This window comes from Mauremys reevesii, linkage group 8, assembly GCF_016161935.1.
Source record: "Mauremys reevesii isolate NIE-2019 linkage group 8, ASM1616193v1, whole genome shotgun sequence".
NCBI lineage: Eukaryota > Metazoa > Chordata > Testudines > Geoemydidae > Mauremys > Mauremys reevesii.
Window position 1 is genome coordinate 104155904 of NC_052630.1, and position 509421 is coordinate 104665324.

A 509421-nucleotide genomic window follows, 5' to 3' on the forward strand; every position below is an offset into this window, starting at 1 on the left:
CAAATTGCCCTCTTTAGAATAAGAGCAACGAGTTTATCTGCATCGCATCGAGATAAAGGCAGTAAATGGCTTGTGTCATCTCTCTTTGCTGTCTATAAAGAAGAGGCTAGAATTTGCGATATCGGCCATGGCTGGATGAGTTTACTGGCTTGAGATCGAACATTTCAGCCGGATAAGGGCAGTGCAAACTCTGGCTTTAGCTCACCTCCCCCGCTCTTAGCATGCATTGGCCTTATTAACCCCTGGACTGCTGGCGTGGTCTACTGCCACTCTCGCTCACGCCCGGACGGAGTGATTTACGCATGGCCAAGCCCTCTGGGAATCTTGTGCTCACAACAGAGAGCAGAGCAGAGTGTTCACACCTGGGAGCGTAAGAAGAGGCTTCATTGTCTAGTGGTGCTGAACTCCCCGGGGTCTCATTGACCCTGGGAAGCCGGTGGAGGCAAGAGTACTCAGTAGCTCTAGAAAATCAGGTGAGTCTTACTTCGTAATAATGCCCAGCTCTCCGAATGGTGCTTTTCACCAGTAGATCTCAAAGCACTTCAGAGAGGGGGGCAGTATCATGAGCCTCATTTTACAGATGGGGAAACTGAGGCACAGGGTGGTGAAGGGACTTGCCCAGCTTCACGCAGCAGGCCAGTGGCCGAGCCAGGCATAGAACCCAGATCTCCTGGTCCGCAGTCCAGTGCTCCATCCCCTAAATAAGCATAACTAGCTCTTGCTATGGCCGTGGCATGGAGAGGGTTTACAGGGAAGTCCCTGCCAGCAGAAGCCAGGGGCTCTACACACCCAGCAGGACGCTTAGATGCCGGGGTTTAGTAGGGGTTAGCCAGGCAAACCACCTCCCCTCCAGGACGGCTGCAGCCCATGGACCATCTCCGCTCTGTATTGGCTGCCTATTGGCTAGTGGTCATGTGCATCTAGTGGCATTTAAATCCCAGGCTGCATGAGACCCGGGCTGGACGCTTGGATGGTGACCAGTGGCACCTGAGCTCAGATCAGCTGACTGGCCATGCCCCAAGCCGCCTGGGGCAGCTGGGCAAGGCTGCCCTGTTTTCGGCCTGCGTGCAGGGAAGGAGCTGGGGTGAATGGTGCGTTGGCCGTCTGATCCTTGGCGCCCCTAAAGCGCTTGGCTTCAACCCAGCATTTCAGTGGCTGAGCCACGCGTGTTCCAGCCCCCAAGTGTTTATACAATCTCCCCCCTGCCCAATATTCCTGCTGGCTGCAGTTGCTGGAAGTGGATGGGTGCTGCCTGAACCAAAGCAGCCGGAGGGAGCGCATTTGCAAGGCAAATGGGCCATTGCTTTGTGAGGAACCTGCACGCAGCCTCACGCCCCGGCCCTGCGCCAAGCCTGGCACGGGTGGCAGGGGCTGTGGTGAAAGCAGGGCTTGCCTGCCGCCCTCTTTGCTTTTAAACACAGGCGAGGCCAGAGCGGGCACCGCACAAGACTTGAACCGGCGGCCGGAGTGAAGGTGTTAAACCGCTTCTGGGAAGCCTGAGCTCTCGCCTTCCCCTTGAAGGTCCTCAGGGGCGGCTCCAGGCACCAGCACGCCAAGCGCGTGCCTTGGGCGGCAAGCCATGGGGGGCGCTCTGCCGGTCGCCGCGAGGGCGGCAGGCAGGGTGCCTCTGGCAGCTTGCCTGCAGAGGGTCTGCTGGTCCCGCGGCTTTGGCAGACCTCCCGCAGGCTGCCGCCGAATCCGCGGGACTGGGTACCTCCCACAGGCAAGCCGCCGAAGGCAGCCTGCCTGCCGTGCTTGGGGCGGCAAAATACCTAGAGCCGCCCCTGAAGGTCTTTCACTGCTTCGTGCCCCTGGCAATCTGATCCGCCAACGGCCCCCGGCCTGCCCTCTGCTTCCCCCAGCACCATCACGCTTTCACCCCTGCTGCCACCGACCCATGTCGCCCCAGCCTGTCATTCCAGCTCCCACAGCAGCTGGGATCTTCCTGGGTTATGAGTCTCTCTTTACTGGGGTGGGGGGCGGCTGCCTCTGCCTACCCCCTTTTCCCCACGCATCACCCTTCCCGAGGGCCCGCGACGGAGTGAATTTCCACTCACCGTAGGAGCATGAGTCTGACTTTGCAGGGTGTCGGCCCAGTTGGTCTACAGCCACCTGCCCCGTTTGTCAGTACATACCCCTTTGCATGGCTAAAGGGAAGACAGCCCCTGATTGGCGCTTAGGACGGGCTGGTACAGCACCTAGCACAACAGGGCACCTGTAGGGGCTAATGGCAGCAGCAGTCAGGCCTGGCTTATTGGTTTCCCCCAAGCTCCTACAGATGCACAGGAAAGTGGTCGGCTGGCATGGAAACAGGAGGGACGGCCAAGTCACTAGGACTTTTGCCTAAACCTTAGGAGACTGAGGTGGGAGCCCCTGCTCTGCCACAGATTTCCTCCATGCGCTTAGGCAACTCACTTAATGTCTCCGTGCCTCAGTTTCCCCAGCTGTACAAGGGGGATGGGGGCCAGCAAAGTACCGAGGCTGGCTAGTTGATGCAGCATGACAGCACCCCGTGGTCGAGTCCTTCGTTAAAGAGTTTATTGGAACATATTGTGCGCAAACCTTCATTCCACATTCAGAAAATAATTTACACTTGAGATTATAAATTAATTGTGGGGAGGGGGGTCTTCACAGTGTAAAAATATACAGGACAGACTCAGTCGGCAGGGGTTCCCCTGGTCAGCTCCCAGCATTGCATTGTGCCATCTAACCCAGCCCCACGCCTTCAAGTGGGAGGGTGCGCAAGCTGAAGAGAGGAGGGTGGTCCGGGACAGAGTTGAAGGGAGAGACAAGGAAAAAGTCAAGGCCGGAGCAGCCCAAGGCCCTTTCCCTTGGCCTACACGCTTCCCTCTGGCCTACACGCTTAAAGCAAGAAGGACGTGATGGCCCGTTCTAGCTTGGCTGGACGTTCTCTCCCACCCTAGGAGGTCCAAGCCTTCTCCGCTAATCTAGACTCTTACGGCAGTTGCTCTGCTGTCAGTTAGCGGTAGCTTCATCATAGTCATTGGAAGACTCTTGGTTTACACCAGCCAACCACCAGGCAGAATCTAGCCCTGCACACTTAGACTGGGCCAAAGGATCTGGTGAGCAAGGAGGGCTGGGAAAACGAGCACAAGCTGCAGTCTGGGCTGGTCATCTCCTAGCAAGATCTCCCCGCAGCTAGCTAAGATCACATAGACCACGGAGGGGACGGAGCGGCAGCCGTTGCCCCGCCAGGCTTTGGCACAGGAGCTCCGGCATGAAACGGAAGCTCTTTCCACTTCGGAAGTGTTTGTATGTACACATTATCGATACGTCACACTAGGTAAAATATACATATATATATATACACACACACATACACACACACACACAAAAACACACGCTCTACAGCTGTCAGCTCAGGAGATCATTTAAAAACTAATCACAGTGCATAGGACAGAGTGTGTTGGGCCCAAGAAATGTTTGATTCTCAAGATAGAGGCAAGAATGTATCGTTCGTCCTCTTCTGCCCAGGGGAAAAGGACCCGCCGCCTTCTCCAGGCCTCACTTCTTATCCAGCTGGCAGTACAGGTACATGGATACGACCATGGCTGCAATCTAAAGAGAGGTCAGTAGGTTTAATATCTCCTGTTGCCAGGGAGGCCTTTTCTTCTTTCTCCTCATTGGCTAGACGCAGCCTCTGGATCACGCAACTGTAACCCACTGGTCAGCGTGTCTTGTGCCCCATCGTCCTCCCCCTCCTGTTGCTTCCCCGCCACGACACGGAGGCCGGGGTCGGTTTGGGAAACGGGCGCCGACGGTCAAGGCCGGGCGCAGGCGGGGGTTCAAGGACTGGACGTCAGGCTGCCTCAGTGGTTCCCACCCGCCCCGGCTAAGCTGCTACCGCTGCAGTGGGCGAGCGGCCTTGTGCCATGTCCTCAAGTAGCTGCCGCCACCTTCCTTTCTGCCCATTCTTTCCCCTGGCCTCCCCGCCTCCTCTTGTTTCGTGGCTCCCCCTCCTTGATCCCAACTCAGGCGCCGGGCTCCGGGGTGCCCGGGCTGGGGTTGGAGCCGTTGGTGGTCACAGATGCTCTGGCAGCGTGGCCGGGTGCCTCGGGAGCAGAGGAAACAAGCCTGAGCCTGCAGCCCTGAACGAGGAGAGCTCAGAGGTGGAGTCAGTGACTCCAGCCTCTCCCCCTTGTTTGGAGCAGTGGAGGGGAGACAGTGGGACGGCAGCCGCGCAGACCTACGTACCCGCCTAGGGTGACCAGACATCCCGATTTTATAGGGACAGTCCTGAATTTTGGGTCTTTTTCTTATATAGGCTCCTATTACCCCACACCCCCGTCCCGATTTTTCACACTTGCTGTCTGGTCACCCTATCCCCGCCTAGTTTCTACAGCCAGGAGCCAGCGTGGGACTTACCTCTAACGCACAGATCCCTGCCGCCACGCCCCCCACCACGCCCGCGTTCTTGCGAATCTCGCTCAGCAGCTGATGGAAGCAACCCTAGGGGAAAAGGGAAACCAGCTCGGTTAGAAAGAGCCGGAGCCAAGCAAGCCATGGAAGCCGGTTGGAGCAAGGCGGCTGAATGCCCCGTCAGCTGAAGGACGCAGCTCCCGCTCTAGTCCACCTGCTGCACCAGGGCTTTGCCGGCACCGACTAGCTGAGTGCTTCTGAAGGGAGTCCCATGGGGAGTGCGGACGCTGTTGTCTGAGAAGGGAGGGAGTGCGCCCGGCGGTGCCCTGGCGGTATATACCAAGCAGGACACCCATCGTATACGGGCACTTCAGGGATCAGTAGGGCTCAGTTCAGCTTCCCAGCTGAGAGGTGGAGTGATTTTTGGGTGCCTAACTAGAAACACCCAGGAGGACCCCAATATTAACAGAAGTCAGGCCGCTTTGGGGGGATTTGGTTTGGGCACAGCCTCCCCTCCCCACTCCCAGATTAAAAGCACCCAGTCTAGATGTCCAAAAATGCACCGGATGGTAATCGCAACAGGGGGTCTGTTCCGCCGCTGAGAATAACTCCAAGCTGAAAGGTCAGTGCTCGTGCAAAGGGTTAAGTAGGATTTGTACGTCCTACGTGAATATAATGAATAGTGCTGGGTCAGCTACTTTAGTTACACGTGATCTATAGAGTCTGGTTCCTAAGACAGTCACTAGGAGGGTCAAACAGCGCTAGGTTTGAACGCCATATTGTGTGTGCATGTGATGGTTTGAAAGGGGACTCAGCTTCGGAGGAGATCTGGGCCTCGTTTCTAGACCAATGTGATATGCACGTTAAATACATTTGTACTCCCCGTGCATTCGTAATGGCCTGGACTGTTGCTTCTACACACAACTCCCTCCCACCCAACCCTGGTGAGATCTTCCGTGACCCTATTATTCTTCGGCCAAGTGTCTAAAGAACCTTCGTATAAAGAGAATAAACCTATTAGAATCTAGACAAAAGCCCCTAGACCAGGCCAGAGTTATCTGCAGGGTCGGCCTTGCTCATGTGTACCACCGACAGGCCTCCAAGCCCTTCACAAGACGTGTCCTCATCCCCAAGGGACGTAGAGAGGGCAAGTGACTTGGCCAAGGTTGCAGAGCAAGTCAGTTGCAGAGATGGGAACGGAAGATAAGCTCAGGCCCCCAGTGCAGTACAAACCTGCTCCTCCTCTGCCTTACGCCAAACTTCTGTGATTCACAAACTAGTCCCACCTCCCTCTCCGATGGGAAGGGGACATCCCCAGACCCTCCAAGAGCAGATGTCACAGAGGGACAGTGGCCCAGTTTCCACAGCAAAACCCAGGCCCTTCTAGCCGTGTGGGGTCCTGCAGCCATAAGGAAGAAGCCGTTGCGTCTCCATACCTGGACGTTGCTGCTGTGTGCAGCTGTCGCGCTGCACGAGGTGTTGACGGGCGTGCAGCAGAACGGTGGGTACGTGTTGTTGTGTTCCTTGTAGTAGTAAGAGTCAGTGAAGTCCGTGAAGTTCGTCAAGCCGCAGCATTTCACCTGGGAGGAGGAGGAAGAGGAGTGAGAGCAAGGAACCGAACATGCCCAACACCCCATGGTCTTGCCGTCATGTCCCAACCAGAGACCTCAGACAGCTCCACGGACAGAGTACAAACCGGTTAATCTCGGGGCCTGTCTGTACCCTGCAGTGGTGGATGAAGCCGTCTGGGGCGATGGGTCGGCCAGTTAGGACAGGATTGGAAGCAATGAGGGATAATGCAGCCAGCCGAAACCGGGAGGAAGGCAGAATGTCGTTCCCCAAGCTGGAGCTGGGCCAGGCTTTGGGGTCCAGCCCCGACTCTTGAGAGAAGAGGGGCCTTTGACGACCACAACTTGTGCATTTCATCCCAGCGGCCATGGCTGCCCAATGGGCGGCGCTCTGGGTTGCCACAGAGGGGAACAGAGTTGGTTCCAGACACTTGTACCCCATGTGCATTTGAAGTTGTGTCCCCCATCACCCATAGCACAGGAGGGGAAACTCAGTGGATGGGCTCAGATGGGAGCTCTTCTGTCCATCAGCAGCCAAAGAGCAGTAGACACAGGGTCTAGGGGGCGATCAGAATGAAGGGGGCCGGGGCCGGCACGTTTGCTCCTAGCTCAGACTTGGGTGTCAGCTGAGGCGTGTTGACTTTCAGCTTCTCGAACATGCAGTCGAGTGGCTCACAAGGGAGCTGCACTCGCCGAGCGGGCAGAGAAGATCTGTCCCGGGCAGGCAACCCTGGAAGGAGCCAAATCCCAGCTATCAGGCTCTGGGAAGCTCTTTACAAGGCCCAAGTGTCCAAGGCAAAGTCTATTGCCCCATCCCGGGAAGGCTCCCCTCAATCTCTAACCAGAGAGGCCGTTCCCGAGAGAGGCAGCTTGTAAATAAACAGAGGGTTTGTGGCTGGAGGCCTGCACAGGCCAGCTCACCTCACTCATGGTGGTGTTCCAGATCTGTGTGACTTCAGGAACCTTCCCGTACTGATTCTTCAGCGTCGGAGTCACCGTTGTTTCCAGGATGTTCTCCGCCTAGAAGAGAGTTCAGATGCCATCACAGCGGGCATTCGCCCAACGGCCTTGCGTGCACGCGGGGAGAGGCCAAGGCTTAATGGGGTGCTTGGAGAATCCTGGCGTCCCTACAGGTACACCGGCAACCTCTGCATTTGGGAGGGGGGCTGCCCCGGCTATACCAGGCAGGTGGGCACGCCGGGGGAGTTTGCTGTGCTGGCCCCTTTCACCAGGAACGGACTCACTGTGCGACAGGTCAAAGAGTTCCCCAGTTACGTAAGACGCGTGAGGTCTGTAAGCAGGAAGTGAGAACAGGAACGACCGTCCCCGAGTGGGTCTGACACCACCCTGGCCTACGGCACAGGACCTTCCTGGCAGCAGCTCAGGATTGCTGCCACAGAGAGCAGGCCAGAGCTGTCATCTGCTTTGCCATCGCCTGCAGCGTTCGCTTTTCCACCTCCGTTTCAATTCCCAGGACCCACGCTGCAGCGTGCGTGCTACTGATGCTGCAGGGGATGGGGGTGTGTGAATAGACTAAATCCACATCCTCCCCCAACCCCTCCGCCCCCCAACCCAGACAGGGCTGCGTCGCACCAGCCTTGCGACTGCGTGCCAGGCCGTTTTCCGGGCAGGACTGAGAGACTAATTCCTGAGAGAGACTAGCCCCAGGGGTAGGGCATTCCTGCACAGGGCAAGCTTCCCTCATGTCCCACTAACACCGTGAGTGAGGCCAGACCCTCAGCACCCGCTGTTCCACCTGGTCCTCCGAGGAGCTGCTAGTCAATGGTAAACCCCCATCAGGGAGGACCGATCTCAGCTCCTCCGGCGTCCCCCTTAGCAGAAGGCCTAGAGTAAAGTCCTTCCAGGAACGGGCAAAGGAGACCGAGCGATCTGTCCCTCCAGGGGACCGGGACCGCCCACCCCCCTCTGACTTACGATAGACGTGTAGACCAGCGCCACCACCGCAGCAGCAATCTCAGCAATGAAGATGATCAGCACGATCGAGAAGAACTAGAGGAGACACAACGCGGCGGTCAGAGACGGGACGGAGTCCGAGCCCATCTCGCTGGGGCTGGCCACAACACTGCCAGCTTCCTGGGGTGCTTAGCAGGGCCGGGTGCAGCCCCGGGGAGAAACTTGGGCGAGGCCAAGCCAGCTTCAGCTGGTGACAAAGGGGCCGAGAGATTGTTACCATGGGGATGTCCCCCGACTTGGGCCAGACAGGGTTTACTATCAAGCAGGGAACCTTGCGTCCAAAGAAACATGTCGCTTGCCCTGGAGCGAGGGATTTTGAGGGGGCCGCTCAATACTAATAGTATACGGAGATATACATGTCTCCTAGAACTGGAAGGGACCCTGAAAGGTCATTGAGTCCAGCCCCCTGCCTTCACTAGCAGGACCAAGTACTGATTTTGCCCCAGATCCCTAAATGGCCCCCTCAAGGATTGAACTCACAAGCCTGGGTTTAGCAGCCAATGCGCAAACCACCGAGCTATCCCTCCCCCAATACTCAGACATGGATTGAGTGGCCCCATCCTGGGATCAAATCCACCCTGTTTCAAGGCAGCAGCTGTGTCCTCCCCATGTCCATACTGATGTTGCAAATGCAGGTCACTGGCCTGACAGACCTCAACTCCCTCCTGGAGGTACAAAGCCCCCTTCTGCCACCACCCTGCCCCCCCTGCAGCTCGACAAGCGGGCTAGGCAGACAGAGCGAGCACAGATTCACACCGCCCAGAGCTGGAGATTTACCATGATCAGGAGGCATTTGCTCTCTTTCTGGGCCCCGCAGCATCCCAGGAAGCCAAGCACCACCAGGATGGCGCCGATGACGATGAGGAAGTAGCTCACGTTCACAAACTGCAAGGCGCTGGCCGAGCCAAATATGTTGGAGAACGAGCTCCCGTCCACGGCGACCCAGATCCCGACACCCAGGAGCGTCCCTCCGCCAAGCTAGGAGGCAAGAGGGAGGCGTGTGTTATTTCAGAGGTGGCTTGGGAAGGACTAAGGGACACAGCATCTGGAGCCAGCACCATATTGACGGGAGCTAGAAATGCAAAACCATCTTCTCCTTTCCCTTTTAGTTGTGAACGTTCTGATCTCACGCTAACTGCGACTTCCTTCCTCTCTAGCTCACAGGCTACTCTGCTCGCCCCAGCACACACGGATCACCCAGGGCTGGCCCTTGCGCAAAACAGGAGAAGGGCTCATGGAGCAGATTCGAGGTCTCTTGATTTGGGGGATAATCTCAGGTGAGTTAGCAAGCATGGAAAGCGGTGCCATCCAGCTCCCCTAGAGTAACCATGAAACATGGACAATCCGTAACAGGGCGAGGCCCTGACCACTGGTCTCTATAGAGACAGATCCTGTTGTCGATTCACCCAAGTGCATGGGGGAGGGGTTCACGGTAGGCAAGGAAGCCAGTGTGATTTGTTTTGGCTCAGAGGCGGGGCTGAGGGCATTGTGTTTTGCACAAGAGAGATTCGGAGACCCCCTGGTTAGGCTGGGAACAGCTGCTCAGTCACTGGCCAGGGCCGTTTCTGGAACTGGGAGACCCAGGAAAGCTCTGACACAGCATGCGGGGCTCAGGGAACTTCCTGATTTCTACCCCAGGGTCAGCCATTTCCTCTGATTAATGCCTGGCACTGGCTGAGGAGATTACAACCTTCTGCTTTCCCAGGACAGGTCTTTGCACTTGCATTCCAGCACGGGGTGGGGCAGATAAACCCTGATAAGAGAATAATGCTTTGCTGGCGGGGTGGGAAGGAGAACCCAGCCACTGCACCAGCCTCACCCCCTCCAGTCAGCTCCTTGCCTAGGACGGGGCCATTACAGACAACACATTGTGAAGGGCCCCTCACGCAGAAAGGGTCTGAAGTCAGCAATCGGTACCCAAGAGTGCCACCAATGTTTGCCCTCCCTATCCGCCTAGCTACCTCCCTCTCCTCATTTAAATTCCTCCCCAACTCTCCAATGACACCCTCAGGTGAATCATTTGCCAGAAGCCCCTGCCAACCCATTCCTCCCTCTCACAGACTAAGGTCAGAAGGGACCATCACAATCATCTCCTGTGATCTCCTGCACATCGCAGACCACAGAAGCTCACCCACCCACTCCTGAAATAGACCCCAAACTTCTGGCTGAATTACTGATGTCCTCAAATCACGGTTTAAAGACTTTAAGTTACAGAGAATCCACTTTTGACAACAGTTTAAACCTGCAAGTGACCCGTGCCCCACGCTGCAGAGGAAGGCGAAACCCCCCCAGGGTCTCTGCCAGTCTGAGCCAGGGGGAAATTCCTTCCCGACCCCAAATATAGTGATTAGTTAGACCCTGAGCGTGTGGGCAAGACCCAGCAGCCAGACACCTGGGAAAGAATTCTCTGTAGTAACTCAGAGTCCTCCCCATCTAGTGGCCCATCACCAGCCATTGGAGATATTTGCTGCTACCAGTCGCAGATCGGTGACGTGCCATTATAGGCAACCTCATCATCCCATCCCCTCCATACACTTATCCAGCTCAGTCTTGAAGCCAGTTAGGTGTTCTTCCCCCACCCTCCCCCCCGGCTCCCCTTGGAAGAGCCTGTTTTCCTCCCAGCACCTTTCAGGACTGGGACCATCAGAGCAGAGACAATTCCACAAGAAGCACCACACAGCAGGTCAGATCACTCCGGAGGAGAACAATGTCTCGGGCCGGGAGGGCAGAATCCCCGTCCCTGCATCGGCATCCAAGTGAACGACCGTTCTGGAGCCTCCCGTGTTTTGCAGCCATCTTAGGACCTGACTAGCTACAGGCTTCAGCAGAGGTTGGGCCTGCCTCGGCTTCGTGACAAGCCAGGAGGAGACCACACGCGCTTCCGCATTCAGAGGCGCTGCCCCTTGGATCAGACAAGCTTCCCCCTGTGAGGGTCCATGTAGAGAGACAAGGACCTCAGCCCGTCTCTGAGGGCCGCAGCAAGAGCGGTTGGGAGAAGAAAGGAAGAATCACGCAGGCCAAAGAGCTTTCCTGGACTGATCATTCCAGCTACATTGGGCTAGCAGGGACCCAGGCAGCCAGCCTCCCTATCCGTATCTCCTAGCCAAGCCCAGGGGGAGAAATACACTGAAGAGAACTATTTCCCTCTGGCTGGGAGAACTGCTTCTCCTGTGCGACGCCGCAGGAGCAGAGCAGCTCCACCGTCCCCCCAGCGCCAGAGACAGCTCTGACTTTGAACACACCCCAGCTGAGCGAGAACAGGCGGCCTTGTCCACCGGGCGAATGAAGCCGTGTCCTTTGGGGCGGGGAAAACAAAGTCACCAGAGGAGTCACTCGTCACCTCCATTATAACCCCCCACAGCTGAGCTTTTCTCATTGGATCCAGGATGGAGAAACCCTCCATCAGAGCCACCTGGGAGGAACCCGAGAGGAGCAGAGGCGTCAGCCCGTCGGGGGGGAAAGAGACGGAACCATTGTTCTTGCATCTCCCTGCCAGTCTCACGCCCCACCCTCAAGATTTGGATTTGACGCTATTCATGGTCAGGTGCCCCTGGGAACATGGGGGAAAAGAGTCAGTAATTGGAAAGACGGCAGCAGATCCCAGTAGATCCTCGGGGCCAGTGGGGGCAGCGTAAGGTGACCAGATGTCCCGATTTTATAGGGACAGTCCCAATATTTGGGGCTTTTTCTCTTATAGGTGCCTATTACCCCCCCACCCCCTGTCCTGATTTTTCACACTTGCTGTCTGGTCACCCTAGGGCAGAGAGAGCTACAACCCACAGCTGGCTGGAGAAAGAAGGGGATTCCTTCCCACCCCACCCCTCGGCCGAAAATGTAGACAAAACAAAAGAGTGGGTTTTCTGATGGGTTTCCCCTGCCTCCCCCGCCCCCCAGGACAGCAGAGGCTTCCCCTGGATTTTCAATTAAAGGAGAATTTTCCATTTGAAAAAAAAAAAAAAGGTTTGATGGAAGATTTCTGGCCGGCCCTATAACAACCCCCTACCTGGCAAAGTGAGAGAGACAGAGCATCTCCTGTCCGGCCCGGGAGTCCGCCCATTGACAGGGGGAGGCCGGAGGGGGAAAGAGGAGAGGGCAGAGCCTTCAGCCCCACTTTCTCATCCTCCCCAAGTATAACTCGGTGCAGTTCTAATCCTGCCGACCTCGGACGCCACCCTCGGAGCCCCAAGTCGGAGGGGTCAGAACAGAGCGAAACTGTAGACAACCTTCTAGCCAGCCCCTGGCCCCTGTGGCTTTCCAGGGTACCCCACGCAGACGGCAGGGCCAGTAGCCATGAGGGCAGAATCCCGGCCGTAAGGGTTCGTACTGTACCGAGGGAGTGAAAGAGACAGAGAAAATAAAACACGCTTCTGCGGTGGTGGAGCTCCCAGGGCGCAGATAGATTCCACCAGCAGGGTGGCCCGGCTGGATACAGGTTGCAAAGGAGTAAGAGCGTTTGGATGGACCCTGGTGTCACTGCACCCCCTGCTCTCCTTCCAGTGCCACGGGTGCGATTGTTGCCTACGGCGTGGGAGGAGAACAATCAGGGACCGTCAGAGACCGTCTCAGTCCGGAGCCATAATAAGCCGTGGCCTTATTCAAAGCAAATCCAGGTACTGGGAACAGGTGCGCGTGGCGCGGGCTGCAGAATCCATCCACCGCCTCCGTTTCCTGGAACCGCTCCAGCAGGTCTTGTTCTGGCCAACTCTGGGGTGGGGCTCTTAAGGAAAGGAGGCTGGTTAGCCCGCCCGTGCCCTGGAGAGGACCCTGCTGGAGAAGTGGCTTAGGTGGGTGATGTGATCGCCTGACTGGAGGCTGGAGGAGGCACAACGAGGCAGCAGCAGGCAGCAACATAACTGCTGATCTCGATCTACGGTTGCGTCAGTCACAGCGCTGCAGCCACAGAGCAGCGAGCAAGAGAGCCAGCAGCCCAAGCAAGCCCAAGCCCAGACTGACACACACCTGGGGGACTTGGCTGGGAACTTAAACAGCTGCCAACGCAGTACACAGCGTCCACTCTCTCGAGAGCCAGAGCCCACCGCCCAGGCCTACCGCCTGTACTCTAATTAACTCATTAGAGCTAGCCGTGGGCTGGGCGGCTGGCGGGGCTGGGCCGCCCTGCGACGCTTTTTCTAGCGCGAGCTAGAGCGCAGCTGGCGCTGGCGCGGTGACCACCACAGATGCAGTCACCGCCCTGCCCACTGGGCAGACGCGCCTTTCCCCTGAATTCATACAAAGGAGCACACCGAGAAAGGGACTCTGGAAAGCACTGCAAACCGCTTGTCCAGCCCAACCCCTGCCATAGGTTTCACGAGAGGCAGTCACAGTGCTCATCCCGAAGTTCCCCGGGGCCAGCAGAGCTTTGAGAACAAGGACAGGTTCGTTCTTTTTAAAAAATAATCAGAACCACAGTTTCTGGACAGTTGCTGGCATTGAAATCTAGCTCCCGCAGCGAAGAGAAACAGCCTGAAACGCGGCCGGTACTTACAAATATGGCCAGGTTGAACAAGATCATCATAACCTTGAGGAAACTGAAACAGCCCATCTTTGCTCCTGAAAAGAAAAGGGAGAGATTAGCACAGCCCAGATAAATCTGTTAGTCTCTAAGGTGCCACAAGGACTCCTCGTTCTTTCTGCTGATCCAGACTTACACAGCTGCTAGTCTGAAACCTCTGAGCGAGAAGTTTTAGGGCAGAGCCGTGCCTCACACAGCAGCGAGCCCTTTAGCAAGTCCCGGAGACTGCTCAGTTACCTGCCAGGGGGGCTTTTAAAGACTAGGGAAGACCCAAACGGCTCCCCTCTGCGGCAGAGAGAAAGAGGAAGCCGAGGCAAATCAATTTCTCTTTCACTGTTGCTCAAAGAGTCCGAGGGAAGTTGCCCAGCCCAGCTGCAGCAGCCCTCAAGTCTCCCCAGCCCCACTCCCTTCTCAGGGCGTCCCCCTCCCCGGGGCAAAGACCTGAACCCCGCTGTGCTTCTCCTGCCAATCAAGCCCCCCACCTGCAGAAGGGAAGGGTCACACGGGGAATGCAGGGCTCACCTTAGTGATCAAATCCAGAGGGGGGGAAATAAAATCCAAAGCAGCCTCGAGAGCCCAACCCTGGCGATGCTCCTGTAGCACTGGGAGCCTGTCCTACCTGAGCCAGACCCAACCCTGCTGTCCTTTCCCCAGGTGCGCTGCCTAGCCTCTTAAGGGAGCCTAAGTGGCAGGTGTCTCCTCCAATCAGAAACTTCCCCCTTCCAGCCCAATCAAATCCCTTAGGGGATGGTCCACTCCTCACAAACTTTTTTTTAGTAGGTTATAGGAGTAGTCGAAGGATTTTCTTTAGTCCTTGCTGGCCCCTAGCGGCTGCAGGGAGATATTGCCTCCTGCTTGTGGCACCTTAGAGACTAACACATTTATTTGGGCATAAGCTTTCGTGGGCTAAAACCCACTTCATCAGATGCATGGAGTGGAAGATACAGTAGGAAAATATATATACACAGAGAACATGGAAAAAATGGGTGTTGCCATACTAACTATAACAAGGGTAATTAATTAAGGTGAGCTGTTATCAGCAGGAGAAAAAAATGTTTGTAGTGATAATCAGGATGGCCCATTTCCAACCGTTGACAAGAAGGTGTGAGTAACAGTAGGGGGGAAAATTAGCATGGGGAAAACAGTTGTACTTTGTGTAATGACCCATCCACTCCCAGTTTTTTATTCAAGCCTAATTTAATGGTGTCCAGTTTGCAAATTAATTCCAATTCTGCAGTTTCTCATTGGAGTCTGTTTTTGAAGTTTTTTTTGGTGGAGTGTTGTGACTTTGCGATCTGTAATTGAGTGACCAGCGAGGTTGACGTGTTTGGGCCAGATCCTCCATGGGGTTTTAGGTTTGATCCCTTTCAGGCATCTGGGCCACAGAGCTGGGGTTAGAGGGCCTGGTTTTCTGCTGCCCACTGTTATTTCAGCGGGATGGTGGGAGTTGTGTTCCTTTCAGCCCAGGAGCCCCCACCCGTCGTTTGACTGCAAATGTGTGAGCGTCGTTTTCAAATCGACAGCGGTTTGCGGGGAGGTGTGTGTGATGCAGACTGCGTGTTGCCGTGTGCATGCCCGTGAGAGTGTGCGAGGGCGTGTTAGCACGATTGTCTGCAGGAGCTTGCATGGGTCCCCAGGCACGCGTGTCGTGTGTGCGGGGTCATGAGTGTGTATGTAACCCACTTGCATTGCACTGGTATAAAGCAGCAGTTCTCAAACTTTAATAACCCCAGGACCTCCATTTTGATAAAAAAAATTTTGCGGACCCCCAAGTTCCGCCTCAGGCCCCGCCCACATTCCCCCCAACCCTCCTTTTCCACATCTCTTTCCACCCCTCCCCTGAGCATGCCCCATCCCTGATCCTCCCCCTCCCTCCCAGCACCTCCTGCATGCTGCTAAACAGCTGTTCCCTGGCCTGCAGGAGGCGCTGGGAGGGAGGGGAGGAGTTGATCGGCACGGCCCGCGGACCCCCTGGAGTACCCTCACAGACCCCACTTTGAGAAACGCTGGTGTAAAGTGAAGGAAGAACCCGTGGCGAGGACCCACAATTCATGTTTTGGGGACTCTGGCTCAAATCCTCCAAGGTATTGAGCTGCCTAAACAGCGTTCCCGTTCTGGGCCGGTGTGCCTTCAGGCTGGAGCCGGTCAGGGTGGCGCTGCTGGATTCAGAGATCCTAGATTTCAAGGCCAGAAGGGACCATTGTGATCAGCTAGTCTGACCTCCTGTAGAACACAGGCCAGAGAACTGCCCCCAAATAACTCCCAGAGCAGAGCTTGTAGAGAACCATCCAATCTTGATTGAAAAAATTGTCAGTGACGGAGAATCCACCACGACCCTGCCTAAATTGTTCCAATGGCTAATTACTCTCCCCTAAGAATTTACACCATATTTCCAGTCTGAATTTGTCTCGCTTCAGCTTTCAGTTGCAGGATCATGGATGGGCCAGCGTCATCCCAAAACTAGGGGTGGGGGAGGCACTAACTATACTAATTAGCTACTTGGGTGATTTCCGTTGTGGGCAAGCAGGCTGGCAGGAGGCACCCAGAGTCACTCCTGGAGAGTGGAGCCCATGGAAACCCAAGTTTATAAATAGGAATGGGAGCTGGACAGGACGATTCAGCCATGGAGCAGCACAAGCCCCGGGTGGCTCTGCCGTATGGGCCGTGTTCGTGGGACAGTGCCAGCTTGTTGGATCTAGCCTGCCGGCTCCCTCAGCCCACCAGAGAAGAGGCCTGGAATTGCTGCAGCCTGTGCACACTGCAGATTGTCATTGCCAGGGCAGTTTGCAGGAGACTGTGGGACTATTGCACTGATGTGCCCTGCAGAGGGGGCTGTTACCAGCTTTGCCCGTTACTTTGGGGTACACTCATTTATTAGGGTTACTCTTCAGGGGGGAGGGGTTCTGTACTTCTATCGATATGCTGCTTGTGTCACTTGTGTTCCCACACAGAGCTCTGCTTCTCCCTGCTGCAGGTTCCCTCCCAACGGACCTGTCCTGCAGGACCTACGTTCCCCAGGGCTGGGTTCCTCCAGCCCCAGAATCAGACGCACACACATTAACAGAGCGCGTCTGAGTGGACCGGGTCAATCAGCACTCCCAAACTGACCCCTTATATTTACCTGGACTCAGCAGGCTGGGTCAAGCAGCACTTCCAAGCTGTCACCTCATATGTCCCAGGTTCAGCACATCCCTACCTCATTTTCACATTACAATTGTTCTGATAGTAACCCACTTGATGAGCAAACCCCACAGGGTTTTGCGGCGCTGCAGGGATCTTTAGCCTGGGTACGAGGAGCGTTGCTGCAGAGTGAATAGGGAAGCCAAAAACACCCACGATGGGGGGAGAGAGAGAGAGAGAGAAGCAACCATCTTAACCATTAAAGTTATTTATTGCCAGGTAATAGCCATACAAGGGGAGCCAAACAAACAGAACAGTGAGAATATTAAATCTAACTTAAGTTTGATTACAAAAGTCAGGTTTAGAAAACTGTAACTGATCACAGGAGTCAGGGTCAGAGGGCTACACCTAGAGAGCAAGAGATCTGGGTTCCCACCACTCTGTGAAGTGGGTTCTGGGTTAGTTCTGCTCAATATCTTCATCAATGATTTAACTAATGGCATAGAGAGCACACTTATCAAGTTTGCGGACGATACCAAGCTGGGAGGGATTGTAAGTGCTTCAATAACTCAGACATAGGTCAGGGGCTTGTTACAGGAGTGGGTGGGTGAGATTCTGTGGCCTGCGTTGTGCAGGAGGTCAGACTAGATGATCATAATGGTCCCTTCTGACCTTAAAGTCTATGAGTCTATGCTTGGAGGATAGGATTAAAATTCAAAATGATCTGGACAAACTGGAGAAATGGCCTGAAGTAAATAGGATGAAATTCAATAAGGACAAATGCAAAGTGCTCCACTTAGGAAGGAATAATCAGTTGCACACATACAGAATGGGAAATGACTGCCTGGGAAGGAGTGTACAGCAGAAAGGGATCTGGGGTCATAGTGAATCACAAGCTAAATATGAGTCAACAGTGTAACGCTGTTACAAAACAAGCAAACATCATTCTGGGGTGTATTAGCAGGAGTGTTGTAAGCAAGACACGAGAAGTCATTCTTCTGATCTACTCTGTGATGATTAGGCTGCAGCTGGAGTATTGTGTCCAGTTCTGGGTGCCACATTTCAGGAAAGATGTGCACAAATTGGAGAAAGTCCAGAGAAGAGGAACAAAAATGATTAAAGGTCTAGAAAACGTGACCTGTGAGGGAAGATTGAAAAAATTAAGTTTGTTTAGTCTGCAAGTTGCAAGTATGTAAAAGGTTGTTACAAGGAGGGAGAAAAATTGTTCTTCTTAACCTCTGAGGATAGGACAAGAAGCAATGGGCTTAAATTGCAGCAAGGGTGGTTTCTGTTGGACATTAGGAAAAACTTCCTGTCTATCAGGGTGGTTAAGCCCTGGAATAAATTGCCCAGGGAGGTTGTGGAATCTCCATCATTGGGGATTTTTAAGAGCAGGTTGGACAAACACCTGACAGGGATGGTCTAGATAATACTTAGTCCTGCCTTAGTGCAGGGGACTGGATTAGATGACCTCACGAGGTCCCTTCTGTTCTATGATTCTATGAAGCTTGAATCGATCAGGGGGTCCCAGCTGGTGGTGGTAGCAGAGGGTTTGGAGTGCTGGAGACAGGCAGAGCCCCCAGCACAATCAGTCAGGAGAAGATGAAGACCCAGTGGAAATGAGGCAGGTTTTGGACCCAGGCATCAGAGCACTTACTTGAGCGTGGGGGGTGGGGGGGGGTTGTAGGGAAACAACAATGGTTCAAGGGAGACACTAGATTTGTTTGTGGGTAAACTGATGGCTCCAGGGAGGATACCACAGTTGTTTTGTTCAGGCTAGACGATGGGAGCTGCTCATTCCTGGCTCTGGGTGGTGTCCCTTCCAGGGAGCTCACAGTGCAGTTAGGCGGCTTCAGTATTGTGGATCCCAATCAAGGATTTATTATACTAGAATTGGTCTGACAACTGCTGAGCTGGGGGTGTGCAGGCGTGAGTTCATTAACAGCTGGAGCAGAGATCCCCCATCATGCACTGCTTCCCTGCTTTTCTGGCCCCAGAGTTCCCGGCGGTTCTTGCCTTGGAATCTCTGTTCTCCAGGCTGTTTGCTAATGGAGACGCCTCCCTGACCCATCCTTGATGGGAATGAGGCCAGGGGAGTTGCCTTAATCCTGTCACCCTTGTCTGGACGGGTTTGTGTGTGTCTCCCACGGCCCTTTCATTGCTCTTTGTAAGTCTTTCTTCTGATCGGCTTTGGGTCAAGCAGAGGCTGGGGGGGGGGAAGGTCTTTCAGGAGTCAGACAGGCTGGATACTGTGTCCTGGTTCCCCAAGAACACAGAGCTGATGGGGAACCGGGTGGGCGCCATTCCGCAGATGGAGAAGGATCAGTCACCCCAGAGCGGAGCCCCAGGGGAGCGTATGTGCATGTGCAGAATGTAGATGCCGCATTTGAACTTGTGGCAGGAACAAGAACTGAAACACGGGGGCACCCCTCCCCCAAAGCTGTTGTCTTTCCACAGCTGTGATTGACAATATTCAGCTAAGCTCAGCCCCTGGGAGGCAGTCCCAGGTCTCCCAGATCCTAGGCTAGGGAGGATGGGGGATGAGATTGGGAGGAGCCCAGCTGGCCATTCCCTCTCCCATCAAAAAGACTTAAAATTCTTTTGTACTTAAAAATCACCTTCTGGTGGTAAAGCGCTACCAGAATTGTACCACTAGGTGGTGCTCTGGTACCACATTAGAGGGCTTGGGGGGGTCCCATGGGTCACAGATGGGGGACTGGGACAGCTGGTTACAGCCCAGAGGTCGCTGCAGTGGAGCCATGGCAGGGCAAGTAGCCCAGGCCCCAGTGGTTGAGAGCCCTTCTCAGGCAGGGAGCTGCAGCCAGCTATGGGATTAACCCCATGTCCACTCAGCAAACTCTGAGCTGATGGAATGGGGAACGTCTGGGGGGAGAGCTAAGCATGCCAAGGAGCCAAACCCAAGGGTGCACTGCAGCCTCGACTGCTGAAGCTGGCCTGTGGCTGCATGGCTCTAACACACAAGAACGAGCTGCCTAAGGCGCTGCTGGATGGAATCAGAACTGCTTGACTGTGTGTCATGGGCCCTATATGTTGGATGGAGATTCTCCTTAAGTTCGAGTGGTGAGGTCCCATCCTTTTGGAAGAGCCAAGGGGCAGGGGGTTGGACTAGATGAACTCCTGAGGTCTCCCTGAGGTCCCTTCCAACCCTGGTATTCTATGACATTCTATGATTCAGGCAGGGTTCTGCAGGTCTAATTCTAGACCCCCTGGAAGGCAAGAGGAAAACCAATACGTTCAAACAGCCTGTCTGTCTGTCTGTAAGCCCTGGGGTGGAGAATTTGGAGAGGTGGAACTCTGCTCCCTCTACAGGGGAGAAGGTGAAAAGCCAGCCCAGGCCAGCTTCATTTACATAAATTATAATGTTGCTTACCCATCATTCCACCTGCTGGGTTTTGTTGCTTTAGCTGGAATTTGTTTTGATGCTATAAATAATAATCAATTATTCGTATACCCCTGCCAGGGCACGGGAATTGTGCCAGGCATGGCCGGGAGAGAGAGGTCACCCTGACTGTACAGGCAGGGGTACCAACCTGCAAGCACACGCGCAAGAGGGGTGGAAGGGTTGTGTTCTGGAACACTAGCAGGAGGAGGAGGGACTCCTTCCCAGGGGCCTGCTTTGAGCTGAGCTTGTGGTTTCAAGCAACAAATCTGTGGGGCGGTGATACTGGTACCGAGCTGCCTTTGCAGGCGGGCCTGACTAGTTGTGATGTCACAGTGACCTACAGGGTGGGGCTGAGCTGACCTCAGAGCACCCTGACCCATGAGGCAGGTGGAAGCAGAGCAGGTATCACTGCGTGGGAGCCCCATGTGGGAGCAGGGCGAGGGGGTGGGGCTGCCCTCTCCTGACCAGAGGAAACCCACCAAGGAGAACTACCATTGTACAGGACCAGACCCCATGGCTCGGGTTTGCCTTGAGACTTTCAGGCCTAGGAATCAACTCCCCATTCATCGTTCTCAGTGAGCCATTCACAGGGCAGGTGCTTGGGGCAGCCAATGGAAAGGGACGGCACGTCTGGGTCTTCAGCAGCGGGTCCCTCGCTTCCTCCAGGAGGGAAGAACCTGCCACCGAATTGCCGCCGAAGAATGAAGCGGGTAGAGCTGCTGCCGAAGTGCCGCCGATCACGGCTTTATCTTTTCTTTTCTTTTCTTTTTTTTTTTCTGCTTCGCCGCTTGGGGCGGCAAAAAAGCTGGAGCCGGCCCTGGCCATTCATAAGGGCTCATCCGGGATGGCTGCTTGGAGCTGCCCGGCCTGCCAGTTGAGCGTTGGCGTAACCGCCCCCTGGCTGCTTTGGATCCAGCTCTGAACGCTGGGCACGTGGGTCTCGGTTGGATCCTTTCCTTGTGAGGATGTTTGCACCCATTTACAGACCATCTCCTTGGGGTGTCTACGCAGCGCTCGCCCCAGATCCGGTCTCCGGGGACCGGCCCTTGCTCCACTGGGCCTGTAGCCTCCCTTAACAGCCGGCTACGCCTATGTTGGCCTGGAATGCCCAGCGCACAGAGCCAGCCACTCGCTGCACGAGCCCTGGGAACTACAGCACAAGAGAGCATCCTGTCCTGGCTTTTTTCCCCCACCCCCTGCTCACAGCTGGACCCAGTTCTTCCACAGCATGACATCAGCACCCCCTACTGGTGTCCAAGGGTATCGCTCAGCTCCTGCCAGGGGCAGAACAGGACCCCTGGATTTATCTCGAGTGTCTAACCTCTTCTTGCTCGTTGAACTTAACCCTGTGGGGCATGTCGGTGTCCCCCTGGTGTGTGAGCAGCACAGACCCTTCAACATCTGCCGGGGGTTGCCAGCGCATTACTGCTTGGGAGATAAATCCAGAGCTGCTGCACTGGCAGACTCGAGCCAGGAGAAACAGGTAAGTCCTAGCTTATAAGGCCTAGAGAGGGACCACTGTGCAGCCTGTCCTACTGTATAACGGGCCCGTGGGACTTCCTTGAACGAATTCCTGTTTGAACTAGACAAATGGGTGGGTCTTAAAAGGTAATTTGCGGTGCCTGTGCGTTCGCGGCTGGCGTTGCAATCAGAGGCCGATCCTGAGAGCTCTCTAGAGGAAAGAGCAGGGAGCGGCGGCCTGGTGGAGCAGGCACTGATCGTGTTTGCAGATGGTGGCAGCGGTGGGTGTGTGGCAGCCTCACAGGGGATAGTGGGAGAATAGACCTGGGGCAGGGAGACTCATTGAATTAAAAATAATAATTGGACTGAATCTAATGGGGAAATGCCAAACGATCCATCCAGGGGCGGGTGAGACTGTACCATCTCGGAGTCGTCAGGCCAACTGGGGCACTGCCCTGTTCATTTCTAGGGGAACTGTGCACTCAAATGCCCCAAATCACCGCACTGAGCATGGCCAGGCCTTCAGGTGCTGCTGCTATAGTGATAGTGCAATGCGATTTTGGCCATGAGCCCGAGTCTTGGACCAAGATCCCGTGGTGCTAGGTGCTGTACAAACAAAAAGAGAGTCCCTGCCCCCAAGATCTCCCGATAAGTCATTCATGGGTGAGACGTGGAAGTGTCTTGCTAGTTTTAAGGCTTTTAGCCTTGCAAGAAAGCTCCCACCAGGGGCAGCATAACCATAAACTTTCCAGTGGGTCTGATTTCATCCAGCAGCCGGCAGGGGCTCCAAGTCCCACGGGCCAGGCTCCTACTGTGCTTTTTATTCAGTAGCCAGCTGACGTGTCCATGCCCTGCCGACGTCCTGGGATCACACCATCCCGGGGGTGACCAAGGAAGACCAGGCCCGGGACAGGAAGGGAACATTTATTCAAGATGGAGGGAGGAGGGAGAAACCCCCCATCAGAGTAAAAATGTCCCCGTGGCTGCGTTTCATGCTCCTGCCATGTGTCTTTTCAGCCTCCCTTTAATGTGGCCGGCAGAGCTTCTGATGTGGTTTCCGGAGCTTTGGCACAAAGTCGACTCCACACGGGCTGGCCGCACACGGATCTGCCGAGGGAAGCTGTGTCGGTCAGGAACGAACCCGCCGGCGCTCAGATAGGCCAAGACGAGCCGAGCCCCTCCAGGTAGGACAATCCACCAGTTAAACAAAGGCATCTTTGGGGCTTTCGCTTGAGCCATGTGTCAGTTAGGCTGGGGGGGGGGGGGGGGGTTATGCATCGTTGGCTCTGGCTGCACAGCTGCGAGTGGGAATGGGCTGGCTGTAGATCCGGTTTGGCAATCTCACAATGAATCCTGTTATAACAGCCTCCCATTTGCAGGGCCTTCGGTGCTCTTTCCTGGGCTGCTGGTGGCAGGGGCACCGGAACGGGGGCTCAGGGGATCGTGCCCCTCCCCACCACTTTTTACCAGATGCGATGGGGGGGGCAGAGAGGAGCGAGTGGGGGCGGGGTTTTGGGGGAAGAGGTGGTGGGGGGAACTCGGGGTGTGTGTGTGATGCAGGGAGCGGGGCCACGGTTCAGGCGCCTGTGGCCCCCCCACTTTTAGGGTGCTTCCACTGCTCCTGGCCAGTGGCACTGGTCTGCCAGCTGCAGCCATGTGATCGATCACCACTGTCATTAGAGGGGAAGGGTGGTCTGGTAGGTGACGCGTTGGATTGGGCCTTAAAAGATTTCGGTTGTGCTGCCATCTCGGGCTAGTCGCCTCTTCTGTCCATGCTTCCCCGTACAATGGGGATTGTCGTTTCTGATGGTTCCCAGACTCCGTCTTGTCTATTTACACGGTCAGTAATTTGGGGGCACCGTTTGTCTCTCGCTGTACAATGTCTGGCCTTCAGCCCTCTAGCTCAGGGGTTTTCAACCCTTTTTCATTGGCAGGCCCCGAAAACATTTTGAACGAAGGTGCAGACCCCTTTGGAAATCTTAGCCACAGTCTGCGAACCCCCAGGGGTCCGTGGGCCACTGATCGAAAACCACTGCTCTAAGTGCTGTTGTGCTAACGTTATCTGACTTTGTCCAGCAGAGGGCAGCAGTGCGCACTCACCCCAGCGGGTTCATTAACAGCCATATAAACAACACCAGCAGCTCCCCCTTGTGGTTGATACAGAGGAGACGTGTGAAAAAACCCTCGGCTGCTGCCCCAAAGGCAGGAAATAACCCCATGGGCCAGGCTGTAGAAAGGCACAGGGTCTGTGGGAAATTCTGGATTTTTTGTCCAGCAGGGCAGATTTGCACTGGGGGAAGTGGTATCATACAGATAATAAATTATATTAACATGCAACCTCCTGAACAGGTCCCATTCTACAAACCTCATGTGACAGGCCAGGCACGTGGCTTAAGGGGGTAGGAACCTCTAGGCTGATAGAAACGGCAGGGTCTCCCTGCTGAGCAATGCAATCTCAGCTCTGGTACATGAACAGCCGGTAGATTCAGACCCAGTTCTCCTTCTTCCAGAGACTCACTGACCCCGCGAGCTCCCAGGATGCCCTGCTGGTTGCAGCCAGGACACTGATGCTCTGATGGGCGCCCACAGTTACCTGTGGTGCACAAGGACTGGTGCTCTGGCCCAAGAGCATCACCTCCCTCCACCCCCAGCAAGCTGGGGAGTCCTGCCCACCCCATAAGCCCTAGATAGGGTTGCCAGGTGTCTGGTTTTTGATTGGCATGCCCGGTCGAAAAGGGACCCTCGCGGCTCCAGTCAGCACCAAGCAACAAAGAGAGAGAAAAAAAAGCCACAATCGGCGGCACTTCGGCGGCTGCTCTACCCCGCCACTTCATTCTTTGGCGGCAATTCGGCGGCCGGTCCTTCCCTCCGAGAGGGACTGAGGGACCCACCGCTGACTTGCCACCGAAGACCCAGACGTGCTGCCCCAAGCACCTGCTTCCTGTGCTGGTCCCTGCAGCCGGCCCTGCCCTCAGCCAATGGGAGATGCGGGGGCGGTGCCAGCTGGTGGAGGCAGCGCGCAGAGCCGCCTGACCGTGCCTCCGCCTTGGAGTCGAGGGACACGTTGCAGCTTCCAGGGACTTGCCTGAGGTGACTGCCACCCGGAGCCTACACCCTAAAACTCCTCCCGCACTCCAACAGCCTGCCTCAGTCCAGAACCCCTTCCTGCATCCCAAACCCCTCATCTCTGGCCCCACCCCAGATCCCGCACCCCCAGCTGATGCCCTCACCCCGTCCTGCACACCAATCTTCTGCCCCAGCTCGGTTGAAAATGAGTGAGTAAGGATGTTAGCAGGGACTGAATGAATGCTTCCTTGACAGCAAGCTGGGAGAGGAAGAGACTATGGGTGTGTTTATGTAAATACAGTTGTTCCTAGTCTGTTTACATATTCATCATTTACAGTTGTGTCAAAGGATCAACTCTGGCTGTTGTTGGGTACAAACCACCTTAGTACTGAATGCAGGGGTAGTGAAATATGGTTACCAATGTGGTAATTATTGTAGGAATACAGGAAAGCAGGACTGTGCTTACCCTGTCCCAAATGATGGGGGGCACCTAGGGTGACCAGATGTCCCGATTTTATAGGGACAGTCCCGATTTTTGGGTCTTTTTCTTATACAGGCTCCTATTACCCCCAACCCCCTGTCCCGATTTTTTACATTTGCTGTCTGGTCACCCTAGGGGCACCCTTGATTGAAAGAACATTGATAAGTAGAGGTTCGAATGTCAGATACCTGGGAAAGTAAGGCCGGGCAGGGTGTGGTGTGGCAGTTTCAGTGTCTTGGTTAGATGGCTACACACTCTCTTCTGGAGTCCTCTCTAGACTGGTTTAACCTGTTCTTCCCCAGTGTTCAGAGTAGAGTTAAATAGGCTTTATAAGGCGCCTCTTTTGTTATTTTAATTGCTCAATCAGAGTTGAAACCAGTTGTGGTAGGACTGTGTTTTTACCCTACCTGCCTGCTAGGAGCTTAAAATCAGTGAGAGCTGAAATCACATGAGTTGGGGCAGGGTTTCTGCCTAGCCTGCAAAAGACCTGAAAATCACTGGGAGAGGGATGTGTAGAGGTCACAGCAGAGAGGCAAAAAGTGACTGACAGCCAGCAGGGCGGCGGCGGAGAGGCTGCGACGAGCGGCCAGCAGGGTGGTGGCGGAGAGGCGTGACGAGCAGCCAGCAGGGTGGTGGCGGCAGAGAGGCTGCGACGAGCGGCCAGCAGGGCGGCGGTGCAGAGGCGTGACGAGCGGCCAGCAGGGCGGCGGTGCAGAGGCGTGACGAGCGGCCAGCAGGGCGGCGGCGGAGAGGCGTGACGAGCGGCCAGCAGGGCGGCAGTGCAGAGGCGTGATGAGCGGCCAGCAGGGCGGCGGCAGAGAGGCTGTGACGAGCGGCCAGCAGGGTGGAGGTGCAGAGGCGTGACGAGCGGCAGCAGGGCGGCGGCAGAGAGGCTGTGACGAGCGGCAGCAGGGCGGCGGCGGAGAGGCTGCGACGAGCGGCCAGCAGGGCGGCGGCGGAGAGGCTGCGATGAGCGGCCAGCAGGGCGGCGGCGGAGAGGCTGCGACGAGCGGCCAGCAGGGCGGCGGCGGAGAGGCTGTGACGAGTGGCCAGCAGGGCGGCAGCGGAGAGGCTGTGACGAGCGGCCAGCAGGGCGGCGGCGGAGAGGCTGCGACGAGCGGCCCGCAGGGCGGCGGCAGAGAGGCTGCGACGAGCGGCCAGCAGGGCGGCGGCGGAGAGGCGTGACGAGCAGCCAGCAGGGTGGCTGGTGAAGGGGTGTCATGAACGGGGGAGATAATAAGATGTCTCTTTACCCATCACCCAGGGCGAGAGGGGCAAGGGTGTTTGGTTTTGTACAATTAAAAAGTCGGCAACCCTAGCTAGGCTGACCCTTGCTCCGCTCCTAGCAATGGGACTAGGGAGGAGACGCTGCTCCCAGACGAGTCCCTGCTCTTGCTGGGTCACACCAGTACCCCTGGTGCCAGGTTACACCTCTTCTCTGGGGGGATCCAGCTTCCCCGGCTGGGCACCGACAGGAGCAGAAGGCCGCTGCCGTCTCCGTATGGCATTAATTCACAGATCAGAGGCTCCCAGCCCACAGCTCCCTGGCTCTATGCACTGCAGGCTCGGGGCGGGGGACACACGAGGACTGTGCCCTCACCCTGCCACTCGCCGCCTCCTCCGGCCCCGCTGCTCCAGGCTCTGCCTGCCTTGCTCTGGCCCTACGGCGGGGGTATCCCTTTCCCGAGAGAGGTTCTGGGGCCGCTCGTTGTGCCCCATGGTCCTGGCAGGCCGGGAATGTGCCACCAATTCAGGCCTCCAGCAGCTGGTCCCCGGGCGAAGTTGGCGTCGATTTCTGCTGCTAGGCCAGTGGATTTAGTTGGGCGTCAAAAGGAATGTCGGCACCTGACCCCCAGTGGGCGTTGGACACAATCTCACCCACAGGCCTTGGCTTTAGGCTTCTAGCGCCGGCGGTCCCAGGTTGTGTCCTGGCTGACCCTCATCCGAGGTGTATCACTCACAGACCAAGCCTGGGACGGGGAGGACGTTTCCAACAGCCAGGACTCCCTTCTCCTGCCCCTCCCTTTGACGTGGTTCCTCGCAGCGAGGACTCTAGCCCCAGATCTAACTGCTAAACCGGGCACCCAGCGATCCTGGGGGGTGGGGGCAGGATGCAGGAGGGGGTTGTCCCCTCCCCAAACACACCTGGCACATGCTGCATTGGGCCAAGCCGACCCACGCTCAGCCCGTGTCACTCCTGGGCATGGGATGCCTGGCTGGTGGACCAGGTGTGCTCCTAGATTTGTGGGCGCGGCTTTCTAAAGGCAGCTGGTCACCCAGATCTGTATAGGACCCCGGAATTCCAGCATGGCCTGGTGCTGCCAGACTTTGCCATCGGGTAAGGTTTTAGCTCCCCCCCCCCCCCCCCCGACTCCAGCCACTGGCTCTCGCTCCAAGGAGCTGGATTCCTTGGCCGGGAGGGAGAGGAGAAGACAAGACACTTCGCCCGGCCAAGACTTCTGGAGAGGACACCATGTCCCAGGGTTAAAATACCGTATATATTCGCATATGAGACGCAGCCAAAATGTCCCGATCGTTCTCTGAGAAGGGGAGGCACGTGCTTGGATCCGCTTGGTGACCGTAATTCACTCGCCGCTGCAAATGGTGGGAGAGGCAAGGAGGCGCAGCAGGGCTGGGGGAAATAGAAAACCCTTAGGATGCTGGAGGAGGCTGAGCTGACGACAAGTTTGGGGCACGAGGACTTTAGGGGGGTTAGGGGCAGGTCCTATGTTTAGGTCACTATTCATCATCACTAGATGACCTGCTTGGCTATGGGATACACTAGCCCTGGGTCTCTTGGGACCCAAGGACTGGGAATCGCCAGTCTCCTGGCAGTTGGGTTTCTCTGACAGTGAGGATGATGCACGAGCCGGGGAAAACTTCAAAGAGCCGGGTGAGTCCGGCTGGGCAGTGGAGAATGGGGAGTTTCCTGTCGTGTTTCTTCTGTGAGGGGGGTTAAAGATACACCTGAACAGGCAGCTTTGCGAAGGAGGCAGACTCATTAAAGGCCAGCACGGACTGGCTCCACCCCGGCCTTTCTGACGGGCAGCCCCACACAGCTGGGATACCTCCCTGTAGGGTTAGCTAAGCCAGCCGCAAGCAGATGTATTTCTGAAGTGCTTACTCTTCGGCCTACCTCCTGGAAAGATAAATTAGTGCATGCAGCTAAAGGAGCATTTTCCTTATGGGGGAAGCTGGGCCAGTGACCGTGTGGGCCGGAGCAACCAGAGTGCCTCTGAATTCTCTGGGGGAAAAAATCCTGCCACCTGGGTCTGTCGATCTCCGCCCCAGGTGCTAATTAGATTTGCAGGCGGCAACCACTAATGAGCTGAAACCGTCTGCTAGTAATCAGAGCCTGGGAAGATGTTAGGTAACACGTTGTATTTGCAGGGGCTGGATGGATTGATGTAGTTGAGACCTGTGGCGGAAGCTGCTCCTGCCAGGGAGCTGCCAGTCCAGCCTGGGCACAGACGGGGTTCCCCTCCCTGCTGGCAGGTTGGGCTTACGTCGCTTGTTCTGCTTTGGGGGATGATCTGTTGTATCACCCATTGCTTGACCGCACTTCAGTTTGTTTTGAAATCTAGACAAGAGACCAGGTTTATTACTCTGAGCCATTCACAATACAGGTTCAATGTACCAATGTCCAGGAAGCCATCTCGTGCGAGTGCTGTTACGTTCACCTTTCGCACAAGGTGTGTTCCCAAAGGTACACCCCTACCACTCTCTTTTCAGACCCGACTTGTTTGCAAGTGAAAGGTACCATGTGTACATCATCGGAAACGAGATTTAACCAGTCCACTTTCAACCTTGTTTTTCTGATAAACGATGGAGCCGTTTCTCTCTTTGTTCTGAGCACAGCCGTTCCAGGTGACAAAAGGCGTGAAGGCACCTCCGAGGTCTGTAGCAGGGGAGAACGTTAATATATCTTGTCCTTTTTCTTTGGGACATTCCAGTATTAGCCTGTGAGAATAACTCCCAGCTGTCGCCATGGTAAAACACTTATATGTCCTGATCCTGACAGGTTTCCTATTTGCTTAAGCCAAACTTATTTCAGCTAACGCCAGGGATTATCAGATACTTGATGTGAGTGGACAGAATTGTGGGACGAGAATAATACATTCAGTGAACATCACTTCCCAACACTTGTATTCATACTATGCCTAACATATGTGTGTTGGCTAACAGTGGGATTCTTGATGCGCTGGGCCTTTAAATGGAGGTGGTCTCCTGCCATCTTGTGTCTCCTGGTCCACAGAGGGGATGCCCACACTGTGCTCTCTCCCAGAGAAACCTTAGCTTTGTTGCTTCCATACGATCTCCAGGCCATTCCCACTGAGAGTCAGTTATGGCTCTCTGTGTAGGGGAGGAAACTTCACCCACAATCGAGTGATAGTCACAAGAATCTTGCTCTCCTGAACAAGGGATTCCTTAGTGTCCTGTAGTGCAAAGGGGCCATCAAGCTCGCATAGCTTGTACCAAGTTGCTACATCCGGTTATTATAATTATTATGGTAGCACCTAATAATGTCTCACACTGTGGCTTAGTGGTTAGAGCACTGGATTGGGACAATCTGAATTCACATCCTGGCTCTGCCACTGGCCTGCCTTGGGCAAGTCATTTCACCACTGTAGGCCTCAGTTTACCCATCTGTAAAATGGAGATAATGATACTGACATCTTCAGGCAAGCGCTTTGAGATCTACTGATGAAAAGGCTATAGAAGACTATATTGTGCTGGCTGCTGTGCAGACACATTACAAAGCCAGGCCCTGCCCCCAAGAGTTTAGTCTACACTACAGGCTTCTCTACAGGGCAACAATCAGGAAAATCAATCTGAATTATCGAAAGGTGTGAATTTAAAGGAATTCACTTTGGCAGTGAATTCAGCTACATCAAATTAAGGTCACTTGAATTCTGGCATCCGCACAGGGGTTGAATGCAGTTGAACTAATCCGCTTTAAAAGTTCATTTGGATTAATTTGCCGGTGAGTGACAATGGGCAAACAGAGCTCAAGATAACAGCAAGACCATGCTGCTGAGAGTAATAAGCAACACTCCAGCTGCTGAGCCATTGTTAAATGGCAATTTCTTCTCTGAGATCTTTCTGTTTACACAGTAGCTATAGACCCGGGCTTAACAGAATCCACCTGGGTTGTACGGGGATGAATTTAAATCAGCACATGGGGAAGAGACATAAATTAGAGTCCCTGCTGGGGCTGGCAGTGAAATCTCCTCATTCCCTGGCAGTTGAGAATTATGAGGCTTCCAGGTAATGATGATAACCTAATACCAGCATCTTCCGTGGCAGTCTGGAAAATTGGAAAGGAAGAAGCAGGAGGTGCTGTAGGGGTCATTTCTTCACGAGCTCCCTCTCCTCACTCGAACTTAAGCCAGCGGACTCAGTTGTTGCGGATCCAGTTCTAGCATGGCTTGTCTTAGCAGCATGATTGGGAGTCCCATGCTAGCTAGAACGTGCTATATCTGTACATGCAGGGGTGTCTACAACAGACTCTCCTTGCCCCCAAAATTCCCTCCTGCTCTATGGAATCACAATTGTCTTAAACAGGAGGCATTTATTAAAGAAAACAGCGACAACTACAGACACAAATAGGCTTCTACACAGCTTGAGCTCCAGCTCTGTCTCCCTTGTTTACCAGTATCCATTTCTGTCTGGAAGTCAAGACAGCACACAGGGCTGAATGTTATATTGCAAGTAAATATAATTACAGCTTCACTATAGACAAGCCGGCTTGTCCTTGGCCTGGGTGGCACGCCTGGGGGGGCAGGGACACAGACCAGCGGCTCTGGGGCCTCCCGGCCCTCCCCACCCAGGGCAGGTGGAGGGTCCGGGGCTCCCCACAGTGCCCCAGGCTCCCTGGGCTTTTCTTACCACTGCCCAGCTTCCGGCCTGAGCAGGGGGGCGGGGCCTCAGGGGAAGAGGAGCAGCAGGGGGTGGAGCCTCAGAGGAGGCGGGGCTCCTGCATGTGTCCTGGTGAGAAAACAGCTGATCTTTCTCCAGTAGTAGAGAGATGGGTTTTCCTACTACTGGACGTTTCCAGTCATGTGTGTCCCCTTCTCTGAGGTCATTTGAAGCTCGAGGGATAAGACTTGTTTTGGATTTGGACCAGCGAGAGTTAGGAGAAGTGAGGGTCCATTGTTGACATCCGCTATTTATTTTTCTGGGCTTTCTAGTGGGCTGATAAGCTGCCTGGGAACGGACCCCTTTCTCCATGGCGCATAAAGGTGTGTAGCATGGTTACCAGCTGAAGAAGAATGGAAAACATCTGAATTATTCACATACCTGAGGTTATCTTTTGCCAGCCTCTTTTAACCGTCCCAGCAGTCCTCCAGCTACGGCGGCATAAGCATCATGCTGTGGCTGCCAGTCCCTGGAAAGAAAGAAGCAATGCGACTGAATGCTGTCGACTGTGTCTCTTCCAATCTTCAGAGCTCGGCCCAGGGCAGGGCCTAAGGGGGTTCTGGGTTTTGCCAGAGCCAGGTTGGTTGCATCACTTAGTGCAGCCTTGTGGGCTGCTCTAACTGGAGTCTGGCTGCCCACGGCCCTTACGGCCCATTCCAGAAACTGGGATTAGCTGGAGAGCAGGAAGGCCTTGCCATGCCCAGCTGGTGCTGCTTTGGGGAATGGCACAAAGCCAGCTGATTGTGCACGGAAAGCCTCCATTCTCTGCCTTTGTCCCAGCAGCTGCTGTGTGTGCGATACTGGGGACTCTGCCTTTAAGGGCTGAGCTTCCCAGATGGAGAGTGAGGGCCAGACACTGTGAAACACCTGAACCTTTCAGGGCAGAGCGCAACTCTGCCCTGAAAACTCTTGCGGGATTTGCCAGTTGCAGACAAGGCCGGAGTGGTGACAGCGTCTGGCCTAGTTATTCCCACTGCTTTGCTAATGAGCTGCTTTCTGATCAGCAAATGCTTCCATCAGGGGAACTGAGCAGGGCTGTTGATTATATACTAAACAGAGCGTGTGAATAATCCGAATTGCATCATTTCAGAGCCTGCGTGCTCGGTGAATTCATTAGCTTGGGCTCAGTCTGTTTTGCCTCCCGCGTTGAGGCAGTAGCTGCAAGGGATGTGCATCCTTGTGTGTGGATGTGACAGCAGCACAACGAACGCTGTGTCGCCTCTCAGCGTTAGGAGGGAGAAGGAGAGACCCGAAAGCCCTCTGCAGGCGATGCCCCAGGTGCTTTCAGTTCTGAGAGGGAGTGTTTGATGCAAACCATGTCTGGCACGGCACAGAGAAGCAAATGCGAATGCGGCCTCAGTGCTAGCAGATGCTGCTGTCTGCCAGCCAAACACACACAAGGGGACTCAGTCCATCTCCTGGTTGAAACATGCTTTATAAAAGCCTGCGTGTATCGACTGTCCTGCATTACTGGCTGGGTGCGACTGGGGTATATAGGGCGTCCAGTGCTGCCCACCCCAAACATTCACACACCCTGAGTCAGGCCTCCCACTATCAGGAGACTGGCTGAAAAATCAAGAGATTTTAAAACATAATCAGTGTTAGGTTATTCCCCATCCCCTCACCCTCTTCTGGTTTCAGAGCTGTTAGGTCACATTTTTATGGGGTTTTTTTTTGGCAACCATGAGGGCTAGAATCTACTTTAAAAACCCCACGAAATCACAGGACTCCAGGATCTGGAGCTTTAGGAAAAACACCAAATATCACCAGATTCCTGCTAAAACCACAAAAGCTGGCAACACTGGGCTTCTGCTGCATCCTGGGTTCCCGAGAGAGCCTTAAACCAAGGCATTGAGAGGCCAGATTTGTTAGTCTGACCACCACTTTGCACGGGTGAGACTGCTTTAAAAAGGCCCTACAATCGGTGTAAGTGTAACCCACCTGTATGTGTGTTGGGTGTCATCCTCTGCACCTGATCTAGAGAGGGAATGAGTTTGCTACAACCACCTGTCCCCGAGCCTTGGGTCTTTGCAGCAGCTCTTGCTTTTAACTCCCCAGTTCAAGCGGCGGTGCTCCAGCTAAGAGGGTGGTTGTCAAATCAGACAACTACCCCTGGTGTAGGGCAGGCAAAGCCACCACTGCCAAAGCTTCTGGGGTAAGGGTAGCAGGAGTGTTATTGCACCCTGGTGATGCTACGTCCCGGCCCTGCAGGGATGTCCGTTTAGGCAGCCAGACACAGACCACATGCGCCTACGTAACTGCCGGATAAGGGAGACGCATGCTCATAAGGCGCGCCAGACATGGGATGCAATGGGTTTGCATCCGTCATGCACTGACTAACGCACGCGCTCACACAAACAGAAGGTTATTTGCAGAGAAGTGCTTAAATGCCGCCGATAACTGGTGTGATGCAAACAGTCTGCCCGGCTCTGCGTGGGAGGTATCCGCTGGCTAGCTGCAAACAAGACTCTCGCGGCTAGGTTCTGCCAGGGTGGTTTAGAGACACTCACAGGCTGTTGTGATGATGCAGCTTCATTAACTTCTCCTCTAGCAGGGGGCAGCCTGAGCAGCTCTGGCCCCGAGTAGGGCTAGGCTGTTCAGGAGACGTGCCGAGTCAGGACGTCCCTTCCTGACCCCCAGCTCTCCTGTAGAGCCCCCGTCTGTAAACTAAAGCTGGTCCTTTCCCGCTGGAATCCTGAGGGTAGGGGTTGTAGCAACACCACCTGCCCTCCCTGAGGTCAGCCTGTCTCCCTGGGATACAGGAGCCCAGGCTCACTCAATGAACTTGCACACTCCTCTGCCAAAGGGAATTTGCCCCATAAGCCTTACGCAAAAGCAGGAGCTGGTGTCAGCGGAGAGGCAGGGCCCCAGGCCCTGGTATTAGCCGAGAGGATCGATGCATGATCGGGCAAGGCAGTGACCCACGTGCAAGTGACTCAGCTTGCACATACTCTCGTGCGACTTCTGGTGAGTTTTGCCGTGCCTGGCTCCATTCACCGTGATTCACGCTGCCGGGGCCTAGCAGTGAAGCACAGGGCAGCTCCCGGGCAGCTGCAATCCAAGCTAGACCATGGGGTCCTGGCTGGTGACTGTGGCACCTGTGAAATTACTACTACATGGTGCATTCTGACTGACCCCTCCCCTACCAGTCAGACAGGCAGGAACCCCCCACTTCACCGCTTTCTCCCAGGACTCAGAACCCAACACGTAAGAACGACCACACTGGGTCAGACCATGGGTCCATCTAGCCCAGTATCCTGTCTTCCAACAGTGGCCAATGCCAGGTGCCCCAGAGGGAATGAATAGAATAGATGATCATCCAGTGATCCATCCTGTGTCACCCATTTGCAGCCGCTGGCAAACAGAGGCTAGGGACACATCAGAACATGGTTTTGCATCTCCGCTCGTCCTGGCTAATAGCCGTTGATGGACCTATCCTCCAGGAACTTATCTAGCCATTTTTTTGAATCCTATTATAATGAGGGTGACCAGATAAGAACTGTGAAAAAACAGGACAGGGGGTGGGGGGTAATAGGTGCCTATATAAGAAAAAGTCCCCCAAAACAGGACTGTCCCTATAAAAACGGGACATCTGGTCACCCTAGTTATAATCTTGGCCTTCACAACATCTTCTGGCAAGGAGTTCCCGTGGCTATGCACCAAGGTGCCCTGTGCGACGCAGTGAAATCCTGAGCAGCGGGCACAAGTGCTGCAGCTGATCTCCACCTTCTGAGCAAATTGCCTTCCCAGCTGGGCAAGTGTAAAATGTGCTGTACCTTGAACTCACCCACCGTATACCCCGCATTGGGGACATGACAGACTGTGTATATGTATATGCCATCCAATACCAAAACGCTAACATCCCCCTACAACCTGTATGTTACCCCCAATGACACAATAACTGACGCTTCAAACACTTTGTACCGTTTATTTTTAAATATCCTCTAATAAACTTTAAATCTCTCCAGGGAGATGAAGCCAAGATAGTCCAGGTAGGGTCTAGGAGCCAAAGCATGACCTTGGTGCGACCTCTGCGAACACTGTTGCCTGTTTCCCGCAGTGGCTAATCCAGACAGATTAATACACCGTCTAGCCTGTCTATGGTGGCTGCCAGCACTTGCTCCTGCTACACACGCTGAGCTTTGTGTTGCTAAGCTTAGCCGGGATAAGCTGCAACAGAGGTTGGCAACTGCCACGTTGCTCCTCGGAGCTGGTTAACTCCTCCGGGCTCTCGCCCAAAGGCTGGGAAAGATTATGTGCTTTGGATTTTTATTGAGTACCCTTCTTTCTGGGAGGGAGGGAAACCCGCTCGCCACCGCTCTGAGCACTGACCATTTGATGGCGCTAGAGAGAAATGCATGCTGTGCTTTCCTCCACCAGGGAGAGGCACTAAAGTTGGCTCGCCACGAGAGCTGGTCAGAAATTGGGTGTCTTTTCCTTGCAGAAAATTTCAGTTTTTCACAAATATTTGAATACTGAAATATTTCAGTCAGAAACTCAAAAAAAAAAATTGATTTGGAAAAGCTGCTGCGGTGCCTCGTAGGAGTTGTAGTTTAGCTGGCGTAAGCACCCATTCTACTCCATAGGTTGGTCTCTCTGGTTGGACTACATTTCCCATGATGCACCATGTCTCCCTTCTTGGAGAGGGGAGGCAGCAAATCACAGGAGAACCTGGCCATGGTGCATCATGGGAGTTGTAATCTGGCCCATAAAGGCAAATGGGGACCTGAGGCAACTAAATGACGACTTGTGAGGCAATGCAACAGCACCACAGTCATAGGGTGAGCTGAGCTTTAGACCCTGTTTTGTTCCCCCTTGAGTGCACCTCTCTAGGGACAGGGTTCACTGCCATCACCCTCTCTGGGTGCAACCACATGGTCCTACCCCTCTTAAGCTAGATCTCAATCTGCAGCCCCCACCAGTTATCAACCACGATAACGCAACAGGCCCAACGTAGGCCTCTGTTTGTCTGTGCACGCGGGAGTTTGTTGGGGCATCTTCTTTGCAGCAGCGCCTGCAAAGCCTGCATTCTCCCCTCTCTCTTCGTTAAGACCCACATCCAGATCATCTGTAACTGCCCGAGCCTGGGGATTTAAGGCACTTGTATGGTACCACTAGAAGGGCAACTAGGGTTGCCCCTTCTCCAGGTTTTCCCAGATTCATTCCTTTTTTGAGGTAGCTGCCCTGAGAAATCTGACAGGTGCTCAGTCCGCACTGCCAGCTGTTCAGTTTTATGGGCTCAGGATCATCCCAGATATCCTGGGCTTTTTGTACCCCAGAGATGGCAAGCCTGGGGGCACCTATCAAACCCACTTAGGGCTAATGAAGGGGAAACCGCAGGAGGTCCATGTGGCATATTGAAAAATTGTGATCAGTCACTTTAAATTCTCTGGGGTTTTCCTGGTCCTGCTTTCAGGCTCGGCGGCTCTGTAAGGAAGCCTGTAATCTGGGCCTGTTCTGCAGCCAGCCTGCCCAGAGTAAAGTGGGGTGAGTTGTGCCATCTGCCTTAGGGAGCAGCCTGCTTTGTCTCTGTTTTGGGGTTCTCGTGTATTATCATGCGGAATGCTAAGAAATACAGTTGTGTTATGTTGCGACCTTCCTCCAAGAGCACTGCTGTTATCTAACGTCTCTGTGCGTATGCTGTGAGCATACCAGTTCTGAGGTCCAGTCTGGACACACACGTATGGTGGCTTACACAATCCTTCTCTTAGCTACAGCCCTGAGGCCACGTTGTGGGACCCCTGTAGGGTTGCCTGAGTGGAGTCAATCAGAGCTGCCAGAGAGGCAGCGCAGTCTAGTGGATTGAGCATGGATTTAGGGACTGAGCTGTCTTGGGCTCTACCTCTGCTTCAGCCATTGGCTCTCCTTGTGTCACTTCAAGTTCTGTGTTCGAATCTGGGTGCCTAAAGTGAGTAATTTAATTCTATGATTAGGCACATCCAGAGCAGCAGAGCAACCGCCAGCTCCCAAAGGAGGCGATGGGGTCACACAGAGGGGAAGTGGCCATATGGCGAGGGTAGAATTGAATGTGTAACCCACACACCTCCTGAGTGTGGTGATCTGTTCCCTCTGGTGGCACCAAGACCATTTAGAGATTAATGAGTCTGGTACAGCCTTAGCTATGAGCCAGTTGGCTTTCAGTTTATGTAGTAGAGGCTCATGCACTAAGCTCCAGAGGCCCTTGGTTCAATCCTGCCCACCAACCATTACAAATGCACTATCCATGTGGAATAGGCACAATAATCCAGATGCTCAAAGATATTTAGGTGCCTACCTGACATTGATTTGAATGGGATTTAGGTGCCTCAATACTTTCGAGCATCAGACCGGTTATTAGGCAGCTGTCTGTTAATTATAGTCAGTAAGGTTTTGTGCCTCTCTCTGCACTGCGTGATAAACCCGCACCTTGGGGTGTCTTCTCTTATTCGGCAATGTGGAGTCCAGCACAGATTCCAAAGGAGACATATGCTAATTGCCAGCAGGGCGCTGACCCTTGCACTGTCTGGGGGATGGACTCGCTAGATGATCTATTAAAATCCTGTGTGTGGGAACTTTGATGATGCTAGAGGGACAGAATGGTGACCAGAATAAAATCCTAGTGCAACATTTGTGCAGTTTAAAGGGCCCATCAAGTAGTTTTGAAGCCAAATTATGTTTAATCAAAGAAAAAGGAAGATTTAAATTCAGCAGTGCTAGGCCATGGATATACGAATCGGACTAGATTCTCCTATAACGCTGCTGTAACCCACTGATTTCAATGGAATTACTCCTGATTTACACGAATATGAACAACGTAGAATCAGGGCCAGGGCCAGCTAGTGTCCAAGACGTGAGAACTACGGAGGAAAAAATCCATGGTGGGGAAAGTGGTTTTTAAAAATCCTTTGTTGTAATAATCTGAAATCTTATTATTAACAAACAGAGGGCCCCGTCCCGAACTTGTGACAATGAGCGTAGCACCGTTCCAGCCAGTGGAGCTCGCCTGCTTCACACCAGCCAAGGATCTGCCCATTAATTACAAAAAAATATTAATCTTGATGGTGCCCCATGAAATGTTGTAATAGCAGCAGGTTCCAGTCACGGCCAAAGCACTGAACCAGGTGTATTTGCATCGATTCATTTCAAGGCATTTCTTTTCCTTGCAAGCTCACGGCAAAGCGTGTCACTGTTAACTCAGCGGCTGGCCGGCCGCCAGCATCCCGGCCAGATGCGGTTACCTTGGACGCACATGATTCATGTTGATGTAGCTGTTAAATAAAAGCAACCGCCTGAGCCCCGCTGCTTCCTCGAGAATATGGCACCTGTTGAATTAATTAATGAAGGCTGAAGGGGGCAGCGAAGTGGCATCTGTCCCCGGGGGAGCCTGGGGCAGTATCTGTCTGAATCACGCTGGGCGTATGGAAGAACTGCGCAGGGACGTGTCTCGAGTTCACAGCCGGACCGTTGTGTAAGTCGCATTGGCTGGGTTTTTTTGGTGGGGGGTTTGTTCTTCAAGCCGTGCCAGGGCTGTGAAAGGTGGCTCTTTCCAGCCCCAACCTGCTGGGGTCGGATCTGGTCTTGGCTCAGAGGCGCAGCAAGGTCAGGCCTGGTCAGTGCTTGAAGACTGAAAATCTGGGGTCTTTTATGAGGTGGCTGCCTCGTCTCTGAGTCAGTGCTGGGGGCGCTGTGCCGTGGGAGGCACCATCGTTCGAACGAGACGGGCAACACAGACTGACCACGAGTGTTCAGAGGCCTCATGGCGCTTCCGCTGGAGTAGGGGGTTGGGTGGTTTTTTAGCCTCACTTGTCCGGACTGTATCTCAGCGCAGGTAGGAATGACATTCTGCCTCGCCACGTTCCGCTCCAGCTGGGTACCGTGTTTCCAAGGCACAAATAGCAATCAGTCCCGGTGTCTGTACCAGTGGTGCCAACTCGTGGGATTTCACTGCAAGTCTCCTGATATCGGGGGCTTTTCTTAAAGTCCCAGCTCCTGGAGTCAAGTGATTGCAAAGGAGTCTCAGCTCTCATTTAAAGAAAAAGTACGTTTCAAAGTCTCATGATTGCAGAGAAAAACTTGAAAACATGAACCATAGAGACGCCGACCCTGGAAGACAGACAAAGGGGACACAAAAGTCGATGTTTAAAAAAAAATCTCATGAGTTTTCGACCGACTCATGATTTTTGAACTCTCAGAGTTGACAACATGGCTTCCAGTGGACTTCAGGTGCCTGCCCCTTCTGCTTTTGCCCATCTCCCCCATAGTATTCTGGGAGAAGCACATGGCCTAGCACCATCTTCTGACACCCCCCCACACCCCCCGCAGGAATGTAACAGGAAGTAGGTTGCAGAGACATTGAGACAGAGTGAAATTATGAATCTGGTTCCATCACGTTGATGTAATTGTTAAACAAAAGCAACCTACTGAGACTCTCTGCTTCACTTCTTCTCCGGAACGCTAAGGGAATGTTGCTGTATGTTCTAATGTGCCCACGCTACAGCCCAGAGCTAGCTGCATTTCAGCCACGGGCAAACAATTCCTCCCTAGACGCTCTTTGGGATGAAGGTAACTCACTGAGAGGCTGCCCTTAGCAATGACCAAAGCTGGCTTATACCATGTAATGCTGATTTGGCCCTAGAAAACCAGGGCCCTCTCAGTGACAAAGAGGAGTATATTCTGGAGTTGCCATGCATTGGATGAAGGTCTGGGAGGTATCTGTAGGATGAAGGGCATCAGAAAGTAGGAAGACCAGAGAGGCCTTTCTACCAAAGTCTCATCACAGGTAGATTTGCAGCATGAGAGAAGCAGCAAACTGGCCAGGCGTGTATTATACGGGGAGTTGAACATGAATGAAACTGACTGAGGCAGGTAGGTAACTATTGGGCCTTCCAGCAGGATGGAGGGATGGAGCAACTGGCTCCAGGCTGGTGTTCCAGACTGAGGATACCCACTCAGACTTGTCCAGCAGGGTGGCGGGATGGAGCAGCTGCCTGGTGTTCCAGTCTGAGGATACCCGCTCAGACCTGTCCAAGCTCCTTCTGACCATGTCACTCCCCGGTTTAGACCTATGCTCCAAAGGTCAGATCAGGGAGATGTTCTATCATCACCTGTATGTCTAGAAGCCCTAAACAAGATCAGGGCCCCATTGTGCTGAGTGCTGTCCAACCCATAGTAGGAAGAGAGCCCCTGCCCCGAAGAGCTTCCAATCGAAGTAGACAAAGAGTAGGACAAAGGCAGTATTTCCCAGATGGAGAATGAAAGCTGTGTCTACATTAGAAACACTGCAATGGCAGTGCTGCCGCTGTTGCATAGGCACAAACTCCAGCGGTGGAAGGGGTTTGCCCATTACGGCAGTAAATCCCCCTCTCCGAGCGGTGGTAACTAGTCAATGGAAAAAATCTCCCGCGCGCTGTCTACACCAGGGTGGCTTCGCTACATCGGTCACGGGTGTGAATTTTTCACACCCCTGACCTATCTTTCCAGTATAGACCAGCCCTGAGGCGTGCCACGATTAAGTGAGTTGGGCAAGGTCACGCAGGGAGTCTGTAGCAGAGGTGGGCCTTGCACCCAAATCTCCTGCATCTCAACCCAGCACTGTCACAGCAAGACTCGCTCTGATTTTAAGCTCCCTGTTACTGATTGCAGCAGCAGTAACCATATTTGAGTCGGGGGCTCTGCTGCCAAAGGAAATCATTTCCCTGGTGGGCCCTGCCCAACAAGACAGTGTCTTACGTGTGCGGAGCACACACCAGGAGTGAGCGGAAACCAGTGAAAAGAGTTAAAACTGAAAACAATCCAGGGCACCTCCAAGTGATCAAACCCTTTCTTCCCTCTCCGGTAAGCCCAGAAGCAGAAGGCCAGGGAATCAGCCACTGGACCTCTGAACTGCCGTTCCCCACTCAACTCAGAGCAGGGCACGAATGTTGCTGATGCACCCAGCTGCCAGGCTGCACAGACCTGGTCCTTCCACGCTCCTGAAGGAGACAAACAGGTGAGCTGGGGGCAGCTGGATCTGCAGGAGATGAAATGCAAGCTGCTGTGTCCAGAGGGCACCATGCCACGTATTGTCAAGACATGCCAGAGACTCTCTGCCCACGGGCGGGCAGCAGAGCGGTTTCAGGAAAGAGGCCCAGCAATGTTTGCTAATGGCAGGATGTGGTGTGGCTGAGCTCTGTAAGTCAGCGGCTGGGCTCCAGCCCAGAGGTGGCTGCATTTCAGTGGTGGGTTCGTGAGTGGGGCATAGGGGAGGCTGGGAATCAGCCTACCCCTCCTGAAGCTAATAGCACAACTTTTCTTCTCTTCAATGGGTGCCTGAAGTCTGCATCTTTGGGATCCTGCAGAACAGAAGGTGCTCTGCCACTGCAAGGAATTACCATAGCAACCACGGGTCCAATGCTGTGACACACTGAGCAGCTACAACTCCAGGCAAGTCAATGGGAGCTGCTGGTGCTCAGGCAGGGCCCCATCCTGCCAGGTGCTGAGTACCCTCAAGCGCTCAGCATGTCTTGGGAATTGACTCAATGGCATCAGGCACAAAGGTGCAGGTTGCAGCTCCTTGATTTCTTGGGGCCGGTGCTACACCTGCATAGCTTAGAGCAGTCTAGAGGCTGCTCTAAAGTACACATGCTGGTAATGGCCTCAAGGGGCCACCCACCAGATAAGGATTTCCAGAGCACCGTAGAACTCCAGCCCTGCCAGATCTCCTACCCTGAGGCAATGGGGCCAGGGTGTGTCACAGGAACAGGGAACATCATCTCTGTGCCAGCCGGGGACTCCCTGCACGCTGGAGAGAATGGAGGTTGCTGCTCCTACTTCCTCCAGGACGGCTCTGACTGCACTGCCACCCCGCGAGCCCTCTGCTGCTAGACTAGGGCTCCTCTCCAGTACCGAACTGAGCCGTGATCTCCCAGGGCTCTGCTGCTTCGAAACCCGGCTGTGACAGCGAGAGCGCTACGTGGCCATGCCACTTCCAGCTTGTCTCCCACAGCCCTCCGAGGAGCACTCAGCCGGGCAGGCTCTATTTCCCTCCCCTAATAGAAGCCTTGTTTCTCTAATGGCTGTGTGTAATTACAACGAGGCCTTGGCAATTACTAACCAGCAAGCCGGTCATTTGCTACACGGCTAATTTCATAGCGATTATGCCTGACATCCTTCCTCCGTGCGGTTAGGCCACGCTTGGCTACTCTGCGTTTGCTGGACAAGGCAGGATGTAAATACAGAGTCCTGGTGGTCTGGATTGTGATATGTGCCTTTGGCCGGTGAAGGAGGTGATCTTTTTGTCCCAGCAGGGCAGCGGGACGATTACTTCATCTGTAAGTAATGGGAGATCCTCCAATGAAAGGCATGTGCCAGTGCATCACGGTGTTACCGTCGGAGACCCGCCTTGTGCAAGAACTGACTGGTGAATTGTGGCTCAGCCTGAGGTCATACCTAGTTAGGTTCCTAACTTCTGTTGATTTCAGTTGCTCGCCCAGGACTCAATTTTGATGGAACTCCGGAGCCTAAATACCTTTCAGGATCTGGGCCCGGGTTTCTGTGACTCAGTTCACCATCCATAAAATGGGGATAATAACACTGTCCTGCCACACAGGCAAGTGTTTGGGTTAGGAAAACAACATGGAGTCCGGTGGCACCTTTCGCTTATGCCCAAATAAATCTGTTAGTCTTTAAGGTGCCACCAGACTCCTCGTTGTGTTTGTGGATACAGACTAACACGGCTACACCCTGATGTTTGGGTTAGGGTGACCTGACGTCCTGGTATTGGGGCTTTGTCTATACAGCCAACTGTACCCCCTTATCCCTGAAAAAAGTGTCCCAGTTTTTCACCCTTGCTATCTGGTCACCCTAATCAGGACCCAACCCCAGTTTGGTGATCACATCTTCTGCAACGGACACATTTTGCCTACATAACAATTAGGTCGCCCAGTCAGGGAGCAGAAATAATACCATGTGACTTGCTGTAGGCAACCAACCACTGTGGCTTAGCTATTGAGTCCTGAACATCTGCCACTAGTGGTATGTGTGAATGAGTTGCCTGGGTGCGTTTGGGTGTATGCGGAGCAGTGTGAAGCCCACAGCGGGCAGGAGTGAGGAGAAACCATATATATGCTCTGAGATTGTATGCTTGGAGGCAGGCATGTGGGTTGGTGCAGGGGTCTGAGTGGATGTATGTTTGCTTGTGTCTTCTGTACACATGGCAACCTTTTTGGGTTAACGGACCTGCTTGCAGAAATTTGCAATGATCCTGCACTGCTGACCAATGCATCAGACATCTGGCATTGGGGCTGGCTCCTACCATGGGAGTAGCGCTTGTAGCGTACTAGTTACGGAATAAACTTCTATTCAATAGCTTGTGGTTGTTTTCAAATAAAATATTCTGCAAGTATTTGTAAATGGAATCCCCTGGTTCTATCCCTGGTGAGATGTTCAGTACTAAAGTCAGTTTTAACCCCACCCCCACCAGCGGCTAAGTGTTCTGAGCCCCCCTGGAAATTTCAGCCTCCCAGGGGAGGCTGTCTCTGTTCACGTGACATTGCTTCCCGGAGGTTATTTTTCGCAGGGAACCGAGGTGAACAGGGAAAGGGGCGATGCCCGGGACCATGAGAAAATAACGAGCACAGCCACTTGCACTCGTGAGCAGCGCTGCAGGGGATCTGTGCAGAGCCGGCTCACTCACAGTCCACTTTGTGGTTCATGATTCTTAGTAGCAACAGCACCCAGAGCCGTGTGGTGCTCGGTGCGGGATAGGCACCTCGTTAGCTCCGGGACGGCCTCTGGACCAAGGTGAGGAGGGGACGTGACTTCCCCAGGGTCACCCAGCAGGGCGGTAGCAAAGCCTAGCATAAGCCCCAGTCCTGTATCCTATGCACCAGACCACTCTGACGGCAGCTGCCATGAAGACTCAGGTAGGGAGAAGGAATTACGGGGTGGGAGTAGAGGGTGGTTACCTGTGTTTTACAGATGGGGAAACTGAGGCACAGACACTAACGCAGCATGATAGAGCAGAAGCAGGCCCATTCCCAGTCCCCAGCCCTAACCACTAGATTGCAGCGTAGTATTCAAGCTATGGCTACCCTTTATAGCCCACTGCTCATAGTTATGCTAGAGCTAGGGGGGTTTTATGAGAACTTATTATATTAGTCAGTCACACTTATTCACGGGGACGTGGCCAGAGAACCAGCCTCCAGAGATTAGGTGAATTCAGCATAAGCAACGCTACAAGGCATTCCCCTTTGTAAAGGCCGTTCCCAGGCCACAAACACCCCCAAATAAAAACTGTAACAAGCCAAGAAAAAAAAAAGGAGGCTTTTTTTTTTTTACCCCAAAACGAAAAGTGCTCAAGAGCTCCTGAAAGCCATTAAGAGGCTTTACCATTGATTTGCTGGAGAGCATGCCCAGATACCACAGCACAAAGTGCTGAAATCAATACACCCCCAATACACTCCTAGGAGCCCCTTTCTTAGGGCCATCTAAGTTCCTAATAACTAGCCCTGCTGCAGAGTCAACCTTTGAGAGGAACTTTTCTTTCCCAGCATGCCTTGCTGGGCGTCGCCCTTTAAATTGGGCAGAGCCAGGCAGCTGTGGCCTAAGAGGCCACCTTAGAGCAGGCTGCATCTTCCTCTCTTCAGGCTGGGTAAGTCCTGGTATGGTTTCCCTTTAGGGCTGAGGCTCATTTTCACACCGAAGGCTGATGCCAGGGTGAAGTTGCTTCTTGTCCCCCTGGGGTTTCAAGCTTTGAACTGGAGCAAGTGGAAGTTGTTGTTGATGGACGATGGCTTTTGCAGGTGTAACCCACACACCTCCTGGGTGTGGTGCTCTGCCCCATCTAGTTTGACCCAGACCACTTAGAGAGAGAGAGCCAGAGAGATTAATGAGTCTGCTCTAGGGGGGTTCCCCCCCTCCAAGGGAAAGAAAACAGGAGGGGATTAAAAACCAGAGCTTTGAGTCAATGAAAACTCCAACTGTGACACATTTCAGAAGAAATGGAAAGTGCTGGTTGCTCTTTAATGCTGTAAGGGAAAGTATGGACTGTTTTTCATCCAGTCCAGGGGAGGCCAACCTGAGCCCGAGCAGGAGCCAGAATTTACCAATGTACGTTGCCAAAGAGCCACAGTAACACGTCAGCAGCTCCCCGGCCCCCCACCCCACCCCAGGGCCTCCCGCCAGCTGGCAGCCCGGCTGATCCCCACACCTCCCAGTCAGCTGTTTCGTGGCATGCAGGAGGCTGGGGGGGAGGGGGAAGCGAGGGCACTGCAGGCTGAGGGGAGGGGGTGGAGTGGGGGCTCTGGAGCCACAGGTTGGCCACCCGGATCCAGTCCTACTTACTCCAGGTATGTTTTCAATCCAGACATGGTAACTCCATTGTATTTAGGCCGTGTTGATTCTCTGCTGCATCTGGTGATAAGTCACGGGAAGCCCAGGGACTAGCAAGCGTATATACCCCCCAGGCCATGGCTCTGAGAGCTGAACCACTGGGCTGCAGGAGGCTGATGCTCAGTGGTGCCTGTGCGAGGCTTTGCCTGCCCCCTCCGGTGAAAGGAAGGAGCCCAGGGGGTCACATGATGGCTCTTATTCAGGGCTGCCAGGCGTACATGGGGCAGCTTGGGTTCAGTGAGCCGCTTGCTGGGTTCAGGGAGAGACCCCAAGGAGCAGAAAGCCAGGCAGCAGAAGCCGTTGGCCGTAGACACAATCTGTTGAGGTCCTGGGGCAGGCAGTGGGAGAGATCTTCAGTGGGTCCAGAGGGGAGCGGGGCAGAGACCCTCCATAACAGCCAGAGGGGCATGATACCAAAAGCCCCAGCTGGGGCAGGATTATTTTTTTGAGGAAGTGGGGAAACTGAGGCCTGGTCTACACTCAGTATTAGGCTGATGAAGCTCTGGCGAGGCAGGTAGGCAGCTCCCATTGGCCACAGTTCTTGACCAACAGGAGCTGCGGAGTTGGTGCACGGGGTGCGGGCTGTGCACAGACACCCCCCCACCCCCAGCAGCCGTAGGAACGTGCTGGCTGCTTCCGGGAGCGGGGCAGAGCGGGGGCAGGCAGGGACCCTGCCTTAGCCCTGCTGCACCGCCGGACTGTTAGCGGCCTCAGATCTCCCGGTTTGGCTTCAGTGGCCTCTGGGAGATAGAGCCCGATTCCGGGAGACTCCCCTCTGAGGATTGTCCCGTAGTCTCCAGGAATCGGAGATGAATCTTTAATTAAAGATTGGCGTGTGATGAAATGTCCAGGAATATATCCAGCCAAAATTGGCAACCCTCCCACATAGCGACCTAAGCTGGCAAACTGCCGGCTCCACCTCCCAGCAGGATGGGGAGCGATCGGACAGGGAAAGGCACCTCTCAAGCCAGCTTTGGACACACAACCCGACTCAAGTAAGGATCCATTGTCCAGCAGAGGAAAAGACAAATACTGGGCCCGTTAGCATTAATGGAAAGACATTGAGACAACGGCGAATTCCCCCCATCTGAATAACCACGAGTCACCATGTTGAAAGCATTTTAAAAAGATTTGAAACCATAGGTGTAGTTTGACTTCGGTATTTGGGGAGGGGTAGCTCTGGTCAGGCCAATGGGGCCATGCACATAGGGGGCAAATCCTGCACCAGCCCAAGGCTTGCTGTTGGGGGTGCTTAACACAGCCCGGAATGATGTTGGTTCTTTGGCAACGGTATTGTGTTGAATCCTATTTAGTTTGGGATCCACTATTCCCCCACCCCCAGATCCCTTTCCGCAGTACTCCTTCCTAGGCAGTCATTTCCCATTCTGTATGTGTGCAACTGGTTACTCCTTTCGATGTAGAGTACTGGAGGTCCTACTGGAAGGTGTTTCGAAACTAAGGCAGAGGTGCCAGCTCCGTGGGTGCTCCAGGGCTCAAGCACCCACCGAAAAAAGTAGGGGTGCTCAGCTCCACGTGCCACTGCATGGGCAGGGGGTATAAGAGGCTTGGGGAGGCTAAGGCCCCCACAAATGGTGCAAGAAATGCCAGATGCAGTGTACCTCCTTTTGGAGGCGTGTTGCCCCGAGGCCAGGCCCCTGCTCGTCCCCGAGGCACCACCCTGCCTCTTCCCCCCTAGTGCTGCGCCCTCACTCTGTCTCTTCACTCTCAAAAGCACCCACTGGCAAACCAAAAGTCAGCACCTGCGTACTGCGGAGATGAGCGTGGTATAAGGCCCGGCGTTTGTGTGTCTCTGTGCACATGGGCTGGCTGCGTTGTGTGGGCACAAGATGGAGATGGAGGCGCTTACCGAAGGGAATCTGAGCAGAAGAAACAAGTTTTGCATTTAGCTCTCCAGACGAGGCCCGTGGCCGTTGTCGTCTCTTGATGGGGTGAGCTCTAGAGTCTAGCTCCAGCGGCTCTGAGACGCTCTGCCTCTGGCACGCAGGAGAATGCCCCACCGTTGGCAGTCCAAAGGGACGTAGCTATCGTGGGAGGTCCTGATGGCCGGCTCAGAGGTGCCTCTCGGGTAGGCAGGGCCAATCCCAGAGGGCCGTGAGTCTTGGGACTGAGGTTATGAACTAGCCTCTGTATTCAATGGGCAGCTTGTACCGAGGGCAGGGCCTCCGGGTGAGGAGTTCATGGTGCTCAGCGTTCCTAAGTAGATGGGGCCGATGTGGTTTTGTACCAAAGCGCAGATGTTAAGTGACTTGCTCAAGGCCATGCAGAGCTGTGGTTGAAAGAACCCAGGAGTCCTGCCTCCCAGTCTGATCTCTATCCCACTAGACAATGGTCGGTCTTGAAACATTGGTTGAGGAGCCGGCGTCCCACTTCCTGGTTAAATGAAAGAGCGCCACCGGGCTGGAGCGTTATTGCCTTTGACCTGACAGTTCCTTCCCCTGGTCCTGTATGAATAACCCAGACCAGGTGACTGGGGCTAGGCTGTAGCATCTTCTTAGCCAGTGCTTCTCAAAGCTGGGCTGCCGCTTGTTCAGGGAAAGCCCCTGGCGGGCCGGGCTGGTTTATTTACCTGCCGTGTCCACAGGTTCGGCTGATCGTGGCTCCCACTGGCCGCAGTTCACCGCTCCAGGCCAATGGGGGCGGCGGGAAGCGGTGCAGGCCGAGGGATGTGCTGGCTGCCGCTTCCCACCGCCCCCATTGGCCTGGAGCGGTGAACCATGGCCAGTGGGAGCCACGATCGGCCAGACCTGCGGACGCGGCAGGTAAACAAACTGGCCCGGCCCGCCAGGGGCTTTCCCTGAACAAGCGGTGGAGCACTGTTCTTAGCAGTTCTCCTGTGTGTTTGCCCCTTTAGTAGAGGCCTCTGTCTGCTCATTCAGAGTCTGGAGTTGAGTGCACAGGACACGTCTGACTTGGAAGATGATCAGCTGAAAGCTAAATGCTGGCGCGATCAATAGAGTCCTCTTAGCCGCATATTGATTTTTGGACTGAGGACTGCAAACCGAGTCTTTCCAGAGAAAGTTAGGAGCTAGTTCCAACTTGATCAGCTGTTTGCATGACTGTCAGAGGTTGTAGGGCTGTTCTGTGGGGAACAAAGTGTCCTGCATGTGAACACAATCGACAAAGAACAGGAAATACTGCACAACTTTCAATACAGATCCCAGAAACTGCCTGCTTTCCACTGACCTCTAGGTATCTTCTGCCTCCTGGAGTGGAGTGTATGTAGCTGTTAGAAGACTTGTTTTTTTCCATACTGTACCTTTAAATTTCTACATCTGCCCTGTGGTGGGGCAGCTGCCGTTTTGTGAGGCAGGGTTGGTGCAGCATGTTAAAAGCGAACACACACTGTGCTCTCTCCTGAAGAATGGGCTTTGTTGGGTCTTGGTCTTTTCCCTGAATCCGAAATGTCCTCTCCACTGGTGTATATGGCTGCTCTTGCATCTGTCAAACATATCACAGAGGGTTCCCAAAGCAATTCCTAGCATCACACCTGCTGCCCCAAAATAGGAGCGAGAGAAGAACGGCTCTCAGATGCTGGAGATCAGCTCAGTCTAGTTCCCAGCATAGTTCTGAAGCTCTAATCCTGAATCCATCAACACCAATTCTAAATCACCAACACCAGCTCTTAGAGACCTTGTAATCTGAGTTACGTCTTAACATCTGTGTACTGCCGCTTTCAGAAGATTGCTCACCTTGTGATTGTTACTTTGTAGTTATTATTTACCTGGTCATGGACCAGCACGCTCCCTGTGTGAGGTGCCATACAAGCACAGAACAAAAAAAGTGCCTCTCCCCCAGAGATGATGGGTAGGGTAGGGATTGACTGGGACAGGCCTTGAGTGTGGTGTGAAGACGAGCAGCTTGTATTTGCTGCGATAGAGAAGGGGGAGCTAGTGGAGGGATTCGAAGAGAGGGGTTACGTGGTCCAAGCAACAGGCTAGGGAAATGATCTTAGCAGCAGCATTGTGCATGGAAATTAGAGCGTTCTCCCGACCCCACATCAGGTCTCATCCCTGGACCCACAATTTCACTGGGGCCCCCACATCAGTTCTGTTCCCCAAAGCACTCACACGTACATTCTCCCCCTCGCCAAATCTCCATTCTCCCCCCACGCACACATCTCCAACACCCTGGTGTGCCCCCCAAATCAAATTCTGTCCCTTAGCCCCTCCCCAGCAATTCAGCCCACATCTCAGTTCTGCCCGCTAGCCCCCCAGAACATCCGTCCTGTAGCCTCCCTCGTTCCTGGGAGGTGCTGAGCCCTCTGCAGTCCAGGAGGCCGTTCCCCAAGTCCTCAGACCTTTACCGAGCTCAGTGAATGAATTTCCACTTCTGACTCGGGGAGCGGTCACCTGTCTGCAGCGAGAGCCGTCCACTCTGCCGCTCACCTCTGCTTGGGGACTGCGGGTCCCGACACATGCGGTTGCTATGATACAACGAATGTTCCTACGGCGATGCGAGATTTGTGCAATTCCAGCTCATTGTGGCAAACTCTGATCGGTGGAGAACAGGAATAAACATCTCTGCCGGCCAGACGTGGGCTGAGCTTCGTGCCTTCCCTGGGCCCCGGAAAGCCTCGTGACAGAGCCGTGCTGAGCTCAAAAGACCCTCTCGTCTCAAGGAGGCCCAAATACGGAACTGCAGGTCCAGCTCCATCCCATGAGACATCGAGACAGGTCAGAAGATCCCAGCTCACCGGTTCCCCAATGCAAGCAGTGACTCGAAGCGTGTTCCGGACGCTGTTTCAAGATGATACTTTGGCCCTGTCTGCTGGTGTGCCTTGACGTTAACGACCCAGTCACTGGGAAACGCAGCAAGGGGAAGGCTGAATTCTGGGCTGCTTCCGAGTGTTACACTACATAGGGTGGTGTAGTGGGTAGGAAAGTGGCCTGGGGCAGGAGCTGTGGAAGATCCTTAAAAGTGGGGAAGCCACCTGACCCGTGGCCCCGCCCCTTCCCATGAGGCCCCGCCCCATGCTGCCTCTTCCCCCCAAGACTCCGCCCCACATTTGCTCATCTCCGCTCCCTCTCCCCGTCGCTCACCCTTACAGCCAGTAAAAACTGATGGGCCCATGGGCCCCTACTTCTGAGGCCCCTGGCCTGGGGCACCTAGCAGTGGGACCCTGCTCTCCACTGTGGCTTCAAGGCACTAACTGTAACACAAGTAATACAGACTGACTTTGTATAGAGACAAAGTGCGGGAGGTCATCCCTTTTCTTGGACCAACTTCCATTGGAGAGAGAGAGACGCTTTCAATGTCTATTTCTTTATATGTAGTCTAGGTGCACTGTGCCACCCTTCCGGGCAGCTGCATCTGTATTTCCTCCTTGTGATCCACCAGGGGCTTCCACTCTTAGGATCCTGCCTCCCCCCAGCCATCCCCTCCCTTGGGTGGAGACCTAAATCTTTCTCCCTTCTGACTGGGGTCTTTCCAGGCTGCACAGTTTCCTGCCTACGCCGTGAGTTCCCCAGCAAAACAGACTGCCTCTGCCAGCCTGCTCTGCTTTCTCCTTGGAGCCTGGAAATCGTGTCATTGCCCACCGTTGCGTTCCCACGCAGCCCTTTCTAAGGCCACATCTCCACTACCATTTATGCCGGCCAAACATATGTCACTCAGGGGTGTGGAAAAAACACTCCCCTGAGCGACATAAGTTTCGCCGGCACTCGTGGAGGTGGTTTTATGATGTCGAGGGGCGAGCGCTCTCCCGCCAGCACAGCGCGGCTGCACGAGTGATCTCGCAGTGGTGCAGCTGCGTCGCTGTAAGCCCAGTAGTGTAGAGATGGCCTAAGCAAGCCCATTTATTCTTAAGGTAAAAGCGCTACAGAGAAAACACTAAAACAAATAACAGAACCTTCACGCATGCTACTAAACATACCAGGGATTGCCCCAGCTCCAGCAAGGGCTCCGGCCGGTGATCCATCCTTCCCACCCCACCAAGGGGGTTCTCTGTGCTCAGACGTTCATCACAGCTGTTCGCTCAGAACCAGCACGCCCATCGATCTGTGAGTCGCTTCTTTATAGGCCTTTTGATCCTGGGAGGAGGTCATTCCTAGACCTAGGGTCCCTCCCCAGGGCAAAGCTTGAAAAGATCCGCTCTGGAGGTGGGTTCATTCTTGTCTTAGCCCATTGGCTAAAAGAGCCCTTTGAAGCTCATAACACGTGTCTCCCAGGCAAGTGACCTACAATTCCCCCCTGTAACACACGGGCATTTTACGTTTGAATGCAGTGAGCTCCCAAGGGTTTCACACTGTACAGACAGTCAGCACACCGGCCCTATGCATTACGAGCACAAGGAGCTGACTGTTTGAATTTGTGGGGTTGTGGTTCCTTTCTCCAACCTTTGATTGAGCTCTGCCGCCGAAATATGCCAGGCCTTTCGGCTATATATAGCCCTGTTGCTAGCACTAAACTGTCCTTTTCTGGTCACCCCCTGCCGTGCAGTGCCACTGCTGTCGATTTGGCCGGCCGGGACCCCCACACAGCAGGAATTGCATCACTGCTGTGCGGGAGAGCCCTCCTGGGTTGCCAGCTCGGTCCGATGCAGAGAGGTGAGGCCATCGCCCCATCTGCACTGGTCTAGCGCTTCTGCATGAAACAAACCCAGCGGCGTGCACACCCAGTGCCTTCGTAGCACCGGTTTAAACCCACTGACCCCGCAGTGGTGTCGTGGGAGCAGAGCGCCGCTTGGAGGCCTGCTCGCTCCCTGCGTTCCTGGTGGGTTTTTCTGTGGGGGGAAGGGCATGCCCAGCCATTGCATCTTGCTGCCTCTCCACCCCAGATCCTGCAATGAGCTCCCACCCGACTGTATCTTCCCAATTCTGACTGCCAGGCGTGGTGGAAGCACTATTAAACCTCCTGCCTCAGGGCTTCAGCTGACCTGTAGCTACTGGGGATCAGGATCCGAGGAGTGAAGTTCTGGAACAGCCTTCCAAGGGGAGCAGTGGGGGCAAAAGACATATCTGGCTACACTTGCGAGTTACAGTGCAATAAAGCAGCCCCGGGCGCACTAGCTCACTCCCCGTCCACACTGGCAAGGCCCGTAGAGCGCTCTGACTCCGCAGCTGAGCGCTGCTGGTACTCTGCCTCGGCGAGAGGAATAACGTTTGCTGCACCTTGGCTACAACACCCGGGCATCAGTGTGAACGGGGTGTTGCGTTACTGTGCTCTGATCGGCCTCCGGAAACGTCCCATAATCCCCTTAAGTCAAGTGGCCACTCTTGTCATTGCTTTGAACTCCTGTAGGAATGCAGAAATGCCTTTTCAAAGCTCCGTTTCTGACAGCCGGCATGCAAGCCGTTACTGTGGAATGCTGTGTGAGAGAGAGAGAGAGAGGCGGGGGTGTCTGCTGCTGTCTGAACTTACAAGAAGCATGCTGACATGCTCTCAGCCCCCCCAAACCCCACTCTTTCTCCCCCCACATACACACAACACACTCCCTGTCATACTCCACTCCCCCCCCCCATTTGAAAAGCACGTTGCAGCCACTTGCATGCTGGGATAGCTGCCCATAATGCACCGCTCCCAGTGCCGCTGCAAGTGCTGCAGATGTGACCACACCAGTGCGCTTGCAGCTGTCAGCGTGGACAGACTGCAGCGCTTTCCCTACTGCGCTCTCCGAAGGCTGGTTTACCTCACAGCGCTCTATATCTGCAAGTGTAGCCAGGTCCTAAGCTTGATACGTTTATGGCGGGGGTGGTATGATGGGATAGCCTAATTTTGGCAATTAATTGGTCTTTGACTATTAGCGGTAAATATGCCCAATGGCCTGTGATGGGATGTTAGGTGGGGTGGGATCTGAGTTACTACAGAGAATTCTTTCCTGGGTGCTGGCTGGTGAGTCTTGCCCACACACTCAGGGTTTAGCTGATCACCATATTTGGGGTCGGGAAGGAATTTTCCTCCAGGGCAGATTGGCAGAAGCCCTGGCGGGGGGGGTTCGCCTTCCTCTGCAGTGAGGGGCACGGGTCACTTGCTGGAGGATTCTCTGCACCTTGAAGTCTTGAAACCATGATTTAAGGACTTCAATGGCTCAGACACAGGTTTGATACAGGAGCAGGTGGGTGAGGTTCTGTGGCCTGCGATGTGCAGGAGGTCAGACTAGATGATCATAACGGTCCCTTCTGGCCTCAAAGTCTGACTCTAAGTGTAGACAAGCCCCTGGTCTGTTATAATTTTTGCACCTCCCTTCTCTGGGGCACCCAGAATGTCCTGTGTCGAGCAGGATCCTGGTGGTTTGTAGACAACTTTCATTTTTTTAGCACTGAGTTTTTCACTCCCGGTAAAAAAGAACGAGCTCCGGCAGCAGCTGCTTTACCGCCGGTGCTACCTGCCTGGAGGGAGCGAATTCCACTGCCGCCTTAGCCTGTGATCCTCCGCACTGTTGGTCCCACCCAGCAGGGTTGATTCTCCACACGGGCTCCCCGATCGCCCCAGGAAAGGCTCACCCTGGCTGGGATTTCCCTGCAGCAGAGCTGGCTGCCATGGGACACTGACCGCATCCTCGTGACTCGCCCTTGCAGCCTCCTGGGAAGCCTGAGGGGCAAAAAGCTGAAGAGGGGGAAACAGCCTGGGAGAAATGAAAACCCAGAATCCTTTGAACCTGTTGCTCGGGTGTGAATTTAACACTGGCCGCTGCAGGTGCATGAGCCGATCTGGGGATGGGAGCCCAGGAAGGCACCAGATGGTGCTGTAGTTGCTGATTGATCCAATGCTGTGCCCCTATACATCAGCTTTCTCTTGGCAGGGGACACTCAGAGCCTGATCCAGAGCCCTTTGAAGTCAACGGGAGTCATTCTGTTGATCTAAACAGGGATTGGAGAAAGCCCTCGACTGCAGCGTGAACGTGCCTGTGGATAGTATCTGGCAGAGAATACACACACGACTCCTACCCCCCCGTTAATGGAGCTGGGTCTTCAGTGCAAGCGGCAGGGCTAGCACTTTTGGTGCTGAATTTTCAGTGAGCCTTCTGGGCAGATTTTGTGACCTTGCCAGCACCATGTGATCACCTTCCTTGGTGACACCGACAGCAATGGTCTGTCTCGAGTCATGCACAGCCAAACGACCCAGAGGAGGATAGGCAGGGAAGCTCTCAATGCACATGGGACCATATCTATGATGGCAGCATGCTCGGATTTCAGGAATTGAGGACCATCTTCCAGTTTCTTACCAGCACGACAATCGATCGTCTTATTCAGTTCAGCAAAATTTGCAAGCAACGCGAGCCATGCAGCAATCATCCAGCGTAGGGGCGTAACCAGCACTAGATATCCACACAATTGGTGGTGTTGGTACTCAGGGGCGGCTCAGGAATTTGGCCGCCCCAAGCAGGGCGGCACGCCGCAGAGGGTGCGCTGCCGGTCGCCGGTCCCGCGGCTCCGGGGGACCTCTTGCAGACGTGCCTGCGGAGGGTCTGCTGGTCCCGCGGCTCCGGTGGAGCAGCCGCAGGCTTGACTGTGGAAGGTCTGCTGGAGCCGCCAGCCGCCCTCCCGGCAAAATGCCGCCCCAAGCGTGCGCTTGGCACGCTGGGGTCTGGAGCCGGCCCTGTTGGTGCTGTTCCAGTAGGTCGCGTGGAAACTGGTATCCTGAAGCCAGGCTTGGTGGCAGCGTTTGCCCCTGTCAGTGTTACAACTGAAGTAAAACCTGTTGGGATGCATCATGAGTAACGGCCCTACCAAATTCACCCTCCATTCTGGCCAATTTCAACAGGCCTAGGATTTGAAAATTAGTCAATTTCATGTGTTCAGAGGTTGACATCTGAAATTTCAGGGTGTTGTAACTGTGGGGGTCCTGACCCAAAAGGAATTAGGGTGTGTGTGTGCAAAGCTGTTGTAGGGGGGTCGTGGGACCCTCACTTCTGTGCTGCCTTCAGACCGACGAAGTGGGTATTCACCCACGAAAGCTCATGCTCCAATACGTCTGTTAGTCTATAAGGTGCCACAGGACTCTTTGCTACTCCTTTTTTGATCTTTGAATCAAAGCCATAGCATAGACAAGACTTGTTTGCTTACATCACAAGACCTGAGCAAACAGCTCCCCTTCTATTTCTAACAATGCAGGCTGCATTTCTAAGCTCTATTTGTTTGCAGATCTTCGTAACAAGTCTTTAAAGTTCAGCCATGGGTCAGGTCAGTCTGTGAGTTAATTAAGTCTTTCTGGCCCTGTGTTATCTTTCAGTGAGATATTATATTACTCTTGTAAGGTCACGCCCCCCTAAAATCATAGAACCATAGAATATCAGCGTTGGAAGGGACCTCAGGAGGTATCTAGTCCAACCCCCTGCTCAAAGCAGGACCAAACCCCAACTAAATCATCCCAGCCAGGATGATCAGCTGAGAGACAGCAGCCTCCACTTGGCACCTGATTTTCTGTTGTGCAGCCCCCTGTATGAACACTGCCACATCGGAATGGAAGTGTTTCACACCTGCTTAGCACAGGTGTGAACGGCTGCACCAGACGCAGGGCAAAGGAGGGAAAGGAGCTGTCTATGTCTGCAGCCGGGGTCTCACCAGAGAAGCTGCTCATGTCTGTAATGCAAGCGAGATGACTGGTTCCTGCTGGAACACTTGAGCAGCTGCAGCTCACTGAAATATTCCCCCCTGCATAGTTATGAGAAAGCTGCAGGCGGCAAGGCTCTCTCAGGTGAGAGACGCATGAAGCTTATTTCTGCTAGACACACGGGGGTGGGGGATACCCACCTCCAACCCTCCACCTTCACCCCCTCCTGAAATCCAGAGATCTGAGCCGATTACGCTGTTAATTCATCCTAGCAGCTCCCTGACAAGTGAATCACCTCAGCAGCTCCATAGGACTATGAAATCCTGCCGTGCCTTTCATCCTAATTTCCAGAATCCGAGAGGAGCCGGCCCAGGCATTTCCATAAATCACAGTCAGAAGCAGAGAGACTGATTTGCTCGGAATTGCCATGGAAAGCGTGACAGCTCCCGAATTCAGATAGGAACATCGAGGCTAGAAAATGGGAAAAACTAGCCCCCTCCCCTGTGACTAACCGCCAGCGTTGGTGGCTTTTGGCAGAGGCCTATGTGTGGGTATTATGGGTCCAGTGGTTCTTTTTTCAGGAGAGTCATGGGCTACCCGCCGCTCTCCTGGCCAGATCCCAGCGTGGCTCCCGGTTTTATCCATTCCCCCTGCTCTGCCAGCTGTGCGTCGTTATACGTCGCTGGGCAGCTGCCGTGCTCCACCCCAGCTACGGCGGCACGTCGGTGGGAAAGCCCTGCTCCAGGAGGAGAGGTGCTGGCCAAATGCAAGAGAGGGGTCCAGTCTTTGGGGGGGTGCTGGGGAGAAAAACGAACGGGTTCCTGCAGAAGCTGGGCTTTCTGCCCTGGCCTCAGCTTCTGTTCATCCGGGGGGCAGGGCTGGGCTCAGGGAGGTGGGTCAGGGAGGTGGGGGCAGCAGCCCTGGGGTGTGGGGAGCTTGAGGTTTCTCTGGGCTGCTTCTGCATCACATCTTCTCCTCCCCCTTTCCTTGCCAAACTGGGGAGCAACTTCCCTGTCTCTGTTTCTTTAGATGGGGAGGTCTGGGGGTTCTCCCGCTTTGCTGGCCCTGGCTCCAGCAGGGTCGGGGGCAACCGTCAGCAGGACCCCTGGCATCAGAGGGGGGCAGGCTTAGAGAGTGGGGGAGCTGAGAGGCCCTGGGGGGATTGTGGGTCATGTTTTGGTGACTGGACCCCTCCCCGCCTCCCAACCGTTGGACTCTGCAGGTGGGCATGACAGCGGCACATGACACTAACGAGCTGTTTGCCTACTGCTCGCTACTGCCCGACCTGGCAGCCCCGTGGAATGGCAGGGCCCCGCCCCTCGGGCGCACATACAGGAGCTGGGCATCAAAGGGGCATGGTCGCATGACCGATCTGTGCCTGTCACGAGCTTCACAAGGACAGTGGGGTTCACTCCTCCTGCCGCCAAAGCACTGGCCTCTCCCTCATGAGCTCAAGGAGAATCCCCTATAGCTGTTAGCAGGATAGGATCTATGACACGCGGCTGCTCCACTCTCGTTCCGTCTGTCCGAAAGCAGTGGTGCCCACTATGCTGTGTGAAGCTGTCCGTTGGAAGGCCTGCTGGTGTGAGGAGTAACTCCTTAGCTTGGCCAAGGTCTCGGAGACCCGGGGGTGGAATTCGTGAGAGGCATGTGTCTGCTCCTGTGTCCATTCAGCCGTTGGATATGACCATCCCGGGGTGCGTTGCAAAAGTCACAGCCACAGGACGCTGACGCGGCTTCTCTCCGGCTTGCAAGCCGGCAGGAGGCAGGGGAGATGCCTTTGCCCCGGGTGCGTTTCGTCTCTCCAAACACCCCGAGGCTCTCCTGCCTCTGTTGGCGTCTTCCAAGCATCTAGCTGCCAGCCCCCTCTGTGCCCGGCCGCAGGGTCACGGCAGCCCAATGTGAACCAGCGACGGGTTTGGTGCAGTAGCATCTGCCAGGCGAATGCCACCATCTCAGCTGGGCTCCTCCTTGCTGACCCTGCGCTCCCAGGAGGGGCACAGGGGGGCAGCAAGAAACCTGGGCGGCGCTGCTCCCTCCTCCCCTCCTGTGAGCATTGGGGATGGCTCGTCTGCTTCCATCCGCCTCCCTGCTGGAGCCAGGAGAGGAGACCCTGCTGCAGACCACCCCACTCCCAGGCCTGGGAAAGAGAGGGAAGAACCCCAGGGGCTGAAAGGGGAGCAGAGCTGAGGCTGGGGGGCCAGAATCGATCAGGGGACAGGATTGATTTGGGGATTGGGTGCAGACTTAAGTGCTGGGCCGGGAGATGGGCAAATATTGGAGTGATTGACACCCCCCCACCACTTATTTTGTGCCCCTTTAAGTGCTGGGTGGGGGGGATGTCAGGGAGCCTGTGACCCTGACTGTGTGGGCAGGTTTATGTTGGCTCCAGCCGCAGCATGAGTTAGAGCAGCTATGGGGCTACTCTAACTTACACCCGTGGATGATCAGCATTGTGGACCAGTGTCTCTCCCCCCCACACCTCTTGTGCTCTCCCCTGCCATCACCACCATCCCAGGGGCAGGCGCCAGAGAGGGCTCCCCCAAAATGACATCGGCTGAGAGCTCCCCCTACCAGGGGACTTTCGGCCGGCTAGTTGCCGCCAGTATCAGGCCCCTTTGGGCTGCTCAGGCAGTGCAGGGAAGTATGGCTCAGCATGGCTGCTTGGGATCTGTCAATTTGGCCCATTTCACCAGCCCCCGTGAAAGCAAAAAAGGCTGCAGGATCCTTCCCCCCTCGGCCCTCCGAACACGAGTCGCAGGCAGTAGGACTGAGGCAGGAATTAGTCTGGCCCAGTCTTTCCCGTCCCCCTCTCCGTGCATGGGGCCAGCATGTCAGTAATTTATTTCTCAGCAAGCAAACTCGCTTCTGCACAAGTAAACAGCTGTCCAGAACGCAGCCGCTTGTGTCTGGCTGGCTCAGGGCCGCCCGAAAGCAGCCAGCAAGGAGAGTGCTTGCTTGGGGAAGGCTGCTGGAGCAGGTCTGGTTCCCTTAGGAGGCCTGGAGTTCGGGCTTTTAAGAAGCAGGGAAAAGCTGCCAGAGCCCCTGGGGAGGGGAGGCAGTGGGGAAACCGTGCTGGGAGGAGGAAATAGCCCTAGGGGGCAGCGCTCAGCCCAGCGTGCGGGAGTAAAGCTGAGGAGCAATGAATTTTAGTGAGGCCCGAGGGGGTGGAAGGATCCTCAGCTGGGATGTGAGTGTGGATCCTTGAACCTCTTAGAAGGAGACAGAAGTGGGAAAAGGGGGACCTGGCTGGACGGTAGGCCCTGAGTGTCCCGGATGGAAACAGGCCATCGCAGAGCCACAGGGGCAATCGCTGGGAGGCGCTGGAGACAAAGATCCCTGCAGCACCGTGACCTGACAGCAGGGAGTGCTGCAATGGTGGGTGGCTCCACATACAGCACCCGCCCCCCCACCAAGAAACGAGCAGTGTAGCATCCCTCGCTTGTTAGCAGCCACGTGCCATTATGAACAGGGCCGAAAGAGGGAACTGGTTGCGGTGTGTGTAGCACCTGTTTTCTGTGTACTGTGCCTTTAAAGGGAGAGGCACCCCCGCCTGGGGGCCAGCCGCTGAGGCTGCTGCCATTTTGTGTCTCCGAGTTTGCAGAAGGTTGCGGTGAGTTACACACTGCACTCTCTCTGGATCAGAGACTTACTCCTCAGTCCGGAAGGGGCCTCCCTCGCCATGGCAATGCCTGCTCTGCTCTTTGCGGACGGGAGAAAGGAGCCCAGTGAATTAGCTGTGTCCAGATTGCAGATTTAATTTCCAGTCCTTAAAATTCCCAAAGGACAGAGAGCAGGGTGGCAGCTCCGCTCGGTGCTCTGAGGCAGGCTCGGCAGCGTCCAGATGCAGCGCGTGCTGGGTGCAAGCCAGCTGCTCCAGCTGTGCTCTCCCAGAAGCCCATCTGAAGCTCCGTGAGGCTGGAGGAGATCCCAGATGGTTTGCTTACCGCACAGGCTGCCTGTCCCTTAGAGAGCTGCGGCTGTAGGTTTGCAGTGCTCCTCTGGTCCTGCAGGCTGCTGGAGCAAAGGCAAACAATGCTGATTTGAGACAACCCCACGCGCTGTATTGAATTCTCTGCTGGGCTGTGCAAAGAGCAGGTCGGTTTCCACTTTGCCCTGGAGAGTGAGACCAGGTCCAGTGTAAATCCCACAAAACTGGATATGATCTAGCAACAAGGGTAGCAGAATCCCAGATAGCCCATGGTCCCAGATGACTTGGGACCACGGAACCCTGCAACCAGCTGCATGTAAGGAACATGCCTGAGGTGTCCCTGAATTATCAAAAGCTTTCATAAGCCCCCCAGTGATTGCTCTCTGGCCACTGTTGGTTCCCAGGGTAAAGCCTTGAAGCCTGATGTCTCTTTTAACTGGAGTTACTCAGCACAGGGACTCTGGCGGTTCTGTTCTATATTTCATCTCTGATTTTCCATCAAAGGGTCTCAGTTAAAAAGTCAAAGCTATTTTTTCCCCCCAGCTGTTTCTACTGCAAACTCCCCTCCCCAGCTCTGCAATCCCAACTGGGCTCGTCCAACCTCTCGCACTAGCCATAGCGATAAAGGATCTTGTCACTGGAAGGTTGTGTGGCTGGGGAGGGGTAGCATTGCAGCCCCCGGCTTGCTGTCCCAGAGCTGGGCTGGCGGAAGTTAGCTGCTCTGCGTCACTGGAGAGAAGCGACTCAGGGCCCCCGGGGAAACGCACACTGTCTAAGGTGATGCTGTAGGTTTTATTCACATAGGGTTGTTTGGGGGTTTTTTAACTCTAACGGCGCTTCAATGCATTTGTGCTAATCGCATCCCCCAGACGTCATAGAACAAGGCTGTACGTGGGTCCCTGTAAATAAACCAAGGCGCTTGGCGGAGGTGTGCCTGCCGCACCTGTAGGCAGACGCGAGAGCCAGCAGTGATGTGACTAGCTCCAGTAACGACAGCAGCGATGCTGCGGCAGCACGGGCCGGCCACAGCCAGGGTCCTGGGGGGGGGGGGGGAGGGGTCTTGTCCAGCCCGGGCTGCTGCAGCTCGACGGCTCTTGGTACCCGCGCTCGTTAGATCAGTGCTAGCTTGGGGGCGTCCCGCTTGCATGGTAGATCTACGCCAACCTGCAGGTTAGGCCCTCGCACCTTAGCAATGAGTGTGGTGGGATTTGGTGGTTAGCGCACGGGACTGGGAGTCGGGAGACCTGAGAGCTGTTCCTGGCTCCGCCAGTGATTTGCTGAGTGACCTTGGGCAAGTCACTCCGCCCCCAACACCATGTGCCTCAGTTTCCCTTCCCTACCCTTTGTCTGTCTTGGCTACTTAGCCCCTAAGCTCTTCAGAGGCAGAAACTGCTTCTCGCTGTGTCTGGGCAGAGGCTGCTGGGATGCAAATAATTATAACCTAGGCCCTGATCCTCCATCTGTCTATCTCAGGTACTGACGTAGCTGATCACCACAGTGTCTGAGCCACATACAACCTGTAGTGCCTTTATCCTTGCCCCCTGCCCCCGGCAGGCAGGGCCGGGCTCTTACCCCATTGCAGAGATGGGGACCTGAGGCCCAGAGAGACAGAGGCCGGAGCTATGCTGCACTCCGGCGCTGGCAGCATGCAGGGCACCCGTAGCTACGTGCCGGTGCACTGCCCTGAACCGCTACATGTCAGTGGAAGGCTCTGGTGGGGGGCGGCAGCGGGGCGCCACGCTGCTAAAACAGCCGTGTAGCCGGGGGAGGCGGTGCTGGGACCGCATGGAGCGCGTCCCTAGGGGCTGGGGCATGGCTCGGCCCGCCTGCTCTCACCCGCTACGCTGCTGTTTATACCCGGCTTGGGGGGCGTGCAGCGTATGTAGGCCTCACGCCCCGGTAAGGGGCAGACGGTGGAGACCAGAGGTCCCCAGACTGTGGGGTGAGCCCCCCTAGGGGCGCAGAGGAGCATTCTGAGGGGCTGTGGCAGGGCTCAGGCCAGCCCCCGGCGGGGAGAGGGGAGGGGGTGCCACCCGGCCCTGCTCCCGCTCCCAGCTGTGCTCCGGCCTGGCCCCCCACCCCCTGGCTGCAGCTCCATTCCTGGCCCCACTCATGGCCCTAGACTCCCCCGCAGCTGTGGCCCTAGCCTCGGCCTGCTTACCCCCATCCACATCTCCCCTCCCCTCCCCCCCGGAGCCGCAGCCAGCCCCAGCTCGGGGGTAGGGGCACGGACAGGGTGGGGGGACGTGACCCTGAGAAGTTTGAGGACCACTGATGTAGCCCTACCCTAGGGTCACCCTGGAAGCCTGTGGCTGAGGTCACCCTGGAAGCCTGTGCATAACCCCAGGTCCACCACGTCCTGGGCTAGTGGGGCTAACCCCCAGGCCAGCCTTCCTCTCAACCAGCTCGGCACAGGGAGCCAGGCAGGGCCGGGCCCCGCAGAGCTCCGGCAAGGGCCAGCACGTTTCACCCCGGAGCTGGACCCAACCCACGTGGCTGTTTCCTTGGGAATAGCGTTAGTTACATAACGTGCTGCCCTCGCTCCGGTGCACACACTGCTCCAGTGACTCTCTAATGTGCCGTGGCAGCTTCGGCCAGCCACGCTGCCTGGGATCCCGACGGGCACGTGACACATTTATGGCACGGTGCACCAGGGCAGGCTTTGCACGCACAGATCTCAGCATGGGGAGAGGGGGGTGCCTGGCAGCCCGTCCTGCCCCCGGCTTGCTGCAGGGGCCTTAACTCAGGGCAGGGGATGGGTCCCTGGCTCTGGGCTGTCCTCTCCCAGGAGTTCCTCTCCGGAGACAAATGCAGTGGGTTCAGGCTCACAGCGATTCCTTGCTGATGTCTGCGAGTCATCTGGGTTGTGGGGAGCAGTAGATTGGGTGAGGGGGGCAGGGCTGAAAGCGGGTACTTCTACAATCTACCCCTGTCCTCCCTAGGCAGGGCAGGCTAGTGGAGAGGGCACTGGTTGGGTGCTAGCCCCAGCTCTGCCATAGACCTGCTGGGTGACTCGGGGCAAGTCTCTTCCCGTCTCTGTGACCGTTTCCCCTCCCGCCCTGGGTCCATCCAGCGGATGGGAGCGGCTCTGTCTCTTGGCATGCGTTTGCACCAGGGGGCTGGGACACGGACAGTAATTAGTGCTTGGACGCGGAGGCTGGAATTCCTACAGCTCGTTAGGAATGTGGGTACCCAGCACCGTTCCAGTTACGGGGTCGCTTGGGTGAGAGGCCAGACTAGGGTGTTAAACACCCAGTTCTCCCTTTTCAGCCTTTTTTTGCCCTTTAATTCTGGCCCTTTCCTGGCACTCAGCTGCCCTGTTTACGCTGAGTTCTGCTGGCGCTAGACCAATCCTGCTGTTTCCGAGGCCGCGTCAATATGTGCAGCGCTGCGCGACTGGACCGATCCAGCTGTGCCGGTGAGGCGTGTCTGGTAAAGCCACTCTCTGCCAACAGGAGAGAGCGCTCCCGTCGGCATAAAGAAACCCACTTCTGCAAGCAGCAGAAGCTACGTCAGCGGGAGAAGCTCTCCCACCAACATAGTGCTGCGCACACCGGTTCTTATATCGGTGTAATTTATGTCGCTCAGGGGTGGAATATTCACGCTCATGAGTGACATACGGTTTGCCAACATAGGCTGTAGTGTAGACATCGTCTGAGTTTCATAGTTTTTAAGGCTAGGAGGGACCATCAGATCCTCTGCTCTGACTTTACGTATAAACAGAAGCCAGAGAATTGCATCCTGGCGCTCCTGCATTGAGCCCAGTAACACGTGTCTGGCTAACGCAGATCTTCCAGAAAGGCACCCAGTCTTGATCTGAAGATTTCAAGAGCTGGCGAATCCACCACTTCCCTTGGCAGTTTGTTCCAGTGCTTAATCATCCCTGCAGTTAAAAATTTGTGCATCGCTTCTCATTTGAATTTGTCTGGCTCTTGTCTGCCTTTCTCTGCTGTAGGAAAGAGCCTTTTAGTACCTGAACATTTTCTCCTCATGAAGGTACTTAGATGCCATAATCAAGCCACCTCTCAGGCTTTTCGATAAACTGCACAGATTAACCCTTTCTGTCTCTCGCTGTCAGGTATTTTCTCCAGCTCTTGGATAATTGTTCTGGCTCTTTTCTGCACCCGCTCCAGGTTTCAGTGACCTTTAAAACATGCAGCCACCCGCATTGGACACAGAATTCCAGGTTCGGTCTCACCAGTGTTGTAGACGCAGGTGAAATCACCTCGTTTCTCTGACTCACTGCGCCCACACGCACAAAACTGCTGGTCACTGAGTCCATAGATTAACTCGAATTCTTTCTGTAACTTCATGGACACGCTCCGATTGCTCCCTCTGTTTCAGGTTTAAATCACGTTGTCAGTGCGCCACTCAAGCGATAGACGGTGCAGCAGGGGTTAAACAACCCTAGCGCTCACTTCTGTGCTATGATGTTTAATAATCTTTCCACCTCTATTTGGAGTAAACAGAGACCGTCGAGCAGGCGGTACAGAGAACTGTAGGCATGGAAACCAGTGCACTGCTCGTGATCTCCAGAGCATCGTTTGGTTGAATGACTCTGGCTTCACTTTACCATCTGCCACTCGAGGGTATTTATCTGCCTCCCGGCTCCCGTAGGGTCCGAGCACCAGGCAATCTTGAACGTGTTCCCTGTCGAACAATCCCGGGCCGTAGGGAAGGGCTGTTCGCCCCGTTTGCAGATGGGGATCCGAGGCCCAGAGAGGCTGAGGGCCAGATTTACAAAGGTATTTGGGAGCCTAGCAATGCAGATAGGCGCTTAGTGGGGTTTGCGGAAGTGTCTAAGCAGGTAGGTGCCTAACTCCCATTGGAAGTCAGTGGCAGGTAGATGCCTAACCCATGTCAGTGCTTTTTGTGAAATCCCACTAGGAGCCTAAATACCTTTGAAAATCTGAGTTGCCAAGGTCCTGCAGGGAGCTGAACCCTGCTTGCCAGAGTCCAAGTTACCAGCTGGGACCCCCTAGCAAGTCCCGGGGTGGGAGCTAGGGTCTCCGCTCCTGCGTTGTCTCTTGAGAGTCAGCCAATGGGCGGTATGCTGTCCTGCCGACAGGCAGGCCCCCTCTTCTTGAATCAGCCCCATGTTTTCTTGTTGCAACTGGACAAATGTCCAGACTTTAGAGAGTTCATCATTTATTACAGGGCCACCCCCCATCCTTCACACAACTCACCGGCAGAAATCCAGCTTGCTCCGGCTTCTTGCGGCCAAACGTCCCCCAACGTGATAAAGACGATGTGGCCCCACTCCACCGTCCCCTTTGCAAAGGGGCACTGAAGGGATCCAGCCAATTATTAACCCCCGCCAGGCTGCCCGTTGCAACTTCTGTTACCCTCAGGGCTGTGGTGCCACCAGCGCAAGCTGCCAGGAACGTTTCAAGGGTGCTAAGGAATTGCCCTGCTGGGTGACTTCCTAACCATTCCCCGAGGAGGAAGCAAAAGAGGAAGGGGAGAAGAGGCTGATGCAATCACATCTGCACCTGTGCCGCAGGCCACGTGCTTGGGCTAGGATGGTCAGGCATCAAGTATAAGATCTTGGGCCATGAGCCTGTGAGAGCATCAGTCTCATAGGGCTCTAAGAAGAAGGATGGCCCAGTGGTTAGCGCACTAGCCTCGGTCTTGGGAGATCTAAGTTCAATTCTTCGCTCTGGATGACTTTAGGCAAATCACTCGGCCCTCTCTGCCTCAGTTTCCCTTCTGTAACATGGGGATAATCCATACCCTTTGGGGATGTTAGCAGGTTAAACAATGACCAAAGATTGTGATGCATTCAGGCCCTATGGCAATGGGTGTCACGTAAGGACTGCAGTGCTTACAGGGAGCAGTAAGGACCTGTGACAGATCTTATACTTTTCCCCATCACTGGAGTATCATCCCCAGCTGCTGGAATGGGTGGCACAAGACTCTCAGCTTTCATTTGAAAGAAAACCGTGTTCTAGCCCACGTGGTTGCAGAGAAAACCTTGAGAACGTGACTCCGGTGCGGCTCCAAGGCGAAGAGAAAGATCCCCTACGTTTATTGTGGTTTTAAATTTCAATCTCGTGATTTTCTGGGGCCTGACTCATGATTTTTGACTGGGGCTGGCAACACCCCAAAGCCCACCACCCATGTATCCAGAAGCAGCTGAGGAAAAGGTGGTCCCAGCAGACATGTACTTTGCCTGTATGGGCTAAAGGAAATGAGACTAGCCAGTGTCCCTGGAGAGAGCACAGTGTGGACGACTCATGCTAACAGCGGCCATTTTGAATGGATTCATGGGGGACATGCCTATGCAGATAGGCTGCGGGGCCGGAGACAGCACTGAGTTCCCATAGCCAGGTACAGCACAAGAGCTGCCTGCTGAGTTCATGGCACTTGAGCTGTGGGCGAGGGGCTCTGGTTCCTTGGGGTTCCCACGCCCCCGAGTTCAGGCCCTGAGACGGCTGGTCTGATAGGCCGAGTGCGCCAGGTGCAGCTGCTTTCCCGCAGCCCAGAGAAACTGCCTCCAAGCGGAGCTGCCGGAGTCCCATGCCCAGAGACCTAGCTCAGCATTCGACACGAATCCCTGGGTGCTGTAGCTGGTTTCCGTCCATATCTTGTGGGGACTTGCCCCAGTGTAGAGCCTGGATGTGGGGACGCCAGCAGCGACTGCTCGCTGCATTACACAGTCCAGGAGCTCTCACCCGTCAAGCCACCCAAGGGTGCTGCGAGGGTGAATTCAGGTTTGGGTGCAGTTCGAGACCCACGGAAGGAAGGCACTACAGAAACGCAAAGCCCACTCCTAGCTAGGTCTCCGCAGCTGTCCCTGTTGTGCCTGCCCCCGGGGGCTTCACAGAGGGGGCAGCAAAACGCAGTCCCTCTCCCCCACAGCGGAGCTACAGAAGAACCCCCATTAGAGTTAGCGGAATAGGACCTATGACCCAGATCAGATACACTCACCACACTATTGATGCTGAGGGCAGGTCAGAGGCCAGGAATGGCTCTGTAGATATTTCTGCAGGATGGAAATTGTAAGAGGTAATTAACTAAACAGAAGGCTAGGAATAAAAACCAGACAGACAAGCAGCAGGAGACTCCTTTGTTGGCATAGAGCTTGACAAAGCCCTGGCTGGGATGATTTAGTTGGGGTTGGTCCTGCTTTGAGCAGGGGGTGGGACTAGAACCTCCTGAGGTCCCTTCCAACCCTGAGATTCTAGGATTCATTGCAGCAGGCCCTACCTATGCCATGCCCTCTTTGGGCAGATCCCCGCTGGCACAACTTGGTACCGCCTTTTCCAGAAGCCTGGCACAAAGCCTGAATTCATGCCCAGAGACCTAGCTCAGCATTCGACACGAATCCCTGGGTGCTGTAGCTGGTTTCCGTCCATATCTTGTGGGGACTTGCCCCAGTGTAGAGCCTGGATGTGGGGACGCCAGCAGCGACTGCTCGCTGCATTACACAGTCCAGGAGCTCTCACCCGTCAAGCCACCCAAGGGTGCTGCGAGGGTGAATTCAGGTTTGGGTGCAGTTCGAGACCCACGGAAGGAAGGCACTACAGAAACGCAAAGCCCACTCCTAGCTAGGTCTCCGCAGCTGTCCCTGTTGTGCCTGCCCCCGGGGGCTTCACAGAGGGGGCAGCAAAACGCAGTCCCTCTCCCCCACAGCGGAGCTACAGAAGAACCCCCATTAGAGTTAGCGGAATAGGACCTATGACCCAGATCAGATACACTCACCACACTATTGATGCTGAGGGCAGGTCAGAGGCCAGGAATGGCTCTGTAGATATTTCTGCAGGATGGAAATTGTAAGAGGTAATTAACTAAACAGAAGGCTAGGAATAAAAACCAGACAGACAAGCAGCAGGAGACTCCTTTGTTGGCATAGAGCTTGACAAAGCCCTGGCTGGGATGATTTAGTTGGGGTTGGTCCTGCTTTGAGCAGGGGGTGGGACTAGAACCTCCTGAGGTCCCTTCCAACCCTGAGATTCTAGGATTCATTGCAGCAGGCCCTACCTATGCCATGCCCTCTTTGGGCAGATCCCCGCTGGCACAACTTGGTACCGCCTTTTCCAGAAGCCTGGCACAAAGCAACCCCCGCCTGAAGGGAACACAAAGGACACCCTTGTGTGTCTGCTTACGAGCCCTGGCTCAGGATCTGGCCCCAAGACTCCATGGGCCAGTTACTTCTCAGCCTCTAGGTTGAGGGTGGCAATGTGGGGCCCAGCTGTGGGGTTGGTTTTCATGGCATGGCCACTAGGAATGAGACTTAAGAACCCTCCTCCCCCCAATTCATTCCCCAAACAGCCCAAGCAGATGGCAGTGATCGTCAGCCACTGAGGCCCGCGAGGTGAAAGGCTCCGACCCACAGAGGCACCCAGTCCACGTGAGCGAGGCTCCCACGTCGACGCACAGCACAGCCTCCGATATAGCCATATACGTAGCGCACCCAACGAGTCGTTCGCTGGTGACACCCCAGGACTCCCTCCCTCCTTGCCGTGGGATCGCGCCAGCCCTGGCGAATCGGAGCCCGTTATAATAACAACGCCACTTAACGTGAGTCATTTCTCCTGGCAAACTCGGCGAGGAAGCCGGCTCCCCGGAGGGCTGCGTTGCGCTGCTGAAAATAAGCACCCGGATGAAATGCGTCACCAGGCCCAGCTCTAAGCTGGGGGTGAGCAGGCAAAGCGCTCCAAGATGGGGTGCTCCCATGACAATGTGAATTCTAGCAGTCTGGCAGCATGGGCTCCAGGGGCCGGGGTGCAGAAAGTCGTCTAACCTGCGGAAGGGAATGGGGAGAGGAGAGGAGGCGCACGCAGATCTGATACATCCCCCTCCTCCCAGCCCTCTGCAACATCCACTCAAGTTCCTAGCCCAGCGCCTCTCGTCCTTCCTTTAGGGCCATTAGAATAGCAAAGCCGAGACACTTAGGCGCAAAGCTTGAATTCACGGCCCACGCACGGTACCTGGAGTGTGCAGCAAAACAGGTACACGCACTAGACGGGGCAAGCAAGAAATGTCTCCTGGCATCCGTGTGGATTTGTCCTTCCCTGACACATGCGGCTGCTCGAGGGGGAAGGTCCGGCTCAGCACAAGGCGGAGGAGAGGACAGACACTGCACGTGCCTGTAGCACAGGTATTAATAGCAGCCTAGACGGGGCGGCGTTGCTTAGGTGAGTGGAGCCAGGCCAGAGTCCTAGGGCGTGTCCCCTACACAGCTCTGGGGCTGCCCGAGCACTGCCTGCTGTGTCAGTGGCGCTATTTGCACGAGAACCTGTGACAAAGGGTTTTGGGGGGGGGGCATAGACGTCACGTGTCTCTCCCAACACCTCGGAGAGTTAATGCAGAGCCCAGCCTAGGGTCTGGGCCAAGGGATGGGAAGGGAGCCGGATGGGTGTTGTTTCAAAAGCCATCTGCTCGCTATGCTGTGCTCCTGCTTTGCTTCCAGTGGGCTGGATTCACCGCTGGTCACAGCCCCCGAAGGGAAGAATTGACACGTCCCAAGGCCAGTCGGACCTGCTGGGGAAGCGTGGTCGATCCACAGGGGGCAGTAGCACAGGATTGGGGCTAAGGGTGGAGAATTGCAGGGGGAAGTAAAGGCACAAGGCCAGAGACCCGGGGTCGGGGGGTAGAGGTGCTGCTAGCCCTGTAACCGGGACAACGTGCATTCGGACCCTGTGACCCAGGGTGTCCAGAGCAATGGATAATTATACCTACCCCACTGCTCTTCCCTCTCCCCTATGCAACCCCTTTTCCTGCCCCAAAGGGCTCAGGGGTCAAGGCCTCTGGAAAGATCCAACCCAGCATAGAAGTGAAGGGGGTATGGTCCAGTTTTGCCAACCTCATGTGGTTGAAAATGGTGAGTCGGGCCCCTGAAATCATGGGATTGGCTTAAAAAATCATGGGATTTTCATTTTAGAGTAATAGATGTTTGAGCCATTAGGAGTCAGATGGTCCAGCTCTTGTGTCAGCAACAGAGAAGGTTAGAAACTTTTTAAAACGAGAGCTGAGATTCTCAATCACCTGAGTCCAGGAGCTGGAGCTTTAAGAAAACTTCCACTAGCACGAGACTCGGGATAAAATCACAGCAGTTGGCAGCCCTTGTTCCTCTGTCTTTTTATGGGTTACTTAGCAGAGGGGGATGGTCTTGGTGTATTTACATTATTTATGACTCCAGTATTGACCCTTCACCTCTGATCAGCCTTTGCTATTCTCTCCACCTCTCTCCCCACCCTCGCTACTGATGGCAACATTGGAACTGGCCCCATCAGCATTCCTGCCTGTATTTGTAGGGTCTGATAGGCAGTGGGCGTTAGGACATGAATTCAGCAAAGCCCTGAAGGACACGATTCAGAACATACTTAGATCCCACTTAAGCGTGCGCTTAAAGTTGAGGATGTTTAAGTACTTTGCTGATCAGGGCCTTGATATAAACACACGGCACAGGGGTACGACCCAGGTATCTGGTGAACGGGGGCTTAACTCTGCCTCGGTTTCCCCCTGCCTGTTTCCCGTGTGCTCTAACTTGCTTAGGAAGCAAAGTGAGTGATGTCTGAGGCTTGGCGTGTTTCCCACACTCCCCTCTTTTGCATCTGCACAGGCTCATGTGCTCAGCCGAGATTTCTGCCTCCCGTTTGGCCCTGCTCCCTGAAGTGCTGCTATAGCAGGGCAGAGCGGTGGGGTGTCTCCTCGGCTAGCTGCTGCCTGCTCGTGGAGTCACTGGCTGTGAGGCAGCCCTCACTGACGGCATGGGAAGAGCTTTCTGCTGCAGGGGTGCTGCGATTCTTGGTTTCCCGCCTCTCCCTCCCAACCCAGGCAGGCGGCGGGGCCCGCGCAGGTGAGTCAGGGGGTGGAGGTGGCACTCTGTCCCCACGCCCCGTCGCCTGGGGCTGAAGCCTGGTCCTTGGCAGACCCCCGAAACCTCCTCGCGGCCCCCCAGGGAGCCACAGAGCCCCGGTCGAGAACCAGTGCCTTAGTTAACCAAGCATTAGCTTTAACCTAGCTAGCGCGGGTAACAACGGCAATGGAGACGCAGTGGTGGGCGTCCCGAGTACGTAGCTGGGTTTGTACCGGGACGGCTAGGCCACGCTCAGGCTCTTGTCACCACATCCCTACCTCCCTAGCTTACAGCTCCTGCAGGGATGTGCCTACCTGGGCTGGAGTCACTGCTTAACCTGTGGTGTAGATGCAGCCAGAGTGTCGGGGGGTGAAAGTGACCGGGGGGGGCAGAGGGGTGATTTGGGGGGTGAGGGGCAATAAAATGGCTGGCGTTTGGCAGAAGTCCCAGCCCTACGCTTGCCTGGTTGTAACGCCTCAGAGAACGGTCCAACAGCCAGAGCACTGAATGGGACTCGGGACGCCTGGGTTCTATTCTGCATAGGTTCTCACGTCACCCTCATTGCTGGGGTATCCGAGCACCTTCCAGTCGTACACTGAGCCATCTGATTAGCATCTGTCATGTGGCTGTGCTGCTAAACCTCGCACGAGGCACGTCCCTGCCCCGAGCCTCAGTTTCCCCTGCCACCCTTGGTCGGTCTCGTCTGTTCACACTGTACGCTCTCGGGGGCGGGAATTGCCTCTCACCATGTCTGTGGACAGTGCCTGGCACAATGGGGCCCTGATCTCAGGTGGAGCCTCCCCGTAGGTTTGAAGGAGGGTTTCAGACTCCTCCCTGAGCTCTCCCTGCATGGCGTACTGTAGTTCAAGCCCGTGGGCTGCCCACACCTCTCCGATCACCGTGACTTCTACCCTCAGATGGTGACCACAAGAACCCACCAGCTATCGGCCCATGCGGGCGTGACCCGGGGGAACCTGGCTAAACTCAACCATCTTGTTGTGGGTTGGTTCCCCTGCCTCTGGCTCTGTTTCTGAGCCCGGTGGCCTTATGGTGTTGCTGCCACTGGGGGGCTGAGACAACCAGACCCTGCTGCTTTTCAGGAACTGGCCCCGAAAGGGTCGGGCGTGTGTGTGTGGTGGGGAGAGGTTTTACAAAATACAACGCCTTGGACAAGATACAAGGAAATGCAGCGGCCATCCCCGGGAAGACCCCGCCGCTCAGCCTGGCCCAGCTGGGATTAGCTCCCAGAGCTCTTCCAGAGCAGCCCCAGGGAAGCAATTCATCTAACGGGATTTGGGTAATCCCCAGCCAATCCCCTCCCCTGCCCCATCTACCTGTGCCTGACCCTTCTGTCTGGATCAGCTCCTTTCGCTTCAGCTCCCCTCCCACCCCAGGGTCATTTTTCTCTCCTCCTTTCCCCTCTCCCTTCCTCCCCTCGATGTATCTTTCCCTCCCCTCCCTCGGCCTTGTCTATTTTTACCCTCCAACTGGGCCCGAGGCTCCTCCTCAAACCCTGAGCCAGGCCGTGCCCGCCTGCTTTTCACATCCTCTTCACTCTCTCTGCGTGCGGCTCATTCCCTCTCTCCTTCCCAGGCTCCCTCCCCACGCCTGGCTCCCTTCTGCCGCAGCAGCGAGGAGACCTATAGATCAGAGCCAGCGAGGAGGTGTGTCTACTGACATCACCCTAGAAATACAGTGCAGCAGTGCAGGAGCGCAAAGGGGTCTGTGGGTGGGGGGAGCGTGAGCACTGCACGAAGGACCCTGCCTTGGAATCTCTTCCCCCAGAAAGGGGAGGCTGGGGGCGCGGGCAGAGACTTGGCAGCTTCCCAGGCACATCTTTCCCTGCTCTCCCCGGCTGGCAGGGAGCCCCGGGCAGCTGCAGGCGGCAGACGGAGCCGGGACACGCCTGGCACCGAATGGTAAGAGGCATGCACTTTTTCAGGAGTTGCAGCCCCATGGGTAAGTTGTTGCAGCCGGACGCAGGCTGCGCTGGTGGAGCGATGCCTGTGGCGTGGAGAGGCAAGGGTAGGAAGCAGATCTGTGCGTGTGTGTGTTCGAGGTGGGGGGAAGCCGCCGTCTTTCCATGTGGCTAGCTATTTTCTGCTCCTCAGAGCTGTGCACATTGGCGGTGGTGGGCAGCGGAGGAAAGGGGAGATGAATGACTGGCTGTCTCTCACAGACGGGCTTCTCTCCGAAATGCCTGGGCTGTAGCCAGATGCTGCGTGGAATCACTTCGCTTTGACTTGACGTGGGTTGAGTGTTCCCCGGGCAGTTGTCTCCCTGAAGTGATTTTTGAAATGTACCCCCCCCCTTCAAAAAATTCCCCATCTCCGCGTATTTAACCAGATCCTGGCACGGCTTTTCGGCAGCCCTCTGGAGGAGTGTTGTGTGCTGGGAGAGGCATATTAACGACTGTCCTATGGCGAGAGGGCATCATGCCCAGTCTCTCCTCCTTTCCAGCCGCATGTCCCCGCTTTTCTTGCCTGCGGTGCCTCATCCCTGCGGACGCGGGACCTGGCTGAGACGCCCGTGTCTCCCGCAGTCCCGGTGTGGCATTTTGGGTGGGAAGCTGGGCTCCGTTGGTGCTTTGAGATGATGATGATTTAAGCATTAATACGCTGTCTCTCTCTCTCTCTCTCTCCCGCAGGGCCGGACCGGGCAGGCGATCACTGAGAGGACGGGATCCCAAGCAGCGTCGTCCGGGAAGACGGAGAGCATCCAGGCTGGCGGGCGTAGCGGGAAACGTTTGATTGCACCCGAGCTGGGGGAGAGACGGGCGACCGCAATCTCCTCCTCACGCGCACAGCTGGCGGCGGATGGCACTGGGATTATTATGGATGGCTGGGCTGATGGCTGCATGCTCTTGACCCCTCGGGGCTGCCTCTGATCCCCGCACTCCTGGAGTGGGAGGCTGGCAGCCGGAGCTGCGACTCTGGGGGTGCCCGGGGGGAGAGTTAGACATTCTGGGCACAGCTCTACCGACCTCCTCTTTTCGCCCCTCACAACCTACCTCTGATCCCAGCCCACTGCCCTTTCTCAGCCCCTCCCAAGGCCCGCTGGGCCCGGCGGAGAGCGCGTGGCGTGCGAGTGACCCCTTGCTGCCAGCTTCCCGCCATGGCCTCGTCGGACGGTTTGCAGTACCGCGCGCTCTACGAGTATAAGAAGGGCCGAGAGGAGGACCTGGCGCTGTGCCCCGGGGACCTGGTCACCGTCAGCAAGGCGGGACTGCTGGGCGCGGCCGACTACAAGGAGGGGGACGAGAGGCGCCCCAAGGGCTGGCTGAACGGCTTCAACGAGCGCACCAAGGAGCGGGGCGACTTCCCGGGCACCTATGTGGAGTACCTGGGCCCTGTGAGGATTGTGCCCAGCGCTCTCAAGGCTCGGCCCAGGCCTGTGCCCCCCACCCCCACCAGCCAGCTGTGGGGTGAGTACCAGCTGGGGATGGGGGAGGGGGACGTGTGTGTGATGAGTGTGCTCCCCTCCCCCCGGCTAGCGGCCTCTCAAAACTCCTCAGAGCGGATGTTGTGGGGAGCCACCCACGAGGCCCCAGGCTAAGGTCAGCCGCCCTGCCCTGAGAGCCCATCTCCCAGGGAACGCGGGGACCCCCTGCCCATGCACCCCCTCCTCTTTGGGGGCAGGGCTACGTTCAGCCAGCTCCCACGGTCTCCACGTGGGGGGAGGTCAGGCAGCTGGGCCCCAAACCCCATGGGCTCTGTGGGGCAAAACTGGCCCCTGCCCCCAGAAAGCGGTTGCTAGGCAAGCCGTCAAGCACGCCTCCGGAGGGGGGAGCGGGGTGGGGTACGTGCCTCCAAGACGCCTCCCCCAAGCTCGGCTTTGCATGTAGAAAGCAGGGGCTGGCTGGACATGTGGCTCTGGGTGGTTGAGCCCAACCGGACACATGCTCCTAACCGGCGGCGGAGGCTCAGGAGCGACGGGAGCCGGCTGGGAGCACGCTGTGCCGGGGGGCATTCGCATGGAGTCCTGCCTGGGGTCTCACATCAAGGTCTGTTAGAGGCCTCGATCCTGGTCGCGCGCTGACTCTCTACGGGGTAGGACTCTGCTGGCCTCAGTGGCGTCGCTCCTGTTTGATTTACACCGGCCCGCGTGAGATCCGGTTCTGGCAGGGTTGGCTCATGGAGCAAGCTGGCATGGGGCGACTGGCTGGCGTCACGGGTGACTTTGAATAACCACCAAAGCTGGGGCAGGATGGCGCTGCTCGCTCCACTGTGGGCACCCGGATGTGTGGTGTTTGCCAGGTAGTCCTGCCTCCCAATCCTCGGCGGAAGAGACTGGAGCTTCCTTGACAATGGGGGAATTAAGTCATCCAGGGCGCTCTGGATGCTTGGGCTGCAGTTTTCCTCTGGGAAGTGGGATTACCTCTGTGGGGGGGATAAGGGACGGCAGACTCGAGAGCTCCCTCAGGGTCCCAGTGGAGACGCACGCCAGCCCCAGAGGTCAGATCAGCTCACAGTTTGGGGGGCTCGGATCTGGGCGGGGGGATGCGGTCGGTTTTGTTCCGAGCGTGTTGCGACGTATGCACCGAGCCCGTCGCTCCTCTGAGCCAGGCTGAGCAGCGAATCGGAGGCTGAATGAATGGGATCATTTAGCATGCGTTGTACAGCTCAGTGGAGCGTGTCTGGATTTGTACCAGTGATAAACAGAAACTGGCAGCACGGCAAGCGATCCCAGGAGCCAGGGGCTAAGTGCCCCATCACTTCTGCAGGCAGTCGGGTGCAAGAGCTGGTAGGGAGGCAGGGAGAAAAGGTCCCATAGCAAGCCACCCTGGGGAGCCAAGAGACAGACTGAATGCCCAGCTCCCAGCGAGGCCACTGGTCAGTGGGTCGGACGGGGCGTGAGTGTAGTGCTGTCACCTTGGTCAGCTCTTCTGAGATCTGTAGCTGGAAAGTGCTGGGGAAGAGCCAGGGCCGGCTCCAGGCACCAGCCAAGCAAGCTCGTGCTTGGGGCGGCTTCCGGCCAATCCTAGGGCGGCACGCCGCCCTTTTTTTTTCTTTTTCTGTTTGCTGCTCTGGCTGCCTTGTAGGGGATGGCGACGCGGAGGAAGGAAGCGCCCTGCTGGGAGCCGGCTGTGCACTCCATCTGCCCCAGCCGGTGCCAGGTCTGCAGCAAGCCCAGAAGCCCGCGTCCTTCCCTCCCCGCCAACCGGAGCGGCACCGAGTCCTCCCGGCAGGCGGCGCAGCGGGAGGGGCTGCGTGGTGAGCGCCCTGGCTGAAGGAAGCCCTGCCCCCCCCCTTCTCTCTCCCTCCCCGCTCCCTCCCTCTCCCCCTTGCTAGCCAGGGCCCGCACTCCACTGCCCGGGGCACGTCTGCAGCCCAGGGAGTCCCGCTAGCCGAAAGTTTGCACCCTGGCTCTGGCCACCCCGCAGGTTGTTTTTTTGTTTTGTTTTGTTTTGTTTTGTTTTGCTTGGGGCGGCAAAAAAGCCAGAGCCGGCCCTGGTAAGAGCTAATTATTGCAGCTGTGGGGGAGCACAGAAAGGAACGCGAGGAGCTGTACGGGCTTAACAGATACGCCCCTCTGAGAGGTGTGGCTGCAGAGGTGTAGGATTTCCTTTCAAGGACCCACCGATGGCAGAGGGAAGACGGTGTGTTCCTCCCTCGCTTAGAGTCTTCACTGTCACTTGCTCTTTCCTTTCCCCTCTTTTCAGCCTGCCAAAGTGACGTCCAAGCTCATTTCTGGTGTAATCAGTTGTGTATCTTATCTATCCTGTCTTCGTTTTCTGGGTCTTGCAGCTTTAAATATGAATCATCTCCATGCAGATTGTTGCAGAGGTGCGGTTACGCACTGTGCTCTCACCAGAAGTTCTTTCTTGATCAGTTGCTAATCAAAACTCATTCTGACTTGGAAATACATGGCTGCTCTTGGTGTATGGAGAACCCATAAATCCTGAACGCCAGACTCTTGTCTCTTTTCACGGAGTCCCTTAAAAACAGGAGGACGTTTCTAGCTAGGGTTCTTGGTGAGTTGCAAAGGTATAAATATTTGTAGACTGCAAACTGATTCTTCAGCAGTGAAGTCCGATGCCTCAGTTTGTTGCACACCATGGGTGGAGCCTCAGGTGGAATGTTCTTGGGTCAGGTTTCTGCATGAGCAGTGTCCTTCTCTGTGTTGTGTTTGAATGAGGATGCCCAGAGTATATGGCCTGATTCCGCCCACGCTTGGGCCCATGCAAGTCAGGAGTCACTCTGGAGAAGTCAATGCAGTTCCGTAGCTTGAGAGGAGAACTCAATCTGTTGGGGAAGAAAATTAGATTTGTTGTTGTTGTTACTGCAGCCTGATCATTGCTACGTGTGTGATTGTGTTCGAGACCCCATTCGGCTGCCCAAAAGAGAGGGGAAGGGATGGAGAGGAAGGCTTTGTTGCAGGCAGATCAGGGTGTCAGACCGGCTGGGATTTTTTTCCCCAAAGCCAAGCAGTTTTATAAATCTGTTTAGGTTGCAGGGTCTCACTGCTGCAGTGGTTCAAGGCATGAAATCCCTGGCTAACGTCACATCTCTCTGACTTTCAGATTATGCGACTGTTTTTGTTGGAGGGAGGAGGGGTTAAGGCAGTGGCTTTCAACCTTTCCAGACGACTGTACCCCTGTCAGGAGTTTGATTTGTCTTGTGTATCCCCAAGTTTCACCTCACTTAAAAATGACTTGCTTACAAAATCAGACACGTCACAGCAACACTGTTCCTGAACAATTGCTGACTTCGTCACTTTTACTATAGAATTATAAAAGAAATCAGTTGGAATATACGTGTTGTACTTACATTTCAGTGTATTGTATATAGAGCAGTATAAACAAGTCAGTGTCTGTATGAAATTTTAGTTTGTACCGACATCGCTAGTGCTTTTCATGTGGCCTGTGGTAAAACTAGGCAAATATCTAGATGGGTTGTTGTACCCCCTGGAAGGCCTCTGCGGACCCCAGGGATGTGCGAACCCCTGGTTGAGAACCACTGGGTTAAGGCACCGAGCTGGGACTCAGGACACCTGGGTTCAATTCCCTGCTCTGCCACAGACTCCCTTTGTGACCTTGGCCATGTCACTGAGCCTCTCTGTGCCTCAGTTTCCCATCTGCAAAATGGGGAATAACAATTCCCCCCTTGGTCTGCCTTGTCTATGACTATAAGTGTAACACCAGCCGACCCTGGTCATCGGTGGGCAGGATCGAACCTGGGACCTCTGAAGCTTCGTGTATGAGTCTCTACTGCATGAGCTAAAAGGCACCTAGATTGTCTAAAGGGGGATGTGTTCAAACTTAGGTGTCTAAACTGAGGCACTTAACTCAGGGGGCCACTTACCTCCATATTTAGGCACCTGACTGAAGAGGCCCTGCCTGTCAGAGGGGCCCAGCACACGCAGCCCCCACTGACTTAATCTTTAAAAAACGCTGAGTACAGCTTGGATGTGGGTGAGCCAAAACCTCTGCTTGATCGCAACACGTCGGCAGTTCCATAATGCACCCGAGCAAAAAGAACCAGCCTGGTTCATTCTCCTCTCCGCCAGGACGTGATAAAGGAGAAATCTCTCTCCGGGCATAAGGTCGGTCTGCTTCCAGGCTGGGACCTCTGCTGGGGTTTATTCAGATCGACACAGTGTGACCTACCCAAGGCTGAACTCTCTCCAGAACCAGCTTAGTATCTCCAATCCTCTGGTGTCTGGCTGCCTGGTCTGTGTCTCATGCAGGGATTTCGAACTAGGTTAACAAAAGGGCTTGTGTAGTTTTGAAGCGTGCTGGAGCATTAAGCAGTTTTGCTGATTTCCTTCCTTCCTTGCCACCTCCCTGAACTCGATGAGCGAGCCTCGTGTTCAAAGGGCCCGGCAAAGCATTGCAAAGACATGGGGGTGGCTGGGAGCAAAGGGTGGTAGCAGTGCCCCATATGGCGCGGCAGGATTATGCCATGCCTGAGATGCCCACAGAGAATGTGATTGATTTAAAGGAGGATTAGCCTCCAAGGAGTGACATGAAGGGGCATCCTTATTAAAGTTTTCTATTCCTGACTATTAATGCTGCAGACTCCCCCTGGGACTGGCAAACCCACCTGGCTCGCCACAGCAGCAGTGACGCTTCTGCGAGAGAAACTGAGCCGGCCGTTCTGTTGGCGATGCGCCGGGCGCAGCACGGAATCCAGCTCGCTCTCCCGGAGCAGGCTGGGCTCTGCAGGAGTGAGGGGCCAAATTCAGCCGTGCCCTGCCTCCCTGCAGCTGTTTACCCCGTGCAAAGCCAGTAAAGCCGCTACCGAGCATGGCAGCATTTTGCACCTACTTTGCAGCCACACCGGGGGCCGGGCAATGGCAGATCGAGCCCAGTTTGCACGCCACAGGGAGCTGTTTGTAGAGCTGGCCGCTCACTCTTTATTTTTAAAGCGATCACCATTAACTAGGGATGGGGGGGGTAATAGGAGCCTATATAAGAAAAAGACCTCAAAATCGGGACTGTCCCTATAAAATTGGGACATCTGGTCACCCTACCATTAACCCAAAGACTCAGCTGGACCCAGAAGTGGCTGCACAGGGAATTGCCCTAAATTAACGTTTGACAGGTCGCCATCAATCAGGGCTATATTCCAGCCTGTTTCTGTGGGATTTCTACCCACTCCCCCAAGAATACAGTTCTCCTAACCTCCAAAGGCAGCTACTGTAGGTTCCCAAATACACATCGCTAGCCAACGACTGTTACAAAGACCATCTTCTTAAAAGATGACGGACAGCACGCTGGCTTGACAGGCCTGTCAGAGGATGAAAGGCCTCTCCCTCCATACATCACCGCAGCACCTGAGCATCCAATGATCCTTACCATAATCATCCTTGCAACACCGCTGTGAAGTGGGGAAGGGCTATGGCCAGTCTCCCTTCCTCAGACGCCTGATCTGAGGCATGCAGAGTGTCCTCCTGACGTTGCCTCATCATAACGCATGCGTTACGACATTGCATTAAGAGGCAGCCATTATGACGTTGCCACTCTCCGTCGTCGCCAAGTGGGCAGCGTCAGGACCTGCACCAGGATGGCCAGCTCCATCCTGGTGTGGTATCTGCCCCCCTCCCCCCTGGCTGTTCAGAGGGAAAGGTGTCTAGTGACTCTCCTGTTTCATCTCCCCCTACCATAGGAGGGGTGTTGCTGCCTTGTTCGGTGTTATTCTGTGTTGTACAGTGGGCTGCCTTTCGTATGGAAAGGGTGGTACGGACTCACAAGGCGTGAGCTGATCAGCAAGTGCTGGGCCAGCGCAGAGCTGTTACAGACAGAACAAGGAGCAATGGGCTCAGGTTGCAGTGGGGGAGGTTTAGGATAGTAGGAAACACTATTTCACCAGAAGGGTGGTGAAGCACTGGAATGGGTTCCCTAGGGAGGTGGTGGAATCTCCATCCTTAGAGGTTTTTAAGGTCAGGCTTGACAAAGCCCTGGCTGGGATGATTTAGTTGGCGGTTGGTCCTGCTTTGAGGTCCCTTCTAACCCTGATATTCTATTATTCTAAAGCTGTCTGTGCCACGCCTGCCTTCGTTATGCTCTGCCCTGCTCTGCTCCGCGGTCTGTCATCAGAAGGACGGGTTTATTCAGTGAACGCGAGCAGATCACGGTTCTCTGAAATGCCTTGCTGAACTTCAGTCAACGAGCCTCGGCTGGAGGATCACAGGTGAAGAGCACCTTGTGCCTCTGCCATCTTTGAGCTGGGCTGGGCGGTTTTCGTCTTCTGGGGAAGGATCAATTCAAAGGGGCAGGGATGCCGCTCACCACAAATATTCACAGGGAGAATGTTTGTGGTGTTTGACCATCACCAATGCTCCCTAGTGACTCGATCCACGTTTGAACCCAGGTCTCTAGACATGAAAGGCTGATAGTTAAGGCTATGTTTTAGTCACAGGTATTTTTAGTAGAAGTCTTGGACAGGTCATGGGCTTTAAACAAAAATTCACAGCCCGTGAGCTGTCCAGGACTTTTACTATCTACTCCTGTGTGACCGGGATCCCAGGGGGCCCAGCTGAGCTCACTCAATGAGGGTGAACTGCAAAGAATGAGGCAGACAATCCACAAAGCAGGTGGATGTTCCAATACTTAGATTCACCAAACCAGCATAAAACAGCTTCCTTATTACCTCACTGGTTACTCAGACGTCCAAACAGCACAGTTCCCTTAAAGTAACCCAGCCTCAGGCCTCCATCCAGGTACCCACGTCAAATATGATGAGGATTCCTGAAAATCTTATTCAGTGTGTAAGAAAGTTCTACCAATCCCAAAGGATCAGACACATTACCTCCCAGGTTAATGAATATTTCAGATCTTACCCAAATACACGCTTGCAGCCAATTCTTATTAACTAAACTAAAATGTGTTTAAAAGGAAACGAGAGACGGTATTGGTTAAAAGATCAATATACGTGCAGACATGAGTACAGTTCTTGAGATTCAGATTCATAGCAGAGATGGAGAGCTTTGTGGATGCAAAGAGTATTTTCCGAAATAGTTCATAGGTTGTAGTCCAGTGTTTGTATTCATGGTGGTCCAATCAGGACTGGGATCTCAGTCCTTATGGCTTAGGCTTCCCCTTCATGAAGCATCAGGCAGGTCTGGGATGACAGGATCAGGACCCAAGGGTCTTTTATACAGTTTCAGGCCCTCTAGTGACAGCTCGAGTCCTTAGGCGAACAATAGGCTTCATGGGGACTTGAAAGTGGACCCATTTTCTAAGCATCACCGGTAATTATCCACACACAATAACATAAGGCAATTGCCTGTTTTCCCACCCTTTGCAGATGATTGGCTATGAATACAGTGATAGTCTGTTTACAGCTCATTTAAATGTGGAGGTGTCCTTTTGATCTCTGAATTAACAGAATACAGCATAGACAGGGACTGGTTTTACATTGTTGACCAGTACCAATATATATGTAAACACACAAAACCACAAACATTATCTACCAATATGCTGTTAAGGGTTGAATTTGAGTCATTTATCCTGCAGGATGCTTAACCCTCTTTGGTCAAGCATCACACACTGACGAAAACTTGGGTGGGTGGTGCTGCACGTGCTGGGGGAAGTGACCCGGGACTCGTGCTGGGGGTGGGAGGGTTCGCGGGGCTGGCAGGCTCCCTACCTGGCTCCGTGTGTCCCTGCAGCTCCTAGGCAGTGGAAGGGCCAGGGGGCTCCTCACGCTGCTCCCGCCACAAGTGCCACAGCTCCCATTGGCCGGGAACTGCAGCCAATGGGAGCTGCGGGAGCAGGTCCTGTGGGGATGGGCAGCATACAGAGCCACCTGGCCCCTCTGCCTAGGAGCTGCAGGGCCATGCCAGTGGGAGCTGGGGAGCCCCCCGCCCTGAGGTAAGCGCACCCCCCAACCCTCTGCCCCTAGCTCTGAGCCCCCTCCTACACACCCAAACTGCTGCTGCTGGCCCAGCAGCCCCTGAGCCGCTGTAGAAGTCTCAGAGGTCATGGAAAGTCACGGAGTCTGTGACTTCCGTGATAGACTCACAGCCTTACCCATAGTCCATAGCCACATGGCTGCTGTATTTTTGTCAATGGGATATTTAACTTGCAGGACACTATTCAGCCACTAGATGTCTCTGGGTGCAGTACTGAGTTCCAGGTGGGGCGTGTTCACTGGTAAACAAGGGAGGCAAAGTTGGAACTCAAGTTGTGGGGGGGGGGGGTTGTGCCTGTTCGTGTCTGATTTTATGTCTGTTTTTCCGTAATCCACTCCTCCTATTTAAGACAGACTTTAAGACATTCCATTCCTAATTGAGCTTTGAGATGGGCATTGACTGGGGCTGGAAATTACTTGGTGGAAATGAGCATGTAACACCGGCTACATTTGGGTGTCTCCTGCTAATGGCTGGTCTGCATTGAGAACAGTCTGCTGCCTATGCCTACTAGAGGGAGCCCTTTAGATCAGGGGTCCTCAACCTTTTTCTTTCTGAGCCCCGATCCCCTGCAACATGCTATAAAAACTCCACGGCCCCCCTGTGCCACAATAACTGTTTTTCTGCTTATAAAAGCCAGGGCCGGCGTTAGGGGGTAGCAAGCAGGGCAATTGTCTGGGGCCCCCAGGAAGCTACATTACTCAGGCTTCAGCCCCGGATGGTGGGGCTCAGGGGCCCGGGCTTCAGCCCCATGCAGTGCGGCTTCGGCTTTCTGCCCTGGGCCCCAGCAAGTCTAATGCTGGCCCTGGTTGGAGGCCCCCCTGAAACCTGCTCGAGGCCCCTTAGGGGGCCCTGGACCCCTGCTTGAGAACCACGGCTTTTAGGGTGACCAGACAGCAAGTGTGGAAAATCAGGACAGGGGGTGGGAGGTAATAGGAGCCTATATAAGAAAAAGACCCAAAAATCGGGGCCGTCCCTGTAAAATCAGAACATCTGGTCACCCTACCTGCTTTAGATCAAGCAGCTTGGTGTGGTAGCTCCAGGGCTGTCTCCCAGCTGCAGACCTATGCCCAGAGCTGCGAGGTTATTACAAACCACTCTGGGGCTATTTCCCTCCCCCGAAGCTGCCTTTGTCCTTGCTGCTGGCAGTTGTCTGAGTTTCACTTCATTAGGTGTAATTGGGTTTTCTCACTCCTGGCTGGACACACAAGAGAACTTTCTTCACTGCATGACAATTTATCAGAGGGTGCTTGGTAATGAGGGCCGCTGACCTTCAACGGGGGAAAGGGAGAGGAGAAAATGGGCTGCACACACAGAATTTTAAACAGTGTTTGTTCCCCTCGTGCACTGTGCAAACCCACCCTGAAAGTGAATTCACAATACAGGTACCTGCCAGGACTCGAGGGTCTTTGTTTTTCCTGCAGCAGCTGTTGGTGTGGCTGCTGAATGGGAAAATGCTTTGCTTTCGGTGCTTGAATTCCGGTCTGGGAAGGTACATCAAGGAGAGTGATTTTCTAAAACCCTTTGCTTGCCAACGTGTGTGAGTGACAGGCTGATGCACCGGGGATTGAACCAGGGATCTCCAGAGCTAAAGATCTGTAGCTGGGGCTGTAACATAATCATGTTGTCTGCGGAGTGGGCACACAGAGGGGCCCTGTAACGCTGGCCAGTGGGGTACATGCCTACAATTAATTTTTTATGCTGCATGTACTTAGGGGACCAGCTGGTTCCATAGAGTGGAATTGCCAGAGGAAGTATTTCATCAGTGTCGCCAGCTTTGCATTTGACTGCAGTTGGCAGCGGCTCAGAGCTGTTACCATCCACAACTGGCCACCTTGCTGAAAGGTGAAGGGCTGCTTGGGCCCATGAGACCAGACGCCTCTCAGCCGAGGCTGCCCTGCGGGGCTGAAGCCCTCCGGGTTGTGGTGATGGCAAAGGGAGGAACCCGGGTTCCTCCAGGGCACAGTGAGCTCATTGAAAAACTAAGGGCCCTGCTTTTGATCTGTCTACAACAGCATGGGAGTCGCTCTGGATTTGTATTCCAGTAGGACCGTCAGGGCCCTGTTGGGCTGGGTGCTGTGTAAACACATTGCAAGCTCTTTGGGGGCAGGGATTGCTATTACTGTCTACACGGACAGGACAGACGGGACAGAGAGGTGAAGTGCCAGTCATCTGCTGAGTGTATGTTGGCCTGGAAAATGCTGAGTCTAAGCTCAACTCCTTAACTGGCGTGAGTCCACATAGTCTGCAGATCAGTGCAGTTGGGCCGAGGGTCGGATCCTGATCCCCCTTTTGTGCGCATTAACTGGGAACAGTTGTCCGGTGAGTCTCTGCCTTTTCCACACCGGGGGGATTCTTCTCCCATCTAGCATGGACTCCCCTTCCTTTTTATAACGTGGGACGGGCAGGATAGATAGCACCCTTGATTCCTGTGCTTGACCCCGAGGCTGTGAACCTGGGGCATACACCATCATCGCTAAGCTATGGCAAGAGGCGTTTGTGTGTAACCCACCCTGTGCTGTGGGCGGCTAGAGCCTACGGATCTAAGCACAAACGCAGCGTTCAGAGGAGGTTACTCCATGGAAACAAGAGGACAGAGGTTAAGCAAACTCGTCTGCGCGGTGTAAGCAGGTGGTTGTTCTGATATTGACAGGAACACGGTAACAGCTGCCCAGAGCACCACGTTGCTGCGGGTGCTGCAAAGTCTCCCCAGAAAGGAAAGCAACCAGCATCATCACGGGGTTGGTGCTTGGTTTGCGGCACGAGCCTCGAGAGCCGATCCCCTTGCTCCGAAGGGCCCTGCAAGTTGTTGCTCGTTTCGACAGCCCTCGCCAGCTCCAGTACTTCAAGAGGGAAATATTCAGCTTGGAAAAGATACGACCCGGGGAGGGAGGAATATGACAGATGTCTATAAAATCGTGACTGGTGTGGAGATAGTGAATTGGGAAGTGTTATTTCCCCCTTCTCATAACACAAGAACTAAGGGGTCACCCAATGAAATTACGAGACAGCAGGTTTAAAACAAAAGGAAGTTCTACACACAACTCACAGGCAACCTGTGGAACTCCTTGCCAGGAGATGTTGTGAAGGCCAAAAGTATAACTGGGTTCAAAAAAGAACTAGATAAGTTAATGGAGGATAGATCCATCAGTGGCTATTGGCCAATATGATCAGGGACACAACCCCCTGCTCCAGGTGCCCCAAATCTGACTGCCAGGAGCTGAGAGCGGACTGCAGGAGTGGATCACTTGATAATTGCCTTGTTCCGTTCATTCCCTCTGTTCAGCCCTCACCATGCTCCAGGGCTGGCATGTTCATTGAATCCATGTGCAACAGTCCTGTGTTTGCCTCCTTAACGGGAAGAGGGGCAGCAGCGACACCAGGCACTGGGGATGGGCGCAGGAGTGAGGATCGGGGCCAGGCACCGGGGTCGGGCATGGGATCAGGATCAGGATTGGGGCCAGGCACTGGGCACAGGCACAGGGTGAGGATTGGGGCCAGGAACCGGGTCAGGCGCGGGAGTGAGGATCGGGGCCAGGCACCAGGGATGGGTGGGGGGTGAGGATCGGGTCCAGGCAGTGGGCACGGGCACAAGGGTGAGAATCAGGGCCAGGCACCGGCACAGGGGTGAGGCTCACGGCCAGGTACTGGGGACAGGTGCGGGGGTGAGGATCAGGGCCAGGCACTGGGCACAGGCACAGGGGTGAGGCTCAGGGCCAGGCACAGGCACATGGGTGAGGATTGGGGCCAGGCACCGGGGACGGGCAGCGAGCGTCTCCGGAAGAGTCAGGGATGGAGGTGGGGAGGGGACCGCAGCACTTTGCAGCACTCAGCGCCGGTGATGTTGCAAGCTGACTTTGTGGCAGTCTCTGAGGGAGGCTGCTAAGGTGGATTTCCTTGGAGTTGAGTTCCCGCATCTCGTAAGCGCACGAGGCGTTGAAATGCCGGCAGTGGCTCCTCCTCCTGACCTTCTGGGAGAGGCCACGGCACATCCGAGATCTCCCAAAGCACTGCCCTGAGTTGGCCTGATCCCAGTACTGTGGAGAGGGGCAGGCGGGTAAAAGATGAGGCAGTTAAATACCAAGCCACGTAGCCTCCTCTCCCCTGGCTTTGCTCACCTTGCCGCTGTGCAGACTGGGCTGTGAACTCTGGAGGCATCCCCCTTAAATGACCATGAGCCTGGTGTATTCACCCTGCAGCCCACGAGCTTTTCTCCCACCCGTCCCTTCGGCCCTTCTGTTTGGATCACACTTGTGGTCGGCTTGAGGAGTGGAACTGGAGGAGCGGGGGCCAGGTTTCGGGGGGATCTAGAGCGGTCTGACACCAGGGGCCTTGGGAATGCAAGGCCAGGCCAGGCAGGGGGCTGCTTGCCCATTAACCCTAGAGCCACAGCAGATAACGCTGGCCTCTCGGCTCGCTCTGCTACAGCTCTGCCGGCCTCCCACAGCGCCCAATGGCAAATGAAAAAACTGGGTTCCTGTGTGACCGACAGGCCGTCCAGCCATCTGTTGGCTACTGCCAGCATCTTTGCTCTCCTGCTGGGGTGGGCGAAGGCACCTATCACTCTGAGCGTGCTCATTTCACTGCCGCACCTGCAGCTCCTTCGCTCGATGCTCCAGCCCCTGCATCCTCCATGCCTAGGCCTGCCAACTTTCTAGTCACACAAAACCGAACACCCTAACCCCGCCCCTGCCCTGAGGCCCCGCCCCTGCCCTGAGGCCCCGCCCCTGCTCACCACATGCCCCCTCCCTTGGTGGCTCGCTCTCCGCCACCCTCACTCACTGTCACTGGGCTGGGGCAGGGGGTGAGGGCTATAAATGGGCATGCGGGCTCCAGGGTGGGGCCAGAAATGAGGGGTTCAGGGTGCATGGGGGGGCTCTGGGCTTTGGCAGGGAGTTGGGGTACGAGCTCTGGGCTGGGGGTGTGGGCTCTGGGGTGGGGCCAGGGATGAGGGCTTGGGGTACAGGAGGGTGCTCTGGGTTTGGGGGGGGCTCAGGGTTGGGGAGAGGGGGGCTTACCTTGGGTGGCTCCCGGTCAGCGGGGCGGGGCTCAGGCAGGCTGCCTGCCTGTCCTGGCACCGCGCTGTGCACCGGCAGCAGCCAGCAGGTCTGGGTCCTTGTCACAACCCCCAGCGTGCACGTCGAGGGCTGTCTTTCTAGTCACCGGTTTGCCTTCCTGTTTCCCGGCAGCCAGCAAACATCCCGATAACCCGGTCCCAGAGCAGCCCCAGGTCTGTCCCAGGCACTCCACCACACCTCTGCCTCCCAGCCCCTTCACCCGCCGTCTGCAGCCAGATCCCCCACCAGTCCAGCCTACTGCCACCTGCCCATGCCCACCGACTAAGACTTCTGCTTTAAGTTCAGGCTGTGGGAAAGGCGGCTGGCTGGGCTTCCTGTTGCTCACGCTGATGAAGGGTATTTGCAGCCAGGAGGCAGAGGAAGATGGGGAATGATCCCGCCCGGCACACAGTAGCACTGAGCTTGTTGCTCTGCCTTCGTGTTTCTAGCCGATGTTGCATGCGTTGTGCTCCTGCCGTTAGACTGGCTACGCTACTGTACGTGCCCTGGGATTGTCCTCATCTGCTAAGCAGGGACAGGGTAATAAGCGATTCACAAAACACAGAGGACGAGCCCCAAAGAGCTTGCACTGTAGGAGGCTTGGTAAATAAACAGGCCCCGGCGAGCGACCCCCAGCAATCGAGTCACGTGCGGAGCTGGTTTGATCTTCGATTTCTTTAAGGATTTCTGTAGCCGGCTAGTTTCCTTGCTGAATCCACCCCTGAATGAAACATCTCCAGGCCAGGGTTGACTTCCAGTGGCAGAGAAGGCTCTGTGCTTAACACATGTGCAAGTGCGTTTCAAACAGTAACGGCAACAGCTGGAGCACAGAGCTCCCGCCTGGGCTGCAGTCAGGAAAACGTTGCTCCTGCTTCCCACGGCGTCCTTTTCCTCCCTCCCAGTCTCCAGCGTGTGATGGCTTTTGGCTAACGATGCTCTCCCCTACTCATGCCAGTCTGTCTACGGCTGTTTGTCTTATTCAGATTGTTTGCTTTAGTGGCCAGGAGCAGCGTAGAGAGAGGGGACCTACCCTTCGCTTCTCCTTTCTGCAGAGTGATGCCGTTCATCTCTTGGGAAGCGGCATGGCTTAGTTCAGCAGTTCTCAGACGTTAGCAACCTGGAGACCCCCATTTTGGTTTTAAAAAATGTCGCAGACTCTCCAGGCCCCCCGCTTAGCCCCCACTCCCCCTCTTTCCACCCCTGCAGCCTTTCCCACAGCCAGAACTTAAAGCAGAAGCCTTAATCGGTGAGCATAGGCAGGGGGGCAGTAGGCTGGACTGGTGGGGGATCTGGCTGCAGACAGCTGCTGAATGGCAGCTCCCTCCTCTCCACTTGCTGAGCTAATAAAGTCACATGGAACCTTAACGACCCTATTTGCATGATGTGGCAATAGGGGACAGTCAAAATGTAAAAGGCGATCCAGAGCAATCAACCCAAAGTTCCAGCTGGGGGAAAGGCTGCTGTTCGGACTCGTTGGTCATTGACTGGGTCATTCTATCCCTCCCAGTGCAAACTACGGGCTGGGGGAGGCAGTGGGTGGGAGGGAAGGCCCGACAGTGACCTATATAAACAGAAGAGAGGAAGCGCTGTCTTCCCTGAATCCTGGGTAAGATCCCTGCCTTGCCTCCCAAACTGTTGCAGGTTCCCGAGCCCTTTTCCCCCCGACCTGTCTCAGGCCGTCTTGCTTGGTGGTCTCGAGTGATGGATGCAGCTGCTGGGTGGATGGGAGCTTTGTGGGGGCGCAGTGCTGGGGGGATGCATCACGGAGGCCAGCTGCAAGGGGCCTGGCTTGGAGTGCCCCAATAGCGGGGCCTGGGGGGCGGTGGTGGCCTTGGGGAAGGTCCCAGTGGAGATGAAGGGTTCTTGAGCTCCAGTCCGTCTTGGAAAGAGAAGACGCTGCCCCCCGCGAGAACTGCGCAGAGCGGAAAATGCAGTTCAATCCTCACTGAGTTTCCTTCCTCCCATTTTAACCAGACATGGTGGGAACCTGGGACCTTAGGCACAAACCCTCTGTCACCTGAGGTGAGGGAGTAGCTCAGCTCAACTCCACTGAGGGAGTGGCAGTAGTAGGTTATTTTCTCTGCTAGGGGACACGGCCCACAATACATCTGGGGTATCCCACCCCCTCTTATCTATGTTAACTTCAGTGCATACCTAGCCCCAATTACTGGGGTGTGTGATCAGCTCATAGTTTTAAATGCATTTATCCTCACAACACCCCTGGGAGGCAGGGCAGGGCTGGGCTGTGAGCCACATAGTACAGAGGGGGAACTGAGGCACAGAGAGGCTAAGTGACTTGCCTGAGGTCACACACACAGTCTGTGGCAGAGCAGGGATTTGAGCTGGGGTCTCCAAGTGCCTTAACCGCTGCACCGTCCTTCCTCTCTCTGCCTGGCTCTCCAAATGGGCAGCTAAGGATTTGCATTTCGAGCTGGTTAGTGGATGTCCTTTTGATTGACCTGACTCGTGTGAAACATTTCCACAAAGTTTTTTCATCTCATGTTTTGCCATTTTTTGTTTTGTTTTGTTGAAAAATTGTCAGTGTGATTGGTTTTTGGCAATGGAAAACCACATTTTTGTTTAAAATCCCAAATCTTTGATTTGTCGGGGCGGGGGGGGAGGGAAGGGGGGAGAGATTATTTATGAAAGCCCGAAATGTTATTGATGAAAACAGACTCTCTCTTGTTTTGGTAAAAAATTGTTTTTTCAAAAATGTTTTTGCAGGGGAAAAACGTTTTTGGTGGAAAGCTCTAATTTTGATCTGTCTGTGATAGTCACTTATCATACTCTGTGTCTGTACAGCCCCTAGCACAATGGGACCCTGGTCTGTGACGCAGGCTCCTAGGTACTGTGGTAATAATACAGTAGTGATAGTAGCCACAGGTAACCTGGGTAGCGAGAGAGCCCTACTCTCCCCAGGCAGGGCCACGGTGGCAGAGACATCACCATTCTTTGCAGTGCAGTAGCTAGGGTTTGCCTTTGGTAGTAGTTCATCACTGGACTTCTGGTGGACTCTCCACCTGTTCATTGCGTGTGTACAGCTCCTAGCACAATGGGGTCCTAATCCCAGACTGGGGCCTCTAAGTGCTGCGCTAATGCAAACAGTAATTCTCGTCTCCTCTCATGTATTTACTCCAGCTGCTGAAAAGGACTGTTCTCTGCAGACGGGGGAGAGAACAAGCTTAGGTTGACACAGCAACTTGCGTCCCGGCATGCGTTATGGACAGATCGTGTGTGTGTACGTGGCTTCTCCCTTGCTTAAGTGCAGCTGCTTCTGGGGTGAAGCACAGCAAGTTTCCTAGTACACTCCAATGCTGCATACAAAGAATGCCTCCAATTGAAACAGTAGGTCAGGGGGTGTAACCCCCAAGTTGGACAAGACACCAGGGCTGGCTAAGGTGCCTTGTCTTGCAAATTACCATGGGAATCAGCAAAGGCTCATGCAGTCAGGGCATGTCTGTGTTATTCAAAATGCCAGCTCTTCCAGCAGCGTCAATATCATCTGGGAGGGAAGCACACCTCCTGAATCACTGCTTTCTCTAGATGTTTCCCAGCAGACGCCTGCTTAGCTTGAGAGAACGGGCCCATCGCTTGACGGGTGAGAGCTGCAGCGGGGGCTAGCCAGGCTTGCTTTCGTTCAATCCCAGGAGTTCTGCTGCTGCATCAGGTGGCCAGCGGAAACCTGCTGGTCTCTGTTCAGCTGCAGACATCTCCCCCAGCCGACCCCTCCCGTCACCGGTGGGAACTGATGGCCGGAGCAGAGCCGCCGTTTGCTTCTTTCTAGCAGAATGACTAGCAGGTGACGGTAGCGGTCTGGCTGGCTCCCCAGCTCTCCACCTCGGCATGCCGGTAATGTCAGGAGATTGATTTTCTTCCCCTTTCAGAAGTACACTGCCACTGCTGCCTCAGGGGTCAGTCTTTAGCACATGGCTTGAGTCTTTCCATAGGCAGGCGTGGAAGGACAAGCCCTGACTGCTGCCGGCTCACAATCACGTCTCTGAAATCTAGGCAGTGTCTGCAATGGGTAGAGCAGGCGCCCAGGACTTACGAGACCTTGGTTTTATTCCCAGTCCTGCCACTGCCCTGCTGTGTGCCCCTGAGTGAATCACTTTGCCACTCTGTACCTCTGTTTCCCTTCCCATACTTTGCATGTCCGGCCTATTTAGATTGTAAACTCTTCGGCACTGGGATTGTGCCTCGCTGTGGGTCTGTCCAGTGCCTGGGACGCTGGGGCTGTGACCCCAGCTGCGTCTCCCCGGCACGACCCTGATTCCACTACTACTATCTAGTGAAAGTTGAACAGAAGGAGAGCTGTGAAGTATGGGTGAGACAGGAACCTCTGCTAAACAGCCCTGCAGGGGAGAGGAGGAGAAGCCGGCTGGGGAGATAGAGGAATGAAAAGAGAGCAGCTTGCTGGAAAGATTGGAGATCCCTGAGGCTGTGTTTTAATCACATGGAATAATACCTTGAAACCTGACATTTGAAGCTGGGGAGTGGGAGCCCTTTTAAACATCAGCAGAGCGGAACAGTTGCCTCCGGGGACATTCAGTGATTCAAGAGGAACACAGTTTTAAAACTTCCTTCTAGTGCATGCTCTCCTAGCACTGCTGAGGTTCCTGCCAGCCCAATGGGCCCCTTTGGGCTTTTTTCTGGCACTTCCTTCAAACTTTGCCTGTAGTGAAAGTCAAAACAATAAAATGTGATTATGACTCAGTATATTTAATGTCCTCTCTTTAATTATAGATCCACTCAGCCCCAGGCCAGATGGTGGAGCCTGTCTGTACGCTAAGACCAAACCCTCACTCCAAGTCAAGAGGTGTTTGATCTCCTTTACCGTTTGTTCATTGAGAGTTGTTCCTGCTTCTGCCTGCCCATAACTTCCCAGGACACAGAAATACTCGCCACTCTGTGGCCCATTTTATCTGTTTACCCATTTATAGGCAACTGGAGTTTGCGGTTGGACCCTTTTTATAATGGGAGGCTCATTCTTAGCTGGATGCACTCTTCTCCCTGGCCTCTGCAAATATTGTGTGGTGTTACTGTGTGCTGCTGTCATGTTCCACCCCAGAGCTGGCTGCAGTCCAGTGGCGGGCAAAGTGATTTCTGTGAGTTATGAGTCTTGATTCTGACTTGCTATGGTCACTCTGACACAGATTCAACTCCATTGACACCAGTGGAGCTACTCCTGATTCACGGGGAGGTCAGTGAGACTGGAAGGAGCCCTATGCTTTGGAAAGCACTTTGGAATCCAAGGTAGACAAGAGTGGTTGCCTGTAGAATGTCAACATTTTGCCAACATCTAGCAGCATCCCAGATTCCACTGTGTTTGCTATGACCCTATATTTAGCATAGGAGGTAAGAGCAGTACCTAAAATACCAGAGCATGGGAATTGTGGATAAATGTTGAATTTTTAATGGCAACCACTGTACAGTCATCAGCTTATCATGCTGGTCAGTGTTATCTCACTGCTGTCTTGTATTTCATCCCATCTGTTGTTGTCACCTTTCGCCCTTTGTCTTAAACTTGGATTGTCAGCTCTTCGGCACAGGGGCTCGCTTTCTGTTCTGTCTTTGTGTAATACCTCGTGTCCTGGCCTCTACAGGCAGCCACAATACAAATAAATACAAATACTGTAGAAATAGAAAATATTTTTCTATGACAGAACATGGTTCCTGTTCCAAATCAACCCCTTCTTGGAAAAACTGTCTCCTGCCCAGATCTCCAGTATGTGGACAGTGAAATCAAGATAACGAAGGGGTCATGCAGCAAGCTGAGGATAGAACCCCGGGCCTGTGTGTCCAAGGGGTGATCCCAGGGCTTAATTTGTAATGAAAGAGGTGTCAGGGCTCAAGCCATTTTTGTACGTTCATCACGGATGCAGCAAGCTCAGAGGTGCTGGGGCTCTGAACTGCCCACCCTAGAAGTGCTGGGGCTCAGCCCTGACAGCCCTGGCACAGATTAAGCACCGGGTGATCCTGCCCCACTGAAGGCACTGGGAGTTTTGCTGTTATCAGTGGGAGGCAGGGTCAGACCTTGGATGGGAGGAAGGCCGGGGACCTATCCCTGCCGTGTTGGCTGAAATGCGTAATCATTCAGCGGAGGGGGGGTTGATTCTAAACTGAGCAGGGCCATGTGCTCACCAGATGGGTCGTTGCCTCCTTCCTTGACTCAGAAAGAGGCTTTTTTCCCCTTGCTGCGTGTCCCAGCCTGCTTCTGTGTCATCCTCATGCCGTGATCCCCCCCCACCCCATGCCCGGATATCCTCGCTTCCGAGGTCTGTGCTCTGTGGGGGTCCTTCCCCAGCGGGTACTCCCACTCCCCCTTACTTCCCTGCCCCTGGTTGCTGTTTGCATAACCTACCAGAGGCGGATGGCAGCAGCCTCCAGACAGCATCCGCTTCGTAGATCACTTTGCTCCAGGTAGTTTCTTTTGCCTTCCTGCCACGGGGCGAGGCAGAGGATGGTTGTATCGCACCCTCCCCTTGACTGGTTTCTGCGTGAATGGTGCAGTTCTGACCAGGTTCCTCTGGATCTCATCAAATTCGCAGAGGAGAAGGCAATGATTTATAGCTCTGTGCTGGAGAGTGCTACTCCCACAGGTCTCGCTACGGTCCAGCATGGAATCACGTTGCAGCTGCTGGCAGCGGTGCCAGGCAGGCATCTATCAAGAGAGCTGGAATTGGAATGGGCTCAAACTTAGACTGCTCCTTTCCTCGTGGATCTGTCGGACCGGGGGACAGGCTCGCAAGAGGAGGCCATGAAGCCCTGTTACTTAGGACATCTCTCCAGGGACAAAGCTAGGATTCAATCCTGCATGAGTTATTTGGCACAGGCAACCCGGTCAAGCCAAGCCCCAGGGTTCTTATCAGTGATGTTCGAGGCACGAAGACCTCCAGGAAGTTGAGTCGTTTTTCCGTCCTTAACAAGGTGTGTCGTGGTTTGTGGCCGCCCACGGTGACATAGTGGACTGTCTCTACAACACCACTGAAATTCCGCTGCAACACAAATTCCGTGTCCGGTACGAAGCCAGGTGAGAAGGCTCCATTGCCTTTGTGGTAAATCAATCCCGGGTTGATGTTGAGCAGGGTCCGAGACAAGATAATTATTTGTCATTTTCTCTGCATCCTCTACTGTAAATCCCTCATAGGATTGAAACATATTCCGGAACTAATCAGGGGTGGGTGAAGGAGGAATCCTTATCTAGATGAAGTTTGGTCTAAGGTTTGGGGGTTAAATCAGGGGTTGGGTTTGGATTCAGTGGCACTAAAATCTCAGGAGTTGCTTTCATGAGAGTTTTTTGGGGAGAGGAGATATCCTGAGATCAGCTGCTCCTGTCAGATTTCCACCATCTTGGACCACGTCTCGTGACCATCCGCGTCATCCAGCCTGGAACCGGAGAGCAAAGCCCAAAAGACAAGGGGCAGTTTCGGGTGCACAGATCCAAATCTGTAACCTCTTAACTGCCAGCAGGAGATTTGATACATAGTTCTGGTCTCGAACAGAAGCGTCTTTTCCATTTCTAATTGCAGTGATTCTGGGAGGGACTGCAGGAGGGGCACAATCACCAGCGGGGCTGCCTAACGGTTGGGCACCTCCCCTTTGAAAGCACAGTCCGGTTCTTCAGTGCCCCTGCCCCAAGGATTCCCCTTTAGCACAGAGACTTTGTTGGGGTTGGGTCCATGAACAGTCAAGGCCTTTTCCAGCAGATCTGTCCCCTAGAGGAAGACTCCCAGGGTGTAATGGCCTCTCAGAGTAGGTAGGGGAGCCCGGGCCCACCCTCTCCACCGGGCTCCAGTCCATTACACTCAACAATTGGTGTACTAAGCCACTGTCCTCCCCCTGGACCACTTCCTACCCCAGTCCCCATTTGTTTCCTGGAGTAACTGCCTCTAATCAAGTCTCTGGCCTGCAGTCTCAGTCTCCTCCCTCTCCACCATGGGTTTGCACAGGCCTGTGTTGCGAGGTTCCAGGCTATGAGCTCTGAGCTCCCGGGTAGGATTTTCCCTTCAGAGCTGCTGCTCCCTTCCCCTGCCTGCCTCTGAACCGCTCCACTCCCCTTTTTAAAGCACAAGTACATTGTTTCCCCCTTTGCTTGTCACTTTTAAGCACATCCCTTCCCCGCCTCGAGGAAGGGAGGAGAAATCGTTGATCAGTGTCCCAGTTAGTCCAAAACAGGAGATGCCGCCATCAGCAGTGAGTGTCTCTGTCTCTCTGGGCTTTGAGCATGTTTTTGTACTCTTCTGACAGATCAAATAAATCCAAAGGCAGGAAAAAAAAACCCAAAAACCCTGCCTGCTGCAGCTTTTAATATAATCAGATCAGCACAAATGCTGCATGGAGGGTTGCTTTTCATTATTTTTAAGAATCCCCCTGCCCCACCCCTTTAATAACTGGCAAATCATTTTTGGCAAAAAAAACCCCACATGCGCTCACCCTGAGGCAGCCACGCAATGACTTGATGTGAGCTTTGTTTCCAGTTATATTTATCTGGGGTTAGCAATGGTTAGTTCCCGGGTGCTGGTGGGCCTCTTTGCACCGCTGTTACGTGACAGAGTGGGTGAGTGGCTAAGACCCTGCACTGGGAGATACCAGGAGACATGGGTTTCTATCGTGGCGCTACCACTGACCTGCTTTGTGATCTCGGGGGCGTCACTTCAGCTATCTGTGCCTGTTCCCCCTCCCACCTTGTCTGCCTGTCTATCAGGGTTTTATACCAGCACCCATGCTGCAGTATCTGGGTGCCTCCCATGTAAAACTGATAGCAATAGTGAAATCCTGATGGATTTCATGGAGTCTCTGGCTCTTGCCATGCAAAAAACTCAGCGTGGGGTAGATTGGTGTCTTGCTGGGGTTTTTTCAGTGTTCTTAACTTACTTTTATTTGTCTTTGGCTAAGGCTGATTTGCTCCCGGGGGGCTGTGTGGATTGCAGGGGGGGTTCTGGGTAGAAGGGGTATCAGTGTCGTGTGTGGCGTTCATACAGCAGAAAGGCCTTTTTGAAGAGAATGGTTTGGCAGAATCCCTAAAAAAGATCCAGAGCTCAATTTGCCCCAACTCCTCTGTAAGTTTATTCTGTAGCCAGACCCCCTGGACTGAGAATGCTTCGTCCATTCAGACCCTAGGCTGTTTGGAGCAAAGGCTGTGTCTGTACAGCACCTGACACCGGCTGGAGTCTCTAGGTGCTGTTGCAATAATGGATACAGAGGTCGTATTTAGCCACAGACTGGTTACAATGTACCCAGCCTCAGTCCTGATCAGTTGGAGCCTATCAGGTGTTTCATTCGCCAGAAACCAATTTAGTGCTTGGTGCCCCAGAGCTCAACCTTGAAACGCTCCAGTGATGGGCCCTTTAATCGTGTCTCGGGATAATAAACAGAGCTTCCAAAACTCGGGGTTTCCAGTTCGTGAGAGATTTTGAGATTTGGCTTTGTTCAAATTTGGAATAAGGCCAATTTTCTCAAACTTTCTCACTAACTGGAAGCTGTCCCCCCCCACCCCCCATTTTGTTTTGGATACACCCACATGTGGCGATTCCCAAACCAAATCTGCTCCCCAGAGGCAGGGGCTGAGTGAAATTGATCTTTTTGTCAGTTTCACCATGAAAATGACCAGCACTTCAGTGTCCCTTTCACTCAGCAGCTGTGGGTGTCTCCCAGGTCTGCGGTTCGGGGCAGCTCCGTCATGCAGACAGCCCTGGGGATGGAGACACCAGGGCTTCCAGACTCCTGAGCCAGCTGCTTCCCTGGGCTGCCCCGACTCAAGCTGGGGTTCTCAGGACTTCTGGGCTCTCTGCTACGGAGCTCCCAGTCAGAGTTGAGGTTTCCAGCTCTGCAGCAGGGAGCCTGAAAACCCTGGAAGTCCTGGCATGGTGGGGCTGCCCCAAAGCTACGCACTGTGGAAGCCGGGGGTCCCTGGCCCCAGGCAGACTGTGTGCTGGGGGTCCCCAGTAGCTCACCAGGCGAGCAGGGCTGGCAGGGATCCAGGCAGGGTTCTGCCGGAACCCTGTCTCTGATATGGTGAGAGTTCATCAAATCCAACTTGCTTTAGTGAGATATTTTGTTAGATGAACCAGCATTTTCCCGGTGAAGCTCTGTTTTCATCAGGAAAAATTCTGACCAGCTCTGCAAATAAAGCATATGATTTGCAGGTGACTGCGCTGGTGTCAGGGTTTCGACTTGCCCTTGAAACGCTTGCACTGCCCAGATGCTGTTGGCTCAGAGAGAAAAGTTCTCCCCTGGGCTTCTCTGGGAATGTGCTGGAGCTGCACTTAATGTCCGCTGAAATATGGACTCCACCTGCCGGGCCACATTCCCAGGCCGAGCAGCATGTACATAACAGCCAGCATGGAACATCCCCTGTGGTATCAGATCTCTCTGCAGAGAAGGGCGGGCAGGGCCCCGTGACTCAGTCTTGGCCGTGACCTCGCCCCCACAGTCCTTGTGCTGCGTGTGAAAGCGGCTGGGCTCCAGGACGAGTGTGAGCCGTGGGTCCATGGGGATGTGTGTAAGATGTAGTCATTAGTGCTGTAATAATAAGTCTTGAGCCTCGTGGGTCCACACAGTCCCTGGGCATGTCAGAGCGGACATGGGAATAAGCACCAATCTGCAGCGAGGTGCTTGGCTTCAGGCTTCCTGTTTTGGGCCCTCTCCTGCGTTTACACAGGAGCAACCTGGAGCCAGAGAGCAGCGACTCTGTAATGCAGCCCCCGTTTCTTCTGCAACAGGGCCGCCCAGAGGATTCGGGGGGCCTGGGGCAAAGCGGGGGAGCTGCGGTGCTTGTACTCACCCGGCGGCGGTCCGGGTCTTCGGTGGCATTTCGGCGGTGGGGGGCCCTTCAGTCGCTCCACATCTTCAGCAGCACTGAAGGGCCCCCACTGTCGAAATGCCACCGAAAGGAGACCCGGACCGCCGCCAGGCCAGGTCTTGTGGGGCATTTCAGCAGCGGGGGTCCCTTCAGTTGCTCCACGTCTTCGGCAGCACTGAAGGGCTCCCTGCCGGCTCTGAGACCAGCAACGAGCTACCACCGTCCTTGGCTGTATAAAGCGGGGACTCTCGGACAGGTGTAGGGAAGCGGTGTGATTTCTGGGTGGGGGCACCGATGAGACGGCTGCTGCAAGGCTGCGTGTGACCGCGGACTTCAGAAGGGTGTTGGGAAATTGGGAGAGGGTTCGGAGAAGAACCACAAGGCCGATTAGAGCCTCGTTCTGGAGACTCAAGCAGCTCAATCTACTTAGAAATTCAAGAGGAGGTTAAGGGACAGTGTGATCACCATCTGCAAACACCTGCGTTGGCAGAAGAGATCTGACGGGAGAAGGCTCTTTAATCTAGCAGGCAAAGATGTATAGAGTCCTTTGGCTGGAAGCTGAAACCAATAACATTCAGACTGGAAATAAGCTGTACAGAATCCTGCAGACAGCTGAGCTGGGGCGGATTATCCTTCATGTGGAGGCTTTAAATCAAGACTCCGGTGTCTTTCTAGAAGTCCTGCTCTAGCTCTGCCGGAAGTTATGGGGCTGGCTGTGGGAAATGCTGGGGGCGTTCTCGGGCAGGAGGTCGTACTAGATGGTCATAACCATCTCTTGTGCCTGGAAACCTCCGAGATCTATTCGAGTGGCTGTCACCTCGGAAAGGCGGCCAGTCAGCTTGGAAATGGAAAGGCGTATGGGGTGCAGCCCATGTTTGCTGAGGGGAGTAAGGAGGGCAAGAAACCTAATTGGTCTGAAGTTATAGTTTGGTAAATTTATGAATGGGGGTATGTGATGGGGTGGCCTGTGACCGCAGGGGCTGGATGTGATGACCCAGGAGGTACCTTCCAGTCCTATAGTCTTGTGTCACGTTGCCCTCTAGTGGCTGCTCTATGTGAAGGGACAGCAGCCTACTACTGCTAACAGTTATTTCTTTAGCTCACGTGGTAGCAGCTTGTGTCACGATGGCGAAGGGTCTGAGTTCAGACACTGCCAATGACCCATGCAAGGGGTCATTACATAAGCAGAAAACTCTCTCTCCAGGCAATCAAGCTGTTGGACTTTCTGTCTAGGCAAGAGTTTCATACCCCACACATTGTAAGCCGGCCTGACGCAGAAGGTGTCAGCTGCCTCCAGGACAAAGCCCCCCCTTCTCTGCCAGCTATGTCCAGGCGGGTGATGGGATCCAGACACTGCATTTGGGGCTGGACCTTCCGAGTTCGGGGGTTTGTATCCAGGGGGTTCGGTCTGCCTCTGAGGTACTTGTGCCCTATTCTGTTAACACCATTGTCCTTCCTGTGTCCCACACTGAGAGCGAGCGAGGGGAATAAACAGCTGATCCTGAGCAGCTGGAATCTGCCTTTGGAAGGCTCTGCTGTCTGGGCTACCTCTCTGCTCAGATTCCCTTGGCCTTGGTTTTTAATTGAAACCAGCCTGCCCCAAATCATGTTATTTCTATCCAGCCCTCGGCGTTCCTCTGGCAGCGATGCAGCTGGTATCTGTTTCTCTCTCCTCTCCTGGACCTTCCTGTCATCCTTCGATAAATCCAGAGTCCTCCCCCACTCCGGCTTTCCCAGCGCTGCTGCCTGAGCTAGCCTCCCGGTTCAGCTCCTCCCTGTGCAGCCATCTCTCCCGGAGCTGTGGTCAGTCCCACTCCTAAACTGGCTGGATTGGGATGGCAAAGGATCGCTTGCTGTCCCTGCAGCGTCCTGGCTCCTTAGCGTGGATTCTCCCATGCGGCAGCGTGGTCATTTCACAGCAGTGAACTTTGTTAGGAACATTCGGGCTTTATTTAAATGCGGAGGGAACCTGGATGCTCATAAAGGCGAGGGGCTTCCTTGAGCTGAGCATAGTTCAAACAGCTGCTCCCCATCTTCACTCTGCCCGTGCCCCTCAGTCCTGCCCGGCAGCACCCATTGCTTTCCAAGTACTTACCGTCTTCATCAGGCTGCCAGTGCACCCAGTTCTTACCAGCAGCATTTCCTCAGATTCCAGTCCTGGGCTCCCCAACCCAGCTCTGCTGTTCCCCTCAAGCTTGACCCCAAGCCCCCCGGCTATTCCAGTCCTGAACAACCCCCTCCCGGAGACCTCTACTGAGGCACCTGCGTCCTGAGCTGTGCCAGACTTTAGCGTTCTGAACAGGCCTTGCCAATCCTCCGTCCTGGGCAAAACATCCGTTTGGTGTTAAAACGAGCCCCCCCCCCCCTTGTGACCTACCAAGGATTAGAACTTGGGGGGGGGAGCGGTGCATGAATGCACTGAGTTTCTCTGTCGTTTACCCTCCACCCCGTCCCTTGCAGCAGTGGGAATTGCAGGATTTACCGTATGTCTCCATTCCTTGAAACGCTCTGGCTGATTGCTCATGGGAATACGGATTAGCTAGCGCATTGATGTCCATCCGGGAAGCCCCGCCTCCGTAGGGCGGTACTTCCTCCTGTGACTGTACGGACAGCAGGTTAGTTTACCTGTGAACGGGCAGGTAGCTTCACGTTGGTGACGGGCGTCGCAATTGTGACCCCGCCCCACAGCCCTTTGTGCTACTGGGCAGATTCTCAATAGTCCTAAATGCAGCTGTAATACACAGGCCTGTGTGTGTGATTGTGTCTCCCCCTAGTGGCTGGTCCCTGCTACAAAACCCTGCTGCTTCCTCATAGGTGAGGTGCATTCTGTTGTGTGCCATTACTGAGGAAACTTGGGAGCAGAGCCAGCGTGTGTATGTCTACCCGAGCTGGGACTCGCGCCTTCCTGCTGCTGTGTAGACTAGGCCTTAGTCTCCTTGTGTCTCAGTTTCCCATCTGTACAATGGGTTCATAGCACTTCCCTGCCTCACAGGGGTCTTGTGAGGCTAAATACATTAAATAACATGAGGTGCTCAGACTATGCTGATGGGCCAGATAATGACCTTAGATCGATAGAAAAATTGGGGAAAGGCTTAGAAAACTTGATTGGTCGGATTCTGGTGTAAATCCAGAGTAATTCCACTAACTACAACAGAGTTTCTTTCAATGCCAGAAGTGTAACAAAGATCAGAGCCTGGCCCAGAACTAGTAGAAGTGATTTCATTCGTTTTAATTTCTATGAAAAAAATTTAAAAATAAATTTTAAAAAACCCCAGTGGTACTGGGAAACCAAACCCCAGATGGGTGCCAAGCGTGGGACCCCAGAAGTGAAACCGACAAGAAATGAAGCCTGAAACTGACCGAGACTGCTGCTGAGTGAAATGCAAAAAGTTAAACCAGGTAGACAGCGCTTTAAAGATTCTTTATCTCTGAAGTGTACCTCAGGCCTTGTCTACAAACAAAAGTTGTGTAGACTTTAACTGTGGGGATGGATTAATGTATGTCATTTTGTATCTACCGCAAACTACAAACACCATTTTGTGTCGTGTGCATCATTTTGATGGTAGGAGTCTGCTGTGCCTACAGTTTGTTTTTTACGCTCCATCTTGTGCTGACCTTACCTGGATGGTGTCTGGAGAAATTCTGGCCGAAGGGGAGCAAGGCAGAGCAATGAAGGGTCGTTAACCCGGAGTGTCTCCCATTCCAATGGAAGCACCTTAAGACAATGAGCTAGATGCCCCCCCGCCCAGGACCCAGTTCAATCAGCTGGGCTTGTAACCAAGCAGCAGATCACCTGAGGAGGATTTGAAGTCCCAGAGGAGAGTCTCCTGACAGGAGAGGGGAGGCACTCCTGTGTTCCAGAGGGCAGCAGGGCAGGCAGGGCCAGAACAGACCCAGCTGGGCAGGAAGAGAACAAGAATCCTGGGCCCCCAGAAAATCCTCAACGGATTGGAGTGATGAGGAAATTGAGGCAGGGATTTGCAGGGAGGTCTAGTTGTTTTTGCCCTAAATTGGTCTGTCTTAGTGCTGTCTGAGAGTAAAGTGTGTGTGTGAGAGAGAGAGAGAGAGACTTACACTGTCACGTAGTCCCTGAAGAGGGAAACAGGAAACCAGCGAGCCCACAGCTTACACAGCTACTGAGGAGGCTTGGGAGAGCCGGTGCTAGTTTCAGGGCCTAGGTGATAGGACTGCGGCGTCCTCTCTGTGGCAGGGTCTGCACCCGAAGTGCCTGCCTGGAGACTCGGAGCCGAAGTGACGGGCCTAGATCCATAAAAGGATGTAGGTGCCTATCTCCAAAATGTAGGCACCAGTGAGCTTGTTAAAACCCCCTGCACAGCTGCCACCGAACTCCAGCAGGGCCTAACGTTTTGCTGTAAAAGTGCCCTGGGTACCTGTGCTTCTGCCCTGGGCATGGTCCATCCTGCTTCAGGCAGGCTGTCGGATGCCTGTCTCGCGCCCCAGTGTGATCCTCAAAGCAGGGGAAGGTGGGTGAGGCAATGCTTGCAGGGCTCCATCCAGTAGGAGTCCTCAGAGCACGGACGTCTCCCTTGCAGCCTTTAGCCCAGTGATTAAGGAGCTCATCTGCGATGGAGAAGACCTTGGTCCAAGTCCCCCCTCTGCCTGGTGAGGAGGGAGGATTTGACCAGGGGGTTCCCCCCTTCTCAGGGGAGTTCCCTAACCACGGCCCTGACAACGGTCTGCTCCTCCGAAAGCCAGGCGGGTGAGGCAGTGGCCAGAGCAGGGCTGTCTGGATGGCTGGGGCCATGAGCCGTGGCTTCTGTAGCATGTGGAAATAGGGAGGGGTGTGTGCGTGTGCATACGCCTTCCCTCTGGCTTGCACCCTTTCCCTGCCTGCAGCGCCTCACCCCCTCTGGGTAGCTGTGGCTCCACCAGATCAGTGGAAGAGGTTGATCATGCTACGGAGCAGCTGTTCTTCCCTTCCCCGTGCCCGGCTGGTGTCCCCATACCGGACAGGGAGTCCTTCGTCTGGTCTTGAAGCTAGAGTGGTGTAGGTGTGAGTGGCACGCGGAGCCAGCCAAGGGGTCTGGTCCTGCCATGGGCAAAACTCCAGCTGAGGAGCAGGATCAGGGACAGAACCCAGGAGCCATGACAGTCCCTCCCCCTGCGCTAACCCTGGTGCAGCCCTTCTGCTTATTAATAGAGCCATTTAGCTATCAGCCATAGGACGTCAGCATCATTATTACAGATGGGGAAACTGAGGCAGAGAAAAGGGAAGTGACTTGCCCAAGGTCACCCAGCGGGCCGGTGGCAGAGCCAGGACTGGAACCCAGGTCTCCTGAGTTCCAGTCCAGTGCTCTATCCACTAGTCACTAGCCATGTTCATAAAACCGAACCGTCAATGCCGACGCCCCCGACTTTGCAACTGGAATCTGAACCCAGATCAAAAATTTGCAGGTGGGGGCCTATTGTTGTAATAGGTCAAAGCAAACCACAGCCCCTGGCCTTGGGGTGATCGAAATCTGGATCCCAGCTTTGTGTCTTAGGTCAGTCTCAGTTGGGGCCTGATCCAATGCCCATTAAAAGTCAATGGAGATACCCATTCACTTCACTAGGGATGGGAAGGCAGATGTGACCAGCAGTCTATTGATCTGGTTCATTACGTGATGAGCCAGAAGCAAACATGACAATCGTGTATCAGTTTTCAGGTGGGGATGTTACCCTGTGGGAACCCCTGGCTGCAGGGCGGTGGAGAATCCTCTCTGATTTCAAAGGACGGGATCTAGCGGCTGAGAATTTACAAAGGAACGTGAGCTGTGGCTGGGTTCTCGGAAAGCTCTTCGTTCGGATTTCCTCTGAGCCTGGTGCGGAGGGCCTGGCAGCTCCGTGCTGTGATCGCTGCTTGCTATTCAGCTCACACCGCGCGCAATGCCGGGAACAAACTGCTGCTCAATGAAACGGCAAGGCAGACGCACGGGTTGTATGCAGGGAGCAGCCGCGGCACAAGATACGCACTTATCTGCCAGCGAGAAATTGCAATCTCAGAGGGCTCCATCGGAGAATATACACTGGAGTCGCCTGGAACCAAGCGTTTGTCTCTCACCAATCGGAGTGGGTCCAATAAAAGATACTGCCTCACCCACCTTCGCCCGGTTTATGACAAGCGATTCTTTACAGAGCAAGTCTCAGCACCTGCCTCCTTGGCCTAAGGGGCCATGTCTTTCACTAACGGTGCTTGATCTTAATTACCCCCTTGCAGTACGTGAAAGAAGGGCCTTAAATCCGGCGTGACACAATCCTGCAGTGCTGGAATGAGGAAGGGGAGTGGGTTTGTTGGCTGCTTGTAGATTTTGCTTTGATCTTGGGAGGTTTCAGGTCATCAGTGAGCCATAGCGGCCACTGAGAACAGAACAGGAGAGCAGCTCTCTCCACTGTGCAAATGGATATCAGCAGCAGCCAGTCCCTTCCCCAAACAGCTTATTTTCAAGAACGTAGCTCTGTAAAGGTATTAGTCAGAGCCGAACGCTCCCGAGTGCTCTAAACCCGAGTGTGTCTGTTTCTCCGTGTATCGTTTGCACCTTCCTCTGGGGTTGGATACTGCATCAGATGGAACCATGGGGTCTGGTCCAGCCTGGCAGTTCCTATGAAACTAACTAGGGGAGGAAATCTTCTGCACCCAAACTGGTGGCCCCTGCTGATGTGCCCCAGAAGTGGGGGAATGCGTCACTGCAGTGGAGAAATCACTGGGAGTTTGAGTTATCTGATCCCAGTTATACCCCAGGATCCGGCTGGAAGGTGACACCCTGGCCCCAGGGAAGTTAATGAGAGTTTTGTCATGAACTTCAATGGAGCCAGGATGCCTCCTGGTATCCAACTGGTTACATCCTCCCCTAAATCCTCAGAAGGTGGATTTGACTAGAGTATCCTCAGATGCCTGCATGGAAGAAACCCCTGTGCATAGTTCACCTCAGCTGATGGTGATCCTGCACTTGCTCGGCATGTATGCACACCTGGTTTGCTGCTATGGCAAGACCCAGATGATCCCGATCCCAGGAGGACGGTTGTATCTGCCAGCCAGCCACTGATCCTTAAGGGCTATAAGCAGCATTTGGAGATGGCAGGAATGCAATGGCTTCCTTCTGTGTCAAGGGACCCATTTGTCTGCCTCAGGAGCGTAAGCCCATCTGGCTCTTTAAGTGGTGTTTTAAACCCGAATGATCTGGCAGCACTTTCCTCCCTCGCTCGCTCTGTTCTTCATTGCAGCTACAGGCAGATGAAGACGAGAAGAGTTAACGATCGCATAAGGAAAGAAAGGAAGGAAGAGTTTGAGACTGTGGCACGTTGCCGAAAGCCTTTGGCAGCCTACGGATCAATCTTTCGGCTTTGGCCAATATTCCACCATCCGAGGAATTTCTTTCCCTGTTGTTGCACGCTAAGAAGCTGGAGGGGTTGTTTGCTGTTATGATTGAGCCGCCTCTAGCATGCTTCCTCTATAGTAGTGATGAGCTCAGGATGGATGGACCACGTTGGAGTCTGTGGGAACTTTGCCACAGACTTCAGCGGACTCAGAGCCGGTTAGAAGATGACGGTGATTTTCCGCAGCAAAACCCACCAAAACCAAAATCCTCCAGCAAACAAAATAATTTTGGAATTTTTCACTATATTTTTTTGGTATAAATTAAATTTTTCAGTGTGAACCAAGCCAAGAGGTTTTCAGGTTTCCTTGCTTTGGGGATTGTGCCCTCCACACTGTTCTTACCCTTCCCCTCTTTGTTTTACCTGACTGGAATAGGGGGGAAAGGGAGGCTCAGAATTAAAACCCACACATTTTTCATTCTATCACATTGCAACAAAATGTTCCATTTGCTGGAAAATTTGTCCGCCTCCACGCACATTTTTCAAACTAATGGTAATCTAGTTTGCAAAGCTGTTTTAAAAACAGGTCAACCTGCTCCAACCAAGGGCTTGCTTGCAGGAGGTCTTTCACCTTAAATTCTGGCAGGAGCTGGGTGAAAATTTGATGGTTTGTTTCTGAAAACTTGGGGGCAGAAATTCAAAACTCAGAATATTTTAACTTGGAAATGCTGTCATGGTCTTCATGGCAGTTGTCATTCAGGTGCCCCATATTCTTTTCTTTAGGCTGGGCTCCCTGGTTGGACTACATCTCCCATGAGGCCCTTGGAGAGGGAAGGCGGTGCATCATGGAAGTACTGGGCCACAGTGCACTATGGGAGATGTAGTTCACCCAGGGAGCCCAACCCATAGAAAAAAGACATGAGGTCGCCAAACTATAATTCACACAAGGCACTGCCTTAGCATTTCCAAATTGAAATATTTTGATTTTTCTAGCATTTGTTATTTTGACAAAAGATGGAAATTTTGTGCAGAAATTTTTCAAGCCTGGTTCTGGCTCCAGGCTCTGTGCTCTGTTGTAAAACTACCTGCAAAGTAAGAGCCTGACCACATAAAGAGGGACTATTCCTGAGTGAAATTCACCCACAAGCAGAGGGCCATACAAATGCTTATGCACCATATAAGCCAAAGGCTTGGACTGTACTACAACGTTAGATCAGTGTAAGTTGCCTTGCGTCAACCTATATGTGCATGTGTCTACACTCAAATTGGTCTCCTGCCAGTGTAAACATCCGTTACGGCGATGCAGTAAAACCACTTCCTCGCTTAAGCCTGTAGCTCTCATGCTTAGCCCTGTAGCTTGATCCATTAATACAATTATAAAATTATTTATAGGTGTGCAACAGGCACGTGCTACAAAGAACAGGTCCTTTTTCAGGCAGCTACTTAGTGTTAATTAAGAAGATGAAATGAGTGAAGCATATGCAGAAACCTCATGAGCTTAGTTAATACAGACAAATATTGAAATCACAGGAAAAATCAATCCATGTATAATAATTAGATACGTACAGTAAAGTGGTTTCCTGCATTGTTCATACTTACAGACTGGGCCGACTTCTGGAGATCATTAGAAACAAAGAAGGAAGGAAAAATAAGTGGAGATCACCCTAAAAAGACGATGCTGGGCCAGGCTTCCTGCCTGGTTGTCCCCTGTCACCTTGGTATCCCAATAACAGGTTGGATAAGCTCATCTTCTCCTATTCTTACCCCTCCTCCTGCCTCCACTTCTCTCTCTGCACAGGATCTTGGAGATTTCTTCAAAGAGAACAACGACAATGTACATAACCTTCCCCTTCCCCACGGCTCACTGTCCCTTCTCTTCCCATGGCTCTCCTCCTCCTCCTCTGGAACCATGTTTGATAAGATTTTGGCCCCTGCCCACGTGTGGTATTCCAGCTACGTTAAACTTCTGATCGTTAACACCTTACTTGCGTCAATTAATGTCTCAATAGTTTTGACATGTCAATGCAGTTCTTCATGGTTACCTCGTTGCAGAAGTACCCTAAGATGCCACCATCTATTCATTTGGGGTCTACCTGTTTATCAGACGATGCATTGCTAAACTATCACAAGATACATATTGCTAAATTTTATAACCTTCGATCAAGCGTGTAAAACTCACGTTGGCGTATGCCAACTTCTACTGGGCTTCACTCCAAGCCCTGAATACTTAAAACCTATAGCCTTTTTAAGACACATATTTTGGTTCTTCTACTTGCTGTTACAGCTTCAGTAACATCCATTATTATTTCTCTGTGCATGCTTAGCAAATAGATTATACCCCAAACTTTGTACCCTCCAAAGTCAGGGGTCAGCGGTCACCAGCCTCCTCTTCATGGGGTTAACTTCATCCACTCTAGTCATCATGCAAATACGGGGACTATCTGTGTGAGTAGGGACGACTTGAGTGAGTAAAGCATGTGGGAGTGGGGCCCTGCAGGCTCGGATCTGCTCCCAGGTGCCCTTTCCAGTTTGCTAATCTCCCATCTCACTTGGTCTGTAAAACAACCATCTGGTCCATAAATCCATGAATGGCTGACTAATTTACAGTCACGGAGTCTTTTATTCGAATCACCCTCTGTTTGGAGGGCAGTGGAGCTGGGTGCTCTGGGAACAGATAAACCCACCCAGCCTTGGGCCAACGGAAGATGCAAATCACCCTATTTAGCAGGAGGAAAGAAAAATGTTTAACAAGAATTTAGACAGGGGCCTGCTCCCATAGCAGCCTTCGTTGCCTTGAATGGAACGTCATTGACCCACTCATTAAACCATCTTCTCCCGATTGGATGGAGACCGGAGTTCCTTATAGAGTTCCAGTTAGACTCTGGCTTTGAATGAGCTGCACAGGCAGTGATTATAGCTATAGGGCTCAAATCTACAGCTGTTCCGTATTGGTGATTATGTGTGTAGCTGTCACTGAAGATCAGCGGGGTTTAGGGTCAAGGGCTAGGTTCTCCTAGGGCAGGCGAGGATTGAATTCAGATTCATAGGAGACTGGATCTATCAGAACTTGGGCTACCCATGCACAAAAATCTTTAGTCCACTGAGCAGTGAAGTCAGAGGCACACAGTTCCCAGCCATTGCTGCCCTCCATCCCCTGGGTCTCATCAGCTTCTCTCCTGGTGTGATGTAACCATGCCATGCTCAGATACTATGGAGATGGGTGCAGTACAGACAGCTCGGTTGATGCTGTGACCTCTCACTTGGGTGAGAACAAAATTCCTCCCCCCTCCTTTTAAAGAACATAGTTCTCTAAAAAACTAAATAAAGTTAGAGGGAAGATGCTTTGCCTGTGTATTCTGGCCATGCTCCCCCCCTGCCATTAGCAGGGTTTGAACCTCAGCACTATCCACTGAGCTAAAGGAGTAACTCTCCTGGCTGGCCGATGTAGTGAGCTATTATCCTCCACGTGGATGGCATTAAAACAGGATTATCAGAAACGGGGGTTCGCAGCGTTTGAATGAGGATTGTTGCTGTTCTGTATCTATATTACAGTGCTAAGCTAAGAGCAGGGGCCCATTGTGCCAGGGGCTAGAGACACCCAGAGGGAGAGACAGACCCTGCCCCAGAGAGCTCACAGCCTAAGCAGACAAGACAGAGAGAGGATGAGAGGCAGAATTAGAGAGAGAGAACTCGGGCCTGGAGAGATGAAGTGACTTACCTGAGGTCACACAGGAAGTCTGTGGCAGAGGTGAGAACTGAAACTACAGCTCTACCGTCACAGTTCAGTGCCCATTCACAGCGTTGCTGGGATCAAAGCACGAGGCTAACGTTGCCATCACGATGCGTGAGCGCTGCAGGCCAGTCCAGCATTCCTTTCATCCCAGCACAGGGCAGAGCTCTCCATGAATTAACGCCTTGTATTAATTCAGAGCGGGTGGCTTAATGACTTTGTAGTTAAGTAGGGACGAGAGAAATGCTATTCATACAGCGCTTGCTAATGCGGCACCATGAGATGGCTGCAGTGCCACATCAAACGGCATTGCTGCAGCCTGAGAATATTCTTGGAGCTTAAAGGGTCCTCGTCAAACCATTCTGATCCCACACTCCAACTTTGCTTTTACACATGTATATTATTATAAAAACTCTCTCATGATGTGACTAGTGTAAAAAATCCGACGCTGTAGAGGGATTGGTGGCAACCATCACAACTTCCCAGAGACAATGGGCCCAGAACTTGAATCTTTCTGCTCACACGGCCCCGCTGCTTGAGCTAGAGGAGACCCGCCATTACTGTATTCAGTATAGCTTCTATGACACACAGATGATCAGTTCTGATTCCATCGGGTAGGAGGCAGTAGTGCAGAGGTACACAAGGCAGCTCATTATAGTACAAACACACACATGTACTATTGGATTTGGTTTTGAAAAATAGATCTTTTAAACTAGTCTTATCATTCAATAAGCAGGAGAAACACCAGTACAATCATGTTTAAATCCTGCTGCCTAATGGTTAGAGAAGGAGCTCTAGAACCAGAACTGCTGTGTGCTGCAGTATTCCTCACCTCAGCGGGCTGGATGAGGGTCCGTTCCAGCTCCCGTTAAAGTCAATGGGAGTTAGATCCAGCCCTGAGTCACGTAATAGCTCAGTGCCTCAGTTTCCCTATATGTAAGGGGTTAAATGGGACGTAAGCCGTGCAAAGGATTTGTGCTGGCCCTCTGGGTAATCCCCTTCCATTGATCAACAGAACACGCTGTGTTAACTCCCATAAACGCTGATTTAAATTCACTTCACGAATCCTTTTCCCATGTACATGAGGTCAGAGGTGCCTCCAATTCTTTGCCCCTCCTTCCAGTCCATGGCACGGATCTGTGGGTCTTGGAGTTCTGGTCCTTTTCTCTTCATACTTCTCCTGACAGGATCTTTCCGTTGTATTGTTTGTCAAAGGAAGGGACCTTGAGAAGTCAAGTCCGTCCCTCTGTGGTGTGGCAGGATCAAATAAACCTGACAGGTACCTGTCCAACCTGTTCTTAAAAACCTCCAATTGCAGGACTCCATAGACTCCTTTGCAAGCCTGTCCCAGAGCGTAACTGTCTTTAGGGTTAAAGTTTTTCCTAATTTCCAGCCTAAATCTCCTTTGCTGCCGATGAAGCCCATTACTTCTTGTCCTGCCTTCAATAGAGCTGGCAAGTGGGGAGGGCTAGCTCAGTGGTTTGAGCATTGGCCTGCTAAATCCAGGGTTGTGAGCTCAATCCTTGAGGGGGCCACTTAGGGAACTGGGGTATGAATCTGTCTGGGGATTGGTCCTGCTTTGAGCAGGGGGTTGGACTAGATACTTCCTGAGGTCCCTTCCAATCCTGATATTCTATGATCACAGTCCCTCACCATGTTCTAGCTGTGGTACGTTCTCCCTACCCAGTCTTGCAATGGGCTGCTACATTCTACCATTGTGTAGCATTGCCGTTGGCTGTTTAACATTGGCCAGAAGGGACCATTAGATCATTGACTCTGACCTCCTGTATAACACAGGCCAGGGAATTTCATATTGGTCCCCACTAACATGTGTGTGGTTGGTATCGTCCAGAAAGGCATCTGGTTTTGATTTGAAGATCTCCAGAGATGGAGAATCCATCACTTCCCGTGATAGTTTGTTCCAATGGTTAATCACCCTCACTGTAAAAACTTGTGCTTTATTTCTGTTTGAATTTGTCTAGCTATAAAATCCAGCCATTGGTTCTTTTTCTCTTTCTCTACCAGATCAAGCAGCTATTTAATACCGAATATTTTCTCCCCGTAAAGGTACTTATACACTGTAACAGTCATCTCTCCGGCTTCTTTTTGGTAAACTAAACAGATTGAGCTCTTCAAGTCTGTCACCATGTAAGGCACATTCTTCAGTCCTCAAATCATTTTGATGCATTTTTTTCTGCACCCTCTCCACCTCTGAGGTGGCTGCATGCTAGGGGCGGGCAAAGGATCCTGGATGCGTTGCTCCGGGAAGTGCATTGGGATGAAAGGTGTTAACCGGCCAGCTGATCCTTTCACAGCTCCAGCCTGGCCTGTTTGTCTCCCCTTGAATCCCTTTCTCGACCCATCTGCCCCACCCTTATGCCAGTCTTGATGCCCAATTCACCATCTCCTCCCACTTCTATTTCCATGCATGCTACTCTGTGGGCTAGGCATGAAATGCCCTCCCCCCTCCTTCCTCAAGTCCCTCCTTAAAAGCAGAGCTATTTTTGGGAAAATGGCCATTATTTTTCAAGGGAAATTTTGATTTTTTCCCGCCTTCCGCCAAAAATCTCTTGCCCAATTTTTTTTTTTTTGGTTCGTCAATGAAAAACTAAACCCCAAACTGAAAATGCTCAGTTGTTGGGGAAAAGAAATTAACCAAAAACTGGAGAGAGAAAATCATTTCCATTGTTTTCCTCCAAACACTGGACTTTTTTTTACCGAAATGAAGATTTTCCACCCAAAAATTCTTTTGCTTAAAAAATCCCCTTTCCAGTTAAAAAAAAAAAAATTCCAACCACCTGTGTTAAAAATTCATTTCTCTTGCCATGCCCACAAGCAGCAAGCTTACAGTTAAATCTAGATTGCCCACCAAATCCCCCCTACCAGTGACCCCACCTGGTAGAGCTCTAGGCTGTGCCTGCTCTGAAGGGCATTGATTGTGGTATGTGCCTTGCCTAGAGCAGTATGGCCTAGTGGATAGGGAACTAGAAGTCTAGAGACCAGAGTTCTAGTCTTCGCCCTGCGGGCAAAGGACTTCCCTTTTCTCTGCCTATTTCCCACTTCATTAAAGTGCAGAGATGGGGGAGGTGGGTGGTTGCGATCCTCGGCTATGCCCCTTCCCTGAGATAGACTGGAGCGCTCCTGCTATCTCCACACGACTTGACTAGACAGCGGATGCCAATTTCTAAACGCACCTGTGGTTCTCCGCCTCCTGCTGGCATTTCTAACCTGAGATAAGCCAAGCTGCTGCAGCTGTCGCTTAAGCACATGACTCGCAGGGGGCTGTTTACTGCCAGGTCCCTCATGCCTCCTCCTAGCCCCCAAACTCCTTGCAAAAACAGTTGTAGCTGCCGCGTGGCCCATTCACACAGGCCCCCAATGGATGTCTCCTCCGCTCCCAATCCGGATGGATGGGGTTAGAAAGGCCGGCCTCGCTGTGGCCACCCCGTGGGGGATTGCAACAGGCCCGTCTGATACAGATTTGCCTGACGCTCTTGTTTAAAGGTGCTGCTGCTCCAGGCAGATGGGGCTTGCCAGGAGGGGCTGAATCCCCCGATCACCATGGGTTGGCTTGTTGGACTGGGAGCACCAGCCGGCCGGGTGGCTAGCTGCTTGCATTCCTCTTCCCCTCTGAGCTCCCCCTCTGTCTGTATTCAAGCATTACCAATCCCCTGTGAGCGACCACACGCACACCCGCGTGCTCAGGGGCCTGTGCTGACAGTGTGTGCGTAGGTGCTGACATCTGGGCCAGGGCACTGCGAGTGCTGTCACTGCCGCCGGAGGAGATCTGCCCTTTGCTTCCCCTCCTCGATGTTACTGCTGGCTCAGAATGGCAGCTAGCCATGCCTTCTATGCCATTCTAGGCAAGCTGATTTTTAATGGCACGCTGCTGCCTGCCGGGGTCCCGGCTGCCGGCCCCACTCAGCCTGCTGCGAGCGCTGAGCGGAGACTAGGGAAGGCAGGCGGCAGCAGCAGCGGGGCATTAAAAACCTGGCCCGGCCGGCCCGGCCTCTTCTCCCTCTGCCCTCCTGCTGCATGCTTTCCTCCTGACCTCCTCCCTCCCTCCCGGTGGTTTTGTTTGCAGTTAGCGTGTCCATACCGCTACCTGGTGTCCGGTGTGAGTGGTCCTGCCCTCTGGTGTGGGGGCAGAGGAGGGGCCCCCGAGGCACAGGCCTTGCAGCGCTGCAGTAAGGGGGGGGGGGGGGGGGGGGTCTCCCAGCCCCGCTGCTCCCCCACGCAAGCCGGCCGGCCCCCCTCCCTGGCCAGGCAGGGGGCTGCCGTGCCCGGGATGAGCTCGGCTCTGGTACTGGGGGCAGCATGTCCCCCCCCCCAAACCCCGAGGGGGCTGCACCTCGCCGCCTGCCAGACCCTGGGAACAGCTGGGTCACGCCTCTTTCCCACCCCAGGTCACTGGATCCCGCTCCCCTCCGGCATTGAGGGCAGAACCCAGGAGTTCGGAGCCCTAGTCTCTGTCTGCCCCCCACCCCCTCGGACAACTAGAGCCCAGCTGGAAACCCAGGAATCCAGAGTCCTTGCTCCCAGCACTCCTCCCCCGAGCATCAGACACCAGCCCCTTCCCGGAGCCCAGGAGTCCCAACTCCTATCCCACTCCTCGCCCTACCCCCTCACACACACCCAAAGCCCCAGCCCTGACCCCTGCACCCCAACCCCCACCCAGCCCTCTGCCCTGACCCCTACACCCCCCACATCCCCCAGCCCTGACCCCTGCACCCCCTCACACCCCCCCAGCCTCCAGCCCTGACCCCTGCACCCCCCACATCCCCCAGCCCTGACCCCTGCACCCCTCACACACCCCCAGCCTCCAGCCTGATCCCTGCACCCCACATCTCCCAGCCCTGACCCCTGCACCCCCTCACATCCCCCAGCCCTCTGCCCTGACCCCTGCACCCCCACATCCCCAGCCTGACCCCTGCACCCCTCACACCCCCAGCCTCTGCCCTGACCCTGCACCCCCACATCCCCCAGCCCTGACCCCTGCACCCCTCTCACACATCCCCAGCCCTCTGCCCTGATCCTGGACCCCACATCCCCAGCCCTCTGCCCTGACCCCTGCACCCCCTCACACATACCCAGCCCCCCACACACCCCAAGCCCTGACTCCTGCATCCCCCTCACATGCCCTCTGCCCTGATTCCTGCATCCTCCTCACATACACCCAGCCCCCTGCCCTGACTCCTGCACCCCGACACATACCCACCTGCACCCCTCGCACCAAATCGGAGTTGCCCAGGTAAGTGCCCCACACCCAAACCTCCTGCCCCAATGCTGAGCCCCCTCCCTCATTCTAGCTCCTGGCCAGACCCTACACCCCAACCCCCAGCCTGTTCCTTCACCCCCTGCCCTATGCTAAGTGCACTCCCACCCTCAGCTCAGTGCAGAGAGAGAGGAAGAACCAGGGAGAAGGTAGGTACCCGCTGTATGTGGGCAGGGCCGGGACCCCAGACCAGCAGTGGGCTGAGCGGGCCGGCGGTGTAAGATCAGCATTTTAATTTTAAATGAAGCTTCTTAAACATTTTGAAAATCTTGTTTACTTTACATACGACAGTAGTTTAGTTCTATAACACTGACAGAGAGAGACCTTCTAAAAAACGTTAACATGTATGACTGGCACGCGAAACCTTAAATCAGAGTGAATAAATGAAGACTCGGCCCAGCACTTCTGAAAGGTTGACGACCCCCTGTTTTAGACGGACACCCAGTCTTGATTTGCAGATTCCATGGATGTTGGAATCCACTTCCTCCTTCCAGCAATGGTCCCAGGGGTTCATTAAACGTTCCTGTTTCCTCTCCAGTTTAAACTGTGCTGATTTCAACCTCCAGCCATTGGCTCCTGCTTTGCCTTTGTCTGCTAGATTAGAGAGCTCTCTATATCAGACAGCTTCTCCCTGTGCAGGCAATTACCCACTGTGATTAAGTGGCATATTAACCTTCCCTTTGATAAGCAACATAGACGGAGCTGCTTGCATTTCTCACTCCAAGGCTATGTCTGCACTAGACTTGGAGGGTGTTTTTGCAAGGAGATAGCTAACACGGCGAGCTCCCACGTTTAAAATCCTAGCATAGACAGGGCAAGTTGTCGTTTTACCTCCATTCAGCTGGTCAGGGTGGACCCCGGAGGCAGGCAGAGCCCACAGCGTCCTTCCCAGATCTCAAATTGTTCTTGTGGCTGTTTTGGATCCACTCCAGTTTTTCAACGCCCTTGTTAAAGTGTGCACACCAGAACTGGCTGCAGTACACCAGCCGTGGCTGCGACACCAGCGCCATCCTGACCCCTCCCTCCTGATCACGCACACAGTGCTTGTGTTAACGCACACAGTGCTTGTGTTAACCCTTTCAGCCTCAGCATCGCATTGGAAGCTGCCATTTGGTTGGCTGTTAGCGATGCTCCCAGATGGCCTACCAACCTCATCTGTGTGGTCGCCAGCCATCCCTCCGAGCCACAATTGGTGCATCCTGTGGGCCGGGACCCGAGCGTTACCACTTCCCCTCCCCTCTCTGCATGTTTCCAAGGGGATGGGGGCAGAATACAAAGACACCCCTTCTCCCCCCAATAAAGAAATGAATGGCTGTGGAGCTGCTGGGTGATAAGCTAAGAATACTGCTCTGTAATAACTGTACGCACCCTGTATCATGTGACGTGGTCAGTGAGGGAAAGTGACTGTGCAGCTGTCACGTTATCAGACTGGACCCAGGATGCCCCGCAACCCCCTCCGCCTTCCCACAACTCTTAGTGGCAGAAGAGGAAGAGATGCTCGGTGGGATAGCTGCCCAGAGTGCACCGCTCCGAATAGCGCCGCAAGTGGGAACGCACTATTGCACAAGAAGCTGTCAGTGTGTTCACACAACAGCGGTTTCCCTTCTGCGCTCTCCGAGCGGCGCTGGAACTTTGCCGGTGTAGTCCTGCCCTGAGTCTCTGGAAGGGGAGTGATCAGAAAGCCTGAGTGGCTTTTACAGGGCACTCTGCCCGAAGCAGAGGGAGTGACCTGTGTTGGGAGTGAAGGGAACAGATAATGGCCCCCAGTGGCTTTTGTGGGGGAGCTCAGCTTAGAACTACCAGGAGCTCTGTGGGCCACATGGCTTGACACCTGGTAGGCTGGACACCTGGTAGGCCAGACTTGCATTTGATCTGTTTATGCTTTAAGATCTGTTTGTCCTTGAAATGTTTTTGTCCTAAATAAATAATACTTTGCTCTAAGGCGGCTCTTCGGTCGCTGTATTAGCCCCGGCTCAGTGCTCCCAGAGGGGAGAGAACTGCAGAGACGTTGACCGTAAATCAAGCCTGCTGATGTCATTGTGGTTGGTACACAAGGGATGGAGCCCAGAGCCTGGTCCGAGCGTGAGAGAATTGTGCGATTCTTCCCCTCTCGAGTGAGGTGATGGCTTGAGGCCTGAGGCCCAATAGGGGGTGTGATCGGAGCGACAGGCACGGTCCGAGGTGCAGTTAGCCCAGGAACTGAGAGAACAAAATCTATGTGCCTAGCGTGTCTATATCCGTATAGATCTCTCTCTCTAGCTCTGTAAAGAGAGAGAGGCTCCTAGGATATCCCAGGCATGCACCCGTCAGGGATGGTCTGGGTGTGCTTAGCCCTGTCCCAGTGCAGGGGGATGGATGGGGTGAGCTCCCCAGGTCCCTTCCAGCCTGACGTGTCTGTGATTCTGTGAAATCTGTCTTTGGCTCTTTAGCAACCACAGATGGTTTATTCGCTGGCTTGGCTCGGACAGACCCAGAAGGGCCTGTGATAATTCAGGGCTAATGGGGTGGCTGAAATGGTGCTGAGACTAGAGCGTGGCCAGGAATGCTGAAAGCGCCACTGAGAAGGATGTAAAGTCGACCAGGGACTATGTAACAGCTCAGCCCAGGTTTCGCGCCCCCACCGCTGGCATTCGGGGAGACGCTCTGCTTTCAGACTCCAGCCCTACAGCTTATGCCGAGCCAGCTGCAGTGTTCAGGGCTGTGAAAAATGTCTTGCTCTCTACGGCGTAGTTCAGCCAACCTAAGCCCCAGCGTAGACACCACTAGCTCGATGGAAGAATTCTTCCCTGGACCGAGCTACCAGCTCTCGGAGATGTGGATTTCCTACGGCGACAGAAAAACCCCTTCCACCAATGTAGGGTCTGCACTGCAGGCTTGCAGCAGCTCGGCCACTGTAGCGTTTGTAGCCCTCACTTGTAGCAAGAGCATTCGAGGCAGGTTCCCAAAGGAGCTCGCGCTGCGGCACCCCCAACCCTGGCAGCTCTCGTGCGTTTGTCTCCTTCCCATTTATGAGGTGGGGGATGCAGCGGGACGCTCGGGTTCTTTCACCCGCAGATGCCTGATTGGGAGAAAGACGCCTGCAATGTCTGTTCTGTTCCCAGCTGAGCTGGAGGGATGCTGTCAGACTGCCTCAAACGTCCGACCTCATCAGCTCTCTGAGCCTGTGTTGTGTGATTCAGGGGGAGCCAGCGGAGGTTCTCCTGGGGTCCTCGTGCAAGCAAACTCCCAAAGATGTAACCGCTCCCCTGGCTTGGTAGGCTCTTGAGTCCATCCCCTGAGCCCTTTTGCATTTGCAAGTCGCTTTTGCATCTGCTCACTCCTGCTCTGTTCAGTTCGCATTAGAGGTGAAGAGACAAGCTGGGCTTGAGGCTACGGCCGTGGACTGGCGCTTGGGAGAGCTGGGTTCAAGTCCTGATTCCCCCCCAGAGTCTCTGGCTGACCTTGGGCAAGTGGCTGGCTCTCTCTGGGTCTCAGCTCCCCATCTGCGTCATCACATTTCTTCCCCATCTTCCAGGGCTGCTCGGTTACTATGGTGATGGAGAGGCCAGATGGAATGGGGGTCAAGGCTGAGAGAGCCTTGGGAAACCAGCTTTGTGGGAGCCCAGCTCCTATTTTATTTGTTGAAATGATTTAAAATCCCCTCCCTTCCCTCATGGACTCTGGAAATCTCTCTCGCGCTAGAGGGTTGCACGTGTTATTGCTCATGTAGGCGGAGCTGTACCTATACCTGACCTCGCAGTCCTCGTCCTCAAAGGAAACCTGCACAACCCTTTCAAAAGACGGGCCTGGGAGCTTAAATCTGTAACTCTTAGACACTAAAAATCACGGACTGAACAGAGACGCTGGATTTATGGCTTATTACAACAATCTGTAACCCACTAACAACCCCCCCCCACCACCACCACCAGCTGCCTTGTTCTCCCCCTTCTTTCCTCTCTATGCCTGGGGAAGTGTTAACGGGTCACTTCACCTTGAAATGTGTTTACTATGTGTGCGAAACAATCTGTTCCACCTTGTATTTGGCTGGGACGCTCCGAGTACCTTTCCCAGCCCTGAAGGCGAGCTCAGTGCGGCTCGAGAGCTTCTCTCTCTCACCAACAGAAGTTGGTCCTATAAAAGTTATTACCCCCCTCCCCCACCCCGTCTCTCTAATATCCTGGGCCTGACATGGCTCCAGCTATTGGGGGGGGGGGAAGAGAGCCAACAAAATATTGGATATAGATTGTTCCAAAAATTGCTTTACTAGGCTTCTGCAAACCGGAATCCTTTTGCCTCTGGAAGGGAGCCCCCTGGTAGAGGGAGGGCAGAGAGGAAGGGAAATTGCAGCCCATGAAGCTAAGTCAGACCCTAACACAGGGGTCGGCAGCCTTTCAGAAGTGCTGTGTCAAGTCTTCATTTATTCCCTCTGATTTCAGGTTTCTCATGCCGGTCATACATTTTAACCTTTTTAGAAGGTCTCTTTCTATAAGTCTATAATATATAAACCAACTATTGTTGTATGTAAAGTAAATAAGGTTTTTCAAATGTTTAAGATGCTTCATTTAAAATTAAATTAAAGTGCAGAGCCCCCCGGACCGGTGGCCAGGGCCCGGGCAGTGTGAGTGCCACTGAAAAGCAGCTCACGTGCCGCCTTCGGCACGCGTGCCATAGGTTGCCTACCCCTGCCCTAACACTTACGACAGCTGGGATCCGTACGGTTCCCCTTAGAGCAGCTGCCACTCTCCACCCCACCAGGGGGCTCCACTCCAGAAGGGAAATACGGAGTCTGTCTCTCGGTCACTCCAGATCACATTGGCTCAGTTTACAAATCAAATGCTGTTCATTTTGGCTGCCAGCCCATCTGGGCTCTTCCTGGCTCGTGCATCACAAAGCTTCTGCAGTCGGGATTGGGGTAACAAATCTATAGGCGATGCCTGAGCTGGAGTAGAATCAGGCTCCCTCTGCCAGAGCTACACGAGCATCTCAGAGCCGGTTAAAATAATAGGCTGCTTTGACTCCAGATTCACCCGGGGCACAGATCTGCTGAATCCAAAGGTGCTGTTTTTACTGAGTCATTTGCCACATGAGGAGGAAGGGCTGACTTGACTTCTTTGGGATCTGAACTTGTGGTTCCAAGCATTATGGGTTCTTTCAAACCTACTACTTAGCTCTGACATTCCCCTGTTGCTTCCAACTGCTCCCCGTCATGGCACCCGTGTCAAATCGAGCCTCTTGTTTTATTGCACGATTCAGCTATAACCTTTCACCACGTGGTGTGGCCAGTAGCTCCTGCTCACTCAGCACTGCTCTGCAGCCAGGGTTTTCACTTAAACCTCCCTCTGGAAGATGATCCTGTTTTTATTTGGAGGTAGAGAATTCCGAGTGTCAGCTCAATACCACTGCAACGGTCTTAGCCGCCGGCGGAGACGGGGCAGAATTGCTGGTGGCATTGCTTCATTTCTGATCAGAGGGTTGAAAGAAAAGATTCTGCTGTTCCCCTCCGGCGTATCCCATATCTTAGATCTATATCGATGACCATGCGCAAGTGTTCAGGGTGCGAATGCCGAGTGGGAAGAGGACTTCCAAAGGGGTATAAGTAGGAGTGAGGGATTGGTATGAAGAGGAGAATTTAGGGGGTAGATCTGATTTCCTGATCAGACTGCGGAGGGCTATTGGGACATTAAAACTAAGCTGGATAAAGCCTCGAATAACATTTATTGTTGGGAACAGTCCTGCACCGGTGAGATGGATAAGCTGAGTCACTATTTTGGATCATACCCACGTGGGGGCTGGGGCAGGAGCTGCCCCCTCAAAATGTTCCCGTGGTGGAGTTTCCCCCACACCCTGGTCAAAGGGAGGGGTATGTCCCTCTCTGGGGTGGGCAGCAGCTCTGCCCCCAAGTCCTGTGGAATCTGTAGTAGGTCAAGCCGACCCAGGGCCATGCTGCAGGGGTCTCCCCTGGCCACATCCGCTCCTTGGGCCCATCTCTGGGGGAGGTTTCCCCAGCCACGGTGCAAGAATTAGTGCAGCCTCAGGCCGTATTAACGCTGGCGTTTCCATCTGGCTGCCAGGGGTAGGGTGGAGGGCATGCCCGAAGGGGTCTCCCCGGGCCCGTGGCAAGAAGAGACCGTGTCACAGAGGTGCCCGGCCCTCTCCGCCCACGCTGGGCTTGATCCAAAGGCAATGGGCTTTGACTCCGGCCCTCCGTGCCTGGGAGATCTTTCCACCATGCTGATTCTTCCTGCCGGTGAGTGCGTGCAGTCCATTTAGTGTGGTTTGTATCTGTGACACGCCAGGGCCCCACAGTGCTGGGCAGACGCACAGTAATATAAACAATAATACCTAGACCGCTTGTCATCAGTAGCTCTCAAAGCGCTTTACAAAGGAGGACAATAGCAGCATCCCCATTTTAGAGATGGGGAAAACCGAGGCACAGAAAGGGGAAAGTGACTCACCCATGGTCACCCAGCGGCTGAGCCAGTCTCCTGAGTCCCAGTCCAATGCTCTAGTCACTAGGCCACGCTGCTTAACAGGAGCAACAGCCTACGTGGGCGAGCAGGGAAATGACTCATCTGAGGTCGCCCACTCAGTATGTGACTGGTAGAGCTGGGAACAGAGCCCCAGGTTCCTGAGTCCCAGACCAGCGCCCCACCCACTAGCCCACACTGCGCTTTGTTTTGCTCTGCACTCAGTGCCTGGGATTTGATCGGCCGCATTGAGCGGGGAGACGTGATGCTGTTAAAACATTGCATTGCCAGCTCTTGGGAGAGGCAGCGTGACACTCAGGGCCGGATTAACTCTCCTGTGGGCCCAGGGCTATTAGATTTTGTGGGTCCCCTGTATACAAGTCTCTTTCCTAATTTAAAACAAAAGGATCACAATGATGGCATCAAGGCTCTTCATGCTGTACGAAATCGGCCTTTTAATTAACATAAAGCCATTTTGTGGTTACATTTCAGTCTTAAAACATGTAGAATGTAGTTAAGTTAATTCAAAATAGCCTGCGTCTTACCTTAGAACAGCTGTTCTATTAGCGTCTTTCTGGGAGGGAGTTTGGGTGCAGGAGGGATTCTGACCTGGGGCAGGGGGTTGGGGTGCAGGAGGGGTGCAGGGTCTGGGAGGGAGTTTGGGTGCAGGAGGGATTCTGAGCTGGGGCAGGGGGTTGAGGTGCAGGAGGGGTGCAGGGTCTGGGAGGGAGTTTGGGTGCAGGAGGGATTCTGACCTGGGGCAGGGGGTTGAGGTGCAGGAGGGGTGCAGGGTCTGGGAGGGAGTTTGGGTGCAGGAGGGATTCTGACCTGGGGCAGGGGGTTGAGGTGCAGGGTCTGGGAGGGAATTTGGGTGCGGGAGGGATTCTGACCTGGGGCAGGGGGTTCTCTTCTGGCTGGAGAAGAGACGATCCCATCGTAATCCAGTTCTAGATCGGAACTTCCTGGAAGCCCCCGTTGCTTCAGTCAGTTGCTTCTGAATAAATTGTTGTTGCTACTACAAAAGAGAGCCCAATCAAGCTCAGAGCCCCATTGTGTCAGGTGCTGTACAGTGGGAGACGGCCCCTGCCTCAAAGAGTTCATGATCTGAATAGAGCAGACAGACAAAGGAAGGATGATTATCCTCATTTTATAGAAAGGAAACCGAGGCACAGAGCGATGACATAATTTGCTCAAGGAGACTGTGTCAAAGCCAAGAATTGAACCTGCCTTGTCAGAGTCTTAATCCAGCACCATAACCTGGGACACCCCTTCCCTTGGTTTAAACAATCAAGATCAACAAAATTCTCTGCCCTGGTCCTTATCGTTTTTAACCTCTGGTTATCCTTAAAACCCAGGTGGGTGCGGCAGGAGAATGAAACATGAAACTACCATCGTGCCTTAAGTAACGTTACTTTAAAAACAGAAAACAGACACTGAATTTCTTACGCAATTATTTCCCCCTCCTGTCATGCAGGAAAAATGGAAGATACAACGAACATAATGAGAATAGCTGGCCCAGGCCGCAGCTCGGTTTGTTGTGTGAAATACAAAGTCACAGAGTGTCTGGGTTTTTTCATATTTCCATCCAAACAGATCAATTGGCCACATAAAACAGAAGGAAAGGCCTCTTAAACCTCATTCTTTCCAGATGTCGGCCGCTGTCTTGGCAGGTCACATTTTCTGGGCCGTGCCAAGATTGGCAGCCTCTAGGACAGCAGTTTAAAGGGCTTAGTAAGGCACGAAATGGATCACGGACTTCTCCAAGGTTTTGTGCTCTAGAACCTTGGTGATTTGAAGGTTCTCGGCTCCCTGCCTCGGGAAGGGAAGGGTTTAGACTGAAGACTTGTGAGTGGGCCAAAGGGAGTGCTGAGTCATTGATTCCCTTTGACCCTCGGTTAAAATTTGCACTAAAAATGACCAAATTACCAGTGGGGTTTTGCCATCGCTAATGTTTATGATTCTCACTTTAAGCCAGCTGCAAAAGAAAGTAAACGAAGAAGAGTTTTAAATTCTCGACTGCTGTAGCTTCCCAGTTCTTAGTGTTTCTTTCTCTAAAAATACCAGCAGGGCAGCTTTTTCGTCCAGCTGTTGAGCAGTGCACACTGCCGTCGTCTCTGAAGCACTGCCCTGCTAGAACGGTCCCGGGTTCGGATCTGGATCCAAAGTTCATGTCCATTTTGGGGGGATTCCTGGGGCACGGAGCTGATTTTTCCATCACCTTTTGGTGACGACAGCAGGCTCCGCGGGTGAAGTATGACAACGCGACGTGGCGTGTGAGTGCCTTTGGGACTCCGTTTCCCAGAGGTTGGTGCGAAGCACTGGGCCGAGCTTGTTCTTTGCTGGCAGGGTCCAGCCGAGTTTGTTTTCTCAAGGAGATTTTTCACAGCAGAGGTAAAAGTCCTGGGGAACATTTTGGTGCAGTGCCTCTCCCCTCCCTGGCATGCTCTGTCTCTGCCCACTCGCTCTCACGCAGCCAATGCACCACAGTCTACCTCTGGCGTGCTCTGATCTCTGGTGTCGTCCGTGCCGTGCGTGGCTGCAGAGGATGGGGTCAGCCAGGAATAAGAGAAAACAAACGCCAATTCCAGAGTGATTATTAGTATTCCTGGTGCTGGCGGCGGAAGGGGCCGCATCACTGGTAACGGTCAGCGATGTGCTGTGGACAGCAGTAGCCAGTAACTCAGGAGAGAGCTGCTTCAGAGCTCGCTGCGTTCGGAGGGTTCCTGCTCCTGCCTCCATCCTGTCTCTGAACCTCCAGCTGCTTGCGGCCAGTGAACTCCATAAGTCATTGCTTTGATCACCCCGGGTGTGCTCTCTGCCTGGGCCTCGTCCGGGTCCCTCCCCAACCAGTGACTGGGAGCCTCTGTTCTAGAGCAAACTCAGCCCAGCTGCCCGCGGGCTGCAGCGATGCCCCTCTCCCCTTGGTTCAGCGACCCCACCCATTGGCTCTGGACAGGGCTGGCTCCAGGCACCAGCTCAGCAAGCAGGTGCTTGGGGCGGCCAAGGGGAAGGGGTGGCAGGTCGGGCTCTTGGGCGGCAGGTCCCTCGGTCCCTCTCGGAGGGAAGGACCTGCCGCCGAAGTGCCGCCGAAGAAGAAAGCAGCGCGGTGGAGCTGCTGCCGATCACGATTGTGGCCCCACCCCCTCCGCCGCTGCTTGGGGCGGAAAAACCCTGGAGCTGGCCCTGGCTCTAGAGAGGGCTGCAGATGGCAGGGCGTTCTCTTTGCCTCTGCTCTCTATTTCCCCCGCTCCCCTTAGCGCCGCAGATCTGAAGCGAGGGGCGTGTGTTCTGCCAGGCTGCCCTTGGCTGGGAGCTGCGTGCTGGGGTTCCGCAGATCCTTTGGGGACCATTCGGCCGCTCGAAGCCTGAGTTTTGCTTTCCTGTGTTAAGATTGCGTCCCTGGGCTGAGAGAGCATCGATCAATGCAAGACCCCAGGAAAGCTAGGGGGACACCACGGCACAGCGGCTTGTTCATAGTCCCACCCTCGGTCACGAGCAGAGCTGAGCTCAGAACCCCCGAGTCCTGAGACCCTGTCCCTTAGCCCCTGCTAACATGGGACGACACGAGGAGGAAATCCCACGTGATGTTTTGGCACTGGCTGGCACAGCTAGTGTGTGTGTGTGTGTGTGTGTGTGTGTGTGTAAATAAATGGTTCACAAGAGTTGTCATGGACACCGCTCCGGCCTGCCTTATATCCATGGTGATGGGTGTCTCAGGAGAGAAGACCATATTCCTGTCAGGTGTAATTAATCAAAAAGCTCCTGCATTGCAACATCCCTGCAGCTGGGGCCAGGACGCTGTGCCACCCCGCTCCCCATGGCCCCCTCAGCCTGCCGTTGCGATGACAGCAGGGTGTGGAGGCTGCCTTGTGAGAAAGCACCTGGACGGACACTCAGCCACTGCAGCCGGGTCTGCACCTCGGTGCAAAGCGCTGGGTGCTCTGTCAACCGAAATTGCCAGAGGGAGGCTGCGGCTTGTGCTTCCTCAGGAGAGGGAGTCCCTCGGTCGCTGGCCCCCTCTGGGGGAGATGCAGCATATTTCCCAATGGAGACCTCGGTCAGCCTTGCCCAGGGTTAATGCAGCATTGAGGCGCGGATGCTGCACACGTGATCCCTGTGCTGCGCATGTGGAATCTGGAGAGAGGGTGGGGCGCAGATTGGGGCTTGGGTCCCCTTTATACAACACAGCTGGGAGGCGGGGTCGGGACTGTGGCTGTATAAGGCTCCTCACCCTTTCCCCATCTGCTCCCGCTGCTGTGGAGAGACTGCGGAACAGAGCTTCGTGTCGTGGCGAAGGGGATCAGTACCCCATGCCTGGTTTCTTCACTGCCTCCTCCTTCCTGTCACCGCGTTTAGGCCCTTTCTCGTCTGCCAAGAGCAGGGGGCAGGATGTGTCCTTTGGTCAAGTCTCGTATGGGTCCAGCTGTGGGTCTGACATGGCCTTTCTTGTCACCCACACGTGCCAGCTGGCCCTCTAGGATATGTAACTGCCTGATGGCAGGGCTATCCGTTGTCTGTCCCCAGGAGTCAATCCCAACCCCATCTGTCTGGCTCCCTCTTCCAGGGGTACCTGGAGTGGTCATATCAGCTAGCTCTTGGATAAAGCCATTGGAACTTGCTTTCTCTTAAAGAAAAACAGCCTTCAAATACTAAAAAAAACCAAGGTTCACTTTCCTGATGCCTGCCAAGTGCAAAGAAACTGTCAGCATCAGTGAGTCTGATTCCTTCCTCCTTTCGGGGGGTGGTCAGGAGAAAACCCAACTGTCTGAGCCGGAGACAGAAATGCCCATTTTGTATTGTACTGATGGACTGATGTTTGCAAAGTGATACAAACAATTTAAAGCTGCCCTGCTGGAGGGTTACAGCCTCCCAACGTGCCTATTTTGACTGTGCCGAGAAATTTGCTCCATGCCATGCATTCTTGCTCCGCCTGGCGAAGCCGCGGGCATGACTTTTCAGTGGAAAGAGCCTGGCATGGTGGCACAAGCTGGGGGAGGAGGAAAATCACTCTGATGAAATCTGGCAAAGTAACATTCTGCCTCCATTAAATTATCCAGCGTGGCGGGGGTAGGGTGGGGAGTAGCTAGGGTGACCAGATGTCCCGATTTTATAGGGACAGTCCCGATTTTTGGAGCTTTTTCTTACATAGGCACATATTACCCCCCACCCCCTGTCCTGATTTTTCACACTTGCTGTCTGGTCACCCTAGGAGCAGCAGGCCAGGTGGAGAACAGAGCACAGGCTGTGATATATCCTGAGATGAATGAGTGCCAGGAAAGCTCACAACGGGACTCAGAGCCAAACTCTTCCTCCATTTGGAGCAGTCTAGGTCCAGGGGGTTGCTTCAGCCCAGGATAGGGATAGATGTGTGGCTGGTAGCAGAGCTGAGCTCTGGCTCTGAATTCATGCCCCTGAGGCTAAGCCTGTTGTGAGTCAGTGATTCGGTTCTGGCCCGTCTCTGCTCCAGATGCTTGCAGGCTTGGATGGGGGAAGAACCCACAAGTCTGGAAGCCTCTGCAAATTATCTCAGCGCCTTGAAGCTGTGGGATCAGGCTTGAGCTTTCCTGGGTAGTTACGGGCCTGTCAGTCTGCCATCAGTCCCGGGCAAGAGAATAGAGTGGCTGAGATTGGACTCAATTAGTAAAGTGTTAACAGAGGGTAATATAATTCATGCCAATCAGCAAGGGTTTGTGGGAAATAGATCCTGTCTAACTCACTTGATATCTTTGTTGGCTGAGTTTACAAGTTTGGTTGATAAAGGGAATAGCGTTGATGTCATAGGCTTCCGTAAGGCATTCGACTTACTGTATAACATTTCGATTAAAAAACTCCAACGACATAAAAGCCACCCGGCACATGTTCAATGGATTAAAATCTGCCTAGCTGACGGGCCTCAACATGTAGCTGTAAACGGGGAATCATCATGGAGCGAGTGTGTTTCTAGTGGGGTTCTGCAGGGGTGAGTTCTCGGCCCTACGCTATTTAACATTTTGATCAATGACCTGGAAGAAAACATAAAAGCATCTCTGAGCAAGTTTGCAGATGACCCACGAACTGGGGGAGTGGGAAATGATGACAAGGTTGGAGGGGAGGGATAGCTCAGTGGTTTGAGCATTAGCCTGCTACACCCACGGTTATGAGTTCAATCCTTGAGGGGGCCATTTAGGGAACTGGGGTAAAAATCTGTCTGGGGATTGGTCCTGCTTTGAGCAGGGGGTTGGACTAGATACCTCCTGAGGTCCCTTCCAACCCTGCTATCCTATGAGGACAACCAGGTCACTGCTACAGAGTGATCTGGATCACTTGGTAAGCTAGGCACAAGCAAACAATCTGCATTTTAATATGGCTAAATGTAAGTGTAGGGTCTGAAAAAGATTTGGGGGTCAGAGCGAATTCTCAGCTGAACATGAGCTCCCAGTGTGACTTTGTGACCAAAAAAGCTAATGCGACCCTTGTTTGCATAAACAGGGGAATCTGGAGTAGGAGCAGAGAGGTCATTTGACCCCTATATTTGGCATTAGTGCGACCGCAGCTGGAATCCTGTGTCTAGTTCTGGTGTAATAAGGATGTTGATGAATTGGAGAGGGGTCAGAGAAGAGCCTAAGAATGATTAAAGGATTAGAAAACCTGCCGTACAGTGATAGACTCAAGGGGCTGGATCTATTTAGCGTAACAAAGAGAAGATTAAAAGGTGATGTGATTACAGTCTGTCAGTACCTACACGGGGACCAAATATTTAATAATGGGCTCGTCAGTCTAGCAGTGAAAGGTACAACATGATCCAATGGCTGGAAGTTGAAGAGAAACAAATTCAAATTGGAAATCAGGCAGTGAGAGTAATTAACCACTGGAACAATTTCCCAAGGGTCGTGGTGGATTCACCATTGCTGACAATTTTTCAAGCAAAATTGGAGGTTTTTCTCAAAGCTCCGCTCTGGGAATTATTATGAGGAAGTTCTGTGGCCTGTGCTATCCCGGGGGGCTGACCAGATGTTCACAAATGGTCCCTTTTGGCCTTGGAATCTATGGACGAGGAAAACGGTTCGTGGGAGGATTGGTAGGATCCCAATCTCCCGCTCGGGCAGCTGGTGCCAGGAGAACATGGTTGTGGGCAGATCTCTTTGTCCAGTTGTGGCCAGATCAAGGGTGGGTGCACATGGTTCTGCAGGAATGGACAGAGTTCTCCCCCTCCCCCAATGTTTTGAGGCTGGAGAGGAGTTTGGTGAGAAGCGTTGTGCGTTGTTTGGACCCTGGGCGGAGGGAAGTCCTTTCCTTTTGTCCGACCTGCTGTGGAGTTCTGCATGGCCACAGGGTTTGCTATAGTCATCACAGCTGGCCATGGATTTGTGGAGCCGTCCAACAGGGAATGATCCTGCACCGATGGGGCGGAGCTGGGCTAGATGACTTCTGAGTTCTTTTCCTTCACTCAGGTGTGACTTTCAAAGTCCCTGGAATGGGCCCCTGGCTGAGTCAATCACAGGGACTGAACTTGAGGCCTGTGGGTCTAAAAGCATGAGCTGCTATTGCTTGAGCTAATGGGCCCCACACCTGCTGCCAAGACAGGCAGGTCCAGAACTGTAAACCTCTCTATGGTCAGTAGAGGGGGACAAAGATACGTCTTCATCCGTTCTGTGTGCACAGTGACCTCATAATGCTCGCAGTGACCTCACAGCCCACGCGTGACCATCTGGGGACGCTTGATCTGCCTGTGTTTGAAAATTTACTCCATTGGGTCTGCACAGAATTCCAACACGTCCAAGGTAAGGCTGCTCCTTTGCCCTGAAGCCCTCCCCCAGGGAGCTGGGCAGGGCAGAGAGCCAATGGGGGCTCAGCTTTGACATTCCTTTCCTCTCTCTGCTAGTCCTAGCTTATTCAAAGGACCAAGCCTCTTCTGTGCCAGCCCAGTGGTTTCTCTGTAGGAGATGGTAACACAGCCCCCATTGGCTTCAGTAGAGCAGGATCCGGGCTGCGCTCAGCAGCTGCACACAGAACCACTTCTCCTTGCCAGCTACTGCGCAGCATGATGCCGCCTTGGCATGATCGCTCTGACCTAGAAGCAACCTTCAGCCCAGGTGCATCCTCCACGATGCAGCTGCACAAAAGCCTGCCTGTGATGGAAGGCGCTGGATCAGTCACTGCAGAGCGGAGCCTTGGCAGAACCCGGGCAAAGGGGAGAGACCAAGAAGAGGGGCTGGGGCCCATTTCCAGTGCAGCTGCGGAGGACAGTGCTTTCTATCCCTGCTTATGGGGAATGGCTGTTGGCCCCCCGGCAAGAACTGTCCCTAGGAATCCTTCCCAGCCAGCCTTGTTCTCTCCCTGCTCTTCTGGATCTGCGATCTGGCAAGCCGAGAGCCTGCATGTGGATGCGTCCCCTCTGTCCTGCCATCCCCTTGACAAGCCCTGCTGGGTGTTAACACGCATTTGATGGTCACCCTCTCCCACAACTGTCCCTGTCTTCCATGCTGTCTCCTAGGAGGCCACTGGTTTGCTATGTGATTTGGGGCAGTCCATGCCTCAGTTTCCCCATCTGTGACAGTAGCTCCCTCCCTCACAGGGGGGAGTTGGGAGGCTGAGTGGCTGGATTTAAAGCCCTTTAGGACCCTGGGATGAAAAGGGGCTTGAAAGGACAGAGTGCTGAAATGGAAAACCCTCCCAGGAGCAGCAGGAGCAGAAGGCACCCAGTCAGCCAGTGCGATCAGCTGATCATCTCCAGAAGCCCAATCTCTCCACCTAGCTGGGTCAGCCTTGTTCTGTTTCTCTAGGTGTCTGAGTGCTATGCGTACGTTAATGGGTTAATTCTCTCAGCCCCCCCGGATCCCTATTTTACAGACCGGCGCTGAATTCCCGAGAGCCGAAGAGGCAGATTTTCAAAGGCGCTCAGCTCCCATTTAGGCCCGGCTCGGCGCAGTGTTGAAAATCTGACCCAAATGGCAGCAGAGCCATTGTGACAGAACATTGAAATCAGATGGTCTCTCTCCCCTCCCCACCCCGCGGTACACAAAGCACTACAGTCCCTGGGAGCGGAGGTGTGGAATCCACTTAGGCTGAGCGTGCCCAGCTGTGCAAAGCATTTCTGAGTCAAAGAAGGGGAAAAAATAAAATAACCTCAACCCCGTTTCGGCCGCAGCCTCGCCCTGTGAAATCCAAGCTCTGCAAGCAAAAGCTTCTCCCAGTGCCACCGGGCGTCCCAGCCTCCCCGGCAGACTGCCACGCTGCGGCCCTTCTCCGCCTGGCTCTGGTGGCTTGCTTGCCTTGGCAGCCTGCCGGGGCCGCTCCTGGCAGGAGGCTCCTGGAGGCAGTTCTGCCCTGCTCCCAGACTCGGGACGCGCCAACGGAAGCGGAGAGGGAAGACAAAGCCGACCCAGTTTTGATGAGGTGCTTTCCCAGGCCGGGAGACGGAGTCGACGCCAGCCAGCTGCTTAACGAAATAGCTCTTTGGTCTGGTTAAATGTTGCTTTATCAGCCGTGTGCAGCCCACTCCTCTCGCTCTGAACGTCGGACATGCCGTGAGCGGCTTATTCTGTGGGGCCGGGGGATGGACAATTTTGCAGCATCTAGGGCACAATGTGTGTGTGCAGCACTGCCCTCTGCTGGATGGCTTTGGAATTGCTCCCTTCTGTCACAGACCCCCCGCAGCGCACAGTAAATGGAGATTCTCCCTTTGCTCCAGTGCTTAGGGGAACAATATTTAATGCCCCCACGTTCCCCCCGCAGTTTGGGGGCTGTAAAGGTGTTCGAAAATGTACCCCCAGCACTTGGAGCGGCGGGGACTATCCCTGACTCAAAGCCAAGCTGCTCCTTCTAGTCTAATGCCTGGCAGCCCTTTAAATGCCGCCACGTTGGTTTCTATTAAAGGACAACAGGACACATTTATTTGGCTGAAATCTGGGCCGGTTCCAATCTGCTTTGCAGCTGTAGTGAGACCAGCCCTCCTCCCCTTTAAGAACTCCCACGTCCTAACAGCAGTGAGATCTGCAGATTCCACAGAGCTCTCTGCGACCTCAGGCAGAGCCCGGATACAGCCAGGGTGGAAAGTCAAAGGAAATGAAAGTGGGCGGGGGGCGAGAAGGAGCTGCTAGTTGTGTCACCCTGCCGTGGTCCGGTGGATGTAGGTGGCAGACGTAGATTGTCCGGCTAGATTTCACAGACTAGCGGGCGATCTGCAGGTGACGGAGGAGACGGGCTGTAGCCAACAGGAGGTCCAGTGGGTAGAACATGGGATGGAGCCTTGGACACCTAGATTTGAGTCTCAGCTGGTCAGTTTGCAAGGCCTGGCTGCCTTTTGGCAAGTCATGTAAGCTAACCAGTGCCTCAGAGAATCCGTCACATTGTCCTGGCTAATGCCCCTCCAAGCGCTCCTGGGCTGATCCCTCTCCCTCCCTCCTGTAGCCCTTGGCTCCGGCGGTCTAGTACAGCCCCCCCAGCCCCCCGCCTGATCGGGCGGCATGCTTTCCAGTGGTGAAGCTCCCTCCCCCCCACAGCTGCGCGCCTGGCAGAGGCCGCATGCTCACCTCCCTCTTCGCATTTGCAGCATGGTACAGCAGCGCAACCTCACTAGCAAGCGGGATATATCGCGCGCTGCTTTACCGTGCATGCCTCGGGAGAGGCAGAGGCAGCGACGACCCTCGCTATGAGGCGGCAGACACAGGTGTGATCACGGGGCAGCCCGGCGGCATGCTGCCTTGATGGGGATGGGGCAGATGATAATGATTGATCGTGATTTTGGGATTATCTCACAATGGGGCGGGAATGATTGGGATGAACTTGCTGGGTGGATCATGAGTGGCTTCATGGCCTTGATTGTGCTGCGTGCGGGGGTGTGGTGCTGGGACGTGACTGCTTTGGCCCTTGAGCCCTGGCCAGTACCTCAGGACTTTACATGGAACTTTGTGACTTGCAGAGAGAAAACAGCAGAGTCAGCCCCCTGCCCTGAAACGCCATAACAGGGGGTGAAATACCTGTGAGATGAAAGGCCAAGGGAAGAAGCAACCCTTGTGCTGCCAAGATGATAGCTTTTGGTGATGCAAGAAAGCAAATTGATCACAAAGGGTCTACTGTTGCACCTAAGCGTCTGCTTTGCTGCAAGTGCCCACTGAACTTGGGCTTCAAGCGATGGAACCTGTGAAACTGTGGGGGCACGCACTATCCCTAAGCTGGGCTTCTTTCCCCACCAGCCAGGCGCGAGATGGAACAACCCAAGGGTGGAAAGCACGCAATGGCGCAGGCAATCCAGAAGGGACAGCATGCAAACGGATTGGATCAATTGGGATGTAAGATCAAGCATTTCCAGAACCAGCTGCAGCTACTCTGTTTAAACTATGACAGCAAAATTTTACTGGGCTGAGTGGAAATGCCTGTGGGGATGTTGAAAGCCTCGATGGGATCGCCTGATAAGCCTCTTTTTAATATGGCAGACCCAGCAGCAAGCCACTGAGGCAGCAGCAGTGTGAGTGGCATCTGCAGAAACACAGTGTGCTGTGCATGGAATGGTGGGTGGGCAGTAATTTGCCACATTTAAAGGCTATGGGCAGCGAATGCTACTGGGCAAACCAATTAAAATGTGCAAATGCTGCAGACCTCATCATGGTCTCCACCTCAGAGAGACCAAGCTGAGTGCTGGGCTGAGGATTGCTGATGGTGCGGAGGAGGCTGATTGATTACGGGGGGAGCCAGAGGAGTGGGAGGGGGGCCCAGGGAGATTAGAAGTGGGTAGCCAGAAGAACATGAGAAGACCGAGAAGAGCGTGGATCAGGGTACAGTTGATGAACAGCTCAGGTGATGGCCAGGGTACAAGATGGAGTACCCACCAGGCCCTGAACCTCCCCTTGAGTTGATTGACTTTGTCCGACTAGTAACTCTTACTTATAATAAATTATTCACTTAATTAAAAATTTCATCATGAAAAAAAGCATTTATCTTTTATTTGAGGAGGCTTGGGAAGAGGATAGGGAAAAGGAGAAGGAGAGGAAAAAAAGAGCTTAAAAAATTCAGGGTAAAAAAATGGGGAGAATTGGGGTGAGGAGAGGGGTGGAGGGAGCCTCCCGAGCAGGGATGGACAGGAACACGGGTGAGTGTAAGGGCTAGAGGTGCAGGGGAGGGTGCGGATCCTGCTGAGGGTGGCTGCGCTGTGATCCTGGGTGCCTGCTGGGGTTGGGACGCAGCACTGAGCATGCATCTGTGATCACAGCCGCAGCAGCCACTGCCGCCACCGCGCGCTGATCTTGCTGCCATCCCCGCCCCGCGCTTCGGCGTCTTCCTGCGCCACCCCCCTCATCTCATCGCCCTTTCCTCCTCTCTCCCTCCACCTCAACTGCCTTTCCCACCTCCCTTTCCTGCGTCCTTCTCATTCAGATGAGCTTCAACTTCCATAATACCTATAATATCTTTCTCCATCTATCATCTCTCATCTCTTTTTCCTCCGCCTTATCTTTGCTAGGAGCCTTGGGATGGAGGAGGAGATCTTTCTTTGAAAGCGTAGGCTTTAGATTTGAGACTAGAAAGAATAAGATATGAGAAACAGCTTTATGAGAAAAAGATTACACTTTCATTCACAGTGGTTACTATTTTTCACACATGTGATTTCTAACATTTTTACATAGCACTTTCTTTCACATACACAGGTCATCATACAGATCTCAGATCTCACTCATCATGCATCACACAGGTCCAGGTATCAGTGATCAAGTCATCATGTCTCCATCCATGTGATCTCCTGTCTCACTACGCACCTCTAATCCCCAGCTAACACCCCCAGCCCCTTCTCGCCACCCCCCCACCCTCCGTAGCTTGGGGCCCACCAAAGATCAACGCCCAGTGACCCCGCAGGAAAACCCCAAGATCAACATCAAGCCCCCCTCCCCTCCCTGCATTCACCTCCGCTCCCAAAGATCCAACATTGAAACTGTTTTAAATAAATTCCTGATTTTTAAACCTCTTTTCCTACTTTACCCCCATTTTTTAACAAGATATCACTTTGCTGGAGGATAGAAGAACAAGAACCAAGAGCTTGAGCGGAGATTGCTGCTTTGCAGTCTTTGTATATGCAATGACTTGCTGCATGTTGATACATGCATGCCATGCCAATTGCTGATGCCATGGATATGTAAAGGATCCTACCACGGTGGCAGAACCTCTGGGAGCTTGCCAGAAACCACAGGAAAAGGCTGTCCTGGAGGACTTCTGGGAATCCCTTCATCGACATGTCATCTCTCTCCTCCTTTTTCTCTCAAACAAATTATGTTAACATTCTTCAAGCACTATCAATCCCAAAACATGCAAAAAAAGTCCTCAGAAAACCAATTTGCAAAAAAAAGCTCACCTTAAAAAAACACTTGCTTTGCAAAGGCTCACTCACTTTCCTCCTTCAGGGCGTCATTCTCTGTATTCTTTCAGGTGAGGGCTGGGGGCAGGGCTGGAGGCTAAAGGTCACGGAGTGAGGGGGCTGTCTTGCTGCTGGCTCTGTCTTCTCTCTCTCTTCTTCTTCTTCTCTCTCTTCTCTTTCTTCTCTCTCTCTTCCTTCTGCGACAATCTCCAGTCATGGGTGATTCCACCCCACCTCCAGGGGGGTACAGTCAGGTGGGCTCACAAAAAATGCAGCCCAGCAAATTGCATGCAGCTCACAGACCATCCATTTTGTTTTTTTCTTCCTTCTGCTTTCTTTTTCTTGCTTTTCACTTTTCTTCTGTCTGGCTTCTCTGCTCTGCCTGGAGTGCCTGCTGTGGCCTTACTCTTGCTGGCCTTTTCAATTTTTCTTCTTTTTTTTCTTTTTCTGTTTTTTTTACGCAGAATCCCCCTCTCTTCAATCCTATAGCATCACTTAGATCCATCCAGCCTCCGGGCGCTGCTGCTCCTCTGCTGATTCTCAGGAGACTTTCAGTGCTGCTGCTGCTGTGCTGCGTGTGTGTGAGCTGCCTGTGCTGTGTGAGTGTGCGTGGTGATGATGTGATGATGCACGCTGTGATGCAGGAAATGAATTTCAAAATGGGAATCTTTTTTTGTAATACTTGCCAGTGCATCCGAGTTGAGAATGCTGTCCAGAGCGGTCAGTGGTGCACTGGTGGTGCCCCGGGTGGGAATACACCGGAGCCCCGCCACACTAACCCTATTCCATTATATGTTAATACCGATTTACCGATAACTCTCCTCTGGCAGTCGGGCAGCAGAGAAAGTAAAGAGCCATTAAAAGCCATTAAAAGGTGCCCTAGTGTGTCCTAGTGTGTGTGGCGTTAAATCGTTTTTTTTTTTAAAAAAACGATTTAAACGCCTAGTGTAGACCAGGCTTCAGTCTCCCACCTGTGACTAGGCTAGGGCCCTCGCCTGCGGTATAGGAGGCCTGGCTGGGTTCCGTTCCCTTCTCTGCCACAAACTGCCTGGGTGTGAACTTGTGTCTCACACGCTCTGTGCCTCGGTTTCCCCCTCCATACAGGGGGATAACAGCCCTGCCCTGCCTGTATGAGGATAAACACACACAGCTGCTGTGGTAATGGGGGCCAGAAAAGCCCCAACCGAGCAAGTTAGCTGCTCCACTGTGGGCTGGGGGACAGCTCACCGAACTGGGATGCAAAAGGCCTGGGTTCTATGGCTGGCTCTGCTGCTGGGTGACCGCCGGCGAATCGCTGCAGCTCTGTGCCTCGGTTTCCCCAACTGTGCAGTGGAGGTAATGATATTGACCTCCTTTGTCAAGTGCTTTCGGATCTCCTGCTAGGAAGAGCTAGGCATCCGCACTAAATGCAAGGGATTGTTGAGGGAAAATAGCCGTTCGGTTCTCCCTTCCCCCTCTGCTGAAAAATAATATCTCCTCTGGATTTAGCGTTGGTTTTGCTGCGCCGTACAGCGGCTCTGTATGGCACTATCTGCTGCTTGTTGTAATACCCGCAGTATGAAAGCAGACAAAGGCAGCCAGTACAATGCAACTCTTCTCCAGCGGGATCTTGGCCAGCACCCAAGCTGTGTCCTTTTGTGTCTCCCCCTGCCCCATCCCCCTCTTTATGGTTCCCATCTTGTTTGTAATCAAACCAACCCCAGAAGGATCCTGGCAGGTTTCCTGCCCTGCTGGGGAGAGGCGATGTCAGGGGGCTCTGGCGGGTGGGGATTCGGAGGAGGAAGGCTTTCACGAGTTTCCTGACGCACAGGCCGAGCTGGGAGCAGGGGAGAGGCTGGTCGGTGGGGAGAACATACAGCATATGATCTCGCTTGAAAAGCTGAATCGGGGCCACAGGTGTCTCTCTGACGGGCGAGGGAGCCGGCTCCGGGGCACAGGGTTGTGGCCGGCGTTTGTAACAGAGCGCTGCTGGCCAGGAGTGGGGCCGTCCCTCGGACGAGAGCGCTCAGCGGCAGGGCTGGGAAAGGGACGGGCGTTCTTGCTCGGCCGGGGATAAAGGGAGGTGGTGGGGGCACCTCCTTCGAGGGGGCTAACGTGGGTGCATTGGGGAGATTCACCGAGGCAGCGAATGCCGAATGCAGAGGACTCAAGGGGCTCGCGCTGGCAAGCTGCTCCTGCTGCAAGCCCAGGCTCCGAAGCCAGCCCAGGGCCTGCTGCACTGAGGCCGGGGGCGGGGAAGGGGAATGGCTGGATCAAATCCTTGTGTTGTGTAACCACTGCAGAAGCACAGCAGATGTGCCAGGCAAAGCGGAGCGCGGCGTTAACCCTTTCCTGGTGAGCAGGAGGCCGCTTTCCTCCTAGCAAACGGGAGCCACCCACGCTGCTGCGGGTGAAGGTGCTGTCAAGGGGACCTGGATCCCTGCTGTCTCTAAGCGACCAGCTGTGACCCAAAGGGATCGCCCGGCAATGTGGTCTGCCCTGGGCTAGGTTTAAATGCCAGTGACCCGCAGTCGTGCAAGGAGGAGAATAGGGGGCAAACGGAGGGGTGTGTTCACCTGCAGGTTTTGGGTGTGGGGGGGTTGCGGGCCCTTGGAAGAGGGGTGGATCTGGTGCTGGAAAGCAGCGAGGAGAGCCGGGGGGTATTGTAATGCAGCAGCATCTCTCTGTGACTCTCCCCTGCAGTCCCCCCGTTGCTGAGGCATCTATCTAGTGGTCTCTCTACGGCACTGCCCCGACCCTTGTAACTGACTGCTGACCAGCGGATGCCCGCGTGGCAGGTGTCCCGGGCGGGAACGGTCCCATTCCCTTGGGACATGCGTCACTGCCCCCTCCCCAGCCCACCTCCCGCAGGAGGGGCTCGCCAGCGCTCAGCCGAGGGAGACGCCCCGCCCCAGAGAACAGCGCCCCGGAGGACGTGGGCGCTCTGAGCTCCCCTCACCGCGTCCCGCGGGCAGGGCTGCCGGCTCAGTCGGAGTCTCTTCAGCACCTCTCTGTGCAGCCGCAAAGGGCGTCGCTTCGGAAGGGCCACCCCAGGGGCTGAGTGAGCTGCTGACTCTGCTCGGTGGCTGCCTGGCGGTGCTGCCGCTCGACCAGCGAGCTTCTCACGGATTCATGTCACGTAGCCTGAGCAGCTGCCTCCGTTCTCCACCGTTTGCAGGGGCTAAGGGGCAGGCTGGTGCCAAGGAAGGATTCGTTCCGAGTGGGGAGGGTTGGTCCCAAGCCCCTAACACGGACTCCACTTTTGAACCCCCCAAAGTTCACAGGTGCTGCTTGGAGCTGCAGTTTGGCCTTTGGCATATTGTGGTGCTGATCTAAAGGCCTTTGAAGCCGGCGGAAAGGATCTGATTGACCTCCACGTGCTTTGGGCCAGGCCCCAGAAACATGCTAGGAGCCGCTTCCAACCTCCCCTGGGGATCTAGGTTCATATTTCAGTCCAGGGTCTGAGCCCATCTCTGATCACCAGGCGCCATTGCCAGCAAGGGGTGAACTTGGCTAAATGGAGGCTGTGATTAAAAGAAATACCCCGGCCGTCTTGCCAAGAGCCACACTCCTCTCTGTTCTTTACTGCCAGCTCTGAGCTGCGGGGCTCTGCACCCCCTCTGCTCTTTCTAGAAGAGAAGGGGAGAGATTAGGCCAGTTTCTTCAGGCCTGGCCGAGTTTCTGCAGCTGGGAACGGGCCAGGCTCCAGGGCAAGGGATGACATGGGTGGGGAACAGAGAGGATTAGCAGCAGCTGTGGGCAAATGGGAGCTCAATGGTTGTCAGGGGGCTTCCCAGGGTCCCAGTGGACAGGCTGGGCCTGGGCTGCGACCCGGAGCCCCTCAAAGGCAGCAGCAATCTCCCTATTGACCCCGGGGGGCGAGGGGGGCTTTGGATCAGGCCCTGGCCAAGCAACGGCTTCTCTTTTGGCTTCCACACACCCGCACTGAGGTGCTAGGCAGGGCCGGGCCGGGGGCCGCACACCTGGGAAGTTTGGGGTGTTCCGAACCTGGGTACAGATCTGAATTTCGCAGCCGGGGCCCATCTCCGGCTCTAGTGTGTGGGGCGGGAATAGGAGAAGTTAAGTGCCGGGTGGGCAGCGGGATACCGCTGGCAGAATGTGAAGAACAACTACGTGTTGTTACCTGCCCCTGCCCTGCTTTGGAGGTTATGTCACGTGGGACGTGGGAAATGTAATTTCCAGCCAATGAGTGATGGAGGCCAGTGCAGATTTCAGCGGGTGGTGGATGATGCTGACCTAGGAGGGATTATGAACAGCAGAGCGGCGAGGTTGCACCTGGCAGGTATCCCGGGAAGCTTAGATGGCAGGGCAGATCCCACTGAGATTAGCAGCACATCCCTACGCTGGGAGGCAGTAATGATGCCGCCAGAGGATTGCAGCGGATACTGAATAGGATGTGAAGCATTTACAGAGGGGATCCTTTGCAAGACAATGGGCCAGATCCTCAGCTGATGTAACTCCATCAATGACACTGGAACTGGGCAGATTTACCCCAGCAGAGGGTCTGGCCCAGAGAGAGCAATGAACGTTGCTCTTACACGGCTTTAGTGAGATGTGGCCTGATTGCACTGCATTGGCCTGGTGTCAGTCAGGAGTCACTCCACGTGTTTCTGGAGTTAGATTGGTGCAAAAACCAGTGTGAGGTCACAGAGCCCCCCCCCCCCCAGCCGTTTTCAGGCCATTGGTCATGGGAGGTGTTAAGGGCAGAGGACGTCAGGGAGACAGAACGAGGATGCTGATGGGAACAGAAGGCGGGAGAGAAGGGCAGAGTCAGTAGCAGTTTACTTTACTTTGCATTTAATTGTGAAATGTAGCAATGTCCTTTATGCAAAATCGTATTTCCCCCCCTCTCAGAAGTGAGCCATTTGCAGAGTAAAACGGGCTAGTTCGGGGTGGGGAAAGGGTAGAAGTATTACATGAAAGAGGGTAAAATGAAGCCTATCTTGGAACACCAACGGAGGGGGGAATCTGTGTGTGTGTGACACGAATACCCGGTTTTTCAAAACCTCCCAATAACGCAGTACTGTTCACGCGCAAAGTCATCCAGACTGGAACAGCGACGATCTTGTCAGAGCCCTGTCACGTGCCACATCACATCAGCCTGATCTGACACCTCTGCTACTCAGCCGCCTTTTCAGAGCGAGCCGGGGAACACAGAGGAGGCTGCAGAACAGCCGATGAAGTAAGTCCTGCTTCTGACTGGATGGAGTTGTCAAGGCACAGTGCATGTGGGCCTGTCTCCCTCTGGTGCCCAACCCCAGGAACTACGACAGCCGGCTTCTCACAGCTAAAGCAGCTCCTGTAGAGGAGGGACTTTTGCCTTTGGTGCTGAAGGTCGTGGGTTCGATCCCACTGGATGACCACGGCACCCGCTTGGTTGTGGTCACAGGTCACTGTGGAAGGCCCTGGCATGGGATTGCAGAACATTCCTGCGTCTGGTCTGGGCTGCAGTGAACACCTGCAGGGTTGTGGCGTTGCAGGGTGTACAATGATCATTGCAACGTCCTCGTATAAATGCCCAAGCATGACCTCTATGTAATGTAGCTCCCGTTCGTCACCTCTCGCCAAAGCTTAAACGCTTTCGTGTCCAACACCATTCCTATGAGCCTGGTGAATCCAGCAACGATTCTTGCCTCTTCCCACAGTCTGGTTCTTTACCAGGCAAACTAGGGGGTGCGTTTGCAATGCATAGCAGCCTGCTCTCTCCAGGACACCCAGTTCCGCACCGAAGAAGATGGCTGGTTCCTCCCATGGGAGGGGGATCGAGTCTTTGTGGGCACGACAGACAGCGCTGAGAGAAACGCTGGGGGTTGGACTAGATGACCTCCTGAGGTCCCTTAGAAACAGAAGAGACGGGGGACTCACTCCCCCATCTGCTTAGAAAGTGGTGGGACCCAGCACGGATTTTGTTATTTCTGGCCTAGCTATTAACTGGCTGCGAAGGAAAATTTAAAGGGGTGTCAGAACTATCCACTTAGTGTTCACTTCACTAAATAAACCACACGCACTGCAGCTGTCTATGGACTGAGCTCTGGGCTAGCAGGTTTCTGTACAATCTGCACCATCTTGCCATGGCACCTACTCTCAGCAGCCCATAGCAGGATGGCCGTTACTCACCGAACCGTGTCCATGCTGGGCTGACCCTGGCCCAGCCCCAGGGATCTTTTCTTTTCCCCGATCTCACGTGTTCGTTGTGGCAGGGGGGTTGGGATGTTGCGAGAGGCCAATCGGATTGGGAAAGGGGGACGGAGCCTCTTCTGGGAACACCAGCTACCCCACCACAACTGCCACCTTTCGTTTGGACCGGAATTCTCAATGGAGCGGCCCCGGCAGAGCACCTTGCCCAGCATCTCAACCCCATAAGAACATAAGAACGGCCGTACCGGGTCAGACCAAAGGCCCATCTAGCCCAGTCTCCTGTCTACCGACCGTGGCCAGTGCCAGGTGCCCCAGAGGGAATGAACAGATCAGAGAATCATCCAGTGATGATTAACTTGCTTGAACTTTGCTCCCAGGTTTGCTAGCCCCATCCCTATGTCTACACTTCACACTAAGCCCAAGCTCTGACTCAGGTTTGAGCCCACACCGTGTCCATCCCCCGCCCCCCGCGTCTGTCCACACACAAATCAGCCTAAATCGGGTCAGCAAGCACCCAGGACCTGGGCCCTAGAACCACTGCGACTCCGATCCACGCCGTGTCATTTTGCAGTGTGGACGCAGCTCAAGCTGCACACCCGAGTCAGAAGATCTGCATAGTGCAATGTGGATGCATTGGCATGGCTGGGAGAGCTGGGTCCTCTCGCTGGAAGCCCAGGCTTACCATGCAGTGGGGATGTTCACACATGGGCTTGGAAACACTCAGTCCCCTGCAAAATGCAGTCTCAGAAGTGACTTGCCCTGGAGCAGAGCAGAGGAATTGAATCCGGATCTCCTGAGTCCCAGCCCAGCACTTTACCCACAGCCTCCTTCTTCCTGCTTGCTCCGTCCTCTGGAGACCTGCCCCAGGCCAGGCCCCCGCAGACTTTGGTTTCCAGCACTTGGATGGCTGAGGGTTGCCACAGCCTCTGTGCTGCCTGTTCCTGCTCTTTCCTTCCATTGCCCTCTGCAGGATTCGTGTGCGTGGCTGAGCTGGGATGCCCTCTGGACAAGTGGCACCCTCGAGGGTGCAGCCTGGGGCATTTCACCCTGGGTGTTGGATGCGGATGGTTCCCCCACCCCATCCCCCCAATATAAATGAGGAACGTGATTGACAAGCCTGAGTCTGTGGCTCTTAAATCGGACAGGGGCTTTGAGAATGCTGCTCAATTCCCCACACTCACCCAGCCCCGTATGCCTGGAGGATTTCCAAGGCTTTGACTGCGCAGCTAGGAGCCGGGCACCGGGCATGTGACCCGTGCCAGAGCAGGGCTGAATGACTGGCCCCTCAGCACCCGATGAGTCAGTGGCACAGCTAGAAGTGTGACCCCCCCCCAGACCCCTGCCCACTAGCTCACGAACGCAGAGGATCCAATGCACGGAGGTGTAGTGTCATCACAGCCGCGACCTGCCATATCAGCTCTGCTTGCAACTAAGTAATCGTCGCTCTAAACTCAAGTTCTCCTGCTGCGCATCCCTGGGCCTCTTGAGCTAAAGGAGGATCGCTGTGAGCGGTACAGGGCCAATGGCACACAGGTGAGCTGTTCTCATGTCATCCATCAGAGGGCAGGGCAGCATACACCTACTGCCCAAGTAGGTTATATCGCTCTATGTATCACTGTTTGGCCATCCATCCTGTGTGATCAGCACAGGCTAATAAATCTGGTGAGTAAGTAGCTGAAACAGCAATGGGAGGTGGGTGCTTAGAAAACTGTCATGGTCAAAGAGACCCCCACCCCCCTCCCCACCCCACTCCAAAGCCAGTAGAGAACAGTCACAGCTGGGTCGCTGTTCAGACCCTGGCTGGCTGCTTGAGACAGATCTCCTGGCCACGCATCTGGACATGGAAAAGAAACAGATGAGCCGGAAGAGCTCTCGGCCTCATTACGCTGCTTCCCCTGAAGGATTCGCTGAAGAGCCCGTGAACAATCTAAGCTCATCCCCTCTGGCAGCTTGGGTAGGTTCACAGCCTGCTGCCTGTCACAATAAATCTGAAGGGAGGCAGTGGAACGCAAGGGCCTTGGAGTCCGCCTCTGCGGAAAGGCCCTGCCAGAGCAAAACTGCCAACCCCGTGCTTTTTGGGTGGTGCTTTTCAATTCTTCCATGAAGGGGACTTTGGCCTCGCCTGCCTTTGTCATGTGCACATCCCCTGTTGTTCGCTCCATCCACCCCCATGTACTCCATGCATCTATCGACCCAGCTGTCTGTGCATCCCCATGCCTGCCTGTCTGTGTGCCTGTCCACATCTATGGCCCTCATCACCAGAGTTCATCGGAGTGCCACAACTATCATAAGGCAGGAGAGAAGAAATCCTCAGCTGACAGGGAAAAAAACGAAATAGCAGGGGGCTGAGGCGTTCCCATGATGCAAGTTCCTGCTTTGTTCATGCTGGGCTTTCCTGCATGAATGGAAACCAAAATCTGAACAGAACGTCTTTTAAAATAAAAGATCCAGTTGAAATTAACAGGCGTGCACCTACGGCCAGATTTTAAAAGAAAATTCAATTATAAAAAGTAAAAATCTGGCCTGCCTAGCTGGAAGCTGAGCTCTTCTAGAGAGAGAGAGAGAGAGAGAGAGTGTGTGTGTGTGTGTGTCCCCTCCGCCAGCCTATATGAAGCAGGGGGTCAGATTGGATGATCATAGTGCTCCCTACTGACTTTGAAACGTGTGACTCTCTGAGACCAGTAGATCGGGGCGGGGTGGGGTGATTGGCAGACCCTGTGATACTATAGGGCTGAATATGATGGGGCTTTGGGTGGAATGCAGTGGAGTTTGCAGGTCCGTTTACAGCCTCCCCTGTCAGACTGCTGGGTGCTATTGAACTGATTGCCAGTGCAATTGCTGTCATGGTACCTAGAGCTTTGGGGTTGTGCTTTGTAAATGGAAAAACTGTGTAAAATCGGAGGGGAAGAAGCCTCTCCCACCTAGCTAATTACATAGCCGTGGCCTGGAGGATCGTGGAGAGTCAGAACATTGGGCTGAAACCCCTGGCTCTCCGGAGACATGTCAAAGGGTCTTTAATGCGGAGAGTCCTTAGAGAAGCTTAATTACATATCCTGCCTGGAAAGTGAAACACCTGGCAGCGTGACACTCCCAAACACCACGCTGGGGGATTCATTCAGGGAGAAGAACGTCACCAACCGTATCCTCAGAACTAACCCCTCCAGCCCTGCCTTGCTCATTATTAACTGGTGCCTCATTGCAAACCATAACCACGCGCCGGCACAACAGATGGTTTGGTCACAAGGAATAAACGGCTCTCGCTGAGTCAGTGCAGCTTAGCTGAATCATTCCAGTTGAGGACCTGGCCCATAGTTCTTTCCTGCATTGGGCGCCGGGGGTGCGCTTGGCAGAACATCTAGAAGAAGACACGTTCCCTGTAAACAGGAGCTCGCAAGCAAACTAGAGCAACAAACCAGGGGCTTACACAGTGCACCCAATGACCAGGTGCAGGCATCATGCAGATTTTAGGATGAGAGGCTCCCTGCATAACAAATATAAACAAACAAACCCCAAGGCAAAGCTACAACTAGCCTGCAGGCCTGGTGGCGGTGAGGAACGTTCGCAATACCACAGCTCCAGCACGGCTGCTGGGAAATTGACATCGGTACCAAGGTGTAAGTAGCGTGCGTGAGGGGGGCAGGCCTTCCGTTCCCTGTGAATGGAAGGGGAGGTGCCCTGCTGCTGGTCTATTCCCGTTTAATTCCGATTTTGAAGTTGCTGTGCGGGAGGGCAGAGGAAATAATACGTTAATATTCAGGGTCCATCACGCGCCATCAAAACAGCAGTAATCCTGGCTGCCCTAAGGGCAGTTTGAGCAAGTGGGGAAGAGTCCTTACCCGAATGGGGAACCAAAGTTATTGCTAGCACTTGGGCGGCTGCTGGGGGAAAATGTCCATTAACATTTGTTAGAACATAAGAACAGCCAGACTGGGTCAGACCAAAGGTCCATCCAGCCCAGTATCCTGTCTTCCGGCAGTGGCCAATGCCAGGTGCCCCAGAGGGAATGAACAGAGCAGGGAATCATCAAGTGATCCACCCCCTGTCGTCCATTCCCAGCTTCTGGCTAACAGAGGCTGGGGAATTCAAAGGAATTTGCTTTGGTTGTGGCTTGGGCTGTTCTTAAAACAGATCCCAGCATAGCTGTGTCCATCAGGGGTGTGAAAAAACAGACACCCCAGTGTAGACACAGTTGCACCAACAGAAGAGTGCTTCTGTCGGCAAAGCTAACATTGTTTGGGGAGGTGGTGTTTCTCCTCCGTCAGGAAAACTCCTGTCGGCGTACGCTGTGGTTACAATGGAGCTATGCATAGCTATGCTGACGTGGTCTCTCTAGTGTAGACAGAGCCTGTGTTCCCATGCCGCATACTGCGAATGTGTCCCTGTCCTGTGGTTAGAATGGGACTCTTAGGAGCTGCTCTCAGAGAGGAAATTCAAATTCCCCTGTACCAGCAGTAACGCTGGAAACCTGATCCTGTGACTTAGAGCCCTCCAGCCATGAAACAGACAGAGACCACGTGACCCCCGTGCCCAATCACAACAGCTTGCATGTTTGAATAACGAGCCTGGAATTAACTGGAGCAAGTCCCCGGAGATTGGCTTCAAATGATGAATCTGAGACAATCTGTTTGTTTGCGCACAATTAGCAAAGTGGGAAAGAGGAGAAATCCATCTAATAAATGATTATTTGCAAATTATATGCTTGGCTCATTATCACCCCCTACTTTCCAGGCACTGGCCCATCAGAGAGATTGAATGTGCTATTTAACTGCGCCACAGCTGCCGGCCAGCCAATCTGCCTTGTTGACAAGCGCTGAGATCCACTCTGCTAAATCATCTTTATTTGTCTCTCATCTGTCTCTCTAACAGGACCCGCTGGGCAGGCCGAGGTTGCAGAGTTAAGGCTCCCCGAACAAGCACCTCTGATTGTAGTGAGACTCATTGAAGCTTTGGAAAAACAAGGTACGTCAGGCGTATGTTTCCTTGGCCACCTCCTCACATTTCTTCCAGTTGGGACAAATACATGCATTGGGCACGCGTATTCCATGTGTCATATGCACACTCCTTTCCTGCTGACGCAGCATGATGGACAGTCAGAAACAGGCCCCGTCCACACCGGGGACCAAAATCTAGATTTACACCAGTGCGCCTCCACTGACTTTAATGGAGCTATTTCAGACCTATGCCGGAGTGAGAGCAGGATTTGACTCCACGTGGTTGAAACCTTTTAAACAAGGCTCCAGCCTGACAGTGGCACAGACTGCAACCGTCCCTAGCACCACTCTGAAATATGCAGCAACCACCTGCACAAGCCGTGCTGTTGAATCTCGAGGATGGATTACCTATGGGGTAGCATTATCTAAAGTGAAACCAACAAAAGCCTGTCTGCTCCGGACATGGAAAACTGTGCTACATGCCAGCTAGGGTCCCCCCCTCTGTGTCCGATCCACGGCAGAGATGGGTCCGTTACAACTCCAGGCTTGCCAGCTTGCCTATTCGGCTCAGATCTCCAGTTCAGTCCCTATCATCGCTCGAGATGGGGGCTGCCGTATTTGCCCCAGCCATGCTAGGCATCGGTTGCGATTCTAGTTCTTGATGTCTGTCGATGAGCAGAGGTCGTTTGCTGTCATGGTTCAACCAGGGCCCTGTTCTGCCTGGGGCTTGGCAGTTGGTGCAGCAACCAGAGCAAGCCCCGCATGCAGACAGTTTACACTGCGGGAGTTTAGCACAGGGCTCAGCTGGTTCAGAGCATGGCTGTCACTGACTGCAGAATGGGGATTCATCCCCAAGCGGAGACAGGGCTGTTGACACCACATTGATGGTGGAGGGTAAGAACATGAGCCTCGTTCTCTGCACCCAGGGAACATCAGCCCCTTTGCAGCTCTCCGTTGGTCTCCTCTGAAGCTGCATGTTACATATTGCTCCATAATAGCAGAGCTGAGAGAATAATTGCACAAGAAACCAGCAAAGTGAGGCTCAGACGCTGTTAGGACTCTGGCAAGCTGTGCAACTCATAGCATTGCAAAGGGCTTTACTTCTCCGTGGCTGGGGAAGAGAGAGGCCTGTGGACTCTCGTTGCAGCAGGGAGTGCATATAAAGGGAATGCGGAGTCTCTGAACATCCATCCCCTTCTTGGAAAAGTCTAGGGCTGGCGAGTAATTTTCCATCAAAATTGTTGTTCAGTGGAAACGTTTTTTGGTCTAAATGACAGTTTTCACAAAAAGTAACTGAAATATTTTGATGCCGATATCTTGCCCCAGTGTCTTATGGGAGTTGTAGTTCAATGAGTTTCCATTCCCCTCCCTTGGGATACTCAGCTGGACTACATCCCCCATAATACACCATGCGCAAGGTCTCCCATGATGCTACCACCTCCCCTCACCATGAGAAGAAACTGTGGTGCATCATGGGAGAGGTAGTGCAATCAAGGTGCCCAGTCAATAGAGGAGGATGGGAGCAGGAGTCACCCAAAATGTTACTCCCCTGAGGCATTGCAGCAGGATTTCCAAATCAAAATATTTTAGTTTTTTAATTTTTTCTAACTGTAAAATCAAACTTTTCTTTGAAAAATTTTGACAAATTATTTTTTTCATCAACATTTTCTGTGGGTAAAACCCCATTTTCAGACCAACTCTAGTGACGTCCCAATTGCTCTGTTGAAAGGGAGCTTGGGTGAGGTCGGAGAAGGGCTACAGCTTGATGGATTGTCCTCTTAACATGGATATAATTTGTCATTTTGAATTTTTGTAATTAATTTTTTTAATCAAAAAGGCCATTTTTATTCAAAAAACCATTTTTGCCAAAAAGAAGTTTTTTTGTATTTTTCTGGGTTTTTTAATGAAATCTGAAGACAAAAAATGTTCAGATTTTGACTTTCCCTTTTTTCCCTCTTTATCGGTGGTAAAATGAAAAAAAAAAAAAAGGATATTGGGAAAAGGAAAGAAATGGGGGAAAGCCCCAAAACCTGAAAGTCTGAAGTATCTTTGTGTGTGTGTGTGTGTGTGTGTGTAAATTTGTGAATAAGCAAAAAGGAAAAGTAACTTTTAGCTTTCCATATTTTTCATTGCAAAAAAAAAATCTTTCCCATTGTTTATCCAGCTCTAGATCTAACTTTAGTAACAGGAAGGGAGACACTCACAGGCAGGGTGACCAGATGTCCCGATTTTATAGGGACAGACCCAATTTTTGGGTCTCTTTCTTATATAGGCTCCTATTACCCCCCCCCCACCCCCTGTCCCAATTTTTCACATTTGCTGCCTTGTCACCCTACTCATAGGCACCTAACATATCCGAACTGGCCAGCTCTATAGGCGTTGGCTTGGGTCATAGAAACATCCGCGTGTATGCCACCACACTGCAGTTTGGGGGGTGGGGGGTGTCCCTGCTCTGTCACTCCCAGCTCTATGCTAGTATAGCTCCACTGAGTTGTGAGGAATCACCCCCTGAATTTTCAGCTCTTCTGGTTGCAAAGAGAACCATCCCAACATGAATGGAATGCAAAGCGATGCAGTGCCTGAGACAGCCAGAAACTGAATATCAGAGAGATGTGAAATTTGTCCCCTTCATTCTCTATGAGACGTCAGCTCTGCAAACTGAAACAAAATCAGTGTCAACCTAGCTAATATTTTCCAGGGCCCTTGTATGGCTGCACTTCCTCATGCACACCGACCTCTCCCCTGGACCTGTAACAAAGCTGTAGTCACTTTACGTTTGCCGCTGTGCTCTAGAATGCCTTTGCCACTCAGAAATTCCTGGTGATAATGGGGCTAGAACTCAGATCTTCTTTTCTTTCCCTAGTTCTCAGGCCCGTATCCCATGTAGCAGTCTGAGGCTTATGATTAGAGCTCCGAGAAATTTTTTTGCACAAAACTTTCTGGCAAAAAACACAGATTCAGCTACATTGGCATATTAGGCAAATGTGAGTCAATTTTGCAAAATTCTTTCAGTAAAAATAATTAAAATTGTAACAAATAAAAAAAATTGAAATGTTCTACTTTCAAAATGAAACATTTTGATTTTTCAGCTCAAAATGACTTTCCATTTCAAAATGTCCTTGTAATTTTATTTAAAAGCAATCCAAAATGTCAAAAATGGTGAAAATCAAAATGAAACAATATAATTTTGTCAACGCATAACATTTAGGTTGGCCAGAAACAAAACCTTGTTTCGATTTTTTTTGATTTGCTGAACATATTGGAAAAAAAATAATTTTGGGTTGACCCAAAACCATTTTCATTTATTTAATTTTTTTTGGTTATTATTATTTTTGGAATTGGTAGCACATCAAAAAATCAGTTATTCACCTAACTCTGACACATGGTGGTGCAGTTCTGATTCTGTCCAGTAGAGGGCACGGTTCACTCATATGCTCTCACATACAACACAACACACACCTGAGGTTGCAGGCTGTTGATAGCAGAACAGAGACCCCAAAACAAGATGACCCGGGCGCGCTAATGCTGACCTCATCCGTGCATTGGGCCTTTTGAGCAGATCTGAGTTAAAGCATGGTTTGTTTGCATGGTGCTTTGGAGGCAGAATTCTTGACTCTGATTTCTTTTTTTCCTTTTGGTTTCAAAGGCATCGACAATGAGGCTCTTTACCGAGCCCCTCCTGGCTCCTTCAGCAACCCTGAGCTCAAACAGGCTCTTCTGACAGGTAAGCCACCATCACGCTGTTCCCTCCTTCATCCTGATGGGCAGAGATGCTTCATACCGGGTGTGTGCGTAGTGGGGAGAACCAGGGTCGTTTATTACAGGAGCGCTCCCTGCGCGTGAGCAGTGTGTCCGTGAGCCAGCATTGGGATCTAGCGTTCTTGCAATATCATTATAAGAGTCCTAGAATGCCGTAATGAACTGTCTGCTGCGTATATGCCACCACTGCCCACTACTGGCTAGAATCACAACTGCTTAGCGGCGTGTGTGTCATAGGCCCTATACGGCTGACAGCTAATGGAGATTTCCCTGTAGTTCAAATGCTACGGGCTTTTGCTTTTGGAGCAGGAAGATCTGAGTTGTGTCCCTGTTGTGGCTGGGAAGGTCTGAATGGCTGTGCTGTGCAGCAGAGTGACTGCTGTGAAGTTCCTAAATGTCTATGGATTTTTGTTATAATGCCTTTCTATTTACATAGCATCCGTACAGTGCAATTATATGCCACAGCAACGGCGTTGTGGCGCTCCGTGTTTGTTCCCCAGTAACGTTCGTATCAAATGGGCTCAGTTCCAAAGTAAAAAGCTGGTTTTCCTGACAGCCAGCTCTGCATGTACGCTAGACAGGGCACTGTAGCTCCTGCTTGAAGAGGCTGTGTAGTGATGCTGTGGGACAGTCTGTCAGGACAGTGACGTGTTGTGATCTTGCTGATGGAAGCCATTTAAAAGGAAAGTGAAAATTAAAAGTGTGGGGATAGGCGGAAGAATGGCTGTGTTACCAAGCCGCCTTCCGAGTCAGATCAGCAGAGCCAATGCTAGGGTGAGCAGATGTCCTGATTTTATAGGGACAGTCCCTATTTTGGGGGCTTTTTCTTATATGGGTACCTATTACTCCCCACCCCCGTCCCAATTTTTCACACTTGCTATCTGGTCATCCTAGCCAATGCAGATCTAGGACAGGGAGCTGGATTCTCTTCTGACTCATGCATTATCTACAGAATGGTTAGGTGAGTTCCAGGTACGGACTGCTTAATACCAGTGGTGACACACGAGTTGGACAGGGCCTACTTTGATTTAGGGGGTTTTCACCTTCCTCTAAAGTGAGGTGCATGGATCAGTTGCTAGGATCATCTGGGCATATCCTGTGTGATCAGTGCCCTGCCGCTGCCTGGGCCTCGGGCATCGGTGGCATCTCGGCCTCTCTGTGGCGCACAAGTTCAGTCCCCTGAGGCCTGGAATGGTTGGGTCTGACCCAAGTTATGGGGCCCAGCCCACGTGTGATCGGGCGAAATCTGACACCTGGGTTATCCAGGAGCTCAGTCCCTTCTGGCCTTAGACCCTATGAAATCTCTTAAGGAAATACAATCACCCCTGTTATCTGCACAGTGCCTTAGCAGACAGCATGGCATGGCCAGGTATAGACACAGCTGAATGCCCAGATGACGGAGGAGGCCAGCGCCATGGCAAAATCTGGGAAAGAGGGAGAGAGCTGTAGGCAGGGGGTGGGCCTTGGGGGGGCAGTGGGGTGCCAGCAGTCCTGGGGTGATGCACACCCCAGTGCAGAGAGCCAACAGAAGGCCCCCGCAGGCCCCCACTGGTGCCAAGATTCCCCAGTGACTCCAAGCTTCAGTATTCCAGAAGAGCTTGCTTTGGGTCCTGGGTGGGATTTAATTTCACCTGTGGGGCCACTGAGGCCAGTGGGAGTTGACAGTCCTTGGGTGGTGCCTTTAATTACATTTGTTTCTCATTTTGATGTCCCTAACGTTAAAATACTCGCCTCCCCCTCAACCCAGCCCATCCTGGGCAGATTTCCCAGCTGGGTCCCAGGCATATTCCTCTTTCTTTTCTAAAAGAAACCCTACATCCCAACTTGTCCATAGGGTGGCGCTGTGGTACCAGGCAGTGCCCAGCCGCTGGGCGCTCAGCCCCACAGCTGAGGCTTGGGAGCTGCATCTTGAAAGCTCCCTTCCCTGGGTCTGGCTCCGCGCTGACCCTGTGCCCGTGGGGCCTGGCTGTTGGCGAGGTGGCGCAGAGGCAGCGCCATAGGTGGGGTGGGGTGGTCCCACTGCCGTGCTCCTGACATCCCAGGCCCGTGAGGAGCTGTCACGCCAGGCCGCGTTGCTATGGAGAAGTTGCTGATGGAAGAGCTATATAAAGCAACATGAATGAGCTCATCGCTTTTTAGCACAACCAGGAAGCAAGTCCGTAACGGGTGGGGAGGCGTTTCAAAGACTTCACCAGCTGCAATGCGGCCTAGCAGGGGCAGAGGCGGGCACGGGGTTTGCCTGGCTCCTGAACTGCACTGGTGTGGCAGAGACAGGGGGCCAGGGAAAGTGCCCTGCCACGGGGAATTACTGCGCCTGGGGGTCGGCTCCCTCTGACCGTGTGCACGAAGCTGCAGCTTAGCCGTGATGCTGTCGGGTCTCCCTAGAGGAGGCCTGTGGGGCTCCCACAGCCATATGAAGGAGGTGGGGTTGGGACGGCAGGGCTGTCTTTCTGCAGGCGCCTCGTCAATTCATTCTCCCACGTTCCCTGCCGTCTGCTGGAATCCAGGCTCGTCCTGCCTGGCATAGACGTAGCTGCTGTGATAAGGGGGGGCTCCCCTAGCCTGTGCCCCGGGGGCTCATTCCGGTCCAGAGCAGAAGCTCTGAGCCGAGCTTGGCCTGCTGGACACGCCGTTTGGCGAGCTCCGGGGAAACCCAGGTGCTGCAGCGAATGTCCTTTGTACTGTTTGCCCCTCCGAGTCATTATGCAAGTAGGGCCCCAACATGGCACTAGGGGGCGCTGTGCCACTTAAAGACAATGACCCAAAGGCCAAGCTCCAGCAATAGCATCAACTGTCTGACCCACTTTAGACGGGAGGTTGCCCTTGGTGTTCGGACCAGATTCCAGCGTTGGTGAGTCCATCCTGCCCTCCTATGGCTTGGCTGGATGCAGCATTTTTAGGGTGACCAGATGTCCCGATTTTTGGGTCTTTTTCTTATATAGGCTCCTATTACCTCCCACTCCCTGTCCCGATTTTTCACATTTGCTGTCTGGTCACCCTAAGCATTTTTCCCTGCCCCACCGCCCCACCCTAGACTGGTGTGTTCTAGAGCTGGGTGTCTATTAAACCACCCAAAGGTGGCAGCATCTCAGTGCTGGGTTCAGTGATCCTTATTTAGACTCTTATGGGAACAGATGTTGTTATATTATAAACCACACCTCCCTGGGGCCCTCCCCCTCTTCCCGCCCCCCATAACTTCCTTGACTATCAACGAGGATGGTTCTAGAGTGTTGATTTTATGAAGCACGGATGGATCCCCATGGCTGGGGGACAGGGTAGGGCGTGGGAAATGACACAGTCCCTGCCACTGAGGACGTGCCGTCTAAAAACCTGATCCCTGCAGAATAGGGATCAAATGGGAAATAAATCCCGTATTCAGGAAAGCACTTTAGCTTGTGCTAAATTATTACATGTGTACTTAAATCCTATTGATTTCAGTGGGACTTGAGCGTGGGCTTAAGGTTAAGCACGTGCTTAAATGCTATCTTGAACAGGCCCCAATCCAGGAAAGTATCCACAAGGGATTTGTAGGTCTCTTGCTGTCCCTCTGCGCTGGTGTAAGGCTATTTGTTAACAATCCACAACACCTGTCTAGGGCTTGGTGCGCAGGGAGACAATACGTTGTCATGGGAGGTGGAGATCCCTGCAGGAGTTCTGGGCTAATCTCACCAGCAAAGGAGATGAATCCTACGAGCAGCTGGGCTCTGCTCCGTACGGCTGGGCGTGCTCTTGGGATGAGCCTGGTAAACATGCTGGGTAGATGGATGGGGGTGATAATACTGTGCCCCTTAAAGCCATGCACAGAATCTCCTGCTTGTTCTTCCGAGGGTAGCCCTAGGTTTTCACGCTGTTTCATGGTTAGTTTGGGATGAGGAACATGGGCATGATCAGAGCAGATCAGAGCGGAGGTCCATATAGCCCTGTATCCTAGCCAACACCAGTGTAAGAACTTCACAGTTGCAGATGTGGGATAATCTCCCCTTCCCACACACCCCCACACACATTAAATTGCCTCCTAATTCCTAATTAGAGATTGGATGAAACCCCAAAGCATGAGATTTAATGGCACTTCCAAAATTTGTTAGCATTAACTGTAGTAATCTAGAATATTCTTGTTTGTCATATAAAGGTCCAATTCCTCCTTGAATCGTGCTAAATGTTTGGCCTCAACAGCATCCTGTGGCAGGGAGTTCCACAGTCTAATCACACTTTGTGTGAAAAAGTGTTTCCTTGCATCTGTGTCTGGCAGTCAGGGGCCAGAGTCCAGGGGCCTAGGTTGGAGGGGGCCAGAACTGAGGCTGGAGTCCTAGAGCTGTAGCCTGAGTTTGGGACTGGGGTCAGGGTCCTTGTACTGATTCCAGGGGGCAGAGATGGAGGGAACAGTTCAAGGGCCCAAGCCTGTGTCTATTGCCAGAGTCAGAGATCAGGTGCCAAATTCTTGGGTAAAAGCCAGAGGCCAAGTACCGAAGCCAGGGATCGGGACTGGAGCTCATGGGCAGAAGCCAAGGATCTGAGCTGGGGTTGGGAGGCTGAGTGAGCCAAGTTGCAGATTAGTCACTACTGCTGGCAGGGGGCCCACCTCATTGCATGGACCCTTCCTGGAACTGCTCCTTAAATAGGGTGCCTGGACCAATCAGGGGCCACGAGGGACACTGTCAGTCCAACCTTCTAAGGTGGGACTTCCTGTGCTGTTTATCTCCACAGGGTCTGGGGTAATGCATGGCGGTGTGGGCCTCCTGCAGACATGGGTTCTAGTCCTGTCCCCGCAGAGCCTCACAGTCTGTTTTGAATTTGACACCTTTTCATTTGATGGACTGATCCCAGATGCTCTGAGACAGGGAGCCCAGAAGTTCCCAATCCACCTTCTCTAGCAGGAGCATGTCGCTCCTCCACTGGCCAGCCGTGCAGTCCCTACACCACTAGCCTCTCGTCTCCGCCCCAAGCATTAAGGACCGAGATAGACTTTCAAGAGAAAAGGCGGCATTTGGCAGGGATGGGAGTGAGTTTGTGTGTGTGCTTCTCGGGGCTCAAATCTTATATACCCAATGGTCTTGGGCTGCGACACCTTTGTCTCCAAATCATTCCCTTCCCCCGCCCTGCATTAAGAGCCTTTCTCTCCCCATCCTAATTGTACCGCGTCACAGAGCCGGCCGTCTCCACTTGGCCCTGGAAACAAAGCCGCTGGTTTAGAAAGCCGGCCAGCGCAGGCTCTGCATTCTCTGCCCACTCCTCGGAGCTTGCTGCTGATTGGAAATGGCTTTCTAAAGATAGCTCGCCTGGCACCAAGGGGGGAAAATGCATTGCAGGTTAGCCTGTTTTCTTTTCACACCCAGCCCTGTCGGTCGCCAGCACGCACCAGGTGCAGTAATTATGGCTCTGCATGGCACATGTGAACTCCTTCCACCCATGAGTTTGGCCGTTTGATTGGGAAGAGTTAGGGGTGCCTGATATAATTGTGGGTCTCTTTGGTTGGATTCTGCTCCCGCTTGCTGGCCTAGCTGATCTCTGCCAAGCGCCTTCTTCCTGCAACTAGCTGCCCTTAATAAAGGGCTTTTTGTGTGGTTTTTTAAATAACACGACTGGGCAGGGGTTTGAACAGTCATGGAACCGGGTAGATCTCAGTGGCTGCTGGCTGAGCCGACACCAGGACTGTCAGAAAACTCTTCCCTACCCCAAACTTTGGATCAACGAAACTTGGATCCCCACCAAACCCCTTCCCCCCCAACTCCGGTTTGCATCTCTGAGCTAAAGAACGCAGCTCTGGATTTCTGTGGTGCAAGGATCTGATTGTGATTAGTGTATTCTGATAGCTAGTGCAGTGGATGTGTGTGTCCCTGCTTAGACCACGGAATTAAAAAAGGGGGGGGGAAATGGTGTTTTTTCTTGATTGTGTGTTTAGAAGAAAGCCTGCTGATGAACCATGTTTTAGCTCTCTTGATTTGGAGAGAGAGGCTGGTCTTGTGGTTAAGGCCCTGGACTGGGAGTCAAGAAATCTGGGTCCAATTTTCTGCTCTGCTACAGACTCCCTATGAGGCCTTGGGGGTGTTACTTAATGTCTACATTGCCCACAAAACCCAGGTTCTGACTCAGGTTTGAGCCCAACCCCCCTTCTGTCTGCACACAAATCAGCCTGACTCAGATCAACAAGCACTAGGGCGTGGGTCAGAGCCCAAGTCCTGCTGGGGCCTGGGTCCAAACCACGTCATTTTGCAGTGTGGACGCAGTTCAAGATGCAAACCGGCGTCAGAAGGTCTGCCTAGTGCAGTGTGGATGCGTTAGCCTGTCTGTGAGACCTGGATCCAGCGACTGTAAACCCAGGTTTACAATGCAGTGTGGATGCTCAGGCATGGGCTTTGGAAACACCAAGTCCACAAGCCTGAGTCCCAGTGTAGACACATCCTATGTGTCTCTGGGCCACGGTTACCCACGTGTAAAATGGAGACAGCGATCTTTGCCTGTTTAGACTGTGAGGGCCTGTCTCTGACTGTGTGTTTGAACAGCACTTCGCTCAGTGGGGCCCTGTTCCTGATCGGGAACTCTAGGCTGGGCTGTAAAACGATTAACATTAATAGCAAGAGTAAAGCCCTGCTCTGGCAGATAGTTACCATGTGCACTTGTCTCTTCACCCAGGCGGGAAAATAGCCCTTCTTATAACAACCACTTGGTAGCCATAGATCCCAGAGCACTTTACTGCTGAGCACCGGGCTGCCTGTTGTACCCTCGGGAAACAGCCGTGCAGAATGCAGGTGAGTGACCTGCCTGAGTTGGGGTCACTTAAGAGGGACTTCATTGGCACGACAAGCAATAAATGCTAGTCAAAGCCAGACACCCCCAGGATCTGCTCGAGGTGGTGGTGTCTCACCCCCGACCGGGTGACATTGTGTTTGGGATCGGGTCCCCTGGCCCATTGGCCAGCAGTGTCCGGACATTCCAGGTGGTTTTGTAGCATGAGGCCGTCTCTCTCCAGTCTCCCAGGGGCAGGCAGAGATTTTCCTCTTTGCTTTTCAAGGAGAGGTCACTTGTGATCCCTGAGAGTTTGAGGAAACCCATTTCTTGCACTCAGGAGAGTGGAGTAGAATGCGCCCCTCTGCCTCCCCCTCTCCTCTGTCCCGCCGGCTGCACAGCGGCCTCGCTCTGAGTGTAACTCACGCAGCAAATCAGAGGCAGAGCTGGGAAGAGAAGCCACTGCTGAGCCTTGGCCCTGTGATCCATCCACTGAATAGTGCAGCTGGGACCCTGGCCTGTGCTCCATCCACAGAGATCACAGTGGAGCCCCGGCCCTGTGCTCCATCCCCGGGAGACCACAGCTGCCCTCTGTGATAATCCACAGCCCGGTTGCACCGCTGTGTTGGAATGCGGCACTTTTGGTAGCCCAGACAGGACTGCAGTGTGTGTTGAGTGAATCTCCTGGCGAGGCTGAAACCAGTATTGAGAGGCTGGTGTCTGGACCTGGCGGAGGGAAGCCACGCTAGATTCACGCCCCGTTTGGGTGGACGTCGTCCTCGTTGCCACATTTGCCAAGAGGGGAAATGCCAAAGTTGGTTTTCCCAGTCCCCAGCGACTGCCTCTGGAAACCCTCAGTACCCCAGTGAAAGGGACTTCAATCTGTCAGCTGATCCAGGGCCAGTCATCATCTGCAAGTCCTGGAAATGCTGCTGCCTGAACACTGGGCTGGCTCTGATCCTGTGCCCATCACCATGGTCACTGTCTTGGACTGGCTCTGATCCCATGCCCATCACCGTAGTTTCTGTTCTGGACTGGCTCTGATCCCATGCCCATCACCGTAGTTTCTGTTCTGGGCTGGCTCTGATCCCATGCCCATCACCGTAGTTTCTGTTCTGGGCTGGCTCTGATCCCGTGCCCATCACCGTAGTTTCTGTTCTGGGCTGGCTCTGATCCCGTGCCCATCACCGTAGTTTCTGTTCTGGGCTGGCTCTGATCCCGTGCCCATCACCGTAGTTTCTGTTCTGGGCTGGCTCTGATCCCGTGCCCATCACCGTAGTTTCTGTTCTGGGCTGGCTCTGATCCTGTGCCCATTACCATAGTTTCTGTTTTGGGCTGGCTCTCTTCTTGTGATTTACAGTCCAGATCACATTACAGATCCCTCTGACAAGAGGCCAGCTCCTCTCCTGCACAGTTATTTCTTTTGCAATCTTTGCGGTGAGGGTGACTCACGATTCCTCTTGTGTCAGTGGGAGGAGGTGGGGGTGTGAGTCGCCGGATGGGGCCACCGAGGTCTATAAAGGCTTTGGAGCTATTCATGCCCTCGTGCTGGAGCTGGGGACCCAGCAGAAAATCAGACTGAGCCTGCTGGGAAAAGTGAAGCCTGTTCCGAGTGAGTCAGACTTTCCAGAGGAAGCTGAATATAGCCATAAAATCCGATTGGATCCTGCAGGTTGGAAGGCTGGCTGGCTCTGCCTCTCGGGAGCTCAGCAGGGCCCCGCTCCAGCAGCATTCTGTCTGGTTAATTGTATGAAATACCACCTCCCACGAAACTCCCCCTCCACGTGCCCATCTTTCCTCTGCAGGTTGCAATCAGCACATGGGCGAGTAAGTGCTGCTATGAGCCCGTGTAGCGAGCTGCCTTTCCAGAGGCAGGATCTGGGTTTGATCCCAAAACTCTGCCATGTTTCATCCCTGGTGGGTGGGGTCCATTAGGTAGGAAGCCCTCCACCCCCGGAAGTGGTTTGCACTACCCGTTGCAAAGCCGATTTTCACAGCGCCTGCAAACCAAGATGTAGCAGGATTTTAGTATCGGGGGTAGTTGTGTTAGTCTGTATCCTGTTTCTGTCATTTTCACTCCATGCATCTGGAGAAATGGGTTTTTTACCCACGAAAGCTTATGCCCAAATAAATCTGTTAGTCTTTAAGGTGCCACCGGACTCCTCGGGATTTTAGGGACCTCAAGTTCAATCACTCTTGCAGCCTATTCCTCTCCCTCCTGGGAAATAATGATTTTCTGCTTGGGACTTTGGGGTGGGAAAAGCAATGGGTGCCAACGGATTCTTAGCAAACACAGCTCCGTTTGGCAGTGAGCTGGTGAGAGTGTTTCATCCTGGGAAGCGGGACATGAGGCTTGAGGGAAAAAACGTTGCCCTTCCCTGGTGCCTTTGATTGTCTCCACCCACTTTTCCAATCAGTAAATAATTTAGCTCAGCAATCCCTGTGCGCATCAAGTCAATGGCGTTTATCTTTGGCTCGCCAATGGGGAAACCGAGGCCCAGAGAGGCAGTGACTGCTGGAGGCAGTGACAAGCCGGGAGTAGAACCCAGAACTCCAGATGGTCGGACAATGGGGGATTTTTTCACTGAAAATTTCAACTGTTGATTGAAAACTGAAACTGTTTCAGTATTTGACAAACGACACCCGAAAAATGTGGCCAAAAACCACTGGGAAAAAAAATTGGTTTTTGGGGCTGAAAATTTCCTGGATTCAATTTTCCAACCAAAAAAAAATAATCAAAAAGTGTTCAAGGAAAACAGACACTTTCAACAAAAGATTCTCATATAGCTGGAAGCCCAACCTTCAACTGAATCAAGCAGCCCAACCCACAACTTCCAGCTCCCATCCCAGCCCATTCCTGAACCATTCACACGAGAGAGCACAGGGCTGGGACTCAGAGGTCCTTGGTTCTAACCCATAGACCTGTTCTACAACTTTGAAATGTCCCTTTTGCGCCAACTCCTCCTTGTAACACGAGCGTAACGAGGCTGCAGCATTGAGAAGTTTCCTTAATGTGTGGCAAGAGCTTTGGGATCTTTGGATGAAAGGCAGCTGGGGGGTTTGTACAGCACCTAACGCAATGGAGCTCTGGTCCATGACTGGGCCTCCCAGAGGCTACTGATATACAAATAAATGATACTGTGCCAAAGCAGTGACAGGAGCCGCATTCCGTCCCTGCCTCTACTTCTCCCTGGGTGGCTTCGGATAAGTTGCATAACTGTGCTGTGAAATGGGCATAATTGTGCTGACTCCTTTTGGCAACCCCTGCTGCAAAGGGCTGGATAAATGCAAAGGATTATAACCAGTTATACCATGGGGATTTTGCCTAAACTCCAAACTTACCTCCGGGCATTAGACTCTTAATGGGAGTGACATTTTTTTCCTTTTTCGGGCGGTGTTAATTTGTACTTCAGTGGCGCACGGCAGCTAAATGGATCTGTCGTCATGTCACTTTCCTCCCCTTGAAATATCCCCCCGAAAGGGGATAATCTTCTTGCAATTGGTTTTCATTTAAACGCCTTGCTTCATGATTTCCCATTGTCTTTGATGTGAGTGGAGCCGCTCAACCAATCACGGAAGATTATGGGTCTTCAGCCGAGATGGCTGCTGAACGGGTTTGTAAAATAATTTGGCCTGTCACAACGGCAAGGCAAACTTTCTGATTGCTGTCATCAACCGCTTATGGCAATTACTCCCTACAATAGGCAGCTAATGCATCTCCACAATAGGCAGCAGGAGGGAAAGCAGAGAGCTTGGAGTTAAATCTCCAGTGAGGTAGGGGTTGGTTGTGTGAATGGTGGAGTCCAAAGCATTTTAGAAAGGATATTGAATAGGGCTATTTCTCACATTGAGTTTAGAAGTAGGATGCATGTACCGCATCAGAGAGCTATCTCTGTCCCTCTGGCAGCCTTTCATAATTAACGAGAGACATTGGCATTTAAATTATAGATGTTCAAAATGGTTACACGGTTCCATCCTATAATGTAATGAGCCTCTAGCCAGCTAGTACTTCATGCTTCAAGATGAGCACTCGAAACTTCATGGAAGCCAGTAGGGACAGGACATCGGCCCATCGGCCCTCCTAGTGCAAAATCACCGCTTGTGCTAAAGGAGACTCTTCTGTGGCTAGAGGCACAGAGCCTATGAAACACAGTTGAGTTGGTCTGGTCCCCTCCAGTAGGAGTCAGCGGAGCACATGCAAAGTTAGCAATACATCATGGTTGGAGTTGGTCAGTGTTTTTGGATGGACATATTTTCACCTCGGCAACCCCGGTTTAGTCAAAAATCAACATTTTCCAGAAGAAATGGTTTCTGTTTGCCGATCGGGGAAGTGGAAATGAAAAATATCATTTGGAATCCTCGGTTCAAAATGAAATGAAAAATTTCATTTTGTTTTGACTTGAATGGTCGTTTTTGTTTCAGTTTTTGGAAACTGAAATATTTTGGATTTTTCTTTTTGATTTTTGTATTCCCCACCCCGTTTTCACACAGAAAAGAGGAGCGACAAAAGGTTTTTTGGTTTTTGTTTAAAACTGAGGAAAAACCCACTTTCTCAGCCTTTATTTATTTATTTATTTATTTATTTACTACTTTCCACCTGGAAAAAGTTGACACCATTTGAAGTCAAAGCGAAGGAAAAGTTGCTGTTCCCAAACTAAATGACAACGTTAATTTTGAAAGCTCCTTCTGGAAAGAAAGAAAAGGGAATTTTTTCATTGAAATTCCCTGTGGGAAACCAAAAGTTTTTTGATTGAAGATAGTAGAATGGGCATTTTCCTTGAACACGAGCTCTGGGTGAGCTCGAGAGCTTGTCTCTCTCACCAGCCGAGGTTGGCCCAATAAACGATATTACCTCCCCCACCTTGTCTCTCAAGTATCCTGGGACCGATATGGCTACAGCACTGCATACATTTTCCAAGCAGCTGTAATGAGAGTAATGGAAAGCTCCTTAAAGCAGCCAATGCTGGATTTAACTGAATAGTTCAACCCTTTTTTTTTTTTATAAAGATTTACTAAAAAAAATGGGGGAAGGTAAACTGAGAAGAGGGATGGTGCAGCAGTTAAGCCAGTAACCTAGGTATTGGGACACACCCTGCTCCATCACAGACTCCCTGTGTCATCTTGATCAAGTCCCTTAGGCTCTTTGTGCCTCAGTTTCCCCCTCTGTAAAATGGGACTGATAGCACTGCCCTACCTCACAGCAGTGTTACGTTAGAGATTGTTCAGATACCATGGTAATGCGGGCCACAGAGATACCTAAAAAAAAAGAGAGGGTCTCCTCTTTTACATCGCTGTTCATACAAGAATGGCCAAACACTTTACAGAGGTGACTGATCTCCATTATCCCCATTTTACAGATGGAGAAACGGAGGCACTTATCAAGGCGATGACTTACCCAAGGGCACACAGCAAATCATGGGCAGCCAGGGCCCTAACCCAGCAATCCAGATTCTCACTTGTGTGTTGTCACCACTAGACCAGGGGTTTTCAACCTTTTTTTCATTTGCAGACCCCTAAAACATTTTGAATGGGGGTGCAGACCCCTTTGGAAATCTTAGACCTCGTCTGTGGACTCCCAGGGGTCTGCAGACCACAGGATGAAAACCACTGTTTTATGGTAATGACATTTCATGGGCTTCTTAGACCATACTGCCTCCATGTTGGGCCATGCAATGGAACTTCCAATGCTCTGCTCCATCCTCGCTGCAAGGGGTTGGGAGCATCTGTAATCTTCGGCATTTGGATGGAAGCAGAGCTTGTGTTCCTATGGTTCAAAGATGATGTATGGACGAAACAAGCAGCAGAACGTTCCTCGGTCGAATGGTTGAGCCAGAACAACAGAGGACCCATATTCCCCATCCCCCGGAGAGTTTGTCAAACCTTACAGCAGATGTTGTTGGCTTTTTGGAAGATAGCATCATGCGGAGAACACTGGTGTTCCAGTACCTGTTCGCATGTGTGTGGCACGCTTCTAAAACCAGGTGTGTCCACACACAAGTGCCCCGGATGTCACACAGGGTGTTTCCACCTCTGGTGCAATTGACCTGCTCTGAGCAGGTCTGGCAAAGGCCTTCTCCCTCTGAAGCCAGTGCCAACCTTATCAGCGCTAGTGCAGACTGGGGGGTTGCAGCTGCAGAAGTTCAACCGGTCCTTCCATGGCACTCCCACAATGCTTAGGAAGGATGGTCCTTAGTATGCTAATCTAGCTCTCTGGATACCTGGGTTCAAATCTTGCTCTGCTGCAGATTTTCTGCCTGACCGTAGGCAAGCCGCTCTCTGTCCTTCAGTTCCCCATGCTGGGTGTGATCAATGCCTGGATAGGTGACGTCCAAGAATACCATTGGTGTAGCAGGTAACAGCCTGGGTGCGGTTTGTCTGTGGCAGTACTCATGCCCAGTGCAGCTCGAGGTGGACCAGGGCTGTTCTGGTTTCTCGCCTGGTTGGCCTCCATCCTATTTATGCAGCATCATTGACTTGCAGAGGAGCTTTAGGTTTGGCTCTGAACATTCATGTGCTGTGTCGTTCTTATTTATGGCACGGTCATGCCCACTAGCTGCCCCTGAAACCCGGAGGAAGACGCAGCCTCCAATTCAAAGCACATACAAGTTTGTGGGTTTGGCGTTTTGGTAAATATTTTATTTATTTCAAGATATTTTGGGTCATTTACAATAAGACAGTACAACCTGAGCCGTATAGGGACATATCTTGATTCACAGTATTAAAGAACATATTATATATTGAGCATATATTGTTATATCATTAACCTTTCCCTTCCCCCACAACGTTATTTAAATGCCATCTTAACATGATCTATCTCTTTATCTGGCTTTTTTTTTTGAAGGAGGGGGCAGCTCTATGTTTTTGGGGAGGGGAAAGTCTCAGGGGTTAGAAAGAAAGGAAAGCTAGAGGAGAATGGGGATGGTATTCAGTTACTGCCCTCTGTGTGTCTATCTCCTTCTTGACTTTTTTATCGGCTTCCTGGGTCAATATCAAAGCCTCTCAATGATTCCCGTATTTCTCTTGCATTGTTTTCCTGCGCAAGGCAGACTAGTATCCATTTGTGTGTGTCTGGGTTTATCTGGCACCTTTCTCGCAAACAAATGTTCACGATGGGATCTTTTATAAATATTCCCCCTACTACTCCCCCGTGATCGACGGTACGAATTGTTGCCTGAGTCTGCAAATTTCAGATTGCTCGTTGCTGGGTTTTTGCTAGAAGAGATAAGAAGAGGAGGAACTTCCATATTCCGGGCTTGACCCATTTAAGCTTCTGCAATTTGCAAATGCGTCTCTTCTCCATCGCCCAGGGGCAGAACCGCAAAGCTGCTTTTCCCACACGTGTTGTGAGGATAGAGCTATGGAGAAACGCTGTTAGGAAAGACCCTTGAGTTTCTTATTACTCCTCTGGAAGGCCCTCTGGGCCTGAGCCGAAGTCCAGCTAGAGCGGCTTTCCATTGAACGTAATGGGCTTGGGATCCAGCCCCAAAGTCCTGGTGCCACAAAAGGATGAATTAATAAGCGGAGGAGCTTTGGCCTGAATCCACAGCCTACGTATTTTCTCCTCCTCTTCAATGCAGGCCAGTGGAGCCTGGGGCAGTCCCTGCTGTCAGCTGCCCATCACTGCCCTGACCTCAGTCCCATCTGTGGCTTTTTATACAGGCCTGGCCTTGTCCGGTCATTTGGTTGGGGCGTGCTGATTGGCTGGAAGTGATGTCATTCTGCCCGGGGAGTCGATAAGCAATTAGGGCTATAGATTTTGCGCTAAGAGTAGGGAGCCGAACGCGGCTGCTTAAGCTGGTTTTTATTACGAGAATTTACTCAGCCATTCCCTTAAATGGACAGATGCATTTGTCAGGGGTCGAATGCACTTTCTCAGTCTAAACGGAGAAGGAAGCCTCTCCACCTTGCCTGAAGCAGCTGGGGCCGGAGGCGCCGCTGCTCAGTGCCTCAGGAAGAAAAGGCTAACGAAGTCTTAGGAACCCACCTCTTCTTCCTAGAGCTGAGCCCGAAGTTCCAAACGCCCAAACCCTGGCGGGCGGCTTGCCATCCCAGTGTCATTTTTGCAAATGGTTCCTGTCTTTGCAGTGACCCAGAGCAGAACGCTGGAGCCCACCCCCGAGAGCCGTGAGGTGACCAGAATCTTTATCTGAATGGCTAGAGCTCCATCTCTAGTCCTTATTATTATTAAGATCAGGGGGCTGTACGTACACACAGCAAAGGGCTTGCAGTCCAGACATGCAGGGTGGGAGAAAGGAAGGATTCATAGCCTCAGTTTTACAGATGGGAAACCGAGTCACAGACAGATGAAGAGACTACCCCAAGGAGTCTGTGAGAGAGCTGGGGATTGAACCCTCATCTCCCCTGTCCCAGGGCAGGGATCTGTTTTTCAAAGCCAGCTTGGTCTCTGAGCACTGCCCTTGTCCCTGTTTGCACGGGTTTCCTGGGTGATACTGTTCTCAAAAGGCAGCCCAGGGGCTGCAGAGGGTTCTCAGGTTCTGGAGGGCTCGGCAGCATCCGATCTCTCCAGTGACACCTGCTTGGTGTCATCATAGGACCTAATCACATCAGACACGCCATCAGGGGCTCGTACACCTGCACATCTACCAATGTGATATATGCCATCATGTGCCAGCAATGCCCCTCTGCCATGTACATTGGCCAAACCGGACAGTCTCTACGCAAAAGAATAAATGGACACAAATCTGACATCAGGAATCATAACATTCAAAAACCAGTGGGAGAACACTTCAACCTCTCTAACCACTCAGTGACAGACTTGAAGGTGGCAATTTTGCAACAAAAAAACTTCAAAAACAGACTCCAAAGAGAAACTGCTGAACTTGAATTAATATGCAAACTAGATACAATTAACTGTGGCCTAAACAAAGACTGGGAATGGTTGGGTCATTACACCAATTGAATCTATCACACCTTCTATGGGCCATCTTAATTATCACTTCAAAAAGTTTTTTCCTCCTGCTAACGATAGCTCATCTCAATTGATTAGACTCTGCCTGTTGGTATGCATACTTCCACCTTTTCATGTTCTCTGTATGTATAAATATCCCCTGTCTGTGTGTTCCATTCTATGCATCCGAAGAAGTGAGCTGTAGCTCACGAAAGCTCATGCTTAAATAAATTTGTTAGTCTTTAAGGTGCCACAAGTACTCCTGTTTTTTTTCTGCTTGGTGCAGTAGCTCGCATGCATTGGTATTGCAGGCAGCAGGTTCTGAGTGCATTTAGCAGCCCAAAATCTAGCGTGACCCTGATACTCACAGCACCCTGTGCACACTGTTGGAGCCGAGTGGCCATGAGGTGTGGAGAGATGTCAGCAGGGAAGTTTCTGGGTGAAAATATGGGGAGGGGGAAGTCATCCAGAGTCCTGCATGCAGGTAAGTTCACCCATGTATGACCGTGTACATGCATACACATCTACCTGCATGCACAAACGCACATGCGAACATGTACAGTGTACGCACATGCATGCACAAAAATACAGGTGACCCTGGACAGATATTACATGTGTGAACACATGCACAACCACGCAACCACAAATATATGAACGCACAGACAAAGACACACACACTACAAGAGCAGCTACTGATACCAGCATGTGCTCCTCCCCTCATCATCCACCAACAAATTTGTTGCAGAAGCGGGCACACGTTGTGGCTAGGCAACAGATGATATTTTGGGATTAGCACTCAGATGTACCTAAGCAACCATGTAGGGCTGCAGCTGTGCAGAGTTACGCAAGCTGGGAGCGAAAGCGCACCATTCAGTTGTCGTTAAAGCCTTCTGCCTGAGCCCTGAAAGCTGGTGAATGGATCCGAGAGAATGTGGCCAGCTCTCGCCTTTTATTGTGAGTCTTGTGCTGGCTGGGCTTCTATTAAAGCCCCAGCTCCTGGAGTCACGTGAATCTGTCAGAAAGTTTCTCGGCCTCATGGTTGTGGGGATAAACTTGGAAATATGACAGTGCAGTCTAGTGGCTCAGAAAGTGAAAGATCCCAACATGTATTGGCTTAAAAATCATGAGATTTTTAACAATCTCATAATCTGGGAGGGCCTTAACTCCCAATTTTTTTGGATGGTTGGGGTGAGCGATACTGGAGTGCTGTTGATTTCACCGGAGGAACCGGGAGCAGAATCTGGCCTTACAGTACCGTCCACTAGAAATGCTATTAATTAAACAGGGAGATTCGAAAGCAGATTACAGACATCAGTTATTTCTCCTAGCGCCACAGCGGGTGGGTGTTTGTTATTCCCACTTTATACATGGGGAAACCGAGGCACAGCGAGGTTGTGGCTTGCCCTGGGTCAGTCAAACATCCTCGACAAAATCAGAAATAGACCCCTAGAGTAGCACACCTTTCTAGCACTCAGAGCAGTGTTGGGAACCAGGCTTAAGTCATTCTTTGGGGCCCTTCTCTGAGCTCTGGCAAAGACCGTGATGAGTCGGACCAAGAGGATATCAGAATATACTTCCTCCCATGATGCACTTGCTTTTGTTTTTGGAGGGGAGGGAAGAGTTTCCAGAACTTTTTAACTATAAATAATGACATGGATTTTGCAAACAAAGGTAGACAAAAGATTGAGCCCCTCCCAATGAGCTGGCTAGAGTGTCGGTCTGTGCACCACTGCCCTGTGCTGGATGGACTCAGAACTGCCCACTTGGTGCTCCACCTGGCAAACAGTGCAGTGACGTTCCCTTCTAGCACAAGTACTTTTGGAACTGGAGGATCTGGCTTCCCTCCCTGCTCTTGCTGGAAAGTGCTGTGTGGGCCTAGTGCGCAGCATAGCGAGAGCTGTGAAACTACGGCCAAATGCCCTCCCATGCACTCTCCAGGCACTACATGTGTGTTGGCTACATTTTCGGTGTGACTAGGATTGCCTGGCAGCTGGATTTCCCAGGGAAGTCCCAATTTCCCCCAGCCAGTGTCCCAGCATCCTTGTGGGATCAGAGTATCCCTGTGAATGTCCACCTGATCCTCGTGCTCCCACCCCGATCTCCAGAGATGGCGGGAGGCGTTTCTAAATCCAATCTCAGATCTAGATCTGAGATGTGTGAATGGCCCCAACACAGGACATGCCAGACTGGATCAGCTCGGTAGTCCATCTAGTCCATTAGCCTGTTTCTATCTATCTAAGCTTTATAAAGGCCCTCATCCCCGTGCTATCTCAACTCCTCCAACGATGGCTAGTGGCAGGTGCTTTAGAAGAAGGTGCAAAAACTCCCGTTGTAGACAGTTCTGGAATTCACTGCCCATACAGGGAATTTCTTCCTAACCCTCACTAGTTACTGGTTGGTTGATCCATTGAAGCTGGGGAATTTATATCCCTGTAATATATATGTACTTTTACTCTATCTAATGGATCCATGGACGTTCTCGTGGTCCATGTAATGATCTGACCAGATCCTCAGCTGGCGTAAATCAGCATAGCTCCTTTGAAGTCACGGGTTTACACCAGCTGAGGATCTGGCCTCTAACCTTTAACAATTCCAGAATTCTAGAGAAACAATCCATCTGTAAGCACCTACAGGATACCAGGGTTATCAGGAATAACCAGCATGGATCTGCTATGATCAAATCTTGCCAAACCAGCCTAATTTCCTTCTTTGACAGGGTTCCTGGCCTAATGGATGTGAGGGAAGGGGATGCGGGGGAGCAGTAGACGTGATATTTCTTGATTTTAGTAAGGCTTTTCCATATGACATGCTCATAAGCAGACTCAGGAAATGAGGTCTAGGTGAAAATACAATGGTGGATGCACAGCTGGTTGAAAGACTGTTCTCCAAGAGGAGTTATCAGTGGTTCGCTGTCAAACTGGGAGGGCTTATATCGTGTGATCCTGCAGGGGTCAGTCCTGGGTCCGGTACTATTCAATGTTTTCTTGAATGACTTGGACAACGGAATGGAGAATAGGCTTATAAAATCTGTGGATGACACCAAGCTGGGAGCAGTTGCAAGCACTTTGGAGGACAGAATTAGAATTCAAAACGGCCTTTACAAATTGGAGAATTAGTCTGAAATCAACCAGACGAATTTCAGTAAAGACAAGTGCAAAGTACTGCACTTACAAAGGAAAAATCAAATGCACAACTACAAAATGAGGAATAACTGGCTAGTAAATGCTAAAAAGGATCTGGGGCTATAGTGGATCACAAATTGAATTTGTCAACAGTGTGATGCAGTTGGTAAAACACTAATGTCATTTTTGGGTGTAGTAACAGGAGTGTCCTGTGTAAGACAGGAGGTCATTGTTCTGTTCTACTCGGCACTGGGGAGGCCTCAGCTGAAGTCATGTCCAGTTCTGGGAGTTGCACTTTAGGAAAGATTTGCACAAATTGAACCGAGTCCAGAGGAGAGCAACCAAAATGACTAAAGGGTTAGAAACCTGGACCTGTGAGGAGAGGCTAATAAAACAGGGCATGTTTAGTCTTGAGAACAGAAGACTAAGGTGGGACCTGATAAGTCTTCATGTATGTTAAGGGCTGTTTTAAAAAGGATGGTGATCAATTGTTCTCCGTGTCCACTGAAGATAGAACAAGAAGCAATGGGCTTAATCTGCAGCAAGGGAGATTTAGGGTAGATATTAGGAAAAACTTTCTAACTCTAAGGATAGTTAAGCTCTGGAACAGGCTACCAAGGGAGGTTGGAATCCCCGTCATGGGAGGTTTCTAAGAACAGGTTGGACAAACACCTGCCAGGGATGGTCGAGGTTTCCTTGGTCCTGCCTCAGCACAGGGGGCTGGATTTGATGACTTCTCAAGGTTCCTTCCAGCCCTGCATTGCTGTGATAAACTCTTGGCCTCTTGTGACAGCGAATTCCACAGGCTGATCATGGGTTGTGCAAAAAAGTATTTCCCTTTGCCAGTTTTACATTGGCTGCCTCTCATATTCACTGAATGTTGTTCACTGTGTTAGGAGTGGGGGTGAAGAGGACTCCCCATGTACCTTGCATTTTACAACAGGCCTAACCCGAACTCCCTGAAACTTGGGGGTGATCTGAATTTTGCGGCCTGAGCCTGTTTCCAATTGCAACGAAGTGACTCTGCGTCATTGTGTTGTTATAGTTACATGTCCCGCACGTCAGAGCTAGAATTGGGAGCAAGGAAAAGTAGCATGGTACTGTGGACTTTTACCACTTAGCCGCAGGATCGTTGGACGGGACAATTTTAAGATGGGAAAGAAAAATGCTAAATAAAGTCAAGAGGAGATGAAAAGTTTTCTAAACCCGTTAGGAAAATGAAAACTCCCGCCTGGCTCTCGCGAAATGATTTTTGCTTTAAACTGCTCTGTGAAAAGGGTTACTAAATTTACCATCTCTTTCTTGACCCTTGTGCAAATGCCGCCAAATGCTCGCGCGTAGGAGAGAGCAGATTGAAAGAATAATTGGCGTTGTGAGTTGCGTGCCAACTCCAGAAGCGAATTAATTGTTTTAGCACATTCAGCATCTAATTTGGGGCTATTCTCTATTGAGGGGGGGAAGAAAAGGAGAGAGAGCAGGGCTGGGGGACATGCCAGTGAATGCAAGAATCAAAGTCAGATGCTGTTGTGGAAAAGGAAACTGAATAGAGAAGGAACTTAACAAAGCGGGCAGCTAAAAAGGGAGGGGGGTGGATCACAAAGGAAAGGGTTTCAGGCAATCAAGGAGCCAGGAGTCTCTTATTAGAGGTTCTCTTTGGGCCAAGGGCACAAGGAGAAATAATTAGGGGGAAAAAGAACAAAAAGAAAGCAGATTTGTTTTTAATTTTTCCCCAGAGGAATGTGGCTGGCTCCTCCCGTGTACTCTGGTCTAACTCGCTGGCTCCAGTAGAATGATTCCCGATTGATGCTGGAGAAAGCAAGAAAACAGAGCTTCCCGGGGTCTCTGACTCAGAGGGGCTTCTGGGTGCTGTTTCTCTCTCTCGGTGACTCTGCGGGCACAGGCGCCGACTTTCTGATTTCCCTGGGGGTGTTCGTTCCCTGCTCCGCCCTAGGCCTCGCCCCCACTCCACCCCTTCCCCCAAGACCCTACCTCCACCCCGCTTCTTCCCTCCCCCAAACACGCCCCACCCTCACTCTGCCTCTTCCTGCCCCCACTCCTCCCCAGCGCCTCCTGCCTGTCACTGAACAGCTGATCAGTGGCGAGTGGGAGGCGCTGTGGGGAAGGGGGAGGAGCTGATCCGCCGGGGCTTGCTTTGATCCGCCGGAGTGCGCAGCCCCACCCCCCCAGAGCGCTGCTTTACCGCGTTATATCCGAATTCATGTTATATCGGGGTAGAGGTGTATGTATTACCATAGGGACTAGGTACAAACACACCAAAAAGCCAGCCTCCGATATACCTCCCGTATCCCCTAGATAAGGGCCTCCCCGTGAATCGAAGGCCAAGCCAGTCTGAAATCTTAGGAGATGCTGGTTCCCAGTGCTTAGCCCGGCTGATCCCCCATCCTCTCTCAGCTTCCGGGTCTGCACCTCTTCATTTCTGTCTCTGCTGCGGTTTGTTCCTCTGTGGGAAGCACTGCGGGAGCCAGTGTAGGTGGAGGATAAATATGGGCCTGATCCTTCATCACCATGGCCCTCAAAACGCCCACTCAGTGCGGTATCGTGCTGGAACACAGGGAAGCCAAAGGAGCTGATTTCCGTCGCAGACACGGCAGGAGCGTGTCCCTTTCAGCACTGGCCACGCGCAGCGTGAGTGCTGCGGGCGGCTTCGCGTCGTGACGGTGGAACGTGTTTTGGCCTCAGGCAGGGGAAGACATGATCGGCCTTTCAGATGCGGCAATTCCTGAAGCCCCATCCAGGGGCACGGCCCCTCTGAGCCAGGCAAACGGCTTAATGTTACAAAAGCTCGTTTGGATGCCAGGTGCCGTGAAGAACTGCACGCTGGCCTGGAATCCTTGGGCCTTTCTCCCCCCACCGCACGGCTCTTCCCCAGACTCGGCTGCTTCAGGGAAGGCTTCCTAGGAAATGTAAATCCATGTGGGCGAGACCTTCTCCCCTGCCCACGCTTGCTGCTGAATTTACCCGCTGTATCGTATCCCATATCAAGTCAGGCATGTAAACGAGCCCCAGGGTGTCTCCAGCCCCTGGATTTGGCACGGCTCTCCCTGCACCAGTGCTGGCCAGGTTCCTCATTTAGGTGAGGCACCTGGTGCCAAAGAATTCATCACTCCTTTTAATGGGGAGATTACACTGCCGGGCGCCCCCAAATCAGGAGATTGGCTGAAAAATCAAGAGATTTAATAGTACACCGGGGAGTCTCTGTTTGCCTTTATCTGCCCTTTCGAGGTCACGGGTTCAGGCTTTTCTCTGCAACCACAAGGACCGGAAACGAACTGTTGTTTGTTGAAATGGAAGCAGAGACCAGCATGTCACGATGTGACTCCAGGAGCTGCGGCTTTGAGAAAAATGCCAAACACTGATTGCAAAAGTTGTCAGTGCTAAAGTTAGAGGGAAAGGAGGGTCCAGAGTTTGTGGCGCTACCCTGGGACGCTACCCAATTCCTTTCTCTGCCGCAAACTGCTGGTGTGAATTTGGGCCAGTCACTGAGTCTCTCTTAGTTGTCACATCTGTACAATGGGCATAATAGCATTTCCCTGCCTCACAGGGGTGTTGCGAAGATAAACACATTAAAGTTTGGGAGGGCCCCAGATACTTTGGGGATGGGGGCCAGATCAGTGGCTAGGATAGGGGTGAGAGGTACCCCAAATGTATAACTGACATTTAGGTTGTTGTCATGCAAGAAACTTAGCAGCAAAGTTCGTTTCTCTTTGCAGACAAGACTGAAATCTTGAGTCGCCAAAAGCAGACCAAGTCAGTCCCCTAGGGTACGTCTACACTGGGATCAAAGACCTGTAGCACAGCTGTGGCTGGCCAGGGTCAGCTGGCTCAGGCTGTGGGGCTACGTAATTGCAGGGTAGACATTCGGGTTCAGGCTGGAGCCTGGACTCTGAGACCCTGGAGCGCGATCAGCTGCTCTGCAGTTTTTAGCCCTGCAGCCCAAGCCAGCTGACCCAAGCTCCGAGACTCAGTGCCAGTGTAGACAGACGCACAGAGATTCCCCCAGAGCCTCCCATCGGGGCATTTAGAAACCAGTTTCGCTATTGGTGAATAGGCAATTAAATGTGCCCCGCCGGCAAAAACACTCCTGCCCCACCCCCGCCCCTGCACACGCAAACACCCCACATGTGCAAACACCCCCACAGGCTGCCCCAACACACTCACACCCTAGCCCTGCACACACCCTCCCCGTCTCTCTCCCCTCTTCGAAGCAACTAACAGGTTAATACCTTGTGCTTCGTTAGCACCTTCAGTCCAAATATTAATAGAGCATCACTAAGCCCCCTGCTCCCCCCACCCCCAAGGGAAGTCTTGTTACCCCCGTTCTGCAGAGAATGAAACTGAGGCACACTGGTTGGAGCAACGCCATTCAGGGATGGTCTAGGTTCACTTGGTCCTGCCTCAGTGCAGGGGGCTGGACTCGATAACCTTTTGAGGTCCCGTCCAGAGTTTGGCACCAAGGAGCAGGAGATACAGGGAAAACCACGTCTGCTTTGCAGTGGCTGGGCCTGCTGGTGCCTCCGTCAGGCCCACTGAAGGCCGCAGGAGCTGCACCGTGTCCCTGGGATTGCATGTGCAGCTGCCAGCTGGTGTCGTCGTCAGGCAGGTCGGCGTGTCCGTGCCTGGCGCATCCAGTCCCGTGCCTTGATCTCGTTCTACAGCCGATAACAATCTGCCTAGAGACAAGATCGTGGGCCCCAGAATTAGGTCACGGCTCTGTAGGGATTAGGGGTTCCATTGGCCTATTGTCTTGGTAGCCATGTCCCTCATGTAAGGGGATACTCCCCTGGCCTAGATACAGCCTGTGAGGGCACGGGGGAGGCTGGGCTGGGCCGGGCCGGGCCAGCTCCCGACCCCAGGCTGGGCTCATGGACTATCGCACCGTCAGGCAAATCAGATTCATTCCAGTCTCTTCATGACAAGCAAAGCCGTGTAGCTCACACTGCCCGGGCATGGGCGGACGCAGGCCCCGGTGAACGCTGCCAGCACAGAGCGACGGTAGCCCTGGGCCGTGACCTCCATCCCCAGCACACAGAGGCCACGCAGAGCAGACCGCTGCGTGCTGCATTTCCACATCCGCCATGGGCCGAGGGGCTCCCCGGGGGTGGACACAATTCTCTCAGGCCAGACTCCCTGCCCCACTCCTCGTTTGCTCCGGGCTTGGCTGTCATTCCCGAGCACGGCTTTGTATTTATTCCTGCGGTGTAAATAAACCCAGGGTCTGTCAGAGCCCGGGAAGAGGGCTGAGCTCAGCTGTTCTATTGGTGGTGATGAAAGAAGGGTAAATAAATGGGAAAGGCCTGGACTCGTCCGCCAGACACAATGGGGCCAAACACCACTCGTGACTCACGTTGGCTCGCTCGCCCTGCCCCCGCTGCTGCGGGCAAATTGGAGCCAGCCCCACAGGGACGCTTGAGAGAGGCTGGCAGCCGCAGGGTCCCCATTTAAACTGCATGAAGTCAGCGTCCGTCCCCGGAGCTGCTGAAGCTGCCACACGGAAACTCGACCCGGGGCCGCCGCCGGCGCTCCTGCCCGCGATGGTGGGGGCGTTGTTTGCTCTCCCTGAAGCTCGCTGTGCATTTCTGGCTGGTCGAGCAGAACCGGATCGGGGCCGAGGGGTTCAGGCTCTGGGAAGCCTGCGTGAGGCTGGACTGCTGCATTCGCTAGCGATGCATAGCACTCAGCACGGAACATTTTCCGAGCGCTGGGCTGCATTGCAGCTCTCTCCTGTTATCCCAAACTGAGGAAGAGGAGGGAACTGACCTGCCTCAAAGACACAGGGAAACTGAGGCAGAGATGGTTTTCTTCATTCCAAGCCCCACACGCATTCCTTTAAAGGCTGCTTTGCTGCAGCACTACTAAGCCCAAAGCCCTTGGCAAGCCACACGCAAGAGTCCTTTTATTATCCACCACTGGAATGCTGCCACCTCTGGGAGGGAGCACAGCAGCTGTTTAGCACCCTCTCCCATGCAATGCCTGATTTGGGGCAAAATCAGCTGAAAACACCAGTTTCATTGCAAACTAAAGCTGGGCAAAAACATTCCATCCAAAAGTTTCATTGACAAAAATGGCTTTTTGGCCAAAATGAAAATTTTTGTGAAAAATATCAGTTGCATAGGTTTGTGTTTTTTTTCATTAAAAATTTCAAAACAAAAATAATATTTTTTGTTTTTTCCCCCTATTTGTTGGCAGTGGTCATGATTTTGGGGGATTTTTCCCACTTGCTTTCATTGTTTTATCTCTCACACACACACACCCATTTCTGGTGGAAAAAAGTTTGAAAAAGTGAAGTAAGAAAAGAGCCAAATCAAAAACCTTTTTAAAAACAAACAACAAAAATAGCCAAAAATACTACCAGAAATTTTTCAGCTGGAAAGGAATGTTTTTGTTTTGTCATGTTTCAAATTTTCCACCAAAAAAGTTCATGACAATTTTTGAAGAAAATGAAAAATATTAATTTCTTTTGCATTTTTGGAGGGCAAAAATGAAATTCTGCATTGCGTGCACTCCTGTTGCCAGTGTTCCCCACGAGCTGGAGCGCCGTGAACACATCAGCATTTATCTGAGACAAGCTTAGCTGCATAACTGGAGTGGGCTGGTCTGTAAAGGGTCCCAGCTCAAGAAGTGATTGCAGCAGGAATATGCAAACACACAGGGAGAGGGCAGATTCTGGCAGCTGCAGTTGGCAGATGTATAAGTGCTGTGCACGCTTACGTCTCTGTGGTTCCGATGTGTGTGTTTTGGGTCCATCGCTGGGTTATGCTGCGCATATATTGCAATCAGTACCCACCACTGGCACCAGTCAGACACAGCCCTGCCTCTTTTGTTCCTACTACTGATAGGGCTAGGCCTTGATCTAGACGGAACCAGTGGGAAAAAAATGCATCTCGCTGAATGCAAATTGTGGCACATCACAGCAGATTCCAAAGCCGAGGGACCCTACCAGGACACCCAGTTGCTTGCTCCCATCCCAGAGGGAGAGACAGCAAGAGTTTGTTGCTAGAGTGCAGCTGCTGTGATGGGGCATACAGTCATAGAGGTGACGGCCAGAAGGGACCACTAATTCAGTCGTTTGCCCTCCCAATGCCAGCTGGGCGGAGAGCTGGTCTTTGAGACAGCGAAGGCCCAAATTATTCAGGAATTAGCACCAGCTCATGCCTGGTGTTAGGGATATTCAATGAAACTGCAAGAAGACAAATTCAAAACTGGTACAAGGAAATCCTTTTCCATGCCGTGCGTTGCCACAGGATGTCGCGGAGGCCAAGAACTTAGCAAGATCCAAAGAGGGACTGGACACGTATGAGGCTATCCACTGTTATAACAGTTAGTGCATGAAAGGAAAATTTGGGAACTCAGTGTGCAAAGGCCCCGGCCCCCGTGCATCACTGCTGGGCTTTGGACCAGGACAGTCGGGCTGATTCACCCCCAGTGCGGTTTATAGCAGCCCTGACGTGTGCTCCCAGCTGCACCAGCCCCTATGGGGCCTCCTGCCAGTGCAGAATGGTCGGTGCATATGAACTGCTGGCCACACTCCCTTTTACCCCAGAACGCTCCGGGCTCCGTCCACTGATTCTCTTGTCGGGGGAGGCCGTGTACCTGCCTGGGCGGCTCTGTGGGGCATGGGTATTGCTGGGAGTGGGGGGATAGCTTAAAGGGGCCACAATTCAATGTGAATCCCCCTCAAACTCTACCAGCACGGCAGAGATTGCCTGGGGGCTCCAGCCAAAGGAGAGCTGAACGTGAATTTGGCAAAGGGAATTGGAAAATAACTGGCCGTTGTCTATATTTCTTTGCATCCCTTGCACGCAGCAGGAGGGCGGCAGAGCCCGGCGTGGGAGCAGTGTCACGCGGCTGTCTCCCAGGGAGCCGGTTGGCCGAGTTATTTCTGCTCCTCGCTCGCCCGAGGCCCCGTGTGCGCTGCCATCTCTTGACTAAACATCCTCCCGATTTACAGAAACTAACGTCGGGCTGGGCGGCCGCCCCCGTTTGGGGTTACTCACCCCCTCCCCGGTGCAGCTCAGGTTAATGTCATTTCCTGCCCAGCCTGAGTCAGCTGAATTCCATGGCTCAGAACCTCCATTCATTCCATGAGGCAAGAGAAATAGCAGCTGAGCCGGCTGCTTCCCTCCCCTGTTTGTCAGGGAAAGGTCTCAATGCAGCCGGCCAGCGCCAGGGCTCTAGGATTTCCCTCGGGAATGAGGGTCTTTCTGGGACCTCACTCTGTGCAGCTCAGAGGTGAATGTGACACAGTGCCCGGGGGAAGTCGGCGGCAGTGGGAATTGAACCTGTGGCCTTTGGATCTAAAGGCAGGATTTCTGCTGCCTGAGCTAAAAGCCTCTTACCGTTCTATGTGTGGCGGGGGCACAGGGTGCCATTCAGGGTGGTGGTGGGTTACATGAATAGCTAGATCGCGGCTCGCTCCTGTTCCTTCCCCTGCCTCCTTTCCTCCCCCTCCCTCCTCTTCTCCCTGCCTGCTTAACAAATCCCCAAGCCAGTTCCCGGCCTCCCCCTCTTCCCACTCGCACCGCGTAGCCAGTGACGCTGGGCTCTATGGGGACACATGCAGGGAGGTGTGGGGGGCTGATGGTGATGTGGGGGGGGATAGAGAGTGGAAGGAGATGGGTCAGGTCGTGTGTTTATATCGCAGTGATCGAGGCCTTTCTTAATGCTACCCCTCTGGGAGTGGGCCGCAGGGAGGCTAGGGGGCCAGGAACGGGGTGGGGGGGTGGGAGCAGCAGGATTGGGTGGGGAGGAGGGGTTCATGGGAGTGGGAGAGTGCGTGGTTTGCAGGATTGGGAGTGGGGGTCTGTCTGATTGGGAAGGGAGGGGGCTCCTGAGATCGGGGAGCAGGGCTGTGGAAATGGGAGGGGGTTCGTGTGGCTGGGAACGGTGTGTGGGGGGGTATTTATCAGGCTTTCTCTTTCTGGTGCCTTCTACGCTATGGGACACTAGCCGCTGGTGGGGCAAACGCTGCCTTCAGAGCACCATCCTCTCCCAGCATCCTAGCTATGCTGCCGCTGAGAACGCGAGGGGTTAGCCCAGCCCGTCGTGGGGTGCGGGGGAGGGAAATGCACAGACACCACGCTCCCCAAGCCCTGGCAATGCCTCTCTGGGCCGCGCGCACAGCTGTCTGGCCGTCTCCTCTGGGACTGCTTTCAGCTGAGCCGAGGACAGCCCTTCCCCAGCCAGCCCCTCTGGAGAATGCAGGATGCTGGCTCCAAGTCAGAGCTTGCCTGGTGCATGGTTTGGTTGGGCTCCTGCATGTCACGCCGGGCCAGGATCCCAGCTCTAAACAAAGCCACCTCCGAGCCCATAACAAAGCAGGGAAGCAAACTTCTTGGAATCCGCATAATGGAGCCGTACGTGCCAGAGCAAAGGCTCAATCAAATCAAATTCATCGGGGCTTAGCATTTCTCTCCTCCCACCCCGGCCTGTGGAGCTAGCCAGGAAGCAGCGCGACAGCACTAGCTTGTCATCGGTCTGCTGTGTGTGTGTGTTGTGTTGTGTTGTGTTGATGTCATATCCCCAAAGTCCCCTGATGCAAGGAGCCGTTTCACATCCTGGCAGCTCTGGCTGGGTCATACAGTTGTGGGGGGGTTCAAAACGAGGCCAGGGGGCCTCTCTCCAAGAACTGGGCCTTGCAAAAATTTGCCAGTCCCCAGGTCCTTTGTGCTGGTGGCTTGGCAAGTGATTCTCGCGTGATTTCAGCTGCACATGTGGGCTGCAGATGGTTGCTTGAAGGAGGCTATCAAGGAGCTGTGGGGCTGGTTACTAGCTGTGCCTACACTGGGAGCTCCCAAGTGAAGGTTCAGGTGACCAGCGCCGCCCGGGGGGGGGGGAGCAAGTGGGGCAATTTACCGGCCCCACCGGGGCCCCGCAAGCCCTGACCCGGCGGCGGTCTGGGTCTTCAGTGGCATTTCGGCAGTGGGGGGCCCTTCAGTGCTGCTGAAGACGCAGAGCGACTGAAGGGCCCCCCGCCGCCGATTGCCGCTGAAGACCCGGACCGCCGCTGAGTGAGTACAAGCGCCACATCCCCCCGCTTTGCCCCAGGCCCCCCGAATCCTCTGGGTGGCCCTGGCCGGCGCAGCCACAGGCAGCTGTAAAAGTGCTGGCCAGGGCTATGACTGACAGGCGGTACGGATGCCTGAAAGCGCGGTGAGTCAGTTAACGCTCAGGGACAGTGCGTGGTCCTGCTAGTGAAGGCAGGGGACTGGACTCGAGGACCTTTCAAGGTCCCTTCCAGTTCTAGCAGGGAGGGATAGCTCAGTGGTTTGAGCATTGGCCTCCTACACCCAGGGTTGTGAGTTCAATCCTTGAGGGGGCCACTTAGGGATCTGGGGCCAAAAAAAGGGGGGGGGCACCACCTGGAAATCGCTGCTATACAAGTTTCCCTGCGGGACACATGGCATCTGACCTTAAGGTTACATCAACCCGCTGGTCTAGCTGTACTGTCTGGACACTGGTCCAGGACCAGATGGGTCCAAGGCAGTCCAGTGTGACTCACAGGGGAACGGCAACGTTGCCATTTCAGAGAATGCTGCTACTTCTGCATCTGTCCACTGCACTTCATGGGTCCGTGGGCCTTCAGTGATGGGGACAGGACTGGGGCAACACGTCCATCTCTTTGCCGCTTCCTCCTCCTTCCCCAAAGCCAGCGCCGTGAAAACAAATCAAACGCACACAGCTGCCTCTCTTCTCCTCTTGGAGCCAGCACCAGGCTGTGTGAGCCTCTGCCAGCTCGGGATGGAGACGGATCACAGAGAGACTCCGTGGTCATGGAGCGGATGGGCTGGCTGGGCTCATTTTCTAGACATGTCAGCAACCCAGAATCCGAGTTTGTTTGGAAATGTCATTGTGCGTGACGTTTTAGTTGTGGCTCGGAAAAGCCTGGAAAACACCCCGATTTGATCCCTCTGTCATTTTCTAGGGTTTGGGAAGGGATGGTGCTTCCTTAGTGGAAACCTTCAGTAATGTGCTGCCTTCAGCTGACATCTGGAGAGCGGTGACTCACCGCCAGAGCATAGACAGGGCTCTGCTCTCACCCTGATATCTGGAGAGCAGGCTTGCCGGGGTCGGGCCCGGTCAGTAATTGGTTGGGAGGCCGCCAACCTCAACCCCGTCGATGCTGCTGCTGTAACAGAGGCAGGGCAGCCCCTGCGCTGGGGCAGATCCAGGGCAGTGCTGCAGTGAGAAGAACCATCTTTCAGGGGACACCTGTCCTCAAGGTCCTGCCTGCCGCTGGGAGGGAGTTTTCCATTGAAACCGACCCTTGTTGTGGGAAAGGGTCAGTTCCAAGGAAAATGTCTCCGGTCCGGGATGGGACAGCCCAGTGGGGAGGGCACTCACCGTGGACGTGGGGCACCCAGCTCCCCACTCATGGGTAGAGTCCGTGCCGGCAGCCTGGCCTAGTGGTTAGAGTAAGGGAACCTGGGCCATCTCTCTGCAGCAGGTTCTGAACCAGGTCCCCCTTGTGCACTGGATGGGCGGCGTTCGCTACCTGCCCTGCGGCTACCACCTTCCCCTGGGTCCCTTCCGATGACTCCGCCCCTCCTTGCAGTGCGTCCTGGCCCCTTGCAACCCGACGCACGGGCCTCTGTGGGCTGGTTGGTCCTGCCCTGCACGGGAGCTGCCCCTCCTGGTGTGGCCCCTCTGTAGCAGTGAGCACGGGTCTGCCTCCCTCTGCTCGCCACCCGGCTGTGCTGAGACACCTTGCTGGTAGGTCCCGCCGTCCTCCAACGGTAGCACGCCCAGGAGGTCTGCTGTGGGGGGCTTCTTTCGCTAGAGTCCAGCCCCTCACAGCTCTGCCTCCGTACAGCACCGGAATCGGGTGGGCTCCATCCAGCTTCCCCCCTGGCTCTCCCAACTCAGCTCAGCATCCGGCTGAATTTCTCACGACGCAATTTCTCACACAGCCCCCCGTATACCTCACTAGGGGTCCTCAGTCAGGGCAGCTGCCCTGGGGTTCCAGTGGCCACGGCATGGGAGAGTTAGCGGTGAACACGGCTGCCGCCCGGCTGCCCTGCAGAATTCCCAGCTGTGCGGTTTACCCTGCGCCCGGAGAGCGGAGACAGGAACTCAGACAGCTCTGGCTAGAGCTGCGCACCCAGAGGCCTGGCCGTTGCCCAGCTGGTGGCAAACCTTCTCCCCACAGGATGATCCGCCCTTGACCCCAAAGTGCAGCTCGCCCCGCTGGGAAAGTCACACGCTGTCTTCCCACAGCCTGACTCACCCTTCGGGAGAAGAAAGGGCAGGAGGGAGGTCAGGCTGGTGCTTACAATGCGGCGACAGGGCCGGCCCCAGCATCTGTTACTCATGGGAGTCATCCCAAGTGTGCAGGAGCAGCAATATAGGGCCCAATCCAAAACCCGGCGATTCCAGCGGCTTTGGATCAGGCCTGGAGGATCGTGCGAAGTGCCCGGCCTGCTAGCCCTGCCCAGGATCTGGGAGCCCAGCAGCCTGTCCCATCATCCCCAGCAATGACGCTTCGGCTGGAGGCTTGTCGCGGATGATACTGCGCACGGCAGAGCTTGCTGTCCCGCAGCTGCTCTGATCGCAGCCCAGGGCTGGGCAAGAAAAGGAGACGGGTCTCCGAGACGCGGAGGGAGAAAGTCCAGTGGTTGAGAAGAAGCCACGACCGGCCCTCTCCACAGCTACAGACTACAAGGCAATGGGCAAAACAGGGGGGAAAGGAGCCTCGCTGCTCCCCGCCACGGCATCGTCCCCTCCTGAGCGCAGTGAGCTGCACACCACCCCCCCCGTGCAGCACACCCAGCGCAGGGAGGCCCCAAGCCAGCCAGATACCAGACAGGAGCTCTGGACGCTGCCTAGAAGTGGGGGGGCCACCGGCACCTGGACCCTGGCCCTGACCCCCCCCCCTCCACCCCTCCCTTCCGAGGCCCACCTATGCTCCACCCCCCTGTGGACCCACCCCCACTCAGCATCTTCCCCCAAGGCCCCGCCCTCATTCCGTCTCTTCCCACCCCCACTCTGCCTCTTCCCCAGAGGCCGCACCCACCGCTCACTCCTCTCCGCCCCCTCTCGAACCGTGATGGGGTCATGGCCCCCTGGACCCTCTGGTTCAGGTGCCCCGGTACCAGGTCTGGTGTCCACAACACTGGGACGACACAGAAAAGCAACACAAAAACTGTTCGAGGGCTGGAGAAAATGCCTGACAGTGGGAGACTTGACTTCATCTGTTTAGCTTCTCAAAAAGAAGGTGGAGGGGGAGCTGGATGACGGGACATATGTACCTACACAGGGAGGAAATACTGGGCACTAATCTAATCTAGCAGAGACAGGCCCAACAAGACCCAACGGCTGGGCGCTGGAGCCAGCCAAATTCCCATTAGAAAGAAGGCACCGGTTTTGAACAGAGCGGGTGATTAACCCTGGGGTCAGCCCCCTGCCCCGGGGAAGTGGCGGATTCTCCATCTCTTGATGTCTTCAAATCCAGCCTCGGGGTCTGTTTACACTGCAAGCGCTCCGCTGGGGCACTGTGGTGCAGGAAGGGGGTTTTCCGTCCCTGCGGTAAATCCACCCCCGTGTGAGAACTCTTCCATCGACCTAGCAGTGTCTGCACCAGGGCGTGGGTCTCTCGGGGGGGTGAGTAGTGACATCATTAGGTCGAGCTAAGTTTTCAGTGTAGAGCAGGCTTTGGATGTCTTTCCGGAAGACGTGCTGTCATCAAACACAGCTCATTGGGTCAACACTGGGGTAACTGGGTGAAATTCTCCAGCCTGCGTTAGACAGGAGATCAGACCAGATCCTCTAACGGTTCCTTCTGGCCTTAATATCTGGGACTCTGTGACTCTGCACATGCCTAATTTTAAGCTTGGGGATAGTCCCAGCGGGGAATTCAATGGAAGCACTCGCCTCCTTCAAGTTAGACACTTGCTCTGTGTTGGACTGGAGCATAAATACCTTTAGTCCTGCCACACCCTGCTCTGACTTCCTGCCCCATCCAGCTCCGACTTCCTGCCCCTGGCTCTCAGCCAGGCCCCTTGCGACTTTTAGTTATGATTATTTTTAAAACCTCTTCCTCTTGTTGGAGGGGGTGAAATCCCATTAAGATAAACATTCAAAAAACAGAATCTTACTTTCAAATAAAATTTACGAGGGGAAAACTCCAAGAACCAGGCAAACCTTCCCTTTGAAAACCTTCCCTGAAGGCTGTATGCAAAATTATGCAAATGAGCCAATTAGATGAGGGAGGGTCCCTGGGGCTAATAGCCCCAGGCCAGAACCAATCAGTGTTGGATTTCCGAGTTCAGAAGCAGATTGCTGCTGTTTTTCTCGATCTCTGTTAGTCTCATTAAAGCCGGGATGCGTTAGACACCCCAGCTAAAATCATCCCCGGGAGGCTTGGGGTAGGGGGGAGGTTTAGAGCCAGCAGAATGTGCACCCCCCCTTCTCTGCCCTGCGTGCCTTCCACCCTGGGTATTCCACAGGAGAGACTGAGTCTGCCCCCATGCTCCTTGCAACCGTCTGAAATAGACCGGTGCTCTCAGCACATCATCTGCCCAATCTCTCCCCTGCCAGTCCTGGAGCAGGCCACTTGCTGGGTCTGCACTGCTGTCTGCAGGCATTCGCCGGCTTGGGATTAGCTGCATTTCCCCAGCTGAAGGGGAATCCCAGGAGCCCTGCAGCTTGTTAGTCCCCTGAGCGGAGGGGCGGGGGGGTTTTCTGTGCCTCTAGTGAAGTCACCCCCCCTCTCTGGAGACTCCTCCATCCCTGCTGGAGAGGAATGACCCCTGGGCTCATGCCAAATGCTGCTGAAGAGCCAATGTCCTGCCTTTGGAATGAACCAGGTTGACACCAAGTTTCAGGGATTTATAAAGAAATTCCCCAGCGCCTTCTCCTGAGTTTTCTAGTTTTCTCAGCCCACTTGCACATACCGTGTTCCACCCACGGGCTACATCACCACTCAGCTCAGCGCTCCAGATCTTCACAGAGCGTCAAGCGTCGGGGGCAGGTGAACGCGCCGCTGGGGGAGGCTCGCCCGCGGCCCCTCCCCTGCCCGAGGCCCTGCCCCTCCCCTTCCACCCCCCCTCCACTGGAGCCCAGAGCGCGCACACACTGCGGCCGCTGGCCGGCGCGTGTCTCCAGCCCCAGTGCTGGGCGAGCGGGTGGCAGGGCCGGAGCGCCCCCCCGCCCTGGAGTGCCGGGCAGGTGACACCGTCCCCCAGCCCCCAGCCCTGTGTGCAGCAGCCCCAGCCTGCCTGCCCCATCCTCTCGGCCCCAGAACAGCAGGACGGGAACTGGAAACAGGCAGGAGGAGGACGGGGGGGCGAAGCATGGGCAGGGCTACCCCAGGCTGTTTGGGGAGGCAGAGCCTTCCCCTGCCTATGCTACCTGCCCGCCCATGGCGTCCAACATTGTCACGCCAGTGAAGTCAAGGGCGTGGGGCCGGCTTCCAGCAGCCGAGGGTTCATAGATTTGTAGATTCCAGGCCAGAAGTGACCATGGTGATTCCCCAGGCCAGATCACTTCCCCGAAGGAATTCCAGCTTGAGCTAGAGCTGGCCTTTGAGAAAAACATCCCGTCTGGATTTCAAAAGGGCCAGCGATGGAGAATTGACCCTTGGTCAGTTGTTCCAGTGGCGAATTCCCCTCAATGGAGCTAACCCTGCGTATTCTGCCGGAGCGGAGTATAAACATTTCCAGCCACGTGCAGCCGGTGGAAAGCTGGCTGCCTCGCGGTCCTGCAGCAATCCTGGCTGCAGGTTAGAGTAACATTCAGCACTCCGCGGCCAGCTTCTCAGTGGCCACACTCCTTGTCCAGTCACAGCAGGGTGCGAAACTGCTCTCAAACCGCAAGGGTGGCTTTTAGCCCTGGCGTGAACGGCTGCACAGGGTGCCGGAGAGCGATGAATCGAGCCCATAAGCCATAGATCTCAAAGGAGGGACAGTGTCATTATTTCTCATTTTATGGATGGGGAAACCAAGGCACAGAGAGGTTAAAGTGAGGTGCCCAAGGTCACCCATCAGAGAGAGAATAAAACCCAGGTGTCCAGCATAGGGCTTGAGCCACTGGGCCATTTGTGAGAAACGCTTGTGTCTCAATGGGAAGTCAAAGGACTCTCTTTCCCCAACCTCTCACCATCCCTCTGCAGCATGTGACCTCCCCCGACCACCCCACTACAGCATGGAGGCTGTGGCACTGAAATCCAGGGGAGTTTTGCAACTCCCTTCAACAGGAGCTGGGCCAATCTTTCACGTTTCTCTGGTGCTTTTCCTTCCTCAAGGGACCGCTGTGTTCACCACCGAAAAGCAGCTGCCTGTGGAGTAGAACGTAGCCACTTCTTTAGTAACACAAAGCAGCAGGGTTAGGACAGGAAATGGCAAAGAAAAGGACAGTCTCCATGCGAAAGAGGAGGGGCAATTGAGGGAAGGCAAATGTCATTCCTCAGTTTGGGATTTGGCCAGGACGTGGGGGTGACAGCAAAGAACCTTCCATCTCCTCTGGGCCGACAGTTATGGCTTCGGGCGTTAGAGACGGCTGATCCATCCTTCGGGGGACGGAACTTGTCTACGAGTTTCCCCCGACCTGGATACAATTGATTTGACGACATCCTTTTAACGAGAGCTCCGCTGTGATGTGTGGCAGTTACTCGCCAATGCATCCAGAGAAATCAGGCCAAGTCACGCTCCTAATATGCAAGGTATTTCAGTGATCATTTCTGAGCAAAAGCTCAGCACTGACGGATCGTCACATAAGTGAAAACACATGTCATTCTAGCTCCTTCTGCCCATCTGGCCACAAGCTCTCGCTGCTGCCGAATAGCTCTTGTGTTTGAAAAATGTACTGGCACCATGGGGACGCCCCAAACTTTCACCCGGTCTCTGAACTGAGCCTTTTGAAATTAATATTTGTATTATACTAGAACCTAAAGGTCCCAGCTGAGATGAGGGCCCCCACTGTGCTAGGGACTACACCAGTGTTTCTCAAACAGGGGTCTCCACTTGTGTAGGGAAAGCCCCTGGAGGGCCGGGCCGGTTTGGTTACCTGCCCTGTCTGCAGGTCCGGCCGATCGCGGCTCCCACTGGCCGTGGTGCGCTGCTCCTGGCCAACGGGAGCTGCTGGAAGTGGTGCGGGCCAAGGGACATACTGGCCGCCGCTTCCAGCAGCTCCTATTGGACTGCAGCAGTGAACCATGGCCAGTGGGAGCCGCAATCGGCCAGACCTGTGAACGGGGCAGGTAAACAAACCATCCCGGCCTGCCAGGGACTTTCCCTACACAAGCGGCGACCCCAGTTTGAGAAACACTGGACTATACAGACCCAGAGAAGGGAAAGTCACTGGCCCAAAGAGCTTACATTCTAAATAGGTAAGACAGACACAGGGCGGGAGGGGAAACTGAGGCACAGAGCAGTGACGTGACTTGCCCAAGGTCACACGCAGAGTCTGTGGCAGAGCCAGGAACTAGATTCGAGTCTCCATGAAGAATGCACAGTGTGCGCTTCTCCATGAACTCAGCAGGCAGAATTGTTACAAATTTCGAGGTGGGACCTACAGGAAAGGAACTGCCACCTTTTTGTCAATAGCTATGTGAACAATTAAATGACGCTCTATAACGAGCGCAGAGAGACGAGCTAGCCTGTCCCAACACGTCAGAGCATATAACTGGCAAAAATTAAGCTGTCTGTACACTAATGCGAGGAGCCTAGGTAACAAAATGGAGGAACTAGAGCTATTGGTGCAGGAAGTGAAACCGGATATTATAGGGATAATAGAAACATGGTGGAATAGTAGTCATGACTGGAATACAGGTATTGAAGGCTATGTTCTGTTTAGGAAAGACAGAAATAAAGGCAAAGGTGGTGGAGTAGCACTGTATATCAATGATGAGGTTAACTGTCAAGAAATAAGAAGGGATGGAATGGATAAGACAGAGTCTGTCTGGGCAAAAATCACATTGGGGAAGAAAGCTACTAGAGCCTCCCCTGAAATAGTGCTTGGGGTGTGCTACATAGGGTGACCAGATCACCCAGGTCATCACCCTAGTGCTACAGACCACCGGGATCTGATTTGGAGATGGATAGAGACCTCTTTAATGTTTTTAATGAAGTAAACACTAATGGGAATTGTGTGATCATGCGAGACTTTAACTTCCCAGATATAGACTGGAGGACAAGTACTAGTAACTATAATAGGGCTCAGATTTTCCTGGATGCGATAGCTGATGGATTTCTTCACCAAGTACTTGAAGAACCAACAAGAGGGGATGCCATTTTAGATTTGATTTTGATGAGTAGTGAGGACCTCATAGAAGAAATGGTTGTAGGGGACAGCCTTGGTTCGAGTGACCATGAGCTAATTCAGTTCAAACTAGATGGAAGGATAAACAAAAATAGATCTGGGACTAGGGTTTTTTATTTCAAAAGGGCTAACTTTAAAGAATTAAGGGAATTAGTTAGGGAAGTGGATTGGACTGAAGAACTTGTGGATCTAAAGGCAGAGGAGTCCTGGAATTACTTCAAGTCAAAGTTGCAGAAACTATCAGAAGCCTGCATCCCAAGAAAGGGCAAAAAAATCATAGGCAGGAGTTGTAGACCCAGCTGGATGAGCAAGCACCTCAGAGAGGTGATTAAGAAAAAACAGAAAGCCTACAAGGAATGGAACATGGGAGTGATCAGCAAGGAAAGCTACCTTATTGAGGTCAGAACATGTAGGGATGAAGTGAGAAAGGCTAAAAGCCATGTAGAGTTGGACCTTGCAAAGGGAACTAAAACCAATAGTAAAAGATTCTATAGCCATGTAAATAAGAAGAAAACAAAGAAAGAAAGAAAGAAAGAAAGAAGAAGAGGGACCGCTAAACACTGAGGATGGAGTGGAAGTTAAGGATAATCTAGGCATGGCCCAATATCTAAACAAATACTTTGCCTCAGTCTAATAAGGAGCTTAGGGATAATGGTAGGATGACAAATGGGAATGAGGATATGGAGGTAGATATTACCACATCCGAGGTAGAAGCCAAACTCATCCAAGAATATTAAAGGAACTGGCAAATGAAATTGCAAGCCCATTAGCAAGAATTTTTAATGAATCAGTAAACTCAGGGGTTGTACCGTACAACCCCTGGAGAATTGCTCACATAGTTCCTATTTTTAAGAAAGGGAAAAAAAGTGATCTGAGTAACTATAGGCTTGTTAGTTTGACATCTGTAGTATGTAAGGTCTTGGAAAAATTTTTGAAGGAGAAAGTAGTTAACGATATTGAAGTCAATGGTAATTGGGACAAAATACAACATGGTTTTACAAAAGGTAGATCGTGCCAAACCAACCTGATCTCCTTCTTTGAGAAGGTAACAGATGTTTTAGACAAAGGAAATGCAGTGGATCTAATTTACCTCGATTTCAGTAAGGCATTTGATACGGCTCCACATGGGGAATTATTAGTTAAATTGGAAAAGATGGGGATCAATATGAAAATTGAAAGGTGGATAAGGGACTGGTTAAAGGGGAGACTACAGCGGGTCATACTGAAAGGTGAACTGTCAGGCTGGAGGGAGGTTACTAGTGGAGTTCCTCAGGGATCAGTTTTGGGACCAATCTTATTTAACCTTTTTATTATTGACCTTGGCACAAAAAGTGGGAATGTGCTAATAAAGTTTGCGGATGACACAAAGCTGGGAGGTATTGCTAACACAGAGAAGGACCGGGATATCATACAGGAAGATCTGGATGACCTTGTAAACTGGAGTAATAGTAATAGGATGAAATTTAATAGTGCAAAGTGCAAGGTCATGCATTTAGGGATTCATAACAAGAATTTTAGTTATAAATTGGGGACACATCAGTTGGAAGTAACAGAGGAGGAGAAGGACCTCGGAGTATTGGTTGATCACAGGATGACTATGAGCCGCCAATGTGATATGGCCGTTAAAAAAGCTAATGCAGTTTTAGGATGCATCAGGTGAGGTATTTCCAGCAAAGATAAGGAGGTATTAGTACCGTTATACAAGGCACTGGTGAGACCTCATCTGGAATACTGTGTGCAGTTCTGGTCTCCCATGTTTAAGAAGGATGAATTCAAACTGGAACCGGTTCAGAGACGGGCTACTAGGATGATCCGAGGAATGGAAAACCTGTCTTATGAAAGGAGACTCAAAGAGCTTGGCTTGTTTAGCCTAACCAAAAGAAGGCTGAGGGGGGATATGATTGCTCTTTATAAATATATCAGAGGGATTAATATTAGGGAGGGAGAGGAATTATTTAAGCTTAGTACCAATGTGGACACAAGGACAAATGGATATAAACTGGACACTAGGAAGTTTAGACTTGAAATTAGATGAAGGTTTCTAAACATTAGAGGAGTGAAGTTCTGGATCAGCCTTCCAAGGGGAGTAGTGGGGGCAAAAGACATATCTGGCTTTAAGACTAAGCTTGATAAGTTTATGGAGGGGATGGTATGATGGGATAGCCTAATTTTGGCAATTGATCTTTGGTTATCAGCAGGTAAATATGCCCAGTGGTCTGTGATGGGATGTTAGGTGGGTTGGGATCTGAGTTACTACAGAGAATTCTTTCCTGGGTGCTGGCTGGTGAGTCTTGCCCACATGCTCAGGGTTTAGCTGATCGCCATATTTGGAGTTGGAAGGGAATTTTCCTCCAGGGCAGATTGGCAGAGGCCCTGGAGGTTTTTCGCCTTCCTCTGCAGTATGGGGCATGGGTCACTTGCTGGAGGATTCTCTGCAGCTTGAGGTCTTCAAACCACAATCTGAAGACTTCAGTAACTCAGACATAGGTTAGGGGTTTGTTCCAGGAGTGGGTGGGTGAGATTCTGTGGCCTGCGTTGTGCAGGAGGTCAGACTAGATGATCATAATGGTCCGTTCTGACCTTAAAGTCTATGAGTTTATGAACTGTGAGAGACAGCCCAAACTGGCACTCCAGATTTAAACCCTCAGGGTGTTCCTAGCTAGAGCTGTTTTCTGAGTTTCAGATCTAAGTGGATCCAGATCCCTGGGAAAATCAAGGCTGGTGGAAAATTTTCCATCAGAGCTTTTATTTTCCAATGGACAATTGAGCATTTCGCTAAATGAAAACGTTCAAGGAAGGCATCTGCTTTCCTCAACCATGTTTTGATTTTTAGTTGGAAAAATAATAAATGCAGAATTTGGGGGGAGGATGTTAAAAAAAATTGTGTTTTCAACCAAAAGTCAAAATGTTCTACCGGCAATTTCTAGGAGAATTATTATTTTTTTTAATTTGTTGAAATTTTCCATGTGGGGAAATTTCCCCATGCCCCACCTCCATTTTACAAGCAGCTCTAGGGAAAAGCCCATTTCTGCTTTGGTGGTGGTGGGGGAACTGGAAGTTAGACCCCTCCCCTCATCTGGCGAACTCCGCTCCCCAGCACTGCCCTGTGGGAAAGGGACCCCCGAAGGATGCGAGCTCCTGGGATCTGCTTTTCCAGCAGATGTGGCTCCCAGCCAGGCAAGGAGGGTCCTTTTACCAGTGCCCCGTGGTGAGCAGGGACAGAAGACCCCTCTTGGAACAGGACCGTGGCAGCCTGGCCTCCCCTGAAGAGGGAGCTGATCCTGCCAGATTTCCCCTGGTTTGGTTCCAAGTCCCAGTGTGAATTGGGGTTCAGCTGAAAATCTGCCCTGCCCATTCCTACGCTGGTGGGATCCAGCCCTGGGCAAGGCCGGCTCAGCCCACTGCTGCCGGCTGCACGGTGCTGCGAGGGCTGCATGCCAGCATGGTATGAATGTGGCTATTATCCGGCTGCCCCTTTATCCAGCGTTTGCAACGCCCTTCGATCCCAGCCTCGCTGGAGGAGACTGTCCCTGCAGTCCGTCTGGCCGGCAACCCAGCTCTCCAGACTGCAGCGTCCAGTCTCAGCAAGAGCTACTGAAACCTGTCGCCCCCGATTTCCCTCGTGGGAACGGGCGGGCATGGAGGGGTCCCAGGAGCGAATGAAAAGCCTGACTGTCTACCAGCAACTGGGTGGCCTGTGTGAATCGAGTGGGTGGTCTCACTCCATTTCCGCATGGACAGGTGGCCACACAGCGCAGCTCAACACGCCCCTCCGTGGTTGGGACGACACAGCGGCATCCCAGGGCTGCCTTAGCAGCCGCAAGGCCGCTTGCACCAGTTTCAGGGAGAGGCAGTTCCGGGTAGGGAAGCTTACGCTGTCCCTGTTCCAGGGAGAGAAAGTGTCAACGCTGCATCCTCCCCTTTCACCAGTGCTCAGCCCCCAGTTCAGCAAAGCACATAAGCACCTGCTTATCTTGAAGAAGTTTCTGAAATCCCACTGAAGTTGTTTTAAGCATGTGCTTGACAAAGCAAGGGCTTAAATGCATGGCTGAATTGAGGCGTAAACCCACGTTATGTATATTTTAGAAATAACAGAAGAAGATCCAGCTGATTTAGTTGGGAATTGGTCCTGCTTTGAGTGGGGGGTTTTGGACTAGATACCTCCTGAGGTCCCTTCCAGCCCTGATATTCTATGATTCTATGATCCAACTGGGGATTTCTAATAAAAATAAAGGACTCCTTTTCCAAAAAGATGAGGAGGAGGGAGAGAGAGCGGAAAGTCAGGGCTGGTTACTCTCAGACTCACTAGCATTTTATTAACGGTCCCGCTTCACATTCAGGTTCCGTTTATTAATGGCTTATAAAGAGTTAATCAAGGATGACTTGTCGTTATCAGCATGTTTCAGACCGGAGTAGTATATAAGCAGCTCAGCGGCAGCTGCTATCGATGCTCATAACAAGTGGCCTGCCGGACTCCTTAACAATCGACGAACCAGTTACGAAACCCCTTTAGCCGCTCTTTGTAAGCTATGGACCAGTGGGCCTTGATTACCAAACGGGACCTGTCTGCCTGGGAAAACACCCCACTTCAGTGGGAGAATAAGTGGAGAGGGAGCTGGTGGACGGGTAATGTCATCCCTCTGGAGCTGGTGGGCGGTGGGGACTGGTGCCTGACCCCACAGAGTTCTCCTCCTCAGATCCACGCCAGATGTTGCACCAAATCAATCGCACAGCTGCCCTCTCTCTAGGGAGAGCGAGTCACAGTCCCCTTGCTTGCAGCCGCAGGGCAGGAAGGGCTTAGAGCTAAAGGACTGCGTAATAGGGAGGCCCTGCCCCTTTCCAGGGACAAGAGGTTTGTGGCCAGTCAGCCCTGTTCAGTTAACCCCTGGACAGGCTATGGGACCTAAAAGAAAGAGAGATGAGCGGTGGAGAGCAGGAGGGGCGGCAGAGAGCAGGAGCCCCTTTGAGACCAGGGGAGACAGGCCGCAGCCAGGAGAGCTGGCGAGAGAGGGGAGGGCCGACCGAGGACCAGGAGCTCAGCTGGGTCGAGGAATCATTGGGTTCTGCATTTTGTTTTGCTGAAGTACAGTTATATCTAAAGGACTCTGTTACCCCGGTAAGGGTTAAACACTTTAAGGAGACTTGACTGGGAGGAGAGGGGGAGTCAAGCCACCACTATGGCAGTAATAGGTCAAAGGTGGCCAAAAGGGAAACTGAGGCAGAGCTACTGCAGTGCCCCATTATGCCACGAGGGTGGACGTACCGAGACTATGAGTGTTGTACAGATCACAGCAGGCTGAGACACTAGACTGGGACTCCAGAAATCGTGCGGGGGAGGGGGGCCATTCCTGGCTCTGCTACAGACTCCCCGGGTGACCTTGGGCAAGACACTTAGCCACTCTGTGCCTCGGTTTCCCCACTGTAGAATGGGGATAACCGCTCTGCCCTGCCTCACAGTGGGGCTGCGAAGACAGACGCGTTGAGACTGGGAGGTGTCTGAGGTCAGCGTGCTTGTAAGGAGCTAAAATGCTAACCATCAATTTCAGCTAAAGTGTGTCGGGGTCGGAGAGCTGCCCTTTAAACTGCCTCCTCCCGCACACATGGCAGTGCCCGTCACGTGGGAAGCATGTGGGATCCAGCGTGAAGACATGTGAGCTGCACCAGCTCCACATGTGAAGCCTTTGTGGGAAAAGGCTCTGGGATACGCTCAGTGTACAGCTTGTGGGAGGCCTGGTGGAGGCTGGAGCTTCGGACCCCGCAGAAGGGCAATGAACCGGTGGCTTTTATCCCCTTCGGATCCCAGCTGGGCTTTGAGAAGCTCCTCACGAGGGGGTTTCCAGACTGTGGGATTCCACCCTCAAAGGGCCGACCTTTGGGGTTTCTGTGTGCTGTGCTGTGGGAATGGGACTTGACTAGCTGAATGGCCTGGCAGGCGTGGCCTAGTGGCCTTAGTGGAAGCCAGGAGGGTACAGAATTCCTGCGCCATCTCTTGCACCGCCTCGCTCTGCGGCCATGGACGCCCGAGTCTCCCAGTCCCTGAGCAACCGGAACGCCCAGCCCCAACTCAGTCTGCTCATGTCCGGGCTTCCTCGCTCTCCCCGCCTGTGAAATGGGGGCACCAGAGCTGCCTTAGCACCTGGGGGAGGCTGTGGCGATCCGGGGCTGCTGTCTGTAAATGGCTTCGAAGACGTAAAAGGCTGTTTGTGGGCTAATTGACTAGGGTGCTCCTATCCATCCTTGTAGTATCTAGGCACTGAGCATAGGGTTGTTACGTTACCGCTAAAGATGTTAGGCCCACGCCTAGCGACCATATCCTTTCCCTGAGGCCGATAGGAACGTGACCCCAAGAGAGGCCACCCTCCAGCTGGATTCAGTGAAGAGCAGGGACTCCGCAGGTTAACAGAGGAGCCTTTCAGTCTGTGTGCATGCACTAGCCAACTTACCTGTTCCATTTCATTCAGGCAGCTGCTAAGGCAAACACCCTCCCCTAGAGTTTCTGTTCCCAGCATTGTCCCATGGGACCCACCCGCTGGAACCTGCTGAGGGGAAATACAGAAGCAAGTTAAAGTTCCTTGGCTTTTATGACCTCTGATCTGCAAGCATTTGGGGGTAGAATGAGCCGGGTTTCCTTAGGAGCCAAAGCTATTTAGCCGTGCCAATGGACACATCTTGTGCCAGCAGTGCCTCTGCCCAGCAATGCAGCGGGGCCGCGGGCTGGGAGGAGAAGGTGGTGCGGGGCTAAAGTGAGTTCGTGCAGGTGTCCCAGCAGAACCGGGGCCGGCCCATCTTTGCCTTCTTCTGCGGGGACACAGATGACCAGGGCAGGAGCTGGTGCCCGGATTGTGTCACTGCTGAACCAGTTGTGCGGAGTGAATTAAATAGCCTGCCTGATGGAGCTGTCCACTGCCTACTTCATCTACTGCCAAGTAGGAGACCGAGCCTACTGGAAAGACCCCCAACAATGAGTTCAGAAAGAATCTGAAACTAACTGCAGTGGCCAACGCTACTTAAATATGGGACACCTCAGTTGGTAGAAGAAGAATGTCTTAACAGAGAGCTTGTGCACATATTGTTCACTGAAGATTAACTTTTCTCTCTTCCTTAGTCAATCATTTATCTAGAAAGTAGATACCCATATCTTCAAGCTGCTGGTCATCTTCATTCAAAGGAGCCATCATGTATTGCCTTATCTCCATTGGCTGAGTGGCCAAAATAAATGCCATGAAACTGCTGGTACAGAGCATGGGAAGGGATCGTAGAATCATAGAATATCAGGGTTGGAAGGGACCTCAGAAGGTATCTAGTCCAACCCCCTGCTCAAAGCAGGACCAATCCCCAACTAAATCATCCCAGCCAGGGCTTTGTCAAGCTGGGCCTTAAAAACTCTAAGGATGGAGATTCCACCACCTCCCTAGGGAACCCATTCCAGTGCTTCACCACCCTCCTAGTGAAATAGTGTTTCCTAATATCCAACCTAGACCTTCCCCACTGCAACTTGAGCCCATTGCTCCTTGTTCTGTCATCTGCCACCACTGAGAACAGCCGAGCTCCATCCTCTTTGGAACCCCCCTTCAGGTAGTTGAAGGCTGCTATCAAATCCCCCCTCACTCTTCTCTTCTGCAGACTAAATAATCCCAGTGCCCTAGCCTCTCCTCCTAATTCATATGCACCAGCCCCCTAATCATTTTTGTTTCCCTCTGCTGGACTCTCTCCAATTTGTCCACATCCCTTCTGTAGTGGGGGATCCAAAACTGGATGCAGTACTCCAGGTGTGGCCTCACCAGTGCTGAATAGAGGGGAATAATCACTTCTCTCGATCTTCTGGCAATGCTCCTACTAAATAATGCAGCCCAATATGCCGTTAGCCTTCTTGGAAACAAGAGCACACTGCTGACTCATATCCTGCTTCTCGTCCACTGTAATCCCCAGGTCCTTTTCTGCAGAACTGCCGATTAGCCAGTCAGTCCCCAGCCTGTAGCAGTGAATGGGATTCTTCCTTCCTAAGTGCAGGACTCAGCACTTGTCCTTGTTGAACCTCATCAGGTTTGTTTTGGCCCAATCCTCTAATTTGTCTAGGCCACTCTGGACCCTATCCCTACCCTCCAGCATATCTACCACTCCCCCAAGCTTAGCGTCATCTGCAAACTTCCTGAGGGTGCAATCCATCCCATCATCTACATCACTGATAAAGATGTTGAACAAAACCGGCCCCAGGACTGACCCTTGGGGCGCTAGAAAACTGTAACTGATCCTTGTGCTGAATTAAACTCCTACTTGCAACAACAACAGAAATAGCTCCTGTAGAGTGGGCAGTGCTGCATACGGACACCGTGACTGTACGCACGCCCAGGGAGTAGAAGGACTAGAGCTGGCCATACTTTTTCGGACGAATAGTAAATTCACCAGAAAATGCAGTTTTGGGGCAACTGAAACTCTTTGCCAATGTGGGTCGAATTCAGCAAATAGTTTCAGCCAGGTAAAAAGCAGGTAAAAATGATGAAATGGTTCATTTTGACATTTTCGGAGCAATTCGTTTCAAAATGAAATTGTGTTTCAAACTGGCATTTTGGCTAGAAAATGGCATTTTAAATCAACCCAAGTGAATTTCTTGGGAGGGAGGGGATGTTGTGTCAGCAAGAAAAAATGGGGGAAAAGTCAATTTTAGTTAGAAACAAAATAATTTTCAGATTTTTCAATTTAGCTACCAAACCAAAAAATCAATTATTTGTTCAGCTCTAATCTTCTATTCCAGGGGTCCCCAACGCGGTGTCTGCAGGTGCCATGGCACCCGCAGGGGAGTCTAAGTGCACCCACGTACTGGCCGGCAGACGAGCATCTGCCGAAATGCCGCCGAATTTCGGCAGCATTTCAGCAGATGCTCGTCCGCCACCACGGTCCTTCATCTGGCGCCCGCCAGACGAAAAAGGTTGGGGACCACTGTTCTATTCCATAAACTCAGGGCTCTCCCACTTGAATTTAAGGGTAATCTCCTCTAGCTGGCAGCAGTATTAAGACTTTTATCCTCCCTTCAGGCCTCCAGCAACCGGGGGGCGACATTATCACAAGCACTGGAGCAGTGGCTCACACGCATCTACCTGTTCATTACCACTTAGGTCCAACAATGCTATGGGGGAGGGATCAAAGACAGATAGAGTAAAGATATAACACTCTTTCCATTCTACTAGTATCTTTGGAGGATGTTAAACAGCAGTTAAAAAGTTAGACCTTTTTAAATCAGCAGGTGCTGATAACTTGCATTCAAGAGTTTTAAAAGAGCCGGCGGAGGAGCTTGCTGGACCATGGATGTTGATTTTCAGTAAGTCTTGGAACACTGGGTTCCAGAAGACTGGGAGAAAGCTAATGGTGTGCCAATATTTAAAAGGGGTAAACGGGGTGACCTGGATAATTCTATGTCTGTCAGTCTGACATTGACCATGAGCAAGATAATGGAGCAGCCGAAATGGGATTTGATCAACAGAGATTAAAGGAGGGTGATATCATTCATGCCAATCAACATGGGTTTGTGTAAAGTAAGTCCTGTCAAGCTAACTTGATATTCCTTTGATGAGATAAGTTTGGCTGATAAAGGAGTTGATGTAATGTACTCGGACTTCTATAAAGCATTTGACTTGGTACTGCGTTAAACAAGCACAAGGGACTCGGAGTGGCTCTCACAGCAGCGCTATGCAGGGACATTGCTTGGTACTGCACAAGGATATAAAATTAACCCGGCACACATTAATGGATTAAAAACTGGCTAACTGATGGGTCTCCAACTGTAACTGTAAACTGGGAATTGTCACTGAGTGGGTGTGTTTTTAGTGGGGTCCTGCAGGGATCCAGTCTTAGCCCGACGCTCTTTAACATTTTTCTCAGAGACCTAGAAGAAAACATAAAACCATCACTGATAAAGGTTGCAGAGAACACAAAAACTGGGGCAGTGGTAAATAATGAAGAGGACAGGTCACTGATAAAGTGATCTGGGTCGCTTTCTTAGCTGGGCACGAGCAAACAATATGCATTGTAACATGGCTAAATGTAAATGGTGACATCCAGAAACAAAGAACGTAGGCCACACTTACAGAATGGGGCACCCTATCCTGGGAAGCAGTGACACTGAAAAAGATTTGGGGGTCATGGTGGATCATCAGCTGAACATGAGCTCTCAGTGCGACGCTGTGGCCAAAGGGGCTAATGCAATCCTTGGATGCATGAACGGGGAATCGCAGCAGAGAGGTTATTTCACCTCTGTTCTAGGCCTGGTGCAATCGCTGCTGAAATCCTGTGTCCAGTTCTGGTGTCCACAATTCAAGAAAGATGTTGATAAATTGGAGGGGGGTCAGAGACAGGGGCAGCTCCAGGCCCCAGCACGCCAAGCGCGTACTTGGGGCGGCATGCCGCAAGGGGCGCTCTGCCGGTCGCCGGGAGGGCGGCAGGCAGCTCCAGTGGACCTCCCGCAGGCGTGCCTGCGGAGGGTCCGCTGGTCCCGCGGCTTCGGTGGAGCATCCGCGGGACCTGCGGGAGGTCAACCGGAGCCATGGGACTGGCGACCGGCAGAGCGCCCCCCACGGCGTGCCGCCGTGCTTGGGGCAGTGAAATGGCTAGAGCCGCCCCTGGTCAGAGAAGGACCATGAAAATGGTTAAAGGACTGGAAAACCAACCTGACTGACTGCGATAACTCAAGGAGCTCGGTGTAGTTAGCTTCACAAAGAGAACAGTAAGGACTTGTTCACAATTTACAAATACCTGCATAGGGAACAAATATTTAATGAGAGGCTCTTCACTCTAGCAGAGAAAGCTAACACTAGATCCAATGGCTGGAAGTTTAAGCGACACAAAATTAGACTGGAAATAAGGCATAAATTTTAAAGAGTGTGGGTAATTAACCATTGGAGCAATTTACCAAGGGCTGTGGGGGATTCTCCACCGCTGACAATTTTTCAAGGAAGATTGGATGGTTCTCTAAAAGCTCTGCTCTAGGAGTTATCCTGGGACGTTCGCTGGCCTGTGTTATACAGGGGGTCGGACTAGCTGATCACAATGGTACCTGCTGGCTTTGGAATCTGTGAATCTGTGCAAACACGAGCCCTCCCCTGTGTCGTCATTTGCTGCTGCTGGGAAATTAAGGGACTGTTTTGGTTTGGCTAGTCAAATCACATGTAAAATGAGACCCTAGCCACTCTTGGTTCAGACGAGGTAGAGAAATTACTGTGAGTGTGAGTTCAACTGAGAAAATTCGAGCTTGTGCACAAAATGACTACCCAGAGGAGGAGGATAAATAATTGCCACCTATTATTCCAGCATCAGGAGACCTGGTCAAAATAGCTGCTCAGAGCCGAGGGAGGCATAATTGCTACCTAGTCCTGGTCTCGTGGAAAGACAAAGATCTATTCACTACAGGTGCCCTCCCCATTCCCCCCACACGAGAGGGTTTAACTATACAGGGGATTTACAGGAATATAACAGGATTTGCTCTTCCCTAAGAGAGCGAGTGAGTAGAGAGAAACTGGGAGTCAGTGGCTCTGCAGAGAATGTTTTCGTCTAAATGGGCACGGGAGGAGGTTGTGTGACCCAGCAGGCAGGGAGTTGAACTGGGAGGCAGGAGATCTGGCTTCTGTTCCTAGCTCTGCCACTGGCTGCTGGGTGTCCTTGAGCAAATCACTTTGCAAAAGTTCCCCTTCCCTTTGGCTGTCCCGGGCAAGCTCTTTGGGGAAGGGGCTGCCTCTCACCAGATGTGTCTGTAAAACGCCCAGCACCGCAGGGTGCAGACTGGTCCCCCCCAGCCGCTTTCAGCGCAGTGTCAGTTACACGGCAGCTGGAGGGTGATTCCCAGCTAGGATGGACACACGCACAGTAGCTCCGATTGAGCTAGCACGCTAAAAACAGAAGTGTCGCTGCGGCGAGGCAGCAGGACGGGCTAGCCGCCTGAGTAAATGCCTGGGGTCCTGGGTAGGGTGTACGTGGGGCGGGTAGCGCATCACGCTGCTTCTCTTTATAGCATGCTAGCTTGATCCAAGCGACGTCCGTGTGAGATGGAAATTACACCTCTGGCTCGAGCAGAGGTGGACCCTTCGACTCTGCAGGGCCATCAGCCGGATGGCCGACACAGGTCTGTGTTGTTACGTGCTGGCTGACTCATTCCATGGGGAGAGGCGCTTTACTACGGAAGAAGAACTCTGAGGATTTAAATCTCTCCCGGCCCCATCTGTGAGATGGGGAGAATAACACCTTGTCTGCCAGGAGCCTGAAAGGGCTTATTTGTACAGTGCTTGGAGATCCTCAGCTCAAAAGGGCCTTACCAGCGCACCATATTTTCAATGTTGATCTTTAACTGCCCCCAGGAAGCGTTCGTGCTGCAACACAACAAGATGCCACAATAGTGTCTTAAGAAGGGCAGGGAGGAAAAATCCAGCAATTTCCTTGTGTCTCTCTCACTTGCTCATTGGGTCTCGCGCCTCTGCCCTTTGGGGATGCACTAGGAGCTGAGAGTTAACAAGCTTTGCAACAAACCCTGGCCTCCTAGACAGCCTCTGTTAAGATGGGTGAAAAATGGCTCCTTTGTTCAGAGCTCTCATCAGAGAGTCGAGTCTCTGTCTTTAAACACCTCTGCCTAGCTTGTCTCCTGCCGTGAAAACGGACAGTGACAAATGGCATTAGACTGAAGCAGAGCAATATGCCCACAATGGCTCGGAAAAGCCAGAGAGGTTCTCCTTGACTGCGTTTGCCAGGTCTGCTCCCACGGCTCTGGGTGTACACAGAGCCCCACAGAACCGATAACTGCGTCTCCACATGGTGTCAGTGTCCAGATTCAAACTTCAGGGGGGCTCGGCGCCTGGGTTCTCATGATACAAATGGGGGATAGTTGGGAAGCGGGGGTAAGGCCCAGAGTCAAAGTTCCCCCAAGTTGTGATGTGCTCAGGGCTGGGGTTTAGCACCGGGGTCCCCACTTGTATGGAACATCCAGTCCTCTGATTTGCAGGCACATGGGATGCTTCTCATGCCCCCAAACAGAGCAGCGCAGGAACCGGAATGTCCGTTTCCTGGGAAGTTCCAACATTCTGACGTTTGTTTTTTGTCATGGAACAAAGTGTCAAATTTCAGAAGTTTTCTGTGAAGTGAATTTGGGGGCTGGGGGGAATTGAATTGGGCGGGGGAAGGGAAGGGAATTTGGGGGCAGGGAGAAGTGCCATTTCAGGTCATTCAAAGCATTTGGTTTCAACTGTTTAAGTTTTATATTATACTGTTGCTTCTTTTTGACCTGAGCAGCGAGTCAGAGTTCAGGGCCCTGGGGATGTTCCAGCTGGAAATAGAAACTGATGGTGGCTGGGATTTTCTTGGACGCAGTCTTGCTTATTTACAAGGCAGGAACAAAACTCTATGTCTCTGAACACAGAAGGCCCCAAGAACAAAGGGAGCAGTTTCTGAGCTAACATCCCCCATAATTTTTTAGTCAACATCAGACCCAAAAATGCTCCCTGGCTTTTCCCAAGGTCACACTGCGCTTACCGGCTGCTGCTTGGCTTTCTTGCCTCTCCATCTCTCTGTTCTTATCTGTTCCCAGCTTTCTCTCTACACACTCTCTCTCCCTCCCTACCCAAAACAATACTCAGCCGAAAGCTCCTGGATGGGTTCACCTACACCCAGGGGCGGCTCCAGGCCCCAGCACGCCAAGCGCCTGCCTGGGGTGGCAAGCCGCGGGGGGCGCTCTGCCGGTCGCCGGGAGGGCGGCAGGCAGGCTGCCTTCGGCAAAATGTCTAGAGCCGCCCCTGCCTACACCTTTTGTTTTAGATGGGGGCATATGCTGACAGTGATGTTAATTAAAGGGTGAATTCACACCTATAAATCTCAATGTGATTTTAATTCAACTCATAACAAGGTTGCTCACAGCTTGTAACAATATCATAAATGATAATAAATAAGGAAAATACATTGCCAAAGGAAAAATCGTAGAATCTCAGGGTTGGAAGGGACCTCAGGGGGTCATCTAGTCCCACCCCCTGCTCAAAGCAGGACCAACACCAACTAAATCATCCCAGCCAGGGCTTTGTCAAGCTGGACCTTAAAAACCTCTAAGGATGGAGATTCCACCACCTCCCTAGGGAACCCATTCCAGTGCTTCACCACCCTCCTAGTGAAATAGTGTTTCCTAATATCCAACCTAAACCTCCCCCACTGCAACTTGAGACCATTACTCCTTGTTCTGTCATCTGCCACCACTGAGAACAGTCTAGATCCATCCTCTTTGGAACCCCCCTTCAGGCAGTTGAAAGCAGCTATCAAATCCCCCCTCACTCTGTCTAGAAGAGCAGCAGATAGAGCTGGGAAGGGTCAGAGGAGTGGGGTACAGATGTCCTGGGGAGAAACTGGGTTTTATACCCCGGCTCCAGCCCAAGTGCAAATACCCGTCACATGACACCGGTGGTGCCCCAAACAGTTACCACCGTCCAGTGCATCCAGTTAATAACACATGCAGAGTTTCTGCTTGCAGATCTGTGCACTAAGATGGCAATAGAAGCACTGCTAAGGGTTATTACCATGGCATTTGTAGCTGGTACATTTCCATTTCTTCCAATCATCGTAATCCTAGGGAAAATCACCGGGGTGTGCCCCAGCCTTTTGCTCCTGGGAATGCAGCACAGACCCAGCATATGCCTTGCTCTGTGTCACACTTGGCCAAGGCAGGTTGCTGCCCCAGGCTGACTTCGTTACGAGTCTGTTTTCTCACGGACCGAGCCACTGGGTTTGAACCTGCTGTTCCCCGGGGGAGTCAGGCTTGTGGTCAGCACTGACTATGAGGTAGTGTCTCCAATTGCTGGGTTAGAGGCTTCGCTTCTGGCATTGTGCAGCGTGGTTTTCTGGCTGGTCACGAAGCCAAGCGTGAAGTGAAGGCCTCTTTTGTCTCCTGTAAATAAGGGACTGACCAGGGTTTTCTTTCAGGTGCCTCACAGTGGCCCTGTATAGAAGCAGCCAGTACGGGGCACTCACACCACTGACCAAAACGTGACCTGGAGCCTAGACCAAGACTTGGTCGAGGCTCAGTGAAAGTGGGGTCACCTCTCCCCATTGTGTGAGGTGAAGATGGGAGGCCTAGTGCTGCAGATGGCTGGGTCGGCTGCCTGCCTGCCTGAGGGCCAGGAAAACACCAGCTACAGAAGATTAGTGTTTGCAATGGAACTGAAGTCCCGGGCCCAGCCGGTGAGCAGCCTGAACGGCTGGATCTCAGCTACCCCTCTTGGGGAATGAACCGCAGGCCAAGTCGTGGGTTCGACTCCCGCAGCGCGACAGGGTATGAGCGGCCCAGGGGAGCGCCTGACTCTAGTTAGGGGCCAGGTTATGGATCATTCCACCTCGGGTTAGGCTGGGGTTCCTTGGTCTTTGTAGTAACCCCTCTTGGGAGGCTTTCGAGCTGCGCTCATTTTTGTATTTTCCCGCTCACATCTGAACGTAGCCCTCTCCCATCGCAGCTGCCCTTAATCTTTGTATCTGCCCCTGGAAAGCCTCTGAAGAGGGGTCCAGAAAGAGGAGCCACCAGGAGCAGCAGAAGGTCCCTAAAAGTGTGTGGGGGGGGGTGGCCCCCTGACCTCCCCCCGCCCCCTTTCAGTACCTCTGTGATCTGTAGCCCCAGGGCTCGATTGACAGTGGTTTGACATCCCCTCAGCTCCACTGAGCTCAGCAGAGTCACTCCTGATTTGCATCAGGCTACGTGAAGCAGAGTCAGGCCCTAATGCGTAAAACAAGGGTCATTTGACATAAAGGGATAATCGCAACTGTTTAGCTCTCTGCTGGGAGAGCCATCCCCAGTGTGCATTGTGTCGGGCTCTCCAGGCGGGAGTTAAAGCTCTCCCCAGTGGATTTACTGCCGTATTTTCAGGCCAGGTTTTAGACAGACCAATTGACACCCAAGCAATGAGTCCTGTGGCATGTTAAGTTTCCTGCATGAACAATTTTTGTGTCTCCCCCGCCCCACACACACACCCCATTGTGGGTCTTTGTCGCACAAGGGGGCCTTGGCAGGTTCAGAGGCACAAGTGGCCCCTCTACCAGCCTGTACACGAGTCTGGTAGCTCCCAGGAGCTGCAGAGGCCAGTGAAGGCTGCGTCCGGGGAAAACTGGCATTCTTTACTAGTGTAACGTCAACCCCGTGCTCGGCACTACCCAATCGTTCCAGTCTCTGCCATGAACAGCTTCAATCTCAGCCAGGAAATGGAGGAGCTGGGGTTGCATCAGGAAGCCCCTTTTGGGGTATAATTTGGTGGTGGTGTGTTGACATCTAGTGAGCATCATGGAACGAGAAGGGTGGAGGTTGGGTGAACTCTAAAGGGGACATTCTGTGCCGGGACAGCCCGGAGAAAGGCACGGAGACGGGAGTGGGGGAAAGACACAAATGGACACCAGAGGTGAGGGTGTTGGCAGAGCGGAGGTAGCGGGCAACAGGAGCTTTGTCTGGTGTGATCCTGGGGGCAGGATAAGCTTTGTTGTGTGGATTGTGCCGGAGGTGTGACTCTTGTGCAGAGCACGGTGCTCATTCCCGGGTTAGTTCCTTGTCCACACTCGCACGGCTTTGCTGGTAGAGTCACACCAGTGTAGCTGCACCAGCAAAGCCTCCTAGTGGAGACCCAGTTTGTACCAGCAAGAGAGTTCCCTTGTCATTATAGCTTATACCATTTCCCCAGACAAAATAAGCTACACCCTCAAATGGTCTTTGTCCAGTAGAACTGCACCTACACCAGCGATTTGGCCAGCATGGCTGCCAGCTAGGATGGTGGGGTAGCTATGGCATAGACCAGCATCATGCCATATATCTGTGGATGGCTCTCCTGCGTACACAGCAAAGGCCTTTGTGGAGGATGATGGGGGAAAGTCAAGGGCACTGCACCCACTGCATACCCCTAGGAGCACAGCACACCACAGCAGCTGGCTTTCTGCTGGGACCCTCAGAAGAATCTCCATTCACAGTGGAGTCACCAGCGTCAAAGGGTTTCAGCCAGAGCTGCCTTTACTCACGCTGCCATGCACGAAGTGAGAAACGTGCCATGACTTTTATCCAAAATGGTCAAGTGTTTCCAGTTGTCCTTATCTGCTATAACTCAGGGTAGGCTGATGGGACAAAGGGAGTGTGCTTCAGTGGTTAGAGCAGAGGACTTGGAGGCAGGACTCCTGTGGTTCCTTTCTTGGCCTGTGAACTTGGGTCAAGTCACTTTAACCGCTCTGGGCCTCAGTTTCCCCACCGGCAAAACTGAGGCTTTTGGCCGAAGAGCGCACAACGGAGACGAAATCCAGTGTTCGGTGTAAGTGAGTCCTTGGTGCAAAGACTCACCGGGATGGGCCCAGTGCATCCTGTGTGTCAGTCTGTGGGGCTGAACGGAGTCACACTAGCAGTAAATGTTCCCTGGTAACACGGCACATTCCAAAAATCTGCTGGGTGTTTTCCCTGAGAGGCCTCAAAACACAGAAATGCTCATCCCAGTGCCTGGGATGCGGCATCCGTGCTGACACTTAACCCAGCGAATTAGCAGAGGCCTTAGTCTGTGGTGCTAATAATTACCAGGAGTTATTAATACCTCCCAGGCTCACAATCACCGCTGATCTTTCCCAGTCACCTTGGCCCGCACTCATGTAAACAGCTGTCACGATGGCCCCGTCAGCCCGGCCTCTGGCACGCAGTGCGTTGGAGAGGGTGTCCGAGCAACTGCGGGTTTCTAAGCAGCTGGATGACACAGTGACCCAGGTCTGAACACAAAAGCCAGCCCCAAGCCGCAGGGGAGAGGGGGCTTGGCAGCCATCCAGGGACCCGGGCAAAGGAGTTCCAGGCTGGGAAGGGAGCGAAGCTTCCCAGGCAGCTGGTCAGCAGGACGGGCTGCTCTCTTTTAGGGGTGGCTCTGGCACCTGTTGGGAGATGCAGTGGAGCGTTGCTGCGATTGATCCTGCTAGGATGCCCACAGAGCTAGAATGAAACGTATCTGTCCCCAGCTGGACTGGACGGAGCCCTCCCCCAGCCGGCAGCCCCTGCAGCACGAGGCTCGCTTTGATGGGAGATTTCGGCTAGTGGACCCAAGCGGTTCTGTAGCCTCTGGCTCCGTCCACCGTCTTTGCAAGGTACTTCAGAGACGGCCCAGGAAGCAGAATCCTCTCTGCACAGACATCACCCCCGCTCTGCTGCCACTGAGGACTGCTCCGGCCCCTGGTCGAAGGCTTTCTGAGCCGTTCCGCTGGCTGCTAAGCCTGCCCTGTAGCACTTTGGACTGTGATCCAGTCTGGTCCCTGAGCAGGGCCGGGGCTGGCTGGCAGAACCAGTGGGGAAAATGTCAACAAACCCGCTTTCTGACGGAAAACGCGGTTCGGTCAAACCCGAAACCGGTCAGGACGTTGCATCCATTTCAGTGACATTTCAATTCGGATAAAAACTGGGGAACGGAGCATTCGGACAGGATCCTAACAGGCCGGTTCAGCACTGTCCGAATGAACCGTTTAGATGTCTCGGTTTGAAACGATTCTTGGTTCCGTTCTTGCTGTATTACATACGATGAAACGCCAAACGGCCAAATCCGCACACGACCTTTTATTTATTTATTTTGTATTTGTTTTGGTCAAAACAAAACATTTTGATTAACCCGATTTTCCCCCTGTGATAGACCCAGGCCAGTTGGGAACAGCAGAGTAGTAGAAGGGAGAGATACTGGCCACTGGCTGAGCAGTTTTCTGTTCCCTGAGTGACCAGAGCAGGGGCTGCTCCAAGCTAATGAGAACACCTGACTCCAATGAACCTGCTAAGAGTCAGGTGAGGCTGTTAAGCACCTGACTCTAATTAAGGCCCCTCTGATGCTATAAAAGGGCTCACTCCAGTCAGGCCAGGGGGAGCCAGGGAGCCAGAGGAGAGGAACTGGGAGCAAGAGGCGTGCAAGAAGCTGAGAGTGAGCAGGCATCCTGCTGGAGGACTGAGGAGTACAAGCGTTATCAGACACCAGGAGGAAGGTCCAGTGGTGAGGACAAAGAAGGTGTTGGGAGGAGGCCATGGGGAAGTAGCCCAGGGAGTTGTAGCTGTCGTGCAGCTGTTCCAGGAGGCGCTATAGACAGCTGCAGTCCACAGGGCCCTGAGCTGGAACCTGGAGTAGAGGGCGGGCCTGGGTTCCCCCCAAACCTCCCAACTCCTGATCAGACACAGGAGGAATTGACCTGGACTGTGGCTTCTACCAGAGGGGAAGGTCTCTGGGCAGTTTCCCGACCCACAGGGTGAATCTGTGAGGCGAGCAAATCCACCAATAAGCGGAGGAACTTTGTCACATCCCTCCTCCAGCAAGCTCCCCTGGCCAGAGCTTGGCTGGGAGACCTCCAACGAAAACCCACAATGCAGGAGTTCTAGGGATTTATTTTTCGGTTGCTCTTTCCTCAGAACAAGCGGTGAAGCAATGTCCCTGCATAGCGCTGCTGTGAGGGCCACTCTGAGTCCCTTGTGCTTGTTAAAGAGCCTACTGGACTTGTCCCAGCACTGACACCAGCATCCCAGACAAATTCCGTTCACTTCCTTCTAGTGTTACTGTGTGCATTTATACACTGCCGTGCCCAACTCCAGAGGCAGCTGCATTTCAGTGATTCCTGATGTGTCATTTGTAAAGCAATTTGGGAGGATGTCTCTGTTATTAAAACCCAATGCACAAATCAATCCAAACTTCTGAGCCGTTCAATTCAAAACTCAATTTCAGCGTGTAACACCCTGGTGGTAATTCAGCAGCTCCTCTTCTTTTCAAAGGGGCACGTTTGAGGACACAGGGAAAATAATTGGATGGCCCATGGTTCGTGATGTGCTTGTCTCTTTTAATTGCCAGTGTTTACTTTTAAGCAGGTTACGGGCTTCTCTCTGAGGAGGACGAATCGGCTTTCGTTGATGGTGTTTTGTTTTGCTTTGAATTGTTTTGCGTTAATTACAGCATATTGAAAACTGGCCTTCTCCTTCAGAGGATTGTTGTGGGTCCATGCCCAATTACGCCAGGCCCTGTACAGATATACAGCATGAGAGCATCCCAGCCTCAAAGAGCTTTCAGTCTAGCCAGACAAGGCGTAAGGGGAGAGAGGCTAGGCTCATCGAAGCCAGTGGGAGTTTTGCCATTGATGACAGTGGATCAGGATTTCCCCCAACAGGTGGATGAGACAAAGAAGGGCTTGGCAGGGATGGAGTAGGATGGGGTAGCAAAAAATAATAGGCTGCTTTAGCCCAGGCCAGCCATGAGCACCATTGTTGTCTCCAGTGATTGCTGTGCGTATCTCTACCGTGAGGATTGGTCAGTTTCAGCCTTGGTGCTGGATCCCTCCAGACCATGAAGGGTTTTGCTCTGGGGCAGACATTTCCCCCCCACAGCTCGTCTGTATCTTTGGCCTATGGGAGTGACATTCTTCCTCCGCTCCCCTTCCAGATGCAGCAGCTGTAGACACGGACCCGTTTGATGGGCAGACGTTGGCCGAGGCACTGAAGTGGTACCTCCACGAGCTCCCATGCCCTGTGATCCACCCCGCAATCTACAGCGAATTAGTCTACACTGCTCAAGGTAATCACCCCGTTTGCTTTGCCTGGTTGCTTTATGGGTGGTGGGATTCTTCAAGCTTCATCATGGGAAGGCTTGGTAAAGGGGCCATCACTGCGTCTTGTGAGCAGTTGCTGGTGCTACTGAATAGAACTCGGTCTGGAGTGACCGCTGGGGTCCACATCTGGATCCAGACTGGGCTTAGGTTGAAGGGCTGGAGTTAAGGCACGTGGTTAAGCCAGGGCTAGGGCTCCAGTTAGACTGCATCAGGCATCCTCTAGCTTCTCTAGCGGTGTGTGGATTTCAGGCAAGCATGGGGGAAACCTCATGAGATCACTTGTTCCCGTGAGATTTCCACTATCCTCCGCTGGGTCTAATATCGGTCCCTCTAGTTTAGGATCCCCCCGATACAGAAGCGATAAGAACATAAGAATGGCCCTACTGGGTCAGACCAAAGGTCCATCTAGCCCAGTATTCTGTCTTCTGACAGCGGCCAATGCCAGGTGCCCCAGAGGGAATGAACAGAACAGGGAATCATCAAGTGATCCATCCCCTGTCGCCCATTCCCAGCTTCTGGCAAACAGAGGCTAGGGACACCATCCCTGCCCATCCTGGCTAATAGCCATTGATGGACCTATCCTCCATGAATGTATCTAGTTCTTTTTTGAACTCTGTTATGATCTTGGCCTTCACAACATCCTCTGGCAAGGAGTTCCACAGGTTGACTGTGCGCTGTGTGAAGAAATACTTCCTTTTGTTTGTTTTAAAGTTAGGGGTAGGCTTGCATCTGGAGGTTCCCTGAAATGTATAGCAGATTCCACCCATGTAGAAGGGGCAGCAGTGCGTCTCCAGGTAATGCTCTTCAGGGGAAATTTCCTTCACAGGATTCCTTCTCTCCTTCTACACTTGAGAAAAACACAGTGATGTATTTTAATGACCCCAAGAGGCTGGGATAAAGGCTTAATGTCTCCTCCCAAACACAGCGGCACCCCCTCCCATCCCACTGGGGTAATGGATCAGGAAAGATGCCCCTCACTGAATCACCCTTGCTTCTATCTTGAGGGCATCTCACAGTTCATTAGAGGTCTCCCTCTAAAGAGCCTAATACACCCAGCTGATTGAAGTCAATTTTGCTTAGCGTGTGGTAGCTGACACGGATCTGGGATGAAGTGCCATGTAGGGTAGGCTGCATTGCAAGGGTTTCTGTACCAGTAAATTCTCCCAATATAATCCATCCTCAGCAGCAGAGTTTAGAGGCCCCATCTGAGATCGGGTCCCCCTTGGGCTAAGCACTCTACGTACACAGAGGACATGGTAGACTGTCCCTGCCCTGGAGAGGTTACAATCTAAAGAGATGAGACAGACAAATGGCGACCAAAAGGGAGTAGCATTATCCCTGTTTCAAAGGAAGTTCAAGGAAACTAAGGGACTGGCCCAGGGTCACCCTGGAAAAGCAAGGAAGTGAACCCAGACCACCCGACTCCCATTGGTTTTCCCGTTCCCAGTTACTGCTTTAGAGCTCTGGCTGCTCCAGTTTACTTGAGCCGTGGCTCCTGTTAGCCGCCACTCCGAAGAAGTTGAATCTCAAAACGAGCAGAACACGTTGCTTCCCCCGTCCTCCCTTCCTAACAGGCATCATCAGGCTTTGTCCCTCTCTCCCAGTCCATAATAATCTCTTCAAGCGGCTATTTGTAATGATCCAACTGCCGGGGATGGATGGAGCACGTGGAAACCCCCCACCCCAAGTGTTAGATCAAGGTCAAGAAATCGATCGCCATTAAAAGCGACGTCCCCGCCGCCCCTCCCTGCCTCATCCATCATTTGTCACGCTGCCGGCGACCTCTCGCCCTGCTGGCATGGAAGAGCCTTTAGGAAAAGCACTCACTTCCCCGGAGCCCGTTGTCCCTGCTGTGTCCATCACGGGGATGACATCGGGAGATGGACGTAATGGGCAGGGGCCTGCTAGTAAAACATTAAATAGCCACGGAGAGCCCTTCAGCAGAAGCAGCATCGGTTTCTCTTTAGAGTCGCTCTTCAGTGCGGATGCCCTTCCTTATTGCAGCCAGTCTGTGAAAGGGCTAGCCTCACCCCAGCCAGCACCACCACCACCACCACTCTCCCTAAAGCACCACACAAGTCCACATCAACACCAGTCTCACTTGAAGTGTCCATGCAATACCAACCACCCAACCAAAGAACCAAGTGAATGGTCCCCAAACCCAAAACCAAGCAAAAGAAAAATCCACACAATCCCCAAGACCCCCAAATCCCCACCAGTCAAAAATATCAAAATAGAACTGCTAAATCAGGCTGTTATCTAAAAAAAAAAATCTAAAATCAAAGGTAAAATACAAGCCCAAAGGACCAAAACCCAAGAAAAGGCTTACATCAAATTCAGTAAAAAACAGAATGGCAAGGGTGAGTTTTTGAATGCAAAAGTCTCTGTCCTTTGGCAAAGCTCAGTTGAGAAGCTGGTGAGTCCAGAGTAAAAGTTCTGCAGTCAGTCCTCTGGGCAAAGTTTTCAGCCAGCCTTATATCTTGATGGTCAGAAGCAGGATTGAAGACAAGATGGAGATGAGCTCTTGAACACAGAAATATCCTGTCTGGAGTATGGAGTTCTTTGTCTTCACTTGAGTCCTAAGTCACCACCAAAAGTATGGAGTCTGGGTGGAGTCTGGCTGGTCCCTCTGGTGTCTAGCTGGTCTTTAAGTTGTGTGAGAAGGCGTCAGTTATGCAGGGCTCAGCTATGGTCATGGGTCTGACATGCAGGTTGCACACACCAGGCTCTTGGCCAGATGGGCAAACAAAGTATAGACAAACACAGTATAGACATTACAGAGCCAATACTTCAATTACATATCACAATTATAAGACAGCATACAGACAACCAGCAACCCAGAAACCAGACACAGAGACCATATACACAACCTTAGTAACCCTTTTTTATTACCCTTATAACCCCCCCTTTACAGTTATACCCACCCACATACAGAACCCATAATCATAACCAGCAAACGTAAACCCCCCATTTATATGACAATGCCAGAAACCTGCTTGGGAACATGCTGACTTACTCCAAACAGGTCTGGGCTGAGGCACTAGCTCCTTTCTATCAAATATTAACAGAAGCATAATTCAGCAACATGAATGGATCTACATCAAATTCATCAATAATTAAATTAATCTCTTGCAGCATGGTCCTTGTATCTTTCATGGTCTTGTAACTTATGTGTGCTGTTGAGCTACTTTAATGAAACATGTTATCTTACCAATAGCATACAAAAAAATATATTAAACAGCCATAATACTTATACCCAAATAACATTAAACCAATGAATATTGTTTAACCATGTAGAATTGACATTAGTCATTATATAAATTGAATTTAATATGGTAGCTCCCTTTCAGCAGATTGTTTTAACATTCTTTTTTCCAACACTGTTTTCATGCATTAACTGTGAAACATGTTTCCATGTTTAAACATTAACATCAGTAGTGGCCCTTTAACATAATAAAGTGTATTTTAAGTTCCTTTTTACATGTTTGTGTTTTCAACATGTTTTTTCACATTGTTTTGTTGTACACATTAGTTACACAATTAGCATTTACAAAATTACAAAAAATACATTACACACAAAATTTACATTCAATGCATATTCACCATTTTACAATCATGTTTGTCATTTGATTTTGGCATTTTGCCATTGCCATTTTTATTCATTCATTTTAATCCTTGGTTGGGCCCTTGCAAATTTTCAGTCTTCTCTTTCCTTCTTTCCTTCTTCCTTCTTTTTCTTTCTCTTGCTTAACAGAGACTGCTGGGGTGGGGCCCTCCTCAGAGCCTGAGCTAAGCAAGTCTTTCTTCTTCTTTTCTTTGCAAGCCATTCACACAGACACACTCAACTTTTTTTTGCTGCTTAACTAACAGCTGCATGGGCTGGTCTTTGGACTGTCTCTACAAGAGATACCAGTCAAATCCAAAGAGCTGAGGCTGCCTCCTGCCTCCTGCCCCATGCCTCCTCACAACCAACTCTGCCCTGAAACAACCCTGCTGACAACTCTAACTGATCTCCTGAAGCAGACTGCTCTCCTACAGCTTCAGCATCATCTCCCACAACTGTCCAAACAGCATGTCTCCCCACCCACCAAGCTGGCCCCACACAACAAGGTGGCCACAGGGGGCTGTGGTTGCTCCCACCAGCTTCTCACTCTGGAAGCTTCCCACACTTCAAAGCTGCCCACACTGGCCCTCTCAAAAATCTCAAAGGAAAATCCATGGGATCCAAGAAAATTTCTGGGCTGTACGGAAAAACTGATTAAATCACTTTTTACTTTTGGCACAGCTCTTTGCAAAATGCACTGGCTACCATACCATGAGGATTCCTTTCCTTCTCTGCTCTCAGAGCTTCCCACCCTCAGAAATTTCCTTCTTGCCTTTCCTCCCCCTCTTGCACTGACAGACAACACTTTCTTTTCCTGAGCAACCACTTTTCTTTCTCTGGATCTCTTTTCAGGAGAATCAGCCCAGGCCTCAACAGGCAGATTTTACACACAATTCTCAGGCCCTGAACCTACAGACTTTCAGATAACAGGTCAGCAGTCTTTCTCCTTCCTCCTTGAACAAGTTCTTTCTCTTTTTCCTTCTTGCTACAAGTTGTTAAACTGTCAGTAGGTAACACACTAAATCACCTTCATGCTCTCTCCTATCCTGCCTGGATGATCACCCTCATCCTGACAGAGTTGCTGCACTGCTTTCACACACAAGCAAACCAACTGGCCAGGCACACTGGATTTTGCTGTCTCTTCTCTGGGGACAAAATCTACACTAACTGATTCACCCCCCCACACAGTGCCTACAAACCAGCAGACACAAACTCAGGACCATTCCTTCCTGGGCAAATTTACAGCCAACAAATACAACCAACCCAAGCACCACAGACAAACAGGCTGACTCTGTCTGCTCACAGGGCACTGACAGGCAAGACACATTCTCACTTACCACAGACACACAGACACTTTACACTACACCTTTGACACTACACCTTCTTCCTTCACAGACACACTGCTTGGGACAACTGTAGCTTCCTTTACATGCAAGTCAATACTCCTGACAGACACAGGCACACACCCACACTTCCACCACTGTCCACACACACAACAGGTAAGGGACATGGAACTCATATCCACTCTCACATCCTTCCCCAATTTGCTGATTAGACAAAGCCATCCAGCAAGCCTGCTGCCCTAGTCTCCTGCAAACTTTACTCCCACTTCCCCTCCCCTCTCCCAACAGATAAGCTGCTCTTAGCACTACTACACTTCACTACACTTAGCTACTTTTAGCAACTCACAGTTTCCCATTCTCTGTGCTGCACACTTTCCACTCACCCATTACCAATTACAATTTCTTACTCAATACCCCTTTTCCCTTCTTTAACCTGACCATCTTTTTAATCTCCTGATCAGACTTTTTTTTCTCACCTGATCTTTCTTTTCTGATCTCTCGATCATTATTCTCTCTGATCTAACAGACATGAGACTTCAGACAGACATTCAGAAACTTCATTTTGCTTTTTAAACAGACAACACTTTTTTTTCCACACCCTCCTGCCCATTCTAGACACAGGTTTAAGATCATTTCCTCATTCCTAGCTTCCCCTAACTGCTGTAACTGACTCCCTGGCTCCTGTAACATCCAAAGATCTTAAAAGAATAAGCTCCAATGAAACCAGCTATCATATTCCTGCCTTCCCCCAGCTATCCTCACATGAGGCCCACAGCACACGGACAGGTGGACCACAAAGACACACACACAACACATTCACACTCTGATCACACAAATACATCTCCTCAATTGACCAGATCTCTTCTAGTGATTGACCAGATCTAAACCTAGTTAAACAGCTTTTACCATTTTTTTTTACTTAACAGCCACAACACACATCACAATACACATGGCCACACCCACTGACCCCACACATGGGCCCACCCCCCCCAAACAAACACATTTGGCATTGTTGGGGTACATGGCATTACACAAACTGTAACAACATAAAGATAAACAACATAACTGGACTTTCACTTACCACAAACTTCTTCTGTCTGCTGCTCTTCAGTTTCTGCTTTTCTTTGGAGTTGGAGTCTAGCTGTCTCTTGTTGCACCTCTCCTCTCTTCTCCAGTCAGCCCAGCAGCTCTCCTCACAGGCCTCTCTTTCCTCTCTCTCTCCTCTCTGCCTCTTCTCTCTCTCTCTCTCTCTTCTCTCTCTCTCTCTCTCTTCTCTCTGCTCTCTCCAGCTCCTCTTTTTCTTCTTTTTTCTCAGACTTCTTCTTCTCCAACAGGGTTGCTCTCTCTCTCTCATGGTCAATCACTGATAACCAAACTCTCTCTCAAACCCAAAAAATTTAACCAACCAAACTCTCAAGTTCAAGTTTAAAATTTGGGGTTCTGTGGGTTCTGACCCAAAGCTTAATACGCCACTGTCTGTGGATCCACTGACCCACTACGGAGTGCTGGCCGGAGACCAGGACAGGACCAACAAACAGGGCAGTTACAGCCCAGGCAGTTTACAGCCACCTCTAAGGACCACCCAAGCCAGCCAAAAACCAACTGTCTCACCCCACTGGCTAACCACAAGTCACACACATCACTCACCCCACTGCACTCTCCAGTCTCCACTCCCCACTCCAGTGCACCCAGTCCTGGGGATGAATGAAAATGAAAACCAACCACCAAAAGAAAAAAAAACCTCCCAAAGGTTCCAAGGAGCAGAAGGACCCACCCACAGACCCATATAGATCTTACCCACAACCCACCGCACAACCCACGAATTTAGAATCAAAATAAAAACAAAGGTTTATTTAAAAAAGAAAAAAAGGAGAGAGATGAGAGGTAAGGTTAAATAATTGCAATCAATTACAACAAAGGTCTCAATTCAGGCTTAGTGATGGCATCAACTGCAGGTTCATGGAGGTTCAAAGAAAGTCTCTGGAAAACATCCCCTCCCCACTGGGATGGGTCAGCCTTCAGTTTGCTTGCAGGCTTTGGCAGGCAAAGGGCTTTTGGCTTTCAGCGCTGCCAGCGCGCGCGCGCAGCGCCGCAACAGCGGCTGGCGGCTAAAGCCCCAGCGCTGAAAGCGCTCCCAGAAAACTTCCAGCGCGCTGTCCTCAGGAATAACGGACAGCGCAGCGGAACGCTCGGGCGCAGCGCGCTGCTGGGCTGGCTGCTTGCGCTGGCTTTGCGCTGTTGCCAGCTGCGGCGCGAGGGTGTTGCCACGCTGCACTGCAGCGCTGCAAATTTGCAAGTGCTCCTGCCCCCAAAGTCTAGAGGCTGACAAGAGGAGGGAAGAAAAGATGGAGATGAGGCCTAGCCCTTTTATAGACTTTTTTTCCAGGTGTATCCTTTTTGTCTTCACTGAAAAAATTTACAGCAAAAATATGGAGTCTGGAGTCACATGGGCCAGTCCTGCATGCTTTGCTGAGTGCTGCGGTCTGCTCTCTCTTCTCATCAATTGTGCTGAGCTGATGGCTCTTAATGGGGCCATCAACCCAGCCCAGCAGGCTGCTGATGTCAGCTTGTCTGGGACACTTTCCAGCAGCAGCAGATAAAAAAACAATAGACATTACAGAATATATACTTTCAACTCAACTACAAAAATTATAATACAGACACACACACATATACATACAACCCAAGACAGAAGAACCTGGTCTTAGACTATGACCCCTTTACTTAGGATTTTTTGCCACATACTACTACACTTGGTTGTTGCCCACCATTTCTATATGGTCCCCATTTATATCAATAACGTCACAAGGGCCCAGACTCGAAGCCCGGTGCAAAGGCTCTTGGCCTCGCTGCTTAGTTCCAGGTATCGCTGAGATTTAGAGGTAATAATGGGCCGAATCCACCCCGCTGTCCGTGGAGTTACCCCAGGGATGACTGTGGCCCACCACTAGCCTTTCACCCCAAAGGAGCCCAGAGCGCTATACCAACAGAGAGCGACAGATTACACTTCGCACGCGGCTGAAATGCAGCCACCTCTGGGGCGGGCCAGCAGGCAGGCAGTTCAGGGCAGGGAGCAAACGCTGCGTGGCCATTTAGGAAAGGGCAGTGATGAAACAAGCACCAATCCAAACCACTGCCGTGATTTTGCCTTGTTTCCCTTCCCCGTTGCATCGTCTGTTGCCCAAGGGAGGCCGCAGTGCTGCCAACCCTCCCTCCTGGGACTAGTCCCATTCCAGTCAGGCGGACAGGCTAGTCACACCAGGAAGGTGTTTTCAGAATCAGGGCCTCCGCCTGTAAAGTCTGCAAGGCAGCGACTGAGTGGCCAATCTGCAGCTGGGGTCAGCTGCGGGAGCTCCATTAAAGTCTAGCGAGCTAGGAGAGTTGACACCAGCTCCAGACCTGGGCCTTTACCGCTGAAAAGCAGCAAGAGATCGTCACTAAGAACAGAAATGATGGTTCTAAAACTAACCGGCACAAACCACGCCTGGCCTGCTCCATCCCAGGCCTCATGGGGGCACCTCCAGTAGGATTTTCAGCTGGTTTTTTTCTTTTCCTTTTTAATCTCAATTGAAAAGAAAGGGTTAAAGGAACCTGAAAGCTTCTTGAGGAATCAGGCGCATGTGACATCTCCCCTGCCCTTCATCCACCATCCTTGTCCCCAACACACAACTCCCTCCGAAACAGCCACGACTTCAGCATTACTAACAATTGCAGCCACTGTAGATGACCCATGCGCTCTGTCCGGCAGCTTTTCACAGACATTCGGTAAATGCAAGGAGGCCAGTGGTACTCAGCAGACAGGTCAGCTGTTTGGCTGTATGGGGCTAAGTTGGCTGCGGTTTTTTTGTCTCTTGGGTCAATCGAGCCATCAAGCTGAGAACATGGGAGAGGCCCCCATCAGCTGCAGAGCAAAGCTGGTGACGGGGAAATTGGGTCCTCCGCTGATGACCCCACTTATAGCAGAGTGCCATGGGTCAGGCCGCGATGTTCAGCTCTGAATCTGAGCTCCCTCAGAGGCAGGGAGATTTTCAGACCTGCAGAATCAGTTAGTTCATTCCCCAGGAAGGCTTGGGCTCCTCAAACTTCAGGAAATCCTGTCCTTCCACGGTTAGCCACAAACTCCACTGCAGAGAATCGCAGGCCCCATGCCAGCTGCTGGAGTGTCTCAGGTAGGCACGGTACTTTCCCGAGGGACAGGACATGCTCCCTCCTGGCTCTGGGGCTGCTGACGGAGAGGGCAGCATTGCCCTCTCTGGGATACCCAGTGCCAGCAGGGGTGCTAGGCCTGCTCACTCCTTGCACTCCAGGGGCTGTGAGTAAACCAGGCCTGCAACTGAGTCCTCAGACAGACGCCATAGTCGAGGATGGGGATTGAACCCAGGGACTTCCACACTGGAAATCACAGGCTCGCCCACTCGCACTAAGGAAGAGCTCTCTCTGCAGTGGGGAAGTAGCAGGCTGCTATTGTCTATGGGCCCAGCCACTAAGCGGAGACATGAGCACACGCCGCAGGCCAGTGGAGAACACAAGGTCTGAAATTGTGCAGCAGCACAATGGGCGAGGGAAGGCCCCTTGCTCCCTTACCCTGTTTTCCCCTCCTGCAGATACTTGCATAAACCAGCCCAGCTGAGCTATGTGCACAGAGGAATTCAGGAGTCTGGTGGCGCTTCTACGGCAGGCTGCGGTAGAATTCCTAAACAATCCTCTCCCATGCCATGAATCATAACAAACAAGCTCTCCGCATACCACGGCCGAGGCATTTCACAATCCTCCAGCATCCGAGTGCTGCTCCTTTGGATCGTGCACAACCGTCAACCAAGCCAAACACCACGAATTTCCACCCAGCAGCAAAGTATCTAAACGCTGCCTGTGGGCGGAGACGTGAAACCACAGCCGGTTGTGCCCATCTCCGGTGGTTATCGGGGCAGAAGCCAGAGATCCCAGCAGTCCTTGAAAATCCCCCTGGGATAAGCCCAGCATGCCCTCCCTCAGCGAAGCCGGTCCTAATGTCTAAGGAGGCAAGTGAGCTGAGCCTGCATCGCTGGTATCTAGCCCTTTGCTGAGACGCCTTGAGAGTTACACATGCTGGAGAAACTAACTCTCTTCAGCCCTAGAAGTAAAGAAGAGTCAGGAAAATACAGAGCAGAAGGCCTGGTTAGCATCTGAATCTGGACTTTCTAGTCCATCCCATTGTAGGGGCAGGAGCAAACGTTCAGAAGTGTCCTGAACCAGGACTCTTGGTTAAGGACCTTGTCTGCGAAGACTAGTCCTCTGCTGGAGTGACACATGACTGAGCAAGCAGAGCTCCTCAGGGCTTGGGTCCTGAGTTCTAATCCCACCCTGGTCAAATCCTGAAGTCCTCACTCACTTTTTACTCCGTCAGGCAAAAATTCACACTGACTTCAGTGGGCGATTCTTCCTGAGCGAAGGCTGATGACTGCAGGATTTACTCCTTAGCAACCTCTCACTGGCCTCTGGTACAGGTACACGTGTGGCTCCAAAATAACGGCGCCCGGTGGCAAAACCAATGGCACTTCTGAGAAATTCACCCTGCGCCCGAATAGGTGGCGTTGTCTCAAACGCTGAAAGGCTCTCGGCGCAGAGCCGGTGGGCCCTGGCCATGCCAGAAGGCCAAGTGGCTGCCAGGTCCCTGTGCTGCAGGCCCAGGAAGAAAGCATGATTACGATATTTTGGCTTGGGTGCCTGGGAAGGTTTTACTGTAATCTAGTCAACTTTTGGCTTTATATGGGCATAGAAAAAGCTCTGCTTTTTCGCTCAGGATGTTGGAAGCTCCTTTCGGTCTCTGGGAGCGTTTTTGGCCTGCATTAGATTGTTACAGGTTAGGTTTTATTTGAATTTTTCATTCAAGCAACCGGCCAAGTGCTTATAACTGGGAAGGTTCAGGCAGGCGGAAATCTTCAGTTCATCCAGCAGCCAGGCTGGGCTCCAAAGACCTTCTCAGTGATTTCTAGCAGAGAGAAAGCAGGGACTACGCCAAAGAGCAGCCTTTCTTCTGTCGCTGCCCCGCCAGCGTTTCTCAGCACCTTGCACACGGGAGTGAATTTATCCCCACCACACCAGTGTGAGGTAGGGAATTGTTATCCTCAGTTCACAGGCGGGGAACTTGTCCCACGTCACGCAGAGTCTGGGATAGAGATGAGAACTGAATGGTGGACTCCCAAATCTCAGTCCAGTCCTCCTCCTCTACTGTAAGGGGGCCTTTAGCCTGGAAACCCTTCCCGGGAGCAGCAGAGCTCGCTAGCTGGCTGCATGGCGAATATTATTTCTATCGTGGTCGCATCCAAAACGTACTGGCTGCTTTCCAAATGGATAGGAAGATCCATTCCCTGCCCAGAAGAACTGATAATCCCTAGATGGTATTTCCAAGGGGCCTATCAGCTGGGTACCTACTGTGCTCTGGAATCCTCTCCCTTGAGCAGCGTGGCTCTGGAAGCCTGCCTGCAGGCGAGGCTGGGCTGGCCTGGAGAGCGCTTCAAGCCATCTCCAGGAAGCTGCTAGGGTGGCCTTGCCCAGCAGAGGAATTTCATGACTTTATAACAAAAGATTCAGGCTCGGACAGCTTAATAATGGTGCTTCCTGCCTCCCTCTGAGCACCTTCCCCCTTGTTTGGGGCTGTCTATGATCTTGTACAATCCAGCCAGCTTGAATTTGACCTGAACCTTTGCCCAAGGTGGAAACACTAGACTCGAGCAAAGCCCTACGGGGGATACCGTGGTGACCGGGGCTGGGTGGGATGACCTCGCAGTGCTTCCCAGCTTCTGTCATCATGCCCTCAAGTGCAGTATTAGGATGGGCAAGTGGAGCTGCGTACGAGGATTTAACAAGCAAAGACTTAAAAATCAATGGGCAAACGTCGCAAGTCGGGGGGGGGCAGTGTAGCCTAGTGGGTAGAGCACTGGGCCTCAGGAGACCTGGGGTCTTATTGCCAGCTCAGCCACTGACTCGCTGGGTGACCTTTTGCAGGTCACATCCCTGCCCTGTGCCTCAGTTTCCCCATGTGTAAATGAGGGTAACAATCCTGCCCTCCTCAGTAAGTGCTGGAAGAGCGGCAGATGAACAGTGCTAGATGAGATCTGGGGAGTATCCGTCTGGCTCCCCTTTTCATAGATTCATAGACCTATGAACCCTCAGCCCTTGCTCCTCAGTGTGTGTTTTGCCGTGCCACACGCTGAGTCAGGGTCTCAGCACAGTCCCCAGAGCTTCTGAAGGCCAGACGTTCAGAGGAGGTCACACCCCCACGTTGTACCAGCTGCTCCGGGGCTGTGACACCCCATCAGCCAGTCGGATCCGTCTAGTTCCCAGCGCCATCTGTCTCTCCATTGGTTCTTGCACTGGGTGAGTGGCCACGCATCCCTCAGACCTGCCTGCTCTGCCCAGGAGCACTGCCCCTTGCAGAAGCGTTCCTAGTGGAGTAACCACTGAGATGGCCCTTAGTTCAGGCAGCAGAAGTACATGCTCCTAGTTCCAGAAGGCCACGTTTTGTTCCCCACAGGCTGGCTCTCTGGAAGGGTCCTGGCAGCCACAAAGACCTTCCCTCTGCTCGGTGCAAAGCCCAGCGTTATGGCTGGGCTGGTCCTGTTGTCTGGTTTTCCTGGCAGCTCTGTTTCTTGGTGGCCGTGGGTGTGGAAGTGGCTCCGGGAGCGTCCCGTATCTCCTCTACTGGGGCATTTACTTAGAATGATTGCTCCTGGGGGAGGCGATACAGCGGCCGCGGGCCCAGATTCACAAAGCTATTTCAGTGCCTAACTCCCATTGAAATGAATGCGACGTCGGCACCTAGCTACCTTTATACGTCTGGGCGTGCACGCGCTGGAAAACACTGAGATCCTCATTCAGCAGCTAGGCAGGCAAAGCATGCGCCGTTTAATCTGTTAGGGGCTGGTTGCAGCCATGGACAGATGGGGCTTGTGGCGTAGACGAGGCCAGTGCCAGTTGTGGTCGGTTACCACCGAGTTCTGGGATGGGGCCAGGTCTCCAGGTGGGGCGAGTCAGCTCTCACCCCAACTCCTCCCGGTAGTAATGATCCCTGTTGGCAGAGTGGCCTGGATCGCTTGGTCAGCCAGGCACCAGCGAACAATGTGTTTTAATACGGCGATGTGGAAATGTCCACATTTAGGAGCATACTTACCAGACGGGGGACTCTCTCCTGGGAAGCAGTGACAGACAAGGATTTGGGGGTTGTGGTGGAGAATCAGCTGAACGCGAGCTCCCAGTGCAACGCTGGGACCAAAAGAGCTAATGCCAGCCTGGGATCTCGTGCAGGAGCAGAGAGGTTATTTCACCTCTGTATGTGGCGCTGGGGCAACCGCTGCAGGAATCCTGGGCCCAGTTCTGGTGCCCACCGTTCAAAAAGAACGTAGATGAACCAGAGAGGGTTGGGAGAAGAGCCATGACATGATTAAAGGATTAGAAAACCTGCCTGGGAGTGAGAAACTCAAGGAGCTTAAGAAAGCAAAGGTTAAGGGGTGACTGGATGAGAGTCTGTAAGTACCCTGCCGCTAAAGCAAATATTTGATAACAGGCTCTTCAGTCTAGCAGAGAAAGCTCTAGCAGGGGCTGGAAGTTGAACCTAGACAGATTCAGATGGGATGGAAGATATACATTTCCAACAGTGAGAGTAATTAACCAGTGGGAACAATTTACCAAGGATCATGGTGGATTCTTCATCACTGACGACTGTTTCATCGCATGCATCCGACGAAGTGGGCATTCACCCACGAAAGCTCATGCTCCAAAACGTCTGTTAGTCTATAAGGTGCCACAGGACTCTTTGCTGCTTTTACAGATCCAGACTAACACGGCTCCCCCTCTGATACTTGTTTCAATCAAGACGGGATGTTTTTCTAACAGATCTTCTGCAGGAACTATTTGGGGCAGTTCTCTGGCCTGTGTTATATGGGAGGTCAGACTAGATGGTCACAGTGGTCCCTTCTGGCCTAGGAAGCCATGAATTGATAGACACCCCGGCACATATGCATGTCCTTGCCACGATGCGCTAATGTCCGTGTCCAGAGCAGATGGCCTTGTGAAAGCTGAACCGGCAAAAGAAAGGAAGCCCGGGGCCATCGGTGGAGTGCAGGAGTTCTCCACCTTTTCCTTTCAGAGGCCCCCTCCCCCCTCCCTCCGCACATGCTATAAAAACTCCACGGCCCCCCTGTGCCACAAGAACGGGTTACCTGCATATACAAGCCGGGGCCGGCGTTAGGGGGTAGTAAGCAGGGCAGTTGCCTGGGGCCCCACGCCGCAGGGGCCCCTGTGTAGCTGCATTGCTCAGGCTTTGGCTTCAGTTAGCTGATATTCGGAGGCCCGCAGGCCTGTTTCGTTCAGAACGAGACGAGATATTGGTGATATGAGTCAGAGATATACTTGGGGTCATCTCATTTATGTACAAAACATTTATTCTGGGCCCAGATACCTCCATGTCTGCCCCTCCAGTGAGCTGTGCGCTCAGGGAGCGTCCTCTCTGGCTCACACAGACACTCTCTCTGGTTTGCTCTGCCCCAGCACCGTCTGTAACTAGTATCCTAGCTTCTGCCTGTGCAACCCAGGAAACCCCTGTTCATGTGCCTGGGTTAGTCCTGAGCCGCCATGCGGCTGATTGTCGTGGGTGATCACCACCCTTTCCTGGAGCTGTTTTTACTGCATAAAGGGGCTTGACTGCACCTTCTGTTGAGCCCGAAAAAGGCTGCTTGGCCCCCACTGTGATTGTCTTTGGATCTGAGGCTAAGGGCTTGTCTACACTGAAGTGTAGACACTACCTGTGCCGACAGGAGGGGTTCTCCCATCGACAGTACATGAGCACCTCACAGTCTTAACACACTTATCCTCACTCACCCCTGGGAGGCAGGGCAGGGCTGTGAGCCACAGGCTACAGAGGGGGAAACTGAGGCACAGAGTGGCTAAGTGACTTGCCCAAGGACATGCAGGAAGGCTGCAGCAGAGCCAGGAATTGAACTCCCCTCTTCAGCTCGCACGCTAACCACTGCCCCATGCTGCCTCTCCGTGTGCCCTGGGCAGCCTGACTGGTCACTTGGCACCTTCCACCCACTCAGCCGTGTGTAACAGCCCCATCCTTCAGAGCCAGCTGCTGCCACGCTGTAGTTCCCAACTGGCCAGAAGGGGTCACCGTTGAGCAACATGAAGTATCCCTTCCAGCAATTAACTCCACGTCTCCCAGACCGCAGGGCAGCTCGTAGCATCACCCAGAGAGCACTGGGGCAGACCCATGAGGGTACCGTTTCTCTTTGCATCTGGGATCCTCAGGAGCTCACTCTCCTTCCCACTTCGAGCCCAGAATCCCAGTGTCTCCACAAGGCAGGATCCCTGTCGCACGGTCACCCAAATGGTTAACCATCCGCTTCGCTTAAAAACTTGGCTCCTTTTTCCTCCTTCGGAGCCCAAGTTTTGAAATAAGGTTTCCCCCTCTGTTGTTGTTATAACTGCCCGAGACCTTTCTGTCTCGAGGAATAAAACATTTCCACCGTCCGCGGGATTAGCACCTCTTTAAATCATGCTTTTGGCTCGCCTGGGACGGACCAAACCAGGAGATCGCCGTGGGGAACGCAGCTGGCTAAACGAGACCGAATTGAATTAGCTCCTAATGAGCGACGACCCGGCTTGCAGGCAAGCCCTTCGCAGCTCGAAATGCCTCGCTTGCCACGGCGCCTTTGGCTTTCCCCTCCTCTGCCGATTGCCTCTTTCTCCAGCCACTGCATCGGCTAAAGGGCTCGCAGGGCCAACGGCTCACGTGCCTGCATGTTCCCGGCATCCCTCCACGCACACGATGGCATGTGGCCAACCAACCACATTTCTCCTGGGACTGCCCCCTCCCACTTCAAACCTCCATGACTCAGCTGTCAAGCCCCCCTCTCCCCCGGGACTCAGCGCTGGAAAGGGGCCGTTTCCTGTCACCATCACTTAGCCGCCCTGACCCCCGCTGAGGATGGCAATGCCAACGTACCTCTTGTAAACCTTAGCCCGCTCTTGCAAGCGGAGAGATTTGAACTCCGAGCTCCAGGAGCAAGAGCACTGGGCCTGGGAAGTACTCGCGTACCAGCCTGGCCGTGCCAGGTTTAGCTCCGGCATGTGCTTATTCTTACTTAGTTTATTCTGCCAGGGCAGGCAAGGCCTGATTCAATGGCAGGACTCCCACTGAAACACAGAGGTGGTGGGTCAGGCCCCCGGGGTTGGGTCAGGCTCCTCGTTTGCCTTCATTCCTTCACTTTACTTGTAGCTTCTTCATCTAAATCAACAGCCTCATCCTGAGTCCGCAGCTCCCCCCGCCGAGCGGCACGTCTGTGCCATGGATGAGCAGGGCTTGTCGGGACGGGGATGGGGGAGGCCGGGCTGCTGATCTGCAGGAGGGGAAGGGCTGAGCTTCCCGCCCCCACGCGGCTCGTCCCACTGGGTAAACGTGCTGCCGCGGGCAGAACACTGCAAAGACAAACCTGACTGGCCTTGGGGGGAAGGGGCACCATGGGGGGGAGGGCCGTGGTTTGACTAGTGGTCCCCCCGCCCCCTCTTTGGGAAGCTTTCACCGCTTCTGTCACGGCTCGGCCGCAGATACACATTTTGTATCTGCGCAGGGCTCTAGGCTCTGGGTTTCCTTGGTCCTGTCTCGGTGTGGGGGGCTCGGCTAGCTGACCTCTCAAGGTCCCTCGCGGCCCTACATTTATACAGGCCGTGACGTTATTGATATAATCGGGGACCATATAGAACATAGTGGCACCAAATCTTGTGTAAAGGGGGTCATATAAGGTGTGTAAGACCAGGTTCTGGGTTGCTGGTTATGATTATTCTGTCTGGGTGCATGTGTCATTTTGTAGTTGAAGTTATGAGCATTGGCTCTATATTGTCTGTATTTCAAATTTGTGCTGTGCTTCTGGGAGACATCCCAGCCAAGTTGGTGTTAGCTCTGCCTAGCCTGCTTGATGGCCCATTACGGACCATCAGCTACACAACTGACCCATGGAGAGAGGCAGATCTGCCTTGTAACTCAGCAAAGTATGCAGGGACTTGCCCATGTGACTCCAGACTCCATTTTGCTGTAATTTTCCACAGTAAGAACAAAGAGGTTCTTACACCTGGAAAAGCCTATAAAAGGCTGATGCCTCATCTCCATCTTGTCTTCAATCCTGCTTCTTACCTCTGGAGGGACTTTGCTACAAACTGAAGCTCTGAACAAAGGACTGAATGTCCCATCCCAGCTGTGGATGTTCCAGAGACTTGATTTGAACCTGCAGTTTACTCCATCACTGCTACAAGCCTGAATTAAGAACTTTGCCATCACTGTATGTAATTGATTCCATTTAACCAATTCTAGCTCTCATCTCTTTTTCCCTTTATGAATAAACCTTTAGATTTTAGATTCTAAAGGATTGGCAACAGCGTGATTTGTGGGTAAGATCTGATGTGTATATTGACCTGGGTCTGGGGCTTGGTCCTTTGGGATCGAGAGAACCGTTTTCTTTTATTGGGGTGTTGGTTTTCATAACCATTCATCCCCAGGACGAATGGCGCTGGTGGGGATACTGGGAGACTGGAGTGTCTAAGGAAATTGCTTGTGTGACTTGTGGTTAGCCAGTGGGGTGAGACCGAAGTCCTTTTTGTCTGGCTGGTTTCGTTTGACTTAGAGGTGGAAAAACCCCAGCCTAGGGCTGTGACTGCCCAGCTCTGAGCAATTGGTCCTGAATTGGCACCTCCGCTGGGTCCCGCCAGAACCGCATCATCACACAGAGCTTGACCGCACCCACTGCAGTGGGGCCCATTCTCACTTCAGCATCGAGGGGCTGACGTAAAACTAGTACTTACCTGGATAAGCAGGTACCAGCTGAAGAACAAAATGCTACTGTGGATGGCGTCTGCCTCCATATTTCATATCCCCCAGAACGGTAACGCCCGAGTGAGGCAGTGGGGGTTAGGAGACTGTGGGTTACTGTTATATTCCACCACAGCAGCAATTTAACCCCCTTCGCTCCCCCGCTTGGCCAAAGGGGAGCTGGGCCCTGCTTGGCACAGTTTCAAGCAGAGCCTAGGGGCAGTGTGATCGTATGTGGATAATGAGCAGCCTGGGCGTCAGGAATCTCAGCAGTGCCGAGGACCTCTGGCTCGTGCTGGCTTTGTCCGGAGACGCCCTTTGACAATCTGACTCCTCAGTCGGAGCCCCGGTTCTGCCACCGACTGCCCCTGCGATCGGGGGCGAGTCACATCACCTCGCCGTGACTCCGTTTCCCCGTCTGCCAAAGGACAGGGCACTCAGAATGCCGAGCTGCCGCTGTGCCGTGCGTTGGGACCTGGAGACGAAGCACTGACTGCTGTTTAGAGAGAGGACCCGGCGTGGAGCTAACGCTTCCAGGGTGCTCAGAGGGTGGGTCTTTGCGGTAGTTCCATCTCCAGCACTAGTAGCGTTGCTGGCTACGTGGAGCCGTTTGGCCGATGGTCTGCGTACAACCACTCCCAGCTCTTACCATTGCTCCGCTACCTCCCCCTAATCCCCTGCTGCGGCAGGACGTGCCAGAGGGACGGAAGCGCAGTTGGGCTGATAGGAGGAGGCCGGGGCATCTTTGGCTCAGAACTCCCTTGGGTTGGGGGGTTTGTGTCTCAACTCACAGTTTAACGAGGTGGGGGTAGCAAACCTCTTTTACTGGGGTCCAGCCAGGCTGGAAGCACCTGCGAGCACAACGGCAGGAGCCGGCGGCTCAGAGAACGGCCCGGCCCAGCAGATTGGATACTGGGGACTTGTCTGCACGGGGCACTGCTGCCTGGCAAGCTAGGAGGTGAATTTCCAGCGCATTCGCTTGCTGCTCAGGGACATCCTGTGTAGACAAAGTTCATCGTGATTATCTGGGGAGCAGCTCCGATTTGCCACCGCTGCCTTTGCTGTTGGCAAGCCCTGGCCTGCTGCCCTCATCCCCGTTCGGTGAATGCACAGGCCAGATCCAGCACAGACTGGCTCAGGGCAGCTTCCCCAGCCACCCCCGAGCTGTCTTCTCTCTCCTGCTCTCACCACAGCTGAGTCAGCGTGGGTAACGCAGGAACTGCCTCCGGGACAGGGATTTCCCTCTGGCTGGAACAGCTGGCTCCTCAGGTCCCTGGATCATTCGGTGTTTGGCAGGAGACTGAGCAAAAGATGTAACTTGGCCCATGAAGTTTGAACTTGGTTTTGGGAGAGTGAGCTGGGGGCCCCCTCCAATGCCCTGCCCGGGAGCAAAGCTTCCTGCAGCTGCCTGATCACCACGGCTGTCTACGCACCTGACACCTCTCCTGAGATCCCCCACCACGGAGCCAGCCTGGAGTCGCCCTGTGGGACCTTTCTCTGGACAGTCAGCCGAGGGCAGCAGGCCTTGGGCTCTCCCAAGCTCAGCACTATTGAGCTGCCTTTGCATGGGGATGGGAAGCCTCCAGAGACAGTCTTGGTGCCCCAGGCATGGGTGGCTCAGCATCTGTGGGGCTAGGGCGCACGGTGCTGCAGGCCGACTCAGAACCTTAAAGTGAGGCACGTGCGTACGTGAGGGCAGGATCGGCATCAAAGAGACCCTAACTTTCAGTGGTGCTGGGTTTTATTCATTTTTAATGAGCCCTGGTGTTAAGTAGCAGGTGTTTTTTAAATATCTCAATGGTGTTTCTTTCAGTATTGTAACACACTAGCGGCTGATGGGTCTGTGTGCTGCTGCCATCTAGTCACTAGGCTCGGAACTGTGTTTCATACGCCCTATATGTCTAATAATCACTGAAGATTCTCCTTCAGGTCAAGTTGGGGGGGGCGGGGGCTGTGCTTTTGGAACAAGAAGGGCTGCTTTTTATTCCCCCCCCCCCCCCGCCCCCGTCTATCCAGAAGGCTGAGAAGCAGTGTGCGCTCCTCTGGCACTCGTGGGAAGGCATTTCTCAGCGCCGACTCTTCCAGTGTTTGTAAAGGGGAGGTCTCAGCACAGCTTTGTCCTTCTCGATCGCTAGCGTCTTCCTTTGCCCCTGCAGGAGACCCGCTGGGCTGTACACTGAGCAAGTCCTCAGAAAGCCTAATACCCAGACAATGCTGAATTAGGAGCAAATGAACCTCCGCAGAGAACCTATCAATTCTAGCCAGCACAAATAACAATCGGGCCCTTTAATTTTAAACATAATCCCCTTCGCCTTAGTGTGCCCCAGGCGTAACACGCAGCAGCAACCGAAATACACGGCAGCTTCCCTGGCGTCCTCCGTATGCAGCACTGGGGACAATGAGAAGAGAGGCTGGGAAAGCCGGGGGAGGAGGCCAGGTCGTGGCAGGCCAGGGCGTCACCCCACGGGTGGGGACTGAGCTATTTAGGGTTAGAGCCTGCAGGTGTCTCTGCCCGGGGTCACACCAGCACCGAGCAGCATCACTGGGCGTATCCCAGCAGAGCCATTGGCAGATCTGGGCCTTAGACTTTAAAGGCCAAATCCTGGGCTGATTTGCCCCTCACGCTGTCCTGCTGGAGTCAGTCAGGCTGCACAGGGCGTGCGGTAATACAGAGTCTTCATGGAAGGCGGACAGGGACGGCCTGGGATGGGTGGAGAGAGAGAGAGAGAGAGAGAGATGTACGGGGTGCATAGATATGTATGGGGTGGACAGACATATGGGGTGGATGGATATGTATGCTGATGGATGGATGCATGGATAGATAAATATCTCTACCTCTAAGAAGTGTGTATCACCCTTTTTTTTTTTCTATCTAAACTTCATTCTCACCTCTGAGCCTCTCCAGAGGCCACGTGTTTCAAAGGCTGGAGAGATTCCCGCTCCTTTGGCTGTGTTCCGGGGATGAGGAGGCGTCTGGGCCGGCCACGCGGTGCAGTGACGCTGGCGCTGTGGAATCACGACGGCAAGGCGCAGGGATCTACGAGGCCCTCTCCTGGTGGGGGCAAGTGTTTATCGAGACTCGCTGGAAGCCATTCTTCCCCGCTGGAGCTCAGCATTGAACCAGCCCAACTCCTCCCCCCCAACCCAGTTACCAGCTCCACGGTGATTCTCTCTCTGCCTGCACAACTAGCCATCCTCCACTCCCTGCCACTTGTAAAACCCCCCCCCACACACACACACACACCCAGCATGGGCAGACACAACTCCCCATCGAGAAGCCCCCATGAGAAATACACTAGGTCAGCTGGCTCCCAAAATGGCCCACAGGGAGCATGGCATGGGGATGGAGTGTCCCGTCCTGCTTTCCTCCCTCTCACATTCTAAGGAGGTAATCAAAGGCTGCCTCCTTTCCAAGAATAAAAACTCAATTAGAAAGCAATTAGTTTGACCGGCTCGTTAAGCCACTTCAAAGGGGAGCCGTCGTCTCCCCCCTCTCCGCAGCCTGAGAGTTCCAGAAATTCCAGGGCAGAAATAATCTTTTTGTTTGTTTCATGACGCAAGGAGGAGGCCAAAGCCGGGAACAGAGGTGAAAGCAACTGGTGCTTTCACGGGCTTTAAAGCTCTTTTTCTCAGGAGGGAGTTAATTTTTACATTTGCCTTTAAAGCATCCCCCAGAATCAGATCAGGGTGCGATTCCCAGCAGGCGCAGACATGCTCACGCTAGCTATCATGAGCTAGCATGCGTATGCGTTATCTGCGTGAGCTCAGAATCCCGCTCCAAGTGTGGATGAAGCCTAAAATTGACCATCCAAAATCAAGACACGTTTCAGACTCTTGGCCTGGAGCTGTGAGACGAGGGAAGGGAAGTTTCATCTTCCCTTGGACTTTCTATTAGGAAGAGATTAAGGGGATAAAGCAAATTGCATGGAAAATCGCACTGCTTGTGACCAACGGGCCCAAACACTGGTTAGTATCCAGCAGGGATCAGTGCTGCGCCGGCTGGGAGAGCAACGAGATGGTCAATCAGGCTTTTTCCATCTATGATTGCGGTTCTTGGACGTGCAAACCTATGGTCAGATTCAATACAGTTGCTGCTGCCAGGCCTCTGTAGGGCAGTCTGTGGACTGGTGCAGGGTCCTGGCAAGCTGGTATTCCCTACTGGAGAAGGTATGGGGAGTTTCTATCTGGGTGAGTGACCTGCCAGGAGATCCAAGAACGTTATGCGAGGTAGTGTTGGTGATTCATGAAGCAGTGTTGGGACGCTGAAGAAATGCTTGAACATGGGGCTAGAGAGAGTCCCCTGTGCTACTGCAAAATGGTTCTCCAGATGTTTGGTTCTTCAAACAACTGGTGCTCCACAGACCATGTTTTGAGAGTCGCTGGGAACAGGGGATCCTGTGCATGCTGGGGCTTTGGGAGCCTTTGGGGGCTTGCTCACGGGGGTTCACGCAAACCCTCCTTTTCCCCTGCATTTCTGGTGTGTGTGACATTGTAAAACCCTCTGGTGGGTGCATGTTGCGCTGATCCACAGAAGATATGAGTTGTTCCAGTTCCTACCTACAGAGCTTTCTATCTCAAGCCCTTGCTTTTGGATGTGGAGGTCCCCAGTTCAATGCTTCATGTGTGGGCCAAGAAGGCAGCCATCACAGTTGCACCTCCTCCTCCTCCTCCCTCAGTTTTGCTCCGAGTCTAGTTTTGCTCTCAGTCCGAGATCCAACCCAACCCAAATAAAACTCAGCCAAAGCCGCCGGGTTTAGCCTCTTTTCGAGGTGGGGCCTCTGCAAATGCATTGAATTTCCCCCTGAACCCATGAATGCACTTGCCACTCTCAGAACTATAAGCCAGGTTTGCCAAAAGATCTGTGAAGGTTGCCGGAGCCTAGAGCTTGTAACAAAACTCCAACCCAGGTGAGTTTTTTGCCTGGCTTTGGATTTTGGTCTGAAAGTTTGAAAATGTTTGACTTAGAACCCGCCAGGCAGGATGTCAGGGATTAGATGTTTTTAAAGGAGTTGAGATCCTTAAACTCTACCTGGCCAGCGCCCAGAGATGGGCGGCAGGACCCTTGGTGTGATCTGTCAGCCAGAGATAACATTTTAAGAGTGAAATGTCCGTTCCTCCTTTCTGCCCAGGTATGAACCCAAGTTCTGGAGTGTTTGACCCCACGACCTTGTGGTCACCATGTAGTCACATCGACATGCAATGGATCTTTCATGTTACTAGCAAACTTGCTGGGCCAAATGTGTCTTTGGTTCAGTTTCAGTGGCACTCCCCCAGCCATGCATTGGCCTCATCCAGCCTGCATGCAAAAGAAAATCCCTTTACCCATCAGTCGAAAGAGCCGTCTTCAGCGTGGATGTCTGTTTGCCCACAGCAATTGCTCATTACTAGTGCTCATGCAGCCATGTGATTGCACAAATTGGAAACAAGCAAGAGGAAAGGCAAGCTGGACCGTACCCCTGTGACACTGCAACATTCCTGCGGACAGTCGGGCCCGTCTCTGCAAACCAGGCGGGGGCAGAGGCTCAATTTTTTTTTTCTTTGCAACATCTTAAAATGCTGAAGATTTGGGGGGTTTTCATCCCTTGCAAAAGGACTGCTGGAAAAGAGAGGCCCCTGCCCTCCATGGAGCCAACTTCTCGGAGGCTTTGATTAAGAGGAAAGAAACCATCACTCGTGTGCAATGTGACTCTTCCGCTCCCTCCCCGGGGGAACCCGACCGTGACATGTAGTGCTGGCCTGGGAGTGCTAGAGACCGAACTCCTCCATTTACCCACAGCATGAAGCCGTCCCAAAGCACAGGTTGGGGAGATTCGATTACTAGCGCCTCGGTATTTGCAGTAGGGTTGTGCTCGGACAGCCTGGCGCTAGGCGCTGTACATACACAGAGCTAGACATGCTCCATGCCCGGGAGAGCTTGCAATCAGAGAAGGAAATGAAGGTGCCGGAGAGGCAGAGCACAGGGGTCGGGTGGAGGGAGAAGTGAAAGAAGGGCTATGGGCCGGGACTGAAATTAACCTAGCTGTAAGCCCTGCCCCTGTGTGACTAGCCATGCTCCGAGGTCCCTGGAGCTTCTCTTGAAGTCCGTGACCACGTCCCTGGGCCGCAGCTGCAGCACCTCCAGCGTCAGGGCATCGAGCCAGCGTTCGGAGCCCGCTGCCCTTCCTCCAAACCCCCAGGCCTGGGGCACAAAGCCGTGGGGAGCTGGCTGAGCCTCACAGCAGCTGCCTCGTGCAGCACCGAACCCCCCAGTGCCTGAGTCTTGTTCTGGAAACTGGGTTGTAAACTAGAGGTCCCTGCCCCAGGAGGGATTAAAGCTTAATCCCGGGGGAGGAGGGCAGGTGCCCCGGAGGTCAGGAAGGTTTGGCAGCTCTGCTTCCCTGGTAGCGCAGTCACCAGCAAGTGGGGCTTCTGCTTCCTTCCTCAAGATGAAGCTGGCTGCCTCCCTGGGCGCTGCACGCCCTGACCTATGAAATCATAACTCGCGAGGCAGGGGAGCTCCTGCCAACACTGGGAAGGGGCAGAGAAGTGGGGAGGGGAAGCCTGTCCTGGCTCCGCGATGCGCACCGGAAGCAGCCAGCAGGTCCGGCTCCTAGGCGGGAGGGGCAGGAAGCTCCGTGCGCTGCTCTCGTCCGCAGGCACCGCCATTGGCGCTCGGGGCGGGGGCAGCACATGGAGCCTTGTGGACACCCCCCCGCCTAGGAGCCAGACCTGCTGGCACTTTCGGGGCACAGCGTGGAGCCAGGACACGTAGGGACTAGCCTGCCTTAGCACCGCCAACCAGACCTTTACCAGCCCAGCTGGCGATGCTGACCAGAGCCACCAGGGTCCCTTTTCGACCGGGCGTTCCTGTTGAAAACCAGACACCTGGCAATCCTAGGGAGCGGGTCCACATTGGGAACCTAACCCTCTCCCCCATCCACGCCCCGGCGGTCAGCACTGGAGTTCTGCGAACCACGAGTCCGGCCGTAATGCTGACAGGCCGAGCCAGACTTTGAGACTCAGCAGGGTTCAGCCCGGTCCTGGCCCCGGCTTGGCCTGCCAGACACATACACCCTCACTGAAATGTGGGCTCAGGTTTGAGTCTGGATTTCACAACTCTCTAAAGGCCAGAGGCATCTGGGCTAATCACAAAGGCACGGAGACCCCAACGCTGCCCACTGCATCTGGCTGTTTTCCATGGGCTTGGAAGAGTCCAGCCAGCGCCAATACGTGAAAACCTAGCAGAGCTTTGCAGGGGAGATGGATCTGGGCTGAGTGAGGCCAACTGGTGCAGTAGCTCCTTGGGGGCGGGGGGAGCAAAGGCCCATCTGGTGGAGGAATCCCCTCCGGAGACCCCCGGCGCCTTGCAGGTGTTGTAGCTATTTAAAGGCGTTGGGAGGAAGGGCGGCTGGCTCATTAGTCTGTCGTTATTAATGGCTGTTTATTTTCGGCTCGTCGGATGTTTCCTTTCCTAGCCGGCGCTTGTGGCAGCAGGAGCGATGGGCAGGGGAGCAGTAGGGGCTGTGTCCGCAGCCCGCCGTGCCTTGCCCTTCCATCAGGGTGCAACCTTGTCCCCTCTCTATCTGTGTTTCTTTAGTCCAACCCCATCGGCATCTGCTTGGCCAGTGACTGCCCAGCCCACTGGGGCATGTGCTCCAGGTCCTTTCCATGCCCCATCCTCAGAGGAAAGGAGGTTGTCACGGCCCCAGCTAGGGAGCTGCAGCAGCTCCTGCTTTTCGCTCAGGAGGTCCCTGGCTCGTATCTGTTGATCTTCATTGGAGAGGAAGGGGATTGTGCTTAGCTAGGCTGCAGAATAGAGCTTGAGGGTTAGGGTGACCAGATGTCCTGATTTTGTAGAGTATCAGAGGGGTAGCCGTGTTAGTCTGGTTCTGTAGAAGCAGCAAAGAATCCTGTGGCACCTTATAGACTAACAGACGTTTTGCAGCATGAGCTTTCGTGGGTGATGCAAAACGTCTGTTAGTCTATAAGGTGCCACAGGATTCTTTGCTGCTTGATTTTGTAGAGACAGTCCTGATATTTGGGGCTTTGTCTTATATAGGTGCCAATTACCCCCCACCCCCGTCCCGATTTTTCACCCTTGCTCTCTGGTCACCCTGTTCAGGGTTCTCCCACTGCTGTGCTCTTCGGCACTCACAACAGCAGCAAGCATGGCTTCGACCCGCTACCACTTGAGCTATGGAAGAATCTCCTTCCTTTCCAAGTGTTATGGGGCCTATGACACATGGGGGAGCAGTTTTGATTGCGTCCAGCAGAGGGCGGAGACGCACGTCCCCACCTGACAGCAAATTAATATCCGAGTGCTTCGTTTGCATGTCGGCAAGACTGATTTACGCTCTGCGGACAGAAGGGAGAGAGAAGGCGTAGCAAAGACACAGGCAGGTTCTGATATTTTTAACAATGCAGGTTCAATGTCTTATCCCTGGCTCTCCCAGTCTCTGCGTAGCAGGGTTTGAGCTGGAGCTGCAGGCTGGGGTGAGCCGTTGGGTTTATGGAGTTGCATTTTCATATGGTCTCTTTCAGGGCAGGGGTAGGGGTTGGCGGTTTGTGAAATACAGCTGGGAAAGTCGTCTCTGCCAGCGCGCGGCCTCCCAGGGTTGATCTGGAACAGGGGTCCTGGCAAGGACCTGGCTACGGAGATGTCTAAACCTGTCGTGACACCCTTGGTCTCCTTTCCGAGAAACGCAGAGGTGATGACCCCGTTTTCCCCGTGCCGCCTCTCCAGAGCTGGGCTGCTGGGGAAGCAGCAAGAGGAGCTACAGGCTTTTTTGTTGTTGTTCTTCCCTCTCCTCGTTTTTCGGTTTAATTGTCTCCTAACCCGCCTGCTTTGCCTGGTTTTAATTGTGAACCTCTCTCCTCCAGCGCTGGGTTCTCCCCCACCTTCTCCCAATCGTCTCATTAGCTGGAACCCTCAGTCAAAACTCCCCTCCCAGCAGCCTCGTTAGCTATGCAGAGCCCTGCCCTCTCCGGGTCCCAGCAGCCTTGTTATCCTGCTGCCGCGTGTGCCTCCGAGTCCCACTCGTTAATTATTATTATTAATGATTATTGTTACAAATGGTTAAGAGGCGCCCGTCTTGCTATCGTTCCTGGGCTCACTTTACAAGGATGAGCTGTAACAGCAGACGGTGTGTCCCGGAAAGGGAGCATATATATCTACCCAGCAGCCAGCTGGCTAAGTGGCAATTAATCTAATCTATCTATCTATCTATCTATCTATCTATCTATCATCCTGTAGTTGGCTTATCTCCCTTTTCAGATATCTGTGTCTTTAAGAATAAAACCACCATTCCCTTTGCTTGAAGGAATGTTTGTTTCGATAGACATCAGAGATGGAGAAGACCCATGAGATGCCACCTACTCCAACCTCAGGGACCAGGCCTGGCTGATCCCTGAAGTATACTCTCCCGAGTTTTGTATAGTCTAGTTTACGGTGTCCCGAGAGACGAGCCTTCCACTGCTTTGCTGAATACACGACTGTTGCTGTATTTGCGGCAGGTCAGCCTAGCTGAGAGGCTAATGCTTCATCTACACTTAAAAGTTCTTAGACATAGCGATGGTGCTCAGAATTCACACCCCTGCGCATCATCCTTAAACCGCCCTACTCCCTGGTGTGGACGCGGCTAGCTGGATGGAAAAGTGGTTCCGTCGACTTGCCTACATCTGCAGTGCCGTAGCTGGGGCACTGTGCCGCTGCAGCCCCCACAGTGGAGACGTGGCCTGATGGTAGTGGTGAGATGGGGTCACCGAAGGAGCTGGTTTCTTAGCAAAGGGTTCCGGTTCCCCCAGTCGGGTACGTAGCGTTCCCAGGGGGAGCCTGCCCCCAGGACTGGACTGCGGACTGGAGTGAGGTGATCCGCAGCTCTCTGCTGAGAACTGACATTAGGTGGCCAGACAGCTGATATCAGCCAACCTGCGACCTGTAACCTGCAAACAGTGCCGGGGTGCCTAGGTGTGGAGCTCCTGGGAGGGGGCTTGGCAGCAGCGCTGCCCAGCGTCTCTGCTATGTATTGAACCAGCAAAGGAGGCTGCTGGGCAATTTCTTCGTGCCCAGCCCATCGAGGTGACCCCCGGCTTGCTGCCCTGAGTGGCAGCTCATTGCGCCATGTGTCTGCCATATCCCTGCCCTGACCAGTAATCCTGGGGAGGGCACACAGATTAGGGTGTGGGGGAGACAGTTGCATGAAGCAAATCTTTTCCCTGCGGTTATTGGATTTAGGGGATAGAGCATTGGACTGGGACTCCAGAGTCTACTCCTGGCTGGGCCATTGGCCTGCTGGGTGACCATAAGCAAGATGCATCCCTTCCCCGTGCCTCAGTTTCCCCACCTGTACAACAGGGATAATGATACTGCCCTTCTTTGTAAAGTGCTTGGAGCTCGGCTGGTGGCAAGCGTTCGAGAAGAGCTGGGCATCGCTAGTATTGTTTGGATGAGCGACATCCCACAGGCAGCCCGGGCGTCTCCTTAGTGCCCGTGGAAGAGAAGAGACGCGGTGAGATGAGGCTGAAGGGAGGGGCGTGATGGGATTGATCAGAGAGGTGCCCAAGCTCGGGTTGTGGCCGAGGGTTTGAAGCCACCCCCCAAGCCCAGCATTTGGGGGTGTAAGAGACATATATACAGCACCCAGCACCAAGGGGCTCTGCTCCGGACGGGAGCCTCCAGATGCTACTGGAATCCGCATGAAAATGTAGCAGCCACTCAGAGGCCAGGCACTGGGCTGTGAGATCACACGTCTGCTGTGCGGCTGTGCCCTGGCTGCTATTCCTGGTCGCCCCCACCTGGCCTCTGCTTAATTAGAGCCCTCCAGTGTCCTTGACGCCACCCTTCCTCGGGTCAACAGTCGCTGGCAGCGGGCGCTTTCCTTTCCAAATATAGAGGCTTCGGTTATTAATTTAGCTCCTGCCTTTTTAACTCCCACTCCGGTTCCACATGCGCTGCAAAGCCACACGGGCACGGGCTATCGAGCCAGCTGAGCTCACGTACCCGCCTGGCATCGCCCCGTGCTTCGCCCAGTTCCAATACCCACGGAGAGACGTGTTGGGCAGTGTTGTCTTGTGATTAGACCAGGGGACTGGAAGGCAGGACTCCTGGGTTCTCTCTCTCTTAGGAAACTGAGGCACAGAGAGGCTAAGGGAGTGTGATGGACCAGAGACTTGAGCCCAAGCCTTTCAAGTCCTACACTAGTGCCCTAATCTCTGGCGTGTCTAATCCTAATCAAATTTTTCAAAGTGGCCACTAATTTGGGGTTCCTTGATTTTTTGGGGTGCATGATTTGAGACACCCCAAAGCAGCGACTATGTCTGAGAATGGGACCTCTCCGGGACTGGTCGCACCTTGTCCTGCGTGCTACGCGGTCACTGACGCCGTTCTTTGCGCAGGGCGCAAATGCTGAGACGAGCTGCCAGGCAATGGAGAACCAGGCTGATCTGAATCCCTGACTCTCTTCAAAGCCTATTTCCAGATCTGTCTGTTGTGCCTGGCTGAGGTTGCTGCCTGTCCTAGAATTCAAGTTACTGTCCAGATTTTCAAAGCTCCGACCTGTGTCCTTGGTCAGGGCCCCGTGTTCATTTGGACTTCATGGCTTCGTGCTATGCATATAGCAGCATCACAGTCTGATGACATGTATCGGTGACCTGAAGTGTGATCACCTCTGACTCTTAACCTCCCTTAAAGGAGACCTGCAAAGGAAAAAGAAAGAGCTTTGTGTCTTTTTTGTTGTTGTTGTTGTTTTACTTCTTTCGGATCTATACAGAAAACCTGAAAGGGTTGTTTTTCTGCTGTTATTTTTTTAACCTAAGAAACAGCCGGAATATCAGATCTGTTCTTGCTTGGCTTTGCTGGAGGACTCCTTGGAGCCCCAGGTGAGGATTAAAGCTTCTAATTGAAAAGGAAGAGGCATTTGGATGTTTGTCAAAGACGTCCTTTCTCCAAAGGGTTCGTTAGCTATTGGAATTAAATAGGACTCTATTAGTTTGAAAAGTGGGATGACATTTTTGAGAAAATGTTCATGAAAAATTCATTTTTTTTCCTGTTCAAACTGAATTTTCTCCTGCTGGTAAAAATGTGCCAACATTTTTGTAATGTTTTTCTGTCCTTTTTAGGCCCAAACGTTGAAATTTTCCCACTGGCTGAAGTGTTGATAGAAACCATATAAAAACCCTCGAGTCTGAAACAATCACAGTAGCACAGCCTGCAAAGACATCATTCTCCTCCCGGCGCCAGTCATCCGGAGAGATTCAGCGTAGCCAAAAACAGGAGTTCTAATGCAAGCAGAAAACCAACATATTCTACCACCCCAGACCTTTCTAGCCCGCTTCACGGAGCACAAAGAAGCAAAAATAAAGGGCACTCACCCATTTCCCCCCTCCCCCTTTGCAGGTTACCATAAAAAAATCCTACACTCTGAAACTTTCCCGGTCCCCTTTGGCACCATGATTCCTCGTCGTCCCATGACGTACCCTCTGAGTGACTTACTTGCACCCACACCATTTCCTTATTCTCCTGTCAGGTATAGATCATAGTCAGCCAGGAAACTAAATTGCAAACATGCATACCACATAAATCCTCCCCAAGCCCCACTGACAGAGGCAATTTCACTTTTATAAACTACAGCGCACAAATCCTTCTCTGTATCGGTGTAAGGGCCAATCCCGGGCAAAACCCACTGTGCGTTATTACACCTTGCCTGCTTAAATTCCCCTGCAGCTTCAGTCGCATATGGAATTCTTCATTTCCTGTCCAAAACTGCGGAGTCACTGTTTGCTGTTAAACAGCTGCCATGTTCCACCCTAGAGGCGGCTGCAGTTCAGAGGCAGCTGAAGGGCTTCCTCTATACAGTCTGTAAAGTGCTTTGCAATCATGCAGGTTGAAATAGAATGTATTGCAAGGGGCCAGAATCTGCTCTCTGTTACTCCAGGGAGAATTTAGACTCACTGTGCTGAGGTCAGTGGAGCGGGTCTGGAATGACTAGAAATCAGTGTTTGCCCTGTAGCATTTCGGCCTTTTAATGACACAGTATGCTGCGGGGGAGATGTGCTTCCTATGTCCGAAGGATGGGTCCTTCTGCGCTCGAGCCCCAGTGTGGGACCAAGGAGGAGGACACACAAAGGATTATTTATGCAGGGATCTTAAAATGGCGCAAGACTCAACCCTTTGGCTTAAAGAACTCTCTCGGCAACCTCTGCACAATGATTCTCTATTTCTGGCCTAAATAACCTTCAGCAATAAAAGGGAAGGGAAGAGATACCAAATTTGCAGGGAGCACACGTCACCTTGGCACTGAAATGAGGAACACGGGAGGCAAAGTTGAGGGTGAAGTTACAGTTATTGCAAGCGCACTTTTATAAACACAGCCTGCCCTGTGAAGTGGTCCTTTTGGAAGAGAAGAGCAGCAAGTTTAGACCTCTAGGGGTTACCCCCAGGATCAGCCGCTTGTGGAACCAGTGAGACTTGGTCCTCCGGTGGCCAGAAGGGCTGGGAGCAGGCAGCGGCCAATCAGGGCCCAGCAGGCCAGATAAAAAGAACTGGTTGCTTCTTTCAAAGGCCAGTTCTGGGTGAAGCTGTGATAGGAAAGGATGGGTCTCCCTGTCTTAACACAAGACACCTGCCCTGGTCAGGAGCCTCACACAGACCGTATTTTGGTTGGCTCAACAAAGGACTATTGGCTTATGTTCCAATCTTGAGCACCCAGGTGGCCATTTTGAGTTGTGTCCATGTGGCACAGCCTGGCTCAGGTGAGCTCATGAAATAACCTTACAGGTCTGGGGGTAAACCAGGGAATGGCCACTGGGGATGCCTGCAGCAGCGGTTCCCAGGGTGGCACATAAAGGGTGTGCTACAAAGAATTAGCAACATGCAAAGTAGGCTTAGTTCTGAGGGGCTGGGACCCGAAGCAGCAGCAGGGAAGTTGCAGGGGCATGGGGAGAGGCGGAGCGGTGTGTGTTACAGCTGCTGCGGAGGGGGTTGGGCTGCGTTGAAAGTCTTGCCTAGGGACTCTTGGTAGATAAAACCCAGGCCGTGTCCAAGGGTGGGCACATCACCAGCGCCGCGTGGGCGTTTGGCCAGGCAGCTGTAGAATGCAGTTGCTCTGCCAGGGTGAAATTCACCGCTGGGCAAAGGGGCCCTCACAACGTCTAGAGACCACTCGAGCCCTGAGGGCTGGTGCTGGCAGAGGGGCGACCCTCACCCGCCAAACAGGGCCTCGTTAGTTCGCGTTCACACTGTCTACGCGGGGCAGCGCAGCCCTTGGTTGCACGATGCCGTTCACACCGCTATAGTCTGAACCGTAGGGCCGGGTAGACAAGGCCTGAGTTTGCTAAACCCCTGATCTGTAGCGTGGAGAGAAATGAGGCTGGCCGATGGGAGGAGAAGGGAAATAAATCTCACCTGAGCGGCCTGGGTAACAAACTTTTCCCCAGGCCCCCGGGCTTGGTGCTGGGATGCTCTTCCCTGGGCTAAAAGCTTCCTTCCCTTTTGCTCTCCTCTCCCACAGAAAGCCAGAGCCTGGAAGAGTGCGGCCAGCGGGTGAAGATGGTCCTGGAGTCGCCCACCCTCCCCCAGCAGCACGGCCTCCTCCTGCAGCACCTCACCAGCCATTTCTGCAAACTGGGTCAGAACGGCAGCAAAAGCCACCTCACCCCCAGGGCCCTGGGGGAGCTCTTCGGCGACGTGCTCTTCCGCCCGCCAGCGTCAAGGTGAGCTGGCTTTGAGACGCGCCTGGCGCTTGTTGGAACATATGGACAGCGCCTAGCACCGGGGGTGGGGGCTGTAGTCTCAGCTGGGCTGCGAGGTGCTGTTGTAACCCACTGACGAGTGGGTCTGGCAGAGCCCTTGCTGCGCCGGATCAGCACACGATATGTTGCTGTTACAGCAGGTTCTCAGCCTTTTTCTTTCTGAGGCCCCCCCCCCAGCATACTATAAAAACTCCAGGGCCCAGCAAGATGGGGCCTCGGTGTTGCTGGCTTCAGTCACCGGGGCGGGGGAGGCGGGAGATTCGAGGCTTTAGCTGTGCAGGGCTTAGGGCTTCAGCTGCAGAAGGGTGGGGGAGCTTGGGGCGTTGGACTTCAGCCACCATGCAGGGGAGGGGGGTTCAGGCCTCCGGGTTTCTGCCCTGCAGGGGCCCGGGGGCTCAGGGTTTTAGACCCACAGGGGAGCACCAGGGCCTCAGCCCCACAGCTCCGTTCCTGGCTTCAGCCCTGCGGGGGGCACCCAGGCTCAGGGCCCCATGTGGGTGCCGGGGCTCAGGGCCCCGTGCCTTAGCTGCGGGGCCCCAGGGCCCCCTGAAACCAGCTCCCGGGCCTGCCAGGGGGCAGCAGACCCCCGGTTGAGAACCGCTGTGTTACAGCCCAGCTAGGTAGCTGTAACTCCATGGGTAGCAGCCGGTGCTCTTACCTCCGGAGGTCAATTCCCCGGTGTGTTGGCCACTCTACCCTAATACAAACCATGAGTGTTGACTATGGCTCCATCTCTGTGGCTCTTTTCTTCTCATGCCTCTCCGCTGAGGCTGTCTCCAGCTGTGTCAACGATGCTGGTGCCACAGACAGCTGCTCGTTAGGAACTGGCCTGAGGTCCCTGCTCATAGAACAAAACTGATGTCCCTTCTCTGATGCTGTCCAGCTCCCGACGAGTGCATGGCTAACCCAAACTCAGCTGGCATCCAGCCTCCGGATGCCATTCCTCAGTGACAAGTTTAAGGGAAAGCAGCTGGGAGGCTTCAGCTTTCTGACAGTGCCCCTTTAACAACAGGCCATTTGGACCTTGAAGAAAGTTTTAAAAGTGTCCGCTCATGGGGGAAAAAAAACCAGCCCACCCGTTCTCCCGTTTGCCACTGAGGAGGCTGTTAATTCCTTAAAATTAAATAGACCTGTGGTGTCGGAGCCTGGTAGTGCCGTCCAGGAGTGCAGCCGCCTGCTGGAGGGAAAAGACGTGCTCTTTAGGAAGGAGTTTTGCTGTGTGTCATCTTCTGGAGGGTAGTTTTCCTCCCACTCTTGTTTATTTCTCAACAGTCCCTCTGCTGCCTCTTGTTCCGCTGGGACAATATTGAAAGCAGGGTTTGTTTAGGGATAGGAGCAGCAATGGGAATGCTAGGACACCTGGGTTCTAGTCCTGCTTCTGTCGCTGGCTCACTGTGAAACCTGGGGCACTTAGCCTCACTTTGCCTGTCTGTAAAATGGGTATAATCCCAACAGTACCCTGGCTCCTGGGTGAGTGAGGCTGAACTGCCTGCTGTTTTTTGAGTGCTTTGATATCTTTCGCTCAAATGAGCAGCAGAAAAGCAAAACAGCCCATCACAAGCCTCTCTGACATCACAGTCCTTTGCAGAGCCACTAGCTGTGAATCACGGGTCTGGGTTTGTGGTCCCAATTCTGTGACACACTTAAGTGTGAGCCAAAGTCGCATTGACTGTAATGGGGTTTAATCAGCGAGTGCTTCAGTGCTCTTCCCGAACAGAGATGCTTTTCTGAATCAGGACCTTAGCAATTTTGTTTAGAGAGCATATTCCTCCCCCACCCTCTGCTCGTGCCTAAGTTTTAAGCCTGACCTAGATCCAAGCCCAGCCTGGGAGGTTCGAGTTGTTTTCTGCCTCGACTCTGCCAAATCTGAGCCAGCACAGCTCCCTGCCACCCGTGCTGCCAGCCAGACACTGCCCCTTGCTGCTGTGTGTGTGTGTTGTGGAGCGAGAGGCGCTGTAACGCCTCGGCACACCCACTCCACAGCATGCGTGCGCAGCACAGCGAGGTGGCGACGGCCGGCGGGAGCAGGCCACGCAGCTGCTGAGCTAACCCCACGGGCAGGAGAAGGTCATCAGACCCAACCCAGCCCCGAGAAGGTTGTGCTGTTTTCCACCCAAACCCAACCCGGGCACTCCGGGCCTATCAGGTTGCTGGGATCTCTCGGGCTGTTCTACAACCTACTCAGATAGACACTGACAAGCTGCTGAGCCACCGACGCTGTGTAGATCCCGCTCGTAATGGCATACGCTGTGTGTAGTAGATCGACGTGACCTACCAGCTGGTTACACACCTGTGGTCGTTTTGTGGGCTACGCCTCCCAATTTTTACCAGCCATCAGGTCAGGCGACAGGGAGGTGGAGAGGAGTGAGCGGGAGGCGGAGCCTCAGGGGAGGAGGCGGCACGGGGGCGGGGCCTCAGGGGAAGAGGCAGCATAGGGGCGGGGCCTCAGGGGAAGAGGCAGCATAGGGGCGGGGCCTCAGGGGAAGGGGCGGGGCCTCAGGGGAAGGGGCAGCATGGGCTCAGGAAGAAGGGGCAGAGCGCGGGCAGGGCCTCGGGGAAAATGGGCAGTGCGAAGACAGGGGCTTGGGGAGAGGCAGGAGCAGGACCTCGGGGGGGCGGGGAAGAGGGCATGGGGGGCACAGTTCGGGCTCCAGTGGCCCCCTCACTTGTAGGGAGCTTCCAGCACCCCTGAATATAAGCGGTTTGGGAGCTGTAATTTCAAGCCCCATGGGATTGCGGCAGGAATAGAAGAAAGTGAAAGGACAAATAGAAGGTTCCACTGACCCCTGTGTGTCCAGAACCAGGGAAGCAGCGTGAGGCGATGGTAACACAAGCGTTGTGGCTACTAACGTGCAGCACCTCTGGATTTATTCACAGCCCCCCAGGAACAAGGTGTTGAGAAGTCTGGTGCCTTCAGATTAACTCCTTAAAGGCTCCTCCTCAGGAAGAAAGCTCACGGCCCATTCCCTTGTCCAGAGAACATTTGTATTTCCAGGTGGTGTCACTCTCCTGTCAGGTCTTCCAGGTGGTGTCACTCTCCTGTGCCTTGCCTGTCCCACAGGCCATATCCATAACCAGTAGTCTCGGACTGTCCCTTGTCAGAGCTCTCTCCTCACCTTCCACCCCTTTCTCTTCACAGCACGGAGGTGAACTCAGAACACCACGCGAAGATCATCGAGGCTCTCATCGTAGCCGGAGGCGTGGCCGAGATGCAAGCTGCACCCGGTAGGAAACTACCCGGAAACGGGGGGCAAGGTGGGGAATAGCAGGGCTTTGATTGCAGCGGGTACATGGCGACTGCCGAATCTTGCGGAATCCATCAGAGAATGAAAGTAAAGGAGTCCCAGCCTGTACCCACCTCTCGGCACATTGATTCTCCTCTGTGGTTCTCTAGCTGCTGGGAAGGAGAAGCAGGATTCTCTGGGCCCTGTGCAGATTAATTCTGGTCATTATCAGTTGCATATGTGGATGGAGACGGCTGTTTCATGCTCAGAGGTGACCTTCCTAGAACTTATTAAGGTGCATCAAAAGCAGATGAGGCCGTGACTCAACCAACTTCACCTTAAGGGAGTGTTGATGATACTAGCAAGGGAGGGGCTTAGTCTCCAGAGAGGTCCTCACCAGACATCAGCTATTCTCTGCCTGCCTTGGTGATCAAGGTGCCCCTCTGGCAATTTGGAAGGCGGTCACCCTGCCCGGGGCGGAGACAGGAGATCCAAGGCTTCCTCTCCTCTCTGTCTTTGTGCATGGTAGGTCGGTCGTTAGCATCTGACTGGCAGCACGGCTGGGCCTGGCTCTGGCAGCTGGGGATTTTTAATTGCTCTTCAGGGAATGGCAGAGCTGATGTTCCTGGGACGTTGTTGGGGAGGGTTGACTTTGGAAGGGGCCTAGCACATGAGGGAAGGGGAAGTTGTTTGCATGCTCTGCTGTATTGTCCAGCAGTCTGGCTCGCAGGAGGGTTATTTTCTGTGCTCTTGATCTTGACGCTTCTGCTCTTGCTTGCACGTTTCATCTAACGTGCAGAGATCAGTGAGGTCACAATTAGGCAGGGGCCACAGGCTCTGGCCATGGGGGAGGCGGGGGTACAACTGAACTGAGGTGGTTTCTACAAGGGATCTCTCCAGACATGATCCAAAGGGCCTCCTGCCTTTACCGTTGAGCCATTTAGAGGAGAGGTTTTCTGTCACGTGCATCCAACACACTGGGTTTAGCTCTGAAGACGGAGCTGAGATTACAAAGCCCCCTGGCTCTGGGCTAGAGGAATATAGTCGATTTTTCTAACCTTCATCCTCTTCTCGTGAGAATAATGGATTTCAAAGGGGCAGTTGGTGTCCACGGCTTGTCTGCAAAGAGTCTGTAATGTCTGTCCCTTTAGAAAGCTCGTCGTGAGTTTCCTACACGCCTTAATGTTGCCTGTGTTTCTGAATCGCGTGGCAGGGTTCATTTCTGGGGTGTTCAGGTACAGCCCGCTAGAAATTCTGTGGCAGCATCGCTTAATTTTTTTTTAATGGAGGAATCAATGAAATGTATGAAATTAAAGTAGACATGCTCACAATGGAGTTTATTTTTCTATTCAATTCTGCTGCATTTAGGTCTCCATCAGATTTTCAGTGCCCAACCTACTGACGACGTTTGTATTGACATGACAGCACATAATTGAGCAGGTTGTGCCTTTTTGGTGGGATGGAAAGACACTGTCCAATCTGACTCCTCTTGTCAGTTTTGTTGCTTAATATATGGCTCATTCTTAAATCACCAGAAACATCTTCAGAGATTGTGATGAGTTTGTATGTTACAGATTTAAAAAAAATAATAACAATAAAGTAGATGGGCACTTATATCTTGGGCTAGATTCATTAGAGAATCAAAACCATCCTCATGAAAATTATGTGCAATTGAAGAGTATGATATATGGAGAAAACAGTTACAAACTATAGATACAATCCAGCTTCCCCACAACTTGAGTTCTCACTCTGTTTCATTTGTTTACCAGTCCCCCACACCCTGTTTGGGCTCTGTACACCACACAGAGCCATCTAGAGGCTGAATAATATACTGCAGGTAAATGTAATATTAGGACTGCTGCTGAAGATTAGGGCTGCACTCAATTTGCTGCACTCAATTTGGAAGACTCACAAGTGCAAGCAAAACACTTTGCCAGTTAGCGCCAAGTGTAGACCAGGGATGGAGTGAAAACATGGTTGTGAATAGAACTGGTTGGTTGATAGTCAAGAGACTGGTGAATAGATACTCATGAATCACCTCGGAGAGTTTGGTTGGTTGTGTTTGTGTGAGTTGTGTTGTTACATTTTCACTGGAATTTAGATCACCACTTGCTTCTTCAAATATTCCAAGATCCCAGAACTTCTCCCTATTTTAACACAAGATTATTCATCTATAATTTTTATCTACTGTAAAAATGTGGTGTTTGTGATCCATCATTCATTATCTTGGTTTTGGGTTGTTGTTTTTTTAACTTTGGCAACCAATCAGGGAGCAGAATCTGTGCCTTGTGATTTCAGTGACCAATCACACCCCAAGAATAATGGCCAGGCTCAAGGAACACCTCACAGGCAGTTGTTTAGATTTGTAGGCCTTAAGGCCAGCAGGGACCATCATGATCATATAGCACAGGCACCGACTCCAGGGCTGGAGCACCCACGGCGAAAAACTGGTTGGTGCTCTGCACCCACCGGCAGCTCCCTGCCCCAGCTCACCTCCGCAGCTCACCTCCGCCTCTGCTCTGCCTCCTCCTCTGAGAGCGCCACTTTTCCCCCTAGCTCCCAGCACTTCCCAGGTCTTTCTCCTCCTCTGTCACTTCCAACTATAGGTCCCCCGCTTATAGTAAAAATCTTGGTGTTCGTTCCTAAGTGCATGACTTGCACTTTGCACTATTAAGTTTCATCCCATTTCTGTTACTCCAGTTTTCAAGGTCCCCCAGATCTTCTTGTCCTCCGCCCTATTGGTAATGGCAATTGGCCAGGCTTGTATCCATGCTGGTCTCAGAACGCTCCAGCTCGAGTCCAGATGCTCTCTTGCAACACCGCGCACCTGCTGGGCTGGCCGTTGAAGCAATCATTCATACATGAGCTTGCACCTATCCCATGCATGCTGCTGGAAGCATGCCCCTCTGCTACCGTGCATGAAGCACCTCCACCTGCTCCAACAATCCCATGATTTCATCTGGGGTTTCCTCTGCAGGCTCAGCAGCTCTACGGAGCACCCGGTGAGCCAACGCACAGCCTGGCACCCCAGTGGCTCATTGCTCTGTCTGTGTCTTTAGGAACATCTGGGGAAAGAGGCTATTGCTTAGCCAGGGCTAATGCCAACCATCTTCTACATTGATGAATCTGATGAGGAGTCTCTGTCTTGGCAGAGGGGCTGCAGATTTCAGTGGCTACCACTTTGACTGTACCTGGAAACGTCCCTCTCTAAGCCAGCTGGATTCCTGATGAGATGATGGCTTGGGAATCTCATCCCTGTAGCTCGGGGGGGGTCCCCATTAGTCCTCTGTCTTGGAAAGCCAGTTACCGAGATGCTGGACAGGCAGGGACCTGGGTGTCTTTCCTCCCTGCTTTTCTCAGCTGTTGCTCGGGAAAGCGCAGCCCTCGGTGGTGGTGCTGTCCCGGTGTTCATCTGTGTTAGCCCCTCCGACGTCGCAGAGGTCTCAGCGCCTGTGGCTCGGAGTGCTTAACTGAATTACTCTCACTGACGATTGATAGCCCCGCGGAGAAAACCCAATAGCAGCCGTTAATCAAAATGCTGTGACAAGGGTAACCAATGGGAGCACCCGGATGAGGAGATGAAAATTCATTCCAAATTGGATCAAGAACTCCATCCACCGGGCAGAGAACCAGACAAGATTCGCGTGCTAACCCAGAAGCATGTGTGCACACACACACATGCACACACACTCTCTCCTCCTGTCTGGGATGTTATCCACAACTGCACGACACCTCATGCTTACTGCCTATCCCCTGCTGGGCGGGGTGTGGTAAATATCACCCCGGTGTGAAACGTGGTGGCAGGGGAGAGGTACAGCTGGCTGGAGATGGCCCGTCGCAGCGCACACATTTCAGATGCTGACTCTGTGGCTGCCCTTGGAGCCCAGCTCTTGTCACAGCCAGCTGCTTGCTCCCAGCTGCAGGGGTTCCCCTTGTAGCTCCCACTTTCAGTGAGGAGGGCCCTGCGTGTGATCTCTGCTGATGCCGCCAGGCACTGCCGTTTCGTGGCTGGTTTGGTGACCCAAAGCGGCAGGGGTAGCAGCTGTCGGGCGAGCTTTCCCAGAGCGGTCGCAGTCTGACATGCCTCAGATCGCGCTGCGCTTCCGTTGACGCCGTCGCCTGGCCGTGCTGCACGCCCTGGACGCCAGAAGTCCCCAAAACCGTAGCATTCTTGGAGTGCTGAAAGGCTCGGATGATGGTCCAGTGGGTAAGGCCCTAGCTAGGACTAGGGAGACCTACAGTCAATTCTCAGCTCCACTTCAGGCTTCCTGTGTGACCTTGGGCAAGTCACTTGGCCTCTCTGTGCCTCAGTTTCCCCATCCGTACAATGAGGACAATAGCACTGCCCTACCTCACAGGGGTGTAGCGCTACATTAAGGATTTTGAGGTGCTTAGATATTGGGGTGATGGGGGCCGGATAAGTACCAGAGCCAGAAGCAAATGCTGGCAGATATTTCAGGGATCACATGGGAAAGGCATGTTCCAAGCTCATCAGGATTTTAGTGGGCAAAGGATTAACTAACACCTCCAACGGCTGCTGGCAGGAATCCTAGAGCCAGGGGAGTTAGTGCTAAGAGAGACGTCTGTTGTCCTAGGTTGTTCTGTCCGGCTTTGCACCCCAGCCAGTGCGGCTCACTGCCCACATTATAGCAGGCTAGGCGCGATGACGCCTGCGCTGGGAACCCAGCCCGCGGTCTGTCCTGCTAAGCTATACTGCAGCCTAAATTTTCCATTGCCCATTTTAATCCCGTTTCTGCCAGTGACACTTCCTTGCATCACCCTCTGCATTCCTCTCCCTCTCTGGAATACTTCTAGATACTGCTCATCTCCCCTCCTAGTAACGGGGGCCAAGCGACACATGGCTATTTCCTTAAATAATACCTCCGAAATCAGCCCCCCCCCCGCCACTTCATCATATTTATTACTCTCCCTTGAATTCTCTCCAGTCGACTCGTCGACATCGGTATGCGTCTCTTCCATTCACTTCACCACATGTTAGGAAATAACAGCTTGATCTCCTCACTACGGCTGGTCTAGGGTGAACTCAGTAACACACCGGAACAATTAACTCCTCCCTCCTAACTCTGATCCTTCAGTTTGATTACCTCGTAGCAGGGAAATGGTCCGAATGGTTAAGGCAGAGACCAAGGAGTCAGGACTCCTGGATGCTGTTCCCACCTCTGGGAGGGCAGGGTCGGCTTTAGGCCAATTCCCCCAATTCCCCTGAATCAGGCCCTGTGCCCTAAGGAAGCGTGCCTAACTTTTTAATTTTTACTCACTCGGCGGTGGTCCGCGTCTTCGGCGGCACTTTGGTGGCGGATCCGTCACTCGCTCCGCGTCTGCGGCAGCACTTTGGTGGCGGATCCGTCACTCGCTCCGCGTCTGCGGCGGCACTTTGGTGGCGGGTCCGTCACTCGCTCCGGGTCTTTGGCGGCACTTCGGCGGCGGGTCCGTCACTCGCTCCGCGTCTTCGGCGGCGGGTCCGTCACTCGCTCCGCGTCTTCGGCGGCACTTCGGCGGCGGGTCCGTCACTCACTCCAGGTCTTCGGCGGCACTTCGGCGGCGGGTCCTTCAGTGCCACGGAAGACCCGGAGCAAGTGAAGGACCCGCCACCGAAGTGCCGCCAAAGACCCAGACAGCCGCCAGGTATTCGAATCGGGCCCCGCAGTTCCTAAAGCCGGCCCTGTGGGAGGGCGCATGGTCTAATGGGAGAGGACTAGGAGAACTCCTGGGTTCTAGGCCCACATCTTCCACTGACTCCCTACGCAGCGATGGACCTTTCACCTCTCTGTTTCTATCTAGAAAGCAGGATGTTTTTACTCTTCTCTCCTCACATTAGGGGCTTGCGGGCACTAATGAAATGTTTGGAAAGCACTTGGAGCACTGTGGCCGAAAGGGGCTATATAAAGTGCTGAGCATTGTTATTAGCATCCTGGATTCTAAGAGTCCGTAGCCACCATGTACCTCAGCTCTCCCCTCTTCGCCCCGTGTGCACTTTTCTTTTCTTGTTTTTTGGAGTTGTAGCTTATAATTAGACATGCAAAATGGCTATAAATACCCTGGAATAACATGGCGGGTGGGATGCAAATAGCACATGAATAGGAGTCACTAGCTGACACCGAGGAAACCATAAAGTGTGAGTTCATTCTGACTCAAGCATAAATATCCCTCCAGTGAGTTTCTGTGGTTTGGGGGATTGGAGAGGAGAGGTGCAGGTCACTGGCCGAGCAGGGAGCAGCAGCTTTTGCTGAGGGATTTTATCCAAGAAGGGGGACGTTTCGAGCCAGATTTCCCTGTTGTGAGTGTGAGCATCTGCTGGGATTTGAGCTGTGCTTCTATAGGCAAATGGCGCTAAGAGGAGAAGTGACATAGTGGGAGGAACTGACGCGCACTGTGACTCCAGGAGGCAGATGCTGCTGCTTAAATAATGACTGGTGAGGGCGGCATTTCCAGGTGTCTAATGATCCTCCGGGTTAAGGCCTCCGAGTTTCCGCTGAAGTTATTGGAAAGACTCATTGATGTCAGTGGAGCTTGGATCTGGCCCTCTCTGCAATGTACTGAATTAATGGCTGTGTCTTCACTGCAAAAAAACCCCCAAAGCTGCGTTTGTGCATCGACCGACGTATCTCCACGTAACGCCCTTCTTGACCCAGAGCAGAGTTGTTTTTGCCACAGCTGGTCAGAAAATAGGTTTTCTTTCCAGCAGAAAATTCCCATGAAAATGTGTGTGGGGGAGGATTGTTTTCACCTACATTTTCCAGGTGAAATGGTTTCTCGGCAAAAATGTGATAACGGAAACATTTGGATTTGGGAATGCTTCCACCGTGCCTCGTGGGCGGTGTAGTTTGCGCACTTCACGCTCCTGTCCTCCTTCGGGGGCTGGGCTTCCTGGCCAGGCTGCATCTCCCATATTTCAGGTTTGGGCTGAAACATGCTGGTTTGGGGGCGTTCGGTTGTTCATTGACAAATGGACACGTTTCACCGCAAGCAGACCCTTTGCACAGAAAACCATAATTTCGGTCAACACCCAGCTTTGACGGAAAAGTTTCGACCAGTTTTGGTTTTTACCTTGAGGTAGCTAGTCAAAATCAATCTCAGGTGGGGTCTATAGGGTTGAGCCGAGGTAAAGTCAAGGAAAGACTTCCCTGGGCCCAGTCCGCGATGTCGTACCTTTCCCATCGGTCACTGTTGCTACATGTGTATAATCGGGGAAGGCACAAAGGCAAAAACCCCTTTCGATATGATGAAGAGTTAAGAGCAACCCCCCTCCCTTTGCATTGAATAGACAGCTTGACTCCCACAGCTAATAGTCCACAAAACCATACGATGCACTGCTATGACCACACAAATACATACCCGCTAATGAGCACCACAATTATGGAAGCCCCGCCCCAAAAGATATAGACCCCTGCCACTCCAGTTAAACTTGTCTCGCTTCTTCAAGCACTTGGAGAACCTACGACAAAGGCTGCTACATCAGCAAAAAGTATCTGTTGTTATTTAAGGCCGGGGGAATCTGCAGGACTCCAACAGTGATGGCACATTTCTAATGAACACGCTTGTAAATTCTAGCACGTAGATATGACATAACATAAGAATGGCCATACTGGGTCAGACCAGAGGCCCATCTAGCCCAGTGTCCTGCCTTCCGACAGTGGCCAATGCCAGGTGCCTCAGAGGGAATGAACAAAACAGGGAATCATCAAGTGATCCATCCCCTGTTGCCCATTCCCAGCTACCGGCAAACAGAGGCTAGGGTCACCATCCCTGCCCATCCTGGCTAATAGCCATTGATGGACCTATCCTCCCTGAATGTATCTAGTTCTTTTTCTAACCCTGTTATAGTCTTGGCCTTCCCAACATCCTCTGGCAAGGAGTTCCACAGGTTGACTGTGCGTTGTGTGAAGAAATACTTCCTTTTGTTTGTTTTAAACCTGCTGTCTATTAATTTCATTGGGTGCAAAATGACCCAAAGGTTTGTTCCTATTTGTGTGTGGATCTAGGACTCCACGGACCTGCAGCCTCGGGTTCGTTAAACATGACCTCAAGTAAATGTTTGCATGCAGGATGAGACTTTTGTGTCCTGCTCCAACTAGAATCCACAATGGTGTTAGTTAACACGTGTTAATGACCATGGCTAAAACATCACGTGTAGACGTACCCTAAGGAGAAAGGGAAGGGAAGGGTCCGATTGGTCTATAGAGCTGCTGAAGCAATGGGATTGCAGAGTTGTTGTAGCCAGAATATTAGAGAGACAAGAGGGGCGAGGTTTCTCTTTCAGCAACAGAGGTTGCTCCAATAACAGCTATTACCTTACCCACCTTGTGGAATATCGGTTCGGACCATGTGGCTCTAGCCACTTGCTCTCCTGTTTAGAAAAGCAGGCTCATGCTTCAAAAGGGGGAGGTCACCCCGAACTGGAGAGGCGACGGGAGCTTTCAGCTGGGCACACCGCTCGGTAGCCAAAGCACGGGACTCTCCTTTGCTGTCACACGTAATTGCAGACACGTGAGGCTTGGAGCCAGCCGTTCGTGTCAGTGTCCTAGCCTGAGATCACTCTGTTCTCCCAGGTTCGTTTTGTTTGCTCAACGGCTGCTAATGTACATGTGAAAACTGTCCCTTGACGGTACCACGCTGGGCCAGGGGGTTGGCATCAGCAGTGGGGACCCAGAGGCTGTGGGTCAGCAGTTCACCTCCAGCCCAGGTTGTCAGCGACCTGATGCATTGCTGGTGGCCTCAATCCAGCGCTGAGTGGCTGGGTGCCCACATCGTGAAAACCATCCCCACACTCGGCCCCCTTCTTGGCCGTCTTAGCAGAGAGGCCGAGGCGTGAATGGGTCGCTAAGACCGAGCGCCCCCATGAGATGGTCTGAGCAGGGGGCTGCTGTGTCAGGCGGGTGAAATCACTGGCAGGGTTTGTTTGTTGTACTCACTCCTCAAAGCCAGTGGGGAATGAGGGACTTCTTCCGAGCAGCGTTGAGTTAATAAACATACTGTCCTGCTAAATTCCACCCCTCGCGAAGGCAGCTCTGCCGTCGGCTGCCAGCTGTCAGTTAACTTGCAGACAGCTCATAAAGGTAATTTTCTTTCCTCTTGGCGTGGGATCGTGTGTGCTGCTCAGCGATTCACCCGGCTTGCAACAGAGAGAGAGGGAGAGGCGGAGAAACCTGGCAAGGTTTTTCCTTTGTCTTTCTCGAATAAACGCTTTCAAACGCGAATCGCATTCGCGGAACTCTGGGTTCTGTTTCTCCTGGAGGGAGAGAGAATCAGTGTATTCCCCAGTGGTGTGTGCCTAATCCTCAGCTGGCGTAAATCGGCATCGTGCCAGCACCAATTTCACACCGGCAGAGCATGTAGCCCACAACATGGATCTTCCTCTTTCCCGTCGGGAACTGAGGGTGCTCAGTGCCTTGCAGGATTGGGGCCCGTTACTCCCTCCCCCTGCTGCTGATTGGGGAAAGGGTTGGCGGGACCAGACTTTCTAAATCCGAACCCTTGGGAGTGTTCCCAAATGGCAGGACGTTGCTAGCATTGATCACGTGCATGAGGGCTGCTGGATGGACCCAACCAGCTTTGAAAAAGCAAACCCGCAGCCCCTCTGGATGACCCAGCCGATATTAATATATTTAGGGAAGTGGCTCCCGTCAGGATAGTATCTTGATTCTCTCCCCCCCGATGAGTAGATCCCGCCCCCTTGCTGGGAATTAGGATCCCCACTTTACAGGTGGGGGTGCTGCAGCACAGGGCAGCCTGGGGGGCGAGTCTCCGAGCCCAGATCAGCCGACTCGGGCTCAACACTGCAGCGTCGAGTGTGAGAGTCCGGATGTCGCGCTGCTCGGTTTAGCCCTGGAGCGCCAGCCGGGTCAGTGGGCTGCAGCTCTGAGCCGCGCTGCCGCAGGGCTTGTTGTGCAGGGGAGATGCACCTGGACAGAGGGAGTCTGGGAGAACTGAGCACTGACTGCAGGTCGGCCGAGTGCCCGGCCTGGGCTTAACCTAGAGACCATCCGTCCTCCCTGCCGAGACAGGAGCCTTTTCCCCCAGCTGAGCTCTAGCTCGTTCACGCCACTGCGGAGTGGGAGAGAGTCTGAATCTGTTGCCCTACAGGGCACGCTACAAACCCGTCTGTTGTCTCCGGTTGGGGGATAACAGAGGGGGTCCCTTGGGGCGGGTGGGCAGATCCTGCACCCTCCCGGAGACCTCACGGGGGCTCTGTCTGAGGGTAGGCGGCCCCCGGAATACGCACGTTGCAGGACTGGCGCCTCCATTTGCCAGCCTTTACCTGGGGCGGGGGCTGGAGAGGACTTCCTGACCATTTCCCGGAGAACAATTAGCTTATGGAGCATGCCGGGGTGGGCTTGAAAGCCTCTAGCTAGAGAGGGAAGCCCTGGCAAGGCCCACGCCGTTCCAAGCCTCTATCATCAGGTGGCTCTTCTCATGTGCATTAATCTCCTTACGTAACAGTCAAGGCATCGCTTCCCGGTTCCCTGGATGGATGCTCACGTGCTGCTGGCGGTGGAAGGGTGAGGGTCGGAGCCCTTCCGGCAAACCCTTGCCTGGGACCAGGCTGAGAAGGAGAAGGGGAAATCCCCAGGGAAATCTAAACACAACCCTCTCTGGCGTGGATGATCCATGCAGCTAAAGCCTCCCAGCTGCTCCCACCGCTAGAGGCTCTGAGCACGCTCCTGACAGCTAGGTGACAGGGAGTCCTGTTCCGCAGCATAAAGCGGTGTCCCAGGGACTGGGCACTGCAGGAAGCAAGCCCTGCAGTGAATATTCTCCACCCCGACGGCAGTGGTGTAAACCCACGTGTAGGGCACGGGAGATCATAGCTGCAGACTCCTTGCGCTGCAGCGTAGGGAGACTGGGCTTCGCTGGCTGGGACCGGACATGGCAAAGCCGGCCTGGGGATGCGCAGATTCGTGTTCGTGTCTAGAACGAACCCCTCCCTAAGGGGTTAACGGTGACCCGTGATGACATGTGTGGGCCGTTGGGTGGCGCCAGCACATGCGGTAATGGAGACCTCTGGGGGTTAAGTGACTTGCCCACAGCCACCGCGTGAGTCGGAGGCAGCGTTTCATGGTCAGTGTTTCTCCTGGCGGCTGGCTGTTCCCGTGCCTTGAGACACCCCAGGGCAGGCAGGGTGAAGGATCCCCACCAGCCCCGCACATGGCAGGGGCCCATTGTCCGAGAGGGCAGAGACTGCGCTCGATTTAAAGGAAAGAATGGAGTGTGCCGGGTGGAGGAGGCGGGCGGTTTGTATAGAAGCAGGTTGGTGCAGGAACTAAACAAAAGGTGGTGATGCCAGGGTCACTTTATCCAAGAGGGGAGGGATGGGCTGTGAACGGAGCCCAAGGGAGTCACGCCGTGCCCCGAGTTAGCATCTGTAAGCACGCAATCTCGTTAGTTACCCTGGCCCTCTTCCCCGACCCCCTTGCTCACTGCAGCTTGTTTTTAACTCTCTTGTCAGGGCATCAGGGCGCGGCCCCCGTCTGCCCACGGGTTTGTAGAGCGCCTGGCGCTGTGGGGCCCCGATCCCCCCCCAAACAGCATGCGATGGTCCAGGGCCCTCCAGCCAGGCCCATGTGGGAGGTGAGAGCAGGGAGGGATGGGAATCTGTGCCCATCGGTCTATTTCCCAACCTCGGGCAGGAACAGGGGAGGAATTGATTTAAATGCCAGCTTATGTAAATGTGAATGACATCATCCCCTGTTCCTCTCCAGGCGCTATTTATAGCCACTTTAATTTACTCCCCTTTGCTTTATTATCTTTCCACAAGCCTTTTATCCCCAGCATTTAGCATCTCAATTGACAAGCCAGCCGCATGATACAGCACGGTGCTTTTTCATGATGCTGCAAAGGGCTCAGATGGAGAGATGGGGCAGGCAGGGAGGGGAGCTGAGGACGAGCGGGTTCCTGGCTGCAGCAGCAGCAAGATCTAGAAACGTCTGGGAGAAAATAACCCACCGTATCACTGTCCTGCCGGCAGCCGGGGCGCGAGTTCTCTATCTGTATTACCGTAGAGGCTGAGAGACCCGGCCATGGGCCAGGAGCGAGGGATGGAGGCCTGGTTCAAACGCACAGCAAAAAGACCCCAACGAGCTGACAATCTAAGCCTAAGACAAGAGACAACAGATGGCTACAGCCAGATACACGGGGTGCGGGGAGAAGAAGGAAACAGAGAGACAGACCGGCTCAGCGTGGTCAGCCCACCGGCAGCCTGGCCCTTGTCCAGGGTTTTGTAGGCATCACGGCAAAAGGGAGTTTTAAGGAGGGCTCCAAAGGGGGATAATGAGTAGGGGCTAAATTCAGTCAAACCTCAGGGGGCCGCGAGCTGGTTTCAGGGGGTCCGCGAGACCCCACGGCTGGAGCCCCAAGCCCTGGCATGACTGGCAGGGCAGAAGCCCTGAGCCTGGGCACCTCCTGTAGGGCAGAAGCTCCAAGCCCCAACGTGCCTCCAACGGGGCAGAAGCTCCCGCCCCAGCCTTCAGCTGAAGCCTCGAATGGGGAGAGGGGTGCTGGGGGGGGCTCCGGAAAACACTCCGTGAGAATTTAAACCCTGATACAGTAACGAGTTCCTTTTGTGGATGTTTATGGGACGCTTCTCCCAAGTGTGAGGGTCAGCCTGGGAGGAAGCGCCAAGGTGCCCTTTGGACAGTTTTAACAAGTGGGCAGTAGAGGCGGGTGTCACGGGCCAGTTGGAGACAGGAGTCGACATCTCAATAGTGAACAAGAGACGATAGGGCAGGTGGGGATAGACCACAAAGAACCTTGAACATAAAGACAAATAGCCTGTGTCTGAAGCCGGGAGAGAGCAGCGTTTGAGCGGGAGGTAGTTTCTTTAGCACCAAACATCCACAAAACACCCCAGGAAACTCCATATCAATTAAGTATGGGATGTCAAATCCATCAGTGTCAGCTCACTGCAGCTGCTGGTCCAGCCTGAAAATGGTGTTGCCAACTCTCACGGTGTGTGCTTTCTTTTCCATCAAGCTCCTGCTCTTGGAGTCCTGTGAAAATCTCAGTATTCGTTTAAAAAAGAAAGGCAGTTTCTAGTCCTCCTGGCTTCAGAGAAAAGCTTGAAAACATTGACCTCAAAGGGCTCAAAAAGCAGATGGTGAATAAGTAGAACCCCAAATGTATTTTTAAAGCATGCTTTTTTAGCCAATCTCCTAATTTTGGTGGTTCTGACTTGATTTTCGAATGCTTGGTAACCCTATAAAAGTTACAACTATTTCCAGGAGGATCTAGTCCAGGGTTTCACTCACCTGGCTGAGATCATCCTGCAGTATGAGTAGCAAGGTTGTCAGGTGGGATGGGAGGCAGAGCGCCATCTTGTTTTGTTATATTTGCGTGTTGGATACTACTAATAACCCTAAGCGATGTGGAGAGCCCTTGTCAACATAATGTATCGCCAGTCTCACTTTCCGCTTCCCGGGCACCATGAGAAGCTGTAAATGAAATAAAACTGCCTTGAAAGTAAACAACCTCCTGAAGACACAGGGATGTAGATTTTGATTTTCTCTAGCCTCCATTCGGGGGCTAACTTGACATTGTCCCTTTAAATCAAGTGACTGCGATACGTTTATCTTTCATGTCATTGGTCGAGCGTAGGGTGACCAGACAGCACATGTGAAAAATTGGGACAGGGGGTGGGGGGTAATAGGAGCCTAGATAAGAAAAAGACCCACAAATCAGGACTGTCCCTATAAAATCGGGACATCTGGTCACCCTAGTCGAGCGCGTTATCACCTGATATTCCACTGGGGGCGGAGTTCCTCACATAGCCTAGAGATGGTTCATCTTGATCCTGTGGTTGAATTAACCTCCGCTGATAAACGCAGTTATTGGTTTTTTAATTGACTTCTGGTCTAATTAAATAACCCACAAGATGTCCAAACAGTCCTGTTATAAGGAAACCGTAGCCCTTATTGGTTGAAACTCCTTGGAGCTTAAGAAAGGGAGAAAAGGGAGCAGCCTAAACTGTGAGGTGCATTTGAAATCAATGGGTCTTTGAGATGGGGCCCAGATGCCAGCCCCAGATACCCCCAGTCTTTGGGAGGTGTTTGAAATGTGGACCTGGATCGGGATTAATTGGGCGTGTCTGAGCCCATTGCTGGATGCATTCATCTTGCTAAGATGGCGACACAAGCGCCGTATGGGGCAGACCAGTCCCATTTGCAGCTTGCGTTGTTTTTGCAACGATCCCTCCCATGATCTTGAAGCCCAAAGCACTTTGCAGCTGCCTCCGCCACGCACCAGGCCCGCTGCTCGACAGTGTATGGTAACTGTCCCGCTCAGAAATGGAGGAAGGAGACGGTGTCCAAATGAAACAGCGAGGGTGATTTAAGTAGGCAGAGACAGAAGGTGCCATGAGATCTTCCTTGAGCCCACAGGGGTAGGACAGTTGGTTTATGCCTCATCGTTTTATGACACATTTAGCAGCACATGACACATACCCGGGCTTTCCATCCAAGAACTGGCTATGTCGCTTGGGAGACCCACCAAGAGCCAAACCCAACTCAGTATGGCTGCTGCTTGTTTAGTCTTGGGCGTATTTGGACTAGAGGCCTGGAAGTTCTTTGTCTGGCACGAGGCTCCCGCATGCTGTCCCTACCTTGAATATTGTCATCTCTTCGGCAGGCTGCTTGGCCCTGGGCCCGCTTCAATTATAGACTTGAGTTCCACATTCAGTTCAGGGAGTGTTTTAGCAAGACTAGCTCCTCGGCTTGTGACCCCCACCCATGTCTGAGCTGAGCAATAGCCCCACGCTCTCCCCTGAAGCGACACAGGCCCAGCTGACCCGCTCAGTGACTTGCAGAAAGCAAGGAGTATTGTCCAGCAATAGCAAACGGTAGGCCGGATTCAGTGCAGATGCGAACAGCTGGAATTCCACAGACTTCAGCTAAGTTTCCCTTTCCTCCAGCTGATCTGCAGTTGGCGCGCGCTAGCTCTGATTCTGCCTTTGCCGATCATAGATTACGGGGGGGAAATCCTGACCCCAGGGGAGTCGATCGGGGTTTTGCCCATGACGGCCATGGGGCCAGGAGTTCACCCTGAATTTTAAGGCCATATGGGCTCATTGGGGTCCTTTAGGCGGACATTGTGACTGAGACAGGCCATAGACTTTCCCCTGGTGATCCCGCCAGGGCTTGTGCTCTGTGTTACGGCTGGGACAGGAGCGGGGTGTAGCTGTTGCTCTGCGCTCTCTGTGCTTCCAGAGTGCAGTGTGAACATCGGCTTTGGGTGGCTTGCTTCAGAAGACGTAGATTTAAATGGCTCCTTTGTTACCTGTTGATGCTGGAGCCAGATACCCCCACAGCTGCGAGCGGCAGAGCACGAAGCCATGGTCAGGCGAGCTGCAGAACAGCATTGGCTACAACAGAAGGAGACCAGACGCCAGGGACCGGATTCCTGCTCAGGGCTCGAACTCACTTCTAGGGTTGCCCTGAGCACCGATGGGTGGCCAATGCGGGCTGCTGGGGTGGGGCTGGCTGCAGGGGCAGACTCACATGGTTGAGGGGAAGGATGGGGTACTGCCAGGGCCGGCTCCAGGCACCAACGAAGGAAGCAGATGCTTGGGGCGGCCAATGGAAAGGGGCAGCACATCTGGGTCTTCGGCGGCGGGTCCCTCAGTCCCTCTCTTCCTCTTCGAGCTGCCGCCGAAGAACGAAGCGGCGCGATGGAGCTGCCGCCGAAGTACCGCCAATCAGCTCTATCTTTTAGGGGGGGGGGGTTGTTTTGGTTTTTCGCTTCGCCGCTTGGGGCAGCAAAACAGCTGGAGCCAGCCCTGGGTACTGCAGGGCTGGGCTGCACCCGGGGCCGAACCACCTGATAGCAGGGACTGGGGGCTTGGAGCCATAGAAGGATGGCCTGGTTTTTTGTACCTCTCAGGTGGCAACCGTACTAACTTCCCGACATAATCCCCCTGCTCCTCTCACATTTCAAGGGAAAAAGACGTGATGTAATGGAAACTTTTCCATCTGTCCTCTGTAATACCAATCCTCAGTTACTTTTTACATAACACCTTTTGTTCCAAAGCACCTTACAAACTATTGGAATGCAGCCACCTCTGGAGCAGAGCACCGCAGCTGTCTAACAGCTTGCAGCAACATCACACAACTGGGCAGGAGAGGGAGCAAAGAAAGCTGTAACCCCCTGGAACTCCGTGCAGTGATTTAACCAGGCTAAATGGTGCCCAGTCAGTAAGAAGCTGGGGAGAATGCTCACACCCTTGTGAAAAGTGCCAGAATGATCTTTATTACAGATGGTCAGCAACACTCTCATCTGATAGATAGCGCTTCCTGCACCATGGCATCCTCTAATATCACACTAATGCTAGGGCATTAGCTAAAAGGCAGCCAAAGGAAAGCCCCCACGGCTCCCCGTTGGATCAGAAACACCACAACCTGATTTTTCCCCTGGAAGTCTCCCATCCAGATATGGACCAGACACAAAGCAGATCTAAGCAGCAGCATCTTCTTGTGTTGTTCCACCACAGTCACAGGTTTTCCTACTGTCGAGCACGACATGGCCCAGTGTGTAGCCCTGGAGCACTCTCCTGTCCCATGGCTCTCCAGGAGCCAGTAGACCAACAGATGCCGTACGGTTTGTGTTTCACAGCAGTTGTGTGTCTGGGTCATTGGGATAGCCCCACTTCTGCATATTGACTTTCCACCTGCCGGCTTGTGTTCAGAGGCGATTGAAAAGTCTCAGGTCGACCTGTCCTTCTCTGTGCCCGCGGGAAGGCGTTTGGCACTGCCAGCCTGCAATTTTATGTCCTTGTGTGCGCCACGTTTCCCGTCAGGCAGCCGTTGGGGATTTTGTAAGCAGTTCCGTTGCCTCCCAGAAGCTTGTCCGTGATTTCAGGGGGGCCAACGGCCATCGAGCAGAGGTGTTCGTCCCAAAGATCTGCTCACGTCATAACATGAGGTGGCACAGCTGTTGATTTGATCAACAAGGTTAAAACTCTCCTGGAGCACAGTGCGTCCATGGATATTGCTGATACTTGTGCAAAGCCCAGTTGTGAGCAATTCCCTGCCTCTTGGCAGCTGCCTAAGGAGTGCCGGTCACTCATAATACGAACTCCTGTTGCTGTATGTTCTGAAAACCAACAAGCCTTAAAAGCAAAGAAAGTATCCGCCTCTCTTTGCCAGGAAGAAGAGAGAGCCCAGGCCCCTCCTTGGGGTCCAATCCAGCTTTTACTTATCATGTGCCCTGGACGAGTTGGAGGGTTGGGCCTGAGAGAACAACTCTGGCTTGTGAAGCAAGTGTGCAGTTAACAGTGAAGTTGGCACTCATCTAAACAGTCCCTCTGTAAGGTCGTCACGGTAGAAATTGAGCAACTGTATTCCTAGGCAATAAGTCTGTGTTGTGGGTGATCCGCCTGCAGGCAGCTGGCAGATGCCCTCATGCAGACCCCGTGGCCTGAGCTGTACACACACACACAACCCACCCCTTCCCAGAAGAGACCATGTGGCATAACGGGCGTCGCTTCCCATCAGCCTCAGACACGCAACAGCTGCTGTTTGTTGTGTGTCTGACTTCAATTCTCCGTGACCAAGAAGGAGAGGGTGCCGGTGGCTCTGTGGCTGGTGCTGCTCCCAGTCTGGTGGCACTTGGTCATTGTGACTGGCACAGAGCTCCAGATTGTAAGCAGTTCCGATGGGAGCGTCCACCACACCCTGCCTGGCAGACTCTGAGCTCAACATTTCTTCTTTCTCGTCCTGTACCCACCACTGCTGGGTTTCCCCTTTTAAATGTCTAACCCCCTGGCTTCTTTGTTCTTTCGTTTCTCTTGGTACGTGCGTATTCGGTCTCTCTCCCCTTTCATAACAGACAGTGGGACCCAGATCTGAACAGACTGTACATTTTCAGAGATGAGGTTGGGGAGGTAATGTCTTCTAACGGCCCGATAAAATAAGTTGGTCCAGTAAAAGATATTGCCTCCGCCACCTTGTCTCTCTGATATCTTGGGACCAACCTGGCTACACTATCATTCTCGATCACCAAAAAAAGCATAAGGCTGAAAATGGTTGGTTTTAACTTAAAAAAAAAAAAAGATTTTGACCCAAAAAATTCAATTCCTTCCTTTTCATCAAAAATTTTTCACCAGAAAAAAATCACTTCCCAACCAGCTCAAGAGTTTCCTTAATCCGAAAATTGAATTAATAATAATTACTAACTTGACTGCCAGTAGCTGAAGGAGGCACTCTCTGATTTAACCCAATAGGGGTGAGAGCCAGACCCGGGCAGGCTTCAGCCATGGTCCCTGGCATGGTGCCGAAAAGGTCAGCACACATCTGTTCTTCTCAAAGCATTTCTCTCCCAAACCCTCTTTCCGGGCCGTGGCTATTTCAGGCCAGAAATCAGATGCTGTCCTGAAAGCGACATCCCCTCGAATGTCACTGTCCACACTTATGGCCAGGAGTTTCCAGATGAAATGTTGGCCGCTGCATATTTCTGTCAGGGCTGCAGATAAACTTCCTGGAGTGTTTATCAGTCTGGGGAGCCTGGGTTCCCAGCAGGCTGGAGCAAACTCAGCTGCTGCCAGTTCGTAGCGCCAGTGATATGCCCTCTGGACAATCAGCCCGGCTCAGACTGAAGCTCTCTGAAAGGTGTTTGGAGCATCCCCTTTTGATTACTCCAGACAAACCCAGTTTCAGAGCAAGTCTGAACAGTACGCCAGGCTGGGGAGACGGGGCGCCTTGCCAGCGAGCGGGGGAGAAAAGGTTTGTCTGCTTACTCCCTGACACCACTTGGAAGCGATGCAAATCCAGACATATTCATGAGGTTAATTTATTTGCAAGAGTCCGGCTGCGGGTCAGGCTGCTGCGGTACCTCAGTGGACTGATGTGGATTCACACCACCGGAAGATCAGACAGGCTCTGTGGAATCTCCTCGGCCTGGGTGCTCCTGAATGCTTCTCAGTCCCAAACTCTGAACACCCCAGGGGCATAGAAAAGGATAATCTGGTGGCGGTTCTGGCTGGCTGGCTCCGCAGGCCTCTTTCAGGCCTTTTTCTCAGTTGGCCGTGTGGTCCTTTTACTTGCAGACTGGGAAGTGGGTGAGACTAGGGGAGTATCTCTTTAAATAGTTTGTGAGCCTTCTAGCGGCTCTCACTGGGTTTTCTGTTTTAGGCGATGCTGCACTGCAGGTTTGAGCCCCGTGAGCCTAAATCAGCTGACCGAGGCTCTGTGAGTCGGTACTGTGGGGGTTTTATCACAGTTGAAAGCTCCCTGGCCCTGGGGCTTTGCTGGAGGATCCATGGCACAAGAGGGTGAGCTGATCTGATGGCACCTGCAGCAGAGGCATGATCCCCATCTCCTGCAAGTGAGGGGTTGGGGGGGGTGTCTTTCATACACCTCTGTGCCCCCCTCCCCAGCCCATCAGAGTGCCCTGCGGAGTGTCTCATCCTAGCCACGGCACCAGAATAACCTCTCTTCTCCCCTGTATTCCTAGGCATGTACAGCACCTAGCGCATTGGGGCCCTGATCTTGATTGATAGTAGGAATCTTAAAGCAGTGAAAATCCCTGTCGAAGTCCTGGGGTGGTTCTGCTGAGCAAAGCTGGGCGGGGAGACTGAGTCGGGGCTCTGGGTTTGGCCCGTGTGCTTGGAACGGTGAGAGGCAGCGCAGTCTGCCAGCGGCAATACCGTGTCGCTAATCCCCTCGCTGTCACGTGACTCAGTCTTAGATGAGTCTCTTGGGGCCAGATGTTCAGAACTGGGCGTTTGCTACTGGGTGGCTGTCATGGGGCGGGACTCGCCCCTGCGGCGCCTCCTGCTGGTCGTCCAGGGAATTAGCGTTTCCAGTCTCCGGAGCACCCTCTACAGGCCAGTGTCCTGCTTGCCACTGGGCCCGAGTCCCTCCTGGACCCCAGTGCCCCTTCCAGGCTGGGGTGCTGCCCCCTGGCAGTACCCCCACAGATCTGGGTCTCCCCTCCCTGGGGAACCCCCACCCTCTATCCCCACCTCGCCTCAGACTCTGGCCACTGCCAGTCACCATCCAGCGCCCGTTCACTGGGGCAGACTGCAGTGTAGGGGCCACTCATCACCGGCAAGGGGGGTTGGACCTGCTGCCTTTGCCTACCCCTGGGCTGCCCCCTGCAACCCCAGTACCTAATTGGCCTTCTGCTAGGCCACAGCCTGGGGCTTTCCAGGCTGGAGCTCCCCAGCTCCTCTGCCTTCCCCCAGCCCTGCTCCACTCTAGGTACCCTGCTCAGCTCCCTGCAGCCAGGCCCGGCTCCCTCACGAGCTAAATGGGGAGTCCTACAGCTCCTGCCTTCCCTGGCCTTTGTAGGGCCAGCTACGGTCCCACTGGGGCGGGGCTGTTTCCCCAGCCGGCCGGGGTTTGCTGCTCCCGCCAGCAGCCTCAGCCCTCTCCCAGGGCTGGTGTCAAGCCCTTCAGGGCAGGAGCGGGGGACCACCCCAGTTGAGGCGCCCAGGGTTTGATTTCTCCCAGGTGCTGAGCGCCTGCTGCCTCCACTGCTTGCCCTGGGAATGGAGGAGCTCAGCGCCTCGAAAACCCTGGCCCAAGGTCAGGGGGGATTAGCAATGAGACCAGCGCTGGCAAACAGCCCTGACTCATTTCACTGGTCCCCACGTCGTCCTCTGAGCCCGTGTGCCCACCCCCTCCCCACCTCTGGGCTGGGAATCTCTCTGCGAGGCTCCAGCCACCCCCTTTAAATCCCACACCAGGGGCCAGCGGGGTGGCCGCTCGGCGGCGCTGAGAGTCCCTGGGAGGAGCTGGTTTTCCTCCCGCTGAATTGCCAGGGCATCAACGCCGAGCACTCTGGGCTTCCAAGGGCAGCACACGAGCGAGGTTGAAACAGCAGGCGGAGATTTGGCCCGTTCCAGCCAAACGAGCTGCCCCCGTCCTCACCTGGCCCCCAGCCCTACAAACAGACCCTCGCCCTGGCTCGCAGCGCCCCCTGCTGTTCCAGCAGTGCCCGGCCAGTGCCAGCGCAGCGTTGGGTTAAGCTGTTCGACTCCGTGGACGACCCTTCCGCGGGGTCCAAGTGGGAACCCCTCGACCGGCTTCGGAGGGGCGCAACCCGGCTCACCCATCGTGCCCCTCCCCGCACTGAGCCTGAAGCCCGAGGATAACGGGCTCCTGTCCTTACGGCAGAGCACACAACACCCCTGGGATACCCAGCGGTGAATGGAGCTGATCGGGCCGGGTTCCTCAGTCACCAGAAAGTCTGGGCCAGCTTGCCAGGAGCCCCGGCGCGCTGACGTGCTTTGTTTCCAGCAGGAGATGAATGGCTTCCTCTTCCTTGAGAAGGAATGCAGTGACGGGTTACAGTCTGTTTTCTCTGCTCCCCCGGCCTGCCCTCCTACCCCTGCCACACACCCGCTGGCTCCTTGCTAGGCAAGGCCGCATCCAGCCAGTGACGCCTCCTGCCTGCTGGGGGAGCCGCTTGCGCAGTCCTGGCTGGGCCTGCCGATTGCTGGGCGTGAGAGGTTGGCTTCGTCTGCCGGAGGCTGAAAGGAGGCAGGATCTGGCTCCTTTCCCCATGTGCTAGGGAGTGAGGGGTGGGCCCACACTGTCAAGTCTGGGTTTGGGGGAAACCCCAGCGTCTGGGGTGCTCTGTTCAGTGGCTGGTGAGATCGCTCCTCCCTGATGCCTTTCTGCATTGGCCAGGGGAGAATGGAGCAGAACTTAGATAACCAGGCTCTGCTGACTCCCCACACGCCAGAGAGAAGTTGCACCAAGGCAGCCAGTCACGCCTGAGATCTGAGCCCCGCTCTGCCACTCGCTCACTCGGCCTCTCGTTGTGCCTCAGTTTCCCCACTTGTACTAGAGGGGAGAATAGCCCACCCCTCCAGCACGGGGGCATCGGGAGTTAATCCCCATGCGGCGCTCTGAAGATGGGATGTGCCATGGCACGGTCTCCCAGACACCCCAAAAGTGGGAGGGAAACTGCACTCTGGGCACTGAAATCCATAAGACTTCGGATATTGCTTTGGGCTTTAACCCGGGGCGGGAGGGGAAGGCAGATGGCTGGAAGGGAAATGAGCTGTGGTGGAGTTGGGCCCGGGTGGGAGAGCCGTCATCATTTGGACTTCCCTGCTAGCCCCAATGCGCTAGGTACTGTACGTAGATCTGGAGCGCGAGCCGTAGCCAATCAGTGTCACTTCCCAAGGTGCACCGCAGAGTGTCCCTGTGTTGTGTGCGGGCATCCACGCTGCAGAGCCGCACACGACGCATACCTGTGTGCCCGCAGCCCTGCCGGGGCCGCAGCAACGCTTTGGTGCTAGGATTTCGGGGGGCACCTCGCCCACTGAAGCTGCTCTAGGAATTGGTCTGTGGTGTATGGCAGGAGAACTTGTCTGTCTTTGTCGGGGACACCTTTTCAGCTTGGCCTCCCCGTTCCTCTTCCCCCTTGGGGAGCAGTGTTTGCAGGGGAGGGTGGCCGTCTGTCCAAGATCACCGTGTGCATGTCTGGCTCCATGCACAGCTGCCTGGGGAACTCAATAATGAATCCCGGATTTGATTAATTTTGCCTCTTGCCGTTTGCCAATTGCCCGCGTGCGGATCAGATGGGGGTCGTTATTCACAGCTAGTTGCCAAACCGCTCCTGCCAATGCTTCTCCGTCTGGAGCCGGTTCAGCCCCTGTGACGTTATTGATATAAATTGGGACCATATAGAACATGGGTTGCAACCAAGGTCCTGTAGTGGCACCAAATCTTAGGTAAAGGGGGTCATATAAGGTGTCTAAGACTAGGTTGTGGGTTGCTGGTTATGATTATGCTGTCTGTGTGCATGTATCATTTTTAGTTGAAGTTAAGTAGATTGGCTCTATACTGTCTGTATTTCAAGTTGGTAATGTGCTTCTGGGTGATATCCCAGACAAGTTGGTGTTAGCTCTGCTTAGCCGGCTTGATGGCCCATTATGGACCATCAGCTACACAATTGACCCATGGAGAGAAGGCAGACACGCCTTATGACTCAGCAAGGTATGCAGAGACTTGTCCATGTGACTGCAGACTCCATTTTGCTGGAATTTTCCACAGTAAGGACAAAGAGATTCTTACACCTGGAAAAGCCTATATAAGGCTGATGCTTAATCTCCATCTGGTCTTCAATCCTGCTTCTGACCTCTGGAGGGACTTTGCTACAAACTGAAGCTCTGCACAAAGGACTGAACGACCCATCCCAGCGGGGGATGTTCCAGAGACTTGATTTGAACCTGCAGTTTACTCCAGCACTGCTGCAAGCCTGAACTAAGAACTTTGCCATCACTGTATGTAATTGATTCCATTTAACCAATTCTACCTCTCATCTCTACCTTTTTCCCTTTGTAAATAAACCTTTAGATTTTAGATTCTAAAGGATTGGCAACAGTGTGATTTGTGGGTAAGATCTGATGTGTATATTGACCTGGGTCTGGGGCTTGGTCCTTTGGGATCGAGAGAACCGTTTTCTTTTATTGGGGTGTTGGTTTTCATAACCATTCATCCCCAGGACGAATGCACTGGTGGTGATACTGGGAGACTGGAGTGTCTAAGGAAATTGCTTGTGTGACTTGTGGTTAGCCAGTGGGGTGAGACCGAAGTCCTTTTGTCTGGCTGGTTTGGTTTGCCTTAGAGGTGGAAAAACCCCAGCCTAGGGCTGTGACTGCCCTGTTTGAGCAATTGGTCCTGAATTGGCACCTCCGTTGGGTCCCGCCAGAACTGCATCGTCACAGCCCCGTTCACTGCGAGTCAGAACTTAGTCACAATTGTAACCTTTTCTGAGTGGGCGTCCAGGTCCCATGGGAGGGGTGTGCTCCCAGATTGGAACTCATGGGATCTGGGGTCAGGCGCTCCCTGAGTGCAAACCCCAGCGAGCTCAGGGGCTGGGATATTTGTGGGAAGCGAGCGGGCTCGGGGCAGACGTCTGTCCTGGTGGCATGGGCTCTGCTCGGCAAAGCATCAACTAGTGTGCACCCAGCTCTGGTTGTGAGCGTGCCCCGTGCATTCGAGTGAGTGGGGCAGAGTGGGGGGGTGTGTGTCTGTGGTTGGGGGGCACACGTGTACATTTCGGTCTGGACAATGGATTACTCCAGCCCCCTCCCTGCTCACTGCCCGGGCAGGTCTCATCTGCAGCGTGGTTTGGAATCACCTTCCGACCGTCGTGCAATCCGGCTTTACCAGCGTGGCGTGTGCGTGTGACCATTCACTGCCCAGGTGCAGCGACGGGGCCCTGCCGAAGCCCCCCGACCGCTGCGCTTCGTTGAGTGGAGCGCGGGGGGAGAACGGGCGGCGGGAGCGTGTGCTATTGGATGCAGCTTCCCTCCCACGCCTCAGCCACTCCCCACCTGTCTGTGAACTCAGCCGGACGGACACCCCCAAACCTCTGGGGGTTCAACCCTGCGGGGGCCCCCTCTGCTCAGAACCTGTCTCCCCTTCAGCCCACTCTCTCACTCGCACGTGTGCGCCCTGACCCACATACACTTACCTACGCACGCGCACACCCACGTACACTTACCTATGCACGCGCACACCCACGTACACTTATCTGTGCACGCGCACACCCACGTACACTTACCTACGCACGCGCACACCCACGTACACTTACCTACGCACGTGCACACCCACGTACACTTACCTATGCACATGAACGCCCGCATACACTTACCTGTGCACGCGCACCCCCGTGTACACTTACCTGTGCACGCGCACCCCCGTGTACACTTACCCACGCACGCGCACACCCGCATACACTTACCTACACGCGCCCCCCCGTGTACACTTACCTACACGCGCCCCCCCGTGTACACTTATCTACACGCGCGCACCCCCGTGTACACTTATCTACACGCGCGCACCCCCGTGTACACTTACCCACGCACGTGCACCCCCGCATACACTTACCCACGCACGTGCACCCCCGCATACACTTACCTACACACGCCCCCCCGTGTACACTTACCCACGCACGCGCACCCCCGCATACACTTACCTACACACGCCCCCCCGTGTACACTTACCCACGCACGTGCACCCCCGCATACCCTTACCTACACACGCCCCCCGTGTACACTTACCTACACACGCCCCCCCGTGTACACTTACCCACGCACGCCCCCCGCATACACTTACCTACACACGCCCCCCGTGTACACTTACCCACGCACGTGCACCCCCGCATACGCTTACCTATGCACGCGCACACCCATGTACACTTACCTACGTGTGCCCACGTATACTTCCCTACGCACTCACCCGCCCACGATTACTTACCTGTGCACCCCCACGTACACTCACCTGCGCCCGTGCACGCACGTATCACTCGGCGCGCTGTAATCTAACCCCCAGTGCGCAGCTCCTGCAGACCCAGCCCCTCGGTGTTTTCCGTACTACAGACCTGGCGTCTCGCTCCCTCCGGCCCTGCCAGCCTTTGCAGCCACGCTCTGATCTCGGCTCAGCTCCGTCTGGGAACAGCAATCCCATCGCAGACTGGGGCTCACCCCGCACCTGGGCACTCTGGGCTGCTGTTTGCTGGGGCTGATCCACGCGCTCCTCATGGACCACCGTTGTCCTCCTGCCGTAGCGGCATATCCAGCACCTGTGGCCGCTCCGGGGGGGCTTGGCTGCTGTCCTGTTCCAGCAGCAGCAGCAGCCGCCTCTGGCCTGCTCCAGAGGCCCCTTGTATAGATGCCTGTCTGGCGGTTGCTCTGGCTGATGTGGTTTGCAGGGCTGGCCAGGGGGGAGGGGTTCGTCTGTTTCTGGGCCGGCCTACCCGGGGGTTCATCTTGCTGCAGCCATGCAGGCTGTGATCTCGTCAGGCTTTGCAAGCTGTGCAGGGTGGGGCCCGCTAGGGCCTTAGCTGGGAGATCCCTAAAGAAGGACACAAGTGCCATAGGAGGGGGTGGTGATGCATCGGGTGACACTCTGCCTTCCGTGTTGCTGGGCCGGGCCGGGGTGATGCCAGGGGGCGCTGGGCTGGGCCGAGGCCTGAGCAACACGTGATCAGAAAAAATCCATTGTACTTCCCCCGTGGAAAGTCGCTGCAGGTTTTCGCCAGTGTCCCGGCCAAACCCCAGTGCCAGTAATTCCAGGCTGCCTGGCCTGCTGATATCCGCAGGGCGAGTCAAGTGTCCTGAGCTACTGTGGCCCGGTAGAACACCTGCCCCGCGACAATCCAGAGCTGGCTGCATTGCAGCAGCAGATGGTACGATCTCTGTATATCCGATACAATCCATACGGTACTTGGGATGGAGGAGGTTGGTGCACAGGGCTGGCATGGGGGCTTATCGGCTCTTCCTGCCTGCCACACACCCCTCACCATGCTATAGAAAGAGAGAGCCTGTATCTGAAACAAAGGCGAGAGCAAAGAGCCAGGCTTCTGGCTCTGGAGGGAAGGTAGAGGCTAGATACCAGCACCTCCCGATGGGGTTGGGTGTGGGCAGTTTGGTTAGTGGGGATTTTCACTAGCATAAGAACGACCTGACTGTGTCAAACCAAGGGTCCTGATCTAGCCCAATGTCCTGTCTTCTGACAATGGCTGGTGCCAGCTGCTTCAGAGGGAATGAACAGAACTGGGGATCAAATGATCCATCCTCTGTCATCCACTCCCAGCTTCTGGCAGTCACAGGCCACCCAGAGCGTGGGGTTGCATCCCTGACCATCTTGGCTAATAGCCACTGATGGACCCATCCTCCATGAATTCATCTAATTCTTTTTTGAACTCAGTTATACTTTTGGCCTTCACAACATCCCCTGGCGAGGAGTTCCACAGGTTGACTGTGCGTTGTATGAAGAAGTGCTGCCTTTTGATTGTTTTAAACCTGCTGCCTATTAATTTCACTGGGTGAACCCTGGTTCTTGTGTTATGTGAAGGGGTAAATAACACCTCCCTAGTCACGTTCTCCACACCAGGCATGATTCTATAGAGCTCTGTCATATCCCCCCTTAGTCGTCTCTTTCCAAGCTGAACAGTCCCAGTCTTTTTAATCTCTCCTCATCTGGAAGCTGTTCCATCCCCTTAATAATTTTGGTTGCCCTTCTCTGCACCTTTTCCAATTCTAATAGATCTTTGAGATGGGGCAACCAGAACCGCATGGAGTATTCCCGGTGTGGGCGTCCCGGGGCTTTATGTAGTGGCATTAGGATATTTTCTGTCTTATTATCTGTCCCTTTCCTAATGGTTCCTAACATTCTGTTCAGTTGTTGACTGCCGCTGCACGTTGAGTGGATGCTTTCAGAGAACTAGCCGCAGTGACGCCAAGATCTTTCTTGAGTGGTAACAGCTAATTTAGACCCCATCATTGTATAGGTATAGTTGGGATTATGTTTTCCAACGTGCATTACTTTGCATTTATCAACACCAACTTTCATCTGCCATTTTGTTGCCCAGTTACCTAGTTTTGTGAGATCCCTTTGTAACACTTTGCAGTCTGCTTTGGCTTTAACTGTCTTGAGTAATTTTGTATTATCTGCAAACTTTGCCACCTCACTCTCTACCCCTTTTTATAGATCATTTATGAATATGTTGCACAGCGCTGGTCCCAGTACTGACCCTTGGGGGGGCCCACTATTTACCTCTCCCTTTTCTGAAAACTGACCATTTATTCCTACCCTTTGTTTCCTGTCTTTTAACCAGTTACTGATCCATGAGAGGACCTTCCCCCTTATCCCGGGACTGCTTAGTTTGCTTCTGAGCCTTTGGTGAAGGACCTTGTCTAAAGCTTTCTGAAAGTCCAAGTATGCTATATCCCCTTGTCCCCTTGGGATCACCTTTGTCCACATGTTTGTTGACCCCTTCAAAGAATTCTAATAGATTGGTTGTTTTGCTTTCCATCCTGGCAGAAGTGCAAGGATAAATAGTGCCAGGTTCAGTGCAAAGAACCGGCACCATTAAGGGCACACTTGCAGGTTCCATGCATGGCCCTTGCATCGTTGATGGTCCTTTCACTTTTGCTAACGGGAAGTTCCAACTTCTCTCCTGGTCCCAGTGTTCAGGAGCAGCCTTTATTAGTGCATTGGTTTGTACTTCGCAACCAGGCACTCCGGGACTGGGTCTCTCAGTCACCAGTAGACAGAGGCTAGTGGCACTTCAGTGGCATGGAATTGACAGTAACCATCATATTAGAGACAGGATGAGTCCGTAGTACCCCTGGCATCTGTAAATGCCCCATCCATCCCTATGTTGCTTCTTGCTTTGACTGTCCCAAAAGGAGAGTCTACCTGCCACACATTCTCCAGCACATCTGACTCCCACGTATAGAGCACTGGACAATGGAGGGAGAGCATGGTTTTTCTCCATTTTACAGATAGGGAAACTGAGGCAGAGAGCAGTGACGTGACTTGCCCAAGGTCATAGAGTCTGGGAATAGAGCCCAGGTCTCCTGGTTCCCGGACTCATGCACAATACACATCTGTCATTTTTGTGAAAATGCTTCCCAAAACACAATCCCTAGTGCCATTCCAGCTCACACCTCAGAGGATGGCCCAGGAGTCTGTCTTCCAGGTTTCTTTCAGGGATCGTGAGTAAACGTCACACTCTCACATCGTCCAAAACCAAGCTGAGCTCCGTACAGGCGTGTCTTTGACAACACGCCCCCACCACCTGCGACTGTCCCATAAAAGCAGATTAGAAGAAATATTTGGGTGGCTTTAAACGTAATTAGTTCCTTTTTCTATGAAAAAGAGACTTTCTTCCCCTCTCCCACCCTCACTCCCATAAATAAAAAAATGCTGAGTGGATTCTTCGGAAGGTTTCCAAGTTCGCTCTTGGGCTGAGACCAAATATGTGGTGATGGTTCAACCTGAAAGGACGAACGCTGGGAACGTTACAGGAAATTGGCAGCTTGGAGAGGCCGTGGCAATCTCAGCTCTAGGGCTCTCGGGAATCGCGAGACTGGCTCTGAGTCAGCTGGGCCAGGTAACCACGGGGGAGCTCTCCTGGGCGCCTGGCGGGGCATGGCTTGTCCTTGGCATTTGAAACTGGAGAGCAAACGGTCGAAGGGAGCTTCGAGCATTTAAATTGCTTCCTGCTGTTCCGTAATATTGAATAATCCTGATGCCCTCGGTGTATTCTGCTCTGTCAAGCAGGAGCGGCGGAAGCTTCCTAAAAGTCGGGGAGCTACCAGTGCCCAAACCGTGGCTCTGCCCCTCAGTCCCCTAAGTCCCTGCCCCCACGCTGCCCCTTCTCCTGAGCCCCCGCGACGCCTCTTCCCCCCAAGACCCCGCCCCCCACTCGCTCCTCTCTGCCCCCTCCACATCGCTCGCCCTTACGGCTGGTAAACATGTGGTGGGGCCATGTCTGACTCGCGCTGCATTGACCATGGGCTCAAGGCCGTTCGGGGAAGTGGAATCACGGGGCGCTGGCGTCCGCGGGAGGCCAGTCTGAGTGTAGACACGTGCACGGACAGGTCGGTGCAAAGCGACTTATGGCGCCCCCGCTCTGTGGTGCAGCCCGGGCTTTAGTTCGCAGCCGGCTGGGGCGTCACGCTGTCTGCACACCAGGTGTCCGTGCGGACCCTGCTACGCGCACTAACAGCTCAGTAGTGTGCTTTGATCTACCCCACTTTGAAACGGGAGAGCAACACAAACTGAGGAACTCTTAGTGCGCAGCAGCGGAGTCCACACGGACAGTTTGTGCACAGCGGCCGGGGCGGGGTAGATTTACCCCCCAGTTTGCCGTGAGCTGAGTGCTCACTTAGAGAAGCCCCAACTACCCGAGGGGTGCCTGGGACCCAGGAGGCAGGGGGTGCAAGATCTGACTTCATGCACAGTGCGCTTCAGGGTTCGTGCAATACGTGTGGTGCGAGAGCACTTGGCCAGTGGCTTTGAGGGACAGCAGGGTGCAAAATGGGCTCGCGTGGAAAATGCAGCGCTCCTCAGACCAACCCTGCTCCAGATCAGCCGGTTTAATCCAAGCGCCGCACGTTGCCTTAGTGTGCGTGACGGTAGCTGCTCGGTTCTGCCGATCGCCGGGTGCCTGTGTGCACATGGCCGGGCCTCGGGACCGCCTCGTGCCTCCTTGGCAGAGCTTGCAGCGCTCCGGGCCTGTTTGCAGAGGGAGGTCACCCAGCTGGTGTAGTAGCTGAACCGTGAGCTATTGCTCAGGTTTGGGCCAGTTCCTTGCGTCTCTGAACGGGTTTGGCCATCCCTAGCGCATGAGCTTAGCCTGCCTTGATTAATAAGAGCTGTCTACACAAGCACGTTAATCCAGAATGTAGGGTGTGAATTTGAAGCAGAATCACTCAATTCTTATTCCAGAATAAGAGCCTTATTCCAAAATAGCTTAATCCAGTTAATCAGGAGCAGCTATTCTGGAAGAACTCTCCATGTAGACAAGCCCTAACACTTTGCCCTTCTGTAGCACCTCCCTGTAGCACCAAGGATTTCACAGCATCTTAGGCGACGTCTGCCCTGCAATAAAAGACTCGCAGCGCGGCTGCAGCTGGCCCAGGCTAGTGGGGCTCAGGCGTTGGCGCTAAACGTTGCCGTGCAGAGCCAAGTAAACAAGACGGGTGACGGGTGCAGTGTTCAGCCCCTCAGCCCGAGCCCCGCTAGCCTCAGTCAATCGACCCGAGCTCTGAGACGGGCGCCACAGGTTTTTCAGTGCAGGGTTCACGTTCCCAGGCAAAGGTTCACAGCACCCCAGGAAAGAGGTGAGTATTGTTCTTAGCACACAGCAAGGGGAAACTGAGGCAGAATGGGGCCGTGGCTTGCCCACAGTCACACAGTGAGCCAGCGGCAGAGAGCAGAACCCAGGTCTCCGGACTCTGTCCCAGGATCTAACCATTAGACCCTCCTCCCTTCCCTTGACACATTCCAGGCCTTGCCTATGGACTGATGGCATCGAGCACCCAGCATCTTGGTCAGCTTTCTGCTCAGGGTGGCCCCCTGAAGGCCCAGTGGGTGAGATGGGGCTGGGCCTGGGCATGGAGAAAAGCCCCCCTGCCTCGCTGTGGTGGAAACCAACAGGGTGCGATTCAGAGGCAGCACAAGAGACTCCAGAACCCCTGTGGGAGCGTGACACAGGCACTTCACCCTCCCGAACAAGGGGGCTCTGTGAGCAGACAGCCACATGCTTAGCAGCAGGGCCCGGCGTCCCGTATCCAGTCACAAGTCCCCCGGGGGCTCTGCCTCCCTTAAAGGGGCACTGTCCGAACAACAAGCCTCTGGTTGAACGTCCTTACCTGGAGCGGGAGGTCACGCCTGCGAGGCGATTCAAGGGCAGACCCTTGCAATGAGCCTCCAAGCTGCCGTCCGGAGGTTGGGGCCGGGTGGTGACTGGCCCTCGCATGGAGGCCGATGGCAACAGCAGACCCAGTTAGCGCATTGGCAGGGGAGGAGCAGAGCTGGCATCCTGCCCCCTTGTGCACCAGCTTGTGTTTCATCCCCCAAAGAAGGTGGGGAAAAGAACAGAGCTGCAGAGTCTTGCCGTTGACTTGGGGTCCGGCCCTTAGCCGACGAAAGGTTTCGTAAGTTTCCCATCAAGCCACGCTCATGCCGGGCAGGGTGGATAGAGCCCGGGTGCGCGTGCCAGCTGCCAAAGCTGCTTGCCTGGCTCTTTGGGGGAGCCCCTGCCATGCAACACCCCGAGCAAAGCAAGAAACCCGGAGCCCGGCCCCAAATGGGTTACAAAGCAAAGTGCCCATCCCTGCTCCCTCTGGCTGCCCTGGGGGAGCTTCTCCTTGTTGGATGGGGAGTGGGGGCGCCAGTCCACTTCGGTTGGCTGCGCTGGCAAGTCCATCGCCTGAGGCCCTTGATCTAGAGCAGAGACACTGAGACTGACGCTCGCAAGCCGCAAGCGGCTCTTGAACGTGTCCCCCGCGGCTCGTTGCAGCACCTGCTATTCAAACGCGGTGTGATTTCATTATTAACCACGGTCAGTTATTGACCCGTCAGGATGCTGTGACGGTGCTCAGGAAGAGCTGTCGTAGGGCCGTCAGCGTGAAGGAACACAACACAATGGCGACGGGTGAAAAGTGGGTCTGGAGATGAATACTGTTTAACTATGAATATATTGCACAACAGTAAATGAAGCACGAAATTCACACGACAGTGAAACACGGATCACTAATTTGGGTCCTGAACCACTGAGGACTGAGTGTCACTGCTCTAGAGTCAGTCAGAGGGCAGCTCTGAAGAAGTAAGCGGCTTCTTGGAAGGGTTTGATGACGGGGTGTTGGTAGCATGTTCTTTCTGGCTTTGTAATGACCCATTTGCCTATCACCCCAGGTGCACTAGTGTCACTCCTAGAGGCCCTAGGCAAGAGCATGCTGGGTGCACGACAAGCAATATGGCCCTGCTGCTCAAGAGCTTACTGTCTAAATAGTCTAGTGTAAGTGACTTGACCAGGGTCACACAGCAGCTCAGTGGCAGAGAGGGGAATAGCCCCTGGAATTCCTGAATCCCTGGGCAGTGCTCACACCATTAGGCCACAGCATAGAGACAGTGGGGTGACACCAGCCTGCGATGTGATTGGTGCTCCGTGCCCGACACAGCTGTCTGTGTGCTCGCAATTCATTTCCAGAGAGCTCCTCTTAACCACGTTCCCATCGGGAACGTCACAGCGCCCATAACAACGGCAGGTAAAATTCTCCAACGTCCCCATGACTTTCCATGGGACTTAGCCTCCTCGCTCGCTTCGCTGCATGAGGAAATGTTACCCATTGGCTGTATTGGTGAAGCCGCGATCTGGGGAGTGTGGGAAGCAATGCGCATGCTCAGGGCTGGCTGGGGAGCACTGATCCCCCTCGCGGCAGAGACAAGAGCTGACTGTGTGTATCCCAGCTGCATTTCCACCCCTCTCCTCCCTGGACTGCGTGGCCTGCGCTGCCGCAGGAGTGAAAAAGCTGTCTGGTTTTCTCCGACATGCCTTTCCCGCTCTGTGCACTCCGCATGCCGGGCGCAATCTGCCAAGAAGAAATGCGAGCCCGTTCCCTTGTGCACGGCTCCCTCACGCAGCTCCGTCCATCAGCTGGGCTCACAACCCCCCCTCCCCTCGTGCCCCCCGCCGTCCTGCTACAGGTGCAGAGCCTGAGCGACCCTGTCTGTGCTGCAGGGGGCCAGCATCCTTCTGGGGAAGCGGATGCAGCAGCAGCAGCAGATAACCCAGCCGGGCTCTGGAGGGCCCTGTCATGCTCTCTGTGCTACTAGACAAAGGTACCGATCTGGTGGGGGGCTCCCTTGTCACCCCCGGCCCAGATGACGGTGACTGATGGCGGCTGAGAGCCAGGAAGGTAGCAGGATTCGAAATGCCACGGGAGGTTGCTTCCCGTTAGAGGGGAAGCTGCTGTCATATGTAGTCTGGGCTGGGCCTGACAGTCCAGGGCCCCGGCTTTCACTTCGGCTTCCTTCGGGGCAGGTTTTCCTTCGAGGATCACAGCAGGTTTGGTATGAATCTGGGGAGTTCTATTGCTTGTGAGCAGGGCCGGCTCCAGCTTTTTTGCTGCCCCAAGCAGCGAAAAAAAACCAAAACCCGATTGAGCTGCCGCTGAAGAGGAGAGAGGGAGTGAAGGACCCGCCGCCGAAGAAGAAGTGAAGGACTCGCCGCCGAAGATCCGGACGTGCCTCCCCTTTCGATTGGCCGCCCCAAGCACCTGCTTCCTTCGCTGGTGTCTAGAGCCAGCCCTGTTTGGCGTCTGGGACTGGCTTGTGCAGCTGAGTTGAGTGGGACGGGGCTGGTGTATTTCGGGGAGTGGGGGGCCCTTTGTGGGGCTGAGCTCCAGTCTAAATGGATGCAGGAAGAATTACAGCCCAGACAGTGAGAGAGAGGCAGCTCCGTCTCTGGCTGCTCCTCAGAGCTGCCAACCCTTTTAGCGGTTGGACCCGCCGCCGTTTCCCATTCAAGGGCCTTTGGAGGAGACCAAAGCTCACGGGCTCTTTCAGAGGCAACACGGAACTTAGTCCGAGCCCCAGGCTCCATTCCCTGCTCTGCCATGGACACAGTGCGTGACCTTGGGCAGGTCGTTTTGTTTCTCGGTGCCTCGATTTCCCCAGCTGTACAACGGGAACACCAGCCCTGCCCTGCCTCCCAGGGCACGTGAGGATCAATCCACACACACTAGAGAGGCCATCAGACACTCCGGCACTGGGGGCCACCCAAGAGAGGGGCGTTGGCGACAGGCTCGTCCCTGCAAAAGGCGGGCTGCTGCCTGCTGGGTGTGGCCACCAGTGCTGAGTTTCCTCCTTAGCTAGAGAGACGTGAGTGGGCCAGTCTGGAGGATGCACAGCAGACAAGCCTCTGGGGCGGTGTCCGGGGATGGGCATTTCCCACGGCCCGTCCGGACTCGGAATCCAGGACTGCGCCCCTGCTGGCGGCCTGGCCGCGGGAGCTGACTGAGGGCAGCAGGGACGAGCCAGAGCAGGCAAAGCTCAGGGAGGAGCTATGACACGGAGGGCTCTTGGGGAAGGGTTTCTCGGCCGCGCAGAGCGGGTGGAATTCACCCCGCTGCAGAGGCCTGCACTCAGAGCCCACTGAAGCCCCGCGAGGTTTGCGCTGCAGCCCCCCTCCTGGATCCTGGTTTTCAAAACTCCTGAGCTCTCCTGGGGCTGGGTCGTGGGGTGACGTTCCCCCTCAGCTGAGAGCCAGCACGAGGCCTAGATGCCGCTTACGCCCTACGATTCACTAGTGCTGCAGGGCCCTTTAGGCCGGGGTCCACCTCTCCGACCCATGCCCAGTTCTGCGCCGCCTCCACAGAGCTCCTGGCGCTAGGGGCATCCCAGGGTGGGCAGGGGGAGGCGGAGGTGTGGCTGGGACAGGCAGGTGATTCCCCACAGCCACAAGCCCTGCTAGGGCTACGGCATCACAGGCAGCAAGTGGGGCCTGCTCTCGCCTGGTCCAGGAGCCAGCTGGGCCATCCCAGCTCCTGCAGCATGAACTCCCCTAGCACCAGTGCCGGGATCCGAGGTCTCGTGCCAGCCCCTCCACGCAGCCGGTGAGGCCCCCCCCGGCGTGAACAGCGCTGCACCGGCCTCGCTAATTTCAGAGCAGAGTGAGGAGCCAGCGAGAGGCCAAAGAAATCTGGGGGCTGCGCTGGGAGGCGGCGAGACGCGGCTGGGAGAAGGCGCTCCTACGCAGCAGCCTGGCGGCTTGTGCTCACTAATCCGAAAATAATACCCCACAAACAAATTAACAGACACAAATTACAAGAGAGCGGCTAAAAATAGCTGATTCCCGAATGGTAAATGCAGGCTCCAGAAACGCGATGCGAATCGACACTCAAATACCCCGCAACAAGGCCCAGGGCTTAGGCAGCTGTGCCAGCCCTTAACGAAGGCAGGCGAATTGAATCGTGAGCAGGGGACGGCGGATAAATACCCTGCGCGGCGCCTCGCTGGGTCAGTGGGGAGGACGCTGGGGGTGCCAGGCTTGATCTTTGAGGCGAGATCAGGAGCTCTGAGGGGGCCTCGTGATGCATCCATGGCGGAGATGCCGTTGCTGTGGTCGCCGCTGGTACTGAGAGTTTAAAAGCGCCTCTTGGGGGGCAGCCTTTGGGCTCAGCTGGTTCCATCGGTGCCAGTTGAATTTCTTTTTTCCAAGCGATCCTTTGTCACCGGGCGAAAGCCAAGGATTCCCCTCCAGAGCCAACGCCGGCCGGAGCAGCAACCTCTAATCCCTCCGGAGGGGGACAGAAAGGGGAAATTCCTCGGGCGGTGCCTGCAGTGATCCCGCTAGCTTGGGCAGCAAAGAATCCTGTGGCACCTTATAGACTAACAGATGTTTTGTAGCATGAGCTTTCGTGGGTGAATACCCACTTCTTCGGATGCAAGCAGTGGAAATTTCCAGGGGCAGGTGTGTATATATAAGCAAGCAAGAAGCAAGCTAGAGATAACGAGGTTAGATCAATCAGGGAGGATGGGGCCCTGTTCCAGCAGCTGAGGTGTGAAAACCAAGGGAGGAGAAACTGGTTCTGTAATTGGCAAGCCATTCACAGTCTTTGTTTAGTCCTAAACTGATGGTGTTAAATTTGCAGATGAACTGGAGCTCAGCAGTTTCTCTCTGGAGTCTGGTCCTAAAGTTTTTTTGCTGGAGGATGGCCACCTTAAAATCTGCTATTGTGTGGCCAGGGAGGTTGAAGTGTTCTCCTACAGGTTTTTGTATATTGCCATTCCTAATGTCTGATTTGTGTCCATTTATCCTTTTCCTTAGAGACTGTCCAGTTTGGCCGATGTACATAGCAGAGGGGCATTGCTGGCATATGATGGCATATATTACATTGGTGGACGTGCAGGTGAATGAACTGGTGATGGTGTGGCTGATCTGGTTAGGTCCTGTGATGGTGTTGCTGGTGTAGATATGTGGGCAGAGTTGGCATCGAGGTTTGTTGCATGGGTTGGTTCCTGAGCTAGAGTTACTATGGTGCGTGTGCAGTTACTGGTGAGAATATGCTTCAGGTTGGCAGGTTGTCTGTGGGCGAGGACTGGCCTGCCACCCAAGGCTCAGGAAAGTGTGGGATCATTCTCCAGGATGGGTTGTAGATCCCTGATGATGCGTTGGAGGGGTTTGAGCTGGGGACTGTATGTGATGGCCAGTGGAGTCCTGTTGGTTTCTTTCTTGGGCTTGTCTTGCAGTAGGAGGCTTCTGGGTACACATCTGGCTCTGTTGATCTGTTTCCTTATTTCCTCCTGGGTACTGTAGTCTTGAGAATGCTTGGTGGAGATTTTCTAAGTGTTGGTCTCTGTCTGCGGGTTAGAGCAGATACAGTTGTACCTCAGTGCTTGGCTGTAGACAATGGATCTTGTGGTGTGCCCGGGATGGAAGCTGGAGGCATGAAGGTAGGCATAGCGGTCGGTAGGTTTTCGGTATAGGGTGGTGTTAATGTGACCACCACTTATTTGCACCGTGGTGTCTAGGAAGTGGACCTCCCGTGTAGATAGGTCCAGGCTGAGGTTGATGGAGGGGTGGAAGCTGTTGAAATCATGGTGGAATTTTTCCAGAGTCTCCTTCCCATGGGTCCAGATGATGAAGATGTCATCAATGTAGCGTAGGTAGAGAAGGGGCGTGAGTGGACAGGAGCTGAGGAAGCGTTGTTCCAGGTCAGCCATAAAAATATTGGCATATTGTGGGGCCATGCGGGTGCCCATAGCGGTGCCACTGATCTGGAGATATATATTGTCATTAAATTTGAAATAGTTGTGTGTGAGGATAAAGGCACAGAGCTCAGCAACCAGTTGTGCTGTGGCATCATCAGGGATACTGTTCCTGACAGCTTGTATTCCATCAGTGTGTGGGATGTTTGTGTAGAGAGCCTCTACATCCATGGTGGCTAGGATGGTGTTCTCTGGAAGGTCACCAATGCATTGTAGTTTCCTCAGGAAATCAGTGGTGTCACGGAGATAGCTGGGAGTGCTAGCTTGGGCGGAAGGGAGCCGGCGCTTGGGGCAGGAGCAGCGTGCAGAGCCCCGTGACCGCTCTGCCTAGGAGCCGGACATGCCATCCCCTTCTGGGAGCTGCGCAGAGCGTCCCATCAAAGGGGGTCCCTGTTCCACCCTCCTCCCCACTGATCTTGTACCGTAATGTATCCTGTGCCCCCACTGCTCACTCTCCAACTTACCCACAGGCCCCCCGTCCCGGCCTTCTCCCCAGGATGCTTTGGTTTCCCACCTCTGCACCCTGCCTGCCCCTCCCATCTGTCGTGTCCCCATCACCATCCATCCTCCTCCTCCCCCGCCAGGATGCTCCGCTCCTCTGACCCCCGCCCCTCCTCTCCCAGCCAGCTCACTGGGCCCCCCTGAGCTACTGCTCTGGCCTGCCATTGCCCCCACCCCTCTGCCTCTCCGGTCTCCGTCTGCGCTGGGTGCTGGTTTCAGGTGTGCCAGGCTGGGCAAAGGCCTTTTCGGGCCAGCGCAGCCGGCGGAGGAACACCAGGCCCTGCCACGCGGCTCTCTGGGAGAGTTTGCCGGAACCCGCCCCTCCCCGCCTTGCCAGACGCAAGTGCGAAGGGCCGTGAAAGGAGGCCGGGGGAGACGGCAGCGAAGTGACCCACTTACAGGCTGCCTGATTGAGACGTAGGCAGAGACCCCAGAGGGGCAGCGTTCGAGGCTAATTTTATCCAACGTTCAATTAATCATGGGTCAGGAGGGGAAGACGAGGCCCCGCCGAGCCGCAGCGATTCCAGCTCGCCCCAGCCTGCCGCAGGAGGGCACCCGTTTCCAGAGCCACGACCGGCCTTCAAAACCATGGACTTGGGGCGTGTGCCACGATTTCAGTGACAGGGGGAGCTCCCCCAGCCCAGTGGGGGGTGCTGTGTTGCCCGTAGGGTTTACTCGGTCTCTGCTACTGACAGTAGCACAGTGTCTTAAAACGAGGGCTGAAATTCATCAGAGACGCGCATCCCCTGCCCTCCTCCGTTGCCCTCTATACGGGCCCGTGTTGGCAGTGGCAGGGGGTGATAGAGTGGAAGGATGGCATTGTGGGCTCCGGCACTCGGGAGAGCTGGCTCTGCCCGAGACTCCATCCATGGTGTCGGGTCAGTCACGCCATCCTGCTGTGCCTCAGTTTCCCCACCTGTAGAGTGGAGAGAACGCTACGTCTCTTGTCTATTTGATTGCAAGCTCTATGCGGCAGAGACTCTCTCACGAGGGGGAAGGGCAGCACCCAGCTCGACCCGGCCCTGTAGATGTTGCTGTAATACAGATAAAGAGACGGAAATCTGATGCCGCTTCTCAGCCCAACCCAACGGTAGTGGCGCGGTCCTGTTTTACTGCTCCCAGCTTGGCGGCTTCGCTTCACTTTGAACGGTGGCTTCTCAGGGGCGTAAAGAGGCCGAGCAAAACTCGGCCGCAAGACACACTGAGTCAGAGCCCCAGCTCCAGATTCCCCCCCGCCCCCGAAAGAAAACCCCACCTTGGTCTGTTCCAAATCCTGATCTGAGTTTTGCAAATAGTTCAGTCTCCCCAAGCCCGGGTAAAGCTGGAGTCCACTGAATTTGGGGGATTGGGGCTTGCACGGCCCCTCGAGGGGAGAGGGTGTCATTTGCTCTGGGCCTGCCAGTCCCCCCCACCCCCTTTTGCCAGCGCCAAATGCACTGGAAAAACGTCCCAGGTTAAAAATGCATCTAAAGAAATCCCCCCCAGAACGCTGCATGGCCGTCCGCTTGCCCCATGGCTGGGGAAATAGCTCACGTCGGAAATGCAGCCGGGGTCGGCTCCAAGCCCTTTTCCTCTCACTGCCATGTGCTCGCAGCAGATAACGAGCCGATAAGCACAAAAGCATTGTTTATGCCTAATAACAATAACTTATCAGGGGCCTTTCATGGGAGAGATTTTCACCGCTGGAGAGGAAGCTCTGCAAATCATTGAGTCAGGATCTAGTGCGCGTGGGAGCGTGGGGGGATTTGCCTGCACCTTCCACATTTTAGAATGGTTCCCCCACCCTCGGTCCCTGAGGGCCAAATTCTGATCCGAGCTGCACCAGAGTCAATCTAGAGGGGCCCAGCTGCCGTGGATAATAATGAATGGATTGACACGGGGGTAGCTGAGCTCAAAATCCAGCCCCATGTCTGATACCCTGGCTGGCCTGCCATCAAAGTTTAAAATGGGAGTGCTTATGGGTTTGGCTGGAGATCTGGCATCAGGCTGCAGTGCTGGGTTTCTGTCCTCTGGTGGCAGGGGAGCATAGGTCTAACGGAGACCAAGACAGAGCGCTCCAGGGAAAAGTCTGGCTCTCTGGGAACGTGGGCGGGTGGAGCTGTGCTGAGCATGGTGTAAGAATCTACCTCGCATAGACGAATACTGGGTCTGCGATCGGCTGTGGGTTGCGGAGGTTAATGTTGCTTGGGGGGTGGGAGCGGGCCGGGGAGCAGGTTACGGTGCTGCAGAGACAAGAACTCGGCTGGGATGGCTATAAAGGGGATTCTTTACTGAGGCTTCTGGATACAGACACACCCTGTGGTTCTCTTTAGCTCCCAAGCAGAGTGGTACAGCCTGTGCTACCTAATGGCCACACAGGGACTGCCTGTCCCCCTGAGAAGCTCTCCTATGCTGTGTGCAGTACAGGGCCCATGACACACACTTGAGCAGTTCTGATCCCACCCATTAGAGGGCAGTGGTTCACACGGACACTCATTAGCTCATTGCAGCATTACGAAGCTATCGGCTGCCTATCAGGGACTGCCTGGAGCAGTGCGCGGATTGGCTAAAAGGGTCCTTGGACAAATACCCCTGCCACCGCGCTAGCCACGGTTGTGTGTAGCTCGCCCGGGTCTGCTGTCATGGTGTCGCCCGCATCGCAGCCCTCATCTGAAATCAGAGCAATCCTTTCTGTGCCGTCTGATCTGCCTGAGCCCCCAAGCCCTAGAACAGGGGTGGCCAAACTATTGTTATAAGCTGGGGAGGCATCAGCTGGAAGTAACAGAGGAGGAGAAGGACCTAGGAGTATTGGTTGATCACAGGATGACTATGAGCCGCCAATGTGATATGGCCGTTAAAAAAGCTAATGTGGTCTTGGGATGCATCAGGCGAGGTATTTCCAGTAGAGATAAGGAGGTGTTAGTACCGTTATACAAGGCTCTGGTGAGACCTCATCTGGAATACTGTGTGCAGTTCTGGTCTCCCATGTTTAAGAAGGATGAATTCAAACTGGAACCGGTTCAGAGACGGGCTACTAGGATGATCTGATGAATGGAAAACCTGTCTTATGAAAGGAGACTCAAAGAGCTTGGCTTGTTTAGCCTAACCAAAAGAAGGCTGAGGGGGGATATGATTGCTCTGTATTAATACATCAGAGGGATAAATACCAGGGAGGGAGAGGAATTATTTAAGCTCAGTACCAATGTGAACACAAGAACAAATGGATATAAACTGGCCATCAGGAAGTTTAGACTTGAAATTAGATGAAGGTTTCTAACCATCAGAGGAGTGAAGTTCTGGAACAGCCTTCCAAGGGGAGCAGTGGGGGCAAAAGACATATCTGGCTTCAAGACTGAGCTTGATAAATTTATGGAGGGGATGGTATAATGGGATAGCCTAATTTTGGCAATTAATTGGTCTTTGACTATTAGTGGTAAATATGCCCAATGGCCTGTGATGGGATGTTAGGTGGGGTGGGATCTGAGTTACTACAGAGAATTCTTTCCTGGGTGCTGGCGGGTGAGTCTTGCCCACACGCTCAGGGTTTAGCTGATCACCATATTTGGGGTCGGGAAGGAATTTTCCTCCAGGGCAGATTGGCAGAGGCCCTGCAGGTTTTTCACTTTCCTCTGCAGCGTGGGGCACGGGTCACCTGATGGAAGATTCTCTGCACCTTGAAGTCTTTAAACCATGATTTAAGGACTTCAATGGCTCAGACACAGGTTTGTTACAGGAGTGGGTGGGTGAGATTCTGGGGCCTGCATTGTGCAGGTCAGACTAGATGATCATAATGGTCCCTTCTGACCTTAAAGTCTATGATTCTATGATTTGGGTGTGGAAATTGTATGGCAGGCCATGAATGCTCACAGAACTGGAGGTTGGGGTGCAGGAGTCGGTGAGGACTCCAGCTGGGGGTGCGAACTCTGGAGTGGGGCCAGAAATGCAGAGTTCAGAGTGCAGGAGGGGGCTCTGGACTGGAGCAGGGGGTTGGGGTGTGGGGCAGGGGGCTAGGGCTCTGGCTGAGGGTGCGGGCTTTGGGGTGGGGCTGGGGATGAGGGGTTGGGGGTGCAGGAGGGTGCTCTGGGCTGGGACTGAGGGGTTTGGAGGGCGGGAGGGGGATTAGGGCTGGGGCAGCGGGTTGGGGCATGGGAGGGGGTTGGGGTGCAGGCTCCAGGCAGCACTTACCTCAAGCAGCTCCCAGAAGCAGTGGCATGCTTCCCTCTCCAGCTCCTACATGGAGGCATGGCCAGGCGGCTCTGCGCGCTGCCCCATCTGCAGGAGCCACCCCTGGGCCACGGCCAATGGGAGCTGTGGGGGCGGCACTTGGGGTGGGGGCAGCGTACGGAGACCCCAGCCTGCCCCTACATGTAGGAGCCGTACGGGGTCATGCTGCTGCTTCCGGGATCCACGTGGAGCCATGCCCCTGACCCTGCTCCCTGGTCGGAGCTCGAGGGCCGGATTAAAATGTCAGATGGGCCGGATGCGACCCTGGGCTGTAGTTTGCCCACCCCTGCCCTAGAAGCACTCTATGACCCATCTCTGCGTCCCCCGTGTGGGCTCATTTCCCCCGCCCCCAGCTGCCCTGTCTTCCAACCTTCTCACCTCAGCCTCAATCTTCCCCTCTCTGAGCTTCATTCCTTCCCAGAAAACTCCTCTCCAGTGCCAGCAGTTAACATTGCATCCTGATTCTGTGTCACGCTCCAGCCCATTCACTCTGCCGCAGCGCCGCAGCCCTCTGCTTTCTCACCACCTCCTCCAACGCCATCCCCAAGGTCCTGTCTATCGCTGAGCTCATGCCAAAAACCAGAGGGGCCCCCCACACACATGAGAGGTGCTAGAAATTCAAGCCCAGCCCCTCGCTTATAACAGGCCGTATCAGATCCCCAGATCCTACTTCCCTTGAACTGGGCAGGCTCAAACTCCAGATCAGATTCGGTAACTGAATTCTAATCATTCCCTCTTAATAGTCCACTGGTTCTTCAGAAGTCCCTGAGCAATGATCCCGCCCTGGAGATTGCATTCCCAGGGGCCGCTTTGCTCTGCTCTGGGGGTTTTAGTGCCTATTGGTGACCAGACAGCAAGTGTGAAAAATCGGGACAGAGGGTGGAGGGTAATAGGAGCCTATATAAGAAAAAGACCCCAAAATCAGGACTGTCCCTATAAAATCGGGACGTCTGGTCACTCTAATTAGGGGACACACTGACCCAAATTCTGTTCTCAGCCACACCCGTGTAAATCCAGCATCAGTCCACTGCAATCCCTGATCCTCCACTTCCCGTCAATCTTCCTGCTCTCGCATCTCGCTGCAAAACACCCACACGTTTCTGGTTTTATGTAAGTGGACTTGGAACAGTTTGAAGCCACATGAATCATTTACTTCTACTGACTTAAGAGCCGTGACTCTGCTGGGGTCTTCTGAGTGAAAGATGTGCCTCAGACATGAATGAGGGTGTAATGAATGCACGGGGGGGGGGGTGTTTGTGCACGGGAAGGGGGGGACCCTGCACAAGGGGCTGTGAGCGTGTGTGTGATCCCCTGTGTCCACTTGTCGGGAATCAAGAGATCAGCCCCCAAGCATTGTAACCCAGTGGGGGGTGGGTTGTACCTACCGCAGACAGATTCCTACAGGACCTGTTTCTGCTTTACACTGTGGCAACTCTCAGATAGCTCCAAAACCTCATTGCTTTGAATTGCACCAGTGCGTGTAAGCGTGTGTGTGTGTTGTTCACTTTTCCTGCCCATCAACCCCCTGTGGTGTTAGCAAGTGCCTGGCTGGTGCAGTCCCTTCTGCTCAAATGATCCTGGATAAACACCACTGTCAGATTAAGAGAATACGATTAGGACGCTTACAATAAAAATGTGCCTGAAACAGTCAGGCTGCGGACCCAGCCGGCGCGGGTTTACAAACCAGGCGCTAGCACCTTTGCTCTCAGGCTGCTCCGGATTTTCTCTCCCCATCAGCCGTCCCATGGTGTAGGGGGATGTGGATGCAGAGCTGAGTGATAGGCCGGATCTCATTGGGAAGGGCCCCCCTGCGCTCTGAGAGGGGCACCTAGGTCTGTCATAGGGGCGCTCCCTCTTATGGGTAGAGAAGAGATTCTGCTGGCCGGAGGGAGCTGTAAAAATCTGTGGGTCGATCTGAACCCGGCCCCTCCCGATGGGAGCCTGAAAAGTCGGATCTTTTTCTCAGAGCTACAGTCCCTTGAACCCCCAACCTCGCCAAAGATCTCTCCTCTTGGGGGCGGGGAGGAGGGAAAGCACCAGCTAAATATCTGTACATTGAACTAAAACCACCAAGGATGTTGCCTGCATTATGGCGAGACTCAACGGCCCCCGTATGACTAACCCAGCCTCCGTAACGTCAATGCGGCTTCCCCAGACCGGGGCCGTCCTGGCCTGTCCCCCGCTCTCTTCGCCATCACTCGCGTGGACACGGTGCCAGCAGCACAAGCGGTGGCAAAAGCTCCAGATGCATGTGAGAGTTCGGATGCCCTCAGACGGGACCTGTCTGTGCCTGAGTCTAGATTTGAAACTGACAACACACCGGAAGTGAAACTGACCCGTCTCTTCAGACTTGCATCTGAAGAAGTGGGTATTCACCCACGAAAGCTCATGCTGCAGAACGTCTGTTAGTCTATAAGGTGCCACAGGATTCTTTGTTGCTTTTACAGATCCAGACTAACACGGCTACCCCTCTGATACTTGACCCGTCTCTGCTGTATCAAACACCAGGGATTGGCTAATGGGGAAATTCCTGGCTAGAAAGCAACTCACAACGGCGTGCATAGGGCACGCCTAAGCAGCAACGGACTGGGGCCGGGCCCAGCACCGGGGGCAGGGCTGGTAGTGGGGTTTGAACCCAAGACTTTCCGCGCTTAGCAGCCGGATCTAGTAAGACCCAGGAGGTGAGAGCGCTGTTCTCCCCGGGCCTTGGCTGGCGGCGTGCTGTGTCCAGTTCTGTAATAACGATGTGGCCAGATTGGAGCGCGAGAGTCCAGAGGAGAGCAACAAAAATGATCAGAGCTCTAGGAAACCTGACCCCTGAGGAAAGGTTGAAAGAATTAGGCCTGAGAAGAGAAGGCTGAGGGGGGACCTGATAACAGTCTTCGAATACCTTAAGGGCTGTTAGAAAGAGGGTGGAGACCCAGTGTTCTCCATGACCCTGACGGCAGGACAAGAGGCCACGGGCTTCACCTGTACAAGGGAGATTCAGGTTAGATAATAGGGAAAACGTTCTAACTGTGAGGGTGGAACAGGGTCCCGAGGGCGGTCGTGGAATCTCCGTCACTGGAGATATCACAGGGTGACTGGCCCTGTTAGGGTCCAGTGGCCCCGTGACTGATGAGCTGCCTCCCAATTGGGGTAAGAGAAGGTACCTGGGACTTATAAACAGAGACTCTGCTGAGACCGTGGAGGAGTTGGCCAGGAAAAGAGGCAGCTGAGGAGACCCAGTGGGAGAGCCGTGGGGAGGAACGGGAGCTGAGGCAAACAGCTGGTGAGGCTTGGCCAGAGCTGGGGAACCCCCTGCCAAGTCGGGGGAGAGCTGGCACCGAGGCACCAAGATCAGCCTGGGTAAGGGAAGCTGAGCCTGGAACAAGAGCGTTGATGGAGGAGGGTGGAGGACTCGCAGGCAGAGAGGCCTGGGGGAGTGGGAAGCTGCTGGAAACCCCCTGGCAGCAGGCTTGTGTGTGGTTGGGGGTTGGGTCCCTGAGCAGGGTTGGCCTCAGGCAGGGAGATCTGGGGAGCAGATGCTGCAGGAAAGCTCCCCGGGGAAGCCTGATGTGTGTGCGGGGAGGTGGTAGCAGAGTGGTGGGAGGGAAGCGACTCTGTAGCTCTGAGGTGGATGGCCAGGGGGCTGGGGCCAAGGAAATGTGAACCGAGTGGAAACTGACTCCTGGGTGGGTGATGTGGGAATTCTGCCCGGGGCAGCGGGAACGACGGTGCTGGACCTGCTGCCTGTGGGGCTTGGGAAGGAGGGATTTCCTGTGGGCTGTTGAACAGGCAGAGCTATCAGCTAGGCCCAAAGGTGGGATTGTGAATGACACTAGGAGAGACTGGGTCCTTTTTGTGGCCAAACCAAGGGGAACCGGAGGCCGGTGCACTGATCGTGCTGCAGCTTTCCGCAGGAGGGTCTCCCCCCCAACCCCGGTGCGGGGGTCACCTGATCACAGGTGGTGTAGGGCTGACTTCTCAAGCTCTCTTCCAGCCCTCCATCTCTCTGATCTGCGTTTGGCTGAGCTAGCGGGCAAGTCCCCCCGTTGCCGGCTGTAGCAGACTCGCTGTGATGGGTAGCATCACTCTCCTAACGGGGGTTACACACAGTGGGGATAGAACTAAGTATCTTCTGCAGTCAGGGGCGGCTCCAGGCACCAGCACGCCAAGCGCGTGCCTGGGGCGGCGAGCCGCGGGGGGTGCTCTGCCGGTCGCCGCGAGGGCAGCAGGCAGGGTGCCTTTGGCAGCTTGCCTGCGGAGGGTCCGCTGGTCCCGCGGCTTCGGCAGACCTCCCACAGGCTGCCGCCGAATCCGCGGGACCGGGGACCTCCCACAGGCAAGCCGCCGAAGGCAGCCTGCCTGCCATGCTTGGGGCGGCAAAATACCTAGAGCCGCCCCTGTCTGCAGTACAAGCTAACTCAGTGACTCTTGACTGTGCATAAGTAACTGGCTTTTATTCTCAACGAAGGCCAGTGACGGGACTGATCCCTGGTACAAAGCCGATGTATTTAATCTGGGACAGGGGTTTTCAACCATTTTTCATTTGTGGACCCCAAAAAAATTTCAGATGAAGGTGCGGACCCCTTTGGAAATCTTAGACATAGTCTGGGGGGCCCAGGGGACTGGGGACCACAGGTTGAAAACCACTGGTCTAGGACATTGCATTGATAAGATTTTTTTTCCCAGAGAGAAATGATCGATGTGTAAAACTCATCTTTTGATTTAAAAAAATCTCCCTTGCTGAGTTAGTACAACCTGTAACTGGTCAAAATGAGAGAAGAAACAACATTCATCTGCTTTGTCTGCATTTCTCCGCTTGAAGGATGAAACTGGACAGATCAGTTTCACTTTGTTTCCTGATCAGTTTCACCACCTTGTCCGGGGTGCTGCTGGAAAGACATTCCCAACACGGCAGGGTTTCATTTGGTTTAATACTATTTGAAATGAAATTCAAAAACGACAAGGAAAACCTTTCCGGTAACAGTGTGGCGCCCGTGGCGGGGAGAGGAAGAAACCTCTTTTCTTCCCTGAAAGTCTCTCCTGTTTTGGGTGTAAGCTACTCGATGTATATTCCCTTTTACTACTCTTTTGGGATTTCTTCCAAACCAATGACTGCTCCAGTGGGAGAAGACAACTATTCGCAGGCCCCAGCGGGAGGCTCCCAACGCAGCCAGCGGCCGGGGCAGAAAGGGGCGATGTGAGAGCGGCTTCTGTTTCTCTATTTACAGTGATTTAGTGGATAAGCTACCAGAGTGGGACACAGAGACCTGAGTTCTCTTCCTGGCTCTGCTAGTGACCTTGCACAAGTCAAGTCCCTGCTCTGTGCCTCAGTTTCCCCTCCCACCCTTTGTCTTGCCTATTCAGAGGGTAAGCTGTTTGGGGCAGGGACTCTGCTGTGTAGCACCAGTAGCCTGTTGCACTGAGTGCTGCTGTAATACAAATAAGTAAGGGTATCTGCTTAGCTAGGCATTATTCTGTGCCGAGTGCTATTCTTCTGTGTCGTTAGGAATTGTGACTTCGTCGTGCCCTGCTAACCACTAGTCTTCCAGTCAGGAGCCTGGGGGACGAGTCCAGAGGCCTAGGCTATTGGCGGTACCGTCAATCCCAGTTCATTGAGCCATCACCTTTCCAGTATAGATCAGGGTACGCTAGGCTCTGAGCGCTGACGCTTTCTTAAGCACGGATTGATGTCTCCTGCCTTCAATAGCACGGGCCGGCTCCAGGGCAGAGCAGACCTCCGGAATGTTAATTCCCCTGGGGTTTGGATGGAGCCGCCGGGCACCAGGCCAGGCCATCTGTCAATTAGAGCAGCTCTCGGTAGCCTCCTGAGGAACCGACGGGAGTTAACGGGCAGCTGGCCTCGACGGGACAGTTTCCATAAAGACGCCGTTGTCGTCCCGGTGGTGGCAGGGTGTAGGAGTTAGGTCCTGGCTGTGTAGACAAGGCCCATCCTAGGTCACCCTCCATGAGCTGTTGGCAAGGACTGATGGGGTCAAAGGACTCTCCGTAGTGGACACGGCCTCCTCTCTGGGGCCCATAAGGCCTGGAATCCTTCCTTACAAAAACTGACAGGATGGACGTGGAGGGAATTGATGCATTTCCTGGGGTCCAACCTAACAGCCAGAGCTGTTCCGATGGGGCAGTGTCCCCCAGGGGATGTGGGGGGCTTGACTGGGGTGGGAGGAGGGGGCACCGGGGAAAGTTACCCCCAGCTGCAGTGGTACGAGGATCACTCAGGTCGAACACCAGTAGACTCAGGAGTGGCTCCCCTGGAGTCAGGGGGCCAGATCCCCCGTTGGCACATATCAGCCCAGCTCCCCTGAAATCAATGGAGCGGCACCGATGTACAACCACTGGAGATCTGGCCCTCTGACTCCAGGGGAGTCACTCCTGATTCTACTGGTGTTCGATCTGAGTGATCCTCGTGCCACTGCAGCTTGGGGTAACTTTCCCCTGTGCCCTCTCCCCACCGTCAAGCCCCGTCACTTTCCCTTTGGCAGGAGCTGGAATTGCAAAGGCTGCCAGGGTAGCTTGGGGTGGGTGCCTCCCGGTGGCCCCCAGCAACCCTTCTGCTACTGGAATGGGGGCTGCTGATTGCACTGCGTCTGCTTAGTTTCTCTCACCACAATCGCCCCGTCCGTGTCGCGATGGGGGGCCAGGCGACTCCCCCGTACTCCCCAGTGGGGCAGTTTGCCGTGGGAGGGCTCATCGGTATGAGTCAGCGTCCAGCCTGGAGATTCTTCTTCGAAACAATGAGCGAGGCCGGCAACCCTACAATAATAAAGCAGGCGGCCTGCGCGGCAGGGCACGTGGGGAAATGGGGAGCATCTCGAAGCTTGCCACCAACACTGAGAATTGATGCCTCTTAAGAGACAGGTGAATACGATCTCCACCCCCCTCCTCCCCCGGCTTCCAAAGGGGGAAACTGAGGCACAGAGCAGTTGACGCTCACGATGATTCATGGAGCACCACTGGGTACCACGCGGTGAGGGGTGAGTTTCAAATGGAAGGCAAGAGTCCCGGCTCCCCGGCCCTGGCTCCCGCCGATCGGTGACCCTCCCTTCCCTTGGGAAAATGCCCCAGGAAAGTTCTGCTGTCGCATTGTGTTGTTAACGAGCGCGTAGAGAGTGCGTTTCATCTTCAAAGCGCTTTACGAGCATTAATGAATGAAAAGCGAGAGGTTGGGGTGGCTCCATGCGGGGCGTGAGAGACCTGCTGGGAGAGGAGTATGATTCATCGCAGGTGCCTTCTAGGAGTCTCTTTGTTCTTTGGCTGGTGTGTTTGGGCTGCAGCTGGCGTTAAAGCCCCTTGCAAACCCCCCACACACACCAGCACTGGCGAGTTAACAGGCTCCCCCGCCCCCCAAAGGAAGCAATATAAAAGCTGCAGAGTCCCGTAACATGCCACATATATCGCTCAGTCATGCAGTGTGGAGGGGCGAACGTGTGAGCACAGGCTGCATAGACTCCTTGAACCACAGGGTTAGACGGGACCGCCAGGGTCATCTGGCCTCACCCCCTGCCAACACGCAGGAGGCATCATATGATTTCTTGCCTCTGTTGCAAAGGCCACGTCCTGCCAGCTGTGGTGGCGGTGGAAGGAGAAAGCCGCAGAATTGCAGCAGGGACGGGGAGGAAGCCGGGAGGTTGTGCTGAGAGCCCCACAGCCCCAAACACCATGGTGTCTCCACTCCTTCCCGACCTCTGCACTGGCCCCCTCCTCCCTAGTGACCGGCAGGAGGAGGAGATTTCACCCTGGGAAAGCCAAGGGACGGCTCGGATCCAAGCGCCGGGCAGGGAATAACGTCACAGTACGGTTTGCGGCTGCCATATCCCCGTGTGTCCCTGGGGCAGACCCGCCCCTGGGCGGCCCTGCACAGCTCACACATGGGCATGCCCCAGCTCTGTGCAGCATGGGGCACTCGCTCCTTACCCGGCCTTTCCTTTAGGAGAATGGGGAAGCAAATCAATTCTTCTCCATACGGGGGGGTTAATTGGTTTCCACTCGTTAGTATGGGGGGAGACGTAAAAGCATCCCATGGGAATTGCTTAGGTGGGGAGGCGTTCATAAGCCAGCTACCACCTTGGCTCCGGCACTAGTGATTGAACCGGGAACCATTCGATCTGAAAGCCTCTGTAGAGCTCAGACTGAAGTGCCAAGGAGATTTGTGCCCACTTTCAGCCTCTGGGAATCAGGGCCAGAGGGGGATGCAGAACATCCACTGACCCCTGGGTTCTGTTCATGCACATCAGTAACCTATGAAGAGAGAGGAGCAAGAAATGTGCTGACGTCCGCTAGGGACCTCTCCGTCGCTGATCCATTTAACACAAAGGGTGCTAGGTGTTGGGCAGCAGCACAAACCCCTGAGACAGGTAGACATGCTTGTGCACCTGCTGGCATGTGAGTGTGTGATGCACACGTGGTGCTCTGCACACGTGCTTGTTGGTGAACATAGAATTCTAGACACACAGGGCTGGAAGGGACCTCGAGAGGTCTTCTCCTCCAGACCCCTGCGGACAGTCAGGACCTAAGCCATCCCTGACAGGTGTTTGTCCAGCCTGTTCTTAGAAACCTCCCATGACGGGGATTCCAGCCTGACTGGGAAGCCTGTTCCAGAGCTTAACTGCCCTGAGAGTAGCAAGATTTTCCTACCACACTCCTGTTAATACACCCCAGAATGACATTAGCCCTTTTTCGCAACTGCGTCACAGTGCTGACTCATATTAAATTTATGACCCCCTCCCCCCCGCCTATCCTTTTCAGCAGCACTGTCTCCTAGCCAGCTCTTCCTCGTGCGGTAGCTGTGCATTTGATTTTTTTCTTACGTGTAGCACTCTGCATTTCTCTTCCTTGAATTGCATCTTGTTGATTTCAGATTGGGCCTATGGCCGTGGGAACATCGGTGCATTTGTACATGAGTGTGCACCTGGGCCTGCGTCTCTTTGCACGCTGACGTGCTTACATGCTTGTTCCTGAGCTTGTCTCCACGTGTGTTGAGCAGGCCTGTGTGTGTAGAGGGCTTGGGCTTCTCTCTGTCACCAGCACTCTGACTTTCTAGCTCCATTGTGATTGCAAATCCAGTTGGTTGAAATCACTGATGTGATGCAGCTCTAACCACCTGGCTTGTCTAGTCCATGACGTTCCTCTGGCCAGAACCAGAGAAGTTCATTTCGCCATTCGCAGGCGCTGGAGAGAGGGTTGTTATTCCCCACCTCAGTCTCAGAGGTTTCCTCTCACCCTCCATCTGTTTCTGCCGCACCCCACCCGTACAGAGTGGTCCGTATTTCTGCCGCGTGTTTACTTAGTCATAAGAACATAAGAACATAATAAGAACATAAGAACGGCCGTACCGGGTCAGACCAAAGGTCCATCTAGCCCAGTATCTGTCTACCGACAGTGGCCAATGCCAGGTGCCCCAGAGGGAGTGAACCTAACAGGCAATGATCAAGTGATCTCTCTCCTGCCATCCATCTCCATCCTCTGACGAACAGAGGCTAGGGACACCATTCCTCACCTATCCTGGCTAATAGCCATTTATGGACTTAACCACCATGAATTTATCCAGTTCTCTTTTAAACGCTGTTATAGTCCTAGCCTTCACAACCTCCTCAGGTAAGGAGTTCCACAAGTTGACTGTGCGCTGCGTGAAGAAGAACTTCCTTGTATTTGTTTTAAACCTGCTGCCTATTAATTTCATTTGGTGACCCCTAGTTCTCGTATTATGGGAATAAGTAAATAACTTTTCCTTATCCACTTTCTCAACATCACTCATGATTTTATATACCTCTATCATGTCCCCCCTTAGTCTCCTCTTTTCCAAGCTGAAGAGTCCTAGCCTCTTTAATCTTTCCTCATATGGGACCCTCTCCAAACCCCTAATCATTTTAGTTGCCCTTTTCTGAACCTTTTCTAGTGCTAGAATATCTTTTTTGAGGTGAGGAGACCACATCTGCACACAGTATTCGAGTAGTAGTCAGTCGTACGTGTACGGCGCATATGCTGTTCAGAGAGACCACCAGTCATTTTCAAGAGTGATTTGAACCTACAGGGCCCCGACACGTTTGACGCTGCAGCTAAGACGCTCCAAGACGCCCTGTGATGTTTCTTTCCCTTTTTCTCCTCACCCCATTGCCCTGAGCATGCTCCAAAGCCCTGGGCTCCGTTGCGGAGGTGATCCGAAGGGAGAGGAACAGACCTGCTCCCAGTGTTTGCCATTCCCAACCAACGCCTGGTCCTGCTGAAGTCAGTGGGTGGGGTGGGGTTGATCCCTTTGGGAAGGGGTTGGTCCTTCATTCTCCCCTGTCCCAGCTTCCTCCTCTACATGCTGTGTTCTGACTCCAGATATCCCGTGGGCATGGGCGTGATGTCCGTGGGGATGGTGGCGGGAGAGCTGGAGGGAAGGGCCCATCGTGCTGGCTTTGTCCTGCTGCACGCGTCGGCCTCGGCCGTGTTCTGCAAGCAGATGGGGAAGGGTTTGTGCTGATGCCCAAGGCTGAGTCGGGGGCACGTGGCTCTCCCCGCAGCATCTGCGGCTCAGCCCTGCAGGGCGTGCGCCGAGCGAAAGGAGGGGACGGGCGGTTAAAGCGCTGGTGCTGGGATTCGAGAGATCTCAGTTCTCGGCTCCGCCGCCCGTTCCCCAGGGCGTTGGCCGAGTGACTTCACCTCTCTACGTTCTACAGCCCCCGAGTGGGGAGAATCCTCCTGTGCCTGGTAGGACGAAGGCTCTTCAGGGTGGGGGCTGGACAGCGCCTGGCACAACGGCACCCTGAGCCTGGCCCCCTAGGGAGGCCGCCTGTAATGGTGTGGGGAGGGGAAGCGCGTTGGGTGGTTTGTGAATGGCGAAGCGGCTCGGACACGGACAGCCCCTGGGAGCCGGGACGGGCACTAGCTAACTGCCACCTCCGCAGAGTCCCCTTCCTAACCCGAAGCACATGGTGTAAACGGCAGGTTTAACAAGCCGCCGAGATTCTTGCTGGCTGTAGACCTTCCTGCAAATCCGGGCTGAGCTCGGGAACGCTGGGAGCCCTCTAACGGCGGCGGTGCCCGCGGGCACGACCCCCTTCCCAGACACTGAGTGCCTGTGAGGGCCGGGGAGGCTGAATGGTGCGTCTGTGCAGCCCTCCGGGGGATGGGCAGGGAGGAAATGAGGGCAGCTCACCTCATCTGTTTACCTGGAAGTGGAAATATCAGAGAGTCCAGCTGCAACGATCTGGCCGCCGCGGCGGGACGCCTCACAGAGCCAGAGCAAATGGAGCACAGAGCGGTACTGCTCCTTCCTCCACCTAACCTGGCACCTGCCAGCTCCTGCCGGCAACCCAGCTCCTCGCCTGGCACCAGCCCAGCCCCTGCCGGCTCCTCGCCGGGGTCCTGTAAGCCCAGCCCCTGCTGGCACCTCCTCTCCTCGCCTGGCACCAGCCCAGCCCCTGCCGGCTCCTCGCCAGGGTCCTGTAAGCCTAGCTCCTGCCGGCTCCCCCTCTCCTCGCCTGGCACCAGCCCAGCCCCTGCCGGCTCCCCCTCTCCTCGCCTGGCACCAGCCCAGCCCCTGCCAGCTCCCCCTCTCCTCACCTGTCACCAGCCCAGCCTCTGCCAGCTCCCCCTCTCCTCACCTGGCACCAGCTCAGCCCCTGCCGGCTCCCCCTCTCCTCACCTGGCACCAGACCAACCCCTGCCGGCTCCTCACCAGGGTCCTGTAAGCCCAGCCCCTGCCGGCTCCCCCTCTCCTCGCCTGGCACCAGACCAACCCCTGCCGGCTCCTCGCCAGGGTCCTGTAAGCCCAGCCCCTGCCAGCTCCCCCTCTCCTCGCCTGGCACCAGCCCAGCCCCTGCCAGCTCCCCCTCTCCTCGCCTGGCACCAGACCTGCCCCTACCAGCTCCTCGGCTCCTCGCCAGACTCCTGCCAGCTCCCCCTCTCAGAATCAGCCCTGAGGAACCCTCCTCTGCATAAAGAGGCCAGAACAGGCGTGCGCTGCAGGAGGACAATATACGGCGTCTCTCCATTCTGACGGGCTTGACCCAAGGCCCGTTGAAGTCAACCGGAAGGTTCCCATTGACTGCGCTGGGCCTTGGATCCGGCCCCATGACACTCTGCCAGGGCCGAAGGAGGCAGCGAGCCAGGTCTCCGCTCAGCAGCGAGACCTGCAAATATCCGCTTTCCACCTCCGGCCCTGTGGAGCCGCAGCTGGAGTCTGGGGTGGGCTGCTGAGACAGCCCCCCCCACCCCCCCGGCCCCAGCTCTTTGGTTTAAAACGACGGGAGACTTTGTTGCTACATGGGTCAGAGTTCAGATTTCAGCCCTTTCTAAAGCCAGGGGGTCACTGGGCCCCACACCGCCCCTGCCGGGGAACCGCTGCGAGAGGATGGAGATGGAGAGGCGGATAATGCCATAGGCAGGAGGGGGCCAGCACAGCTGCCCAGCCAGGCTCCCCCGAGGGCCTGGGTCTGAGCCTACACACACCTGCAGGGAATCAGTCGAGGCCCCAACCTTAGCTCTGAATGTCTGGGCACCAGAGGGTTAACAGGGCCCGAACACCCAGGATTCATGCGGCGGTATTGTCATTGTATCTGTTTCTGTCGGACTCCAGGCAGTGCGGAGTTAGGGGTCTTGACATGCCGCTAATCCCCTGGGCTGCAGGACAGGACAGATGGGTTCTGCTGTAACCGACGCCCCTTCTTCCACCGCCTTTCCCAGGCCGCAGCACCGGGCGGGCGCTCGGGAGGGACGGGCGCTCGGGAGGGACGGGCGGGTCGTGCCCCGGGCTAGCACACTGGCCCGTGGAAGCTTTGCCCGGACGTGCGCGCGCACGCGCTCGCTCATTGCTCCTCAGGGGCCAGGCTGGGCAGGGACCCGGCGGCGATGAATTTGGCGTTCTCAGGCTTGTCTGTGAAAGGACCCATGCTGCATACGGGCTGGCACAGCTCCGCCATCCAGGCAACAGCTCTGCCAGCCCCGGGATTAGAAAGGCCATTGATTATTGAGCTCCGATTTCGAGGGGAAGCAGCCCTAGGGGTGGGCCAGATCCTGCGGCCTCTACTGAAGAAAAAACTTCCAATGGGCTAAATCCATAGAATCCTAGAATCTCAGGGCTGGAAGGGACCTCAGCAGGTGTCTAATCCCACCCCCTGCTCAAAGCAGGACCAATCCCCAACTAAATCATCCCAGCCAGGGCTTTGTCAAGCCTGACCTTAAAACCCTCTAAGGAGGGCGATTCCACCACTTCCCTAGGGAACCCATTCCAGTGCTTCACCACCCTCCTAGTGAAATAGTGTTTCCTACTATCCAACCTAAACCTCCGCAACTTGAGACCATTGCTCCTTGTTCTGTCATCTGCCCCCACTGAGAACAGCCGAGCTCCATCCTCTTTGGAACCCCCTTTAAGGTAGTTGAAAACAGCTATCAAATCCCCCCTCATTCTTCTCTGGCAAATCCAGGGGTGGGCTGAGCAGCCGTGGATCAGTCCAGACTCACACTGCTGGAACTGAGATCAGAAAGCAGGCTACAGAGGGCGTATTATCCTTATTGATTGTTCATGTTACCATGGCCTCTAGGAGCCCTAGTCATAGGCCACGACCTTGTTACGCTAGGTGCTGTACGTACACAGAACAAAAAGACGCTGGATGGATACAGACAGCCGGGGGATCCCAGGAAACAGTGAGACTGTACTGGTCAGCCTGGCGGGCGGTGGTCTCAGCAAACAACAGCCTCCGTTGTCGGCGTCCTGATAAAGGAGAGTTTGGGGCAGGGATTGGAAGGTGGATAATGATGGGGAAGGAAGAGTGGAGCTTTGAGGGGAGCTCTTGCCAGGCACGAGGGGCTGCACGGAAGAAAGCACAAAGGGGTTTGTTTGAAAACGTAACACGCGGGTGTTGGGGGCTGACCAGATATGAGCCTCTGCAGCCAGTGAGGTGCTTGGGTGGGGGTTGACTACGAAGGGCCCTGCCAGCACCAGGGATTGAACCGGCCACCCGCAGAGCTGGCACCCAAACAGCTGGCACGTGAGCGCAAGGGCTAGCAGGCTCCGATGCTCTGCGGCTCAGGCACCGAGGGGCTGTCACGAGGGCTGTGTAAGGCCCCCCTGGAGAATTTTCCATCATAGACTCATAGACTTTAAGGTCAGAAGGGACCATTATGATCATCTAGTCTGACCCCCTGCACAACGCAGGCCCCAGAATCTCACCCACCCACTCCTGTATCAAACCCGTGTCTGAGCCATTGAAGCCTTTCTAGGAGTCGCTCCGCACGGCAGCCTCTGAAGCCTGCCCCTCGTTCTGCCTGCCCCTTCCCCTCCCACGCGCCGGTCCCCCAGCTCCACTGGCACAGCGCACATCTGCTGACCCTCCCGCCAACCCATCAGCAGCACTAATTGCAGCCTGCCATTTGGCCGGCTGCAGTGCGTGTCTCACGCCCCACGGTGACAGGGGCTGCACTCTGGGCTATTACAGAGAATGTTTTCTAATCGCCCGTTTCAAACCCGGAGCCCGGACAGTGTCACGTGAGCTCATTTGTTTTTTCAGCTGTGGATGGGTTTTCTCTGCAAACTGGTGACTTAATTGCAATGTGCTGCTCCAGGAAGGGCTGTTCTTTGCCATCTTAGTGAATAGCCTGGAGCTTAAAATTGCTCCATTTCCTAGAGGAATATCTAGTGCCAGGAGCCAGGATCCCTGATCCCAGCACCTCCTCTCCCCAATATTGTGGCTCCAGATGGCCCTTCACTCTGTGTTGGGCTGAACCAACCCCCTGGATTGGAAACGCTTGGGTCGACATTTGGCAGCTCACTGGTCCATCTGTATTTTCTGCTGCACGCTGACTCTAGGCATTTCAAAAACCAGGAGTCAGGCCCCCAATATAAAGAGCTTGGCTTAAAAATCATCAGGTTTAAAAAAAAAAAAGGCTCGAGTCCCTTTGGGGGTCCTTTTGTTGATATCCTGGGTTCTGATACATTGGTGGTTCGTGTTTTCAAGCTTTTCTTCATGACCGCTTGGGCTTCACACTTACTGGTTTTAAATATGGCGATTCCCTCACATGACTCCAGGAGCAGGAGCTTTTGGGAAAGCACCAAATATGGTGAGAAGTGCAACCAAGCTGAGCCTTGGCAATGCTGGGCGTGTTATAGGAACACCCTGGTATAAGTAAAAACACACATTTCATTGGCTTTAAGAATAGACCTTAGACCATGTTTCTGAGCATAGGGAATTGAGCCTGTCTCCCACCCCAGCCTAGCACCCTACCCCTGTTCGAAGCCCTTGTTCTCTTGGTTTGCTGCTTCGATGCAGGCCTACAGCGTGACCCAGCCTCTGCCTGTGTTTGCGGGATCTCCCTTTTGTACGTGCAATTTGATTTGGGCTGGCAAAAGTGGGTTCACACGTGTTATGCACGTGCAAATCGGGCTGTCGCTCAGGACACTCGCCCATTGCACACCCCCGGAAATGACACACATCCATTTTGTGAGGCTCAGCTGGTGTGGAATTAGCACACACAGTTTATTTTGCCTTTTCTGGGCGCAGCTGGTTGCTCTTCTCTACGGGCTCCCCGCCCCAGAGCCCTCTGTGCAGGAGCCTGACCCCTCTGACTCCTCCAACTGTAGCTGCTGCTGGTGAGCAAGAAGCGGCTGTTTCTCATTTCCCCGCTCCTGTGTCCTACAGGCCCCTGTGTAACTTCACTTACGAGTGCCAAGTGCCTGAGCTCTTTGCTTGCTTGGGAACTTGGACAGCACCATGTGGCGGCATCAGCAGCCATTAATTCTGCACCGGCCTTGGGAAAACGGATTAACGAAGCCTGGAAAGTATCGTCCATGGGGCAAGTCAGCAGGCTGCAGCCAGACCCCTCCGGCAATGACCGCACCTTGCAAGGCACAGAGAGCCTTGTGACTCACAACTCTGCTCCCAGGGGTGAAAGTAACTTACCGGAACTCCGGAGTCCTAAGCAGGGGGTGTGGCCTCAACCGGAAGAGGCGGGGCCTTTAAATTCCCCCGGGCCTTTAAATCCCCAGCCGGTCTGGTCCGGCACGGCGTACTGGCTCTTGCCGTACCGTACCGGCTTACTTTTTTAGTAAAAAGAGAATCAGGTGCGGTCGAGGGAAACGTTTGTTTCATTTCGCTGTTGGCCATTTTTGAACGTTTAAAAAAAAAGGAAGGGAATTTTTGAAATGAAAAGTTGGTTCAAACCAAAACTGAATGTTCTGATTTTTGGGGAACAAGCGGGGGGGCAGGTTTCTTGGTGTTTTCAAAACAAACAATTTGCCAAAACCAACGCGAATTCATGACACGTTTCAGTGCCGCCCATTAAAAGGTTCATGAGAAAAACTGGCCAGTGTCAAACTAAAGGTTAGCGGGCAGGTTGAGATTAGAACTCCAGTCTCCTAGACTGCTGCACTTGCCACTGGACCATGCTGCCTCTCTAAGCCGGAGTCCGTGCAGTGAAATCCCACAACACCAGGCTGGAACCCAGCTAGGCACCATGGTGCTTTCATCTCCTGCAGGATGAAGCCCCGCTGCTGTCCACACACCAATCAGTCCAACTGGAGTCAGCAAGTGCATAGGACCCTGCTTGGGTGTGGGTCAGAGCCTGAGTTCCACTGTGACATGGGTCCAAATCCTGACATTTTGCAGGGTGGCTGCAACTCAAGCCACCGACCCGAGTCAGAAGGTCTGCGTAGTGCAGGATGGACGTGTTAGCCCGGCTGGGAGATCCAGATCCAGTGACTGTAAGCCCAGGTTTCCAATGCAGTGCGGACGCCCAAGCACAGGTGTGGAAACACTGAGTCCCCAAGCCTCGTTCACAATGCAGTGTTGACCTGCCCAGAGTGACTCCACTAGGAAGTGAATGAGAGGGAATTTCGTAGTTAGGGAACAGAGGGGAAATACAGTTACATCTTCACCTCTTCTTTCCTACGGTGAGAGCCAGAGAGGGAAAGTGGTGAGTTGTTCAGGATGGCCTTTCGCCTCCTCTGCAAATACAATAGCGCAGACGGGCTCATTTGTGTGGGCCCTCTGAGTCACCATGTTCCTTGCAATCAGCATCCTCTGCTATAATTAGGTGCTACCTGGCTCCCTACCTTTCATCTACTCAAGAGCGTAGCCATTTGCTTCTAAAGCCATCACCTGCCCTGGCCTAGGAGACGGCACTTGGAAGCCAAATTCCCTCCCCACTCTCGGAGATCATACAAATCCCCTCAGTGATTGAAACACTGATGTAGAAAATAAGAGGGCGGAAGGATCTCCGGAGGCCAAATTGTCTTAATCCCTCTGACAGCCGTGGTGAAGTGACCACGAAGGAGATATCCATATGGTCATTATGAATGTGTCCCACTCACTGCGAGATCTTTTCCCCCCAAAGGAAAACTCCTTCCCAGCCCTTCCTTGGTGAGGCTAGAGCCGGGGATCTTCAACTAGGCAGGTCTTGCTCAGCCACTGAAGCAAAGACTGCAGAACCTGGGAACGAGGGACCTGACAAGCACTTGGGGTCCACCAGCGCATAATCACTGAGGATGGCAGAAAGCCAACCCAAATCCAAAGGCAGGAGCATGTCTTCTCCCGGGTGCAGAAAAATGTCTGGGCATTTTGCAATGCCCTGCAGAGCAAGTTAATACAAGTCCTTCCTAGGGAAGGGTTAACAAAGCGCCTCACAAGAGCAGCGCCAGCGTCTGAAGTGCGTGAGAAGCCTTCAGCCTACGCCGGTCCTCTACAGGAGGATGGAGAGGAGTTTAGCATTGAAACATGTGATGACCAGCATTTCCAATCTGGGTCAGCAGCGAGTTGCCATATTTGGAGCCTGATCTTGCACGGAGCCTGCATCCTTGGTCCCCAACGGACGTAGCAGGAGGTGCTCGTTGTTCGGCAGGACCGGAGCCTCGGAGCACCTTGTTCATACAGCCCAAGCCTGCACTGTGCTTTGCAATGTCCAGCAGACCGGCCTGAAATCAGAGCTACCATTGAGAGATCTGGGCTTGTGCATTAGTGACAGTAATGGCTAGCTATCTGCCTCAAACCCCATTGACATTTACCAGGGAACCCCAAGTAACCAACGGTTTCAGGGACATGATGGGTTCGCCTTTCACTACCTCTGACCCTAGAGAGGATGGTTTTTTCAGGCTGAGATGCAGCTTAGGGTGTGTCTACACTGCAGTCCGGAGGCCTGATATAACTCCATTGGATTCAGCAGGATTACACCGGGGATGAATTCTGGCCCCTTATCTGAGATCATAACCCTAAAGGCAAATGTTTGCTTTTCGTTAAGAGAGGCCACTTCCTCCAATCCTCCTCCTTCCGACTCAGGACAAGGCCTGGCTGCTGGGAGATCCACTCAGGGCCGCCCAGAGGATTCAGGGGCCTGGGGCAAAGCGGGGGAGCTGCGGCGCTTGTGCTCAGCCGGCGGCGCTCCGGGTCTTCGGCGGCACTGAAGCCCCCCCCCGCCACCGAAGACCCAGACCGACTGAAGGGCCCCCTGCTGCCAAAATGCCAGGCCCCCTGCCACCGAAATCCTGGACCACTGCCAGGCCAGGGCTCACGGGGCATTTCGGCGGCAGGGGACCCTTCAGTCACTCCTCGTCTTCGGCAGCACTGAAGAGCCCCCACCACTGAAATGCTGCCGAAGACCCGGACTGCCGCCGGGCCAGGGCTTGCGGGGCCTGGGGCAAATTTCCCCACTTGCCCCCCCCGAGGCACTGGATCCACTGAGTCCTCCTCTGAATGGCCACCCTCCCAGCAGTGCCACTAGATGGCCCCCTCAGGAACTGAGCTCCCAACCCTGGGTTTAGCAGGCCAATGCTCAAACCACTGAGCTATTTTGTTTGTTTGTTTGTTTGTTTGTGTGTGTGTGTGTGTGAATTACCTAGCATACACTTGTGTGTGTGTGTGAAATTACCTAGTGTACACTCGTGTGTGTGTGAATTACCTAGCATACACTCGTGTGTGTGTGTGAATTACCTAGCATACACTTGTGTGTGTGTGTGAAATTACCTAGCATACACTCGTGTGTGTGTGAATTACCTAGCGTACACTCGCGTGCATGTATATGTGTGTGCATACGTGTGTGTGCTGTTTACTTTATCTACCCCTGAAATGCAGCTGTCTCTGGGGTGAAAATGCAGCACCTGTTTTAACAGTTTTACCAACTGTGGCGCAGGGCTGACTTGTGCCCGCTGGCCTGGCACATGCCCACACACTTACACCCTTGACTAGAGGCTGGACACAGTCACAGTCCTGGCCAAGGTGGCTCAGTAGTCGTGCCGCCGAGGCCTCAGTTCTGCCTGAGTCTCAATCCCTCCAGCAGCTCCTGCTGCCCCCTACCCCTCCCATAGGAGCTGGGCCTTAAAGACCCCACTGAGTCCCCAAAGAGCTGGCCCCCTCTCTCCCCGAGTCCACCCTTTGCCCCTGGCTCCCACTTGCGTAGTTCCCCTCAGACGCTCCAAGCCGGGGGCCATGCAGTTTGCAGCCCTGGGTCACAGCAGCATCTCTCCGTTAGCTCTCGGCTTCTTCGTAAAGATGAAGCCAAAGTAGGAGCCTGTTGTCGCTAGGCCTGACCAGATCGGCTCAGGGGATGCCCAGCCACGGCTTATGCTTCTCCCAGTTACCGTGTGGTGGTGCAGGGGAGGAACGGGAACTGACGTGGTTTCTGCCCAACAGTCGGTTTTTCACCCCAGTTCAACTCCTGGAGCCCCCTGGGTTAAGCACGTACACTGGTACATATCCCTCCCGCCCATCGGCCGGGAAGCTGACACAACCGAGTCCCTCAGGGTGCCCTCGGCCGCACCTCTCGGTTCAGCCCTCAGCTCCCACGCTGCGAAGGGGTCGATGGCCGCTGCCTGGAACAAGACTATTGCTTTCGCTGCAATCTCCTCGTAACAAAGAGAAGCTTAATCTGCCTGCTAATCCTCACGCTCCCTAGAGAAGGGAGAACTCGGTAAAATCCAGGAAACGGAGCTGCCGTTCAATCAACAGCCGAGGCTTTTTAGGGAGCACATTAGTATGTTGGAGAGGCCCGGCTGCCCTGTTGCCGGAGATTTCCTTTGCTGACGAGAGGCTGGTGGATTGTTACAGTCAGACCGTGAACAGCGCTGCTCGTAGTGACTTGTTCAGCGAGGAAGTGGTTCGGGTGAGACAGGCAGGTCCGCACACTGAGAGCGGGGGGGTTCTGCGGATGACACTCTCTATCCCCAGCTCTGCCCACATGCTCCTGCGGGAGCATATCCCTCGGGCCAGGCCCATCAGCCTCCGGTGCTGAAAGCTAGCCGCCAAGGTGGGCGTGATGGGATTACCTGCAGCGGTGGATGAGGACTGCGCTAGGTAAGGCGCGCAGGATCCGGCCGGCTGTGAGGATGGCTGTACAGCAGGGGCCATCGCTCACCTGCCCCCACCCCCATCACTAGCGCTGGCTGACGGCTTCCCCATCAGGGCAAAAGAGCAGCAGAGCCTCCAGCAGATCGAAACCGATTCCCCTGTGCTTTAATCGCCGAAGCATCCTCCCCCCGCCGGCGACACATGTAGGGTGGCCAGTTTGGGTTGGCCGTAGTCCTGGAGGCTTGGTCGCGTGACGTCACCTCTAATTAACGATTCCTGGTGACTCCAGGACGGTCCTGGAGGGCTGGCAACCCCCTAAGACACGTGCACCCAGTCTGAGAGCATCCTTCTCTGCAGAGAATGCGCGCCCCGACACTGGGAGAGCCACGCCCCTCCAGCTCATAAGCCCCTCAGCTCGGGCCCTACGGCAGCCGTGATTTGGCCCTGTCGTTTCACGCAACATCCCCTGATGTGAAAGGGATCTGCACCTCCAAAGGCAGAATCCTCCTTTCCAATCTCTGCCCTCGGGCAGCAGAACCGTGACCTTTTGGGGGATCTCCACTGGGAGGAATCAGAGAGGGAACCGTTGCCCTCTGTATCACTCAGGAAATGGACAAACACTGAGCCGAGAAACTTCTCCGCCAGGTGCGATCCGCTCCCGCCAGAGCCATCCTGCGGCGTGTCAACATTTGCACTGCTCTGGCTAGCAGGTCTATGGGCTTTGTGGAGTCGGGGGGGGAAGCTACGTCCATACAAAGGTTGGGCCCAGGTAGGTGCATGTAAATAACAAGACAAGGGGGAGGGTCAGGAGGTTAATGGGGGGTGGCTGGATCCGTTTGCAGATTAAAGGAACAGGACTCTTTGAACCTGTCGCTGCTCTGGTGAGTGTCCTCAATAGCCACCGTCTCCAGCTGTCTGGTTACGTAGCTCCGCTCGGGACGTTCACTACGTGACTAGCTCTGAGTCGATTAGATTTTTCTAGCTGCGGCTTGGCGGGTTGAGTCCGGCTCACTGTAAATAAGGTAAATGCAAGTTTGCAGAGGGCACTTAATCCCTGGGAGAGGTGGATCACATGCTGGCGCCGTGCCTAATGCCTCTGAGGAGTCAAAGTAGGACACAGGGGCCGAAGCAGCCTGGTGCGGGGGAAGCTGGGTGCTGCTGGCGATTTAAAGCGGCAACGCCGCAGTGCAGCCCCTCGTGTGGGTCTCTGCTTGTGGTCAGAACGCAGGGGGGCAGCCTGGAGACAATGTGACCGGTCTGGTTCGAATCCAGCCGAGGGTCAGGAGCAAGGCTCCACCTCTGCTCTCCCCAGCCTGTCCAGCTCTCGGAAGGGTGGAGAGGGATTCCACAGATTCCTCTCAATCCCGAGCTGCGGCCGCCCAAGAAGTGACGCTCCATGCACACGTGCACCCCCAGGACCCTCCGAGGCGCTGTGGGCTCCTTGCAACATGCTGGGCCCCCTCCAGGATGTTTGTGTCATTCGGGCTCAGGTCTTTAAAGATATTTAGGCACTAACTCCCATCTGGGCCTCTTAGACCCACTGTGAAAGCTCCGAAGGTGCTGGATGGAGGGCTCAAAGTGAGAGAAACCAAGAAACTTGGGAAGACTCTTATTGTTTGGATTTAATCCAGCTCGGAGCCCCGTAGCGCCGGGCACCGTGTCGGGGTTGTTCCCTGCCCTGAAGAGCGTGCGGTACAATGATAAGAATTTGCTTTTCCATCAGGAAGGGACCACACACCGCCCATGACACAAGGTGCTTTTCTGATTGGATTTCTAGCCCACTGGGCCTGACCTCTCCCATCCAAAGAGCTTCCCACCGAGTTCCACTCACTCTTCGGAGCTGGGCTCGAAAGACAGTCTGGAATTAAAAACCAGTTCTTGTTATGCCGCAAGCTCTCCGGGGCAGGGGATGACTTTGACCTGGTTGTCCTGCACCCAATGCACTGGGACTCCAGTCCTGATTAAATACAGAAAAGAACCCGTCCCTGATTGGCAGGGAAAATACAACGGGACCGTTGTAAGTCTCCTGCTGCTTCTTAGTCCTTGCGTGTGCTGAGGCGGACTTACCAGGGTAGCTCTACCAGCCACCCTCCCAGCAGGGACAGTGCAGACCTGCAAGAGAGAGAGCTTTTGGCGGCCTGGCTCCCACCAGCTCCCCGGATGGAATGAGCCCTTTGATGCTGGCATAACGGCCTGGACTAGGAATTTTGCCAGTATAGAAGTGTCACAAAAAATCACAGCCCTAACCAACACGACTGCTAGTGCCGACCTGGCCTCAATCTCCCTGCTGACTCCAGCATCCCAGCCAAAGGCCATGTCCTGGCACAATATATTGATATCTTTCCCCTGGACTGGGGCAGGCATCCCCAGTCTGAATGAGGCATCCCTCTTGGGCCTTTAGGAAGGGGACGTGGCAGGGGAGACGTGGTATCCTTCATATCTGAGAGCGCCCATCAGACCTTCCTTACAGCAGGCTGGGGGGAGGTTAAAGAGATAGTGGTTTAATAATCCAGTCGGGGCTGCCTGGTGATGGCAATGACGGCTTCCTTACCCGCCCGGATTCCTGCTGCCAAAGAGGGTTGTGAGCTAGACACAGGAGGGGACAGAAGGGATCAGCCGGCTGGGTGCTCTTTGCTGACAGCAGTCCTTTGTTAACCCTGGCGTGGGAGAGTTCTGCTCGGCCCTCGCCAGGGCCCTGGCAGGCAGGGGCTGCAGGCTGTATGCTGGCACCGGCAGGTGGGGGGCTCCTTGTAGCAACAGACCTGCTAACCCCTCGCTGGGGGCGCGGGATGGCGAAGCCTAACGAGGCATCCCTGAGAGTCGTCAGTTCTGCTTCGAAGCTCAAAACGCCCTCTGCGGCTCCCCGGGCCGGAGCGCCAGCCTGCCCTAGATGGGCGCCTGTCACGCAAGCGCGATCTGACGGGCCGGCTGGGAGACCTGCCTGGAGAGCAGAGCTGTGGGCTCTACCCTGCAGCAGCCCTGGCTTGCTCCCCCCACTTGCTCCTGGCAGATGCGCTGGCTGTGTGTGGCCCCTGCTGCCAGGCAAACCCAAGTCCCCTGCGTGTTGCCCTGAGCGCAGGACTCAGCCTGCGTTCCCCCTGGGGGGGCATCTGTGCCAGGGAGAGCCTGGAGCAGAGCCTTGGCCCTTGGGCACTGTCCCTGTCTAGGCCGGGCCCTGCCCTGGATGCCCTCAGGAGTGAGGGAAGGCAGGGCTGGGGGTCAGGGCACTGTGCTTGAAGAGGGTCCAGCGTTCTCCCTCCTGTCTGCCCAGGGAGTTGGAGCAGGAGGACTGGGGTCTTGGCTCCACCCTGGGTCCTGCCCCCTTTCGGGCAGCTGGCACCCACCCAAGCAGGGCACGAGGGCTGGACTCCCCTCTGGGACCCTGTCAGAAGGGTCTCAAGGGAGGGGAGTTTCCAATTGCACAGCCAGCCGCCCACGGGCCGGTCAGGGTCTGCCCCTCCGCTGGGCCGGCCCAGGGTGCCGGGTGGGCGGGCATTGTGGCAAGGAAGGGGTGCGTATGGGGTCGTGGCAATGGGGGGCTGGCGTGCGCGGGACGGGGGAGTTGTGCAAAGAGGGGGAACCGGTGGGTGCTGTGGGGGACAGTCGTGGCAATGGACACTTCAGGTACTGCCTCGCCCACCCCTGCTTGTTTCCCTCTGGCTTAAATCTGAGCTCCGGGGGTCCCCTGGCTCACGCCCTGCCCCGCACTCATGCAGAGAGCCGACAGGTTGGCAATAGCTGGAGGGCTCCCTTGCCAAATAGGATTTGAGATCAGGCAGTGAAGTGTAGCAGTGTTTCAAATCATCGTCTCCCTCCTCCAAGCTCTGCAGCGGGGCCTGTGCGGATTGGGAAGAGAAGGTTTCCTCCCAGGAGGCTGGGAACGACAGGCTCTTAATCCCCGGGCCTGTTAATCGAGGGGCTGTGAGCACAGCGTTTGGCTCGGACACAGGAAAATCACAGCTCGGTGAAAGTTTCCATCGCTTAGAGAAGGCAAATCCTTCCAGTTCTCTAGGATAAAACTCCTCTCGCTGTCACGGTCACTGCTGTCTCCTGACAGAGCCCGTTTGCTGTAATTATTCTGCCTACACTCTATGCTCCATCCTTCCCCCACCGTAAATTATAAATGGCCCTTGGTGCACACGAACACAAAAGCTCTTTTAAGGCCATCATTAGCGGTAATTAGTAGGATCCGTCACTCATCTTCAGCAGTTAACGATGAGCCGAAAGCCACGGGAATCCAGCAGCAGATAAAATAAACACGGTTTCAAATGCTCTGGAAATAACAAATCCTAATTACACAGAGTGGCCCCGAAATATGGGCTGTCCCGGGGGGCTGCTCTGAGAAGGGAGCGCGAGGCGAGCTGCAAAATGCCCTCTGCTCCGGGAAGCCTTGGTGCTGGAAGGCCGCTGGGTTTGAGCTGATGCCAGGTTGGAATGGGAACCCCGCAGCCGAAGCTCTTCCCCATTTTGGAGGTGGGCATGAGGTCAGGCTCTATCCCTGATTCCAGACCTGAATGGCATGAGTGGAACCAAATCTCCGGAGCCCCAGCTCTCGGCAGGTGCCAACTCTGCATGCAAATTTCCCAACTGACTCCTGTGATTGACAGGGCAATTTCCTGCAATGTCCATGGGTGATCGGACTATATCAGGTTGGTGTATCATTGTGGGCCAGGTATTGTATGTCATTCCATGGGGGGAGGGTGACCAGGGCTCCCCCAGGGACTAAGAACAGTGTGGGAGTGATTAGGCAAATTCACTCAGGTGATAATGCCTCTGGAGAGGTCCCACCACCTGGAGAGGATCGCCTAGGCTGGTTCATAGTGGTTTCTCTGGATACCAGACAAAGAAAGGACTTTTGAATAAATCACCTGAGTTTAAACTGCCTCAGCACCTGCTTTCTGATCCAGCCAACGGACAGGGCCTCCTGTCCAAGGAGACCCCAGTCCTTCCTGGGAAGGACTTCGGCCTACTGAGGCCTCGTAAGACTGATGGGTGACCCCTGGTGAGCTGTTAGCATGCACGTAGGAGCTTTTGGATGTTTTCTCTGTAATGCTTTTACCTTAAGAATAAATGGGCTTGCTTAGAAAGAGCTGCGTGGGAACTCCTAACTGCTGGCACTTACGCTGTTCGTAAGGCTGCAAAGAGAAAGTAAAGGGCAGACGCTGGCCTGCTGGGAGCATCCTAATGTAGGCGGGTAGCTGTGCAGCCTGGAATAACCCCGGTCAGGAGGAGACAGACACGGGTCTCTACCCACCAGAGGTGACGTCTGGGTGCCAGGAACCTTGGAGGAGGGGCCTTGGGTGCACTACCCAGGGGAAATACAGGTGCCTGAGCTGAGCCCTGCCGCTTGGGGCCTGGTGTTAGTATCAACCGGAAACGAGGCCAAATGCTGTCGCTTCTGGGACGTTTCCCTGAGGGAGTTGGGGAGTTCACCCAAACTGAACCTCGCGCATATGAAGCTGTGGAGCCAAAAGAAGGTTCTTGTGGCCTCTGCTAACCCAACTGCCAAGTCTGTGGGCCGGATCCTCATAGCTCCAGGGAAGCCAACAGAACGATGTCTTCTGTCATCCGGCCCTTCCTTTTGCCCCCTCGGCCATCGCAGCGGGGCTGCGGACAGGGCCGGCCTTACCCTGAGGCGAACTGAGGCAGCCGCCTCAGGTGCCAAACAGTGGAGGGGGGGGGCGCCACTAGGACCCAGAGTGTAAAAAATAGTGTCTGTTGCTGGTGCATATGTATCCTCTCTGCTCTAGATGCACAGCGATGGGGGAGGGCTGGGCTGGAGGAAGGAGGGCACAAGAGACATAACAGGCAGGCCGGTGAAAAGGTGAGAGGGAATAACAGAAAGCAGCAGGAGCTGCAGGGAGAGAGAGGAGGAGGAGCCTCTTATGTACCTCTCTGGACTGATTCACACCAGCTTCTCAGGGAGCTTCCTGTTTCCTGCTGCTTCCCTGAACCCACTTGAGGAGAACAGGCAGTCAACTGAAGTAGTGGGAGCCAGTTAGGCCCTTAAGACGCATACTTCTAACACTTCCTGTAACAGCTGCCAGTGGAGATCGCAGCTTCTCCAAGCTGAAGTTAATAAAAACACATCTACGCTCCACAATGACACAGGAGAGGCTGGTCGGCCTTGCAACCATCTCAACAGAGCATGAGCTGTCCCAGACTGTGGACCTTCAGGAAGCAGTTCAGATCTTGGCAACCAAGAAGGCCCGGAAAGCACCACTTTGGTTGTTCAAACAGATAAAAATGCCAGTGTTTACTATGCAGACAAGAAAAGTTACATGTGCTGTTCAGGCATTTGAAAGTTAAGCGTTACTTAAAATTTTGGAACAAGGCATTTTAAGTTGTTAGTTCTCCTTTACTGGTAGGTAGCAGAGCAGGACCATGAGAGGAGTAGAACAGGAAGAAGGCAGAATTGTGACCTTTCAAAGTTTTGGCCCAAGCGAGGGGGCATGGGGGCGTCATTTGAGCTCCCCGCCTCAGGTGTGAAAATGTTGTGGGCTGGCCCTGGCTGCGGAGGAGTGAAACCAAGGGAAGTGGGACTCCAGCCTCCTGGGTGCTTTTCCCACCGCTGCTGTCGGCGCTCGGTGAGACCTCAGACAATTCAGCTCTGCTCTCTGTTTCCCCGTGGGATCCATCACAACAATGCTCAGCCACCTTTCAGAAAGGGCTGTGACTGCAAAGCTCCAGGGAGCAGCTCTGTACTCGCCAAAATACTAGAAATAATTCAGAGCCCAGGATAGACCGAGAAACAAATCGATCGACTCAAACCTGCCCAAAGTTAGGATGAATCATTTCTGTTACTGTAGCAACTGAGGCGTCCATGGAGATCAGGTCCCATTGTGCCAGGTACTGTACGCAAGTACGTATCAAGAGACAGCCCCTGACCTAGACAGTTTACAGTCTAACGAGACGAGAATCAGGTACAGAGAGAAGTGACTCGTCTCAGGTCACCCAGCATGGCAGTGCCGGAGGTGGGACCATAGAACCCAGCCCAAGCGCCATCCACGGGATTACAGCATCTCTTATGACCACGCAGCCACATACTTGTTTCTAAGACAGGAGGAAGGCAGAGAACGAAAGGATTCATGTCAGCGATGGGCTTGCGGGGCCTGGGATCAGCCCAGCGGGATGAGGATGAGCCTGGGTCTTTCAGGAGGGGTGGTGATTGTATCGCTATTTGCTATTTGTATTGTGGCACCGAGAAGGCCCCATCATGGGGCAGGACACGAGTGTGCTAGGAGCTGTACGAACACCTTAGTGGCATGTTTCCATGCTACAAAGGGGTTGGGGGAAGAAACAGTGCTGACCCCAGCTGGTTGTGCTGTACTGGGCATGGGGAAAGGGCCCTGCTGGACTCCCCTGTGGGGGGAGGAGACCCAAGACTGGCCCAGAGCCATGGTTGTGGATTTCCACTGTGAGCCAAATTCAAAGGGGGAGTAAATAGCACATCAGTGCAGCACAACAGTGAGTTGGTGCCAGCGGACTGGAGTGGTGTAATTTGGGCCTTGTCTACACACAAGCCTGGCCCCATCTAGCGAAATGATGCAAACACATGTGGATGCTCTGATTGCGGATTATGTCTACATGGGGAAATTTGCCGGCAATGCTATCAGGGTATAGTTACACTGCTGTAGCTGCACCGGTACAACTCCCTGTGTGGGCCCTCTTGTTCCGGACGTAGCTAAGCTGAAAAAGGCCATTGTTATTCCAAATAAGAGTGTCCACATGGGAAGTTCTGTCAGTATAAGTATAACTGGGTCCTGGTTTACTAATGCTGGTAAATTTCCCCTTGCAGACTAGCTCTACGAAGGGCTGATTCTGGTTTACCTGAAACCTGTTCCTGATCAACTGAATGAAGTGCGTCGATGTGGCCTTCTGCACTGGTTTAACTACATCTGTTTTAAATGGTACCATCAGTAAACCAGTGCAGCCCTGCGTGTAGATGGACCCTGTCCCAGCGCCTGGCACTTCTACTGCCTCCTGAGCTATGCCAGTAGATCTGACCCTGGCTCGTGCTTTCGGGCGCTCGCCGATCTTCTGGGATCCTTCTCCCAAGTTCATCCCTTCCCGAGGCCAGGTGTGCAAAAGCCAGCCATCCCACGTGGGGCTGTGTCTCTGTAGCAGGGTTGTACGCTCTGCGTTTAAATGTCTGTCCTTAATGAAGGCGCTCGGGGATCCCGCAGCGAGCACGCTGCGGGTAGAGCAGTGACACACCTCCCCCATGTCCTGCCTCCAGCCATGCTGTAATGAACGCTCTGGGGAGCCGGGGGTGGGAGGCGCTCGGCCCTCGGAATGCTCCCGCCACTTATGTAGCAAATTAATCCAATGTGCTCCTTGTAAAGGGACGTCCCCATACCTTCCGGGCGGATAATGGGGTCTGCAGCAAGCAGGGCGATGGGAGGCTGCGGGGTTTCGTTCCAAGGGCAAGGTGATGCCAGTGAATGCAACCTTAGGAGCATAGGATTCGCTGCGCTGCGTCCAGGTGCGAGCCCTTCAGTTCCGGTCTCCCCGCCAGCAATGGGCATTCACATGGGGGCAAATCTCTCCCCCCAGCCAATAGTACGACATCGCTCGTGGAGGAATTGGCTGCATCCAACCCTCTGTGCTGATTGCATACATGCTGAACGGGAGAGCTGAGTCTCCGGAGCTTAAGAATAGAAGATTGGCCATACAAGGTCAGACCAAAGGTCCATCTAGCCCAGTATCCTGTCTTCCACCAGTGGCCAATGCCAAGTGCTTCCAAGGGAATGAACAGATCCGGGAATCATCAAGTGATCCATCCCCTGTCGCCCATTCCCAGCTTCTGGCAACCAGAGGCTAGGGACACCATCCCTGCCCAGCCTGGCTAATAGCCATTGATGGACCATTGCTAATAGCCACTGCTCCATGAACTCACCTCGTTCTTTTTTTAATCCAGTTATGCCTTTGGCCTTCACAGCATCCCCGGCAATGAGATCCACAGGTTGACTGTGCGTTGTGTGAAGAAGTATTTCCTTTTGTTTGTTTTAAACCTGCCTATGAATTTCATCGGTTGACCCCTGGTTCTTGTGTTATGTGAAGGGGTAAATAACACCTTATTCACTTTCTCCGCACTAGTCAAGCTTAGCATGGGCAGCTGAAGTTATTGGCAATAACATTATCCAGCCCTTTAAAGCAAATTCAGCCACACCATTTGACTTGGAGACGGTCCTGCAGCCAGGAATTCCATAGGTTAACATTCATGTAGGCGTGGATCCCAAGTACCCTTGCTAGATGGAGCCCAGGGAGGACCGCCACATGGAAAGAAGGATGGTATTAGCCTTCTGGCTTATCAGAAGCACCCGCTTTCTTACGGCACTGTTTATGCTCTGGTTCCACCACAAATCATTGGAATTATTATAGAAATCCCTGTGTGGAGTCCCTGGCTTGTGCTACATATAAGGTCAGGCTCTTCTGGCCTTCCAGGCTATGAATCACCCATGCATCTCTTCTTCCGGAGGCAGGGGGCCGAGTAGGAGTTCCTGAGATCTAATTGTTGTTTATTCATATCGTTGAGGAAGGAAGTTGGAATGATTCAAACCATCCAGCTATGCGCAGCACTAGCTTGTACAGTAATGGATTCCTAGCATCATTCCCTCATATTCCCTGCCCCATTCCCTCTGTGTCTTTGTTACGCCTCCTTGTGTATTGTCGTAGACAGAGTGTAAACTCACTGAGACGGGGGCTGTCTCTTACCACGCGTCTTGCAGGGCCCAGCACGGTGGGGCCCTGATTCTTTGTGGGAGCGACTGTAATCCATGTAGCTAATATCACAGAGCCTTATGGCTCGTAATCTAAGGACGGTGCCACTTGGGTGTTGGCTGTATGGGAACCTCCATGTAATGGTGGGGGTCTGGGGTGGATCCTTTGGGAGCAGGCTTGGCTTGGCTTGACCAGAGTCCTGTGGGCTCCAGATCTCTGCCCAGGATTTTGGAACAACCAAAGAAGAGTCTTCCTCTGGAGAATCCATCCCAGAGTTTGCACAGAGCCTAGGGCAAGCTGGGGCTGCCGGACGTGGGGATTTTAGGCAGAGCCTGCGGCTGGGGGAGTACAGCAATGTTGTGTCTCAGTGCTGGGGTTTAAGGAGCTCTCAGTAACCCAGGACCCAGCTCCGCCCTGCAGAGCTTCCCGGGCGAGGCGTGTGCAGTGGAAGTATGTCATTCAGTTAGGGGACCTGGAAAGCTCCCCATCATCGTCAGAGCAGGAGCCAGTTAATGGGGTTTTGCAGGAGCCTTTTTCCAGTGGTTGCAAGGGAGAGGATTAAAAAACAAACTCCAGCAAACAGGTCCCTGGTGCGTATGTGTAAGTCCAGCTCCCCCCAGCGCTTCCAACACCTCAGAGACAGGGCTGCCCGGGAGGGGCAAGTGGGGCAATTTGCCCCGGGCCCCAGAGGGGCCCCGCGAGCCCAGGCCCGGCGGCGCTCCGGGTCTTCGGCAGCATTTCAGCGGCGGGGGGGCCCTTCAGTGCTGCTGAAGACGTGGAGCGACTGAAGGGCCCCCCGCCGCCGAAATGCCACCGAAGACCCGGACCGCTGCCGGGTGAGTACAAGCACCGCAGCTCCCCCGCTTTGCCCCAGGCCCCCTGAATCCTCTGGGCGGCCCTGCTCAGAGATGCCCATACCCAGCCCCGTTGGCGGGAACAGCTGGCTGAGGAAGGACAGGCTAGCACCGGTTGGTGTGTAGGGCAGAGAGGGTGAAACCTTCCAGATGTTTGCACCTGTCTTCAGCTCCGCACAGTGGGGGAGGTTTGCAAAGGCTGAAGTTGCACAAGTGCTCCAGCGGCGAGTGCCAGCCCCCCGGGGACACGAGCTCGCCAGTGATTTCATTTGTGGCATTTGGGAGCTAGGCCAGCGTTTATCTGTATGCATGGATGGGAACCTCTGGCCCTGATTCTCTCCTCACCTAACTCCACTGATGCCAGTGGGAGCGGACAATGCGGCTTTCCAACCAATCTATAGAGCTATGATCGCGGGGGTGGATTGTCCCAGTTACACAGAGGAACCTAGTCAGGAGTCAGGAGAGCAAGGTTCTAGTTCAGGCTCTCTCAGTAACTTTGGGAAATCTGGGCCTCCCTGTGCCTCAGTTTCCCAATTTGTAAGTGGGGAGGATGAGCCTTCCCTCCCCTACTGGGGGTGTTGTGTTGCTCCATTCATTTACATTGCTAAAGCTCGTCAAATGGGAGGTGCTCTAACCGGGTGCCTGTAATATCTGAAAAAGATGTGGGGGTCATGGCAGATAATCTTAGACTCATAGGGTTAGAAGGGACCACAAGGGTCATCGAGTCTAACCCCCTGCCAAGATGCAGGATTTGTTGTGTCTAAACCATCCATCAGCTGAATGTGATCTGACACTGTGACTAGACGACCTCCTGAGGTCCCTTCCAACCCTGATATTCTATTCTCTGAAAAGAGCTAATGAGATCCTGGGCTGCATAAACAGAGGAATCTCCAGTAGGAGCAGAGAGGTTATTTTACCTCTGTATTTGGCACCAGTGAGATCACTGCTGGAATCTTGTGTCCACTTCTGGTGCCTATCATTCAAGAAGGATGTTGAAAAACTGGAGAGGGTTCAGAGAAGATCCAGGAGAATGATCAAAGGATTAGAAAACCTGCCTTCTAGTGCTAAATTGAAGGAGCTCAATCTATTTAGCTTAACAAAGAGAAAGCTAAAGGGTGACATGATTACAGGCTGCAAGTACTTACGGGGGAACAAACATTTCATAAGAGGCTCTTTAATCTCACAGCGAAGGATCTGACACACTCCAGTGGCTGGAAGTTGAAGCTAGACAAATTCAGACTGGAGAGAAGGTGTATATTGTTAACTGTGAGAGTAATTAGCCATTGAAACAATTGACTACGGGTCGTGGTGGATTCTCCATCACTGACAATTTTTTCAACCAAGATTGGATGTTTCTCTGATAGATCTGCTCTAGGGGTTATTTGGGGGAAGGTCTCTGGTCTGTGTTATACAGGGGGTCAGACCAGATGATCACAAGGGCCCATTATGGCCCATATGAAGCTATGAATATACAGTACAAAGGCTTGTTATGTGTTCTGCTTGCATTCATGTCAGCATGCGTGCGTGGCTCTGTGGATATGTGCATGCCTGCTGGAATAACTCTCACACACACACTTTGTAAAGGCTTGGCAGTTATTTTATGTCCTCAGCCTAAAATAAACTCCAGTTCAATCACAGGATGCAGTCAGGCCCGGCAGGTGGGATATGGCTCTGCTTTCCACAGGTCATCCCCTGCTCCAGTACAAGTTATCCGTGCCTCCATGGAAGGACTCTGGGTTGCACTGAATCCACTGGCATTTCGGCTCCTAAATGAGATTGCTGAGATTTCTGGCACGCCCGTTCCTCAAAAAAAAGCTACACATATCCGACAGCTAACAAATGACTGACTTTCTAGAGCAGCTTCCAGCTGAAGATCTTGAAGCATATAAGACTCCTGTCTCCCTTGTGAGGTGGGTAGTTATTTTCCTTGTTGCAGCCATGGGGAAACTAAGGCGCACAGAGGTTCAGTCACTTTCTCAAGGTCACACAGTACATCCGTGGCAGAGCCAGGCAGATGTCACAACTCCCGGTGCCACGTCTTATAGACAAGAGTGTCCCAGAGGGCTGTTGATCATCTCGCTTTCCTCCGATCTCAGCTGACCATGTCCCCGGAAAGGGACCCAGTGGTCTTTACACCACTTCACATCCTGTTTAGACCAGAGGTGCTGATTGCAGTCTCCACTGAACTGGCTAACTTCCTTCCTCGTTTCCAGCCGCTAAATCGCATGAAAAGGAGCTAAGAACACATGGATACCTTGCTAACGTTACTTTTCTGTGGCAGCAATTGCCACGCCCTGTGGTCACGAATAAGCGTGGCCCATGCAATCACGGATGGGAGCAAAAAGAGGGCCTGTGCGATCGCGAATACAAGGCTACCTCTCTATTGAAATGTGGGCCATGTGAGGACCCCTTGATTGGAGGTCTGGTGGGTGCTGACAACAGATGTGGGGTGAGGTCTGTTTATTGGCAGGGAAGGCGGTCGCTTTGGGGTTTGCTGATGGTGGGTGTGTCACATGGTGACTATTGTGGGCAGAAATATAATCTGGCTCTTTGTCCTCCTTTCCTTTTGTCCCAGCTCACGTGCACAAGCTGATGGGCCAGAGAAATCAGCACCAGCGGCTGTAGGTGCCATGGGGATGGGAAGAAACAAACAGAGCCGGTATTGTCCTCAGCCTTTCCATTTCTGCCCCTGGTTTTTAAACACAGACCAGGGCGGGGGGTTGCAGACGGGAACCAGCTCTTTGCATGTTCCCTGCCCTGCCCGCGTTACGGCGCATGCAAAGCCACAGCGGCATAAAGCAGCCCTCCTTGTTTCCCGGCAATTCCTCCAGGGAACAAACATAGCAAGGACCAAGGAGGGCTCTGGCCACTCACTGACTCCACCCGAAACGAGAGAGGGAGAATCCCCAGGTGAGACATGTCCCCAGAGGGGGGCAGATCTGCAGCGGGTTGGTCTCCCTAACGCTCATACGTTTCAGACCTTTCTTCAGCCCCCACCCCCGACCCCCCGGGCCTGTTCACGGTTGAAGGGCTGCGGCTCCCATGCCGTGCTGTGGCGATGAATTCGTTCCTCTCCATTGTGGGCCTGCTTCCCAGCTAGGACTTTGTGCTGTGGGCTCTCAGCTTCCATTGAAGTGATGGGGCCAGATCTGCTGTGTAAATCACGATAGATCCAGAGATTTCAGTGGCTCTGTGCCAATGTACACCAGCTGAAGATCTGACTCATGGTCTTGGATGGGGTTGTGGGCACCTGGCACCTTTCAGGGCAGGCTATCCTGAAAGAATGATTCACAAGGGCACCTTGCCTGAGGAACTGACCCTCTTTTCCTGCCTGTGCAATATCCATGCACAGACCACGATTTCCTCAGTTATTTGCTGGTTGGTTAGATAAGTCACATGGTATTGGTCTGTTATCAGATTGGATGCGCATGCAAATGTAACGTAACTGTAAATTGTTGCATTCCCTGCTAGTGGCTGGTCCCCAGAGAGGATAACAGCGTACTACTGCCAAAAAGTAACAGAGGTACTCCCTTAGGTCATGTAATAGAGTGCTGCGCTGTGATATGGAATATCCTGTGTTCAAACCTCCCATGGGACAAAAGCACTCCTGGTGGGGAATATTCACGTATGTGAATCTGAACTTTGGTTGCCAAGAATACCTGCCCCTGGGGATTTCCCCAAATATTTGCGCCTGTAAAGCCAATCCCAGGACCATTCATGGGCAGCAAGTGTAAAAGGGGTGTGAGCACAGCCAGAGCGAATCCAAGCAAGCAGCCACAGAACACATACATGAAGATGGCTGGGTAGAGAGACAGAGATTGGAGTGGGTAGCCAGGCCGGCGCTGTAGCTGTACACGCAGTGTTCATTTTATTAACGCCTCTGAAAGGACCCCCCTCCCCCAGGTTGATTGCTATAAGGTCTTGTACAAGAGTGGCTCCAATACTATCTGAGCAACAAAGCTCCTTCAGCCACTTCCCCTAGCTACAGAGCTCATAGAGACAGCGTAACGGCCTAGGCCGGATCCCAGACCACCTCACAGCCTGGCTTTTTATCATCTCTCTTTCCAGTTGTCTCCACTTAACTCCCCCACCCCTCCTTCCTGGACTCCCTTGTCTTGTCTCACAGCCACAGTCGCTCTGCTTTGAAATGTGGCCATTTGAAGATCCGAGGTGGCGTTGGACCCACAGCCTCCCAGCCTTGAAGCTACGGCCCAGGAACATGTACACGCAGCCAACGGGGTCGGGAAGGCGGTATATGGGGAATAGATGCTCACACCAGCTCAAATTAAACATTCACATTTGTTGATGAGAAACAAGAGCCGTTCCGTGTGGGAGAGCGTGAAGAATCACAGCTGGGTTCCAATGGGTAGGCCCAGCAATTGGTCTGTGGATAAACTGCATCCAGCCAGCCACTAACTGCGTCTAATCAGTCACTCTTCGGAGCTGCCATAGACGTGCCATGCACACGTGCTCTCTCCATTGTCACTGTCTCTTGGCTTGAAGCTTTCCCCAGGCAGGAAAGAGGGGTCTGGTCACTGGAGATGGGGCCTGGGAGTCAGGACTCCTCGAGTCTGTTCCACCACCTCGGCCGCTGACTTGCAACATGGCTCTGGGCAAGTCATCTAAACCCCCCGTCTGGGAAAGAGGGAAAACACCACCTGCCTCAACGGGAGTCACTGCGTTTGTGTATGTCTCTCACACACACACACACACACACACACACACACACACACACACACAACTTCACACTCCTCCAAAGGACGCAGTATTTCACAACTCATCAACCCAACACAGGTGCTGCCTTCCACAGTAGCTTGCAAGATGGGTCACTGTAAGAGGCAGAATACTGGATTAGGTGGACCAATAGCCTGTGTATCTAAGGCCGCTCCTACATCCCTTTTCAGTGGGAGAAGAAATCCCCGTGACACAGGTAGCCTGGTCGGCTCAGGGAAAGCTTTTACTTTTCTTGCCAGTTTCCTGTAGGATTTGCCTGTTCCGCAGGGAACAATGTAGCTTCAAACTGCCCGCCTCTCCTGATTCTCGCAATGGAGAACTGCAAAGTGCTAATGAAGCCATCCCGGCTCCGCAGAGCTAGAAGCTGCCTCGGTATGGGAGGATGAGACGCAGCAAAAGCAAAGGCTGGCAACAAAACGAGACTCTCCGAGCCTAGAAAGTTGAGTGATCAATGAACAGGCTCCAAGCTAAACCCGCCTTGCTACAAAATATGTATCCGTGTCTCCTCGCCTTGGTAGGAGATAGGTCAATAGCGACATCAGTATCTCCCAGCCAGCCAGCCCGTCCTCCATTCATATCATTTGCCTTCCCTGATTGGGGTTGAATTTTCCTCTGCCGGGCAGCCCTCAAACCGTGTATTAAGACCCAGACCCTCAAAGGTATTTAGGCACCTAAGTCCCATTGAAATCAATGGGATTTAGGTGCCCTCGGCCTTCCTGGCAGTGCGGTGTGCCCCATACTGCACTGACCAAAAGTGTGGATTCACTCTCTGGGTGAGCCCCAGTCAGCTGTGTCTTTAAAGGGAAACTGTAAACATGGAACTACGTTTCCATCTGAAAATTACACAGCCCTTTAGAGGATGGTGACTAAAGCGAGAACATGCATTCCTCTCCCTCCTCTCTCTCTCTCTCTCTTTCCAGGTGTTTGCTTGTGCCTTTGACAGCACTTTATCTACAGTGAGGGCCACTGTTTTGTTTCTATCTCATTGGCCTGTTTTTGCCATCAGGAGGGCGGGAAACATTGGCTCAAATTGTCGTCATTGTCCTCATTTCATGTCTTCATCAGGTCAGGTTGTGGTCTTCACGGCATAGCAAAGCCATTGTCTCTGAAGAGATTGGCCAGGGGTAATTGAGTGCAGAATCCGGGCCTGCATTTGGAACTTCGTTAACAGTTTTGTTGATGGTGCACGAGCCAGTGTCGAATCCGGCTCATTCTCCCAGAGCCCCCTCCGGAGTGAGAAGTATACAAAAAAAGATGTATTTTGCCACTAACGTCAGCAGGTCTGACCCTGAATGCACATGAGGAGCAGATCTGAGTGAGGAGAAAGACAGATGTCGGTTTTACGTACTTTGAACATAGAACAACACTTTAATAAATCACTCAGCAAGATTCTCAAACCAAGCTGGCCAGCAAACCAGCTGGACGTATTTTCAATTAGCAGCATCTTGCAGTCTTCACACCAGCATTACAAGCCACAGGTGACCAAAGCATGGCTAAGTTTGCCAAGTGCATCCCACCGAGATTATGAAGCAATCATGCAATGTTCCTTTCTGAGCCAAGTATGGGGGCTGTTGGAGGCCAGAGGAGCATTGCATGCAGGGAACTGCAGTCTCCACCGGTTTTACTTTGTTAGTGAAATAAGAGCAGCTGGTAGCACATAGGAAATCTCTCTGTGGGGCCAGCGGCCGGTTGCCAATATGGTGGCAAAGTCTGAGTACCGTATTATCAGCCCGGGAGAGTGTGACATGCTTCACAGATGACCCCTAGCTTCTTATTGCTGAATCAAAGTGTTTAGTTGCTTGAATGATTGACAAGTGCAATTACACTTCAAGTACCACTCCTGATGCCGCCGAGTTCCAATATCCAGAGCAGGCTCCAGGCACCTGTATCTGGAGCATTCAGCAAAGCCGTTTCTGACTGACAGAGCACAAGTTCTTAGGGTGTTAAGTAAAGAATTGTCTCCTCGCATTTGAGTCGAGGGTAGACGAGTGTATTGTTTCAGGGCCCACGGAGGTGCAGCTCCCTGTACAAAATCTCAGAGAAGCCCGCATGGCCTGTCCTTCTGAGACCCGATCAACGGAAGTCTTTGGATCAAGCCACTGGAGGGAAAAGAAAAGCGGTTGAGATGCCAGCACATGTCGCCGTGGGTTGTTGGGGTTTTTAAATTATGATTTTAGTGAAACCTGGTTTGGGATCGGATTGAAACATTCTCTCCAGATGTTGGAGCATTTCCAGCTCAAGCGTGAGCAGGGAGACATGACGCTGGCTAGAAACGAAAAGGAGAGTGAGTTTTCATTGCCAGCGCACCAGGGAAACAAACAGCAGAGATGGCGATTTTTAAAATGGTTTTCAGTGGTAACAAACCCAGGAAACTATAGTAATGCAGGAAGGGGCTGTATCTATATCTCAGTGTCCCAGGGCAGGGTGACCCTGTAAGGGAGCGGGCTGAGCTCTCTCCCCGTCACTAATTAGCTGTCACTCAGGAGATGGATCTGAGGCCAGGGATCAGGTGATAATCTGCAAGTCACCTGCTCCTTCGATAAATGGCCAGTGAGCAGCTCATTTTAAACTCAGGGGACAGAATCTGCTTTATCTATTTTATTTGCTTTGAAGTGTTTAGATCTGGAGAACTAACACTCCGCCCCGAAGAGGAGGGACTGAAATCAGGCCGCAGTTGGGAGTTTTTATGTCATGCGCTGGCTCGGGAGTCGGCCTGCCGACTTACATTGGTTTCCCCCGTTTTATTTGTGGAGTCCCACGCCTGGCAGTGCCCTGGCGACATCGCTGGCATTTCCCAAGCTTTGCTCTTTCCCGCGAAGCTGGCTGCTAGGTGTGTGCACTCTTGATGTGTATGTAAAGTGCCGGGTGCGTGCAAAGCACGTCTTGATGTGTCCCTGTCCTTTAATACTGGTGGTAGCATTCCCGGCAGGAAGAGCTGGGTGCAAGAGGTGTGCTGAGGGAATCAGCATTATTATTATGACCTATTTGTACAGAGCATTGTCCGTGGTGGCCACAGGAGAGGAGGAGGGCCCTGTCCCGACGAGCTCACCCTAAGCAGTCTTGTAACATTCTCATCCCAAGATACACAGTGGGGCTGCTCCAGAGAGGTGCCGAGCGCTCGTAATGGATCGTTTCCAATGCTGCACAATATCAGGCTCCGCCTTGCTAGGATGATGCCTCTCAGGCAGCCTCTTGCCTGTATGCTCCATTCATCTTTCACTGATTGAATCAAAGCGAGCAACCCCCTGTGAACCGCATTGCGCTGATGCCAGGTGCGGGGCGGAGAGGGAGGAAGAGGGGACTAGCAGCAAGAAGCACCCACTGAGGAGACGCGGGTGTTGGACATGGCCGCCCGTGTCCCAGGCAGTGCAGCTGGAGGACCGTTGGGATGGACAGGCAGAGAGAAGGAGGCTGCAGGAGATAGTTGGCTGATATAGTGGTCAGGGAGACGGCAGTGACACTTGCGAATGATCTCGCCGCCTGCACAGAACAGTTCTTGTTATAAGCTCAGTCAGACAAAACCATGGTGCTCTCTTAGGTTAATCTTGCATGCAGCGGAAAACCACTAGCTGTAGTGAAAATGTCTAAAACTCAGCCAGATGTGTAATCGGTTGGTACCCAAGCAAGGCAGGTGTACTTGGGAGAGACAGTTACCCAGGAGGGCATTATAAATCATTCCCTCCTCCCCCAGACAACGAGATTTCCATTCCCCAGCAAGCGGCCAAAGCCAGGCCTCATCCCCCATTGCTGCAGCCTCACCCTGCTAACGATCCTGGCCAGGTTCGGACGGGTTCTGAGGATGGGCCATTCCATTCTCACCACGCACACGGGGGTTTGCTAGCCTCCAAGAAAGCAAAGGGGAGGCACAGGCCCCAGGGCTCCCCTCTGCTTGTGTGAACGGAAGGGTGTGCAAATCTCCAGATCCCAAGGGCCCGTTCCCCGGTCTCTTCCACCCAAAGCCTCTCTGAAAGTGCTCCATACGGCTCCACCTCTGCAGATCATGAGGGGCCAGAGTCAGGATGAGTGTGGCGGGGGACAGAGGACCCTTCCCCGTAGCATTGTCCCCTCCACAAATCAAGAGACCAACCCACACAGGGTAGGCTCCAGATGCCTGTATCTGTAGCTCCAGGAGCCAAGTACTGATCCGAGGGGGAAGCCAAGTGAAAGGTCGGAGCCGGAGTCAGAATCAGGGCAGCGAGGCAAAGTCTGGAGCATCAACGAGAGCAGGGCAAGTGCGGACGCATCGAGCATCAAGGAGCAGGCTGTTCCCCTCCCCCCAGCCCCAGCCCGCCAAGAAGCGGGACCACTTGGAGAAGGCTCCTTGGGCCCAGCTGAGCTTGCTGGATGGCCTGTGGCCAGGCTGGAGCCAGCCGTGCACTTGACACTGGGCCCAGTGAAGTAAAGGCCTGCTGGACCCCTGGAGCTGGGTTGGTGGAATGACGCTGACCCCCTCTGACTGTATGCGGGGTGAAATTCACCCCTGGGCAGAGATGAATTTCACCCAGGGTCCCAAAGCTGAGACATAAGTGATGCACAGGCCTGGTTAGGGTGACATCTGGTCACCCTAGGCATGGTGCTGGCCCGCTGAACAGAGGTGCATTTCACCCTGGAGCTCAGACTCTTCTGAGCAGTTGTCTCCCCCCATGTACACCAGCTAAGCATATCACCTCTCCTCTCTTCCTGGTGCCACCTTCCTTCCCGCCCCTGAGACGTGTGCAGATCATTGGATGCTCTTTCTTTCCTGGGCAGGTGTTTGGGGGGCTGCAGGGGACGAGACTTTCGAGCAATCCAATGAGTGCAAGATGGTGAAACATTCTCTGATCGCGAGAAGAAAGAGACCAGCTGGATCATCAGCCCCCTCCCCTGCCAGCGTAGGATACAGCCCCCTTCATAGGGCACACGCTCTTCAAATGATCTCAGACACGATGCCAAGAAGAAATGCTAAAAGGCTGCAGATTCCGCTCCCCGCCGCAGTTCCCATTGAGCGGCACTAAAATCATCTGGGACGCAGGCAATTGATTCCCTGCCTTTTATTCATTCCGTGGCAATTCACAGAAGTGGGTTTCACAGTAATGAAGCGAAAATGCTTTCCCCAGAACAGCCACGTACCGTTGAAGTCCTCCACTTGGGAGTGAATGCTCTGTGGAGGGGTTTGGTCACGCAGCGGAGAGGCACGTGCAGAATCGCTTCACGCCAATTAAAGCTCATGTGCTCATCTCTGCTGTGCATCAGGATGTACATAATGTACCCTGAAGTGGTTAACAAAGCACCCTATTAACTTCATGGTAATCGCTGTAGTGCAGGCGCAGGGACAGCTATCGAGATTGGGATCCGAGGCCTGTAGCTACAGCTGTAACTCAATCATAAATCCCGAAAAGTCATTTACCGAGGGGGTAGTTGGAGCCGTAATGCCCGTAGCTTTGCATGACTAAAGAACAGCCCCTCTCCGCTGTATCAGCCTACGAAGTTGGTAATTAACATGACTAGTGTCTGTGTACCACTGCCCTCTACTCGATCGACTCACTGCTGCTTGACTGTGTGTCAGAGAGCCCTATACGTAGGGTGACCAGACAGCCCGATAAAATCGGGACTGTCCCGATTTTGAGGCGTTTGTCCCGCGTCCCGACCGGAGTGCAGTCGGGACGGCATTTGTCCCGATATTTTGTTTCCTGGTCTTTGGCGGAGAGTCCTTCAGTCACGGACAGTCTTTGGTGGTATTTCGGCGGCGGGTGCTTCTGTCTTTGGCGGCAAGGTTTATTACCCCCCGCCAAAATACCGCCGAAGACTGTCCGCGACTGAAGGGCTCACCGCCGAATTGCCACCGAACTCCCAGACGGGTGAGTGTAAAAAAAACACACACACACACAGCCATGGCGGTCCCGATATTTTCCCCTTAATATCTGGTCACCCTATCTATACGGCTGCTGGAGACCAATGGTTCTCCTCTAGGCTGAGCTTTCAGACCTGGAGGCTTCGGTTCTCGGGTTGTTGTCCCAGTGAAGCGCTGAGTGGGTTTGGAGTATGGTATGGTGGCAACCATGAAGCCTGAGCTGGCCATGGATTTATCAGAGTCTTTTTAAATAACCTGCAATGATTTGCCCCCCCTTCGTGCTGAGATGACCCGGGATCAGGGGTGGGGGGATTGCATTCATAGTGAGCCCCTCAAGGTGGTTCTTTCCTTCACTCTTCTCAGCTGCTTCTGCATTGCATTCAATGGTCTTTTTAGGCGGCTTGCATTAGAATCGAGGCCGGTGCAATGGTGACCCCCGCCATGTTCAGTCTCTTGGTTCCAACCTCAGTTTAAACATGGCGCCGCCAGAAACGGATTCAAATCAAGCGTGAAAGTGGTTCAGGTGACGTCAGGAGAGTCCCCGTGGACTCCCGGGGGGCTGTGTTTTTCCTTCTGGGAGCAAAAGGCAATGGATTTAAAACAGCGTTTCTCATTAGAGACACAATTCAAGGGAAAACCCAAGATAAAACCCCATGGCTGTTGTATTTGATCCACGTCCAGTCACAATCTGCACCCAGTACGAATGTAGCAGTGCTCTTCTAGAACTTTCTTGGGTAGAATTTAGCTGGACACCCTAGCCACTTGACAGTTCACAGAGAAACCACAGGAAGAAAAACAGTTCTCCCTCTCCAAAGGCATAGGCTCTGACCCCCAAACTAAAGGCAATCACCTTTTGGTGTAAGGAGTATAGGGCCTATGACACATAGTCAAACAGCTCGGACCCCCCACGTTCATTACAGTCATTATCAATATGTCATTCCCTTTCCAAACGTGTAGTTGCTGGGAGGACTCGACTGAAACCACAGACACTGTGATCGTGGAGTTAAAATTAAAACCGTTCGATGGGCAGATAGCCAGTGAACATCACGAGAGTCACTTTGAAATAATCAGCCAGATCTCGGGCCAGGGAACAGGCAGAGCAGACTGACAACTCAGGAGCTCTTTCATTATAAAAGAATATTAATGCTAACGGCAAAAATAATGACTGTAGTGCCCTGCATTGATTACACCGAGCGGTAAGGACGGTGTGCTTAGCTCATCTCTGCTCTGGATTAAGTCCTAAAGAGGCCACATCAATTTAGCTTGCATGATAATCGTTTATGCAAACTGAACAATGGCGAGGGTTTATTTCTGTCTCTTCCCAGGCTGCCGGAGGTCTCCTCTCTCACTTGTTCTCATGAGCTTTGCGGCTGTGTCACTTATGGATTATAGAATGAGAGAGAGAACAAGTGTGTGTATTTAGAGAGAATAACGTATAGTTCCTATTGCTCTGCTAGCTTGGATACCAACCAGCCCCTTTAAAAGCCTGATCCCAAAACCCTGGCTCGCACGAGTAATCCTTACTCGAGGGAATAGCGTTTGCAGGATCGGGCCCTGTGCTTGCTACTGGAATTAAGACTTCCCTCTCAAACCTACCAGCCCTTCTAGTTCGCTGGCTGTCAAATGGGGCCCTGTTGAGCACATGAGCTGCAGAGGTGCTGCCGCACAGGGAGGAAGCATCCATCAGTCTGCAAGAAGCGACCCTCCCTGATAGCCATTGCCTGGCATTTGCAGGTTTACAAAGCCTCTTGCCCAGCTGAATTCCAGAAGCCACGTCCCTCTCTGCATCCCCAGTCTTTGTGCCTCTCTTTGTCTGGCGTTGCCGTCAAATCTGCACACAACTGGAAATCAGAGGGGGCATTCAGGAAGGGAGAGCTGAGCTGCCCTGTGAGCCAGAGAGGGTAGGTGGGCAGTGAGGCTGGACTGGACAATGTTGCACTGGACTTCTGCTAACACAGAATGAACAGCTGGCATGTGGCAGCTCCAAGCCCTTTAACAAAGTTGGGCTGATGGGGAAACTGGGGCAGAGAAATCTCAAGCGGTTTACTCACAATGGCAGCGCCAGGAGTAGCATCCCGCTCTCCTGACTTCTCCTTCCTCCCGGCAGGACCAGACTGTCCCCTACTATGGCAGCGGTGTTGGTTATGGAATAATGGGTCACTCGCCAGGAGTATCTGGGTATCTCACTGCTGGTGACACACACGAGTTGGCTGTAACGCTTTGGTCTCATTTCGGTTGTTGGCTTTGGTGTGCGAGTGCTGGGTGGTGCTGGTGGCCTGTGATATATGATGGCAGAATAGATGATCGTGTGTGTGTGTGTCTCTCTCTCTCTACACTGCATAGTAAACCCAGGTCTGTGGCACTTGGGCCTGTGGACTCGGTGTTTCTAAGCCTTCATTGGATCATCCACACTGCACTGTAAACTGGGCTTACAATTACTGGATCTGGGTCTCCCAGCCATGCTAACACGTCCACACTGCACTACACAGACCTTCTGACTCGGGTCTGCGGCTTGAGTTGCATCCACGCTGCAAAATGACAGGGCCTGGACCCGAGTCTCAGCGGGACTTGGGCTCTGAGCAACCTAGGACCCAGTCGTGAGCGCTTGCTGACCCGAGTCAGGCTGATTTGTGTGTGGACAAAAGGAAGGCTTGGGCTCAAACCTGAGTCAGAGCCCGGATTTAGTGTGCAGTGTAGACATACCCTAAGACTCTGTGTGTGGGATGAGAGCTGGTAGGGAAGCTAGCCACAGATACAGGCAGCATGTAAATATCCGTGTGTTCCTCTTGTTTGGAAACATTGCTGTAGCTTTTAAGGGGATCAGTGCTGTATGTGTCCCCCTATCTGCTACTCGGAGCCTAAAGAGATGGTTTTCAGCAAGTGCAAGGGGAGATGCCAGTTTTATCTCATTCTTATAAGTTCAGGGCCCGCAATTTTTGCTTCATGCTGGAAGGGACTCGAAAGAACCTGAGGGGCTCAGGGGTGGAGTTGGGAGCATGGGAAGGGGTATTAGGTAGGATTTGTGTTTCGTTAAGGACAAATTGTTCTGCTTGAATTTCCAGCCATCTCCGCCTGGGAAGGCGAAAGGCAATTTGGGTCAGGACGCAGAGATAAAGAGAGATGCATGCATGCAAAGATGTATTTGCACAGCTCGCACTTTGCTTTCCTGGCTGTCAATACTCAGATAGCTGGGAGCGAGGATGCCTCATTAAGGGAATTTTGTAGAGGGTGGGGGTCGCATTGCAGCTAGGGATGACATCATTGAGCTGGCAGCAGTCAGGGTAGCACTTTCCATCTCCAGCAATCACGTTGAGGGAGATCGGCTGCTTATTCCTCCCCCCGGGACATGGGAGCTAATGGAGCGGCTGCCTATTCGCTGTAACCTGCTCCTCTGAAAAGAACGAATGGTTCGATCCTCCTCGGCAAAGTGAAGACGGCATTCTCGGAAACGAGGCTGGAGAAATATTCTAGCCGTGCCCTCGCGTCATCTTCCTTGAGAGGCAGGCATGGAGCAGCAGCCGGGCGTGGGGGAGGGGAGGGGCAAGATGGGTGGGTTCTCAAGGTTGAAAATAAGTGAGGATTGGAGCAAGGACTCTCCAGAAGAGACGGGGCCTGGAGACTGCTTCATACACCAGCCAGGGGTAAGCCTAGAGGCACCTGATCGGTAGGGGCACTGCCCCTGGGCACCCAGGAGCAGGGGGAGGTCCCACACGAAAGAACGCCCACTCGGTTCTGCGTGAGTGCATCCAGAGCAGCAAGGCGCTCCATGCACAGAGTGGGTGCCGGCTCGGCCTTGTGAGCGCTATCAGAAATGCACCAGAACCCAACTTCAGACCAGAACAAGGCCCTCCTCCCCCACAATTGGCACTAGGCTTTGGAAGTGGGGAACAGAAGACATGGGGCTTGTCTTGCAAAGGCAGCGTTCGACCCCCCTCTCTTGGGAGCGAGCGGAGGAGGACATCCTATAGGGAACGAGGGCAGAGACCGGAGGACCCAAGGCTCTAGGTCTCTGCCATCTCCGGCTTTTCTGATGAATCATGATGTCTGTGATTTATCCCTGGGGGCTTCTAGATTGGGATTGGTCTTCATATGTACCAAGTAAAACAAAGGCTGTTATCCTTGGCAGGCTCTGCATGTGTGTGTGTGAGAGACAGGGCCCGTGGTCAGGCAATACAATAAATAAACGTATGTACGTCCTACGCTGGAATCAGAACCTTTCCCTTTGTGATTCCCATGGCAGGCACTAAAAGCCCTGTGCAGTGTAACACAAAATCATTCAGGGACACAGAGCCCTTTGGAGAGAGAGCTTGTAGTCCTTCAGCTAAACATCAACCAAATGGGCTGAATGCAGCTAATATGTAACTCAGCTGATCCCCTGCCGTCACAGGCCTCATTGTATTCACCTCCTAAAACAATGGCAGGAAATTCAGCTCAGTGCAAATGCTTCCAAGCAAACAATGCTTCTCAGTATCAACTGATGCACGCAGCTCCAGAGAGCCTGACTGGGGCTGTTGCCACGCAGTCTGAGATCCTAATTGTGTGCTGTCCTGAATTCAACTGTGGATGCAAAGAGATTAATGTGCCTTCTCTTTAACTAACCGGCTGGATTGTTACAGATTTTCCATTCGTCCCGCATAGCTGCAGTGCTTCGCCCTTTAAAAACTTGTCAGGAGCCTTCGATAACGGGATAGCTTCACTCCAGCGCTTGTAATGCTCTCTTTAGCAAGCAATAGGAATAGTGCAGATACTGAGATAACTTATCTGCTCCCCTAAGGAAAAATTACCAAGTTGATATGGGTGACTCCAGTTAATATGCCCTAAAATGACAGCCAATGGGATTTAGGCACCTACATCAGTTAGGCATTGCAACACTCATCTTAGCAGCGCCTAAATACCTTTACAAATCTGGGCCTCGGTTTACTCCTCTCTAAGGGAGATGTAATAGTGACTTGCTCGTGGCTGAGAGCTCTTCCTATTCCGGATATCACCAGGTTGAATCATCACTGGGGTTCATGGTCGATTACCATCCAGTCTGTAAGTTCTCAGCTGTTTTGACTTTACAAATGACACCCCTGCAGTGTCCAGCTACAGGAAAGCAGGTATCTGTGCCAGGCCAAGAGTTGTGATAGCAGAAATAACTCAGCCAATCACCACCCTTATTCTACAGCTAAATTTGCATGCAGCAATTTCATTGGTTGCATAAGGGAGCTGGCACAGATGGTAGATTACTTAGCCCAACTGCCACTAACACAAATCAACACAGCCACCCACAACAACACAACTAGCACACCCAATAACCCCATAGCCGCTCACCGCAACACACCCCTCATTCGTCACCCGCACAAATCCACACAGCTCACTCAGCACAACCCAACGAGCACACACAATCACCCCGCATGTCACGCTGAAGCCTAGAATGCCGGAGTCAGTGTGAAGTGATGGAAACAGCTGCAAGCCTGGTTGAGAGCTTTTTCTGTGTAGCAGATCACCAGGGCCAGTCAGTTTTTAAGTTCTCAGCCATTTTCAGCTTTTTTGCACATGACTTTACAAACTGTACCATGCAACAGCATGGGCTTCCAGCTACTAGTAATGGTAGGTTTGTAACGAAGTGGCTAGTGTGCATTTACACCACTGACCCCTTCTGGATGGAACTGGAGCTGCTGCACTGTGTATCACAGGCCCTATACTGTCAGTAGCTGTGATTCTCCCTTCACACGAGTGGTGGTGGGCCTTTGTTTGTGGAGCAGTAGGATGCGTGGTCTACCTCTGCAGTCTCTGTGAACTTCCAAGCGGTCACAAGCGTGTAGCAAAGCGACACCCGTGAAGTCCTTCAAGTCTCTTGATAATATTTGTAGCCATATTGTTCCTTGAGAAAAAAGTGCAATGATTTAAAGAGACAAAAGTTTGTGGGTCATAAAGGTGTCTCAGGCAGGTGTCCTCCGAAACCATTTCCTTACTGGCTCAATAAAAGGCCTGATCTTCTTCACCACACCTTGCTAACCACTTCTTTGTGAGCTTTAAATGCTAAAAATCCCGCCCAGTGATTGTTTCCTGCATCAGTAAGTCCCATTTGTGTGAACTCAGGCAGGTTCTCTCTGCCCATCGAGAAACCCAGGTCATTCTCTTTGCATAGGCTAGCGGCATCTCTTGCACGCTAGCCACTCCAACTCCAGCAATCCTGCCCCCTAGTCTCTTCAAGAATTTCTCATAGACACAGGGCAGGGTAGTTAGATGCTGTGGTTAGATGATGGGGGGAAACGGTAGAGAGGGGAGTTGGCTCACAGTTTAACTAAACCATCAGTGTGTCTTCTCTTCTGGAACCTTTTTGCCAGCTGCCTTTCTGGGCTGGATGCAGAGTCAAGACATCACTGTATTGTATCTATAGGACATCCAGCCATTACAACTGACCTCTGTTCAAGCCCCCTGTCCCCTCCAAAGCCAACGACAAGATCTCCAATGAACTTTGGAGTCGGGGAAGAAAATCCTTGAAGCCTTCTTCCTTTCTAGTAGAAACCGCCTCGGATGCCTTTCTCGCTCTGCTCTTGAATTTGGTGTCGTTAGGGACATCTACAGCACTGTGATTCCGTTATGATGAGCTGCTTGTGTGAGTGTACAATCAATCCCTTATCTAAGACCTTGGCCTCTCCCATGGTCTCTGGGAAGATGACTAATTGGGTCATCTGGCAGAGCAGGGGGTTCCCAAGGTTTACCAAACCATGTGGCAGCTGGCCAGGCCCCCGCGGGCTGCTCCTGTTCTGCACAGTTCGGAGCAGAGCAGCTGCCTGCACTTTTAATAAAACAGAACTGCGGCCTGCATGTCCAAGCCCCAGCGTGCAATGCCCTGTCTGGATCCAAGCGGCCAGTCTCAATGGTGGCGAGAAAAGGGGAGTCTTGCCTGAGCTAAGTAAAAACAGAGTCGGGACTTCATTGTTCAGCACACAGAGAAGGAAGAAAAATGCATCCGCTGATGGGAGAGAGGCATAGAGGGTGAGAAGGAGCAGAACTCAACATTCCTGAGGCACGTGAGATGTTGCGTGTTTAGAGCCAGTGAATGGACTGGAGATGGTGGAGCGGGAACCTTGCTCCCATCCCCACATTGAGAGATCATTGACAGCTAAATTGCTGCTGCTGCTGCTGCTAAACATGCACCACTTCCAGCACCAAGGGGACCGGGGGGGACTTGATCCTGACCTCTTAAGCATCGGTAGAGTTTAGGTCTTTTGGATGAAAGTCGCTGGGTGTGGAGGCAGGTATGAAGGCACTGGTTGCAGCTCAATAGTTAAGGTTGAATTGAGTTTTGCACTTAATGCATTAATAGAAGGATTTATTAACTGTTATTATGTACGTTGCATTATTCATTATCCCATCAGCGTCGATACTAATGCCTTTTGCTCTGGCCCCGTGCTGACCCTCAGCAAACAAGGTCTGTCTTTGATTGATACATGCTCCTCTTCCCGCTGCTTGTGCTTCCATTTGGCGTGCAGTCTGAAAAATCCCAGCCTTTGAAGGGTTACAGCATTTATAAAACCAGCCTCCAACCTCCCAGTCCGTATCAACAGAGACCTTTGGAAGAGGGTGTTTTTCGCCTTCCCCTGGAGCGCTGAGCTGTGATTTAGGTGATTACTTGGCTACGGTCAGTGCAGTTCCCCTGGTCAGTTTCCTGCCATTGCAGTGGGGATGAGTATCAGCGGAGATCAGCCCTTTCCACCTTCCATTTCTATGTTTCTGTTGCTTTGATCTTGGGCACTATGCAAAAAAAAAAAGGGTGGGGTGGGGGGGGGAAAGGGAAGCACGTGCTCTCGCCATGTGAAAGGCCCACAGTGTGCCATCTCTTCACAGCAAATACTCTTCGGCAAGTTAGAAGGGTGTATTGATTTGATCAGTGCACGTAGCTTTCTGAGTGCATTAAAAGCACTGATTATAATTATCTGCCTTATTTCCCAGGAGCCTCCTTCCTTAATGCCCCTTACAGAGAAGATGTAGTTGATTGGAACTTCCCCATGAAAAAAAACAAAATATCGACAGCTCCGTCCAATGTCGATTCTCTAATCTCGCTCTGAAACAGGTTGCCGTGGTATGTGCAGGCTAGCAGGGAGGGGGAGGGGGAAATCCCCGGTCACTTAAGTGCTGCGTCTGGAGCGCCTTTCTCAGAGCAAGATACGTAAACTCATTGTTGAATGCACTTTAGCATTGTGTTTAATGCCTGCCATGCTCCCTGTAGCAAATCCGTCTCGCTCTTCCCATAGCGCTTTCTCCTGCCCTCTCCCTCCCTCAATGGCCTGGGGAGGTCAGTCCTTTTTTAAGTTATGTTCCTCTCTGCAGAAATTCAATTACATTCATGCCTCATGCCCAATGCAACCATGGGATGCATAGGGGAGTTACCCAATGGGAGCCTTGCATGTGCAGATAAAGGCAGAATTTGGGCCTTTCATTGCAGGGACCAGATCCAGGTGCCCTGAGCAACTAGGTGTCATGTAAGGGGTGTCCACAGGGGTGGGAGGAATGGAATCCTCCTCACTCCAAACCCTAGGGACACCCAAACGCTGCAGCCACACGCAGGGTTTCCCCTGTTCCTTGCAGGCCTTGAGCACCTGTGCAAGGTTGATTTGACCCTAAGCGTTCGGCATTTAAGGAGTGAGTCAGTGCTTGTGTGTGGTACTAAAAGGAGAAGGAGGTAGAAGAAACAGGTATTTTTAGAGGTCATCAAATACCTACAGGCCTAAAAATGGGGCGATTTCCAGAACTCATGTAGGAAGGGGGTGACTCTTTGTGAGATGCAACTGAAGCTTCATCAGAGCACCCTGCGTGCATCCATGACAGGTGGGTGGGATCGGTGGGCTCCCTTCTGCGTGGACCCACCCTTGCAGAGGCTGGTGGATCTGTGAGTGTGTGGTAGCGGATGCAAAGCAGTGACGCTGCTTGCACGGCAGTGGGAATAATCCCCGCCCCACCCTTCGGCCCCAGCACATCTGTGCAGCACGCAGCCTGGTTACTCGGGAGGTCAGCGATCAGCTCCTTTGTGTGGCATGCAGCCTGTTTCTGACATTTCTGGCTGCGGAGATCTGGAGCAGCTGGGGCTCTGCTGAGAATGAAATCCGAAGCGAACGGGTCTGCCGGAGCGTCTCCCAAACTGCCCCAGCGTAGGCTTATTCCAGTCAGTGCTCAGCACAGACCTGCTGCACCGACATAGACGAGCATAAAACAACTGCAGTGCTATTTTTGTGGCAGGATTTTTTTTTATCATTATGGTGCGCATTCCAAATGGAGCCTTCGTCTATTTCACAATCTTTTCTTTTAACATTTGAAATGAGCCACTAATCCTGCACGCCCCTGCCAGTGTTTATAAAAGAAGCCACTTGCCAAATCTCAGCTAATTAAAATACTTTTTGTTCTTTTACTGGGGCTTCAGAGATGGGTCAAGGAGGGTGAGGGAACCTGGTTGCCCCATTTCTTCATTCTCCCCCGTACAGGCTGGGAGCAGGGCCAGCATGACTCACTCGGCTCATTGTTAAGACAGGACAAGTATTTGTATGTTAGCCGCAAAACCATAGATGGCACAGCTGCCGTTTACAGTAAATCTGAGTAACTTGTTTTGGGCACAGCGTTTGAAGTACTGTATGCATAAAACTAGCTGTATCCTACTGGAACAATCGAATCCTTCCTGCGTCTGCCATGTCCCCTGTGCTCTCTCACGTTCCCTGCACATTGGTGTGCTTTGCCCTTTGCCATACCAGAGTCCAGGCAGGTTTCTTTTACATTATATTCTAAGGCTTTTATCTCCCCCCATAACGTCAGTGGGTTTGGGGGGCCCTAGATTACTGATTGTGAGATCCTATAAATGTATATGTCCCTGATCCCTTTCTCAGTGAAATATCAGTTTACTTTGAAAAAAATATTTGGGGTCAGATGCAGCAGTCGCCATTAAACTCCTTACAGTGGCCCCTGAAAATTATTCCCTTTAAGGTGAGGTTGCTGCAGTTTTCCAGATGAAGCGAAATGAGAACTGCAAATACTGCTGTCAGGCCAATTAGACAAAAGCAACATTGTCAAGATGTTAGCGGCAACCGCTGTATGCAGTGTCGTCGGTGTGCAGCTGATGGCACGGCCCAGATCCGCTGCTGGAGTAAATCAGATTAGCTCCAGTCAATGCCAGTTTACACCAGCTGATATGGTTTTTTAAAAGGAATCCACCCCCATCATCGTTGACTTTAAAATATAGGGCCAGGTCATAGCTAGGCGCATGCCTGTGCTGGACCAATCCCAACCACGATCCTTGAACCAGCCATGCAAGTAGTTTCCAAAATGGGGCAGGGCCATGGCTGTCTTTCCCAGGAAGTGGAGTACAGATGTACTTAACCGCATGCTACATCAAGGGCCATTTTCTTTGCCCCTTGATGAATGCACTTTACGATGAAATTCAGCAATCCAGCATCAAACCTATGTACCCCTCTGCAAAGTGCTGAAGTGATCCATAGGTTCTGTGCTTGCCCAGTAGATGGGGTGAGGTGAATTTCACCCTTAATACTAAAGAAGACAATATCGCTAACCCCAAATATTCAGAAATCATGAGGTTGTCTTAAAGATAATGAGATTTTGAAAAAGAATCATTGATTGGTTCTTTTTGTTTGCCTTCCAGCCAGGGGTAAAAGTAACCGAAAGGACTTACCGGTACGCCGGAGTCCTGAGTGGGGGCGTGACCTCAACCGGAAGAGGCGTTTAAAGGCTCTGGCTGGGAGCCCCAGGGCCTTTAAATCACCCTTTAAATCGCCTGCAAAGGCGGCTGGGAGCCCCGGGGCTCAGGGGCGAAATAAAGGGCCCAGGGCTCTGGCCACCGCGGAGCTCTGGGCCCTTTAAAGCACCGCCCGAGCCCTGCTGCCGGAGCTCCAGCAGCGGCGCTTTAAAGGTCCTGGGGCTTCCCACAGCAGCTGGAGCTCTGGGCCCTTTAAATCCCCACCCGAGCCCGGCTGCCGGAGCTCTGGCGGTGATTTAAAGGGCCCATGGCTCCCTGCAGCGGCTGGAGCCCTGGGCCCTTTAAATCACCGCCCGGGAAGCCAGTCCGGCACGGCGTACCAGCTCTTGCCAGTACGCTGTGCAATACCGGACTGGCTTACTTTCACCTCCGCTTCCAGTATGGGGCCTTGGGGTGATCTTTTCAAGCTTTTCTCCGCAACTACAAAGGCTAGAAACTTACTTCTTTAAAAAAAATGTGAAAGCTCCGATTTGTATATAATCCCATGACTCTAGGAGGTGGAGTTTAAAGAAAAATATCAAATAGCACGAGACTTGCAATGAAATCATAAGGGCTGGCAACAATGTGAAGGTTACATGGACTTGTTGAGTGGAGAATATGATGTGTTTAGAATAACTGTACCAAAGAGTCTGGAAAGAAACTGGGAAGAACCAACAACTGCTTTTTACTGAGCGAGCAATTCAACTATGCACTCGGGAGAGACTCTGCTCAGTCTGAATCCAGACTCCCCTAGCAGGATACTGAATGGTAACACATCCAACAGAAGGAACTCAAGACAGATGCATTATTCTCCCATCAGAACAAACTCCTGAGGGCAAGATCACCTAGGGGTGTCTGGGAGCTCACTAACCATTTGGGGGGGAGGGGGAGTTCACCACACATACATATCAGCAAGAATGTGCAAAGTTTTGCTGTCAAATCTGCGCTGACTATGTCCCGTGGATATTGTGCACTTGTTCTGTGGACAGAACTCCCCTTCACAGGAAGGAGAGTTGTGCACAGGAAGTGAGCAAGGGACACGAATTCGGATAGAACGTGGTAAAGCTGTGCTCTGGGAGGGGCAGGGCTGCGCACTCTGGCGGATCAAAGCAAGTTGGATATAACACGGTTTCACCTATAATGCGGTAAGATTTTTTGGCTCCTGAGGAGAGTGTTATATCAGGGTAGAGGTGTATATGCATACGGTATATTATGTGCACCAATATGGAGGTGATGTGTGACGTGACATGACCCTGTGTGACATCACCTGTATACTGGTGCCCATAACAAAATTCATGTGGTGGGGGTGGGGCCGAGGGGTTTGGAGTGTGGCAGGGGGCTCAGGGCTGGGGCAGATGGTTGGAGTGCAGGGGGTGAGGGCTCCGGCTGGGAGTGCAGGCTCCAGGGTGAGGCCGGGGATGAGGGGTTTGGGGTGTAGGAGGGTGCTCCGAGGCGCAGCACCTGGGCGGGAGGGGAAGAGGCTCCCCTCCACCAACTGTGGCAGGTCCAGGCCGGAGCTGGGTTGGGGCCGCAAGATAGGCGCCCCTCCCCCGGCTGCAGCAGGTCTGGGCCGGGCCTTGGTTGGGGCCGTGGCAGGTCCAGGACTGGGTTTGGGCCGCCCCTCCCCCAGCCACCGCAGCATAGCCGGCCAGGGCTGCGTTCGGGCTGCCCCTCCCCCGGCCACCGCGGCAGGTCCAGCTGGGGCTGCAGGCCGCCCCTCCGCCGTTCACGCAGCCGGGCGGGTTCCCTGAGCGCCTGCGCAGCGCTAAATGGGCTGCTGCGCGGCCACGTGGCTGCACAGCTTACAGGGATCTTAGGTCTAGAAACTTGCATCGGTACAGGTGCACCACGGTAGAGTTTCTGGTGAAGACGCTCTAAGCTGATGGGAGATTGTTCTCCTGCCAGGTTAATAACTCCACCTCTGTGAGAGGTGGTAGCTATGCCGACAGGAGACGCTCTCCGGCCGACACAGCACTGTCTACACAAAGGGCTGTGGTCAGTAAAACTACGTTGCTCAGAGGTTAAGATTAGTGCACTTCCAGAGTGCATTAAGCCAAACTACACAACAGCTCTCAGTGCACAGTAAGAGTGTCCGTGTGGGGAGTTCGTGGGGAGTACCTACTGCACACCAGCTACTGCGGGCTCTTTCCTCATGTAGACAAGCCCTAAGGGCCAAAGTTTGCCTTAGTTTTGGTGGCTGCACTTTGCAGTATTTTTCAAAACCTATCTGCAAACATTGTGAGTTGCATTCTGAAGGCTGTAGTCGTTGTAATAGTTGTTCTGTCGGATCCCAGCACTAGTGCTCAGGGAACAGAGATTTGCCGTCAATCAACACGATTACAAAATACAATTGCTTGGTCCCATACAAAATAATTTAATTTCACATTTTGCTGTGACTTTTTCCCTGAGTAAAAAAGCTTCCATTCTGAGGTTGTCGTGTGTGTGTGTGTGTGTGTGTGTGTGTGTGTGTGTGTGTGTGTGTGTGTGTGTGTGTGTGATGATGCTGAGGTCACAAATCTCTTTCAAATATGTCATCTTGTCATATTAGAACACACTGCTGACTAAACTCTGTTGGCCAAATTCATAACTGACTTAACCTTGTCAAAATCAGTGGAGTCACAAGGGTGATTAATTTGGCCCATTGGCATCAAGCTTTTCTCTTCCTAACGAAAGATGGAGATTCAAGCATGTATCTCAGCTCTTTCCCCAGCACTATTGATCTGCTAAGTTTAAACGTGTCTGTCCAGGCCTTTCAATCTAACATTCAAAATTGTCTGACAGGCTCCTTTTTATTCATTTATTTATTTTTGTTTGAAACCGACAGCGGTACAGCTGCCCCCCTCGCTTCTAGAGCACCTGGGCTGGAGAGCAACTTGCCTTTCTGTTATTATACACAGAGCTGGTCAAAGTTTTTCACTGAAACGTTTTTTGGACAAAAAAGAAAGGGTTTTTCATTCAAAAGGAAACTTTTCACACCAAAATTTCACTTTGGCCAAATTTTCTGGTTTTCGGATGAAAACCAGAAACCGAAATTTTGCTTGTAAAAGTTGAGACACTGATTTAGTTAAACTAGTGCAACCCCTTTTGTGTGGACCCTTTTAAATTGGTTTCGAGATGTCTTATATTGATTTAGCGGAAGTCAATTCCTTCTTGATATAAGGTACTTCTACACTGGTTTAAGAGTGTCCACACCAGTGTGGTTGCACTGATTTAACTAAATCGATCTAGTTAATTCAGTACAACTTTTGCGTCGGCAAAGCCTACACTGGTAGCAAAAAGGGCTTTGGCCCCAATTCAGAAAGATATTCAAGCATGTGCCTAATTTTAATGAGGAGTCTCATTGAAGTCAATGGGGAAACTCGCTTGTTTAAAGTTGGACATGTGCTTAAAAGTGCCTTGCTAGGTTGGTGTCTGACACTGACTGATACGGAATCAGACAAACCTGAACATACTCCCCCTGCATTAAAAGTTGGAAATTCCAACCTGGCCCTTACACCCAGCCTGTTGTGCCCACGTACTGCAGTGTGTATGATTACAGTATACATGAAAGCAGCCACTGTATAATGGTGACATCATGTTTTCTGTTTTACCTGCTGTTTTCAGTCACTGTAACTCTCTAATGTCTTCTCCTTTGGAACTGAAAAGATCCAGGCTTTTGTCCCTGAGCAAAAATGGTTCTGAAGTTTTTTGACTGAAGAGGAGAGTGGAAATTTCCTATTGTAATAATAATAAAAAAAATAAATCTTGCCAGACCTTTTATGAACAGCTCTGCAGCCCAAATGGCTCAGGATTGAAAGTTGAGGCGAGGTGCCTTCAAATGTGCCATCGACGTTTGGTTTTGATATGACCAAGGTATGCCCCTCTGAAAATCACATGCATTACATTTAGCACAGCTTTCACCAAGCTCTGAAAGCGTGATGCTAAGGGGGCTGCGTTGTGCCTGAATGCGTGTGTGTAGTACCTTATATCAAGAAGGAAGTGGGGGGCTGGGGGGACAGATAGCTCAGTGGTTTGAGCATTGGCCTGCTAAACCCAGGGTTATGAGTTCAATCCTTGAGGGGGCCACTTAGGGATCTGGGGCAAAAAAATTGGTCCTGCTAGCAAAGGCAGGGGGCTGGACTCAATAACCTTTCAAGGTCCCTTCCAGTTCTAGGAGATTGGTATATCTCCAATTATTACCTTTTATTACCTAGTATAAAGTGCAATGAAAATACCCAGGTTACAGAGGGACACTGCATGCTTGTGAGGTTTGCAAGAGGGACTCCCACTCTGATGCATCTTGGGGACAGGAGTGGATGCTGCATTTCCCTCAGTGTACACAAGAAGGCCTCTCTCTTACAGGCCTGCTGTACTAAGTGCACAGTGCAGGACATTTCAGTGGTTTATTGCCATATTATTCTAGATTGTGGGATTTACACACATCATTGCCAAAGTTTTCCAAACCAGGGAATCGTTGAGCAGCTAGAGAGTGAAACTACATCTTTCAATTATTTCCATTTTTTTTATGTACACAAAAGACATTGGGAAATTCCATTCAAAAACTGCACTAAATGAATCTTAGTTACAGAGTGAGGAAATGCCCAAAATGGGATTGCACATGCAGATTTCACTCTGGCCCCTTGTGGGCAACATGCCAAAATAAAGTTTTCAAGGACATGACCACTACCTGTCTCAAAAAATTGTAATACCCTAGCCTACCCTCCCATTCAGTCTATACGTATACTACCCTACACGGCTTTGTGGGTGCCAGAGGAACCCAATGAGAATCATTTAGCTGAAAAGTGCACAGTAATCGGTATGTACACAGCATAGTGTGTATCAATTATTCAACACAATAACAGTAAAAATGTACTGTGATATATAGGCCACCGAAGTTCACTGTCTTAGCCCCTGCTATGCACCTCAGAAGGGCTGTGAATCTTGTTGAAAAGAAAAGCTAAAGTACTTGGGTGTTAACAACACATGAGATTTGGGCAATAGATACCCGACGCTGTCAGTCTCCTTTGACTATTCCATACCTTAGAGAGAAGAGAATATATCACAACCCATGCATCGGTCTGAGTCTGTTCTCATTCTAACACTGGTGTAAATCCAGGCCAACTCCTCGGAAGCCGTGAGTTATACCGCTGTCACTGAGATCAGAACCTGCCACTACGTCAATAACTATAGACTCGACCAGTCTGACCCTTAAAGGGTTAGCAGAATAATGTATACAAGGGTTTTTAAAATATTACAAGTATCTAAGGGTGTCGCTATGGTACTGAGCAATGGTAAGTGATCATTTGTGTAATTAAAAACTATAATATAAGGAATGTACAGAAGAGGGCAGAGTTAAGGTTGTGTATGCTATACAGCCTTAATTATTGCATTTCCTGACTTTTGATTGCGGCTTAATCTTGCATCCTTAACTTTCTGTGCATGTAGTTTTTTGTATAGAGTTATAAGTAAGGTTAACCACATACTGGTCTTAGGACCTGGAAATCCCCAGGTAGAACAGCATGAGAGAGAGAGAGATGTTTGACCAGAATGAATATCATACCTCTTTGAGTTTGGGACTGTATTCTTGATGTTTCATATCCTTTCTTCTGGGGACTTGATTTTTTTTTTTTGGCAGGGGAGGAAGGGAAGGGAAATGCATTTTTTTTTTAAAAAAAGAGAGCATCTATCTATTGAGGAAGCCTGGTCCAGTGGCTAGGAAGTAGTCTGGGGACCAAGACACATGGATTCCCATTGCTGTTCTGCTGCTAACCTGCTGTGTGACTTTGGGAAAGTCACTTACTTACATTTTCTGTGCCTCAGCTGTCCCATCTGCAAAATGGGAACGATTAAATGTACCCACTTTTGTAAAGTGCTTTGATCTCTAGAGATAAAATGCAAGTGCTAATTAATAGTAATATCCTGAAAAGCATCAAATAGTTGTCCTTCCCCTTTAGTTATGATCTAACATGTCAATATGTATTGAAACCAGTTTTTCCAAGTATATTATTTATCTGAGTGTACTGGCCCCTTTGCCATTATGGTCTATCTTGTAATTATATATTCCCTTTAAAAAGTGAGTACATAGTATTTACCCATTAAGACATCCGTTTCACTGGGGAGCATGGATCTGGGTATCCGGTCAGTCTGTACCTTGAAGCTAGTAGTGGTTTAATGCAGATGGGTCTATTTGAAATAAGGTTTTGTATAAGTTCTTGTAGGTGAGTAGAAATATCCCTGAGGATTCTCTTGTAAGCCCCATACCAGCCCGGAGGCTGACTGGATAGGTTATGGTTGCCGCAGCAGTGGATAATCTCCCTGATGCCTTCCCTCTAGAGCGAGATAGGGTGGGTCAGGCATTCTAATCCCAATCTCAGTCATTTATTTCTATCCCAGTGTGTTGGGATGTGCATACCCTGCACTAGCCAAGACAGGGTTAAGCCCACACTATGGACAGCAGACGTCCCGCCCCCTAGGCTGGACTGGGCATGCTCCAGATGCTGCAACAGTATAAAGGGAGGAAGCCCAGATCATTCGAGGCTAGATGCCAGAGGGGAAGGATCTGTGTTGGAAGATCCGGCCGAGGACTGGCTACAGCCCCTGTCTGCGGGGATCAGAGTCCCCAAGGGTCAGCTTGGACCCCTGCGACCAACGGAGCCCCAGGAAATGACCGGTGCTGCGGAGCCTGGAGACCCCGAAGCCTCATGGACTGCCTCACCAGAGACAACAGTGGGTGGGAGGGAGGGTGAAGGAGTGGTGTCTCCCACCCACGTAAGCTCAGCGTGTTTCGGTGGGATTCCTCGCTGAGCCAGTGACAGACCGCTCCGCCACTGCCAGGGCCCTGGGTTGGGGCCTGGTGGAGTCGGGTGGACCCGGGCCCACCTACCTGGGCTGCCAGCCACCCTGGCTGGTGGCCCATTGGCTGCTGGCTACTAGGCCACACTGCCTGCACCAAAGGGCCACGCTATTGACTCTGGCCACGTTGCCCTGTATAGAAGGGCAGCACTATTAACTCTAGCTGCTAGGCCATGCTGTCCTGGGCACCAGGGCTATTAACTTTATGCTGGTCCTTAGACCCCGGGGTGGCGAGGTCAGAGACGGACAAGTGGACTCAATGGCAGTGTCTGCGTATCCCCTGGCACCCATCTTGTTGGGCCAGGATGTGCATACAACGCCACACCCAGGATCTACACTTTATAAGTATTGCCCTCTGTGACGGGTTGGATCACAGAAACCCCCTTGGGAGCTGCCAGCCAATGTGCCACGACTACTTCTATTCCTGTTTTCCCTGCCAGCTCAGGACCCCAGCACCCTGTCCTGCTGAGCCAGACACTCCCGTCTGCTCCAGCACAGACCCAGGGTCTGAATTACTTGCCCCAAAGCTGCAGGTTTACCTGAAAGCAGCTCACAGAAGTGTGCTTGTCTTTAGCAGATGCCCAACTCCCAATGGGGTCTAAACCCAAATAAATCTGTTTTACCCTGTATAAAGCTTATGCAGGGTAAACTCATAAATTGTTCACCCTCTGTAACACCGATAGAGAGCTATGCACAGCTGTTTGCTCCCCCAGGTATTAACACATACTGAGTTAATTAATAAGTAAAAAGTGATTTATTAAATACAGAAAGTAGGCTTTAAGTGGTTCCAAGTAGTAACAGACAGAACAAAGTGAGTCACCAAGCCAAATAAAATAAAATGCGCAAATCTATATCTAATTAAACTAAATACAGATAAGATCCTCACCAGTTCCAGAATGCTCCCTTTTACAGACTAATCTTCTTTTAGCCTGGGTCCAGCAATCACTCACACCCCTGTAGTTACTGTCCTTTGTTTCAGTTTCCTTTAAGTGGGGGGGTGACACTCCTTCTTTAGCCAGCTGAAGACAAAATGGAGGGGTCTCCCACGGGTTTAAATAGATTTTCTCTTGTGGGTGGAGACCCCCTTCCTCACTCCTATGCAAAGTCCAGCTCCAGGATGGAGTTCTGGAGTCACCTGGGCAAGTCACATGTCAATGCATGACTCAGTCTTTACAGGGAGAAGCCATTGTCCACATGGTATCTTGTATGTCTCCAGGACAACTTTTTATGTGGATTGGAGCCTTCCAAGCTCTTTTGTCTGTTAAATGCTTCCTGACTGAGCACCTAATTTGCACATTCCTTTCCCAAGAACTGACCAAATGTTCTAACTAAGGCTACTTAGAAATCAAGCAATTATACAGCCAACGTTCATAACTTTGAACACACAAATGGTGCCTGCATACAACTAGGATGAACATAACCAGTAGATCATAGCCTTTACATAGCTATGTTACATGGCATATGTAGCAAAACCCTATTCCAGTTATATCATACATACATTTATGAGCACCCCCACCCCATAAAGCCTTATGGGGTACACTGTCACACCCTCAAAGCCAGGCAGTGCCATATTTGTGTTCACTTGTTTAAAGAAAAATGAAAGTGACTTTGCAAACAAATAGAAGGGGAGAAAGTGAGTCAAACTGGGGTTTTCCAGCCATGCTAGTTGTGATTATTTATTTGTATTATCATAGCACCCAGGAGCCCTAGTCATGGACCTGTACAAACCCAGAACAAAGAGATGGTCCCTGCCCCTAGGAACTTACCATGTAACTATAAGACTGGAGACAGTAAATGGATACAGACAGATGGGAGAGTCCAAGGAACCAATGAGACAATATTGGACTACATGATAGGCAGTCTTTTTAGAGAGGGACTGGGCATTCCAGAGACAGCAGGAGACAAGAAGTGGGAATGGAAGGAGGGGAACGGCATGAGGTTAGGAATGGTGGCACAAGATCTGAGGTGTAGCCTGGACTCCACCCACAAAGAAATAACTGTAAGTCTGCTGCCCCAGGATACCAAATTACTTCATGAATTAAATATGCCACCACCCCTTTAAGGTAGGGACATAGTGGTATCCCCATTTTACTGGGGACACTGAGGCATAGAGGAATTAAGCGACTATCCCAAGGTCACATGGGAAAACCTGTAGAAGAGCCTGGAAGTGAAGCCAAATGTGCTGACTACCAGTTCTGTGCTTAACTTCATGGCCGTCCTCCTACTTATGAGCAGCAAAAGAATAACTTTGATCTGAGTTCCTCAAGAAAAATTAACTCTAGCATTAGAGCTGGTGATTAACACAATCATTAGCGGGATTAATGTTGGAGTTGCCAAAAATTAATCCAGTTAACGATTGCATATTTTCCTGTCACGCATATTTTATGGCTGAGCAGCATTAGCGCCACCATTATGAAGAAAATATGGCCAGGTGATTAGGGCCCCCAATTCAGCCAAGCAAACATGCCTGTAACTCTAAGCACATGAGGCATTCTGTCCCTATTCAGTAACGCACTTAAGCACATGCTTTGGAAACCGAGTGTTCTAGTCAACGGGACACCGAGCTGTGAGCCAATCTGGGTTCTGTTCTTGGCTTGGTCTCTGACCAGGTCATAGACTATAGACTTTAAGGTCAGAAGGGACCATTGTGATCATCTACTCTGACCTTCTGCACATTGCAGGCCACAGAACCTCACCCACCCACTCCTGTAATAGACAAGGGCCTAACCTCTGGCCGAGTTACTGAAGTCCTCAAATCATGGTTTAAAGATTTCAAATTACAGAGATTCCACACTTTACTCAAGTTTAAAGCAGCAAGTGACTTCTGCCCCATGCTGCAGAGGAAGGTGAAAAAACCCCAGAGTCTCTGCCAATCTGACCCAGAGGAAAATTCCTTCCCAACCCCAAATACGGCGATCAGTTAGACCCTGAGCATGTGGACAAGACCCACCAGCCAGACACCTGGGAAAGAATTCTCTGTAGTAACACAGAGCCCTCCCCGTCTAATGTCCTGTCTCCAGCCGTTGGGGATTTTTGCTCCTTACAGTCACTGATGGGCTACATGCCATCATAGGCAGTCTCATCATACCATCCCCTCCATCAACATATCCAGCTCAGTCTTGAAGCCAGTTAGGTTTTTTGCCCCCACTGCTGCCCTTGGAAGGCTGTTCTGGAACTTCACTCCTCTGGTGGTTAGAAACCTTCATCTCATTTCAAGCCTAAACTTGTTGATGGCCAGTTTATATCCATTTGTTCTTGTGCCAACATTGGCGCTTAACTTAAATAACACCTCTCCCCTCCAGCTGTGTGACCTTGGGCAAGTAATTTCACCTCTGTTTCCCCTCCAACCCTTCAGTCTTGTCCGCTTAGACTGTAAACTCTTTGGGACAGGGACCATCTCTCACTTTGTCCCCAGCCTAATGGTCATGAACTTTATGGATTCGCTGTGACTTCTGGCGAGTTACTTAATAACTTGATGCCTTAATTTATCCGTTTGTAAAATGAGTCAGATATTGGCTTGGTGGGCGGAGAATTAACTCATGTTTGTAAGGCGCATGGAGATCCTCAGATGAAAGGTGCTATGGAGGTGTGAGGTGATGGTATAAAATGGAGCGCTGCCTCTCTAGCAATAGGTGCATAGATTATAAAGCCAGAAGAGACCATTGTAAGTTGAAAATAGCCTACCCAAAGGCCCCCCAACACTGCTCAGGTTGAGCCCAGATACCAAGCAAGACAACAATGGGTTTCAAGATGCATGCTCTGGCATCCCAAGGAAGCCAATGAAAGCCTCATTCTTACACAGCAAAAGGCAGACAATGACCTTCTCTAACAGGGCAGAAGTGAATCTTCTGTTAGTAGCATCCCTGCTACTGTAGCTGCATAACAGGAATGGCAGGACTCTCTCTTCCTCTTCTTTCTCACAGTGTCATTAATATAGAGCCTGACCCTGCAGCCCTTAGTCCCATGGATTTCAATGGCATTATTAACATGAGTAAGAGCTGCAAGATCAGCCCCATCATTGCAAAAGAATCCGCCATTAGACCGTGTCTTGTGGTTAATTCTGCAAAAATTCCAATGGCATAAAGAAAGCAGAACTTAGTGTCTTTTTGCCTTCCAGTGACCTACAAACCGTTCCTAGCTCGGCCATTTTACCTTTGTCTCACGTTACACTGTAAGTTGGACACCCAATGCCTATTTATTTTCACTTCTTTTTGACTCGTCGGTGTGTAGGCTGTTTGCAGGCTTCAGTTGCCCCTTCTGCTTTGCTAGACACTATCGTGTGAGGAGAAGCATTGTTAAGTCTGAGTGAAAACTGGCAATTACTGGACAGATTGATTTTTTTTTTGTGGTCAGGTGACTTCGAAAGATCATCCTAAAACGGTACCACTGTTACCAGCTAGCATCTGTCAACCACAGAAAATGTTTCCTCTTACAGTACCATGGGGTGGGGGCAAGCGAGATGGATTTGACAGGATAGCCTGTGGGAAGGTGTCCTGAATCATAAAGAGAGAAGGGAAAAAAACATCTTGTCTTAACTTCTTTTCAGTGGCGTGTATAGCTTCTGGGTCTTAAGAAAACTCTGACGTCTGTGGATGCTCATTGCCATTGTTCCACATTTTAGTGCTGTGTCAGAGGATGCTGCAGAAGCCCAATTCCATGAATAGACCAATGTGAAAACTTTCTTTCTTCATTCTTCTTCTTTGGGGTGCAAATCAAAGGTTGCAGGGAAATGTCAGCCCCCCTGAAATCCCTTCCCAGTGGCTTAGTAGCAAAGGCAACGGCGGTGTTGATTTCAGGCCCAGTTGCTCATGGCCCTAGAGGCAGGCTGCAAGGGGTTGCTTCTGGTTTTGCTGTCATGCTGTAGTCTTGTGAAAGACTGACAGGTCAGTGTGACACTGCCATCTCACTAGCCTCATGTTAGGTTTGTGCAGTAAACATTTGCTTTTCATTAACAGCAGGATCCATGTAAAAATTACTATCCTTTCTTATAAAACCCTCCATGGACTGACTCCACCCGATTTCATGGACCTTGTCTCTGCTCCACACCAAAATACCAAGCTCTTTGGTGTCCTGTCGAACAATCTAGCCACTGTTGGCACAACAGCTTTCTCCTCGGCTTCTGCTAGCATCTAGAACAGTCTCCTGGTTCTCTCTCCACCTCACCATCAGCTAACTCATCACCATTTCCGGTCACGATACCATTATTTCTCACTGGATCTTGTTGTTCATGCCATGTTACTTGTGCATGACACCAGAAGAAATCAAGATGGAGTCTCTGGCCAAAGAAGCCTCAAGTCTGTTTAGACCAGATTTTGTCACCTTTGCTCAGGTTGATTTCCATAGGGTTAACTCGTGGATTGCAGAATCTTGTCCACCGTTAAGACAAGAATAAAAGAAAGAAACAATACAGGAAAGAGATTGAGAGAGCAGGACAAGGATGAAGACAATGAGCCAGGTTCTGCCACCCTCACTTTACTCCTTCCGCAGCCCCATTGGAACCAGCATATTCAAATCGTTCTATGGTGAGCTGAGAGACTAACAGAGTGGTTACAATTTTTTTTGTTAATAATCATTGGTTTTATTTCCCTCATCTGTACTTCTTAATTTCTCCCTCCCGCAATTATTTTATTTTAACTCTTGAGAGCATTTTGCAAGGCAGTTTGTCTAATAGATGCTACGCAAAACAAAGTTGCATTGTATACGTTTGCTTGGACCAAGATAAGAGTTTCAAAACGCCAGCCCAATAAAGATTGCGTCTTCAGATGTTGGCAGCTTTTACAGAGCGCTTAGTGTTTAGGAGCCGGGTGATGTGTTAACCAAGTAACTGTGATTTGCATAGATACAATACAGGTTTTCATTTTATGACAGGTTCTTGGCCTGGGAGCTGTTGTATTAAACCTTACACCGGTATGTTGGCCCATTAATCAGTACCACGCTATTTACCTTGTCTCTCTTTCTCTCTCTCTCTTTTTTTTTTGTTGAGACAATAAACATTTTATGCTTTGTCAGCATAATGTAGGGCGAACGCTAACCCTTCAATGTTTCACAATCCTTTCAAGAGGCTTGATACTAGAGGTAATAAATGCACCAGCGGGTAGAGGCTCAGTGTCAGATACCTGTCTGGTCGATAGGCTAGGAATAGAGATACTCTGTGTGTACATGGGTGCAGTGCCATCAGGAAACTGAACAACTGGGGTGGGCAAGAATGCTTTGCATTGTGGGAGATGCCTGCTCCAGAAAGCTCTCTGCTCTGCTGTGCTACCCTGGCTCTTCTTGGAAGCAGGGTGGATGGGGTCAGCAATTTCAGGGGGTGTTTCTGCTAAACAGAAAGGATGTTTTTAAAATGCCGCGATAGGGGTTAGGATTTGGTATGCTGGACTCTTCAACGGTCTGATGCATTTTCAAAATAATGTTCAGAAACCCTCCCCCAAAATGGCACCCTTTTCATCCTGCTCCTTTGAAAATGCCATAGAGTCACAGCCACCAGGGGCTGTGGGAAAAGACCATCGTCCAGGATTCTCTCTTCTCTTGCTGTGGTGCCGTAGGGCAAATCGGGGCAGGAAGTCATAGCCTTCCTCCTATATGAAGAATTGGTTGCCTTTCATGGGAGATAGTTTCTCTTCACAGCTACCCAGAGCAGCAGGGAGGGACAGTATCAGAAAGGACAATATAACTAAGGCCTGGTCTACACTTAAAACTTAGGTCAATGTAGCTACGGCACTTAGGGGTGTGAAAAATCCATACCCCTGAGCGCTGTAGCTATGCTGACCTACCCCCCGGTGTAGACACAGCGAGGTCAATAGAAGAGTGCTTCCATTGGCCTCACTACCATCGCTTGGGGAGGTGGAGTTCCTACAGCAAAGATGAACCTCTTCCGTCCCTGTAGTCTGCATCTACACTCAGAGTTTACAACAGCATAGCAATGGCGCGGTAGCTCTGCTGCTGTAGCACCCATAGTGTAGACACGGCCTAAGACTGTATTTTGTGGCTGTGAGTTAATAAATTGTGAAAAGCAGGTCTTTCCCCTTCCAGCTGACTGTATGCGACTGCATGCTTCTAGATTCCACAGTGATGAGTACATTAGGAAAACAGGCAGACAGATATGGCACAGAGTGAATTCTCAGTGCCTTCAATATCCACCTGTCTTGCAGGAAATAGATACCTTTTTCACAGGAGCCCAGTGTTACTCAATAGAATTTACACTGTGGGCCAGGAATTCCCCAATAGAAAAGGAGGAATTTTAATGCAAAAGACAAACTAACAACATAGGTCTTTAAGGCTCTGATCTGCAATTATTTCTTTCTCTAACCCTTTTCTTTCCAGTGCCTCAGCTTTGCAATGAAGGTATCACTTTGGCGTGTTTTTTTTTTTTCCAAAATAATAGTAAAATACAACTTTAGATGATAGGCTAGTTTTGCTCAATAGTCAGAGGTTTGTTCTTCTCACACTTGCTTCTGTTAGGCGAGGAAAGTCAGGGAAAACGGACTCTCCCAAGTAGATATAAGCATATTTCCATCTGGGAAAACGTACAGGGAAAATGCATGTAGCTAAGCAACAATGCATTTTGATAAATGGGTCATTTTCAAAGGCATGAATTGCATGTGTGCAGAGAAAATAGGCCCATCCAACACATCCTGTATTTGAATGTTTGGCCCAGCCTATTCTTAAGAAATGATATGACTTTCTCATACCCCTGAGAACTCCCCACCTTTCTCTGTGCCTTCCACCCCCACCCAAAGCCTCAGGTCACAGTCACCATTATTGCGGCTGAGGATTAGACTATAGATCTGTCAATGCAAAGTGCACTCCTCCATTCCCCCAACCCTGGGGATAAGAGAACTGCCTCAGCAGCATTCCTAGTTCAGGGAGAGAGAAGCCAGGACTCTGAGCCAAACCCCAGTCTCCCACATGGCAGTGTGAAGCCTGTTCGTTTTGATTGCATGATAGGGTCAGATTCAATTCAGTCCTGGCATGAGCTAGTGCAGCTGCACTGAAGAAATTTCTCAAAGCACTTGGGTGGGTAAATTTCATAGCAGGGGTCAGTGAGGTACAGGCTATGCATTAAAGGGGGGTTCTTTACTAATGCTGAAGCATAGCTAACAGTGATCATTAACAGTGCCAGCCGTGCCACTGTAAAATCCTAGTGGAGACAAGACACTAGCTTTTATCACAAGGTAAATAGGGCGAGGTCAATCACATGCAATGGTAACCTGACCTTGCCTAGCTACTGCCTAGTGTAGTGCCTGGGCTCCACCAGGATTTTACAGTTGGATAGCTCATGTGCATTAATTGTCCCATAGGAAAAACACACCTTTTTGAACAATGAAGACAAACCCATAGAGAAGTTAAGGCCAACGTTTTCAGAAGTGGCCACTGATTTTGGATTCCAAATATGCCTCAAGTTGGGCACCCAAACATTTAGGCACTCACAAATTAGTGGGAATTTTGGAAATTTAGCCTTAACTGACTTGCCCAAGGCTGTACAGTGAGACTGTGTCAGAGCAGGGAACAGACCCAAGATTTCCTCTCTCTGAGCATTCTGCTGTATATCTCCTTCTACTGATGCTCTCAGAATTGTACTGATAGCGAATAAGCCATGGAGCAATATATTGGAAAAAATAGTTATTACTGGAAGATATTAGGATTATTTCTTTCTTCAATGAATAAAATTATACAGCCACTTTTAAAGTCAGACCTGTGGCATTTACAGAGTGGTTACTGTGCATTCCTTGGGAAAAAAAATATGAGCTAGAAGTAGTTCCAATGCATTAAAGTATTGAATAGAGGAAGTGAGAAATATTTTAAATTCCTAGTGTTACATTTCAAAAATGTTCTGGTTTCAGGATTAGGAGGTGGGGGAGGGAGAACTCTCTCTTTTTTTCTTGCTGTCTAATTTTTCTGAATTTGTTACAAGTGTCCCACACTCTCCGAGTGATGAAATAAAAGGAGGTTTTGAAAAATGACACTGGTGCAGAGCACAAGAGCGGAAGTGAGTGTGGGATGATAATTTTGTAACTGCAGCTGTTTAAACCTCATTTTTTAGCCAGTGTAAATGGGGATCAGGTGAGGAACCAAAGAATTGGTATGTCAGGGTTCTTCTCTGATGTATGGCTCTGTTTGACGGCGTGACTTTTAGCTGCTGTTTGTCATCGGTAAAATATTAACAGTTATTAGTGTACTTGGAAGTTACCTGCTGAGTGGCACCTAGTGAGTCTTCCTCCATGTCCACAAAGGCCTCAAGATGCAGCAGGAACAGCAGAATCTAGTTTGTAGGGTCCTTTTTACTCACTAATACATAGCTGGACTTATGGAGGGAGAGGCAGCAGGAGTAATGGTACTAGGCCCTATGGATCCTCCATGCCATTGCCCCCCCGGGGTAGGGGTGGAGGAGCTACTGCAACCTCAGGCTACAGTAAAGGCAGTAGAGTTGTTGGGGGAAGAATACCTTTCCATACACACCTCAGTAGAGAACCCTAAAGCATAACCTGCCCATTTAGCTGCAGATTGGGCTCAGGATTTGGGCCAAGGTAACTGTCCCAACAAGGGACAAATATCTAACCTTCCAGTTAGGCTTGAAATCTTGTTTTGTATCAAGGTCGTTTCATTTTCTTTAACTTTCATATCATATGTTACTTCTATTATAGGGGGAACTGGTAATGACCCCTAGTTTTAGGTTGCCTAACACTTTCCATTATAAAATATTATCACATCCTTTTTTTGAGAAGTTCTGTCACGTCCATTGTTTGCAGCAGGCCTTTGAAATCTGGCAGGGACAAAGCCTGCAAGCCAGGGGCGGCTCTAGGCACCAGCAAAACAAGCTGGTGCCTAGGGCGGCAAACTCTAGGGGGCGTCCCCTGCGGCCGGGGGGGGCGGCGGCAGGCTGGGCCGGCGGACCTGCCGCAGTCATGCCTGCGGGAGGTCCACCGGAGCCCCGGGACGACTGGACCTGCTGCAGGCATGACTGCGGAGGGGGCGCTCGTCCCGCGGTTCGGCTGGACCTTCCGCAGGCATGACTGCGGCAGCTCAAGCGGAGCCGCCGGACCCGCGAACTGTCCGCAGCTGCGGGAGGTCCAGCCGAGCCACGCGAGACCAGCGGTCCCTCTGCAGTCATGCCCGCGGGAGGTCCGCTGCTCCCGCGGCTCCCGCGCATGACTGCTTGGGGCGGCCAAAAACGTAGAGCCGCCCCTGCTGCAAGCTAGAGACTTTCTCCATGAAATCCCATCCTGGTTTGGTTGTAGGGATGCCAACCCTCCAGGATTGCCCTGGAGTCGCCAGGAATTAAAAATTAATCTTTAATTAAAAGGTTGTGTCATGTGACAAAACCTCCAGGAATATGGACAATCAAAGTTGGCAACCCTATTTGGTTGGGTTGTAAAACTGCCATTTCCCTTCTGTCACCCGTGTTCCTCAGGAAAATGTTGGCAACCTGTCAAAATAGTAACTGAACATGAACACTCTAAAGAGGCAGGCCCACACGGCCATCCAAGCTACAGCACCCGGCCATTAGTCCTGTTGCTTAGCGGATAGAAGGCTGTGCTGCAGAGCTGAAAGCGTTTTGTGTTCAAACTCTGACGATTATGGATGTATGGGTGGGTTATTACAGTTGTACGTAACAGAATTTTTTACCTTTAAAAAAAGACTCGGGAAATGACATATAAAAGCTGTTATACGAATATTGTGTAGGTTGCAAAGCTAAATGCTGTGAAGTTAGGAAATGCGTTAGGTATGATTCTCTGTGCAACCTTCATTCTTCTCCCTTGTACATATACATTATGATATAGGCTTTCATTACATGATCACATACTATTTTTCTCCACAGGATCTCTGCCTCATTCAGTGCATAGTATGGACACACAAGGGGGCAGAATTAAGGTTGCACAGGCAACCGTAAATAGATAAGGCAGTGGTCCCCAAGCTTTTCGTCTGGCGGGCGCCAGACGAAGGACCATGGCGGCGGTGGAGCACCCGCCGAAATGCCGCCGAATTTCTGCGGCATTTCTGCGGCAACGCCTCTCGATGACGTCACTTGTCGGCGGCAAGTGGCATCATCGAGAGGCGTCGCTGCTGAATTTCTGCAGCGTTTCGGCGGCAACGCATCTCGATGATGCCACTTGCCGCTGACAAGTGACGTCATCGAGAGGCATCGCTGCCAAAACGCCGCAGAAATTCGGCGGCATTTCGGCGGATGCTCCACCGCCAGCCAGGACGCAGGCGCATTTAGATGCCTCCACGGGCGCCATGGCGCCTGCGGGCACCGCGTTGTGGACCCCTGAGATAAGGCATTTCCTAACTTTTTAGCGTTCGACTTTGCAATCCAATGGTCTTTTACGATAGTTGTTTTCCATGTAATATACAGTCTTCGATACTACATAGGTACTCTCACCAGAATCTTTTTGTAAACGCAGCTACACCGGCAGCTGTTTAGCAGTGCATAATAACATTAAACAATGGCTTAAAACAAAGAAGGTAGAAACCTAGTCCCATTGATTTTAATGGCAAACTTCCCATTGACTTCAATTGGGCCAGGATTTCACCCAGAACAAATAGTAATACCGTCTCCACTTAAAAGTGTGTGAGGAAATTAGGGAAACAAAATAGTTACCCAAACTGGCAACTGGGCATATCACTGGGGTTAACACCCTTAGTCTTATGAAAAATGCCATGTGGTCTTCCACGACATGCTCAGGATTCAAGTTTTACATCTTCCAGGGTCCCACTGCCCCTTTATATCCTGCTGTGGCATTGGTAAGTACTGACTAAGAGAATAGAAAGAAACCTACAAATTACAAACACCACTTCCTGCAATACCCGTATTTTCCTTAGTGGCTTCCTATGGCAGTACGGGCGAGGCATAGTCCTGTTTAGCTTGCAACAGTCTGAGATGGTATTTCTGCAGATATATTATCATGGCACTACCCAGTAAGAAACACTGGCCAAGTAAAAGCTCCTTTGGTAAATGGCCTACCTCTCTGTCCTTCCTTCTCTTTTCATCCTATTTAGATGGAAAACAGGCAATACCACACTTAATGTAAACTCAACCAAATTGTTATTGACTTGTTCTACCTAATGCTGATCACTCCAAGAAGTGGCCGAATGAGACCACATCTGGGAAACTGGCAATTAATTAGAACTGATAATTTTATAAATTAAAAGAATTGAAGGGCCCATTATGGTCATCTATTCAGACTCACTATGTAATGCAGGGCAAAGAATTTCAGCCAGCACTTAATGCAGTGGAGGGAATTATTTTTCCCTACTATGTAAGTGAACATTTTAGCACAATCTTCTTCTAGAAATTCCCTTTGTCAGGACTCAGGCCCTGGGTTTTTGCTGATGATGAGCCCGGTATTTGGATCACAGGAACATCAGAAAGCATATGAGCTGCCCAGATACCTCCCCTCGTTTTACTGTATTTCACCCGTAGTGCTTTGACCCCTATTCCCCATCCACCCCCCAAGTTATATAAGCAGATCGTGGCCCACAGTAGATTGTCAGCTATCACATTATCATGTCTGTACAAAGAGGAAACGGAGCGATTTGGCTCAAATGGCTTTTCTATGTTCAGCATGTTCCACTGCAAGAAGATTTGACTTTTTCCAAAACACATGGAAGCACTCAAAACTTCAATATTTAATATTGCCTTGAAGTGCAAATTGTCAGATTCAAGGAAATGAGAAAGCGCTTATGGCAGTTGACACTGGAACCTAATGTGCATCACAGAAACAGCCGACACTGTGCTGATTTCTAGACTTTTATTATTATTTAGTAGCACAAATCAGACAGTGAGGACTGTGTAGTTATAAGAGCTGTCACTCTTTATTTTGCTTAGCAGAACAGGCTGCTTGGATCAAGACTGAGCATGCAATGCTGGGACCATGTCATTGCTCATTGGACAACCCCTCCATCTTAAAGAAGACAGCCATAGAACTTAACCTAGGCAAGGTTAGCCCCACTAGGATATGGGGTTTTCTCAACCCAGTGGCCTCTTTACTCCAAGTATTGTATTTTCTTTATTTGTATCTTGATTTTCTGATCTGGGGTTATTTTAAGCACTAATGTGCACAGTATGCTGCATATCTCTGAATTTAGAGCTCTCTATCTGTTGTATCTTTTTAGCTTATTGTGTCCTTTATATGTGGAGAAAGTGAATAAGGAAAAGTTATTTACTTGTTCCCATAATATAAGAACTAGGGGCATCAGTGAAGGTCGGAAAGGGAGTGTCACATGGATGAGTGTGTTTGCAGCCAAGTAATTCTATACAATTTTTTAAGCACAGTTGTGACAAATTAATAAACTTTTTTTTCTTTCATGACTTATGTCAATGAATGGTCCTATTGTTTACCATTACATAAATTCCTTAGCATTAAATTACATCTTTGATTAAATCAGCAAGAATAAAAACAAATGTTAATAACTAAATTTATTCCACTAAAATGAAAAAGCCACTAAGGTGTAACCGTCAATGCCATCAAAATAGAGCATCCATCATGTAAACCAGATCTTGGGGTGGGGGAGGGGGGTTGAAGTCCAACCCAGGGCCATGTCCAGGGCTTCCTTCTCCTGCAATAATGATTGTAGCCTTTTCATGCCACTTGATGGGGTGTTAGAGTCTGAAAAGTGATATATCCCATCGCTTTTGCCACATCCACACCCTCCATGTTGACCCATGTACAGCCAGCACACAGAATCCCTGTTCAGTTGCTTTGCAATTTCTACCCATGTATACCCACCACAAGGTTTAAGTGACAGCTTCGCATGATCCCTCTGCACCAAGTTAAATTTCATCAAACATCTCTACCCAGATATAACGCGACCCAATATAACACAAATTCAGATATAACGCGGTAAAGCAGTGCTCCAGGGGGGCGGGGCTGCGCGCTCCGGTGGATCAAAGCAAGTTCGACATAACGCGGTTTCACCTATAACGCAGTAAGATTTTTTTGGCGCCCAAGGGCAGCGTTATATTGGGGTAGAGGTGTACATGCATACAGTCTATTAGTTTTACAGTTTCTGTACAAGGCAATCTTCTTTGAGCAAGCTGGAGCAGGAAGACTGTATTAGCCCAAGAAATTCAATTTAAAAATTAGAAAAAGGAATAATATCTGGTTATCATGGATTAATCAGTGAGTTTGTGGATGTGAATATAAAATTAATTTATCTACAGCAAGTTATTTGAATCAAAGTCTTATGCTTTTGTGCAGCTGGGTATCCCGCCAGGAGCTCTGTTGCTGGAACAGCGCTTTCTTTCAATTACTTGCTGTGGAAGTTATTTGAGATATATCAGCAAACTTCAGAATCTCTGTGAGCCTAGTCCTTCCCACATTCTCTTCAAGTGGGCGTAGGCTTTCAGTTATTCAACTCCTTAGATATTGCAGTCACATTCTGTTTCACCTAAGTATGGAGTCTGTTTCCTCTCCAAGACTATAAGCTTTCTATCTTGGGCGAAGACATGAGAAATTATTTATGACTTATTCTTCATTTCAATAAACTATACTTTACAGTGTGGCTAAAATAAGCAAATTAAACTATTCCTTGACCAGTGCTCGACAGTGCATAGATCTCTCTAGCAAATGGAAGTTGTACTTCCACCGTTCTTGAACTGGCTTGTAGTCTCTGGAAGGGGCTTTTCTCTGTGTTTGAACAGTTGATTTTGTTTATTCTTGAAAGCTGAGTTTCACTGAGTTGAACAGGCCAAGTTTCTGTTTTTCCTAGTGCAGTGATTCTCAACCAGGGGTACGTAGAGGTCTTCCATGAGGTACATCAGCTCATCTAGATATTGCCTAGTTTTACAACAGGCTACATAAAGCACTAGCAAAGTCAGTACAAACTAAAATTTCATACAATGGCCTGTTTATACTGCTAGACAATGCACTGAAATGTAAGTACAATATTTATATTCCAATTGATTTATTTTATAATTATATGGTAAAAATGAGAAAGCAAGCAATTTTTCAGTAATAGTGTGGCTGTAACACTTTTGTAATGTTATGTCTGATTTTGTAAGCAAGTAGTTTTTAAGTGAGGTGAAACTGGGGGTATGCAAGATAAATCAGACTCCTGACTGGGGTAGAGTAGTCTAGAAAGGTTGAGATGCACTGTCCTAATGTGTAGTCAGTCCATCAATATCTGAATATTATTATCTCTTGGTGTTAGTCCATCAGTATCTGAACATATCACAAATTTTCTTTCATAAAGTATAAATGTTTGTCTTTGTAATTCCAAAGTTATTTCAAAGTTAAAAGCTGCCTTTCAGTGTTTGTGCTTTTCTGGATTTTTTTGGTTTTTCCCACCTCACTAAGTGAATAGGTTGGGGTGCTCAACATCTTAGAGGATCAGGCACTAAATCATTAATGTTTGTGAAGTGCTTTGAAACCCTTGGATGGAGTGTTGTAAAAGTATAAAGTATTATTACTGTAATATTACAACAGGCACTATCTTATTCTCAGACACTACAGGGATGAAGCCAGAGGTTGGCAGGTAGATCCTATGTCTGTTTCATTTTATAACACTACTAAAATATAAATTGAGGTGTAAAATTCAAAGTGATTATTCAATAGTGTTACTATTCATTTTAAAGAGAACAATGTTTTCATGGTAACAATAGTCAGTTGAACAGCCATAGTCATATTTCAGTTCACAATCCTAAAACATAAAATGTGTAACATTTTACATAGGTTAATACAGCAGTATCTTTCATTCAGGAATATCAATTCAAGCTCACAGTGGAACAAAGTATGTAAAAAGAGCCCAATCCTGTACCCACCGAAGTCAAAGGCAAACCTCTCAGTGACTTTAACGGCTTGGTCCTGTTCACACTTGAGACAAAATTATAAATCCATATAATTGTAAAGGACAGTATATGAATCAAACAAGTTTTCTGTTTACACTTGAATCTTTGAGGTAAAATTCTTACAACACTGAAATCTAACCACAAACTTTTCTTCTCTCTCTGAGTTTAAGTATATTCTCCTTAATGATTTCTTACATTAGGGACTGATCATGTAAAGTGCCGAGCACCTGTTTTGAGGAGCTGAGTTCTCTGAGTCCCCCTGGACTTCAGGGGTTATTGGGTACACTCACAACTCACTAAGTAAGGCCTTATATTATTGGAGCTTTTGAATATTTCAGAATGTCTCTGAGGCTGAAGAGATTGAAAAGGCAAGAAGGAAGGATTTTCGCTTTGAATACATGTACTTTTTATTCCTGGGGTGGCCTGTGTTCAGCTCCATAGGCAAAGCTGTTGAATTCTGGGGAGCATGAGAAGAGGAGAAGGGCTGATGGCTCACACTGGTTCAGCAAAGGAAGGGTCCTAAGGGGAGCTCCTCTAGTTAAGATGGTTTATTTTCTAGCTTTTGAGGAAGTAACCTTACAGGCAGTGGTGAGCTGGAGCTGGTTCCCACCGGTTCGCGGGAACCGGTTGTTAAATTTAGAAGCCCGTTTAGAACCGGTTGTCCCGCAAGGGACAACTGGTTCGAAAAGAGCTTTTAAATTTAACAAAAGCTCTAGCAGCTCCCTGCCCTTCCCCCAGCCCCAGCTCACCTCACTCCACCTCTGCCTCCTCTTCTGAATGCTCCTCCAGCTTCTCCTCCCCCTCCCCAGCTTCCCGCGAATCAGCTGTTCACGCGGGAAGCCTGGGAGGGCTGAGAAGGAAGCAGCAGCTTCCCCCAGGTGAGCTGGGGCGGGGGCGCGAGCGGGAGGAGGGCTCCAGGTGCCGCAGGGCTCCCGCCCGGCACCCGGGGTCCGGCCCCAACCTCGGCCGGGTGGCGCGGCTCCCGCCCGGGTCCGGCCCGACCTCGGCCGGGTGGCGCGGCTCCCGCCTCGGGTCCGGCCCGACCTCGGCCGGGCGGCGCGGCTCCCGCCCGCTCCCGGAGTCCGGTCCCGGCCGAGCGCCCTGGCTCGGCCAAGCGGCTCGGTCCCAGCCCCAGCCCCCACCTCCCGGCTGCGCGGAAGGGGGCAGGGAGCCGGGACGGGGTGGTGGGGGGGTGGATTAGGGGGGGGGCGGTCCGCGGGCCGGGACCAGGGGGAGTGAACGGGGGCAAGGGTCCTGGGGGGGCAGTCAGGAAGGAGCAGGGGTTGCATGGGGCGGGGGGGGGCAGTCTGGGGTAGGGATTCCAGGGACAGTCAGGGGACAGAGAGAAGGGGTGGTTGGATGGGGCAGGGGTCCCGGGGTGCCATCAGGAATGAGAGAAGGGGTTGGATGGGGTGGCAGGGGGCAGTCAGGGGACAGGGAAGGGGGGTGGATGGGGCAGAGGTCCCGGGGGGGGGCAGGAGTCCGGGGGGGGGGGCATGACCCCCTCATGGAGTGAGGAGGGAACTGGTTGTTAATATTTTGGCAGCTCATCACTGCTTACAGGCATCAGACAGTCCAGGCACCTCCCCTTCCCTACTCATCAGTGACTTTTGGGCATTCACTACTCTCCTGCCCCAGCCAGAGGCGATGGAGGTGGTCCCCATTTGTCAGTCAGTGGGGAGGAGGGTGTACAGCCAGCCACCCCACTCCCTTCACTCAGCTGTGGGGCACCAGCACTCTCAGATGAGGGAACTGCCACCCCATGACACCCACCCTGCAGTCATTCACTGCAGGATAATTCCAGTCCCCCTCCCCCCAGCCAAGTCAGTAGGGGCAGTTGGACAGCCAGAGACACCATGACCCACCTTTGAGTCAGCCTGTGGTGGGCAGGTCGGAGACCCCTCCCTTTCCCCCCTCCCCAGCCAGTCCCTCAAGGGGATGGGGGTTGCCAATGTGGCATTTCAAAAAGATGGGCCAAACCTCCAATGTCCCCCAGCTTCACTTCAGCCTCTGGGGGCCCGAGTCCCGTCTCCACCTGGGCCAGCACTGAAACACAGGCTAACAGGACAGGCACATCTCTGTGGAAATAAGGGTTGCCCCTTATAACAGGGGACGTTGGCAGCTCTGGGGGGGGTGGGGAGATCCACTAGCCCCCCTCAGGCACTGAGCCAGTGGGGGGGCAGCCCTGCAAGGGGGACTCCACTAGCCCCCCTCAGGCACTGAGTCAGTGGGGGGGCAGCCCTGCAAGGGGGACTCCACTAGCACCCATCAGGCACTGAGTCAGTGGGGGGGGCACTGTGAGCCCCCTTAGCAGCCCGGCAGGGGGGATTCCACTAGCCCCCCCCGAGGCACTGAGTCAGTGGGAGGGCGCACTGAGCCCCCTTGGCAGCCCTGCAGGGGGGACTCCACTATCCCCCCTCAGGCACTGAGTCAGTGGGGGGGGGCACTGAGCCCCCTTGGCAGCCCTGCAAGGGGGACTCCACTAGCCCCCCCAGGCACTGAGTTAGTTGGGGGGAGCACTGTGAGCCCCCTGGCAGCCCAGTGCAGGGGGACTCCACTAGCCCCCCCCAGGCACTGAGTCAGTGGGGGGGGGCACTGTGAGCCCCCTGGCAGCCCGGCGCAGGGGGACTCCACTAGCCCCCCTCAGGCACTGAGTCAGTGGGGGGGCACTACGCCCCCTTGGCAGCCCTGCAGGGGGGGACTCCACTATCCCCCCTCAGGCACTGAGTCAGTGGGGGGGGGCACTGAGCCCCCTTGGCAGCCCTGCAAGGGGGACTCCACTAGCCCCCCCAGGCACTGAGTTAGTTGGGGGGAGCACTGTGAGCCCCCTGGCAGCCCGGCACAGGGGGACTCCACTAGCCCCCCTCAGGCACTGAGTCAGTGGGGGGGGCACTGTGAGCCCCCTGGCAGCCCGGCGCAGGGGGACTCCACTAGCCCCCCCCAGGCACTGAGTCAGTGGGGGGGGGGCACTGTGAGCCCCCTGGCAGCCCGGCACAGGGGGACTCCACTAGCCCCCCTCAGGCACTGAGTCAGTGGGGGGAGCACTGTGAGCCCCCTGGCAGCCCGGCGCAGGGGGACTCCACTAGCCCCCCCCAGGCACTGAGTTAGTTGGGGGGAGCACTGTGAGCCCCTTGGCAGCCGGGCGCAGGGGGACTCCACTAGCCCCCCCAGGCACTGAGTTAGTTGGGGGGAGCACTGTGAGCCCCCTGGCAGCCCGGCGCAGGGGGACTCCACTAGCCCCCCTCAGGCACTGAGTCAGTGGGGGGGCACTACGCCCCCTTGGCAGCCCTGCAGGGGGGGACTCCACTAGCCCCCCCCAGGCACTGAGTTAGTTGGGGGGAGCACTGTGAGCCCCCTGGCAGCCCGGCGCAGGGGGACTCCACTAGCCCCCCTCAGGCACTGAGTCAGTGGGAGGGGCACTGTGAGCCCCCTTAGCAGCCCAGCAGGGGGGATTCCACTAGCCCCCCCCCGAGGCACTGAGTCAGTGGGGGGGGGGGGCACTGAGCCCCCTTGGCAGCCCTGCAGGGGGGACTCCACTATCCCCGCTCAGGCACTGAGTCAGTGGGGGGGGGGCACTGAGCCCCCTTGGCAGCCCTGCAAGGGGGACTCCACTAGCCCCCCCAGGCACTGAGTTAGTTGGGGGGAGCACTGTGAGCCCCCTGGCAGCCCGGTGCAGGGGGACTCCACTAGCCCCCCTCAGGCACTGAGTCAGTGGGGGGGGCACTGTGAGCCCCCTGGCAGCCCGGCGCAGGGGGACTCCACTAGCCCCCCTCAGGCACTGAGTCAGTGGGGGGAGCACTGTGAGCCCCCTGGCAGCCCGGCGCAGGGGGACTCCACTAGCCCCAGGCACTGGGGGACTCCACTAGCCCCCCCAGGCACTGAGTTAGTTGGGGGGAGCACTGTGAGCCCCCTGGCAGCCCAGCGCAGGGGGACTCCACTAGCCCCCCTCAGGCACTGAGTCAGTGGGGGGGCACTACGCCCCCTTGGCAGCCCTTCAGGGGGGGACTCCACTATCCCCCCTCAAGCACTGAGTCAGTGGGGGAGGGGGGCACTGAGCCCCCTTGGCAGCCCTGCAAGGGGGACTCCACTAGCCCCCCCAGGCACTGAGTTAGTTGGGGGGAGCACTGTGAGCCCCTGGCAGCCCGGCGCAGGGGGACTCCACTAGCCCCCCTCAGGCACTGAGTCAGTGGGGGGAGCACTGTGAGCCCCCTGGCAGCCCGGCGCAGGGGGACTCCACTAGCCCCCCCCCAGGCACTGAGTTAGTTGGGGGGAGCACTGTGAGCCCCCTGGCAGCCCAGCGCAGGGGGACTCCACTAGCCCCCCTCAGGCACTGAGTCAGTGGGGGGGGCACTGTGAGCCCCCTGGCAGCCCGGCGCAGGGGGACTCCACTAGCCCCCCCCAGGCACTGAGTCAGTGGGGGGGGGGGGCGCACTGTGAGCCCCCTGGCAGCCCGGCGCAGGGGGACTCCACTAGCCCCCCTCAGGCACTGAGTCAGTGGGGGGAGCACTGTGAGCCCCCTGGCAGCCCGGCGCAGGGGGACTCCACTAGCCCCCCCCAGGCACTGAGTTAGTTGGGGGGAGCACTGTGAGCCCCTTGGCAGCCGGGCACAGGGGGACTCCACTAGCCCCCCCAGGCACTGAGTTAGTTGGGGGGAGCACTGTGAGCCCCGTGGCAGCCCGGCACAGGGGGACTCCACTAGCCCCCCTCAGGCACTGAGTCAGTGGGGGGGCACTACGCCCCCTTGGCAGCCCTGCAGGGGGGGACTCCACTAGCCCCCCCCAGGCACTGAGTTAGTTGGGGGGAGCACTGTGAGCCCCCTGGCAGCCCGGTGCAGGGGGACTCCACTAGCCCCCCCCCAGGCACTGAGATAGTTGGGGGGAGCACTGTGAGCCCCCTGGCAGCCCGGCGCAGGGGGACTCCACTAGCCCCCCCAGGCACTGAGTTAGTTGGGGGGAGCACTGTGAGCCCCCTGGCAGCCCAGCGCAGGGGGACTCCACTAGCCCCCCTCAGGCACTGAGTCAGTGGGGGGGCACTACGCCCCCTTGGCAGCCCTTCAGGGGGGGACTCCACTATCCCCCCTCAAGCACTGAGTCAGTGGGGGAGGGGGGCACTGAGCCCCCTTGGCAGCCCTGCAAGGGGGACTCCACTAGCCCCCCCAGGCACTGAGTTAGTTGGGGGGAGCACTGTGAGCCCCTGGCAGCCCGGGGACCCACCCCCCCCCAGGCCCTGAGTCAGTGGGGGGGGGCACTGTGAGCCCCCTGGCAGCCCGGCGCAGGGGGACTCCACTAGCCCCCCTCAGGCACTGAGTCAGGGGGGGGAGCACTGTGAGCCCCCTGGCAGCCCGGCGCAGGGGGACTCCACTAGCCCCCCTCAGGCACTGAGTCAGTGGGGGGGGCACTGTGAGCCCCCTTAGCAGCCCGGCAGGGGGGATTCCACTAGCCCCCCCCCGAGGCACTGAGTCAGTGGGGGGGGGCACTGAGCCCCCTTGGCAGCCCTGCAGGGGGGACTCCACTATCCCCGCTCAGGCACTGAGTCAGTGGGGGCACTGAGCCCCAGGCACTGAGTCAGTGGGGGCACTGAGCCCTTGGCAGCCCTGCAAGGGGGACTCCACTAGCCCCCCCAGGCACTGAGTTAGTTGGGGGGAGCACTGTGAGCCCCCTGGCAGCCCGGCGCAGGGGGACTCCACTTGCCCCCCTCAGGCACTGAGTCAGTGGGGGGGGCACTGTGAGCCCCCTGGCAGCCCGGCGCAGGGGGACTCCACTAGCCCCCCTCAGGCACTGAGTCAGTGGGGGGGGCACTGTGAGCCCCCTGGCAGCCCGGCGCAGGGGGACTCCACTAGCCCCCCTCAGGCACTGAGTCAGTGGGGGGAGCACTGTGAGCCCCCTGGCAGCCCGGCAGGGGGGATTCCACTAGCCCCCCCCCCCCGAGGCACTGAGTCAGTGGGGGGGGCACTGAGCCCCCTTGGCAGCCCTGCAGGGGGGACTCCACTATCCCCCCTCAGGCACTGAGTCAGTGGGGGGGGGGGCACTGAGCCCCCTTGGCAGCCCTGCAAGGGGGACTCCACTAGCCCCCCCAGGCACTGAGTTAGTTGGGGGGAGCACTGTGAGCCCCCTGGCAGCCCGGCGCAGGGGGACTCCACTAGCCCCCCTCAGGCACTGAGTCAGTGGCGGGGGGGCACTGTGAGCCCCCTGGCAGCCCGGCGCAGGGGGACTCCACTAGCCCCCCTCAGGCACTGAGTCAGTGGGGGGGGCACTATGCCCCCTTGGCAGCCCTGCAGGGGGGGACTCCACTAGCCCCCCCAGGCACTGAGTTAGTTGGGGGGAGCACTGTGAGCCCCATGGCAGCCCCACCCCTATCAGCTGGAGAGTGGGGGGCAGCCCCCGCCTCCCTCAGTCACTGAGTCAATGGCGGGGCGCTGTAAGCCGCCCCCCGGGCCAGCAGGGAGCAGGGCCCCTTCCCCACGGCAGTGAGGGGATGCACCTTAGCAGCCCCGTCCCTTCCCCCAGTGGGTGGCGCTTCCCCCACTCCTGGGAGAAAAGGGAGGGGCAGCACGAGCCTTTCCGTCCCTCTTTATTCCCCCCCCCCCCTTCTTACCCGCTTAGTAACTGGGGCCTGCAACCAATCCCCAGCTAGCCGGCCGGCTTCAGAACCAGCTGATTGGCTAGTTGGTTGGCCGAGGGCTCTGCACCAATCCTGGAGCTCGCTGCTCACTCAGACAAAGACTGCCGCTCTGGCAACTGGGTTAAACTAATCTGCCCCTCCCCCTCGGCTCCCGAGCTCCAAGGCAGCAGCCCCTGGCGGGCCGGCCAGCTCCGGAGCATACCAGCTCTCTCTACAGCGAGGGGGGTGGTGGCAAGAGATTCAGACTCTGCTCCCGGCTCTTGGAAGACGTCACCCGCCGCCTCTGTCTCCCGCGGGCATCTCCCACGCGTCTGTCCCGCCACAGGGGCCCTACGCCCGCTGCAGCGTCACACACTCCCCCCTCCCCCGGCTCGATGGACGCTACCACCGCCCCAGTTCTCTTGTCTGAGCAACCGGGAGCGCGCTAAGGGTTAAGGGGGATGGTACCGCCCAGCCCCCTCCTCGCGGTGGGAGTGGTTTAGTCCTCAGCAAGAGGCGGTTGGCGACGGTTGGGATGGGCCCCTCAGAACCTCTTAAAATGAAACCTAGCGGGGCTGGGAGCCGGGCACTGCGCGAGGGACTGGGAACCGCCTGCTCTGCCCTGCGCGCGGGGCTGCGAGCCGGCCACGGAGCGCGGCACCGGGGGCTGCCCTGAGGGAGCGCTGGCCGAGCCCGGGCTGGGGGCAGAGGCGTGCGGAGCCCTCCGCTGCCCGCCTCAGCCAGCCGTGGGGGCGGGGACCCTCGGTTTGTCCTTAACCCCCCCTGCCCCCCTCCCGGCGGCTTGTTATCTGGGAAACCCATCACGAGTCGGCAGCTGGGAGGCGACTCCTGCGTGGAGGTGTCCCGACGGCATCGCTGTCGCGATAGTCTATCGATCCAGAGACTGGCTCCTGCCCGGGGGCAGGGGGGTCCTTTGCTCCCCCCGCCCCCTTTTTATTTTTGTAATTAAAATATTCTAGGGGGGGATATTGCAGGACTCTTACCCCCCCCCTTGATATTTATAAATCGCTCTCGAGAGTCGCCCCTCGCGATGTACAACACGGTGTGGGAGATGGACGGCGAGGACACGGACTGGCGGGAGGTGATGATGCCCTATTCCACCGAGCTCATCTTCTACATTGAGATGGACCCGCCAGGTAGGGGGAGCAAGCTGCCCTTTGCTCCGGCCCGCGGATTTATCCCCCGTCACTTGCCTACCGTAGGGACCATCTTTCCCTGCCCCATGGCCCCTGCCCCTGCCTGTGACATGCGGGGTGCGGCGAGGGGAGAGAACTGCAGCCCAGCTGGCTCGGACGTGCGTGGAAACTTTGCAACGACTCTGACCCATTGTCTGTGCGGCAGAGAGGGTTGAATGGCTTATTTTCGGGAAGCATCAAGAGCTAAATGCCCTTTAGAGCAGATGCCTGCGGGCGGTCCAGCTAAGCCGCGCGACCAGCGAACCGTCCGCAGTTATGCCTGCGGGAGGTCCACCGGAGTCCCGGGAGCAGCGGACCTCCCGCAGGCATGACTGCGGAGGGAACGCTCCTCCCGCGGCTCGGGCCAGGACCGCCCAGAGGATTCCGGGGGCCCGGGGTCTTCGGCGGCGGGTCCCGCTTCGGCGGTAATTCGGTGGCGGGGGGGCTCCCCGCCGCGGGCCTTCGGGGCACTTCGGCGGGGGGTCCCGGAACGGAAGGGGCCCCCCGCCGCCGAAGACCGGGCTGCGCTTCGATGGCGCCGGGTCCCGCTTCTCCCCACCCGCCCGGCCCTGGCCGCCGCTTCTCCCCGCTTCTCCATCCCCCGCCTGGCCCGGCCCCGGCCCCCGCTTCTCCCCCCCCGGCCCCGGCTTCTCCATCCCCACCGCCTGGCCCCGGCCGCCGCTTCTCCCCGGCTTCTCCATCCCCTGGCCCCGGCCGCCGCCTGGCCCCGGCCGTCGCTTCTCCATCCCCGGCTTCTCCATCCCCGCCCGGCCCCGGCCGCCGCTTCCCCCCTGCCTGGCCCCGGCCGCCGCTTCTCCATCCCCCCCGCCCCGGCTTCTCCATCTCCCCGCCTGGCCCCGGCCCCCGCTTCTCCATCCCCTTCCGGCCCCGGCCCCCGCTTCTGGCCCCGGCTTCTCCCCGGCCCCGGCCTCGGCCTCTTACCGAGCGCGTCGCCGGCAGGGCCTGAGCTCCGTCCCGCTCAGAGCCGCGTGGTGAGGGGGCGGGGCTGTGAGCTCCACGCCGAGCGGAGGCAGCTGCCCCGCCCCCTCCCCACGGCGCTCGGGGCGGGGCTCAGGGGCTCGGCCGGAGTCTCGGCGCTTGATGCGCCGAGGCTCCCGGAGAGGGGCGGAGGCGGGAGCCTCCGCTCTTCTCTTGGGGGCCCCTGCGGAGCCCGGGGCAAATTGCCCCCTTTGCCCCCCCCTCTGGGCGGCCCTGCGGCTCGGATAGACCTCCCGCAGGCATGGGTCGGTTCGCGGCCGGGTTTGTAAGAGGCCGCGGACCGGGGGTTGGGGACCCCTGCTTTAGAGGGTAGTAGAAAACCGCGGGAGGGAGGGGAGAGACCGTTCCCCCTTTTTCCTCTCCATGTTCCCTTTCGTTCATTGTTGAAGGTGATGAATTTGCTGATCAGTTCCCATGCAATGGTTCTTTTAGGTATCTTTACCTGCGTGTCTTTTGTGGAGCCTGTAATCCTTTCACATTCTCTAGGTTTCTTTTGTTTTAAATATTTTAATTAAATGTCAGTTTAATAGTTTCCAGGATCTGGCAGATTTTATTCTCTCTAATCCTAGACCTGCACTGATTATTTTTTTTAAATGCAATTTCTGGGAGAAAACTCCTTGCTACTTTAGTCATGTTTAATAAGGGTATTGTACGGAAGGTTTAAATGCAACTTTTTCTAGAAATGGTGTCTCCAAAGTGTATTGTCCCAAGTTTGCCTGGGGTAGAGGGCTTTTCTTTTGTGTCTGTTAGGGAGGAGTGAGTGGGAAGTGTGGGGGAGAGGGCTGATAAATCAGAGGAGGAAAGTTGGTTACATTTTTTCATTAAACTTACTAGAATTCATAATTTGATTACAGAATGAATGCTTTTTATAGCTGTATGAGAGCAGCCTTAATAATCAGGGGGACTTCATGCCTCTATTTTTGTTTTGCTCAGGATGTAAATGTCAAGGTCTGTGGTATGCAGAATAAATGGGCAGAGGAGACTTCCTTTATTGTATAAAAGCATATGTGCACGCGCATATTGTTGGAGAGGGCTAAAACAGAATTTTGGAAGAGTCTGTACTCAAAGTATATACTTGCATGTGACTTTATAATATAGTCTGTTACAGTAGAATGGACTGTTCTGTTTCTTTAGATATGTGGCTAATTAGATGATTTAAACTATTTCTTAATATTTTTGGCCTTAGCCATCTTCTCATGTAATTTTGATATTTTATCCAAAATAGATTTGATAGATTTTTTTTATTTAGAGAGTGCTGACCACCACGCATTTAAATTCTTGCATAGTTGACATATTCCTAAATGTCACTCTTGAAAGTTTAACAAAGTTCAGTGAAATCTGCTTCAGTTTACCTCTCAGTTGTTCCTTCATTACTAGATAGGAAATCATAATTTCAGTAAATATATCCCAATGTCTCATGTTAACAGCTAATGCATGCCCATCTGTAATAAAAAGGAACTTAGATGACCCCAAATCTTTTAGTGTTGGTATTACATTTTCAGATGGCCCTTGGAACAGCTCAGTGTGTGGCGGCTGCTAGCATATGAAAGTAAAATGTTAATTTCTGAAGTATGTAGGCCTATCTAGCTGAATTGGTCAGAAAATAGCTTTTTAATAGCCACTCCATAAATATTGCTGTGCAACCGAGCTATGAAACCTGTGCAGAGTAGGGGGTGTGTGTGTGTGTGTGTGTGTGTGTTTGTTTTAAAGCAGTGCTTCTGTAGTTAAGGTTGTCAGTATTTCTGTTCATGAAGCTTTATTTTCAGGGGTTCTAACTCTTTTTATGTACATTTTTAATTCTGGGGTGAAATTTAAGTATTAAGGACTCAATACTGTAAGGCGCTGAGAACCTCTTGGAAGGTTACACTCAGCATCTTAGAGGACCAACTCTTATTGTCCACCTAAGAATATGTAAGATGGCTTATGTGGGTATGTATAAAATTTGTAGCTAAGAGTTCAGGGAGGGGGAAGATGATGTTGGTTCAAGGGGTTTTCTTTATCCACAGTATGATACAATTCATTTAAGGGGCTGGAATTTTTCATTTTCCAGGAGTGGTTGTTTAAATCCCCTTGTTAAATTATGTAATCTAGACATTTTGGGCCAAAGTGACTGGAATTGCCCTCATTTACACTAGAACTGAATTTGACTCATTTCCAATAAAAAGTTGATGATGCTTTTTAGTGCAAAATTTGTGTCTGCCCAGCAACCCATATTTGTGAGTAGTTGAGATACTGTTTGAATAGCCTACAGACTAACAAGATACATGGGAAATCATAAAGCCTCTAAAGGAGGTGATAAGTCTATTGGCTCTCCTCATGCAGTTCTGGAAACAATGTTGGCCTTCACACCCTAGACTAGAATATTGACACTTATTGACAGTAGGCCCCCAGTGGCTTCAGTCTAGGAGCAGACTCTTGGTTACAGTCTAGTGTCTCTAGTTCAGATACAAATAAAGGCAAGGAGAGTCTAATGTGCAGTGTCACCTTTAACCTCAAACTCAGGCAATTTCACATAGTTATTGCAGGGGCCTCGTTAGGTTTGTATGTATGCAGTTGCCTGTATATAGATGTATATGGCACATTAGGTAGACCTAAATTCCTCAGGGCAGAGACCTGGTTTTCTATCTTCTAAATATGCTAAGTGTCAAGGCTCAAATAAGTCACAAAGAAAAAAGCTGCTCCTGCTCCTGTTGAAAACCATGGAACTTTATTTGTTGATTTTTTTTCAATGGAAGCAGCATCAGGATTATAAGCATATGCTAACTTGTTTAAATTTTTGTCCTTTATTACCTAAACACTGGAGTGGGATGGTCTGTTTTTACATAGATTATGGTAAATTCAGTCCATAGTTCTAATACATCCTCTTTAAAACATGTTTTAAAATAATTATATAGAGCTAGCATTGTAATTAAAGTTGTAGCAGGAAAGTGACTTCTGCTTTCTTACAACACTTTTCCCTCTCCTTGCTTTTTCTTGGCATGATAATGTGTAGTAAAATGGATTACTGGCATAATGTGGCTCTAGTATTTGTATGTGGTTTGTGACTCTGTGAATTGTATTAGGTGGAAGACCAGAACATCTTCAGTGGTTGTGAAGACAAAACTAACCTTCAATTGCATGTAATAATGAAAACAAACAATCTGTAGTTCATGCACTACTAGTTTTTTCTAATCAGGATTAACATAGACAGATGCTTGCATCACAATATTCTAATATTAGAATAACTCTAATAAACAATGTTTGGATTAATCTGTAACTTAAGTTCTGATAACCGTAACTTGATCACAGTTCTGAGACTTAGCACCTGAAAAGACAGCGATTCTCACAAATATGTTACTGCATTTAACATAGCTGTATTTAACCACATAGTTGTCCAGGTTTGTAACAATGAACTACTGGCTGTAACGTAAAGGTTTTTTTAACAGGGGATCTTGGATTGATTTCAGAGATCATCTGAGTGCAACTTGGAACTGTAGAACATTAAATCTTGATTACCTGCTTAGGTGCCCCATCACTTCTAGTTAATAGGACTTAGAACTACTTCCACACCCACCCACCCCCTTTTGGTTTTTGTCCAGCATGTGTTGTCCTCATTTATTTTACCACCAATTTATCTGATCTGTAAAGTTCCGAGAGGAGAATTTATTCTGTCACAGTGCAATGAAAATCAATAAAAATATAATATTTGGCTATGAAATATAGATGTTGGCAGAGATCCTTGGTTTATTTACAAATTAGATATTAGTCAGCTTCTTTTGTGTGCATTAGAAACAAAACTACAAAACCACAAGTTTAAAGAAGTTTTGCTGATGTGCAACGGGATCTATCTGCTGATCTGGCTTATAATAGTAACTCATTCTCCTAATGCAATGTTAAAGGGATGCTTAAAGGCTGGTAGGCCCAAATTTGACTAACTCTTCTCTCCCCCCCCCCCCCATTTTCTTTTTGCGTGTCTGTTTGCAAAGTCCGTAACACTACAAGCTTGTCTACACATACAGCACTGCAGTGGCGCAGCTGCACCAAAGCAGCTGTAGTGCTTAGTGAAGACGCTACCTACACCAACAGAAGAAGTCTGAGAGGTGGTAGCTATGTCAATGGGAGACGCCCTCCTGTCAACATAGCGCTGTCTACACCAGGAGTTTGATTGGTATAACTGCATTGCTCGGGTTTGGAAAATCAACACCCCTGAGTGACATTAGTTAAGTCTGTGTAGACCAAGCCTACATTTTAAAAAATCAGTGGTTTAAAAAGGCTCAACAAACTGTACAATAATAAGCAGTATGCTCACATGATGAAGAGGACAGTTAATCCAGAAGGAACATATATTTGAGTTTTGACTAGTCTTAGGATGATAGTGCCCTTTTAAGTGGTGGTTGCAATTAATCTAAAAAATATTCGCTTTCTGACTGCTTAACATATGTACACTGAAAACTGTAGACCTGTTCTGCTCCTTTTGAGGTCAAGGGCAAAATTCCCTCTGATTTTGAATTAGTGCAGTGTCAGACTCTACATGTAGTAGATACAATTTAGAATTACAATTGAAGGTGGCTCCTCAAACTTGGTTGGTGTTCATTGGCAGCCAGATGCTGGTGAACAGGACCGGCTTTAGGAACTGCGGGGCCCGATTAAAGACCCGGCGGCGGTCCGGGACTTCAGCAGCGGAGGGTCCTTCACTCGCTCCGGGTCTCCTGTGGCACTGAAGGACCCCCTGCTGCCGAAATGCCGCCAAAGACCCGGAGTGAGTGAAGGACCCCCCCCCCCTCCGCCACCGAAGTGCTGCCGAAGACCCGGACCACTGCTGGGTGAGTAAAAAATATTAAGAAATTTAAAAGGTGGTGCAGGGCCCAAATCAGGGGAATCGGCCTAAAGCCGGCCCTGCTGGTGAATGACATGGCAGAAGAATCTAGATAAAATTTGTTTTGTGGTTACCAGGGATAGGACAGATACAGGTTGTTAATAAATTCTCAGTACTCTACTATTCTTAATTTTCTTGTATCTAAGTTGATTCAGACATTTTTTTATTATTATTGGATCAGTTCTGCTCTTACACCCTTGCAAAAGTGAATTAAAACCATTGACTTCATTTCACTTCTATATGTGTGGAATAAATCCCCTGAAGAACAGATTCTTATTTTATTTATTTATTTATTTTATTGGATCAAAATAATTTGTGTATGTTTAAAATTGCAGAGAAAAGAAACTTAAAACAAACAGGACTTTGTTTTTCTTCCTCTGTAGAGAAAGTAGAGCTTGCACAAATCACTTCTTTGGCATGGCACACAGAGTGAATAGGGTTCAATAGATGACTTGTATATTTAACAACTTTTTATGAAATAAGAAACTTGGATTCAAGCTATTTAGCTTTAAACTGTTTTTGGGGGGGGGAGTTGTGAGATGTCTGGGGTCTTCGTTATACCTAGACTTCTTCCACCAGTTTTGACTTAATGACTGCTATAATGAGTTCCTTGCCTTTTTAAAATCGTTGCATGACTGACTCTTGCATTCCACTTCTTCTTAGTTCTCATTTTTGGTGGCCCTAAATATTAGGGAATGTCACTCTTCATCTGTCAGTGAAGTGCATTAATTCAGACTTATTTTGCAGGCTAGGAGAAGTATCCTTATTGCTACAAAATTAGATTACACTTTGTTCTGGAGCACAGTGCTCGAAAAATGTGAGACTCCTGCAAGCCGGGGGTTGGTATAAAATGTGGAGAAATGCCCTAATGAGGAGCCTTGCCCCCCACCTGTCTGTCTATCTGGGTGTGGGGTTTGTTTTATTTGTTCTTGAATGCGATCCCTGGAACCTGTCTGCGAGGCTTCATCTTGTATATCACCCTCTGACTAGTAAGTGCCCAACTACCTGCTACCTTTTCTGCTTCAAAGGAACCTTCTCTTGGAGTCTCTTTTGCTGCTGAACATAGTTATCCCAAGCACTAGCTGTAGAGTCAGAGTCTTGTCAGTTTCATTGTTTCCCACAAGGTCCTGAATAGGAGTAGTGAAATTGGCCAGTTTTGTTAATTTAACTTTGTGCCTACAGCTTGCGGATGCTGAGCAACAACAGAGACATTGGCTGCAGACTCATGAAGAAAACCTACTAAATGCAAACCAGTGTTGTCTTATCTTTGCAACCATAAGACAGTGACTCTTTTTTCAAAAATAAGCTTAAATTCTTCAGAAATAGACTCTGTATAATGGACCACTCTTCACTTCTTGGGTGAGTGGGATTTTTTTTTAAGCTGTGACGTTTTAAGCTGGGGTAGTCCTTCTCCCCCAGTCCAAATTTCTTGGCCAAGGTATGGTCAAGGCCCAGACTCCAGAGAAACATTTTTCACACTGCAATAACAATTATGATGATAATAAGTAGGAAATAGGATTTTGCAGTCTGTTCAAAAGAATCTGGTGGTCTGGATTTGGCCTGTGGTCTGCCTATTGTCTACCCTTGTTTTAAGCTATAAAGTTAAAATATAGGCTATGTGTAAGATAAATTATGTTGTGCTTCCATACCTACTAGGTCTTGCATAAGCTCTTGTTGACCAGCTGCTATTTGGTGTTTTAAGGAATTTCAGTTTCATGAGCATTTCTCTCTGGATGATCTTGGATACCTGCTTTATTTTGTTAAGATTTATTAATGCTAGATGAAGTATTGAACTTCTGACAATGCACATAATGAATCTGCATGATTTGAAAAACACCATTTTCCTGTTTTTAAAAACAATTGTGCGACAAGATGTGGAATTCTTTTTCTCTTCCTTAACTAACTTCTATATATCTGAGGTGCGATTCAGTTTTTAAATATTTGTGAACCCTTAAAACTGAAATATGATTTCCCTTTCTGTAAAATATTAGAAATTAAAAGGGTACTGAAATTTATACGTTCCTCACCATGAAATCTTTCAGAGACAAAGATAAAAATATTGAAGTGTTGCAGAATTAAAACACTTCAGTGAACTAGAATTGCAAGTAGGAAGAAATCTGATGTGATGGTGTAGTAACTTGACTGACCAGAATTCCTATGCTCAAGTCGCATTTTCTTTCTCCTAATCAGTAATATCCTGAGGCAAACTCTCATTGAAGACAACAGAAATCTTGTCTACATAAGGACCTCGATCTTCAGCCTATAGTGATGCATGTGTCTATGTGCAACACTTCCATTACTTTTTTATTTTATTGTTAAACAGACCAACAGAGTCTGTGAAATAGGTGTTTAACACTGCTCAGGTTGCAGCTGGTGAATGCAGTATTCTTGCTGTTAATGTATATTGGTTGTAATAGTTAGGCATTCGTTTTAGAAATGTTTATTGGCACCCATTACTAAAGCAGCAGGGTGCCTTACATCATCTCATGTTGATTGTTTCAGTGAGTCATTTCTCTTTGTTTCTTCCTTTAGCGTTGTTGGACAGGGGCATGAATAATAACTTCATTGGTATTTCTCTGTATGCATTACTGTTTGAGGTTTAGGTTTTTCCTGATATAAAAAGTGTAGAAGACAAGCTGGATGTGGGTGCTATGTTGAAGCAGGTTGTTATTAAAGGAGGCCAGAATTTCACCAAAAGGTATATATCCATTTGATTATTTGAGAAGTCCCTGCTTATATCTTTCTTTGAAGAGCAGATTTTATAATCTGTCTGAAAAGTCATTTATACAATATTTTCATAGGTGGCATTGAATCTTTTGGCTGCTTTTTATCTTCTATCTAATGGGCTCATCATCAAAATATCTAGATGCCAAATTAAGATTTGCACCATTGCTATGTAACCAAGGACCATCTTATGATGTATGCTGCATTTTCAATGGCTCGTTCTTGGGCTGGTTTGGGGGAGGGAATGGGGGAGTCATTCCCAAAAAGCAATGGGGAAGTGTGTGTGGTTTTGGGATGGGGGGCTAATCTTAAGAATAATGCATTGGAATATATTAACATCTAGCAAAAGTGCAGAAGAAGAAATAACTTTACTGTGTCTGAGAAGTCAAAATGCCAACTGAAATTTTCAGCACATATAAAATGTGTCTAGTTCAAAGAAAGCAGAGCACAATTAGTGCCCGTGCTACACTTCTTCTGTATCTAGCAACCGAGGTTGCATTTCTTCTGAACCAGCAGCTGTGGCCAATTAGTGTTCTTCAGACTCTTTTTGGCATATCAACTTATCCCTAGGAGCAATTCTCCATCCCCAACTTCAACAGAGTGGAGCTCAAATCAGTGAGGTGAGCTCTTCAGGCCTTCTTATCCTGTTCAGTTGTTTATCATATAGCCTTACCAATAGACCAGCAATGGGGGAATGAGACAGGAATGGAACCCCATATGGAATAAGCCGTTTGCTGCTGTCATGGGAGGAGATATAATAAAATCTGTTGCAGAGCAACACACATTAGAGTGAGGAGAACATGCCTAGGAAGAGTCACAGTAGTACCAGGAGAATGGACTCAAAGACAATAGATATTCAACTTGAGTCACCAGATGGAGTTAGCTGAACTTGTTCCTTTTGGTCCTAAGAGAAAATACAGACCCTTTGTATTGCCATCACTATCAAAGGCCAGCACTCTAAAAATAGAAACTTTATCTCCTTCACATGGAACCCCATTCTTGTCCTGGGTGGTTCTCAGACTTCATGCTTCCCTTAAATTCCAGACTTGTTCACCCAGGGCTAGCTTTTCATCTTGATCTAAACAGACTAGTATCAAAAGTTTTGAATAGTGTTAGTGTCTCTTGACCTGTATTTTGTTCTATGTAAATTCAGAAGATGCCAAGAGTGTTTACTGCATTTGAGGGATATTTATCTAATGGTATGAAAATAGGGATGTTTGACTGTCTAATGGAAGATTGAAAAACCTCTCTTTCTTGCAGGAAAGTTACAAAAAGCTTTGCTTCAGGTACCCTCTGGATTTCAAGAGGTAGGATTCAGAGTCAACCAGTCGGTTCTCACCTGTGACAGGGTTCCAGTGGGTGACGTCCATGGTCAGTAGTCCCTCCTCGGAGTTAATGCCTGGTGTGTGCGGTTACTACACTTTTTGACCCTCTAGGGAAAGTAGTCTTCTTTCCCCACCATCCTCCTTGTCCACTGAAAGTGACTTTCTTGGTGGGTGTCTACAGCTAGGAGAATGAACAAAATAGTTACTTTGGCCTACATACTCACTTCTTTCCTCCTCACAGGGAAATTTTAATTCCTAAAATTGCACTTCACACACACACACACACACACACACACACACACACACACACACACACACACACACACACACACACACACACACACACACACACACACCTGTACGCCCTAGCTTTGGTCCAGAAATGTCAGTTGGGTCAAGAAAGCCATGATGATAATTATATGACCCAAGGACTTGCGGTCATCTGAGGTTTTGTGACTTAAGAGGGATGTAAGAAGTATTGTGGCATCTGCCTATTTAGCAAGGTAGATCAGGAGTTGTATTTTTGGGATCCTTATCCTTTTTGGTGACTAACTTGTAAACTTTTCTGCATTGTGTATCCACCATCCTGGAACAATCCTCCTGATGTAAAGTTGGTTAGTGCAGAGAAAGTTAATAATCGCTGCACTAACAGTTCGAGCTAATTAAGCGTACCTTGTAGAAAATTAACTTTCCTTGGATGTTCTGCAAATCTATAGAAGAATACATTGTCATAAATTTGCTTGGCAGAATTAGATTTTTTTAAATATATTGCGTCTATATAAATCCATGGTATGCCCACATCTTGAATATTGCATGCCAATGTGATTGCCCCATCTCAAAAAAGGTGAACTGGAAAAGGTACAGAAAAGGGCAACAAAAATGAGTAGGGGTATGGAACAGCTTGCATATGCAGACAGATTAATAAGACTAGATGACAGAACGAGGAGTAATGGTCTCAAGTTGCAGTGGGGAGATTTAGGTTGAATGTTAGGAAAAACTTTTTCACTAGGAGGGTGGTGAAGCACTGGAATGGGTTACCTAGGGAGGTGGTGGAATCGCCCTCCTTAGAGGTTTTTACACTCAGGCTTGACAAACCCCATGGCTGGAATGATTTAGTTGGGGATTGGTCCTGCTTTGACAGGGGGTTGGACTAGATGACTTCCTGAGGTCCCTTCCAACTCTGATATTCTATGAAATTACCAAATTAAATTAATAGGCAGAAGTTTTAAACACAATGCACAGTCAGCCTGTGGAACTCTTTGCCAGCAGATGATGTGAAGGCTTTAACAGGGTTTAAATAAAGAACTAGAGAAGTTCATGGAGGATAGGTCCATCAATGGCTATTAGCCAGGGTGGGCAGGGATGCAAAACCATGTTCTGAAATGTCCCTACACTCCATTTGCCAGAAGCTAGGAATAGGTGACGGGATGGATCACTTGATAATTACCTGTTCTCTTTATTCCCTCTGAATCACCTGGCATTGGCCACTGTCGAAAGACAGGATACTATCCTAGGTCTGATCCAGTATGGCCATTCTTATGTTCCTATGTTCTTAACTTTGATAGATAATTATAGATTTTTATTTTAGAACACTTTTGTGTTTATCAATTAAAATGTTCAGTTGTGGGAAATTGGAGAGTCGGGGAGTCAGACTGTAATTACTGAATGGCAGATGTTGAGTTTCAAAAAGTTAAAGCCTTGTAATTGTTAAAACATAAATTGTCAACATATACAAAGTACACCTCTGACACAATATAACACAAATGTGGATTATAATGCGGTAAAGCAGTGCTCCGGCAGGGCGGGGCTGCTCACTCTGGTGGATCAAAGCAAGTTCAATATAACACGGTAAGATTGTTTTGGCTCCCGAGGACAGCGTTATATCGAGGTAGAGGTGTAAGTAGCCTTAAATTAAGCTCTAAGTTCTCAAACAGGCAAATAGTCAAAATTTACAGAGAGCATTTTTCTTATCTGTGAAAATATTTATCAGTTTTTGTATGTGCAATGCAATCGACATTTACCAATTATCTAATCCTTCCAAGTCTGGTAATAAGGTAATGTAGTTTTATATTTGCTGTTTTACTTGGTCTCAGCAGATATGAAACAGATTGTTGAAGTGCTAATAAGAATGCTGCTTGGGGGGGGGGGGGGGGGGAAGTTGCCCTATTCAATCTAATTAATCATTTTAGCTTTATAACCTAGATGCAAGCAATTAACATATTACTTTCCTTACATATTTTATAAGTCAACACGTTCATTCTTTGTAGCTTTGCTAGAGTTAGTGGAATTACTGCATCGGTAAATTTGGTCTGTTGTAATGAACTGACTGTGTACAGTATGTGTATCCCTGATCTCTCTAGGATGGAATCAGAATAGTTTATGTACAGTGGCACTATATTGCGGAGGAAGATTCTCTTAGTAAAATGGTATGCTAAAGGCCTGTACTTTGGAAATGTATTTAAATCTTCCTGCTTCAAATGTGAAGTTTCAAGTGGCTGTGACGTTCTATAGGGAGACAATCATGATGCCTTTGTGCCACCCAGGACAACTTTGCTCTGCACTATCCTCCCACCTGGCCTTCAATGGAGGTAGAAAGGGGCATGGCTGCAGCACTGCAGCCATATCCTTAGCTGATATCCCTGAGGCTGCTCTAAACTCCTGCTGCAGGAATTATGTGCAGCTCCTTGATCCTCAGCTGAGTGAATTGGGGGATAGCTGAAAATCTAGCCCTCCAGCTTCAGTTGCATTTATACCAGTGTAAATGAAAGAAGAATGAGGACTTTCTTTCTTTTGCATAGTAAACACCTTTAGCGCTTTGCCAATGAACATATGAAAACAATTTTCACAATTTGCTCACCCAAGGGGTTTAAGTGGGGTGGAGGAAACTTTACCCTGGTTTAATGACGACAGTCATATTACAGTTGTTAACTTTGAAAATTGAATGCTGTGGTGATGGACATAGCATAAGAATCTGAACATATCTAACAAAAAAACTTTGTTGTGAAGCAGTTTGACTTGTTATACACAACATGCCTGACAAACCCACAAAAGCAAGAAAACAAAGTTGAGCCACCCTCCATAATTTTTGTTCCTCTGCCCACTATACATCTTAACTCTAGTCTGACTTTTACTGTTCTGCATTCACACCTTTACCATGTTGTTTTTTCTCCCAATAGTAGTAGTTGTGAATGCTTGGCCTAGAAGTTGGCTGTGTTGGAAGAGAGTAATTTGGTAAAAGGTTTCATGGAAGACTGGCATCTCTAGATGGGCAAAGTTAAGGTTGTGGTGCATGGTCTGTGGTATCTATGGTAAAGTGGATGGAGAAGTAGAGGGTATCTACTATTGAATGGCTTACCTACACGTTACCTTGCTTTTGGGGAGCTGTATTTTGGTGTGGGAGGTTAACATCCCTGCTTCACAATGAAGTCTTGCGTATACACTTCCTAATACTGAATTGGGGATGGGGACTTGGCATGGGGTTGGATAGAATCTGTGTTGGATAGAATCACAGTGGCTGACAGAATATTTTCTGTCAATAGCTGTGCATGAAGCCTTGTGTCAGGAGGTGCACAAGAACCCTTCTGTTACAGGTTACAAATTTCTAACAAAAGTTAGGTTTCCTCCTTTTTGCCCCACAGTCTTTCTCGCTTGATAACATAGCACATAAGCATTAAATTATGCCATGAATAACGGCTAAAAATTACCCTAAACACAACTTTGAATAAAGAAACAATTTGTTGCACCAGAGCTACTCAAGATACACTTCTCTATCAAGTTTTGTGTAGATTGGTAAATGAAAAATGTAGGCCTGCCAAAGAAAATTTTCATTGAGATGTATTAAAAGTAATGAAAACAAAGCAAGCAAAAACTATATAGAATATTCAGATGGCATAAAATAACCTGGTGTGGAATTTCACACCACCCTCATCTACTTTTAGAGAGGAATTTGTCCTGTTATAAGCCCACTTGAAAATATAGTTCTCACTATAAAGTAGCTAGGTGCTTCCACAATAATGGCACTACCTTATACAACATTGCATTATGATTCCCAGAATATTAATCGTCTCGAACCTAGAACTCAGCTAGGGATCCATTGATCTGTTGCGATCCACTTGCCCTAAAATGTATTGGGTGAGGTGTGGTGGGTGGGAGGTAGCAGCATTCATATTTGGGGGTTACCAAAAGAAAGGATCGTTTAAAAACAAAAACCCTCAGATGACTTCACAAAAGTGCTGTGTCCCACAATTGACTCCAGCCTACTGCTTGGGAGCCATGATTCTGCAAGTTAGGGTATGTCTACTCTACGGGATTACTCCGAATTTACAGAATTCGATTTTTGGGCAACCGATTGTATAAAGTTGAGTGCATGCGGCCACACTAAGCACATTAATTCAGCGGTGTGCGTCCATGTACCGAGGTTAGCGTCGACTTCCGGAGCGTTGCACTGTGGGTAGCTATCCCATAGCTATCCTGTAGTTCCCGCAGTCTCCCCCACCCATTGGAATTCTGGGTTGAGATCCCAATGCCTGATGGGGCAAAAAACATTGTCGCTGGTGGTTCTGGGTACAGCTCACCCCTCCCTCCGTGAAAGCAATGGCAGACAACTGTTTCATGCCTTTTTTCCTGGATGAACTGTGGAGATGCCATACCACAGCAAGCATGGAGCCCGCTCAACTCAAGACAGCAGTCATGAACATTGTAAACACCTCGCGCATTATCGTGCAGTTTATGCTGAACCAGGATCTGAAAAACCAGGCGAGGAGGAGGCGGCTATGGCAGCGCGGTGACAAGAGTGATGAGGACATGGGCACAGAATTCTCTCAATCTGCGGGCCTCGGCGCTTTGAAGATCATGCTATTAATGGGGCAGGTTCTAGCCATGGAACGCTGATTTTTGGGCCCGGAAAACAAGCACAGACTGGTGGGAGCTCATAGTGTTGCAGGTGTGGGACAATTCCCAGTGGCTGCGAAACTTTCGCATGCGTAAGGGCACTTTCATGGAACTTTGACTTGCTTTCCCCTGCCCTGAAGTGCCAGAATACCAAGATGAGAGCAGCCCTCACAGTTGAGAAGCGAGTGGCAATAGCCCTGTGGAAGCGTGCAACTTCAGACAGCTACCGGTCAGTTGGGAATCAATTTTGGAGTGGGCAAATCTGCAGTGGGGTTTGCTGTGATGCAAGTAGCCAAAGCAATCACTGAGCTGCTGCTACCAAAGGTAGCGACTCTGAGAAATGTGCAGGTCATAGTGGATGGCTTTGTTGCAATGGGATTCCCTAACTGTGGTGGGGTGATAGATGGAACCCATATCCCTATCTCGGCATCGGAGCGCCAGAGCAGCCAGTACCCGAGCCGCGGGACGAGCACTCCCTCCGCAGGCATGACCGGTCCCTGGTCCTGAAAAGGTTGGGGACCCCTGCTCTAGAGCATGTCAGTTTGATCATGCAGCAGCCCCAGCTTTGCATCCTGCCACCTCTCATCTCGAGTGTCTCTCCTCTCCTCACGTTCGTCCCTCATGGCCTCATGTTCACTGGCAGCTTTCCTGTACTGGGATAGGGTGACCTTCCACTCATTCAGATGAGCTCTTTCATTTTGGGTTGCTTCCATGATTTCCAAGAACATTTTGTCTCGTGTCCGTTTTTTTGCCACCTTATCTGAGAGAGCCTTTGGGACGGGGGAGGGAGGCTTGAAAAATTTGCAGCTGTGAGAGGGAGGGGAAAAAGGGAGAGAAGTATTTAAAAAGATAAATTTTACAGAAAAATGCTTATACTCTTTCACGGTGAACAACACTATTCACATTACATATCACATGTGATTTCAGTACAAGGTCGCATTTTGCATCTTAATATTGAGTGCCTGCAGCTTTGGTGTTAGAGATCACAGACGCAGATCCGGGCAACAGAATTTGGCTTGCATGCGGCCATGGTAAGCCATTGTCTTTCGGCTTCTGCAGCCTTCATAAAAGCAGCGCTCTCCTTTCCCACATGCCAAGCAAAGCCCGTTGAATGCTGCGGTTTTTCTGTTAACGTGCAGCAGCAGAAACCAAACTAAACTCCTCCCCCCCATATCCAATTCTCTGGGATGATCGCTTTATTTCCCGCATGGCTGGTATCAGGGAAGATCCCTGCTAGCCAAATGTGAAAAGTTCAGCACCAATGCCCCCCACCCCTCTGCCGCTTGGCTAACTGCAGGGAAGGATTTCTTTTCAGCCACAGGCAAACAGCCCAGTAGGAACGGCCACCTCTGTCCCCTTAATTAAATTCCAGTATTTCAACCAGGTTACCATAAACGATATTACTCTCCTGAGGATCACACAGTGAGATAGAGAACGGATGTTGCTTGAATGCCAGCAAACACCGGGACCATACGCTGCCAGGCTTTGTCATGCAATGATACCAGATTACTTGCTACTAGCATGGTGTGGTCAAGTGTCCTACCATGGAGGACAAAATAAGGCTGCAGTGCCCAGAAACCTTCTGCAAAGGCTTTTGGAGTACCTCCAGGAGAGCTTCATGGAGATGTCCCTGGAGGATTTCCACTCCATCCCCAGACACGTTAACAGACTTTTCTAGTAGCTGTACTGGCCGTGAATGCATCCCAAGTCCTCAGGGCAAATTAATCATTAAAAAACGCTTGCTTTTAAACAGTTTTATATTTACAAAGGTACACTCACCAGATGTCCCTTCCATGGCTTCATGGACTGGGATGCTGCCTTGGGAGGGTACTTTATTCAGGCTGGAAAGGATCCTGGCTGTTGGGGAGACTGGAGTGCTGTGTGCTCTCCGCAAGCTCATCCTCCTCATCGTCATCTTCCCCGTCCGCAGAATCCTCAGCCATGGCTGAGATTACCCCCTCCTCGGAATCCATGGTCAGAGGTGGGGTAGTGGTGGCGGCCCCCCCTAGAATTGCATGCAGCTCAGCGTAGAAGCGGCATGTCTGCGGCTCTGACCCGGACCTTCCATTTGCTGCTTTGGTTTTCTGGTAGGTTTGTCTGAGCACCTTAACTTTCACGTGGCACTGTAGTGAGTCCCTATTGTGGCCTCTCTCCATCATGTCTTTTGAGATTTTTTTCAAATGTTTTGGCATGTCGTCGTTTGGAATGTAGTTCTGCTAGCACGGAATCCTCTCCCCATACAGCGATCAGATCCAGTACCTCCCGTACGGTCCATGCTGGAGCTCTTTTTCGATTCTCAGACTGCATGGTAACCTGTGCTGATCAGCTCTTCACGCTGGGCAAACAGAAAATGAAATTCAAAAGTTCGCAGGGCTTTTCCTGTCTACCGGACCAGTGCATCAGAGTTCAGATTGCTGTCTAAAGTGGTCACAATGGTGCACTGTGGGATAGCTCCCGGAGTCCAATACCGTCGAATTGCGGCCACACTAACCCTAATTCAAAATGGCAATGTTGATTTTCAGCACTACTCCCCTTGTTGGGGAGGAGTACAGAAATCGATTTTAAGAGCCCTTTATATCGAAGTAAAGGGCTTAGTTGTGTGCACAGGTGCAGGGTTAATTCAATTTAACGCTGCTAAATTCGACATAAACTCGTAGTGTAGACCAGGCCTTAGTCTTGCAGTTGAGTGCTTTTCTGTACTTCCCATTGTAAATCCTATGACCCTAGGAAAATCCTAGAAGAAAGGTTCAGTAATGCAGACGTTCTTAGTCTAATTGGCATCTGTCTCAGAAGCTTAAATTAAAGTTTAATTTACTGTAGACTTTTCTCTAACATGCTAATACTCAATTGATTCTCTGGCTGCAGTATGTGATAGAACTAGATGCCACTTGGTGATCTAGCATTATGAAAATCAACACATTTGCTTTTTCTTGGGGGAAGCCACTTTTATCACAGACCATAACTCCTGAATTAGTTCTGGCTAAAAAATTCCACGTTTTGGTTCTTTAGATTTATAATTGTTGTTTTGTGGTGTGTGTGTGTGGTTTTTTTAAATTAAAGAAAACTTGCCCTTTTCATGCAAAAATGTTAAAAGGATATTAGCCTAAATGGATACTGGCTGTAACTTCAGTGAAGTATGTATATCACTAGTTATTTCAGGGATGAATATGGCCCATTGACTTAAAAGATTTAAATTCCCTTGTAAAGAGGGGGAGAATCAGGAAATGTTTAAAACTCAATAATATTTGGCCAGCATGCTTAGTTCCTTGGGCTGGCTTCGAACAAGATTTGATTTAAAGGTTTCTATTTGTATTGCATTTTGAGTAACATCTAAAAAAATCCCTATGCATTCAATGAAAAAGCATCAGAACTATAACTTTGCTGAAGTCTAATCTCTGTGCCTGCATTTCAGGAGAAGAAATTGTACTTCACTTCTGCAGAACAGCTCAGCCCAAACTACCTGCTGGAAATTGCATAGCTACATTCTGTGAGCTGACGTCATGCAACATACGATCCCAGTGCTTTGCTGCCATTGGCTGAAGTGCTGTCTCCATTCAGAAATTAGTTTTTTCCAACGGACTGATTTGGGTTTGGGGTTGAGTTTAGAAAGCAGGTTGTGAAGGAGCTTAGGGTTGTTAATGAGCAAACTTTAGCAAAACCATGCTAGTATAAAAAATGGCTCTTGCCTATGCCTGAGTAAGAGCCTGAAGAAAAGCTTTGTGTGGCTCGAAAGCTTGTCTCTCACCAACAGAAGCTGGTCCAATAAAAGATATTGCCTTTCCCACCCTGCAATGCGTGCTAGGCAGTCACTGAAGTCTGGATCTAATCTCAGTAACTCACTGATGCAGGGGAAGAAATGTCTTGTTCAGTTGCAGCCTTGGATTTTGGAAATGAGGTGTTAGTTAAAGCTGTTCTAAAGAATTTGTATGTGTTTTGTTTCCCTGGTGCTAACCATTTTCATGCTTTAATAAGAGAAATAGGAACAAAGCACTGTCATTTGAGAGCCGACTGCTTTCATGTCTAAGAAAAAAATAGTTTGTGACCCTGATTCTGATCTTACTGCAGCATAACTCAGTTGATTTAGTGGATTTACTCTTCTCTCTCACCAGTGTGAGATCAGATTTGTGCCCCAGGAATAGACTGGAAAGAGAGAGAGCTCCCTATTCAAGGAAGTTTTTTATTCTGCACACTCTACACTCCACAGTTTTCATTTCCTTTTTATCCTCACTTTATTGTAGGCTTTTAACTCAATGTTTTGTTTGTCAGGTGTAGTTTTATGAAACTAGACTTTAAGGTCCTTCACAAATTGGTATTGAAGGCTAAAGCCTTTTTTTTTATTTACTTTCCACACACACAGATCTACCACAGAAGTTCCTCTAGTTATACTGCTGTTAGTTGTCACCAGTATCCACCCACCGTTGTTTTAAGATCACTTATGTAATTCTGTAATTTATCACTGTACAAATGTCATAAAAGCATCAGTGTGTAGCTGCTTCACTACTCAATACATTTGGAGTAAAAGGCACTTGCTAAACCCATACATTAAAAGCCTCTATCCCATTGCTCATAGTTCTAGGTTGCAGAGCCTAAAATATTTTTACATTCAGCACTTTGTTCAGGTAGCTTCCAGTAGATTACAGTACTGTCAGGCTGAAAAAGTCAAACAAGAAATATTAAAGGATTTGGGCATTTAACCATATTACACAGTCTGGGTAAACTGATAGTGCAACTATTGAAATGAGTAGGGGTTGCAGGACCAGGCGCCAACTAACTTCAGTTGAATCCTTTGTGTGGCTGAGTTGCAGGGTTAGGTCCCAGGTTCTCTTGAAACAAAACACCCAGTCCTGCAAACACTTACACAATAGAACTACCTGCTTCACCTCAATGAGATGACTTTCCTGAAAAAAGGCTACCTCACATGAGTAAGAGTTTAGTGTTCTGCCCAAAGTCTGTTGCCTATCCGTTTTTCCTATGTTACGTATTTCACTCAAATTTTGCTTACTGTAGAATAATATCACCAAGCAGGCAAGCTTGTGATACTAAGAGCTGATGTTTATCTGTCATAGGGAAGAAGGAGAATCCCAAATCATAGCAGGGAGACTAGTGCAACATCTGCACAGTTGTACAGAGCTCTTTTGCTCCCCTGGAGTGCAGGGCTCATGTCAGCTCTTCGTTAAAGATCCCAGTGCTCTAAAATACTGGTTCTCAACTTTTCCAGACTATTGTACCCCAAGTTTCACCTCACTTAAAAACTACTTGCTTACAAAATCAGACATAAAAATACACGAGTGTCACAGCACACTATTACTGAAAACTTGCTGACTTTCTCATTTTTATCATTTAATTATAAAATAAATCAGTTGGAATATAAATATTGTACTTGTATTTCAGTGTGATACTTGAGCCTGTTTTTTACTTGAGCCTTGTCTGAAGCCTGAGCCTCAGGTGGCAGGGCTGACGCATGTAACTTAACTTCATGGTGCCCCAGGCAGTTGCTGTGCTTGCCACCCCCTAATGCTGGCCCTGTATTTGCAATCCCCCTAAACCTATCCCATGATCCCCAGCTGGGAGCTACAACCTTCAGATTGAGAAACACTGAACTTCCAGGGAGTTGAGTACCCATCTAGACCTTTTTGTACCCCCAGGAGTACACGTACCCCTCGCTGAGAACCATTGCTCTGAACAGAATAAAACTGCAAAATAGCTCCATAGTGCGCAAACAAGCAACATACCTAGCAGCCTGCAAAGATTAGGACCTCATCCTGCAAACCGTCCATGTGCAGAGGATCACATTCTAAAGGGCTGTCTACATGAAGACTTAGTTTGTGACAAGCTGGGGTGTGAATCTACCCCACACTTACTTGCCACACACTAAATGTCTATCCCACTTTGAAACAGGACTAGATTAAAAGCACGCTAGCAAACTGTTAGTGCATGTCAGCAGGGTGCTTATGGACAAGTAGTGCATGGCAAGCTAGTGCGAGGTAAATTCACATCCCAGCTTGCCACAAACTAAATGGTCTTTTAGAGGACCCCTAAGAAGAAGCTCTTTGTCATGCACAAACTTCCTCCCATGGCAGTTTTTTCCTCTTTGATGTAGCAGTACAGTATCAGTAACATCTGAAGTAATCAATGCTATGTAGAAAAACAATACACTTTCATGAAATTTTAACTGAGACACAGAAATGATACAAGTATCAGAGGGGTAGCCGTGTTAGTCTGGATCTGTAAAAGCAGCAATTCCAGTTAGCCCAATGGAATTGCACCCTCCTTATACAAGATCTGATATTGGTCCTCTAGACTCATGCACACCTGGACATTCCCAGCTGAACCGCAAAAAGAATCTGTATGCTGCAGCTTTAATATTAGTACCACAGAATGAATGCTACTATCTGAATCAGGTGCTTCGTCAGTAACTCCAGAGTGTGAACGTCTGGGTCAAGGTTCAGGTTAGTTTAGATTGGCTTGGTTGAGTACTTGCTGGTTTGTCCAAGAACTGTGAAGCTACTGTGTGTTGGATCCTCAACATGAAATGGCATTTGAAACTGCAGTTAGAGCACAGTTGTTGTTTTTTTCCAATGTGGGAGGTGTGGTTCAGAGGGGAACAGATGAATGGCTCTAAGCAATGCATCTCTCAATGTCAAGTCACTCTGCACTTGAACTAGAGATGACAATTTTTTGTTTCTAGCGATCATAATTGCATTCCTGCCTGACACCAGATTGCATGCACTTGCATTAAGAATTGCAGTCTTGCATTGCTATATTCAGTACTTTGTGAAGCACACCTTCTGGAGGCTGTGTAATCTAGGCCTGGGATCATGTGGTGTGTCTACACTGTAACAATAAACCCACAACAGTGAGTCTCAGAGCCTGGGTCAACTGACTTGGTCTTGCACTAAGGGGCTAAAAATAGCAGTGTAGATGTTCCTGCTCAGGCTTTGAGATCCAGCCCCCTCACCAGGTTTCAGAGTTCAAGCAGGAATGCCTGCTATTTTTAGCTCTGTACCAGGAGCCTGAGTCAGTTGACTAGGGTTCTGAGACTTGCTGCCATGGGTATGGTGTCCCTGTGTGCTGCAATGTAGATGTATCATGGAGAGTTGTGCTCCCTTGTAATATGGCCTCTACCCCTTGCAGTTCAAAGGGGAAGCTTGACAATTTAGGGCTAGACTGTGACTAGCCCAGCACCTGTTCACTCCCTTATTCCGCTCCTCATTCCCTATTGTATACCTAAGCATGGGGCAATGGTTGCATTCCTTGTGTTGCTAGTGAGGAGTGAAGTCTAGCTGAGGGCTTGGCTACACGCTGCAGCAGGCAGTGTGCAGTGCAGTGTGAAAACACAGCTCCCTCTGCGGCGCTGCAAAGCGCCAGTGTGTAGTCGCCCCCAGCGCAGAGCCAGTGCGCTGCAGCGCTGCTCCCTCCCAGCCCCAGCCAGCGTGCTCCCGCGCTGTGCGTTATTCCCCCAGGGAGGTGGGGAGTGGAGACAGGGACAGGGAGAGTTTCTCCAGCGCGCGGCGCTGCTTTGCTTAGCGCAGCAGCGCGCGCGCCAGCTTTGAAGTTTAAGTGTAGCCATAGCCTGAGATCCAGACTAGTACCCTCCTCTTTTCTTTCACCAGTCAGCAAAGTTGATCTGTCATAGGAGGGGGAGGGCACATTTACTCTTCAAAAGCTATGGCAATGGCCACAGTTCCTCTGAGAACTAGCTGTTACACAGCTGTACCCCCCCCCCCATTTCCTAAGTTGTGACCTAAGCCACAGTCAAGCCCTCAGTATTTTGCTTGGGGCGGTGAACAGTTAAATTATCCTAGTTATTGTGATTGTTGTCTTGACTCCTCTTACCAAGAACTGCCACTTCCTGTGAATTTCCCACTTGTTCCATTTAGAGACTGGATAGTTATTTTGGAGCCCAGCTCACTTCTTTTTGGCATATGGTGAACCAGTATAATGGGCTTTAATAATTATGAATTCCATACATTTTGGAGAAAAAACACATCCATACTCAAGCTGCCTGTTCTCTCCCATTAGCCATTGATGGGTTTCTGTAACACAGGGGTCGGCAACCTTTCAGAAGCAGTGTGCCGAGTCTTCATTTATTCACGCTAATTTATGGTTTCGGGTGCTGGTCATACATTTTAATGTTTTTTAGAAGGTCTCTCTCTATAAGTCTATACATTATATAACTAAACTAGTGTTGTATTGTAAAATAAACAAGGTTTTCAAAATGTTTAAGAAGCTTCATTTAAAATGAAATTAAAATGTTGATCTTACGCTGGCGGCCCGCTCAGCCCACTGCTAGTCTGGGGTTCTGTTCACCTAGGCCGGCAGCGGGCTGAGCGAGGCCTGTGGCCGGGACCCCGGCTGGCAAGGGTCTGTCAGCCTGAACCCAAGACCAGCAGCAGGCTGTGCGGGGCCGCGACCCAGAGGGCTGGGGGCAGAGGGCTGGAGGCTGGGTATGTGGGTGTCAGAGCAGAGGGGGACCTGGGTATGGGTGGGGGTTCTGGTGTCAGGGCTAGGGTTGGGGGGGGATGAAGGAGTCAAGCAGAGGGCTGGGTGTGTATGAGGGAGGTACAGGGCTCAGGGCAGGGACCTGAGGGGTGTGCAGGGCTCAGGGCAGAGGGCTTGGTGTGTGGGGGTGGGGGGGAGGTCAGGGCTCAGGGGAGAGGGCTGGGTGACTGCCCCCCTAAGAACTCCCAACTCCGCTGACTACCCTGTCCTGGGACCCCTGCCCCCCAGGACCCCACCCCCTATCTAAGCCTCCCTGTTCCTTGTCTTCGGACTGGATCCTATCCCCTACCTGTCCCCTGACTGCCCCGACCCTTATCCACACCCCAGTCCCCAGCCAGAGCGCCGGGACTCCCATGCCTATCCAACCACTCCCCGCCCCTGACAGGACCCCAAGAACTCCCGACCCATCCAACCCCCCCAACTCCCTGCCTGCGCCAACCCCTCTCCACACCCCTGCCTCGTGACAGCCCCCCCCAGAACTCCCCACTCATACAACCCCCCCCAGCTCCTTGTCCCCTGACCACCCCTTCCAGAGACCCCCCCCCTAAATGCCCCCAGGACCCTCCTTGCTCCCGGTCCCCTGACTGCCCTGACCCCTATCCACCCCCTGCCCCCTCACAAACCCCAGGACTCCCATGCCCCATCCAACCCCCCCTGCTCCCTGACAGCCCCCTCTAGAGACCTCCGCCCCTAACCCCTGGGACCCCACCTCCCCATCCAACCCACCCTGCTCCCTGTCCCCTGACTGCCCCCACCCCTTATCCAACACCCCCAGCCCTGGGCCCTTTACCTTGAGGCTCCAGGCAGAGCCAGACACGCCTCCCCACGGGAGAGCACAGCCCCGGCCCTCAGAGCGCTGCGTGCGGCGGCAGCATAGCTCCAGTTGAACAGGGAGCATGTCTGCCTCCCCGCAGAGCCAAACGCTGCCCCGCGGGAGCGCACAGCCCCAACCCCCAGAGTGCTGCACGCGGCGGCAGGGCTCCAGAGGAGGGCCGGCAGCTTGCTGTGTTTGGCCGGCACTCCGGCCCCGGAGCGCAGACCCTGTGGCTTGCCGTGCTGGGAGAGTGGGGCCATTTGCCCACTCCGTGCGCACGGCTATGCTTCTGCTCCCTGCTCCCGTAGGGGGAGCAGAGGGCAGAGGAGAGCGGGCGAGGCTGGGCAGGATTTTTAATGGCATGCTGGAGTCCGGACAGGCTCCAGCGTGCCATTAAAAATTGGCTCGCGTGCCGTCTTTGGCACGTGTGCCATAGGTTGCCGACCCCTGCTATAACATTTCCTTTGCCTTGCCTTATGTATGTTTCACTTCTGGCTTTTGTTAACTAAAATACCTTGACTGTTAACTTCTTGAATGTTTAGTGATATAAGCCAGAAAGTTAAATGGAAAAAAAATCTGTTTTTTTGTTTTTCAGCTCTTCCTCCAAAGCCCCCAAAACCGATGACTCCGGGCAACACAAATGGAATAAAGGACAATTCCAGTTTCTCCTTGCAGGATGCAGAGTGGTACTGGGGGGATATTTCAAGGTAAACTGCTGGACTAGAATGAGCCTGTTTAAGCTGTGCTCCCTTTGAGTCTGTATATGCTCAGACAACATTTCACTTCAGGAACTGCATTCAGGCCCAGATTTTGCAGAGCACTTTTAGTGTGTGTTTAAGTATTATGCTGAATTGGGAACTGAGTGTGTTTAATGTGTTCTGCTATGGTTATTGTTCTACAACAGTAGTTCACAATCTTGTGGCCACAATTGTTTTCTTGTATTAATCATTCTTTCTACAAAATCTTAAGATTTAAAAAAAAGCCTTTCTAGCCTTTCTGGTTGTGAAACCAAGCTGTTCTGAATGTATTGGCTTCAGTCATTAGATGTATTAAACATAGCATTTGGGAATGAGCAATTCATGAAACTTTCACTAAATGTGAGTCTTTTATGTAAAGAATAAAACGAATAAATTAAATATGCTAGAGCTGAGAATAAAACAAGAATGTGATGCAGTTTTGGATTGCTGCTTGCTTTATGGCTGAGATGTCTAGCAAAAGAGTCCATTAGCCCCACTCGCTTCTTAGAGCTTTAACAGAAGAAAAAAGATCCATTTAGTAACCCCATTTAGATCATTGTGAGGGGATAGCACAATTCAGGCCCTTAATGAACAATGGCAAAACTTGATCACAAACCGCAGTGGGCTTGATTCTGTTATCTTAAATCACTTTTACAGTAGTATTATTACAGTGACCTAATGGCATTGCTCCTGATTTACCAGAGTAAATGATCTCAGGATGAGACCCAGTCTATACAGTTTTGCAGTAATAGCTTTATATGTACTTTATCAGTTCATTTCATTTTCTTGTACAAAATACAACCCACAAATATATTGTCAATCCAGCCACCTTGGGCAACAGATGGGCTTTTCATTGCGCCCTAAAAGCCACCAGACATTTACTCTATTGGACTGAAGACTGGAAAATAAGTTAGGGATCTTCCACAGTAAACTCCATCTCCAACCCCCTGGGCATTACTAGAGAATGAAAGCTCAAGCATCCTAGCCATTCTCAACTGTTGGAGACATGGAGAGGCCATCTCTGAGATGTGTAAGGCCCAAGCCATAAAGGGCTCTGTGGCAACAATTTCCCTTTTTCTCAGATACCATTCATATCTGTAGTGGAAATTGTTCTTTTGCAAGAGATTCTCCATCCAGGATAGTTACATGCCAACTAAGAACACTTATAAGGAATGAAAATAAGATCTTACAGCAATATCTGAATTAAAACATCCATTATGATTCCTTTTAAAATGCAGATATATTGCCTGCATCTCATGGGTGGTGGTGAGGGTACAGGAGAGAGGTGCTCTCAGTCAAATAGATAAAGTGTATGTTTGTAACTTGCCTCTGAGATCCTTGTGTGAAAAGTGCTATAAAGGACAAGGTATTAGTTTTGTAAGTAAAGTGTGGTTTGTCATTTGGGTGGAATGAGTTTCCTGAAGGTTTAACTAACACTCTTAGCTCAAACATTTCCTTTGAAATGCTTATGGGTCCTACCCATTCCATAAAAGCCTCTTCCATTTAATTAAAAGAATAAACCCTAAATTTCTTCTTTCACAACAGTTGAAAATTAGGAGTAATTCCACTGGAATTAATGGCATTACAGTAGTTATAAAATTGCTGTAAAAGAAATATCAGAATCAAACAACTAATTGACCTTGAGTCTAGAACTGTGCTATAGTGTGGATACTTTTCTGACACAGCTTCTGTGAATGACCATATTAGTGCCAGTTTCTTAAAGGGCCAGAAGTGCCTTCACAAAAATCAGCTGTTTCCAGTTTGGATTTAAATGTGAGCAGACCTCGGTGAAAGATTTTGAACGTGGTGATTTCTCTGAGACACAGCTGCTACTGTTGTTATACATAACCTTCTTCCTAAACAGCAGTTAAGTGCAGCTGCTGGTTTTTGCTAAAAGTAAACAAGTTCAAACCTTAAAGGCCGAACAGAAATCTTATCCCTATGCATATCCTAAATCTGAAATAAGAGAATTTGAAAAGCAAACATTCAATCCTCAGATTGCAGTTAATTTTGAAGGGAAAACACAAAGGAAACCTAATTCCTTACGCACCCTGACACTGATGGCCTCTCTTTGAATGTGTCTATTTTAAAGCAAATCGACTACCTAACACTTCTCGTTTATCCTTCTTCCAATCTTTCATTCCTCCAGGGAGGAGGTAAATGACAAATTACGAGACATGCCAGATGGAACATTTCTGGTGCGCGATGCATCAACCAAGATGCAGGGAGACTACACTCTGACATTGCGGTAAGTGTTGGGTATTTTCACTCTCTTGTCTCACCTTGCTTTTAGTAGTCTCACCAATGTCAGTAGATACTACATTAGTATTTACATGAAATGCCCTCAGTTGTAGTCTTCATTGTCTTGGGAACATTTCTCCAGAGATTGCTGATGAAGAGTTTGGAATAAGGAAACAAATGACCAGCTCCTAGAAATTCCATCCCACTTCTTGTGCTGAGCCCGGTGCATACTGGGACAGTACTATTTGGATATCTCTGTGATGCAGACATAATCAGTAAAGGTCCTAGTTCTGTATCTCTCTGTGTCTCAGTACTTTGATTTAAGGAGGGATACTGCATTTAATGACATTGATTCTGATTGCACAGCAGAGTGTAACTCAGTACAGAATCTGCTCCGGTATGTTCACAAAATAGTAGGATCAGCTTTCTTCTGAATTGCCATGTGATAGATGGTTATGTTGTCTTGGAGTTCAAAATCTGCTTCCTTTTGTGAGTTTAAAAATGTACTCTTGTGGCCAAATTCTGCTCTGACTTGCACATTGCACAACCACACTGAAGTTACTGAGGATAATTTTTCTATCCAGTCAGAATTTACCCTTAAAGTCTAATTAATGGTGGTCTGAATATTTAACCATATAGACATGTATCTGCAGGAGCCATAAATTAAGAAAGCAGATAAAAGACAGAGCACTGTTTAAATGTTTTGGTAGTAGGGGGGGAAATAAGCAAGCACTTATATAAATTGCCAGCAAACACAAACCTGGATAATGAAAAGTCCTGGATTAATTACTCTGTTTATAAATCCTTCCAAGGATTTATTTAAGTTTGGGTATCCAGTGTTAGCATCCAACACTTGAGATTGTTTGTTTGATAATCGGTTTGCAAGTACATTTTCATTTGTATAATACTTTGATCTTTCCTGTCTGTATGTCCCTCATTATTCCCTCTTTCTCTAAGAGAGGATCTAGGCATCTCCTTACCTTATGTGTTCTTTGGGTTTTTTTATTATTATAATTTTTTTGGTTTAGTACTGAGTTTCATATGCCTACTTGCTCTTGGGTTTTTTTGCGTGGCTCTCTTAAAGAAACCTGAGCATTCCCTTGGAGAATTTCTGGTTAAACTAGGTCTTAAATACAATAAACTAGTACCAGAGTGAACACAGGAAGAGATTTACTTTGGGCTTTTCTGCTGCTCAAATAAAACTTGAGGAGACCTTTTCTATTTATTTACTTTGTATCCTTTTACATATTAATAAATATTAGGTAATTTAGTTACAAAGGTACATATTAGATTGTCTGTCTGACTAGCTACACTGATTCTTGTGTGTTGCCTTTATGAAAAACTTAGCATGGCTACTCATACCGTACATGTGGCGGCTTGTGTGTGTGTCTGCGCACGCGCGCTACCCATGCACACAACAAAACCTCTAAGCTAGTGTATTGCCTTACAGGAAGGGTGGCAACAACAAACTGATAAAGATTTATCATCGGGATGGAAAATATGGTTTTTCTGATCCATTGACATTTAACTCTGTTGTGGAGCTGATTAACCACTATCGCCATGAGTCTCTTGCCCAGTACAATCCTAAGCTTGACGTGAAGCTGATGTATCCAGTATCCAGGTATCAACAGGTGAGGTTTCCAGAGAGCCCAGTAACTGTTAGCAGATGTGTTTTGTAGTTTTTCCTTGTCCTAAAGCTCAGGCTTTTCTATCTAGAGCCTGGATTTTTCACATGAATCATGTGAAAACTCAAAGCTCTTTTATGCTTGAAAATTCAACTTCACATTTTCTAAGGACGAAGTAGTGGTTCCAAGAGTTCATGTGGTCTAAAACAATAACCACAAAGTTGGGAGAAGGAGGTCCTAACCTCTACTTGGAGTACTCGCACTGGCAGTCTTCATAATTCTCCAGCTACGTAAACATTAAATTCTGCTTCACTGCATCCTTATGATGTAGGTAATTGTCATCTCCTGTATTTTACAAGTGGAGAAGCTGAGGCTGAGAGATTTAGTGGATTATATGCAGGGCTCTGTGGTCTAGGATGCAAAGCAACTGTTTATGTACAAAATATGTTAAAATCAGTCACTGGTAGAAGTGAGAGTGGCACCTGGCTCTTTGCCCTGGGCTTAATTTTCTAGGTCCTGGGGTTTTAGGCTGATACCTACTCCTTCTCCTCCATGCTATGCAACAGTCTTTAACGCTGAGCAAAATGTCTCTCAAAGTTGCTGCAGTTTTTCACAAGTTCTGTGAACTCTTGTTTTTAAAACAAACAAACAAAAAAATTGATCTTTCCTGCCTGCATTATTCCCCCTTTCTCTAAGGGGGGGATCTAGGCATCTCCTGACCTTATGTTGCCTTTGTTGGGTTTTTTTATTATAATTTTTGGTTTAGTTCTGAGTTCCATATTCCTAGTTGCTCACTTTATAGACTGTGAAACTTATTTTTTGCTTTGTCAGACTAGATCTCTCTTCTGTACTTCTAGAAGCCTGATGTAAAAATTGCTGCATAATTGATCGCAGAAATATGCACATTTACTAGGTTGACAAGGAACAGTGCTTGGAGAAACTACTTTGCCTAAAGAATTACCTTCTTTCTTTCCTGATATACACAGGATCAGTTGGTGAAAGAAGATAACATAGATGCAGTAGGTAAAAAGCTTCAGGAATACCACTCTCAGTATCAGGACAAGAGTAAAGAGTATGACAGACTATATGAAGAATACACCAGAACATCACAGGTCAGTTTCGAAATAACCTTTTGTTGATCATTACAGCAGCTGTCTGAAAAGCTGAACTTCTATCCCTAGTAAGACAGTGAAACAAATACTTAAAAAAAAATGTAACACAAGGAAAACAAAACGTAAGCAATAGGTAGCGTATTTGTCTTTTCCTTGATTTCAGTTTGGGGCTTTTTTTGTTGTGGGGATGACAATTACAAAGTTAATAAATAAAGGAAATGTGATTGAATGTAGTTTTTTCTGTATGAGATACAGCACTGCACTCCTGGAGGAACGGCACAGCCCAGATGAGGGTTTTAAGCTGTCACAGAGACCATAGCAGCTCCCAGCATAAAGCAGAGCAGTCAGAACTGATGCTTTTCTATGCAGTGCCTGCACCAGGGATCTCTTCGCTCAGCTGGTTAAGAGAGATTTCCAGGAACTGCATGCCACTGTGTCATCATACAGGGGCCATAAAGTAGGATAGAATCCTAGAAGAAGAGGTATCTGGAAGGGCACCATCCTGGTTCTGTGATGTTACATGTTATATAATATCTTGATCAAAATTAGATCTTGTGCTTTACAGTATTTATACTGCATTGTTTGGGCTGGTTGCTGTAAAATAAAAGGTCTCATCATAACTTTAATATTAGTGCTTCTGGCAACAAACCACAAACAGCTAGAACCAAAATTTTTAATTTAAAGATCTGTGATGGGATTCTCTTTCAAAAAAGCCTAATTACAAGTACTTTTTAACTTGGTAAACCTTGTGGAGAAAGAAATGGTCTGCTCTCTATGAGACTTTGACTAAAATGGGTTGGTTTTTTTCCTCTTCAGTAAAAATCAGACTTTGCAACAATTTAAAAAAAAAAAAAAGGTTGAAGGTTTCTTTCTGACAATCAATTTAGGAAGCATAACCGAGTCTTGCGCTTGTATCTTATTTCAGGATGCAAATGACTAAGGATGCTTTTTGGTTTTGGTTTCTTTGTATAGGAAATTCAGATGAAGAGAACTGCAATTGAAGCATTTAATGAAACCATTAAAATATTTGAGGAACAGTGCCACACGCAAGAGCGATACAGCAAAGAATACATTGAACGATTCCGCAGAGAGGGGAATGAGAAGGAAATCGAACGGTAGTATTTCAAACCATACTTGTGTGTGAGCTCCTTACATAGACACACTAGTAAAGCTAACAGAAAATTCTGTTAAGCCTTCTTTTATACGATTAAAGAAGTTCAGTATGTTTACTAAAGATTCATACAGGAACTCCTCACTTAACATTGTAGTTATGTTCCTGAAAAATGCAACTTTAAGTGAAACGATGTTAAGCGAATCTGATTTCCCCATAAGAATTAATGTAAATAGGGGGGTTAGGTTCCAGAGAAATTTTTTTTTTATTTTATTTTTTGCCAGACGAAAGGCATTATATACATTTTAAACAATTTTAAACAAGCAACTTAATACTACGCTGGGGAGGGAATAGTGTGCACCTGCTGTGTGTTTACAGACATACTGTACGTACAGTACTAGAGTTGGGAGGTGCCCCGCCTTACCTTACACAGGCACAGCCCACTGGCACTGGAGATGAGGCAGGCAAGGAGGCTGAAGGTGCTGTAGGCTAGGAGAAGCATATTGCGCAGCGGTAGCTTCCCCTACTCTGCAAGCACCAGGGGTGTGGGGGTTGGCTCAACCCTCAGCTCGCCCATTCTCCTCCTTCTCCCAAGCCCCTATCCTTGACCTGCCTCTTCTCCCCCCCCATCTCCTCCCCCTTTACTTCCCACACTGTGTCCTCGCTTCTCCCCCCTCCCTCCCCTCCCTTCTAAACGCCGCAAGCCAGCTGATTGCCATGGGCAGGAGGCGGGGGGAGGAGGGGGAAGGCGCTGATCTGTGGGGTCTGCCAGTGGGTGGGAGGCACTGTGGGGAGGAGGGGGCGTAGGGAGGCTGCCAGCTCTGGAGATAGCAGGCAGCCAAACAATGTACGAGTGGAGCATCGCACAACTTTAAGTGAGTATGTTCCCTAATTGATCAGCAACGTAACAATGTTAACCGGGATGACTTAAAGTGAGGAGTTACTGTATTCCTTTGTTCAAATATCCCAAACAGTGGTGCACTGTAGAGGACAATCCTGCATTTGTTGGGTGGCGGACTGGATGATCTCTGGTCTCTAACATCTATGAATCTAGATTTTATAGTGAAGAGCTCTCGTCAGGAAAATGTGAGGTTTAGATGTGTATATACTTATTGCTCAAGCAATACTGTCTGGAGAGGGGGAGAAATTAATTTACAGCTAAAACGTGAGCTAAAGAAAAGTTAGCTGATTTCTAACACTCACATGTAGAGTGAATCTCAGAAATGACTAGCTTGAAAGCACTTGTCACATAATGTGCTCTTGGATGCCCATTTAGAAACTCCCATTGACATTGCTAAGAGTTGCATGTGCATCGGAGATCAGGATTTGGCCCCAATCCAGTGCCTACAAAGGTTTTTTAAATATTTTGAAATTAAGAACAAACTAATATTTGTAAAGCTGAAAAATTCCATAATTTTTTACTACCTCTTTGTTAGACAACAATAGTAATCAAAGTCAAGGGTTTTTTTTTTTGAGTAGCGGAGACCTGTAGGGAAGTTAGTAGGCACTTTCCAGAGAGTGATTTCTGCCCTGAAAAATGGCCACTTCTGACTCAGCAGACCTTTTCCTTGTATGTTTTCATAGTCTTATCTACTGAATCCGACAAAAGCAAATGTTTTGTTTTAAATCATAGTAATGTGCAAGAGAGCTGAATTCTGTTCCTCCACAAGCATTAACAAAATTATTTAAAGTTTCAATACATGGATAAATCAGTTTTCATTAGAACGTGTCACATAGGGCTTAATTGGGTTGCACAAATGAGGGCATGATTTGTGCTGCAGAATCTCTAACACTGATGTGTGAGAAGGAAATAACCTAGCTTGACTGTCAGATCCCCATCTGAATTTGCATGGGATGCAGTTGAGAGAGAGAGAGAGAACATCTCTTCACTTGTAAACTGAGCATATTTGAAATGGAGACTTGGTAAATCTGGAACCCCACCATCCCAGTATTAGTGTCACTTTTCAGTGAAAGACCACACTGATTCCCCCCATCTGTCAGTGGCTATTAGTCTCCTAATGCAGTTTGAATGAGGAGCTGGATATGATCATAATGTAAGTCAATGTGAACTGCATCAAAATTCTCTTCTGTTAGAATCTGATCTTAATGTATGTTAAACCCCACTGTTAGCCATATTTTTTGTAATGTAGATTGAATTTCTATCTGGCCAAAGTCCACACAAAAGTTAATGGTTGAGGCTCAAACCTTTATTGCCTGCTAATAGCAAGGTGCAGTTCTTATTGTCAAGCTTTGCCAATACCTAAGCACAACAAAGTAATGTGATCCTTTCTTCCAACTCTTGATACTTATATCAGTTCTTACATAAAAAACGATCATAGTTTAATTGCCTAAAGTTACTGTGATTTGAGCAACTATAAACCAAAAACTCCCCTATTCTGCGTTAAGAATGTTTATAGTGTGCTATAAATGTATGCTGTGCTTAACAAATCACAAAGTAAGATGCTATCCCTTTACTAAATAGTCCAGATCTAGGAAGCTTAACAGCAGAGCAGCTTTGCCTATTTTATAGCGTTACACAGTAATAAAATCTCTGCACAAATGTTTGGCGACTAGATATTAAACTCCCTCTTTTTCATATAAGCAGTTGCATTGATGTGCAAGGAATACAGTCTCATTCCAGTGTTCTAAATGTTCTTGTTAAGATTTTTGCAAATAAACACAGCTGTAGGTTGCCCTATTGTAAAAGGGCAAGTACAATGGCTAACCTGACCCTGACATGGCATCATCTGAATTGCAATAATATCCTTAGTGTGATTCTACTCTGAAAAGGGACTTCGTAAAAGTGATATTGTGGGACACGCATGCTTCACCGTGACACCAGAACAGTTGTGTCAATATGTTTATAAGTAAAGTAAATGAATGTGGGGGAGAAGGGGAGGTTGTTCTTAACTGCCAGGCCTGCAAACCAATTTGAGATCTGAAATTGAGTCAAGCGGGGTTCTTTCCAACTTGCTCATCATTGCCAGTAATAAGTGTCTGCTGCAGGCCAAATCCTGTTGACAGTGACACCTGTGCTAGGGTTGTATTGCAGGTTAGAACTTGAGTAAGTAAATCTGAGCATAGAGAAAGAATCAGATCTAGCTCACTCCCAGAGCTGTTAGCTTTGTCAAGAGTAAAAAAAAAATTGTCTTAAATTTTAAGATCTTTTTCTAAATGTATGACAGGAGCAGATCCAGGGAGTAAGTAGGAAGCATCCTTTTAGTCACTTTTCAGGGTAGAGCTGCACTCCAAACAAAATGAAAGCGCTTTACAATAGTAGCCACTACTGAACTGATGGTTACAGGAGAGGAATGTGATATAAAGAAATATGGCTCTTTGTCTTCCAGTACTGTGTATTAGAGGTAAGCCATTTAATAATAAAATTCTTAAGGCTAGAGCAGTCTGGACTGATTTTTTTTTTTTGTATATTTCTCTCCTGCTTAAACATTACAAATTTATTTACAGAATTATGATGAATTACGAGAAATTAAAATCACGCCTGGGAGAGATCCATGATAGTAAAATGCGTCTGGAGCAGGATTTGAAGAAACAAGCTCTGGACAATAGGGAAATTGACAAGAAAATGAATAGCATCAAACCCGATCTTATCCAGCTACGCAAGATCAGAGATCAGTATCTTGTGTAAGTAGGCAAGGCCTGTGCACCTCAAAACAGTATCTGTGATTAACTTGGTTAAAGACAGTTGCTATCATTCTGTATGTTCATTATACTAATGGGAGTCTGGTCTCCTCTTTATAATCACAGTTGTGTGTGCACTAACAGGAGACTAGACCCGTGGTATGAAATGATTGAGTAGCTAGTTAGCCTTTCACTGCTTCTGTAATAATAACTTCATGGCCTATTACTGTAATTGTCAGACTTCAAAGCATGTCTGTTACACCAGTACATCACCAGTACACATTCTACAATACAGGTAGCTTTCATGTGAATTAGAACATCATGGATGATACCCTCTGACTGACCAAGTGTCTTCCTCCACTAATGTTCGCAGAAGATGCAGAACTAGGGTGAAAAGAGCAGAGGGCAAAGTGGTGGCTCCTTAGAATGGCGTACTCCCTCTTACTGACCCAAATCCCTCAGAAGCCTTTACTACCCAAATCTATAGGATTGGAGCTTCACAGGTTGGGAGGGCCATAGCACTCCAAAGCACACTTCCCTCTGAGCCTTGCTGGTATCAGAGAGTTAACACCCCTTCAGAGAGAAGGTGAGAATGTTACATGGACAGAGGCACCAGTGACAATGCATGCTGTTCTGGGAGAGGGAGGCAGCCGCAGCCATCATCAGAAGACCCAGCATAGCCTGCAATAGTACATTCCTTTCCCCATTGACCTGCAGGGTCTAGAGGTCATGCCTCTTCTGCTCCCTCCCCAGTGAAGAGATCATTCTAAGGAGACTGTTTAAGGGTGTACTGTGTAATGTTGCCTGGGGTCTGTCTTTCACATGGGCTTTAGTGCACGGGGGTAAGCTCAGTCTCTAGATTCTCTCTTTATGGGATCTATGTCTAAGCTTCTCTTCTGTTTGGTCAGTAGCAAACAACTAGGGAACATATTAATGCTCTCTATTTTCTCATCCCGACAGATGGCTCAATCACAAAGGAGTGAGGCAGAAGCGAATAAACGACTGGCTGGGAATCAAAAATGAAAATATTGATGAGTAAGTGCCCTTGTACATTTAATCTCACTGATAAGTGGCAGAGCTCCGGTCTTCCCACTGAGGATCTCAATAATATGAAATGCCAGTTTCTGTGTAAAGGATTGGAGTTTTTTCCTAAGGGAAAGTTTTGTGTCCTGTGAGCCAGCATCTGTTTTCAGCTAATATGCATGTGGCTACCATTTTGAATACGGATTCTTGGTTGACATTAAGTGAATATTAGCAGGCCGGTCTTCAAGCTTGAACTGCCTCTTCCCAGATGTATTTTTTTTATTTTCATTTTATTTTCCTTTTAGAATGCTTTCTGCAGAATAAATCCTCCTCTTTATAACTGATGCCTTTTGCGACTGGGTTATTGAGCTAACGAGTTCCATCTCCTCTTTCTCTAGTACGTACTTTGTGAATGAAGAAGATGAAAACTTGCCACATTATGATGAGAAAACTTGGTTTGTTGGGGATCTCAACCGTATCCAAGCAGAAGATTTGCTCCGTGGGAAACCTGATGGAGCATTTTTAATTCGAGAGAGTAGCAAGAAAGGATGTTACGCTTGTTCTGTGGTGTAAGTCTGTTCTCTTTATGGTTTAACTTACTCAGAAACCTCTAGATTGTCAATCTCAAGTATCTTTGCCATTTGAATTATTTTAGAGAATTCAAGTCACCTTAATATTCACACATTCAAATGAGCACAATATGCAGCAGATGCATCTAGGTTACAATGGCACAACTTTGTTGCAGAAAGCTGTTGGTTTGGAGGTACAGGTCTTGTGGTCCTTATGATCTTCAGTCATGTAATCACTAGGCTATAGTTCTGCAGCATTCCAGTAAGAAACTCCATAATAATCTATGGCGAGATATTCACGTCACTCTCTGATGAGGAACATTAGCAAAGTTTGGATTCGGAAAAGTTCCACGTGACACATGTTGAGATTTGTTCTGATTTGCAGACATGCAACTCCAGATCCACATGGCTGTTCTGTTTAAGCTAATGATAGTACTTCAGAAAAGGAATATTCTTTCTGTTGATCAGTATTGTGCCACAAGATAGCACTGAAATGGCATAATGTAACCTGCTTTTACTTGTGATTTGGATTATGAAAGTTCCAGCATGGAGATTATCTAATATCTGATCTTTCTGGCAAATAGTTCCCAGGCTTGTGGAATAATTGTGGTGCTTCAGTAAATGCCAAGTTAGGAACTTGATTACTATAACTTCAGATAACGAACTGACTTGGGGGGAACCCATGCTGTGTTTGCCGACTACAAAAGTAGCCCAACATTCTGGGCTAGCTACAAGGTACTGGTGAAATGCCATTTTGAGAATCAGTCCGCTTATCTCTGCCAAAAATCTAAGTCTGGTCGATCCTTGGAATGAAAGTTTGAGAAGTAAGCAGTGGGGGTTGGAGTACTGAGATAAGAGCTTCCCCATGTGAAAGCCTCTTTTTTTATGTTTCAAAAGTAGCAGCCCTGGTAGTCTGTATCCGCAAAAAGAACAGGAATACTTGTGGCACCTTAGAGACTAACCAATTTATTTGAGCATAAGCTTTTGCGGGCTACAGCCCATTTGATCACAAAAAAACTTCAAAAACAGACTCCGAGAGACTGCTGAATTGGAATTAATTTGCAAAATGGATACCATTACATTAGGCTTGAATAAAGACTGGGAGTGGATGGGTCATTACACAAAGTAAAACTATTTCCCCATGTTTATTCTCTTCCCCCCCTCCCCCCACCGTTCCTCACACCACCTTGTCAACTGCTGCAAATGGACAATTTTGATTACCACTACAAAAAGAGTTTTTTTTCCTCTCCTGCTGGTAATAGCTGACCTTAACTGATCACTCTCGTTAGAGTGTGTATGGTAACACACATTGGGGGGGGCTGTATGTATGTATGTATGTATCTCCCTACTGTATTTTCCACTGCATGCATCCGATGAAGTGGGCAGTAGCCCACAAAAGCTTATGCTCAAATAAATTTGTTAGTCTATAAGGTGCCACAAGTCCTCCTCTTTGTTATGTAGATCACTTTGTAAGAATGTCTAACCATTCTTCCTAGATGCATATCTTCTGCCCAGAATCTCTATTATAACGTCCCCTTCATCTTCTCTCTAGAGTTTTGTCATTATTTTATTGATGCAAAATCAGCCTTGCTATAATAGTTGCCTGTTGACATTTAGACTGTCATGTTAAACTGTCCTGTTTCTTTCCTTGCAGAGCTGATGGCGAAGTTAAACACTGTGTGATCTACAGCACTCCAAGGGGTTATGGGTTTGCAGAACCATATAACCTGTACAGCACACTTAAGGAATTAGTCCTTCATTACCAGCAGACATCCCTCATTCAACACAATGATTCCCTAAATGTCAGGCTCGCCTATCCTGTCTACGCACAGATGCCCTCCTCCCTTTGCAGATAAATTCTGGGGAGGGGGAAAGTGTTGGCTATCTTGGATTCTTTTCTACAGTTTTTATTAGAACTCTGAGGGCATTTTTTCTCCTTAGACTGCTTGTTTTGCACAAGAAGTGATTCTGTGAATGTGAATCAAAGAGGCCTAGCAGCAACAAGACGACAACTTGGGTGTAGGTGTCCTGGTGCTACCTAAAGCTCAGCTATGCTTTTACACTGATACTTTTTTGTTTCCCTCCGGGGGGAATAAACTCAACATAAACACATCCAAAAAACTGGAAGCAAAACATTTTATGGAGATAATTTTTTGCCAGGCACCTTCAGCAGAACTTTTAATTGGGATTTTTTTTCTTGTTCTTGTGGAGACAATTTTGAAGCCTCTATTGAGGCATCAGTAATGTCTTTCAGTCTTAAACTCCAAGAAACTAGGGGGGGAACTCTACACAGCAATGCTCTCTATTAATTTTAGCAGCTTCACTGCAATTCAGCCGAACTTCCAAATGAGGGCTTATCTTGAGGAGGCGTGGAATTTGGTGAGAGAAGACCAAAGGAATTACGGGAAAGCTTCAGGTTGTTATTTAAAAGGAAAAAAAATCCTTATAAAGAAAAGTTGCTTTATTTTTTACCAACAGTAACAAAGTTTTTTGGTTTCAACGACACTACAGGTCTTCGCTTAAAGGAAATGTTTATAACCAAATTGAACCCACCAAAACTTTGTTCGTTGCTGGATTGAGCACTTATGGGGGAAGGTTGCATTAGCATCCACATATACTTTCTACACCAAAACTTGAAACAAATAAAAGGAAAAGCTAAAACTTCTTGTGTGGTTTTGAAAACTCTAATCTGTCTGATTTGATGTAATTGCTCCTCCTTCCTCTCCCCTCTTCTGTTTGGTTTTGCTTTTTGTTTGTTGTTATTTTGGGACACTTCTTTCCAAATCTTTTAGATACTATGCTTTGGAATGTAAACCAGAATGAAGCTGGCCACTCATGTTTTGTGAGTTTTGTTGCTGAATGATGAACTATTCTTTTGAAACCCTTGTAACTGTTTTGTAATGTAAGTATAAAGAAAAGGTGCAATGCAGTGCTTCTGGATGGCTTCTTATACCAAATAATTACATGAAGACCGGTCCTCAGATTTTTTCTATTATAAATAGTATGCTCAATCATACAAATGCCCTTTGACTTGTTCACCCATGGACCAGATTCTGATTTCTGTTACTTCACTGAAGTCAGGTACTCAAGATTTTATGCTAGCAGAATCTAGTTCTACTATGTATAGCCATGTTTAGTGTTGGGCAATAATAAAAAATTAACCTGCATTATTTGTAAACACAGCAGCCAGATAAGTAGTAGCCAAAGGAGGAAGTGGATCTTCTGCTATGAGACAGGCATAGACTATTCTAAAAACTACAGGTTCTCTTGTGCCATCTGCTGAAGCATCTGATACTGTCAGATGCTGGGTAGGCAGACCCTGGGTGTAACTTGGTGCAGCAATCCTGTGTTCCTAAAATGCTTAAGCCAAGGAATAATTGCACTTGAAGAGAGATGTAGGTTGTCCCCATTATATGCTTGACTCAGTATTTTGATTTGCTACTACTGAGTCTCTACAGTGGAAAACTAAATTAGGTAAGAGTAGCTTTGTTTGGCAACAAAGCACAAATGGCAAAGTAATTATTCCGTCTGTGGCCTTAGAATTAAATTTTTGCCATTTTTAGTGGTAGCATTTTGTTTCATACCCACTGTATGTTAATTGCACAGGCAAGGAAACAGTCTAGTGTTAAGACACAAGCCTGCATGTCAGGAGCCCTTGGGTCTGTTTCTGACCCTGCCACTGACTTCTTGTTTGAACTTGAACCATCTATAATCCCTGCGGAATGATGGCAAGGTTGTTGAGGCTTAATTAATGTTTGCACTGAGAAATCAAACACAGGCACTATAAAATACTGTTAAGCAGAGCATTATTTATTCATGAGTAGGGCTGTGACAGATCTTGAACACTGATAAATAGTAGTGGAAAGGGCAATTTAGATTGCTTGGCATGTCCAAGCAACACTTTATTTTGCACTAAATGTGCCGCTGGTTAAACCCAGCTGCTGGTTAACCGGCTAGAATGCGATCTTCAAATGAATAAGTGTCAAGGCTTGAAAAGCCCCCACAAACTGAAGCTGGTAGATGTCTCGTGTGAGAGGAGAATGAGACTAACACAAGGCCCCATGCCAAATGACCCAGTTTCCCCTGGTTGGCTACTACGTTGCTGGTAAAATGTCTGTCCTAGTCAGTAAAAATCTAGATTTGCTGCTCCAGCAGTAGGTCAGAAATGGACTTTTTTTTTTTTTTGGTAAAAGCAGCTTGCCACATCTCTTAAGTTACGGGTAATCCAGTGACGCCAAAGCATCATTCTCATGCTTTATCTCTTGCCCCTCCAGCATTCTCCCTGCCACTGGTTTCAATCTAGACTACACATAGACTGGGTGGATTTTTCAAAGGTACAGATAGCAGTTAACTACTCTCTGGTCCTTTGAAAATCTATTGCATTACATCATGAGTCTTCTCTTACTTCCACTGGAAACTCTAGTGGAGTCAATGGAGTTATTCCTCATTCTCTACTCACGCTGGTGAGAATCTGCAAACTGTGAAGTGTCTTGCAATCTGAACTGTGACAAAGGTTTTCATATTAACCAGCAACGGTCAATTATTAGACTAAATCCTGGCTCAGTTTCTCAGCACCACTGGCAGTGGTGCAGGAAGTAGAACTACTTCTGAAGGTTTCTTGTAGTTGAATATCACTGAGCTTGTGATGTGTTAAGCCAGATTCCACTTTTGGTTATGCCTGTATAAATTCAGAGTAATTCCATTGGCTTCTGTGAAGTGACTTTGGCTTTACAGTGGGGTGTGAATGAGCTCAGAATCTGCCTCCCCTTATTTCACATTTCTTCACCCTTCACAGGTGCTGCATTGTTATGAGCAATACATCCATCCAGAAAGCTAAAAGCCATCTAGAAGCATTTTAATTCTTTTTCCCCCTACATTTCAGATTAGGATTGTGTTCAAATTAAAACCTAAAAGTTCCTCACTTTCTCCATCCCGATCTCCCTGATGACTCCTGATTTGTCTATGTGCCTTTTTGCACTTGATTTAGGCACACGAGTTACAGCTTGCTAGTGTTTTACCTATTTTATGGTCACACAAGCCACTGCACACCTCCTTTTGCATCAGTTTTTGCACTCGTGGCAAGTGAAAAATGGGTATAAGACCAAGTGAAATACATAGCAGGTATAATCCACTAGGGGGCCTGCTCCTGCTCCCAGTCACTCCAGTTGGCCTCATCCTGCTCACTCACTGGTATAAAACCAGTGTAACCCTGTTACTCTGCACATGACTGAAAGAGAAATTGGAATTAGGCTCAATAGGTGCAGGATTGGGCCCTAGTATGAGCTGTTAACAAGCTTAAATGCATACGAGAGAACATAAGGGCAAAGAAAGGAAGTAAAATATAAAAATTAAAAAAAAAAACCCAGAAGACAATATGCTCGTGTGCGAATAGAGTGCAGAAAAGTTCTGGTTTCAAGGGTCAAAAGACGGGGAACTTATGCTCAGTGTATTGGAGCAGCCATTTCTTACCTGACTGCAGCTAGAGTAGTACTGATCTCACTGACCCATGTTGTATTAAGTATATATAGAGATTTAAATAAAACTTTTTTTTGCACAGTATTAAATGGGGGAAATGATATTGAGACCTTCTAATATGCACAGTTTCTTCTATCTGTTTGAAGTATATTTGCAGGGAACAGGGGTGATTCAGTATTTTGCTTTTTCACAAATGGGGAAACCAGTTCTATTTCCACAGTTGCCATTGTGCCCTTTGTACACAGCACAGCAGCCAAGAACATCATGTTGCTGAAGTTCCTAAACTTCCAACTCTCCTCCCATTCGTTCCTTTACCAGTCGCACGTCTTACTGCGAACAAGTGGGGAGTGGGGGTGTTGAGATGAGTTGGTAAGTTGCAGTTTGAGGCTGCTGCCAAGTTTTCCCAAAGAGCACAGGTGCAGTCGAAAAACAAGGGTGTCTCATTGAGTATTTGAACCAGCGTGTAATATATGAACATATATGGTGACACGTTTTCCAGTTAAAGGGGGAGAGAAGTTGTCTAAACTGTTTCTGGAAGTGATGGCGCAATGCCTGCCATGTACCACATGTCCCCTAGGTCTGTACTGGGTTCTGAGGCAGTACAACTCTTCTCTCTGCACCAGGATCAAACATGGTTTCTCCATGTGCATGCACACTTCCAAAGGTGACAGAGGTAGAAAAGAAATCCTCAATCAAATTAATGAGCCTATTCTTTTCTCACTTACACTTGAAGAAAAGCTGTGTATGTGAAAGGAGAATCGAGCCCATCTACTTTACGTGATACCCAAATTTCAGGCTGCACTCATGTCACAGAAGGACAGAAATCAGAACAAATCTTGGCCTCTTTAAAGCCAAGCAGCATAATGGAGACTGTGGAAATGAATGTTGACGCTTTCAGTGCAGTTGTAAGGGCTGGGGAAATCTTGGTTGCCCTAACATTGCTGTGTGTGCAACTTGGATGGCAACGTGTCCAGCAACTCAATACTATGGCTGTCTAAAACAGCAGAATTACTAAAGGTGTGTCACAGTTCTAAAGTTTGGAAAAGCCCCTTATATTTGGTACTTGAACATTCTCTTTTCTGTTGTTTGAATGTTTGTTTGTTTTTTCTTTACACTAACAATGAAAATCTGAACTGTTGGTGAGTCTTGTAAGTGTGCTGCATTTTGCAGACATAAAACAGGTACTTTTTTGTGGATGTGGGGAGGGTAAGAGACAGGTTCAAAATGCAGTTTTAACAGCACTATGGTGAAGTGGGTTTGTTTTTTTTTCAGCCATATTCTAGAATCCTACATTCTTTTGTTTTTCTTCCTACCTTAATGTCAGCTTTGTTTACAGCAGAGTCAAAATATATTCCTGAAAGAACAAAGACTCATGCCAATTTTTGCTTCGAATGGCAAATTTAAGTCAGATGCACAGAGGCTTTAGTAAGTGAGAGAATGGGTTGAAAATCCAGGCTCCACTTCTTGAAGAACTTCTGATTGTAGTTTGAGCAAGGAACAGACAATGCACTTGAACAGGACTCCTGTCTATTCACAAAAGATTAGACGCCAAAATGATTCTAGTCTCAACTTTTGCATAGAAAGCCTTGGAATAATTGGTTATACGTTTTTAAAAGTGTGTGTGTGTGTGTGTGTGTGTGTGTTAAAAAGCAGTTGGGATAGTGATGAAAGTCTTAAAGGACTTACTCAACTATTTTTACAAAGATCTCCTGTTTGTATTTGAAGGAACCTTGCATTGCTGTCCCACTAGTTTCCTTTTGGCACAATCTGTGCAGGCAAGAGGAGAGAACAAAGCCACACCCCTGCCCCAAATAATAGCAGGACATGTTGGTAAAGCAATACAGGTAATTATTCTGTATGGCAGGAGTATGTTTTGACAGTGCTATAGAAAAGTTTGTCCAAACTTTTGCAAAGCTTACATTCTGTGGCCAGAAATATTTTCTGCGGGAGGGGAGGAAAGAATTTTGAAAGCCCTTTAGAGGCCTTACCATTTGTTCCACAGGTCTGAGATTGAGGATTATCAGTGTGTTTTGTGAGCTGTTCTAGAAGATGATGGTGCTTTAAAACACTGCTCTTTGGGCCTGGTTCCACATGTTTAATGCAGCTCTCCTATTCTGCACTTTTGACAGTAGACCCACCCCCATTCTATGGCTAATGCAAACGTAGCATTGGTTTAGAATTTGACTTAAAATACTTGGCATGCAGGCTTCTGCAGCAAATGAAGTACAGGCGTCTGTTCTATTTGGTCAACAGAAATAACGGCTCTCTCTGATCAATCACTGAGACGATGTTTTCAATTAGGCTTTGATTTTAAATTTCCTCTGATTTTAACATTTGATGTTGCTTTTGGAATAGTGGCTTTAACAAGTGAGAGTGTATATTTTTTCTGTAAATTCACCACCACTCCATTAAATGTGCTTGCTGGGTGCTGTAGTGGTCACAGAATGGGCTTGACTTCATTTGGAAAAACAATTGTGTTTAAAAATGACATAGCAATGGCCAGGAACCAAATTAACCCCCTGGTATAAATCTCTTAACCTCGGTGGGGTTACCACCCCATTTATGCCAGCAGTGAAATTAGCCCTGAGGATCGTCATTGAAGTATAAAGTGTGTAGATTGTTTTGTAGAGTGGGTTTTTTTTGTTGTTTTTCGTTTTTGTGAGTGACTTATACATCGTATAAGAATACAGTTGACTAAACCTGTTAATTTTGTATGTTTGGCAGTTTACAGCACCATGGGATTGTAACAGTCTGCATCATATCTGTGTGTGTGTATATGTACTGTATGTATATAGCTCTATGTAAAATATATTCACATACACATTTATATGCATTAGCCATAAGTGGCACTGCCCCTTAAAACTAAAACAAAATTCACTATTTGCACGTTTTTACACACATTTAGACAAAGTTGGGTTTGTTTTCTTCAAATGAAAGGGGTTTATCAGGAACATCTTGACAATGTGCTTTTGAGAGTCTAGACTATGATTTTTTTTTTAATTGGATTGTTTAGTTTGTTTTTTTTAATTATTTACTCTGGGACAAGAGCATTAAAATATGTTCAAAGCAAAGGTTACTTAAAAAAAACAAAGTAATGTTTGCATGTTTTAAATCAATCTAACCAAACTCCTGTCTAGGACTAATGTGCAAAGGAGGGTAATCATATGTATCACTTTGTGAATGCACTGGTTAGATGAAGGCAAGTCTCCGTGTAAACCATGAGCGTATGTTTGGCTTTTATAGTCAGGACTGAAATGATAGCACACACTCCTTTGTAATAACCTTTGTGTTAATGTTGCATTTTTTTAATCTGATTTTTTTTTTCTTCTAAGAAATACTGCCTCTGTTTAGAACCTGCTTCTCATGAAGCTGTTGGAGGGTGGGGGGTTGTTTTGTTTTTATTTTTTCCTCCATATGAATTCCAGCATGTAACTTTTTGGTACTCTTGTTGTTATTTGTGTAAAACCTGTTCTGTCGTTTATGCTGTAGTTTAAAAAAAAAAAGGAATTTGTGTAGTTTAACTTTTAAAAAGAAACAAACTGCTTCATATGGAAACCAATTGTGTGTTCGTGTTTTTGGACAAGTCATACTGTAGTTTCTAGATCAGTAATGCAACATTGTACTTGTCACCAGATGTGTTACGATTTTGCTGTATTTTTTTTAATAGATGGCCGGGCTTTTAAATCCCAGACACTAAACATCCTGGGCCTACTTGCTCTAGATTAAAAAAAAAATGCAATAAAAAATTGCAATAAAGCACATTTACATGTAATGTTTTAGAAGGATGTACTGACAGCTGTTTCTAATAAATTCAGAAATGCAGCCTAGTTGGCCTGTTGTGGTGTTACCTGTGTTTGTTTCTCCTGGTTGAGGCAGTGAAAATGGGTTTTGTTTAAGGCTCCATTCAAGACTAGAGTTTGTTTATTGTGTTTTTGGTTGTTGCCAAAATAGTGCTAGGTCTCCAAAATCATGAGCAATTTAAACTCCAGTTAACAAATACACATGTCAGCACTGCTTCATTTGGGTGCCTGGAACAAAACCGCTGGCCTGACTTGGCCAGCAACAGGGCATTCACTGAAAACGGTGTAAAAGCAATTGTTCTAGCTAGGCGATACAATCCCACAATAATTCTACATTCCTTGATCAATTTCACATGGATCCTGAGACAATGGTACTGAGCAATTTGCTTGAATTTAAAATCTCTTCAGAGATAACTTAATTTAGATCAGAGATGACACACATCGCAATAGCACTAGTGTAAATGAAATCAGACTCACAGCATGTTTATTCTGTAATATTTCTTTTCTTCAGTTCCGTTATGGTTCCTTTCCATAGCTCATAGAGACATAAGACATGTTCATGGGTGCCTGATAATTTCTGAAACATATCAGTCTAGTGACTCAGCTCTATTGGGGCTCTAGAAATGGCAAGAGGCTTGAGCATCTTAAACCTGATACCCAAGCTGCCCACTGAAGAAGCAGTAGTTTGTGAGGGCCTTATTCTCCAATCACACCAATTCCATTCACTTTAATATATAGTGTAAGTGTTGAAATCATAATCGGGCTCTCTGGTTACTCAATAAGGACCAGATCCTGCTGCCACTGAGATCAATACAAGCAAAATTGGGTCTTTAAATTTATTACACCTATCACAGTCACTTTGCCTGCAAATGGCAAAGTGAAATCTCTGGGAGCTGGGCTTACATTCCATCGTGATTACATCCGAACCCATCACTGCCACTGCACAGGTGTGTACACTAATCATTACACAGTGAGCTTCAAGACAGACGCTCACGCTTTGCTGCGTGTGTTCACTTTTGGCGATCCTGCCATTCCACATCCACCTTGTGGTAAATGAGCCACAGCCTCACGCACATGGCTTTTAGAACTCCCATCTTTTAGTTAATGGAGGTTTTATTATAGATGAGGAAAATCACTGGCAAGTTGCTAATGGGGGAAGGGGGAATCTGAGTCTGCATCAAACACAGAGAGACAAGGCGGGTGAGGTAATATCTTTTATTGGACGAGCTAAGTGACAGAATTAAAATTACTGGGGAGGTGGGAAGAACTAACATTAGTGATTTTGGTTTGATTTGATTTTTCTCTCTCTCTCTCTCTCTAAATAGTATATAAGTGGGATTTACCAAAGCCGAGGGAAACATTATGCTGGATGCTACTGGCATAAATCTGGAGTGATTCCATTGATTTCAGTGGTATTACCCTTGTGTAACTGCAATCAGAATGGAGCCCTGTAGCACTGACAGGGAGAGAGTTTAAATCGAATACAGCTGTTGACAAGTATGCCTGGTATTTCTCTTCACAGTTCTCTCTCAATATCTGCTTTTGGCTTGTTGGTATCATGCTGCCGTATTGTTACAAGGTACAGTTGCATCCAGTCTTTCAATAGCTTGTATTGGCTGTGGTTGGCCTCCAGCCCGTGGAGGCAGATCCATGTACTACATTACCATGACTCCATAATACTTGTCTGTCTTGCAGAATTAAAAACAGATATTTTCTTGAGGCCATGCTGTGTGGTATTTTTTACTAAACACTGCCCCAAAACACTCCGTGCTTTTTCAAAAATAATGGTGGCTGGTAGGAGGTGGAGCTGCTGTTCACACTGTTCAAGTAGGGAGCAGTGCACGTAGCGTTGTGTGTGGTACAGGGGTGTGAAGTGAAGTCAGGACTCCATTGTACACACATGGCACAAGACAGTCCCTGCCCCCATCCACCTGGACAAAGACAGACCAAAGGGGCGAGAAAGGAAGTGCTGTGATCCCCATTTTATAGAGAGACCCGAGGCACTGAGAACCCAGGGCCCAGCTCTTTAAAGGTACTTAGATACCTACATAGGCCTTTAGGCACCACTGGCCATTTCAAAGCTGCTGTTCAGATGCCCCCGACCTGCACAGGAGCAGCTGGTCACCACTGGCAAAGGTGCCTAGAGCTACCGAGGGGCCTGGAGCCCTCACTCGAGCCAAAGCTGTGCAGGCCTTGAAAAGGGGATTCGTATACTAAGCAGGGGAAGGCCTGTCTCTTCAGTGGGCCCAATCCCTTAGGTTTGCTCAGAGCACATCTAATGCCCTGGGACCTGCCAGCCCCTACCTGGGGGGCTAGAGGGTGGTTACCAATAGGTGTAGGGGAAGGGGGGGCAATTGAATGCTAACACCAAAGACCGGTGGGGACACGGAAGCATAGTGTGTGTGTGAGGGATGGAGCGGGAACACGAGACAGGCCAAGCCCTAGCAGCTAACACCATCTAGCTAAGCCCAGGGCCGTTCCCAGCTGGGGAGCAGGAGCAGAGGCCCCTCGGACAGCTGCTGAGGCACCTAACCCCCTCTCTTCTCCCTACCATTTCAGTCTGGGGGGCGGGGGGCGGCAGCCCCTGCTCACCTGGTTGGCTGCTGAGGATCCCTTCTCTAGGCACCTACATCTCCCTGTGCATTGCATGGGCCACCTGCATGTCCGGGGTGGTGCTGAGAATTGCACTGGATGGCAGCGCACCTACGGCTGAGACACAGCAATGCTGAGAGGGCCGAGGCCTCTATCCTCAAGGATCTGAGCCCAAATATCTTGCCCAGGACAACGCAGGGAGCCAGGGCTGGCCGTGGAGAAGTTGGGGATGAAGCAACTCGAGGCCAGGCCAGTGCCATGCACAGCAGCCCAAAGGTTTCTTCTCCTGTGCTTTGATGCCAACGGGCCTCAAAAATCATTCAGCGGGTGAGGCCCCTTGTGGGCTTTGGGGAGTGCTCTGAGGTGTGCCCAGCCCAGCACACCGCTCCAAAAAACCCCTCGTCATCACAGAGTGAAGGGTGCCCAACGGGGACGCCTGTCGTGTTCAGCACAGCCAAGCCTTGGGAATGCCAGGCAAGAGCCAGTTAACGCGCCCTGATAACCTTAACTCTGCCCTCCCACTGCTGGAGCCCAGCGGGAAACAGGTGAGCCAGAAACAGCTGAGTCAGCCACAAACCAACCAGCCCACCCCAGAAAATAGAGTAAAAATGAAAACTGAGTAAATAAAATTAAGCTCCTCCCGTACCTTCCCCCCCCTGCACCCACCCACACAAAATGTCAGCACCCACCACCTCAAAGGCAGTCTGCTAGCAGACAGCATGGGAGCGACCAGCATGGACCAAGCAAAGGGACTAGCAACCTCCCCTAATTAACCACACGCCTCCTCCACTGGGACAGAGCCATTGGAAGCCGGCAGCCCTGGGCGCAGGCGCATTAGAGGCCCTATAAGCCCTAGGCACATGCTACACCTGCACCAGGGAGCACTGCGTGGAACCGTGCTGCAGCATTGCGGGCATAGAGCTGGGCAGTTCACCCAGGGCACTATGTGCGTGCCACGGACTAGCCAGCTTCCAGCTTTGCCGTGGCCACCGAGCTACGTGTCCCCCTGCCGGGCTGTAGCCAGTGGCATGCCCGGCAAGTGGTGTAGGCAATATATATGGGTGGCCACAGTGTTTCGAGCCCTGCCACTTACAGAGGCGCACGCTGCTGCCCTGGCCAAGCCTGGACTGCACTGAACAGAGGGCACAGCACAAAAAGCTGCCCCGGGCGTTTAACCGAGCAGCAGCTGTGTTTGCAGAGCCCACTGGGTGCTGCAAAGCTGACAATACCAGTGTGTTTCCCTGCCCCCAAAGAGCTTGTAGCCCCGCTGTGCGCTAGCACCCCATGCTAACAGGGCGTGGGCTGTGCCCAGCACTGCCCCACACTCGCCGGTCAACTACGTGCCCCCCAATTCCTGCCCAGGCCGCCTGAGCAGGGTGCACAGGCACAGCCCGAGAAAGCCCAGCTTTTTCCTCTACGTGTGCCAAGGCCTCTGCATCTCTTTGGGGCCATTGTGTAATGTGCCAAGGAGCAGCTGGCCACAGACTGTGCCTGAGCCAATCCTTTGCACGGTGTCACCGGCAGCTGCGTCCTGTCTGAGTGGGGTTGTTGGGAAGCTGGCAGGGGAATTCTGGGCACGGCCCTGCAGTAACCAGGTTATTGGCGCAACCGACAAGGCCCTTGCATTGTAAGCCCGTTTTCAGATGCTTGGGCAGGTATTGCTGCAACGTGAGTCTCTGGCAGGCTTCAGCTGGGCGGGGGGGGGGAGGGACAGGGAACATGGCGCATCAGCCCTGCCCATGACACCAGACCCCTCAGAAACCTTCCTGCTTTGTGCTAAAGTCAGCAGCAGCAGCACAGTAAACAACCTTGCACTCTGCGTTGTCATCGTTACGCTTCAGGGTTAACACCCGGCTCACGTTGAACGGGCCAGGCACACCAGCTAATCACACGCACAGTTACCGCGCTGGCTGCAATGCACGTACTGCCCTGCTGCAGGGTGGGCTTGAAGCGTAAGCAATACAGCGCCGTTAAAAAGCTTCAAGGCTGCAGAACCTAAGGCCAACTGGGGAAAAGCAGCTAGTTTGGCCTCACACGGCTGCTGGTTCAATGCGCTCGCTGGCATTTGGGCTGCACGTTCACTTAGTCCAAAGGTGAAGCTGGAGCGGGGGAGGGGTAGTTGGTAAAATTCCACTGGGTTATTTTTGCATTTGCAGCCTGCTCTTCTCAGGGGTTGGGTTTGGTTTGGTTTTTTTTCCCCCCCTACCATTCGGGCACATTTTTTTTTTTGGTCCGGCTGCTTGTTTTGAGGGCTCAGGACCAGGTAGTGCAACGTCAGCTTATTTTTAGCCTGCCCAGCCTGCCATGGATTTAAGCCTCAGTGAGCCAAGTGCATCTGACGTTGCTGCACTTCAGTTTGTGCGAAGAAGCAGGACGTCAAAGCGACCCCACCAAGCAGAGCCCAGGGCTTTCCACTCCCGCTGGGTGACCATCAGGCCGAGGTGCAGCATGTCTGCTCCACGGGGCCTTGAACTAATGGCAGGGGCTGCGGACGCTCCTGTCTGCGAACACCTGGTGGCCACGCCGTCCCTTTTATTTTAAATGCCAAGAACCCACTTTACTGTCACTCCGGCTGAGCTTTCTAAATGCAAAAGTCACAGAGGGCTAATGGAGCCACGGCGCATGCTGCGCTGGGCCCGTGCTTGCAAGGGGGGCTGCAACACAACCTTGGCCCTGACTGTCACAGTCAGCCTCCATTGGCTAGCAGCACTGTGGTGATGGGCTTCAGGACAGACCCCCCAAATAGTTCTGGTCCCTCCTCTTGCCTGGCAGGCCGACGCCATGTGTGTCGCCTTGTGAGCCGAGCCAGGTGTGATGTCACAAGAGCGACGCATTCAGGGAGCCCTTTGAAGCCGTACTTAGATTCAAGCCTCTGGGGAATTGCTCAGGCTTCCAGCGTGTGAGTTACTGTAACACTGCACAGGTGCACTGGCCGCAGGCTCTGACTGTGACACTGATTAGGAACGACAGCCCAACGGGCCCCCCCACAGCTGCGTAGCTCCACTGAAATCTGGGGACAGATGATTTTTCCCAGTTAAGAAAATTGTTTGATGCCGATTTCATTGCCCCCGTGAAGGGGGAGTCAGCTACGAAGGAAAGCACCAGGTTGCCAGTTTTTCCCCTGGGAGGCAGGAATCCCCAAGAGGATTTTCACAGAGGGGGTTGGGAAGCATTGTGCAAAGGGTATTTAACGCTTCAGCCTGCTGAGCCTGCCACGCCCTGGCTAGTCAGTGGGGATGCCATCTCCAGCAAGCCGGCCTTCGCGCGCTTTTCAGAGACAATGCAGACCCCAGCCATGCCTGACACCTGTCAGTCTGCACTGGCCACCGTCCCCACATCATTCCAGGGCCTGATTCCACCGGTAGCACCGCCCAGGCTGCAGGGGGTATAAGAAGCAAGGCTGGGCTGCACCGATATAATTTATCCTGCTTTGAAACCCGGCTACTCCATGCTGGGGCAAGACCCACTTTCTTGCCTTATCCATGGCCTGGAAGCTCACTGGGGCCGGGGCCAGCTTTTCGTTCTCGCTGGAGAGCACTGAGCAGTATGGGGCGCCGACAATGACAAGTAAATGGTGCTGCACTGAGGTCCACCAGCCGAGGCGCTGGCCCACTGTGTGGTTCCATCCTGGCGGGCTCGCTGCACGTCAGTTCCAGTACGGTGCTTCTCCGCAGTAAGTCACTCTGGCAGCAATCAGCACCGCCCGGTCTGTGGGCTAATGCCCGTCTGCTACGCCAGCCGCCAAAAAAGAAGCTGAGTTCAGACAGACAAAGGCACAAAAATGCATCTGAAATTAGAGAACCATCGCCCGTCTCAAAAAACCGGCTTTTATAGTGTTTCTTCAGCAATTCCCAGCACGGCGAATTCAGAACAGATTTATAAACCCCCTCAACTGAGGTGCCACCAGCCCATCTTCACATTACAGCAACCGCAGCAGCCACTGCGCCGTTAGCTGAGCCCAGCCAGCGGCGGACACTGAATTAGCATTTCCTAAACATGATGGGCAGAGACAACAGAGCTTTGGTTAACTCTAATAAACATATGCAAATGATGGTTCCTAGTGGCGGCTCCATTCCATTAGAGTGCACAGATGAAAGCACAAGTAATTAAGACCTTGCTCCAGCGCTACAGAGTCAAAATCAGCTTAATGAGAGAGAGCGTCAAACTTGAAATCCGTTGGGTAAACTGTGCGTGCTAGCAGCAAATGCATGGCTGCCGTTCCAGCACACCTGAAACAAGGGTGCTGGCATCACGCCCCTGAGCAAACCGGCTTCTGCCAGAAGCTAAAGGTTTGAACATCTACTGCCCCCAGGCCTGGAGTGGCCGCCATAAGAACTCCTTGCTAAGGCAGAGGCACATGGACTTGACTGGCTCTTGTGGAGATGACTGGCTCTGGGTAATAAAAGGAGCAGAAGCTCCTGTGTGCTGGGCACCTTCTCTTGCAATCAGTGGTGCAGGCCTTCTGCCCATCGCTGGGGGCAGGTGGGCATCTCTACCTTCACTCATGTTAGCCACGGAGCACGCCCACGGAGCACGCCCACGGGGATGCGGCCCACTGCTCAGCCTTGGCTCGCTCTCGGGCTGGTCTCTACCCCTGGGAAGTGCCAGTGCACCCTGGAAACTGAGCTGTGGTGGCAGAGGACCAGCAGCAAGAAATGGGCCCGTCTCATCAGCAGCTTCTGTAAAGGGCTTTTTGGCCCAGATCCTTAGGGAGTGAGGCATGTTTGAGTGTAAAACCCCACAGCCCCGCAGGGGAGGGAGCTGTAGCCTGGGGTGCTTTAGCCACTGGCCTGAGATTCAGGAGACCTGGGGTTCCAGTCCCTGCTCTGCCAAAGATTCCCAGGGTGACCTTGGGCCAGCCCTCTTGGCTCTCTGTGCCTCAGTTCCCCCACTGTGATGGGAGGATAATAACTCACGTCTTCCTCCCATTCCATCTGCGTTGTCTGGCGAGACTCTCTGGGGCAGGGACTCTCTCACACTGTGTTTGTACAGCACCTAGCACAATGGGGGCCAGCGTTTGGATGTGGCCACTTAAACATGACTGTACTATAAATACCAGCAGGGCCAGTGAAACGTCCCCACCTGCGCTCTGGCTGCAAGCCCAGCGCTGAACTTCAGTGGAGTGTGGATCTGCCGCCCTCTCTGGATATGCAGCGCACTTCCCCACAGCCGTCACTGCTGTGGGACGCCAGCATCTGAAACCTTGCGCCTGTTATGCCCCAGCCCCTCAGTGACTCAGTACCACCGCCTCGTGCTCCTTCCACACAGCCTTGGAAACGCTCTGCTCTGGCTGAGCCAGTTCAACGCTGTGACAGCCCCTGCATGCGCCAGTTTATTGGCTGGGCTTGTCGGCCCCGCTGGGCAGAGGAACAGAAAGCTACAGTGGCTCCCGTCGCGGAGGCGAATGACCTGGTGTCAAAGCCCTTGCCAAGCCATCGCAGCCGCGTGCGCGTTTACAAAACACCTCCCTGTTAGGCACAACCTGGAGCGAGAACCGAGGTCCTGCCACGTCCTGCCAGACCAAACCCAGGTGCTCGCCGAGACTCCCCTTCTCCGCCCCCAGCTCCTCAGCGTACAAAGCTCCCCAGCCGGCCAGCTGCCGAGCCAGGCCAGACGCACCGGAAGCTCCCTAAAAGTGGGGGGGGAGACACCGGCGCCCAGACCGTGTTCCACCCCTTGCCCCGCCTTCCCCCCCGAGGCCCCGCCTACACTCCACCCAGAGGCTCCGCCCTGCTTGGCCTCTCCCCCCGAGGCCCCGCCCACTGCTTCGCTCCCTCCTCCCCCATCACTCACCCTTAGGGCATGAAAAAGTGATGGTGCCTCAGTCTCACCTACGCCCCATCGACACCCTAGTACTGTCTGTGGGGTCGCTCAGCAAGCTGCAGTCACCAGCCCCTCTTCTGACCCTGGAGCCAGGGGTCTGGGGTGGTGCTCGTACGGCGCCTTCTTCCTCATTCTCTCCACTCAGACATGCTCACTCAGTGGGGACTGAAGCCGGCTCCTCTCCGGCCGCCAGGAGCTAACCTGGCTTTCACAGCGAGCGGCTAGCCTGGCCTCACAGTGCCACATCGCTTGTCCCAGCCCTGCAGTGTTCCCGACCTGCCAGCGAAGTGGAGCTCATCCGCCAAGGCCAGGGGAGCGAGCACTTCCATTCCCGGTGGCCATGTGAATCGTTTCTGTGCCACAGGCCTCCCCAGCCCCACACGGGACTTGGATCAGAGCCTAAAGACCAGAGAGCGGAAACATGGGCTTGCTGCTACTGGGAGAACTAGGATCTCGTGTTCTCTCAAAAAAACAATTCAACTAAGTTCTTGGAAAGCTGGTACTGCCAGCCGTCCAGGTACCGCCCTGGGGCATTGACTCAGCAGTGACTGAGCAGAGAGCTTACGGCACACCCAGCCAGGACGCTGGGGTCAGCATGAGTTAGAGGGAAAAACACTGCAGACTGAGCTACCCCCCAATCCCTACAGCCCCCCCACACCCCTGGGGCACTGGGTCAGCACTGACAGAGCAAAGAGTGGTTCCGGTTGAATCAGCTGCTACTCCTTGAGTTTTCCTTGCCGCATCCCCATCCAATCACCAACCGGACCCAACTCTGTTTACCTTCTAACAGCTGACAAGAGCACAGCCGGATACCCACGCCAGCTGCCAGACTTTTGAAGCTAATTGTGTATTTCACTTTCTAAGGCTGATTTTCCCCTTTCTCACCATTCTAATTCGCTCATGAAACGGTGCCAGAAAAATATGTAAATTACTGCTTGGAATCAGCCATTTATTGACATGCAAGAAGAATATACTTTATATGTAAATCTCTTTAGTAGGCATCACAGTCCATCCCCATATTGTACCTTATTTAACAGTGAAAATTGGGCTTAGAAACTATTAAAATTGGTTTCTTGATGGAACTCATACGAATTTGTTAAAAAAGCTCCTTGAGCCAACACAGTTTATAAAAGAAATTCCTTTCTCTACTTCAGCTGAGAATTCATATACATTTTTTTCTGGAAGAAAATATTATTTACCAGGATTTCAACAACCATCTTGAAGCTGATTTAACTTCTAGCTTCAAAGCACTAATCAATAAGTCATGATGGACGGAACTGGTACCTGTCAGGCATCTTCCAATGATTTTCTGTTCTTCTGAGGCTCTTTGGTTCATCCGTGCTTTGGTTGTCAACATTTGTACCTCGCTTTTATCTAGCAATGAGTGGATTAGACCAAGTAGCACATGGTTAAATAGATGCTAATATTTTGATGGCTTTCAAAATGGACTTTTCCAGGAAATCTGCTGCCCCTCTTTCAGCTCTGGACAGATCTCTCGAGCTAAATCAAATAAAACCTCACCGACAGAGGCATAAATGATGAAATGGCTGGAAGTTGAAGCTTGACATGTTCAAACTGGAAACAAGGGGTAAATTTGTAAGTTTGAGATTAAAGAACTCAATTTACGAAGGACTGTGGAGAACCACCGTCACTTGCATCTTCAGACCAAGCTTGGGAGTAAAGCGCTGCTCTGGTTCAACCCAACGTGATGGGTTTACTGTGGGACTCTCTGAGTGAAATTCTATAGCCTGTGTAATAAGGAGGTCAGACTCAATGATCAGAATGGTGCCTTCAACTCTATAGGTGAAATCCCAATCTTACTGAAATCTAGGGCAAGCCCACCACCACGTCAGTGGGGCCAGGGTTTCACCCTACGAACCTACACATGCTGCATGGTAACTGAATGTGCCAGGCTCTCTTTGGTCATTGGTGTCGTATTCCCAGGTTGCCATCAAACCATGGAAACGCCAAGTGAACCTGGGGTGAAGGGCTACTTCATACTATCTCCCAATTCCCCACTTCAGCAGCTCTTCTGAAGCTTCATTTTCCTGCGTTTATTTGCCCTACTCCCCCTGCAGCCATCTGGATCCTGTGTAGTGGCTCCATGATTTCTCTGACTTGGTCGTTCTCTTCATTCATTTCTGCCTTCAGCTCTGGAGCAGCCAGGTTAGAAACCTGGTCAGAAACCTGGTTTTCCGTCAGTGTAGGTAATCCACCTCTGCACAAGGCGGTAGCTAGGTTGAGGGAAGAATCTGTCCGTTGACCTAGCTGCAGCTACGCCGGAGCGTAGGTTGACCTCCTGATGGTGCTCAGGGGGCAAAGTTTTTCACAGCTCTGAGCGACGGAGCTAGGTCGCCCTAGGTTTTAGGTGTAGGCCAGGCCTCCGTTTATAAACCTAGGGCTACCTCCTGCTCCCTCCGGACTCTCTGGGCGTGATCCATGGGCCTGAAGGAGCCAGACAAGGTCCCCTGAGTACTCTCTTCCAGAGGCTTCACTGAGCTGCATCAGTGCCACCGGGTTTCACTAGGTTACAGCCTCATGCCTAGCTAGGGCACTAAAGAGGCGGATGCTACAGTTCTGAGGGCACTGCCCAGCATGCATGCAGCCATCTCCGATTTCCAGGCGGGAGGCTTGGGCCTTTAAAGCAGCTGTTAGGGTGGAAATTAGACGCATGTTCCTAAGTCTAAGAAGACGGAGGGTCAAGAAGAGCCTTGCGGTAGGAAGGGAGCGGGGGAGGGCAAACACCCGATCCAGTTTGACGATGGAGCTTGATAAGTTTATGAACACGTTTACCCAACAGGGTTGCCTGCAACAGCAGGGGATGGGACTCGGTGCCCCAGGAGGTCCCGTCCAGTCCGATGTGTGCGTAGATGAGGCCCGGCAGCGCGTGGGTTGATGCACGTCTTCTCAGCTGTCTCTTGCGTAACAGAGACTTGCAGGCTAAATGCTCCTTGGCTGTTAAAAAAGCCCCCAGTGCTTTGGGCGGGGCGAAAAGCTTCAGATGAAAGCTGGCCCTTCCCCACGTCAGGCTTCCTAGCTCCACGGGGAGCCTATCACCCAACCTCCAGGCATCACAAAGCAGAGATGGGCCCAGATGCCAGCTCAGGTTCAGATCCATGGTTCAGGAGGGTCTGCATCTGGGGACTAGGGCTGGCCCAGCAGGGAGCTATTGGCTACGGATCTGAATGCGAACTACAACCCCCAAGCCTGAGAGCTGAGCATGCCCCTGCCAGTAAATAGCAGACATGCTAAGCAGCACCAGGTGCTCATCCTCCAGCTTCCCCTTGATTCAAACTGGAGATGCTCCCTCCTGCTCCCCAGCAAGGGTCCGCCTGACTCCACGCTCTCCCCCATCTCTGCTTGGGTTCCCTGCCACAGCCCCCTGCACCATCAATCCCATCTCACCCCCCGCCCTTGGTCTCCTTCTCCCACTCCGCTTTTCATGCCCCGCCCCACGCCACCTCCCAATCCCTCCTTCATACCCACTTCTGCTGCTAAGACATGGGCCCTAGGTCCCATGTGCAAACATAACCAACTCGTCCCGGGGTCCTGTCTCTTTAAGGAGGAGGCGGCGGCTGGCTGAGCCCTGTTTAAAGCACAGGTGTGGTATTAAAATTGAAGTAAACAGCCAGCCCTCTCCAGGCAGCCCTCTCCAGGCAGCCCCGAGACCGCTGCGGGGTGGGGCCTGTCCCAGGTCCCAGGGCTCTGCCCACGCTGGGCTCACTGCCCACACAATGGCCTGAAAGCTTCCGAATGGCCCGGTTCTATTTGCCTAAACCAATGGGGGGAGAGTCATTTTTCAGTTTCCTCCTCTCCTCCCTCTTCTCGCCTCAGTGGGAAAAGGGGGCAAAGAAACCCCCGAATGAACCACGTCAAAACCATTTTGTGGCCATGGCTGCATACACCCCATTTGGCGCTGTTCCGTGCAGAACAAAAATTACTTTTCAGAGCCTTCCCCTCCCCCCGCCCCACCTTGCACCCAGGTCTGGTGTGGAGCTGAACAAGGAGCCTGAGCGGGGATGGGGATTTCGCTGAGCCGTGCCGGCCCCAGCCCCGGCCCGGGGCACCCAGCAGCCCGGTGTGAGAGCTCCTTTGGGATTGTTCAGCCCAGCCGGGCAGCTCCGCCGCCCCAGTTCTGTCAGAAACAACAGGGGAGATTCCCCAGCCAGGGGAATTCTCTGGCTCCCGGCCCAAGAATCCCAACTCCAGACAGCGGCTAAAAGAGACCCAGCCGGCACAAAGCGAGCAGGCGAGGGAAGAGGCAAGAAATTGCTGACACAGCCCAAATTGTGCTGCTTCATCGTGGCCCTGGAAAATGCTTAGCAACCGCTCCTGCACGGCTAGCGGCACACGGCCCCAGTCGATGACTGCTCAGGAATCTCTTCGGCCTCTAGCCGGCAGCTCCTAGCAACTAGCTTCCCTTTGGCTTGGCCGGGGACGCGGCAAGCCCACTCTGGCAAGCCCGCTGGGCCATGCTAATCTCTGTTCTTGGAAAACTGCTTTCTAAGCGCAGCTCTGGAACAGCTCGGTGTGAACATAGGCCATGCACCCCGCCCCCGGCCCCACGCGCCTCAAGCCCTGTCTACGTGCCAGCGAGAGTGAAGCAACACGGGGCTTGGCCGCCAGCACCGACCCGCAGCCACATGGGAACGGCATGGCTGGCTGTGCCCTACACCGCGCCGACTGCTATGGCACTCACAGGGCTCAGCCCCAGAGCAGACAAGCACCAAGGCACTGTGGACACGTCCGCGAGCTGATAAGGCCACGATGCAGCAACAAGGAGCTGCCCACTTGTATGCATGAAACACCCCAGTACCTTTTTCACCTGCAGCGGCCTGGCTAAATGCCAGCTTGGGGCCTGAAATGCCAAGTCTCCCAGCCCAGGCCAGGGCTGCGCTATAATGTACATTGGTACAGGGGGTGTGAAAAAAGCCACACCCTGAGCGACGGTTATAAGACCTGTCCCCCCTCCCCCGTGTAGCCAGCATTATGGCGATGAGAAGGCCGTTGTAGCTATCGCCTCTTGCGGAGGTGGATTGACAACGCTGACAGGAGCCTCTTCACTGAAGCGCGACAGCGGCATTTTCAGTGCAGAGCTGCACTGAGGGTGGCTGTGCACGCGGTGACCAGATATCCTGATTTTATAGGGACAGTCCCAATTTGTCACACTTGCTGCCTGGTCACCCTATGCAGCTGCCATGCTCCACCCCAGAGGTAGCTGCATTTTTAAGAGTAGCGGGGGTGGGGGGGCGGGAGGATTTCTGTGCAACCCAACCTTGAGCTCGTCGCAGATGCAAGATGCCCCAGAACTAAGCCTGTGAGCGCAGCAGAGCCAGAAGCAGAGCACACGTGGGGTTCCCCAAAACAAGCCAGGGCTGAGCAGTTCTCCTAGTAATATTAATTACTGGACAGATTTCTAAGGTGTCCAACATCGTAGTGCCTGGGCAGTAATGCAGAACAACAGGGCCACATGTCCCCAGAGTGAGGGAGGGGCTGCCACTCTCCCAGCTCCCGAGTGATGCAAGGCTCCCACGCCTCTCCCAGCTACTGCGCCCGCACTTGGGAATCCAGCCGGGGCCCAGCCCAGAGACTGCAGCACCTGCCCTTAGCAGAAGGCTGGAACAAAGAGGCATTGTGCGTGGCTCAGCTCCCTTTCCCGTGGGAGCAAGTGCCAGAGGTAAAGGACCCGCCCTGGGCATGCCCTGCCCCCAGCACCTCCCGCGTCCCTGCCAGCCCGGGCGTTCCTGAGGAGCACGGCTCCCAGAGGCAGCCAGGCCGGAGGCCGTTCAGGGCTCGGTAATCCGTGCCGCGGCCCTCATCCCTGCCAGGGTGGGGGGATCTACTCCCACCGACCAGCCTTACTCCACAGCTACAGCTGCACTCGCTGGAGCGCCGTCGGGGGGAGCAGTCCAGCCCCGGCTCACGCTGGGGAGGGCCCAATCCCTGGGAGGACGGAGGGCCTGACAAGGTGCCCAGGAATCCAGGTGGTGGCCAAGTGCAGGGGTCCGGCGATATCCCTGAGATCATGAACCCCGGTCACCTGGGAAAAGCTGGGAGACCCACCTCCGGTACGGCCAGCGAGGGTCACTGTTGTCCCACCCCCCATCCCGCTGCCAGGCCTGGAGGTGAGCAGCGAGACAGGCCCCAGTGCAGCCCAGTGAGCAGAGGATGGGGCACCCCACCCCGCCGCGCCCAATGGTGCCATCGCGTGGGGCTCTGGCTGAGCGGTGGGTTCACGGTTAAGCTTAGTGACTGTGTGGGTCGCATGCTGTTTGCTTACCCACGCCAGTCCTGGGCCAGCGCCTCAGCTGCAGCACGATCGGCACTGGTGGGAGGCGTGGCTGGAGCTGGCCTGAGCGGCCCCAGCTGAGGCCCCAGCCCCGGGTCCTTGCAGTGTGCGGCGGAAGGGGAGGAGGGCAGGAGCATGCTGCAGCTGTGACTGTCCAGGCGCTAGCTAGAGCAGGGAACTCTAGCAGGGCAGTAATACCACCACTGGAGTCCGGGGGGAGGAGCCCCCCCCCCCCACACACACACACGCTAAAGCGCTTGCAGAGCCTGCTAAGACATTGATGAGAGAGGCGCTGCCTGGCTAAGAGCATTGTCTTGTTCTCAGCTCCGCTGTCGGAACAGCTCAGCCTCTCTCGGCGGCTCTCCTGGGCCCAGCACTGGGGCGCTGACGTGTTCCTCGTCGCAGGAGCCCCCGCTGAGCTCCAGGAGCATGTTCTATGCAGGGCGGGTGCGTGACAGGACGTGGGGAGACAGGCGCTCCTGGGGGAACCGTTCCGCTGCCCTTCTTCCTGCACATCGGAGTAACGCTTGGCTGAGGCACAGGCCAGAGAGCTGCACTGTTCCAAACGCATCACCCAAGTTAAACCACAGGGCTATTGCATGTAAAACCCTGACAGTAGCTCCCCGGCAGCTCCACACAGAGAGACCCTGACAGGTGCTGAGGCCTGGGGCTTTTCTACACTTCAAATGCTACTGCAGCACAACTAAAGCTAGAGCTGTGCTTGTGTAGTGCCTCAGCAGAGCACACGAGCGCCACACTGGGTCAGAGCAAGGGTCCATCTAGCCCTTTCTCCTGTCGTCCGACAGCGGCCAGTGCCAGGTGCTTGAGGGGATGACCAGCACAAGGCAATCCCCCAGTGATCCAGCCCCTGTCATCCAGCCAGGGAGGGGCACCGCCGGCCGGCCGGGGGCCGCCAAGCGCCCCCGGCCCCCACGGGAAGGAAGCCCCGCCCGAGACCGCAGCCACCGGCCCGGCGCCCCCCGCCCGGCGGGCGGCGACCCTGGGCGCTGTGCGCGGGCGGGGCCCCGGGTGGCGGCGGGGCAAATGCGCGGTCCGGAAGGCGCAGGCCGCCGCCTAGTCCCGCCGGCCCCCGCCGCCCGCCCCGCCGCCCCCCGCCCGCCCCCCCCGCCTCCCCCCCCCTCCGCCCGCCCCAGCACTCCCACTGCCGCAGCGCCAGCCAGGGGCCAGGGGCTGCGGCGCCCCCGCCCCGCCAGAGGGGGGGGGGGGGGGAGGGAGCTCGAGGGAGCGGGGCGGAGGGAGGGCGCCCAGCTCCCCCCCAGCCGCCCCTGACCACGGCCAGCCCGCGGCTGGCGGCTCAGGCTCGGCGGCCCGAGACTCGGCGCGCGGCGGCGCTGAGGCCCAGGAGAGGGAGAGAGGAGCCCGCGGGGTTCTTGGGGGCCCCAGCGAGCCCCGGGCGGGGGGGTGCCCCCCCCCCCCCTCTGGGCGGCCCTGCATCCAGCCCCAGCATCTGGCAGTCAGAGTCTAGGGACACCCAGAGCTTGGGGTTGCAGCCTTGACTATCCTGGCTACTAGCCATTGATGGACCGGTCCTCCATGAACGTCTCTAATTCTTTTTTTAAATCTAGTTATAGTTTTGGCCTTCCCAAGATCCCCTGGCGAGGAGTTCCACAGGTTGACTGTGTATTATGTGAAGTGCTGCCTTTTGTTTGTTTTAAACCTATAGCCTATTCATGTCATTGGGTGACCCCTGGTGCTTAGGTTATGTGAAGGGGTAAATAACACTTCCCTAGTCACATTCTCCACACCAGCCATGATTTTATAGACCTCTGTCATATCCCCACTTGGCCAGATCTTTTCGCCCCATGTGGAAGCTGTTCCATACTCCTACTCATTTTTGTTGCCCTTCTCTGAACCTTTTTGAATTCGAATGTATCTTTTTTGAGATGAGTCAACCAGAACTACGCAGTATTCAAGGTGTGGGTGTGCCAGGGATTTATATAAAGGCATTATGATATTTTCTGACTTATTAGCTATCCCTTTCGAGGCCTCGTGCGGGCGGTGCGCTCCGAACGGTTTCAGCCCTCCCGCGCAGCCAGCACGGTTTGTATTTCAAGCTCTTTTAGCTTTGGCTGGTCCAGTAAAACCTAGACCATCTGTACCAGGCGGGCGCTTAAATACGGGGTCAGAATGTAGGAGCTACTCAGAGCAATACCGCGGTGCCAGTGGGAATGTAGCGAAGCCATTAAAAATAGCCTGACACGCCAGTGCTGCTTGGGAACCGCTGCAGCTGGGTCCCGCCCCCCCAGACACCCCGGGGAGGGGTGCGGTTGAGACACTACATAGACGGACAGACAGTTTGTGTGGCCTATAGCAAAGCTGGCTTGGCTCACCATGTCCTGCCCCCTTTCCTGTCTGCAACAACTAAAATTGTGCCATCAGTAGCTCCTATTTCTATTGCCGTAGAAACCCCGGCCCCCGCCCAAGCTTAGCGCTCCAGTGTGCTGGGTGCTGCACAGACACAAAGGGGTTTCGGGGGCTAAAGACCCTTCGGGCGCTGGGCCTTACAATCTAAACAGACAAGCAGTAGGAAGGGCCACAGAGGCCGACAGTGATTTGCTCAAAGTCACCCGGCAGGACAAGAAGCCAGGACTCCGGTGCGCTACCACACGGTCACCCAAGCTACCTAGTGCTTGTGTTTATCTCCTCTGCTTTGCACCCTGCATCAGCCCGAATGGCTCCTTCCTCCTCCGGGACGTCAGCCTGCGATGCTGGCTAGCGTTTTCCTGCTGCGGCACTACTCTCCGAGGCCCAACAGCCAGGCATGGGCGAGCCAGACCCGGCCACCAAGGGGGGCTTCCCAGTGTGCCTTTGATTTATAGCAGATCTCCCCCCGCCCCGGAGCGCCCCAGCTCCCTGGTCAGTCCCCGTCTCTTCATGCATCCCTGTGCAAAGGAGGCAGGGGGTCATTTTGTTTATTAGGTACCAGGGTGGAGGGTGTTCATAAGCGACAGCGTCTGCAGGTGGGAGGGAGGCTGGTTTAGGCTCCAGCTGGGTTTTTTGGGAGGGAGGGACATGACTCCTGGCACTTCAAGCGTCATCACGCTGGGCGCTCCCTGGGCGGACAGCTGGAGGGTGTTTCCCTCCCTCGGGCCGGTGACCTCATTCCTCCCAAAGTGGCAGGAAAAACCAACATCCAAAAGCCACCACCCTCCCCTGGGTCACATCGGAAAGGAGAGGGACGGGAATGTGCCAGCGGCTGGAACCCGACGCCCAGGCTGACGCAACAAGGGCAGACAAGCCCAGCTCCCTCCGGCCACTTAGGGCGAGCTGTGGTTCCTGGGGGAAGGAACACGGGTCTAGCTAAGCGACGCACCCAAACACGAGGCAACTCACTGGAACTTCAGCCCCGCCCGGCCCGGAAATGCAGCCACCTCTGGGGCAGGATGTGGCTGGTATTGAACAGCGACCCAGCACATCAGTTTGGGCAGTGCAGTGACGAACACTGCAGCCAGAGAAAGCTCCATGGGGACGTTTGAGATGGGAATGGAATCGGTGTGTGACCCCGACATCAGCGCTGACCCCATCCTCCCAGGGCAAGATAGCCGTGGGATCTCTGACGGCACGTGGTCAGGTCCTCCAGCCTACAGGCGATGGTGCTTCTCGCACCGCAACACCAGACGCCGCTGTATCGCCAACTGAACCCCCCCAGAGCTGGGTGGGGAGAAAGCAGACTGGATGGTGCTCCCTCCCCGCCCTCCATGGGGGCTGGCCTGGGCCCCACCACCTTTTCCCCCAGGGGTTTCACCCCACAGCTTGGGGTAACCTCTGCCTGAGGGTATCTCGATACGGTAATCAAAGGCGCGTTGCACCCTGACCAACCCGGGCCAAGAACATCCCTGCACTCCTTGCCCTCCTGGTCCCTCTTGCTGTCACTTGGCATTAAGCACGACTTCCCTCACCCCTGCTGAGAGCTTCGACAGATCTGCCATCGGCCCCACTGAGCAGGTTGGAGCCGATCCATCCCGCCCAGGGCTGGCTGGTGGGGAGCAACCGGTTTGTTAGCCTCTCCGCACGCTGCTCCGCAGCAGGACAAACAGAAGCTTGTCACTCACTTTGCACTAGACATTAGTTCATTGCCCGGCCGCTCTCCCTCGGATTGGGCTGCTCAAAGCTCTCTTTGTCTGCGGGGCTCATCGCGGGATCCGTGCCCACTCAGCACAGCACCCTCGTGCCCCGTAAGGCCCGCCCGTTGCACAAATTGTTTTATCTGCAATGTGTTTCCACAAAGGGAGCGGTTCTTCTAGGGCAGACAATGAATGAAGGAGAATCCTGCAGCGCACCGGAACAAATGTGAAAACCGTCTCTTGCCCGTGTCATAGCAAGGAAAAAGTGATCTAACCCATTCCCTCGAGGCAAGGACGAGCCTGATTGCTCAGGGAAGGGTGCAGAGAGCTAAGACCTAAGCTCAGATTCGCAAAGGGATATAGTCAAAGAGTTTGGGAGGCAGCGCGGCCTAGTGTTAAAGCACCGGCCTGGCATTCAGGCAACAGGATCAATGCCCAGCTGTGCTGCTGCTGGAGGACCTCGGGCAAGCCACTTCAGCGCTCTGTGCCTCAGTTTCCCCATCTATAAAATGGGGGATAATGCTACTGACCTTCCTTTGTACAGTGCTTTGAGATCTACTGCAGGAGCTAGGAATTATTATACAGTGCAGAGTGCTTCGGAGCAACCAAAGAAATGCTACCCAGGACTCAAAGCACTTGCTGTGGCGATCTCAGCCCCTACAGGCACAAGTCGGTGAAGTACAGATAGTGGGGCGAGGCCATTGTCAATGTGGGGCCACATTGGAGAGGCCCCAAATTTGCCCCAGTGGCTTAAATGAAACTATTTGTGTGAGTAAAGTTACTCATATGACTAACCGCTGGCAGGGCTGGAGCCTTCAGTTTTGTTTATAAAAGTTTTTACAGGACCTAACATGAATGGAAATGTTTTCATGTGGCTTCCTCCTACTCCCACCTGTGAACATATCTTTTTAAATGTCAGCATCCCAGTGTTGCATTGAAAGCCCCACAGGATCAGCCTGTAGAGGAGAACCAAGAAGTGAAACTGACCCATCTAAGTTCACTTAGCGGAACCACGTGACATGCAAACAAACTGCATAAATCAATGGGGGAAAGTAAGTTAGATTTGTACAAGGATGTCACTTATAATCATCTAAGGTATTAGAATATGTTATAGCACCTGCATAAGTAGCTCTAGGCTTGGAAGGCTGAGATTTGAATTGGTACATGTAGATTTCACCGTACACACACAAAGTGAAGAAGAAATATTTCCATCATAATCATCAAAATTTACAGATTGGAGTAAGAAAAATGCTGCTTGAGAACTTATCCGAGTTTGATTGAAGGATATTTACTTTGTATATGATGTTGACAATTTGGGTTTTAATGGTTATAAAACTTTAACTTTGTCAATCTCACCATTAAATATTTATTGTTTGATTCCCTGCTAATGTCTGACCCCCTATAATCTCCCAAACCGTGAAAATTTAAATCGATAAAAATCTAAGAAAAATGCTTAAAACCCGTAATTTTGCACAACTCTGAAAATGTAAATAAATAAAAATAAAAAAATGCTTCAGAATAAACTGATATTATCTGTTGAACGTATATAAACCAAAATTCAAATTGAAGTCTGCCACGCCTAATTCCATGCCTGTACACACACACACACACACACACACACACAGTTTTATACAGCTGGCTTGAGAAGCAGCATTGCCTAATGGTTAGGGCAGGGCATTCCACTGAGTGTTAGGAAACCATTATCATCCTGGCTTTGACACTACCCCACTCTGGGACCTTGAGAGAGTCACTTCTCTCCTCCTCCGCCTCCTCCTCGCCTTCGTCTATTTAGATTACAAAGTCTTTGAGGGCAGGGATTGTCTCCTGCTCGGTGATCATACAGCACCCCACACAAGGAGGCCTGGATCTCTGTAGGTCCCTACAATAGTAACAATAATAACGTGGACCCAAAACAGTTTGGATTTTATTCTTTAACGCTGGCACGATGAAGTGAAAGAGCAGAGCTGTGCAAAGGGTGGATTTTTCCATTGGCCGGCAGTTCTGACAAATTAAAAAAAGACTGCATTTTAGCTTGACGCCCAAACCAAAATTTTCTCATATTTTTGGCAAATTGAAACATAAACCAAATGGTCTCTGGTCAAAATGAATGAAGTGTTTTGTTTCAATTTCAAGCAATTTTTTAAAATTTAAGTCATTTATTTATTGCATTTAAGAAAAAACACAATGGAAGGAAATTTCTAAATGAGCAGTCTTCTCTCAACCTGAAAAATCAACTTTTTCATCATTTTTTTTAAAACACAGACAGGTTCGGCAAAACCAACACAAGTTTGCAAAACACTTTGGGGTCACTGAAACTTCATTTTTCACCATGGGAGGGGGGGGAAAAGTTTCAGCCAAAAATGATTGTCCAGCTGAACAGTGGAACATTTTCAGCACACTTTGAAAGTGAAGGAAACTTGAGCACCAACTGGGAACGAGGCCCAGACAACGGCGTGTTCAAGGATTCCTTTCCCTTTTAATGACAAAGAAAAGGTACAGTCTAAGCCTCGAGGCTCAGAGGAGAGGAGCAGTCCAGAGCGGGAAGATTCTAGCCAGAGTCCGACGGAGACGGTGAAGAGAGGAAATTCATTAGAAGCTGAACTAGCAGGACACATGGTCGGCTGGGCCCAGAAAACGCAGGGGTGATCCTTTCTGGGTTAGGATTGTGTACCATTCAGGCAATGTTATACCTGCCCAGGCCTGACTCACTTCAGGTAACGGCGTTCAGCTGGATCCTTTTGAACTTCGACTCTTCCTCCAGGACAGGGTGACCAGACAGCAAGTGTGAAAAATTGGGACGGGGTGGGGGTGGGGGGTTGTAATAGGAGCTTATATAAGAAAAAGAGCCAAAAATCGGGACTGTCCCTATAAAATCGGGCCATCTGGTCACCCTACTCCAGGATTAGAGCTCACGTTAAATTTGCTGACTCCTTTCATTGGAGCAAATGAGATTTTAGTAGGTTAATAAGCTGAGGAGGTGGAAGAATAAGTAAAACAACAGGGCGGCGGTGAATTAACACCGACATCACAAGCCCAGTGCTGAGCTGGACCTACCGTAGCAGCGAAAACGGGAGAGCGGGCGCGAAAGAGAATCAGGGCGCAAGAGTAAGGAGCAGGGATCGCTACATCTGATGTCACAATTCCACCTGGCTACATCTCCCATCATGCACCAGGCCGCTCTTCCCATGGTGCAGCATGGGGAATATAGTCTGGCCAGACAGCCTGGTGTATAGGGGAGAATGAGACCATGACGCACCCAAACTACAACTCCCATGATGCACTGCAGCCCCACTGCAACATTGACCTATTTTGGTTTTGGGCCAAAATATTTCAGTGTTCAAATTTCTGCTGAAAATAAAAAAAAAAAAATCTGCCCCAACTCCCCCATTTTTCCATCTAGCTCTAACCCCCAATTCATCTCACACAGGACACCAGTGAGTGAAGGGGACAGACCCATCGCCTCTCCCATCATTGGCCAGTCCCACCGGAGTCCGACTCGCTAGCTGAATGGATAGCCCTGTGTGGGACAGCGCTGATGCCTGGCTCCCCCTATCCTCCCCCACCCCTCCTGGCCTGGGTTGGGGCGCGTGGGCAGTAGGAAGGAAACACCTGGCAGAATGGAAAATACCCAGGCATTTGGGATTATTAGGTCTGAATCTTCATACCAGATCCTGGGATTGGATTGTTTATATGTATATAAAAATCGAATGAGTTAGAAATACAGGAAATGGGTCCATCCCTAGTTGGCTAATAATTTTCAGGGCTTCAGCAGCTGGGTGTTTAGTTGTGAAAACATTTCAGACAAGAATCGGGGGTAGGAAACTTCCAAGCGGCTGCGCTGACTAGATGGAAAGAGAGACCCCACCCGGCTCAGATGTCTTCTCGGAGAAAGGGCAAAGCCCAGCGGTTTGTTCCATCCCAAGCAATGTGACAAGGCTTCCTACAAATCCTCTGGGTTCGTTAATGAGTCGAAGGAGCAGGAAACATTGACGTGACCGAGGGATCTGCTCACTCACCGCGCTGCGGGGGGGCGAGAAAGGCAGAAGGCAAATCTCACACTGCTGCGAGGCCTGGGCACCAAGAGTCGGTGCCCGGGGCGGCGGGGGGAAGGAGTGGGTCGGGTGTCTTGGTGAAAAGAAATGACGATAAGGTTTCTGTAGTAGCTTCCATCCGAGGATCTCCACCCACCGAACTGCACTGCAGAGACAGCCGGACCGGGGGGCCTCTGCCGGCTGCATCTGGACGGAGACGCCTCAGGCTACATTTTCAATGAGCTCACGGCTCTCAGGCACAACCACACTGCAGACGTGAAGGCTTCAAAACCTGGACCTGGGTATCTAGCTTCCTAGAACGTGAGACAGGGCAAGAAAACAGGGGGGAAACAAGCCTTTCGCTGCGCAGAGCCGGGCCTGAAGCCAGAGCGGGTTACACGGGAACAGGCACGCGGTGGATGACACAGTCGGAAGAACCTGGAAGAAGCTAGAGCCAGAGCCAAAAGCAATAGAGTATCTCAGCCTCACAGCACCTGCCACCCAATCATCTCACAGCACTGGGCAGGCAGGAAAGGATTAACCCTCCCCCCGCTCCTGGGAGGGTGAGAAGTGTTATCATCTCTCGATTTTACAGATGGGAGATGGCGGCACAGAGGACCTGAACCTGCCGCCATTGAAATCAGCGGCCACACTTCCACTGATCGCAACAGGAGAGATTCGGCGGCTCCGCCCCTCCCATGGCAGCTGATGAATCCAGGCGGGCAGAGCAGAGCTCAGATCCCAGGCTTACACGTCAGCCACAGCCTGGGAAAGCTTGTGCTCTAGAAAAATGGTCTGGAGGTTGTGCCAGCAGAGACCCTAGGCACGCACCTAGCTGGCCATCTCCTAGTTAGAGAGACGGAGGGGACAGAGGCCAGAGAAGGGCAGAGGGCTGGAGGGACTGCAGGAGGAGGGAGGACTGCAATATTCAAGTACACACTATGGCTAAGCGCAGGGGGCGGCTGCCAGACACCCCATCTGCAAATACAGGAAGGGGCTGTGCATCAAACCAGGAAAGGGATCGTTCAGCATGATACCAAACCGGGCCCAGGGAGGGGTGGAAAGCCTGACGTCTCCTACATGGATCTAGCTGAATGCCTGGGCCCAAATGCTGGCTCTTCTCCTACTGAAGTGAATGGGGTTGCACAGGGTGTGAATCTGGATTTGAATAAGCAGTGCAGCTGCGCCATGTAAACTCCCCCAGTCATTATCAGTAGCATCGGCACTTACAGCTACTCTCAGAGAATTGTGGGAGAAAATGGTGCAGAAGGTGCGTTGACTCCAATGGGACCTATCTCCTGGGCAGTGCATGACTGTAGGCAGAATGCTCTGCAGTATTTTGCTCAGTCGTGGTTCACGTGACTCCAGGGATGGGGCTCCCAGCTTTCCTCTGGGGAGACTACCAGATCTCAGCATTACAGGGCTTTGCCTTTGGAGAAACTTTAGGTTACTTATAGAGCCAGTCTCAGTGTTTTCATCCATACTTTCCCCCTCCCCAACTAACATTGGCTTTTTGGACAAAATGGGGGAAAATATTAATTTGGGTCCATTTTCCAAAACTCCGCTTTTTTTCAGTAAATATTTTAGGGTTTGGGGAAAGCGTTTCAGCTTTTGATCGTCAGAGAAAACCACAGATATGTTTACTGAAAAGTTTCTCTGTCATTTTCCATTTCATATTTTAAATTTCCAATAAGAATGGGCGGGAAGTTCTGAGTAAACAGGTTTTCCCTTAAACTTCCCACAAAACATACCGGGCTTGTTCGACCAGCTGCAGTTATTTGCCCAAACTTTAACCTCAGCGGCTGAGCCAGGGGGATGAAATATGCTCGGTCGTGTGCAGAAGCCGAGCAGCCTCGCGTGTAGGGCTTGCTTCAATGCATGTACGTCACTCAGGTTAGTTCCGACAGGATCGTGGATTAAAACGATCTCCCAAAGCTCCCCTGACACCAAGAGCGCCTTGCAGGGCAGAAGGATGTCGGATAGCACCAGTCAGCCATGACAGCCACTGTCTTGGTTGACCCCCCCGGGATTGACCTCCAGAGCTAAGAGCGTGAGCCTCTAGAGCGGAGCTGAAGCGACGGCTCTGCTGTAATAGACTCGGCTCCTGTGCGGGTCTGACACAGCAAGGGACACGCAACACGCGCGGACCAGTGGCTTCTATTAGCAGGTGGAGAGTTAAGTACGGACTGTGACATCAGCTCCATTGCTGCAATGACAGGAAGAGCAGATACAGACACTTGCAAAAGGAAGGGACGTAGTTGGCAGCTTTAAGTGACCCTGGAAATTCCAGGTCCCTCTGCTGGCCGCAGCCCCCACCCGGCCAGCCTGTCTCCCTAGGAAAGGGTGACCAGATAGCAAGCGTGAAAAATCAAGCGGAGGAGGAGGGGGTTGTGCTATAGTTGTATATACAAGACAAATCCCCATATATCAGGGTAATGCACAGGAACCCCAAAACACAGAGAGAGAGAAATCAGGCTGCTCCTCAACACAACTCAGCCCACCTTACTCCAGGCTGGCTGGCTGCTAGGCCCAGATGGCAGGCTTTCCCGCAGAGCCCCCTATCCTGCAAGCAGGACCAGGAAGAAAGCCTGAAATTTAAAGTGACAGCCTATCATTTCAGTACACACATGTAGGGTGAGAGTCCCATTGCAGCAGGGAGAGTGAGGCTAAACCCCCTCACTCCAGGCCTCCCACTGGAGTGCTGAGGGCTGGCTGCAGCCGGGGAGCAGGAACTTGCATTGTGTGTCCAGAGCATGGAAAGCACCGGGTGGGGGGTGTAATGGGGACACATGCCCACAAGGAACCGGACTGCGAGCCCCAGCAAATTTCACAGCCATCAAGTGTCAACTACCTCTAGGTCCTGAATAAGTTTTGTTTAAACTGAAGCCAAGCAGAGGGAGGGAACTGGGTTTGTGGAGGATTTTGATATTTCAAAACTGGGTTTTGTTATGATTTGGAACAAAACTCCCAACATTGCAAAGTTCTCCATGAAAGGGAGCAGAGGCCCAGCACCCCACCTGGCTAGCTGCACCCCAGGATCAGACCCTGGAGACACACACACACACATGCTGCAGGCCTTGGAAGCTCTGGGGCCGGTGGACTCCTGGGGACCCCAGGGCTTCAGGTCCACAGCTCTGGGACAGATCTCCATGCCGACAGCCAGGCGAGCTGGCAGGAAACCAGGCAGGTTTATAAACCTGCCTGGGATGTGGATAAATGTGATCAAAAATAGAACCCTGTCTGCGTAATATTTAGATTTTGATAAATTGGCAAATTCTGAGCAGAAAAAAATGTTCCATCCAAAATTTTCCAACCAGTTGTAGTGAAAACCTGCTGGGGGCTAGGGATGTGCCTGTTTGCCCTGATCAGACTGTGCTGCTGCTGAGTTAAGTGGTCTATAAAGCCATCGACAGGTTGAACTCTCCTTCAGTGCCCAAGAAAATGCCCAGGCCCCATATCAGCTAAACCCTCCTGCAACAACCCCCATTGCTCATTGCAGAAACTTTCCTCCTCAATGCTCCGACTAGTCCAGCCTGATCTCGATTCCCCAAGCCACCTCCCACAGCCCAGCTGCTACTCAATCCGCCTCCCACCTCACTCCCCATCAGCTTCCTGGCGCAGGACATTGGGCAGTGTTCTAAGGGGAGTGAAAACGAGGCCTAGGGTTGCTCTGCAGGTCCCATCTTGACCAGCTCCTGGGCAAGGCCTCCTCTGATACAGCATGTGTGGGGTCGATTCCTGCTCTCGAGGGTTCCATGTGCACCCATCGCTGCTGGGAAGTCATATAGCGCACGGGGCTGGGAGTCAGGAGACTTTAGTCTGTCCCTGGCTCTGTGTGACACAGGCAAGTCCCATTAGCTCTCCAGGCCTTGGTTTTCCTGGAGCAATACTGACCCAAGTCAGGCCCCCCTGGGATTTCCAGCTAGTGCTGGACTCCGCGCTATGGAGGCAGTTGCTCTCACGCTGGGTTTATTAACAGGAGTATCCCATGTAGGACACGGGAGGTCATTGTTCTCTTCTATTCAGCACTGGCGAGGCCTCTGCTGGAGAACTGAGTCCCAGAGGCATCAACTTTCTGATTTCCCGGGGGGTGCTCGACCCCCCCGACTTCGCCCCAGGCCCCACCCCGACTCCATCCCTTCCCCTAAGGCCCCACCCTGCCTCTTCCTGCCCCCGCTCATCCCCCACCCCTCCAACCCACTGCTGAATGCTGCTCCTCAGTGGGTGGAAAGCGCTGGGAGGGAGGGGGAGGAGCTGATCGGTGGGACCCGTCAGCAGGTGGGAGGCGCTGGGGGGAGGGGGAGGAGCTGATCGGTGGGACCCGTCGGGGGGTGGGAGGCGGTGGGGGGAGGGGGAGGAGCTGATCGGTGCGACCCGTCGGCGGGTGGGAGGCGCTGGGGGGAGGGGGAGGAGCTGATCGGTGGGACCCGTCAGCAGGTGGGAGGCGCTGGGGGGAGGGGGAGGAGCTGATCGGTGGGACCCGTCAGCAGGTGGGAGGCACTGGGGGGAGGGGGAGGAGCTGATCGGTGGGACCCGTCGGCGGGTGGGAGGCGCTGGGGGGAGGGGGAGGAGCTGATCGGTGGGACCCGTCGGCGGGTGGGAGGCGCTGGGAGGGGGGGGGAGGAGCTGATCGGTGGGACCCGTCGGCAGGTGGGAGGTGCTGGGGAGGGGAGGAGCTGATCGGTGGGACCCGTCGGCAGGTGGGAGGCGCTGGGGGAGGGGAGGAGCTGATCGGTGGGACCCGTCGGCGGGTGGGAGGCGCTGGGGGGGGAGGAGCTGATCGGTGGGACCCGTCGGCGGGTGGGAGGCGCTGGGGAGGGGAGGAGCTGATCGGTGGGACCCGTCGGCGGGTGGGAGGCGCTGGGGGAGGAGGAGCTGATCGGTGGGACCCGTCGGCGGGTGGGAGGCGCTGGGGGGAGGGGGAGGAGCTGATCGGTGGGACCTGTCGGCGGGTGGGAGGCGCTGGGGGGAGGGGGAGGAGCTGATCGGTGGGACCTGTCGGCGGGTGGGAGGCGCTGGGGGGAGGGGGAGGAGCTGATCAGCAGGGCTGCCAGTGGGTTCTAAGCACCCACTATTTTTTCCAGCCCCAGAGCAGCCCCAGAATCGGCACCTATGCTGAGTGCAGTTCTGGGCACCCCGCACTTGAGGACAGACGTGAATAAATTGCAGAGAGTCTGGAACACAGCAAAGAAAGGATCAAAGGGTTAGAAAACCTGACCTGTGAGGAAAGGTTAAAAAAACGGAGCCTGTTTAGTCTTGAGAAAAGCAGACTGAGGAGGGACCCGATAACGGTACGTTAAGGGCTGTTATGAAGGAGACTGTGACCAAATGTCCACTGAAGGCAGGACAAGAAGTAAGGGGCTTAATCTGCAGCAAGGGAGATTTAGGGTAGATTTTAGGGACACTTTCTAACTCTGGAACAGGCTACCAAGGGAGGCTGGAATCCCCGTCATGGGAGGTTTCTAAGAACAGGTTGGACAAACACCCGTCAGGGATGGTCCAGGTTTCCTCGGTCCCGCCTCAGCGCAGTGGGCTGGACACGATGACCTTTTGAGGTCCCTTCCAGCCCGACATCTCTATGATTCTATACCACAAGCCAGAGAATCTCCCCCCATCATTTCGGCATCAAGCCCATCACTTCTGTTTGAGCGACAGCACACACTTTTTCTGCTAGAATAACGAGCCCTCCCTTGTAAGCAATCGCCTTCCATTGTAGGGACCCACATTCAAATCACCTCTTGGATAAACTCAGCAGATCCAGTTGCTGGAATCTCTAATAAGGCCGGTTTTCCAGACCTTGACTCGTTCTTGTAGCTATTTTCTGAGCCCTTTCCAATTTTTCAGCCTCCCTTCTGAAGTGTGAACACCAGAACTGGACACAGTATTCCTGAAATGGTCGCACCAATGCTGCATACATTGGTAACTAGCCCCCACCCCCCCACTCCTCCTCCGTATTCCCCTGCTTAGGGTTGGATGGCCATAGTCCCTCGCTCTGCGCATGGAGCTTCCGCTGGAGTCAATGGAAAGTTCTGTGCAAAAAGGGAGAGAAGAATGTGGCTCCTGGCGCTGTTCGCTGGAAGACGTGGCCAGCCGTCAAGTTGTATAAACGCACAGAGCATCCGGGCTGTGATCTCCAGACGCGGCCGCCGGTTCCTGTGCACAGTATGATGTGAACCACAATAATCCAGAGGGATGGCTCCCGGGAGAAGGATGAGAAACGGGAAAGAGAGTGTTAATGGCCACGAGATGCACCCCACCCAAAGGTGTGCTGCAGCCCCTCGCAGAACTGACTGCTGGGCCCGGAGCCAGCTCAGTCCAAGGGCAGGGCAGGCGGGGAGAGGTCAGTATCTCCCCTCGATAACAGCACAAGTGCCTGTGCAGGGCTGGTCTGCCCGGGCCTGCTGAGAGCTGCCAGTCCCAAGGTGCTGCAGCTGAGGATTGGCATGACACAGGAGAGTTCCAGCCATGCCCCTTCCCCCCCCCCTCCACTGCACAGACAGCAGAGGGGTCTCTGCACCCACTTTTCAATGCCAGACACCCCTCCACCCCCTCTTGTTTGGGGCTGATCCTCTCTGGGGGCGTCACAGATCCCAGGAGTGCAGCACCAAGTGAGCGCACCGGACAGAGCATCACACCCTAGCCGCTAAACACAACCGAACAGGACAAGGGACAAGGCCTAGCCAGAGGGCCCTGGGCAGGGTTACCGAACTGCGACGACATGAAGACTCAAGGAGGAGTCGTAGCATCGCAGTAGCCAATCAGGGCTCAGGCACAAACACAGGAAGAATGAACCGGTTTTTGGATTTCCCTTCCCTTATGGGACTGGCCCTTTCTTGGAGGCTTCGCAGCAGGAATGAGACCCGGACAAGTAAACCACCGAGGAAGCAAAGATCCTGGTGGTGGTTCTCTGTGCCTTCATTTATGCCAGCGGAAGGTGCGCGCCCCACAGTGCTGTTCTGATTCACTAGTGTTTCGCACCCACCTCGCACCAGCACTGCACCAGGCACAGGGCTCTGGAGAACCCAGCCTACTCCTTTCACACAAGCAGCCTCAGTGAAGGAGCTGGCTCCACCCCGCAGCAGGACAGGGCAGAGCCAGGCGCAATCCTTGCCGTTTGGGCCCCATCTCTACCTTGCCTTCGAGGGCGAGCGGCTTGGCGAGGGCTTTCTTCCCAAGTCCCTGTTTTCAGGTGCAAGGGGAGTGTATTTGTTATTGCTTTAAAACCTGAACTCGTCTCTGGTGCTCAGAAGACAGCAGCGTCTAGAGCCAGGATAGACAAGTGCCGTGCAAGCTCCCTGCAGCTCTGCCAAAAGAAACACTAACATCGCACGGGAATAAAGTGCCTTTCATCCCAAAAGATCCTGACTACACTACACTCGCCAGGGAGCCGCAACTTCACTGCTAACGCACTCCAGTCGTCACCTACAGCCCCCTCCGCTAGCCAGTTGTCTGCCACTCCCCTACAGGCTGAGCTGCAACGCAGACTGGTGGCTGGAGACACAACCGATTTGGATTTTTCAGGTGCTGTATAATCCTGACTTCAGTACTGATCTCTGCTGGAGAGCAACACACAGGGCTACCAAAGCTGTCTTCTGATAATCTGCCTGTTGTGTATTTGGTTGTGTCATTTTTTTTGTTTTTATGCAAGTGGAGTTATTATATTATTTAGCTCAACCGGTTTCAACCGGCTGAGTGAGCTCTCTGTATATCTGTAAATAAAATGGAGGTTTTGGTTAGCTGCCTGCTCTCTGGCCTCAAGTGATTGCTTCCTACACCGGCTGCCCCAAGGATTTAACACTGCCCTTTGCTGAACCGGGTTGCAACAGGGCCTGCGTCCCCTTGGGGCTGTCTCTCTGGTGGCCCCGCCTCAGTTTCTCCTTCTGCTTGTGGCCCCTTTAAGAGGGCACACAGTCCAGGTATTCAGAACCGTCTCCTTCTGGAGGCCAATGTATGAAGCCCTGCACAGAATCTTAGAACAGAGTCTAAAGCAGAACTCAAACCTTCAGAGTCTTCACCCCAGTTTCAAGCTGCCGCCTAGGGCCCCCCTCCCTGAAGATCTGTCCTTTCTTTCAAGTGCCTTTCAAAGTTCAAACACAAATAGGCTCTTCCGCCCACTCCCCAGCTGGGCCCAGTTCCTCCTGCCTGTGGAGATGTCTCCTCCGGGTCTCCAAAGTCCTCTCCTCCTACCAGAGGAGTCTCTCAGTTCCCCTCTGTGAAATTGTACTAGACCCCACCAACTTCTCTCAGTTGGACACTCCGCCCTAGGTTGGGAAGGGTCCTCAGGCCGTCCTCCTTCCCTGCTGGTGACTCCCTCCAACTCAGGGCTCTGTAGGAACCTTCTTACTTTCTAGAGGCATTTGCCAAGACCCCTTTTCTCTCTCTAGGCCTCGTATCTACCTTAGGCCTGATTCAGCCACCTGACCCGCCTATCACCGGCTATCCCTCGTCACTGATCACGCTCCCCACCTGGGAGGGGAGCTAAACTTGTCCCAGGTGGAGTGTAGTCCATCTCCCACCCTGCGACTCTAGTCTACTCAACACTGGTCAACTAAAGTCGGTTTAGAAACTGGTTTAGCTGAGTCAACACAACTCTCCCTAGTGTAGATGCTCTTCAATCAGTTTAATAGTATCATCAACCTGTTTGTAATGCATTTAAGCCAAACCAATTTAAGACACATTTAAACCAATTTCAAAGTGTCTACACCAGCAGGGGGCTGCCTGCCCTGCATCTACGCCAGACCTCAGTTTACAAGGCAAGGAGCTGGGATGTGATTTATTTTATTTTTATTTTTTCCAGTAGGAAATCTCATCAAAGTCCGGTTTGTCCTGGTTACCGGAGAGGAGATGACGGCTGTACCTAGCAGGCAGCTGTTTGGGTACAACGCCCAGCTGGGCGGAACGGTGCATTTCGTGAAATTTGCCGGAAAGACAAAAATAGCTCTTAAAAGAGTTCAGCTTTAGAAGAAAGTTTGGGTAGCTCTGGGATTGGGGAGTGGGGGGAAACACAGCCACTTTTGCAAGAACATTGAGCCTGAAATAACAAGCCCCGGCTATTTCACACCTGACCTCAGTGACGCAGCTTGGGGAGGGGCACCCGGGCAGTTTGCGTTTGACAAAAATACAAGCATTCCTAGTGAGCAGACCAGGGCGGCGCAGGCAAGTCCCACCCCCTGAGAAGCAGGCCAGGTCGGAACATGAGCTCACTGGGTTCATTCAGCCGCTTCCAGCTGCCAGCCAAACCAAACAACTTGAGCCTGGGTCGCAGCCCCACAGTAAGAAAACACGGCGCAGGAGATGTGTACTGTAGGCTCCTTCTCGGGCACGCCGAACTGCATAATTCCAAAGAGAGAGAGGGAGAGCACGTGGATGGCAGAGCTGGAAACAAAAGGGCCTTTCACTGCAGCGAGTTAGACAAATAAACCTTGCCATATTTTTGGCAAACAGCTTCCAAACTGCAGGTTGCTTTGATCCCAGCCACAAGATTTTTCTTTTCTTCCTTCCCCTTTTTTCCTCCTTGGCATATTTTATATATATATATATATATATATTTGGAAGGAATTTCTTGCCCTCCTCTTCCAGGAGAAGGTCAGAAGCGAGTGAGCATCAGCGCAGATGTTAGCGCAGGGGATTCTGGCTTCTCACGGAATCCCACCCACTCATGACTTACCCCAGGGTAAGAAAGAAGAGAAGCAGGGCCCAGGTTCTATTTTCTGTCTCCATTTTTTTGCGCAGCGTTGCAGTGGGCTGTTAAAACCACTGCTGCATTCCACCCCAGAGCCAGCTGCAATGTGGGGCACCATTCCTTTGTACAGGCGATCCTTTGGGATGAAATGGACTGGAGGGGGAATAAACCCTCCCTTTTGTGGCCTGACTACTCTGGCTTCAGGCACAGAACTCCAAGGGGACACATCCCAACCCACGGGTAGGCCATGGGGCTGCATCCCAGCCCCTCTGCAGCTGGAAGAGCAGCTGTGACTCCTCCCTGTGCCTGATGTGGGGTTTCCAGCCAATGGATTCACAGAGCTGCAAGTTTAAGAGCTTGCCTTCCAGCCCCTTGCTGCTGGAGCCTCCCAACACAGCTTGGCTGCAGGATGGGCTGTGCCAAGGCCTTGAATCACGGTAATGGGACCGGATTTCCCAGGGCCTTAGAACCAGGCTGCGGGCTGCAGAGAGGCATGCAGGGAAACGGGTGCTGGAGCTCGGCTCACACCGCAGGGCGAGCGGATCAGGGCAGCGCGGGCCAGTCCCACACCCCACAAAGCGGGCCAGGTCGGACCAGAAGGGCTGAGCACGGTCTTTGCACAGCACAGCTGCTCCGGGGCCTGCTGATCCACACAGCAGCCAGGAGCAGCGCCTCACAGCCTGCTGCCGTGGAGCATTGCTGTCTGCATTGCAGCCTGCCTGGGGGAGGGGAACGGGCCACTGGGAGGAGAGCGCAGGCCCCCACGTGCCAGCATCAGGGATGTGCAGCCAGAAACCCATGTCGCTTGCCAAGGAATGAGGGGGCAGCGTGGGGGTGTGAGAGTCCAGAGGTCTGTCTGGCTTCTTGGGGGAGCAGCGCCGGTGGGCGGCGGGAGGGAGGGAACATGGCTTCAAATCAAGCTGCACCCAGCCCCCAGTAATCCCAGCCCCTCCCTGGGGAATTCAGCCAGGCCAGGCTCTTGCATTTTTAATCAATGCTCTGTTAGCCGAGGCAGCGGGCGCATTGGTCAGGAACGTCTGAGTCAAACTTGTCACTTGTCTGGGACCCGTTGAGGGCTTTTCTGCCTCGATTCCCTGGCTGGGGTCGCCCGCTCGCTGGGGAGATCAATCTTCCTCGGCTCAGCTTTAGGTAACACCAGCACGGCGTAAGGGAGCGCTTGCCACTGGCCAGCCAGACTCCTGGCAAGGTGCAGTGGGATTCCTCCCCTGGGAGATGGCACATAGCAGGCCGGGTAGCTTTCAGGGACCTCTTAGCATCAGGGCTCTGCAGAGGCCATGGTGTGCAATGGCCAGGACATGGCCCATGCAATATAATGGCGGGAGGCCGGGGTGTGCAGCCCAGGCTGGAGTTGGGGTCCCTAGGCAGCTAGAGGGAGATCCCCTGCTCCCACCCACCCTACGCATGGAGGGCTCCCGTTCATTGGCCTAGGGAGCATCTCTAGTATTCGGGTATCCAGCAGCGGGAGAAAGAACCAGCCCACCCCCAAAGCAGCCAGTTACCACCTCGCATCCCAACCCCCTGAGCCAGGCTGGGCCCCCATTGCTCTGATTCCTATCGCTGATGGGGGTGGCGGGTGCATGCACTCCCAGGGGAGCCCGTGGCCTAGCGTCCCAGAGAGCGGGTCAGCCAAGCGGGCAGTCAGCTACGCTCCTGGCACCCCTGAAGACAGCAGGGCTTGGGCCCAAGACAATGAGGAAACAGCAGGAGGCCTCGATCTGGAAGAGGAACCGCAGCCATGACTGGGTGGGGAAGGGCCAGCAGCGGGAGGCAGGGTACTGGGAGCCCAGCCATCTCCATGGCAAGGAGGGTCCAGGCCCCATGGCAATGCACATAACCTTCCCCAGGCCCACAAGGACTCGGCCAGGCAGGGAAATGCCGAGGCAGGGGCTGACCCAGCTTGTCTCTTCACCAAGGCCCTGCTGGCTGGTCACTGCTCCCAGGGGCAGCGCTGTCTGTTCAAGACCCCAAATTGTTCTGCCACGGACAGTGGTGAAGCCATCCCAGGAGTAACAGCAATGGAAGGGATTGGTTCCAGCACCATCTCCGGCACCCCAGAGCAGCACTTAGAAAGCCAAGATCGGGTCTTGTCCTTGTGCGTTGACATTTCCCCCAGGGAATGATCCCCCTCCCACCAGATACCCATTGCTCCAAGGTCGGCTGCTACCAACCACTGGGCTGCCAGGGGCTGCTCACATCCGCGGCACCGAGTATCACAAATCTGGCTGCAGACCCAGGACAACAGGCAGAGCAGCTGACTATCCGCCCTGGGAGTGGGACTGGAGACGCAGCGCCGAGCTCCATAAACACGGCCTCTCTTAACGCGGCAGGCTGGGGCTGTGGTTCCCAGCTCGCGTACCCATCTGAGCATAAACAGTTGTGTAGCCGCAGCAGCATGGGCAGAGGCAGCACATCTGAGCCGGGCCGAGTACAGCCCTGCCTAAACCCTGTGGCTAAGTCCTCATCCCGGCCACCACCCATGCTACCACGGCTCCACTACTATTTACGCTCACGGTCGCCCTCATCGAGCTCGCGGGGCGAGGATGTAAACACGAGCTGGGAATCACACCCTACCTTATAGTGCAGACATAGCCAAAGAGAAGCCCCGCTAGCCACAGAAGTGCTAGGGCCATCGTCTTCTGCAGGCTGCTGTCACGAGAGGGCGACAGTCACCCTGCCTCTGAGCAATTCTGACCCCATTCAGTAAGGGGCAGTGGAGCCTACATCCAAAAACCGCCCTGCCAGCCCCCTCTCACACAGCAGTCGCCTGGTTTGCCTCAGCCGGGCAGCTGCAGATGATGAGCCCCCTGGCTGGTTATCCTAGCAGTGCCAGCTGGAATCAGAACTCCCGTGCATCCTGTCCAGGATCCATCTCCAGCTTCGTCAGAGGATGGTGCAAGAAGCCCAGCAGCGGGCAAGGATGGGATGACCTACCCCCAGGGAACCTTTCCTCCTGACCTCATCAGGTAGAGGCTGGCTTATGCCCTGAAGCAGGAGGGTTGAAATCACTTCCAAACCTTTGATTATGGGTGGTTTTTTTTTAATCCTTGCAACCAGCACGAGCCCCCTCAGGAGCACAGACTCCAGCCCAAAGTACGGGAAGTACAACAGTCCAAACCTCCAAAGCAGAATGGAGCCAAATGGCCCTTTGAACAGACACAGGAACCTTCCTTTCAATCCCATCCCCTTCGGGAACACGGTGACTTTGCGTCCGTCTCCAGCCCGGCCAATGACCATGCCACACCATTGCCCTCTTTCTGGTCCCTCCGAGAGCTCGCCAGGCTCCGCACTTTGGCCTTTGCCCTCACCTGTCTAAGGGGGGAAATCTCACGAATCCTCCACTCTTAGAGCTGGATGCAGGGACTCTGTCCCCATGTCCCAACTGCTCCTCCCCCTGCCCCGCTGCAGAAACACCCGCTAGCGACAGATCCAGATACACTATCAATAATGATGAAAGCACACACGCTCCTCCCAGTCAGAGACAGGATACCATGCACAGGGAGCATCCGGATTACCCCTCCTTGAGCCACGTCAAACCCGTCCCTTGTCCCCTGGCTCCCAGCTCCTCTCTCCTCTGAGGAAGGAAGAACTGGCATTTCCCTTTCCCCACGGCGCTTGGCTACTTGCTGGAAACACTCCGCGACTGGAGACAGGCAGCCATGTGCCGGGGGGCTGCGGGGAGCACCTCAGCGGGGCAGGGCAGTTAAAGCTACCCCTGCGCTCTGGCCGGGTCCTGAATATTTCTGGCTGAAATCACTCAGCCAGGCAGGTCATTCGACTTGTTCTCATGCCAGCAGCAGCAGAAGGGGCTCAAAGGGATGAGAAAATCAGACCTATTCTAGCAGGCAGCGTGGCTGGAGCCTTGGATATGAGAGACACAGGGTGGGGGGGGGAGGTAATAACTTTTATAGGACCAACTTCTGTTGGTGAGAGAGAGAAGCTCTCGAGCCGCACTGAGCTTGCCTTCGGGGCTGGGACGCGTCCTCCGAGGGTATGTCTACACTGAGCAATTAAAAACCTGCATCCGGCTCATGCCGGCTGGCTGGGGCTAGGGGGCTGTTTAATTGCCAGGTAGACACGCTCCGAGGGTCACACCTACATACAAGGTGGAACAGGTTGTCTAGCATAAGTCGTTGCACGTATTTCAAAGCGAAGTGGCCCGTTAACACCTCTCCAGTCCTGGGGTGTGTGGGGCATAGGGGTGGGTTTAGGAGGTCACCGGCTGCTGTAATAAGCCGTACATCGCGCGTCGATCCAGTCCATGATTTTTAGTGTCTAGCAGTTATGAATCTAAGCTCCCTGTTACTGTCCCGTGAACAGCCAGCCCAGGGGGTCAAATGGTGACGCCCAGCGCCCCGCCGCCTTCTGACGGCTGTTGGCTTTGGATGGGGACGCGCTCATGCGGCAGCTGCCGAAAAGAAAGGGAGCCGGCCCTGAAAGGAGAGGAGGAGAGCGTACCCGGACACGCGCACGTCGGGACAGCTGGAATTAATCTGGGCTGCGTGCAGGGAGGGAGAGCTTGTCAACCGCTGCCAAAACCCCCTCTGCTGTTTAGTTAAACTGCGGCCTTTCTCCCGGGGCAGATTGATGGCGCAAGCACTTTGCTTTCCAGCTGGCCGCCGGGCACTCTCGCGCCCCGTGGCCAGAGCCAACCTCGGTGCAGCTTGGGCGCACCTGCCGCATTCGAGCCAGGGCTGGATCGCATACGTTCCGGGGGGGGGCGTGCAGGCCTGACTCTGCCTCCGGGTGCAGGCGTGACTACCCCATCCAAGCCCAGCCCAGGCCCACTGTTCCTGCTGCCCCATGCAAAAGCTCCGTTTCTGAATCCTCCATCGCGGCCTGCTCTGGCCCGCCTGTGTCTTACGGCTCCCTCGGCAGCGGTGCTGGGAGGGGGAACGGCCACAGGCTGGAGCGGCCCCCTCCTGAGTCAGCTCCATGTGGATGCAGTCCTGCCTTGGCACTGATCTCGGGGAGCAACAGCTCGCGGCTAATGAGATCGTTGACACTGAGCGGAGACTCCCAGCCCTGCCAAACAGCACCGGGGGAGGGAGGGGGTGTCCTTTTAATGTGGCTGAACATCCACATGGGCTGGGGGTAAGCCCACCAAGCTCTTGGCTGCTTGTGGCCACATGTGAACAGGACGGAGGCTGTTGTCTGGTGGCGGTGTGCTAGCAGGAGCACAGAGCAGAGCAGTGCTCCAAAGCGTGTGGGGTCGGCCAATGCCTGGGGCTTCGGAGAACAGGGATTAGTAAATCCCAAGCCAGAACTTCTTTAGCCAGGCCCAGGGCCACCCAGAGGGGTGGCAAGTGGGGCAAATTGCCCCAGGCCCCGGCCCCCGCAGCGGTCCGGGTCTTCGGCAGCATTACAGCGGCAAGGCGCCCTTCAGTCGCTCTGGGTCTTCGGCAGCGGGGGGCCCTTCAATGCTGCCAAAGACCCAGAGCGACTGAAGTGCCCCCCGCCGCCAAATGCCCCCGAAGACCCGGACCACCGCCAGGTGAGTACAAGCACCACAGCTCCCCCGCTTTGCCCCAGGCCCCCTGAATCCTCTGGGCAGCCCTGGCCAGGCCTGAGCACTGAGCAAACATTGCTTTTCCCCTCCGCTTATGAGGCTGGATGATGTTCATTATTGGCTTGGCTTGTATAGCTGCACATATCACTTCACTTCTCAACTCCTTTTGCCGTTTACACGGGGTTGCAGGTGTCCCCAATGCTTTGTCACTCCTGGGCCATGACACAGGTTCAGAGGCCTTTTCTCTTCAAACCTTTCAACAAAGTCTTTCCATCATATCCTCAACCTTTGTTGCTGTCCTCTTCCTCCCATGCTTTTCTTGCTGGTCGCTCTTCTCCCATGTCCAGCCCATGTACAGCTGCAAACTTGAATGCTCATAAAAATAATCCAGCCCCCACCGTGCTGGGGAGCAGGCGTATCCTGCGGTGAAGTGTAGGGTAATGCTGTCTGACACCTTGGGCAAGTGATTCACTTCCTCGTGCATTCGAATCCTCCACTGAACCACGAGTGAAGAGCAAAAACTTCACTCAGCACCAGGTGCTGCATCATCCGAATGAAATCCTCCTGCCTAATCTCTGGAGGTGAAAGGTTAGCGCATGAATCCCCGTAAAGCCCTCTTGGTATTGTTCAGCTGTTGCATCCTATACCGAGAGCCCTGCACGGATACAAACATTTGGATCCACATCCGATCCGCAAGATGGTAAACGGTACAACCGCATCCGCAGATATAAAGTGCATATCTGTGGATTTGCAGGGCTCTAATCTTCCCGCCGTTCCTGGAGGCGGCTGGCGTCTTCTTGGAAATAAACGTATGTTATAACTCACTGTACTGAGAGCGGACATCCAGAGAGGAGTCTCTTACCTGCCTGAGTCCAAGAAGGCAAGACTCTCTTTCTGCTCTTTGGCTTGCACGTCCCATTCCAAGCAGCCTTGGCGGAAGATCAGTATCGAGTCCTGCACAAGCAGCATCTGCTTCAACCTGAACTCAGTGTCTAGGCATTTACACGGTGTTACTTCAGAAGGGTTCAGAGGTGCTACTTGGTCTGCTTAGCGCAGCCTCTCAGGCCTGGCCACCCTCTCTGTGCAAGGCTCCCACGGAGTCTGGCTGGAGCTCTGTGTGCAGCTGGCTTGTGGGCACCGGCCCATCCCGAGAACAGGTTGTCACCACAAGGATGCTCTGCCGCATATTTCCAGCCCCAGCACATGAGATTTCAGGCTCTAGGCAACTATAAGGTTGGTGCCTACTTCATCCAGATCAATTTGTCCATCCCTACTGCCCCTTCTGACTCCAGGGCGGGACACAGCCATGCCAGGGAATCCTGCATTCTGGATGCTCCTCAACCCCGCGTACTGAGCAGTGGGCAATACTTTAGTGGGGAGCACAATTCGGCACCCCTAAGAATGCCCCAACTCCTTCTTCAGCAGCAGCGTCACAGGAAAGAACAAGCCGCCGACGCTGCCTTGACAATAGACGGTCTCAGCAAATGCAATGCAGGTGGAGCGTGCTGGCGTCCATAATGCCTCAAGGCAAACAAGTCAACCCCAGCACCTGAACGGAGTCTTCAGCTTATGCCCAGGCCAGCCCCAGGAGGCCTTTGGTTTCAGTCTCTGCACAGAGCCACGCCTGGAGAAGTCATGCCCCTAAGATCAAACGGTCAGCGACAGCCCGGGTCCCACTGCCAAAGCTCACCAAGCAGGGACCAGCTGTTTGCATGACATTCTCCCTGCCGCGGATTTGGGATTTTGACCAGCGCTCAGTATTGGCCTCTCTCTGCTCCCACTGAAGTCATTAGTAAACCATCCAGGGTAGGGATGGCAGCAGGCCAGTGCCGAGCGCTTTGGAAAAATCTTCCCGGGAACAGGACAAGGTGCACCAAACCCACATCAGACAGTATCAGGTTGGGTCGCGATTGACCTGGGCAGGAGTCGAACCAGACATGAAAGGTTCCAAACGCTGCTTCCATCTCCAACGGCGTCCAGTTCCTCCCCTCCTGGCCTCTCAACAGTGCAGACCTGTTTTTCTGTAATGAAGCGAGAGCTGGAGAAACATTTATTTGACCGGGCAGAGCGGTACGGTGCCAAATGACAACAGCACGTACTGAGCCCTCCTCCATCCCCAGGCAGCCAGCTACCCCAGGAGGACAGGCTGGTACGGTGGGGTTTTATTCACCCCTGTCCCTCGATTCAGAGAGAACCCGAGTCTGCTGCCTTCACCAATCAGATCCTGTCTCTTCCTCTTTAGTCATTGTCTCCGTAACGAGGATGATGACAAGGGGAACCCCGGGGTACCTTGGAAAGAGGGGTGCTGGGGATGGACCTGTTCAGCTTGTCGGTAGTGTTTGAACGTCTTGTTTAGCTTGTTCAGCAAACAGCCTTGCTGAAATCTCCTTGGGCAGCCAGCTCTGCTCATCCGCCTTGTGGCAGGTTTGTTATTGTTTCGGGTAACCTGTGTACCCTTTCCTGTATATTCCTGGCCTCCTACTGTCTGAAGAGGGAGGTTCCCTGCCTGAGGCAGGGACCCAGTGGAAGGGTTTGGACGGAAGCTGGCCTGTGTTATTTATATTACAATAGTGAATAGAGGTCCTGACTGAGATCATGGCCCCCATGTGCTGGTCAGAGGCAGCCCCTGCCCCAAAGAGCTTATAACCTAAAAGGGCAAACTAGTGTTATTAACCCAATTTTGCAGATGGGAAACTGAGGCCCAGAAAGATGAAATGACTTGGCCAAGGTCACACGGAAAGTTGGTGTCAGGTGTGGGACCTAGATCTCCCAAGTCTCTGTTCAGGGCCTTAATAACTACAAGACCATGCTAAATGTCCCAACCCAATCCACCCGCAGCAGCTTGGGCTGGAAAGCATCTGGGCGGGAGAGGCAAACAGGGATGGGCCTCTCTGGATAGGAGGCAGACATAGGGAAAGTGTGTAGGGAGAGGGTAGAGCTGGTGGTTGGGTAATAAGAACCTGGCACTGGGATTTGTGGGGGGGGACCTGATTCCTTGCTCTGCCACTGATTTGCTGAGTAACCTTGGCCAAGTCACTTAAACTTTCTGGCCTCAACTTCTCTATCTGCAGAATGGAGATAATAATGCTGGCCCAGGTCCCTGAATGCTGAGACATGTAAATGAAAGGTCCTAGCTACATGCCAACAAGTTCTATTACAACAGCACTCAAGACTACCAGGCTGAGAAACTGCATAGGGCCATTTCCCAGGGCTCCTTCTGAGCTCATCTGCAGCTTTGCCTTCCAGCCATCTCTCGCAATGCACCTTCACCAACCCTCAGCCCCGCCTTGGAGCCCTGCCCTTCCTCAGCTCCGAGTGTAACGAGAAATAAAAACAATGCAGGACTGCCGCCTGGGCCGGTAACCAGATGGTGTCAGCATCTGCTCTCTGTGCTGAGCGCCGTTACTGCCACGGATGGACACGCAAATAGCTGGGAGCCTTGGTGGGATCTCTTCAGGCCCAGGACAACCCGGGGAAATTTGCTGACCCTGAGCCATGCAGAGAACGGAGCAGGATCTCCTGTGCTCAGAGCCAGCCTGAGGCACGTACAACACCTGTGGCCAGAATGGACCCCATACTTCTGAGTCCTTCGTTCATCTAGCAACCTCCTCCCAGCCTGCACCTACAGGCTCTCACCATGCCTGCTGTGACCCTTCAATGAAACATGCTCTGATCAACTGCCCACCCTGCACCCCAGCTCCTCTGACCCCCAGCCTACTTTCCTCCCTCCTACCGTGCTACGTGACTTCCTAGGGCCCCCACATCCTGCATCGGTCATAGCAGGGCCCTCCCACCTAGCCGCCTACCACACTGGTACTGCAGTAAGGAGGAGCCCGATCTCCCAACGCACTTTAACACAGCTGGGTGTCCGATGCAGCACAACAAGTGAACACAGCAGCCATTGGGCCATGAGTAGCAGGGGGAGTTTGCGCTTGTGACTGAGACACTGGCTGCAGACCTAGGAGATGTGGGTTTGATTCCTGGCTCTGCCGCCGACTCCCTGAGTGGCCTTGGGCTCGTCGCATTGTCTGTATGTCAGTTCCCCACCCATAAAATAGGAATGGTAGCCCTGCCTTGTCTGTTGGGCCTCCTGCTATGTGCCTGTTCAGCTCCCTAAAACCAATAAAAATTATCCCTCAACCCCTCCCTTGTGCCAAGTTCTCACCCTTCCTTCCAAGTCTGGGCACTGCTTTAGCATTCATTTCTTGGACATTTTTTACCCATCTCCATAGGTACATACAGCAAGTTAATCTTCCCAGCAGTGAGGGGGTTACTGGAGGAAGCAGGAAGCCGCTCAATGGGCTAACATGCTCTTTGCTTTCCCATGAGTAATCCTCTCTTCTCCTGGCCTCCCTTCGTTTGGCCCTGGAAATGGAAAAATAACAGGTGGAGCCTTAATTAGAACCTGTCTGAGAGCATGAGCGTGTGCACTGGGGGGTAGAGAGAGCAGATTCTGGGCCCCGTGGATTGTAGATCGGGGAAAAAAACCCTGTCCACTGCAGACTTCTGCAGGAGCACCCAGCACGTATGTAGATGTTCTGAATAACACGGCGTGTGTGTGTGTGCGTGTGCTGAACAGCATGGCACTCACGTATGTGCTACCATTGAAGCTAGAGATGGAACAACCTGTTGACAGATTTATTAATTCCGATGTCAATCAACTAGTCAGACTTTCTGTACAACACACGCTGGACAGTCCAACCTAGTGATCCCAGAATTCAGCCCAACGACTTGTGATCAAGCTAGAGCTGTTCCTTGAGGAAGATTTATACAAAACATCTCAAATGCCCCTGGAGGGCTCTAAGCATCCTTTGCTAGATGTGCAAGATACAGGTCAATTCACACAGACAAATGAAGGCAGCAGCCTCCTCAAAGCCAAGAGGAGGGGAAAAAAATCCAACACATTCCAGTTACAGCTCCTAACCCTGAGTGCAAACCCCTCCCTTCCCACACACCATCTCTGGTCCTCCAGTGCTACAGGCAGAACAAATCACCAAGGTCTGGGGCAAGGAAAGTGGCCTCTTACAGGTCTAGCATTAGTCCTCTCTCAAATCACCATCTCTTCTTCCAGCCCCTTTCCAGGGGGCGGGTTATGGTCTAGTGGCTCATACCAGGGCACTGGGTTCTCATCCCAGCTCCATCAGCCTCATGACCTCAAGCGAGACACTGAATGCAAAATTTCATTGGAGGCTGAGGGGCCTCAGATGCCTGGTGGCGGAGGCCTGATTTCCTGCTGTGCCAAGCACACCCAGGGAAGTCCGTGTTCCACCAGGGTAAAAGCCACCTCAGATCAGAAGCAGGCTCCTAGTGTGCATGGCGAGAGGTGTGTGACCAGCTGAGGGGAATGCCAAGGGGTGTCAGTAAGAGACTGGACCCAGCTGGGAAAGAAACCCTTAGCTGACAGGGGAGGGATAGCTCAGTGGTTTGAGCATTGGTCTGCTAAACCCAGGGTTGTGAGTTCAATCCTTGAAGGGGCCACTAAGGGATATGTGGTAAAAATCTGTACTTGGTCCTGCTAGTGAAGACAGGGGGCTGGACTCATTGACCTTTCAAGGTCCCTTCCAGCTGTATGAGATAGGTATAAAAAAAGCCAGAACACTGCAGTGGTTTAAAAAAAAATTAATCAAAGAAAGTGGAGGCCTGTTTATTTACACCTGTGTGAATCAGCAGTAACCACACTGAAATCAGTGACACAACACCAGCGTCAGAGAGTGCGGACTGAGAGAGAATTGGCCCAATTTTCATTTACACCAAGGGTACGTCCACACACCTGAACTAGTTTACATCCAATAGCAGGGAAGCTGCAGCAGACCTGGATTGGTAGCCCATGTGACCATGGCTTCACTGCTAACGGTGCACACGCACCCCAGCTGCAATGTAGACATACTCTAAGGCTCTGCTCTGGCAGTGTAAAGTGGATGCAATGCAAAGATGCCTTATCATAGTATAATGCGATGAGCAAACAGGTGAGTTAGTTGCAGATCAGGCCCTGTACTGCGAGAGCCAAAGTGGTGTCAATACGTGGGAGCACCCACCCACCAGCTCCTCCTTTTGCTCAATACGCTTTCCCTTTGGGAAGTGATCCTGCTGGCAGCTCAGCTCGGCCTAGCTTCGCTCTGCACGGCAGAGCAGAACGGGCTTGTCTGAGCTGCGAATGGTGAAGCAGGCAGCTCTCACAAGCTGACAGACCACTGGAAAAAAGAAACGCGAGCCCAGCTCAGATTTCTATGTTACGCCAGCTCCAGCTGCCAAACCAAAAAGACCCCAAAAAATTCACTCTTGGTCTCTTGATCAATTTAATACCATTTCCTTCCCATGGCAAACTCCCTCTCCTTCCCATGGCAAGCTCCCTCTCCTTCCGAACCCCTGCTCGTCCCGCCACCAAGCGCCTGAGAGGCCTGGATGAAATGTGACTTTTCCATAAAAAAAAGAGGCCGGTTTTTTTCCTGGGTGCTCTATGGAAACTTGAATGAAAACATAAAGCATTACAGCTGGCACAGCATTTGCAGTACAGGACTCAGCGTAAGGAGCTGCCAGGTCTGTGATGTGGCTGGGAGTCAGGAGACCAGAGTTCTAATCATGAGTCTGCCATTACCCTGCTGGGTGACCTTGGGTAAGTCACTGCCCCACTCATCCTAGCTCCTCGTAGATAGAGATTAGCGTAATCTCTGAAACATGGCTTAATATCCCCTCCCAACAGTTTTGCTAGCATAAAAGCACTTGGAGATCCCTGGATGGGAGGCGCTGAAGAAGCAATATTGTGTCTACGAGATTTTTCTTAAAGCCAGGAATTGTTTAAAATCAACGCCCACCGTAAGTCATTCCATTGACGTCAGCGAGCCCAGCAGAGTTACGCCACAGGTGGGTTTGACCCAGCGCGTTAGCTCCATAACCTGAGGCTGCATTTAAATAACTTTCTCATGCTTAGGTTATAATTTGCTTCGGTTAAACACGACTCAGCTAAAGGATAGCGGGCTCCATCCCGCTCAATACACTGTGGAGTGCTGTTAACATAGGCAATGAATTCTCATATAGACAACCTAGGAGAGAGACTTTGCCAAATGGGCAAGACCAGTACTGGACTCAGGACACCTGGTTCGAGCCCTGGCTTTGCCACTGACCTGCTAGGTGACCTTGGGCAAGTCATTGTCCGTCTCGGTGCCTCAGATTCCCCTCTCACCCTTTGCCTGCACAGATCGTATGTCTGGGGCTAGAACTGTCTTTCCCTAGGTGTCTGTACAGCACCCAGCCCAACAGGGACCTGACCTCAGTTCAGGCCTCTAGGTGCTACTGTTGTACAAAGAACAAATGGGAGCAAGGCTTCCACTCTGCCTCACCTCGGCCTGCCCACGTCTCATGCTTCAGGGCTTCAGCAGGTGACCTGCAGGGGTCAGGAAGGATTCCCCTCCCCCAGCAGAATTGGCCAGGTGCATTCTGGGATTTCAGGGGCTTGGGTACTTCAGTGATTATCCATGACTGGAGACAGGCCTGCGCTGTTCAAGAGGTCAGACTAGATGAGCTAATAGCCCCTGCTGGCCTTGAACTCTGTGAAAGAGGAGTTTACCTCTGACCAGCGGACATGACGTAACCTCGTCTTCACTGGTCCCAGGGTTGTAGTCAGCTGAGCCAAGTGCTAAGAGATGGGTTTTAACCAGTGAAATCTCCTAAAGGAGACATGTCTTTAGTCTGGAATCTCATCTCTCTGGTCAAGGCACCATCCACCTTGGCATCTACGCACTGAACAAAGCAACAGAGCTCAGGAAACGCCGCCCTCCTCTCTCCGCAATGCCCCTGTGCTCAGGAGGGGAGCAGCTGTACCAAAAAAGTGCCCCTCTCACATGCTGGGAGGCTGCAGGCCTTACAACCATGTTCTGAGCCAGCTCAGATGGCCGAGGTAAAGACGCCTACGCCCTACCGCAGCAGCATTTCCACATCTTCCAGCAGCGACAGCGCTAAAGGAACAGCGTGAGAACATCTACCTGGCTCGGACGCTGGACACCCCCGGTGGAGAGGAACGCAGCATCATCAGCACCACGTGTTAAAAAAACCCTCATTTTTTTAAATACATTTGAATACGTTGTTCATTATGTCTATTGGCTGTCTGCTGCCGGAGCCTTTCCGAGGGAGGGTCACGCTTTCAAGCTAATTCCGCCCACGGTGCAAAGCTGAGATTCTTAGGTATTGTTGTTTGTATTCCTGTCACTCCTAGAAGCCACAGTCCTGCACCAGGACCCCTTGATCCTAGGAGCTGCACAGACAAAACAAAAAGATGGGCCCGCCCCCAAAGAGCTTGCAAACCTAAGCAAAACCCGTCGCTTATGTCTAGCCCTGACTCTTACCCTGGGTATAGCCTAAAGCCAGCCTACCATCCACCTATACAATCCTCCGCCCCGGGTCCAGAGGTGCTTTCCGCCAGGCCAGCTCATCTGGCTGGCTAGCGGGGTTGAGCTAGATCCCAGGTTCTGCTTTCACTCACACAGGAACCAGGGAGGATGCAGGCTAAACTACGTGAGAGGCGACAGCCCTCCGCTGCATGCTCCCAACTGACACAATTGATTGGGTAAGAATCGCCCGGAGATGCTCGAAATCTGGCCCTAGCCCCACACAAACGCAGAAACAGTGAGGACGTAGCAACAGTCTCGCAGTGTTCCTCTAGGCCAGGGGTAGGCAACCTATGGCACGGGTGCCGAAGGCGGCACGCGCTCTGCTGTTCAGTGGCACTCACATTGCCCGGGTCTGGCCACCGGTCCGGGGGGCTCTGCATTTTAATTTAATTTTAAATGAAGTTTCTTAAAAATTTTAAAAACCTTATTTACTTTACATACAACAATAGTTTAGTTGTATATTATAGACTTATAGAAAGAGACCTTCTAAAAACGTTAACATGTGTGACCGGCACGCGAAACCTGAAATCAGAGTGAATAAATGAAGACTCGGCCCAGCACTTCTGAAAGGCTGCCGACCCCTGCTCTAGTGCGGTCAGTGCTCCAGCAGTGCTGGAAGGCTAACGGGGCAGAGGGTCTAGGGCAGAGGTCCCCAAACTGTGGGGGTGCATCCCCGTAGGGGGCCACGGTGGAATGTTTGGGGGGGACACAGCTGGAGCCTGGGCCAGCCCCCAAAGGGGGGGAGAGGGAGCGCCACCCAGCTCTGCTCCTGGCTCCAGTTCCAGCTGCCAGCCCCACATCCCAGGCCCTGACTGAGGCTCCACTCCCAGCCCTGCCCCCAGCTGTGGCCCCAGTCTCAGCCCGGCCCTGGCTCCTGGGTGGGGAGGGGCACAGACAGGAGTAAATGGGGGTTAAGTAAAAACATTGGGGCCCCAGGCTTGGGAATGGTCCCAGCCCTGGGCTAGGCTAACCTAGGGGCTCAGCTTGGGCTGCTGCTCATCACCCAGGTTAACTGGGCAGACCGGCTACGCGCCGATACAGCACAGCACGATGGGAGGTGGTCTCAGCAAACCAGCCGCCTGTTAATCCTCTGCCCTCAGCCACTGGGGTTTTAAGAAACGATTCCAAGTCCCTTGATGCTCACAGTAACGGCCATGGGAGTTGGCAACGCCGGTAGATCATGGTGGGTTGTCACTGTCAACCAGGGGCCGACTGAACTAGGGCAGACGGCGTCTCGTGTGGGATAGGGGAGAGAAACCCAAAACTTTTCCTGCACTTGGCAAACAGCTGACAGACAAACCAGAAGGCCCCGATCCGGCGGTGAGCTTCACTGCCAGACCGGGGCTGGTGAGGTGTGGCTGGGAGGTGAGTTTCCAGGTTTGTTTATTTATATAAAGAACTTCAGTTTTGCTGCGGGGTGGGGGCGCGGAGCTGAGCGTAGGTCCTAAACTGACGTCTTTCTTTTCGGGAGAGCAGAAAAGGCGCTGCGGGCTGCGCGCTGGACTTTCTCCCATCCGGCTGGAAGCTGCGGAAGAAGAAAAATTCCTCCAAACCCAAAACGCTTTATTGCGAAAGTCCAGGCATGGAAACCCGTGTGCGCGAGGGCTGGTGGGGGAGGGGAGGGCCTTTTCTCTCTCTTTTCATATCTCAATTGGGCAGCTCTTGAAAGTGAGATTTAGCCCAGGGGGCCGGTAGGGAACGGCAGAGTCTCATGACCAGCCGAGTTCCCTCCTCCGGAAGCCCTGGCTGCAGGCCCCCAGGCTTTGACTGGAATGCGCTGAACATGCAAAGCCTTTGAACAGCAAGGCTGGGGGACGGCCCAAGGGGATGGCAGAGGTTAAAGAGCAACAGAGCCTAATTAATTACAGCTCCAAAATTAACGAGGCGGGTCCAACAAAAATATCATCATTTACAACCTCAGAAAGGGAGAGAGTCAAACAGAACCAGGTTGATGGGTCGCGAGGAGCCTAGGAGCCTAGCAAGGGGAACGGCCGAGGCTCTCAGGTTAATGAACAGTGGCAGAGTGACAAACCAGCTGCAAGGATTTGGGAAAACATTAAAGGATGTTTTAGGGGTTTTAAACATATTGTCGGAGCCATTAAAGTGGTCTTTGGATTCCACGGAAAGAAAGGAAGAGAAGTTCCAGGCAATGGGTTTTTAATGCGGTGATGGTTGCAGAAAGCCCTGCCTTCTTTTCATTTGATTTTTTTTCCTTGGGGTCTCATTTAAACTGTTCAAACATCCTTATAGGAAACAGACCCGCAGTGTTCAGCTGTAGGGAGCAGAGGCGGTGGTGATGGTGGGAAGCAGCAGTAGCAGCGAAACTCCCACAGTATTTGCATAAAAAACAAACAAACCAATTCTTCGGAGCTGGGCTAAACTCCTCGTTCTAGCACTCGGGTCCCTTCGTGGAGAGCAGCCCGGTTTGGAGTAAGGAAAGACCCTTCCCCGGGGGCAGGGCGTCGCTGGCATTTCGTCTCGGCCCAGTTTCAAGACTGGGCCCAGACGCAAAGCCGCCCCACGCCTTTGAATGTTCTAGTTGGGGCGCTCTGCTCACGGGGCGGACCCAGGCTAGAGGAAAAGGGGTAACTTTGATTCCTATGAACGAGTATTGGAAATATGTTCAAAGCTTCTTCTTGTCAGCAGTGAGAAATTGTAGCCCGGGGAAAGCAGCTAGTGTCCCTGTCACACAGTTAGACTGGCTACTAGCCACTTAACTCGTGAGCTCTTGGAAAAGTACCGTCTTCATGTTATTTGTTTGCGCAGTGGCTGGTACAACGGACCCCTGATTCCTGAGTGGAGTCCAGGAATAAAATGATAAAAATAACGAAGGACTTTAGTATCCCACACCCGTACCCTGAGGCATCTTCTATCCCAAAGTACTTTACAAATGAATCCACCACTGACCTGCAGCCAGCTCTGGTGTGGAACATGGCAGCTCTGTAACAGCTCAGGGGCTTAGTGCAGGAGGTGAAGGACACCATCTGCAGGGAGAATTTAGCTATGCTGGCTAATTGGCTGAGTTGGAATTTTGGCCAGAAGCCTTGAGATGAAACACCCCCACTCTTGTGAAAAAGCCATGGGATCTTTAATTCCTGCACAAGGCCGTGGGTTTTAATGTCTCAGCAAGCAGCACAGCATCCTCTAGCATCCAGCTGGGGCACTGAGCTCGGTAATGACTCTGTGGAGAGCCACCTCTGGATTCACCAGCATCTCTTCTTGCAGCAACCTGGAGCCTTGGAGCGTGACTATTCTTAGCTTGCGAGCATGAGCATGAGCATGGCTGAAGGAAAACTGTTCGCAACCAGAAACGTCGCTACAATCTGTAGGCCGACAAAAACCAGAGGCAAATAATATCAGGCTTGTTCATGGGTGGTTTTTTTTAAGGACATCCAGTGTCAGGAAGACACTTCTAACAACCACCAGCAACATTACAATGGAGGCCACTCTGGCTGCTGGTGGGTCCGACAGCTGGTGGCCAGGTCCCAGCTGGAGCAGGCTTGTCAGAGCTCCTCATCCAGTCATGGTTGTCCTGTGCGGGCAGCCTGTATGTTACCGCAGCTGACACTCATATAGTCCCTTGAGACACGGGTGGAATAGAAGGGCATTTCACCCCAGCCATGCTGTTAGTGGCTCGAGCGGGCTGGTCTCCAGGAGAAGGTGTCCTCGATAGCAAGTCTTACAAACATGGCCGCTCTTAGCATCACTTTCATTTCACACACTCGTGCGCTGGGAGCCCGTGCCAGACTCCTGCAATGCACCAACCAGTACAAGAGAGGGGTGTAGCCACGGGTGGGCCTGGGTGGCCCACGGCCTACCCAAATTGGGGCCAGAGCCCCTGAATCCACAGGCTGGGACTCTTGACCCAGCTCGGTGTCCATCCGCCCTGGCCATGTCCCTGTCCTGTCGGCGGGGAGTAAGTCATCCCAGGCCGGGGGGGGAGGGGCGCATAGTGGGGGCAGGTCTGGGTGGGGCTAGCGCTGGGGCCAGAGACCGGGGGGCAGTGCCTGGTACCGGCAGGAGAGGGACGCAGTCAGGTGAATAGACACCAAGCTGGGGTTGGGAGGGGTGAGTGGAGCTCCCCCCTCTGCCCCACGGGCACACCCCGCAGCCTGTGCACCCCGGGTAGCCTCATCTTCAGATGCCTGCTGAGCAGTAAGGGCCACCTGGAGGAGGTAGAGGGAGGCAGGTCCCCCATCCCTGCTGGCTCCCCTCCCCTCCCACCCATCCACCCGAAAGCCAGGGCCACCCAGTTTTCCTGTCGTAGCTACGCCACTGGTACCAGAGAAAGCAGCCAGGGTGGGATTTGCTTATTTTAATCACTTCACACTTCCCCACTGGCCTCTCACCCAAATGACATTATCGGTGTTTAAACAAAAGCTGATGCGGGGAAAATTCAGACTAGAAATACAGGGCAAATTTGTAACAGTGAAGGGGAATCAACCAGTGGAACAACTGACCTGGTGGCCCAGTGGGTTCTCCATCACCAGTAGTCTTTCAATCAAGACAGGCTATCCCTCTAGAAGATCTAGCTCAAACAGAAAGTATGGGCTTTCTGCAGCTGTTTTAGGGGGGGATTCTCTGGTTTGTGTTAGCAGGAAGTCAGACTAGATCATCTAGTCGTTCCTTCTGGCCTGGAAGTCACTGAATCTTTCCAGTCTTCTCACACAATATCAGCTGGTCCTGCTGATTCGTACTGAGCCCCTATAGTCTTCAATGCACTAAGACCTTAGAGAGCCAATGTCCTGGCAGAACCTAGTGCACTAAGAGATGGGCCAGTATGGAAACAAGATGCTGGTTGAGGAGGTCAGATGCTCTCCCTAAACCTGGCGGCAACCCCTGGGTATTCCAACTGATTGTTTCTTCACTAGACTCTCCCAGTCCTCTCTCCACTATGGGGAAAATACGCAGACACCTCTGGATGAGATCAGAGCACGGGACTGGCCAGGGAGCAGGGTGCACCGTGTCTCAGCCTAGGGGAGGTACTGACTACAGAGCACTTCGATCCCGATTTGAATCTTGTGTGCACCTGGCAGAATCCAGCTACCGGTGGGCATGGGACTCTGCCAACTGATGGAGTCCACTCCAGGGTGCGAACGCCAGCAAATGCAACAGAGACGATCTCCCAGCCAGAAGGTTGTTAGTGCAGGACGTGAACTAGTCCTGCCTCATGACGTGACGGGAGGGGGATACTATTAGTGGAAGAGTCTCAAAACCTTCCCGCCCCAAAAGAGAGATACTGCGTCATAGTCACGTCCCCTGCCAGCCACTACTGCCATGCAAACTGCTGTATTTGGGGGTTTAATTGCACGTGTTCAGTTAGTGACATGAAAGTCAAATTCCTTCCCTTTCCCAGCACACTTTTCCCAATATCACACGCTCGCTCCCACCTTCCCAGCTCTTCTCCACCTGACAGTCGGGTCTTCTCAGCCTTGTGCTGCTCCTTGGAACCTCCTGTCCACCAACTTCTCCTAAAGGAGGCTACAGAGGAAGCGCCTGACTTTGCCCCCGGTGGCAGCTTTAAATTCCTTTTCCTCCTTTCTCTTAAAGTTGCAATGACCTCGGGGGGAGGACGCCAGGAGAAGGAGCAAGCCCTCAACAGTTGCATGTCTGTGCGTTCCTACCTCCCACCCACATTTACTCTCCCACTGGTGCAATTTTTTTATAGTTAGGGTAATTAGCCACTGGAACACCTGAGCTAGCGATGTGGTAGCTTCTCCATCCGGTGGAGTCTTTCAATCAAGACTGGGCATCTGTCCCTAAGATCTGCTTTCGCTCAGACAAATTACGGAACGGCTGCAGGAATCACCGCTTGAAATCTTCTGGCCTGGTTTATGCAGGTCAAACTAGATGCTCATAACGGTCCCTTCTGGCCTCAAGTCCATGGAATCCATCAGAACAGCTGTAAAGGTGGAGAAGACAGTGCCATGTGACTGGGGAGCACAGCCTGAGAACCGCTGTGGTGAGGACTATAAGCCTACGCTGGATAAATGCATATGGAATAATAATATTGCATGACCCTGCTGAGGAAAAGGGCTCTTGCCAGAAGGCGATGGGGAGTGAAGAATCCAGATCATTCCAGCCAAAAATGCCTCTCTCTTCTGGCACTCATCGTGGCTTTAAATAGTCCGTCTCTGTGCCCTTATGGTTTTAGCATTGGGACAGATGGTCAGCCCCAAGGAAAATGTTAAAGCGATTAGGAATTCTGTCCTGGCAACGAGAAAAAAATGTGTGTGTCCAATTTGTAGTGTTTTTTTAGTGGTGTTTTAGTTAATTGCCCCAGATTGTTCTCCCCTCTGCCAGGCTAGCGCTTGGAGGCAGTTGTGCTACAAATAGAATCAGTCACATAAAGTTCCACAGGATGGGGAAAGAAGTGGTCTCACTTGGGGACAATGGGGAGCTGCAGTTTTTGTTAATGAACTCCTGAAACATCACTGTCTCCAGGGCAGAGGAGAGACCCGTTTCTCCTCCTTTTGTGTTTGAAAAGAAATGCTGAAATCTGCAAAATCCCAGCTCATGTCCTGTGCCTGGGACGCTTTTGGAATCTGCAAAACATTTCCCACCCACCCCTTCCTCATAGGAGCTAGAAGGGTTACAAGTAGAGACGTCATCTTTCTCCAAGGGTAAAGAGTGCGATTGGGGGTACTGAGCTCAAGGCGCCTTAAAAGGGGAGTGTTTTCCAGAGAGCGGATTCTCAGCCTTTTCTGAAAGAGAGAGAGGCCTCCTTTAAGATGTCTCCGGTTAGACACCTCAAAAAAATGAGCTACTCCAAGATTACTAATCACTCTGGCAAACCCAGCCACGCCTTCTCCCCCTGTAAAGAATGACAAAGGAAAAAGGGGTTGGGCTCTTGAAGGAACCATGAATACACCCTGTAATTCTCCCTCTAGGCAAACGCTGTTGTCAAACTGATCTTTAGGGAGAAGTGGGTTAAAAGTTTAAAATTCAGGTGGAACCATTCACTGCCTCATCTAGGTCACGAAGGCCTTGTACTCAACTTCGTGACATGTCACGTTACAGACAGCGAGAACTTGTGAACATAGAATCATGGAAGATTAGGGGTGGAAGAGACCTCAGGAGGTCATCTAGTCCAACCCCTGCTCAAAGCAGGACCAACCCCAACTAAATCATCCCAGCCAGAGCTTTGTCAAGCTGGGCTTTAAAAACCTCTAAGGATGGAGATTCCACCACCTCCCTAGGGAACCCATTCCAGTGCTTCACCACCCTCCTAGTGAAATAGTGTTTCCTAAAATCCAACCTAAACCTCCCCCACTGCAACTTGAGACCATTGCTCCTTGTCCTGTCATCTGCCACCACTGAGAACAGCCGAGCTCCGTCCTCTTTGGAACCCCCTTCCGGTAGTTGAAGGCTGCTATAAAATCCCCTCTTCTGCAGACTAAATAATCCCAGTTCCCTCAGTCTCTCTGCGTAAATCATGTGCCCCAGCCCCCTGATCATTTTTGTTGCCCTCCGCTGGACTCTCTCCAATTTGTCCCCATCCTTTCTATAGTGGAGGGGCCCAAAACTGGATGCAATACTCCAGGTGTGGCCTCACCAGTGCCAAATAGAGGGGAATAATCACTTCTCTCGATCTGCTGGTGATGCTCCTACTAATGCAGCCCAATATGCCATTAGCCTTGGCAACAAGGGCACATTGCTGACTCCTATCCAGCTTCTCATCCACTGTAATCCCCAGGTCCTTTTCTGCAGAACTGCTGCTTAGCCAGTCGGTCCCCAGCCTCTAGCAGTGCATGGGATTCTTCCGTCCTAAGTGCAGGACTCTGCACTTATCTTTGTTGACTCTCACCAGATTTCTTTTGGCCCAATCCTCCAATTTGTCTAGGTCACTCTGGACCCTATCCTTACCCTCCAGCATATCTACCTCTCCCCCCAGCTTAGTGGTATCTGCAAACTTGCTGAGAGTGCAATCCATCCCATCATCCAGATCGTTAATGAAGATGTTGAACAAAACTGGCCTCAGAACTGACCCCTGGGGCACTCCGCTTGATACCGGCTGCCAACTAGACATTGAGCCGTCGATCATTACCCGCTGAGCCCGATGAGCTAGCCAGCTTTCTATCCACCGTATAGTTTACTCATCCAGTCCATACTTCTTTAACTTGCTGGCAAGAATACTATGGGAGACCATATCAAAAGCTTTGCTAAAGTCAAGATATATCATGTCCACCGCTTTCCCCATAATCATAGAGCCAGTTATCTCATCATGGAAGGCAATTAGGTTGGTCAGGCATGACTTGCCCTTGGTGAATCCATGCTGACTGCTCCTGATCACCTTCCTCTCCTCCAAGTGCTTCCCGAGGACCTGCTCCATGATTCTTCCAGGGACTGTGATGAGGCTGACCAGTCTGTAGTTCCCCGGATCCTCCTTCTTCCCTTTTTTAAAGATAGGGACTATATTTTCCTTTTTCCAATCGTCTGGGACCTCCCCCGATTGCCATGAGTTTTCAAAGATAATGGCCAATGTCTCTGCAATCACATCAGCCAATTCCCTCAGCACCCTTGGATGCAGCGCATTCGGCCCCATGGACTTGTGCATGTCCAGCTTTTCTAAATTGTCTTTAACCTGTTCTTTCACCACAGAGGGCTGCTCACTTCCTCCCCGTACTGTGCTGCCCAGTGCAGCAGTCTGGGAGCTGACCTCGTCTGTAAAGACTGAGGCAATAAAAGCATTGAATACTTCAGCTTTTTCCACATCATCTGTCACTTCTTCTTGTTGCTAACATACCTGTAGAAACCCTTCTTGTTACCGTTCACAGCCTTTGCTAGCTGCAACTCCAGTTGTGCTTTGGCCTTCCTCATTACACCTCTACATGCTCAAGCAATATTTTGATACTCCTCCCTAGTCATCTGTCCCACTTTCCACTTCTTAAAAGCTTCCTTTTTGTGTTTAAGCTCACCGAAGACTGAAGCCCAGCTGGTCACCTGCCATATTTGCTATTCTTTCTGCACATTGGGATGGTTTGTTCCTGCGCCCTCAATAAGGCTTCTTTAAAATACAGCCAGCCTCACTTCTGCTCCACTCCAGTGTCAGGGGATGTTCTAGGCATCACTGGGCAGAACCATACTGACTTGGGGAGAGAACCAAAAAACCAGAAAGGAGAAAAAATGGGGGCCATCGGGGGCCTCAGTCATCTGTTTAGTAGAGCTACAACTTCAGCCACCTCTGCAGTTGTCTATAGATAAAAACTGGTTGGTGGCTCCGATTAACATCTACCAGCATTACAAGGCTCCCAATTTTATCTCTGCTCTTCCTCCCAATAGAGATTAACATGCTGACACCCTGAATGATTTTTCTCCCAGACAGAATGAGGAAACAGTGGAAGGGGGTCACACAGAGCTGCTGGTATGGATGGGGGAGATTAGGAGACCCTGACATGGGGGGGCAGAAGGGAAAAGTGGGGTGTAACAAAAAGGGCTAATAGGATCCATGGAGGTATAAATAGGGAAGTAGTGAGTAGGAAGGTCATTTTTACCTCTGTGTGTGGCACTGGTGAGACCAATACTGGAATACTGTGTCCAGTTCTGGTGCCGTATTTTAAGACAGAGATGGAAAAATTGGAGAGGATGCAGAGAAGAGTCACAACGATTATTTGAATCAAGGGCTGGAGAAAATGCCCGACAGCGAGACTGACCAAGCTCAATTGGTTTAACTTCTCAAAAAGAAGATTGAGAGGTGACTTAATTATAGTGCACATGTATCTGCATGGGGAGAAAATACTGGTTATTAACAGACTCTTTCATCTCGCATTAAAAGGGCAAACAAGAACCAATGGCTCGAAATTAAAGCCAGACAAATTCACATTAGAAATAAGGTACATGTGTTTAACTGCAAGGACGATTAATCATTGGAACAAATGACCAAGGGAAATGGTGGATTTTTCATCTCGAGGTCTGAAAATCAGGACTGGATGCCTTTCTGGCAGATCTGCTTTCGCCAAACTCATACGGAAGTTATTGGACACAGCGCAGGAGTGACAGCATGAAATTTTCTGGCCTGTGTTATACAGGAGGTCGGACTAGCTGATCTTAAACTCCATAAATCTATGGTCTGGTCTACACTAGAAAACTAGATCGACCCACCTACGTCGCTCGGGGGTGTGAAAAATCAACATCCTTCCTTGAGCAATGTAATTAAGCCAACCTAAGTCTCTGGGTAGATGGTGCTAGGCCAGCAGAAGAATTTTTCCATCAGCCAAGCTCCCGCCTCTCAGGGAAGTGGATTACCTATGTCTCTGGGAGAACCCTTCCCGGTGGCGCAGGTCACGTCTATACATTGCGAGTGTAGACAAGCCCTACAGGTTCCACAATCTAATTTACACTGCCAGGGGGAAAGTATTTGCTTGTATCGGCTTTCTTTACACAGCCCGTGGTGAACGGCTTGAGCTAGATTTTTCAGTTATGAGAATAATGCAGTTCAGACATGCCCAGAGGAAGCTGTAAGCATCCTCTGTCTCTCACACACAGGGGGCTTTTAATCTACCCCCCACTTCCTTTCTCTCATGAGTGTAGCCGCCATTTACACAGCACGTCGGGAGCCTCTAACTGCTCAGAGTGTTCCAGAAGCTAAATTAGGAGCTCCTCAATGTTTCCAATAAAGAGACAGAGTCTGTCCTCCCCTCCCCGCCACTTGCCCCCATATGCTGCTGCAGCAGCACATGTGGGTCATACAGGAGCCACAATGAGCAAGGGAAGCACTCCCCCATCTCGAGCCCGGGTGTAGGTGGGATGCCAAAGAATGGCACATGGTGCTATGGGGATCTGGGGCCGTGTCACAGCCCAGGGCTGCCTAACTCACACCCTGGGTCATTTTATTGCTTGCAGGAGCCTGGAATGCAGAGGGCACAGAAGTGGCAAGATGCCGCCGAGGGGGGCGTGGCACAGAATCAGACCCTTTAAATTTATATTAGAACGTGGCCCCTTGGTACCAAAGTTCTGCCTCCAGGGCACTGGGGCTCGAGGGAAGGGAGAGAAGGGACCCAAACAGTCTGTGGAAGCCAAAAAACAAAGAGAAAGAGTTAAAGAAACAGTTCATTTAAAGGAGTCAAAGAGCCACTTTGCCTGGAGGATTCTCACTGGGGGCTTTAGGGCAGACCTCTTGGCCTGTTCCCTACAGAAATGCTGTGCTGTTAGTGACCTCAATTTCACACGCCACATCCCCATTACATAGGTACTGGCGCCGATGGGAAAAGCCCCATTCGTACTGCGAGACGGTTTCAACAAGCAATCCTGGTTTTCCCGCAGTTTTCATTTCAGCTTAACCGTCATTTGGTTTTCCGGTTTCAAAAAAAACCCCTGAAACAAAGTGCCATTTTAAATTCAAAACAAAATAAATGTTTTCATTTTGTTTTGAAATGTGGATTCAAAACCAAAGAAGTGTTCTTTTTAATTTTCCTAGGGGAAAACTGACATTTTTCCATCAGTCAACGTTTTCCCCATGAAAATGTTGTTTCAATGAGACTAGATGTTTCGGCTGGAAAAGCTTTCCTCAAAACCGGTGTTGACCAGTCCACTTAGGAAGGGAAGCCCACGGGAAGGAAAGAGAATTATCCAAAGTGCCTCATACAGCTCCATCTCCCTAGGAGATGGGCAATAAAATCCTCATCCCAATCATCACTAATTTCCTGATGCTACTAATGAACTAACCTGTACCTCCCTATAGACAAAATCCAGCTAATAACCGCTTCGTTTGCATAGTGCCTAGAAGAATGAGTCTCTAATATTGAGGGAGGGGGTTCTGGATGCTGCAAACAGAGGTAACCTATTGAGATTAAATAAGAAAGGTTCTAATTTTATTCCTCCAAACCACAAACTCTGCAGCTGGCCCATCAGGGGATGCAGAGAAAGCCTCTGGCAGGTGAGACTGATTTACAGAGCTGCCGTGCACGGGGTTCTGGGATTCAGCCCTACGTTCCAACCCCTTCCTCCACAGCCTGGATGAGCAGCTTGAATTCAGATTCTGTCTAGATCCCAGCAGGAGTCAGAGAAGAGCGTCCTTACGACCCGCTCTTCTTTGCATTAGCAATCAAGGCTCTGCCCAATATTATGCACAATAGCTCAAACTGAGAGCAGGCCCATAAGAGTCTGCCCAAGCTGGTTTGCTCAGGCCGTTTGAGCTCTGGTACCTCGCTCCTTTAGCAAGACTGCAGCACCTCTGTTTGTTAACTGCTGAATGGTTTCAGTGAACCCTTTGTTTCAGAATATCACCAGAAATGATAGCCCACAAGCAGTAGACACCCTGAGTCTGATCTTGCGCTTATGGAAGGCAACGGGTGTTTTGCCACTGGTTTCAATAGGAACAGGATGACACCCTGGTCTGCAAAGATTGGTTTGTTTCTAGCTATTGTGGCATCCCGGCTGGCGTGTCTGTCTGCCAGTCCCTTCTGCTGGATGGAATCACTGTGCCGCAGAGGTAGGGCGAGTCAAACATTTTCCATCAAGCAGCTTTGATGGAAAATTGGGTTTTTGACAAAGCTAAATTTTTGGTGAAAGCACCTGCTTTCCATGGGAATCTTTGTTGAAAAACACCCCGGGGGGAGGCAGGGCAGGGCAGGGGGGAAATTGATTTACAGCTGAAAAGCAACATATTTCCATTTTGGAAATGCCGCTGCAGTGATTCATGGGAGTTGTATGCCTCATGCTTCCATTCTCCTCTATAGGCCAGGCTTCCTAGCTGGACTTCATCTCCCATCATGCACCACAGCCATGCAACCTCTGTGATGCACAGCCATCTCCCTTACCAATCACTGCAGTTCACTCAGTTCCCTTGTTCGGTTTCACTAGGGGCATCTGCAGTCACTTTCGGTGTCACTGCATTGCGTCACCATCCGCGTCACCGGTTGTTTCTTTTGCTCTTTATACAATAGGAAGGAACCACAGAGGAGGGGTCCAACTCACCATGTTTAACTAACTATATAATATACAACTTGCACAACCTACCTACATGCACACGGGTAGCCCATGGGCCTAATAGGGAGATATCGCTTTAAGAGCCCCATTGGCGGGAGGTAGGAGTGAGTTGTTTCTGGTCATCGTTGCTAGGCAGATTTAGCCCTCCACATCCAGATGCTTCTTGAATTGGGGGTGGCAGTTTTGGGTCGGCTCCAATAGGTTCCCTGTTGCGGGGGTCAGACCCCATGAGGGCAGCAGTCAGGGCAGGAAGCAGGTTGTTGTGCCTAACCCTGAAGCATTTTGCAGCAGGGTTTTCTTAAAATCTGTACATTTAACTGAGTGGTTGGTTAATCAGTCAGCTGACTGGCTAGCAGGGATTTCAGCTCGGGAAGAGTCTGCCTGGATTCCAGCTGAAGATCCCTACAAGCCAGGGGAGGGAAGCTGTTGTTTTAGACTCAGCAGACTGTCTAGATTTGGTGATCAAAGACTCTAACTGAGACAAAACTGTTCAGATTTTAATTAGTTTTCTTTATTTATGTTTATGTATAATTGAAGGTAATGTCTGTGGATTGATTATAAAATAGCCATGGCATGCTGTAAAAATTAGATTATTTGTTTCTTTTATCATAAGATTTTATAAAGTTATTTCATTAAATTCATTTCTTTAGTTCCTTTTGGGACTTGAAGGTGGGGAGATCCCCTAAGCAATCCTTGCTGAAAATCCTCAGAGACTGAACGCTGGGTCTCCAGCTACTTTCTATGGGAGTTGGGTGTTTTTAAGGCACTGGAGATGGGAAATGAAATGAACCCTAGCCCAGCCAAAGGTTACACACGCTGCTGTTCTAGCAGCCTGTACAGCCTAGAGCAGCGAGCTCCTGCGCAGTGTGAAGGGATATTATCCTATTCCTATACACGGCAATCGGATTTTCAGAAACATTCAACACCCCAGTGTGACTGGAAAATCTGGCCACTTCCCCTGGGACCTGAACGGGAGCAGAGCTCTTTTGAGACATCTGACCCAGTTGTGGGTGCTGAGCATTGGGAACCCAGGCTCATTAAATCCCAGGTGTCCCTGTTCGTGATGCTATTCTGCCTGCTGGTCATTGCCATCGCCGCTAACAGTCAGTCCTGATCCTGGCAGGGTGACCAGACAGCAAGGGTGAAAAATCAGGACAGGGGGTGGCGGTAATAGATGCCTATATAAGACAAAGCCCCAAATATCTGGACTGTCCCTATAAAATCGGGACATCTGGTCACCTTAGATCCTGGTCAATATCTCTGGCTGGGAAAACTCAACATGGAAAACTTAAACCCAGCACGCGTCTCTTGATGAAATGAGGCTAACGAGTGCTAGCAGAGTGCCCTGGATAGGTTGTTCCGGTGCAGCTTTTGGCATTGAAGGAAGGGGCCTGAACAGAAAGTGAAAGAGGCAGCGGCAGGTGGAGAGGGAGGGAGCGAAACAGGAGCAGGGCTTTGCTAAATTATAAGCTGCTGATGCCAAGAGAGCTGCAGAGAGACAGATTCCACTTGTCAGAAAGGTCAGTGAGAGGGAAATAATTTTGGTCACGTCTCGCTCCAGCTGGCTGGGTTTTAAGAAGGTCTGATACTGGAATCTGATTTTACAGGAAGGCTACAAAGCAAGTACCGTAAATGGGGGGAGCGGGAGGAACGGAGCCAAGGGACTAAATCCGCTGTGATCTCGCAATCGGTTTTTTGATCATGGTCCAGTCCACTCCTCACTCTGTAATAGCAGCTCTGGGCATTTCTCCTCCTTCCAGGCTCCAAAGGAAATCAAATACATAATGGGTACTGAAGACGTACAATAAAAACCAGCCCCTTTTCTCAGGAGGTCCTTGTGCATTCGTAGGGAAACATTTGCAGAGCAGTTGAGGGCTCTGCACAGTGAAAATGCTCCCCTCTTCCAAAGTGAGCTGGGGCTTGATGCATCCGGTGGGAGCCAGCCACTCCTCGCAGCTGGGCCAGAGGCCTGCGAAAAATGTTTTAATGGCCACACCGAAAACCCCGCTGTGGTTTTTCTGCTAAACCGTTCATGGAAATAGTTTAAAATGCTGGCACTTGGAACAGGGCTGGATTGCAAGCGAATTCCTGCAGAGGTTCCTGTGCGGGCCAGGTCTGGCCCAGCGGCAGTCTATAGCCTTTTCAACCCTGCATGGCAGGGCCATCCAGCCCAATGGAGCGGCAGTCTGAGCACAGGACTGGCCCAACCAAGGACAACAGGGGTCTGGGCAGGAGCAGGGGGTATTAGCTCAAACCAGGGATCTCAGTGTCTCACTTTCACACCAGTAATACTGTAATAAGTCCACAGCTACCTCGGGCTCCAGGTATGTCCTTGTGCTGCACACCACAGCCGTGCAGCAGTTTGGGTAGGTAGGGGGAACAGAACCCAGTGCTTCCTGCTGCAAAAGCACAGGCGCTGACTACTTAAGCTGCAGGAGACTCTCCTCTGTTATTTGCAGTATAGTGTCTATGACACACCACTGGGCAGTTTCAATTCTATCCCCCAGTAACATGCACAAGCCAGCTCATTACAGTCTCATTGGCCCATACAGCAGCTGTCTGTTACTCTACGTCTAGCACAGTGGGGCCCTGATCTTGGTTGCCACCAGATGCTACCATAAAACAGATAATCACACAAATACTGGGCCTTACCATGCTCCCACTGAATTTCCAGGGCAAACTCCCATTGGCTTCCATGGGAGCTGTCTCCTTGTCATTGTTTGCACTCACATATCCATCAGCTGTGAATAAAATGCCTGGTGTTTAGTTATAAGTTAAGGTCCGTACATGAATTGGAATAAAGAATTGACTATTCTTAACACACTACATCTAACATCCTATATATCGTTCAGAAATTATAGGGAGAGAGAGGAATCACGTTGCCCCGCCACGTAAGTACAGCCACCTCTGGGGTGGAACATGGTCACTGTTTAACATCCCACAGAAATGCCACCCAATAGTGGGAGGAGGAAGGAAAGAAATACTGTCTCCAATAGAAACTGCAGGGGGAATTCAGCAAGGTAGAATGGAATTACCAAGCCCTCAAAATTGCCCTTATCAGAGGCGAGCGGTGTTTTCTCTGGAGGCATTCAGCCAGCTTCATCACCATGTTGCCTGACTCAAAGGATTTAGACACCCAACTGCCACTTCTTTCAATGAGAATGAGCTGCCTAAATACCTTTGGGGAACTGGGTTTGAGTGTCTTGCAATAGGTGCCAGGAGTTTGGGACCACCCGTTCCAGGTCTTGTCATCAGGGCACATTCCCTCCAACGTGACCTCTGCCATGTAAACATCAACACAACGTGCCATTGGCATCGACGGACAAGTGACCGATCACGGAGATGTCTGAAGTGAGATGGGACCAATTAAAGGCCAAGATTTTCCAGCGTGACTCGTGACTGACAGAGCTGTGATTTTTTTTGGCATGCTCCACTTGAGAGCCCTTTAGGAGGCCTGGTAGGCAGAGAAAAGCACTTGACACTTTCTGAAAATCAGGCCTCTTGAAGGGGTCTTAGGTTGGACACCCCAAAAATATATCTATCCATCACTCGTAGCTTTGGAAAGTTGCGTCCACAGTATATTTAGGTTGTAAGCTCTGCGCAGCAGGGACCATCTTTGGCACAGTGGGATCCTGCTCCATGTCTCCAGGGAGTTACAATAAAATAATATGGTCATTTAAAAAAACAACAACAGCATCCTCGCCGTGGTTCCATCTCTAGCCTGCCCCTTCCCTATTGTCATGTCCTGAATCACAGTTCAACTGGGCCCTGGGGCTCCGAGCATATGAAAAGACAGACAAGCTCCCTGGTGCTCCAGCAGCAGCTCCCTGCAGAATTATCGTCCTTTCGCTCCAGCAAAAGGCCCTTCAGAGCAAGGCTCGGCTGCCTCAGTTTGATATTACCGTGGGACAGCCAGAGAGGGCTGGGGCTAAGAATTACGCTACCAGCCCTCATTACCTAATTGGTAATTAAGTCTCTGCTCTCCCAGGCCCAGAAAGCAACCGGGACATCTCCTCGCTCTGACTTTTGGAAATACAGTGCAACAGAAGTGTAGAAAGGTTCCCAAAGCTGCCCCATGTCATCGGCAAATTCCCCCCCTTGGTCTGGGACCGGCAGTTCAGAGGGATAACGATCACAGTATGGAGCTGCTTAAGTCCTGCGGCAACTGAGAAGAATTTGGCTCCTGCTGGGAGTGGGAGCTGAAGGCCTGAGAGAGGCCACGCTTGCAGGCAAGGCTGAGCTACTGCGGCAGCGAATCCAGAGGCGCTGCTCCTGGGAGGAGGTCCAGGGAGGGAGAGCAGAAATCCTCAGCGGCTGGCCCAGGCCAGCGGTTCACATTCCACTCCAGGGTCATCTGCAGTGCCATTGTCTTGCATTCCCTTGCAGAGATTAGAATTCGCTCCAGAACCTACCCTGGCCAAGGGCTGCCCCATGCGGGAACCAAATGCCTCGGCGTTAACCTTTTAACGTCTGATGCAGGGCAGGGCTATCTCCTGAGGGCTTTCACCCATGCCCCCTTTTTGAGGGGAACTCAGCCTGTGTCCTTTCACCCGGCCTAGGCGCTCGGTCAGTCACAATCCAGTTACGATGCAGGTATTGCTTGGCCAAGCTCCGGAGATCTTTGTCTTTCTGGCCTCTGCAGTGATTTTAAGTCTGTGGGCCCAATCCTCCTCTCGCTCAGCCACTCACAGGGGCATCAGGCAGAGGAACTCCACGGAAGTCAGTGGGGATCACACTCAAAGTGCTGTGCACTCATGAATGGCGGAAGGGATCTGGAGAGGCGCATGCGGGAGAGAGACAGGGAAACTAAGAGGTTACACGACTGCCCCAGCTCACACAGGGAGCCCTCGGTCAGAGCAGGAGGAGAAGGCAGATTTCCTGTCCCATGGGTGAGTCGCTCCTCTCTTTCCCCTCACTGCCATGGGGGGCAGCCCAACCGGTGGCTGTTACGGAGACACCGGTGATAGAAAATACAGTGCATGTTACCAGCCCCAGCATAGTCACTGCTTTGACCAAGAGGTTTTAGGAGATCGAAGTGTGAGAAAAGCCAGGAGGCCCCTTTCCCTACCTCACCTTTTTATGGGCCAGGTGCTCTGTAACCTCCAGATCCTCCAAAGGCATTTCAGCACCGCCCTCCCACTGAAATCAGCTGGGCACCTGGACACCTTTGGGAGCTGGGTCTACATGCCTCAGCTAGATCATATGGTACAGAGCAGCTGAGCGCAGCAGGAAGATCATATGTTAGACCTTTCTCTGCTAGATCGAAGAGCCCATCTCAGATATTTGGTCCCCATATCTCACCCCATCAAGTCACCCCGTAATCTTCTCTTGCTTAAGCTAAACAGATGGAGCTCTGAGTCCATTGCTAGAAGGCAGGTTTTCTAATCCTTAGATCATTCTCATGGCTCTTCTCTGAACCCTCTCCATTTTATCAACATCCTTCTTGAAAGGTGGACACCAGAACTGGACCCAGTGTTCCAGCACTGGTTGCACCGGTTGCCAAATTCAGAGGTAAAATAACCTCTTTACTCCTAGTTAAGATCCCTCTGTCAAGGTCTAAGTCCTTACCCCACTCTCTTGATACCTTCAGGAAGACAACAGGAGAGCTGGGGAATAGTTCAGACTTGGGAAGGGGAAAAAAATATTCCCCAACTCCTATCAGCAGATCACCAAGCACTTTACAAAGGAGGTCAGGGTCCTTATCCTCATTTTACAGAGGGAGAAGCAACTTGTGCCAACATCACCCAGCAGGCCTGTGGTAGAGGTGGGACCAGAACCCAGACCTCGTGAGTCAGAGGCCAAGGCTCTATCCACTCAGCCACACTGCCTCCCAGGTCACATTGCTTGATAGTGAGCACACCAGTGAAGGAAGGCTATGGATGACATCCAGGGACAGGATTCTGCGCAGTCCTCTCTCTGGATAGGGGATGACAATTGCTGAGATTCTGTGGGCTGAGTCACTGCGCGGCATCCCCCAGTCACAGCTGGCCAGCAGGGGATAGGGCGGTGGAAGCTGGAACGGGTGGCTGTGCTGCACCGGATTCTCTTTTCAGATCTCAGGCTTCTTCCACTGGGCCTAAGGAAACTCCATTCACTGGCAGCAGCAGTAGAGCTTTTAGCTTCTTTTCAGGCAAACACCTGAGCGGGTCTAATTCCAACCCCCAAACGGCAGGCGCTAAGACCATTGGCACAAGCCAATGGGTGAGCCAGGTCTGGAGAGTCCATCGCCCCAGAGAACAGCTTCCTCCATAATCACGGGGCTGTTTATTCATGCTCTGGAAGAAAGACTAAGCCAAACACACTGTCTCCAGCTCCCATCTGCTCTCTGGATTCAGCTGGCTTTCGCCTGTGCTGGTCAGCTCCCTGTTCCCATCCCTTCCACAGAGCTACACCGCCCTCCAGCCGCGTAGTGGCTGAATGCTTCCAGGGCCTCTCCTTCCTCCTTCCCTCTGCCATGGGGATGAGCCCAGTCGGGGAGCAGGAGTCCTGCTGGGCCCTTAGCCAACTCCCCTCATCTCTCTGAACCTTAACTGCCCGCCCACATGAAGCTTTATCACTTGGGTCACAGTAGCACCTCGCAGCTCACCGCCCAGCCACATCGTATGAGGCCGTCCTTGTCCTCGAGGGCGTGTGCGTCCCACTAGTCAGTGTGTGTTATGCGTCTGATCCACGGGAAGGTGAGTCTGTAACAGAGCCCAGTTCGTTAGCTCACGCTATAGAGGCTTGCGCTATTAGCGCTGGAGGTCCCTGGTGCTGGCCTCGATGGCAGCTCTCAGCCTTACAATCTATATAGACAAGACCGGGGGGGCGGGGAGGACTGAGGCACAGGGAGGGGATGTGACTTGCCCAACCCAGCCTGCCAGTAGCAGAGCCAGGACTTGAACCCAGGTGTCCTGCTGAGTGCCCTAGACTCAGGCTCTACAGCCTGTCATGCCTGATCTGGGACAAGGCTGGGTGCCCCATGGAAGAGCCTGTCCTAGAAACAGGTGGATGCAGGTGGCTACTCAGAAACCCCTCCCCGAGAGACAGTCACTGTCCAAATGGGCCAGCTCGGGGACAGCTGAGCATGCTAAGGGTTAAACATTTGGCTCTGTGTCAGTGAGTCGGCTCAGGCTTAGAGATTAAATGTAACGAGCTGGGCTCTTTTTAATGGAGGATGTAACCCTCTGCTCACTGGCGACCCGAGAGAGCAAAGCTTTTCCCAGCGACCTTAATATCAATGATTAACTAGGTTTGCTGGAGCAAAATCCTCATTTATTCCCAGTGAGTCCAGCTCCACAGACATTTGCCCTCATTTCGACCAGCAAGCTGCCTGCGGGAGATTCGACGGGGGAAGGGCTGGAATTGATTTTATAATGATCCAACACTCCCAGGGGAAAGTAATCTAGACAAGCAAGGGGACTGGTTAGGTCTCTCAGAGGCCAGCTGCACCTCCTCTGGGAACGGTGCTGCACACCATGATAGACTGTGGTAGGAACAGACCTGGGCCCTTATTTAGGGGCCCGAGTTGAAAATCTGATCCCAGCTGTGGGTGCCGAAGCCTCGAAAACGCAACCCCAAGGAGAGAGATGTTTTTGGCCTCCAGGGCTGTGAATCTGGCACTTCTCCCTCCGGCAGCAAATTTGCTTAAAAAAACAAACAAACCCAAAACCAAGCAATGCCGTGGCAGGCTCCCCGTCTGGCTGCAGATGTTCTACCACTGCTAGAGATAATGCTCCGGAACAGCACAGCCCTTGGACTCCTCCCCACACCATGTTTCCAATTTAACATTTGGGAAATTAGCTTCCCAAATGAACTGCTGCGAGCTAAACATTGACTGACACCTTCCGTCCTGATGGCCAAACAACACTAGGCCGGAGCCTCACTTTCCTGCTCCTGAGCGTTCTCACACGGCTCCGCGCAACCAAATCGACTAATGATTAACACGAGGGCCACCGTGGCCCAAAAAGGAGGCATTGCTGTCCCGCAATTGCACACCTCAGGTGTGAGACGCTGCGGCAGGCTGCCAGAAAACCCAGGCCTCCTGCCGCCCACGGCGACGACCCTGCTGGCTCTGGTCTGGAGCCGCTCTTAATGCACTAAGAAACAGGGTTGGTAGGGGATCAGGAGTTATTACTTTGTTGAGCAGTAGGACACAGAGGCTGGGTGCTGCACAGACACATATAGGAGACAGTCCCTGCCTCAAAGACCTCGCCGTCCAATAGACACAAGGTGGGAGGAGGCACAGGTGCAGAAATGGAAACAGAACCAGGGGTCTGCATTCTCCCAGCGTCTGGACCACAAGGCCCTGCTAGACAGATAACGGGGTTACCCGAGGCTGGGTTCTGCCTGCCGGTGACATCAACACCGTGATGGGTGAGTTCATGGCCGAGCGCCGGAATGATTGCACAGCTCTGACTCACCACTAGCCAATTTTCCGCTGTCATGTTTATAATGATAAATCACCTGCTGGGAGATGACTAATTGCTCCACCAGAGAGATGATAAAGATGTTCATAGATTTCAGATTTTCATGTAGAGCCTCTTTCTTGGAATTCTCCCTGTAAGCTTCATTTAACCCCATCTTTGTAAGGCGCAGTTTGGCTGGGGACACACACGTATTGATTTGCACCATCGCAGCTTGGACGTCTCGCCCATAGCACAAAACCACTGGAAATGGCCACGTGCAGCACAGCTCAGAGAGAGCATAGCAGGGGGTCTGAATAGCTGGGAGTATTGCAGACGAGGACTGAAATGCACTGGCAGCCCTGTAGGAATAGCAGGGAGACTGGCACAGCTGGAGGGTTGTAGTTGGGGACTGAAGTGGCCTGGCAGAAATCAGAATGGTGGCTGCATGGGGCAGGACTGCAGCTTGTAATCGGCAGCTCACAGCGGACCGACGTTGCTCCACACCCCAGAGGACGGTTCCTGATGTCCAGCCGGCAGGCAGCGCTGTGAGGTTCCAAGCGGCACTCTCCCTGGAGGAGAAGGCACAGAGCTGTCACTGCCAGAGGGGGGCAGACTCAGGCTGGCACAGGCTGTATTAGTAGCAGCAGAATGGTATTGCCAAGAGGATCCAACTGAGATCCCGGCCCCACCACACAGGGCAATCCCCAGAGAACTTACTTTTGGATAGACAAGGCAGACAAAGGGTGAGCGGGGAAAACACAGGCACAGGCCGGGGGTGGGGGTGACTTGCCCAAGGTCACCGACCATGTCAGTGGCAGAAACAGAAACAGAGCCCCAGTCTCCTCCAAGGTCCGTATTTGAGACTGGGCATGACAGCTGGTGGTGGCTGCGCCTGGGTGGGGCCCAGTAGCATCACATGCACTTTTTTAGTAGGTTTGCAAAAGGCCCTTTGCCATTATAGCCCGAGAGACCTGCCTTTCCCCCAGTCACTGGCCCAATGTCTAGCCAAGGTGGAGGCAGAGGCCACACTTTCTGCCCCCCATCTTCCCCAGCCCAGGTGCCAAATATAGAAATTATCAATGATCCCTTGTTTAAAGCTGGTCTGTCTGGGCTATTTCAATTGGGAGCGCTTCAGGGCAGGGACCGTGTCTCTCTAGGTGTCTAATGAGTCCCTGATCTCAGGCGGGTCCTCCAGGTGACCCTGCAATACAATTAAATACACGCTGGTCAAGAGTATTTGTTCTCTCTTTTGACACTGTTGATTTCAGCTGAGTAATACCGGGCCCCACCTACCAATAAGGGAGCAATTCCACAGTGGCTAGGGGAGCTGGACTGGATGACCCAACAGGCCTTTTCTATTTGCAAACCTCTATGACTGAATGATCGCTGAAATGGTGACATTTCCCCTATTCTAGCAAAGCCAGGGCCACTACATGGACGTGGCAGAAGGCTGCTATTCATGGCACTCGATGGCTCGAAACCGGAGCCGTACTGGACCACTTTCTTGTGGCAAGTTCATTGAAAGATCCCACTTTGGGCTAGACCCACTCGATGCCTGGGCCTTTGGGCATCTCTGGGTTTCCCAGGAACCATGTCACCACAACGCTGGGGCCAGTGAGGATGACAGTCTGCGATACGCCGGCTGTCACACCAGGTACTGCCCGTGGGGCGGAGGAGGGCGGATGCCACCTGAAGGGGCTGCTCTCTAAAGACATCCAGAAGGTCGAGGCTCAGACAACTGGTGGAGGAGACCTTGGATGGGACACTCAGAGCCAGGAGGGGCCCCCCATATAAGTCTATGGGAGTTTTGCCATGGATGTCAAAGGCAACTGGACGGCTCCCTACAACAGTCCCCATCTCCACAATTACTGAAGAAGGGGGGTGCCATGCTGGGGGAGGGGGCCTTTCCCAGACCCTGAAAGGAGGTGGCAGGAGTGGGAGAGTGGCGGGGCTGAGCATCCCAGGGACTGAGGGGGGAAAGGGCAGGAACCGGGGAGGCAGAAGGAGTGTGGGGTTGACTGTGAACGAGAAGCGACGACCTCAGTAAGTGGCACGAGAGGGCTGCAAACGGACCCATCCGGCTAGGAGCCTCACGTCCCATCCTACCTGGCAATAATTGCTACGTGAGCCATGCTTTCCCCAAGCTGCATCAGCGGCCCAATAAAGGTATCGAGAGCCCTGCTCGGCTGATCTCTCCTTTGAAGTCTGGCTCAGGCGCCGAACGTAATAAGGCTGGGAAACGGCACTGCGGCCAAGAGGCAGGGAGCGAAGGAGCCAGGAAGTTTGATCACCCTTCCCACACCTACCAGGGGGAACTCGCCCCTGCAAACACCCAAAGAGCACAGGAGGGGGCTGCTCCCCAGGAGAAAATAAGCCAACCAGGGACGCCCAGGTCCTGCCAACCGTACAAAGCTAGAACATGGCTGGCTTCACTCACACACACAACATGGCCACCCTGCTGACTGAGACAGGCCACAATGGGTTTTAAGAGGGTCCTTCCACTGTGCAGGGGGGGTCCCTTAACCAGGCCTCTGTGCAGGAAAACACTCGCACTCCTCTTCCCATGGCCTCAGCAGCTGAGGCAGCACGGGAAGGCTGCCCCGATTTTCCCAGAATGCACTGACACAAACACATCAGGTGCAGTCACAGCAGATAGACCAACATAGCATCCCCAGGCCCCAGTGTTAAAAAGTCATGAGTCAGGCCCCCACATATCATGGGATTAGCTTAAAAAAATTGAGAGAATCATTAAAAATGAGGGGTTCGTTTTATTTGTCTTCTGAGCCTTTAGAGTCACACATAGGTCATATTTTCAGGCTTTTCTCTGCAATCATGAAACTTAGACCCAGATCCTCAAAGACACGTAGGCAGCTAACTCCCATTGATGGCAATGGGCGTTACTTTAAAAAAAAATGAAATCAGAGCCACTCTCATAATCCCCTGAATCCAGGAGCTGGAGCTTTAGGGGGGAAAATGCTAAACATTGCAAAACTCACACTGAAATGGCAAGAGCTGGCAACACAGTGACACAACTGCCCAGGGATGGGTGGCGGATTGCTGATGGTCACCATCCTAGGCCAGGTTAGTGCTGGAGCAGGCCTCCATTTAACACATCTCTGTCAAAGACTCAGTACCCGGGATGAGAAGCCACATCCATCAAAAAGACAGGGGCCGGTTGTCATGGAGACAAGAGGTGGGAGAGACCCAGCCCCTTCAGCTCCCAGGCTTGGAGAGGTTGCCCTCGGTTTCTGTTCACACCCTTTGGAGTCAAAAACCCCTCCAGACTCGATGGGCGGGTCAGTCAGACCTGAAGGAGTCGCCTGAGAAACTCAGTGTGGACCTTTGGGCCTGGGTTCCCCACAGACGTTGGGGTGATGCAGCCTCTGACATTTGAGGGACCGCTGTAGGGCAGAAATGTCAGGCACAACTTCTCTGTCCCAGGCCACATCCCACCAATGTTCCACCCACCCTGCAAAGGGGCACACTGGTCTCATACCGCTTGGTCCCCTGCAGAACAGACCTTTGTATCTTCTCAAATGCTTCAGCCTAGCTCTTTGGAGGTTACCTGGCCAAAGACAGGGCATGCCTCAGGACAGCTGGTCCCTGCCACGCCAGGATCCCTCAACACACCCGCAAACCTTTCAGTGAATGGGGACTCAATGCGATATCACCAGGCGCATTGGGCTGACTTCCATGCTTGGTAATGCCAGTCCTGCCCAGCTCTAAAGGACAGGCCACCTGCTAGACAGCTCCTGAATTCAGCCCATCAGGGGCGCTGGAACTGTTTTTATTGTGGGGGTGCTGAGAGCCATTGAACCAAACTGTAAACCCTGCCTATAGTGGACTCCACTTCAAGCTAGGGGGTGCTGCTGCAGCACCCCCTGCACCCCTAGTTCCAGCACCTATGCAGCCCATGCCACCTTACCCAAACCTTGAGACATCTCCTATGGCCCCCTGGCTCCTGAATATGCCTGAGTGCTTGACCAGAATGCAGCAGGAAGGGGTATTTACCTCCAGCCCTGCTTGGGCATCCACTGGCCATGGCCTTCCTCCACAATTTGAGCAATCTGATTGGTTACCTGCAGCATAATAAGTAGCCTATAAGCAGCTGTGCCACTATGTTGCCGTGCGGATAAAGCAGCGGGATATGGTTCAGGATGTTCCGGGATATCCCTTCAAAGCTAAAGCATCTTAGCCGGCGCGTTCCCATTGGATTAACAGACACACGGACGTGACTGCGAGTCAGTCGCTTGGCACTAATTAAAGAAACCGTATATTTAAGTCCCCAATTAGCCCTGACATTTGCTTATTTTTAGACCCAGAACTGTCAAGCTCAATTGGCCAGAAGTGGAAGGGGTGTGGTGGCAGGCCCAGCGTCACCAGGGCTCTGCAGGGGCGTGCAAACAGCCGCCCCGGGGACAAAACTCACTTTCACTGCCTCGGTGACTGGAGGGAAGGGCACGGATCAGGGACATCACCTAGTGGAGAAGGAGGAGGAGGTTAGAGAGACCATGGCCTGGAAGGGGGAAATCAGAAAAGAAAAACAGACCTAGCTCTCTCCTCCTCCCGTCCTCTCTCCCTTACTCCCCACATCTATGGAAGGATGGCCAGAAAGTACGTCATTCCCCGGATAAAGCTGGGTTCTGCAGAAGCCACCGCCTGGGCCAAGAAAGCAGGCGTGAGGCCGGGCACTGAGATGAACTGGACCCGGGGGGCTTTGCTGTTAAAGGTCAGCCCTAAGTATCTAAGCTACCTAAGGTCTGGTTTGTCCTTGGCTTTCCAGGAGCAGAGCCCTGGGGACCCAGAAACCCCGGCCTCCCTTGCTCCCCCCCAAGAGGACAGTGAATGGCACACAGCTAGGGCATTGCACCCTCGTGTAGCCTCTGTTTCTCACTCTCCAGGGTAACAGGGAAGCGGCGCGGTCCCCGGCAGTGCCAAGGGAGAGAACTGGGCCCCGGTCGGGGCCAGCACTGACTGGTTAACTCCCCCTCCAAGAGGGGAGGCTGGGGGCTCCCCCTGTGCTTCCTCTCAGCCTCTTAATGCTCCAGCCAGCGAGGCCGGGACAGCGCGTCGCCAGCTGCTCACACATGGCTGCAGCGGGGGGAGGGCCGGGGAAGGCAAGCTGAGCAAGGGGATGGGTGGCAAACATCTTCCAGGGCTCGGAGGGGGGATATTTAGGGGCATCCCTATATAAGGGGACTGTTGGCCCCTTATTAACACTCAGTGGGGGTGTTTTGGCTGCTAGCTCCCAGTACCAAAAGAAAGGGGAAGGGTCAGTGGGAAATCAGGACCTTGTGACTGACAGGGGCAACGGGGAAAGGCCAGTGCTCTAGGCCAGCCTGATTGACAGGGCCGGCAGGCTAATGGGGTCAGGAGGCCAGGCAGGGTCCCGTTCTCCCTGTGAGCTGGAACTGCCTGGGTCAGAGAGAGAGTGGGGCCGAGCTAAGGAGAGGGGAGGCGACCCAGCTGAGCTGGGGAGCAGAGCCGGGACAGCCAGAGAAGCAGCCCAGGGAGCAGGTCAGTGCTGGGAGCAGAGCCACAGAAGCAGCCCAGGGAGCAGGTCAGTGCTGGGAGCAGAGCCACAGAAGCAGCCCAGGGAGCAGGTCAGTGCTGGGAGCAGAGCCACAGAAGCAGCCCGGAGAGCAGACCTGTGCTGGGAGCAGAGCTGCAGCAGCCCAAGCCAGAGGGGCCAGAAACGCAGCCCAGAGAGCTGGGGCCAGAGCAGCAGCAGGGCTGAGGCAGGCTGGGGCTGGCGCCGTCCAGAGCCAGGTGCGGTGAGCAGCTGGGCAGAGCGAGGGGGACCCTGGGCAGGGGGCCCAGCACAGGGAGACGCCCCCAGCCAAGAGGCCTTGCAGGCTGCACTGGGAGGGGGATCGTAACCCCGACGGGGCGGGGGCCACGCTGGGGAGAAGGGTCCTGTCACCTAGAGCCTGAGGGCGTGTGGCCACCGCCAGAGCATGTCTCCGACCCGCAGCGTCCCTGCAGCACGGCCAGGGCCTGGGCAGGGGCCTGGGACTTGTGAGGAACTTCCCCTGTGTTCCCGTGACGTCCCCGGGCCACAGAGCGGGGTGACGTGTTTTCCTTTCGCCTTTCCCGTTTTTCCCTTATTTTTTTAAATCAGTTGCTGTTGAATAAATTGTATTTGCTTCTAACTGTATGTGGTGATCAGTGGGTCAGGGAAGCACCCAGGGCAGAGAGCGCCCCCCGGAGTGGGGACACCCTCACCCCTGCCGTAAGGTTGGGGGTCGAGCCCCCAGGAATCCTGGGCCCAGCCTCGTTGGGGTTACGAGGACTCTGCCACACGGGAGAGTGGAAGGGGAGCCCCTGAGGTCAGGCAGGGCTCTGGGTAAAGGGAATGGGAGCGAGGACTCGGATCCTTTCACTGCGGGGGGGGGGTGTATAAGCCAGGAAAGTTCCCCACAATAGCGGGACCGTTCCCCCGCGTACACCTAGAAATAATCAGGATGGAATTCGGCAGAGGGAGCTGCGGGGAAGGCTTCCACCTCCCGGGGAGCAGGAATTTGGTTTCCCTTGAGCAGTGGTGGGACACATTTGAAATAAGACCAGAGGGAGCCCTGGGGGGGTGTAACGCTGGGGAACACCCAGGCAGGAGGGAGGGCCCCAGGGAGACAAGACCTGATCGGAATGTTCCACCTCTGTTACTCTTTTCACTGCGTTTCTTGCCAGCCCGGAGATCTGCTCCGAGACGTTCCTGTTTCCTCACCAACAGCCCTGCTCTCCTCCTGAGGCCTGTCTTCCCACAAGCTGCTGCTTCCCGCCCAGCCACAACCAGCAGACATGCTGCAGGCCAGATGGCACCAACCCCCCGCCGCCGTGAGAGGAGCCAAGTTCGAGCCGCCAGAAGCTTGAGGTATCACCCGGGGGAGCTGAGCGCTCCTCAAGTGTCCTGCCTTACCAGGTGTGAAATGAGCCAGGAGACAGGCCAGGCCGTGTGGTCGCTGCATGGCCCGAAAGAGGAGCACCCAGGAGGCTGGGGGATGGGGGGGGGGCTCTGAGTGCAGAACATGGACTGGGGTGGGAAAGTGCAGCATCCTAAAAGCTGTTGGCGTCCGGTCAGGAGCCAGCCTGGCTCCGTCGTGCCGTGCACGTCTTTGATGTCGATATGGCTTTGGTCACAGACAGGCTGGGGCCAGGTTGTAAAGGACCAGGCCGTTCGATATCCCCTTTGCACTGGAAAATGACCTTTCCCAACTGCAAGGAGACTCCCTGGGGTTTGCTACCTTACAAGGAAACCCTGAGGCAGCGTGCTGCCTTCCAAGCGATCAGAGCGGCACCTAGGCAGGCTACATAACCCTCCCCCCAGAGGGCTCAGGGCACAGCTTAGCTGCTGCTCCGTGGGTCAGAGCGGACTGAGCACAGACAGCACGTGCAGCCTTGCGCAGAGGCAGACACACAAGGCCCCGGCCTGAGAAGGGTACAGACCAATCCCACACGCTACAAGCTGCCATGCACAGCGAAGGCTGACGGGGTTGGGGTATTTCCATCTCTCCCTTTCTATGGGGTGGCTGGTGGGGCGTAGGCGGCAAGGCCTCGCCGTAGGACTGAGGGATCTGGAAGAGGAGGGCTCGTGATTGGGGCACAAGGATGAGGAGGGAGCGCTGGGTGGAAAGGGTTGTGTGGAAGGCAAGAGGCCTTTCAAGAGGGAGGCAGATTTGGAGGGGCATGGCAGCCCAGGCACGGGTTTTTGGGAACGAGGCCTTTTATTTGGGTCCTAGAACTGTCATTTCTAGCACATCCATACACCTAGCTGAATACCATAATGAGCAGCTGGTGTGTCTGTGCAGCACTGCCCTCTACTGGGTGGGCTCAGAACTGCTCCACTGTGTGACACAGGCCCCATACTGCTTTTGCGGCTGCAGGATAATGATTCTCCTGTAGCTGAAATGGGCAGCGGGGCCTGTGCTTTCAGAGCAAGAGTTCGTGGTATGCAGCATGCACCGGCCGTGAAATCCTCGCTGGGCACGGCTTTTTTGCAGCCTGTTTATGAAGCGGCATCTGCACAGATACCTGCCTCATGGCGTGAGCACTTTCCTGGATGTCTCTACAGACAACTTGGTTTCCGGACTGGCAGCTTCGCTCTGAACACCGTGGGCTGCACAACACGGGAGCAGTGCAAAGGTTAGTGCAAGAGGCTGGGGAGAAGCCTGGATTCTAAGCCACTGACTCACTCGCTGGCTTTCAGGCAAATCCTCTTTCTGCCTCAGGCAAGCCGGCTGGAAAGCGAGAACCTCACTGGAAGCCAGATGCACCATGTCTGGGGAAATGAGCCGCACACATTGGAGGAAAGACTGTCGGCTTTTACGGGCAGGCTAGAGAAGTGCAAAGAGCAGGAGAAGAGAGCTGCTCATCCCACACGTCCTGAGCACTCCCAGCGTCCTCTCTGCCTGCTGGTGTCTTGTGAAGAGGGGAAGCGGCTTTCCAGTCTAGCAGCAGCTTTCCCTTCCTGCAGGGCCTTGCAGAGTCCAAAGCACTTTGTATGCCATGAGTGGGAGCTGCTCACCCCACTCTGAAATGCAGCCACCTCTGGGCTGGAGCCCAACAGCCATTCTGCACCAGCAATGCCACCCAGGGGAAAGTAGAGACGAAGGAACCAGGGTGCCTGGTGGAGAGGTTCAGCCGGTGCGTAGTACTGCTCAGCCACGGGCTGAGTTCCTGCTGCCTCCTCTTAGCCAGCTTCAGAGCAAAAAGACACCCACCCACTCCCTCTAGGCGCAGAGTACGATGAGAAGAGGAGTGACCAAAGCATGGGAAGGGATGGGCAGTGGCCGTTTTCCCCTCCAATGTTTGGCGATGTCCAGATCCAGGCCTTGGTTTCCGAGCCACATGTACCCAGAAGGGGAACCTCGCAAGAGGAGGCTGGATGGGGAGATTCCAGGGCAGCTTCCTGGGGTGGATCAAAGAACCATCAGAGCAGTTTCTCCGGGGCATCTTCTGGTGCCAGCTTGACGCAGGCCATTCAAAGCCCACGCAGGAAATGAGCTCATCCCAAAGAGCTAAGCCAGTTTTTCACTCCAGCAGGATGCTCAGGCTCTGTTTCCACGTAAGGGACCGTTCCGGCTGGCCCAGCTGAGTCTCCCTGCCCCTACGGAAAACACCAATGTCTTGGATCAGGATCAACCAGACGTGGCAACGAGCGAACCTGCCTGTTGGGAGTGAAGTCACGGGGCAGAAGATTTCGTCCCCACCTCTGTGGGAAGCAGCATTCGCTCATGAGCATGGCCGCCTCCCCATCTGTGTGTTGCAACAGGGACTGGCTGGCTCGGGCGGCTGGTAATAGGAGACCTTTCACCTCTAGCTCACCAGCTCATTGGCAGAGAGCCGTCCCCGTGTGACACGCTCTTGGCAGCCGACGCTAAACGAGGCGCCCAGTCCCAGTGGCGAGGAAGCCACGCCTGGCAGCTGGTACCTAATGGCTTAATTTGACGTTGCAGGGGACGTTGCTGCTTCGGCCTGTGGGGCACTGGGGAGGGATTCCTGGGTAGGAATGGCTCCCCTCCTGCACCTCCAGCAGTGGGACCCCATTGTCAAGCATCTCAGCAGAAAAGCTGAATGGGCTGCAGAACCGAGGCCATCTTGTCGGCCAGCCAGGCATGGCCCGAGACCTGCACGTGGCACGGGGCGGCCGTTGGCAGTGCTGTCCCTGCTCCATGCACCGAGAGAGTCTCTCTCTGCGGCTGACAACTTCCCCCACCGATCAGTCCATTCTCAGGCCCTTTCAGCTCGACAGCACCCAGTGTGCTCCTGGCAGCGTGAGTTAACAGGGACTCCCGGCCTTCTCCCAATCCCCCACCCCCAACGCCCCAGCAGCCTTTCCCTAGAGCTGCAGCCGGCCCACGAGGAGGGCTCTGCCTTTGAAGAGCTGCACAGGCGGGGCAGTCTAGCGTGGGAGCCTCTCTCTTCCTTATCAAAGAGAATCGCAGAGCAGCAAAAAACCCAACTACAACCGGGAAGGCAAAGAAATCATCCAGCTAATCCCCCCACCCTGGCAACCTGGGATTCGAACTCTCGGTGCTGGGGTGTGGGGGTGAGTCCCCTCCCCACACAGGAATGTCCCCTTCAACAATAGGAATAAGGCAGCTACGTCCATACAGCCATTGCAAGACCTAGGAGTCTAAACCAGCCTTCCCCATCCCCCTACTCGCCACCGCACCCACGACCGTCAGCCCCCTTGGACAAATGAAACATTTATAGAAAAGTAAATGAATGTTCTGAAAATAAGCTCTAGCCTGGTTTTTTTGTTATTATCTGTTTATTAGTCTGTGCCTCCAGGCTAAAGTCCTTCATAATCCAGTAGGAGAAAGACTTCCCTGTTCCTTTGGAACATCACGTCTGAAGGGTTTTTAAAAATAAAAATAAAATTAAAAAGAAAATAAAGTAGCAAATAAGGAGGAGGAAAAACAACAACAAACTTTCACCTTCTTGGGGCTGAACAGTTGGTTTGTCTGCTGGATACATAGTCACTGGCCGGGATGGGGCTTGGGTGGGGGTTTCCCCCTTGAACCTGCATTATTGATCCGGTTGTTTGCTTAATAACTCACCCCCTCTCCCCATGGTGGCAGGAGTGTTTCGCCGCTGGAGGTGGAAAAGCCAAAATCGCAGAGTGGTTAGTGACACCCACCCCCTCCAAAAAGAAAGGTGAAAGCATTCTGCTTAGGCGGAAGCCAGGCAAGGTTTAGAGATTGTCTACATAGGGAATTGACTAGAATAGCTAGTGCGGAATAAACTGACCCCATAGCTTTGAGGAGTAGGTTATTTTAGCTCATCTCCACATGTAGACAAGCCCTAAAAGAGAGTAAAGGTAAAACACAGACAGATGTAGGCAGAGTTTCTCGCTCTCTATCATGGTAGTATCTGAGTATAGTCATCAATGACTTTAGCCTCATGGCAGAGGTATTATCCCTGTTTGACAGACGGGGAAACTGAGGGACAGAGAGGCTAAGTGACTCGCCCATGGTCACATAGAGAGTCTGCGGCAGAGCTGGGAACAGGACCTACTTCTTCCAAGTCTCAGTCCATTGTCTTAAGGCAAGGCCACCCTTCCCGACGCAGATTAAGTGACTTGTCCAGGGCTATCCAGGAAATTTGTGTCTGAGCCACGACCCAACTCCAGGTCTCTCGAGCATCAATCCAGTGCTCCCTCTGCCAGATCATCCTTCTTCCCCAGACATTAACGCGAGTGCACTGTAGGAAACCAGGGATGTGGTGGCGTGACAATCTAGCAAAAACATACAGCCAGTGTCCTTTTGGGCTGCGAAGGCAGGAGCGTGACCGGCCAGCTGGGAGGCAGGAGTCACTCTCTGCATGGAGCGGGTGAAACCATGCTCCAAGAGACCCGCGAGGCTCGGCCCCTGCGGCACTGCCCAGATGCTGGCTGTGTTTAGCAAAAACTTGAGGCGCAGGAGGGGGTGTCCACTCTCCCAGTTCTGGCTGCGCAGCTCTCCAGCGTAGCTCGGATCTGACTCTCCCTCGGCACTGCTGGCCGCTGCTGCAGCTCCCCAACTCCAGGCTGCTGCTCCCTCCCTGGCTTAGCCTCTACCCTGGCAACCAGCTCGCACCGAGGCTGGGCCTGGGCTCTCGACTCCCACATTGGTCCACCCGCCCTGGCAACCCAGCAGACGTGGAGCACTAGCCTCTCCCCATTGCCCCTGGGGCCCTGTCTCTTCCAGGAGCCAGGCTCCTCTTCGACTCGTCTCCTTTCTGCCGGCAGCCAACCAAAAGAAACACTAAGCGTCAGCAAGGGTCTGACAGCCCCCTTATCTTCTATTTAACCCTCATCGGGGCCTTACCAGGCAGGGCCTGTGGTATCGCCACCCCCCAGCATTCGCACCGCATGCCTCAGGCCACCCCCCACTAAAAGCAGGGGATTTTTTTTTTTTCAAATTAAAAAAACCATGTGGAATTCTTGTTCTTTGCTGTCTGATTCTTCAGCCTGTCACGGGCGCTTGCTTCACACCGAGGGGGCTAGAAACATCCTGTTTTTAAATGAAAACCGAGGTTCTCCTGGAACCACATGACTCCAGGAGCTGGGGCACTAAGGGAAAACCCAGCAACATATTGTGAGACTTACGATAAAACCACGAGAGCCTGCAGCACTGGGCCGGATGGCTCATGGCAGTGGCCTGCTTTGGCGCTACTTGGCTTGTGGGTGTACGCCAGGCGCAGCAGCATTGGCCAGCAGAACTAGCACCAGGGACCGTGGCTCTTAGCTCTTCCGGAGGGTGTCAGTCACTCCCCCCCACCTCCCCAAATGCTTCCCTGCTGCCAGTCCGAGTTAGCCGGCCCGTTCGAACAGGTTTATGACAATCATCACCACGTCACTGGTTCATTGACAGCTCGTCAGTGGCGAAAACTGGCTGAGCCCTCATTTGCTGATTGCTAATTAGCTTAACCTTCGTAATCCCTCTGACGTCAATCTCCAAAATAGGAGGTTTGCCCTAATCAGTGTTTAAAATATCAAGGCAGGGGCCACGTGATGGAGAAAGGGGGCCTGGCTGCTGCGGACGGGATGTAGAGGAGAGACGGGGAGGGTGATACAAAGGGTTAAATCCAAAGGCAATATAGTCCCGCACCCACACCCCCATCTGTGGACACGCTGGGGTGCAGGGCTGCCTCTAAGTGGACCTGCCCACGCCTTTAGTTTGCAACACGTCCTCCAATTTTTTCCCTTTAATTTTGAGGCTAAGTGAAAGGGCCCCGGCCTGGTGAAAAGGGGGGGATGCGATTTTCTCCTGCAGGGCTCTGCTGACCTGCCTCATTCCCAATTTGCACCTCCTTCTGCTTCCCTGACACACGGCTCCACCAATGCCCCTCAGAACTGACCCGCCACCCCACTACTATTCCCCATCACCACACCCAAAGGGTCCTCAGCCAGCCTAGAAATACTGACTGGTAGCACATTTAAAAAAAAAAAAGTCAGAGTGGGGCAGGGGATGGGAGGAATTTCTGAGACATGTTTTAGGTTCCTAGGACAAAGCTGCACCAATGGCTTTTAGCCAAGAGGGCCAGGGATGCAGCCCCCATGCCCTGGGTGTCCCTAAACCTCGGCTCCAAGCATGCACAGCATTGAAGTTCTGCACTAGCCAAGTCTCTACACGCTACCAGCCCTGGGGTCACTGGAGCGTGCAGACCTGCAGGCAGGGCTCTGGCCAGGCTGCTCTGAGGAGCTGTGACCCAGGCAGCCGGCCTCTGGGGCCTTTCCTCACATCACCATCCCCTCATGCTGCGATGTCAGTGCCTCAAACACTGTCCCAGAGATCCAGGTGTGACCACGCTGCCCGGGGCTGCTCCCCCTCCAGGGAGGAAGGGCTCTGGAACCTGTGCCTATCTGGAGCACCTGGAGGCCATAGATTCATAGACTCTAGGACTGGAAGGGACCTCGAGGTCATCGAGTCCAGTCTCCTGCCCCATTACTATTAATACATGAGCAAGTCTGAATGGACTCTCTCCTGCCCTCTCTCAAGGAACTGGGGGGAAAGATCTCAGGAGCAGACGGTATTACCACAGACCCCACCCCCCTTCTCTGCCTCCGTGATCACCACACAGACCAGCTTTGCCAAAATGATCAATTTGGCCTATTTCAGGTTGAAATTCACCTTGGTATAACCTCACCTACTAAGTGGGGGTAGATGTTCATCCTGGGGTGGGGCTGAAAGTCCTTGTTTCTAGCTAGTGATGACGAGACCTGAAGTCCCGGATGAGCAGGTCGAGGGGCTGAGCCTGAGACAGGGCAGGGGACAGCACCCCTGAGACCTGGGCTAGTGGATGTCGGCCAGGCACAGCGACAATCCGCGATGGATGTCTCAGCGCCACTATCAATGGGGGGTGCTGACATGCAGACGACGTCCAGCAGGGGGCGCGCCGTGCTGGCCCCACCCCTTCCTCTTCAACAGGGCCCGAGCGGAGCCGTACCGGGGCGAGTTTCCAGGGGGAGAACAGGGACGTTGCTCACCTGTCACTGAGCAGCCCCCAGCATCACGGGCCAGGCAGCAGGCCTGTTAGCCAGCCAGCTGGCTGGGGAGGCACACGCCAGACTGGAGACGGATGCCGGCCCCCACAAAGAGGAAACACAGGGCAGCAGCCTGGGCTTGCTGGCGGGAGCCTGACTCAGCAGAATGGCCAGGGACCGAGACAGCCACTGCTGGGGAGACAGAGCCCAGCTGGGTGCTCTGAACGCCGGCCAAGGCCAGGGGCTGAGGCTCAGCTGGACAGACAGGCTGCGACTCGCCAGCAGGGAGGACAGCGCAGCAGGGACAGAGAGTAGCTGAGCCCACACTGAGCGTGGAAAAGCCGCCACTCTGCCCTTCTCTTATTACAAGCAGTGACGGAGAGCAGATCATTGGCAGCTACCGGGGCCAGCACCTCTACTCCGACCCAACGGGCTCCCTCGCCTTGGACCTGATGGCTGCAGCACCGACAGGAGCACCAGCGGGTTCTGCCCTGCTGTGTGCCCCATCGGCACCTTTCCCTGGCCAGGCTGGGAGAGGCACAGAGATCCCAGGGGGACTGTCTGACCCCATCGCTGCCTTTGGCAGGTACACGGTGCAGGCCTGCTGTGGGATCCAGAGCCCACGGGCAGAGGGGACAAGGGCAAGATTAAAACAGGAACCGACCAGAACCGGTGCCCCAAGCTCATCCTGAAAAGCTCATTCAGAAAATGGACTCAGCCCCTCATGTTGGTTCTGGGGCTGAATTTTGGGGGCGCGACTCTGGGCTGAAGCTCTGAAATTTGGGAGGCTCCCCTGCCACTAGCCAGACAGTCATTGTCATGGAGACTCTTTCCCAGATGCAGTCAAACCTTTCACCTTCTGCTGGCCAGAACAGAGGCCACAGGAGGATATGCCATCCCATCATTTTCCTTTTCACTAGTGTGTTGGCAGTTCAGCAGCCTGCCCCAGCCAGTGCCAGCCAGCCGCTGTGAGCCTGGGAGAATCTGGGAGAACAAGGAACCACGGATGAGCAGCCAGAGGCAGAAGCAAGCAGCAGACCGCCCCTGCCCATCCCATCCCTCCTGACGATGGTGAGCAATTTGGGCTGAGAGAGAGAGGCACGGGGCAGGAGAGGGGTCATGGCTGGGGGCCGCCAGGAGCTCTCCATGGCCGCTGCACTTTGCACTGGGCTGAGCCCCAGAGAAGGCTGGGCACTCGCCCTAGAATTATCAGAGCTGCTGGAAATTCAGCCTCCTCCACCGCTGTAGTGACCGTGAGAGAGAACAGACCCACCACAGACCCATCACCGTGGGGCGCAGGCTAGGGTGAGCTGGGCGCAGGCTGGGAGAGCGCAAGCTAACAGAGGCACGTAGGGTGCTCACCATCCCAGTGCAGAGGGGCCAGGCGAGGTCCTAGGGCCCCAGCTCAGCACAGGATGATCACGCAGCTGCCCCCAGGGGCAGGCACTGGGTCGTGGAGGACCACAAGGGGTTTGGAACTGGGTGGCCTCTGGGGACTCTAATAGGGTCCAACCCATGTAAAGGGGCTGTGGGCCCCTCACTGCTTGGTGGGTGCATTCTGCAGAGCAGCCGAGAGGCTGCAGCCAGTCTGTACTACTGGCGAGACTGGGGTTGGGGAGGAACAGGCAGCAACCGAGCGCTAAACAAGCGCGGCAGCTAGCACCGTCTCTTCCCCCCCCCCCCATCCCTTTCAGTGGCTTTCTCCAGGAGAGAGACAAGTTTTAATGTTGGGCAAACTGAGTGCGGGCCCAGATCTGCCAATTTGCAAATGTCAAGTTCTCTCCTGACAAATACAAAGCATCCGCCCAGACCTGGGGGGGGGAGAGGGGGCATAATAAGAGCCTATATAAGAAAAAGACCCTTTTGGGTGGCGGGACACATGAGAATCCTCAGCCAAATACAGAGCAGACGCTGGAGGCCGCGTGAGTTGTAGGCTAGGAAATATCTAATCCCTTCCTGAAGCTTCCCAAATCGCTTACCTCAATAATAGCCTTCAGTGGAGAGTGCCCTGGATTCTCCATTGCACTGGGGAGAAGACAGAGGGTCCCCTTGTTCTGCTATTGCAGGAGGGAGTCAGCAGTAGCTCCTACACGTCTCCACTCCCTGTTCTCTCTTCCAGGCGAGGACCAGGATGTTCAGAGTGACCCAAGGGACGAGATCTCAGATAAAATGAATTGCTTTGGATGTCTCAGCTCTGCATCTGAATCTTCTCCTAGCAGAGGCTCCAATCGTGCTATTCAAGGCATGGTCCCCTCGGTGTCTACAACGGCTGCTATAGGCTCTCCTGCCCGCTTCAGAGCACAGCTGGGGACTACTCAGTGTATGCTGGTTAATGTTCTCTCTAGGGATCTGGGTGTTCCACTCCCATAGGTCCTCTGGCAATCCCAGCATGTGTCTCTGTTGTCTCCTGCAGACATGCTACAGGCAGGAAGCTGGCCCAGCAAGCGTCTCCCATCTGTGAAGTATTTAGCTACCAGAAGAAAGAGGAGCCATATTCAGAACCTTTTATCCAACCTCTGTGCTCTGGGGCTTTGGAGCCAAGGGAGCGTGGATCCAAACCACTGCAGAAGTTGCAAAAACAAAACCGCACAACCTCATGGCCCATCTGATTATACAGCTGTAGAGAGAGGGCGGCTGATCCGTTAGATAGGTGACACGTGCCGACGAGGATGGGGGCCTGGTGTAAGGCTTTAGCACTGCGAATTTGGCAGAAACAAGCTCCATGTAAAATCCTATAAAGCCACCTCAGTGTCCGCCTTAAAACGCTCCTCTGCTGAGAAACCTAGGAAAATACCTGAGGACGGTGAGGGAGCTTGTGCCCTGTGACTGCGGTTTATAATGCTGATCTGTATCATCTCATTGTTACCTTCGCTATCTCTTGTATCTAGCCATTGTCTCTCGTCTTACTCACTTTGTGAGCTCTCTGGGGCAGGGGTGTCTCCGCTGTACAGCACCTCGCACAATGGAGGTTGGGCCTCTTGGCACTAATGCAATACAAATAAATACTAAGTGATTCAGTCACCCCAAACACATGCCAACATCACAACCCCCAAACTGTCTGCCAGACATGCCCAGCAGTTACAGAAACACTCTTTTCGAAGGGTGGAGTTTTAAAACCTGTTATCCAGTCTGGTTTTCACACCTCTCCACCCCCAAAGCCGGGTTCCCTTTCTTACCGTGACTTCCCCCGGACAGCCCTCAGAGGGAGAGCACAGCCAATACTTCTAATAACTGCAAGGCACTTCAGACACCTCCCAACGTTACATTCTGATAACTGAACCTTCCACGTGCTGCACATCCCATTAGGGAGCCGGGAACATCCCGCTTCCGACGGCACGAAGCTCTCATGTCTAGCTCTGCAGTGTCATGGGATATTAGGCCTTAAACCTGCCACAGGTGGGTGTCTCGGAGCTGTGTGATTTATTTATTTATTTTAGTTTGAGGAAGTTTCATATCTGGGGGAAGAAAGTATTTTTGGCAGTTTGTTTAAAAACAAAGCAGGGGGTTGCAGCAACTCGCTGGCTTGGAATGTTCCAATAAGCCTGGGCAGAGGTGACTGGTGAGCAGAGTGCAGGGGAGGCAGTGCAAAGTGCAAGCTAACATCCGTTTATGACATGAATATAGAAATATAACATGTAGTACTGACACCCATGTCAAAACCACACATGAGACACCAGTCACAGCCCCTCATCTTTAAGCTTGAGTTCTGTTTTGCATTTAAAGCACATACACACACACACGTGGTGCTGATATCCACAACACTTTTAGGCTTTAAACTCTTCGGGGCATGAATTCTATTTACTCTTTGTACAGCACCTACCCAATGAGGCCCCAGCCTGGCTGAGCCCTTCCTGTAGGCACTACCATGATCTAAACGTTAAATAACCATCGCCAAGCCATGTAATAAGTTGCCAAACATGCGGTACGTGAACTTCACCCCTTCTCTGATTACTTTACCGGTTATCTTCCTACTCATCTGTCTTCCTTGGACACTGCACTCCCGAGCAGCTTTCAAACAGTCGCCTTGTTTTTGTTTTTTCAATCAACCTGTCGGGAAATGATGTTTTCCCCTAGTCCAGCATAGGGCTGGGAGCTGGGTTATCATCTAGACTCTGTTTTAGGCCGGCTGGGGGAGGAACGTCAGCTAAACTTTCTGACCCTCAGACTCCATCCCTGCAATAGGGCTGGTAATCCTCCGAGCCAAAGATGGTGATGTGCACAAGAGTGGATGCTTGGAAAGCACATTAAAGATCCCAGGATGGAAGGTCTTTTATTACAGAAGTGTTCTTACTGCTATTATCTACAGAGCATCTCCAGCCCAGAGCACTACCCAGCAAAGTCATCACCCATCTCGACTGGCGGCGACTTGTATGCAATGAGCTGCACAGGGCTTGGGGTGCAGTTTCTCATGAGATTCGCTTCCCTGCTAAGGGGATGGCCAGAGCTAAGGACTGAATGAGCCATGGTGGGCCGGCAGGCTGGACTCAGCTGTTAAGAGCTCTATGTATTGAGCTGCACAGAGGAAGCCATTTGCTCTGCACCACAAGGGCCCAGCCACATTGGCAGGGCAACATCTGAGCAGCTGGCACTGCCCTGCTGCACCTGTCCAGTGGCTGAAGGAATACGATTGGGGTCTGGCTCTCGTCAGAAGCTCTGGGTGTCGGGAACGTTACATAAGCTTGCTGCAGGGAAGCGGACAACCGAGCAGTGGAATTCGCTGGCGCTGTTATATCACATAGGGGGAGTTCACATTATTGCTGCCTGCTCTTCTCAGGTTCTGCTATGTGTTTTACAATGTGTAATTTAATACAGAAGGGAGAGAAAGGGCCTGAGGATTCAGGCTGTATGTGGCACTAAAGTTAATGGCAAAGCAGTCCCGCTCCTGTGAGCCAATGCTGCCCTCTGATGGAGCTTACCAGTATTTTGGGATGCAGGGACCGATTCTGGCTGGCGTTAAGTGTGTTCCTTTGTTCCCCGACATACAAGGATTTTTACCTAGCTATGCCAGCAGGAAATATTGCCCATCGCTCTGCCATTTGGGCAAGCCGAGGTTTTTACGAAACAAACCTCACAGGGATTCAGAATGTTCCTGGAACTGATTGGGTCTCAAGCTGATTTGAGACAGGCTCATCCCAGAAAACCTTCGCAAGCTTTTCCAGTGGGAAAGTGGTGTGGTGCACACATTAAAAGGTAACTGTGTTGTTTTAAAGCTACAAAATGCATTTGGTTGTGAAATTCAGCCCATATCTGGTGGGGAAATCCCACACCGATTCCAAAACTATTCTGCGCATCCCTGGACTATAGCAGTCAATGCCTCTGAGCTGCAGCTCAGCACCAGGCCATAAGGTCCAGTTGCACGCCGCACTTAAACACAGACGAGAACATGCAGATAGCCCTGGGCCCTTGCAAAACATCCCATGATTTATCAAACACCTGGGAATTAAGGAGGAAAATACATCACTGCTTGCCCACTTCAATGTCCTGCGAGATGTCTGTACGGTAGGAGAATTTATGGTGGCTGCCAGAGTTCAGATATGGTTCAGGTGCCCCTCCAGATCAGAGTAAAACCACTGGGAGATGCATAAAGGATCCAATCAGTTGTAAAAGCTGCCAAAAAAGCTCTCCAGGGTAAGTTTGCAAAATAATACCCCAATGTATCCTCCTCCCCCACATCAGAGTAATTTTCCTACCCGATGAGCGAACAGCACTTCTGACTGGGAGAGCACCAGCACTGTCTGGAAAAGGCAGTTCCTCTTTTCATCCGCCTAGGAATTTATGCCCTGCTCTTCTCCATGGCCTCTGAGGGCCTTTCAAGTGCGACTCAACCCTGGAAGAACGACACTGTAGGGCTCAGTGTTTGCAGTCTCTCAGTGTCTCTACATCAAATGTGCTCAATTTACATATAAACAGATGTGTTTTTCTAACTGCTTCCTCTGCAAGCTCAGCCTGGGATCTGAGAGTCATGCTGGGTCCCTTCTTTCTCAAGTATCACCACCTGACTCCTATGCAAGTCCATTGCCTTCGGGAGCATTGAGGACACAATACAGCCACTCCACTGAACTTGGTTATTCTTTCTGTTGAGGTGTGAGCCAGGATAGACTCCAGCTCCCTCCCCCAGAGTTGGGCTAATAGGGGTCACAGATGGCAAAATCTTATTTTTCCCTCCAGAGTGAGCCCAGATGAGTCTAAACACATCCAGGGAGATGATCTGGGGAACATTTTAAGGATTCCCTCAACCTCCAGACACATAGTCCACTTTAACCCCCCACCAGCTGCTGCTCCAGAGAGTGACATGATGAGCCCCAGCCCTTTCTTGTGGATGCAGCCAAGAGTAAGACGTGGTGTTTGTGATGCTAGCAGACCAGGCACCAGCTCTTGCCAAGGTCTCAGCTGAGCACTGACAAATGCATTGCTGGAAACCAAGCCAGCTCATCCGCGTGACTCTGCTTAGACTTTAGACTTCATGTAATGCTTGTAAATTGTGAGGTGTATTAATCCTATTGATAATGTCTATATCCCAGGCCATAAGGTAACACTTAAGTATTTGTGCTATAGCTGTAAAATGTTTGTTTTGAACTATGTAACTCCCCAACCAAGAAAAAAAACCTTCACCTAGTATAGAATGCTAAATCCCTGTCAAAGGTATTACCTCTTCCCCATCAGGAAGGGCTATCAAAACAAAGTGGGCCATCGCGGGCCATCACAATACAAAGATTTTGCTAACAGCCCCGGCACAAGCTCAGTGCAAAGAGGCTCATCCCATCCGCTTGAATTCGGGAAGATATCGGACATGAACATTTTTCATCTTTTGTATTGTTTGGACTCTCCCAGGGCTGGAGCAATGAAACAGAAGCAGAGATCCCCAAGGTCAACCCGGATTAGCCCTAAAAGACATTCAGTGCTGACAGATTACAGCAACTCTGTCACTATTGGGAACCACCGACTGTAACTCATTTGGGTATAGATGTTGCCTGCTTTAATCTAGACATAACTCATTTCTTTTTCCTAGTTAATGAATCCTTAGTTAGGATTGGCTACGAGCACTGTCTTCGGTGTGAGATCTGAGGTAGAAATAAGTGACTGGTTTCCTGGGATTAGAAGTAGCCTGAATCTCTTGTGATCTTTGGTGTAAATCAGCTACACTATGACCAGCTTTCCTGGGTGGCAAGATAGCCTGGAATGCCCGAGGGGACTGTTTGCGACTCCATGGTCAGACTTCTAAGTGCTTCTGGAGTTCACATTTGTTCCTGGGTTGGCGAAATCTAATTGTAGAACATACAACACTTGGGGGTCTCTGCCCTGAGGCTGGCACTCGTGGTTGTGAACCACTCCAGACAGCGGGACAGTGTTCATAAGACTCCTCTACTGAGAGAGCAGAATCACAAGGCCAGGGAGCGGTTCACTGGATTTTGGAAACCGAATGTTGAGGCGACACAGCCTCTGCAGAATCACCAATATCTGACCGATAAATCGTTCGTTTGGCTTGGAACAGGGCTAAAGGAGGCAGAATCGGAAGAAACATTTATTTCTGTGGCACCGTAATACTGTGACTGGTCAGACAAGCTCACATTGTGAAGCGATGGGGATTTGTGTCTATATTTGTCTATTTCTGGTATTAGTAGGGCCCCATCACTGTAGTCTCTGGGTGCCACACAATCTTCAATGCATTTATCCTCACACACCCCTGTGAGGCAGGGCAGGGCCGTTATCCCCATTGAACAGAGGGGGAACAAATGCTCAGAGACACTAAGTGACTTGCCCAAGGTTGAACAGGCAGATTGTGGCGGAACGGAGAACGGAGCCCAGGTCTCCCAAGTCCTATACTAGTGCCCTAACCACTGGGCCTTTGGTGCCCCTTTACTGGTGCTGGATAGAATAACGGTGTCGCCTAGCCAGTGCTCTGCGGAAAGCAACTCACCAGTTCTCCACAGCGCTCCCTCCATGGGTTGTGAAAGCCGGTCAGAGGACAGAGGCGGATGAGTGTCGCTCTGGAGCACCCCCAGCAGATATTCACAGCGGATTTCGGAGAAATGTTGGTGGAACCCCCTGCTCAGTGGGCTGCTCTGTCCCATGCTAGTGGTGACCGGGCCCTAGGGAGGTTGATGCAGCTGCTACAGCTTTGGCTCTTCCAGCCCCAGCAGCAGAGGATCAAGTGTTACGATCCAGAGGTCCCAAGTTCAATCCCTGCTCTTGATGACCCATTAGGGGCATGGTGTTACACTGGCAGTGCCTTCTCCTGTTAAAATCTCTCCAGCCTGCTTCATGGCTCTTGCCTCAGTCTCGGATACGTCTGCTTGTCTAGCATTGGTGTACTCTGGCCCTTCCTCCAGGCATGTCGCTGCTGATGAGAGAGCCGCCTTCGACACAGCTGCTGCTGTCTGGATCAGCCCTTCCACAAAAGAAAAGCCTTTTTTTCACCTTGGCGTATGGCTCTTGATTTCTCTTCCCCTTTGGAATTGCTTTTATATTTGCCGTACAATGACTTGACAAGAGTTTTCTGCAGTTCATGCCCCATGCTGCCCTGCTGTCATATACACAAAGGTATTTCTATGGTGCTGCTTCTCATCAGGGCAACACAGCTTCTAATTAAATAGTGCAGTATTACCTCTGTAAAGCATTTGCCGGCATACAATCTGGATGTCATCAAAACAACAAGGAGTTTGGTGGCACCTTAAAGACTAACAGATTTATTTGGGCATAAGCTTTCGTGGGTAAAAACCCACAATTCTTCAGATGCAACGGCTACCCCCCGATACTTGACACCATGTCATCAGTTATTTTGAACTGTGTCAGTGGCAACATGTAGACTGAGGAGGTGGGAGAAGAATAATCAACCCAGTCCTGAACCTAGACCTCTTGTGCCTTACCCACAAGTGCATTCTTTGCATATCTCGTGTGCACACACTCCCCTGTAGCAGTGAGGGACGTATCAGCGGAGTTGAATAGAGAAGAAGACCGTTAAGAGATCTGTGCAAAGAACTGCATTCAGGAAGCCATTTTTACAGGGTCCAAGGACAGTTTTATTGGTCCTACAAGATCCAGGAATAATGCTACATATTCTTGAGTTACATCTACTGGCACCTTATCTATTAAAATGGACAGAGACAGATCCCCCCATAACATGGGCTGGTGCTAGTCACCGAAGGGCTCTTTGTCAAACTGTGCACTGCTCCAGCTCACCCCAGAGATGAGCCCATTGCTCCTGCTGCCGGAGACAGCACCAGCATCTAACAGAGTTGCCGGACAGAGCTCCATCGTCAGGTGCTTGGGCCGTTACAGCCGGAGCTCGTTTTCACACATACGCGCCAAGGCTGCTGAAGGAGATCAAGAGGGGGTTTCTCAGTCTGCTGGGGACACACAGATTAGAGCTGGAAACCTTATTCTTCTGACAGGGACAACAAGACGAAGGAACAATACCGTGCATCCAGGCACTTTGCTAAGACTGGGCAGGGAAGAGGTTGGCCCCAATCATGAGGCCACGGGTGGAAAATGCTGAGCCAGTTGTCTTGATAAAGCAACAAATCACCACAGTGGTGACTTGGAGCCTGAAAATATTTCCTCCCCATCCTCAGTCAGCAGGGGACAGGCAGCAACAGGGGACGTGTGGGCTACACAGGGAGTCAAGGAAGCGGCAGAGGAAAGAGCAATAGCAGGAAACAAACTCCTTTGCAAGCAGATACCTCTCTGCTGCTTGGCCAGGAACTTTCCGGCAGAAAACAGCTCATCAAAAGGAGCAGCAGCCGAGTGAGAAGGAGCTCTCCATTCACAGCCAGGCGTGCTGCCTGTCAGAGGTCCGGTCCCCCGTCCCAACCTGCCTGCCTGATAACATTTCTCCCTTCCCTTTATTTCTCCACAGCACCGAAATAGCTGCTCTCCGAAGGCTTCTTTTCCTCCCCAGGGCCTTTTTATCTCCAGGAAACAGAGGGACAATGCAAAACAAGAAACATTTCATATTTGAAACCAACCAACCAAACATAAAGCAGAACAAAACTGCTTCTTCCTGGTGCCGCTGGCAGGTCAGAGAGTTATCATGAGCCACAAGTCCAGATTTGCCAATAAACATTTTTCTGATCCAGCCTCTTTCCAAACCAAACAAGAATTTGCACATGACAATGTAATTCAAAGAGATCTACCCCCTTTTATAATAGATATAACCTAGTGCTTAGCACTTGGGGTTGCTGGGTAACAACCTGTATTCAAATCCTGATTGAAAAAATCCACATGCTCCTCTTTGAATAGTGGCTGCTGTATAGACAGAGGCTGATTTGAATAACACTCTGGTAAATCCACAAGAACCCCATTAACTTCAGCAGAAACATGCCTGACTTACACTGTGATAGAAGCAATCTGGAATCTGTCTCTGGCTGGGTATAAATGCCATTAAGACAGAGTAATAGGAAATATGGGGACTGGGGCACTTAAGAGGCCGCTTCTTGGCCTTTAACTTGTTCTCGGTGCTATATTCATAATTTTCCTAAAGCCCATTTGAACCCAAGTGTTTGGTTTTCTTTAATAGGCTGATGAACATGGTACCACTCTAGCCATTCAGGCAGCCCTAGCAGATGTGTAAGAGACATTTGAATCTCTCAGAACAGAACAGCTACTGCAGTGGTACGACTCCATAGCTCGGGACTTAATAACAACTGCCCCTTGCCTTAAATCAGAGGAAAGCCAACACCATTTACTTTGCTAAAGCCACAGAGCTGGTTATTAACTGGTGCCAGTCTTCAAGAGCGTAAGCCAGACTGGAGTAGGATTTACCTCCCGTTCTCTGTGGAATGGGCAGGGAGCAAGATGCTCAAAGACCACTGGGGTTTTGGGGTTAGCACGCGAGAAATGTCACCCACTTACCTCACTCCATGGATATAGCACTGGCAAGAACGTCAAAGGCATTCTGTGTATTCCTGAAGTCAAGGCAGACAACTCCCTCCCTCCCGATCGCTATGGCCTGTTTGCAGAGCATTCACTGTGCCCAGTGAAAGCAGTAAGGTCCAGGAAGGTAAAACTGCACAGGGTGTGTAACACATTAGCGAAGGTTTCTCTTGGCACAGTGCATTGGATTGTGCGCAATGGGTGATCTTTTAACCTGCACTAAGACCAGAACTCGCTGTAAACAAGCCGTGCGGTTGACTTGGACAATGTTGTCACTTGAGCAACGACCACCACCTACATAGGCTAAAGCCATGAAAGGGATGTGTCTGGGGGCTGCCATCTGAAGGACAGACGCTGATGCAGGTATTATGAAGCTCTCCACAGGGTGGCTGAGCTTCTCATTTGCGTCATGCACACCATTTTCAGGGCCCCAGGCAAGGGTAGGCGCCAACTACCAGGGACGTCTGGTTTGGGAGTCAAGGATCGCCCCTCATTCTGGTTCAGCAGCTGGGAGTGGGGTCTGGCAGCAAGTGGCTTCCTCCCCGTCACTTGAACCTGCTGCTGAAAGAAGGGGCCGGCCTGTGTGTAGCATAGGCCGCAGGGCCCCAAGTGGCTATTTCCTTGGCCTGCGCTGAGGGTCAGCCGTACCTGTTCATTGAATGAGATGCAAACCAGGACCCACCTTGGCTAGTGGGTAGCTGTCCTGGGGGCAGCAGCAGTGCCACACAGCCTGCATGTGGTGCAGTGTCTCAGGTATCAACCACATGCTTTCCTTAAAGAGTTACCCTGCTGGGACCACTTCAAACCTCTGCTGCCACCAGCCTCACGGAGGGTGGGCCTTGCTCACTACAGAGTCTGGAACAGCAGCATCGCTTCCCTGGCACAGAATGTCGGGCTACCTGGGATTAATCCTTAGGCCTTACAAGTCTTCCCCCAACACTGGCCATCGATTTGCTGTCAGGAAAGGTGCAGACTCCAGACAGACGTCCTGTGCTGGTGTCTCCTTACAAGCAGGGAGCATTTCTGGGCCCCTCTCTCCCGTGTGACATTTCCATCTATCAGAGAGACAGTGATTGAAGCTGGGCAGCTAGCTCCATTCCAGAGTTGCAACGTGGGCTGTGGAGATGCGGGAAAACTCCATGTGCTGCTAGGTAGTACAAATTCATCTTCATTAACCTTGTCCCAGCCCTTGGGACACTTTGAAAAGGCAGAAGATAAATGTCTTACATTTCACTTTTTTTTATTATTATTTATTAAACAAGCTGGGCTGGGAGGTCCAGGACAAAAAGTTCTGTGAGGGCAGCAAATGTATGAACTGAAAATGAATCAAGTTAGACTCTTTGCTTGCAGATCAGCTAGTACTGCACTAGAATGAGTACCACATCAGTACTGTACAACAGACTGATTGGAATGGCTGCTCCTATCGAAAACAGCCTAAGTCACTACACAGCTCTGATTCATTCTCTGGTCCCTGTGGTCCACGATGTAGCATACCCTGAATGAGGCAGGGGTCCCTGTGCAAAGAATAGTATGTGATCAGCTATTTAAAGACTGGATCATAGATTTTTAGGGTCGAAGGGACCATTATGATCATCTACTGTGATCTCCTGCATAACAGGCCAGAGAACCTCACCCAATAATTTCTGCATCAAGCCCATAATTTCTGGATGAGCCACAGCATTAGTTTTAGAAAGATATCCACTCTTGATTTGAAGACTTAAGTGTTGGAGACTTCACCATGTCCCTAGGTAAATTGTGCCAATGGTTAATTATCCTCATTGTTAAAAATGTATGCCTTATTTCAAGTCTGAATGTGTCTAGTTTTGGTGTCCAACCACTGGATCTTACATCTTTTTCTGTTACACTGATGAGCCATTTACTATTAGAAATGTATTCCTCATGTAGTTACTTGTAGACAGTGATTGAGTCACCTCTTAGCCTACTTTTCAATCAATTAAATAGATTGAATGTCTTTAGTCTCTCACTATAAGGCATGTTTTCCAGACCTTAAACCATTCTTGTATCATAATGCTTGTGAACAAGGCAGCTGAAATAAATTTGCATGGACAACCTCTGGCATTTCTGGTATTTTGACTGCTTGACTTTGCAACCTTAACTTTCTTTTAATGTAGTCTTTTTTGTATGTAATCCATCTACAAACTAGTATTAATGCAACACAGGGGAATACGAAGCACGCAGAAGCCAGAACATTCCAAAACTTAATGCTGTGGCAGCAGCCTTAACCCAGCTGTGATGCAACATCCTATTTTTTTTATGCTATGCATTAATAGAGTTCAGTTTTCAGGTCACAAGGAGAACAGGAATATAAGGTACTACTGAGTTAATGCGACTGAATTAACATCCTGAAAGCTACTTTAGCTTTCAGAATTTTCTGACTCTTGCTTGTTTGAGGTTAAATTCTTAATGTTAATGCAAGGTACCTTTTGGCATTGACATTTTCTTTAAGAAACAAACAGAGAATCAAGATCCATTTAGCTTGCAGAACTTACAAGCTCCCATCATCCTGACCTTTAGAACAAGTCGGTCCAAGTGTAAGTTCTGTCCGCTTGAACAACGGATTATATTAAGAGTGGTTGCAGGTTTTCACTCTGGGTAGATTTCAAGTCAATGGGAGCAGCGATGTGCTGTCTGTGTATGCCAGGCATGCACTGCATGCCCCAGGAGCGGCTGTACCAGTGGGATGATTCCATCTGGCCCCCAAACATGCATTGAGCACGGCATTTTGCAGGTGTCATGCATGGCAGGCAGCTTTGATTCTACCTAGTCACCTCACTGACAGCCCAGTTCCTTGCATGAATATCTCCTCTGGAGAACACAGAATGCAGAATTCCACCCTCTTTAAAAAAAAAAAAAAAAAAAGATTCAACAAAATGGCATCAGCGCCTCCTTTGCTAAAATATTTATTTCACTGCAGATAGCCACACTGCTATTTGTTTTTTTCCTTTGACTTGCCTTTATTTTGCATTTGAAAGGAACCTAGCCCACCTTGTGTACGGTAGTTAATAGGAGAGATGGAAGCTGCGCTATCAAACATTGGGGGTGGCAAATGGTCACTTTTTCCGAATGATGGCCATTTGCAGAGCAGGGCTAATCAGAATTAAAACAATTAGTTTAACATACTGTATATTTCTCAGGATTGAGAGGAATAGGACTGGTCTATATGTTGGTAAGCAGCAGTGATGCAAGAGAAAATACAAAGGACAGTGTGCTTCAATTGTATTTTACAGAAAGTTGGTTTTAATGGTTTGCCAGAATATGGAAGAAATTACAAGCTTTGCTTGATGCCTTTTCTTCTTCCAGTTCCACTGATGCACTAATTGCCTTGCTGCTGTGAGCCGCGGTGTCATTTTTTCATGTGTGTACATCAATAAGGACATACACCAGGTGTGTGGAATAGCACTGCAGACGTCAGATGAAATCCTGGCCTCAGTTAAGGGCAAGTTTACTCTACCAAATTAAGTCAACCTAAGTTATGTCGACGTTCAGTCACCGCAGAGTGCGTGGGTATTTGCACTGCACGCCTGTTAGTGTATAATAATATGCCACAGGATTCTTTGTTGCTTTTACAGATCCAGACTAACACGGCTACCCCTCTGATACTTGGTACTGTGATACGTTATCCACAGAGGCACTGAAGTATAAAGTAAGTACAGAAGGATGGTTAAATAATTTCATAATGGCGAGGAGCTAGATTTTATTTTTATCTGTTAAAATACATTATGCTGGGTTATATTACCCTCCTCCCCCCACTTTTCTTGTTTTGTTGCTTTTTGCTTTCTGTTGTAGCTCAACTAAGAGTATTAGCCTTCCTTGTGTGTCTCCTTAAAAGCTCCAGTGATGGGAATGGTCCGGGATTCTACACTAGCCAGTCACTTAGGACAAGAATGAAGGATCTCAGGGGGAAAAGGCGAGTTTTGTGCAAAGGAGGAAACTTTTGGCTTATGCAGCCAACTGATCCAAGCAGAAAAAAAAAATCAGAGAAGAACTTGCAGAGAGCTTTGGATTTACCTTGATGTCGCCAACTTGCTGTTACTTTGCAGCCATCTCCTTATGCTGGGGGCTGGGGATTCAGTTGAGTATAAGAGCCTCAAAGCACACAATGAGGCTAAAAGCAGCAAAGAATCCTGTGGCATCTTATAGACTAACAGACGTTTTGGAGCATGAGCTTTCGTGGGTGAATACCCACTTGGTTGCATCCGACGAAGTGGGTATTCACCCACGAAAGCTCATGCTCCAAAACGTCTGTTAGTCTATAAGGTGCCACAGGATTCTTTGCTGCTTTTACAGATCCAGACTAACACAGCTACACCTCTGATACTTGACAACGAGGCTAAACATTTTTGAGCTGGCAGCATGAAAGGCATGGCAATGCTGCCTACGTCTTCTGTAGAAGATTTAAAATAGGAGACAGAAAATGAAGAAAAACAAGAGTTTGTATTTATGTAAAAAAAATTTATTTTGGAGGAGGATTTAAACATCAACATGCAGGTACAACATGAATAAAAATTATTGCACCGCTATTATGTGGCAATTGTTCAAGTTTCTAAAAACACTTAAATTCCACATCTTCCTCTTATCTAGCCAAGTGCTGAGTAACACAGCTTGACACCAGAGCCCAGCTTCAAAGCCGCACTGACAGCCGCCTGGATATGATAACTGAACACAACGTAAACACACATGTCTGTCAAAATCTTCTACTAGAAGTACAGCATTATCCTGCACATCCAGCAAGAGAAAACCAGAGAAAAGACTTTATCCTCCCCGTGCAGGAAGAAAAAAAATCTAAATCACACCTTAATGCAGTGTGGATGTCAAGACCACAGGTCACGCCTTTTGCCCATCCCCCAACAAGCATTCTTTAGGATACTGGATGTTAAAAGCCTCTGGCATTCAACCCCAGGAGTGGTGATTACAATGCTACAGTCTAATATTTACAATAAATATTCATTTTTCTTAGATGCTACAGTTAGAAGGCAAGAGGGGAAATAACACTGAAATGAAGCATTCTGCAGGAATGCATTGGCTGGGTATAGAGACAAAAAAGGATGACAAGAGTGGGAACAAATTATATATGGTAAATTCCAAAACCAAAACGACTAAAAGAAAAACAAAATAACTCGCACCCAAACCCACAAACAAAATGAAAAAAACTCAGGAAAGTA

The 509421-nt window shown here is 52.3% G+C and overlaps 2 protein-coding genes and 1 long non-coding RNA gene across 11 annotated transcripts; 2 read left to right on the forward strand and 1 right to left on the reverse strand.

Annotated features, from left to right (window-relative positions):
* Positions 1-2524: 2524 nt before the first annotated feature.
* Positions 2525-20215, reverse strand: TSPAN1 (tetraspanin 1). Of its 4 annotated transcripts, none has more exons than XM_039485807.1 (8): positions 19946-20215; positions 13408-13472; positions 8700-8900; positions 7884-7958; positions 6870-6968; positions 5817-5960; positions 4387-4470; positions 2525-3579 (listed from the first exon to the last, which is right to left on the reverse strand). In XM_039485807.1, the coding sequence occupies exons 1-8, from the start codon at positions 19950-19952 to the stop codon at positions 3526-3528; spliced, it is 729 nt and encodes a 242-aa protein (XP_039341741.1). In that variant the 5' UTR covers positions 19953-20215; the 3' UTR covers positions 2525-3525. The 4 variants fall into 4 exon arrangements, with proteins under 4 accessions (XP_039341741.1, XP_039341742.1, XP_039341744.1 ...); XM_039485808.1 differs by lacking the exon at positions 19946-20215 and adding an exon at positions 13957-14099; XM_039485810.1 differs by lacking the exon at positions 19946-20215 and adding an exon at positions 13672-13711.
* Positions 20216-20302: 87 nt separating this feature from the next.
* On the forward strand, positions 20303-413392 carry LOC120370714 (phosphatidylinositol 3-kinase regulatory subunit gamma). Of its 6 annotated transcripts, XM_039485801.1 has the most exons (17): positions 20303-21440; positions 22436-22602; positions 73128-73904; positions 144784-144876; positions 148495-148572; positions 206042-206173; positions 238479-238680; positions 241859-241944; positions 390937-391048; positions 393228-393326; positions 394770-394950; positions 395931-396056; positions 397029-397171; positions 400633-400809; positions 401767-401841; positions 402228-402398; positions 404053-413392. In XM_039485801.1, the coding sequence occupies exons 3-17, from the start codon at positions 73595-73597 to the stop codon at positions 404252-404254; spliced, it is 2187 nt and encodes a 728-aa protein (XP_039341735.1). In that variant the 5' UTR covers positions 20303-21440; positions 22436-22602; positions 73128-73594; the 3' UTR covers positions 404255-413392. The 6 variants fall into 6 exon arrangements, with proteins under 6 accessions (XP_039341735.1, XP_039341736.1, XP_039341737.1 ...); XM_039485802.1 differs by lacking the exons at positions 400633-400809; positions 401767-401841; positions 402228-402398; positions 404053-413392 and adding exons at positions 400353-400367; positions 400515-400529; XM_039485803.1 differs by lacking the exons at positions 20303-21440; positions 22436-22602; positions 73128-73904; ... (1 more) ...; positions 148495-148572; positions 206042-206173 and adding an exon at positions 237551-237720.
* LOC120370717 lies at positions 128146-128894 on the forward strand. Its single transcript, XR_005583899.1, has 2 exons — positions 128146-128218; positions 128320-128894. It is a non-coding gene; the product is annotated as an uncharacterized LOC120370717 (long non-coding RNA).
* Positions 413393-509421: the final 96029 nt, after the last annotated feature.

What these genes read in the sequence shown, in the direction of transcription:
- TSPAN1 (XM_039485807.1), bottom strand. An exon ending in GCAAATGCCTCCTGATCATG is followed by an intron (nt 7,959 to 8,699) that starts GTAAATCTCCAG and finishes TGTCTCCTCTAG; the next exon opens with TTCTTCTCGATCGTGCTGAT. An exon ending in GGAACACCACCATGAGTGAG is followed by an intron (nt 5,961 to 6,869) that starts GTGAGCTGGCCT and finishes TCCTCCTCCCAG; the next exon opens with GTGAAATGCTGCGGCTTGAC.
- LOC120370714 (XM_039485801.1), top strand. Translation starts at nt 73,595, where the DNA reads ATGGCCTCGTCGGACGGTTTGCAGTACCGCGCGCTCTACGAGTATAAG. An exon ending in TGAAGCTTTGGAAAAACAAG is followed by an intron (nt 144,877 to 148,494) that starts GTACGTCAGGCG and finishes TTGGTTTCAAAG; the next exon opens with GCATCGACAATGAGGCTCTT. An exon ending in AAAAATGAAAATATTGATGA is followed by an intron (nt 401,842 to 402,227) that starts GTAAGTGCCCTT and finishes CTCTTTCTCTAG; the next exon opens with TACGTACTTTGTGAATGAAG.